Below are 576,716 nucleotides of genomic sequence, written 5' to 3'. Positions count from 1 at the left end.
GTATACCAAAGCGAGGTCATAACAAACCTGTTATGCTGTCTTAGATGTCTCCCTGATAATGTCTACAATCTGACTATTCTTCATTATTCTGTGCCTTTTCTTCTTTATCCATCCAACTTAATCTTTTCATTGGAGGCAGCAAATGACCACCCATCTTAGTTGCTGTGGCATTTTTCTGCTGGAAAGACAGGGTCTTAACGCAACATAAAACTTTTGATTTACCCTGTAAATCAATTCAAAAACCCTGTACATTCAATTCTTAGGTTTTACCTTAAATGGGTACACACAGCTCATACATTTGTGTTAGGCCAATATGACTATTTTGGTCCAAAATTAACAAATAATAACAGTTTACCACATCGGGTTCAGTCTCGCAGAATTCTCGTACCCAAAGAAAACAATGCATTGTAAAGCATATGTTTCTACTGCTGTTGTCAGCCTCTGAGTCACTGACACATACATATTTTTCAGTGCGGTGTATATTTTTAAACAGTAACTTTAATGGCTGAAATCATGAAACACAGGCCAAATATCATTAATGATTCCTTTTAGCAGAAAAGCTTTTGATGACTTCTCTGTTTGTGCTCCTTTTCTTTACTCCAAATGTTATTCACTTTTCTGAACATTCATTCCACTGAATAAACATGTAGCACAATCACCATGGTGCAGTGATATGTCTTGAACAAACATTTTTTAGTCAAAGAAATATCTCAGTGCTTTCATTCCCATTTGCATTATGATGAAGTTAAGGTCAATGGTGCCGCTCACTACAGATGAAAAATACTGCTCAAAGGCTTTAATCCTTCCTCCTATCCAATCTCAGAAATTTAAAGATGGCTTAATCAGAAAACAAAATGCATTAAGGTCTTGGAGTGAACAGTTAAGACCACCAGCAGTCTATTTTACAACTATTTTCAATAGTACTTAGTTCGTAATGTGGTCCTCCCGCAATTTGGTAGCACAACCACAAAATGACAAGGATGAAAGGACATCAAGAGGACGTCTAATCCTTTTCCTTGCCCAACACCTGTCTAATTCCTGATAGATATCCATCTAATGCTAAAGATTCCACTGCCTCTGTAGGCAATCTATTCCAGTGGGCTTCATTATCCCAACATTAGAAAATTTATTATCGTGTCTCACTTGGATCGCTTTTAATGCGGCTTAAGCTCATTACTATTTGTCTTATTGCCATGGACACAGAGAATTTTGCTGCAGCTTTTTACTACTTGAAAGCTGTTGTGTCTCAGCACTGTCCTTTCTTTGCTGGACAAAACATCTCTGACAAATCGCATTTTCTGCTTGTTACTACTCTTCCTGCATGTCCAGTTGGTCCTCGTCTCCCATACAGTGCTGTCTTACCAATGCTGAGTGGGAAGGATTGTACTGCGTATTTTGCAGGCTGTGTTTATACCTCCTGGTATACTTTTTCATAATGGCTAATGCCATTGACTCATGTTCAGTTTATGATCCTTTAAAACCTGCAGATCTTCCCTGCAAAGCTGCTACCTAGTCAGTGATTACTCATTTTGAATACATACAGATTATTTTTTCTACTTATGTGTAGAACCTAATCTCTGTTTATTTCAATATTTGACAGAGCATTTTTCCAGTTTTTCAAGAGCATTTTCTCATTTATGAACACAGCGTATTTGTGGTCTGTACTGGCTAGTTCCTGTGTGACTTTAATAAGTGTACTCTCAGTTGGGCCATTAAGAAAAATACTGACTAATACTAGGTGAAGATGAGCACATAACACATTCTTTCATTTTGTCACTGAAGGACAATTTCTAACCACGTTTTCACTCTTACTGTAATTTTTGTCTGGCATGCATTTAGATTGTGAGAATGTTGTGTGAGGAAAACCTTACTAAAGAGAAGATACATGAGAGAGATCTAGTAGTTCTATATGAACTCTTTCAGGAAAGGAAGTTAAAGTGATTTGACACTGTTTATTGTTGACAAATCCATGTTAGCTGTTACTAACCTTATTTTCTTCAAGGTGCTCATGAATCACTCGCTTGACATATTCTAATATTTTTGCAGGAACTAAAGACTACTTTGCCAGAAATCAAACCAAGGAGAGAGGAAAAAGAAGAAAGAATGAAAGAAAGCTCTGCATCTCTTTTACCGTATTGGTGAGTTAAATCAAACCTCAAAAAGGTCCAACAAATATGAGGGACAGCTGTTTGTAACTGTCCGTAATCTTTCCCTGCTCCTCTGAGGCTTCAGCTGAACCTCTATTGAGGTTGATGAAAGATTGCTGAAGGATTCAGGGATTCAGGAAGAAAAACACCAACCTGGTGTTGACAGGGTGTCAGTGTGGTTGGAGGTGAAGATGTGGTGGGAGATGACAATTCAGCAGTATTACAGGTTTTTCCCAGTGAGCATGACACATCAGTCTTTCTCCTCCTGACTAATACCTGCCTCACTAGCCATGTCTATTCCAGTGTTTTGTCAGGAGGGGTAATTAGTGCTTGTTACATCTTAGATATTTCCTGGGGATTTGCCAATAAATGGTTAGTTTATGCTTCCAAGTTGTGGGCGTTCTGCTTCCAGCAGCTCTTTGCGCCCCTCCCAAGGTGCCTGAAGAAAGTACCTCGGGAAGAACTGGGGGAGAGCGGCTGCAGAACTTTGTGGCTGGGAGCAGTGGAGGGAGAGGGTGTGTGAAAAGATCCCCTCTTTCGCTGGCAGCAAGCTGTGAGGCTGCAGACCTCACCTATATTCTCTGCAATCCATTCTTTTGTGTTGCTTTTGTCACCACCTTAATGTCTTTGCACAGCCACCAACAGCCCAATTGCTTCAAATGGACCCTGTCAAGTCAGGCAAGAGGCTGTTTGCCCTTCTGGCATCATAAATTAATTACTTACTTTCACCTTACAGCAACTGAATAATAATAATTGCTTACTCTCACTATTGGTATAAATGTAGTCAGTTCTCATGTTCTGGTGTCCTTTAATTTCAAACTTAGCCTTAATCAGTAAGCTTAAAGTAAATCATGTTGTTATACATTTCTAATGATATAAGAATATATGGTAGTTTTCTTCCCCCATCTCCGTTTCAATTTTTTAGATATGAGTGCACTGAAATGCTCTGTTTCTAATGCAGTTCTGGAGCAGAACAAGGGGATGAAGCAGTACTGATCAATTAATCAGTGCTTATATCTGCTTTACATCCCAGGCCTTTTCCTCTCTACCCACTGTTTTCACACCTTGAGATTTTTCTTCCATCCTGCCTTCCAATTTAAGCACAACTGGTAGCACCACATACATTTTTTTAAATATTGTGGAAGTATATGACTCATAAAAAATTTTTTTAAAGTATCCTCTTTCACAGTTGCCACGTGGTTTCCTCTGCATGAAACTAAAGCCCAATTGTCCTTGCAATGCAATGCAAATTCTCTTGGTTAGCACAAGGTGGAAAAGTGTACTCAGAAATGTGTGCAGGGGCAAGAGATCCTGACACCCAGATTGTTGACCATCTTTAGAGTCCATTTTCCACTACTACAGGAGAAGCCGAGTTTTAATTCAAACTCAAACTAATATGTGATGCCTCATAAAGTTAGTTCAATACTCATAGGAGTAGAATATGTTGTATTTTATATAGCAAAATTTAAAACTTGTATACCATTGTGGTATCAAGGTGGACAGCTGCTGACACTGCATGTCTGCTAAATTGTTTTTTTCTTTCTCCCAAAGCCCCTCCCCAGGTCTTTCAAAGTTAATGCTTTATTTGTCTTATTCTCAGAAGAATCACTGAAATCAGTGTTGTACTGCATTTCAACAGGGTTGGACGGAGCACACGTTACACTGTAATTACCTTAAATCAGCACTGAAATCAAGACTAAAATTTTATGTACTTATATACGCATACTTGTGTAACGTAAAAATTGAAGTCCATACTAGTATAAACTAGTAATATTAAGGAATATTATGTTCTATCTGCATCATAACTTTATTTGTATTTGTGGACAAGATTTAAAAGGTTGTTAAGTTTTCTAAATTGCATATATAATTTTCCCCATTAAAGTCTGAGATACAAGAATTTGAGCTACAAAGGAAACAAGGAGAAGAGATAACTAATTTTCAATACACTAGGATACAATTCCATTCTGATAATTTTAATGTGACATTGTTAGCGTATCTGCTAAGTTAACAATTGCAGTCTGTACGTTTTGTTATCTCATTACATAGATAGATAATGTTGGTATTTCTCAATTTAAATTCTATGGAAGCCAACAATTAAAGTCACTCAAGAAAATGATGTCCAGGATGTGATGAAAGAATGTTCTGTTAACCAACATAGCTATAACGAAGTGTGAAAAGCAGCTTACAGAATATTAATAAATGTGACAATCATCCTCAAGATGTGACAACTGTTAGTAGCTTTCAGAGCTGTTTATAGTGATTTGTCAGTAAATATAGCTTACAAATGGATCTTTCAGAAAGAAAGCTTTTTAAAATATATTTTGATATTTTGCTTATTTAATGTCTGCTAAAGCAGTTAATGGTAGAAGACAATGTTAGCTTTGAAAGGTTTATCTGTGAATATTTTTACTATGTAATATATACACCTTAAATTCACTGCAAAATCATGGCACTTATTTTTTTTTACATTCATGTAAAAGTGGTTCAGAAAACTGTTTCTAATTGAAGTTTATAAATAAACCAAAATACTAAATGTATACAATAACTTTTTTTTTTTCTTGACATTTACCAGTCCATCAAAATCTAAACATTTCATAGGATGATGTAGAATTTGATGACAGTCAGCAGTATCTAGTCGAGTGCCTCAGGGGTCAGTACTGGGGCCAATATTATTCAATATATTCATTAACGATTTAGATGAGGGAATAGAGTGTACTATCAGCAAGTTTGCTGATGACACTAAGCTGGGAGGGGTGGCTGACACGCCAGAAGGCTGTGCTGCCATCCAGCGGGACCTGGACAGGCTGGAGAGTTGGGCGGGGAATAACCTAATGAAATTTAACAAGGGAGAGTGTAGAGTCCTGCATCTGGGCAGGAACAACCCCGGGTTCCAGTATAGGCTGGGGAATGACCTATTAGAAAGCAGTGTAGGGAAAAGGGACTTGGGGGTCCTGGTAGACAGCAGGATGACCATGAGCCAGCACTGTGCCCTTGCGGTCAGGAAGGCCAAAGGCATCCTGGGATGTATTAGAAGGGGGGTGGTTAGTAGATCGAGAGAGGTTCTCCTTCCCCTCTACTCCTCCCTGGTGAGATCCCATCTGGAGTATTGTGTCCAGTTCTGGGCCCCTCAGTTCACGAAGGACAGGGAACTGCTGGAGAGGGTCCAGCGTAGGGCAACAAAGATGATTAAGGGAGTGGAGCATCTCCCTTATGAAGAAAGGCTGAGGGAGCTGGGTCTCTTTAGTTTGGAGAAGAGGAAGCTATGGGGGGACATTATTAATGTCTATAAGTATATAAAAGATGAGTGCCATGAGGATGGAGCCAGGCTGTTCTCAGTGGCAAACAATGATAGGACAAGGGGTAATGGCATCCAGCCGGAACACAAGAGGTTCCACTTAAATTTGAGAAGAAACTTCTTCTCAGTGAGGGTGACGGAGCACTGGAACAGGCTGCCCAGGGAGGTTGTGGAGTCTCCTTCCCTGGAGACATTCAAAACCCACCTGGACATGTTCCTGTGTGACCTCATCTAGGCGTTCCTGCTCTAGCAGGGTGATTGGACTAGATGATCTTCTGAGGTCCCTTCCAATCCCAAACATACTGTGATACTGTGATACTGTGATTGTTCAAATGGAGCTGGGGAATTTGCCTTTGGAGAAGGTTTTCAAGCACCTCACTCACACAGCTCCTGGCTGGTGTACCCGGTGGCTTGCTGCCAAGTGTAGATTTCCAGGCTCATGACTTTTTACCTTTCTCATTTCCCAGAGACTTCCAGCTCCTTTTTCACATCTCTTCCAAGATTGTCCATGAAGGCTGGATAGAGATGGAAGCTGTTTTTCAAAAGTTGTGTGATATGTTTTTTTCTGAATGATAGCAAATTGAAAATATGTGCAATTCTTAACAAAATTGATTTGCTGTTCTCTTCTGTCCCTATCTTCACTAGTTGTGAGGTCACCTACTGGAATTCAACTCTAAACATTTAGCATAACCAATATAACAATCTAAAATCCAAGTTAGGAATGGCTGTGGCAGGTGGTAGCATAAGGAGTTTTAATCGATAGATTACACATAAAAGACAATGCTCCACACCAGCAAACTACGTGGACAGCATCAGACTTTTCTCTGCAGGAAAGTGTTCACTGTCTAACTCCACTGAAGAAAATTAAACAGAAAATCAGCGACTCAAAGGAGAATAAGTGGTGATGGATATAATTCCTTCGAAAGCTTTAATTGATTTGCTTTCATTGTACTATCTCTTTTTTAATTGTTTTAAAACTGATTGCTAATATCATGTAATAGTCTGATAAATACACTTCTTCGTCAAAATTATACAAAAATACAGCTCTCCCCTGAGGATGTGATTTTGTTCAAATGAAAAAAGATTATGCTAATTCTCTGTGCGGTCTGCTTCACCAAACTTTTGTGTCAAAGACCCTGTAAAATCTGTTTTGTAAAATCTCTATGAGAATCCTCACACAAATTATTATTCTTTGAATATCTGCAAGAAAGCTTCTAATATGCCAGGGGATACACAGTGGGTCCTGAGTTTAATTAATCCCCACCATTATGCACTTCTAACTGTCAATTTTTAGAGTATCCATATTCTGATTTCACATGTGAATAGCATATGCAGTAGGGCTCACTTTTACATTGATCCATTTTAATGTGCGTTTGTGTGTAGGCACTGTTGAATGCACTGACATAATTCTTTCATTGGTCTCCCAATATGCTTCACTGAACAACCGGGACTGCAGCTCACTTTACATCCATGCAGTCGCACCCATACGTTGGTAAGTATTCTGACCATACAGCTAGTTGTTCTCCAGTTATACACTCTAATTTGCCCTCAGCTCGGTCAAGTGAGGGAGAGGAAACTGTAGTGCTTCTCTACCTGCAGCATCCATTTGATTACCGGTGAATGACAACATTCCCTGTTAGCATATTTTTACCCAATGATAGTTCACATGGCTTTGTGAAAGTGATTCTTGCAAGATAAACATAATTTGGGTTTTTTTATTAGATTTTGAGTTTGAATGAAAAAAAAATAATGTCCTACAGTTACTTTACTTAGATTTGACATTAGCAATAAAAATAATTCCTAAAGAACTGGCTAACTGGCTGATCTTAAAATCCTTGACAATAAAGAAGTTTTATTGAAATGAGATAGATGTGGCGGAAGTCTTACAGAGCTGTTTAGATCACTTGATAAGATGGTTCCAGTCATATAAAATACTCTCCTAAAATACAGCCAGTTGCAAAGATGCACACATCTAGGAAAAAGAAGTAGGGGCTGCAATGCAAAAGGAGTGTGCAGCGTTCAAGAAAGCAACAGCTCATTAAGAATGATTTAAATACAATGGTGAATTAAAACATTGATATAACAGAAAAGGACTAACATGTTGGAGGAGGGTGGATGACTTTTCTCTCTTCATGTTTGTCACCAGTAAGAGGAATGTCAGAACACCCTGTCCAGTTTCAGTCTGCAAGGACTCTTGAAGGGGAGGATGGTGGCCTCCCCCAAGAGATTGGCACCTAGATGCCTCTGACTGGAGGAGGTGTGGTGGCCACCTGCTGCTGTCATGGAGACCTGGCTCCCCACTATGCTAAAGGAGCTGAAGATACCTCCTGCTGCATGCGGCATCCAGAAGGCTCTGGACATCAAGCAGCTCTTTGGTTTCCGTCAATTATAGCCAGCCTCAAAGCAGAGAACAATGTGGACACATGGGAAAATTAGGGTTTTGTTCCTGATTTTATTAACAGCACCTGGCTCTGGCTAGAAAGGAGCCTCACTAGATATCAGCATGGTGACAGTGACAGTTCTGGCATCAGCTATGGTTTGAGCAAACACAGTGTTATGTAGGAACCTTGGTGAGCACTGCAATGGAGGTGTGGTAGGAGCTCCCTCCACCCAAGGATGGGCCTGTACAAGAGACACCTGTACTGTCCTGAGGGAATAACAGCATTCAAAACACTTGGGCAATTAATGGTAAAATCAAATTTTACACATTTTTAGAAGTCTGTTGGACAGTGAAGATGGTACAGAAAAAAGTTGTAAAGAAGTCTTGTGGAAGGAGCAAATATCTTCATACTTAAAAGCAACATCACTGAATTTCTTCAAGGGTGGGTGCCTTTCTGGAAGATGCGTTAGTCAGAGACATATTATACTTTAATCACATGATCTTTGTAAATGGGGCATCAAATTGGATGGTAAAGTGTACTTTCCTGCCCCTAAGATGTCTTAAAATTAAAAATTAAAATTTTGATGGGTAAATAATATAAACAGTAGGCTTTTTTTTTTTTTTTTTTTTCTTTTTTTTCCCTCAATAAAGAGCATAAAAACTTTTAGGAAAAACACAGTAAGCCACTCACATTTTATGTCTAGATAAGACACTAGTATTTGCAGTATGGTTAACACTTAAGACATTGCACCTGATGCAGAGAAGCAACACAGCATATTCCCTTTTCTAATACATCACTATTTTCACTATACTTGTTTCCTCAGCTGTGCCAAGTATCACTTCATCTTCAGGATGAGTCTTCCGGCTTAGATGTTTTCCATCTTGTTCTTAAATACAGTGTCAGTTCTTCTAACAACTTAATGTTATTGATTTTTTTATGTCTGAGGTATCATTAACAAGATTACTGATAAAGGTAGCCTTGGCTGAAAAAGCATCTGTTCTATTAGTAATCTCAAAAAGAGAAAACATAACTGCTTGAAGGGAACCTCTCTCATGATTCATAAGAGCATATCAATGTCTAAGCATGTGAAATGTCAGAATTTATAAATATGTAGGTGATAAGTACAAAGAATAAATATTACAGAGGGACAGCAGAAAGAAACAAACACTATTTCAGTGCCTTACTTGCATCTTTTGGCTGCTTTTCCTTGACTGGATTTAAAATTTCCAAAGGCAGGTCTACAATGTTTTGGGTTTTTTAAATAATTTTAAGTATGATGCCGGACCAATACAGTTCTATCAGTAAAACCCCTTTTAAAAGTTTGTGAAAGTATGTATGTGTTTGGTTTTACTTTCAAAAATGATACTGTGCTAAGACAATTGTCACAGAGGGTTTGTACTTGTCCCATAGTGCTATCACACATACTAAAATCTTTCCCTGCTGACAAAAGTTAACGTGCAACTGGACCTTTTGGTATTCTTGTCGTTTTATGTGCTCCTTTATATTTTCATATTACAATAATCCCTACTGGCAGATGATCAGTATCTCTGAAGGCTTATAATGTAATTAGAAAAGGCACAAGATGGCAGAAAAGCAGTTTTGTTTGGTAGAAAGACAAAAAAATAATACTGAATGCCTTGCTCAGAGACATTCATGAGTTCTGCCAGAATCTGCAATCTGAGTATTTACCCATGAATGTCGGTACCTGCAGCTGGGAAGAATCCTTCTTCCTCAGTCTTCTTAGATATTAATGACAATTTTAATGTTAGTAAAATTTCTCTGTTTTGGAAGATGTTACTATAACATTTTTCTGTCGCTGTTGGAGATGGTACAGGCTGCTTGCCTCCAGCTGACAAAGTAATGGTATTAACCAAGTCAAGCCACAGAAGTTTTCAATATTCCCAGTAAATAAATTGTGTTGGTAGTGCCAAAATATGTTTACAGTGTTTTGGAAATAAATGAGGACTAGTATAAATTATAAAAAATAGATTCCTAGAAGATTTCTGCCTGAGCGGTCACTGGAAATATTAGTAATAAGGTAGGGGAAAGACAGCTATCATAATATTATTGATGCTTATTAATTGCATGTATGAATGTGCTCCAAGTCCACATACATTGTTGCAAACTGTATGTAAGAAAGTGTTACTGGCAAAGAGGAAGATGACAAGAGATTTGAGGAAAGGGGAAGTCTGTGCTCTAAGAATACCTGGATCTGGCTTGTTTAGTATGACATAATGATGGGACGAAAGCTTTATTTCTACAGGTACATGAAAAAAAGTAAATAGAAGGAACAAAAGCTATTTAATTTGAAAGAAAAATGTTGGAACAAGTTAAAAAAGACATGAATAAATTCAGATAGGAAATGAGAAGAAAGTAAAGAAAACCAGAAAGTCTTGCTTCAGACTGCTTGCCCATTTAGTCAAGGAAGGAAAATCAGTGTGTTACAGATTTTGGGGGGTGAGTTCAGTACCTCATTCCATGCTTTAAAAAAATTTCACTTTCTAATAGCACAAAATATAAATGTTGATTTTCTGTATTCATATTGACTTTGAGTCTCTAATATTATTTATTTTCCTAATATCAAGCTTTAAAAGCATGTCTGCTATTGAACAAAAAAAATCCCTCCTGCTGTTCATCCAATTAATGATTCTGGGGGCTTTGCTTTTTGTAAACATGTGGAATTGTTAGTACGCAAAGCAGCATTGAAAGCTGTTTTGCATGACCTCCTGTCTTCACCTCTCTGAATGTTGCACATAGTTTAGGTTGTATTTTTAAGGTAAAGTTAAGAAAGAGCTGAAATGTAACCAGATGATGGATGTACTAAATTATAAGACTGGTTTGCACATATTGTTTCCTTAGAGATCTTAATAAGTGAAATATACTCACTACTCTGGGACTAAAATGCTAGCAGCATGGTAACAGGAGGAAGATGGGAGAAGGAGGAGACAAGTCAGGGTTAAAATTTGTTAGGGCCCCAAGGGCATCTATCTATAGGCACTGGTTGCCCAGACCAGCCCCACCTGGGACCTCAGCCATGCACCTTACACCCATGGGCCTGGAGGCTCCATCTGGGCTTGGGTCCTGACCCAGGCTGGTTGAGGGGAACAGCAAAGAGGTCCCCCTTTTCAGGGGACTCTGCAAAGGAAGAGGAGCCACAGGTAGAAGACAGGCTACACCTGTGCGTACAAGGGACCCAGGGCAGAAGAGTAGAGCAGGTCTGCTGACAGCAGCTAGGGTTGAGCAGCTGCTGCCATGTGATGGATGGGCAAGTCCCTCCTGCTAAAGCATTTCTGAGGTCAAGACAGGGAGTTGACAGTGGCAGCAGAAGGTGAAGGCTCAGCACAGGCTGACCTGCAGCCCAGGTTGGGCAGAGGGTGGGGCGAGGACCTGTGCTGGAGCATAGCTCCTGTGCCAAGTGCTGAGGATGTGTGAGTGGAATCCCTAGATGAGACTGGCCTGGGCAGGTTAGGATTACTGCTGCACTCAGGGCTCTAAGAAAAATTAGCCCAGAGCTCCCCAATTTGCAGCATAGAGACCTTTCTCAATGGGAACATTAAAAACTAATTGATATTTCAGTAGAAGGTACTCCCTAGATCAGAGCATAGTGTGCTAATTAAAACAAAATCATGACTCTGAGGCGCTTGCACTCTTCATAAATGAGATAGGTGAACAGTGGGTAAAAGGATGTTCACTGTTCCAGTTTGATTGAAAAGAGATGCAGAGAAGACCCTTTCTTACCCTGACACAGGTTAATGCCAGATATGGAACTGCATACTAGGTTTTTAACTTCTTATTTATGAGGCTGTCATATTGGTGGAGTTGCCAGTGACTCTGATGCTCAGACTTGTCCTTTGTGAGACACAGGAGCACAGAGCAGTAGAAGTGTAGTTCTTGGGCTGCATTTTCAGACTCTGCAGTCCATGTAGCAAGTGTAAATCATTCCCATGCCCCTACAAAAGTTCAAGGATTTTATTCTGTAACTAGAAAGCCCTGTTTGATTTTTTTTTTTTTTTTACCACTCCACACTAGAGACACTATTTTTGTAAAAACAAGAGTATTTTTGTTGTTTGTTTTGAAAGACAGTACTGTTGTACTTTCTCAGCCCAATCTAACCCAGCTGTGACTTGACACTGTTAAGTTTCTCTATTATCTTCTAGGGAAGTGGTGCAGACATCCTGAACCCTAGCTGAGTAGTGACAAGAGTAAGCCAGGTTGATACTGGAACCAGTACAAGTCATCAGAAATTGCCTGCACTGCTTGCATGCTTTGTTTTTTTTGGTTTACTGCCTGGGATTATGGGCAGTCTCCCCGTCATAGGTTTTCAGGTAGTGGATGTATGTAGCCACATCAGCATTAGTTTATTATCATGGTTAACTACTAGTATGAATCTACTGATGACACATCTGAACAGTGACTTCCTACACACAAATTTAATTATGAAATAGGAGAGGTTTTTAGTATAAAGTAGCATTTCTGTTCATCTGGAGTTCTGTATCTTTCAAATTTGTTGTGGTTTAACCCCAACTGGCAACTAAGCCACACACAGCCACTCACTCACACCCTGCCAGTGGGACTGGGGAAAGAATCAGAAGAGTAAAAGTGAGAAAAACTCATGGGTTGAGATAAAGGCAATTTATTAGGTAAAACAAAAGCCACACAGGCAAACAAAGCAAAACAAGGGATTCATTCAGCACTCCCCATGGGCAGGCAGGTGTTCAGCCGTCTCCAGGGAAGCCGGGCTCCAGCATGTATAACAGTGACTTGGGAAGACAAGTGGCATCACTCTGAATGTCTCCACTTTCCTTCTTCTCCCCGCAGCTTTATATACTGAGCATGACACCACGTGGTGTGGAATATCCCTTTGGCCAGTTGGGGTCAGCTGTCCTGGCTGTGTTGCCTCCCAGCTTTTTGTGCACTCCTCAACTTCTTGTTGGCAGGCCAGTATAAGAAGCTGAAGAGTCCTTGACTGCTTAACATCAACTGAAACATCAGTGTGTTATCAACGTTATTCTCATACTAAATTCAAAAACAGCACAATACCAGCTGCCAGGAAGAAAATTAACTCTATCCCAGATGAATTCAGGACAGAATTCAACATGAATGGCTTTTTCCACTCAACAAGTTGAGTCTTAAAATTGCATGTATATCATAATATGGATGGGTTTCTATTAGATGGAGATTTGTTATTGAACTAGCCAGGCCCAAAGGAATTTCAAGGCCACCTCAGAAAGCTGAAAACAGGACCTGCTGTGGGGGTGAGGGAGTTCTACAATAACAGGGCCTCACCATGATGTAAATCAATGAACCTATCAGCAGTGAGACTCCAGCGCATGGACGGCTCGTGAACATAGATGATATCCAATTAGTGAAAGCATGCTTGGAGCGTGAACATGTGATCAGAGAATAGTTGCATATATAAGGAGGCTTGTTTCTGTAATAAATGACTTTGCGTGATTCTCATTGAATCAGAATACTGAGTCCTTTATCACTCCAACATCATAGTTTTCAAATATTCCTTTTGCCTCAGTGTTTGAAAGAAATACTTTATAGTTCAAGTAACAGGAAAGTCTGTTGTTGTGTGTGTTTTTGTTTTCGTTTTGTTTTTTTTTGGAGAGCAATAAGATGTCTGAAGAAAGCTGGTGCAAACTGAGGCAGATGAAGGAACACTGTATGCTTCACTACTGTTCAGGCCTTTGGTGTATTGGAGAGCAGGCTCAAGATCAGATCATGCAAAATGGCAATTTCTTTGAAGGCAACTTACTCTAAGGCTGTGAACATGAAGGGGTCACATCTTCTGGTGCAGATCTAGTGAAGCCAACAGGCATCTATTTTGTATCAGCTGCACACCAGAGCTGTAGAAGCTTAGTTAATTTTCATTGATTCTTCACTTTTTCTTTCTCAGTGGTAAGAGATATTTGTTATGATTTAAGTCATATACTGCAGTGATGGCTACCTTAAAGCATGATTTATGTGTAATCTATCATTGAGAAAAGAGTAGAGGGGCTACACAGATGACTTGGGTTTAGAAGTAACTTACCCATTGTTTTTATAATGGCAAGAATAAATTTGTTGCCACCTAATTGCTTAATCCTATGTATATGAGGATTTTTCTGTCTTTGTATGTTATGTCACATCCCTGTTTCCATAAATAGAAATAATTTGCTTAAGCACTTTCCTTCTGAATACTTTATTATTCAACTCACTGTCTGTGTTCGTTTTCATGAGGTCTTAATCAGATATATAAGTCTCTCTCTGGATTATCTTTTTACTATTCATATTTGTGCTTGTGTTATGTGGTGTAAATTTTTTTTTCTACCACAAGACCCCAGGGATCTTTTTCAGTTAAGGATTTTATTCTTTAACTTTCAGGTTTTGTCAAAAATTATTTCTCTGAAAAAGAAATACAAATTGCTAAGTCTCCCACAGCAATGATTAGCACAGCCATTGGCAAACTGTATCCCTGCTCCCAAAAAAAAAAAAACAAAAACCAAAACCAAAAGTGGGATTGAAGGATGAGAGTTGAGTTCACCTTTGGAGGACAAAGGTTATAATTGTATTCTAATTTTTCAGAGGCAATGTTAACAAAAGGTCAGAATGATGCTCTGAGTGGAGTGTAAAAGGTGCATCCCAAAAGCACATCTCATTGCTAATCTTGTTCCTGTTGTAACTATTGAAATTAATTTAAAGATAGGAGAAAAAATTTCTGAGCTATTGTGTTCTGAAAGACGATTCTTTCAGTATTACGGACTAGGACTGGAAAATTAGGAGTCTCTTGAACTGGTTCATTCAGAGGAAAGAGTAGGTCATATGCAGGGCTGGCCCTATAGACTGTGCTCAACAGGAAAATGGCTTAAAAATGCTTGTGTGCTATAGAGGCAAATGTTAATAACAAAAAAGAAAAGGAGAGTGGGGAGAGAATGAAAAAAAAAGAAAGGGGGCACTGGGAATAACTTGGAAGAGACAGACAGAGAAAGGGAAGAAAGAAGATTGAATGGTTGTTTCCAGTCAAGCTGTTGACTTGCTGACCATCATTGCTTTCAACCAGAATTTTGTAGGAGATCTTAACTTCAGCTGTATCTTGTGAAATTCAGCTTATTCACATGTCAAAGTAACATATCTGTGCTAAGTGTCTACAACAAAGATCCTTTGTTTAGACAGTCACAGGTCTCCAGGTATTGATAATGTAAGTTTAAGGTATTCAGTCAGCCAGTAAAGAGAATTTCCCTTTAATGTGGTTTTGTGCTATAATTGATTAACATCAGTTTATTAGTTGTCTGTCCATGGCAAACTGAGCTCACGCCCAGGCTGTGGATACATCAGCCACCAGCTGCTTGGTCAGACTGATCAATACGCCCTCCTGTAGCTCTCTTTTTACTTTTTTCTTTTCCCCTCCTTATCTCATTCATAGATTGTGAATGTTTTGGGATCAGTTCCATGTGATGAAGGTCTAGTTCATGGCTGAGAATGCTACCTACCACAGTAATAGAATGAAAATGGCAATGGCAACAATAATAATATGCATAGATCTGGAAAGGAACCATATGTATTAAATCTGTGTGGGGTTGCCTCTCGGTTTCATGCTGTGACTAGGTCCATCTGTTCAAAATACAGATATTGTATGGTGCTGTATTTTTTAAACCAAGGACCAAACTGACAACTTCCAAACTGCTTCTTCATAATAAAGTGCCATATTAGCCTCCTGCAGCTATTTCACACCTCTAGCGATTCCCTTCAGGCAGATTCTAAAATGAAGTTTGTGTGGGGGTCAGTAAAGATTATGCACAGCAAAGAAGCAGTGAAAAATGTTTGAAAGAATGTTAGCCAGCACTTTACACCTTTATTCGCAGAGGCAGTGTGGTGACCACATACAGTGTTCGTTAATAGCAAATCAATACAAACCATTCATAATGACCTGGGCATCATGTTGAGTAGAAGAATGGAAAATACATAACATACATAAAATTATAATAAACTATCACAATATGGACAAAACTGCATCTATTAACCAAGACAGTTGTTTTCCCACAGTGCAGTGAGCTGTTCCTCTACTCGTCATTCAGTGTCAAGACCTGTCACGTGCAATTTGCCGTAGGTAGCCCATTGTATCAGCCATTATCTCTCCCAATACAAGCATGTATTTCTGATGATATATGACCCCAGATCTAAAGAATATGCCAGCTGGTTGTCTGTTATTGAAGTGACTGACATGATAGAATAAGCAAATCCATCCCTTAGAGCTACCCTCATTAAAGAGTCCCAATTTCCATAGTAAACTCATTTAGGGCAGGTTATAAGATGTTGCAAGTTTTTCTGTTATCCTATAAATAAGATCCAGACTATCTCCTAGTGGACTTTTGCTATTCCTTTGCAAGGATGCTACTCTTCAATTTTTGATGTGCCACTGAGAGGCATAATTTTGAGAGTCTATGGTAGTTAATATTTTACTTAACTGTTTCTGCACCAGTGTAAAACCTTTTGTCTGTTGAGGATCTTGAATGCCATAACACAGTGGGAGAGAACTGAGTTACTGGGCAATTAGATTTTCTAGAATATGTAACATGCAGCTCTCCTGTCTTCCTCCTTTCCGAATGCAGGGAATACTCTTCTAGTCACTAAAAAGATTTATTTGCATAACCAGGAAAGAGAGGTACTCAACTTCCAGTGGTATGTTATCCAGAAGGCTCGATAGAGTCACTGAATTTTGGCCAAGGACAAAGTTAAGTTGATACACATGTTAAGCAGGGATTTGTTGCTTTCAGAGTTATTTGCTAAATCTTTTACTCTCATTTGGAATATCATCAATGAGATATGGGCGAAAATGGTTTATTCTCCCACTGTGTAAATATGAGAATTAACAACACTTTTCAACCAAAACAACTCCAGAAGACCATGATTGCCACCACATCATTTTTTCCTTGACATTTCTTATTCTATTAGGCTGCTTCCTATTTATTTATTTGTTTGTTTGTTTGTTTGTTTGTTTATTTAATGTTGGAGATCAGAAATTTTGTCCCTCATGTAATCATCAAGCCACTTTCTGCTATGTATTCTGCAGGGAATGGAGTTTTTCTAATTTCATCCTATTACTGTAGAAATTACATTCTGAATATTTAATTTTTTTTTTTTTTTTGGTCAGAATTAAAACACTCTTAGAAAGGGAAGATGAAATTTTTAAGTGTGGCTATTTCTTATTAAAAATAAAAAAAAAAAAGACAGAGCCTTCCTGACAAACTCTGACTTTCACATATTTAAACAAGCTGCCATGAGCTTGTAGGTCAGAGGAATTCCTTTATTATTCTTTGATTGATATTATTCAGTCCTACAGTCATAAAATTAAGGTTAGGGTTTATTTAACTGATCTTTCCCCAGTCTTAGAAATCTCATCAGGTGTTGTTGGAAGCCTAATTTATTAGTCAAAATAGCAAAGTGGATTTTATTTAACTATTTATTAGGCTCAGATTCATTTATTTAGAAGATTTAAACACATGAGGAGAAAACTGTGTGTCGTGGTTTAGCTGCAGCCGGCAATTAGAACCACACAGTCAGTTGCTCACTTCTCCCTGCCCCCTGCTGGAATGGGGAAGAGAAATTGGGAAACTAAAGGTAAAACTCATGAGTTGGGATAAAAACATTTTAGCAGAACAGCAGAAGGGGAAAGGTACACAATAACAATAATAATAATAATGGAAGATTATACAAAGCAAGGGATACAGAATGCAGTTGCTCACTGACCTGGGAAAATTATGTCCAGCCTTCTTTCAATTGGCAGTTCCCCAACCAGTGATCATGAACACCCGAGTGCAGCTCATGCAACAAACGCAATCGCAACAAACCACATGGTCCTGCAGAACAAAGAGGTCCCAGGACCACAGCAACCCCCAAGCAGCGTGTTCCCCTCCCCAGCCAGCACCCCAGTTTCAAACTGAGCATGACCTTATACTGCATGGAATTTCTCTTCAGCTACCTTGGGGTCAGGTGCCCTGGCTATGTCCCCTCCCAGCTTCCTGTGAAAATCAACCCCATCCTGGCCAACCCAGCACACTCTCAAAAGAATATGTGAGGATTTGGTCTACTGACTTTCACAAAGTTCAATAGGAGTCATGCAAACAAAGCTACAAATCCCACTTTAAATATATAATGGAGAGAGATTAGGCTTGATCTGGGAAATGAAGCTGAAACTGTAAAAATGTCAAGTCTTTTAAAAGTTTCAAAGTAATATGGGAAATTAGACAAAGGTATGATGTTGGTACAGACTATTTCTTTGTGACAAAAATATCTTTTTAGTGTTATCTTTCCTGTATCATTTAAAGCTTCCATTCCATAAGGCTGGTGGCTAAGTGAAGTTTTATAATCTCCTTTTCACAGCTGTCATGTGCAAATAGATACACAACTCTGTCTTGTGTTCATCCTGTTGACAAGCTGCAGCTAGACTGCAGATCACAGCAGGTATTACAAGTAAGCAGCATGTTCGTAGCTATATCTTACATCTTTAGAAAAAGGATTATGCAAGCCCTTAACTTCAATTATACTGGGTTTTTTTATACATCAGAGTTTTAGTCGAGTCAGTAAGCAAACCACAAGACTGGGAGTATTTCTATATGAGAAAACAATAAAAAGTGAGTTTGTGTCTTTCTCTTTACTCACTAGAACACTTAAAAAATCAGGTAGTTAAGATATTTAGATGGGAAGGTTTCAGGCAAGACACAACAAGACATTTAGGATATTTTAAAGGTCATTTGAATTTTCTACTTTTTTTATGCTGGTATTGAAATTCCCCAAAGTCTCCTCCTTTCACTGACCAAAGATATGCAGTAACTAGTTTTGGTGTTACCTCCATCGTAGAGCCCTCAAAACAAATATTGTTTATTTTTATGTAGGTCTAACTCTTTTAACAGAGATGGTACAGTCATCCTAAGAAAATAGTTACAGCTCTTTGGTAGATTGTGCTTTGATCAGATTCTGCAACATTCCCTTCCGGGAATAGAAGTCAATGTCAGTTTATGCTGGTTGCTGGATGACTGATGGTTGCTGGATGCATCCAAAATAGATAATGGACTGAGTTAACTTCAAAGGTGTGTTTTCAGATGCTGTGAGAAGTTGAGTAACTGTGGCCAGTTGCCATCCTCTAGCAGCAGAGCTGTTCTATCTTCACCTTGAATGGAACATCATCAAAGGTCTTGGAACACTTTGCCATAAGGAAAATCTGGAATACAATTTAAAAAATGCTAGCTATAAAAAGCTGAAAGCACCAAACAGCACAAAACTCTACTTTTTGCTCACAAGATAGTCCCTGTATTTCTCGTTCAGGAGAACTCTTAGAGTTATAAATGACACACAGCTGTCAGTGAGGGTGCCTTCAATGCCCTGTGTACTAGGAAGATGTACAGAGCAACGTGTCACCCAGCACCAGCAGGATTTGCAGAATATGGCCCTTTACTAAACAAATAAATATAAAATCCTAGACTTATCCAGTAGAGCATATCACCCTACACATATGTTTGCTGTGGCAAACAAGCCCATCATGATAACTATACAAATACTGTCTGGCATCACGTGTGTTCTCAGTATACATCCAGACTTTTAGAACACTGAGTTCTGTCATATTGCATTTTCTAACACGTCAAATGCTTATGATTGCTTCCTTACATAATTACTTTGGATGCTACTGTATGAATAATAGTGGTAATAGCCGTTGTGTAGAAATCTGGCAGGAGAATCTTACTGACAGTTAAATCTGGAAGTTTGTAGTAGAATGCCTTATACTTGGTAAAGAGCTAAATAAAAAAAAAAAAGATAGGGAAGCAATAGAATATTTGATTGCTAATGAATAATGTGCTTATGCTATGCTTGACTTTCAAATCTATACCCAAGACACCATTTAAAGATTACATTCAAAAGTGCATTTGCATGCAAAGTGAAACCCATTTAGGTTATACCAACTAAGTTCTGAATTGTAATATACATCTATGTGTACTTAGCAGACTAGAGTCCCTAAAATTTGGCTCTTCTCTGTTGCAGTGACTGGATTGTGTCTTTCATCCATGTCAGGTGAAGCACTTCAGCAGTTCTCTCAGAAATACAGCTATTGTGAAGACTATCCTTTTTCTAAATGCTGGAAGGTGGGCATATAGTCTTTCCAGGATCTGGAAGAATGGGCTTTATTTGAGAAACTATAGAAGTCACTCATTCCTGGCAATCTTTGGGAAACAATTTCACCATAGAAGATTTTCAGAATTTTATTGGAAGCAATAACACTTTCAGACTTTTGGCCCCCTCAGGAATGTTTGTTTCTCAGGCTTAACACCAACTACTACTGGACTCTAAGAAACAGTTTGACTTATGCTATTAATAATGAAAAAAGCAGATTAATAGACAGTGCAATATGACAGAGCCATGAAAAGTTTATTAAAATTATTTGTTGGCTGCTGTCTAATGAAGAAAATAGAATCTCTGGATTTTTTAAGGTGTCTTAATTTATCAGGAAAGATTAGGTTGCAGGAGCAAGTACCTAATACTTATAGTGGTGCTATCTTTCCAGCAGAGCTGCTGAGAACAGTGTGAAAGCAAAGGGCTGAGCCCTACCTTCACAGTCATCCCATGGGGCTGCCTTAATGTTGACAAATGGGTTTTAAGCCATCAGACTATCAGGATCATAATTTTGTCTGTTTGGTTTTATTTGTTTGTTTGGATTTTTTTGAATACTGTTAGGAGACTTCCTTAGAAAAAAGGAAATGTATCCTTTTCTGAGAAATAGCATAGATTTAGGGTAAAATATGTTAATGAGGTTTTAAAAATGAAAGTTGTGTACCCTCGGTATTTCTATTACTGATATATTGTGCATAGAAGGACAGTTAAGAATGTACAGAGTCTAAAACTATATACTTTGGACTTTCTTTTCTGTGTACTTTAGTTACTAGTTTGTACTTCCAGCCTTAGTTTTTTTGTACAACTGATTCTAGGTTTGACACTGAATGGTCTGTTAGGTGCAATTGACTTTTGAATCAAGACTGTCAGCGGATTTCTTAAAAACAGTGTCCCAGTTTGCTTTTGTTTTCTACTTCAAAGTCTGTCCTCCACATCCCCCAAACCTCTCTTTGCATTAACCCTAAGTTGGAAGGGATAACAATACTGTTTCACCCCTCTAAACTTTTGCTTGCATAAAACTGGAACACAGCATTTGCCTACATAGCTGACAGCTGGATTTAGTGACTTTAAAGGAGCATATAGTTGATAACACTTAGGAGGTTTTTGATGGTTTCCTGAATGCCAGCCTTGGAAGATCACTGTTTAGATTGCATTTCTGATGCACAGTTTTTGTTACAAAACTTGAATTACAATTTAGTTGCTTCCTAAACCTTCGCCATGTGAAAGCCATGAATTCCTTGATAGCTTCCAAGCATGATTTTTCCAGATCATGCAATACTCCTCCCCAATATGTGTGCCCGTGCCTATGATCAAAACCTGAATTTATGGCTTCAGTGTGTCCAGGTTTCTCTTATCTTTCCCCGTATGGCTTCTCTCTCCCTGTGTGTTCTCTCTCCCTGTACGGTCTCAATTACCTGTACGGGACACCAATTAAATCTAGCAAGGTTTAAAGCAAGGCGACAATAAATCGTTGCAGACACTTTTTGTTACCCACTCACCCTCCCTCCACCCTCTCCTTTAGATTTGAAAGATGATAAGGAAGATGAGAAGAAGGGGAGACTTAGACTTCAAGTTGGAAGGCTTTAGAGGGTTTTACTAATGTTACTAATAAATAGAGAATATATACAAAATATACAAAACCAATCTTGAGTGCTCAATATGGAGTTGGTGTCACTCCAGCAGCGGCAGAGCTGGGTGTGCAGGGCTGGCTGGACTCCAGCAGTTGCAGGGAGGCACACGGAAGTCATGGGTGGGACTTCACAGCAAACTGGAAACTGGATGCAGGGATGTAGGGCCTTGCGCCTAGTGTCACAGGCACGGGTGACAAGGTCCTCTTCAGATGCCGGCCATGATCAAAGATGGCTTGGCTCCCGTGATCACCCTCTTATATAGGGGGTGTGATGATTATGGGTTGGAACACTCGATCAGTTTTAGTCACCTGTTTCGTCCACCCCTCCTTCCAAATATGTCCTGTTATCAGTTAACTTTGGTTACCATAGTAATAAATCTAAACATGAGCTTCTTCAGCATTGCATTGGTCCTCTTATCAGCACCAAGTACAGTGTCTGAGAAAAATATGCAGGCACTTAGCTGAGAGGAAAAATTCACTAAAAGAGAACTGGTGTTGTTTTTAACAAAACCAGGACACAGTGCCAGGCCTCTTTGCAAGCTGTGGGAGTCTTATTTAGCAAAGGAGGTAAAAGGTTTAGTTCAGTTTTAGCACTCCTTCATCAATCCTCATCTGGTAAATATTCAGGAGATGTTCTTTTTTTGATGGTTGAACAGCTCTAGAATGAACATCTGGCTCAAACAAAGATCCCAGTTTTCACTTTGTCATCAGTTTACAATCAAAGACAGGCTTTTACCCTTTAAAATCCTTAGTGTTCTTATTATTATTTTTTTTTTAATTCATTACCAAAGAGCAGTTTTTCTGTAAACTTTTTAAGAGTTACTATATGAAGAGATCAAAACGATCATTGATGTGATTAAGGATGCCAATAAATTTTAATTTAATTTCTTCACGTGCAAGAGATGCATAGCTGCTGTATATAATAAACTCCAAGGAAGCATTATATCTTGTATATACTCAGTCCTACATAGAGCATTTGTACATTAATCTTAAGGGATTTTTTCTTTTCTGGAAAGACAAGAATAAGATCAAGGTGGAAAAAGCAATCTGCCTTCAGATATGATTTTCCTTTTCACTTGCTCCTTTTTCTATAATGTCCTACTGTTCAGTTTTCTTGCCTGCATATGAGATACTTAGTTTAGGATTGTGTTATGACTGGGTGCAGCCTTTCTGAGCTTGAAACCTACTCTTTTCATTATCAAAGATCTTTGCTCAGCATTTTTGCTAGCACTAAGCTTTCCCTGCACTTCACTGATACGTGCAGACAACTTGCGGAGTATCCAAAGTTCTGCAGCTCTGACTTGCTTCAGGATCATTCCTTATGAAATTTGGTTGAGTGCCCCAGGAAGTAATAAAGCCAATCCTAGGAGTTTCTGTATTCATCATTAGCATATGGCCATATAAAACACAGGCAGCTATGTGAGCAACAGTAAACCCCAGCTGCCCTCAGCAAAAGGAAAGTCAATTTATCATGCAAAGGAAAGAAATAGGAATACAGTCTGGGACTAATTAGTGGACATTGAGTGGACTAGAATCTGCCAAAAGCAGAAGTCTGTACCTTGGCTTCAGCAAATGACCTCTCACATGGAAAACGGGGGCATTTGACTTTTCTGTCTAGATGTCTATTTGTTTTTCAGCTAAGTTTTCCATCTAAAAAATAGCAATTAAAAATCATGGCAAAGACTAGGAAAAGCCTGAATTGTGTAATTTCTTATCAGTATTTTAACTTACTCTGCTACAATGAATTCTCCTTTAACCATAAGACTCAGATAGGATCAACAAACAGCCAGAGCGGTTAAGAATATTGAGCATAGCTTACTGAAAAAAGGTAGGGTGACCTGCATATGTCAGTAAGTTGCTTTAGTATATTTTAATTTAAGAACTAATTCTACCTAGAAGAGGCCTTAATGTGTTTTAGAGCATGCATGCATAGCCAATAGGATACAGTCAAGTCAAGGTTAAATAAAACAAAGACAATTTTACTCTTCTATTTTATATTAAGCAGTTTTAGCAGTCTTGTGAGATTTTATTTTGAACTTTAGGCAGGATATAATGAATTAATATAAAACCTACTTTTATCTAGGCAGGTTGACAACATCAAAAGCATAAATAAGGTCATATATCAGTATGAATTAGCTTATTCACCTTCAGATAAATTGGCAGTGCTCAGATTCAACACACACGTGCATACACATACAAAGAAAAATAATACTGATGTATGTTGATTTTGCTGCTGTCCCTGTAAGGCAGACAGCAATTAATGAACACAATAAATCAAGAGGAAGACTGCATTTTAAAGCAAATATTTATCTGATCATTTCAATAAATAGCTGTGGTCCATTCAAATGTGGATGCATGAATATACTGAGAAACTTATGAATAATTCAAATGAGCCTTAAAACTTTAAAAATTTTACATTTCCATAGCAGCTGGACATGAGTCAGCCCTCATTATTTGCATTTGCACCAACAAAGTGGGTGGGCAATTCTTCTTAGGCAGTTACTTCTGTATTGAAAATGTGATTAAAAACTTGGCTTCTTTAGGATCCTGTATGTGGTGGAAGTTCAGGACTAGCATGTTCTGCTTCAGTTTAAATGTTGAGAAGAAAAAGCTTTTCCTCCCTGGAGTCTGACCCAAAACATTTTGGGGGAATTTTTTTCTATTTGTGTCAGTCAGCTTTGTATTGTCTCCTTTATGAGATATTAGAACACCTTAATACCCTGAAGTGCATGGCACAAATTCTTAGCACTGCCAGGCTTGCACTGGCATTCCTGTGAGTTCTTACTGATGACTGTGAGAAGGTGAGCTGGATACCTGGGGGGACATTACTTGAAGGTCTGGCACGTTGCAGAAATCAATATTGCTTTCCTGCTATCTATCTGCTTACCAGTCTTCAAATTACTGTTAACCTGAATAGGAATAAAAATGAGCTGTGGTTTATGGTGTCCGTTGAATTGTTGATCACATAGCTTTCAATGCTGTTGTGGTGAAGACAAGCAAGATGCACTGATTTGGCATGAAAACACTATGTGCTACAGAACTCAGAAATGTTTAGTGTATAATGTTTTCTTTAGTTGTTTGCTTGTTCTTCTCTTCAGTTTTGCTGCTAAGTCATAGTATTTCTCATAACTGTCCATGGCATTGCACTTCCTCAAGGTGTACTGCTGAAAAGCCTAATATTTGAAACTGCCCTGTCCCACGAAAGGTCACAGACCATAGAATGATTCCTTTTATGCATCTTACCATGTTTTCATGTTGCTGCAGTGAAGTGACCAGCTCTGCTCTAAACAGATTAAAGGTGGTGCTCTTGTTTGCAGCTTCATCTTTTACCTTTTCTAACAACCTAGTTTCACAGGTGTAGGTAGGGAAGGAGGGTAGTAGTAAACCTGCCTAAGCCTAAAGAGTGCATTCTTGAGCCAGCAAAGGAGCTGCTGTTTTAGGGGCTACATAATGACTAGTCTGACTAGTCATCATAGTCTGACTTTGGTATAGTAATCATTTGCTAAAGGTTCATATTTCAAGCAATTCCAAACCTGTTTCTTTAAAAACAAGGCAAGACCTTTGTTCATCTTAAACTCCATAGCTACAATGAAATGTACTTCAGGGCACGATAATGTTAAAGCTTCATCAATGTTTTCTGACAAGCACTATCATTATGGGAACAAAGTGCCCTATGTTTCAGAGTAATGTTTTATATGGACAGTGGTTGAGTTCTATCATTTTTCCAGTCCTCTGACCATGGCTATGATAAATGGATTGTAGCCATCTTAAATTCATCATTATTATAGTATCCTAATGCAAATAAAACCTTGTAAGGACCTTGAGTCTCTGTATAGGTGCCCTTCTACTGTTTGGGTTTGTTTTGTTTTTGTTTTTTTCTGGCAGTTCCAATGTACTGAAAACACTGAGAAAACCATCTTCAGAATTTGGTTTCTGGACGCTGTCCTTTCTTGATACAAAATGAAACTGACTGAATCTGAACGAACTACACATCACTGGTATTATAATTTTACGTATGGACTTGAACTAAATCTAAAGCAAAGTTGAATCATGCTAGAATCACAACATAGAAAGTGGTATTTATAGACATGGTGTATTGCATTTTTCAGTTCCTAAAAAAAGTGTTCTAACTTGTTGTGAGGAGTTTAAAATAATCTTGGCCTCAGATTTTGCAGGGAGTAACAAAAATTATGTCCTCTACTTGGTTGACTTTTTGTCATAAAATGTCACTTGTTTGAAGCTTCTCACAAGCTGTAGGCTGAAAATAAGTCCTAAGGGTACAAATTAATAAGCAGATGGCATAAGTAGCTCTCAGAAAAGTAAGGGATGCATTCCAGTGTCTCCATTTAATCCTCTTAATTTTGTCATTAACTTCATCAAGAGCAGAATGTAGTTCTGGCTGTTGTTATTCCAGGAAAAGTTTACCTAAACCATTAAGATTGTATTTTGGCTAATGTTTTTTCCTACTTTTAGAAACAATTTATTTTTCTTTTTTTAACAGCAGACTCCATCAACATTTAACAAGACAAGACTTAGCTTCATTTAACGTACAGTTAATTTTGGCTATTGCCTCTTTGTTACAGCTATGTCAAGACTGTATGAACCTCACAAAGACTAATGTGTAGGTTTAGCAGATAGCAGTAATCCTACTGCAAGTTCACAGGCAAAGCACATCAGTACATAACACTCCATCATCTGCACACATATTCCTTTATTGATTCCTCACTGTTTATGAAACCTTCCCTGTTGTATCTGCAGCAAGTCACGCAGTTTCTGAAGACCATGTGCAGAACTGAGGACGTAAAAAATGCAAACAATTCCTTTTTAGATGCAACTCCTCTCTGCTACCCACACAACCTTATGCAATGGTATTAGTTAGCAACTAATTTTGGCTTCTTCACTGTTTCAACCAGCTAGATTTAATCATAGTACTGTACCTAGATGCACACATCTCATTTTTCTAGTTTTTATGTTATTGCACTGAGAAAGATTCTTCACACCTGGATTCTTTTGCAGAGTTCCAGGTGTTAGGAACTGCTGCATTTCAGTCTTTGATAGAAAAATCATCAAAAATAAATAATTAAAAATAATTTTTAATTTATTTGCTGCTTGTAGCCAGTAGATTATAGATGTTTCTGTGTTTTTAAATATCTAGTATTTGCAGATGATCATTTGAATATTTCACAGACCATTGCGGATTGGTGAGAACAGAATTATGAAATTGTTAAATTAAAAGTTTGATGTATTGCTGAATTATTCAAGGAAAAAAGTACATAAAAGTGTCAGAAAAACACCTGAAGTGATTAATTTATTTAATTAAAAGGAATACACAGAAGGAGCTGAGAAACTGTTGTAGCCATGATTAATATATGACTCTATCTATTCTGTATTATTTGTAGTACCCTGCTCCTCTCCACACTGTATGCTGTTATTTTGAAATTATCTCTGAAACAGAATGTGTCTGTCTTGTCTCCAAAAATACAGAAATACTATTTCTGTATGTCAGAGCCCAGAACCTGTAACTCCGCGCCGCGTGTAATGTCGCAGTTGTATCCACAAGGGCCTTTTCCCGCCTTCAGCAAACATTTATTAAGAATGATTTCTGTTTGTGGCATTTCATCCTTACAATAGTCGTAGTCAGAATCTGATCCCCTTTCTTTGCAGGGTGTTTTTAGCTAAATAGCAAGTGTTCTAGATCATTTCAGATCAGTTTGCTTAACCGATAACAGCATTTTTGCTATCAGAGTGCTATTCTGTATTTTCATCATATATATACACATACACTTACATTAGCTGTACATTCTGCATAGTTACAATATTCTCTGTCTCTGGGAAACCTGTTCTATTGTGCTGTGTTGTGTATGGAAAACAATTGTGTCCAACAACATAGTCCAAAGTGTAATACAGTCTTCCTTCCATTGTGCAGGTGCATATTGCTTCCAGTAAAGCAGTAGTATCCAGCTTCTTTGGTTCATAATGTTTTTCTGCACCTCTGTCAAAGGAAGGGGGAGGGTAATCACATCAAAGTTTAGGCTGTGGGTATCTTGGCCTCATTTGGAATGCAGAGAAACGTAGAAATACATTGGAATATTTATCAGTATATTTTTCCACCTTCTTGATTTTAGAACTGGCTAGCTTCTAATGTATGCAAATCAATTCTTTGTTAAAAAGAAAACTTCAAATCCAATAACAATAACTTCAGTAGAAATGGAAAAGGAGTTTGCCCCCTTGGACCTCTGAGGGAATTTGACTGAATTAATTTTCTTAAGCAACATCACAAATCCAGGGAAAGAAAACACATTTAGATAAATGAAAGTCTGTCAGAGGCCACAGTGCTAGTGGTGGTGAATTGGACAATTAATTATGCCTTTTGTGCACATCATAAATAGTGAGCAGCTTAAAGGATGATGACTCAATAATATAGCAACAAAGAAATCAGACAGCGTGAATCTTTTATCAATGCTTTTCTCCTGTGACCCATTTCTCGCAATGCTATTGTAATAATGTGATGAAAGGATCAGAGTGCCAAGATATCCAAACCTACTGCCCATTCTGACAGCCATATCTTCCTACCATCAGGAAAATTAAATAAGCAGAAATGGTCAAATACAGAAATGCAGGGGTAGCTCTTTAAGCTTATTAAGTCTCATTATGCACAAAACTTAATGCACAAGCTAGCTGTCCCATAATATCAATATGACAAAGCAATGTGTCTGTGGGAATGCTTTGATCTCCTGATATCAAAGAAAGAAAATTCGTACTGCCCTTGTCCACAGTACTTGTGTATGCAAGGCTGAGAACTCACTGGGTAAACAGAGCCTTACTCATGTATGTGTCTGCAAGAAAGGGTCTGACACAGCTACAGGGCTGACTGCACCTTCTGCTTTTTTCTTACTGTCTCTCTGTCTGGGTGATGTTTTCCTTTTTCCTTTATTCAGTCTAAGCCTTCATTTAGGTGTTAGTCTCCTAGAGGATGTCTGCTCTGTCCTTTGAATAGAGCCTGTATAGATCTAGCTGAGCTAGTCTTAAACAAGTCAGCTCAAGTACTGATTATGCTGTAATTACAACCGTGCAACACTCAGTGCAGGATGTTCCATCTGCCTCTGAGAAGCTGTGTGAACATGAAGTGTCCCAGCTGCACTGGGCTTTGCAACAAAGTGGCTGATTTAAAATAAGCTGGCATATGTGATCTTCAGTTGCATTTTCGGTTGTGGAATAGACATATCTTGAGAGCTGCAGTGCTCTTAGGTACTAACTGCACGCAAGTGACTGAGCCAATGCATTTTCAGGTTCTCCCTTTGAGAGCCGAAGCCATGGGTTTACACATTTTGGAGGACAGCCTCCATCCTTAAACTAAAGTTTTGTTCATTTTAACAGTAGGAAAAAAGTATATTGTTGAAAAGTCTTAAGACTGGTATAAACAAAGTTTGCTGTTCCTGGATGGTAAGTCAAGCAAGCCCGAGTTCATTAGCATCCTCTATAGATGCCTATTTTGTAGGCTGCTTCTGCCTAAAAAAATCACTCCTGAAAACATGATCATATTTTAATTACCCTTTTTCTGTTGCATTCCTGGACATTTATTTTTTCTGGACAAAATTTGATCCGTTGTTTCTTCAGGAAATAAAACATCCAGAGCAAAAGCTTGAGCGTTGTTCCATAATGGGAACGAGACTTGTTAAGTTTCAGCTGTCTTTTGCTTTGTGCTTGGTTTTACCTCACAACACTGCAAACCAAAAATGCACAGGGCAGACATCCCAATAACCACGTCCTTCACTTCCTTCATAAACTATTATAAGGAAGTTTACACTCTCCAGTGTTCCTTCGGCTGAAAAAGAGAACAGCAGAACTGAAAATGAATTTTGGCAATGAGTTCGAACAAAGCAAGACGTTAATAACACTGCTAAATTGCCCTTGCCCTGCAGAGCGCTGCAATATCCTAAAGACTATCTATCAAAAGACAGCAAGGGGAAGTAAATTGCAGCTCATATGCTAAAACTTGTATTTAGTAGCAATTTTTTTCTGACCCCTTAAAAGATTCCATGGTTAAAAATGTTTCTGTTTTTGTTGTGTTTTTGCTCTTTCCTTGCTTTGTTGCCTAAAAGCTGTGTGGCCATACTATGTTTTGCACTTGCCAAAATAATATAACTTGACAATGAAATGGAGTAAAGCTACTGTTATTACATGTTTGGCAGAATACCTGAGGTGATCTTACGATCTGGTGACAAATGTGGAATCATATCGGGGGGAAGATCTCTTGACATCAGTAAAGGCCTTCTGAGATGATTCACTTTGGCCCCAGGGAAAGCCACCCACCTGCAGTCAGAACTCTTTGTCTCCTTCTTTGTGCCCACCTCCCTCTCTTTAGGTTGCACCCACTATAATAAATATATCAACACACTTCTTTTGGTTTTCTCTCACTGAATAGTTACAGGGCAGCAGGTAATTATGGGACTCTCCACTTAAAATAGTAGCTGGGCTGAGGCCACCTCAGCCGCTGATCAGTGATAGAGTGCAGCTCACTTGGTAGAAACCAGGCACAGGTTTGTTTTCACAAGCTGGGCTAGTATTCCACCTCTGAATTGGTGTGTTTGTTGCAGCAGCTGGTTGACTGAGGAGCAGGAAGACACTATGGCTGTCCTTGAGATGCTCACCAGGGGCCTGACTGTATCACATCACCATGTCTCTCATGGCACCACATGTCCAGGTTTCCTTACTGAGTCATCATCACTCATGGTCCAGGATGGAGCCAGGAAACAGCCAGAGTCAGACCTGCAAGGGGAAAGTGCTCTCATTCCACTAGCTTGAATGAAGCTAATAAATATTATCCACAAAACTCGCAGTCTGGCAGAGGGGTGAGTCACAGATGGCTTTCCTCCTGGCAGAAACCATGTTGTTAGGTTAGCCAGGCATTTGTGTAATATTTGTACTGGGTTTCTTCAAGGGTTGTGATGGTTACTTCAGGGAGTTGTCACATGGCAGCTCAAGACAGGGTTGAGGAAAGGCTGGTAACCAGAATGAGTTTGTCTTGATGGTGTTGTAGCGGGTATGAGGGCAAGGGGCAAAATGAGGGCTGGAAGAGACCAATGCCACTTGCATTAGACTTTCGCTATGTGAAAGATTAAACTCAGTGAATTTTTTGAGATTGCAGGATATTTTGGGGAGCTACAGATCATGACAACTTATCTTCTTGGAACTCCTTCCTACCACCCAGCAGCCCTGCTCTCACATCAGAGAACAGCTTATGTCCAGTCTTGCCCACAATAAGCACCTCCTCTTTCAGTCCTCCTTTCTTTTCAGATGTTATTCACCTGTTCTATCAAGCCAGCACAAAAGGAGGGTTGTTGCTATGGGTGGCAGTCCAAGGCTTTTTAGAAAATGTAGGTTAATCAGCCAGAAACATCCAATTGACCATTAAGATATGGCCAGAGCAATCCATTTGCCAGCAGGTTGTAAAGGAAGATGTTGCCAAACTATGCTGTGAACTCCCCTGCTTGTCATTTGAATCTGTTGTTTGCAGAAGATTGCTGCAGTTAATGCATAACACAACTTGGAAATGAATTAGGCTAGGTTTTTCTGGGAGATAGGGGTAAGGTAAATATTTGAGTACCTTGTGGGTTATTACAAGACCTGTAAAATTTCATGTGGGACCTGTTCTTGAAGATTTTGAAAGCTTATGCCTACTGCAGCTTTGGGCATATTAACTACACCTCTACTAGCAAATGGAGAGGTCAGTGTGTTTGCCTGAGAAGTGCTCTATGGTTGCCTGTTTTTTTTTTATATTGACCCTTACCTGACATAATTCTGCAGCTTCTCCATCCCCAAAACTAAGGTCTAAGGATAGTAGAGATTAATGATTTTCCAAGTGGAAAATACAGACAGCATATTTTGGGGCAGAAGAGAGGTTAGCCACATGGACACCATCTGTTTGATGCCAATTATACAGAAATGGAGGGTAGACAAATGACTGTGGCAGTCATTGTGATGAGCAGTAAATAAAGGACTAAATCAGTTTCCTTCCAGGCGTAAAAGAGATGATATTGTTATTATTATATTTAACATAATTTATGGATCATCTTTGCTCTTACCTCTCTTCAAGTCAAAGCTAATAACATGGTAAAGTTTGAAAAATGCCTCACTCATTGCACAGTTCTAAATTCTGCTGCTGGCCAAACCCTTAATGCAAATTCAGTTTTCTTGTTTCCCATGCACTGTTAAGACCCTTTATTTTTAAAGATCCTAAGTTGGCTGGCTTTGAAACAATAATCATAAACAGTTATTAGTCTTTGTGATTTTTTTGGTTGGTTGGCTGTTTTTTGTGGTTTTTGTTTGTTTAGTTAGTTGATTGGCTGGTTGTGGAGTTTTTGTTTGTTTCATTGTGGGTTTTTTTGGTTGGCTGGTTGTTTTTCTCCCCCCCACAATTATTCTCTGCTTGCAGGGCACAGAAATAGAAACAGGAATTCAAAGAAAAATATGTGCTTCAAACCTAGACTTAAGACATTGGTGCTGTGGGAAGGCTTACTGAAGTGAGCTTTTCAAGGAGTTTTGTCTTGATGCCAAGGTGTAATTTTTCTTGATGTAAACATGAGATGGGGATAACCACTTGTTTGTGCCCACTTGTGCTAAAGAAATTGCCTTCCTTTGTCTGATTATATGCCTTCACATTCCTAATTATGTGAAAATGACTGCTTGGATCTTGGGCATGTATTGTCTCATCAGCATTCACTGCCACTGCTGAGAAAGACTGTGGTAATCTGGTAATCAAAAAAGAGGTAAAGTGTTTCCTATTTCCAGTGCAAACCCTTTCCTAAGTAGGCATGGACAAAAAATTCTACTGCCAAAAAGTCGTTTATGCTTACCAGAAAGTCATTCCTATGCTAGTATTACCCAGCTGAAAATCGGCAAAATAGTATACATCATACTCTACCAGGCCCCTGGTCTGCTTTGGTCATTGTCTTCACTTGTGTGCTTAAATCTCAAATGTAGCACTAGAACAGGTATCATATTGGCATTTCCTGGCCACCGCTTTCAAAGAGATTTCTTTCCTGAAGCCTAAGGGGTTTAATAATTCATTACAGATTCACAGTCCAGAAAAACCTTGAGCAGGCTGAATAAAAATATTGAACCACCTTTTTTTTTTCAGTGTAAGTGATATGTCAGCTAACATATTTGCCAGGCATAGTATTTATGATCATATTTTTCCACTTCTGATTTTAAATTGATTGAAAAGAAAAAACGAAAGATTTCTAAGGTTTTGTTTGGTTCTGGTTTTGTGGTTTGTTTCGTTGGTTGTTTTTTTCCATATTGCATATTCTGAAAAGAGTAACAATTATTTTTTCACAGAGGTTCAATTTGCTTTAAGAAGTCATCTTTTTTTAAATCTTCTCATCAATACCATCTCCATGTACAAAAAGCCAGTTGTATCCAAATCAATAACATTGTCAACTTATATCAATTCATGGCCAATGCAATTTCACTCAGTTTCAGAAAATGCCATTTTCACTTTTCTTACTTAAAGTCTCAGAACTTCTTTATCTGAAGAAAGAAAAGAAGGAAAAAGAAAGGGAAAGACAAGCAAAAAAAAAAAAAAAGAGAAAAAAAACATAAGGAAGTGGAAAGAAAAGTAAAAAAAAGGGAAGGGAAGGGAAAAGGGAAGGGAAGGGGGAAAGGGAAGGGAAGGGAAGGGAAGGGAAGGGAAGGGAAGGGAAGGGAAGGGAAGGGAAGGGAAGGGAAGGGAAGGGAAGGGAAGGGAAGGGAAGGGAAGGGAAGGGAAGGGAAGGGAAGGGAAGGGAAGGGAAGGGAAGGGAAGGGAAGGGAAGGGAAGGGAAGGGAAGGGAAGGGAAGGGAAGGGAAGGGAAGGGAAGGGAAGGGAAGGGAAGGGAAGGGAAGGGAAGGGAAGGGAAGGGAAGGGAAGGGAAGGGAAGAAAATCTTTCTCTGTTTTCCGTTTTATCTAATGATGAACACAAAAAGTCAGGAGGGCAGGAAAAATAAAATACTTTGATGCTTAATACCCTTCCCATTTTCAGAAATCAAAATGAAAAAAATTTCTTCAGTTTCAGAATTCTATAATAATGGAATAATCAGTGCCATTCATAAAAATAATCTGCTTTTTCTGTAATTTATTTCTAACTGGAAAAATAAAAAGCACATTTTGGTGCTTAACACCCCCTTCACTGTCCCTCTCCCCTCCTAGTTTTTGGTAAGTCATGTTTTCAACACAAAAGTCGTAGTTATATTTCTGTCTGCTATTCTGTAACTGTTACTATAAAGCAACAGTATTACTCTGGAAAGCTAAGTACATAAACAGAAGGAAATAATTTGTAGAAGGTCAGAATTAGCATCTATCTTAATAGTGCAATAAAATGCTCAGATCTGATACTGAAGTACTATTCTGAAGAGCATGTTTATATTCAAAGGCCTTAAATGAGTCTATTAATGACCTTACACTGGATAAGAGTCTACCATGAATTATACTCTAGGGAAACTTTTTCTGCGTAGGTCCTTCTGAAACAGAAAAGAATGCTATTCTGCAAAAGTTATTCTCCTTTTTAACAAATCTACTAATATCCCTTTTGTCTTGCCTCTTCTCTCACAGGAGGTCATAAAATATTTTGTCAGTGATTCATGAGAAATACATATTATAAGTCATCTCATTTCCGATTGTTCATTTTTTTGCCTGTGTGTGGAAGTGGGAACACATTATTCCCTGCACCGAAATCGGAAGCGGCTTCCTGCCATTTAGTGTGTCCATTACAAAGTGTCGTAGTGAAAGCAATAATGGATGAATATTGAAAAATACAGAAGTTAGATGTGGTTAATTACAGAAGATGAGGTGATAATTCAAAATTCATCCATGCCACCCAGAGAAAGTTGACAGCCTGGAGAAAGCCTCTTGAAAATGTTGTATGAAGACAGTTCTATCTAACAGAGCAGCCTGTGTTTGGTACCTGGATCCAGGTTTTGTAACCTTCCCACAAGTTCATCTTCCTTCTCCGCGCTCCAAATAGACATCCCTGTCTACACAAATATCTTGTGACAGGACCAATAGCTGGAAAAATTATCCTCAGTATGTCCCTGCTGTTATGTTAAACAGGAGGAGCAGGTCAAGCTGGGTCTTGGGTTTGTCTGGGGAAAGGATGGTGCCACCTGAAGGCTGTTTTTTGTTGGTGTATGGAGTTGATGGATGGAGTTTCTTCCTGGAAAAGTGTATCCCATCCTCATTGCCTGTAATGGCCTCCACATCTTCCTTCTCTCAGTGGTAACAAGCAGCCTGAGCTTCCAGGTTGAGCTGCACATGCAGATGATTTTTTGAGCTGAATTTGTGCCTGGAAAACCTGTTCTAAATTGTTCCTGAGCAAGATGGTGTTGGTTTAGTCAATAGACCATCTGTTTAACTGTGCTGGATGCTCTAAGCTGACAACAGAACAGATCACAGAAATGGAGAAGTACTACTTTATAAAACCTGGCAGAAAGATTTGCTAGATTTCACATAGGAAGCATAGTAGAGAGGAGAACTGAAATGGACTTCTTCTGAAACCATTGCCCCTCCACCCCACTTTAGTGTCCTGTTTCACTAGTCTTTGGGGATGTCCTGTCAGTTCCTACTTTGTGTGTGGGCCTGCCATTTGCTAAAAATAGGAAAAAAACAACAAACTTATCAAAGTTTCTGATAACTTACTGACAGGTTTCTTGTACTGTTTTCCTTATTATTGCTATTCAAGTCTGTCCAGCTCTTGGAAACACAACTATGAATAAAATATTGGTTTCTTCTTCCTTTTGAATCTAATATTAGTTGCCATGTCTATGTTCAGCTTTTTCCTTAATCCAGTAGTTTCTCTCTCTAAAAGTATGCACTTTCTCTTGATGCATTCATGACCATGTCACTCAAGGTTTCATTTTCCAGAAGTCACTTGATCCTCCTTGGTCCTGTTCAGCTAAAACACTTTTCTGTCTAATTATTCCCTCTGCTTTTGCAATTAGACCCTTCATTAAACCAGGGCTCCTCTTTGAACTCATGTTAACTTGTTGAAAAAGGATGAGGTGGGAGAAATCCGTAGACTTGAAACTTGCCAACCACTGAGATGACCTGTCTTCTTCAGAAATGACTTTACTGGCTCTCTGACACAAAGGGCTCTGTTGACCCCAGCAGGTCTCTCAATGTCCCTGGTGATCCTGAGGCCAGCATGAATAGCTCTGTGATCAAGGTGCACAGGATCCCTCATTGACCAGTATGTCCAGGTATGGGGTAGAAAATTAATGCAAGCAAATATTATAACAACTTATTGGATGAGATGTGCCAGATAACCTATCTGATATATGTGTTGTAACAGACTTTTTAGAGGGGGCTCTGTAGCTTTACTCCTCTCTTCATAACTCCTTTGGCAGGAGCGTTAAGCCTTACTCTCACTTAATCAAATTTCAAGCTGATATGTAGGGGTTTGGCTCATGTACTAGTAAATGATTTGCTCTAGATAAAGTCTAGAGGGAGACTATTTTGGTCCCTAATTCAATTTGAAGTGTGCATTTTATAAATTACCTCATCTTTAGTTCCCAGAAGAATTTCTTGCTTATCTATATTATCTTCTAAGTTCATCCACATCTTATGAGAGGTGATGACCTGCTCAGTCCTCATAATATGTATGTTCTTTCACCTTTTGCTGTTTTTTACCTGTTTTTCATTTTCTGTCTGCTTCCAGAACTTCAGCCACCAAGCTCAAACCATTTTTTTGAAATTAATATGACCTTGTATTTCTTATGAAGCTAAGCTCCCTTTTCCATACCAGAACATGCTTCCTTAGTACTCCATTAACCCCTTCTGGAAACTGCAGTCCATTAAACTTTCCTGTAAGCTTTATTCAAATATTGTACCCTTCAATAAAAAAGTGTGTGAGGGATTAGTCTTCCACTTGGGAACATCCTTTATTTAGGCTTTCTGGTTCTTTTAGTGCATTGTTTTATTCCAGAAAGTTGTCCTGGATTTAGAAGTGAATATTGTGGAGCTACCTCCTGTTCTCCTGGGACACATGAAAAGCAGCTATCAACCAAAAAGTGAGCTTACCTTCCCCCACAAGTTTGCTCACTGGAACAAATGAGTAAGTTTATATAAATAATAAATATAGACAATTATAAATTATAAACAAAATAAAAATATATGATCAATATGGATAATAACATGAAAATAAATTATTTATGTTGAAAACACTTATATCTGATGTCTATCCACTCTTCTCCTGTCTCAAGGTCAGTCAGCACAGTGGCTTCTGTTCATGTTGCTCACAGCTAGTCCTTCCCAGGGAACTGCAGCTGTATTCTTCCTGCAGGTTTCCTGGCACAAGTTCTTCTGGAACTTCTGCAGGGCCATTTTATCTTAAGATATCCGAAGACTTTTCAATGTAAAATGACTGGAATAATTTGAAGGCTGTATCAAACTCTTGCAGAGCAATTTTATTTTTTTTTCTGAATAACCTGGTAGGGAGAGACATTGCATGCCTAGAGACACAGCATGAAACCCTGTGTGAAGTTGTTGCTGGGATCAGAAGACTATCTAGAATTTTGTTTTATTTTGCTTTCCCGTTAAAAACTGTACTGTTCGTTCAGCCTCTTAACTATTCCCAGAAACATGCCCAAATTTCATTTTAGAAAAATCTGTTTATCACCAGAAGAAAAACTAGGAGTGCACCTATATACTATGTGGAAGTTCAGGGGCCAGGACACAGCAGTGAACCAAGGAGCTAAGTTGCTTGACTGTACAGATGCTCAGTGAAGCTGAGCTGGGCTTTATTCTAGCTCAGGAGATGGTTGAAGTGAACCTGCTCAGTTCTAGTCTGACCCAAACCCAAATGCATTTGCTAATTGTTAATATTATTTGATGCTGGATTAATCATATTTTAAAATAAATTTATGACAGAATTGCAAATTAATCGTCATAAATATTGTATACAAAAATAGGATTAAGGAAATAAGACTCCTTTTCTTAATTTTATTGAGACAACTGAATAAAAAGAGACAAATCCATGATCTAGGTCCTGCCATTTTATGATGCACTGAAGGGATACAGTGAAAGAAAGGTTAACGCTTTCACTGACCAATTAATAAAACAACCCAGATTTCTTATTTATTTTACTTTCCTCCTAAGGTACTATCAAGAAAGATGAAATTCATTTTTTAACTCAGTGATATATAAAAGACTGTGGAAATATTAATGAGTTCTGAGTCACAAAGAGCTGAAATTTTCTTTTATGCAATGTTCTGTCACAATCCATGGTGATGAAGAATACAGCCTTCATTGAGGCATGTTAATTACAGAGGGTGAGTTTCCTTATACCCATTAATGAATAACAGCTTCCTGGAGTTGATGCAGTGAACTACAGTTCCTCAGCAGTGAAGCATTTAAATCTTGGCTGCCTTGGACTAAAATGTATTGTGAGCTTTGCATCCCAATTAAAAGGGCCTGTGAGATTTTGAGCTGTTAGAACTTAACTGGAGTTGGGCAAGTGCGTCCAAAGATGAGTTCTGAGTAATGTTTAGTTTATTTAGCATAGAGCTTCACAGTCATATAGAAGTCCATTATTACAGACCTATGCAAACTCTGGACAAATGGTTTCTTTGTGTTCTTGTCCCATGTAAAAGAAAGGAAAACTCATGGATTTTCATTTCAACTCCCCAAGCCCTGGGATGTCTGCAGAGTGCCTGCATGCTGCCTTGGTGTACTGGCCTGTGGAGGGTCCCAGGACGTGAAGTGTGTGCTGCGTGTGACATTTCCACAGGCTGCAGAGCACCAAAGTGAGGTCACCTGTGACAGAAAGTCCACCTGTGACAGACAGGCCACCTGGGGTTATACGGCTGGGATGATGAGGATGAAGTCTTGTTTATCACTCACTTATGTGCGGTGGTTTTGTCCCTTAACATTGGTCCTGTGTGCTTTTATCACAGACCTACTTGAGCAATAGGACTAATTCTGAAAAGCAGCTCCACTGCTGTCACAAACTGATTAAGGACTCATGACACCAACTAACACGTTTACTGGAGAAACCATTACCTGCTTATCCAGATAGCAATGGAGAAGAGATTCAGACAGGGGGAATTGTTCAATTCTGGTCTCTGGATGGTCCTCCTTTGCCCAAAAATAACTGCAAATTTAATGTCTGTAGGAACACTGGATGTCAATCTTTTCTGAAAGACATCTTCCTTAACCGTACTGTGTCTTGTAACATCCTGCTTATACTGTGGGTGATGTTCAGAGGGGAAGTAACATCACTTAGCAATCATAAATTCCAATTTCTAGTGCCATGGAGGATTTTTCAGTGCAATATTTGGGGGAGGGAAAAGGGGAAGTAATACTTTTTGTTTCTTAGAGTTTGGATACTAGTACAAAGTGCTCTACTGTTGCATGCAGAGGGCTGATCCAACAGGAGAATATGTTTTATACAGAAAGGATGATCAGAAGGTGGGAAATAAAGTGAAAAGACCAGTACTGAAAAGACCTTTCCAAGAGCAGGCAGCACCTCAGCATTGGATCTTAAGAGAAGGAAAATCTCCCAAATCTCACCATGCCCACTGAGTGTATCATTCCTTATGTTATTCAATCTGTATTACCTCTCACAAACAGCTATTACTTGGCCAGTTACTATGTTCTTTTATTTAGCACAAAAGTTTTTATGATATTCGAATGTATTTTCTGTAAAATAGCCACCCCCATGTATTTTAGCTGTTATTATATGTATTAAAGATGTATTTGTCATGCTGCAGTTTGAAATTGCCAAGACGCTGGGCAAAATTAGCATTATACACATGCTGCAAAAATCAAGGGAAAGAAAGAGAAAAATAGAGTGCATATGCACAATTATATACTTCATGTTTTTTTCTCTTGCAGGAACTGCCTTCTGAATAATCCTTTGTTGTAAACACAAGACTGGAGCAATATGAAGTAAACCTTTTGTCTCATTTATGGGTTTTTTTATAACCCTTATGAATTCTGTTATAAAAAAGATGGAAGGGTAAAGATTAAGATCTATATTAAAAACAAGATGTCACCATTTGATGCTCTCTTCCAAGGTGTAACTTTCACCTCATTCCTTGGCCTTGAGTCTTCTTTTAATAATGAAAATCAGGAACATCACAAAGGTCAGTGGAATTACATCAGGGTAATGGCAAGGCAAGCCCTCAACTCCCTAGTGCAGAGTCACCAATCCCTAGCTTACATTTTATAATTTGAGGATTAAATAGAATGCACTTGTGCTTAAAATCAGTATGGAGAGAGCTGTGGATATGTCTATTAATTATTTACTATTTCTCTAAACTTACATAGCTAAAAGTAATTTTAATGAGAGAGGGTTTAGTTAGCTTAGATTTCAAGAGCCTAAATTTTATCTGCAATGTTCCCTTGGTGTTCTCAGATTTATACATGTATTTATATTCACTTTAACTAAATCCAGATTGGGCAAGCGTCTGAATGATATGAGCATGTTCATTTGAAATACAATTATCTGAAAGGACAAAACTTCAGGCCTCTAGGAAATATTTCTGGTACAGCCTGTATTTAATGGCAGTTAGAATGTCTATTCTAAGAGCAACTGGAGTAGGGGAAGGAGAGGTAGTTTAAAATACAAGTGGAATTCTGCATATGAAGAAGAGCCCACTGTATTTTCCTCTTGGGATAAGAGGAGACCAAAGGTAAGCCTTTAGCCCAACTTTTGCATACAGATTGCCTAGCACAGTTGATTTGGACCCATGACTAGTTGCAGTATAAATAAATACTGAAAATGATCTTATGAAGTGGTGAAACTGGAGTGTTGTCTACCCACTTACTCAGGCTTTTATATTTATTATTTCTGATATCAATAATGAAATGGAATTAATTTTTCAATTAATATTATCATGAATATTGACTTATGCTATTATGTATATCAAGAAACAAAGAAGAAAAGCTTTCCTGCTGATTTACATAATTGAATAATGCTACATTAACATTTGCAGAACCTGTAGGGAAGTATAATGAATTCTGCAAACACTCAGATTTACATACTGGAACCAGAAAAAACTGTTGGAAACAACTGGAAAGTTTTAAAATGTGTCTGCTGTATTTCATACAAAGTAATGGTGGCTTTCTGAAAAAAATTAAAATGTCACAAATTGTGAAGTAATTTTCACCGCAGAGCTGATAGTGCCATGCTTGTGTTTGAGCATGAGGAAAGATTGAGATTTATACATAGAATGAATGTCTGTCATTTCTGACTGACAAAATATGCAATCAAGACAAAGCACGATTTTGGGAGCACCCAAGAACGGCTTAGCAAAAAGAATTCATTAAAAATCAGAAGTCACCAAAAACTCCAGGGCATTGAAAACAAGTGAAAACTAGGACAAATAACTTTGATTCGAGTTTCTGCATGGTCGTGGCCTAAACAAAGCCTACCTTCCACTGACTAGCCAGTCACAGCCATAGTCTTTGCTGCAATTACTGAATCTGAATCTGCGTTGCTTTCCATAAGAAAAAGAGAGAAGTCCAGATTATGTCACGCCAAGACTATTTTACAAACCACAGCTTTTCTTTGAAATTTAGTATTCTTGTTTTCTAGGTGTGAATTGTGTTATAGGTAAGAAGTAAAAGGAATTAATATCTACCAATGTTTAGCTAACAACTGGCAAAATGAACTGTAGTAATGTCTTCTTATTGTAGTATCTCTGCAACTGCATTAATAAATGCAGGTAAATGAGCATCTTTTCTATTGCCAGATGTTGATGGCAGTATGCTGGATTGCATTCAGAAACAGAGCTAGCAGGACATAGACTGAGACAAAGATACAACTGTAGCTCAATTTTCAAGTCAGAAAGTTAATACATATTTTGAAATCTAGGTTTTGATTCCTCTGCTTGCCCTTACAAGCCTCTCCTTCACCACTTGCAGCCTCTCAGTTTTTCTTGGTAATGGGTAGCTCCAACTGATTTTATGTTAGTGGAAATAAGTCTTCTTTTTATTTGAAGGTAACTATAATTCAAAGAATTTGGCAGAGATATAGCTGTTGCTATACTGCTCCAATTACAAATTGTTTGGCTTTCTGAAATGCAGCCCCTGATTCATGAGATCCTCACCATTACTTTCTTAAACCCCCTTTCACAAATTCAGGTGGCCAAGATCATCTCAGGGCTCAGTTTGCTCTTTCTCCCTGTTCAGATTCAAACAAATCTCTGCTACCAGATTCTGTTAAAACCTGTCGTGGCTTATGTTGTCCTGCAACATCTGCTTTGTGGAGTGTTAGGCATCTCTGAGCAGAAGAGGATCCCAGCAAGGAGCTCATCAACTTATCTGCTTATTTGCTTTGATTTCTGTTCCTAAGAGTTTGCTCAGGGCAACCCCATTCCCTAGGCTGTGTCTTCCACAATCATTTCCCCCTTCTGCACGCTCACAAGCATCACACAGTGTTCCTAGGCTAGAATACAGATTTTTGCTACAACAATACGCTGAGTGAAAAAATGCACTGGTGCTGAATAACAATTTATGTAAATGAAGCCTTTCCATGCAACCTTTTTCCTTCTCCTAGACAGGGAATGCAGGGCTTTTCTTCTTAAGCCTTCTGGCTTATTGCATTAATAATTCATAACCAGTGTGCTTTATATAGGCAGTGGCTCACTCAAAGCAAACTTACAGAAAGCCGTTTTTCCACCAGCATTCATCACAGTGGATTTTCTTAAGAGTATACAGCTTTCCAAAACACAAATTCTTCATTTCTGTGATGAGAAACTTGTAGTTCCCTGAACTGTTTTAAATTGATTATTGATTATTCCTTCTCTACAGAGCTGAAGATACACACAAGGCAATGAAGGAGGTGTTTGTTGCAACAGATATTGCAGAGTTTATAAGGGTAACAGATCTGCCTCAGTAGGAAGCCATAGCACTGTGAGGTGGGACTTGAGTAAACATTTCACTAGAACTTCATCATAAGGAGTTAGCAATCCACCTTTAGGATATTACTAATAGTAATTAATTGTTTTGGGAGACTGGGAGAAATTCAACAAGTCATTCAGTTGTTTCAAGTCTAGAAGGAAAAAAGTAACTTTTTATGTTTTCAAATAGTAAATGGTTAACAAGCTCTTTAGTTGCCTTTACTGAGTAGTAGCTTTCTAATACAAACAAACAAACAAAAGCAAAAACAAACAAACAAACAAACAGATGGATAGGCTGGAAGTGAATTTGAAATTAATATTTCCAAGGTAACCTTTTGAAATGTGTTAAGTCAATGAATGATCTGATATAAGCATATGGAGTAGGGCAAGACTAATCAAAGAACTTTATAAGATATACAGTAATATGAACAAATATGTCAGAAAAATTGAAACATTTGGTACAAAAAGATGGTGTAGCCTCATTGGATAATGTAGTAAAGAGGAGGTTCCAAAAGAAACTGTGAAGAAATGTTGTGAAAATAAGATGGAACTGAGTAGGAGAAAGCAGGTTTTCCTAGCTTAAGACAGTAGATGTGGCAAGTAGATCTGAATTATAGAGTTAACTTTGCTTAATTTTTTGGTAATTTACACATTACATTATGGATGTTAAGGAAAACTAGGAAAACCTTGGGAAGCACCTTTAAGGGCCAAACTGTAAAACAGAGATAAAGAGTCCTAGGAAAGTCTTCTGCTTAGTTTCCAGGTGTTTTTGTTGCAGAATGACAAAATCACAAAAGAAAGTGGCTGAACCTTCACTTACCTACATCCTGCACACAGGCCCAGCAATGGCCAGCTCACAATGTGAGCACACTGTGAAGAAGTGTTGAAGCAAAAAAGCAGCGTCCAAAGTCCAGGAACAGCTAAAAATGAGGGGGTGAGAGGAGAAGTAGTGTGGGGGAGGGTGGGGAGGAGAAAAAATATTTTTTAGTCTTTGACAGAATATAACTGTTATCAAATTAATATTTCTGTCAGTTAGACTCAGTGCTCAGAGAACTAGTCCTCAAGCAGTCTTCATGCAACTGAAAACTGTCAATCATCTGGAAAATTTCTTTTGTAATAGTAACCATGTTGTGGCCAATGTCTGTTTGCTAACGAAGACACAGTCCTACTTTTAGCTGCAAACCAGAAATCAACCAAGTAATCTACTCAGCCTCTACATTAACCCCAGCCATCACAGAGTTCTCCACTCTGAAAGCAAAATTAGGAGTACAGCTAAAGCACTGATACTAATGGTCTCACAAACAATTTAAACAGTTATAGTAAGACTCCTACTTAAGCTCTGCATCCCCTGGGTTTTCTGTGTTGTTGGAAAACAATGAAGCAGCAGAGATTGCCTCTTATCCACTTATAGCAAGAGTGCAGTTGTTTCTCTTATTAGGAAGTACTAACCTACACAACAAGCTACACTCTATCAGGTTTGTTTCAAAATGCTTTCTTTGAGTTATAACTTTCCTAGAAAAGTTTTATGATGCTTTGGCATCACCCAAATCCCACTTGAAATCTGTAATAAAAGGAAAAAAGTACTAACACAATAATGGAAGAGTTAAGTTTTAAATCCCAGCCAGCTCTGTCATGATACTGCAGAGAAGACAGATTAGAAAATAATTTTCAGCTGCATTCTGACAACAAGAAATTGATTTTCATAAAAATTAAAATACTACACCTTCTAATAAAGTTGCAGGAGATTATCTACAATCCACAGTAAGATAAAAACTAGGTATTGTTCCTGGGTGCTACTGTTATATTAAATTGAAGGCTGCAAGTGAAAAAGTGAGAAGTAATTCACACTCACATGAAACATGTCAAGAATGAAGACAAGTGTAGGTTACATATTGGGTCAGGATCAGAAGCAATTTATTTTACCATGCTGTGTAGTCTATGATTTTTGTAATTGCAGGTAAATGGTCTCATCCTAGGTGTGTTAAAATGGTTTGGGAGCTGGAGGGAGAAAATCACATTTGTTAATTTAGTTATATAAAATAGTGCTATTTCAAACATAAAATGAAGCCTGAATATTTTATGCAGAAGCATATGAGAAATAATAAGAAAGGAAACTAACACTATTGGAAGGCTTGTCTAAAGCACTTTTGATAACCCAGTTCTTTCCCTTTCTTGTAACTTTTCAGGCTAAAAATCTGCAGGTTGCATCTAATGATGGGTGAGTGACACTCCAGTGCAGTAAGAGACTGAGAGAGAAAATGGGAGACCTGCTCTATTATGCAAAGAACTATTGAAGACATAAAGAAGTGTGGATAGAAATGGGGTGTGGAGACATTGTCACTGTATCATCTGCCATCTTTGCAATAATAATAGGCAGTTGCAAAAGCAGACCAGAAAAGAAGATTTAACATAGAACAGTTGTCTCCACCAGTTCATGGTCTCGCAGAAGAAACGATGAAGATGGGATGGATGGAGGTGCTCAGACAACCTGTTATTGCTCTCCATCCACATGTATTTGGCTACTTAGCTCCAGTAACTGAGAAGGATTCATCAAATGGAAGTTCTCCTCTTACCTAGTTCAAGTCCTTTCCTGCCTTTTTTGCCTGCTTTCTTGCTTGCAGCATCGAATAATCTGGCAAGCAACTGTGATCTGTTACTATAGCAAGAGTAAACATCTACTCAGAATTTATTGCATGGGATGAAAGAAGGGGTGACCACAGGTGCTACCACATATACGCTTCCTGCATCTGGCATGGTGTGGGTTGCAGTGGGTGTTATAGGATGGTGCCCGCAGTAGAGTGGCAACAAGGGCTTGCTTAACTCTGCTAGGAAATTCTGCCTCGGTGGTGGGCAACAATATCAGATAGTTAGCAATACTGATCAACAAATCAATACGTATCAGACAATTATTTTCTATTATTGCATTTACAGCTGTGATTACAGATGCTTTGAAGTAGTGACAGGAAGGTGGAAGCATAGACATAAGCAAAATGTATACATTATGATCACTGAACAAGAAAAACAGAATCATGAACAAAAACTCAGCAGAGGTGCTTGTCAGTCTTAAACTTAGCAATGTTTACATCTATATTTGATGTTAATGTTAATACATCTGTATTTTAAAAAAAACCCATAATACCTAAAAAATCCAATCACTTGAATTCAGATATTCAAAGTGACCAATGATTTGTAGCTGTGTATTTTGGGACACATTGGAATGCCATTATCGTAGTCTTCCTAAATACCAAATATCATTCAAATATCACAGTATCACAGTATCACAGTATTTTTGGGATTGGAAGGGACCTCAAAAGATCATCTAGTCCAATCCCCCTGCTAGAGCAGGAACGCCTAGATGAGGTCGCACAGGAACATGTCCAGGCGGGTTTTGAATGTCTCCAGAGAAGGAGACTCCACAACCTCCCTGGGCAGCCTGTTCCAGTGCTCTGTCACCCTCACTGAGAAGAAGTTTTTTCTCAAATTTAAGCGGAACCTCTTGTGTTCCAGCTTGATCCCATTACCCCCTGTCCTATTGTTGTTTGCCACCGAGAAGAGCCTGGCTCCATCCTCATGGCACTCACCCTTTATATATTTATAAACATTAATGAGGTCCCCCCTTAGTCTCCTCTTCTCCAAACTAAAGAGACCCAGCTCCCTCAGCCTTTCTTCATAAGGGAGATGCTCCACTCCCTTAATCATCTTCGTTGCCCTACGCTGGACCCTCTCCAGCAGTTCCCTGTCCTTCTTGAACTGAGGGGCCCAGAACTGGACACAATATTCCAGATGTGGTCTCACCAGGGTGGAGTAGAGGGGAAGGAGAACCTCTCTCGACCTACTAACCACCCCTCTTCTAATACACCCCAGGATGCCATTGGCCTTCCTGGCCACAAGGGCACAGTGCTGGCTCATGGTCATCCTGTTGTCCACCAGGACCCTCAGGTCCCTTTCCCCTACACTGCTCTCTAATATGTAATTTCCCAACCTATACTGGAACCTGGGGAAATATCATTCAGGTTCCACAAAACTGTTGGTGTCCTGAGATACAATACCATAGTTGTGATGTAAATCAGTTTCTAAATTACTTGGAAAAAATGTTATAAAAGTGGTCATTTAACACTTACCTAACTTTTGTAGTGCCTTTTGAGGACTTCAGGGAAGCGCTTAGGCAACAATTGTGTCACAGACTTCAAGTCTGTTAGATGACCAGGCTGTAAAACTTAATTAGCACAATGCCATGAAATGTAGGAAGCTTTGTGCTGCCACTAATGCAAGTCTTCTTGTTTAGAACAGAGAAAATTTTCTGGTGAATAGTTAGCTTTGAAGTATTGCACAAAACCTCATGAAGCAATACCCCAAAAGTTTTGAAATAGTGGATCAACACAGAAGGAAATAAGAGTAGTTGTCCACATGCATGTTAGCAGCTCTTTTGCTATATGCAGGGTGAAGCCTTTTAGTGTAACAATATTTTCAGGGCTAATAGTCTTGAATACTAACTGCAGATATCTTACTCTGGCGAGGGAAATGGAAGGGAGGAAACAAGCCAACTCTTTACCCAAAACCTTAGCCTTAAATTTGGCTTCTGTTCTGCGCTGAGGGATGGGGGATGACAGGGAGAGAGACAGCACAGGGTTCTTTCCATATGTCAGTAAGAAAGGCCTGACAACGAATGGCATAATAAAATCGCTGTTTTAATAAGACAGGGAAAAAAAAAAAAGAAAAAGAAAGAAGAATACAGATAGAAAATAAATCTTGCATCCCTTCAGATGCTGGGAACGCCGCATTCATGTGGCATGAGACAGACCTAATAAATACAATTGTAAAAGAGGCTGAATTAACAGAAGGATTCTCATGGCACCATCATAGCGGCACAGAGCTACAGAAAGGACCATCACACCTCTATTTGTGCATGTGCATAGGTGGATGTATGGTCAAAAGCAGGTGTGCTGTGCATCTGAAATGCACTTTCACTGCAAGAGGGCATGGAGTAAAGTTCTGACACAGCCTACACATTTCAGTCCTCATATTTCTCCTTTGACATCACCCTAGTCCACAACAAATTACAAGTCGACAAATTACATGTCAACAAATTGCAGAACTCAAAGATGTATGGTCGAAACAAGTCAGATTCTCTTAAATATAAACAGATCTCATTAAGGCTATCTGCGAGTTTTATGTGAGGCCAAGAAAGAGTAAGTATGATGTAGCTTCAAGATAAGGATGAAAATATGAATGGAAAGGTCACCTTTTTTTATCTGACAATAGCAAGAAATGAGCAGCAAAATCTAAATGCTGCAGAGTCATTTTTAAATGAGCAATAAAGCTTCCACAGTTCCACAAAACCAGAGGAAATCTATACTACTTTGTTTTTCTTATCAGAAAAAAAAAAAACAAACAAAAAAACCCCTAAACAAACAAAACAATAAAAACACAACTAAACCAAACCAAAACAAAAAACCAAACAAAACAAAAAACAAATAATAACAAAAAAAACCAAACCAAACCAAAACAAAAACACACAAAACCCTAAAATAACAGAAAACCTTATCAGAATTACCTGGGTTTTCCCCAGATTACAAAACTCTGTAATGAATACTACAGCCATTCCAAACCAGAAAATCACTTGACCTTCATAATGAAGCTAGAAGCAAATTTTGCCAGTATTTTTGAGAAAAATGAAGTCTAGCTCATGCAGCTACAAAAAAAAAAAAAAATATTTTAGAGGGTTCATGAAAGTCTTTAAAATATAAATATATTCAAATATAAAAATATTTGAATATAGCATATTCAAGTGATGTTTAACTAACCCTCAGGCTTTTCAAAAACTGGGAACTATGACAAGCTATTTTAAGAGTTTTTTGGTTAGCAGGGAGTTTTTGTAAATTAATAAGAAGTGAGTATGTCTTTAAGCCAGTGAGGTTTCAGATGAGAGGAGGTTTATACTGTGACTTGCAAAAAAAGATGAAGAGCCAATGCATCTTGTTTTGTGTATAAAATGTGTTTGTGTTTGGGGGGCTTCTGATCAAATGCACTAATCAGATTTACTGTACTGAACTATTAACTGGAGCCTTGCCTGTAAAGGCATAACACAATGAGAAACTGCAGCCTCTTTACTTATCTTGCTGTTTGAAACTAATGTTAACTACAGTTTCAGTGGAAGATGTGTCATCTGGCAAATACTAGCATAAGTTGAAAAGCTACAGTTCTTGTACAGTGCTTACTTTTTTGTTTCCAGACAAGTCCATAAGGTATCCCAACTGTTGTTTGTCTAAACCAAATGAATTCCCACTTTGACTTCCCATTTTTTACCTGATAACTTATCGTCATTAAGTCACAAATGAACTGTGGGGATAAATTAAAGAGGCAGAATTCTACTTCCAAAAACACAATATAGGAAAAAAAAAGGCAAGAAAGTATTCCACAGAGAAGTTAACACATTCAGCTGGTTATAAAGTGGATGTATTCCTTTTTCTAAGATGAGTAATTTTCAGATCTTTGTCAAATCACACTGAGGTATTTTTGAAAAGCCTATCTTTGGTCAAAAGAGCCAAAGTGGGCAACTTGGTTAACTTCTCCTTTCAAAGTCTCTGTAGAAACTCTCATTTAAGGTTAAGCATCTGTGTTTTCAGTGGCTTTATAACATGCAAAGATATTTGTCTGTTATGCATTCATATCTGCTGAGTAAAATGAGAAATATAAGATGAAGTGCAGCTGGAGGAAGTAGTTTGCAATGTGGTAGATACTACAACAGCCAAGCAATGTCATCTCTACTGGTGCAAAACAGGAATTCCAGTAACATACTTCCTGGCCCAAATCTTCCATTAAAATATTGCATTAATGTATCAGGCCTGACCATATTTAATTTACTAGTGAATTACGATACATTGAAGCAGAATAGTCTAAAGTACCTAAACTTTTCTAGAAAATAATCAGCATGTGAAAAGAAAGCGATAATAGCAACAAATTTTGTTTAGTGTCATCTTGAGAAGTGAACGACTTACAAATAGTAGCTTATAGGTGCATACACACATTGGTATATCACATATCGAAAGCCATCTCAGGAAAACATCTAGCCAGCATGCCTGTAACAAAGATCTGTTGTACTGAGAGTACAAAAAGCTTTGACTTGTTCTATGTCTGAATTGTCATCAGATTTTACAAAGATCTAACATCTGAAAATGCACACAGAGCCGGGGATGAAACGTACCACAGAAGAGTAAAAAGCTATCTATTCATTTTATATGGGATTTGAGAAAGAAAAGCTCTAACAGATTAAATCTCACAGCAAAGAACATTTTCATTACCCAGTTGTTACTTGAAGGCAAAGAGCTACAGACTTATTCCAGCAACTCAAAGTCTTTTATTCAACCCATGTATGTAGTTTTATGTTAGATGATTCCATTGGCTTCTGAAGAGCTACCTTGGATTACACAGATACCACTAAAATGAAGTAATCAACCTCAAATAAAACCCAACAGTGCCACCAACAAGGTTAATAGAAAGCTCACGACTTCAAGAAACTGATGTTGTGTTCACAGGTGTATTTTAGAAGCCTGGTGGCAGACCTGTGTATGAGTAAAGCATAGACTACTAGAAATCTCTCCTCCTTGGACTTTTTCAATAAGAAAAAATCTGAATACAGAGCTCAAAAAAATGTGCCACTGACTGAGGAATAGATTCCAGCCAGGAAGCAGAGAAAACATCTCCCACTAAATGGGGCTGGTGGTAGGGCGTGGCAGGGTATAGCATAGATTCAGTTGCTTGTCAGTAATAGCTAAAATAGCAAGACAGGAGCCACCCTGTAAGGACTCTGGGAATGCATCAATGGATTTAAAATAATGAATTTAAAAAAAAAAAAAAGCTGCCAAAATGCTTTTTGTTGTTGTTGTTGGACCCTCTGGCTCAAAAAAAGAGTAAGCTGGTTTTGTTTTCACATGTAGTTAAGGTGTGCTGTAAAGGAGTTTCTGTTGAAACCTACTTGTGATAATAAGTAGGAACTGCAATCTGGTAGATCTTAACTTCAGTGATTCTAGGATAAAACAGAATTTCCTGCATGATGCAGTATTGGCAGAAGTGTCACCAGCCAGAAGTATGCCTGTGCTTACAATAGAAGCAACAGTGAGTTTTTAGTATCTCAGAAGAATAGACAGCAGCTTACATCTCCAGGAAGTTGTCATTAGTGAACATGTTACAGCAAAAGAGCTACTACCATGAAGCCAAACACACTTGTGAAGGAAAAATAGCTAAGGTTCTCATTGTTATGATCTATAAACAGTTCCTAACTTGTTCATAGTCAGCCTTCTTTCTTTACAAAGTACCTATCCTTTCTGTGTAACTTTTACAAATACGAAGTTGTAAGCTTTCTTTTTGATGGCTGTTGACCACATCTGAGGTCTTGACTTTCATGGGTGAGATGCAGACATTTGTGCTGTCCTAGAGTCACAGAACCACAGAATGTTAGGGATTGGAAGGGACCTTGAAAGGTCATCTAGTCCAATCCCCTCACCAGAGCAGGAACACCTAGATGAGGTTACACAGGAAGGTGTCCAGGCGGGTTTTGAATGTCTCCAGAAAAGGAGACTCCACAACCTCCCTGAGCAGCCTGTTCCAGTGTTCTTGGTGTGAGGGGTGTGAACCTCTTAATATTCATATATTCATTGATGGAAACAGTGCATATTTCTCGCTGTCAGTCTCTTCTCTCTGTTTCCTCGGCATCCTCTGCTACTCTACTTGCTAGTTTGTTAGTACGTACCGTAGGTCTTGGGCTTTTGACTTGTCAGAGGCAATAGCTTGAGTTGCTAAGGATGCCATGTGGGAGACCAGTGGCATTCAGCCAGACCAGAATGAACGAAATAATTATGCACAGTGATGGCTTTTTGTAGCCCTGTTTGCTAAGAAGGTAGGAGCCCAGTCCCTCACTCTATTATCCTGTGGGCTAGAGTTCAGCTCATGGGTTACTTTAAACTAAATTGGAAAGCTGTGTGATATTTAGAAAGGAAAGTTCAAAGCTATATGAGTCAGAGCGAGTTCCTCTATTATTCTTTCACCATGTCAGATGCCATAGATTAGTAATTTCCCTAAGTGATATTTAATGCTAATTACCTTAGGGTCAATGAGCTGTAAAAAAAAATCTTTAATAAGGCTTTTCTCATGTAAGGTTTATAATGAGTATTTCTTCAAAGCCATTTCAACTTTTCATGTGTATCTGTCCATATCTAGCCCACACTAACCTGTATGCTGATGTTCAGCTTCAGACTTTTGTTTTTCCGGTTATTCTCATCAAATCTGCCTCCTACTCATGCAAAGAGGCTTCACTGGAGACAGGTATAAGTTGGCTCTCTTCAGCACATGACAGCCCTCTCTATGTGCCGTGTGCTCCTCTTGGTGCGCTCCCTCTGTGCTGGCATCTTAGACATTCTGAAAGGATGTCACACACCTGTAATTAGAACTCAGTAGTCCTAATCTGTGGAAAGCAAAACCGTATTTTCTAATCGCATTAACTTGCATTTTAAATTAAATGTATTGCAGATGACTTTGTGTCTCCCCCCTGCCTGTCTAGCTCACAGGGGTGTGGGGCTTGTTTGTTTTTTTCTTATAAACATCAAAAAAATCATGGGTTTTTTTCTTTTTACGTAGAAGGCAGGAATTTGAGGCTTTTGGAACTGGAATGAAACACAGGAATTACTGAGTGGAATTGTGGAGCTCTTTTCTTGTGAAACTAGACCACATATTATCTTTTTTTCTTTTGTCCTTCAAGTCATTTCAGTAGTACCAGTCTTCCAATGTGAGTCAGAGCCATGAGAGAAGATAAAAGTAACAATTTTGAGTGGCTTTTTATTTATCTTTTAAGATCTCGAGGTTTAGGTTCTTAATCTTGTCTCTGATGCTAGAAATTTGCTTTTTAAATAAAAGCTGAAATTCTGATATAGTCATATGGCAAAAAGGCTCTCTGAGCTTTGAAAAAGTTTAACCCTGTGGAAAAAAATCACCATTTTGCAAACAAGAGTTTGTGATGGCAGTATTATTTAAATACCAGGAGAAGGAGCAGTCCTTTATTCTTTCTCTAGAATATTAATAAAATGATTTACAAGATCAAGCGTTGTTATCAAGTGTGATTTGAAATACACTGCTAGTGGTAAAAACCGTTAGTCAACATTTACACAATGCTTACTCAGAGCTACTGTAATACTTATCAAGAACAAAAAAAAGGATTGTTTAAAATAATTGTGTAATAATCTATTTACTAAAATATGCAATGATTCTTTTGCAGTTGGCCAAAAATCTACCAAATTATTTTGGCCAGAAAAAGAAGAGAATTGGACTAGATTTCTAAAACTCTGCTTCTATTTTTACCTCAATCAATAGCTTTGGCAAATGTATGATGTCAGTTTGTGAAAAACCACACTTAGTTTCCTGCACAGCTTCTAAACTGTTTTAGGGCTACCATGTGCCAGGGAAAACATTCTGTGTCATGGAGTTCCTCCTGTTTTCCCATTCTGTACAGAATGTTTTAGAATGTCATTAAACAACAGAGATTGAAAGTGAGAATGGTTTTGTAATCCAATACTTAGGGCACTTCTCATCCTGATGAAACACCTGAGCTTCAGCCACTGCTCCAGTGCATATTTAAATGTTATGTGCAAAATGAAAAAGGATTGACAGAAAGGATTTGGGAAGTGCCATCCCTTGGCACAGCCCCCTGGTGCTCAGAAAACACCCAGGCAGAGACAAATCCCATAAGCAGAGAGGGAAGTTGAGCAGGGACTGCTAAGAAAAAGTTGAAGCTATAAATTCTGTTTGATTCTCCCTGCTTCATTCTATATACTTTTTAGTATTTGCTTTTACAACACAAAAATACCTGTTTCATTTTCACCATTGCAAGGGTAAAAAAGTAGCATCAACAAAAAAATTCAAATCTATTTAAAAGATCACTTAAATGTTCAAACTGATGAATTAGCTGCTGGCAATCATAGTAATAGCAAATAAATAATATTATCACAGACTTTACAGTTTATGCCAACTTTGACTGTGAACTTTCAAAATTAATTTATGCTATTCTATGTCTTAAATCAACAGGAAATCTTACATAAACCCGATTTTGGACAGATGGTATGCACTATGATTTTGTGGTCTTGAAAGAGCACAAATAAAGTTTTCATAATTTTATGATACTATTTTTCTGCTCATGCATCTAAACTATGGATATATGAGCATGGCATTCACAGTGAAAACTTTCCAGTAGACAGCAAAAACAACCAACCAAAAAAAACCCACAAAACAAAAACAAACTTAAAAGGCAGAAGCTGTAATTCTAAGTAAGAAAAGAACAAAACACAGTTGCTACATTTGTTGACTTCTTAATTCCATGAGTAGTCCAGTTCATTGGCAAGTGTGTTATATTGAAAAGATTTGAACGCTTCTGAAGAAACCTTCATATATCTCTCAACTTCTGCAAAACGTTGCCTACGAATATACTGAATCCTACAATGCCACCATCAGAAATAAAGTGTTGAACAAACTGCTCAATCTTGTTCCATTTGAATTAAAATCCAAACATCATTGGTCCAATTTTATTTCTCAACATGGTAAAATAGAAGATAAAAAAAATGGGACTTTCAGTCCAGAGGAAGATCTCTTCTGCTTTCTTCTAAGTAGATGGAGTAGAATGTTGGAATTTATGTGCAGGTACTTTCTTCAGAATTCTTTCTTAAAGCAAAAGCAAAGCTTCATTAATGGGAAGCCCAATTTGTCATCAGGCAGTGACTCCCAAAGAGGAGACCACAGGCTTGTGTAGACAACCTTTGCTTTGACAGAGAGAAATGTAAAAACTGCTGAAAACTGCAGGGTACAGTTCTATATCTTATTTTATTAGCTGCAGAAAAGTGGCAAGGAAAGAGATGAGGAAGTAATCTTCAGCTGAGAACATCTGTGAATATTTCTTAGCCTACTCACTTTGAAAACTTTTACAGTTCACAGAAGCATAATGAAATGAGGAAAGTCTATTAACCCTAAATATCTACAGGCTTCATCAGAAATTAGGTCTCTTAAGCAAACTAAATGAACCAGATACCCTCACAACAGCTGAAAAGTGTGGTCTGTCATAACAGTTGTCTTTTCCAAACTGTACTGGCTTTATCTCATTACTTTCAAAATGAGCAGCTGATAGACAATGCATTTATTATTATTATTATTATTACTATTATTATAATAATAATTATTTTTATTACTTATTTTACCCATGAGTAATATTTTTATACTTAGTGAGCAGATGAAAAATACATCTGTCCTGTAATTCTCTTCTAATTTACACTGTTTTTTTCTCTGAGTTTGAACTATTTCCATTAAAATAATGAACACTGACATTGCCTGTGGATTTAGCTTCCCCTTTCTACGTAAAATCAGTTTAAATTTGAAAAGAGTGCATATACCTTCCCTGACTTAACTAAAGTCCCTTCCAGAATGGTAATATTAACTCTGAAATAGTTATTAAATCTGTTTATATATATATATATATGTCTGTACATATATATATATTATATATATGTACATATATGCACACACAAGTACACGTAGCTCAAGCTCTCATCTTCTGAATTATTGGATCTGAAAATATTCAGATAACTTCCACACAATTATGAAGTATTAGTTCATTAAATGAGTTAGTTCTGGCTTTATAAGTCAGACCAACATCAGATATAGATCCCTGCTTCTTAATATGTTTGCAAATTCACCATATAGTACATAAAGGTGAAAGGAAATTTGCTTTTCTTTTTCTTACTGTATCTGAAGGGAGCACCTGGGTGTCTGATATCTCTCTTGTGTTCCCATGAAAAGCTACAAAAAACATATTTGACTCTGACCTCTCTGTTTACTTTGTTACTCTATAAATGCCTGAATAAGGATCCAAAGTATTTTCACCTTTATCTGACTCAGGCTCAGCCATTATATTTTAGGGTTTATTTGGTAATTTATTTTTTTCTTTATTTTAAAGACAAAAACTGTCTCTTTGTAAATCCTTTGTTACAGGCAGTAGGCTTCCTGATCATTGCTACCTCAGAAAGCTCTACACTTCGACAGATTCTGTTCTACCTGGTCTGAAGTTCACATGCCCTTGGTAAAACAGCAAAAACAAATAGTTTTCTGTCTGGAGACAAGCCATATCAGATTCTAAATGAGAAAATCCTCTTATCTTCCTTTGTAGAGATAGCTGCTTTCTCAATAGGAAAATATATTTGTTTGTAAGTATTTGAACTTGTAAGTGGTGCTATATAAGAAAGCACTCAAAAAATGAAGCAAGCATGAACTAGAACAAGAAATGTTTGGTAAAATTGACTGAAAGGCAGGTGAGACTGCTTTGAAGGAGGACCTGTCAGGCTGGGGAAGGTTACAACTTGTGTTCCTTAAAATAAAACCTGAAATTAATATTTATTTATTTCCCTTAAAAATCTCAGTGAAAAATTTTGTTGCTGATTAAATTACTTGATAAGACAGAGTTCAAAGGTGCTTTTAATACAGAGGACTGAAGTATGACACAGAAAGAATCTGATTGAAAAAATGCGATGAAATGCAGTAGTACAAAGAACAAGTTTATGTACTTACAAGAGAGGGGGAAAAAAAGCTGAATGTATCAGTGAGTCACAAGATAACAATAAAACTGCGGTGTATAACAGCCATGGCAAAGCCAAATGCATCCTTTGACTGTAACAGGTGACTGTTTCTAGTAGATGTAAAGCAATTCTGTTTCAGTTAGCACTATAAAAACAGAGGATTGCAGCCATTTATCTGCATCCAGAGTCTATGGCTAACCATCATTTTTATTGCTCTGTTTTGGCCAAAACAGATTTACTTATCAAATGTCTGATGAATTTTCTCTCCCATGCCCAGTTCCTGCCAGCCAGCCCTGATCTCCCACCCCATGGTCAGCAAATCGCAGTCCTTCTCACTGGGGACTCTTGGCTGCTGCCTGCTTCTCTTTTACAGCTAAGGGCTCCTTACAAGAGCATACAAGTGCTCAACATAGTCCAAATCCAGGGAGAAAAATAGTTACTAGACATCCTTCTTCTCAGAGTGCAGTGTTTTCTATCTGTAGGCAGATATTGATGGTTTGGAACTGTCTGGAACACAGAGCACTTCTGCTGCTGCTAGAGTTGACACAAGATTGCTCTGCATCTTTGGCTTCATCTTCTTGAAAGTCAAGGGTCACTTCACCATAACACACGTAATATCCTCAAATTCTTTCAGGAATTTCCCAAAGACTGTCAAGCAGCAATGTGAAACAATCAGAAGGAAAAACTTCTTTTTGCTGTGAGAGTGGTCAAACAATGAAACAGTTTGCACAAAGAGATAGTGGGGTCTCTATTCCTGGAGATATTCAAAAGCCAATAGACATGGCTAAAGCCACTACAGCAATCTGGTCCAGCTGACCCTGTAATCATTGTTAGATGATATATGGAACCAGTATTCATATAGGAGGATAAAGGGTCTCTGCTTTTCTGAAATCAGGACACAATCAAAAATGTATACCCTGACTTTCCTTAGTCTTCTAATGGTAAAGTCAAAACAGATTCTTTGTCGGTTTTAGATTACTGTTGAGAAGATAGCCCTTCGCTGGATATGTTTGAAAGGCAAAGACTCTGCTTTATACATTCATTAAATTGGAGCTACCATTTTAATATAATTCTGTGTATTTTAAAGGATAATTTTTGTAACAGCATAGGAACCAACTACATAATGTAGTACACTCTCCTTAATGACACAACTTTATTGGCATTTAAGCACCATAATTGTATGGTGTGCACTTTATTAATATTAGTATGTGCTGCATTAAATTGCTATAATTCTATTAAGCAATTCAGTTCATGTTCTCTCTATCAAAAACACAGATATAGGTCATAAGACTAAAAAGATGTTGGGAAAGTGAAGACTTATTTTGAACTGTCTGCCTGTACTTTTATAAAAAAACAGGAATCTCTCCCTTACACATATAAAGAATCACTTTATACTATTTACACTATTTCACTATATACACTATTTCAGAGATTTTTACCATTAGAATATTAGAAATTAAGTCTACTCCATGCATGATGTTCAGCTATTATTCACAAAATATGAACTGCACCAAATGCACATTCACAAGGAATCTATTCCCCTTTCTTCCATGGAAAACTGTAACCCAAGGGCACGAACAGTTTTGAACAGGACTCAGTCTTTCACCTGTCTCTCTCTGCAGATGTATATTCTCTCCATCTGTAGTGCTCCAGAAGATCCACACAATATTTTAGGTGCCTCTGTTTTACAAAAGGACACAAAAGTTGTTGAGAACCTCTCCCTTGAAAGAATGGCATCATGAAGCATCATCATGACCTTTAAAGACTCCATATAATCCTCACGAGAATCTTCTGACTCATTCTTGGAAAGCTACCTGTGTTGTCAGAGTATTTCCATCCCATTTATTATGTAATTACTTGCCTACACATGAAGTATACCTTTATACAGGGGTTTAGCAGTGATTTAGCAGTGATGTGGGCTCTGTAGAGTGAGTATCTGTAAAGTCATGGAAATACTTATTTTAATTAAGAAGTACATGCCACTGTTACCTGTTGTCTGAACAAGATCAAGAGTATTGAATGTAAAACCCTTTCTGTTTGTTTTGGTATGGGTTTTCTTTATTCCTACGTATTTACTCAACGTTTTAAAATCGCATTGTACCTAATGACTGCTCAGAAATGTTACAAAGTATACTGTTAATCCCCAATCTTTTGCACAGAATACCTTTAACAATAGACAAAACAGAAAAATATGAGGTCCTTAACTTCACATTATTACATTGTTAAATACATCTGTAAATCAAAAGTAGCATATCAATATCCAGTGTCTAAGATGACAAGTACACCTGAATATATGTTTTCCCCAAAGTTCATGCAACAAAATTCAGTGCCAGGGGAAGACAGCTTACATTGTATAAAAATAGACCTATAGTGGAAGAAAGACTTCAGAATGTAAAAATTGCATATATAATCAGCTGCTTGAAAATAAATGTCTGAATCAAATCTTACACTTTTTTAAAAGTAGAAGAAATGAAAAACCTATGGTAATTTTGCTGTAAAAAATTGAGATGTACCTTGGGATTCTTCCTGAGTTTAAAAAGCAATGATAGCAAAAGAATAACTTCATATGCATGCTTTCAGCTGCCAGAGACCAAGATGGGAGCACTAAAACTGACAGAGCTCACAGATACTATTTCATGAAAGAAAAAAGGTTATTTTTATTTTCAAATTCTGAGTCATTCAGCGCAAGATAGAAGAATGAAATTTGGCATTCTTAAAACATGTTCTTACAGGAAACACTCAACAACGGTCTTGTACAACTTTTATCCTAGTACATGGTGAGCTGAAGGTACTGTTCTAAGAGGACTCTGAAATCACAGCATAGGGAATGACAGGCTCCCATAGGAAAAGCCTTTAGTACGTTAAAGCTTTTGTTTCTTGTCAAATTTTGAGAAGTAAAATAATATTCAATTTTAAATAATCAGCATGACGTTTAATGTGTTCAGAACATGTTAGTCATTTTCTCAAAGCCATCAAAAAAGCCACCTTAAAAGTTCAACATAAAACCTTCCACAAGAAGACTGCATGTTAGAAAATGGGTCTCAGCTTTATTTTGTAGTCTATGATACTCTCAAAAAATCACAACTTTTACTGAAAAAGAAAATTATATCAGTTTTTAATATGAGCTTGCTGATTTATTGAGGCATCTTGCTGTTTGTTTTTTATACTAAAATATGGAATAAATTGTATTCAATATTAGCTAATTTATTTTCCAATGTATTCTGAACCTTATGAAACCAATCCCAATGGTTTGGCTTCCTATGGACATCCTATGATGTTTTTACAGTAGGAATCTGCATGTCAGACTGACTTGCCTGATTCTAATTCATATTCATTTTCTATGGTGTGGCAATCACCTGGCAAAATTAGTTTGATTGGCATTTTAGCAAAATTGCTAGATTTAGCTCATAGTCATTTGTGTGTGTTTTGGCACAGTAGACAGCTGAGTCATTTGGAAAGGTATTTCCAATCTCCACTCTGTCTTGAACTAAAACTAGCTAACAGCATCATCAGCACTTAATATCCCTTCTCACAATTAGAGCCGTATTAGAAGAAGAATTAAGAATTATCAGTGAAAAGCTCCCATTTAATGGCTGCCTGTCGTTTTTTTTTTTTGTTTGTGGGTTTTTTCCCCCATAAATGTGGAATAAGTAATGGCAAAAAAAAAAAAAAAGGGATATACTCAATACATTTACACTTTCTTCTTTCCATTTACAAGTTGATTTGACATCTTTCCCCCTAGCATAATGGGAGAGCTATGAACAGTAGAAATGGGATGATGGTTGTCATGGTTGTAGTCTAAGGGCAGACAGTGTTGAAATGAGTACAGGGAAGTTATTCTGCAAGATTAAGACCGTGTCTTAAAAATAAATAGTGATATTAATTGTAACAGTAACAACAACAATGATAAAAATCATTGAAAATGTAAAACACCCCTCCACAGCCCTGCACTCCAGTTTTGTAGAAGTGGATGTAGGAATCCTGATCTGGTAGTTCTGGTTATGTTATTTCAAACTTTAATCTTAAGGAGCATGCGTTCTCAGTGTTGCTTTAGCATTGACAGTAGAAAAGAAATGGCTTTACAAAGAAGCATAAATATTTTATATGCATTATTATATTCAATAAAGAGTGTGCTTCTATTTGTTCTTTGATTAAATGTAATTAACATGGTGTTGGTGCTTGGATTAAAAGTATCTTCTGAACTCTATCCTGGTATGTAAGATAATGAAGCTTGGGGACCTCAGCCTTCATTCCCTAAGATAATTAGAGTAGAAGGAATATAATGTTTCCTGAGGGCCTTTAGTTTATGAGAGAGTACATACACAGAAGAAATTGGGTGTGGAAATTTCAAGTCATTATGTTCAAAATTCCTGCTTTGCTATCACATACCCCTAGACCCTGCACTACAGTTCTCAGGGTTTAACGCTACAGTTTCTAAGATGCTAGAAAATCCACTTCTGGCCATGTAAGGTAAGAGCAGAGACAGAAAAGGCAGTCCATGATCCTTCAAACACTTAGGCTGGGAAACTCAGTACCAAGCTAATCTCTGGATCCACCAAGATCTGGAAATTTGATGTCACTTTTTCTATCCCATCAGAGGAGCTGTTAAGATAGGGATCCTCAGAGCTGCCCACTGGACTAGTCTTTGTACAAAACCCTGATGTCCTCTGCTGGTATCTGCAATATGTTGAGATCCTGTTAGAATGACCAGCTGAGCTCAACTCATCTGCACCCAAGATGAGAGCTCTAGTGACTGACTGACAGTTGCATTCAGTTTGCTGTGATATCTTTTGGGGTGTGGGCTGGTGGGATTTCAAGAGCCGTTCCTCAGATGAGTGTCAATCTGAGTATTTCTTAAGTTTTTAAATATTCTATCTTTAAATTGTAATACATGTCCCTACTTAAATTTCTCTTTTATACTTGAATGACAAGTGCCAAATGATCTGGTTACATCACATAGGCAGCTGAATTACACTAAAAATAGCTATTAAACGAGAAAATGGTATAAGGATGGGAAGATGAGAATTAGTCTCTCAGATGGAAATTGTGTGTTTTAAATTAGATGAATGATAGAGGATGACAGAATAGTGATAGAAGCAGCAATCCTTGCTCACATTCCCATGGACTTCAAAGGGAGTTTTCCTCATGTGAGAAATGCAGGATCAGACATCTTATCTGTACTTGTTTCTTTCAGCATCTGGCTCTTACATGTGTTGTCAGGAGAGCTTTTCTCACCATGTGGGACTTGTGAAATATATTTAAAGCCCTTGGTAATGTTCAGTCCTTTGCCTACTTGATTGGGAATTCCTTACACCTTTCTAAAAAGTGCCACCACAGAGCAAAGTTTAATTTGCACTTTAATGTGGAAAAAGAAGTCTTCCTTTTATAGAACAGTTTTTTACAGTGTCTGCTTCTTACTGCAGCTTTTAAGAAAGCAAAAACCAAAAAGCGGGCATGCCCTATGCTGCCTCAAGAGAACTAGAGCATGTACTTTTCACTTATTACTGTCAGACTGAAGCTCTTCCTTTCCCAAACCTCTCAAGAGCCTGAAGCTAAAAAAGTATTATTTCAAAAGCTTACAAAACTTTGTCCCTTTCAGGTCATGGGATGCAGAATGGCTTTTGGGCTGCTCTTCCAAGCTAGGGAAAACAGAATATTAACCATTCTCCCTTTAGGCCTAGGTGTCTGGGGAAAGATGAATCAGACAGCTGACATTATTAAGTATTTATAAAGACATAAACATTGCTCTATAAAAATGTATCTTACATGACCCCATAATGAGGACCTGACGTCATGTATGTCCTCTAGTTACCCTAAATGCTTGTTTAGATTTTGTGCTGATACACAGCCTGACTCAAAGGCCTTTGCTGTATGTTTTCCACTGCTGCATCAGCAGTGGAGAAGAGGACTAGTGAGTCCTGGAGAAGGTTAATGTGAATGTTATCCATAAAGAATTTGGATCACTGATTTCTCTCCACAGTACTTAATTTCTGTGTGATACAAAGAATACGCCACAGCAGGCTTGGGCAGGTGGTAAGACTAGCATTCACAAACTCATCGTTGTATCCTACATACAATGTGGTACATGTTCTCACTACTGTCGACAAGGTCCAGTGCATAATTCATGTCTGGAATGGTAATCAGTCAAAAGAGATTCAATATGTCATTTTGGACTCAAAGTCTTGGCTAACATTCTTGTTCCACTGAAGCTTTTTTCACAGCTTATGATTTCTTTATAAACCGTGCAGAATAACACTGACTATCACAAACTCCAGAGTGGGAAGAGTAGTGACACCCTGAACCTGTTTGAAAACAATATATTCTAACTACTGACATAGAGTTATATTTATGTAACTACTTTCTTTTAATCACCAAACTCTTTTTGCAGACTAGAGCACCTACGTTTCTTCAATAACCTTTTATTTACATTTATCTTCTGGCATTCTACTGATATGGTTTACATATTTTTTTCTGCCCCAAGTAATTTGAGATACTGAGGGTGAAAATAATGACAGAAGACTCAAAAGATATCACTTGGCTAAATCTCTAGGTGGCCATCAAAAAATCTTGTTTCAAATGGTTTTCCACTGTGCAAAAATGAACAGATCGTCATTGTGACATTCAGCTTTGATCAAATGTCATATCTGAGATTCCTTCTGCACAGCAGTGTTTTTATAATAAAAGCTATCATAATACTGCAGCTAACACTTTAACATTAAATGAAAGTCTGTGAGCTGGTTATGTTCCACAGTGGATAGTGTATCTTGCTATTGTCTGGAAGAGGGAAGTTTTAAGCTAACAGTACCCTCTTAAATGGTGTTTTTGCACCATCTAGATATTTGTTCATTCTGACATAGGCTTCCTATGTAGCCTTGCATGAATCACTTAAGGTCCCTTGATTTTTCTCTAAACTTGTCTTTGAAATAGAGATAATGATATTTTCCATCAAAGAGAACAGAGTTCAGATAAATCAGGATTATTTTTATAAAACTTCAGAATCCATGACTTTGACAACATGATACAAACTTCTCTGTGATTTTGGACTTCTGTTACATGAAAGCATAATATACATTGCTTATGTCTTCTTTGTTTAATTATATAGTCTTGTTCATATTAATCATTCTTGCCGTGCTTCATAGGGGAAGGGAATGAAAAGGAAGAGAAGAGGGAGATGATTCTAACCTTCAAAGGAAAATAAAAAAAGCTTTGCTGTTCAATATCAGCTCCACTTTTCTCTTGATCCATAGTCACCTTCACCCTGTATGCAACAAATTCAAAACCAGATATGCAGGTTTGTATTTCTCTCAGCAAAAGGTTTTTTTCTGATATTTTATGTGGTGTATACGTTTATCCTGATGGGACTAATTATAGGCATAATATTTGGAGTCTATATCAGAATTTGCAGGAGTAGGGATTTGTGTCTTTAAGGTCCATAATCAATTAGTGAAGTAGCCTGCAAAGAGGTCTCTAAATTATGTAGGCTGCTTTTTTAAAAACTCAAGATACACATACTTCTTTTTGAAGAAGTAAAATGGAAAAGTATTGTCCTATTTCTAGTAACCAGCAACCCCTCAAACAGAAAGCAAATACCTTCTAAGGACAGCATACTTGCAGTATGCTTATCATTCTTCTATTTACCAAAAGCAGCACATCTGTCTGAATTTCAGAGTTCACATATTTCCTTCTGAATAGACCAACAGTGGAGGGGGAAGGAGGGTACTGTTCTGAGTATGCTTGTGTCTGCTAGTGGACTTTGGGAATTAAACACAGATGAGTCTTATTTACAATCTTTACTTTTAGGTGACAGGAAAAGCCATTTGCTGAGAACAAATGTGACAGCAAAATATTGGGTTTAATGTGAAGTAGGTGTCAGGGCCCACAAGCCAGCTGAATTCGTGATGCTGTGGCACTATGTCAGAATCCATAAAAACATAGATTTGAGGGATACTTTCCAGGCCAAAAGGGACACCCGTATTTCAATTATATTTATTGTATCTTTTACTTATTTTCCTTAGATTACAATTAGCTATGAAGTTCTGCAACCAGAACTCATTTAAATGAGGGAAAAAAGGAAAACTATTGAGGTAACTGCATGAGGCATGCAATTCTGGTAGCTGAGCACAGGTTATGAAGCAAGGGAAATATGTTAAATGTGAAGCAACCAATGAGCAATATGTCATCAGGAATGGTTCCTGAAGAGCACAATTGCATGTGAGTGTTTGTTTTGCCAGGGAGGTTTAAAGCTTCTTTGAGGGAAGATGTGCCTGTGGTTTTCCTGGGTTAAATAAGCCCATGCACCCTTATCCTCTTTCCAAAGCTGTTTGTATTTCTTTCATGTTAGCATTTAGTCAGCTAAGAACTTTATTTCTCTTTTTTCTCTTATCTTTTTCCTCTTTCTCCACCTATTTCCCACTCACTCTGTTAAATCATCTGGTTAAAATGAATCTTTGTAGAACCCATTGAGATGCCATTATGTTCATATCTGATTTATTTTTCATGAAATAGGCTTTTCTCTTCCCCAGTGCTACTCAATCTGTATAAACTGGCTATTTCAGTCAATGAAAGCTTTTATGACTCCAGCAAATCAGACTAAAGGAGAAAGCAGCATATTGGTGAGGTGAGCCATGCAACATTATGTGATGCTTCCCTTAGGTTCCCAAATGTGAAGCAATCCGGGAGCACTATCATACTTAATTGATATAGTCATTTTGGAAGTGAAATCCAAAGATGAGCAAAATGATGTGACATAAGATTAAAGGCTTTTCTTATGTAGGCTGAACAAGATTTCTGTCAAAAACCTGAATTTATCTTTCACTGGCAGGCTTTTTAAATATGTGGTCAGCAGAGACGACTTCACAATTAATAAATATTACACCTCTGTGCATATGCAGCTGCCTGTATTAGTGTTGATTCCCACAACATCATTAAAATTCCTGTTTGGTGCCAGTGAAGGCAGTGGGAAGTTCCGTGGCACGTTTCTGATGGCAATAGCATAAAAGCAAAACACCTTCACAATGCATGTCTTGAACACTTGTTATGGTGTTTTAACCAAAGGAATTTCAGTAGGCAAACTGACATGGGAAAAACTGTGTGAAGTTACTGAGTAGTCCAGCATGTCATAAAGCTGGGTAATAACTTTATTTCAGGTATTCAAAAACAGAAGAGCTGAACACGTGTATGGACGTCCCGTAACCAAACATTTAAAATCTGATTTCACTTTATCAATATTCACACAGGACAGTTTATAATCTAATTTTGAACAAATAGGTGTTCCCTTTTCTTTCTTTAATTTACTTTCCAATGCTTTGAGCATGCTGCCCCCTTTTCTGCACAGCCTGCTCTCTCTGCTTTGGGGTTTCTGTGGGTTTCAGGAGAAGCAGTCAGCAGCTCATCGCCCTGATAATCTGAGTTCTGCTTTACTCCACTGCTCAGCTAGCAAGATACTAAGACAGACCACATGGCATTTACCTTCTAAGGAATCAAGAGCCATCATGAGATCTGTGAATTTAGAGGATTTGTGAGTCATCAAATTTAAGCATTAATTGTGATTCTGTGAAACACTGTTTAAAACTGCTCCAGAGTTATGATTGCATTGCAGTTATTTTTAAATAAAAGCTAAGCAACTTCACTAGTGTTAAATCAGAATAGCTTCTCAAATAAAAGATTTGTGACAGTCAGATATGCACCTGTAGTGTTATAAAAGCATGTGATGTCCACATGAAAGTTTTCTGTGAGATTAAATTGTAAAGATGAGGAGCATATTGTCAGGTAATATCTGTCGGCAATGGAAGTGAGAGCTTTATGGGATGTAGCAGCATATTGTTGTCAGAACAGGCCGTACAAACCTGAAGATACAAACAATTTATTCTTTTTTTCTCCTGTTGTTGGTTTGTCATTTGCAGTGGTGAGTTGTTTCTTCCTTCAGCTTTGACTATATCTAAATCGGGTTACTGTTTGCTGACACTGGAGTGTTGACTCTTGTGACATTAGACTAATTCCATGTTCCTACAAATATTTCAACACCTAACTTCAAGACTGCCGGTAGAGCATTCTAGCCATGTAATATTACATGCACACTTTTTTAAAACAAGAGTGCCCAAACCATCTTATGCAAGGGGAGATACATGAGAAAATTTGGAGTGGTGCATCTATTCTTCATGGACCTTTTGTGCCATGCATATGGAGACATTCATGGCCACAACATCATCATCAGGGATACCTTCAGTCCTTGCACCAAAACATCTGGTTTAGCACCTATAAAAAGTGGGAAATAATACTGAAGGCCAAAACTGCCACTGAATCTGTGGAAGAGAGGATGTAAGGCTGAAGGTGTGACTGGTGAGTGGAGCATCTCCCTTATGAGGAAAGGCTGAGGGAGCTGGGTCTCTTTAGCTTGGAGGAGACTGAGGGGTGACCTCATTCATGTTTATAAATATGTAAAGGATGAGTGTCATGAGGATGGAGCCAGGCTCTTGTCAGTTACAACCAATGGTATGACAAGGAGCAATGGGTGCAAACTGAAACACAGGAGGTGTTCTCAGTGAGGGCAACAGAACACTGGAACAGGCTGCCCAGGGAGGTTGTGGAGTCTTCTTCTCTGGAGACATTCAAAACCCTCCTGGACACATTCCTGTGTAGCTTCATCTAGGTGTTCCTGCTCCAGTGAGGGGATTGGACTAGATGATCTTTTGAGGTCCCTTCCAACCCCTAACATTCCATGGTTCTGTGATTCTATGGTGCACATAAGCAGATGCTGCTACTGCTGCTATCTATTCATTACTATTATCAGAAGTTTGGGCATGACCTGCAGAGCATGGAAATGTGGGACTGGTGGAAAAACCTGTGTCTCGTGCTGTAGGAGTGCCCACAAGAGGAGAAATGTTTACCGCCATGGATGTTGATTAATTTTTCTACCTACCACCTGAGATAATAGGATAGTTTCCTGCAGCAGACTTTAAAGACCTGAGCTACTGCTCACTTTTTGATCCAGCCCCTGTACATAACAGAAATGAAAGCCAAGGCTGGAGACAGGCCACAAGAGTAGCTCTGTGATGCAGATTCTGTACCAAATCAGGCAGTTCCTGCCCCACCTCATGCACTTCTTAAATTCTCCTTTGCTTAAGCAAACCCTTAGTTTTAAAGCAGTTTGTTAGAGGAGTTTTTTTAAATCAGGGCCCAGAATATCCAGATTGCCCAGATTTACAAATTAGACGGTATTATTTCTGGCACATTTTCAAAATAAATATTCATAAAGAATCAAATATTAGAGAGTTATAATGGATTATTTACTTTAGAAAATATTTTTTCCTTTTTCAGAAAAACTGTGATGTATATTTAATTATGTTAAAAAGAAAGAAATTATTAAATAAATGTATAATGCTTCCATTTTTGTTTCCCATGGGCTTAATCATGCATTTGGTATTCAAATATTAATTTAAATGTTTTATTGCTCCTTATTAAACAAACCTACATTATTTCAGGAAAGAGTGATTGCAGCTTCTGCTATTAGTGGCTCTTCCAAAGAGATGCTGATTTGGAAATAGCAAAGATTTTCATGTATATTAACCTACTGGTAGTGTCCCTCCAGAGCAGCCTGCAATGAATTAATACTAGCTTCTGATTTGTCATCTGGCTATTGACAGTTCATATTCTCTTAGATTTCTGGGATTGATCTGTTTGTTTGCTTCTTTCAGTTCTTCACAACACACTTGGTGGGGGGGACAGGGTGTGAGATGCTTTTATATTTGAGAAACTGAGACCTGAAAGTGCTTAGCATTGCCCTGTCCTGGGAAGAGCGGGGTCGGTACCTGGTGATACTGAAGTTAATTGGGCTGCTGCAAAGTTGGGTGTCCCATACATCCAAGGAACTTCTCTCTGAGATGGATATGGTTCCTACTGGTTTAGCTGCTGTCCCACATAACTGACTGGTGTCTATGAAACCAGGCTTTGCCTTCACAGCTTTGAATCTAGTACAAATCACCTCAGGTTTAGTAAACCTAAGTCTAGGAGCCTATGATGCATAATCTTGCTCTTGAAACAGTACATGTGAAATGGAACATCAAGGGACAGACATCCTGTAAAAACAGCTGTATAGGGTCAGCTTAAAAGTCAGCCTCTAAATGTGGTTATTGAAGAAGCCTGTGGAAGTACAGGATGAGAGCTAGTGTACTCTTTCTTGGAAACCAAGAAATATTTTCTGAAGTTTTAATAAGTAGTAACTTGAGCACTTCTGAAAACACTTGAGTATCCTTTTATATTCAACAGCCTTCAATAGGTTCTTTTTTCCTCCATCAGCTCCCTCAGTTGCCTTTCAACCTCTAGAAATTTTAAACATCCTGAACACATTCTGACAAGGAATTCAATAGCTTAATTGCACACAGTATGAAAAAGAGACTGTTTTTGTTTGTTTCAAACCTGTCAGCTCCCAGTGTCTCTTGATGTTCCTTGGCTCTCTATTGTAAAGGTAGTCAATAATTGCTTCCTACTCATCGGAATCTCAAGTGCATAGTTTTCAAGTAATAATTTGAAAATGAAAACCACCTGTGTGATAATTTCGATCATGAACTCTTTCAATACAGGTATTCATTCTTCAGTTTGAGTGACTTACTATAAACCTGTAAATGTCAACTGCAGATACCCTTGAAATAACAGATTGCATGTATTATTAAATATTTTTCAAATACAAATTAGATTAATTGATAATGTTCACAATATTTTCTTTGTTGATCATGATTTATCCAGATCACCACACACTGTTTTGCCTTTATCTTTTGTATGTGCATGCTTTATTAATGATAAATAAAATATGCTAAGATCTAAATTCTGACTTTACTGATCATTCATTTTTTCTAGTCTTCATGTTAGATTATCAAAACACTCCCATAAAGGTACAGAGCAAATCACGTGAGTAAATCTCTGAAAAAAATTGAGGGGAAAAAATTAGTGAGATGTGAAGATGTCATTTTGAAATTTACGGTATTAAGACTGGCTCATCAGAAAATATTCTAAAATGCCACTGAGGAATAATTGCGTAAGTGATGAGGACAGAGAAATTGCATCTTAGGAGTCTCACAGTTCCATCAGTACTTGTGGTCAGATTATCAGATCGTGTTGTTTTTTCTTACCTTCATTATTTGGATAGCATCTTGTTTCCTATTCAGTCCAACTAGAGTCAAAATGCTCATGAGAAATCCATCAAATTCGACATGTAATTGTCAGGATTGGAACCATAGGCTGAAAACCTGTCAAACATGCAAATGCATATTTTAAAATACAGCTTAAATCAGGTGTGATGAAGTTACATTTAGAAGAACTTCTCAATTACTTTATTAAACCTGAAGTCTCTCATAACTCCAGATGTCATTTGTACGAAGCAGATGCTCTTAAAAACTGTGGTTATTATATCCTTTTAATAAATATTCCTTTTAAAACACTCAGACATTTTATAACTATAGAACACAGTTAAACAAATACATAAAACAAATCAGTTCATGTTCTCCCCTGTCTCTAGCATTAACCCCAAATTATATTGCATTCTGTCTTGCCTATGTAATAGCCTGCTGGAATATGGTTTTAACAGCATTCCCCAGAAGTCTGTAAGCCAGAGTATGCTGATCTGATCTGCTCTGGACTATCAGTACATGTGTCCACGTTGTTGGACTTGGGAGAGGTTGAACTTTTAATTTTTTATTTGTTCCACAGCAACATTTTAAATCCCTACATCAGCTAGAAAAGCTTAGTAATAACTAATGAAGTCAATAAGAATCACAGCCTATAAATGGCTGAACTATTAAGAGACACATTCCTACCTTCTACTTTGGGCATATAACAGTAATGCTATGCCCAAACAGCTGAATGCCCAATGAACCATCAAAAAGTCTTTCGTATCTTTTTTTGCTCTAAATGTGATGCATAGCTCTAGTTAGCAATCCTAAGTGAAAAACATGCTCTACCACATCCATCACACATGATCAGTCCAGATGATTAAAGCATATGGCGACAGTGAAGTTGTCACTGCAGTGCCTTTGAGTACCCAAGTCACGTGCCCAAACGAAGATATTGCCATCTTTACTGAACTGACCTTTGAGGAAACAAACAGAATTTCTCTCTGGGTGTCATCTGCTAATCTGGTTCACCAACAAACTGGCTTCAAAGCCAAGCAGACACCAAGATAGGGCTTCCCCAAAGGGCTTTATTAGATAAATTATTTTAAATGTTTCTGGCCAGGAGAAGTCTGATGAAGACAGATGGCAAAATGGAGGCATCACTTTCGAAAGGAAGTGAGGCTTCTTCTAGCTTTGCTGCAATGCCACTTCATTTCTGGGAAAGATTTAAGGACTGTCTGCACAGAAAAAAAAAGGGTTCATAAGTGTTGGAAGACTGTCTCAAATCTTTATAACAGTACGGTTTTTTTTTGCATCAGCATTATCTTTTTACGAATGTGTTAATTGTGGTGTGTTTCCAGCAGGAGATACTAACCATAGGGGGCTGCATTGCTGTGGAAGTTGGGGATACTGCCTCCATCTTATGCCTAAGAAGGAAAGCAAAGTCTAAGGTCCTTGTATAACAACACTTAAGCACATTAATCACCTTAAATGGGTGAAATGCCAAGAGGAAAACTAATAAGCGCCAAGTAATTTAATCCTCACTGTTACTGAAAATAAGTAGTCAAAAGGAGCACAGCAAGTCAGGCAAATTGTAAAGCCTCTCTGTAAAGGCAGTTCAGTGGCAGAACCACCACTGATTTAGCCATGTGTCTGAGGAGCATTGTGCAGGCTAATCACAGTTACTAAGCCTATTTGTGTTACTGTGACTACACCACTATGGTGTGATATTCTGTCTTCTAACTTGTTTGCATTATTGATAGCAAAAATCTTTTATTTTCTTTGTTGGGTGGCTGATTCTCGGTCCAGTGTGTGAGTCTGATGTTGTGTGTCTCCCATAAATGAAGCAATGATGAGCTGAAGCAGTCCCAATGTCTGTCAAAGGAAGGAGCAGACAAACAAGAGGCGAGTTGTTTTGTGGTTTTGAGCATCAATCGGGGCTCACACTACTGAAAAAAAAACAGGAGGGAGCTACAACTCCTATCTCTTTTTCAGATCTCAGTATATTTCTGAGAGTATGAGAAGGTTCAGACTGGATATTGCAGAACCAAGTTGTTCAGAAAACAGAAAGAAGTTTGGTCGTTTCTTGAAAAGGGAAGACACAGCAAGGTTTGACCTGTGTTTCTAGTACCATCTAGATGAGATGGGCTGGCAGAGGAAAACCCTAAGTTTGAACTTGTTCCAGAAAATATATGTTCCACAAGTATATTTTCTTAGAATAAAATTATTATTTGGCATTAAAACAAATTCTTCTGCATGTTGTATCATATTTGGAGGAGACTCTGTTGTTGGCTGCTGATTAAATGCCTTCTGTCTTTACAGGTTCTGTAGTGGGTTCACAGTTAAGAACTATGCCAAACCATAATGCCTCCTACAAAATATTCCGGATATCTTGTACCTTACTATCTCATGCTAATTCTTTTTTTTTCTTTTTTCTTTTTTTTTTTTTTAATATTGAAAACCTATCATAAAGAACGTTGCATAGAAAAGTTTCCTTGGAAAAATACATTCAAATTTTATCACAGGAGTCATACTGAGATTTCATAAATCTTTATGTTACCATCACCATTTAATTTACAGTATAAGTTTGGGTTTTTTTTCTAGTTGGTGATAATTGATGTAGCTAGTAGCACCAGAGTATGATAACCTGTAATTTAGAAATAAAAAATTAATTAATTTAATTTTTTAAAATTCTAGCTATTTATGAAAGATTTTTAACTGAAATTGAAAGTATTATTAAAGTTTGGGAATTTTTTTCTGCTTTTCAATTGAAACAGCCTTTTAGAACCATATGTCTCAGGATTGTCTCTTGTAAGCTTTGGGACACAAGAAGGAATCATATCTGCACTCTTTTCTGCTGCAAACACATAATTTCCCTGTCCTGAATTTTGTAGTCTTTTCTAAATGCATGAAAATTATTAGGCTTCCTTTTTAATTTCTCATCTGGGTATTGTAAATAATAATGCTACCAGTTTGCCTGGTTGTGCTGTAACAGAGAGAATTTTGTAGCTGTATGAGGCAAATCCAAATTAAAATAAAAGGTTGTCAGCTACATAATTATGCACTAATATTTTCTGAGATTTCTTAAGGAGCCTGTTTCTCAGGCAGTAAAACTAGGTCTGAATGTACAGTATTTCAAATCAGTCTGCTTAATCACATGGACCTCAACAGAGAACACAGATTTTCCTGGAGCCCCTTTTCTATGGTGTGCCAAGCTCCTGATCACATTGCAAATGTCACTGGCCTCAGACTCGTGTTGGGCAGTCTGTGAGGGCCAGAATCTGAGCACGGGCTCTCCAGCCCTGAAGGGGACATCAGCCTGTGCTTGACACATGTTGAGAACGGCTGCTTTGAATCAGGACCACAAATATTTGATGTTCAAAGAAACGTTTCCCTCTGCAGCCATAGAACTCCCTGTCACATCAGTCTATCAGCCTTCGCTGAAGTATCTTTACTGTCAATGGGTAGAAACTGACTTCCTAATGTTATTTTTGAAAGGATTGAAATAGGGACACAAAATTTTATTATTTGCTTTGTTTGGGGTTCTTTTATTCCATAACTCAAAAGCTTGGAAAGTAACTGTTGTTCAATACAGAGCTCAATAGCTCAAACACTTGCATTCCTCCATCTTGGCTTTATGAGTAGAATCATTACTTAACAATTACGGTTCCTACTATTGCAGTGCATTGGATGGCAAATAAATAAAAATGAGCTATTCATAAATAAATAAATATTATTTCTAATGAAAAGTAGACAATTGTTGTATTTTAAGCTTGATAAATTCTGGGGAAAAACAGGCTGAAAGAAATTTGTTAATCAGCAGGATTTAGATTCCTTATTTATGTATGTGGTAATACCAGGCTGTATAAATGAAACGTACCATGTCTCTGCCTCTAGTCAAACTGGCTGCAACTAACTGCAGCTACTTTAGCTCTGCAGCCAGTTATGGTTCTTATATGGTCTTATATAAACGTAATATTGATTATTTAACTTTCTAGCTAATGCTTATCACAAACTACAGTTTTAGTTGGTTTTAATTTTCCCACACCTTAGCATTTGGGGGTGAAATTTGCTGTGTAGAGACTCCGGTTAGGGTGGACTTAGCACACATTCACTGAAGCTCCATAATAGGAGGGTATATGTATAAGTTATATGGGCAAAAATATTCTCTAAATAAGATCTAACATTATTGTGCTAACATACATTAGCATCTTTCAAAATTATTAAAGCACACAAATGAAAAAAACACCCCCTAGTTTACTGATGAGATCTGGTGCTTTAGCTTTTATTTAGAGCCCTTTCATGACTGGGAGGCCACCTATTGCCTTGCCATGCAAATTTGACTGTGATGAATGTCCCTGAGAAACACTCTCAGCAGCAGTTTGCAGGTTTGGAAACCGAATTATCTGGAGGTTTGGCTTTATTTAGCACATCCCATCCCCTGATTTGTGTGCTTCTGGGCTCTGCCCAGGCACCACCACCTCAGTAGGGCTAAACGTCCAGCTGCCCATTGTGAAAATGTCTATAGGGAAATGATACTACATAATTCAGTATTTACACCATAATGCAAACAGTCAGGAATCATAGGCAAACTTAACTCTAACATGTCCTGATTTCCAAAGGCTTTCATTTTTAACAATAATTTTCTGTTGAATGTTTGTTTGCTTGGTTTTGTTTGGGGTTTTTTAATTTGTTTTTTTTTTTTTTTTTTTTGGGGGGGGTGTTTGTTTGTTTGTTTGTTTGTTTTATATATATATATAATACAATGTTCATTTTGGCTATGTGACTTGGGGCTTAAACCTGGAAAGGTGCTGACCCCAAAATCTAGTTGCAATCCATAAGGTCTGAGACTATTTCAGCAGTTCAAATAGGTTTTTGCTTGACATGGGACGGGTCATGTCACAGGTTTTGTACAATTCAAAGGTTGTGAGAAAGGTCTGCTGCATTTATATGTGATAAAACTAATAACAACAAATTATTTACCTTCCTGGATAAACTGACTAGACAAATTACTCTAAAGCATTGACTGCTTTAGCCTTTTGGTACTTAGCAGTTGCTAAGTGGCAAAAAGTTCATGTATGTTTCTCTCCTGAACATTTTTTCTCCAAGTAATGAAGTAAATGATAAAAAACTGGTTTTATTTTTTTTTAAATTGAATAATGTGATCTGGACAAGAGTCACATTTCAGAGGGTTGTATAGGCATTTCTTCCCCTTTTGACCAGTTGATAGTGAAGTATAAGAAAAAAAAGTTAATCCTGTGGATGACAAGCTCAAATATGTTGTCAATGAAAAAACAGGAAGCTTAATTCTGTGCTGGTTAGAGTGTTGTTACTGTTTGCATTGCAAAAGCTCCAAAGAGACCCTGTCTTGCATAGAGACCTTGTCACATTACATTCTGTACCAAGGTCTTGCCCACAGTCCTGGAAACCTACATAGCAAGGACTAGTAAAATAGTTTGAAGAAAATAGCTGTATTCCCACTTTCAGGAGAGACAATAAACCACAGGAATTTGGATTTCTCAAAAAGCCTTCAAGAATTGAACAAATCCTATAATGAGCTTTGCAGCTGCAACAGCAACAAGGATGTGCTCATTTTATTACCTAGTGCTTTTGCTGAGGAGATTCAGTTGTGAAATACAACATTGATCAGCTATGTAATGTTTTTCTCAGTGGAGGCTTAACCTATGAAGAGAGGTCTACACAACTGTTGAAGCATGGTCAGTCAGGGCCTGAATGATCTGCAAAAGGAAATCCTGCAAAATGCAAAGCAGGATCTGATCCGAGATTTAGGACAAAATGAATGTTCCCCACATTCCTCGCACTTGTTCCCAGTTTCCTTATTTTTTGATGTTTTGTTTGCAAAGAACTTGATAATCCCTGTATTCTCCATTATCTGTAAATGATGAACATCAGTGAGGAACCATTTCAAGGTAGATAAAATTATGGTTCATGCTGTGATATCACTGCCTCTCCACTACCTTCATCAGTCTTGATTTTCTAGAGAGATGTCTTAAAACGTTAGTGTTACTACACATCCCAGTGCGCAGACAACCAGCTTGTGTTAGGTATCAGTGCTGAACTGCTTAACAGTGCCTGCTTCAATGTTCCTTGCCTCCAGCTATGTCTAGCATATGAAAGTGTACAATCAGATCTATCTATTTCAGTAAAGAGCCATTAGGAAACACTGAATAAATGCCTATTAGAAGGATTATGTATGCAGATGTGTCTAACAGCCTTTCTAGTAATGAACCATGGATAAATGCCTACTGGTGAACAGACTGCAGAATCGTAATGATTGGAGATAGACTGAATGCTTCCAGTTCTGCTTGCAGTATTGGTGTAAGTCAGGGTAAAAATCTGATTTTGCAAAGAGATTTGGCAGTACCCAAGTAAAAAGGACCCTGCTGCCTGGGACTGGTTTTTAGCATATTCTGCCTGCTTCAAAACATTGATATTAAAACAGAGAAACAGAAAGAACAGGATTAATCTGCATCTTCCAGATAAGGAAATGAGGAGCCGAAAGACTAAGTGCTCTTGGTCAAGGTCACCCTGGAGACCAGTAGCAGAGCTGAAAATTGAATTGAGATGCCCAGAGTTTGTCCTAGATGCCTCAGCTCTGGCCCATCTCCAGAAGAGACTGGGCCCTTCATCCAAAAGTAGATGTCACCGGAGATACTCTGTGGTGCTGTTTTGTGATCACCAGAAGAAAAGTCAGGCACTGAGAGGGCTTTTGATACAGCCAGGGAAATGCTGCGATGGATTCTAGATATGGAGAGGAAAATACGCTAAACAAGGGTAAGACAATGAAGTTGCCTTTATAGAGTGGAAGTAATTCTGCTGATACACAGCAGCTCTCAGGAACTCAAGTTTCACATCTGAAGCCTTGTGATGCTAAAAATGTAAGGCAGTATGAGAGTGTAATGCTGTGTAAGGGACCTAGGGGGTAAACTTCTGTCTAATTTTTTATATGCCCCATAGTATAAGTGCTTTAGAGACATATTTGGGTCTTTCGTGTCTGCAGCAAGCTATGTCACCTGATGATAATTCAAATGGACAGTTGCATCTTATGAAAAAATCATCCCCAGCAATCTACTCCAAATTAAAAATCCAGTACCTCACATCACAGAAGACACCACTCTCAATAAATATTTCATAGAATGGAAGGTGCTGCCAGAGAAGAAGTATTTTTTTACAGTGGTAATTTCCAAGGTGAATTTGGATGTTACATTCCAAGGGAGGGGAGAAGCCAAACAAAACAAAACACAAGGACAGAAAGGCAAAAATGGCAAGTCTTAGCAGTCAGCTGAGTGTGTTTCTTTAAGGAGAAAAGAGATTTCTTGTGACAACATTCCCAGGAGCACCACCATGGCTTAAAAGCATTCTCCTGTTCAGTGAGAGTTTGTGTGCCTGTTTGATTGAGTGGAAGGAGTGCAAGGGAAAAATGAGAACACAAATGTATGTTTTGGCTGCAATACAGTCAATACAGTAATAGGCCAGCAGAAACATCAAAACACAATCAAGAGCTGTCTTCAGGGCTGTGAGTGAGCAAAATTTGTTGGGCAATCAGCCAAGGGAAAAGAGAAGAGGCCTTCTGTTGTTCTTATAGCTCATCAAGAGGTGCTAAAGAAGCAAATGGAAATCTCTATATTGAAACTGGAATGTCTGTTGTAATCTGCATGTGCAGTTTCATTATGTGTAGCACAACACAGCTGCCACCTTCTTTCCCCTGAGGTGACTAAACTTTGGGGATGAGAAAGTTAATAGTGTGTATGTAAGTAGTGCAAATTCAGTTTGCAGCATGGTGCAAAAAAAATTCATATAGTGAGTTTGGGGTGAATTCAATACTCAGGAGCCTTAAAGCCAACAGTCATTGCAAGAAAGTGGTCATAACTGGTTATGTATCTGCCACATTACAACTTTTGAAAATACTACTTTGGTCTAAAAACAAAGCAAAAGAACCAAGAGCACCTTAGAGTTTTAATCCATTTTTTAGAACTTTCCTTTTTGAAAGACAAGAAAATAGTCACCAGTATTCAGCTCTCAGAAGTAACTGTAAAAGCTTATGTTATATTAGCAGCTTAAAACATTATATCCACATGTGAAAGGGACACTTGTATAAAATTCTGTATGTCTGCACCTTCCAAGACTGGAAACAAAGACTCATTTTGCAAAAGGAGTCTGTGGTGGCCCTTTAGTGTTGGATTCAAGACAATATATCTTGTTCCAATACCTGGCTTTACACTCATTATCAGTACTGAGCAAATGTTTAAAGTACAACATTCTTACAAAATTTAACACAAATGCACACACACACACAAAGCAAGTAACTTTCTCAAGCAATAGAAATATGGAAATTTTAGGGAACAACTAATTTCTTGTTCTTCCTATCACGCTTCTGACTGTCCTTGGGGCGGGACTACATTGGACAAAGATGTAAAAAACATACAGCTTTAAAGATAATTGCTACCACCTCTGTGGCATATTGATTTACATGAAAATGATAGATTGCTTGAAGCCTCATAACAATTTGATCTCATGCTGAAGGGAAACCATTAAAAAGACATAATCAAATCATCATGTGCCTCTACAACTTTGTCATATGTTCCTTAATATGTTTGCATGTGTAACAGAACAGAGGGCTCAAAATCACCTCCTAGGCTTGTGAAACCTGGCCCTTTGGTACAATACCAAATGATTTTTCTGATTCCCTTCATTAGTTCACTGGGCACCGTTTCCAAGACCCCTAGGGAGTTTTGCTTCACTTAACCAGCTGGAAAAGTGACCATCCTTCTTTTTGTGATAATGATCACTTATTTCCAAAGTAACTTTATTCACAGACAGTTCATACACAAGTGTTTTTATGACAATGAGTGATTTTTAGCTTTACTGAATTTCTTTCCTGGCCTCTTAACATGCAACCAGTTTTGGTATGAGAGCTCCTCTGCTGGTTTGAAGAGCTTTCCTCTTGCTTTTTCCCTGCATGCATGATTTGCGTTCATATAGTAAGAAAAAGCATGATAATCTGAAAAGCATTTAAAGACTGTGGATTCTTGGGGAAAAAAACATTTGATCTAAAATAAGACTTCCAGTGACATGCAATATTATAGAATCACAGAATGGTTAAGGATGGAAGGGACCTCTGCAGACCACCTTGTCCAACTCCCTTGCTCAAGCTGAGGCACCTGCAGCTGGGTTTCTAGGACCAAGGACAGGGTTTCCACAAACTCCTGGGCAGTCTGTGTCAGTATTTGACTATTTTCCCAGTAAAAAAATGCTTTGTCTTATGTTTAAATTTAATTTTCTGTATTTTGTTTTGTGCCAGTTGCCTCTTGTCTATTCACTGCGCACCACCGAGCTTGCCTCCTTCTTCTTCATTCCCTCCCATCAAGTGTTTATGCATATTGGTAAGTTACCCTGGAGCCTTCTCTTCTCTAGGCTGTATAGTCCCAGCTCTTTCAACCTCTCCTCATACAACAGATGCTCTTGTCCCTTTATCGTCTTGATGGGCCTGGACTCACTCCAGTGTGCCCATGTCTCACCTGCACTGGGTAGTCCAGCAGTGGACCCAGCACACACGGATGAGTGGAAGGGAATTATCACCTTCTCAAACCTGCCAGCAATGTTCTCCCTACTGCAGCCCAGGAGACTGTTGTACTTTGCTGCCAAGGGTGAGTTGCTGGATCATGGTCAGCTTGGTGTGCACCAGGACCCCAAGTCTTCTTTCGCAGAGCTGCTTTCCAGCCTCTACTTGTGCCTGGGGTTATTCCCAGACAGGGGATGCATGAGGTGTAGGTGGCAAAGTGCTGGCAGTGGGGCTGCAGAGCTGGCCTCTGTGAGAAACCCCTCCTTGTCTGTGGGTCAGGTGGACAGACAGGGGCCTCTGGGCCTGCAGCAGGGAGTCTCACTGATGTCCCTCGCTACTCTCCCAGCATGGCTATATGACCCCTCAGGAGGTCACCAGGGTGTGGACCTCTCATAGCGGGTGGTGTTGGCGATGGTGCCCCATGCCTCATGGTGGCAGAACACCTCTGCTAACTGGGAAGTGTCATCCCAGTGCCTTTTGCCTCAGATATCAGTACAAGGAATATGACTGAAAAATGAAACAACACCCCTCCTCTGTGAAAACCCTCCACAAACAATTTTTTCTACATCCACCTGCTGGTCTTGTTTTCATTCAAACCATGGTTCTGCTAATCCCTGAGGGAAGAGCATTCAATTAATTTTGGTGCAGCTGTAGGATGCTATAGCTCAACCCAACAAGGGTGCTTGTACACATGTGAAAAGAGATGATATTCCAAGCCCTAAGTAGGATACCAGCTGCAAAACACAGCTATGAAACACATAGAAAAATGCTTTGAAAATATGTCCCCAAAACATATGCCTTCACAGTGAAATATATCACATCAGTGAAATGATATTATAAATTAATTATTAAGTGGTCCAAATGTTTCTAGACCTCATCGTAATAACCATTTGGGATGTGTTTATCCTAGAAACAGAAACAATCTAGCTACAAGTACTTGTCAGACATGATGGGACAGGATAAACCTCTCTGCAAAGCTCATGATGTGCTCTAATGAAAAGGCTTTCACCTTTGTGTCTGTTAAGTTTGAAACATTGAGCATGTGTCAGAAAAACTGATATTGAGGCAACACAGCCTTTTTGGCTAGAGCACTGGGGTTATTCTTTTTTCATTCTTATCACAGTCTTTATCACAATCTTACCACCAGGGGGCAACATGGAAGAATGCAAAATTCCTCAGCTTGTAATGCAACCAGTAAAGGGTTTTCGTTTCTTCTGTTTTTGCATATGCAATATAAGCTGTATTGCAAACAGCATCAGTAACTTAATAAATTTTTCCTTTATTCCTTTCAGATGAATAAAGGCAGATGATAACCGTTAGTATCATCATTATTTATACCCTCACATGTGCACACACTGGAACAGCGAGGGCCAGATCTTTGTATGTGCAGCCCTTACTACTAAGTTTGCCAAGTGCAATGGCTGCATGGACTGGAATCTATGACTTAACCTGCATATCAAAGTTAAGCAATTTCATCTTCCTGAGCACACAAGTCTATTCTTCAGGTCAAACTACCCACAAAACGTTGTAAAGTACATGAGCAGGGGTTGTATTAATCAATTGGCACAACTGATCCATACCAGTTGATTTCCTCACGGCAATTTTAACAACCTGCACTCAAAAAAGGACTGTTTTCTGCAGCATAAATAAGTTAAAAGCCTTCAGGACTTCAGGATTCATTTTTAAGGTTTGCCACAAACCAGGTGTTTTTTTTATGTTGTGGTGGTAGTGCTGTTTTTTCATTTGGTTTGGTTTGGTTTTGTGTTGTTAGTTTTTTGGTTTTGTTTTGTTTTGTTTTGTTTTGCTTTAAACTAGAATATTAATACGATATCTGAGGAGATCTAATTTAGTGCCACTAGGAAAAGTGATTGGAAGTGTAACTATACTAATGGGGTGACCCACCTACATTTATCAACCCTGGCATGATGCAGTGTGTAACAGCCTGAGAAGACCCATAGTAGTTTCCTTCTAATATGTTCCATATCTATTTGCAGAGTACAGTTCACCAGAAATAACTGAGGAACTCTGAAGAGAGACCTGCTTTGACATTAATCTCCTAATGTGTTGCTGCCCAAAGTCAACGAATAAGTTTGAAAGTACATAATTTCTTCAATATTTCCTTATAAGCATCTTCTGTAGTTGCTGTATTGAAAGTGTACTAAGAAAATACGATCTGACACATAATCTTTTTACTATTCATTTGCTTTACTTTTTTTTGTTTACTTTCTGTGTAATGAATTGTGACATGCACTTTACTTTCCTCATTATTAGCCTGACATGTGGCCTTTGTTTTCTCTAGCAACCTGTGGGTGGTCATGCACTCACCTGTGAGTTTTTTGTGAGCTAAGCTACCAGACATGCAAGACTGATTTTCTTGAAAACCAAATGATTATCCCAGAATTGCTTTCATATAACTGGAGAAACCTCTGTTTCCCTAAAGCCAGCCATGCAGTGCACTGAAAGCCAAGAAAATGTCTCTCATTGACATCCCTGGGCTTTTACTTGGGCCCCTTGTCACTGTTTTATTTAAATGGGCATTTTAACAGTTTCATATATTCAACGCTTACCAGTTCTTAAGTTCAAAAAGACTAAACGTGTTCTAGAGTAGAATTGTAATGTATCCTCTTCAAACCTATGCTGCTAGTAAAAATATTCATTTGATTACAGTGGCCAGCTGCTACTGTAGTTCACTTTGAAAATACAAGCTGGTGCTCCATTCCTCTGAAATCTGAAACTTGAAATTAGGCACCGGCATCATATGTACAAAAGAAAAAAAGAACTATCAAAGATCTGAGACTTCTGAAGTGGTGCAGAGGGGGAAAAGGAAAAGAAAGAAGAAACCTCTGTAGCAAGCCCTAGGTAAAGGAGAAACAAGCAGATGCAGTGCCTTATATGTGATGGGAGAAGGAGAAGAGGAGAAAACTTTGAGAGACAATTCTGCCAGGCTGAGGGTCTGCAAATTTCCTACTCTCCCACTTCCAAGACTTTCACACCGTCTCTGGGCTGCCACCAAGGGCTCCCCTCAATAGCTCTCTGGTACCTCATGGGGATCACAGGGACTGAGTCTGGTCCCAATACCAAGCAGGGGCTGCTGAGTTTCAGCCTTGAGGGCACTGGGGACCCCAAGGAGGCCTGGAGGATGCCAAAAAGAGTTGCTTCTCTCTGGCAATCGCGTTTCCTCACTGTTCAATTTTGTGCAACACAACAGCTCTGTAGTAAGGCACAGTTTGTCTCCTAGCACGGTACACTTGAAGCAAAGGTAAATCTGATTATCTTGTCTTAGACAGGTATTTTCAAGAAAGAAAACAAAGTGCCTTTTATTACTGTTAGATGTTTGTTGTACTCAGTGTTAGCAGATTGTTTCTTTTCTGAAAATTGTATTCTATTATGAAACCTGATGAAAATGGAATGGAGAATTGCATTATATACAAAGAAATTAAAAAGGTTTAAATTCATAATATATTTATTTTAAAAACCCACAGTTTGAGGATGTTTAGATATTTAGGGCATTTTGTATTCATTATTATTTTATATGTAGCTTGCTGTTACATAAAAATACTGAGGTAGTCTGTGGGGAATTAATTTAGGGCTTAAAGGCATTAGAGGAAGACACACACTTAGCACATGAGATAGGATGCTTTGTTTGTTATTCTGAGATATTATTCTTATACTGGGAAAGCAGGCTCACAGCCATGCATTCTGCACAGCCACCAAAGGACAGTGCTGGACCTGCTGTTCCCAGGCATGGCAGGAGTTAACAGTGAGTTTTCCTCTTCTTCTCCAGAGCTGGCCAATGCAGGTCAACATACTTCTTCCACCTTTCTCTGTTATGACAGATGGGTTATTTGCCTTGAAAATACAGTTTTTAACATTGGTCGGTGTTATGCACTGTGTCTAGTTTGCAGCTAAAAAAAAAACCCTCGAGACTTTCTTCACCTCTAGCTTGACCCATTTTGAAGTAAAACTGCAAGAGTGAATCAAGTCTTGCTGGCTTTCAAATGAAATGTTGTAACCCCAGCAGCATGGTGACACCTACATGGACTTTACAAGCCAGACAGAAATTGAGCTGCACAGTTCTGAAAAGCTTATGTGTAGGAACGTTGCTGGAGAAAAAGATATAGGAGTAGCTGCCTGACATGATGGTCATTTTCATCAACTATAATAAATTTCATTAACATTATTGAACAAAAATAATAGACCTTATTTTCAAACTTCTATTTTCTTATAGGCAATTCATTTTAATTCTTATTTCCAATACATTATTAATTTTACCTTACATCCTTTCTCATTCTATTTTATCTTTTTTGGATGCCCAGTTACTTTTAATTAAATATTAATAACCATCTTTTAATTTATCCTCTAGTTTAGAAACAGAAGAGCACTGCAATGGTTCTTGGCTTTCTGAGTGACAGTATTTATGAGCAATGATAGAGGAACCTGAATGGCAACACATCTGGCCCAATGAATATCTGGCCTGGGCTGGCAGCACACCGATTGTCCTGCCACTCTTATCCTGTGAGGATAGAAGGTAATTTGTGGAGCTGTGTGGAAATGTCAAAACAGATAAAAGACTATCCTCTGCATTTCATACATCCAGGAGACCTGTTCTTCTGGGAACCATCATGTGCGAGATGGAAAGATCTGCTGCTTAGAAACAAGTGTATTTGGGCTTTGGAGATGGGTCTCCACTTCTGGGGTTTTTCCAAAGCCTCTGTGCCAGGGTATGAGCATCAGGTGTTTAGGTTGCAGACAATCTCTACCTGGCATCATCTGAAAATCAGGCATCCCTGAGGCATCTTGAGCTGAGCATTCAAAATCCCTTTTATTGTAGGACCTGTAGGCGCTCCAGCAGTGTTCCTAGAAGCACTAAGTGAAGATGAGCCACTGTTTACTAAGGATACCTTCACAACCTAAACAGCAGGAGGGTCACTGCTGAGTCTTGAGATTTTTGAGGTGGGGTTTGGGGCATTTCCTGGCCTCCTCCTGTTTATTATGCAAGATGTGTCACGGAGGCACCCCGAGGTTAATTTAAGGGACAACAAGGTCCAAAACCAACTTTTATTAGACCAGTGAGGAACAGGGTTTTAGCACTCCAAAAGTGACTTAAATAAAGGTTCGAATATCAGCTGAGGAAAATTATTTAAGGGGCAGCAACTAATACAACAGGCAGTCCACAGTGTGCATGCATGTGGCTTCCACCCAAACAATGCCGGAGCCGTCCCTGAGTCCCGGAGAAATACACACTTGCCTAAACATGGTGCAGGATTATTTTTAAAGAGATACACGCACTCGTAGTGAGTACGGAAAGTGTACACTCGCGATTCCGCGAGGGTAAATTTATAATACACCCACAATCCTGCGAGAGTTAATTTACTTACACGTGCAAATGTGCACGGAATCCTACACGTGCTTATGTGGAAGCACGGGAGGAAAATGCACTCGCGACTGTGCAGGGGGCTCTCGGCGGCCACTCGCGATTGTGCAAGGAAATAATTTATACACGTGCTCGTATTGGGCACGGAAAGTTACGTGTGCAAGTGTGCACGGGAGGAAAATACACCCGCGATTGTGTGAGGATTAATTTTACAGGCGCTTATATGGAGCGCGGAAAGTTATACGTGCATATGTGCACGAAAAGTACAAATATACTCGCAATCCTGCAAGAAGTTTTACTTACACACGTGGCGGCAAGGCAAGAGGAGTCCCCATCCTGGGGAGGGGGACTCTCGGCAGCAGCATCTTGCTCGTGCTCTGAGAGACCCACACAATGGGCGGAGTCTCGATGAGAATCCCGTTTTTATCTGATCAGATCTGACTGTAGGCACTCTAGAAGCTTCTCTGCACCCCCCACACTGGCTGTGGGTGCCCCTGAAGCCTCCAAACATCCCCCACGCTGGGCGTGGCTCAGTGTGCCTTGGCACTCCCTTCTCCTAATGGCCGTGGCCAGGGTGCTCTGGGGCCAAACAAAAGAAGCTGTTAGCCTCAACTAGCAGAGAAAGAGGGAGATGTGCCCACTCCTTCCATACTGAAGGAAGGAGGGGGAGAGAGGGGGGGGTTGCATTCTGCCACAAGATGAAACGAAAAGTCCTGCCCAGTTCAATGATAAAAGAAACGTTTCATACTGACTTTCCTTCTTGGTGCTGTTTTTGAGTTTAGATCACGGATACTCAGAATACTCACTCAAGTAGTGATGTATGTGTGCAGTCAAGGATATTGTCACCTTATCAATAGAATGAGGAGAGACATTAAACATGATAACATGTCATTCTCAGTTAACTTTAAAATCTTTTGTTTCAGGACAAGTTGTAAAGCGATTATTCATTTTAGAAAGAAGCTGGTGCAGATTTATTCTTGTCTTCTTTTTCCTAAAAATGATTGATAATAAGCTTTTTTTAAGCTGCCTGAGGGATTGAGAATCTTCATCCTTTGCATTAGGTTGATACCTCTGACCAAGTTTGTGAAGTTTGTTAACGTATGCAGTGTACTAAATCAGGTTTGCCTTAGACCTCTCTCTGCTTCACAAATTAAAAAATATAAACAACGCCTTCCATATTTGTGGGCTAATACACTTCAACATTTTTCCCTGTAATTAAAAAAATGCTGGATTCAAAAGGAAGCTGTGTACTCATAACTTGAGAATGTGATGTTGTATGATGACCATGTGGGGAAGATGCTTTTTGTTCAAAACTGAACATGACTTTGGCATCTGACACTCAGAGTTGTCTGTAAAAAAATGGCAGAAGATAAGGGTTTTTTCTATTGCATACAGACCCAAACAGACATGTTTTTTAGTTTCGGACATAGGTTCTCGGTACTGTGTATTAATAAATTCACCACTTGTTTCAGAAAGATTTAAAATACTTCAATGAGTTTCATTTAAATTAATTTTGTCTATGTAAAATTTTTCTATTTTTATTTTATCTACAATATTTCTGAAGGTGCTAAAGGACAACAAGAGGTCAGAATTTATGAGCATTCATGAAAGAAATTGGGTGAAATGAAAGATTGTAATTGCTGATGAAATAGAGGATTGGTAATTTTCTTTCAGGTTAATTCATTCAAATCCAACTCAAGATGCACAATTGCAGATACATACATGTATATATATATATGTATATGAATTTCTATTCAGCTAACCCTGGTGTCTGTAACTATTAATGTACACAGAACAATTGAAGTAAATATATGCTGGGAAATTAAGGGCCTAAGTCTGTATTTTGTGGAAATTGTTGCTATTTGATTTATAATGCAGGTATACAGGTACTTTTAGAAAATGGCAAAGCTAAAATATTGGTGCCAGTAGGGCAGCTGTTAGCACAGCTGGAATTAAACCAGGATTTCTGTCATTTTCCCAAAAAAAAAACCCTAGGAAGAAAAGAAAACTCTTTATCAGTCTGTGTTCATTGGCAAACTGGCAGACTGTTGACTACTGTCCCGTGCGCTGTCGAATCCTGCCCTGTCACCTTTTCTTCTCTCATCTGTAGCTACGGCTTGTCCCTCTACCTATCTGTACACTGTGGTTTCCTTAGGGCAGACATTGTCTTTCTCTTACATGGTTGTGCATAATCCCAGTCAACCAACAGTTCTGAAACACACGTTTAAGTCACATTCAATATCAGGAGAGATCTAGGACCACAGGGTAATACTATCTATGCTATTGATGTTCCTGTAGCTAAATGTGTCACAGATTTAATGTAGTTTGTGTTATTTTTATACTTATTACAATTTTACTAATATTATTGCTAATATAATGGTGGATATAAGGAATTTTCATTCTTGTATAGCCATCAAAACATAACGCTCCCCACAGCTAAGGAGGAAAAAAAAAACTATTATAGAATGGCTGAAAGATTACTGCAGATAAGGAAACAAATCCAGCTGCTGAGAAAACCAGAGAGACAAAAATATTTGCAAATTCTTTCTTATAGCATTGCGACACTGAGTTAGACATTGACTGGTGTGCAAAGCCTGCTTTTACTGCAGGTGCCATCCATTTCATGAGTCTCTGCCTGCAGAGGGCAATGAGGGAGCTCCGTCACGACAGGGACGCGTTGGTCGGACACAGCAGGTAGCAGAGCAGAGTCTCTCTCACACAAACAGCAACTTACTGCAGCTCTTCTTGCTTCAAAGCAGCTTTTCATCTTTAGAAATCATATCCCATAGGGTAAAGGGAATATCATGCTGAGATTGTCAGCAACATTCCTCTCTGCTCAAGTGGCTTTCTTTGAACAGATGTTAAGATACCATTTTAGCTTTTCATTTGCTTGGAAGGGACAGCAAATAATGAGTGTAAGGTGGAAAAAAAAAAACAAAACATTCAAATGCCTAGGCAGACACCTTATTTGTACTGCATTTATGGTTGGCCAGCAGTGCCCATTTGTTTTTAGCTGACACTGGGATCCCATGTCCTACTGTGTGAGATGAAACACAGCAAGAAAGAAATCCTTCCTCTCTCTTGCCTTAGGGCAAAACAGCTGATGTTGCTGCAGACTGAGCCTCCAGGGAGAAACTAACCAAGCAACTCATTTTGCTGTGCATGTATGGGTAAAACACAATGGAAACCAAATCTCCTAGAAATATTTCTGGAAAAGTCTTGTGCATGGAATTGCCAATGGAGAAGTGCCAATGGTGGAGCAACTGCAGTTGTGCTTCTTCCTTTGTGTAATATGAAAACAGGGAGCAGAAAGTCCTTAAGGGAGGGATGCAGGAATGGCTTTTAGTTTTTCAGCTCTGTGAGGATTGTGGGGGTGGGGGGAATGGTGCAAAGGCTTAGCACGCTATTATGGTTGCTCTGGCTGGAGGTGGTGACACAGCAGACATTTCCCATCTCTCTAAAACCATCAACGGGGGCAGTGCCAACTGGAAAGTCACACTGACTACTGCTTTTACAGCAAAAATTCAAAAGGACAGAAGTGGTTTGGAAATTATTTGGTGTGTATAAGGTGTCTTGAAATGGTAAAAGTTAACAAAGTTGTTACATATAAGTAAGCTCAGCAATTATGTTGCAAATAACTCTATGGCAATTTAGCGTTGCTTTTTGTTACCACTTTTTCTGGAATTGAACAAAACGCAAAAACTAATGCCCTTCATGTACACTAGGAACATAATATGACAATGCTTTGCATAACCAATCACAGTTTAAAAAATCTGCAATATTTGTATCAACTGCCTACATGGAACGATTTTGGCTTCTACTTTGTTTGCAGGAATTTTGGCTGAATTTCAAGACAAGCTTTTCAAGCTTATTTGAACCAACATTATATCAACTGAAGCTGAGGAAAAGCTTTGCATGAATGAAAAATAAAAGTAGTGCTTTGGATTCTTATATGATCCATACAGCTATTTTGCTTTTTCCTTAAAAAATTGTGTAAAAAGATAATTGAAAAAAATTCAATCACATATATTCTTTGTCTGGAATCAGAGAATTTCTCACAATTTCAACTCTATGTGAAATATAATAAAAGAAATGCAATCAAGCCCATATTGTTGTTCAGTGTTAAGGACTTTGATAGATTTAAATCACTCATTCACACTTATGAAGGTTACACTCTATTACTTTTGCAGGATAATACTTTTCTTTTAGTTCATGTATCATATTAAAATTGAAATTATATCATGTTTATTTTTAATAATAAATAATTTCACAAATAAATTATTCACCATTGGGTAATGTACAGAGGTAATACTGACACCATGCTCTAGGCTGAATCAAGCCCTGTTTCTGCCACTGTCATCCAAATAGAGCTGTATGAAATAAAGTGGGATTATCTCTATGCTAATCCCGTAAAAATCAAGATGGAAAAAATGTGTGCCTTAGACATCAGTATAGATGTATAGGTCATAAATGGTAAGTGATGTCTAGAGTTTAGTAGGTTACTTCCACAGTTGTATATATTATTGTTTGAAGGAGAGCTGTAGCAGTGCAATTGGTGCTGAGACTTGGAAAATACAGTAAATATTTTGCAGAACTCATCACCTGCTCTCAGCTTTGTGTGTAACACCAAAATTTTATGAAGTGTGTTATTATTAACTATAACATTACCTTTTAATAGGATCATAAATCTTTAATTTCAGTTCCATATGATGCCAACTAAGATTGCTTTTGGAATGAAACGTTTTTATTAAATGATATGAATAAGAAATTTCTTTCAGAGGTAAAGAAATCATGACTTCTCAGGGAGAGTTAAGGCGTGCAAAAATCCCACTGACTTCAAAGGATGCTGGTGTCTGCCCACTGATTAACATGGAATTTACCCAGTCTGCCACTACCATTTTTAATACTTTTAATGTCCATTAAAAATTCAGGTCCCTCTGTGATTGTCATATTTATATTTGTTCTTTAAATTCACAGTGGTGTCAGCTCTAATTACGTAAGAGGTCTCATCCCAGGGAAGCGGTTCAGCATGACATCTTTTTCTGCTGTCAAATACAAAGTCAGTGGAGAAACAGCAAGCTGGTGGAAAGATTATTTTCTTCAAGAAACAAGAGTGTTCATTTAAATTATATTAAAAGTACAACTGGAATTCCTTGCCAGTTGAAACATGCATGTCCACCACTGTCATAGCAGCTGTGGTTTTAGCTCCAGCTTGGCTTCCATGCAGAGACCTTTGTAAACACCTTTCTCCTCAGACTCTGACGCTGCCTGTGGTAGCCAGGCTGTGTAAAGGCCACTTTGTGTCTCACTGATGGGGGTCAAATGCTGTAGCAACAGGAAAGTTTTTTCAAACCGTAAAACTGCATATTATTGCTTGGAGGGATATTGTAGGCATTTCCCATTCCTACAACCAAAGCTTTAATTCCTATTCTGTTCAGTTCAGAGGGCAGCTAGGTGAAGGCCCACAGAATGGGAGACGTGGGACAGATAGCATGTCTGCTCTTGAGTGTATAATGCAGTTAAACACTTTCTTGTTAGTTTAGTTTTCAAGATTTTATTTTGCTTTGTTTTTCAAACAGCAGCTGACTTTTGTTTGGGAAGGTTTTTTGGACTATTACACACAGGAGTGGAAAGGCAATATATCCTACCCTCTCCCAAGCTTTCATCAAGGCAGAGAGGAAATCTGTGCCAAAGAGAGCAAGCTGCACTAGGAAAATGTTCTTTGCAGCTGTGTCCTGAATGGATGTGTGAAGAGGAAAAAGGGCACTCTTTTCACATCAAATATTTTACAGCCCACTGATGTAAAGCCCAATGTTTTCTTATTGGAGTATACAAAGCAGGGAATTCTTTCACACTTGCCTATACGCTGGGCAAAGCAAATGTTCACGTGCATTTGGTGAATCTGTATCACAACAGCTGCTGGTTTAAGCAGTCCTTTCCTCTGTAAGTATAAAAAAATCATTGGCAAGCAAGGTTAGTATTAGTCCCAAGGCTGTTCCACAGGCTGCCAATTAAAAGATAAAATTAAGATGATTTTGCAAGTGAAACTGAATTTGCACTCTTTGTATTCCTACCTGACATGTTCTTATTACAAAGTTTAAAACACAGAGAAAGCCACCTCTGTATCATTCTACTTATCCCTCTCGTGACTAACTTGATAAGCCATAGGAAGTGATGGATCAGTAGCGTAGGTGTCAGTCTGGCAAGGCTACGTACCCAAGAGCTCTGACAAGTGGAAACAGTTTGCATTGAAATTCATGGCAGTATATCTATGCTGGCATGGTTATCATAGCTAGTTTAACTAATACAACTAGTCAGTACCAGTTAGTAACTGATGCTGACTCCCTACACTGCAATCCTCCACATAAATGCATATACAACTTATATCCCTGACCACCGTACTTACTTCTGTCCTTCAGAAATAGCTTTTGTCCCACAGTATAGAAGCAGTTGTAACATTGGCAATGGTTAGCTGGAAGACTTGCAATTTTGAATTTTTTTGTCATAATAATTCAACAGGCGTTTTGCTTCCCACAGCATGAGTCTCACAGCATATGGTGAATATTGCCGAAATGGGTACAATGGCTATGCTATCTAGTAACATGGATTGAGAGGAAGGCACTTGTAGAGCGAAATGGTACTGAAGATGCCACATATCAGGCTTTTTCTGTTATTATTAATTTAGACTACCTTGCATGTGCTTGGCTCTGCTTAACTGCAGAATTCTCTTTAGTTACCAGTACACTGTGATTTGGAACACCAGCATATGCTGGGCATATATGCAAAAAGTTATAACCTACCTGACTTTTTGCAATCTATTTTTACAGCCCTCAGGCATTCCAACTTGTGATTTTGTTTTTTAATATACTTTATGGAAAAGTATAGGCAGCTTAAAGTGACAGGAAAAAACATTAAGAAATGTTTGTATTTTTCTTTTCTAGATATGTTGCTAGTTTATTAGATTATGCTCACAAAAGAATGGCACAAATAATTTGCCTGTTTGTGAAATGCTCATATAACAAATTTCAGATTAGCTATTTTTTTTTTATACCAAGTCTTCACACCAGAATAACCAGTTATTCAAATATTTCCCTAGCATACACTATCTTGTTGATAGATTTTTCAAACAAGCAATTATTTTTTAAAAAAACAATGTAGGTGTTTTTCAGTTGGGATGTGTGTATGTGTTTAGTGTGCTAGATGCTCTTCTGAATGTGCTTTATGAAGTCAAAGAGACTGAGAGGGCATTTCTCAGCTATTCCTCCAGCTATAACTTACCACTGGATTGTAGATGTACGTGAACTATAACATATGGAGGGAAAAAAAAAAAAAAAAGTATTTATCACTATATTGATATTAGTGGGTACACTGAATAAAAAACTACTAACTTAAACTACAAGTCTGCTGGAACACATCATTTATGCTTTAATTAAATAATTTGCAAGGGCAATACTTCTGGGTTTATTTATTCATTATGTTTTTTATTCACAGGGATAAAGAAGATAAACTTGTACAGAAGTGAAAAAAAAGTGGTTTGTGCACAATATATATTGCAACATGGGCAGCCCAGTTACAGTTACAGTGACAATTTTATGCTGGCAGGAAGCATCTGGCATGCTGACCTCACAGGCTGACGGAAAATTTGCAGGTACAACATACGTTCAACTTATTCTGTGGAAAAAGTCAGAAAAATTTGTGCTTACAGCACAAAACTGTCCTGTGTGCATAAGTCAGAGAGATGACATTTCCCTGGGAACACCTGGGAGAGCACATCTCATTGAGGAGGAAGGTTGGCTTTGGAGACTGAAGTTTTCCCTGGCCTCCCTGCTTCCCATGAGCAGCCCCAACACTGCTGCCTCTCACTGAAGGTTGGTGTGAGCTCTCACCCCGTCAGGGTAGGAGATACTCACTTCTATGTTTGCAAAGGTTTTTTTTTATTAATTTTTTTCTTCCACTTGCCAGCCCATGCAGCTACCTCCCTCTGCTTCAATATGTTTTTTCTGCATGCATCTCTTCCCTCTTCTGCATTTTCTCTTCCCTCCTTGCATTTTCAGGTGACAACATGGGATGGAATAGAAGAATTCAGTCCATAAATGATTAGCTACAAGACTGGTGCTACAGGCAGGGCTTTGGATTCTTTGAGAATGGCTGGTTTTATAAGACACCAGTCCAGACAGCGATATGTGGGAAAGGTTTATCTCACAGGGGCAAAAGGATGTTGGGACAGGAATTAGCAGGGCTCATTTGGAGAGCTTTAAACTAGATTTGAAGGGGGATGGGGTTGTAGCTGGGCTTGCATCAGTGGGGCAGCACTCTGGAATTGACAAAGACTGGGAGGCCTTCCATCCCCCTAGGGTGAAATCAGTGTGCTCCACTGTGCATCCTCCAGTGTGCTCCAGTGCATCCTCCACTAGGGTGAAATCCAGCTCGCTCCCAATGCACGCAGCATGGGGAATAAGCAGGAGGAGTTAGAAACCTGTGTTCACTCATGAGATTATGATCTGGTGGCAATTACAGAGACATGGTGGGACAGATCACACGACTGGAATGTGGTCATGGATGGCTATGTGCTTCTCAGGAAAGACAAGCCAGCCAGGCATGGTGGTGGAGGTGCTCTTTACGTGAGAGAGCAACTACCATGTATTGAGTACTGTGCAGGGGTGGATGAGGAGCAGTTGAGAGTCTATGGGTGAGAATTAAGGGGCAGTCTGGCAGGGGTGATACAGTTGTGGGTGTCTATTACAGGCCATCAGATCAGGGTGAGGAAGCTGATGAGGCCTTCTACAGACAGTTGAGAGCGGCCTCAGGGTCACAGGCCCTGGTTGTCATGGGGGACTTTAACTACCCTGATGTTTGTTGGAAGGACCACAGTCCAGGAGGTTCCTCCAGTGCATTGATGATAACTTTCTGATGCAAATGGTGGATGAGCTAACTAGAAGAGGAGCACTGCTGTATCTCATCCTCACTAACAAGGAGGGTCTGGTTGAAGCAATAAAGGTTGAGGGATGCCTTGGTTGCAGTGACCATGAGATGGTGGAGTTCAGGATCTCATGTGGCAGAAACAGAATAGCAAGCAGAATTGCAATCCTGGACTTTAGCAGGGCAAACTTTGGCCTTTTCAAACAATTGCTAGGGGAAATCCCATGGGCAAGGCTGCTTGAAGATAAAGGAACCCAAGATAGTTCATTAGCATTCAAAGATAATTAAGGGAGTGCAGCATTTCCTGTATGAGGAAAGGCTGAGGGAGCTGGGTGTCTTTAGTTTAGAGGAGACTGAGGGGTGACTTCGTTAATGTTTATAAATATATAAAGGGTGAGTGTCACGAAGATGGAGCCAGGCTCTTCTCGGTGACAACCAATGGTAGGACAAGGGGTAAAGGGTTCAAACTGGAACACAAGAGGTTCCATTTAAATTTGAGAAGAAACTTCTTCTTAGTGAGGGTGCCAGAGCACTGGAACAGGCTGCCCAGGGAGGTTATGGAGTCTCCTTCTCTGGAGACATTCAAAACCCACCTAGACACATTCCTGTGTAGCCTCATCTAGGTGTTACTGCTCCTGCAGGGGGATTGGACTAGATTATCTTTTGAGGTCCCTTCCAATCAATTTGATGTCTTGATATCACTAGGGAAGTTCCCATGTCCTTCAGGAAAAATGAACTCAGGTTTTATGTGAGTGTTTGGGGCTTTATGGTTTTTCTGTTTGTTTGTTTTTGGTTTGGTTCGATTTGTGGTTTTATGGGTTTCTTTGGTTGATTTTTGGTTTGATTTGTTTTGTTTTGTTTTCTTGGGGTTTTTTTAGCTGTTTTTGCTGCACAATATTGTGCTTCAGTACCAGAAAGATATAGTATTGCTATTTCAGGTCCAGCCATGGGGAGAATCCTTTTACTTTCAAAGCATCCTCTTTTTGAGATCATCTATAGGAACTGTAGCAGCTATACTGAGCCTTGTTGCTTGTGCTCATGCCCTAAAGTAAAAACAGGCTTTATCCCTGCTCTTCCTGCAAGTGGATACTCAGAGCCTGGGAAGAGAGACAGCATCTCAGCAGAGCCGTCCTAATTAGAAAGAGCCAACTGGTTTCCACTTAATTTGAAGTGCCATTTTTCACCTGCTTATTTGGAGGGAACAAATCCAGCTGTTCCCCCTCACTTCAAAACTGAGAAAATCACTGCATGGCATTACTGCTACTAGGGTAGGATGTAGGTTTCTGCTCTCTCATCAGACATCAGGAAAAGGGAGGGAATATGAGGGAAAGTTGCATTTTGGGGAAGTATTCCATGATTGTTTGTCTGAGTTGTGTTTTAAAGATTTTCATGCTTCCAATTAAGAAGCAACAAATATCCAAAGCTCAGGAGCTGACACAACAAAATAATGAAAATGTAGCCAACTTTAAAAAGAGATACTACTTCATTCTTTCAGCAATGAATGTAGTTCACAGAATCATAGAACAGTTGGGTAGGAAGGGACCTTCAAACGTCATCCGGTCCAACCCTCTGCAATGAGCAGGGACATCTTCAACTAGATCAGGTTGCTCAGAGCCCTGTCCAGCCTGGCCTGGAATGTCTCCAGGGATGGGGCATTTACCACCTCCCTGGGCAACCTGGGCCAGTGTTTCACCACCCCCACTGTAAAAAAATTATTCTCAAGTCTACCCTGAATCTCCCCTCTTTTAGTTTAAAAACATTACCCTTTACACTATCACAACAGGCCCTTTTAAAAACTCTGTCCCCATCTTTCTTACAGACTTCTTTCAGGTATCAAGAGGCCACAATAAGGTCTCCCTGGAGCCTTCTCTTCTCCAGGCTGAACAACCCCAACTTTCTCAGCCTGTCCTCATAGGAGAGCTGTTCCAGCTCTCTGATCACTTTTGTGATCAGCTATGTTGGCAATGATGTGCACAGACTGAATCAGGAGCCAAACCCTTACAAAAATATCAGAAAATTACACCTGTTGCCACATCTCCTTCAGTTACAATCTCAACATGATTTCCCAGTTATGTTCAGCTTTACCTTGTTAGCAGCTTGATCCGAGAGCTGATAAAAGAAACCCATCACATTTGTAGGACATTGTACTCATTGATAAGTAACCAGTGTTGCCATTCCTTCCTCCCTCCACAGCCCAAAATTGTGCTGCACCTTACCCTTACTATTTGGCTTGAGGGTTTTGGGCTGCCAAAGGGTAACACAGAAACCATATCCTGGCCCCTAATGCTGATAAATTTTCTCACAGCAGATTTCACCAAAGAGGGCTATTAAGCAGAGGTACTCTGCTCAGGTTCTAAACTGGATAGTTAGATTTACCTTGCCTACATTACCTTTGTAATTTCAATTACTTTAGAGCTTATTTTTCTTTCTTTTGCTGTTAATACATACGATTTCCTGAAATAGTGTGCAATATTTCTTTGCTCTCATACATGTGTCCACTCCACATACATCTGTACGTGAGCCATGGTAATTCTGCCTTGCATGACATTTGTATAGCCCTTGCAGACACTCTAGGAACCAATGAATATATCTGTTTCTGTGGTGATATAACAGCAATTCATGATACATCATCCTTCATCATACTTTAAAATAAATATGCCTACATTTTTAATGCACTTGGAAATGCATGAGAGTCACAATTTTTATGAGGGCATTGACCTCAGCATAGGAGTGCTAGAGACCTGGAGAACATCCTTCAGTTCAGAGCTTTTCCATGTCACCACCTAAATCAAGTTTATAGAGGGTGGGAAATCACCTCTCTGATGAGAAAGGGTGTAGGTTGTGAATACTTTGTTCTGGGACACAACACATCTTTTAGCTGCCACAGCTCTTAGCTGTTTTTTTGTTATCACTCCAAAAATAAACTGAACCTGCAGCTTAGATCTCCAGAACTATCCAAAAACATAAACAGAAATTCCAAACAGTCAAATAATTGCACATGAAACGAGAATACCGAGCAGAAGGATTTGACTCAAGGCATACTGATTCAGGTTGTTTCACTGATGTAATTTCCAGCCCTCAGTATGGTTTAAAGAAAGAAATAATTAAAAAAATGTTGTAACTAAGGCTGTTGCTGAGATCTGTACCCGAGGAATATTGATTTGGCACTGCTAAACCGGAGGAAAGGCAGGGGCTCTTGCATTTACTGCAGCAGTAATAAGGTGAAGTTGTACTTCTCAATGATGTTCCACTCCAAACACAAACACTGGATAATTATTCAAGTCTTCTGTTTCCTACTGGAAAAGTCCACAGCAGGAGAAGTTGAGGAATGACTTGCTCTGCCCACATAGATTCTAACACATATGCTATGGGAATTTGTTATTTCTGAGCTTTTTAACCAAGCATTGCAAAAGGGACTCTGATGTGTTTAGGTTTTGCTTGTAAGGATAGTTCAGATGCTGCTGTGAGATCACTACAGCTGGGAATGGAAAGGGAATATGGATACTGAATTTTAATGTAGCAGTACAGAGAGACCTTTTTAGTGCAACACCTTCCCACACAAAGCAGCAGAGCTGCCAGCATGGGAGAGCAGCTGGGGCAGGTCTGCAGTGGTAAGGAGTTGGAGACCTTCCCTTATCTTTTTAGCTTCCATCACTTGGGAAGTGTAAGGAGGAGGAAGGCCAGAGAAAGGAAAAGGGAGAAATGACATATGGAAGGGGAAGGGAAGAGAAAAGACATCAGAATAGGAACAAATATTTCATTTTTCTTGGGACCTCAAACAGCTTTTCAGCCTTGTAGAGAAATATACAAAATTAACCATTTTCATGATGAGAATTAGTAAGATATTATATCTTGTCCAATAAAATATGTTTTCATATCTGAAACAGCATTCAAATCCAAACTTCTTTTTGATACACATGCAACAAAAATTTGGTGTCCAATGTGAGTCCTTGTGTATCTAAGTATTTAGGCCAGATGAAGTGAGTCAAGTGTCATAATGCTGTGTTTGGTGTATGTAATGCTGACATATTTCTCTGCCCCATCCTTCACTCTCCTGGTGGACTTAAGTAAGAAAAGACTTTGTCTGAATAAGAGTGTCAACATCACCATTTATCTAGCCCTGCTTGTGACATTCAGTGGCTGTTGGTATAATGTCTAGAAACCATGAGATAGGCTAGAAAGCAAGACAATACTTTTGGCCTTCCTGCTGTTCAGAGACAAACAAAGCTCTATCCCTGGTTGGAGGAACTATTCAGAAATAGAAGTGAGTCTGATTTTCCTGCTGCCTTGTAGCTGCTTACTGTTAGTGGTCACTTACTCTTAGAAACATTATATGCAAAACATTAATTTTCTTAACGCGATTTGTATCCTCGATAGCACTGTTAATGAGTGCTGTCAGTGACTGACTGTGGAGCTGCGGTCATATTCTGTCTCTTGCTACCTCTCACATTTCTCAGTGTCATTTCATCACAACCAACAACTATGTGTTTAGGACAGCTCTTCCAGGCACTCTGATGGGTTGGCGGTGCCAGTGTTGGTACACAGCAGCCTTGGGATTTGTGGTTTAGGGCATAAGTGCAGAGTGTACAAGCCACGCTATGATCTTTACTTAGGTGGATGCTAATCATGAAGTGTGGACACAGAAATGCTGAATGTTGCTGTGCACAGTATTTTGATCCACTCTGAAAGAGCAGAATACAACCATCACCCCAGCTGTGAGTGCAAAATGGTTGGTAACTATAAGTGCTCTCATAGCCACTTGTCATACTTGCCTTTGCCACTATACAAAACCTAATTTTCCTTAATGTCATTCTGCTAGTACATTATCATCCACTTCTATGCCCTGTTGAAACCATGAAAAAAATATACAGGAGCAGTGAATTAAGTATCTCAGAGTGTTTTGTGAGTTGAGGGCTAGTGTCTTAATTATTACAATAGCCCACTTTTCTGCCTTTCAGCAAAAATTAAGTCCAAGTAAATAGAAAGGGACCTTGTTGTTTTTTCCTTGATTCTGGAACATTTTCTTTTATTGAAACTGTAGGCTTTATTCTAAACATTTATTAACGTCACTGCTAGGCTCAACTGAATCTTGCTTCCTTTTTATGGCAGATTAGACACCATGGAAAACTACAGAAGCTGCACTCAGGACTTTTCAAAGTGGTGTGCCCACAGCTGGGAGGTTGGCAATGCTTCACCTGCTGAAATATTTGTTTTGCCCAGCAGGCCCAGGCACCTCATAGTTTAGCTGCATTTCTCACACTCTTAGTGTGGATCTCCACATCCACGTGGATCAGCAGAGTACCTGAGGGTCGATATCCTTGGGTAGCACAAATCTTGTCAGCGCTTTACTAGTGTACACAGAATCCCCTAGCATTTAATGTCTCAGTGCTCTGGTACTGCCACATTAACTGCACTCTAATGTTTGGATGCGTTTAACATCTTAAATGTTTTTAAAAAACATTTTAGAGACTGAACTTCTAAGTAACATCCCTGCTACTATATACATGTTTGGATTTTTGTTTGGTTGGTTTTGGTTTTTGTTTGTTTGTTTGTTTTTATTTTTTCCCTGTAAGGGACCTCACAGACTTCAGAACAGGTTTTATGCAAAAATTTTCCAGGTAGTCTGACAGTAAATTAACCACAAATATTTGTAAACGTCAAAATGAAATATAGACATTTATCTTGAATTTTTAGGGTATTTTTCTTTAGGACTATGTTGACACAGACTATGCTAAAAAGACAATCCCATGTATTCCTTCCTTAATAATTGTCCTTCCAACTGCTAATTAATTTTGCACATTCTCTGAAATGTACTTTCACCTTCCAGAAAAACCATTTCCTCTGATTTGTATCAATTGTTCATTTGCTGCTCCTTCTTGAGATTTCTCACTCCTGATTCATGAATCCATTAAAAGGCTTTCCTTTGAAAAGTTGCCCCACTGCTGTGTCAATTATTTTCCAGTGTTGGTGCTGGCAAGTAGAACTTGTGACTCTCCTGAGCAATTAACCTGGCAGCTATCAATAGCGAACACTGAGAACAGTAACAAAACACCACTGAGTTGGGAGCCATAAGGCGATGGATTGCACAATACAGCTAATGGAAAATGTAATTGTAAAATGGTTAGTCCATTTGACTTCTTTGAACCCTTGGCAGATGACACGCTTCAGCAATGGGTTTAGAAAGCTTAATCTCCTGCCTTCCTGTGTTTTTGGTGCTGTGGAAAATCAATAATGCCTATATATCTATAGGTGTCCGTATATATTTAAACAGAGAATGGCAAGCAGGCTGTAACACCATTCTATGTGACTGAGTTTCTTTAAAATGTGTGGCTTGGTAGGTGGAAATAAGGGTCTTTTAAACCAAAATCAAACTCAGACAACAAAACACAGTCATTTTACAGAAACCCTTACATGGATAGGGTGACATTTATGCTCAAACCCACACTGCTTGGAGCCCAGTGCTGCATTTCACATCAGCACGCTCACTGGTTTTATAGAGTCCTCACTACTGTGCCCAGTCTGTGCTTTTCTCTGTGAGCTTGCCTCCTGAGTTGCATTACTGTGCGTGTATAGTCATCTCTTCTTGTGTGTTTTGAAATGATTGACTCTTCCTTCCTTGCCCCTTTCTCCCACTCCAATGTGATTTCTCTGAAGTCATCTGGTTTACTGTGGCTCACCAAGCTCTGTGTTTGGGCTTGGCAGGGTATGTGCTGCACTGAAGAAGGGAACCAGACTCTAAACCAGTGAGCTCAGTAATAAAGCATACAGAGAATTTACATCTAAACCCTTGTTTGTCTGTTCCACACCACTTTCTACAGTAGATCACACTGTTTCATGTCTTTTAGTTGATAGGAAGCTCTTTTGGTGTGTAATAAAAAGTTATCGGATGCAAATACTCTGTACCCTTGGCAACCGTTTTACACTATCTATCTTACTGAAGAATACTTAATTAGCTGATTTAACACCAATTCATTATGACGGCAGTTGACAGGGACATGTACTGGATATCTGAGGATGGTCCGGGATTCTGAAAATGTCCATCATCTCAAAACATGATCTGACTTGGCTGGTGGTAAAGAATATCTGAAATTTATTATAACTTGTATAACGTATAGACAACCCTACACTTAGTACTGTACTATATGCTTTGTGAAGTGTAACAGCACTAAAGTTATACATTAGCTCTATGAAATAGGAGTGTGCTTGCATATTACATTAATATCAGTTAATAGGGAATTAGTGCCACCTAATGTAAAAATGTAACCTGAATGTCTCTGATAGTAGAAGGGAAAGTTTTCTTTTTCTTTCTCTTCTATTTGCAATAGAAATTAGTGAAATAAAAATAACCATGGATTATGGAGCTGCTAAATATTATATATTCCTATGCTATTAAATATAATATATTCTTATTACATAAATTTTACCTTTGATTAGCAACAAATGTTCTGCTTTATTTAGATAAATTGGCCATTTTGTAATGCTCTAAAGGATTAGTTGTGGTAATGAAGTGCTTCCCTGTCACAGTCTTGTGTAAACTACAATTATTTTGGCCCCAGTTCTGAAAATGTGTATGCAAGTTTTTAATTGCACTCAGGTGAGGAGAATTAAGTGCATGTATAAATGTCAATATGAGCAGAAGCAAGGTCCTATGTCTAGGCCTTTTTCCTTTTACTAAAGGTACAATTCCATATTCCAAAGATGACTCAGTCTCTCTGGCTATAAAAAAAACACAATGATTTAATAAAGATCAGTGAGAACAAAGATAAATATAGTGAAAGAGTGCTCCGGTTCTCCAGTAATTACCTATTAGATATCTTCTGTCTGAATCAAATTTGCCAAAAGAAACAACAAAGAGAAAGAAATCATTAATTAAAAATAAATTAAAAAAAATAAAGAAAAAGAATGCAGCTTCACTCAGAACACTCTTCCACTTCTCAAACACCAGCTTTTCTGCATGTTGGCTGCAAGCGTCCCCCATCTTTCAGTCACTAAGGGGACTAAGGTGTATGGCAGTGCCTGAAGGCTGAACACTTAAGCAGGCCTGTGGGTTTGCTCCTGCCAGTCCCACTTAGGACAGTGCTCCCAGTGACTACGGAGAAGGCAAAACTGTGTTCAGCACCTGGACTAAAATGTCTATACTAGGAAGATTCAGTACATAAAGCTCTTTAGCTTCCGTGCATAACAAAAATGTAATTGCCGTGAGGATGTTTGCTTGCTGAGATGTAGTCACAAGTCACCCCTGCCCAAAGATGATTTGATTTTAACATAGCAACTTCTATAAAGAAACAGGTACATATTGTAGTAACTATAGTGATCTAACTATAAAGAGTGGTCTAGGGCCCAAGTCATGGATGTCCTGTTATAAGCCTAGTTAAAGGTTTTCCTGAGAAAGCTTTGTTTTATCTTTTCAACTAATTTTCATGTCAATATATGCTGAAGCACTATTATTACATTAGATATTTTAGAAATAATGCATTTGTGCAAAGATTGCTTTAGACATCGCCACTGTTAATCACAACAGGCCTTCAAATGTTTGAACTGGAATGCATCTGAGTATCAATGAAGAAGAGGCAGCTACTGGCAAATCCTTTATTTTCTTGGGTTTATAAAAAGAAGTTTATCAGTGTGTGACACCTTGAAAAGAGTCAGAATAAAGTACCAGTAAGTGATATTACTGGAACTTCTGAAATGTTTATGTCATAATGGTATAACTACTTGTAGGTTGGTAGAAAAGCAACTACATTGGTTTTGTTGGATCATTAATAGTGTGCCATAAATGAGGTGAGAAAAAGTGACCAATCTCAGCTTTTCCACTTTATTCAGTAATTATCGTAAACATCCAATTAAAACTGACCATGGAACTTTGAGAGAAGTAGAGCCGAAACCAACAACATCTATTTATAATGTCAATTTGGTGAGAGCCACCGTTTAGTTACACTAATATTTACAGTAAGATACTTAATTTTTCTTAGAATGAAACCTGAAATTTATAAAAATGATAAAATCAACTGAATCTTAAAAAAACAACCTACATCTTGGCTCAGAGAACTTGACTTTGTGAACCATTAGAAAGACAACTATGTTTTGAGACATAAACAATTAATATTGTGAGGGTTGTCACAATAAATTTCAATGCAGTCCAAATGTTTTAACCAAAATACAATACTCAGAGAAACATGCAGCTAGATGAGGTCTTTTGACTCTGACAATATGGAATGACTAGTGTTAAAAAACTAGTAATAAATAAAATGCATACATTTCCTTCCCCACCAAAGTAATTTTAAAAATGCACTATAAGTGATTGCACATAATAAAAAATCCAAAATCTAATTGCAAAAGTAATTACTTGGGTCATGCACTTTTATTTTTATTTTATTTAGATCCAATTTAGCATTTATTTCTGCTACCACAACGTATATGCTAAACAAGTTTGTAGCTGCCTTTGTATCAGGTTGTATCTTTAAAGCATAAATTGTCACTATGCAGATTACTAGTCATTCTGATGCATAGAAAATGCATTCTGGAACAAAATACACAAAGCTGGACGCTCTGGCTTTTGAGATAGTTATGTGAGTCTAACTGTAACAGGTTTGGCTATTTCAGAGAACCTTTGATAGACAGAAATGAAAAGCTGAGGTGCTTCTGCTGAGCTAAGCTAGACTGTAATGCTGAAAATATCTTCCAGGTGCTAAATGTGACATGGTTCTCCCTAATATTTCTCATTTCTTCTTTCTGAAACCCACAATCTCATGTGGGTTTGGAAAGAGCTGCAGTGCCCACCTTGCAGCTACATGGGAGGTTCTCAGGTTCAGCATGGCCTCTCCAGACAGTCCAGTTGCCTGCTTTTATCTTCCTAGGTCATATAGCTTTAATTGCAGATGACACTATTTCTCGTCCCCAGCATGCAAAGACAAAACAATCCTGCTGGGCTGAGGAAATGGAAGGGTAATTCTCATTAGGCTTAGTTTAGAGCTCTGACATGGTGCCTCCACATGAGAGGCCCTCAACGTGCATCCCCTTGCAATGGGTTCTGTGCAAACTATATGCAGATACAGGCACCTCGTTCTTAAAACAGTCAAGCAGTATCAAGGAGTCCCCATGGGCATTACAAGATCAGCTTGATGTCAAACACTGCATGAAGTAAATGGATGCTGTGGTTTCTACTTTTATATGTGCAGAGGGCTGAATATGTCATGTATATGAGTTGGACTGGTACTGAACTCTTTTTAAAGGCCACCTGATCATGACTGTAGCTGCCCCCCTTTCCTAACACCATGCACAAACTGTTCTCCTCTCAATGCTCTCTTCACTGTGACAAAGTTTTATGGACATTTGAAAGCATTTCAGGTGAAAGCAGTTTGCTTTCCAAAAATGTAACAGGTTTCAAGGCAAAACCACATCATATCATCATTTGTCATATCAAACTATTTGCACAGGAGTGCTCACATGGTCCCTCCTCTTGGTCAGATGTCCTGGATAGCAGCATATGATAGGATGTTCAGTCATACAGAGAGGTCTCAAGGATGGTGTTACCATCCAGATAATTGATGCTTTCGTTGAAATGGACGATCAGGAACAGAACCCTGTTTGAACGGGATGGAAGATCACTCAGCTGCATTCTGGCTGGGGAATGGAATGGGGTTTGGATTTAAGAGGGATATTGCAACTATCATTATAACCAGGTATGGATTGTGGTAGCCATTGCATTGTGATGGACTTAGACAGAGGGACTTAAAGCAAGAAAATGAATACACAATGTTCAGAAAGGAGTGACAATTAATTATGAAGGTGCTGAAACTGGTGCAGAGCAGCTAAGGGCCAAGGAATGAATTTCACAGACTTGCACAACACTTCCTCTTGATTGGATGGCCTGGATACCAGCAGCTGAAAAGCTGGAAAATTGAGTGTAAACTCCCTCACTTAAACACCCAAAAGCTGCCTGGGAGGGTGTTCAGCCAAAACTGGTGGAGTAACTGAAGAAGAGGACCATCAGCTGGATTAAACAGTAACCTGATCATTATAAAGAGACTTCGGGAAAAGGAGGAGCCAGTTAGAAAAAGAGTGATAAAGAAACATGAAGTATGTTTGGGGCCGGCACCCGGCAAGGGAGGGGGCTGCCTGCAACCCTCACATCTGGGGTGCAGAGGGTTGTGCATCTGTGGGTGCCGTGTATTGGAGGTGGCAAAGGAAGGTGTGAGGTGTTTGCAAGTGCAGGTTAACATTTTGCAAGTGTCTAGTGTTGTGATTAATCTCCTCTGTTGCTGATATTTACCCTGAATGTATAGGTCAGCGATTGCCAGTGATTCATGTGCTGTCAATAAATCAATAAACCATTTGATCTTCATTTGATTCAAACCACCTGAAATAAGAAGATTTTCCCTGTAACAATCATATATTTCAGTGGGATGTTCTGGGCTTTGGTAACTTCTGCTCTCATGTACAAGAGATTTCTTTTTCTTTCCTGTAGCTTTCCCCCTTTCCCCTACCCCAAATTTCTGTATTTGTTAAAGAAGTCAGAAAACTACCTTCTAGATTTTAATGGAGTCAGAAAGGGTATTTTTCCATTTTCCACATACCATCATTTTATGAGTGAATTAAATATAGAGAGAAGCAATGGCCGAATAGCTGTCTTCCTAAGATAATTTACATGATTCTATATATAATTTCTATCCACCAGATATGAAAAGGGAAGAAGACTTGACAACATGCTGAATACTGGAATGTGGAAAATGAACAAATAAACAAAAAATGTGATGAAAGCCCAGAAGTGAAGATTTCTACATGATCTTGTAGCCTTCTCTGAGTACATTTAAATTCAAGTAGTACACTGAGAGATATTCCAGAGACTTTAGTTCAGATGTGACTTCTATGATGAAAAAACAGAGAAAACCCCTTTCAAGGGGAATTTATATATAAGTCTCAGGGTCTCTACTGCATTTTAGAGATCAGTGAGAGGGTGCAGGAAGTTACTTCATTTTTGCCTGTCTGTGATCTCTTGCTGCAGCAAGGACAATGAATGCCTTTTTTCAAGCAGGCTGGTTTGTCTATTTTCTGAGCTATTTATTTGAACTGCATTCCACTGAAAAGAAAAGAGCATTTTGCCATACCAGATTTACTGGAAGATTCATATTAAGCCACAAAATAGTTCTTCTCCATGCTCCTGTGATCAAACTGTGTACAACAAGTGAAACTGGTCCCTGCATAGAGCAGCAGTGCAAGGCTTCTTACATCTCTCAAGTCCCAGTTATGCTTTCAGAATGGTACATTGGCATTATGAAGGCCAATTTGCTAGGAGATGCATTGCATTCAGTATGATCCACTTGTCCTACAGGGTGAGATTTCTTTAGGGTTTCAAAGCTTGCTTTTTCCTGCAACAAATGAACAAATTTCTTCTGGAAATCTTTGTAGGATTTTATTTTGCTTAAGAAATAGCTGCATAATGTGCTACAGGATGCTGAATAATCTACATTATACCTGTTTTGCTATCAAATTTCTGCATTTTTGACACTTACAAAATCTGTGTTTCTGGACAACCACAAGTGTCATATGTTCAAGGGAGGGAGGATTTTCGTGCTGCTTATGCATGCTCTGATATTAAGGGGCGTTGCCCTCGCTGGAGAAAAAACCCTCTTCATCTATACCGAGCAGTGATAAAAGTAGCTAGTATCTTTAGAGGTGACAGATGCCGATACTTCAAAGCTCAAGAAAAAATAAAAATAATTTTCTATCACACTTTGTGTAAGTCATCTACCACATATTCTGTAAGTCATCCCGCTTTGCAGCACTGTGATGGGGAGGCACCGATCCACACTATCTGCTTCAGGTTGATGGATACTGGTAAAAATTGACCAACCCGGAAGTCTTCAAGAGGTATAGCAGGAAGTACATTTGCTCTCCTCTCATTGCTAAAGACAAGGTTATAGTGATAAATGGAAAATAATGAAAGCAAACCAAAAGGTAAGAAGAACTGATGCTATTTTTTTTTTTTCCCCTGACCTTTCTGCACAGCTATATACTGTGAGATAAATCAGTTGCAATAAATGAGCACAGCCTCCTGTAGCTGCAGCCTCAGGGTACAGAGGGCACTCCTGGCCAAACCAACCTACTGTTCTCCCCAGATACAGCGTGTGATGCCCTCAGCTGGACCAGCACAGTAATTTTGGGGACTGTTTTGTGAACCAAAATGAGAGGTCTTATCTGTCTTAAGAAAATGGGATTTTATAAATTTGGGTCTTTATCTGCATACATCTAGTCAAGGTGTACCATGTAACTGAAAGGATCCCGCTTATTTTGGAAGTGTCATAGTGATACATACATTCCTTCTCAAATGTTCTCTTGTATTAATCCTGAGGCAGATGATCACAGTGTGATCATTTTCTATTGAATTAGCTACTTGTCCTCCATGGTGTAACCTTTTTAGGGAGGTATCTAATATCATTTTAATGCAAATTCAACCCTATAGAAACAAAACACATAGGAGAACCAATGTAGTCGTATTTCATTTCCGTTAGTTCTTTCGTCTGTTAACCTCAAATTTGTTCTAGTCCATATCAGATACAAAGGCTGTCATTCTTACATGTTGTTATGTCATTCAATATGTTTTTTTCCTGGAACTAAACTACATTTGTTGCTGGAAAATGGCGTAAATTCAGAGAGGGTTTGGAAAAAATCTTTTGCAGTAACTACCTGTATTTATATTTTGTGACCACATCACACCAAAACCAGCTCACCTTCACCAGTTCTTGAGACCAAAGCAGGTATTGAGAACATCATCACTGATCTATAAGTTAAGCCAAAATGGCTTCCAGGCAATCTCCTAAAGTTATAAGAGCTGCTATTCATACTACAAGACAAAACAAAGGGAGTTCAAGGAGTCACCCGAAGAAAGATGGTGCTGCTTTAGGCATTATTGTGTTGCTTGTTTAAGTCTCAAATCAAGAAAACACTGAAGACTATGCTTTTTATCAATTCTGTCATGTAAGTACAAATGAAAAAGCTTGGGTGAATCCAGGCCTCGAAGCATTCTTCCTGGAGCTGATATACTACTCTATGGATACAGTAGTACTTAGGAGTAAAAAAGGGTGACTAGAGAAATGGCGCTTCATTGTAAGAACCACACCTGATTTAGCCATCCTGGTGTGAAGCAACACTGCCCCAAGGAGACAGATTCGGTCCATGCACATTAGATGCAGTCAGACAGAAAGGGACCTGGGGGTACTAACTGACAGGAAGCTCAACATGAGCCAACAGTGTGCCCAGGTGGCCAAGAAGGCCAACAGTATCCTGTCCTGTATCAAAAATAGCGTGGTCAGCAGGACAAGGGAAGTGATCTTTCCCCTGTACTCGACATTGGTGAGGCCACACCTGAAGTATTGTGTTCAGTTCTGGGCCCCTCAGTTCAGGAAAGACTTTGAAGTGCTGGAGCGGGTCCAGAGAAGAGCAACACGACTGGTGAAGGGACTTGAACATAAGACCTATGGGGAGAGGCTGAGGGAGCTGGGGTTGTTTAGTCTAGAGAAGAGGAGGCTTAGAGGTGACCTCATCACTCTCTATAACTACCTGAAGGGAAGTTATAGCCAGGTGGGGATTGGTCTCTTTTCCCAGGCAGTTAGCAATAGGACAAGGGGGCATGGGCTTAAACTCTGCCAGGGGAAATTTAGGCTGGATATTAGAAAGAAATTCTTTACAGAGAGAGTGGTCAGGCATTGGAATGGCCTGCCCAGGGAGGTAGTGGACTCGCCGTCCCTGGAGGTTTTTAAATTGAGATTGGACATGGCACTTAGTGCCATGATCTAGTAAACGGACTAGAGTTGGACCAAGGGTTGGACTTGATGATCTCTGAGGTCTTTTCCAACCCAGTTGATTCTGTGATTCTGTGATTCTCACTGATTTTTCAGGCATGCTTGACTAGAAAGCTTCATTTTTCTAAAAAGCAATTCTTATACAAATATGTACATACGTGTGTATGTATCTTAGGGAAAACTCACCCTGAGGGGCTAAATTAAAATTTAAGACCATATAGCACATGAAGGGGCTTACCAGAGGAGCTTTGCTCTTTGAGGAAGTTTGTTCTTTTATTGCTGTAGGTGTTGCAGACTAAACTATCTGCATTGAACAATAGCAAGACTGCCAAAAAGTTGCTAGATATAAAAGAGAACATTATGTTGTCATTTTCTGGTAAATCTGTCTTCTAGCCCAAAGAATGCAATGAGGACCTAGGAGTGCACAATGCTGCAAAAGTGAGTTAAAATTGAATCCTGTTCTTATTACAATCAAAGGGTTTCTACTTCATAACTTAATAGTGATTTAGAGAAGATATGTGACTAAAACTTGGAGCCCTCCAGTTCAAATTAACCTTGGCATCATGATAATTGCAAATCAGATATTCTTTAACCAGCCTTTTTTTTTTTTTTTTTTTTTTTGGTAGTGTTGACCTTTGCAAAGCTTGCATCCACATCCTTGTGTCCACATCCTTTAAGAAAAGGAGAAAAATGCATACAAAGTGTGGTCTGCCTGTTGGAGCTGCTCTTAACAGACCCTCCAGCATCACCTGAAAAATGAGTTTGATATAACAGAGAAATGAACAAATGAAAAACTGAAATGTCAAAAACCCTTAAGAGACAGCAATTGCACCTTCTTTGTTCTCTTCAAAGCCCTTGTAGGCATCACAATACAAAAGCAGGTGAGAGGGATGGAAGAAGGAAAACTGGTGTAAAAGAGACTCCTTTTGCAAGTTTTGTTCCAAAAAGCTCTGAACAAGCAGGTGCTGTTGTTGAACAATGCTGGCCTGTGAAAGAGCCATAGCTGAGTACCCATACCAATGTGACCTACAACCATTAATGCAAGACATAGCTGGAAGAATTACCCCGTTACTGGTAAGTTGTTCTCAGATTACTCTACTAGATGTCCAGCTATCATTTTATAATGTGCAATTATATTGTGTTAAGTGGTCTGATTATTTCTAGGAAATAGTAGCATTGATGGACTGTCTCTACTGTGGAAGCATGACCTTCACTTTGGCTGTAAACATGGCAACCCTGGAATCAGATCTCTGACAACAAAACTTACTAGGTGGACAAGGGAGCCCAATGCAAAAAGGCAATGCATTGCAGGTATATGATAAGCGATAGTGTAAGGGTGCAAAGGACCTGCTTATTGCCAGGGTGGAGCAATGCCTCAGCCTCAGCCTAAGCAAGAGATGCCGCTCTGCATCCAGAATCTGTCTCACCCTGGACTTCCAGGAAATGCAACAGCTCCTTTCAAAAAGACATTGCCAGAGACGACCCTTACTCTCGATCCTTTCCACTCTCCTGCTTAAACACGTGCAATAAGATGAGTTTTGCTGTGGTCCTCTACTCAAATGCAGACACACAAACTTTGACTCATCACTGAATAATGGACGTGTTTATTTTATCTTGAATCCAACAAATTGTTGTGACATGCAGCTGAGGAGCTCCACTGTCATTCTTCCAGGGTCCTTACATTCATTACAGACTTACACTTGCCAGTTTGATCACATCAGCAGAACAGTTTGCACTGAGTATATTCCCAGGAACAACAACAACTTTTATCAGAATTGAGGGCTGGACCAGCTTTTTCACAGATTTGTCAGTTTTCTAGTGATAGAGTTTCCATGAACTTTTTCCTGATATGAACTCATCCTGAGTCTTTCGGAGTAGCTTCCTTGCAGTCTTGGCCTGGGAAATGTGATGTGATCAGTTGTCTTTCATCCATGTGTTCAAACTTAGCAGATAAGTTTCAACCCACAAATTAGAAGTTAATTTGCTATTCCTCTATCTCATTTAAACACATTAATCTGCAATCTGAGGAGAAAACAAGCAATCATCAGTTCACCATGACAAGCCATTAAAGCACTAAGAAGAGGATGCATTATTTTACTTAGTCTGCCACTAATTTCAATGCTATTTTTTTCGTACTTATGCACCTGCTAACAAATAATAGCTAATTCTGCTGTATTTCGTTACATCATCCTATTTTGTACCGTGAAGAACAGGCAGCTGAACGAAATCCTATCAGTAAAAGGCTGTATCATGCAGACTATTTCCGTGTCAAAAGCTTCTTTTCCATGACCACTTATTAATGTTGCACTGTAATAGCAGTAATAACTTCTTGCTGCAGTATTTTTTCCATGAATTTATACAAAGTCATTGACATGAAAATTGAGCAGTATTAATCCACTTTTATTCCACATGCAATTGTTGCAGGCAGGCATCCTTCCCTTCTGTCTCCTAAATTTTAATATGTGTTATAACATGTGTAATTAAATACATGCAGAAGGCAACTCTCTTTGAGAGTGTTGAGCCTTGTTTACTTAATTTTAAAATGTTTTATGGTGGAATAAAAATTTACAATACTCCAGCCTACAAAAATGTAATCTGTTGTAAAATATCTCTCTAATTGAATTTGCAGCTCACAGCTACTCTCAAGGTATTACATGGCATGATCAGAATGTCACTGGTGATAATATGCATCCAGGGTGAACGCGAACAGAGATATCAACATTTATGCCACTTCTCATAGTGGCCACTCATCTAACATATTCATGACAGGTTTTACTACTGGCATATCCCACTCAGGAGAGTTTTTTTATGGATATTGTCAGTAAAGTACTGTAGATATTTTGTTTTCTTCGTCTAACTTCTGAGATACCCCATGGGACTGTGAATTTGCATTCAGGCCTAATATGATGCAAAAATAAGATAAAAATAAAACCTCTCACCTACTCATTGTGTTAGTCATCTTTGATTTAAAGAGAGCTCAAGGCAGGCAGGATCTTACTTGATGCTTGGCAAATATGTGAGCATTCAGAGCATGCAGAAGGGAGACCCTACTTAACTAAAATAATAATTTGTTGCAACAAACAAACCCATGAGGAATTTTGTCCATATTGAAAGAGAAAAGGCTTTGGGGCAACAGTAACTGTGATAGTATTTAATGTTTGCTGATTGTTTTCCTCTTGATCTGAAGTGGACTGTTTATCTTTCCCAGTTCTTGCTGTTTGGTATTGAGTATGAAAGAATAAGAAAATAATAACTTCAGAATTTTTTTTTTTTTATTTGAAACTTCAAAAATTCATCATAGGACTGACTTGTGCTACTTTGACACTGTCCTGCTTTCAGGACTTGTATGCAATTGCACCATCTCAAAGGCACTCAAAGGGAACACCTGGCTTTACAGGGAAACCACACAATGTCCTTCAATGGTGCAGCAGCAAACTAACCATTGCTCTGCCAGCCAGCCTTGTAGGGCCCTGCATCACATCTCTTTGAAATCACCTGCAGTTTGCTAATTAGTTTAGCAGCTTAGGTCAGGATCTTCTCACTCCCATGGCTGAAACAGAAGAGCTGGGATTCTGCCTTATCTTGGTCCCTGTACTCCTATTCATGCCTAATCCCTGTCCTTGAGAACCTGACTGAAGTTTGAGGACCTGAGGGAGGACTTGGGGAATCAGAAAGGGCTGCAATGCTTGTTCCAATTCTAGCCAGTAGATGATGACAGGTCTTTAGTTTTTCTTCTGTGAACCTTGTTACTGCTATTTAAGCTCAGAAGAAAACCCCTGAGCATGTGTTCAATTCTATACTGAAGCCCATTGACATAAATCACAAATGATGCATCCTCAGGTAATTGTCCATCAAGAGACTAAGTTCAAAACATTATTTTAATTTTTTTTTTTCTTGATTTAATCTCTGTTATGCTATATTTGGCTTTAGACACATAAATCAACTTATCTACATTTCCATTCTACCCATTAAGTGTCTCTTCATCCCATGGGTGAACTCAAGTATTTTCCACACACAGCCACCTCTGCAAATTGTTGCACGGTGAGAGAACGAGTGGCCAAGGGAGGTATCACTGCATGGATGCCACAGCCTTGAACAGCTTTGCTGCACTGGCTGGTGGTCACTGTCACAAACAAGATGCTCATTTAGGTGTACCCTTGGGCAGACCTGTAATATGGTCATTCTAAGGTGTTTTTACTACTAGCAAAGGTTTAGTGAAGGTTTTGGCACCTTTTCCTATTCTATGTTGTTGTGGGTTTTTATTATTTATTTTATTATTTTATTTTATTTTATTTTATTTTATTTTATTTTATTTTATTTTATTTTATTTTATTTTATTTATTTTTTTAAGAGAAACAGGGTAACAAGCTTCTTTAAACCCATTCCAAAGTAGATCACTGGAATGCTATTTCTATGTGTACATAATGTACATTAAAAAAAAATGTTTCAGATATAATGAGTACAACAAAGCTGTCAAGTAAAAAGTTGTAACTTTTTGCATCATTTAATTATTTGGGGTAAATGCAAAAAATAATGAAATCCTGTAATAAAGAGATTTTATTTCCACATGCCAAATGGCAAATTCCCGGGTCAAACAACTGCCAGTTTAATAGGAGAATTAAACCAGCGGCCTGATAGCTCTGTAAATTATTTGCAATTCAGGGAAGCATGAAATTTAGTCACGCACTGTGCTTGGTCACCAACATATTGCTGTGCTGACATTTGAACACGACTGTATTCCTTTCATCTCTCGATTACATATTAGAATTTTGCAAATAAAAATACAGAATTACGCTGAGGCAGGTCTGGCAGCAGAGCAGTTTCAATGCTCTTACTGACACTGTCTCTGCAGTGGCCTGTTGCATTGCTGCTTATCAGTGCCCCTGGGACCAAAACCCCATCCTTCTGAATTATCCAGCTGTTGGAAAACCTTTGAATTCCTCAAAAGATGCCCCAGTTGTTATCGTAGGATTGGGACTTTGGGAGCACGCTGTCTTTAGGGTGTTCTTTAGAGTGTCTCCAGAATACATCCGGATGACCCACATTGCATGGTGTTCCTAGAGGTTATCAGCTCATGTTGCTTTACATGACCTATAAATTTGTCAAGGCAGATGAATTCATTTACTAGGTCTGCCCCATGGAAATTTCACATGGCTCAGCTGAATGTTAATGGGGCTTTGCCAGAAGGCTTTGCCAGACTTCGTGAAGTAACACACATCACCTTACATGCAGAATGGATGAAATTCGTCATTTTTGACATCCTAACATGCAACATGGATGCAGGCAAGGATGTTCTTACTGGGATTCAGGGTAACCTAACTGAACAGCAATAGTGTGACAACTGAAGAGCTGTCCTACAGCTTCTCTTTATCTCCCAAACAAGAATAAATATTTTGGATTGTGTACAGCAAACAGTAAACCCATTTTCATGTTACTATAAATGTGGATCTGTGCTTCAAGCACCTTCCCCAGAGCCACTTCCAGTGTACATGTATTGAGCAATTGCAACAGTACATACATGGTTTATAACAGCACAAGAACTGAACAATACTGACAGCTGCATTGCCCCCCATTATGGATCCATAGAGTCATTGTACCCTGGTAGGGGCTGTAAGAGTGTGTGGCATGAGCACAGTACCTGATGGAAGACAACATGGTAAGGACTGAAATACCTTTACCCTGTTCTGATACGTCTACTGGTACCTCTACAACTTCACCTCTGAGTTTTATAGCACTCATCACCCATTGCTCTGAACATTATAATCTCTGTAAGAACTTGAAGTTTTCCTCCTTGCTTGAATTTTTGATAGTAACACCAGGAGGTGAAGCACTCATAGCACACAGATACAGCAGAGATCATCTTGGAAGGGTTAAACCTGGTACCTGGGAAATTAATGCAGAGTCAAAATATCTGTTTTGTATGTACATTTAGGTGCTTGATTCACATGATTGATTTTCCTTTTAGGAAACAGACTTATTTGAGAGCAAGAGCACACGGTGTTGGCAATGGGACCAATGTCTTTCAGAGATGCATCTCGAAAGAGCTCCTTGAGAGAGGGACAGGACTATCATTTATAATGTCTCTTGAGCATGACATACCCAGTGCTAGCAGTCCTGACCTATTAACTTTGCTTTTTCCTTTCTTAATCTTTCTTGCTTCTAGCCGTTGAAGTTGTTATACAGTAGGCACTCAAAGTTGAATTATTTTGCTTTTAAACCAAAAATATCCCCAGCTACCCTGAAAGTTCAGATGTTCTAACTGAATGCATACAATGTAGTAATCTAAAAAAACCTCAGAGACATGGAATATTTCTGGCATGTGGTAATTAACATAGCAGATTACCACGAAGATATAAAATAGTAAACAAAAATATTAACTTTTTATCCTTCTATATTTAAAAGGCATTTGAAATGTAAACTAATTTACCATTAAAATGTTTTATTTTACACACAATACCAATACCATCCATGGTAAAACCATGGAAATTCACAGTGAATGTTATCTCTAGCTGCTAATGTGCAATTTTGCCATTACTATAATTTCTACTAATCTGTAGTATGTGGCAAAAGATTTGTCAAGATAAAAATTGGACTCTTTTTTTTTCCCCCCAGGCTCCTTGCCTAATGTAAAGCAAATTTTAGAGTAAAATAAAACAGTAGTTTTGAAACCTAAAGTAAAAGTTTCTACTTATAGAGCTGTCTCTTCTTTCTGTGATCATGTTTTCACCTTTGATTTACTAGGAAATAAGTGAACCTCTTTACTAGAAAATCCCAAAAGAATATAAAAAAAAATAAAGTACCTTCTCTTATTTCTTTTCCCATATGAACTTTTCATGGCTCATAGGATACAATGATCTTCTCTGTGATGGATTTTGGAGAACTTAGATATAGAGCTATGATTGTTATGGGCAATACAAAAAAAAAAAAAAGCTGAATTGTTTGCCAGAGTGGGTGGAAAAAATGAGTTTTACAACCTGATCATAGAATTACACATGTCCTTGGGGAACATCCTGAAGTGTCATATTTTGAATTTTAGAAATAAAATTTTCATACATCAAGTTCCTAATGCATGAACAAGTTTTCTCTTAGTAAGACTCACTGAAGTATCTTTACATGTCTTCGTAAGTCTTCACCACTTACTTTTGCTTTAATCACATTCTTATTGTTGATTCTGTTTAAGATTTATTTGGATTTCATGCTAAATGGAATGCTTTTAGAGATAAGTAGTCTAATGCGTTCTGTAAAGTGCTAGAAGAGTTTCTTTCAAAAGATTTTCTGTTGCAAAGGAAATATTCTCCAGCTTGTTTTGAAGGGTGACCTAAAACCAGAGATGGCATTAGGTACTACAGTCAATTCAAAGCTTCATCACAGGCCTCAGCGGTAACCAGGTGAGTGTATTTGGGAGTAGTGGAACATAAAACTCATGTTCCTTGCAGTTCAAGCATCACTTCATGTGTAGGACCTGTTACAATGAGCATGTCTTACGTGCTACAAAAGATCCTGAGCACGACTTAAAGTGATATTTCATATGTTTGATATTTGACCCTTTCCCTGGATGCATGTATCACCCTGAAACACCATAAATTCAAATCACAGCTCAAATGTTAAAAACCTGCCACAGCTTGCCTGTAATTATGCAGTGCCAAGTTTACTAATACTAAAAATGCACATATTTAAGGTGGGCTTTCAGTTTCTGAGTGAGATATTACTGATATGGACACTGGAGAAGAGTGGAACGTTCCTATATATCCTTGTTAAGATTTCTAATGGGAAAATAAGGTCATTCAGACTTTGAAAACCAGAGGTTTATGACAATTGCAGCAAAAATGCTAGGGGAAAAAAAAATCTCACACATACCATCAACCATAATTAAAGTGGCTACAATAACTTCGGCAACCTGGTTTGACAAATAACTGTGAAGATCTGTGTGAGCCTGTACTTGTCAGCTACTCGGATGTTCTGCATTTTTGTCTTGTTTGCTAATGATATGGAGTCTAAGAGACTGCATTTGGAAGACATTTTAGAAATGACTAAGGTGGTTGTCTTCTGACAGTTTCCACCAAAGCTTGAATAATTTAACTTTTATACATATGCCAAACCAGTGCTGTTACTTTTTGTTCTGAAAGTGGAAATGAATCATTTTGCATTGCTTAGGCAATGTAGAAAGGATATCTTGAAAAAGAAAAAGCAGAGGCAACATCCTCAAACTCTGAAGTATCACAAGTGTATGAAGAAAGTTAAATAAAATTACCTAAATTAAATTATTGTTTGGCATTCTGAGTATGAATGTGTTCCCTGGCACTTGCAATTAACTCTATCGTATACTTCTGTTAAGTGGCTCAATAACAGCCATGAAGAAATAGCTTCAAAAATATTATGTTGGACCCCAAAATCGTTCTCCAACTATGTTAGTAATGTGATTTTTAGAAAATAAATCCTCTTTCTACTAACACTGTTTCTCTTGCATTTCCCTAGCTACCATGGCCCTGAAAACTTAGTAATTATTTTAAAGCTCTGTTGCCATAAGGTTTTTTGTGGATTGTTTGTTTGTTTGCTAGTTTTTTGCATAAAACACTTGGAAGAAAAATTTATGGAAGAAATAAAATTTGGGCCATTTAAATCACCCTTCTCCAGCTAAGGAACATATAGATCATACATACATTAATTATTGAAGACTATCTAAATAGTAATATCATTATTATTTTTAAAATAAATTATGAAAATTCTTGTGTTTACATGTGATTAATATATGAATTATGTTTATATATATTTACATGTATGTACATACAAAATATTTACATAAAGCTTGCATATGCTTTCAGTGCTAATCCTACTAATATTTTATGTACCTATTTAAATACACATCTAAGCCAATGTTGAGCTTATGTATGCCTCATTAAGCACATCTAAAGGCCTAACCTTCTCAAAAAACCTTCTGGAGTTAAAATATTTATCATGAGGCAATAAGAACATGATGAGATGACAATGACATTGGAAGTTATTTATGTTTACATAAGTATTAATGGAATGGCTCAAGGACCCTGTAAAGGGAACTCCATAAATTGGATGCTGCCAATGTCATCCTTGCAACCTTGCCAATAATTTGCTACTAGTGAGAAAAACATGAGGTAAAGTGCCAAAGTAGCTCTATAACAAATGAGAACTAGATCTTTGAAGTATCACCTATGACACTTTCTGAATGGGAGAAAACAGTAATTTGGGAGGGAGCACTCTAATAAAATCCCAAGTTGATGCAAAAAAATTGAAAAACCTCAGTGCAGAGGCAGTGTGTGGCCTCAAGTTGTACAAATTACTCTATTTTGCAGGGCGAGGGGGGAGTGTTGGGATGGGGTGGGTCTCAAGCAAAGTACAATCATTACAGGAAAATAGCAATGCTTAGTCAACCTAGCAATGCCAGATCTAATTTTGTATTCATTTCCCCTGATAAAAAGAAAAAAACCCTTAAACAGCTAAAAATAACTCTTTGCCACTCTATTTTCAGTGCTTCAGCTATTGATTCCTACCTCTGCTAGTATCTCCCTTTTGCCCTCGTGGATCCAATGCTGATTATGTGCAAGTCTACTAAAAAGAAGTGAAGCAGAGAAATTCTTCTTATTCCTCTGCCATGAGAGGCCCTCACACACTGTTCCATGAGATCATTAAATGTTCAGTGTCATCCCTTAAATGTGGTCCACAAAGAAAACTAGAACCCGTTCTGTGGTTCCATTTTGAATAAGCAATAGAAAATAAAGAGGAATAGAAGAACTGCCGATGGTGACCCGAGCTGATGAGAAGACTGTGTTCACAGAGGTCCAAATTGTCAGCTGTCTGAAATATATATATAAATTTATAACTGTATGTTTTTATTTTGTTGCTTTTCCCTTAGTGTGGAGTCTCTGTTGATCATGTGAGCTGACTGCCACAAATCTGGAGTGCAGCTGGGAGGAGGACTGGCCATACAATTCCCTTGTCTTTTTACTCTTTCCAATAGCAAAACATCTCAGATGAAACAGGAAAGAAACTGGAAACCTCAAATGTCATAGTGTGGTTCAAATTATGCTGTCTATTCAGGGTGAAAATCCTGCTTCTGCATGGGGTCATAATCAGAAAGGAGCTAATGATCATACATATATTATTAATATGACCATGGCTTTAAGCACTGTTGTTAGTGTGGGGAGCCATATTAATAGGGGTGAGTTCATGTTAACAATGTGAAAAGCACGGCTTCTTAGACATATAAACAAATCAGAAAATACAACTGCCTATCTTTCATAATTACAAACATCAGTATTAGTCTCTGTCATCATGCAACAGACTAGTAGTATTAGACTCAATAGCCTAAATAAGGTGCAACTAAAGCCTGTTGTATACAAAATGCAGCTGCAAATGCAGCTAGCCTAGGATGGACTACTCACATTGCTTTGAAAGTAACAGTCTGTAATGAAAGTTATTGAAAAAAAAAGCAAAACAACAACAACAACCAACAAACCTGAAATCAATGCTTTTCAGCTCACTGAGAGATGCTTAAAATGCATGTTTTAGTTCTGGTCTAAAAGATTTAGGGAGTTGCTTCTGATGGGGAAAAATAACCTACAGAGAAAAAGAAATGCCTTAAATCTTCAATTTAGACAATTGCCAAGGTTCAGTCATGAGAGTAAGTTCTGATATTTTAATCTTCACTTCAGTTAGGACAGAAACGCCATTCAGCTTGCATCTGAATTGCTAAATTTTGGGTTGATTTCCAAGTCATCCCTAAATCCAGTCCAAATTGCCTTCTGGATTTTATAACTCTCACTGGACAAGTAATTTAGAAGACTACTATTGATGGGCTTTCAACACTTTTGTATTCAAGGCATCTGACTTGAACATGTCCCAAGACAGAAATGGCATAGGACCTGACATAGAGGGGTTTAAAGGCATACATTCCTTTTTTGTGAATGAGAGATTATTGTGCTCAGTATTTCTGAAGGTGTATTCAGAGGAAATCTATGTTTATAGTCTAGATATAAACCCAAAATATGCAATTCCCCTGTTTTCAAAACAGTCACTGTTGCTCTATAAACCCATTAGCTGTATTACTTATTTTAAACATTATAGGTAGAACATATTTTTTATGCCACCAACTTCTCCATTCTGTAAGGCAAAAGCTTTTGTGCATGCAAAGATTCTGTTTTTAAAAGGGTCAGTAGCCTGACTGATGTTTTGAACTTTCAGTAAATGAGACATTTGATAAAGTAAGGTTTCTATTCTTTGTTTCTGTACTTGTTGGCAGACTTATAGCACCAGCTTTACGAGACATCTGCCCCTACCATCAGATAATAAACTGATTTCTCAAGCATTTAGTATTTCACTAAGGAATGCTTGGAACTGGTCTTTTCTTCCTTTTAGATTTTTTTATCATGAGCTTTTCTTGTTCTGTGTTCAGTTTATCACTTCTGACTGCTTTCATTTGTGATATATATCAATAAACATAACAGGAAAATTATTTTTAATGAACAAATTGTCTTCAATTTTATGATGCCAGTTATATAAAGTGTATGATTTCATGTGCAGAATTATATCTGTAGTCTGACCTGAATGTTTGAGAACTTCATAATTGCAGGTAAAACACTTTTGAAGATCATAGTTATTTTGCATTTTTTTGCTATAGCATGTTCAAGAGAGAGGGTGAATATGTGAATTCTTTGATTAACCAAGGAAAAAAAATCCACATTCCCACAAGACTGACAAGAGCTGAAATTAAGAGGGATGCATTAAAAAAAAAAATACACAAAACTCTGTGTGTGCATATATGCCTTTATGTATGTTTGCATAAATTCCTAATTTTACTCATACTAGTCCTCATCCTATTGTTAATTTTAATTCTGAAATATTACCACAGTGGGGTCCCAACATTAATGAATGCTGTCAAATGTCCACTCCTATGTGCAAGAAAAGAAGTCACTCTCTTGGTTTCTTATGACATCCACTAGTAGTATCTCTGCAGTAATATTTTATTAGGTAGCAATATTTCCTATCACTGGTGATACAAAAAATTCTGCATCCTTTATTCCACCTGAACTGGTAATTATATTCTGATTGTGGAACAAGTTAACGTAGTTCTCTCATTCCTGTTATTTTGCCTTTTACCTGCTGTTCAGTCCTTTGCTGTTTTGAAGACTATTGTCTTCCTCCTTTTTCAGATGATCATGGTGCCAATGATTCATGAATTGCTCTGCACGTGGCTCACTGATTTGACTGAAGGTTTTTGTTAGCTTGAGTATTACATATATATCCAGTCAACCCTAGGACTGAGTATATTTGAAGGACAGATTTCATTATACATTCCTTTCTTTCCATCCCATCAGCTTATCATTTTTTCTGGTTTTTGGAGAACATAATTTTAAGAAAGAATTTAATGATAGGATGAACTATGTGAGACAGATGGCTTCAAATTACAGTTATTAGAAATCCAGCCTAACAATCTGCACTTTAATAATCAGTAATCGAAAAGCTCTTATTTTCAACTTCTCTTAGAAATACCATTTCTCTGATGTGTATGTAACTTGGGAAAGGACTGACAAATTCCACGATTTTTAGCCAATGATTTTCCCTTTTTCTGAGGCGCAGAGTTATCTATTTAACCAATGTCTTGCAGCTGCAGAAATCTTTATACAGTGCTACAAAGATGCCTGAAATAGCTGAATTAGAGTAATTCAGACAGTTCCTTAAGAACTGCAGATATTACCCAAAATATGCACGTGTGCACACACATATCTTTTCTATGAGGTATTTTGTAAAACTACTTAATTTGTATAGCAGAGAAGTGGAATTTTCTGTCTTCGACTGGTGATTAAAATTCACTGAGACAAGTGTAAAGTCAATAGATACAATTTACACCTGCCAATGAACTGGTGTGATCTTGGGTATTTTGGCTGAGTTTGAAAACTGCATGTTTCCTAGAAAGTCTAAGGCAAATGGAGAGTTGCTGAAGACCATGGACACTCAGCTTGTCTCTCTGCTTCCACATGGCCATGTCATGTGGGTGACAGAGCCCAACCTGTGGTTGCACCCTGCAAACGCTGCTCTGGGATTGCTATGGCTGCAGCTGCTGCTCTCCCTCAGACTCAGTGTCACATTTGTTCTGGTGTCCACTGGTGGTCTTCCACTTGTTTGTAAGTCTCTGTAGATATACCCACACTAACACATAATAAGCATATGCAGACACATTGTCAGAGACTGACAAGAATCATACCTCAAACATTGTGGCATAGTAGCAGGAGATGGGACACTCAGGATAAGGGAATGGCAATTTACATAGCAACTACCAAATAAGGAGCCACAGACAAAGCCCAGCCAGCTGGGACATGCGGAAGGGCACATAGCTCCATCTTCTGATAGGCCCAGCATAGCACAAAGGGAAAAGCTGAGACTGCCGCTAACTCCTTTATGTAAAACCTTTTGCTGTTATACTCTTCACCAATTTGATTTAGGTAACATAAATCTTTCTGCTGACGAATCATATGCTAATTGTGATGCAAAATAAAAGTTTTTTTCTTGTTTATGGACCTTAATATTCTGTAAAGTGTTTTCCAACCCATGAACCTCAGTCACCTCTCCCCTCATACCTCTGGGCCAGACGTGACACGTATATGCACATACTAATAGTTCAGACTTAACTGTAGTATCTCAGGTTTATTGAGATGTACAAATTTCAGGCTGAATAGGCATTTATTTGAATTCTGGTCATGTTTTAAATCATTCTGTGTCCATTCTAACTGTGAAATGTGACCTGAGAAAACCCACATGGCTTCAGCAGCTGTTAGAACACTCTTGTGTGAAAACCATACCTTTCACTTCTCCTTTGGCTCCACATCTCCAACACCTTGGATGTATACTTTCCGTGAGCATTCTCCTGTGTGTGGATAGTTGTCTTCTAGCTTGTCATCAGTGGCCAGAAGCAATGGAAGTGAATGGAGTTCAGGTTAACACTGAGTCACTAGCATTCACAGGGACTTTAGAAAGTGCTTGATCTCCTGGTTCATGAGTACCACTCACTGCATTTTTAGCCATTTGTCTTTCCTCTACTTAATAAATTTGTGCCCTTCCTCTTTTCCCCACCACCCCCCCGAAACATTCTTACAAAGTAAAATACGACTGTTTTTGAAAAGAACAGATGTAATCCATCTTGGGAATATGATAAAGATACCAAGAAAGGTTAAAATTACTGGGGGTGCCTGGGAATGTGTGCTTGGCTGTACCTTCTCTGCAGTTTTCAATACCTGGACAGTGATGGAATAGCACAGGAACTCTCCCCGGGCTACAGTAGGTTGAAAGGAGGAGTGTCATCATGTGCTTTGAAGGTTGGGAACCCCAAAGAGGTGCTTGCAACCCAAAATCTAGTGCAGTTGAAGGCAAAAATGCAAAATGGTTTGGTTAGCCTTTATTTTTCATAGCTTTTACAAATCTGCAAAACAAACATCAGTATTCTTAGGTACACACTTTCCATGGAGCTCTCTTTGCTCTTTTATGCATGTTTACTTTTAAGATACATTTTCCTAGTTTTCCAAAAGGCATAATTAGTTTCTAAAAAAGGAAACAGAACCCCATTTGTTTATTGAAGGGGCTAGAACAAGCTCCTAGAGTCATTCTTGAATAAGTAAATAAGGAAGTGAAGTGCAATTAGGAAGGAAAAATGGCTGAAATACTTATCTTCTTGGTTGAGAGACCGATCATTTTAAGACATTTTATGTTTTCTTGCACAGCTTTGCATACATATGTTTGTACAGAAGAAAAATAGTATAACTCCCTTACAGCGACATTAATCTGTAATAACAGCAATATATGTCATGATGTTTCCATGACTTGGAAAGCCTGCAAGCAGTGTAAATTTAACTATGAGACTCCAGTATTTTTATTTTCTTGAATGAGCAGAATGTATTCAGTCAGATGAATGCGGGTAATGACACCAAGTGAAAGTGAGCTGAAGATCTCCAGGAGCCATTGAGGCAGGTGTTCCCAGAATCTCTAGTGTTCACATGCTGGACTCCTCTAGAATAACCTGTGATGTCTCCCCTTTCTCCTTAGAATGCTTTATGTACTAGGCAAATATTTGCATATATATTCAATGCCATTCACAGTATTTTTTCATTGGAATTCACCTGACCGAATGTGTCAAGATACTTGTCCGCAGAGCAGTCCACTTGTGAACTCTTTATGCTAGTTTCCATTTACAAAGAAATAGTCAGTGGTAAGAAGGTGATAGTCAACTGGTCTGTCCTAGACATCTACCTCAAGATGATGTGAATCATACTCCATAAACAGCTATTTCTTTCCACTGACCTTAAAAATGAAGAAAACTAGCTCAGATTAAGATATTTAAACTGCAGGCATTTTTGCAGATACAGAGCTACAACTGGGAGTCATCAAAGTAAATGTAGTATGTTTGCACTTATTCAGATTAATTTGACCCTTCCAGCCTACCGATAATCCTGTAGAATGGGAATACAGGAACAATGAGTAGTAGATGGTGGCATGCAGAGGATCTCATGTGTCTCAGACCTTGTTTGTCTGCACTTTATCCCTTTATCGGTCTAATCACAATCTGAATAAGAGATAAACATATATGACTGTGGGTTAAAATCTAATGTGCTTTATACTGAACCAGAGCACAGAAACTTTCAGCCAATCCACCCATATTGTGTTTACATGATGAAGCGCCCAAGAAATTCCCAGAGGGGTACTGATCATGTCATGGAATGAATGCAGTTTTTTTGTCATGTGGCAAACACACTGCTGTCCAAGTGGTTAGGGAATGTCTACACCAGTGTGTGAAAGAAAAAATAATCCAGGACATTCTGTTTCTTGCTGATCACTATGGGGGCTTGGTGTCTTGACCACTTCCCTGGGGAGCCTGTTCCAGTGACTGACCACCCTCTCAGTGAAGAACCTTTTCTTAATGTCCAGTCTGAACTTCCTCCGATGCAGCTTAATTCCATTTCCTCATGTCCTATCTCTGGTCAACAGAGAGAGATCAGCTCTTCCCCCTCTGTTACCCCTCTTGAGGAAGGTTTAGACTGTGATGAGGTCCTCTCTCAGACTTCACTTCTCCAAGCTGAACAGACCAAGCGACTTCAGCCGCTCCTTGCAAGTCTTGCCCTTGAGACTTTTTGCCATCGTGGCCACCCTCCTCTGGAGATACCCTAATAGTTTGATGTCCTTCTTATACTGAGGTACCAAAAACTGCACCCAGTGCCTGAGATGGGGCTGCAGCAGTGCAGAGTGGGACAATCACCTTCCTCGACTGGTGGGCTATGCTGTGCTTGATGCACCCCAGGACATGGTTGGCCCTTTTGAGGGTCAAACTTTTCATGCTTCCTTTTTTTTTTTTTTTACTTTTATATTTTGTCCTTGTTGATGGTAAATGGTAGACAGAAGAGGGGAGACAAAAATCAAATCTTTTGTGCTATCCTTAAAAAGATTTGTTTTTTAGGTTTCTAAATTACCGTGTATTTATTTATTTTATTTCACAGTCTCACAGAATCACAGAAGAGCTGAGATAGTAAGGGACCTCTGAAGATTGTCTACTCCAACCTCTCTGCTCTAGCAGGGTCACCAAGAGCACCCAGGACCATTTCTAGTCAGATTTTGGTAAACTAAGGATGGAAACTCTGCAAACTCTCTGGACAACCTGGTCTGCTGCTTGATCACCCTCAGTGTAAAAATTTTTTTCTTATGCTTAATTTAAATTTCTTGTGTTTCAATTTATACTCATTGTCTGTTGTCTGCTCATTGCATACCACAGGGAAGACCCTGGCTCTGTCTTCTTTACTGAGCCTTCTCTTCCCCTGGCTGGACAGTCCCAGCTCTCTCAGCCTTTCCTTGTATGACAGACGTTTCAGTCCCTTGATTGTGACCCACCTTTTGCTGGAAGGTAAAGGACCAGGTTGGGCCATCAGGAGCTCTCCCCACATGCCTGAAATATAAACTCATCAGTGTTAGAAATGTGGTGCCAGACAGCTTTGTACATGTCAGCAGCCATTTGGGGACATCGAGGGAACAACCAAAGCCATACTGGCAGATTTTAGTGTTGTTCAAGTACTAGCTGATTTCAGAAAGGTTACTTGCATAATAACATCTTTAAGTAGAGTGACGTGCTTTAACGATGCCACTTTAGTCACTTTACTTTGTCTCAGAAGCTGCTGTGAAGCTGCAAGGAGGGCAAATACCCCTCCATTATATGCTACTTTTCCTCCTTGATTGAAAGCTTTAAGGCACCATGATAAAAAATAACCTTTTTTCCTCACAAAGTAGAGCTAGTCTCTGCACTGGTTCACAGTCATCTATCCAGGAGCAGGAGATAAGAAAAGCTGAGCAGGAGTTCAGCACTGTGGTTCCTTCCTTTGATACCAGCCCAAGCTTCCCTCTAAATTAGTGTCATAAGGTTACTGAGCTTCTGCCTCACACCAGGGTTGATTTCAGAGCTGGTTCAGATTAGCACAGTGAGCATAGAGAGCATGGTCAAATCAGTACATTGTCTAGACCTTAGCTGAAGAGCTGGGACCACAATCTCACTAACCCACAAATCTGATGTCTGGGCTGGCAGGATTTCAGGGTGAGCTACTGTGATCATATTGGACACACAACACTATCAAGACTGAAGTAGGACTCGATTCTCTGTCGGTTTAGGAAATATTTCCTGTTTTCAGTTGGTTTCTAGTGGCTTTCCTTTCCTCTGAATTCCAGCCCACAGTCCTCAAAAAGCTTAACTTGAAATACTTTCTAACACTACATTGATTTATTCAAGGAATTGACTGTGTGGTCAATCAAGTAACCCTGAAGTGATTAATTAGAATGTGTTTAGTTCATTGATTTGTTGTTATATGATATGCCAGCTTCTGAAGATAATGAAGGAGACTGGCCTATTAACTCTTTTTGTCAGAAAAAAAATATGGAAAGGAGAGTTTGACTTCAAGGGTTTTTTTGTCTATTCAAGCCGAGCAGAAATGTCCAAATTTTTTGCAGTACTATCAAACTTAATCATTTACACATGAAGTTCTTAATCTTGAAACTTCTTGACATTTTAAACTAGTAATTATATTGGATTATTTTTTAATATATAATCCTTTAGGATAACCTTGGTTTTAAACTTAGATTTTGAAAATTAATATTAAAAGAAAAATCAATTTTCAAATAAAAGCTGAGATTGTCATATTAACATGTCATCCTAGGTATTAGGAAGATTCCAAAGACATCTTCCCTTGGCAAGAGGACTATGGTTTCTAGGCAGCCTATGCCTGTTTGATATTGTGGTTTGACAAGAAGGCTCAAACATGTAATTCATCTAGCAATGAAACAGCACCAGGCCAAAGTAACAGAACACTGAGACAAAGGCAGGCAGTGGGAAAATTCAGGTCTCCACACAGACAGAAGACAGAAGCTGGAGACATAACACAGAGCTGTAGAATTGCAAGGACAGGAAAGATACTGAAACAAAACCTGGTGAATCCCAAAAATACATTAATGGCTGTATCCTGTGTCACACACGACTTGCCATTGGCAAATGATTCTGTCAGAGAGGAAAAAAACACTTTGCTTCTGGGCTTCAGACTTTAAGTCCAATAAAAGTCCTTTAGTGTAGAACACATATTATTTCACAGCAACATAACCAGACATATAGCTGTCCAACACTGCTTGCCAACTGCCTTCCTGTGGTATGAAGTACTAGAATAGAAATTGGCAAAAAGATTCATAATTTATGGTACACACAGATGTGAACTGAAGAAACCACCCAGATGGAAATGCAGTTCCCATGGTAGATTCTGGTATCCTGTCAATCTACTGCAGGTACACTTTCTCAATCAAAACATTAGAGTGAAATACAGTTCACAGGATTTTCTATCACACATCAGTCCTCCTCCAGCAGTATCAGACATGCCAGAGGACTGCATGAAAATTTTGGCTACATGTGATTTAAGGAATAGCATCAACAGGAAGTCTGCCCTTAATAGAGTTTACATGCTGAACATTTTCCTTGTCATTTTCTCTCCTTTTCACTATGCCAATGTAAACATGGGTGCCTTTTAGCTGTATAAACATCTATTTCATTTGCAATTTCAGTTATCTGCAGTGTTGGTCGTAACTAAAGCTGGGGAATGCTCTGAGGGTTTAACTTTTAAAAACTTTTTGTCAGTTGTAATTATACTTTTTAAATAAGGCTGGTTGTTTTCCAGTCTTTTAGAATGTGCCTGTGCTCTCCTCCTCTGAAAATGATTTGCAACAAAATAAAGGAAGTTGTCTAAAATGTGCTCACTAATCCTTACAGTCTGTTATTTATCTTTATGTGCAAACTTTAAAGGGAAAAATCTTTGTATAATTGCCTAAGTCATAGTTCTATAACTTTTTTTTTACCCAATCACTGCAACAGACTTATGTATCCACAAACTTCTTCACTGTCCTAATTCTATAGGTGGTTTTAAGTGGAGACATTACTATTCTCTCAAATGCAAATTTTAGATGCAAACTTACAGGTAAAGTCAGGCCACATCCTGAGGTGTGTGATATCTCTCCAACAAAAAATCCTTAGCATGATGTCTGTGTGTTGACACAGAGAATTAGAGACAGTTTTGACAATACATCACTGAAGAGATTAGTGATCCTCAAATATTTTCAGCAATCTTTTCTGGCCTCATTGAGACTAATATTTTGCTTGTTTTTCTCATCACTGTGCATGTCAATGGATGTTTTCATTGTGCTGTCCATAGCGACCCAGAGGTCTCTTCCAGCATGGCAGCAGGTAGAATACTGAAACATAGGGGAAAAGACAGTATAATCTGCTGTTGTAAGATGGTAACATCAAAAGAAAGGAATGAGTGGTTTGAGTTTTATTAAACACAGAGTCAGTTTCCATGCAAAGAACAACATTAATTTATACAACATCTCAAAGTATGCAATATAGTATGGGTGGCTTTAATTTGTAGATACTGTTAGTTATTCCCATTCCATTACTAGCAATAGGAACTTTTTTTTTTTTTTTTTTTTTAAATTAGAGGTCAATTTGAAAAGTAATTACTTCATTAGATTTAGAAAATGTGTGCTATAGCCATCTTGATCTTCTTTAAAATTAATGACAAGATGTTTTTCTCATTCATTGTTCCATGTGAATTTAAGAAGACAGATTCTCCTATTTAAAACAAGGAGAAATAACTATAGTAGGCATTCCTGAGCCAAAGGAGTACATGGTTATGGAAGCTGGAAAGCTGTGTCAGTGCTGTAGCTACAGAAACCATGAGTGACTTCTATAATTGCTGATTTCAATGAAGCATGGACAGGAAGTCCTTTACCTTAAGGATATCCTCCAAGTAAGAAGTTACAGCTTCTTCTTAGGGCTTCCACTTCCCACCTGTACACATGAGAAAAGAAAAAAGGAACAATTGCTTGCAGATATTCTTCTGCTTTGAATTTTAAGGAGGCAAAAGATGTTTAATTCAGTGTCTGGCTTGTTAACCTGATTGCAAAGATAGGATTTTTCAGGACAAAAGAACAGGAAAATGGCAAGGAAAGAACCAATGTCTGCTGAAACCCATTGCAAAACTGTTAGCCAACTTTTATTTGTGTAAATACAGTTGTGTTTGCAGACAATTGCACATGTATTTGTTAGTGCAGTTTTTAGTAGGATTTAGATGTACAGTCCCACATGATGTGTCAGGCTTCTTAAGTGTCTTCTTTCATGATCTTCATAATCATCTTGCAATGGCTGTGTGGCAAAGAGTACATCTGCCATCAGATAAATTGATTAGGAGGCTTTGCCTGAGAAGGGTTGGAGGGACCTGTTTGAGCAGGATAACTTTTCTGTCACCTGTGGTCCCACACATCAGGCAAGGCCAGCTGAAGTACTGTAGGTCAGGCTGACTCCTGTAGCACCAGCAGAATTTTCTGAGCTGTTGTTGTCTGGGTCACTAAGAAGGCATCATAGGAAGGCATCACAGGTGTAAAGATGCCATGAGACCGGAAGCTGGTCCTGGGCCTTGTGCAGAAGGAAAAGGGCCAGGGAAGGGTGTGAGAGATTGTATGTCATTTTTTAGGAGTGGAGGTGACGTGAAAAGGGAGATTCCACCTCACTTCTTGGATTGGTAGAAAACCCCTGGGGTGGGGTTCAAAAGGGTGCCAGTGTCAGGCTCACGGAGAGATGTTCTAACAACCCTTTCCTAAGTCTGTACAAAACCCCAGAAATTATACACTCAGAATGCTGGACTGAAAATATGCTTTAAAAATATGCAGGTGTTTTCACAAATTGAGCTTAGCTAGCTATAGGCCTCACCAGTAGCAGTACTCCCACGTATTCTCTCATTCAGTTCAGATTGCTTCTGGCTGTTTTCACGCTGTCTTGCATGCTAGCAACAAGGAGTCAAACATGCTTATTTGCATATTTTTCCTCCTCTTTCATTCTGCTTTCCGTGGGCTCTTAATGACTGGTGACTGACTTTTTTCTCACACTTTCTCTTGTCTGCCTTATACCTTGAGTGATGAAAGGGTGAGAGATGAAGGAGAGTTGTCAGAACATCAGTAAACTGGGATCTGTAATAGTGAGGTGGTTAAATATTCAACATAAGCAGTTGCTACGGCACCTGAAAAGCCTGAGAAACAGTAGCAAAAGTCAGCTGTTTCATCATTCCTTGAGATTGCTACCAGAAGTGTGCAAAATATTAAAAAACCTCCAATTTAGTCAGAGTGCAGGGCATTTCTAGTTGCCTGTTAACACACAGGGTCGTATGTCCCTCTGCTTCCCTGGCAGGATATAGCTTTAACTAGGCTCTCAGCAGAATCCTAAGCACATTTCTGTTTGTGTTTGTGGCCCAAACTTTCACCTGTTGCTGCAGCAGAAGGGAACAAAGATATGGCTCAACAACATAGAGAGAGAAGAGGGTGAGAAATGGGACTTGGAGAGGTAAGAGAACAGGGTGAGGATGGGCACACTGTTAGCTCCTCCTCCTCATCCACCAGCAGTTACTGAACCAAGGAGAGACTTGGCACTATTGAGCAATTCACCTCCAACACCAGGGAGGAGTCCTGGGAAAGACTGATCATCTGGGGTTGCTTCCTATTGCTGCACTCTCTTGACAAAGCTGTGATCAAGTCTTCATCTTGAAGCAAAATACATCCATGTTTCTTGTTATATCCACCAGAGATATAAAATACCATCTCTTTAAGATTTTTTTATACACTTGAGGAGTTATTAATGTCTATTTTCTACTACTTCATCTTCCCTAGCATTTTTTCCTTTAATCTGTATCTAGCCTTCGTTTATCTTTTTTGTGTAGTTCTTGGTTTTCAAGCCTTTAATCTTTCTTACTCAACTGTAGACACTCTGCAATCAGTCCACACTTTTCCTGAAGTGTAATGTCAAAAAATGGATGAAGTCTTCCAGTTGGTATCTTGCCAGTGGACAGCAGAGGAGTTACTTGGCATGTCTGATTTATATTCCAACAATCACTGGCTGAAATAATTTCATCTAACTTTATGCTGTAACTGTCTACACCTGACCTGAGTGTCCTCAAATTCCTTTAAAGTGAATGTCTTGATTTTAGGGTATGACTCATCTGAGTATTTTAGCCATGGCCTTCGAATGACTTAAACTGTACCTCAGAAGTGCCTAATGCTAAAGCTAAAATGTAGTCACTCATCTACAATGTGCATGACTGCTTTTGGCCAGATAAATGCTGTCCTTCATCTACCACCTATTTTGAACTTCTGGATGCTGGAGAACATAGGACTGGAAACAATTACTTGGATCACTGAACCCTGTCCCCTGCAGTCATGGACAACTACACTATATATACCTAAAGCAGAAGCAACTTCACACACTGGTATGCTGCAAGTCGCAGAACTCTTCAAAATATTTACTTGACCTGTAGTAAAATACCCAAGTCACAACTGTCATGTGCCTCATGAGAAGAGGAAGAGTAAAGCACTCTGTGTTACTGGAAAAGCAAATTAATAAAGCCATCTTGAATATCCCTAAGAAGCAGACCAGGCCATCCACTATATAGCAAGGTCAATGTTTGCTACCAGACTGACAACGAGTTGAAATTCTCTGTCAACATCAAATTCAGCAATTGTTTTAAATTTGCATGCATGAACACAGTACAAATGCATCAGGGTAAGGTTATCCCTGCTCCCTGAGACTACAAACTGTACATCGGCAGGTTAAAAAATATCCTTCCTCAAACGGAATGAATTACAGGTTAATACTAAATACAAAATTCTAACAGAGAAGCAAAGTATTAGCATTTTTGGGTGAAAATATAACATTTAATATACTCTCAAGGAAAAATATTGTCTGCTCCCTGGAACTACCGTGACCAGTTTAATTTCCCACATCAGTACACGTCATGAAGTCAAACCTTCCCACTCTTTCTTTTGATCTACACATAACAGAATATCAGATTTGTTTTTCTGTTTGTATATTTTCAGTATATTGCTTGCTTTAGACCTTTGTTTTAATGGATATTCGCATAGTTGCAATTACTGGTCTCACTTACTTTGGTTTCTGCATTTGATCAAAACCATGCACCCCAGTTCTGCAGTGATAGGAGAAGGTGAAAGCCAAAATGATAGACCCTGCGCAAAAATGGTGAGGAGGTGCAACATTTAGGTAAAACAGCACCCATAGGAAAAGTTGAATGGATTCTCATTCTTTTGGACCCTAGAGATAACAAAGCCCTATTGTGGGTGAAGTTTCAGGTTGAGTGAAAAATTTAAAATTTCAAACCATCACTTTGCTTACAGGCAAAGAGGGAACCAAACTTAGAGGTGTGAAAAACAAATATTGACAGCAGAAATGTGGTTTTCCCACCTTTAAGTGGTAATGAGATCACTTAGGTTAGGATGATATGTGCCAAGGTTCAAAAGTTTGTGCATGTTACTCATAAGAACGATGAAAGGCTCAGCTGAACCTGCAAAGAGTTAGCAAGTCTGCCTCAGCATTGTTTCTTAAACAGCATGGAGTGTGGTTTCCATCCACAATGAGGGACTCACAGACAGCATCTCTCCTTCCTCTAACATATTCATAATTGTGATGGCCAAAAAATATAAATTTACATCAGATTTACCTCATCTTTCTTTTTATCATCATTATTAGAAAAGAGAAATTATAAATTGGCCAAAAAAATGTCTAAGTCAGAAATTCTGAATGGATCATCATCATCATGAAGCATTTCTCAAATTGCTACACAATTGAAGTTAATTTCACATTGTTGCTACAATGAATACCTGAGAAAAGCTGGAAATTACATGCTCTAAGTCCTTACAGCATGTGCCAGGCTTCCAACCTAATTTGGCCCAAGCACATTTTTCACTAATACTTACGTTTGCTTTTTTGAAGAGAAAATCTGTCTTGGCTTTCTATGTGAGCAAATTCTTTTATGCCTTGCTAATTGATTTCTGTCATTACAAGGCATTAAAATTTCCATGCTACAAAGTATATCGGAGACATTTAAAACAGTGACATGTTTCCACTTCAAATATAGAAATGAAAGCATGAAAAAAAATGGTGTGTGGTGGTGGGGGAGAGCACCAGAGCAAAAAAACCCAATCTTTGAGAGATGAGGCATATGAAACTGGCTAGCTGCCCAGCTTCTTGATGTTCTTTGTCAGGTTCTTGCTGAGACTTACTTGAATTTCAAATTGTTTTCTAAGCTGGTGAATAACAGGTGCTTCGTAACCAGCTCATAATGAGTACAGAGGTCCAACTCGGTGGAGTAATTTCTCCCTGCTTTTGGATGTCTTTTGTACTTGTGAAGAAAAAGCAGTGGACCTGGAAACTGGAAATTTTAAATGAAAGCATACATATACAAGGCAATTTTGTAGCCCTCTGAACAAAGACAGCTATAAAAGAAAGCAAGATGTTTTTAATTTTGTATGCTGTGGGACATATTGTGATATATTTTGGGGTATGTATATTAGATCTGAAACTAGGCTATATGTAAAACATGTTAAAATCAAACCTTCCCCACTATTTCTACTTACCTGCACAGGTTCTTGTTACATGCACTTCATTAGCACAGTAAATGCTAATGCTAAAGGCAGAAGGCTGAGAGACAACACTCCAGGCTCTTTCTTCTTGTCTGATCTCTCTTCATAAGAACAAATTAAAGGGTCTTCACTCTATGATACTTTTTTTTTCTTGCCCTTCCCAAACCATATCTTAGATTCATGGCTTTAGCACGTGTTTAAAAGCTTTGTGAAATATGTCTTTACCTGTACTTGCAGCTCTGAAAGGTGAGCAATGCAGAAAACGTGCAGTCTACTGCAAAGTTGCCACAAATTTCCCAAAAGTGAGAATATTAACACTGAAACAAGGTCAAGTGACACTGAGTACTGTAGCTGGCAGAGGGGTAGAAAGGTTCAATACAACAAAAAGGCTACACTTAAGCTGTAAAACCTGCAACTGTTCTTAACTCCAGAGCTGAAATCAGTGTCCTGACTAGAATACCTGCTGCTTCTCCTCCACCATGGTTTCCATGCAAGGGAAGTCCAGTACCTATGTTGGAAGCAACCCAAAGCTGTCTGGGTCCCCAAATCTGGGAGGTCAGAGGACCAGTTTAGCAGAGCCATGATTTTCTTATCCATTGCTAACCAAATAGGAGAGAAAAAATGAGTAACAGTAGCCACTTAAGTAAAACCTTTGATAATTTATGTTCTGCAAGTAGAAAACGATGCAATATGTTGCCATCTTAAAAAAGGTATCTTATAAAAATAAACTGTCTTTTAGAAAAAACATATTTAAGTAAACTCATAATGAATGTAACAATAGCAACAAAGCTCATCAAATGAACTGTCAGTTACAAAAAGCTGCAGACTGACTCTTATCTGCTGCAATTCAGTGTCATTCCATTGATTCAGGGAGGCTGTGTTGATTTACTGCAGTCAAGGATGTCACCCCACATGAACAAATTTCATTTTAAATGAATTGTCATAGAGATTGCAGTATCTTTTTTTTTTTTTTTTTTTTTTCATGGGTTGAACTGATTGCACAGCCTATTGAGCAGGGGATTTATGTATTTTCATTACTGAGGAGATATCTGCCATACTTTATCGATGTTTTTGTGTTGGATGATCCATAATTATCAGCAGCTACATACAACTGAAAAACTACTATGAAAAAGTCAATGAAAATGTTGATGGAAAAGTAGTTCTGTATTTTGCTCAACTTAAAATGTGACATAAAAGCCACTCCCTTCTGGCAGGTGAGGAGATAAGCTATTTTGGTGGCTCTTATGATGAGTTTAAAGCCATGGAAAAATTTGAAATTATATTGTTCTACCAGGTTCAGAAGTATCATTAACACAGGAAGGAATCGCTTCTCACTGGTTATGTGGCAAAATGTTTTGTTACCTGTGGAAGAGCTTTAATTTGGAAATTCTGGCACTTTGCATGCTGTTTGTGCTTCCTTCTCCAAAGAGAGCACTGGTACTGAAGTGGGATAAGCAGGCACTCCTTCTTGGGGAATAGGGTATTGAAAACATAAGTGTTTTGACAGTGACTTTCAGTTTTACAGTCTAGTCTGTCTTTGTCTTCTTCAGAGTAAAAAGCAAACCAGCTTCCCAAATCTCAAGAACTTTCTTCACCATCACAGAGCAAGATCTCTTTACTTGGGCTTTTGAGTAAAGGGACCATGATGAACCTCATGTATTAGAAAAAAGTGCACTACCTACACTGACCACTCAGTTTCCTTGTTTCTTGTTGGCCAGTTATTTGCACATGCCATGGGATAACATGTTTTGAAAGGGGAACTGGATGAACAGGGGAAGAGTGGCTTTGTGAATGATTTCTAGAAGATCATTCCCTGCCTACAGGCCATTGAGAAAAAAATAAGAAAGGACAGTTGCCTGTCAGCCAGAGTGACTGTATCTTTTCTTAAGCTTCTGGGATACATCAATTTTGTAAGTATGTCAGCTGTCTGTAACTGTGTCATCCAGGTGTCCATCACCAGCAACTGACTTGCCCCTAGTTTCATTGTCCCTTAGATCACTCTTCATCAGTGAACCATTCTTTCATATTAAAACTCAGCAAGGGAAACATTGCCTACATTCCGCTATCTGAGAAAACATAGGTAATTTAAACTGTTTCCTGTAAGGGAAATGATTTGAGAAGATGTGTTTTGCATCTTGGTAGGTTTATTTTGTTTGTTTGTTTGTTTTTTCTGGGCACAAGACAATGCAGATTCAGTAAGTAGATCTAACCATGTGTAATGAGAATTATTCCAGTGCTTTAGGTTCATTAGTCTCACAGTGTGGACTTTAATAAAAATGAATTTTAATAGATTAGACGCAATTACAGCAACTGAAGTTAAAATTGTGTACACATATATGTTTATAAAAAAGAGGGTTCTTTTAAAAGTATGTTTGGATAAATGACAGAAAATAACGTGCATGACTGGCGTACATGTCAGTGGCCGTAATTCTTCATTTACATAAAAGGAAGTTTTAATCACTGAGCCCAGTGGTCACTTCACTCTCTAATTAGACCAAATTATTGATAATCCACCTTTACGAGCCGCGATCCAAACAAGGTTTATACATTATGTGTGGGCATGAAGGTAACACAAACATCTTAGAAGTGAATAATTGACCATTTTCAATGTATGCAACATGGTGCACAACTTGCTGAATTGGTGTCAAAAGTGTTGTATAATTGAGGTCATCTGCCTTCTTTACATCTTATGGCCAATGGTGATGTAATGGTCTCAAAGGCACTAGGTACCATGGCTTGGGCTGTGCAGCTGTGCCACACTACATGTTTAACGGAAAGGCAAAAAGGATCTACACACACCACTCCACAGGGAAACCAGATTAAATTACCCTGTCAGCTTTGCACAATGAAAATTCCATTTACCCACAGGTCTTTTCAGTCACACCTACTCCTTGCCTAAAATACTTCTTTCACTTTTTTTTTTCCCCCTGCTTTTCCCCATGTGATTTCCTTACCGTAATGGAAAAAACACGTCAGACTTGAAACACCCTGCAGAGTGTAAGGTCCCTCAGCCAGGCCCAGAGTCTCCCATCCTTTGCTAGGTTTTATTTGCAGTGAAGTGCAACACTTTGTAATGCCTGCAAAACACAACATGTGACATTGTGGGATCAAATGTGATCATGAATCCTTATTACCAATAGGACATTTCAGATCTACTGGCTAGTATTGCTTAGGGAGCTTCTCTAAACCCGCATGCAGTTTGTTCTCAGCTTCATTGCCATCTTGTTTGCTCCATTTTCCTCTCTACCACCTAATTGCATTAGTGTGAAATTATAAAAGATATTTCACTGTCAAGCTAAGATTTTTTTAAGTAGAGTTTGGTTATCTACTTCTTGTATCTCCTTTTAGTTACTGATGTGGCAAGTACAATAAAAAAGTGTTGCAACACTGCACAGCCAAATTTCCCATATATTCTACATATGACCGTCATTTTGGATGGCAAGATGCTCTTTTGCTGTTTTGCAGACCCTTTGTCCCTCTCTGCTGCTTAAAGCCACTATCTTAAAAAGATTTTAAACACAGAAAAGAATGCCCAATTGGTGCCTTCTGTGAGAAATTGATAGTGCTGCTGATTGAAGAACTGACTGCAAGCAAAAGTGGAACAGTTTTCTTCTGTTTGTTCCTAAAAGGTAAGTAAACAACAGCCATAAATAGTGAAAAGATGATCAACTCAGAGGAACTGATCACTTCAAATATAAAATATTGGAGAAAGCTTTTGCTTGAAAAAATGTAAACATTTCACTTCAAAATGTCACCAAACACAGTTTATTGAGTAACCTTCACTAGAACAGAAAGGTAAGTGGGGAACCATATCTCTACCAAGGAGAAGATTTGTGCATATTTGGTACAAGTACTACTCAAACTGTTTTCAGTTCACATTTACCTTGATGAAAATCAGGTCTCAGAACATGAAACTTTGAGAATTATAGGGTTTAGAGAATTTAAAAACATCTAATTGCAAATATATACCATCATGACATTTCGGTTTGAAGAGGGTATAAATGTCTAAGAACCAAAACATTGGTTTGCTTTTTAAAAAGGTCTCTTCCCAGGATAAAGTCACTTCTTTCACTAGGCAGAACAAACTAGACCAATAAAATTAAAGTACCACATGCTCTAAGTTACACATGTTTGAGTCATGAAAGACAAAGCAGTATTAGATTTAGACTTTGTGAATGACCTGGAATACAAGATAAAAGCAATAAACAGCACAGTTACTCAACACTTGATATCACCAGTAATCATTTTAAAAATCACTCCACTTCTCTGCACAGTTTTTCAAGTAGCAGTATTTGCTTCTTCCCGTAATTCAAATTCTTCTGGGAGATATTGTCTTTATAGAAGGCAGTGATTAGCAACACTGTTAAAGCAGGCCTGAGGAGTAGCTAAGGGAGGAGGGAGTAGCTAAGAAAAATGAGATTGTGTGAAATGGGGATTATGCACACAACCAACCAGGGGCTAAAACAAGTGTTTGTTAAATGTGGACAAACATACAATATGTCTTTGCTTTTTGTTCTGAATCTTGTCTGTATGTAAGCTGAAAAAACAGAATGTTATCATGTAAACATCCATCAATCTGCAGAAAATATTCTGCATCCTCTGAATTTTTCAAGCCTGTGTTTATAGATGGAAATAGATGGTAGTCATCAAAATGTGGCTGTTTTAAAGAGAAGGAAATTTTCCCCAGTTTACAGACTGAAGGTAAACTGCGATGATTTGCCTCAACTTGTTATTCCAAAGTGGGTGTCTCAGCTGTGGCAGATCATATCATCCGGTAGTGCCCTGCACCTGATACAGCCCTGTCCTGCTATACTGCAGATTAATTTGTCTGCTGAAAGCTCCCAATTAGCAGGTTTGGGAGCCTTGACACTTTTCTTTGCTTAAAAAAGCTCAGTTCAGAGCATTCAGCCAGCAGAGGAGTGAGGCCAGTGCTTTGCACACAGTATGTGAGAGCAAAGGTAGGAGCAAAATAGACCCTTACCCCAGAACAACAACTTTCCAGATTTGTGCTCTTCTTTAGTGAAACTGCTCTCTGTTCTTTTTCCATCTTCATCCTTTTGCCTAAAGCCTCTCTCGTCTCAAGACAGAGTTTTTCATTAGCTTCCAAAAGCTGCTTGCCTTCTAATTCACTAGTGTTGGCCAACAACCAAGTAGACCTAACTGAGAGAGGGAAGAACCTCCTTAGTTGTAGTCACAGCAGGCAGCTTGTACAGCCATCCATGCAGGGCTATAAATGGCAAAGCTATGGGATAACTGTGCATTATTTCAGATCATATCCGTAAATCATCTAACTCCTTCTGCTGGCTTTTCATCAGGTGAAGGAAAAACACTTTCAGAAGCTTTGTTTGCATCATGTTTGTACAAGGCTTTACTATGAGGCTATAATCTGTACTAGTACGAAGGTGATGGAGCTCTGAACTGCCAGCAGGTGGTTGGATGGGTTTGGCTTGGTAAACAAAAGATTGCACATAAACCTGTTGAGCCCATATGCTGAGCAAGACAAGATCCACGTGACAATCTAGAGCCTTTGGTTCCTAATATACTATTTGAAAGTGTACACTTTATTTCTTCTTTTTAGCATTCAGGTCATTGTTATCTCAACCAAACTTTGCTTTGGATTTTTTGGTTTGTTTCCCTCCCACCTTCTTTCACCTCCTGGCTTTTTTGCTAGCTCAGTGATTTTGCAATTTATTTTCTAGTGAGAAAGCACAGATTCATAAATACAGGCCAGAAATGGATCAGACAGAAATAATATGACAGCTATTCATATGTTTTTACTGAGAGAAACCTTTAGGAGAAGAGATACAGAAAGAAAGACAATAAGCGGAAGGCACCCATACCTCTCTTGGAAGACCGTACGGGAAAGACGTTTTATAAAATAAGCCCACGAGACTCTCCAGCAAGACTAAAGGGAAAAACAGCTGCAGTCAAACATGAGTGAAGTAATAACTTCCCAGTGTCCTCTGGCAACTGCAAGCCCATTCAGAGATCACTTTAAAGTATTACCTTCTCAGTGTACAGAAAATGATGACAGTAATATGTTCTGCTGTGCTTGTTGCTGGTTACTACAATAGTGACTCCACTTCAAGGCAGATTTTTAAAAGCTTACCAAGCTAGCCGTATCCATTCGCCTCAGTTTCCTCACCTTCAGGTAATTCTTTTTCTCCAAATCTTTGCTCAACTTATTTCAATTTTCCTCAGTTCAGACATATGGCAAGCCAGAGCTCTTCCATACAGCTAATGTGAAGTCACTCAGATCCTCAGATGGATTTGGGACTGCTGTTGGCACCTCAGGAATACTACCTTTTTTTTTTTTCTTTTTTTTTTTTTTTCTACTATGAGAAAACAGTTACAAATATGCTTAAATTGTATTTTGGTAAAGCATTATTTAATAGTAGATTTACTTTAATGAATGACCAGTGTTTGAGGAAGAAATGTGTGCTCTGCATGTGTGTGCATACAACACTAAGAGGTACTAATTTGTCAAGCGCTAAAACATATAGAGAAGAGTACTGAGATCTTCTGGATCGGCTGGAGCAGCTAGCTATGGAGCATCTTGGCCTTGTATCTAGTTTGGCTGCGGTAGTCATCTACTGTGTGGGAACAGACACAATAAAATCCCTGTGCCTACTATAGACAATGTATAATGAGCAGAAGACAAGCAGAAGTTACTTTATGTTAACTTTTGGTAAAACCACTCTTCTTTCCATTTGGTGATTTGCACTTTAATATTTACCATCTACTCATGTTTCCTTAGTTGCAGAAACAATATGATCTCATTATGGGACGCTTCTACTTTTTTTCAGGACTAGTGAGTCACATTATTTCCAGATATGTCTCCATTCATTGGTGGGCTTGCATCAAGGACAAATTTCACCAGCGGCATTTTAGGAAAACTGGAAGCATCTATCTTATTAGATACAGAAATCCAGCTCTGCACAGAAAGAAGAAAAACAATTGAAAGATATAGGTTTTCCATCCTTTTCAGGCTTAAGCGACAAAATAGAGTGCCATTTCCTACATTCATTTAGCTAGGATGTCTTGTTTGGTTTCTCCTAGGGACTGAATGAAGAGTAAATGTAGATCTTTTCTTCTGAATGATTGACAGAATACGAGGTTAGCCAAGTCTCTTTAGAGACAGTCACAACCCCAGCATAAGGGAACTTTGAAAATATACTGACTTTGTAGTGGTATGTACAACCCTTTCCCTTGAGGACCATTCTATTACAGTCATTAGTGACAGAATAAAGAACTATCAAAATAGCAAGGTTCAAAATAAAACTCTGGAAATTCTTCTGAAGCATGAAAATATTGTAATTCAAAATTCTAGTTTGAGGAGAGTACAATATGCACACAGTGAGATGTCTGGAGGGGAAAAAAAAAAAAAAAAAGCAAACCCTAGTACTAAAACCACCTACTATGCATCAGGTTAGTTGCAATCTAATAAACACAGTGAACTCATTTGCAATGGCATATATAAACCCAAATGTTAACCAGGAAAGATATGGGAGGAGGGAAGTGGCAATGCATGAAGATAAATATGAATTACATGATCCCTCACAGTGGTGAAGGTGACAGACAGGGAATGGTTAAAACCTTGAAGGAGCAAGGAGAACAGCGAGGCACGCTTGATATTTGCTATCTCTGTTAGGGATGGCTGTGGCAGTCTCAGAGACAAGAAAGTGAAGAGAAGAAAAAAGTGGTGGGTAGAAGGATCTTACCCAAATGGATGAATTCATTCCAGGCCAACTTTTTGCTTGGAAGCAAAGGGAAGAGGAGAAGCACTTAGAGTGGATCCAGCAAGCCAGAAGCACATAAAATGGAATGAAGCATTTCCAAACTGAATATTTAATTAGTTTTAAGGGGATACAAACCCTGTGCTTATAATTTTCACTGACCTATGCACCCCTTGCTATGAATAGAAAGAAGCATCTCAGTGTGGAAGTTCTTTCTCATCTATTTTGCTCTGAGACAAAAACTTTTGTACCAATGACTCTAAGTTTACCCCAGCTGCTGAACCACCATTTCAGACGATTGCTAGTCTGTCAGTTGAACCTAGCTGATACTCAATAGCAGAGATTTGTTTCCCAAATTCCTTGTCAGCCTCTAGAGTATTATGGATCAATGTACCATATTTGCAGTTTCTGTGTGTAGAAATATATACATTCAGGAACTCCAAATAATTTTTCTTTGGCTTGGTCCTTTAGATTGGTATTGTGTTGGTCTACTGTGTTATTTTATTCCTCAAAGACTAGTGAATTCCTGAAGAGATCTGCATTATATATCCTTACATTTAGTAATATATACTAAACCAAATTTGTGTTTTGTTAAATATTGAACATTAAGGGATATCCATGAGAACTTATACAGGGATTTTCTTTTACTTTTTTTGAGTAATTGATTTAGCTGTAGTAGAAAACCAGAACACATATGATAATTTTGAGTATCTAGTAATACTAGAGGACATATTGGTAAATACACCACTGTAATGACTGTCTGATGGAAATCTGTCACAATCTCTGGATGAAACTCACATGATTTAATTCAAACAGAAGGGCAAAAAATAATGTTATAAATGGATTTAAAAGCCCAGCAAACAGATATTTGTCTTATTAGCTGCAGGGAATTTTTACTGAATATTGAGAATTTATGTTCTTGGAGCAGGGCTTAAATCACAATGCAGCCCTGTCAGTGAATAAATACAGCACAGCTTGCTTCTGCAGCTTGCCTTCTCTCTCCAGGAAGATGGAGGAATATGTTAGAAAAGGATAAGTGAAGCTTCTGAAAATTATTTGAAATCATTTGAGATACTAAAAAAGACGTAGCTTTTAAATACCTGAAAAAATGAGAAGGTGGATAAGTACTTATTATTTATTCATGTGTCATCTTTTCCCTTATTCTATTCTTCATTACTATGGAAAACAAAGGAGATGTATCTCTATATAAAGTCCAGTTCATACTACCAGGAGGTAGAGAAGAACAACAGGGAAGGGACTGATAATCCTCAAATTCCATTTTTGTATTAGGATTATTAATGAATGAACTTTTTCTCCAGTGAAGCACATCTTACAAGGATCTTGAAAGCTTTTGTAGTTTTTGATCTGTCTTGTGTTCTCTCAAGTAAAAATAAATAACACAAAGTAATTCATATAGCACAAAGTGTAGTGAACTTCAGAAGTACTGTTGTTAAAGAAAAGATAGGAGCATGGTGTTACAGGTTTGTAGAAAAATGTCTTTAGAATTAAGCACTGTCTCAGGCAGTACTTGTTTTCTATTATATATAGGATTAATCTGGCAATCAGCAGATACAATCACTGAGCCTGCTCAAAATAGAGAAGATATACATTTAAATATATGAATAAAAGCACTTGGCATCGAATTCAGCTCTTCTGCTTGATCTGTTTACTGTGGAAGTAAATTAATCTGAATATCTGAAATACTCCATTGTCTGGTGTCTTGTAAAGTCATTTATGATTTTATAAAATGGCAACTAAGACTGAAGTATTGACTTCGATTTTTGCAGCATTTCATTTTACACAGGTTCTCAGACTTTCTCAAAGCAAAGAATACAAAAGGATGTAGTCCATAGGTTTTCAGTCTATGCACTTATTAAATAGAATGCACTCAATAATAAATAATCAGGTATAAGTTGGCAAACAAATTTATGTCTCCATTTTCAACTGTGCTGTCAAAATCTATCCTGCTGTACTACACCTACATGAAAATCTGAACTGAGTTACATCAGTGATTGCAGTACAAGTTTAACAGATGCATATGCACGTACACATGAAGGCTGTCCTATATCCTCAGAATATCATAATCCCGTGCTATTCAACAAGTCTGCCTGCTGACATAGGTTATTTTTCTGAAATAGTAAGCAGCAAGTCTGGTTGTGGTGCTGGGAATCTAGGCATATGTCAGTTTTACAGAATTGTGTTAGCAAAGGAAATCTCTGAGCACACTATTCATATGCTTCTATGCAATCATTATCTTAATTGTATCAAAATAGCAAGTAGCTCTTCTATAAACTTGTGACAGAGGAGGAGATCTTATTTAGCAATCAGGACCTGTCACATCTGTCAAGATATCAGAACCCTATGCGAGATAATGTATCTAAAAGTATTCTGGTGGATCAATTTTTCAGTTAATTCCACATAGCAGTTGCCCTTCCTATACTGCTTTCAAATGACTGGATTGTTTAAGTTCATTTTTAGTAACTACTGCCTTGCTAAATAGCACTTTTTAATTGACATGCATGAACCAAACTCCATGTTACTCTTATCTGGAATGGCTTCACATGGATTCAGTCATGGCATGGTCTTCAAAGGTTTCCAGGAAAAGAAACTGCTTGACTTCTGTATGGAAATCTGATATCTAGAGTATGAGGTGAATGAACTGTAAAGAGAATGGCACAAATAACATTAATGTTATTTAAGTATGGTTATACACACAGTGATGCTAATGCATAATTTCTACTTCTCCACTAGCCCATCAACTTGGACATGACTTTGTTTTTGAAGTGGTAGTCTTCAAAATCTTAGAAATATGCAGAGAAGCTGGCCAGTTAATACCTTACTTTCCTGTTACACAGTTATTAAAAACATTGAAACCAATCCCTATTAACTTCATGTCATCTCTTCTGTAGAACAATGTACATTAGAAGAGTATGCAATGAAGAGACCAGTTTTAGGCACCCTAAAGTGGTTTGGTCTTGTTCACAGTTTTTATTCCAGTAGGTAACTTGTATAATTTGATTACAATTTGAGCTTCTTGACAGGCTCTGAACATAACAGTGGTAATATAACTCCAATGGGTATTGGTCATCACTGACACCATCCGTTTACTTCAGTGCTAACATTTCCAGTCTGTCCTGGTTAAACATAAATGGTGAAAAGGCATTCAATCATCTCTGTTGAATGAAATATATTTTGACCAGATACCATTTTTTTTTCTTTTTGCTTCCTTTCTCATACTTCGTGCAAATGTGCAAGAGTCCCATGCTCTTGAAGGTAAAACAATTTTGTGATAAAATGAAATGAAATAATTTCACAAAATAATATCACAAAAAAAAATTTTGTGATAAAAATGAATTTTTTGGCACAGAAACTGTATGTTTGACTTCCAGTAATCAAAGGTGTCATGTTTGCTGGAATAAAAATATCTCTTGCAATGTCTCACTTTGTGGAGAGTTTTATTTTCTTCATGAGAAATAAGACATGAAATTTCCTGGGAAACAAAATTTGAATAAAAAAATATGATCTGTATTTCTACAGTATGTTAATTATTAGCTGATCAAAGTACACGAGTAGCTTATTTAAAAAAGAAAAAGAAAGAGTACAAGGAATTAGCCAATTATGTTATGTGATAATACTCAAACTAACGTTGTGTGTTACTGACTATTCTATGATACATGGGCGATAATTACCTGAACTGCTTTGAATCATTTAGCAGCTCTTTATAATTTATGGCTCAAGCTTTACGAAACTTCCAAAATCAGAAAAAAACAAACTGAAACTGCAAGCACAGTAGAGTTTTCCAATGGTTCCTTTCTTACATTTCTTTCATTAATAATGGAAAAATGCATGTAAGCATGTAGTAATGTGTTTGCCAAAATGAGATGGGGTTCTTAATTTCCTGTGCATTCCTGAATTTTATTGTTTTTCACATAACTCTAAATGTCATGAATTTCATTTGTAAGCTCATGATTGGTTAATGAGTGCACATATTTTACTTCCTTTTTTCTTTCTAGCAGTGCCACTGAAATGTCTCAGCAAAAGCACTAGAACTTGCAGAGTCCTGGATAATTAACATACCTTGTCTGGATGAGTCAGAAGAATTATCTGTCTTTTAAATTGCAGCATAGAACAAAGATGTGCAAGACTGGGTAAGCCTTGAAAGGATTTTGGACATGGTAGCACACAGCTTTATATAAGATAATTTTGTTCATAACAAAGTGTGTACAATTTAAGATGCCAGAGTTCAGTTCCAAGCTTGATTAATCTGCTTTGCACACTAAAATCACTCTCTCATACTAAGGCCAGCACATTTCAAAGAGTCACTAAGTATTCAGTGCTCACTAAGCGTTCTGAAAAAGTTTCCAGAGATCATATTTCACAAAAGTAATGTTTTTATTCCTACTTCCTGTACAATTGGTGTAGCATGCTATTTTTTTTTTATGTAGCTTTAGATGTTAATTCTAAATTTTACTTTGACACAGTTTCACTCATTTGCATTATTTGCTATGCTATTCATGTTTTCTGGTTCTGTAGTCCTCTTACTGCAAACAAAACTCTTACTCCATTTACTCAAAGCCAAAAGGCTTCTGTTCCTCAGCATATTTACTAGTCCAATGTGTAGCAAAATCAACAAGTCTTAATTTTTTTTTTCACTGTTGAAGTTATTTAGGAGTATTAGACTGAAACACATACACTTACACTCTTGTTTAGAAGATGCTGAATGTACCAGAACACAAATAACTTTGGAATATGATCTGTGATGTGTCAAGATAATAGTATTTGTAAAGGTAATATCATTATTTTCATTCTGTCTTTTTGATGAGTCAAATATTTAATGTCTTGTTGTTGTTTAAAATCATGTTCTGAAAAAAAATTAATTAACCTACTTAGCATGGAATAGAAAAAGTCCACAAAAAGATTGACACTAAAATAGGGGTCTCAGGTATGCAGTCCCTTTCATCTTCATTTCAGTTTGCTTTCTTTAAAAGTTGCAAGGATGATATGAAGGGCACCTCTTAGAAAAAGTTTCCTGTCACCAAAATCAGTGCCCAGTATTAAATATTAAAATGTATAATACTCAGTGAAAGAACAATAGAAATTATGCATCTGTAGTAATTTCCTCATACTTTCAAAAATGAAGTAATGTTAAGGAACTATCTGAGCCTGAAGTTGTAATACTAAATCAAAACAAAACCAAATTATTTTCCATATTCATTTCAGAAATTCTACTGGCGTTTAGTAATTATGGAAAATATGGTCAGAAGTCTATAAAACAGAAGGTAGTATAAATGGAGCAAAGGTGGAAATATTGCAAGTGGATGTAAGCCAACTGTTTCATCTACAAGAATAAAATAAAGTTAGTAGTTCAGAATAGAAATCGTTCTTTGTTTCTATGAAGTGTTCAGGAGAAATCATAATTTACAAGAGTCTAAGGAAATTTGGAGTCACCAAAAATAAATCTGCAAAGAGGTGAAACACCTGCTTTCCTACTGTAACTCTGTCCCTGACACAGGGTATGATTTTAGACAATTCATTTGTGTTTCTTTGAGCTAGTCACTGGTTTTAATTGGCACAAATGGAAATGATATTTGTTTACTCCAGAGAATTTCACTAGTGAAGGAATATGTACTTTCAGGAAAATCCAAAAATGCTGTGTCAAAGAATTTTTAAGATATTGAGCTGTGATTCTGGGCATTTAATTTTTAGATTTGTATCTCTTATGCCACATAGGTTATTTCACCTCCTTTGGCTTTATTTTGTCTTACCATTTGGCTCCAAAATTGTTTTTGCCATCCTCAAAAGCTTTGCAGTCATTACTATAAGAACCAGTACAGAAAGGAAGAGTACAGGAAAACCTAGTGATAACTGCTGCATGTAAGTAGTACTTTAATCTTGTCATGCAGAAAGCAAGAGAATATTGCCTTGTTGAGGATCAATACAACCTACTATGGAGATACAATTCTGGAAAAAGAGGGGATTTCCTTCCTTTCTTTCTTCCTCTTAACCTTCTAGGCTGTTGAATGAAAATTAGCCAATATTAGCAACACTTTCTCATTCAACCATTTAAACTAATGCAGGTCATATTCATTGAAATGTGCTAGAAAGTGCTCAAACAATCTGCCAAATCTGCTGTGGTGGTAACCACAGGGAGAAAAATAGGGCTGAGCTCCTCACTGAGAGAGGCATGACAACTACTATGTCAGTAATCACATCTGTGGCTGGAGGATGATGCGTGTCCATGACCTCAGCTGAATAGAATTGGGCAAAAAGCCTGCACTGATTCTTAAAACTCTCCAGCAACTCAATCTAGGCCACCTTCATTTTGTAGGACAACCTGTCAGAGGCAAATTTAAGAGTCTAAAGCTGTAGTACATTTTATATTTCTCTATCGACTCTTATTAAAGGAACCTGGCCTCTGCTTGACATACTGATGAAATTAAGTATGTGTATCCAGAACAGTATATGTTACTTACCTAACTAAGGCTAGGAAAAGATTGCCTCAAAAAGAGCATCTTCCAGAGGCTTCCAGAGTTGTCAAACACAGCACCTGCAGTAAATAAGGTTGGTTTTTTTTCTGTTGCTATAGGTCACAGTTTATGTCTTTCTCTTACAGTTTTATCACAGTCTCACAGTATGTTTGGGATTGGAAGGAACCTCAAAAGATCATCTAGTCCAATCCCCCTGCTGGAGCAGGAACGCCTAGGTGAGGTCACACAGGAACATGTCCAGGCGGGTTTTGAATGTCTCCAGGGAAGGAGACTCCACAACCTCCCTGGGCAGCCTGTTCCAGTGCTCTGGCACCCTCACTTTATATATTTATAAACATTAATAAGGTCACCCCTCAGTCTCCTCTTCTCCAAACTAAAGACACCCAGCTCCCTCAGCCTTTCTTCATAAGGGAGGTGCTCCACTCCCTTAATCATCTTTGTTCTTTCTTCACGCTAAAGTCTTTTACGTCACTGATACAAAATTTGGCATCTTTCTCCAAACAACTGCTCAAATTGGATGCCATTCTAACCTTCCAACCATCGTAAAATATATTAAATGGTTTGTAATATCCAAATCTCATTGTCCTGAAGCCCAAAGATATACAATCAGGTAATCTCTTTTACATACCTATCCATCTTGGAAAGCTGTTTGAGTTATTTGTGGATCAGCACATTTTTGTAGAACAGATACACACCTTATTTAATTGAGCAGAGCTGTAAGCACATTCAGCCTCACTGGCTTTCCCTGAAGATGCCTGTACTGTGTATATATTGCACTCTGTGGACATGAAAATTTTTTTCACAGCTGCTCAAACATTGCTGTGAAGCATCAAAATTATCTGGGCAATTAAGCTATAAGAAAAAATTACTTAAGCTCATTAAAGATCTATACTCCTTAATATTCTGAATTCTCATGACAGGTTAAATGCGAGGGGGGTGCAAGGATGAAAATCCAGATTTTTAAATAAAGACTTTTTAAAAATTGAAAGCGCATTACGGTCACTATCCTGAGTTACAAATGGGCAAATAAAATAACTGTTTTATAAGAGAAAGAGCAGCAAAACTGCTAATCTGTGGAAAGCTTACTTTCTTATTTTTCTTGTTACCTACTGCATTGTCTAAGTCACTTTTTAAAACACAAGCATCAATAAACACATTCCACAGCACAATAAGAATCTATGACCTGCAATTCAGAAGAGCTTCAGTCAGACACTATTAAGTCTAAGTGATGTGACTACGCCCGATGGTGGTCTGTACAATACAATTCTCTGAAGTTTCTCAATGCAAGCGTTCTAGGTGGTATTCAACCAACGAGTCCTGGAAACTTACCAGCCCACAAGCAGCCGTTATTCTCACTTTACCAGCAGACCAAGCACAGGTGGACCAAGAGTTCCATAAAAAACATGCAGCAAACAAGACTAGAAGCCAGCCCTCAGACCAAACTGGAGATACACTCTGATTTGTCTATCTTTTTCTTTTTGTGCAAGTAGCAAAATACAACTGTTATGTCAGTGCTCATAAAGAACAGAACTATGGTATATGCAATGAAACAGGTAGTCTAGAACATGCAAGAAACCTTCAAATCTATAGGAGTAAACCCTTTATTTCTCAAGGACAGTAAACCTGAAAATATTTACTACCCTATGTTGCTTTAACCTTCTATTGAAATTACCTATTATCAGTTTGTTGCAGTATTCATAATATTAAAATTGTCCCATCCTCAACTAGTTATCCCAAGTGAGGAGCCAAGTACTGAGCAGACACAGGGACTGTTGTCACCAGTTGTCATCTTTTCTGATGCAAAACCTTAGTGATTTAGTAATCTCAGAGTAAAAAAGGCTCATGCTCCCATTGCTCTGAGAGAGACAGCTTGCACCTCTCTTCATTTTCCAGGTAGAAAACAATACTGGCCTGAGCTGCAGCTCATGGAAGAGTACAGCTAGAACTGAATAGAAACTTAGGGTTTCAGAAAGATTTCAGTACAGTGATATATGATCATTAAGTTCCCCTTAAGTTCTCCACTGGAAATTTAAACAGAGACTGAACAGAGCCATTGCATATTGGATAACTGTACTACAATTACTATACTAATAAACTTGCTCAGCCACTATACATTAATTTATATATATTATAAACACTGTATAGTAGTTCAGTCTGTATTAAAATCACAGTTATGTATATAGTTGCCTATTTTCCTCCCTGGAAACTAGTGATAAGCAATTGGTGTTCCATTTATGATATTCACTATTGTGACTGTAATTTCTCTCCAAGGAGTGGTACCAGAACTTAGTGATACTGGATAGCATAACTGCAGGGTTTTATGCTCTCTTGTATAAACCTGCTGTGCAGGAGATATTTTGCTACTTTTAAAATTTTAGCAGTTTTCTTTTCTTTTCTTTTCTTTTCTTTTCTTTTCTTTTCTTTTCTTTTCTTTTCTTTTCTTTTCTTTTCTTTTCTTTTCTTTTCTTTTCTTTTCTTTTCTTTTCTTTTCTTTTCTTTTTCTTTTCTTTTCTTTTCTTTTCTTTTCTTTTCTTTTCTTTTCTTTTCTTTTCTTTTCTTTTCTTTCTTTTCCTTTTCTTTTCTTTTCCTTTTCTTTTCCTTTTCTTTTCCTTTTCTTTTCTCTTTTCTTCCTTTCCCTTTCCTTCCTTTCCTTTCCTTTCCTTTCCTTTCCTTTCCTTTCCTTTCCTTTCCTTTCCTTTCCTTTCCTTTCCTTTCCTTTCCTTTCCTTTCCTTTCCTTTCCTTTCCTTTCCTTTCCTTTCCTTTCCTTTCCTTTCCTTTCCTTTCCTTTCCTTTCCTTTCCTTTCCTTTCAATTTATGTGCCATTTTTACAAGTAAATTACTCCTCCGTCCCGTCTCTCCATCTCATACTGCAGGCAGAGTAGCCTACGGTGCCGTATAGACGCACATCTTTGATTTTACTCTGTACAATAACTACCACATCATAACAATTAATCTGAAACTAATGGAACTAATTAAGCAACAGGGAGCTTCAAGTCAAAGAATCATAGATAAGCTGTTGTGAAGATCTATCAGTCTATCTTGTGTCCAGTTCTGGGCCCCTCCGTTCAAGAAGGACAGGGAACTGCTGGAGAGGGTCCAGCGTAGGGCAACAAAGATGATTAAGAGAGTGGAGCACCTCCCTTATGAAGAAAGGCTGAGGGAACTGGGTGTCTTTAGTTTGGAGACGAGGAGACTGAGGGGTGACCTTATTAATGTTTATAAATATATAAAGGGTGAGTGCCACAAGGATGGAGCCAGGCTCTTCTCGGTGGCAAACAATGATAGGACAAGGGGTAATGGGATCAAGCTGGAACACAAGAGGTTCCACTTAAATTTGAGAAAAAACTTCTTCTCAGTGAGGGTGCCAGAGCACTGGAACAGGCTGCCCAGGGAGGTTGTGGAGTCTCTTTCTTTGGAGACATTCAAAACCCACCTGGACATGTTCCTGTGCAACCTCACCTAGGCGTTCCTGCTCCAGCAGGGGGATTGGACTAGGTGATCTTTTGAGGTTCTTTCCAATCCCAAACATACTGTGATACTGTGAGACTGTGATCTGTTTTATCTTTCTGTCATGGCAAGACTTTTCCGTGCAATATGTCTTGTTTCGTTCACTATGCTTCAAATTGTGCTAAAAGATTGGGGCTTTCACATCTTTCCGTAGGAGACCACTCCATAGCATAGTAAATCTCATTGTCATGGATCTTTTTCTGCATTCAGCAATATTATACTTCTTTAAATGCATGCCATTTTTCTATTTACAACTTCCTGTTCTGTCTGAAGAAAGCCCTTCTCTTCACCACTAAGCTTTCAAAATTAGCAGACAGTCTTGTCTTGCCACACATCTCTCACGGAGTCAACCTGCAGTTTTGTTTTGGCAGGCAGCCTCCACAAAGGCTTTTTCAAACTGAAATTAGACAGCTTTGCTCATAAGAGGTAATTAGTCCAGCTGCCACAGTCATGTTTTAGTGGAAACTGAATGCACCTCCACAGAGTTTCACCAGGAGGTTGCACGGCTGCCTCTTTTCCTCGTAATTCCAATTCCTTAGGAAGCATTGCATGAAGCATTGCATTTCATGCTTCTTAGGATACATCAACCAGTATCTCATTGTTACAAAATCTAAAAACTAAAGAACCACAACCCTAGGGCTTTCCTAACATTTCATCAAAAATTAAGGATAGGAAGAAAGATGAGCTTGTGGGAAACAGAAACATTTGTACAGGAATTATTAGCTGTAGAGAAGTCCCTGAAATGAGAAGGGGCTATCTTGTTTCTTCAGGAGAGACCTGCAGTGGGAAAGGAACAAGAGTCTTCAAGTCATAACATTTCTTTTGACATGAAGGGAGGTGATGCAGTGCTCAACTGCAGCTCTGCCAAATTCTGCCCAGCAGATTGTAAATTTTCTTTAATTTTGAATTTGAAACAGGGCCTGAACACAGATGATTGACCCTGATTTCCAATTTAGGAATAAAGGTTGTGTGTGTTTCGGATTATACTGTAGAATGAGTGCAGCTATGATGAGTGATATGAAATAAGACAAGTGACACCACCTAACTAGAAAAGAAGTTACTGCATTTGAGGCTTTAGTAATAGCAAAAGAAGGGACATTGTAGATTTAAGTCAGTCCTTTAGCCTGAATTTTTTACCTTCATAAATTGCAGTATACTTCTGAGAAGGAAAGTCTGATTTCTGAAGAAAAACAGTTTGAGACATTTACACCATTTCTGTTTCTATGGTTTATTTCTGATTTCATGATGTTTATAATTGGGTTATTGCAAATTTGACATTAATTTCTGAGAAAAACATCTTGAATGATTGAGTGCATCAGTAAATGTTGACTGTTCCCTTGTGAGATACAGCCAAAATCTTTTATAGAGTTTCCAACACCTGCTTATGAAAACTGAATTACCCTGGATATCCGAGTTGAAAGAGGCCATTCTCTGTGTGGGATTTTATTATGCTGTTGGTGCATTCTATTATAACTCATAACTCCAGTGCTAATGAAGTTGAAGTATCTGTCCTGATGATTTATAAGAAACTCCAAACCACATCTTTGATTCTCAACAACATGCTGCCTTTTTCTGTGTGTTTTACTAGCTGGTTTACTATGCTCTAGCTCTAGGAAATGTGGGTTCTATCTAAGTATATTGCCAACTTGCTTTAGCTTTGAAAATTAATTGTTCCATTTGGATTGTTTTAAATCAAAATTTGGGAGGTTTTAAACCTCACAGTATCTTAAAATAAAATGTGTTCCACTTCTGATATTCTTGAAATCAGTACTAACAAAATATAACAAGTAAGAGCCAAATAAAAATATGTGCAATATTCATTATAGCAGGAGTAACATTTTTGATAGATAATGAGGTTGTACTTTTCTTTGGTTAATCCTAGATGTTTTTCTTGGTTTGGGGGATTTTTTTTGCAAGGACATAATTCTCTGCTTACTGACTGTTTGCTACTGGGGATAGGGAAACCTAACAGATGAGAGAGAAAGAGAAATTTGTGCTGAACACTTTTAGTACTGCTACTTAACCTTGTTATAAATCCTTTAATAACCACCAGCTGCTCTGTTATTATTATGCCCTTCTGAGCTTAGCTGGCTAAATCTTCCTTCTGCTTTAAAACTTACTGGTAAAAGTAGTTTCTTTCTTGCAAAGTCCTTCCTAAGGCTGAACAGCAACTAGCCAAGGAACTGTGCCTCAACATCCCTCTATCTCTCAAGGCATGGCTGTTCTTGCTTTGATTTCACCTCACAAACACACCTTTGCACCATAAATGGGATAAAGCAAACATAATCCAGCATAATAATAATTTGACCTGATGTTTATGACTTAAAAGGAAAAACAAAAGCAAGGCAAATCCTTTGGTGTTTCAGGATATTTGTAGGGGATATGTGGAGTCACTCCAGGAATGATGTGGCAAGGTCTCATAGCTAGACTGTTCTGTGTCTCCTGAAATTTACCGCATCTCACATGCTTATGAGGATCTCTGCTGGCATTATCTAATAAAAACTTATTCTGGTCAATGAACCGAGAACATTTTGGAACTATATTGCTTGAAAGCGAATACAGGAATCCAGACATTTAACTAAAAAACAAAAAAAGCACTACATTAAAAAAACATAATGTTCAGTATGCAGAGGGAGAGGTAGAGAAATCATGACTTTGAATATTTAAGGATGAGGGTATTGAATTATTCCATTTATTTTGAGCTTACTCATGGTCCTGTGTCCTGCAGGTCTTAGAGACAATGAAGGTAAAATGACAAAAGAGATGTCACCAGATAAAAGTTGCAGAATTTATACGAGTGATTTTTCTTAGCACATCTGCGACCTCTTTTGACTTCACCTTAGTTATAAAAGGAGCTGCAGCATTAAAATTGCAGAAGAGCTCAGCAAGGTTCTACACTGTCTTCCAACCAGCAAAAGATGTGTGGTCACTGCTGGAAAAAAAAAAGTTCTTTTTATTTTTTTTTCATAACTTTGCTTCTCTGTCATTTTCACTTTAAATATTTTTCTCCTTCAAGGAGACCCTCCAGGATTTTTTCTTCTTCTCTGTCTCACCACAGTGACTCAAGTAAGGAAAGAATGTAGCCTGCAGTTTAGCTAGTATGTTTTTATCAAGAGGCTTCTCTAGAAAGAAAAGAAAACACAAAGTGAAATTGCTTAGTTTAGCATAGATTAGGGCCTTCTGGTTCTTCATAAGTATGTAGATGAATTATTAACCTTGGGGGAGAGGTAGCAGTGTGTTCATACTAACTACTTCTCTGAGTGTTTGAGTTTTTTCGTAGTGCACATTGTCCTTTGGGGAGCCATTACAATGATAATAATGAAGAGCTCACTAATTCCTGTGACTTCTTGCTTTATTATCATAACCTTTCCAGTGTACATGCAGCACACACCATTCTAAATAACCCTAGCCATCATTCACTATAGAGGTTATGATACTTTTCCACTGCAAAATGCTACCACTTCATTATACAACGTTAATCCCTTGTTGTTATTATTATTATTGTTATTATTATTATTGCTGTGCTAATGTTAATCTGAATTTAGAAAGAAAGATTCAGCACCTCTCATACGCTGTTTGTGTACCTTGATTTCCGTGTATACTAAATTAAAACACTGTAGTAGGCTTCTGGTTGTTTTTGTTTGCTTGTTTTTGGCATTGATTTCTGTTTAGGTTTGTTTGTTTGTTTGTTTTTAAAATAAACTAATTCATTATCCTGGGGAAGGTGGATCAAAAGTGAATGCCTCCTGGCTGAAAATAATGGAGTTTCTGGGACACAGTGCACACAAGAAGGAACAATACTGATGATATACAATCTGCAATGTGGGATCTATTTCTGAAGACAGTTTTGTTAAGAAAATATTTAGTTTTAATATAAAAATGTTTATTTAATACTTCAATTGACTTTCCTTTAAATAAAGTGATTTATTTTATGTGAGGTAAATGTATCATCATGGTTTAAAAAATAATAAATACTTTGCTATCTTATCTATTACTCATATTTTCTAAAATTTAAATAAAATAATTCAGGTAGTATCTTTAAAGATTTTGAATCAGTACTAGAAACAGTGGTGTCTAATATCAGTAAGTAGTTTAAACTCCTATAAGAATTAAAGCAGCTTTTTACAACCGTAGCCTCTTTGCAGACAGACTTGTTTTAAAAGTAGATTTTATTTTCCACATCTCAGTTCATTAAAGTATTTCAATTCAGAAAGTAATTTTCACTACAGCACTGTCTGAGGAACTGAAAAGTTTGGAAAACTGTTTTCCTCATATGGTATGGCTGTAAATGAGGAGTGAGAACTAGTATTTCCATAATCCAGGACACTTTGCAGCCGAGAAAGATAATGCACTAATTTAAAATAGCAATTCCCTTTTTTAAAATAAACTTGTCTTTTTGTTTTGTTTTGTTTTGTTTTGTTTTGTTTTGTTTTCTCAACAACATAATTCCTATAAAAAGGTCAGACTCTTGTTAAATTGTAAGCTTGAATTGTAAACTTAGAATTCCATTTTTAGGCTTTCCTGATTAAAGTCAAAGTTTCAGATAAAGTTCAATAGAAATCACAAGTAGAAAGGAATAATTGCTTAATAAATGTAAGATAGCACTTACTAATATATAAATACTTTATCACATATAGCTATACGACAGTCTTCTCTGAATAAAAAAAAAAAGCAACTATGTTTTTCTGTTTGCTTGGTGATCCTCTTTTGTACTGTTTCATCTTGTTTCAAGTCAGTGTAAGGTTAAGATTTGCGTCCAAATATTTCCTTTTTTGACAGCGATGTAAACAAAACCAAATTGTAGCTTGCCAGTCACTCAGAAAAAAAAGAAAACCTATAATAGGCTTATGTACACTAGACACTGTTTTCAAGGGAGAAAAATAAAGGTAGCACAGATCCTCCAAGGTGACTCTTCCTCTGCATAGGTGGCAAGCTGTTATTTCCTCGGTGTCATGGCTGGACTGCCTGCTGAGGGACAGCACGCCTTGTGATGAAGAGGCGCTTTTTGACAGGAACCTGACACACCATTCAGTTGAAAAAGGTGCTGGGAAAAACCTTATCAAAGCAGAATGCCTTTATGAAGAGCAGCATTTAAAGCACAGCTCTGAAAACCCTTCCCTCATGTCCTTTTAAGAGGAAAACATATTTCAAGGGAAAAAAGAGGGAATGTCACGGTATCTTGCCTGGCAGGTAATGGTGCACAGATGAAGAATCTTTCATAAGGTATGTTCAAGAGAATAAAGAGACACATTTCATTGGATTCTAAACACAGAGCTGACCATCCCTCCATTAGCCAGAATTTCAGAATGAGTTTATACTCGCACCAAGAAAAACTTCAGCCAGTGATTGAGTCTGAAAATCCTTGAACAAATTAAGCTTGTAGCTTGATTATAATCCACCTTAACCCAGGCGTTGCCCAGGTGCAGAAAATCATCTTTGTGCAGACAGTCATCCATTCACCGAAATATCATGTGCCTTGGCAGTACCAAATTATTTACAGGGTCTTTTTGCACCCTGAACCATGATGTGTGTCATTGCAAATGTTTAGTTCACACCACACAGAGCACACAGACTCTCTTGTTCCACATCAGTAGCCTTATTTGCCCCTTCAGCTAGCAAGTGGCAGTGAGTGTCTGTTTTTTGAAACAGAACTGGCCTATAATGATTTACAGAGAGCTAAACTTAGCAGTAAATTAGTAAGAAAAAAAGCCCAGTTAGTGGATTTCCTCTAAAAGACTGAGAGAAAATGCATTTTTTCTTTTCCGCTTTTGGTATTGTGTCTAAAATAAACTTTCATTAAAGCCTACTCTGTCTGCAGTCTAGCCACAGTGGTTTGAAAAAATGCCTCAAGAATAGTGCAGCAACACTTTTCAAGGAAGTGGCATCAGATCACAGCAGCAGAATAAAACAAAATTTTAAATTATTAAGCCTTTCAAAGCCCTCAGGCTATCAGCTGTAAAAAAAAAAAATAATCTGATGACAGATGTAATGCTGACATTTTTCAGTCAAAACCAAGGTACTTGACATTAGTATGATCCAATTCCTGGCACTGCCATGCATCATCACAGTTATAATTCAAGTGCCTCAGGTACAAGGTCTACCTAAGGAGCTGGGATCTCCAGCCAGATTTCATGTCCCATGAGCTACCAGAGTGTATCAATGTATTATGTCTCTTTGGGCAGATTCATGAGGATACAACTTGAAACTCACTTTCCATTGTGAAAAAGATTTTGGAAAATAACAATTAATTCTTCAAAACTACATTCAGGGTTAGAACCATTTTTTTAATCATCTATGAAAATACTGATTTGAGTTTCCTGACCCACACTAAAAAAGGTCCTGTCAATCACTTAGAACATATGTAAATTAAAACTCCAATGTAACATAAAAATACGCAACAGGTAAGAGAATGTAAAGCAATTAATATACAGCAATAGGGAACTTCGTTGATTTTCCCTTGCAGGGTTTAACTTGACTATAAGTTTCTTCTATACTATTATATGAGCTGGCAATGAATGCTTTCAGCCCAGAGGGCCAATCATATCTTAGGCTGCATCAAAAGCAGCATGGCCAGCAGGTCGAGGGAGGTGATCCTGTCCCTCTGCTCTGCTCTGCTCTGGTGAGACCCCACCTGAGTCATGTGTCCAGTTCTGGAGCCCTCCCTCCGTACAGGAGAGCTATGGACCTGTTGGAGAGGGGCAAAAGGAGGCCCCAAAAAATTATCAGAGGGCTGGAACAGCTCTCCTATGAGGACAGGTTGAGAGAGTTGGGGTTGTTCAGCCTGGAGAAGACAAGGCCCTGGGGAGACCTTGTTGTGGTCTTTCAGTACTTAAAAGGGGCCTGTAAGAAAGATGGGGGCAGACTTTTTTTGCAGGGCCTGTTGCAACAGGACAAGGGGGTTTAAGCTAAATAGGGGTAGATTCAGGCTAGACATGAGGAAGAAATTTTTTACATTGAGGCTGGGAAAATATTGGAAAAGGTTGCCCAGAGAGGTGGCAAATGTCCCATCCCTGGAGACATTCCAGGCTAGGCTGGACAGGGCTCTGAGCAACCTGATCTAGTTGAAAATGTTCCTGCTCATGGCAGGGGCTTGGACTAGATGAGTTTTGAAGGTTCCTTCCAACTCAAACTATTATATGATTCAATAGTTCTATGATTCTATGATATATGAAAAACACATTTTATAGAACAATGAGCCTGAGGTGATCTGAGGCTTTCCCTTACTGAGGTAGTGAAAAGCAAAGGACCCTCAAAAGCTTCATAATCATTAGTGAAGCATTAATGATTTAGTCATTACCTGTGGCATAGTTCTAGGCCATGGAAACCTTTAATCTTTCCAGTCTTCCATTCTTCCAACTTTGAATCCTAATTTTAATCCTTGAAAGTTTGGGACATGATTTAAAAAATCAGTGTTTAGTGAGACCAATCCATCATCTGCTTGTCAACTTCAGCTATAATGCTGTTGAGATCTACCTCGTAATAATGGATTTTTGAAACAATTGATAGCTGGAATGCATAATTTCAGGTTGCAAGAGTAAGGTATCTGAGAAAGAGGAAAGGATAGCTGAACAAAATGGCCTGGCACATGAATGATTTAGCTGACACGAGTAAGAATTTGAAAATGTTAAGAAGTAATAATCCAATTACAGTTTTAACAGAACACAAGTTAACATTTCCCAACATTTCCCAAAGTAAATGTCACTCAGTCTCAATGAAAATAAATTATCTTTTTAACAGATTAAATGACAGATGTTGTAGTATGGAATTGCAGTTCAATACTGCATCCTGGAGAATAAAGACTTCCATTTACAAGAGAAATATCTTGCTTCTCCAAAACAGGTTTTCAATATCTGCAATATACTGACCTTCAGGTGTTTTCCATCAGATTTCCTTCTCTAGTGCAAGGAAATCACCGACTGATTTAAACCACAACAAAGACATGCGTGACGGATCTCAGGAAGCCAGAAGACTGGATCCAGAAGTCTCTAGCCTCTAGTTGGCTCATTCAAAACAAACCCTGCCGTGACAGCTTTCCCTGTACTTTTAAGGAAAGTGGTGCCAAGGACAATCTCCAACACTACAGCAGCCAATGATCCATACTGCTGAACTGCTATTGTGCTCCTCAGCACAGATTTGGCTATGCCAGTCAGCACTCCCTCAGGCAACACGCTGGTCTGGTTTGAGGAGCAGCAAACACTAGGGACAGTTCCCACTTTTGGTTAGGACTGCACCAGGTTTAGCTCCTTTTACCATATGCTATTTTTCAATAGGATCCAAACTCACTTTGTATCCTCACTTCTGTAAGCGTCATTCAGTAGTTTGGGTTCTGTGATCCAAGGACTACAGGCATGCAAAGGACTTGCATGATCTTGGCTCTCTTTTACTGAGAAAACTGTTATTAAGTTGGAAGAAAGTATATATGGTAAGACTATCCAAGATAAAACATGAAAAACACAAAGAAGTAATCTAATTTTTGAGACAAGAGCCATGAACAACTCAAGAACTCAAGAGAAAAAATACTTACATGAGAACATACAGAACTATAAGAAAAAACAGCAGAGACCACAAAAAATGTTAATTCAGCAACACAAGAAGATGAGCAAGACAGCAAGACAGAAGCAAGACAGACTGACCTATCACCATTTGATTGATAATTTATTAGCTGGTAAAACACCATCAAGCATTTCATCAGGTGGCTATGAGCACCTACATGTTGAGCCTAGTACCTCATTATTCATAGTTAGCTACTATGTGCATTAGTAAATTTAAAAAAGCTTTGCACTCGTCATTTATGCATGCACTTCCTGCAGAAACTGTTTTATGGTATAAGTTGCCCAAATTCTTGTGGCACAGTGAGGGAAGTTACTTTCCTACACACACATGCACACATACGCAGTGTCTCAGGGGCATGAGATGCCCACCCTCAGTTTCACACCAGGAAAACATCACTCTGAACTGAAAACAAATGAGCATATACACATATATATACAAATACTGTGTTAGGGACACAGTGCACTGCATGGGAGCTAGAGGGGTCAGTCGATCTGCAATTATTTTGACAGGATCAATCTGGTGACAAGAAAATAGTCCTTGTACCTGTTTTGTTTAGCAGTGTACTGCAGTTATACTGACCATCTGCTGCTTTCCTGGCAATATATGTATGAAACTAGCTAATAATTTCACTTTCATGCTTAACGCAAGGTTGAATGAGCACGGAGAATGAATTTTTGCAGGTCTACTGAAGGTTCAGTTTGGTTGAGTTTGTGACCTCAGGAAAGGGTAAAAGAAAGTCTGCTGAGTTGTGCAGATAGCATATTTTCAAATATAAAATTTACTGTTTAATAAGTAAGGAGAGGTTACAGGATGGTTCTTGGGGTAGAGAACTTTATGGGCAATAAAAGAGAAGCTTAACTTTGGACCAAACTACAATCCCTCTCTTTGTCAATTATACATTTTCCTTTACTCCAGTAACACTTCACTTTTACCTTGGTTACTTAAAGATACAGACTATGTAATAATTTTTTTTTTTTTTTTTTTTCAGGAGACATTAGCTTTGAAAGTGTGAAGAGATAATCCAAAATCAGTTAGAAATTTACAATAAATTACTATACTGATGACATATACAACTAAACCCTTACGCATATGAAATTAAAAGTGAGATCTCTACACCAGTTAGACCAGTGGTCCAAAGTAATTTAACTCTATAATCCCAAATAAATGTACACGTCTTGGGTGGTTCTATTTGTGGTGTGTGTATGCATGCACAAATATATGTATGCAAAGAACTTCAGACACTATAGCTCTGAGTCTCACCACAAAACAGTATAGAGAACTTTTACAAATGGGGTTAATGTCAAATAATTCTTGACTAGAAGTCTGTGCTGGAAGCAAATATTATGATAATACTTCAAGACCTATGAATATTATAACATTTGTAGTAAAGGTTTAGGAATAAGATCATATGAAGATAAGGGGAATTCTCATAAGGGCAACTAATTAATGTTTGATTATCACTAAACTGTCAATGCTGCTGTATTACTGAATGCTAGTATCCTATCAACTCTTACAATTTGCTAACAAGTTAGCTGCAAACATCTGTCTTCTAAAAGTGTGGTTGTGGGTAGGTTCAAACCTCAGCATTGGTAACAGGCACTCTGCAATCTGCTGAAAGTAGAAAGAAGAGGTTATTACATGTAACACCAAAAGCAATACAAAGAATTGAATATCAAACACTCAAAAATTTGGCAAGCCAAAATGAAGATAAGTTCTGTAGTCTTTGTTCAGCAGACATGCCAGGAAGACAGACTGCAGCAACTTGACTAAGTTTTCTGACACATTGCTTTTATTACTCACACGGATGTTTCCTAGGTTTTTCATATTTGCCAATCTGTAAAAATCTAGGCAAAGCTAAAGTGAATATTAAGATCAAGGTCCTAAGGAGAAGCTCCTTGATGAGGAGAAACACCATCTACATGATAAAATAATATTATATTTAAGGTATGTGATTTCTCCAGTTCTAATCATATAGGATGTGACCATGTCCAAATATACCCAAGAGTACCAAGGCTACAGGCCATGGCGTGTTCCCCACCCCTGGAAACATTCCGGGCCAGGCTCAATGGGGCTCTGAGCAACCTCATCTAGTTGAATACGTCCCTACTTATTGCAGGGAGTTGGACTAGATGACCTTTGAAGGTCCCTTCCAGCTCGAACTATTCTGTGATTCTATGAGTGGAAAGACTGTTGTCTGACATTCGCAGCATCGTGTGGTGATAATTAGAGATGAACTGTAGACTTAAATCCTGGCTGTCTTGGAATCTGGTCAGTCCATTTTCTATCAGGCATAAATTTCAGGCCGATGCTCATATATCAGGTAACTCATTTGAATGGTCCTTCGCTATATCATTTAGCAACTGTTGACTGTATGCATCAATCATTAAGGTAAGTGGTTTTTGCTGAAGTTGTAGTAAAAGATATTTTACAGTTTCGAAAGAAAGTCAGTGGAAAGGTTACTTAATATAGCAACAATCTTCCTATTTAACCTTTTATGCCAAAAACCCTGATCTAAGAGATGGTGACCCATTAGGATACAGAAACAACACTTAAGACTGCTTGTCATTACAAGTAGTCTGAATAACAAGTGTTGAGTAGTTGTGAACTACTGATCTCAGGCCAAATTATATAAACTAAGATACATTTGTACTCAAGCTACTTAGAAAAACCCAGGATCTAACCTCCTTGTTTTGCAAGCATTTATTTAAATGAAGAACAATTAATGTGTTTACTCAAACAGATTGCAATGTGCTGCAGTCCATTTGTAAACAGAGTTAAAACACAACTTCAGTGTTGTGTTTGTAGTCCCGGAAAGGTGAATGTGTTAGGGAAGATAACCTTAGCCTTTAACTTCCAAAAGAAAAGTTGAAGTTCCATCATATACCTGAATACCCTTCTGGTTTCTATGCATCAGCTTTTACTTCTACCATTTTTTGAAAGGTTCCTTTAGGTAAATATTCAACCCAAAAGTGCAGCTTCCTCAATCTGCATGTGGATTACCAGGTAGAAAACAAATGCATTTTTCACAAAGCATCTGCAAATCATTGCACCTGATGGAATCGGATTAACTAAAAGAGAATTAAAGGTATACAATTTTTGACATTCTTGCTTAACTGATAATCTTAGGGAAGCAAGTAGGCAAGGCACAGAGAGAGAGAAAGCTGAATCAAAATCAAAGAATATGCTGAGTTCCAGAAGGCAGCTGGGCTGTAGAGGCAAGATTAGTACACGTAAATATTGTGAACCTGATGCTGCTTTCAGTTTATTGCAATTCCTCTGACATTAGGCCCAGGCTGTTTCTAGACATGAACAAAATAGAACTTAGTTTACTTTTTCATAGGTATTCTTTCTCTCAAATACCAAGGCAGCACCTTCCTTCTATTACAGAAAAAAAATAATGCCCACATTGCATGGTTCAAGGAAGAAGTGTCAAAAACACATATCCAACAAAAAAACCCTCGGATTGCTATTGACTGTTTCCTTAGTAAATCAAAGTGGTTCTACCTGCACCTTTCTTCAGATTGCTTTAACACATGATTCCAAATGGGGATGGAGATGAAGTAAATCCAGAACGTTAGATTCAGATTCAAAAACCAATATAATGCCATAATAGATGCATAATTTTTTTTTTTTTTTTTTTTTTTAAAAGCCAGTAAGTATTTTGATGAGGGCGGCCTACCAGCCTTTGAGATGGCAGTCTCTGAGCCTCCTTCATGAAAGACATTTAGACCAATCAGCTTAGCTAGAGCTGTAACAGTGAGGCCCAATGGCATTTAAGTATGTGTGGTTTAATTCTGGAATAAGATTGTTTTTATTTTCCAGTTCAAGGGAGGAAAAATATAAAACAACTTTGGTAAAATCTTAAATTTGCAGTTTGTTTAAAAAGAAATATTAAAAATCTTTATTCTCAGATCAGCTGTTTGCAAAAAAAAATGAAACTGGTTGAGGAACTTAACACAATACTTTTGTCTTCAAACACATAATAAGATTTTTGGTGTTCTGAAAAAGACTATGCTTATTTTCTGCTATGTCTTGGTGAGATCAAGAGCATCATTTGCAACTCTGTGTATGTGAGAAGAGTCTCCACTACTAGCTCAAATGTTGCTTTCCTGGTTTCATAATGATGTGAATTTGTAAAGTTACAGAAACAAAAGCTTCAATTGTGTTTAAATGAGCCCTTGTTTAACTGATTGTGCCCTTGAAGCTGTCTCATTCTCCAAGCAAATTCATCAGCTCTGGATAGTATTATCATTTAACATCTCTTCTGAAACATGCATGCATCCAAAAATAACAGTTTTGCCATACACTTCCATTATATGCCCACTGCCTGAAAATTTGCTTACAATCTGCTCTTGCCACCTGAATCTTGTTAAGTTCAAACTTTTTTGGTCAGTGAAAGATGGTTTTACTTTCCCAAGTCCAACACAGAACAACTAATCTGTCAAGCAGCTATTCTTGAAAACTGCAAGGGTTGTTATGAAGGTTAAACAGAACACTTCACACAGTGTGTGGCTTTTCTTTCTGCATCATGTTCAGTTCCCTAAATATAATGCAAGCTGGATCAAATTATTTGTTTCAATTAGTATGCTGTACTTCCTATTAGATGCTATTCTATCAAACCGAAATTGTCCTTGTCATTTTTCCTGTTTTATTAAACAGATCCTAGCATAAAATCTGTCTCCTAGGTCCGTATCTCACATATAGAAATTGCAGACCACACCACTGTGTGCAAGTGCCTGACAGGTGAATCAGGTATCAAAGAGTAAAATAAAGACTGTCTGCTTCTCAGTTGAAAGTCACAGAGCAAACACATTGGGCTTTATTCTCGACATTTACAAAACGGATTCTGACAGTTACTAATCATTTATACATTTCAAAGGAAAGAAGTAGGTCCTACACTGCTCACCTGTATGAGAAACAGTGTGTAACAAAAGAGCGGTTTTGCACCCCATAGGATGAAGTGTATTATTACATATGCCTTACAAAAACTGCTCACACTATGGGCAAAAGTCTTTTTTTTTTATTTTCTCCTGAAGAACTCTATCAGAAACATACTACTTTTGAGAACTAATGAAGCAAGTTTCTTAACATACTTCTAGTCAGTCTCTTTAATGAACCCACTTCCTTCAAGTTTTTAGAAAAGTTGAGAGTGGAGAAAACTAATTCAATAACAACATTGTCGTGAATTAGATCTCTGAATTGAGCTGGGGTCAAATGGCAAACTGATTTTCAGCCAACTGCTTCTCGTGTTTTTAATACTACTGAGTGTGTGACTGCTAATCTGCTTGTTCATAATGCTGTTTCCTAGGCTGGAGTGACTTATTAAATTTTGTAATTAGTGGAATGTAATTATTTCCTGTAATGGGCTGTAAATTCACATTGTGCCATAAATCATTCTTATGTACACTTAAGGATTCATTACTCTTCTTAGCAATTGACTAGCATATATTTGAAGCACAGAAATGTTCAACTGGAGTACCCTGTAGGTTACTGGAAAAGCATCGGTTGTGCCCAAACGAAATTTATTTGGTGGGGGGGAAGTGGTTAGCAGTAGGAAAAGTGTGGTTCTACCACTGTGGTTAGATATAAGGCTTGAGAATGTGATTCATCAAAGTACTAAAAAAAAATAAATTTGCGTATCATTTCCATTGGGATCATTTATTGTCCTCATTAAGGCTCTCAAATGCTTTCTTAAATCATCTCCTAAAATAGGAGTCGAAAAGAGACAACAGCTGTTATGACTAAAGAAGATTTGCCAGTGAGGATAGCAGCTTTCTCCACAGTGATAGAACAGGAAAACCCACAGATCTGCTAAATCCAAGCCAGAACAACTACAAACACAGGCAGATCTTCCCAGGCCTGCACACCGAGCATGAATATCCTTCTACATCCCCTTTCCCGCTGCTTTTGCAGGGCAGCCCGACAGCCTCCCTCCTGCTGCTCAGCCACAGCTGCTAGAGGCAGGCTTGTCTGACTGCCCTATGGCCATGCAGCAGCAGAGATGCCCAGGCTGGTGTTCAGGCAAACCTCCTTACGGCTCTTGCGCTATACAGACAACTGACCTCCTGGGAGCTCCAGAGACAAGCCTTGCATGTGCCTTCTCATCTACAGCTGTGTACTTTGGGAGGGTAAAAAAAACCTGAAAAGGCTAGTGGTATTCAGAGCAGAGATAAGAAGTAGAGTTTATTATAGTATTACACTAAGCTGAAGACTCTAATGTGGTCTTTAAATTAGGTCTTCCTTGGAGATGCCCTACTTGTCACCCCTTTGTGAGTTAAAGGAAGCAGAATCTCAATGTATCTTACAACACAGCGATCAAGAAAAGAGAGTGCAGGAAAAGGGAATTGGTCCAATAGAAAAAAAAATATCTTAAGGATCCAGCACAAAGTTTGTATTCTGTGTTGTCAGACAATCCAGATTCTTTTATTTACTGACCTAATATTCTTATAGCATGCATGTATAGGTACACGTGCCTGCATCATCCTACTATGTGTTTGTAAAAGTTAAATCAGACCTGAAATACTTGACTCCTCAGGCAGAACAGATTCAAGTATTATATATACACACTAAGCAGGCAAACGTCACCCTTCACAAGAGGAATTCAGTAAAAAAGACTTTATTTCATTTTTCCTGTACTGATTTTGCTGCAGCCTTTCCTTTCTCCTAAGTTAGATCTCATCCTACCTATTTCCTCTTTCTATTCATAATCAATTATAGAAAGTAAAAGTTAGGCAATGGTAGAACAGGATTGGTTCCTGATGTCTTTTCTCAGGCAACTTTGCAATCTGCTCTGGGCAGATTGTCTGCCAGACCCAGGGATAGACGAGCCAACACTCAAAAGAAGGGTCAGAATCTCTTTTCCTTGATGGTTGGCAGGTTAGATACTCCTGGCCATTAAACCTTCCTTTACTGTGGTCCTGATCTGGCAGTCCTGGCACAGTCAGGAAGCCTTCCTATAATATTTACAAGACATGCATGAGATATGTGACCCTAATTAAAAAAGGCTAAACCTTAAAGAGGAAAAAGAAATCCCAATCTGCACCCAGACCATTTGCAGATAGTATTGTCCAGATGTCTAAAATGTGTAGGTTGCAAAAATATCCTAATGTCGTTTGAACTAAACATAGAGTATTAATGATTGCTTTAATTGGAAAAAAAAATAATGGATAATCCAACAGATAGTAGCAATGAACTAAATGCCAATAAAGGGAACCTGAGAATAAGCTTAACAGATTTGCTGGAGAAGTAACTGCAGCACAGACCCAGAAGGCATTAGTTTGTGACCAACAAAAATCAGTGACCAACAAAGATCTGCTTGTCTAACAACCTTTGCATGTGATTAACGAAGGTGAAGGGAAGCATCTCTGAGGATCTGTCGCAGTGAAAGATAGACAATTTGAAGTAGAGGTTTTGTTTATGCTGTGACTAAACTTAAAATTCTACTTCTGTCAACGAATTTATCCCATCCCCACTGGGCACTGTCAGATCTCATCAGCTTTGTTCCCTTACTTTGTGGAAAATTCTGTCCAAACATGCACAAGCCTTTTTGCTCCCCTGAGGCTTCGCTGGTGCAACTGAAAAACCTATGGTGATTATTTCTCCTAAACACATAGTAAGCATGTCTGTGTAAGACCTAGACAAAACCTAACCCTTTTCATAATGTCTTTCTAATGTGCAGTACTTGAGACAAGTGGTTCAGAGAAGGTTATCATGATGTGCTGAATTCTTTAGCAGAAGTCAGTCAATGAAAGACCATTTATTGGTTTTTTTTAAATGTTTGTTCTTCAGCAGTTGTTGAACAACAGTGCATGCTTGTTGAACACAGAATCAAAGAGTTTTAGGCTTTTCAAGTACCGAGTTTTGCACTGACAGCATTATGAGGGGTGCACATTAAAAGACATACACAGCATTGTTCTGGAAAGACTATTCAAGAATGGCCTCAGCATGATTCTAAAGACAAGCTGCTGTGAGAAGTTTTCCAACTCGCCTTTAGGTCTGGATCTGCACTCTGCTACCTCTTCCAGCCATGGATGTACCTGGATTAACGGACTCTGCTTCAGCCCCATTGGAGGGCAACAAAAATTCACCAAGAACCCTGTGACCTTCACAATACATTTTTTGACCAGTAGCAGGAAAGTCTGATAATTGTCTGCATGCAGCGAAGGAGAAATCTGGGACAGAGATGGAAAGCTGTAGAAAATACCTTTCTATCTTTTTTCTTTTTTTTTTTCATATTTGCTGGCTTTCAGAAGGTGCAAAGAAGTTCTTAAATATAATAGAAATGAAAACTGCTTTTCAGAAACTGAATGTGTAGTATTTCCCACTAAATATGAAAAAACAGTTTTATGTTTCACTTCCTCTGTCCACTTTATAACTGTAAAATACCATTACAATACAGAGTACTTCTGAGATTCTCATGTTCAATAAAAGGGTCAATAAAAAGCTGTTATGGTAACGAACTCTTTTCCCTTAATAGCATATCTACTTACCAAGCAAATTTTCTCAAGGACTTCTGTTTCTATAAAATGTTTCATAGTAGAATATAAAGTTACAAAATATCAATAATTATATCTCATTCTAAGATGAATGAAAGAATATTTCATTTCTGTGTGTTTTTTCTTAGTTTTGTTGATTTTTTTTTTCTTTTTCGGGGGGGTGTTTTAGGTTTTTTTACCTTGTTCTTTCAGATTACTGTGCAGCTTTAGTAACTTGGAAAAACTTTTAGTCAATTCCACCAACTCTTTATCAGGTGTAGAAGCACTGAAAGCTGGGAGAGGGAGGGAGCATGAACACCCAGCTGCTTGCCTGTATCCTGCTTTCACACCCTGGTGTGATCTGCCAATACTAAAGAGGATTGTTACCTTATGTAGGCAAGGTACTGTGGCAAGGTGTTCATAGGGAAAGATTTGTTTCCAGTTTTATGGAATTGCTCATGAACATCCTAATAAGAAAGCCCTTTCAATTTAAATACTTTTCAGTTACATCAAATTTTTTCTTCTACAAAATCTTTTATAGACAGAAAAGCTAATTTCTTCCTTTTCTTTTCCTCTTGCATTCTGTCCTGGAGGGTTTTTCACTTTTTACTTCCCTTCACATCCTTCTCTTACTTTTCATTGTTCACCTATTTCTTAGTGATACTTTATTACCTCCATACCTCAAGCATAAAACTGATGATTACTTAAAGTCCACAAGCCAAACTGTAATACAACTTCTTAATTCAATACCTGAGACAAAGTATGGGCATCTTAGGCATTTAAATGCACTTTTTTATTTTTTTTGGTAAACCCTACATTACTCCAAAACTATTTTTCCAGAACCTTGCTGAATTAAATGAATTGAAGCTAATAAGAAACTAGCTAGGTCTGGGCTAGTATATGTTACATACCATCACTCATATATAGCTATTATTTAACTGAATATCTTATTGTTCTCTAAGTAATGAGCCGCATAATAGATCTAAATAAGTAATAAAATAAATCATGTAATAAATTTCCTTAGGACTGCTGAAGACAGAATTTGACTCAACGGAACATGCTCTTGGAAGAATTTGAGTTTAGCAAGGTAACTCTGCTGCTACAGCCAACCATAAGGATAGAAACAGTGTTTTAAATAACAGCCTAGAAATTCAGGTTTCCTTAAAATAGAACTAATCACCTGCTTCCTTTTAGCTACACTTACATTCTGATATAATAAGTAGGACTATGCAAAACAGGTAATTTTTGTACACATTATTTTTCAGTAATTGATTTTTCCAGTAATGCAGGGAAAGGCTTTAGGGTGAACAAATTTTTAACTATTTTCAAGCTCTGAGTATATTTTTATATTAAATACATTAAAAAAATATTATTCACAGATGTTAAGGTGAATTTCTTTTCATGATCTTTCTGAGAAATGTTGGTTATTTTTCCAGTGAAGCAAAATTGGCAAATGGTGCCCTTAGGAAGCACCTGACGTAATAAAAGTGTCTTTGTATTTCTTTCCATTTAGGACTTCCCTGTAATTTTTTATTTGTTATGTCCATTATGAGGAAGTGTTTTATTTGCATACACAGACATTAGATCTATTCACTAGTGTTGTCAGCTGTCATTATTTGGCAGAGCGGACAGTCAGTTTTAGTCTGTAGGCTATGCATTTCACAATAAATGGAAGGGAAGCATAGAGAAGAAAACTTTATGTAGCAGAAGATGACAGATTAGTATAGCTCTATCTCAAATTCACAGTTAGTACAAGATAAAATGAATGCATTCAAAGGCAAGTCATAAATCATACTTATGAAATAGAAGTAAAGAATACATACACAAATGGAATTTTCTGACAGCAAAGCCACAGTCAATAGCTTCATGACATTAAAATAAACAAACAAAAATAACCCCCAAACCCAAGAAAAACTGAACCAAACAAACAAATTACCAGTAGGACCAAATAAAAAAAAAAAAGAAAGAAAGAAAGAGTGGGTATACAGTCTCTAATTTGATTCCAAAGCAACCTTTTCTGTGCTGAATACAGGGGAAAGAATTAACAAAAGCGTGACATAGCACAGTTGAATATTTTTAGAAACCTCACAAAGCTCTTAGTGCAGGCCAATGATTTCAAACATTTATATATGGCTAGATTGTGACTAATGTTCTAACAAACATTGAGGTGTTCTTAATTAGTCATGTACAGATTAAGGCAGCAACTCCTCTCTATAACAGATCTTTTCTGTACTTTAAAGCATTTTTATGAAAACAGATCAGAGAAGAAGGAATGAAGTCCTGACTTTCTGTTGCAAATGGTTTAAGTCATTAGAAGTTCAAATAATTTTGATAAAGTATACACTATATTTTATCTTACTTAAAAGCATAGTGAGTAACACAGTGCTCTAGTCAACCCTCTCCAGGCTTCTGCATAAAGAATTGCTAGGAACGTGGACATTGACCTCACTAGGGTATTCTGCAAGTCCATCTTGAAATCAGACATGTGCCCTGGCTGATTTACTCTCAGTAAAGTCTAAGGAGAGTCTTTCACTGATTTAATTCAAATAACAGGTAGCATCTTTATATAAACTAAAAGGAAGATCACAGCTTTTTAACCTAAATTTTAATTCTGCAGCTGTTCATTCAATTGTTAAAAGAAAGGTAAGGTTCCCTGCCTTTTATAGAGAGCTGCAAAAGGTTTTATTAAGTAAGTATAAATATCTATTCGGAAAAATATTTCTGGTCACCGTAGTAAATGCATGTGGTTCTTCCCCTGTGTATGATATTACTGAATTTAACAGCCAAAATGTCTCAAAAAACATTGACAGACTGATATAGGTAGCATGGCTAAGAGGCCTCTATTCAGATTCACATAAACAGACTATTTTAAAGCAACTATTCTGACTGTGAGAAGTTCTGGGTGAAATTAGAGAAAAAGAGACTTGTCAGATGAACAAATCTTACAGCTGAGCTGTTGTCCCAGAGAAACAATACTATAGCTGGTAATATGGATGTATCTGGACAAAAGACTATTATCTTTAGAATTACAGATCTGGCACCACACTTCCTTTAACAAATAAATAAAAAAAAAACAGAATACAATATTAATGAATGTTCGAATGACTTCCAGTATTAGTTTACTAGTGCTACGTAAATGAATTATGTGGAAAGCACTTCTGATGGGACATTTTGATATTCGCATATCCTTTATCTTCAATATAAATTGGAGAAGTCTGTAAGAGGAGAAAGAAAAGTGTAAATACTATGTGCTGTTTTGTAATAACCAAATCCATTTTCATAATAATTTAGCTTGTGCCTAGAGATCAAACCAGAATGTAATGGGTGCTGGGATACACTTTGTTTCACTTTTTGAAGTGCGGCATCCTGAGGAAAGAGAAAGATATGGACTACATTTATAACACAGAAAAAAAGTAAAATTCCTATTTGATGTGTTATGTTGTGGAAGTTTCTATAAAGAAAAACAGGAAGAAAATAGACAGAGATGTTAAATGTTAAGAATAAGCAATCTCAAGCTTGACTTTCAGATCCAGATCATATTCTTGATATTACCATTTCTCCGTGTTAGTGTGGGTATGAGACCTTTATGGTTTTATTCATTGCTTCCCCCCCTGCTATTTGATTTTTATTCTAGTGTGTGATATATATTCCAGTTAAAAAGGCCCAGATATAAAACATATTGTAAGACCGGAAGAAATTTATAGATGGATGTCAAGGATCATTTTGAAAAGAGAGAATTTTTTACAGTATGGCTTTTCCAAAGGAAAGAGGAAAAATGCTTAATAATAAAACCAGATAAATTATATAACCTCTCTGAAGTGATTTGGAACAAGAAAAAATCAAATCTTTTTACTGAGGTGGAGAAAAAGTAATGTATCACTGGAGAACAACCTGTGATATGCCATTGATTTCAATAGCATAACAATGACCAATTGAGAACGTGACTGAAACTCCCTTGAACTTTTCAAAATGAGCTGAGAAAGTGAACCTTGCCATATCTTGTCCATCAAAGCCAATGCAAGGATCTTTTGTTATTGAACTCAGACAAGACATTCACACTCATATCATGGGTCTCTTTATAATCAAGAGTAAGCACAGCACTTCACAAATATGGCTGTTTCTGTTTAAGTTGTTCTTTGTATTGTGAAAGACATTTCTTCCGGACATGTCTATATAATATTCTTTTTATCGTCTTCAAAGTTCTCCTGGAGTTATCCTTGTTTAATTTATCTGTTAGTATTGATCAGTTTTTTGTTAAGAAGAAGATAATTGTTCAGTTATATCTTCAAAAATCAATAGTAATTGATCAAAAGAGCTTTTATTTAGTACTTCTGACCAGTTTGTATTTGGTGCTTTTCTCAAGATATGCAGGGTCAAATGTGTCAGTTTCTGATGGGCTCAGCGTCTCAAAAAAGGGACAGATTTTTAGGAAGGTGTCATTCCTATTCAGGCTACAAAATAAGTGACTTGACACTCAAATTGAGCTCATACTTGTGCTGAAAGATTTGCAAACCTGACAACTCTTGCGAGTACTATAAATCTGCATTCATGGCTACAGGAATATATGTTTTTTCATGTGGGAATAGGAGTCTATCTAACTCCTCATGCTCCAAATGAAGACATCTGCATTTGAATGTCATCCTTATTTTTGTTGTATGGAGAATATATATAGCCCTTCTTCAGCGGGGAGAAATCAGCATTTATAATGCATGATTTATTGCATATTGAAGTATAAAACAGAGCAGAAGAATCTAAATTTCTATAAGTGCTTACTTCTGTCCATTCATTATAGAGAAAGACTAGGGAGAAAATGTCATATATTTTTACATATGGAAACACACAGGCACTGTAGCTGGACCTGCCTTCAGTGATTTAATAAAAACATGATTTCTTCCTTACATTTGACACACCTAATTTTAAAGTGATCATGTTACACATGCTATTTAAGGGCAATATTACTCCCTAAATACTGTTTTCTCTAAATTTCAGCAACAGCACTTAAAACATGGGCTTGGGAATGGTTTGGTTTTATCTTAGGAAGAAAACAACCTAGAATGGTAGTGACCATGTACCTCCAATGACAAAAAATAGGACGCTTTATTTCCAAGACTTCATGGCATGATATTTTCTGAAAAATATCTTCTTTTATTTTTGTTCCTAGAATGTGGAACATTAATAAAATGATCCTAATTGCAGTCACACAAGTTCACACACAGAAGTTATTTCATGTCAAAGAGTTAAAATTAAGAATAAACACTATCAAACATAATAAGAATGAGTAATGAGTTGTAGGTAGTAGCATTGGTGATTCAGTACGTGGCATTTTCTGGTTTGAATGTAAATTCAAAAAAACTCCCATCTTCATAAGAGTTTCTTTCAGTAAGTGTCTTCCTTCCTAGGCAATCAAGGTCAACACATAGTTTTGATTGTTGGAGCACCCAGTTTACTTAGAAGCCATTCATGGAACATCCTAATGACAAGTTTATTTGTCTCATTCTGCTTGTCTAAAGACTACTTAAAGCTTCAGCTGAATACATTCTCCTGAATAGAGGAAAGTGGTGCTGCTTTGTGCTGGGAAAATGAACGACATGTATTTTCATATTTGGTGGTACTACAGGCTTCCCACAATTTCAGGGTGACTAAAAGATACAGTCTAAGTTTGGGGAAGCCTGTGCATACTAAGACATAGATATAAAAGTTATCCAGCAGGAGGAAATAAATAGGGATCAGGATCTGGAGAAAAGATCAATGACTAGGAGGTTGGGAAAATATTGATTTATCTAGTGGTCCTGCAGCATAAGCTGTAGTAGAGAGACAGCTTCAAGGCATCAAGGAGGAGACAGCTGCAGTCTGTCATCAACTGCAAAGGAAAGGGATGTATATGGATGTTCCAAGCTGAGAGACAAGCAGGGAGAGTAGGAGACTATCTGATTTTTATTGAAAACATGTTCAGGATGGGCAGAAGTTTGAGGGGCTAGTACTGGACTCACAGCCCCTTACTGCTTGGCCATATTCCAATGCCTGGGATCAATAAAAAGACCTTTGAGTAGAGGAATGTTTATATCAGAGGTATATTGATTTTTTTTTTTTCTCAGTTTCCGTCTGCTAGTTGCTGAAATATTGGTTTTGCATAAACAATGAAGTCCCACTTCATTTAATTTATTTTCAGGTGTATATGGTACAACAAAATGCTGGTGATTGAAGCACAATGATGATTTTCAGAAGTGTCCTTGGGCTCCATGCTAGCATCCCTCTTAAATATGCTTTCCTCTGTTTTGATCACAGTTTGCTCTAAGTGTACTCTTGAGAACAAACTGCATGCCATAAGGTTTTTTTAGGCAAGTAAGTGATTATCAGCTCTTACAATGCCTGATTTGTAAAACATAAAAATAGAACTGCCTTTTTAATGACAGCTAGCTCAGATGAATGAGCTAAATCCCATCTTTGGTGTTTTTAAATGCCTATAACGCGCTGCTTACTGGCAAAGCATGTGCCTCATCTGCTTTTCCCCACAGAAGCTAGCTCTGAAAAGTGATAGGTACCTAGAGACAATGCTCTGTATAGCAATATACTCATGGGGAAAAACTGAAATTGATTTTTTTCATCTTTACCAGGGTTTTAGCATTTACACTGTTTTGCTAGTATTGCAACCCTATATTTGCACAGGATGTTTACAGTTATTATATTGGACATTTCTCATCTATATTTACAGAACATGCTGATGGCTTTTTTTTCTTGAGAGTCAGCTGTTATTTTTTCCCTCCTAGAGAATGACAATGATGTTATTTTAAGTAAAAGCTGATGCTCATAGTGAAAAGACTCATTCCACTGAGACCCACAATACTTTTCTGCTTACAGCACACTGACTTGGTAACAGAAGACTTTTAGAAAGATATAACATATCTTCAAAAGAATTCAGGGCAAGGTTAATGTGAAAACTCTGCCAACAAGATTAAATCTTACCCTAACATCCTCTCTTTACTTGAGCGATACCTCTCCCCAAAACAGAAAGCCTGTTAAACCCAGCATTTTAGGGTAGCATTGCTCCCAACTCTTACTGGTTTAACTCCTCAGCAAACTCCAAATATTTTCCAAATATTTGTGTGCATTCTTCCAGATGGCACCTTTACAGACATGACTGTGTTTTGTAGCTGCGTTAAAAAAAATGCTGCTACTAAAGTCTAGGGCAGATGTATATACTTTGTATGCTTTCTAGAATAGGAAGTAATTTTTATTTTTTTTTTTTCAGCTGAACATACCAGAGAGTACCACAAGGGTGAAGACATCAATTTCAGTCCTCCTTATTGAACTTTTAAGAAAAACTTGTACTCTATACATCAACCAGGAGGTCAGTCTGCTAGTAAGCACTGAAGGTGCTGATCTCAGGTAGATATGCTTTTCAATCCATTGCTTGCTGTAAATAGCATTCTGCTGAAAGTAGGGAAAAACTATGAAGCACAGAAGAACTACACTGCTGTGTTTTTATATGACTTCATTTTCAAATTGATCATACGACACAATAGAGTGTAACTCTCAATCTCTCCCACTAAACCGGCTCTCAGATTGACAGGTACTATAAGAAAGCTTCCCTTTTTCTTCATGTAGATGGAGGCATCCAACCATGTTGTGGGCACACATGCACTTAACCACAAACACAAATCTCAATGCACCAGATCCTATTTGGGTAGAAGAGGGTCTACACCTTTAATGGAAGGTGTCTGAAACCAGAAAACACGGCGTCTCATTGCAACTGACAGTTACATATTCACCTAAGAGAGTAAATCTGTAATATGTTTAGCAAGTTGTATGTTTTCCCACAGCTTTTCAGCACAGCCTATGATTCTAACAGAACAATCACACTACTGAATGTACCCCTATCTCCCAAGTCTTTAAATCAACTGTTTATAGCAGAAAAATAGCAGGAAGATGTATGATTAAAGATAATAAAACCTGGGGAAGATATAAAAATAACATACTTCATCTTCTGTCATGGGATGAGTGGCCTTAATTGAAAGGTTTTGTTTGAAGTTTTGTGTCTTTTTTTTTTTTTTTAATTTCAGTCTAACATAATAATTTGAATAAAATAATTTGAACAACATAACTTCGGCTATGTCCTTTTGTGGTGCGGTGGTTTGACCTTGGCTGGATTGCAGGTGTCCACCAAAACTGCTCTATCACTCCCCTTCTCAGCTGCACAGGAGAGAGAAAATATAAAGGAAGGAGCATGGATCAAGATAAGGACAGGGAGAGATCACTCGTTAATTACTGTTGTGGGAAAAAGAGACTCAACTTGGGGAAATTAATTCAATTTATCAGTAATCAAATCAGAATAGGTTAATGAGAAATAAAACCAAGTCTTAAAACATCTTTCTCCCATCTCTCTTTTTTCCCAAGCTCAACTTCACTTCCAGTTTCTCTGTCTCCTGTCCCTGAGCAGCACAGGGGGACAGAGAACAGAGGTTGTGGTCAGTTCATCACACGTGGTCTCTGCCATTCCTTCCTCCTCAGGGGGAGGATTTCTGACGTTCTTCCCCTGCTACAGCATGGGGGCCCTCCCATGGGAGACAGTCCTCCACAAACTTCTCCAACGTGGGTCCTTCCCATGGGATGCAGTTCTTCACAAACTGCTCCAGTGTTGGTCCCTTCCACAGGACACAGTCTTTCAGGAACAGACTGCTCCAGTGTGAGTCCCCCATGGGGTCACAAGTCCTGTCAGAAAACCTGATCTAGCCTGGGTTCTTCTTTCCACAAGTCTGCAGGTCCTCCCTGCTCCAGTGTGGGCTCACCATGGGGGTCACAGTCTCCTTTGAGCATCCACCTGCTCCATTGTGGGGTCCTCCCTGGGCTGCAGGTAGTTCTCTGCTCCACCTTTTCCACACTAGAATAAAATCCAGATTTCTTTGGTAATATTCTGTAAGCAATTTCGGACTGATTCATCTACATTTTCTCTGTAATACGGTGTCTATGGAGCTACAGGCTGTATTGTACCATTCGCAATATCTTACCTCCAGTGAAAAATTAAATACTCATTAGTACAAATGAGACAGCCTAGAAAGCTAGAGAATTCAAGATGCATTTGGAAAATGCCTGGTTTGAACCAAAATACAGCAGGAATTTGAACATGAAACTTCTATATCCTGTCACCTGTGAGGGTGTTAGACATGCACTGAGAAGTTTTAAGCTTCTAAGATCTGCTGAAGTTGTTGACTTTTTTGATAAAAATGACTTAATACCAACAACTACTGCACCAAAACCACATGGACCTTCTTAAAAATTTTGTGATAGGGTTACAACATAAATATACATACTTTAAAAAAAACCACCTTTTTGTTTTGTTTTGTTGTTGTTGTTGTTGGTTGTTTGTTTGTTTGTTTTGTGGGGTTTCTTTGCTTGTTTTATTTTCACCTTTCTTTGCAGTAGGTGTAGTAAAAAAAAGGGTAACAGTCATATGAGAACATCGATAGATCCCCTCATGTTTAACAATGGCATGAAATTCACAGCTCACCATCATCTCCCTTGATCCTTGCCATCCTTGGTCGATAATATTTTTTTTTAAGAGCCTGATAGAGGCTTTGAGATCTCTAATCCTTTGTCAAATTCAGCTTAAAATTGCTTGAAAGGTCAAAAGTTTATTGGAGCAGGAGATGAACAGAAAATGTGATCACATAAATACTATCTTCAAAGGATAGCAGGAAAAAAAATATGCCATTTAAAATTAAAAAGCCAATTCTAATCTATTCTCAAGTGGACTTTAATCCACTTTGCAGGAAAAAGCCCCCCGTTGATCCATTCATTATGTATTGTTTTTCCATACTGATGATGGTTCTATTAATCTTTAATTTTTAGAAATATTTTAAAATATTTGAGTTATTATAAGAAGAGTAGAAATTGGAAATTTCACTTAGTGTTTAGACCATTCTGTTTCAAATTTCTGTTTTGAAACATTTTTTTTCTTGTCTTTGAGTAATAGGAAACTGCAGTTTTCCATCGTTTTCTAGGTAATTATCAAATCACCATTTACTACCAATTCACTACTACTTCTTTTCAATACCTGAAAATCTGTTTTATCCAGAGTGAGCCTTTGCTTAATGCCCTCAGTAGTGAAAGGTATATGAGTACATGAAGAATATTGGATACGAAGGGAAGGGAAGGGAAGGGAAGGGAAGGGAAGGGAAGGGAAGGGAAGGGAAGGGAAGGGAAGGGAAGGGAAGGGAAGGGAAGGGAAGGGAAGGGAAGGGAAGGGAAGGGAAGGGAAGGGAAGGGAAGGGAAGGGAAGGGAAGGGAAGGGAAGGGAAGGGAAGGGAAGGGAAGGGAAGGTCCCTGGTGGAGAACTTTCCCAAACAAAAGAACCAGGCATGCATGATGTGATGGGACTGCAGTCAAAGATTTATTTTGTTTTGCTTTGCTTTTAGTTGGAAGTACATGGTGTTTCAAAAAGATGAACTCAGTTTGAAAGCAGTATATTTCATTATGGCAATATGTTATAATTACAGAAAATTTTACAAACAATTTAATGAGTTGTCAAGATGTGATAACCTTTTTATAAATGCTCTATGCTCCCCCCACATGTTGTACAGACAAAGACACTTGAGTATCGAGACTGAGACAATACTTGAATTCGTCCCAAATGCCTTTCAAAGTCCATCATTTTGAAGCACCCTGTATTTTCAGCTGTCCTTCACTTTCTAACTGCCTGGGATGAATCCAGTAACATATATTCAGTGTCAGTATTCTAAATCAGCTCTTGTTATCTGACACTATTTTTGGATTTCTTTAGATAGATTAGTTCACTCTTATTTATTTATTTCTGGATGACATATACCAGTGTTTATCTGAACATGCTGATCAACTTAACCTGCTCTCTGTAATTGAACTTTTTTAATTAAAACAGATTAAGATGAGTTATTTACATGAAATTAGCTGTGCTACTAGGAAACCTTTATTCGTATTTACGTGATTGCCTTCTGCACATTTGCTTTTATAATTATACACATGTTAGCTCTTAACAGAATGCAAAGGGCACTATGACCCAATATTTTTAATCTACTATCATTTACATGACAAAATTGACAAACGGGTTCTCAGCAAAAGTTTTTCAGTAGAATAGCGATCACAGGTTTTGTTCATCTAACCTTGAAGTTACACTTGTACTCCTATTTTCAATTGTACTAAATGAAAAAAAGTACTAAAGCAACTAAACGGTAGCTAAATCTCCTTTGCAAAGACAATACTTCTAAATGACGGCAAACAAACAAACAAAACCCACACCCCTCAAAAAAAACAAAAAACAAAAAACAAAAAAACCCTCAAACAAACAAAAAACACAACAAAACCACAAACAAACAAACAAACAATCCAAAATCCACCTGCAGTTCAGCACAGAACCCTTTGAAGTTAGTGAAGGTGTCTGACAAAACAATAGACTTTACCATAGAATAGAAGTGGTTTGAGAGGAGGCAATTATTCTCATAGGTCAGCTTGAATCTTTTCTCCCCTGCAACCACCTAGCAAAAACAGTCTAAAAGGGGTCTGTGCTGCAGAACTGGAATCTCTGAAAAAGAATGATTGCTGGGTTTCCATATTGAAGAAATACAAGAAAGCAATTAGAGGAAAAAAACGTCATCTTTGTTAGACTTCAGCAGAGAGGAGAATGTGATGTTGACATTCAATTGCTATATTAGTTGTACCCACTCTCCCATCCTAAATACACTTCCTTATTTACCCTGAGGTGACTGAATTCAGCATTGCTTCCCTTTGTATTGAAATATATTAATACATGTATGAAGAGTCACTTCAACAGTAGAAAAACACTTTATTTACATGAGAGGCACATAATCACAATATCTGTAGGGATTCTCACTAAAGTGTAAAAAAATACACTGACCTCAGGAAGCAATCTGTATTCAAAATTAAACAGTTCTAACATAGAACTGGTTACAAAAAAAATAAAAAACAACAAGCACCTCTCCCTCCTTTCCCACCCCCACTAGCCTTCCTTCTTGCTCTTAACATCAGAAAGGGCTGAGAGTTTTGCAACGTGATTCCATCATACTTCTTGTGTTTCGGTGTTTCTGGTGACACAGACTCAGAAAGCCCACTTGGGAATTTAAGGTATTTTCAGGGTAACAATGGGTACTGATGGACTTTATATGCACTTGGTTCTAAGTTTCCAGCAAGAACGGATATGTCTCTCTTTGGAAATTGAAAGAGAAGAAGAAGAGAAGAGGAGGAGAAGAGGAGGGAAGGGAAAGAAGGGGAGGGGAGGCCAGGTGAGGTGAGGTGAGGCGAGGCGAGGAGATATGGAACTGGGAACAGTTCATGTCTTCTGTTCAACAGTAGATCAAAATACCCTATTTGCTCCCTACTCCATTATACTTGTCAAATCTGATCTTAATGTAGAAACAGTTTGTATTTTTTTTAAGCCTTGCTTTTTGAAAGAAAAAGTACATGGAATTTTCAAGTATTTCTGACAAGCTCCCATTTAAGCAGACATAAAGTTGTTTATACAACCAGCCCTGATGATCAGATTTTCAGATACAGAGCCTATGAATTATCTATAAAAATAAATAATCTTCCATCCTGTGGTTTAAAAATAGTGCAGGTCACTGCAAAAGTTATCCTGTATCTGACCCTTTGGGGAATTTCAATATGCTTAGTGCTTTTTGGGACTGAACCTTTACCTTTCTCCAGGGTATGGACAAAGACTTCAGAGTTCTTCTGGACTTCCCTTAGACAGGTCTTGTTTATAGCAGTTGGTCAAAATTTGGTAGCTATGCAGCCATCTAAATAAAACCATGGAGAACAATAGTAAAATTATGAAATGTGGTAATATGGCCTGAAATCTTGTGCTGTTTGATACCTCTTTTACAAGGCCCACCTTTGAAAGCTGAGTTTGCTAATGTGTTCACCAGCAACTTACAGGTTGTTGAGGAGCAGCCACAGACCTGTTTTATTTTTAAAAGTCACTTTTGAGACATAAAACTTACTGCAAACATAGCATGTATCACAAAGAAGCCATGCATTCTTGCCAAGTCTCAAATCTTCTAACCTCCCCTGCTCAACTTTTCAAGGCCAGCAATCAATAACAGCATAAAACTCATAATTACCTTTCACATATGCATAAAATATGGGTTGTTTACAACACTCGGCTTGTCAAGCAATTAAAAATCTGCAGACATTCATAAAACTTAAGGTGGAAGAAACAGTGTGCTCTGAAACCTTCCATAAACATCCATCTGTCTATCATATAATAGAGATGAGCAGAATGCCTGCAAACAAATCTTGGCAAGGAAGGACACAGGGGAATTGATGGCCCAGGTTACCTGGGACTCAGAATTGTCCCTGCAACAGCACTGTGGGTCAGAGCAGATGTCACACTTACATGGACAGAATCTCCCTGGCACCTATGTCTGTAAGATCTGTCTGCTTAATTTCATGATAACAACTGCTCCTGTGCCTCTTTTAGAAGAAGGAAATGCTCAGAGGAAATAGCAGTAAATGGTAGCTGTGGTAGTAAAGCAGAAGTAATATTAAATCTGTAAGGCCCAATAGAGAACAAATGAACAGTTTTACCATGGATCTACTGAGTCTCTGCAAGAGACAGGTGTTATTTTACACACTGCATAAAGATCTCTCATTTTTATACTAACATGGGAATTAACTCACCATGTTCATGAAAAGGTTTGTTTGCTAATTAACAAACAGAAAAAATAGAACTGATTTCCAGGGTTTTCTTAAAAACAAATATAAACCCCACACAAATCTTGAATCAATAAACTCCTTTCAGGGATTTCAATTGCTAATTATAATCTAAAGTACATTTTTATTATTTTACACAGCATAAGATTTAATGAAAATTCTGATTTGTGCAAATGTGAGATGGCAGAAAATAAATACAAGCAATGACAGAAGAAAATTCAGGATGGCATCTTTTTGAATAAAGCTCAGTTTCCACTACTCTCTACTCTGCCTTTCTTTTTTAATAACCTGCAAAACCAGCAGGTAGCCTGGAGACTGTATGCTAACTATAAAAGAGGTTAAAGCGTTGCACATAATTAAACTTTGAAAACATGGGTGCTAATACACAGGAAATCAAGTAATCTACTACCGTGCTGCCCCATCATCTTTTGCATATTATAGTTGTTTAAAAGAAAAAGTAATGCAGGAAAGAACAAAAGAAAGGCCCAAGTAAATGAACACCTTGATATGGTCAGTGATATAAAACCCACTCCCTGTTTATGGGTTGCAGACAGACATTCAGTGCACAGTTTATAAGGCTTAAATCACAACATCTTGTGATCTGCCATGTCTCAGAACAAGGCACATTTTATTATGCAATACTGAGGCCAAACATAGCTTGTTACTAATACTCCAGAGGACTTTGAGGGTGAGCGTACTCTCTTTACATTAAGGAAAAAATGTCTTAAAAGATTGCCAGCTCATTCAATAGGAGGACTGTTCCATGGCTGGGGAGAAGACATCTCTGAGAGACTTTTTTTTTAATACTTCAAAATTAATTATGATGTGAACAAGCCAACTGAAGTGCTATGTTCCCATGTCAGTACTTGCTCCTTAATAACATACTGGCTTTACAGTTACGGTGTCAAGGAAGCTTGAAAATTCACAAAGTTGGATGCTATGAAATTTCAAAGACCTTCTCCTCCAGCTAAAAGTGTCATCTCATTAACTTTGGCCTTAAATATACCAATAAACTGCAGTGCTACACTGCCAGGCCATTTGAAAGAACTGCAGCTTCTAGGCAGGGACACCTGAGACTTTTGATGAGATGTGAGGATAAACAATGTAATGAATAAATCATTAATACGTAATTAAATCATTATTAAAACAGATTTGCATTAGTTACATGCATACTATGGCTCCCTTACCAGTTTTCTGAAACCTTATAGTCCTGACTTGCTAATTTTTTGCATTTTGTGTGCAGATCTTTGGCATCAAAAAGTTAAAAGTGAGCAGCTAAATGTTGAAGAGAATAGTGTCTTTTAAACTATTCTAAATTAACACATATATAAACTGTAATCAAGACCTATACTTTTTCAAATTATCATCCAATATTACAATAGTTAACTTTCTTCCTATCTGCAAAGTCCTCTTTCCTACAGATAATTTGTTTGCTTCAGAGCTCACCCATCTATAAAATAGAAATATCAATATTGCAAAGAACTAACTAAACCTGGTGCAACAAACCTGAATGGTCATTTCTAAGCATGTGGAAGTGATTAAAAGTGGTTTATAGAGATCATGAAAGTATGAGAACCTCCCATAGATACTCTGGACATCAGAAATGGGGAGAGGCAGGTTTGAGGAAGTGCAAGAGATTTGATGCTCTTCTTTCACTGTGACATTATGCATATAAGGTCCTGACAAGTCATAGTTTCTCTGCCTCCACAGAAAAGGGGTGGTACACTTGCTTTTCACTGTGAATAGAGTGTGTTCAGCCTGGAGAAGAGAAGGCTCTGGTCAGACCTTATTGTGGCCTTTCAGTACTTAAAAGGGGCCTATAAGAAAGAGGAGGACAGATTTTTTTATCAGGGCTTGTTGCAATAGGGCAAGGAGTAGTTCTTTTAAACTAAGAGAGGGTAGATTGAGACTAGATATCAGGAAGAAATTTTTTACAATGAGAGTGGTGAAACACTGTCCCAGGTTGCCCAGAGAGGTGGTAGATGCCCCATCCCTGGAGACACCCCAGGCCAGGCTGGATGGGGCTCTGAGCAACCTGATCTAGTTGAAGATGTCCCTGCTCATTGCAGGGAATTGGACTAGATGACCTTTCAAGGTCCCTTCCAACCCAAACTGTTCTATGATTCTATTCTATGATAATGTATTATATTTATCACATCCTGTGGCGATGTGGAAACACAGAAGGTAATGAAAAGGTGTCTAAAACCTTCTCTACTCAGAAAAAGTGTGCACAAGTTTGCTCCTAAACCTGTCACCCAGGAAATGTAAAGACTGAGGCTGTACGTAGCTATACACAGAAACTGAAGGGGAGAAAAACCTTTCATGGTCCCCTGCAGTGTCAAATAAGCCACTGTATTCCTGAAGATTTTGTACCAATACTTTTTTCCTTGTTCGCTGTCATCATCCCGATTTTCTAACAAAGCCAGTTGGTTGCTACCTTTATTCCTGAGGTTTCATTACTTGATAAGTAGATCCTAAAGTTTGACAGGTGTTGATAGTGGGTGAAGTCAAACACTTAAAGTGCAGAGAAAAGTTTTCCAAATTAGTCATAACTGTTTGGTCTACAAAATACAGCTTTGTGAATTAATGTCACTGTACAAATATTACAGCTTGAAGAGCTGAAACCTGTATAGCAAACCGGATAAATTAACTTGCCTGCCGCCTACAAGAGTTATAAAAAGGAATTGTCTGAGCATGCTTCCATGGCATATGCTGTTCAGCTCAAGCGTATAACACATTAGTACTGAAGAAAAACTTGTGTGATACTCTCTGGTTGTCGAAAGAGAAATACTGCGTGCTAAATATTGTCACACTGCTCATGGTATTGCATTTTTCTTGTAATCAGATGAAATACTAACTTCAACGGGCTAAGAATTATCTGTGGACCCCCAGAAAGCCCCAGAATAGGCTGTAATTTATCCTCAACCTACAGCCTTGTCATTTGTTTGTTTGTTTGAGTTCCTTTGTTCTTTCAGTAGCAGAATCAATACATTTGCCAACATGGAGAGAACGGTCCCTAATAGAGTACCTGGAGAAAGGAAAATAGTAGGCATTTTGTGATGGATGTTGCATACAGTCTTGGCAGTGGAAAAGTTGAGGCACAATAAAATCTGCTTAGGTTAGTAAAAAAGGTTGGAACAGCTTGTGTAAGGTGTGAGACCCAATTGCCTTTATTTTCTTCAGAAGTGAAAGAGCACAAGTTGACATATCTTTCCAACAAAAGGGAATGAAGCATCCATGTGGATTACTGTTTTAAGATATGGTCCCACAATTTTCCATGTAGAATGAGAGCTTGTGCAGTACTGACTTAGAAGCCATCTACAACCTCTTGCTTTCTTGACTGTGCATATTTTGTGAACTGAAGATAAAATCTATTCCTTCTTTGCAGCTTCAGTACAGTTTAATGAAAGCTATTTCTCTGAACACAACTTTTTAAACTTTTCTGAATGTAACTTTTGAACCTAAAGGGTGGTGAATTCAGTCATTCTGAAAAGTGGAATCTGTAAAAACAAATACGGTAGCTGTGGAAAATAATTAGAATGGCTTATGAGATGCTGCCCCTCTACTGTCCTTTTATTTCAGAGTATAGAACCACAAATATCTTTGAAAAAACATTATAGCTACTTCACAATATCAATGGCAATGTATTTGCTAGAGTTGGCTGCAAATCCCTCACAAAACAAAGATCTGACAGAAAAAGCTAGATCACTGAGTCTGAAACCTTCATTCAAATCAATGGCAGGAAGGTTTCCTGAGGGATTTGCTCCAGAGTACCAAATCCTAAAAAGTGCCAAGTCAGTGACTCAGCAACAGATGTACCCTTGCATACAGTCCTGCAGGTACAAAACTCTGCATTTGGTCATTGCAGCTGACAGCCTTAGTTTCACAGCTGCTAACAGCAATGTTTTTGACAAGTGCAATAGTTTAATTGAGCATCTGCAGTATCCAGGGCTCTTTTGGGTCACTATAATAATAATAATAATAATAATAATAATAATAATAATAAAGAAACCCAACAAACTTTAGTTTTCATCCTGATTTGAACATACATCATATTAAGAGAAAAGAAGTGGTGAGTGGTGGTAGTGGCAGTTTTCCAGGCACTCAGACGAACTTGATTTCCAACCAGATCCAAAAACCATCTCTCGGCAGTAAAGCCCTGCATAACAAGAACTGATCCTAAAATACAGTATTGGGCAATGTTACTGAGTCCTCAAAACACAAAATTCTGGATCTGTTGTATCTGCATGCATTTGTAGCTTGGAATCTACAGCTAGATATACCTGCTTTATTTAACATGCCTTTTTTCTTTTCAGAAATATACCAGTGTAATATCAAATGAACCACTGTGAGCAAAAATCAGCACTCTGCTTCTTTCTTCTGGACTTTCCAAACCACTTCCATTCCCTTAGTCAAAACTGACTTGTATCCATCTCCCTTCTCTTTCTTTCTCAAGATCCCAGTTAAACCCACTCCCTGAAGAGGGAAGCAGAAATATGCTATGTAATACTCATTGTCTATCAGACAGTGAAAAGAGCATATGGTATATAGTAAGCACTGTTGAAAATTTCTGAAATTAAAAGTACAGTATAAGGAAATAAGGAAGCGCAACTGAACCTTTTAACATCTGGATTCTTTGTAACATTATTGGGGCTGTAGGAAACCATAATTAAAATTAGGAAAAAAAAAAACCAAAACAGAATAACAGATGTGACTCCCTGTTAAAGAAAAGGAGAAATTGAGGAAGCCAGACAGCATAGTAGCAAACATGCAAACAAACAATGGTTGCTTCAGCTACTCAGAGACACAGCTTTCCAAAACTAGTTTTTGAAAGTGCAGAGGAACTCTCTTAAGACAAGTTTAGTGCTGTGGTTTAATCTTTGTTAGTACAAAGAATTCACAAATCATCAAATATGAGTAATCTTAACAAGAGAAACTATTTTAGCTGCTAAAAAGATGCTATCAGAGGAATTGCCTTGTGAGAAAAATCAATGCTTATTAAAAATCTGGCATTCAGTTTTAATTTGCCGTATTTCTCCATTTGCAAGATTATAGTTTGGTTTTGCCTTTAGGAATCTATTCCTGAAAGAGTCTTGGATTTTTACAGGAGAGACACATTGAATTTAACTAGCAGCATCACTGAAATAAAGTAGGGTAAATTTTTTATCGTGATTTGACAAATACCGTTTCACCACTAGGCAACAGTGTCCTAGTGATGACAGTAGCTGCAGAAGGAGGATCATGCTGGTTTTGGCGCTGTATGAGGACTTTTAGGTTTTTTATCTTCTTGCCACTTTGTCTGTCTGAAGGAAGCTAGACGAGATGAGATCAAAGCCCTGAGAGAGGAATGCCTCTAAAATTGAGGGACAGGAGCAGAAAAAACTGGTTCCTTCACTTACAAAGAACTATATCCCTCTCCTATCAGAGCTTCAGTGCAATATGGTTCTCTCCTTTCCCATAAATTTGTGCTTACCTACAGGTTTAATTAGCAGATTGAGGAACAGAGTGGTAGAAATGTTTATTATAATATCCTACACCATTTATCTGATGTCACATTAGAAATATTTGATTAATGATTTCTTTGCCTTATGCTATTTTTGACTTCTAATTGTGTGCAAAACTTCAAGACTTTGCAGTTTTAAGAATTATTGTTTGAAAACAGATACCCCCAGCAGCACTTTTTCAGAGAGCAACTCAGTCTCCTATAAACAAATATGTCTTTAACATTTAATTCTAAAATTTTGAGAGATAGAAGAGTTGTCACCCTTCCTCATGCTTCCATCCCTGCTTCTCTCCCTCAAAAGAAAACCCGAATTTAAAATTCATATCTAGAATTACAAGATTCTTTTTATCACAACTGCTTCCTTTTTATAAATCCACTGAAAGCAAAACATAATAGCATAAAAGTGTATTTGGACTTCAGCAAGCTTTTTGACAAACTCCCTCATCAGAGGCTCTTACAGAAATCAATCTGCCTCGGGATAATAAGGAAAACCTGCTTATACATGAATAACTACTCAAGAAATAGGAAACGAAGGCTGTGTGTGACACAATTACTCAAGTGTAGCTTTGTCATTATTTTATTACTACAGCCTATGCTGGAAGAGATGTAGGTAAATTAAATCAGCTCCTTATCGGAGAGAGCTAGAGAAGATCTGAGATCCCTTGGATCATAATTGATTACATGGTTTTCTTTTCAGTGTGTGAAAAAGAGCATGGGGAAGGGTTTCCTTGAGGTAAAAGTATGTGTGTGAGGTTTTGTTTTTGGGCAGTGTTTTTCTACATCATTTTGTGTACTGTTCAATTTGTTATTTTTTCTACGGAATTTCTCAGGTTGATATTAAAAAATCCACATTACCAAAAATTTTTCTTGTACAGCTTTGAAATAAGATCCATTTTACCTTGGAACCTATAAAAGTGTTATTGTTGAAAACTGAAACTCAATTCCTGTATTTATTTGTCCAGGGTGATAAAGCTTACTGTTTTGACTGAGTTTCCAGACGCCATGCTCATCACTTTGATTATATTTGGTTCCCTTGCCTAATACACCTAGAAGTACCAGGATTATTTTGTTCAATTTGTAATGTAAATAACATGTAACTAGTAACATCTAAATGACCTCTGTTCCTTCATGCCTCCAACTTGATGACATTTTAGAATAATGACTCTCTAAATCAAATCTTTCCTAATAAGAAATTTTCAGTAGCATGAGCACAGATCAAGAAATGCAAGAAGATGTGATATATAGATGTGTTACTGTGATTCAATGGCCACAGCAGGTCATATTGAGCCATTGCCTTACTTTAACATAGCACATCTGTCAAATGTTGATTTGCAAGAGTACTCCAGTCCTCAATTAACACCATGTATAATTCAATGATTTCTTCTCTGACTGGTCACTGGACAATAGCTGTGACCAGTTGCCATCCTGGGGAATATCAGAACCAAAATATGTACTCCAGATATTGGTTAAAAAAATAATAAACACAGCATTCTTTGATGTATATTTTCTTAAGATGTAAGAATCTCAGGACTTTTCCACTCAAACAATATCTAATATAAGTTACTTCTGGCCTGTTACAGATACACCTACTTTCATCCTCTCAATTATATTTTTGCCTCTGTCCCACACATTACATTGAATAAACCTACATTTTGCTAGGAAATGTGGTGCAGAGTGACTTATCATATTTCAAATAAAGCTTTGGGAAGACATATATAATTTTGTCTTAATCTGTTGTAGTTGGTCAGCATGAAAATTCTAATGTGTTTTTTTTTAAGATCTGAAGGTGAGTTACCTAGTTATTAAAAGCATTTTTATATCCTAAAATCCTTCAGAGCCCGTAAACGCCCACAGCCCTAAGGCAAACTCCATCAAGTTCACAGACTCCTGATGTCCAGCAACAACTCCATAAATCTGCAAGTCTCCAGTGCCTCACGGTATCTCTTTAAAGTTCATATAGCCCTAAGGCTGTCCTTTCCATCACAGCATGACCAGAAGGCAAAAAGGCAAGTAGGAGCAGGCAGTATGATGGATCAAGTGAGATTTCACTGCACCAGAAGGGGAAGGCTCGGCATTGGAGATGAGAGCAGGTGGTGAAGAATGGGTGCACCTGCCTTGGTGGAGTTTGCAGATGCTCTAGGTATTCTTGTCTTGGTAAGCAGGGATACAGTCCCTGATACAGAAAACAGCCTATCTGATTCTTATTTGAACATAAGTTCACGTGCTTCTCACTACCTATCTGCAAGACAGGAAGAGTTTACTCATTTTTCTCACTGTAGCCAGGATAATGACTGCAAAATGAAAGGATGCAATTCAACTCAAAATGTCACAATAATTAGGAAAATGGATATGAACTTAAAATTTGAAGCTATTGCAGTTAGTCTGACACACAGAACACATGAGGCAAAACACACAGAGTGAGGAGAAAAACTCAAAATGCCATGTGTGATTATTAACACCATCACAGTACAGAGTGTGAAGGATTTCTACTACCTCACCCCAGTGGCAGTAAGCTCTACCATATAACACCAGAGTTTTCAAGAGTTTATGTTTTAAGAATGTTGCAAGAGATGATTGCTGAGTACAAGGAAGCAAAAGATGTTAAAATAAAGTGGTCCTTGTTAGCTGACATCTACTCGAACATTGCCAGGACATCTGGGCACAGAAACAGAAGGGACCTCAACAAATCATGCAAGCATCAAAGTCATAAAAAAATCAGTATTTCTGGCTACAGCTGTATTAGTACAAACAGTTCTCCAAGCTTTTTGGTATTTCCGGTAAAATTAAAACTGAAGCTGGAAAACTGATCGCATGAGAACAGAAAATTAGTTTTTCTGCCTGTGGCTTCAACTTCACGGTTGGATTAACGTTCATGTTGAAAACAATAGTAGATAAAAATAGAATATTTAGAGATGAGAAAGAAGAAAGACATGGAGTTTAAAGAAAGAAATGCTGGCTGGATTTTCTTCATAAGGGAGAACAACTTTCATGACGAAAATCATGGCATCACTGCATTGATGCAAAAGCAACATGGAGATCTACAGTATATTGACATTAAGAAATGGAGAAAACCACTGGATTTTACAACATCTACAACATCTACAACATTTACAACAGTTTTTACTGTTGTAGGAAATTTTTGAGTAATATATACAAATATAGCATAAACTTTAGAGTGCTTTCAATAACGATGGAAATCAGGAAAGGAAATTCCATTATCATGTTAGAGAAGTCATCTGCTTTCATTCTTGCATAGGTAGTTTATTTGCATTCAGCCTTAGTGCTAGACATAGACTAGCCATCATTAAGTTTCATAAATAACTTTCTGTCTGTCTTTATTGACATTTGTGTCAGAAGCTGTACTTACATACAGTGTAAAATTGTCTGTCACAAGAGATTTTTTTTCTCATCACTAGTAGGAGTGATGACATATTGAAAAGGAAGTACCATGAATTCCACCAGACTTCCAGATAGCAGCAATAAACAGGTAAATGTAGTGAACACTAAATTACTCTGCCAAAAATTCTAACAGGAGAATATAAATGCCCTGGAACAGATGACAAGCATGTTTCTACAGGTATACAAATTTCATTGTGCTCTCTACTTGACCAACAAGCAACCTTGTGAAAACAAACAAAGCTGTTAGTTTTTCTATAAGAGTAGACGTAAAAGGGGGTAGAGGTGGAAAAAGTTTTTTCGGTAGGGAAAACCAGGACTCTAAAAGGAGAAAAAGGTAGTTCAGATCTAACTTTTGTTATGTTTTCAGGATGCCAAATAAAATTTGAGTCACTTCAGAGGAAGCAAATATCCTAATATAACATCACAGACACATTGATGGGTTGTCATAAAAAAATAAAATAAATCCATCAGGTTTGTCTGACATTGAGACTGGGCCACCATGTCTGACGACTTTGGCCTAACCAGTTGATAGAAATTTTATTAACTCGTACAGCAGAGGTTTTGACTTCATGGGTGAAACTGCACAACAGAAAGTTTCATTTGATTCAATTCATTGGAGTATTGATTTCCACAGCTGATGATTTATTAGCGTAACATTCAGTACAGTTGGATCTCCCAGTAATGATGATGCTCTTACTGACACTGAAAATAAATCACCTTATATCTTTAAGAGAACAGGAGTGCTTAGCTAACAAATTGAATGTCCTGGATTTGCAGAAGCTTGGGAAAAGCCCCTAAGTGATACAAGTGATACAGTGACTTTTTTTTTTTCCTGTGGAAGTGTTCTCCCTTTTGACTATGTTGGAGTGAGGACAAGTTTATTTAAACGTACCAGGGAGTTTATAGTCTCATTTTTTCACCTAAACAGTCAATTGAACGTGCAAAGTGTCCATTACACATCTAATTTAACTTCTTCACTACAATAGCAATCCTACATGAAAATCAGGCAGTGATCTAGAAAAATGAACAAGTAACCAGTTGTGCAAATGCTTACCTGTCTTTTGTGGAATACTCACAATTTTAACCGTAAACAACATAAACAAGTCGGCAGAGATGGACAAGTGATCTAAACTGACTGCATTTTAAAAATAATATATTATGATCTGTGTGTTTCTCAGTGACATTGTTTGGCTAAAAATAGACATAACTTCCACCAAATATCTCAGTATGCTAGATGGACTTAAAAGATTCTGGCATTTCTTCTGTGGAGGTAAAAATAATTATTTGGAGTACACAAAACCAGAATAAAATATCATCAAAACAGTTACTGCCTTTGTACAGTTTGCCCCAGCCCCAACAAGAATGATAGAAAGAAACTTGCAAGAATCAAACCAGACCTGTATTAACTATGACTGTAAGTTAAGTGGTCAATAAACAACCATCTTTTCTCATACAAATGGAGCCCTTCAGATTTAATGCATTTCTCACTGAACAAAACACTCACATTTAGCACAGTGCTTTATGTACTGGCAAAAGCATAGAAGGGACTAAATTTAAGGACTCAACTAGACATGGAAATTAATTTGTCTCTTGGTCCAGTCACTGTCTGTACTACACCTTCAAATCAGTTCAAATCAAAACAGAGCACTGCTGTGTAAGATACACCATCTCAAGAGTGGTGTCAAGACTTGGATTCTGCTGCAACTCTTACAGAACCTTATACTCACTGCCGAACTTTTTATTTTTTATTTCTATAGGCCAGTTTAGAAAAGCTTTGAGGATCCAGAAGACAGGTAAGGGTCCCTCTGCTTTCTAGTCATCTCTTCTGTCTCTACCTGGAAGATGCCTCATAGAGCATCTAGCACTGAATTGCAAGCAACTTCATAAACTTAGAGGATTTTCCTTCACCAGCACTTTTTCACTGTTTTATCTGCCAAGACTAATTTTCAACACATTCATTTTTAATTAAGGCTGTACTTGGAGGTAGGCAGGTCTTTGTTTTCTTTGTATGGGGAAATAACTTCGACCAAGATAATCAAGACGTCATATACCATGGAAGTATTAATGCTGCTTATCAGCCTGCTGCTGTATTACTACTCCATAATCACTTTAAAACTGCCTGAGACACAATATCAAATAAAATGTAGATAATCTTTCATGGTAAACAAAGATACACTAACTGCTCAGTAGCACTAAACATTAAGAAAGTGCATTTCTACAAGCTAAACTACAGGAAGGTAATAACTTCACAAAGGAATCATGGCTTCTTTTTTGCTATGGCCAACCAGTTTATTTTGCTTCCTAACAAACTTTATTTTCAAAATTTTTTTCTCTGTGTGTGTGAGAAAATAACCTTGGTAAGCACAATACACTACAAGCAATTCTGCCTATTTAAATTGTAGCCTAGGTACTAGTAAATAAAAATTCCTCAAAAATTCAGTCTGCAATTAGGTAAAACTGTAAACAAGCTGCAAAACTGAAAACTAATTTGTCACATTTAATCACAGTCTTGACAAGAGGTGTAAGAAAGTATCTTCCCTGAAGAACCCAAAATTCCCTGCTACATTCCTCTGTAGTTGTACTCAAGAGGTGATCAATTAGCTAAAGCTCATTAAAGGAGCCTCTCTCTACACTGGGGTCAGACCAGCTATTGCAACACAGGGAAGGAGATCAGCCTCTTCCATACTCTGTCTCTAATGAGTCAGGGACTGATTTTGCAAGAATATGGGTAAAGCCTGACCTTGAAAAATATAGGCAACTCAGAATCAAACAGATGTAAACAACAGGAACTGGCAACAAATCTTCACATTTCTTTCTGCATTTATTTGGGATGGGTCCTCTCTCTCAGACTGGCACTGATGCAATCCCTCTTGCTTTCTCAGTAAATAGGAAACAAAATGAAGAAGGCATTATACATCTGCAAAAAACCCATTGTGTCACAAGTTATTTGCTTTTTGGGAATCTGAAGTTTTGGCTGATTATGCAGGGCTAGATCAGCAAACATGCTTTTTTTTAAGCTTTTGTATAATGTGGAGGTCTTGGGGCTAAAATTCTGTTTCAAATTTTCAATAAATTCACACAGAAAATACCAAATTGATTAAAGAAAACCCAGTAACAACAACAACAACAAAAAGAAGAAGAACAAGCACAGATACAAGAGATGTAAATGAAGCTTGTGTAAATGTGAAAAACTAACTGTGAATCATATTTGTCTTAAACCCTGGCAGCTCTGTCATGGGTTTGGTAGCAGAGTAGCATGGACCTTCACTTTTCAAGGTTGGGACAAGCAGTAGCCACGTCTTCCTCCTGCTACTGAGGGAAACACAGAGCAAGAGCTAGAGAGATGGATTGTGCAAGTGCTATCTCAGCAGCCAGAGGGTGAGAGAGGGGGGCATGGCTGCTCTAAGACTGTAGTCCAGATCTGAGAATCTTATTTCCTTACCTCTACAAATGAGTGCACAGAACATGTATTATGCTGAAACGTGTACTGGTGGTGCCTAAAGATTGATAACTAACTGATGCTTGTGGGAGCAGCAGAGTTCTTGAACAGAGAAGCAGGCAGAGAGGAAGTAATCTCATTTATTCTCACCATTTTTTGTTATCTACTAAAGGATTTGTCTGCTCTGACTTCTAGTAATACCCAGATTAGGTATCTTCAGCTGCTTGTAATTACTTTTTTTGACCCCAAAAATCAGTATGTGAGCATTCATGCAGATGAGAAAAACGTCATAATTTGAAACCTGACTCGATTTACTTCGACTGTTCAAGTTGAGTAGCACTTACTCAGATGTGTAGACAGTAAATTCAGGGGAGCGCAATTTACTTCTGTTTTAGTCCAGATATGGCATATATAATTAATCTCCTTCACATCCATCTACTCTGATGGACTTGACTCTCTGAGCTCCTTTGTCACTGGTACATTAATGTCAGAGAGCCACTTTCTGCTGACAGCGACAAAGTTGTAAATCTGAGGTGAGTAGGTTCATCAGAGATGAGTTCAAAGGCACGTAGGATTTGTCCTAGTCAATCTGCTTCAAGCCCCACTCACATGGGAGGCTGTAGGACAACTCTCTGTAGAGGGTTTGGAACAGGCCCCATGTGAGTGTGTGCTCTCAGAAGCAGTAATGCAAGGGCCAAAAAACAGAGTTGGATTATGTTTACTAAGCTAGTGGAGCTACAGATGCTTTCCCTAGGCTCACTTCATGAGCAGAGTGCCTAACTTAGGTGTTCTCAGTCATTCTCTGGATATCTCTCCTTCCATCTGTGAAACAGGGAATTTAAGGAGATATGTTAAACTAGCCAGATGATTTAGGTCCTTTATCCTGAATGGTGCAAATAACCTGTCCACTTATCCTTACAAATTTATCATCTCCATACTCAATGTACCTCTCTATAGCAAGGTGTAGTCTCCACTGATGTTTCAAGTGGGGTCATTCACTTGAAGTTAGGAAAGTTCTCTTGTATCTGACCTTAAGCTTTTATGACACCAAATCGGTTGCCTTTCTTACATGAGATGAATTTGTCTTGGCAGGTGCTTGATTGAAATTCCCGTTAGACTAAGGGATGACCTGTAATTATGAAAAAGTCCTCCTGTGAACTGGGGGAGATTGGTTCTTCCCTAACACAGGCATCATTGCAATCAGCAGGAATTACAGTGGAAGAACAAGAGCCAGGCAGAAAAGCATAAATAGATTAAAAGCAGAAGTGATTATTTCAGTAATTAAACATTTCTTAACTGAAATTACATGAAATGCAACAGCAGCATGAAAGGTCAGGAGAGATATTTGAAATAGTGCTCCAGAGGAAGGAAAGGGGGAAAAAAAGCAATTAAACACAAAGATAGAAGGTTATGATGCATAGAAGATTATTCCAAACAAGTGGCTGCCAGCAACAAACTGCATTGTTTTGAATGTTTAATTAATAAAATAATCTTTTTCATTAACCGTTGCCACTGGGGAAGATGGATTGGAAAAAACTTTCAGAAAACAAACCAGACACATTTCTTACTTGCTTGTATTTACATAAATGTAGAAATCAGAAGAGCAAAACTACTTGTTTATCTTTAATATTAAGGGATCTGAATGAATATGTGATTATTACTAATGCTCCACGTTCAGGTCACGTTTCCTAAATAACACTAGAATATGGGAGTGGAGGAACCTTCTGATAGAGACCAGGAGGTTGCCTCATTTAATCTCTGCTTAAACTTTGAGAGTACACTATATAAGGGCAGCCATGAGCTTTGACTCCACTGCTTTGATCGCAAAACCCTTCTACTTGTTTTTTGGTTTAGAGTGTGACTTTCAACCATTTTAGAGGTACTTTCAAGAGACTCGAGTTCTTTAGCTCAAATTTGAATGCTCACCCACATGACACCATAACTAAACAAGATGTATGCACTAATTGCCTGCTGAGTGAAGTCTGACGTACAGGTATGATTCCTTTTTCTTTTCTCTCCTCAAAAAAGCCAGTTCACCTTGACACAAGGCACTAGGTCTTGCCCTGCACTTCTCATCCCTCAAAATGCCTCAACATGTATCCAATACTCACAGCAAAGTCTTGACCCTTGAAATCAAATTGACTACCTCCCTGGCATTGTCTAAGTCAAAGCATGGGAAGGAGGAACTGTGGTAGCAATAGGAAAACACTGTTGATCTTCAGTCAAGTGCTAGTTGACAGACCTAATATGGCCAGAAGCAGGCTCCATCAGCAACTAAAATTCTTTATTTTCTCAGTAGCTTGATCTGAAATGTGGACAGGCCACATTCAGTGAAGATAAAACTCGATAAAGATCAGCCGTTACACACAAAAGCTCTCCTAGCTACAGGCAAGAAGCAGTTTTTCCAAAACTTGTGCAACTTATCCAGTCGGTTGGACTTTTACAGAGATGTAACCGATCCAAAGACATCTTTATTGAGAGATCTCATGTCCCTTTTGCAAATCACAAATTCACAGAAATTTCAAAAAATCAGCAACATTTGCTAACAGTATAGTTTGGGTGGGCTAGAGGATACACTTTTCTCTTTACTTTGTTGTGAGTAATACTCAGATGTAGAAAATATACCTGAGGCATTAAAAGGGGAAAAATTGAAAATAAAGTAAAATAAAATAAAATAAAATAAAATAAAATAAAATAAAATAAAATAAAATATTACCCCAGCACTTAAAACTGCTAAAAATCCTAAGCAACAACAAATAGGCCATGATGACTTCATGTGAACAATACCCTTTTCTGTACGTATCTCTAACAGATTGAGATATTTACCTCCCATGAATCAAAAAGGATAAACAAACCCTTGACAGGAGTAGAGACTGAATGTGTTTGTTATTCTCTTTCAAGAGGAAGAAGGTGAGCAGGTGGCCTCTGAAGGCAAAAGTAATTGAATAAAGGGCTAGTGTGTAGACATTCACCTCTTTCTTTGTGTTCTCTGCTTATTGTGTATTTTGTTATGCCAACACACTCCCCTTCTGCCTTCAGCGTTGGTCCACAAGGAAAGCTGAGCTGCTGTTCAGAACCCTGGCATGATCCCTGATTAAAGCAAGACCTTGATCAAATGCAGTTTTCAGACACTCAGCTTGCTATTCTATGCAAGAGAGCGACTTTGTCACACCACATGAATCAAAAGCTCAACTGGATGGTGTTGTAAATAAAAACACTTTAAACAACAACAACAATAAGGAAGAATGAAACTTTGATCAGGCTACAGTTAATTGATTAAAATGTCCATTTTATTGTACTTTCATGTCTAAGCTTCAGTAAACAACATGAGAGAGCAGAAGCCAGCATGCAGCAGTAGGAAGGAGGCCACAAAGGAAAGCCTGGCAAGCAAAGAAAGATTGAAAAGAGAGGAAAAAAATAGATTATACAGAATAAATACAGAAACCTACTGGGATCATGCCCAGAAGCTTAACCCAATTCTCCAGCTATGCCACTAAATAGCAAAGGAATTTATAACCATAAGCAAAACACAGACTCTTATTTGCATTTGTTTTTCTCACAGTAACCATATGAATTCTTTTCTACCAAAACCACAATGTGATTTGTACAGAACTAACCTAGTATAATGCTTCCAATATGAAACTGGTTAAGCACTGAGCAAGGATATTGATTTTCATTCTTAGAAAATCTGAAAAGGAACGGTGTCTTTGGTTAACAAATAAACCAGATTTTCCACTCTGTTTAAAGCAGAATTGTTGCAGTTGCAATTTGTCTCTCACGTGACAGGTGTCAGGATGGTCCCCAGGATTCAACCATTCTCAGAGACATTCAGAGGTATTAACAGCAGCAAGAGACACTGAAGTACTTCAGGATGCTTACAAGTAGTCAGAAATCTTACAGGCTCCTTTTCTTATGCAGTCAAAAGAGACCCCCAGTCCCTCCTTCTCTCCTCAGGCAACCCAGCACCCTCATACTTCAACTTCTCCTATGATTATTCTCTCAAGAGAATCAAGGTTCTCTCCATGGTTCAGATAAAAAGGCTAGGGACACATGCCTCACTTGCCAAAGTCCATCCTTACCTCTCTCAGCCTCAAAAGTCTCCTCAGTACTAAATCCACTGGCGCTTTGGCTTAATTTAATAACTTGAGACAGAAGAGCAATCTGAGACTGAGAGCTGCTCTTGGAGAAATTCCAGGTTGTGTTTTTACATACAGAATAGTGTTCTTATCTAATTTTTTGTTTTTAATAAAATGTCCTGCCTGATTGCAGCTCAGTGTCTTTTGAGCTCTGTAACAGATAAAATATGTGAGTACAGAAAAGAGAGAAACCCAGGTGTAACCCACTCAGTTTCAAATTCTCTCAGAAAGGCTCTGAGGGAGCAATCAGCTGAAGTAAATCAGCAATAGCCAAAGAAAACCTGGCTTATTCTTCCCTGGACTACAGGTACTGAAATTGTCATGATAGATAATAGATAGGTAACAGATCTGATGTGATTTGAGGTCAGTAGCTACTACAGAACAACAAAATTACATAATTCAGACATGTAAATTATAGACATAGTTGTTATAGCAAAAAAAAAATGTTTATAAAACCTCACCTATCATGCTGAGAAGGCATCGGATCTCCCTTCTCATGGTAAAACATTGCACTTACTTCTTTACTAAATCTGTTTTTTTACTAAAACTTAACTAGTTCACCTCCATACCAGGTTATTGTTAGACTAATTTTTCCACCTGAATAAAGCAATTATTTTTCCAACCGTGAATCATTAACAACTTTGTAGTGGAATATGACTACCATTCCATTTCCACTAAACTAATGTAGTGGAAGAACAAAGAAGTTGAATTATTTATTTAGAAAACTGGCCTAGGATTAACATACTACTTTCCTTTCTAATTCTTTTGTGCAGAGTTGGCGAAATCCCACACTTGTATTTTAAAAGAAAAAAAGAGCATCTAACAGAGGGGTGCAAACAGGTACACCCACATGCAGTGCAACATCCTTAAACAATATTTGTGTCTCACGCCCAGTCAATTAGTCTACGTTCAGTCAAGAAAAAGTTCTGATCTAAACAAGAACTGCATCAAGGTAATTCCAGTCACTCAATTTAAACTGTACTGCAAGCCAGAATGTAGTGATATGATATACCAGTCTGTTCTTCAAATTGGAAATTTAGACTAGTGAGCTTCAAAATTTTAACACTTCCATTGCAAAACATGGCTTTACTTTGTACCACCTGGATACCCCCAGCTTTGAGAAGCACTGCTTTCTTCTGCTGTAGGGTAAATATGTTGCTTTTACTTCCTCCAGCAACTATTTTTCCTCAGAAAGCCTAAAAGACTGTGAATGTCACTCTCCTTTCCTTGCTTTTGCTCCCACTTTCCCTTTGCTTTTCTTTATCTGCTATCTGTTCTGCAACTCCTTTTCACTCACCCTCAATTTGCAGCTCAGCAGCCAGGTGACCGAGAGTGGAGCTGCCTGTCATATCTCTGCTCCCTTTGGAGAGCTCTGCTGGGCCCCACGAAAGTGGGAAATAGATTTTCAGAGCCAACATGGAGTCTGCAGCTTCCTGCAGCATAAATCTGACTTGCCTGATTTTCCAGAACCTTCTTTACTAGGATTTCTTCTTGGCTCAGCCTTCTGGTTTTGCTTGCACTATAACTGTAGCATTTTGTGGCCTAAACCCTTGGCCTATTATGTTTCTTCCTTTTTGACACACATTCCCACCCCCTACCAATCTTCCAAATTGATCAAATTTCATCCTACTCTAAGAGGGTAAAAAAAAAAAAAAAAAAAAAAAGTATATTTTAAACAGTATATTTTAAAGTGTATATATATATATATATTACAGTATATTTAAAAGTATATTTTTTTATTGACACCTATGCAAGCTACAGTGATTGTTGTCATCTCTAGACCTCCACCTGCTCCCCAAAATGGAGAAAATCTGCAAAAAGTATGAATAACAGACAAAGACTTACAGTCATTGAATAAGAGATAAATGCTTTTGTGTGCCGCAGCATCAGCAAGGCTTCGCACTGTCACAAATTAGTAACTCTCTGTATCTCCAGTCCTCACTTGCATGAGAAGACAGCAGAGGCAAACACTTCAGCTAATTAGCAGTGCGACTTACCTGCTGGCTGCTTTTTGCCCAGGTAAATATTTAGGTCATAACAAAAATCCCAAGTAGAAATGTACAGGGGCAACAGCCAACTGAGCTGCATTAAAAGGTGTTTTCCAAACCCAAGTATCACTACTTCTACTAAAGCACACCCTCTCCCTAAGGATGTTGTTCAAATCAGTGCTTCCCTTAGCGAAACTACCAGCTAACCAGCAACAGTCCTGACTGGGATTCCAGTTAAGAGCACTGCTTTATTGCCACTAATCATATGGGAAAGAAGTGGGATGCGGTTGTCTTAGGAATAGCATACAGGGGGAGATATAAGATGCTGCTCCTGTCCTTCTCAGCCTCCAGCAATCTACAGTTCAGAAATCCCTAAAGCCTGCAGAGGTAAGGCTGAATTTAATTGTGCTCATAACTCCCTTTATCTTCCATGAAGGTGTCTTATCATTTGAGCCTGTGTTGGGCTTCCACACCCTGGGAAAAACAGCTTCTGTTGCAGTATCACACGCCATGTGCTCTGAGCCTTTCAACTGGCTGATTCATGGGATGTCTCCACTGGTGCTATGAGAAACACTGAATAATTATTTCTTATTCTAGTTTTTGGTGCAAATTATTATTTGATATGCTTCTATCACCGCTGCAGATACTACTGTCTCTCCTTCCCAGTCAGTTTAATCTCTGCCCACATTTCATGCTTTTTAGCCATCCTGCCACTCACGTCACACAGTCCTACCACATCCCATCTGAGGCTTAGAACAAACCCTGCACACACCCTGCCAGAATTATTTTTCAGCAACAGTTGCATTTTAGCTTTTGAGCATCAAGCTGAACTTTTCAGAAATCTATCCACTACAACACCACAATCCCTTTCCCAAGCTAGCAAAGAGTTTGTTCAGAGCACAGTGCATAATTGCCTTCCATAGTGGAGCACTTCGAAAAATACACATGCTCCTTACAAGTGAACAGTGTGCCCCAATGATAGAACAAAAACAGAAATTATGAAGCAGGTCCCAAATCAGAGACAATCCACAAGATTTATTATTCCAGCTACTTTATTCCTTTTAGCTATTCTCTTACTGTCTTCTTGATAGTGCCTGGTTCCAGCCAGGAACAGAAGTGGATATCTAAAACACTGTTAGGCATAACCACTGTGACTCATTTTTATTTCACAACAAATTTCTACTGGCAGAGGGTTTGGACTAGATGATCTTTTGAGGTCCCTTCCAGTCCCTAACATTCTGTGATTCTGTGGCAGATCTTAAGTGTTTATCTGATATTTACTTTTCCTTGGAGGCACACATTAGCTTACTTAATTTGGGCTTTCCTACACTCCTCTGACTTTTACTGCTTACTTTATAGGTATTGCTTAAATGTTCTACATTTCCAGTTATCTCATAAAAAAAATATACTACTGAAACAATACCTTGACTTCTAAAACACTATCATTATTCCTATTACCATTTTTACTTTTGCTTAAAGAACATCAGTGAGATACCCTAAAAGCATACCCAAATGGGGCTGAGGGAAGTGAATTATGCTTTTCATGTAAAACCTTAGCTGAGTTTTATTAAAGAGGAGAAAAAACGACTCGCAAACTCTTAGATTTTTTTATCTTGCCGAGTTAAAAACTTGTAAATATAGCGGTTTTAAATGGAAGTAGTGAAATTTTTACTGAAGCAGCAGGAATGTCACAGCTGTAATAATAACCCACTTGTGTCATTGTCCAGGCTTAAGTATATATGCACACATGGAGAGACAGAGAACTGCTGCCAGTTGTACCTTTATTACTTCTACAGTGATTGATGCTTTGCAGCCCAAACATACAACCCCTGCACCAAGCTTGATTTTTTTTTTCTCATTTAACAGCCCAAATGTACATCCCTAGCCACTAGTTGGATTTTCTGTTATTGCCTCATGCTTGCAGTGCTTGATATATGAGCTCTAGGCAACTGAGCTCTCCTCTCCAAGAAACATCAAATGGACAGCACTTTGGAAACACTAAGAGTTGCCCCCTATATCCCATCTGACTCAGATTCATCTGAAAATATAAAGAGCTAATCTTGCCAGTACTTATTGCTGTGTGTGAAAGCTACTACTATGAATAATAGTCCCACAGAAATCTACCCAGAATAGATGCTCTGCCATCATTTGCAGCACTAAATCACTAAATCATTAAGTGGTATTGGGGTAAAGATTACAGAAGCAGATATTTAACAGGTGCAATATCTAGGAATATTTGTTTTAGACATAACAAGACAATTTGCCTGCAAGTACCATGCAGCAATTTTCTTCTTGCAGCAGTGTAAACAATTTCTACACTTTGGAAAGGCAAACATGCAGCTGTTTACAATATATTTAATAATAAACGACTACAAATATTTCTGTTCCAATAGTCAGAATTACAGGAACAAGCCTCAAGCTAATAGCTTTTTATGGATCCATTAGCTTGAATAGATGTGAATTTTTGAACTGGAATAACAGATTTGCATATACTGCCTCAAATTTTTACCTCATGAGCTGTGTTTGCTAATTTTGAAAGATGAAGTTAGTAATGTAATACCCAAGTGTGCCTGAATAGTGTTTTATATGAACTGCAATGCTTTTTAATCTCTCAATTATTAATATGCCGTATCTCAAGAAGCAGGGGCTTTTCCAATCATCTCATTTAAATGTCACGGATGTTCAGTACAAACTTTTCTAAGATATTAATTATTAGACTGTTGATGCATTTGTTTTTTGGCAAGTAGTCAAATCACACATTTCAATTTAATTTTAAAGTTAATGTCCAGTTCTTTCAGAATGTTTTCACATGGTTTTCAAAGCAACTAACACTAGTCAGACATAGTCTTCTGGTTGGTAATGGCAAGTTTTATAAAACTACATTTCCACAAGTAATTAACATAATTTCACCTAGCTGAACTCCCTGCTGTAGCCTTTTAATTTTTTGCTTGTTTGTTTTAGATGCAAAAAATGCACAGTACCTCCCATTACTGAGTTTATCTCTGAAAAAGGACAGTTTACTGCTGGGAATTTCTTGCAATTCAAATGTATTTTAGCTTGTGATCAATGCTGCTGAAATCTATGGATACAATCAGCATAGGTGGCTTCTCCTTGGGAATGAAGGCATAAGATGCAAAGGCAGATAGTTACACCACAGACTTTAACATGAAAATAGAATGGCAGACTAGCCTATATCCCCTCTAGGTAGAAATGCAAGGCTTTTCTGGAAAGCAGTTCAGGTCATCAAATGAGGCTTTACATCTGAACTACCCCCTAAAGGATCTTCTACCTCTCCACGGGAAAATCTGCAAACACTAGCGAGACCAAGCTTTAGTGTCAAATGTTTAAAGTAAGACACAATTAAAATTCACCGACTAGAAATACACATGTATATACGTATATATATATCTAACAAAACAAACAACAATCGTTCTGGAGCCCATCAGAGCTAAGGCATGTATGAAGGGTTCCATTGCCTGTTATATTCCATCTGGGTGACTGGAATTTCAGCTGCAGCCTTTTCTACACATGTGGGTGCAGCCTCAAATAGCCCATCAACACCACTTTCTTCCATACTTGTTAACAATAGCAGACACATAATCACTTGTTGGTCTGAAAACTCTCCTCTTACCAAAAAAGAAAAAAAAAGTAATGTAAGGCAGGATCTCACCTAAGTACAGTCAAGACAAGAATTGTAGGTTTTTGAGTGAAATGGAAGTCAAACAAGGTGGTTTTTCAGGGCTGTTGTGTAGGACCACCTTTTAACTACTTCCTTCGGGGGGCTTTCTTGAATCCAAATAATCTACTATAGTTTTATCAAGACAAAGGGATATTTCTTTTGCTACAGAAATGAAGCTTTTTAAACTACTGAGCTATGTCTATAAATAACTAGTGAGGAAAAAAAATAAGACAAAAAACTGAGATAAGCACAAAGAAATTGCTAGATAATATTTCCTGTAGATTGCACTTTAGCTAAATTACCTGTACTGATTTTCATTATCCAAATGACTCCATTAAACAAATGAGATTTCTGAGAACCACACAGGAATATGCCTTCTGATTTTGCTCCCCAAATTGTGTGATTAATATGCTGCAAAGGTAATTAATCTTAACGGCAGACATAAGAGTTGTGCTTTGTATTTCACAGGTTACCGTTTGTTAACTAGTAATACACCCAAAAGAACTTTTAATCTAAAGGGTGTGTTCACTTCATTATAAACCATGAGTACTTAAATATTGCAAAGGTTTTTAACAGGAAAGAAGCTCTTCAGGTGAACTAAAGGGCAGATATGATTCAGTTGAAAAATACGCAGTCACAGAATCACAGAATCACAGAATGTTTGAGATTGGAAGTGGCCTCTAAAGATCATCTAGTCCAATCCCCCTGCCGGAGCAGGAACACCTACATGAGGCTACACAGGAAGGTGTCCAGGCAGGTTTTGAACGTCTCCAGAGAAGGAGACTTCACAAGCTCCCTAGGCAGTCTGTTCCAGTCTGTGATACACTGTTAGAATAAGTAGTATAAGTTGGCTTTATTACTCTCTACTAAAATGAACATTTGACTTTGTGAGTTTAACAGAAAAATAGCCTTTTAAATTTGAATGAGGAGTAAAAATTAAGTACACACAAGAAGTCTAATAACTGCTATCTGCTACAATACACAGGGATGTATATGAAAGAAAGTGTATATACTTTCAAATAAGAAAGATGCTCTGATAGAAACATGGTATTTGTGGTCTACAGACATGATGCAAACAACACTGAAGCAAAGGTTTTATGTGTCAGGTTCTAGGATAAATGAGATGAGAATAAAGTTGCTGAATTATGCAGGTTGTGCCACTGGAGAATCCGGGCTTGCCTTTGCATTTCAGGACATGGATGTCCTGCTCTATCTCAGGATGTTTTGAGAGAAAGAGAAAAGGGAGACAGGTACATTCACTCTAACACTGCTCTTCCAAGAAAAGACCTTCCTGTGCCCTTTACATGATTATGCCTTGTCTGCTTCCCCAGATGGAGCAGGTCGTGGTACATGGTTTAAAATCTTTTCAAGCTGTATGTCTTGGGACATTAGGCTCTTGTAATTCTATCATGTAAAAGGCACTTGCCATTATGCAGGTTAATGTAAGATTTCCCAACGCTGTGGTGCTACAATTTTTGTAAAACGTCTCTCCCTGGCAATTGTCCACCAAAGGATCCCACTAGAGTGATGAACCAGTGGCTTACGATAGGATTTCTGTTGTCAGCTAACCATGAACTTTAAGTTTACTATGAAATCAACTAACATGGCAACAACAAAACAACAAATGATCAAAAAAGTATATTTACTTATTACAGTCATAATCAAGTTTATTATGTATGTTACATCTAATAATATTTGTATAAAAGAGTATCACTATTATACTATTTATGAAAAATTTTACTTGATAGCTCTTCAGTGTGAGGAAATGTAAGAATTAATTAGCCCTGTGAAAATGCACATTCTGCTAACTTCAGTTTTAAAAGTCTGGGAAGTTCCTCATAGACATTTACCTGTATGAAAGTGAGAACTATGTGCTAAGCTTAGGGGCTAAAGATTCAGAAACTCTGCATTCCTAAAAGGAGAACATTTCCAAAAAAAAAAAGTCATTATTTTTCTTCCAAAATGCATTGAGATGAATCGTATTTGAAATACTTAGAGAAATAAAGTAAAACAAGAAACAGTATTATCAAGATGTTTCAACTAGTAATGAGATTTGTAAGCATATCTTTGGTCAGCATCCAAATACAGAGTGCCACATTCAAAAACTTACATATAATTTGGAATATTTATCTCAGAAGGATGTTTTAACTGTCAGTAGAACATAGACAATAGAGATAAAAACAGCAGAAGTGATCAGAACATTGGTTTACTACTCCAAATAAAAGCACTTGTACAAGAGGAAAGTCAGAAACAACCCTAGTAAAATATTATATTTTGCAATCACAAAATAAGTCCTTACAATACACAATGTGCTCTTGTCTTTTAGTATCTAGAGAGGATTTCTTACTCCATTAGCTGTTTCTCTCTCTAATACACATTAGCCTGCTGCAGGAAATAAAAAAGCTATTTAATATCTTAGAGTAATTTTTTTTAGAATGTTAGAATACCATTTTCTCTCTTTCAGAGCTTTGTATGGCTGCAGGAACATACTATCAAGCTTATAGGTAAAGATTTTTCTTTCGTAAAACACATGCTTGTCATTACAGAAATTTTTTCCAAAGTTCATCAACTAGGTTTGTGAATGCTTAAAAATGCCTTTTTTTTTTCTGTTTTTCATAATATTTAACAGTTTTCTGTTGGTAGGAAAAAAATGTTGCAATTACAAAGAGCACAAGCAGAAAATATTAAACCAGGAGATCTACATGTTTCATAAGCCTTCGATAATTTTCTTTTTAGAACAATATCTACACTTCTACATTTTGAATGCTTTATCTTTTCAATTATGATGACACAATGCTCCACCGGGCATAAGATTAAAGAGGAAAGAAGAAACTGTAAAAGAGAAAGAAGAATAAAAACGGTAGGGGAAAAAAAAAAAATATCATAAAGTTAAGTGAACCTGCACTGCATGAGGTTGGAAAGCAGCCTTCTCTGATATTACTGGAATCCTCAAGATCATTGAAGTTACTTTGTCAAAGATGAAAACAGAAGCAAAGCTGCTTCTCGTGAAGAAGGCTGCTATCTGCTAACGTGCCTAAAAATAGAGCCTCAACCAACACAAATCCTTTGAGGCACAATATTAAATGTGTCATGAATGAGGGCATGCTGAGCAGCAACTTAGGAGGAGGAGGAAGAAATGTTCACATCAAGAACTGTTTGGGCTAAGACTGGGCAGAGAAAGAGTCTATATGTAGGAAAGGAAGACCATAGCACAGACTGGACATAGAAGACAGAAAGATGTGGACAAATGAATATGGTGATAAGGAGAGAGAGGAGAAGGTCAGAAAGGTGAAGGTCATTCACCATCTAAGAGGTGGGTTTCTTAATGCCCCCAGCACTTCTGTGGAACAGGTGGGGATAACGCGAGAAAAAGAAGGGGAAAGAAAAAGGAGAGCAGGAGATGAGGAGATCAGTCAGGCCTGAAGCTCTGTGACCGGAAACATACACCAAAGTTTCACGGAAGAAATTAACCCTTTAATGAACATTGCCATGTCAATAAAATCTCTGAGTCAGGCTTTGCCACTAAGAATCTCTCTGAGTTAGCTTGTATTGTTCTGTAAGAAGACATATGAACACTATTACAACCTTTCCCCTTTCACCTCGACTCTACAGACTGTTGCTAAATGATAGTGACAGGGGTGCTGCAATATAGACAAGGTCAGTGCAAGCAGGGTGATGTCTAAGGGGAACTGAGAGCAACTGAGATGAATGGGCAAGACCTGGGTCTGACAGAAATTTCCAATTGGAAAAAAGAGATGGTAAATTAGGAGAAGGTAAATGAAGCCTTGTTTTGAGCAGTTAAAATTGCATTCTTCTGTCCACTGAAGGCCCAGTTTTTCACCAGCTGAACATATGATCATGCTGAGATAAGGGCTTTAAGAGAAAAATCACAGGACAGGTCAAAACGTAGCTTTTGTTTTTAAGGTCTTACAACTCTAACAAGTCATCTTGTTTCGAAGATGGGCACTTGCTCTTAATCTTTTAAGACAAGCAACAAGTAAGGAAAGAAGAGACAACTGAAGATCCTCTTTCATTCTGTGCCACCTGATAGAAAAGGAGAAATGAGCAAGGAGTGAAAAAATATCTCAAGCTAAAGTCATAGATCAGCAGACTAGAGATACGAGCAAAATAAAATTCAAAGTAGAAGCTGAACTGAAGTTAGCACCTATCAAACAGCAAATCTTTGGCTTTGTCAGACTCTGAAGTTCCATTCCACAGAGGCTGGCAGGAGAAAAATGGCACCTGAGATTAAATTCTCAGCTTTGAGAAGGTCTTTTGAAAATAATACAGACTTCAGTCAGCTTCACACTGCAGGACAAAGATTTTTGTGCTTTTTCGTGGAAGGCATCACTTTGACAGCCCAGGCTGCTGGGGGCCAGAATGGTGTGCAAGAATTTTCACTGCCCAGGGAAAAGATGAGGGAAGAAGTCTGACTCTGTTGCAGACATGTGACAATATTGACCTTGTTTTGAAACTTTCTCAGAAAATAAGGCAGTGTTTACAAGTAAAGGAGGAGTTATATGCCCAGAAATATTTTGTTTGTTAAAATTTAAGAAAAGGTGTCTGGTAAAAAAATGAACCCAGATAATTTTGTGCTGAGTGGGCAATACAATAACACTAACCTCTTTGCCATTTAGCTGAGCTGTTTATCAACAGATTCATCTATGTGACACACTGACACAGTGAGTACACATTATTCCATCAGATTGAATACAGTATGACCTCTTTATATGATTAGTACATAGGTATTTGACAGAAAAACAGCGCAGGAGTTGTTCTGCCTTCAAAAAATTATTTCAAAATTTTGTACCAGGCTCATAAAGGTTACCCTACACAGCTCACACACTGGTTAAACTAATTTGATTTTGATTTATGAGTTCAGCAGCAAAGAGAAATGTCTTAAAGAAGGTGGCACCTGCTGTGGGGTCTATTTTAAAAACTGTCCTACCAGAACAAATTCACTTTAATGAAACACTGAAGAGGCACACCAAGAGTAAAATTGGCCCTTATCAGATCATTTTATACATTGATATTGCTGTGTAGTGAGTAGGAAGGTCAATCTACAATAAATGATGAGCACAGCCATGTGCATTTATAGATCTCTAAAGCACAAACATGGAGTGGCTTGAACAGCCATCTGCTATCCTGCAGCTATTAATTCACTAGATGTCAGTAATTCAACTAGTCTCTCTCTGATCTTGGCATATGAGAAACACTTTGAAGAGGAAGGTGTAAATCACCATGTTACAGCACACCCAGCTAGTGCAATACTTCATCTTCTCTTCATCTTCAGACACCATAAAGAAAGCTACTCAACCTAGAAAGAAAGTGTCAGCACCAGAAAAATATGCCTCAGAAGAAGGAAAAGATTGAAAAAAGTGTTGGGATGGAGTACAAAAGCTGGATTCCAATTTTGATCTCTGCTGGATTGCTACAAAAAAATTCTTGTAACAGACTGCTTCCACAAAAGCAGTTTCCCCAGTGCTCTCACCTAGTGTTAGTAGTTTCTCAATTTATTAAAAAAACAACCAAACAAATGTTTTTTGATAGACAATGCCAGCTAATTACCAAACTATTTGTTAACAAAACATTACACTTGAACCTGAATAAACTGAAGACAATAACTTAAATTTGTGAGGTTTTCAGACAGACATGTGATACACCATGAGTGCATTGAGACGTGTGGAATCCTCCTCCCAACCAGCTCCACAACTAAATACAACAGCTATCATAGAAGGTGGCTAGAATCAAGAAAACCATTGTAACCTAAACCCTATGGGGCTATGAGATACCCTTTGGGGACAAAATTCTCTTTGGTATAAATCTGCAAGCTGGAAACTGTTTGATGGACTGCAAGGCAGCTGAAATAGAATTACTGCTCTGTATTTCTCAAATCATCAAGATGACTGTAGATGAAAACTTGTTTCACTGACTTCAGGGCAGTGTCTGTGAATTAACACTGGGCTTTGTTTCAGGGGCCTAAAGGCAAGCTGAATAATTTACTTAAGATCCCAGCATCTCTCTTTTTATTTGTATCTTTCTCTTTCAGTTTCTCCTGGTAATAATGTTCTTGCTTCTGGCTAACTGTTCTGTGTATCTCGAAACTCTAATCAATATGATAGTTAGAAAACATAGCTCTTCTCTTTTCCCAAACTGGCCGTAAGTTTTATACATTTTTCATGTACCTGTCATTAAAAGAAACTGTAGAAAACCAAACCAAACCAAAACGAACAACTCTTCTCACTTTGCAATTGCATGTAAGATGTACTAAATCAGATAGCTAGAAATGAGAGGAAATTTTGTAAAGTGAAATTCTTTACCCTTAGAGAACCAAATTCTGTTCAACATAAATCTGAAAAAAAAAAAAATCTGCAGAAAAATTGAACTTAATTTCCTACTTTTTGAGAATCCGTGGAATGCATTATTGGAGTGTTTAACAGGAAAATATGTGCTTTGCTTCACTAGAGCTACAAATGCTGCATTAGTTTTAAAACTGAGCTAGAAACAAAAACTGATCAAGATATATCCAAAAGGGTTTATGAGAAAGTACTGTAAGAAAAATTACAGCAGAGACAAAATGGGGACACATGCATGAACTGGAGCTATTGTTTTAGAAGAAAAATGAAGGTGAAGCTTGTGAGTTCCCAGAGGACTGAAAATGAGAAAGACAGTTATTGTGTAAGGGAAAGAAAAGAAGACATATGAAGATGGAAAGGTAAATCATAGCTGCAGGTAGTACAGAGAATTCAGTTCAATTAATATACTTCAGATACCAGTGAAAGTTCCTCTGTTCCTTTCCTCGCTTAGACCTGCGATTTTTTTAGTTTGTTTTTTTTTTTTTTTTGTAGATGAAGTATGCAATTTCTAGCTGTATTGTGAGATAATTGTACAATACACTAGAAAAGAAGTGTCGTAGAACACAGTGGTTCATGCAAGCCTGAGACACATGCAGCTCATAGGATCTATGGAGAGTACTGACAAGTGGCAGATAGCACTAATAGTGCTTGCTGACAGACCTTAATGAAAGAAAGAAATTCAGATGGGTTTTGACTGCCTTCAAACCAAAACACACACAAACAAATCCAAACAAACATACAAACAAAAACTGCACCAAAAGTTATCTTTTCAAACGAGTTCTCCACTCCTTATGTTTGTCTTAACAGTCTTCTCTTCCCTCTGACATTCTTAAGAGCCTAATTTCCTCAGAAATACCTCCTTTCAACTCTTCTCCCCTTCATTTAGCCCACTGGAAAGTGATTTGCTGTTTGCTATGCAGAGCTTATTTTATCTCACAAAGAAAAAGGATTAAAAGGTTCCTTCATGACAGACCTTCATATTATCAAAGTGTCTCTTAACTAAATCTGGAGTTCTGCTCCACCTTCTTATAGATTCTCACATAAGCCAAACAATTCACCTACAGACAATCCTTTTTCAAATTTAATGGGAATAAAGGAGAATCTAGTCTGCCTGCCTTGTGTGTTCATTGAACACTGATCTTTAACCTACAACAAGCTAAACCTATCAGACCTCCTGCAATTTGTTTGCAGCAATCGCTGGAAGAATGAAGGGTCAATGCATTACAACGTCAGGTCTTGGCTGTTCCAAGCCCTGCTATAAGATGGATGGTATTGAACTGACATCTCAGAAAGGGAACCAAGTAGTTTTCCAGTAGCTTCCTGATAAAGAATTATTACTTCAGACAATTACATGTTTGTTGCAAGGAAATCAATACGTATTTTACCAAACATCCTTTCATTGTAGAGACATCAAACCTAGATGATACTTTGGACAGAACTGTATTTCAGTCTTTTATTAATAAGGTATTAAATACTGATCTCCAGGGGAGTTGCTGTTAGACCCACTAAAATACATGTATTTGAATGGCACACAAAATAAGAAAAGTTATATATCTATAAGGTAACAACAGTTCTCTTATATGTGTCACCCGTGTATTCCCTGATCTCACATTCTTTCTCTATGCTATGGTATCCTGATATATCTGGCAAGGTTATATTCTCACCTTTGATTGAGAAGATGGATTGTTACATGTTTTGTGTCATTTATGAAGATGAAACAAGCATACTGTGTACAAATGTAATCCCAATACAAATAAAAACATACCTAAAAGACTCTGACATGAATTGTGTAAGGTAGACACACTAAAAGTGGAATGAAAAATATTGGGTTTTATCAATGCATTTCAAAGAATTTCTAGTTGTGGATCAATACCTGGCTAAGAGTTTCCAAATTTTACATAGCACCATCACATCTATTTGGCAAAACCCTACTTTGTAAATAAGAAAAGAGATTATCAGTGCTTATATCTGTTTACATAATTTAAACCATAAATATTTGAATCAATGACTCTTCCTCATGTAACCGTATCAAGCCAGAAGATGACCCAACTGTAATAGGAAACACTTAGTAATAAACCAAACTTTACCTAACTTGTTTCTAACTTTTGTCAAAGCTTAACTATGTTGTTTGTTTTTTATTTGGTGAAAGGATCCTGTATGCATGATGAAGAAATTTCCATTTCTATCCCCTTGTCCGAGTAGGTGAAATCCTTACCAAACAGATACAAAATCTGTGTTGCGCTTTGAGAAGTTTTTGCTGCAGAGCAGGGTAATGAGTTTATGAGTACAAAGGTTTAACAACTAATGATGTAAAGTGCATTACAGTATCATCTAATTCCTCCATCCTGAATGGCTTTCTTCCTGTTCTTTGCAGTTCCCATGCAGTATTTTGATTAATTTCTGTCATGGAAATTACAGTTGTTATGGTACTGCATACAGAATACTGAATGCTGTACCTCTTTGGTATAATTTTCTTCATAAGGATCCTATCAAGTGAAAAAGGAATGACCCACAAATTCTGGAGCTCCTAGTGTTTCACTTGTTCCTCTGTTCTCTGGTATCCCAGATGCTAAGCTCCTAAATGCTTCTCTACTCTTGGTATTTACTTTTTTTTCTAGGATACTTGCTGTGTCTCAGATTTTGTATATCTGCAATTTTTTTTTTTCAAAGAAGCAACTGATCTGAAAAGGCACATATACACTGAGCTTATCGTTGTGTAATTCTCTTACAAAATACAAAAGTATTGATCAGCCTCACTGTTTGTGGTTCCTTGAAATGACAAGAAACTGGTGAGAACTCTTAAGCACTGAAAATCTCCAATTTTATCTTCTTAAAAGGTCAGTTCTGAACAAACTGGGAGTCAGAAATTTCCAGCACTCATTTACTCAGAATCTCCTAGCTTCCTTTGTAAGGTGCTATCTTTCACTTGTGAAGAGGATGCAGGTTGTTATCTGTACTATCCTTGTGTGAGTCCCTTTTGGGTTGTGAACTCTTATTCTGAATTGTGTTTTCGAATGATTCTGCAAGCTTCACTTTTGGCAGAGGTACATTAGAGATGGTGGATAGGTGCTCAATGCTCCAGTTTCTGCTAGAGAGACAAAATCTTCCAGTTCTGAACACTCAAAAAAGCAAATCCTTCTGACTGAGGTTAGGAGCAAATCTGCCAGTTCAAGGGACCTGAGATGTTTACAACATTATGCTGATAGAAAGCCCCTCTTAAGCATGATGCGCAGAAAGAATCAGTGAAGGGACACTGCACCATAAATGTTTGATCAGCTTTCTCCCACTTTTCTGTATCCAGTCGTTTCCCAGTTCCTCGCCATCAATATTTTTCTGCAAATACTTATCTAATTAGATGAGGAGGGGTTTATCCTGAGAAAACTGTTCATTTAGTATCCTTCTATCGCTGAAAAAGGATGAGAAGTACTTTCAGTGTTTTCTTGTGTTGCCATAGAAAAAGCTCATATGATTAGCTTAGGTCAGATGCAGAACTTTTTCAGGATGTTAAAGTCAGTGAAATGAATCTGAATAATAATGCAATATTCCCATCTTTCTCACATTTCCTGCTACTATATCTGAACTAAGTTAAGATAGTTAAACAATTTCAGAAGTCAGAAGTCATTTTCTACAAAACGTTGTACAAAGAGGCAACTGCCTCCCTCTTTAGTTTGGAGAAGAGGAGACTGAGGAGTGACCTTATGAATGTTTATAAATATATAAAGGGTGAGTGCCACGAGGACGGAGCCAGGCTCTTCTCGGTGACAAACAATGATAGGACAAGGGGTAATGGGATCAAGCTGGAACACAAGAGGTTCCATTTAAATTTGAGAAAAAACTTCTTCTCAGTGAGGGTGCCAGAGCACTGGAACAGGCTGCCCAGGGAGGTTGTGGAGACTCCTTCGCTGGAGACATTCAAAACCCGCCTGGACATGTTCCTGTGTGACCTCACCTAGGTGTTCCTGCTCCAGCAGGGGGATTGGACTAGATGATCTTTTGAGGTCACTTCCAATCCCAAACATACTGTGATACTGTGAGACTGTGAGACTTAAAGACTTTCAGCAAATTATGGACGTACAGGTGAGGCTACACTGCCGTAAAGGAAGAATTTAGGATTCTGAGCTTGCTTGCATTGTGTAACGAGATCACGCAGACACGTATTAAACCAGGTGTGTAAAAGAAGGATGTAAGCCATAATTACAGGCAAGAGTCAATCAACTCCAAAGAAATGCTGGAGCATGAATTACAGTTGACTAGAAATTGTGAGGTAAACCTCTTTCGACCACAGCCATTAACAACGTGTAAAAGGCCTGCTGAAGAAATCAATCCATAATTGCAGCGTTTATCAAGTTCATATAGATTTGTGTTGTTCCTATCTAATTTGAATGGTATTACCAAGGAGATGCCCACAAGTGGGATATCAAAACAACACCTGGGAGGCTATTTCCTCATTTTGTTTTATCCTTTTTGTATTCTATTGAGGAACAAGATCTGATGTTAACTTCAAAGGACAGGCAGATTCTTTGAAAATAGACTGTTATTGACCATAGGTCCACAACTGTGCATGTTAGAATGCTGTGTAAGCCTTTCCGTATATGAATCCTCTGTGTTGCTTTTCCTCACATATTTCTTTCCACCTATGCTTTATGAATTTTTTCTAATTACACCAAAAAAGCTCATCTAAAGGATAAGCCAGAGATAACTTTTGGAGCTTGTTTATATTTAGCTTTTATCTTGAAGGGGCTATTTATGCTGAAGAAAAAGGAAAAAGCCAACAAAACAGATAAGATATGAAATAAAAACTGAACTTAAGTTTCCAAGGGCCAGTCTCAGATCAAATTTGTTCAAATAGCAATATACCTTAAGAAGAAAAAAAAAAAAAAATCCCCAAGGATATTTTTAATGCCTACAGTGCTTGCAAAGTCAAATTTTACAGCAGTCACCCTGCATGAGGCATACCAGCAGTAAGAATTCTCTTACTGCAGAAAGCCACAAAATAAAAAGCAATCTGTGACCCAAATGTTGCTTTACTGCACAACACTGAGATTCTTCACACAGGATAAACGACTAAATGGAAAAGGAAATTAATTTTCTGAAGGTTCCTTGTTCACCTCACCAGTTCCCAGCTCCTTGCCCCTCCTTTGTCTTCTGAATATTTTGAGAGACAGAAAACAGATCCCCAGAGGAAAGGAGAAAAAATATTGCAATAGTGCAAGGAAGTAAAATTAAGACGTGTAGTTACAAAAAAAGAATAATGTGATTAAAAGATTCAACCTTTTGTTTTTTTAAGATAGACACCACTGAACTCCACTCCATACATAACAATACCCCAATGACAGAAGACGCATAGTTTTAGTAGAGAACATATGATTTTGTCATTATATTCTAGTATATGTTCAAGGGAGTTTGAAAGATCCTTTTGTAGACCCTGGGAATTTACAGCTCATTAAACCACAGGTTGGTTTTGAGTGTGAACTAGCTGGGCACCCAATCAAGGAAGCAGGTAGTGACTTTAAAACAAACCGAAAGAGGTAGTACTCTTGTTGGGTATTGATAAGGATCATGGCTGAAAACATTGTGGCAAAACTAGTTCAGCCAGGAGATGACACATTCAGAGCAGGGGGAACTGCGATCTACATATCAACAACGAGCTAAGGAGCCACAGATCAGGCCTGCTGACCGACCAGAGATGGAGGATGTGCTGGATAGCCCCATCTCCTGATATGCCAGCTCAGCAAACAGGGGAAAAGTTGAGACCCTTTGACATGGCCTGGGACTTGTTGAGACTTGTTGATCTCTTGCAATCATCCCTTCCCCCTTGATTTTCTGCATGACACAATAAGCAAAGCGGAGACCCCTCAACATGGCCCAGGACTTGTCCAGACTTGTCCCTCTTTTGCAATCACCACTTTCCCCCCCAAGACTTTCCTCTACTCTAGGAGCTGTAAAAAGCTCACCTAAACAGCACCAGTTAGGGGCCTACCAGTCTCACCAAAGGGAATACCACCCAGGGAATCCAGCACCTGAGGACCCTCACTCTGAACCAGACATCAGAGGACGCTGTGCTCCTGACCCCAGCATCCTTGCCGTGGAACACCAAGGCCATACATCATTGTACAAGTCCTGTCATCCACACTCTGGGGCCGTGAGAGACTGGATCCCTCACTCTTCTCTTTCTTCCTTTATCTCTGCTCTTTCCTTCTCTCCTTATTTTTTTTTACTATACCCCCATTTCTTTGTCTCTCCTTCAGTATGTGTATTACTCTCTTTCTCTCTCCCTTATACCTTAGTTTTCCTTCCCTCTCTACCACTCTCTGTCTCTCTTTCCCTTTTGAACATCTAAGGATAACACGATCTTTAAGCTCTGCTGTTGATTTCTGGTTAAATTTCATATTATATCTACTTATGGTTGCCAATATACTGCTCGTAGTAGGATTTTTGCTGTTAATGTATTGATAAGTTCTGTTATACTTTTGCCAAGTCACCATTCACTGTAAACAATATTCCAACAAGTAATTTTAGTAAAACTCACAATTGAATTGGACCCCGGAGATGATTGTCTGTCATTCACTTCACGTAACCGCGCAGAATTAACCCAGAGTTAATTCACAGCTGGTCTCATCTGTTGAGTTAGGGCGCATGTCGCATCGAGAGTTAACTCATCCCTCATCCCATCTGTTGGGATGGGACAACTCTACACAACACCACTCAGTTCTGGAACACAAGATGGTTTAGGTGCTGAAAACTCCTGTTGATTCAATTTGCAGTGAGACAAATATATTGGAAAAAAAATCAAGAGTTCTCAGATGCACACTGCCAAAAGCTGTGTGAGTGTACAAAGGCAACATCACTAACTGGTCACCACATCCCTACATTCTTCCCTTGGCATCTATTTTTCACATGTCAGAAACAGGATGCTGGATCACAAATACTGTTTTTCTAAGCCAATATGGCCCCTTTTAGTATCCAGAAACATTAACCGAATGCTGAATTTATAATTGCTAATTTTTTAGCGCAAGTTTTGCTTTGGTTTTGTTTTGAAAATATTTAGTTTTTTAGTTTGCGTGTTTTGTTTTTCTAAAATACAGCAAAGCTGGAAGTATGTGTTTCTCTTCCATTTTCAACCTGAAAGAGAAAATGTATCGGAGAGCTCATGGCTGTAAATTTTTCTAAGCTATATTTTAAGTCAATGCATATATTTTAACTGTTAATGTCTGAAGTTATACACATGCAATCAGATGTTCTAACTGCTTATATTTAAGGTAAACAACCTTTCTCCAGAAATCCTCCTATTCTCTCCTTTTGCAGTATTACAAACTGAAATGTCTAGTTGCTACAGGATGTCATGTCTCTACATCTCTTCAACCTCTACAGTAATTTGGAAATAGATAGATAGTTACATTTTCTCAGATTTCATTTTTTGAGCTGATAACTATAAATGGAGCTACAAAGAATAATTCAAATTACATTCAAAAAAATCATTCAAACCAATTATCCTTTCACCACTGCCCATACCAGCATGATTAAAATATTTGGAAAAGGAAAAATATTTACATAGCCCTTTATCCCTTCTTCAGAACCTACTGACCCATTCTGCCATGTTAAATGCACACCCTCTAGCAAGAGAGAGATACTTTCATGAAACAGAAAACAAAGAACAGACACACTAAGGTTTCTCAGGAGCACATGTAAGAAACCTGTGAATCAAGCAACAGGCACCATGTATCCCTCTAATTTACTGGTATGGAGTGGAAGTTGGTAGGAAGAACTAGCACAAGCCCACAAAGAAGCATGCTTAAATTTATGGTGTAGGACAAAGTGTCCTTTGTACATCTCCATAGCTACCATTTACTTTATCATTCTACAAACATAACACTTACTAGGCAAAAGCATACCCTTGCACAAATTCAGCAGCAGTACAAGAACTGTGTAATATTTATATATTAAATAAATAGCATATTTTTTCAAGTACTTTTTTAGCACAGGGCTTACACAGAACCTCAGTGATACTGAAGTCATGTGGCACATACATAAACATGAATTTCAGCTAATGGTCTGTCTGCCAGGGCTTGTTAAGACAATCTTTTTTGCTTTTGTTGCACTCATTTGAGTAGTCATTATTTATTTTTTTACCGCTGTTTGGAGTTAAGAGCCTCTGCTTAACCAAATATCTCTTTATGGAGCCTGCTCTGCCATGTAATCAAAACATTTCACAAAAGATTGCTCTTCTAGAAACATCAAATTAGCTCCATACACTCTCAACCAAAATCTAGAAGCGACTGGTTACAGGAGAACCAGTAAAACTCACGCTGGGTGTACACCACCATGATGATGGTAATTATTATTTCATTAGTTCTAAGGCTATCCAATTAATATAAAGGTCTGAACTAAATGTTATTAATAAATTCATAGTTTATTTGATTTGGCAAATATTGCGTGATATTACAGTAAAATTGTGGCAGTTTAAGAAACTTTTTTTAATATAACATTAAAATATTTTTAATAGGGACACAATCATATGTGTGTACACAGTTGTCCATATGCACATGCTTCTTGATATGTTAAAAAGTGTATAGGATGGGCATGTAAAGTTTGGTTTGGTTTTGAATACACACAAACAAATGAAACAGATTAGCAGTTTACAATATTCTCACTATATCAGACCACTTGCCCTCCGGCTATTTTTGGTATTTTGACAAGAACAAAAAAAATACAAAGGCGCTGTTTTTTTATGACATGTAGTAAGTTATTCAGAGCAGGTTCCAGTGAGACATGGACTCCAAAAAAATCAATACACCACCATGACTACAGAAGATGCATGTTACATTTTCTATGAGTTGTATTGCTGTTCATGGCACTCCCTGGGAAACCGAATTCACTGTACAGTGAGCCACCTTCGAAGTCCCCCTTGTAAGAAATTTCTTCAGTCTAAACAAAAAAACCTCTCAGATCTGTGAAAACAAGGAGGAATAGAGTAGCTGAGGATTGCTTAAATTCTGTAGGAAACTCTAGTGCAAATTTACTCATGGCTGGCAAGGAGCAGATTGGACCGCAACACGCTCATGGAAGATGTAGGTGCCCAGCAGCACGGCACTGGTGTTGGCATGTTGTGATAAATGCTGGGAGAGAGTCTTCTACCAGTCTGGCTTTGTGTGGAAGCACCTTTCTCCCTCACACTCCCCTGCCCCACATAAAAAAAAAAAAAAAAAAGTTGTTCTGGGACAACAGCAGTATGGTATCTCCTAAAAATCTGAGTGGTCTGTGAGGCTAGCTAACGTACAGTTCTGTGAGAAGAAGATTTCAGATGATACCATTTAAAGTCCCTTCCAATCCCTAACAGTCTGTAATTCTGTGTGATCTAGCAGTAAAGACCCAGGTTATGCTTTCCGTAGGGTGGATTCCTTCTATTCTGCTGTGACACGGCAAATTCAGTGGCTTTTGTTTCAGCTTTGTTTTAATGCACTGCAATGGAGTTTGATGCTAATGACTGGTTTATAAATGAGCATAACTAGACCCAGCACCTCCACCTATATTCGTTTTTGTCAACCATGTCTTGAAAGAGTAAATACATTCCTAGCTATAATAGCTTCATAGCCTTCCCTTCCCCAGTGAAATGTGCAACTACTCAAAGTCTCATCTCTCGTTTTGCAGGGAGTGTTTTGGACAGATGTTTCCTCTCCTACTCCTTTAAATTCTCCAGGGTTTTTTCTTAATCTCTTATATTCGTGGGAATAAACCATCACAGTGGGTAAGGCTAAAATGCTGTGTTTGTTTTAAAACAGGGGTTCTAGAGCTTTCCCACCATCTCAGAGTCATACTCTGAGGGGAACACCCTCTTCCTTTCCTCTCTGTTTTCTTATCTGTTGATGCAAAAGTGAGCTAAAATACTGCTATTTTATGGATACAAGAAAGACAAAGTGAAAGCTACAAGAACCAGAATTAAATGAAAAGCCTGTTAATGCTATTAGCACAGAATAAAATAAAAATAGTGAAGAATTTCAGCCTTTTAACACCTTAATTACTTTTTAATATTTGAAGTGATGTCGTTATCTTCTCTGGTTATTAATACTGTTCCTAAATGTAAATCCAAGGTCAAGATAAGCATAAAATTTACCCAGCTGTTATCTGTTCCTGGTCATTTCCTCTTCACTTTTCCTCTTTCTAGTGAAATAGACCAGACCTGGTGTTGCCGCTGCAACAAGAAGGTTCCGCAGAAATGTGGCTTTTGCATTTTGAGTTATTTGGCTCACCATCCCATTTTTTACATGTTTATAATGTCCATCAAACTGATATGATTTTTACTAAAGTCCAAGAACCAGAAGTCCACTTGGACTTCAGAAAAAAAATCAGACATTGGACTCGATGATCCTGAGGGTCTCTTCCAACTGAAATGTTTCTGTGATTCTGTGAAAGCCTATCAACACTAAATAGTTTGAATGTTATTGTGTAATAGTAAAAATATATATATTCTTCTGCTCCATCTGTCTTGTCTAGACCTCTGCATTTCTGTGAGACTCTTGACAGGTGAGGCACAAGTTGAATTTAGAAGAGGCAGCTGGGTACTTCGAGCACCAGAACATTATAAAAGACACATTATGTTCAGTTTCTGAGAATAGACTAAGATATGAACTTATTTAATTTTGATCCTCTGAGATCTTAGCAACAAGCTAACTGCACAGATGAAATCATCTCTGCAAACTTCTGATTACCAGCTCTGGCTATTTCCCAGGGGTGTGAAATGTCAGGATGGACAGGCCACCTCTGTGGACCAGGGAGGGTCTAGGATCGCACTCATCGCACAAGGCTCCCTTGGATGTTGCAGGGAGAGAGTTTGTCTGCATTTAATCTTTAAGCACTCCCCAGATGTCTTTTTTGTTTTGCTTATATACATGCATATATATATGGGTTTGTATATGCACATGTATATAAACACACAGGCATTTCTTATAATCTCAAATTTGGAGAGACAGTGATTACTGCTTCTCAAGTTGAATGCTATCAAGCCTACTTTGCTCTCAACAGGCCTGAGTTGAGCCAACTGATAGTTTGCCCAGGCTGCAAAGCCAGTGTGTGTGCTTCTCTATACCAGGGCATGAGAAGAAATGTGAAAACAGCCCCTACAGTCTGGAGGAGCAAAAGGTGACTCACACAAGCAGAACCAAACAAAAAAATAATCAGCAGACCACATTGCAAACACACAGGAATCCAAGTACCACAGGAAAACACAGTGAAAAGTTTGTAACAAAATAACTTTTTGAAAATGCAGTGAAGGCACTTGCTACTCTTTATTTGATATATCATTAAGGCCTTTACAGACAGAGGGTGAAAAAAATCATGCTAGCAAGGTTATTGAGGGTAGTGCAGACAGTGCAAACTTTATGTGAGATGGAGCCGAACTTTTTCTATTTAACTCATCCTATCTAGCTCACACCGAAGTCAGCACTTTTCAGCTTGTGTTTTTACAATTCAAAGAAGCTCTTGGTTTATTGCTCCTAGAAATAAGCACTCAGTACTTCACATATAAGGTGAGATGCTATTGCATCCTCCACTGTGTGAGTCCTTTACTTTGAAAAAATTAATTATTAATTGCCAGCTGTAAGTCACAGGATGAAATGCAGCTGGAATAATCACATCCCATTTCACTTCTGGAGAGAAGCATGTGAAAGCATGGTCACTTCTAGTTTCATTTATGCAGGACACTTCCCTGTAAAATAACACTGTTCCTGAAAGCACACCTGCTCTTCCTCTACAGGAAAACCAACTCCAATCAAGATGGTATTTGCAATGAATCGTAGCCATGAGATTACTGAATTAATCAACCCTTACACTGCAGTTTAATGTGAATTTCTCTGATTGTGTGCCAGCTTCCAGACCCGCCAGACTAGCACATCTCATCACACCTTCAGCAGACACAAAATGACATTTTCTTTTCAAATGTCATCATGCGTCCAGAGCACCATGAAGAAAGGGTATCGGGTTTTCACCTGGGAAGATGGAGCTCATGTTCAGGCAGCAAAGTACAGTATAAAAATCAATCACGCTCCAGAGAATGCTACAAGTTAAAAAATAAACTGGTTTCACTGTATACCAGTATGATCAGAGGCTGACAGTTTCAATAGTGCTTTATTTATGGAAGGTTCAGAAATCTCCTTTTTAACAAAAACTTGCATTTATTAAGTATACATTGCAAAACAGTCTCAATGATGAACTATGCCTCGATGTCTGTCATACCCACTTCTCCTCAGTGGCCTGTACCAAGAGACTCTGGATTAAGAGCAAATCCTTTATACAACAGAAGTACCAACACATAAGTCATCCCTCAGATTTCCCTAAACAATACAGTCAATTTCAGGACTTGTGTTTAAAGGGATGGGGGGAAAAAAAAAAATTTCAAAATGCTGCTGGCTCCAAACAGAACTTGTCACTCTCTAGAGAGCTGCTCTGTTTGCCAGTCTTGATGCAAGTAACAGGCCTGCAGGACACAGGCTTTCTCTGGTTGAAGCACTGAATGGTTGGGATAGCTTTAGGAGAGGAACAAAATCCTTACATTATATCCATTGTGCTTGCATGTTAAAGCAAACCTCCTAAGGCAATGTTAAGCTAATTATTCACAACGATAAACTGTAAACTACCAAAGAGATATATTCCCTTCATTAACGTTCCACTGAAGAAAAACAATCAAGTGAAATACAAATTTTACATTTTATCAGAAATATTTTATGCCTTCTGCTAAAGTAAAATATATGATAATAGCTTTTCTCAGATACAAGTTTGATAATGCCATTAGGGTTTCATCCTGTCATATACATGCAAGGAAAAAAAATGAATAAGAAACATTTTGTGAGAAATTTTGCCCTCATAGTTCTTATTTTCTCTCTGTTCTGACTCTTGTTATGAAAAAATAATATCTTCTCCAAAGGAGAGATCTATATTTAGGACTAAACTCCAAAGCATTCCCATTTCTTCAAAAATAGTCCCCCGTAATTTAACAGCAGCTACAAGAACTACCTTTAAAAGCCACTACACAGCTGCCAGTAGGCCTACTGAATTCCTAGGATCTTCCCAGAAAAATCTTCCCGGACAAACCACTCCCTGCAAGGGGAGTTCTCTGCCAGCCACAAGTGACTCCCCATGATTCCTGTGCTCAGCAGGCAGCTGCGGGTGCACACCTCTTCTCCAAAGGGTGGCATAAAGCCTCTTGGCTGCTCAGGAGCTAGAAAACCTGCTTTTTAGCAATGAGACTCCCTATGTGCAGCTGACACAAGCAGGTGTATCTGGGTGTTACGCTGAGGAAGGTAGAGATCTTCAGCCCTCAGGAACTGGTTGGGTGCAAAGCAGGACCTGGCCATTGCAAAGGATAAAAAAGACTGTGGGCACAGGAGGAAAGAGGGGACTGGAGAAGAAAGCAATGGGACTGGAAGAAGAATGAGCTTTGTAGCAGATAAAGGCAACAGGGAAAGGGCAGAAGTGAAAAAGAGAACGACGACATTTTGGGTCTTTAATAAAAGAACTACTGCTTAAAAGAAAAAGGTGTAGGTCATCAGTCAAACTTGAAAATGTCACAGTCACTTAAATGTTGTTGTACTTGTCACCGTGAAAGATAAAACAAACTGCTTTTAGAGGTTTAGATCTCTCACTCCTGTTATAACTTTTAGCTTAAATTCAGATAAGGGAATTTATTATATCATCCTTAAGATTTTAATAAATTTGAAAGAAATAAAGAGCCATGTAGGTGATGATGACCATAACATTTGTAAATGGTGCCATAGTTCTATGGGAAAAAATGTATTTTGTAGATAACTTCAATATTTCAAGATTTGGATCCTAATAAAATAAAATCCCTGTGAAAAACAAATTAAACCTCCATCATCAGACCAGCACATTCCGCTAGACCTTACTTAAAATGATAAATGTAATTTTAAGAACTTTGTTCCAAACTTCGATTTCCACTTAAAAAAAAAAAAAATCAGTAAAATTCAAAGATGGCAGGGAGATATCAGAAAACATCAGAGAACCTGGTATTGTTGTATGTGCTGCAATTAACATCATCCACAGGTTTAAACAGAGCACTACTTCTAAGACAAAATATGCCTGTTTTACGTGGGTTGCCCTGGGATAAAGTCTGATGAAACTACAGGAAAAATTCTGAAGTATTCTATTTTGCAACATCTAATTTTTTGTCTTCCTCAAAAAAGCAAGCTTTTACTGTCTCTAAAATACTTCATTAACAATCCGCCTCTGACACACATACTGCGTTTCTGCTTTTTGAGACTATACACTTCCTCACACTGAGTTTCTATCACTTTATGGGGTGAATTGACATAGTTATATCTCAGGCCAGCTTCAGGTTCTTCATGAACATTAAAAAAAAAAAAAAAGTCCTGGGAAGGAAAGAGGGATATTAGAAAAGACATTTCAGGAAATCCTTTTAAGAATTACTAAAAATATCTCATAATGATGAGAGACAAATTAGGTCATATCCTCCCCATTCCTAATTTCTCATTTCAAATAAAATATTTATTTATTTGAAATAGTTTAGTAAGGAAAACAGAGAAAAAGGATCAAGGAAAATCTTTAATTTCAGAGGAAACAGAAGTTCCTTAGCACTTGAGAGGATTTTGTCTCAAGGCAGAGGAAGGAGATAGGATGGCGGAGAAAAAGGATACCTGAAGAAAACAAATGGAGTTTGGAAGACAGGTGAATTTATTTACGTTCTGACACATAAGATTTTGTTAACTTCACTGGGTGCAGGTAGAGACACTAAGGCATTACTTAAAAAAAAAACAAAAAACACAACAAACAAACTCCCCACAAAACAAAACAAGCAAACCCACCCACAAACCACCACACACACACACACAAAAAACACAATACCAAACACCTGCGCCCAATGACATAAGTAGAGACATATTGTCTCGTACCAATTACAGGAGTTTTAGCACTAATGCGGCCAGAGATGCTTATTTGCTGAAATATTCTACCTCATTTGAAGTACCTGCAGGGATATAAACCCATTTAGTCCTAAATGTTATCCTCATTCTTTTCCATAGATCACTTGCTTCGTGTTCTCCTCCACAGTTTTACCAAACCCTTGAGGGAATCTGCGCTCCACAGAGTCGCTGTGAGCCGGAGGATAGATGACCCATGATTTTGGAGTTATCATTATTTTTTCTTTATTGTTCAAATTAGATCAATGGGTAGATACATAAACTGAGATCAGAATATCTCTTTTAGATGGTGCCATAGTCTTTTATATTGAATACAGTAGATGTAATTTTCTTGGATATTAATTAAACATGACAGAAATGAAAAAGTGGAGAAAGTGGTTGCACAAGATCTCCCAGTGGTAGGTCAGGGGAAGAATCCAGGAGTGAAACTCACATCTCCTGTATTGCAGCTCAGTGTCACCTCCACAAAAATAAAACAGGGAAAAAAAAAAAAAAGAGAACCTTGATATTGCATTACTGTAACTTCAATTTTTGACAACAAACAAGGTGAACAGAATCTCACAGAATCGGCTGGGTTGGAAAAGACCTCAGAGATCATCAAGTCCAACCCTTGGTCCAACTCCAGTCCATTTACTAGATCATGGCACTAAGCGCCATATCCAATCTCAGTTTAAAAACCTCCAGGGACGGTGAGTCCACCACCTCCCTGGGCAGGCCATTCCAATGCCTGACCACTCTCTCCATAAAGAATTTCTTTCTAATATCCAGCCTAAATTTCCCCTGGCAGAGTTTAAGCCTATGCCCCCTTGTCCTATTACTAATTGAAGCCTTTTGCAGCAAGCTGGCCAAATACCCCTCTTGTCACTCATCATGCGGTCTTCCACTGAAACAGATAGAAAAAGCTTTTTTCCTCATCTTTCAGGTTTTTGAAAATCACTTGATTTCTGCAAAGGGAAAAAAAAAATATTCCACATCCTGGCCCTTAGAATTCCTCCCATCCCTTTGCATTCTTTTCCTGGCTATCTCTAGTTCTTGCAAGAAATGGCACCAATAAGTACAGCTTTGGGTACAGAATGCAGATGTGGTGTTACTGTAACCGCAGTAGATTACAAACAGAGGTGAAATTCTCTTCAGGTACAGAATTTGTCTAGTCTCTGGGAGAATATATATTCCACATGCATCTAGCAACATCTCCAGAGATGCTATAGTTTAGAAGAGGCAGGTTATAAAACCTTTATTATGAAGAACATAAGTAAATCTAATATGGTACGTAAATTTTCTGTGACAATAGGAATTTTGTGCATCAAGTGGGTGACAAGTCATCTTTTATTTTTGATGCTATGAAATGGATTCCACTCCTTGAAGAAAAAAATTAAATACAGAGTATTTTTTGCTTCTTTTCTGGCAATTGGTATTCATTTTATCAGTCTTACTCAAAATAACACAGGTATAACAGTCCTGTAAATGACCACATAAACGTGTCTTTTTATTTATTTTTTCTTCTCTAGACCAACCAACGATGAAGAAAAAAAAATCTTTAGATTTAATAGAAAATACTTCCTACAAATATTTATTTGTTTGGGTAATGCAAAATTTATACATAGATGAAACCATCACACTTGTTTAATGTTGGCATTTAAGAGTCTGGATACAAAAAATGGATTATAATGAAGGATGCACACATCCCCAAACTTACACGTATTTTGCACATAAACACATTAAAAGAGTAGGAATTGTTTTAAAAAAAAAATTTTAGAGAATAGACATCATTGCATTGGCACCCAAAACCGGCTCAGACCTATTTTGTGACATTCTGTGAAGAAAGTTAGAAGAAAATTGTACTCACAAATCATGTGAATAAAGTCCACTCCCAAAGAATAATAATTTTCTGAAAGACTCTCTTCTTTCTATTTTCTTTTTTCTATTTTTTCTATTTCAGCTTTTTAGACTGTACACTCCTCTTACTTTAAGCTTACACCTGCAAACATGAAATCTAAGAACTTTTTTATCTTTTCTTTAAGGAAACCTCATTTTCCTCATATCTGAGAGTTTGAGATTCACAGTTCAAGCACAAGCCTGGCTTTTCTGTTGCTAGCATAGAACTGATTCCAACAATTTTCTCCTATATAAAATACCTAGCATTCCAAAAAGGAGAATACCCAGTGCTAAATTATTTAAACAAGGCACCCTGCAGCATTAGAAGCGAGCACTACTGAGCAAACATGAATTAGAGAAGAGTGGTTTTCGTGAATAGCACTGACGTTGCTCATGGAAGGGGCTGCTTGGAAGCCAGCAGCAGTCCCACCTGGCTGGGCAAGGACCCTACTGGGGACCATCAGAAAAGGCAATGGTACCTCACCGTTGTACACACTGGGCAGCCTCTGGCACCAGCCCTTTTCCCACGCAGTCACAGAAAAAAAGACTTAGACACATGTTTAAATTCCTATGCAGCAGGTGACATGCTGTACCGGTTTTCGCTGGGTGAGAGTTAATTCTCTTCGTAGTAGCTGATATGGGGCTATGTTTTGGATTTGTGGTTAAAACTGTTGATAACACTGAGGAGTGTTTCAGTTACTGTTTACACAGGGGGCCAAGGCCTTTCCTGCTTCTCATCCTGCCCTGCCAGTGAGGATGCTGTAGGTGCACAAGGAGTTGGAAGGGGACACAGCCAGGACAGCTGACCCCAACTGACCAAAGGGATACCCCAGACAACAGGACATTGTATTCAGCATATAAAGCTGGGTGAAGAAGAATGAATGTGAGGGAAGTTTAAAGTTATAGCATTTGTCATCCCAAGTCACTGTTATGTGTGATGAAGCCTGGCTTTCCTGGAGATGGCTGAAAACCTGCCTGCCCACGAGAAGCACTGAATCAACCCCTAGTTTTGCTTTGTTTGTGTGGTTAGCTTTTGCTTTCCCTATTAAAATGCTTTGATCTCAGTTCATGAATTTTGTCACTTTTACCCTTTCAATTCTCTCCCTCATCTTGCTGGCTGGGTGAGGTTGAGTCATAGCCCAGTACCCAAATACTTGCGTAAGCCAAATCATCCACAGAAAGCCTCAGTCCCCATGGCACTCAGCAGGCAAGATGACAGGCCACGTTAACACCTCCAGCTCAGGTCAGGTCAGCTCAAGCCAGTTTACGATGACTCCGGAAGCCAGAGCCAAAAAAAGCTTTGCTTGCCTCAAAAGGAGGTGTTAAGGTCACAACAAACAATATTCATGAAGCCAAGTTGGCCCATATCAAAATAGCGCTGGTCAACCACTGAAGCGTATGAGTGACAAATTGATCAGCTGCAAACTACGCTGATGGAAGATATTTGCCTTCAGGGAAAGGTCACACCTTCAGAAACATGTCCTTTGCTTCAACTGACCAGTCAGAGTTAGCAGGAGTAACCCCTCAGTGTTGCTCCTGTGAGAACAACATCCCCATCATCTCTGAGGTAAAACAAAAGACTCAGGATACAAAATTCATAGGTGCACCTTGTAACAGAAACAGAGAGCCCTTGGTAAGCAGCATACTGTCCTATTCTATAAGCATAATATTAACTAGTCCTCTTGCAGGAAGCGGGGAGCATAAATTTGTAGTCAGTATTGTCTGGGATGAAAAATTCAGCCAGGTCTAATTATGAGTATAGTGTTCTGAAACACTATTCATGAACAGCATCCCATAAGCCTCCAATAACAGCTGAAAAAGAAAATAATAACTGGTATATTTCATGCTAAATCCTAGATTAATAAAAATAATATAATATAGTTACTTTCCCATCTATCTATTTAGGAGTTCTACAATTCATTTTATACACATGGAACTGGAAGTCTGCCTAGTAACAAAACACACTGGGATACAGAAAATTCAGACACTTTCTGAAGAGGTCCCCTGTTTCCCCCGAGGCCTGAGTCCCCATCTGTGGTAGAATTGCTTGTCTCCCTTACTTAAGAAGCAAAACATTTCTAAAAGGAAAGGGAGGATCATGCAGAAAGAGGAGATCCAACAAGCAAAAATAAGGATCAAGAAATTTTGTCAAACCCACAGTAAGTACAGAGTACCTAAACAATTAAAAAAATTAGCATCACAAAGGTAGGTAATCATAAATCACAGGACTTCAAACTGTTTTTCCTTTTTTTTTTTTTCCCAAAGTGTGTTGTCCTTTTGTATTTCAAAACTTTGAAACATCTGTTAAGAAAATGCCATATCACTGTTGCTTTTCTCCCCCTTTCTACTACTGTGACTTCTGTGAATAGATTAGTGGAAAGTTCCAATTCTGGATGCTGCTAAAAATCATTGCATCACCATAAGTTATAGTTTAAGTTCTCAAATGGGTCACACATCAGAAAAAAAATATAGAAAAAAAACCTTCCCTGTTTTATTCTACTTTTTCCTAATATTAACAATATTTTTCTACTAATGATACAGATTTTTTAACAACTTCTTAAAATAATTTTTAGTAGCACTGAAACAGAAATAACTCTTGCATACTGCTGATGGACAAGAGATCCTTATTGATCTAATCCTGGCTCTGAAGTGCAGATAGCAGCAGGTGAAATGTTACAGGTGAAATCTTATTTTGGATTAAGCCTGACAATAAGATTTGTCATTGTAGCTATCATCATTAACTTAACGTTTTTATTCACCTCCTTAAATCCTACATATACTGGGGGAGGGACATGGTAAAGGGTGTAAAAACAAAACAAAACAAAATGACCAAACAAACAAACAAAAAAAACCCCACAGTGTAGCCCTCACTACACTGTGAGACCAGAGTAATAATAGCTATTAGACTGAGTTTAATAAAACAGATAAGCTAAAGTCATGGAAATACAGAACACTTTAGGAAAAATAAGGTCATTATAAAGAAGAAATTTTTTTCTTAAATCCAGAAAAGTTTCAGTGAATTAAATCTTTATCTCTGCAGGATCAATTATTATGACATTTCATTCAAAAGATACATCTTTCATATTTTTTCTTCAGTTTTGTTGAAAAAAAAAATCCCAGTAGGATATATACCTATGGCAGTATGTCATATGAAGAGACATATTAATGTGGGACATGCAAAGATCATCTATATATAACATCTGATCCCATCTTCCCCTCTGTTACACAGCAAAAGCTTCTATTGTCACTGCCAGTTTTAAAAGCTTGAAAAGTAGTTCAATAATGTATCACGATCAAAGCAAAATTACAACAGCGAAGTCGTCATGTAGGTTTTACACCTGCTGAAACGATAAATACTGTTTCCACTACTGTGTTACAGATGTGCCATGACTGTTCTACAACGGGAGGAGGGAGTCCAAGGAGGGGGTTTAAGTTTTAGAAATGCAGACCTCAGATATCTTGTTTTCTCATTAAACTATGACTAATTGCAGTGCATAACAGATGCAGCAATACAACTTTGGATAATAGCTTCACAAATACCACATATGCTCTTTTATACTTTTAATTAGCCCTTTCTTCCAAGTATATCTGATGAGATTACTTGAAACTGTGGAAGTCCCACAAGACCTTGCACTGTATAATTCCATGCAATTGCCCATTAACACGAGTTCTCGATCTCCAAAATGCATTAACAACCTCAGGAATCTTCCGTTAATGTGTAAGACACATTGCCAGTTGTATGAGCTCTTCCCAATTGCACAACAGCTTTTTAGGCAGAGATCATCTAGTCCAACCCACCTGCTCCACCATGCCAGCATACTTCTTCAGTTTGTAACCAGTCCTTATGATTATATTATAGACCGGTCTCAGCAAAACAAGGCTATGAAATACCTCCATTAAAACTACCAGCTTGACCTGTATGACTGATGGTAAAAGAGAACTGCTTCATGTGGGTTAAGCACTACAGAAGGATCCCTCACAGACAAAAAAAAAAAAAAGACAAAAAAAAGTTTATCTCTCATATATCCAATATAGAGGAAATAATTTACTCTATATTTAGGATCACCTGGATGACTTGACCCTAGGAAGCCTTTGTTTGATTATGCAGAATCCTCAGACCTTGCCTGAATTTGCCTAGAGCCAAACACAAAACGATAGGTGAAACTGGGGAACTCCTGTTGAAATCAATGCCCTAAACTTCACCTGTGAGATTATGTAGGGAAGGAGAAGGGGAAGAGTGTTTTCAGGTGTGTAAAACAGGTGTGGGATTTTTTTCTGACTCTTCAACAGTCAATGTTAGCACTTAAAATGTACTAGTACTTACTATTAAGTCCCTTAAATTTGATTATTACATTAATAATAACATAAATTTAATACATTAATAATTACATAATTAATAAACATTTAGTTGGAAAGAATGTGTGGTATTTTAGCTAGCAATCACAATTAAACCCTCATGGTCACTGACACAAAATGGTGACACAGAGTTTAAGGATCTTTTGTAGATAAGAATATGGAGGTTGTTATCACTGAAAATAATCAAGTCTAGAAGGTCTGCATGTCCTACCTTGATTCAGTTCTTGGGAGCCATACTTGAAAAACTGATGAAGTAAGCTGTCTTTAATTTAAAAAAATGCCTTTATTTGAAAAGCAAGCATTGTAATGTATGGCAGCATGTTTATTTCAATATAGGATGAAATATTAATTAATTAATTAATTAATATTAATTGCAAAGGCTTTTACAGGACCACGCGGTACAGGACATTGTACAAGTATATTGCTTTGCTATAACTGCAAAACTTTTTCATATCAAAATGGTTCAACTGTCTTCACTCTTGAATTTTCATTTGTGGGATATTTTGGGAGATGAAGTAGATAAAGAAAAATTCTAGATCAGAACAACATTTTGAAATGTGGCAATCTTCCTATGCTGAAGATTCAGTTTCCTGACTAGCTGTATCTCTAAGCTTGAAGGGTTTATAGTTATTATGGAAACAGCAAAGTAAAAATAATAATAATAATAATAATAATAATAATAATAATAATAATAATAATAATAATAAGACACTTTATGGAAAGTTCACTGTATAACTGTCCTCACTGATGTCTCCCATGATGTCCCTGGGACTTGCTGGGGTAAGCTGTAGGGAGAGATGAGAACCTGCTCCTTTTGGTGTGCACCATTGCAGTAGTACCCCATTTTCCTGCAGTTGCATCATCTTCACTCAACCATTATCCAGTAAAGTGTACAGTACTGTCTGCTCATATGACATCTATCAGAATTTTTCTGAATCTTCTTTATTCTCTTATGAATAATTAATATAGAATTGAATTCTAATAATAGCTTTTTTAGGAAAATACTTAGAAGGAACATAAGCTCTAAGCATGTTCTCCTCTACCAACGACAATAAGGAAAAATGCTAAATAAAAAAATGTTTTGCATTGTTGATGATGAAAGAAAAAAACCAACTTTTTTCCCCAACACCCTTGTATTATTAATGTTAGAAAATAACTAGAAATGTTTAAGAAAAGAAACAGTAAAGTAAGTAGAATTTGTCATCTTGAAGCTCTATTAATCACAATTATGCGTTAGATGCAAAAATTTAGCATGTAGCTGCTGACTGTAGTGAAGGTTTTTAAGCTCTGCAAATTACAGGCAGTAAAAATGGAGGCTTAGGAAGTTTTCTTGGCATAAATGAACTCTAACATATTCATATACAGGAGGTATCCTGTTATTTAAAATAATTAAATCATCACTCTTTTGGGCTAATAGTAAAAAATGAAAATATGGTGCTTTTCTTTAGTTTGACAAAAAATATTTGCATAGGCTGTAAAAGCTGTATTCTAATATAGGAAACAAATGTGCATTAAGAGATGCTTGCATACTGATTTTCAAAAGCAGGTAAATTACAGAAACAAGCTTAAGAGAAGTAGTTACTTTCTCTGGTGATGGGTTGCACACCATGTTGTGATATGGCAAGTGTCAGGAACAACCAATTTGAATCCATGATAAGATATTCCAGTATTACTTCTTCATGTCAGCTTAAATAAACTTGCAATAATTTCAGGATGGTCAGTCAGAGGCATAGCTATTGGTACCAGCATCTGATCAACACGGGGAACTTCTGAGATAACGGGAGACAGGCGAGATGAGTGGCAGATCCATTTGTCAGATATTTGCAAGTACAGCTGGGGAAATGGATATTCCATTTCAGATGTGACCACTTCCCTGCTCATAATGAAGCCTAGCACAAAAGGACTGAGTAAGCATTGTTATGCAGAACAGAACTGAAAAAAGGAAAATTCTCCTGGTTTATAATAGTGTTACTACTCATTTGTTCAGTGCCTTGGAAGCAATCTTTAACCCCTACATGCTGCAGAGGTAGTTCAAGAAGGGTAAATCATATTTGTCAACTAATTTGTGCAAAGCCTTACTTTATATTTTTACTAGTAATGTGCCCAATCCCATCTGTGCAGTGTCAAATGGGCTGAAAACTGGATTAGCAATAGCTTACTCTTGTATTTTTATTTTTTTTTCACAGAGGAAGACTTTTGGCATTTCTACTTCTTTCTGAAACTTTCTGTACCTCAGATGTACCATTTGAAGCCTTACACTCTTGCCTTCAGACTGGTACTTGGCACATACACTTGGCTTCTCACTCAGTTTCAATGAAATATTGGAAATAAAAACTCAATATATAAGCAATTTCAAAATATTTTCCCTAATTATTTAAACTTGACTGTCTTGGACGTTGTCACTTATCTTGCTCCCAGCTCAGTGGCAGCATTAACATTTACACTTTTGTCTGAGGGTGGATTCACATATGTTCTTCCCAAAACTATTTCTGAGCCTGACAAAGTCTGATGAGCAACCAAATGCCATTTGGGATGGTGAGTCAGTGAGCCAAATGACAATTCTGTTGTAGATATTATTTTTTTTTTCAGACAAAAAGCAGCTAGATTTCTTTTCTGTAGTAGCTCAATAAAAGAGGACAATAATCTAGACACCTAGACAAATCATTTCACTAAAACCCTCTTCACATATCAGTTATATAGCAGTCAATCCATAGTAACAAGTAGCAGTCATCCAAGACTTCTCTGCTTACTGAACACAGTCCTTAAACCCAACTGTTGATTTCATTTATATACATGTTATTGTACAAAACTACAACTCACAGATGCTACCACATAAAATTACAGACAAACAGAAACAGATGAACATATAGATAAAATGCATAATATACATTTTGATACGAGGAAGCAGGAGCAAAAATAAACCACAACACAAGCTGTGTTCATTGTTCTGGAACTCACCTGAAAATAGATGTTAAATAACTCCCACGAGGAACATATTTTCTGAGATCTGCCATAGAAACTGTAGAATGGCTGTGCCATCAGGAAGATTAGGTTCTGATCTTTTCCAAAAGCAGAAATGCGACAGGCATTGCCACCCTCTGCCATTCACGTGACAGGTTTGGGATGTATGCTGTTGGGGAAAATGTAAATATTGAGAAGTTTAATCATTTGTTTTCCATGAGAAGGAAAAAGATATGTAAAATAACTGCTTGCTATTTTTTTCTGTCACTTCTGTTAAGCAGTGGTACAAGTGCAAACCTAAATTTGATGGCTTTGTTCTGAGGGCCTGTTTTCTCTCTGACAAACACTTCGGTGAATTCATTTTTGAGCTGGTGAAGAAATGTGACCTTATAAACAGCAAACATGCACCAAAAGCAACTTATTAAACCAGCTTAATAAGGATGACACAAGCAAGGTTAGTTCGGTTTAATATAATATTTGTTGTTTGTGGTTTACAAGCCAGCTGATAACAAAGCACCGAAGCAAGCCAAAACAGAATTTCACCTAATGAAGCCTTACGGGGCTTGACCCTACAGGGTCCTGAATCTGATGGAATCTTTTGTGTTGGGTGAGGGAGAGTATAGAATGGCCACATAAGGGAAAGCATAAAGAATCACACAAGTTATAAGGCAATGTAAAGTTGGCAAAATTTCTGGACAAAGAACTCTCAACTTTTCCCCCTACAGCTAAATTCTACTCCCATGTCCACAAGCACAGATCAAGAGAAAGAGCAGAATGGATGGATTTACTTCAGTTCTAGGTACCCAGGAACAGAATTTGACTGTACATTGTGGTGAATGAGATCTAAAATATAACTTACAGTTGTACTAATTGCCTCTCTACTGTATCAAAGTTAAATGAATGAATTTCTTCAACCACACAGAGACTAGAACTATTTAACTATTTGTTTTGGTAAATACCTTGCTTTTCAGACATTTACATGTTGACATGAAACACATGCAAATTAAGAGACAGCATTTGAATATAATGTGCAAGAAAGTAAGAATTATCTTACTTTTACATAGGAGTAGCTGAGGCATTGGCTTCCTGAGTTTCAAGGAATGTCCTTCACCCCTAACTTAAGAAAAATTACTCTAAATGCTGATCAAATAACTAACTACTTTCTGCTTTTGTTTGTAAAAAACCCTAAACCAAGATAATTCAAAGTGGCATCGCTCTACTAATCCTTGAGTACCCAAATCTATACCACCATATGCACAGCAGTGAACAGAGCACCCGTTACTTGCTGTAACGCTCAGGCTCATAATGAATGAAGACTCCAGTGCTGTGTGACCTCTGAATGGTCTATAAATACCCAAATTTGGAATTTCCATAAATCAATAATCTATGTTTTAAAATGTATTTTTGCCCTTGCTTATTTTTTCTGTCAAAAGATAAGTGAGGCTTTCACCAAGTTATTAGGAAAACTATCAAAGTGGCAAACAAGGATCTTGGTGTCATATTACAGAGCTCTAGGTAATCATGGTGATAAAAAAAAAAAACAGCTTCAGAATAAACCAGCATACCCACCAGGATAAAATGCAAATAAAACATCAGCTATTTCAATTTACCAGCCCTACAACATTTGTCAGGGAAGTGTTCAAAACACTCCCTTCCTACTCCCACCATTTTCTCTTTACAACCTGTTAAAATAACACTGTCTACAATTACAGGGTAATTTGTTATGCATGATATAATAGACTGCAAATATAAAAAGGCATTATCATTACTTTTGTCCTTTGTTCTTCCAGGCCAGAATATTGCATAGTTCTTTACTTTGACATTTATTGCTTTTAGATTGGTAATAGAATGGTTTGTGTTGCTCATTATCTTGAATGATGACAATATTAGAGTTTGGGGAGCCTGCATTCCGTGTTAAGTAAAGTAAAGGCTTCGTGAAATTTACCAAAGGTTATTACTGGACAATTACCCACAATACAGTTCAAGTCTAATAAACGTTAGCCACATTCACTCTTAAATACCATATCTGTAGAATGGTTTCTAGGAAACTGCAGAGAACGATTTATGTCATCTACGTGCACGGGAGGAGGAGGGGTGTTCATATGTCCATATGTACGTACATATTTTTATATTTATTTTTAGCATAAACTAATGGGTGTCCTTAGGGAAAGAATTTCATTCAAAGAAGCACATAGCGATACAGCTGGGACTCTGAGCAAAGAATGGGAGCAGAAGAGGGATAAGATAAAATGCCAGTTTTTTTCCTTTATATTAGAAATATAACGGAGTCATTCCAGATTTCAAGTAATAAAAATTATATCACATTTTGGCCTAAGACTTTACATAAGAACTTATAAAACAATCTAATACATTAAACCAATCAATTTGCACAGCATTAAATTCAGAGTCTGACTTCATCCTTCCATCCCTTTTCTCTCTGGCCAGAGTTCCTGTCCCACCCTGGTCAGCAGCAGGACTCTGCTCTGGATGGGTTTCATTCACCGCCTGTACCCTGGGATTGTCTCCATCCTTGGTGAGGGTGGCTGATGGTTCCACACCTGGGAAACTCACTGCATTGGGAATCCTTGGCAATTCAATCCATTCCCAAGACTGGCAGATGTTTATATGTAAATAACACACTGTGTGCACTCTCACACATATAGGAACACCATTTTTTTTTTTTTTTCTGTTCCTTTTCTATTCGGTGCTTCAGTTTGCTTGCAGTTTGCTTGTTCAATTTAGGTTCATCAGTTCATTTCTCTAGCGGCAGCACTTTCAATGAAATGTTTGTTTGGTGCCAAGTAATGGTAGCTAGAGCTATTTGCCCTATGAATCTTGGTAGATTAGTTTTTGTAATTTACATACATATCCAATTTCTACCAATTTTCATTGACAGTTTTCTCTTTGGACTTTGTCTCATTTCTGAGCTGTAACATTGTTTCAGACTTACAGCTCTCCGTAAACTTTATTATATGTTCTGCATTATTACAGTTATCTAGTAATGCGAAAGTGAGAGAAAAACCTTTAACTCCAAATGTTAAAACAGTCTGCAGAAAATTGAGTTAATGTTTCATGAAATAAATGTCATAATTTGAAAAACATATTTTAATGGAAATTTGTTCAAAGCCTCAAATGTTTCTTTTCCGACAAACATCAGTTAATATTCTTCATATGAATCATGAGCCCCAGACTGATTAGGTCATCTGGTTCATTCGTATGGTAATAAATAATTTTAGAACCACACAGATTAGCAGTTGCAATGAGCTGAGGCAAGACAAGTACAAGCCTGTGAATATAACTGCAGCCGGCTGGCACACCTGCGATTGGTTTGCTCTCCAGACGGAGAGTATTGATGGCCAGTGTTTCTGATACTGTTAGAACAAGATAAGCTGTAAACCAAGATAATGCTCTTCCATGCTGTGCTAGAAACGCTCAGCAGATGCGCAGGTGAGGCAAAGAGAGCCACACAACTGTTGTTATTACATCACTTGATATTATAATGGATGGACAGGTGCAGATAGGAGGTGAACACCTGTGAAGCTGGGCAGTTTTACTCAGTATGTGCCCAATCCAGTCATTGCTCAGGGTAAGGGAAGGCTTTCCAGGATCTGCTGCAGGATTTCAACAGGACTTAACCAACATACACATGCAGAAGCTGCACAGACCCATCCAGAACCACTTCACCCCCCCATGCAGAGTGAGCCTGGACCCGTGACTCCCATATTGTGCACAACAAGTGAACGCACAACATCCAAACTCATTTGGTGCAGGGCACAACATAGCAAGTATAGCAGTGGTAACACTAATTCCTGATGGATGTGGACCTGCAAACTCTGTATTTTTGTTAAAAAATGGAAAGCCGCAAGTGCTGTTTCAGCAAGGGATGCTAGGTGCCCAGAGAAGGCAAAGAGCACTTCTTCCCAGACTTGCAATAATACAGAACACATCCGTGAGTATTTTCGAAATAGCCTGGGCAACTTAGATACACAAATCCCATGAAAATTAAATCAGCGTGCTTGTTACTCTCACCTGCTTCCAATAATCCAACTTATTTTTAAAAAGCACAATGGAAACAGACATAATGAACAGGTCTAGTCTTTCAACTTTCCTTATCCTCTGGGCTAGAAATTGTGGGTGAATTCCACTGCACAGCAGAGAAACAAGATAGCAGACAGTTTTCCTGTATGACAGAAATTAATTCCTCCAGGTCTGTATATCCTGACAAAAAAAGTGTGAACTTTTTCCTGTACAACCATCTTTCAATAAATGAAAGAAAAAGTCAGAAAATGTGTTTTCAAATCTAGGTAATAAAAAAGCAACTACATTTTGGTGAACACTGTAACATTCAGAGAAACAACAGAAATGTTCCACTCTGCAGTTTTGATAATAGAGCATGTCCCAAAGAGTCTCTTTTATTTCCAAACTGAGACAGGATCCTCATAAAGTTGGAAAGCCTGCACAGAGTCTCACAACTGAGCTGCACATAAGCTAAAATTCAGCAACGAGAGTAGTCACTGTGTAGTTCAGAGTCCAAACTCAAGTCACTGAAGACTGAAAGATCAAGCAAGGGTAAGTACTGTTGATGCAGTCGTCCCCCAAACGGATACTGGTGGTGAATGCGTTTCAAATACCAATAATCTCAACCTTTGTTCAGTACCATCCAAGCTTTGCATTACAATATTGGCAAACACCTTGCTGCTATTTGCCCCTACACTGCCATTTGGTGCCCGCCCATCTGGGCTTGCAAGTGCTTCTTTGTTTTTCCTTTCCGCTGGCTGTAATTATTTCCCCAATGACGTAGCAAGCTTAGCAAACTTCTTGAATGAAAGTCACCTTGGTGCTTAAGTACATTTTTAGTTTTGTCTTGTTCAGTCCATTTTAAATGTAAGTTCTACAAATAGGCTTGTATATTCATTTTAGTTGATTCACGTTTTTATTAGTAGCTTATTTTAGTGCAGCAGCTCCTAAAACAAATGATTCTTTTTGATTTGTTTGTGCAATTCACACTTATACATCAGCTTTGTAAGGAGATTTTCCTTCAGTGAAGTCTTTAAAATATTTGCTTCTTTCCAGGGCTCAGCCAGCACCTTACACCCTGGCTGCAGGGAGTGTCCTACTTTTGGTGCCAAAGTAAACTTTGAATTTACTCTTCATTCCCACCAAACACCATTTCTAGTGCCATTCGTCTCCTTAATCCAGTTATATGGTGGTTTAAGGTAACAGAGATATCTGTTCAAATCCCCTTTTTCTCTTAGGAGAACCTGAACCTACACCCTTTCCAGGCCACAGAATGTAACTAACCTGTTACAACTATCTTGAGATGCAGATTTTAGTGCTTCTTTTTCAAACCGTTCTACTTTGGTCAGAACAAATGAAAATGCAAATTTTCTCTTGTTGAATTAGCTTAATTATGTCCTATTTAAAAACCAGTACATCAAATTCTACTATTAAGAGTTCAGGTTTTTCTGATACACAGGCCATGATACTTGAAACAACACTGCTGGCGCCATAGCAAAAGTACAAACCTCTACCACTACAAACTAATTGCAACATCACTTTCAATTTGCTATGGAATAAACATAAATACACATCCATCTCTTTCCTGTAAACTTTTGCAGGAGGTCCTGCTCTGGTGACTACAGAAGAGTTCAGTTTTAGTCCCAGAGAGCTTCCAGTGACTGAAATCTGATGGCAAGGGCTTGCACAGCTTACAAGTGTCGCAATAGCAAGATTTGAGTCACGGAATTCAGTTTGCCTGAAGACACTGCAGTGGGTACCAGGCCAGCACTGCTGTCACACAGTTTTTCCTCAGTGGGAAAAGTCATGGTATCTTTTGTTTCTTATATTCTAATCTACACAGGTACCTAAATTCCCATCTAATAAATGCATTTAAGAGCAAAAGCCTCAACCAAAATATGCCTGCAGCTGCCGTACACGTACAACAGCACTGCTGCAACATTGAATTCTGTGGGCTGGTAAGGATATTGTCTTATGGGGTGGGAGACTAAGGCCTGAACTAGACAGATATGCTTGGGTATTAGGCAGTGTTTGTTTGCCATTTGCTGTTGGTTTAAACATTACATTAAAACAATGACCGATTATTAATCACTATCAAAATAAAATATCTAGTTGCACATATAAGAAATTGAGTAAGCAAGGGTGTGATCAGCACCTGACATAACAGGTCTCTGGAAGACTTTTGTGACCCTCAGAAAAGAAAAAACATTTTTAACCCCTGGGAATTTTGCTGTAATACACCTGAATTAAACATTTTAAAGTCTAATATTCTTCAGAGTTGTTTGGGTTTTTTGTTTGTTGCAAAAGAACGCCAAAAACAAAGACAAAACCACCATAATTAGCAAATCTTTCCTAGCATTATTCTTGTTACAGAAACAGTAGCATGTAAAACAAATAAACTTTGAGCCTTTGCTGGTAACTATTCCTCTTCAGCTGCTCAGACATTAATATCAAACAGACAAGCTAAAAAATCATTATCAGTAAAGCATATGATCTGTCAAACAGGCGTACATATCTGGGTTCCTCTCCTGTGCAGGCAGTGACTTTCAGGGCCCCCTGGATGCCAGCCAGGCTGTGCACGTCACCCCACATGTGAGAAGTCCCGTCTGGAAGAGTGTTCTTCTGAATGATGGACTCTGCCTGGGCATATCAGCTTGGGCTTCCACAACTGTCACAGGGAAGAAATAGGCTTTTTTGTGCCCATTCTGTCACCCCAAATTACAGACTAATTGGTTCCCCAAAGAATTTCAGATGAATCCTTCCCTAATGCTCACTTCGTGTCAGCAACAATGTGGCAAGAGGTGAGAAAACCAGGTGTAGAGCTACATCTACTGTAGATACCTGAAGTTATGTGAAATTAATTCTGCCAGATATTTATTTTTATTAATGGTATTGACTCAAAAGATCATTGATGCTAAGGAAGGCAAAAAGCTGTTATTTCTATTTGCTGTAAATTCTGGATTAAGCTTTGATTCTCACCCCCTTCTTGTTAATATTCAAGAAAGCATAATCTGTGTGAAAATTAATGGAAAATGAATTACTGCCTTATATAACCAAATGAACTAGGAGCACAGATACCGTTGTCTAGAAATTTGATTTGTGCTGCCTAGGGAATGCAGTCCTGGGAGCTGCAGTACATCATGGTGAGCGACAGAAGTGGATATTTTATAGACTTTGTATGCTTAAATAGGTAGTACAGCCACTTGAGTGTAAGGTGTATGAAAGCTGCTGGGTTTGATTGTGCAAGGCCTTCTTGTGCTAAATTACTTCCATTTTAATTGGTGATGAGGGGATGGACTCACAAATCTATTCTCACAGGTCGATATTACAATAAAAGCTCTGTCTGGAAGAAAGAGGCACCTAAAACTTGCCAAGTCAAAGTAAGCTGTCTCCTATTAACATATACTGTACCAAAATCCTCTAAACAGCATCTCAAATTTGAGAACATGTCTGAACCATAAGGTAGGGGGCTGTGGAGCACCCTGCCCCCACTCTTCTCCCACTGCATACAAGGAGATAGACAGAGACCTGTTGTAAAGGGGTGGGAGGAGGTTTGTGGAATACCCACACAGCTCAAGGGATTACAGCCACAAAACTGTCTCAGATCTGACATGCCAGCCTGACACAGGTGTGTTTGTCCCCTCCCTGGGCATGGTTTGGGGAATACAAGTGCTGTGGTAATGCTTGGGTCTTTCAGAGGTGAGCTGGGGATACAGGCCCTTCTCCAGTACACAGGTGTGTGCAGCAGAGATGGGGGAAATGAGATTCACAGGGTGAAGCCTGGAAACTTCATGTCCCTGAAAGCCAAGGAAAGGAAGACAAGAAAGAAAGCATTCCTTAGGAATCCACCAGGTGAGAGAACATTTAGCTGAATGCTCCTAAAATCATTGTGGCTTTATTCACACTCCTCAAACACCTTGCAGCTCTGCAGGGATCAATTCTCACTCCAAATAACAACAGACTAACACTTGGCTGTTCCTCATCAGTCTATACAGGAGACCTGAGCCACACTATGAAAGCTACCTGTCTAACTAGAGATTTGACTCTGCAAAGCAGAGGAAGACCTTAGAGATATGGGGTCCTCTAGTCCATGCAGTGTATTCCTGAAAAGCTCAGGCTTATGCCTTTCTGAGTCTTCAGTAATACGGCTGCCAAGAAGTGAGTTTATTTTAGGTTGATGCTATCATCATTTATAGAGCCACAACTATGGAAACTGGCCGTTAAAACAGAAAAACTCTACCTGAAGAGCTGACAATGTAAGACAAATGGGAGAAATATCGAAGGAATAAAGTCTCTTTCTGTTCTGAGGCTGATCCATAACTTATTTTAAGTAGCAGACATTAATAAGGAAAAGAAACTGACAGAAGCTACAAACATAGCTCTCATTATTTTTTTCAACCTAGTCTAAAACCAATCTGAAACCTGGCTTTCAATTCAATAGAAAACAAACAAAAGACCTAAACATTAATCTTGTTTCTTCAGAACTTTTCAATTTAGTTTTGCTCAAATTTCCATTCAAAATCCCATTCTTTCACAATCCTGACCTGCTATTCTAGACAGGTAAGTGTAGAAACATTGGCACTGCTTCAGAAAGACAAAGGTGTGCAAATCCCTCTAAAATTCTTAGTTGTGAGAAAAAGGAAATATACCTGGAGGAATACCTGCTTAATAGCAAGAAACTAGAAAGCAGATAATAGAAGACATTTTTTTTTTCCTTGTGTTTTAGTTACTTTTGCTACATATATCAGCATTAACTCAGCATCTCCCTCAAGGCAACTGATTGGGGTCTCTGGAGCCCAATCTCTCTTTGATTCTATCTCCAAGTCCCATTGGGGGCCAACACGTGCCCCAGCTGCTGGCTTGTCCTTGGTTTCTCTGGTGTCTGGGTCACCCTAATGTTGTGAGTGGCGTGGCCTCTTGTGGGCTAAAGAAGCACTGGAGACACTGGCCCTTCTCTTCAACACATGCTGGGGCTCCCCAGCTAAGAGTTTCTGGCCAGCAGGGGAGGGACCTGGCACCACCTGCCCCAGCTCCTCATGCAGCTCCTTCTGCACTCTGGGGTTGGGAGCAGGAGAACCCCCCGGGGAGACAGTGGGGCCAGAGGTGGCCATGGGGCTGTCCTCCTGCTCCTTGGCAGCATAGTACTCCAGGAGTTCCAGCTGCCGCAGGATCTGCTCACCGCACTGGTGTGCAGTGACATCAATTAGCTGGTGCACAAATATCACCATCTGGTGTTGCAGGAAGGGCTGCAGCTCCCAGACCAAAGCCTCTTCATCGAGGCTGTAGCAGCACAGATTTCTCATGATGGTGCCATGTGTCACAGCCACCTCCCACCAGCAACTCCCATGCAGCACCTTGTTCACCCAGGCCAGCAGGGCTTCGAGGATCTCCCAGGAGTCATGGAAAAGGCCTGCTGAGACCTGGGGCTGCAAGACATGTAGGTGACTCTGCAGCCCCCTGCTTGTCCTAGTGGCTATCAACCAATGGATCTGAGGGGTATGGAATATCCGTCTCCAAAAAGTCACCCTCTGGCCACATTATAGTGTTGACAGTCTGCCTGCAAAGGGGGTATGATGGTCCCCTCTTTGCGCACCACAAAATGCAGCCCAGGTAGAATTGGTGGAGGCAGCGGGTCACATAAGCAATGTCATCTTCAGCATTGCAGCAGATGGGGCAGCTCCACTCTGTTTCTACAGCCATGTTTGCTTCTTGCAGCAGGGTAGTGAGAGATTAAGACCAGGAGCTGCTCCCCCTTGCTGGCATCACACTCTGCTAAAGAGACAGAGGCTATGGTCACTCGCTGCCCCATGGATGGGAGGAAGAAATGCCCAGACTCCTCAAGAAGGACACCCTCCAAGGCTCCCCAAGCCCCGTCACACAACCATGGCCACCCCGGGGCGGAACATTTCCCCACACACCTCACCTCTGCTGCTGCAAGCATGTCCCACAGTGCCCAGCTACCTGAACAAGGCAGGGCTGGGGAAGTGCGATGGTTCTGGAACAGGCACTAAGATCTACCAATGGCAGCATCAAAGCACCCCCCAGCACCAGGACAAGCGTTGGTCTTACCTCCAGACCTCGTAGGCTGCTTGGCAGGAGTCCAACCATGAGTGAGGCTGGGCCAGGCTCTGCTGGCACCCAAAGATATGCAGTGAGGGACTTGAGGTCACAGTCCATTGCTTGCTGATGTTGCTGTACACTATTTGCTCCTACAGTGCTTTAACAGGTAACGCTCTGGCTGGCACTGGCACTCATGCTGATGAAAAATGTAATCATTCCCATATTCCTTGAACTTAGAAACTCACCACTCCTCTGTGACTTGAGGAAAGGGGGCAAAGAGAGCATGGTTCTTAGATAAGGTTCATAGGGATATGGTTTAGAGGTGGACGTGGCAGTGTTAGGTTAACAGTTGGACTCTATGATCTTAATGGTCTTTTTTAACCAAAATGATTCTATGATTCTACCACAGTCCTCTGCAAGGCGTGCTTCCCATGCTCCTTCCCTGTTTGTGAGACACTAAGGAAAATGGCATGGCAGTAGCAATATGAACTCCAATAAACCTTTTGATCTCTATAACTGAAATATAAAGGAGGCAAAAAGAGCATGTATGCTACCTCAATGAGATTACTCCTACAGGGCAAATATAACTGAGCTATATCCCAAAGCAACACTATATCAAACAAACATAATAGAGCTGATGAGCTTCTACATTCAGAAAGGTGTGATATGCTGTCCAGAGCTGGTGTATTTTAGATAACTGCTATCACAACAAACAAAAATCCTCTCAATCCATTTTACTGTAAAAGTAGCTTTTTATACCCAAACATCGTTGTGCAAGTAAATTCTTATTTCTTCCCTTCAAACACATTCTCAACATCCTCACTTTTGCATGTTTGTGTAATACATATGAGTTCACACAATAGGGAGTTAAAAAAAAAAAAGGAGCAAGAGAACACATGTCCTATCCTGCTGAAAAGCAAACTGCAATACTAGAAAAGGAATAAAGCTTCATTAGCTGCTCTCTGGCACAGACATTGTAGCAACTTCTTGGATGCATCCCTTACCAAAATATACTGCATGCAGGACTAGAGTTTCTGAAAACAAGGCTGTTCTTCATGTACCATGGAGATTTACAAAAACCTTTTTCTGTTTGGCATACTGTCTCTCCATCATTTTCTTTCAGTTGATGATTTGTAAAGTTACGAATAGGAATCTTTGTTAGTAATTTAGTCTGTTACCAATTTTTTTAATACCAAAACAGGTATTACTGTGCTTGAGCTGTAGAAATAAATTAGGCTCACTTCTTTGTGTCAAGAATAATTTTATTTCTTGAGTCACTACATACAAATCTAGCAGCCTACATTTTTAGGTTATCTGTAAACTAGAAATTATAATCATACATCTAAGTTCTCTTTTCCTTTGTCATCCCTATGATCCATCACTGAATACATTGTTTGTCATTCTTTGTACTAAAGTCATGAATAGTTTAGAAATGCCTCTACTGCAAAACATTAAAAAGTACACCGTAGCCAAAGATGTGGCTAAACCCTCCCCCTGGGAAGCACCTAGGCAAGTTTATACTGTTCACCTGTACACCTCCTCTCTTCAGGACCAAATTCATTTTTCTTATTTATCAGCTAAGGAGCGTAACAGGTGGCACAAAACAGGCAGGTCATGAATGAAACTTCCCCATTTGCAATGACCTTTACATAAAGAGAAAGCCAGAGTAGTTCTGCCAGAAGCTGTAGTGTGTTTGCACTTTCCATTTCAAAGGTGCTTTATTTTCTCTGAAGAGAAAGTCTATTAGGTCCAAGAGTATCACACACATTCATATTGCTGTGAGATCGGCTGTGCAGGATAGTGCTTATACTTCAGATTTGGACTCACTTGAACAAGGCAAATCTAATATGCAATCCCAGATTATAAGAAGTTCATATTTACTTTCCTTTTGTGCACACCTGAGATTTAAGTTACCTATATAACTGTTACCAGAAAGGTTGTAATTATTCACTATTTTTAATTATTCACTATTTTTAATTATTCATATTTAGCACAGCCTCTGCATAACACCCACTGATTTTTTGAGGAAGTAATTTTACAAATACTATGGGACTGTAAAGCCGAAAGAGCCCTCCTACGTTGCTGAATCCGGTCTTCCACTGTTAATAGCAAATGTGCATCTATGTTACAGTCCTCATTTTCACATACTGCCTTTATAAAATTTTCTTTCAAGGATTAAAATTATTTTTTATCCTGTGGAAGGCAAAGGCTGAAAGAGAGCCATGCCCATGAGCATCTCAGATGTAGTTAGCTAGCCAGAACCTCATTGCCTCAACAATCTGGTGTTTTAGGAGACCTTCTAATGTTGACAGAGCTGAGCCATCTGCTTGCTACCCATTGAGGCTTCTCCAGGGGCAGTTGTAAGGGACTGTCCTCCAGGCACTTTCCTGGGCTGACTTCTCTCAAGATGGTGTTTCACTGCTACGAAATTGCCTGGTCACTTCCATATATTTGTTCAGGCCATGTAAAATAAAGTTCAAAACATTACCTAGGCAAAAAGAAAATTTGTTACTCTTTCAATTCTATGCTGAAATGCAATTTACTACAAGCCATATGTCTACTCTTCTACCATTCCAGGGATTACTAAAACAGGGTGCCAGCAAAAGTCAATCAACAAGCATTCAGTGTCTGGAAGAAAAGTCAGAAGCAGACATTTCTGTGAAGGGTTAACTCTAGCACTGTTTTCTACCATAACAGAATCCACCGTTTGTTCTAAGGATGGAGATATATCCTTATAGTACTTCCACAAAGGCCATATCACCTTCATTCTCCGGGCAAGTGACTGAAGAACAGATTTTTATAAGGTATTTAGGTTGTGCTTATTTTTTGTTGTTGTTTGTTTACTCTCAACATTTTCTGTCTTTGGATCAAAATGGTTTGCATGCCTTCTGGTTAGCAGCCCAGCCTCAACAGGACACACAACAAGTTGCAAGCCCATTCACATCTTCTCCCCTCCTCATCTTTACTGTCTTATTGTAGCCTAGTGGCTGTGACACTCTTCTGAAATCAGAAGTACAGCTGTCCTCTTCCAAGTTCCCACTAAAATCCCAGGTGAACTAGATTGCCACTGCTTTTCCCGCTTAACTCTGGCCAGTGCTTTCATCCACATGGCACAGCCTGCATTGCCACCCCTGCTGCCACAAATCCAGATCTCTCCAGCAATATAAAACCCAGCTGCAGACTAAACGTACAAAGCCATTAAAGTAAGATAGATGAAACAGGAAGGTTTTAATGCCATTTGCCCCAGACAATCTGGAATAAATCATCCTGTTTTTTCAGGTGAATGATGCAGCTGACACACTGTTATTTAAAAGGCTGGGTGTATTTTTTTTACCTTGAGTGAAGTGGGAATCAGTTATTCCTCCTAAGTTAATACAGTTAACACTAAACAACACCAAAGTCCAGGGATAGGGCATGTGTATGTTTGCTTTCAGTAATGACTTTACATTGTGGATCTTTTTTGTTGCAGATTTTGTTAAAAGGATGATGACTTGTGTCATGGATGAGTGGAAAGCATCTCACTCAAAAGAAAGAAGCATCAATATATTTTATTGTGTTAAAATAATAATTTGACAGAGTTCAATGAATCTGATGGAATTTAACAAAGTTTAACAGTGGTTTGACAATGTTCAAGAAGTTTGATGGTAAGATTCACCTTATTAATTACTGCATGGAAGAAACATACAAAGGAAAATTGAGTTAGAATCGAGTAGGAATGATTCACACAGAGACCAGAGACACAAAAGGTAAGGAACTCCTGTTGAGTCATGAGGTTCGGAGTGGACCTTTTTGCTTTCTGAACTCTTTGTGGAACCTAGGTTCAGCTAGGTCAAGTCTTAGTCTCAGAATTGGTCAATGATTTCCATTTAAGGGTAAGAAAGACACTCCCCTGTTGAGACACCTCCTTTGTGAGAACTAGAGGAGTTCTTGGCCCAACTACAGATCAGGCCTTTACCTCCTTCGGAGCCTACACCAAACTACTGCTAGTTAAGGGCTCAAATGTGCCTGACACAACTTGACTGCAATTTTTCACAATTTACATAGCCACTGAAATTGGGAAAGCAAACAAGACTCTAGTCATTGAAATTAAATCTTTCTGGTGATATTTAAGCAGTCATGTATTGTGGCAGGAATAAGAAACTACAAAGAACATAGGACATGGTTTTATGCTAAGAGTCATATTAACAAAATATTTGCAAAATTTTGGTCCAGGTGGTCAGCTCTACTGTTGATTCTCAGACAAACAGGGTCTCGGTCCTGGCTGGGCTCTACTTTATAAAATACAAGACTGTAGGGACAGACAACCCCCAAGCAAATTCTGTGTTGTACTGTTAAAGCTAAGACTCTTCTGGCTGAACTGTCTTATGACACTGGGTCTGTTAACAGACAAATAAAGGCGCTACAGAGTATAGTTAATGCGCATAAAACAGTCATCAGGAACAGCATCCAACACCTAAAGCAAGTTATCAGGGCAACACAACGGCATAGATATTAAAACTTAATCCATATATAGATCAGCTTCTCAAACAGAGGTACAACTCTGTGGAATTACCTCACTTTCTTCCCTTGCTCATTCTCTCATCCAAGAAAGCAATGCATTTCCAGCCAAGCAGGACACCTACATGCTTTCCTTAGTTTGGCAACTGCATTTTTTTCAGGAAGTTTTCCAGGTTTTGAGGGGTTTTTTTGGAGGATAGAAGAGGCAATTATTTTAAATACTAAGCTATGATTACAAAGGTATCTATATTCCTTTCAATATTTACCATATGATAGTTGTCTCATAACACAGAGGAGCTATAATTGTGGACATATAAGAGATGCTCTTGGCACAGCATTTGACCCTTTGCAAACATCCCTTTACAGGAATCTTTTTTTGCTGCCACTGGCAGAGACTGAAGCCTGAAATCTGGACTCAGTCAGGACTTGGCAGCCTCCAGATGAAAACACAGCCCACTGTCTGCCAAACCAACACCCTAGCAGATTATGCTGTTACCCTTTCTCCCTGCTGGTGTCCACCAGCAGCCCAAATGAATGAATTGCCATTGTGCTCTTCATAAAAGAACGTATCACAAATTATTTGGGCTGTCAGAATGAGCTTCACATGCTCTGCACTCATGTCGGAGCTCAGTTTGCATTGAGCTTTTGTGTTCATATCCTACTGGAAAAGGTTGTAAGTATTTGTGCATGTGTGCTCAACCTTTTTGATAGGATAAATTCCTAGCACAGAAACTGTTATGCAAAGGCTTTATACTGGTTTTGCCATAAAGGCTTTTGTAGGATTCGTAAAGTTTTTTTGGCTGTACCACTATATTTAAATCCAAATGGACTATTAGCAGGTTAGACTGGTAGGCTCTTTAGCAAAGTGCTTGGGTGAAGTTGGTTTATATTTGCTAAACAAAGTCAATATGAGTTACAGGAGCTGTTCAACTTTCTGGGAGATGCCCCAAAGAATAATCAATTGCCTAGCTGTCTGAGATTTGTTTTTAATGTAGCTGATACATTAGTGAGTTTCTAATTCAGCACATGCAGTATTGCTTTTAGGAAAATCAGATTGTTTGAGGGACAAGGAAAAGCGGTTGACTTTAAGCCATCTGAGTTAAAGTAATATTTCTGCTTCCCTCTTTTCTTGTCCTCAAAGATCACAAACTCAAATTTCTGTAAATACTCCTACATCAACACAAGTTGGTATAGAAAGTGAAATGAGTTATTACATTATAATGCATGTTTTATATTGTTTTTAATTGCAGACACATATAGGGTTTTTACTGATGCAGTTAAGCCACTTACTAACATAATTTGAAATCTTCCAGCCGACATAGTTAGGCCACTAATACATACCAGTCATGATCCTGGAAAACCCAGAATTAAGGTCTGAGAAACCTGAGCACTACTGATGTTCCAACAAGTCAAATATCCTTTAGTTCCCTTTCTTTCTTTTTTTTTTTTTTTTTTTTTTTTTATGTTGTTAAATGCATGAAAAAAGGAACTCGGACAAACCTTGTCTCTTTTTCAGTGACCACAGGGACAGCTCACTCTTTTCCAATGATATCAGGCTGAGGAAGATGTCCTATGCAGGAATAAGACTACAAACTCAGGACCATTGGATAAATCAGATTAGAAGGCACCACAGAGATCCCTGGGAACTTCATGAACAGCAAAATAGTACTCCATTGCAGCCAGTAAATCACCTCCTGTTCCATACTCATATCACTAACCCAAAGAAATTGCATTAAAATATTTACCAAGAACTTCACTGTGAGGGACTTAATGAGTTAATACTTTTATAACTGAATTGCAATGTTTGAAAAAGCTCACAGTAGGTATTCAGATGCTCCAACAAACCACAAACAGGAAAGTGGAACTTATGACTGCTATCACTAGCAGCAAGAAGTTTCCAAGAAGGACTTCAATGAACACAAGAGGAACAGGCACATACAACAGCTACCAGCAGACGAATGCCACTTTTAAATAATGTTCAATTTGTTCAAGACCTGTGAAACCTGATTCAGTACCAGCTAAAGACAAAGTATTTCCCCTCTTAATGGCAAACTGGGCAGCCTTATGAAAAAGACATGGCATTGCTTCCTTTGCAACACAGCTGGAATGTGTGGATAGCATTCAACCCTCCAGGTTTTCCAGAAAATGTCATGTTAATGTCTTCACAGAGAGGACTTATGTTCCACATCAGCCAAGGTATGTTTTTCAGTGACAATCAAAAGAAAGTCTGTATCACAGCCAAATAGCTACCTTCTTTCATTGTCTGGCAGCTCTCCCTCTTATCTACAGGCCTCTGTTTTTGTTAGGTTCAATTTCTCTGTGTGCAATAGAAATCTCATCTGCTGTACCAAGAGAACAGCTAGTTCTGTTTCATCCTTGGCAGCCAAGATACTGAACCTCCCCAATGCCTGCTTTTTTTTCTCCCATTTGCAGGTAGCTATAGCATTCTGCTTACCATCCAAAATGAATGAGAGAATCTCTTGGTTTAGATTTTACTTTTTTTATTTTTTTTTTCTTTCCTTTGGGAGTATGAGCTTAAGAGTGATTGCTGAAGACAGAAATATTTGCAAGTCTAGGGTGGATCCCTTTATTTCTCACCATGTATTTCTTGGCTGGTTTATCAGCTCATTTTGTTCTCCTCAAGTCAAATGGTTATTCTCATTTATAATTCCTGTAACCAGGCTTTCTTTTTCCCAGCTGACTGCACATACACAGTCCCACTGTTGCAGACTTGTCATTTGCTATTATTTTCCAGTGTATCCAAAAACATATAGCTTTCAATATGCTCACAGACTCGTAAGTATCCATTCGTGTGCACAGTGCCTAGACAGCTGACTTCCAAACACCTGGATTAGTCTCAGCAGTAAAATCCAACATCTCCTTGAAGTAGTCACTCCTTTAGCAAGGACAACTGCATCAAGCACATGACAAGTAGCTGGGGAACAGGAACTACTTGCATGCAGTAGAGTTTAATCCGTCTTCATTCACAAGTTAACATGCTAGGTAGGAGGACAAATCAGAGTAACTTAAAATATTCAGTATTATAGAACTGGCACAAGAGCATTGGTTTTTGCTGCACCCATCTTTTATCAGTGTGTCAGCTAGCCAATTTTGCATCATTTTCTACTTGTTCTATTGCTTTTTACCTTAAGTAGCATTACTGGTTCGAAGGGGAACACTCACAGCTGATCAATTCTACGTACTGCACTTGGAGCACAAGCAAGTTTTCAGACTTTATGGCAAAGGATTCTTTTCCATAGCCACTTCCTACACCACCTCATGAACTTTACACTCTGCTAACAGTAAATACAACTGTCTTCATTTTCTACTGAACAGGTACAGACATCTCACAACCTGATCTTGAGAGAAATGAAATATCTTGCAAATCTACCAATAAGAGAAAGATATCATTTTCCTTCAGAAGATACATGCCGAAGGCACATCAACAAATATTTAACCTAAAGGTTTCAACTGCCATAAAAATGAAGGCATGGAATAAGCATCACAGTTAGTGTTTTAATCTTAACAAATTTAGTTTTCACATATTAAATTACCCATAAGTGTTGATTAAAGCAAAATGATAATTCTGGAGCACGGTAAATAAAATGCAATTAAAAACACGAGTACAGGGGCACACCTGGGAGTTATATTTGTGTAAGAAAGGAATTCAGCAACAGACTGAGGAAATACATGTCTCAAGGGTCAGTACTGGGACCTGTATTATTCAATATATTCATCAATTATTTGGATGAGGGAACAGAGTGTACTACTAGCAAGTTTGCTGATGACACCAAGCTGGGAGGAGTGGCTGACACGCCAGAAGGCTGTACTGCCATCCAGCGGGACCTGGACAGGCTGAAGAGTTGGGCAGGGAAAAAAATAATGAAACATAACAAGGGCAAGTGTAGAGTCTTGCCTCTGGGCAGGAACAACCCCAGGTTCCAGTATAGGTTGGGGAACGATCTATTAGAGAGCAGCGTAGGGGAAAGGGACCTGGGGGTCCTGGTGGACAGCAGGATGACCATGAGCCAGCACTGTGCCCTTGTGGCCAGGAAGGCCAATGGCATCCTGGGATGTATTAGAAGGGGGGTGGTTAGTAGGTCGAGAGAGGTTCTCCTGACCCTCTACTCTGCCCTGGTGAGACCACATCTGGAATATTGTGTCCAGTTCTGGGCGCCTCAGTTGGAGAAGGACAGGGAACTGCTGGAGAGAGTCCAGCACAGGGCAACAAAGATGATGAAGAGAGTGGAGCATTTCCCGTATGAGGAAAGGCTGAGGGAGCTGGGTCTGTTTAGCTTGGAGGAGACTGAGGAGTGACCTCATTAATGTTTACACATATATAAAGGGCGAGTGTCATGAGGATGGAGCCAGGCTCTTCTCAGTGACAACCAATGATAGGACAAGGGGTAATGGGTTCAAACTGGAACACAAGAGGTTCCACTTAAACATGAGAAGAAACTTCTTCTTAGTAAGGTTCCCAGAGCACTGGAACCGGCTGCCCAGGGGGGTTGTGGAGTCTCCTTCCCTGGAGACATTCAAGACCTGCCTGGACATGTTCCTGTGCGATCTCACCTAGGCATTCCTGCTCCAGCAGGGGGATTGGACTAGACGACCTTTCGAGGTCCCTTCCAATCCCTAACATTGTGTGATTCTGTGAAAGCTTCTCTGACGTATTTGTGGGAGGGAGGGTAATTATATGCTCTTTGTTTTCCAGCTTGTTTTGTCATCCCCTTCACCAGGTCACTTCCTATTGTGTACAGATGAACTCCCCTTCTGGTCTTCCAGACCACCCACAGCTTAGTCCCTAAATCTCTGATCTGTGCAGATCGTGACACATGCCTCTGTGATCCACCGTAAGGCAAAAGAAAAACAGGAAGAAAAGGAATAGTTGTCTGCGATGTGTCAGGGCCAACTTCTGCCATATCCGTGAGGGTGATGACCTTGTGAAGGGTGCCTGTGGTTTTATTTGGGACTGGGTGGTTGTTAGATACTAAATGAGCCAGTGAGGTACCTTCCTTTCTGTGAGACTTTGCAAGCCCCATTAATCCTGTTTTTACAGACGGTAATTTCTAAATTTTCCAGGCCATATGTTAAGCTTACAACCTCATTTGTTATTGCTCGAAACAGGTCTAGTTAATATGCTTTTATTGTGCAGTACATATGTGAAAACTGCTATTGCTGGAAAGATGAGATGGTGTTACATGCCAACAGTGCTTCACCTGGTTTTAGTAGGTGATCTCTACTTTTCAGTGACCAGTGCATGAGGAAGTTTGCACTTATAACCATGAAGAATAAGGAAAAGGTTTTCCTCCACACACAGCTTTACTGAGGAGGAATTCATTTTGTTTGGTCATCACAGTTGTATTTCGTTGCCATTAAGATGAGTCTGCTGAATCAGACATTTCTGAGATTTTTGTAATTTATTAAGCTTATGCCATAATTAAAGAAATCTGTCTTTTTTTTTTTTCCATATGTTATATTTCATTAAATTTTTCCCTGCCCAACTCTGCAGCCTGTCCAGCCTTCTGGCGTGTCAGCCACTCCTCCCAGCTTGGTGTCATCAGCAAATTTGCTGATAGCACACTCTATTTCCTCATCCAAATCATTGATGAATATATTGAATAATATAGGCCGCAGTACTGACCCTTGAGGTACTCCACCAGATACAGGCCTCCAACTGGACTCTGCCCCATTGACCACGACTTTGCTGAAAGGCTATTTCAAACCAATGCAAGTCCAAACCTGAAAACTACCCTAAGTACCCGAAGCGAAAAGTAACAGTAAACCACCAGGAAAACAAGTTGCAAGAATGTATTCACTGACTCTCCTTGCAAAAACAGCTCTATCATGTCACTTGAAGGACATGGAAAGAGTGTAAAATTCACACTAATTACATTTGCAGGTGATACTGAAATCTAGGACAGTATTTGTAGCTGAAAAAAATAATATACTGTACACACCTGGAGAAAATGTTGTTTGTAGAATTTCTCAGTATGCCTATTTAGAAGGTAAATTTGAAACGAAATGAAAGTATGGGGCATAAGTAAGGCAGATTTTCTTAAAAAATAATCTAGGACAGTAGTAGAGAACAAATATAAAATAAGTTGGCAACAAAGCAGTATTTAAAACAAAGAGAAAAATACGTAGGAGCTTCCTTCCCCACATAACTCGGATGCTTAGGAAGACACTTGCACTCTCTGGACAAGCCCTCAGCACCCCAGTTCTCTTTGCGAATGTACAGCACTCTTGGGCTCTTTAGGGCACATTGGTGAACCCAGGTATAAGACACTACATTGAACTCTGGGTCCTTCCGCACAGGGGACCTGAAGTGAGTTAAGAAAATCAGAAGCGCAATGTGCAATTAACAAGAGCTTGAAAAGATAGTTTAGGAGAAAACTGAAAACAAAGTGAAGTGTTTTGTTAACCTGTTGGGTTATATGACACCTGTTTACCAGTAAGCACTGAAAAAGGAAAGTGTTGCTATGAAAACCCCTGGGAACTTTCAAGTCCAGGTTGGACAGGGCCCTGAGCAACCTGATCTAGTTGAAGATGTTCCTGTTCATTGCAGGGGGGTTGGACTAGGTGACCTTTGAAATTGCCTTCCAACCTAAACTGTTCTATGATTCTAAGATCAATTTGATGAAATCAGAACCAGGAAAAACAAGCAAACAAACAGACACAGGATCAGCATCAAGCAATTTCTAACAGTGAGATGCAGAGAAGTCTGTCAATACAAATTGCACAGATCCCCTCAAGAAACTCTTTCTAAAGAGATCCCCCAAATCCCCATGCCCAAAGTGTATATAACAGAAAACAATCTAGTGCTATTGGGGTGTGAGATAGGTGACTGACCTCTAATGTTTTGTTATGACAAGCTTCTGGCACTTACACTGCCAAACTAACATCCACAGGGATCTCAGCCAGAAATAAAAAATCCAATATCTTAAGAGGGTGTGCAACATACCATAATTTCAGATACAACAAACTTCTGATCTAACTTTCACCATGGTTGTTGAAAGCAAATGGGGATGTAACGATCGTTTCTGTTGTCTGGGAGAAAGGGGAAGTGAGATGTCAGGGGAAAGATACAATTACTTTCTTGCATCCTCTTCCCAGGCACCTGGCACAGGCCATTGGTGGGAACAAGAAACTTGGCTAGATAGGTGTGTCACCCACCATCGTAGATGTCATTTTCCTAGAGAAAGCATATGCCAAACTTAGCAATCAAATCACGCCCAAAAGACTGAAGAGAAAAATTGTCATGGCTCTGCTTCAATGAAAAATGCAAACTAATGGTATCTGGCTACTAACACAGAGATCAGAAGGAATATTAAATACTTAAGAGTATTCTGAGATGTCTATCTCTCCGGGGGTCTCCCATCTCCTATGTAAGGAGACAGACTGACACAGGAAAGGTTGTGGTCTTCCCAAGTCTAGACAGAGAGGAACCCAAGGGAAACGCTGAATATCTGCTCTGTCATCTCCAAGAAAAAAGTAATTTTTTTGGTGCAGATTTTCTCTACATAAGTGTTATACTAAATGCATCAGTTTGTCAGTATCTTCTGGCATTGCTGAAACACCAATGCCTCACAGCTACAGCTTACATTCAAAGGAAAGTCTTGACCATGAAACAAAATGCAAGTAATTTTGCATTTGGTTGAACTGCAAAAAAATAAAAAGAAAAAAAAAATCTTGCCAAATGCCAAGCATCTGATATAAAAATAAAATGGTATTTTTCCCCATAAACATACAGCTAATCACAGAAGCATAGAAGACAGAGCTGGAAGGCAAATCACTAGGTCATTTAGTCCATCCTTCTTCCTCAAGGCAAAAATCAACTATTCCAAAAAACAGAGCCTGAAAATTAGCTTTCATTTAAATATGCAGGTGCCTTTCACTGTTTTTCATACTGTGGTGACAAAGAAGAGAGGTCCAGAACTTATTTAATCCCCATTTCAAAACAACAACAAATAAAATACGTAATAATTTATGTAATATATAAACATTATATGTAATATTACCTATCTCTTGCTTGCAACTGGTATGCAAAATCCTTATAATTGCAGCAGTAAAGTGTGAGGGATGTGGAAAAAATGAAGAATACCCATCGAGCGAAAGAAATGAACATTGTGAAATGAGTGATTTGTTGGATACTGTGAGCACAAGCAGCCATGAATCCTTTTCAGAAGCAGTCAGAAAAGCTTAGAGTGGCTCATAAATCTAAAGCTGGGGGGGAAAACAGAGACAGGAATAAAGGAAACTCTTTAATAATGGAGGATCTCCCTCATATGAGGGAAAGAGAAGAACATTACTGGACACTGCCAAACAACAGGATGCTTAAGTTTTGCTCAAGCATGAGAGATGACGCAGGAAGCTACCAGTTTTATCTGGTTGAGAAGATCCGTATTCACAACCAATCTGCAATCAAAAGCACCAGATCATTCCCTGCTGTCACTGCACTGTAGCTGGGGAGGAACGTAAGCTATGCTTGGATGTTCATGTATATCAAGTTCATTGTAAAATCTGGAGTGATGTCCCTGGCTTAGGCCTCATGCTCTCTGGCCTTAAATGCTGACCATCTGCAGTGGGACCACTTCCAAGGCATAACATGGCTTTGACACTCATCCTTACAGGGCTGCCTAGAAAGGAATATATGAAAGATATCAAAGTGCATATACTTGTATTTCAGCAAGGGGCTTACCACAATTCAAAGAAATAAAGGAGGCAGGATGATGACACCAGTGAAGTACACAGGTCTACTGCCATGTCTAATGATATGTGAAGCACTGAAGCAGTGCCACACTTACATGTTAGAAAAGTTGTAAGGCTATGTCAAAAGGCCCAAAATCCACACCTTAATTTAGCTGAAGAGAATGTGAGCCTCTGAGCCACATATGTTTTAGACTAGATGCTCTCTCTTTTCCTCTCTTTCTATAGAAGTAAGTATATCATGGCATGTAGGTATTATTTTGTAGACATATCTCACATTTTGGCATTGGCCAAGTGAAAATGTAGACTAGTAAGAAATAACTTTATGATAACAGAATTGCTTCTAATGTTCTGTCTTACTAGGTAGCAAAAACTCAGATTGTCTAGCAAATATTAGGTTAGAAATGTTATTTTAGAGTAATAATACATGCAGTCTCTTTTTCCAATTAGAACCATGAGGACACAATTTATTCTATTCTTCCAAACACATGTTTTCATAAGAATAATGTCTTTGATAGCTTTGGGCTCTTATTGTTAGTACTCCAGGTATTTATAATTTTGGGGCAAATGGCAGTCAAAAGGCCTGCATACAAACATTTACATTTATCTGCATGATGCTGATTGGGAAAGAGCTATACAATACATATGGAACCTCTCTTATTTCTTCACTGTGGTGAAATACAAACACGCAGGAATCCAGTTAATTATCGGTTGCGCATTTGTGCCCTAACTATAAAATGGCAAAAGTGACATCTGAATTTTTAGCTAAAATAATAAATAATTCTATTAAGATCATAGTAGTCTTTGCCTTCAACATTCAACAAATGCCAAATTCAGTGAAAGTTTATTGCAATGTGAGTGAGGCTACCTTGGTATAACAAGAAAAACCTCCAAGGATTACAGTACCTAATTAAAGATTGAACTGAATAAACCCAGAATGGAAACAATGAAAGGGATATGCATACAAAGAGAACATGCTGAGTGAGAGTAAACTATGCAAGCATGCAGAAAAATTTCCACTATCTTCACTTCCATTTTCTCATTAGAGACCTGGAGAGAATTTTGAACATGCTAAGAGGGTGCTGTTGGTCCAAGGTAAACTGAGCTGTATCAGAGATATTGCTGGCTTTCCTTACACTGAGTGAGCTGAGTGTTCATGGAGGATGCTGGACATGCAGACTGGATAGAGAGGTCTTCTTAAGTTGGTTCATTGTCAAAGTTGCAAAACTGCCAGTGATCTGTTTTCCATGCTCCACTGCCACTGCCATAGAACCTTGGTTTAATGGACTCTATGCTGGAGCGAAAAAAAAAGCTATTTGCTGCTATTAATTGTTGTCAGTCAAGAATATCTGTCAATTGGATCAGCTTGTGTTAAATTGTGGGTGACCCAAGCAAGCTGGAATATATTGGTAGTTTCACTTTACAATAATGATCATTTCTGAATTATCTCTTCAAACAAACAACAATTTTACATCTTTATGAAGTGATACAATTACCTATAGTAACTGCCACTGTTACACTAGATCTTTTTCAGGTGCTCAGAAACATGACCTTTGAGACTAAAGTTTCATACCATAGGAGCCATAGTAATAAGACTAGTTTTAAGACTTAATTGGCTTTAATTAAGACTAATTTGCCCTGCCTACTCATCCCTGGCCTTATTTAGCACTGTATCACTCCTTGAGTTGTGCTGGTACAACCTGTTTTAAATCAGGTTAATTAAATGACCCAGGCTGAAAAGCAACTCTTTAGGCAGGTTTTTTTTTATTTGGATCAAAGATCATATTCTTGACATATTTAACAGGATAGCCCACAAGAAGTTAACTCAACAGACATGGGGCATGTTGCATCCTAGAGACCAGAATATGCTGCTAGGGGAAAGAAACAGCTTACACAAAAAACACACACAAAAAAAGATGTGCAGTGCTGAGTTACAGCCTAAGATTCTACCTCTCATTAAATCAGTGTGTGTCTAAACTTGCTAAATATAAATTCTCTATGTTCTGGGAAACTAAGAAAAGAGATTAACTGATTTCAGGCACAAGCTGGAAGCTACAGAACATGTCTCCAGATTCTTGTCTCCGCAGTCAGTGATTTCAGATGGAAAATGCCATCTGTGCAGTGCAACTGCCCCAAAACCTGGAGGTCAATTCCCAGCAAGATACAGACTCAAACTGCCTTCAAAGTTTCCAGTTTCTTTTTTTCAAGACCTTTATGAATATTACCTGTACCCCAACTCATCTTGAATCAAAACTGAAAAAAGTAAAGACATTTTATGTGCCAGCTAGAGCAACTACTGGTATTGCTCCTAACAGCAATTTTTCCTTATTGAAGAAAGCATGAAATAGCATCAGCAACAGAGCAGACCAATGTGCTCACTCTCTGGCCTCCCCACTGCAGTAACAATACAAATGTTTTCCACTTTCCAAAGCAGCAATTCAAGCCTGTTTCTTCTGTAAACCACTCTCCTCCATTTTGAGCAACCTGCAATTGGAGAAACAACATACTTCTCTTCAAAATGAAATAGTCACCTTATTCCCATTTGTTCAGATGCTGATTTTGAACCAATTTTCTTTCGTCTCCTCTTTCTTTTATAAAATTGACATTCACATCCCTTTTCTGGGCGTGTTTGGCACAGGCAGCAGAGGGATTCAGGCTGACAAGAGCAGCTGATGGATTCAGCCCCCAGGCAGAGCATTAGCTCTATGGCACCGAAGACCCTCTGTCCCTTTTTCCCCAGCATTTAGATATGCAAGGACCAACCTGAATCCTCATCGATGGATTGTTCTGCTTTGGTCCAGTTTGATCTCAAAACTAATAAATATTTCACTAAATGGGAGAATTATGACATCAGCAATGACCCAGCCAGACATCACAAAGGCAGCAAATTAATTTGTGCTCAGCTTTTCTGTTGTTTAAGATTCCTCACAAGGCCTTTCATGTTTTGATAAAGTCGTGGTTCACAGCTATATCAGGAGCTCTAAATATGACCCTTTAATGACATTGCCATCAGGAGGTATATTTTTTTTCCAGCTGGCAGTGGAATTTTTGCTATATCCATTAGATAAAAAGATTAGATAGAGATTGGAGAGTATATATAGAAAATACTATCAGCAGTCAATCTGGAGATACAGGCAGCTTCAGGCATATGACACTCACAGGTTATTTTCAAGCTAATGGAATTTAGTATCCTCCTCAGTCTAACATCTGTATTAAAAGAGTCAGTCACCATATCTTTGTCACAATATCAGCATTGTTGAACATTAGCCAAATTTTGTTTGGTTTGGTTTTGTGTGTTTATTTTTGTTTGTGGTTTTGTGTTGTTTTGCTCTGTTTTGGTTGGTTAGGGTTTTTTGTTCTTGTGGGGTTTTTTTTCTGTTTTTTGTTTTGTTTTGTTGTAACTGTTGTTTGTTGTTTTGTTTTTCTTCTGCCCTGTTCTAGGCAAACATGCTTCAGATCAATAAAATCTCCATTTCACTACATCATGATCTCATTTCTTATTTTGAAAGGGTCTTAGTAAATAAGACATTTTAGAGGAAATAAGTGTACATTATTCCAACTGAGAAGTTAGTTTTGACACATATTTGAAATAAAATATTTGTGAAAAGTCACAGTCTTGTGCAAATTACAATATTCAGCCACTAACAAAAAGCCTCACAAGCTCTGAGAACCTTAACATTCAGAATAGCACAGTATTTTTCTATTAAAAAAAATAAATCTGCCCCCTCTTGACTTGCTTTCATTAAAAAAAATGTGTGTCTGAGCATATACGTATGAATGTATTATATATTTGTATGCATCTGTGGAATGGAGGCTACCCTTTCCTTCTTCCAGTGCTTTCTACCTTCACTCTTTCTATTTGCCTGAAAGCTGACACAAATCCATGGCTTTGCTCCTACACTGGATGGATCTCATGTGTACACCAGCATATCTGCAGAAATCGTTTTGTTAGTGACAGTACAGGATCACACAAGGAAAACCAGCTGGAAGATTACATGGAGCACAAAGCCATTAAGAGGAAAATCATCTTCCCTCATGATGGGAGATGAGCCCATGACATAGAGCAAAGCTCTGAACCAGAATTCAAACATTACCTGAAGGCCAGTCTGGGTGCAACCCCGGTAGAGAATAAATGCCAGCAGCAGAGAGTACACGCATATTACAACTTCCATGTAACTCAGGAGTGCTCTGGTGACATTCGTGATCTCAGTGCAGGCCCTGGCAAAAATATCTTCAAGGCAAATTTTTCACTTCTGACAAATGGAGAATTTCAGAGTTTTGCGTATCCATATTATACTAATATATTCCTACCACATTCTTTCATTTAGGGAAAACTCAAACTGTTCGAACAAATATTTAATTAAGCCTCACATGGCACAGCAGGGAAAATATTTTTAATGATATCCCATGGTCAAAACCAAAATTTGCTGACAGTTACTTCACAGTGGTGTCCAGGTTTTACACTTTTTTCATACCAATTAGAGAGTTATGTTTAGCAATAGTTGGCAAAGCCTGACCTTTCTTGGTCATATCTCATGACATTGGAACATGTTGGGAGTGAAATATGTCCAGTGTTGGAGAACATCCACAACCCTGTGTGATGGGGTTCAGGACAGGAAGCAGTGAGAAGGTAAACATGTGGGGAAAAATTACGCAGTTACCTTCACCAATACCTGCATAAGAGACCACCAGCATTTGTACTCTTTGATACTAGAATCCAAGATCTACAAGAAGCAATTAGGACCTTAACATAACTGGTTTTCAAAGGTTTAAAAATACTTTTAAAAATCATTTAATCATCTATGTCAAAATATAGATAAGGTTAAAATTAGAAGCTGGAGATAATGGCTTAGAAGCTTCATGTATGCATCTCTGTGTTTTGGTACATTTTCCCGTACTCACAGGTTTCTGGTCAGCCTTTGGTTAGAGAGGTCAAGTTTTTCCTGCTGGACAAACTGAGTGTGGGAAACTTTAAGCTCAAAATCCAATGAATAGGTAAATTCTCAGTATGGCCCTGCCCTTTAACAACTAGAGATGTTATCTCTCTCATCCTTAATGTGATTGCGTAATATGTGGATCGATATAAACCAGCGTATTTACAGCATCTCCATTAAAGAGATTTGACTATCCAGTGGAGGAATATGCTGGGAATTGGTCATCATCCCTCAGATCCTATAGGAAACGGACATGTGTCATGATAGAGGGGAAATAAAGATCTTGATGCAATCAAATCAATTTAGTAACAACTGTTCTGGAGATTTCATGCTAACAAGGGTTTTTTCCAGATTGCTTCTTCAGCAACTTTGCTGGAATTTGTAAAGAAATGTAATACTGATTAGATAGTAATTATTAAAGAAATACTGTCATGGCTGAGGCTGTTACAAATTATAAAAAATTATTTTAATCAAGTTCAAATAACTTCTTTATTTGCAGTTGTTAGTGGGCACACATTTTAGAAGTATCTCCAGTAAAAATAAATTAAGAATTCCTTCTTTTTAAATGGTTGAAAGTGTTTCAGGAACCCAGGTAAGAAAACATACATTCATACATGCACTTATATTTGATATTATTTTCAAAGAGCAAAAAGAAGCATCAAATATTTCTTAGCAGGTAGCTGCAGGTTAAAAAAAAAAAAGAAAAAAAAAAAAAATCAATTATCCAAGAAGTTGTTGAAGGCTAAGAAAGTAGATAAGCCCTAAATCAATAAATTACACAAAAATACTATTTGACATCATAATGTCACTGACTATTTCTCTGACACAGACACATTCACCAAATTCTGTCAGCCCTTAGCTTTTTATTTCATTAAGAAATAGGAGGAAAACTTCACCTTTGAACATTACAAATGTCAGTATAAGCAAAAATGGCCAATGATTCCTCAGCGATCAGAGAGTCTTCTCCTGCTTCATTTCCATCGTCTGTACTGCAACAACACAACTGACCAAGAAAAGACATGGATCATGCATGTGTGTGTGTCTACTGTACTAAGAAGGTCCTTTGGAGACAGATTTATTTACCTACTAGACTATTTACCTTACTAACTGCAAGATAGTCATACTTTTACTAAAAGGAAGCACAATACACACGTGTTTGGGATACTGCAAGGACATCTTTCCTGCACTCATGTGCATGGCACCTGTTGTGTAATTTTCAGATGTTAATGCTACGTCAAAAATACCATTCCCAGAGTGGAGCTACCTGATAACAAGAGAAGTGCCTGGAGACTCCCAGGCATGAACATCCATATGGAAAACCAACATGGCACACCAGACTGATTACATCAATTCTAGATCCATTGTTACTCATGATAGCTAGATATGCTGTGGCACATAACTCCATACCAGTTTTAGCCAGCATGTCTAAATAAGTGTCCCAAAGAGGCAGTTTTCATGGTTATCAAGAGACAGACCAAAACAGGTCAAAATTTTAGCAGTCAGCTTTGTCTCTGCCTGTTAATTTACTCTATATTAAAAGCCAGACAGTGTAACTGAACCAGAACAATGTTGTAAATTTACATAGCCAGAATTTTCAGACATTATTGCTACATTCACAATTAACCAAATTAATCCCAATTCTAAAGAGCTTTTAAGAGCAGCAAGGAGCACTTGATTTATGTGTTACTTGCTCTCCCATTTATTAACCTTACTGTTTCTCTCTTCTGCAGTTAATAGCAGTAGAGAATTCCCGTGTGAAACCAAATAAAATACTTCTTTTGTAATGTTAATGCTACTGTCTTTATAAAGCCCTGATTCCAGCCACAGCCTTAGCTCCTTACTGGCTTGATTTACGAGTAGGCTGACCTGGGCCTAACCCTGTCAGTTTTAGTTCTGAGACAGTTCTTAGGATTATGGGCCTCTGATCTGTCAAATTCCTGAGAGGAAAAAAATGTGACTGAGGAAGGCCCTCTCTGATAAGTGATAAAACCCTGTTCTTTTCAGGTTACACTAGAGATTGGGTTGTGGGCAGAATTAATTGAGAAAGACAAAGGAACACACACATGCAACAAAAAAAAGATAAAAATCAAGAAAGGAAAAATAAGAGAATACAAAGTTATAGGAGAATTACTGAAAATGAAAGAAGGAAGGGTCGAAGGGAAGCAATCAATTCCCATTTATAAGGTAGGGAGTCTAGCAAACTAATTAACGTTAGAGCCAGATCAATTTTCTTACACAAAGTATTTTATGAGATTGTTACATGACAGTATACTAATTAAAACGGATTGGCCTAATTAGAGCAACATTAATAACATAGCAGGCAGTAGTAGCAGCGCCGCTTAGTCCATAATAAGCTTTAAAGATATGTCAGAGCCATCACAGACATCCCTTGTTTTAATGTAATATTTTGTTTTGCCGCAAATCAATAAGTCTGCGATCACACGTTGGTGAATAGTTTGCTGCTTTTCTGCAGTGGAAGAACAGAAAGGAAAATGGCACATTGACCAGTATAAAAGAGAGAGAAAAACTGAGAACTGAAAACTGTTGGAAAAGCAATTAGTGAGAACCAAATATAAAGCATGGGCCTGACTCTTCCATACCCTGAATCTTATGAAGTGATTTACTGGGACACAGCCCCTGCAATGCCTCGCCCAGGCTTTACTATTGCGTAAAAGACTTCATACAAATGCAAAGCAGCAGAGAAATAAACTGTCTAGTTCAGCAAATTTCAACCCTGGAGTCTATAAACACTGATCAGTCTACAGGTCTCCAGGCTTCCCCCAGGACTTCCTGAATAACCAGTGTTTCCCAAGGTTGCTCATGAGAAGTTGCCCAGTATAGATTTGTGATAAGACCTTTCCTTTATGAGAAATTTTTTTCTGAACATGATAAAATCAGGAAAACGTGCTTTTTAAGGAGAACAAGTATATAGTATATACAGTCCTGGTTTTATTCTTTGATGAAATGAGTGAAATTTCATGGGAAAACATGTTTCTATGTACAAGGAAACAAACCCATTATTAAACAAGTTCAAACTGAAGAGCTTTTTAGAATTAAGTGGAATATTCCCCCAAAGTATTTCGGAGCATTCACCCACTTCTGTTTGCCATTTAGACTTTAACTGCTGTGATTCTGCCACGATAAGTGAGAAATGAACATGCACTGAAAAATAGGACACTTAGCATTTAACAATATAGTTACTGCAGATTGAGGTACTGGAAATTTCAGATAAGTGAGGGAGATAGTTATTGTAAGTAGGTAGGTAGTTAAACAACAAAAAAGCCTTAGAAAGTAGAAGGTTTCTTTCTGGAGGAAGACTTCCAGTCTATAACAATTATAGTGGTAACACAGTATTGCCGTCAATGTTCTGTTTCTCATTGCACAATGGTGCAAAACAAAACTAAGCAAAATGATAATTTCATGGTCTGCTTCCAAAAGACACTACCTTAAACCACCCACACTGGTTACTGCTGTCTTCCACAGTAACTACTAAAAAGTAGGTACTCCATACACTTTACCTGCAGAGGAAACGCACTTTCACTTTTGTAGTCTACCATGATGCATAGCATCTACAAAGTGTTACCTTAAGAATTTCTACATATTTTACACAAATATACCTCAGAACTGGGGGCAGACTTTACTGACATTCAGTTGATAACATCTGAAAAATTTAAGACTTGGAGTTACAAATAGCTTATTATTAAGGGCAAAAACATTTTTAAAAAACAAACCTCACACAGAAACTGACCATTCTTGCTCTGGCACTCATGTCTGAACACTTCTATATAAATTCCGTATGGGTTAAACTGCTGAATGTGTATTCTGCAGCTGAAGCTCCTCCCCTGGGCTTGTGTGTCCCTAAGTCTCCTACAGCACTACCTCCATTTCTCTGGCTCACTTAATCACAGAAACACAGAATGTAAAGGATTGGAAGGGATCTCAAAAGATCATCTAGTCCAATCCCCCTGCTGGAGCAGGAACACCTAGATGAGGTTACACAGGAACGTGTCCAGGCGGGTTTTGAATGTCTCCAGAGCACAAGACTCCACAACCTTCCTGGGCAGCCTGTTCCAGTGTTCTCTCACCCTCACTTAGAAGCTTCTTCTCATATTTAAGTGGAACCTCTTGTGTTCCAGTTTGAACCCATTACCCCTTGTCTTACCATTGGTTGTCACTGATAACAGTGTGGCTCCATCCTTGTGACACTCACCCTTTATGTATTTGTAAACATTAATAAGGTCACCCTTCAGTCTCCTCCAAGCTAAAGAGATCCAGCTCCCTCAGCCTTTCCTCATATGGGAGATGCTCCACTCCCTTCATCATCTTCTTAGCTCTACGCTGGACTCTCTCCAGTAGTTCCCTGTCCTTCTTGACCTGAGGCACCCAGAACTGGACACAATATTCCAGATGTGGTCTCACCAGGGCAGAGTAGAGGGGAAGGAGAACCTTTCTCTACCTACTAACCACCCCCCTTCTAATACACCCCAGGATGCCATTGGCCTCCCTGGCCACAAGGGCACAGTGCTGGCTCATGGTCATCCTGCTGTCCACCAGGACCCCCAGCTCCCTTTTCCCTACACTACTCTCTAGTAGATCGTTCCCCAACCTATACTGGAACCTGGGGTTGTTCCTGCCCAGAGGCAAGACTCTACACTTGCCCTTGTTGTGTTTCATTATTTTTTTCCCTGCCCATCTCTCCAGCCTGTCCAGGTCTCTCTGGATGGCAGCACAGCCTTCTGGCGTGTCAGCCACTCCTCCCAGCTTGGTGTCATCAGCAAACTTGCTGGTAGTACACTCTGTTCCCTCATCCAAATCATTGATGAATATATTGAATAATACAGGTCCCAGTACTGACCCTTGAGGCACTCCACTAGATACAGACCTCCAACTAGACTCTGCCCCATTGACCACGACTCTCTGGCTCCTTTCCTTCAGCCGGTTCCCAGTCCAGCTCACTACCCAATTATCCAAACCACACTTCCCCACTTTATCTGTGAGGATGCTGTGGGAGACTGTGTCAAATGCTTTACTGAAGTTAAGGTAGACCACATCCACCGCTCTGCCATCATCCATCCATCTTGTTATATCCTCATAAAAGGCTATGAAGTTGGTCAAGCACGACTTCCCCTTGGCGAAGCCATGTTGACTGCCCCTAATGACCCTCTTATCCTTGATATGTCTTGAGACAGTACTAAGGATAAGTTGTTCCATCACTTTCCCAGGGATGAAGGTGAGGCTGACCAGTCTATAGTTACCTGGGTCCTCCTTCTTGCCCTTTTGAAGACTGGAGTGGCCTTTGCTTTCCTCCAGTCCTCAGGCACCTCTCCTGTTTCCCAAGACTTGGCAAAGATGATGGAGAATGGTCTAGCAATGACCTCAGCCAGCTTCCTCAGCACCTGCGGGTGCATCCCATCCCAACCCATGGATTTATGGATGTCCAGATTGCTTAATTGTTCCCTAAACCAGTTCTAATCAACTAAGGCAAACTCCTCCATTGTCCTGCCTTCCTCTGGGGCCTCAGGGGTAAGGGGCTCCTCAGGACAGCCTCTAGCGGAGTAAACAGAGAAGGCATTCAATAACTCTTCCTTCTCTGTATCTTCTGTCACCAGGGCACCCACCTCGTTCATCAGTGGGCCTACATTACCTCTGGTGTTAGTTTTATCTGCCATGGATTTGAAGAAGCTCTTTCTGTTGTCCTTGACCCCCGTCACCAGGTTTAATTTTAAGGAGGCCTTAGCTTTCCTAGTTGCTTCCCTACATCCACTGACAGCTCCGCCTTATATTCTTCCCAAGTGGCCAGCCCCTCCTTCTGTGATCTGTAAACTCTCCTCTTCCACTTGAGCTTACCCAGCAGTTCCCTGTTTAACCATGCAGGTCTCCTGGCTCCCTCCCTTGACGGGTCAAGATGCTCTGAAGGGTTTGGAAACTGTACCTGAAATTCCATCTGTCACAAGCTTCAGGACCTCTGCTGAATCCCAGATCCACCCTGTTATTTAAGTATATTTTTTCCTTAAACAGGCAGATCTGCTGGCAGCCTGGGTTTACAGTTGTCTTATTTGGAAGCATGTAATATTTGACACAAACTGATGCAAAGAGTGAAAACATTCCAAAAATCTAGACACTTCTATACACAGTACAAGAAATATATGGATAAAGTGGGAATAAAATAAAATCTGCTTTCAGTGCTCTGCCTCAGTTATTCTGTCAGTCCTGACTGGATTTTGCACTTAGAGCAAACTTATCTTATTACTCCAGATGACTTTGCTTCTTCTCCAATCCATAGCTTTTTCTGCACACAGTTCCTTCATCCTCAGATGGCCCTGTGAGGCATGGAAATGACCTTACAGCCCTTGAGATTGTAAAGAAGGTTGCATCCAGACCATTTTTTCTTATATTCTCCTCTGACAAAAACCAAAGACTGACTTGGAAGAACCATAACTCACCCTTCTAGTTATGCCTAACAGTATATGACTAACTCCACATACACAAGGTTACTTCACAACACCAACCAAAATTCATAAATTGTACAATATATGTAAAAATAATCAAATTTTCAGTCAACAATTCCTATTATGAATGTCAGGTCAGCTTTATTTGTGTGCCTAAGTATGGATTTGATAACTGTGGATCAGTTTCAAAACTCCAGTTCTACTAGAACTGAAAATTATAGTGCTGATTGTGGCAGTGTGAGACATACATATTTTGGGTAATAGCACAAAAAATGTAGCTCAGCATTTAAGCTGATGTAAAGAGAAAGGGATATCTAACCTTTGCTGTCAGTCATTGCTGTGCAGATGTATGAACTTTAGTTAGTTAAACAAAGAACAGAAATCATTTGAGTGTTAACAAATATCATAATGCTTCCGAGAAATCTGAAACTTCGAGTTATACAAGAGGGATGCTGTGCAGAATTGTGAAGTCTTGCATCTGTTCAGATTTTTTTTTTAACACTTTGAAAAGGCAGTTGTCATCTTCTTCGACAGTACCCTAAAGTGTATTAAAATACCACAGGAAGGGCATTAATAAAACAGAAGTGCATCAAACGCATAAAAATAAGAAAGTGCTGAGGGGCCTGAAATTTTAGAAACTGTAATCATGTTTCTGAGCTTTTATTTACTTTTGTTGAAATATATCACTAAAATATACCACTTAATGGATGTTAAACATATTGGTCCATATCCTCAGCTAGGAAAAAAAAAATATCAATAAAGCTTAAATAGATATATAGCAGTTGTGGTTCTCCTCCTCTATCCTGATATTTACGTTTCTGGCAGTTCATTTGCCTTCAGTCTGCTTCTTGAAGAATTTCAATATTGTAAGCCATGAGAAAACTAAGATCTTTTAGACCAGGGGTGTCAGACTCATTTTCACCAGCGGCCATATCAGCCTTGCGGTTGCCTTCAAAGGGCCAAATGTAATTTTAGGACTGTATAAATGTAATTACAATCAGCCCTTTGAAGGCAACCGCAAAACTGATGTGGTCCCAGGTGAGAATGAGTTTGACATCCCTGGTCTAAATTTATCTCTAGTGCAAGTCTCACTGCTGAAAGCATAATCACCCTTTCATAAAATAACAATTTTAATGAATCTGTTCAAATGTTCTTACTGCTCAAAAGGAAAATTAACAGTCCAGTTTCACACGTTCTGTGATAGGCTATCTCCAGCTGTACAGCCAAATACAATTCACTTCTTAAGCTGTACCCTCCCAATTATTTTTACTTGGAGCTTCTACAGATTAAAAAACAGTGAGGCACAACATCCAAGAGATGAAATCACCATGAATAAACTTTCAGCTAAAACAGACAGGGTTTGTTTGCTTTAAGAGACCTTGCTATTTATTGTCACTTAAATTCCATCACCATATTTCTCCTCAGTCCCAAACCATCAATTACATCGCACTTCACTGTGAACTCTGGTGCTCAGTAGACCATTAAAGGGTACACCTTCCCAAAAATCTGAACTGGAAGTAGCTTAACTCCAGTGACAAGATAATCATCCTGTGAGGTAATGCTTCACCTGATCATTTACACTTGTAATGCATCCGCTTTCAAGTGACATCAGAGGCTTCAAAGTCCTGTTTCTCTGAAACATTTCTGAATAAACTGTATGACAAGTCCTGTCCCTTTTCTGGACTCCTGTGACAGTTACGGGAAAGCTGCAGAGGACCAGAGACAGCTGAGAGAGAGAGGGTCCACCACCATGCATGGATCTGGTCGTGTGGGCAACTTGAATAAAAAATACAATAGAATTCAGGTGTATCTATTAAGAGCTTAAGAAAATCATACCACAGAACATTTATTCTGCTGGAAAATAGTTTCTTCAAACCCAAACTTTCTATAAGAATAGACTGGTTTTGGTGGAACAGAAATTTTTCATTTTGACACTCTTTGTATAAATGTTTTGTGAATGGAGGTGGTTTTTGAATATGTTTTATTTTAAACACACAAGTTTAAACAAGGAAAAAAAGCATCTCAGTGTTATTGGAATAAATACTTCCACTGACTCAATTCTCACTCTACTGTCCCATCAAAATTGTGTTAGAAAACCTCAATGTGCCTTAATTCGGTTACAAAATATTTGCAACAGCAATCTGTCCTACAAATGGGAAAAAAAGTATATTTCGTGCCTGGCTACAGAACAAACGTTCCAGTTACTGGAACTAATCAATCTTTATATTCACAGTTAACTCTGTGGTGAACACACAGCATACCACACCTATTCTAGCACTGCTAAAAACAAGACTAGTACTGTGTGACCAAGTGCCTTGATCAAATTCTATGCTGAGTGCTGCAACGAATGGCCAACAAATGTATTTCTTTCAAAACATGAAAGGGGAATAAAGAAGCCCCCAGTATTCACATAGCAAAGCATTATTGACTGAGCTGGTGCACCACAACCCTGAAAAGCACTCTTGATTACAGCAGCAGCAAAGCCCCAGGCAACTTGCAGGTCAGTTTTGCAAGGGCAAATTGTGGAAAGGAGCACAAAGGAACCAAGGAGAAATTCCTCATCCAAGGTGACATTGTACTACAATAGCTGGGAACAGAGCCCTGGCTTCACTCAAACCATTTAATGTACCATCCAGTTAGCACGCTATACATAATTCTGCACAACACAAGGACAAGGAAGATTCAAAGAGAGACATTTAAAGAAATGCAAGAATGCACAAGCCATGAATCAGAATAACTTTCAAAAAGTGTGACTACGCTGCTCACTTGCCGGGAATCATCCCAACTGTGGACGGAATAATTTCACAAAGACTATTTTGACTGTGAATATATGAGGAACTGGGGGTCACAGAAGCACTTTTGCTGTTGGCAAGCCTACAAATCGAACAACCACAAACCAGGATCTGAATAATGAGTCTCCATTTTAGATAGCATAACTGCTAGGAGTCTGTTAAAAGTGGGTCTACATTCAGATCACTTGGATCATTTTTTGACTGCACTGAATTTACAAAACACACCAATTTCTCTTGCCAGGCGGTGTAAGACTTATAACTAACCCCTCCACAACAATGTCTCACAAAACTGAGTAGGCCCATAAACTGTGAAATCACCTTTAGTGGTACTAAAGGTGGGGGGGATTGGACTAGATGATCTTTTGAGGTCCCTTCCAATCCCAAACATACTGTGATACTGTGATACTTGGAGATAGCTACAAAGGGTTAAGGAAAGACATAATGATTTATGCTTCACTGTCACTTGAACAAAGAAAGACAGAGAAACATAAGGTGGGTGTTGCCTCAGGTTTTTTAAAATAAGTCCAGGGTAGTTTGGGATGGCAGTTCTAAGCATGTTCTCTGATCATTCCTCAAGGAGAAAAACAAAGTGTGTCCTGAGGAACTGACTCTGCAAGCAACTGCACAATTGGGTCTGAAATAATAGAGAGGAAATTAAGTAGCAATCAGCTAGAAAATCCCATCCTTTCACCATCTGTCTGAGCTGAGAGGCCTTGGAGGGCTCACCTCCATCGCATGAACCTGCATAGAATGCAATAATGCAAGGAATTCAGGGACTCTCTGAAATAAATTAAGGGACCCAGTCTGCCCTGAAGTACATTGTGGCCAAGCACCTTTACCTTACAACTTGACCCTCAACTGCGTTTTGGGGTCACCAGAAATCACCTACATCCTTGCTGGGACATTTGCTGTTCATCAAGGCACACTTTGTATCAAGAAACCATTTCTCTGAAGAGCCCTGCTCAGAATGCACATACAGAAAGCTTCTTTGAAAACATTTATATGCCAGCATGTAACACAATTGTCTCATTTTCCCTGTCGGAGTAGTGCCCTTCCCGAGTTTTGTACAGTGCACACAGCTTTTCTTCACTGAACAGTTTGTCAGTCAGCCCTGAGTTCAGCCTCGCAAGTGGTCCCTACCAGAGAGCTGCCATCTCACGTGGCCCCTCGCCCAAAATGTTCCCCTCTCAGTCTTGCTGAGTGACAGTCATGAACAGTTCAGATCAGGACACTGCTTCAGCTTTACAAAACAAATAGGCAATCCTTTGCCCTCCCACCCTCAAAATTACTCTGATACTTGTGCCAGATATTATTTTGCACTGTAAACCCAGACTATACAGTTACTCTTTCACACACTTACAAATAGACAGGCAGACACTTCTGAAATTTTTCTTTAAAAAAATGTATTTTTTAAAAAAATAATAATCTGTAGCACTGAAACCTCCCGATATGAATATTTATTTTTGAAAATTACATTTTCCCAAAACCTTTGTGAACTAAATTATTAAAACAGCCTAAGCTCTTTTTTCCCTTCCTTTCTATTATTTGACTTCCTTTTTGCTCTCAATCTAAGAGCAAGAATCTTTTAAATATTTATGTATCATTTTATTATTGGGCTTTTTTCTTTTTTACTATTAAAAACAAAAACAAGTAGAAAGGTTTAGAAAGTGGAAGACTAATAAGAAACAAAACAATTTAAAGCAAACAAACCCAGTCACTTCCACCAGATAACATTTTTGCAGCATAGTAAGAAAATAAAAAAGGAATAAGCACACGGAAGAAACGGTGAAGAGGTATTGTTGAAAATATGCTATACATAAACTGAAAAATCTTGCAATCCATATACAGCGTGAAAAAAAATTGTAACCAAGTATAGTCATCTTGATGTACCTAGCAACTCGTTCTGGAAAGGACAACTTCATGACCTTGCTAATACATCAACTTCACCACAAATAACAGGCAAGAGAGCATTCAGAGGATGCTGCCTCCCGTGATGAGCCTGTGAGGAATCTCAGTATGACAGTAATAATTTTACAAGTATTGTGTGCCCCATTTGTGTGATATTTATGCATTTTCTTTATGATTCCAATATGTTAACTCAGGTAGGAAAACAGGCAATTGCTTCATATAGCACCATTTACCAACTTTTAAAGGACAACACAGGTGGGTTTTATGCTATTCTGAACTGCAGCATCTGGCTTGTAAACAGAGACATAGGAATTTAAGTCAGAAAACATGTAACATTTGGTGAACAAAAGCATGATTTCAAAGGAGTAAGAGAAAATGTAGTAAGGAGTTCCATGGATTCCACTGAATTCCCCATGGCTATCAGACACTGGAGAACCCTGAAAGAAAAAAAGCTACTAAGCAAGTAATTAACCTAAAAGGTGCAAACAAGCCTTTTTCTGATGTTCAGAATTTTTTCTTTTTTTAAACTTCTCAGCTTTGTTGCTTTTGCTGAAAAACAATTACATAGTGTTCCTAGTCACTGCCTGAGAAAATAATAATAGTTATTGAAAACATAATAATCAAATAAAACCTTCTAAGACCAGTATCCAAATTGTAGTCACTATTGGGACCTGGGCTAAGGCCAGAACAACCACAGGATTCTGGCCTGCAATAAATGGGCAGGTCCATCCATTTAAATCGGCTTCCACTGACACAAGTTGAAGGAAGAAGCCCCAAAAGACTCAGTTGTGACACTGACCCCAGCTGGAGTTTGGGACTGCAAAGTACAAGCCACAATTTCGTGACATAAAAGCATTGGCTTAGGTAGCCAGTGCTGCCCAAGACTAGAAAATGACAGAGCATTTCAGAGTTAACACGCTTCTTTTACTTGCAAAGCTACACAGCACTGGCAGAACCCCCGCCTCAGTTCAAGTTATAGGATGTAACCCAAAGTTCTCTGTCCTTATGCCAGCAGCTGCACTCATAGAGTTGTTTCTCCCTGTGACTATAGTAGGAAAGCGATAGGACGAACATAATTTAACACACACAGACTTGGTCATCATCTTCCTCTGAATAGCACACAATATCTCATAACAAACACATGGAACTGTTGCTGTTGAACTGTAACGTGCCTGATACTTTTTGCACCTCTCTGCATCTTCCAGTTTCGTTCTTGGGAATGTACTTCCCATCTCTACCTGCTTCTGACTTCTACCTTGATGTTTTGAACGTTAGGTGCTAAGCTGTTCCCACCTGTAGGTTTCCTCTAAATGAAGAAGCCCCTATAGATTCCACATCACAAGTCTTTACCTGGATAAAGTTTTCATTTGGAAAGCAGAAGTTGAAAATTTTAAGCAAAAGATCTATTCCAATCTTCTTATAAATAATATTAGAATTAATTTCAAGCAAGAGATCAGAAGCAAAACAGGATATGGCTATATGTGTGTGCATGCAACAGAAGAAATGATGAAAGAACCACGTGAACTTAAATAAAGGCAGAACAGGCTCAAACATGGGATTAGAAATAACACCACCACCCCGGCTCCCAAAAGTATACCCAGCTTAAATACAGGACTGGTAGACAAAATAATTTAAAAATCATAATTTGAAGCCTGTATAAAGTATCTGCACATACGAACAGTTAAGTCATACATTTTATTCTGCACTGTTGCAGCTTCTGTTATCCCATCAGAAAACCTGTATGGATACACAAGACACTACCTGGACAAAGGCTTTCTGAATCAACAATCAAAAATGTCTTTGCAGTTCCTGACACAAAGGAGCTTATAAAGGGTGTGAAAACTTGAATAGTTTGTGTTTCCCTGATGGTGGGAAGTCTTTTAACTTTTCCTCTCCAAGAGACCCTCACAGAACATGACATAATTTCACTGTGATTATGGACATTGACAGGGGAAGGAGCAACTCTCCTCTTTGCACACTCTCCACAGAAAAGAAAGTTTCAGAACAAAATGAATCTCCACAGAGCACATAAAAGTGAATGCTTTGCAAAGTGGGGATACCCCTTTCGCTTATAAATAAGCGAAGCCCATGAGATTATATCCACCAGCACTACCATATCTTAAACCCTTAAACATGTACTAAAGTTATAAAGGCCCTAAAACTAACAGCTGCACATGACTCACACTGTTTGAAGAGATATTATGATCTGTCATCAAATTGTCCAAATACATACTAAACAATTCTGCTAACTCTTTGGTAAGGGTCAGGATTCTCACATGTTCTTGCATGCTGTGATCATGCAATAGAAAAGCATTCATAAAACTACCTTTCCCTATTGTATATGTATATGTATATGTATATGTATATGTATATGTATATATATATATATGTATATGTATATGTATATGTATATGTATATGTATATGTATATGTATGTGTATGTGTATGTGTATATGTATATGTATGTATAAATTTGACACCAAAATAAATTCCTGGATGCTTGGCTTTTCATTTTATAGGCACCTCTTTGCAACAGGAGACACACTAATTCACGTTGATGTCACTAGAAAATAGTCTTATTAACTTCAATAGTTTTGGCTCAGAAATGTGGCGGAGGTGGAACCTGCAATGATACAACAGTAGTCAAAATATAACTGCAAGCACATATCATGCACAGTTAAAGAGCAGCTCAGTTTTCAACAGCTTTCCTCACACAGCAAAAAGTTACTTAGCTCTGAAGTCCTTCTTTTCTTCCTTCCTCATTATCCCACACTACACAATCATTCCCTCCTATTGCATCAGAACAACCAGCTGCAACTATATGCTGATCCCACCATCTCTCATTACTAGAAGCACTTGTTAGGGAAAAAGAGCTTGAAAACATCAGAATAACTTGGAAGAATTTTCACTATGAACATTTGTGAAAGAATCTATAAAATAATGAAAAGTTCTCTGTCTCTTCCATTAATTTAACAAAGGAAATGTAGAGCAAGCATTTTCCAGGGTAGATTTTCTTTTCACATAACAAAAGTTGTAAATAGCACATTATCTACTTTCTCATCTTATTTGTAAAGTAGGAAAAAAAATCTATTTTATTGAATTGGATGCTCAGTGCTTTCTCACTTATGTAATATTAAGAGACCTTTTCTATTACTAGGCCAGAACTTTAAATTAAACATCAGATATATTTTGTCAGATGAAGCATGGCAAATGTCACCTTTCAAGCAGGGCTGACAGTTCAGCTGTGTGCACTGTGGGTCTATCGTCAGGCATTACTGACTAATGTATCAGTCCCTGATAGGACACAGTTCTTGTCCAGTAGCCAATTTAATCTTTCTCCCTCCTCCTTCCCACAAGGGTTTTTATTGATATTGGTTCCTCGAATAACGATTCTTTTCTGAATTCAATCAACAGCTGTTTTAGCAAGCCAGAAACAGAAAATAAAAGCTTTGAAGGCTTGTTTCTTGATTTAAAAATCGTTTTCAGAGTGTGAGGTAAATATTCTCTGTGAGAAAGAAAAAGAACAAAAACAAACCACAGTTCTGGATTGCCGATTTATATAGGTGCAAGGAAATTCAAAATATGGAAAACATTTGCATTATATCCCCTTTAAATACAGAAAAATGAAGAATGTTAGAAACAGCTGAGGGTTTTAGGGACTATTTTATGCTTTAATTCCATTAGTATCAGCTCCTTCACGAAACTTAATAAGTTGAAGTGCTTCATCTCAACCTTGATTACAATTGTAGAATGGTTTGGGTTGGCAGGGCCCTTGAAGATCATGTAGTTCCATCACCCCTTCCATGGGCAGGGGCACCTTCCACTAGACCAGGTTGTTCAAAGCCACATCCAGCCTGACCTTGAACACTTCCATGGATGGGACATCAACAGCTTCTCTGGGCTACCTGTTCCAGTGCCTTGCCACCCTCATGGTAAAAAATGTCTTCCTTATATCTAATGTAAATCTACCCTCTTTCAGTTTAAAACCATTACCCCTTGTCGTAACAACTACAAGCCTGTGTAAAAAGTCCCTCTTCAGCTGTCTTGTATGTCCCCTTTAGGTACTGGAAGGATGCCATAAGGTCTCACCAGAGCCTTCTCCAGGCTGAACAACCCCAACTCTCAGCTTGTCCTCATAGGAGAGATGCTTCCATAAGAAATAATTTGTTCCTTACTGTTTAAAATCAAAGACATGGTTTAGCAAAAAAAAAAAAAAAAAAAAAAAAAAAAAATTACAAGATCACTTTTTAAACTAGTTGTAATCTTAAAAAAAAAAAAGCAAAACAATTAACAGAAAGAAAAGTATAAGGCATCCAGAGATTGGTTTAAAACTAGCTTGTGCTTGCACATCTTATTCCACCTTTATATTGATGAACTACCTAAAAACAGTATATGTGCTTTTATACAGATAATTAGTCTGTTTGTACTACAACACATTTATTTAAAAGTAATAAATTGCATAGATTTCTTAGACTATATCTTTTCAGTAACGACTAGAGTCCAAAGCTGACTTCTAAGGAGAAAGGAAAAAAAAAAAGCTCAGAATTCTCCATTGATTGGAATTCAAAATTTTATTTGAAGACTTTAGTTTCTTGCTTTGAAGCATTTTAAAAGGACAGAATTTTCAGAAAATAACGGTGTCTATTTTCCAAGAAGCAGAAGAATATACAGCATCACAAATATTTTGTATGCAGCTAAAGTTCCTTTAGTTGAAATTTCTAGGCTAGGTTAGGTTAACATCACTAATTTACATTAGCTATATAAAAAATGTATGTATATTTTAAATGTACTTTTATGAGGGAGCAATTAAGAAGAGACACATTTTGGCATAAGGTTTTATAATTTGCATTATGCAAGTCATGTGGGAGCAGGGGGAGCACAAAACCTTTCAGAGGGTACTGTGTTAGGTAATGAGGTCAGTTAAGAGCTTCACAAGGGCAAAACCAAACCTACTGTCTCTCTCTGGTGGCCAGGAGAGGTCTAACTAATGATCTGGGGCAGTATCTTACTGGGGAAATAGTCTGAATTCTCCAGAAATAAGAGAGTTGTAAAAAACATTCAAAATTAGCAACTGCAGCAACAAAAAACATCACACAGACATCTGCTAGAAGGTGAGTACACAGACACACAACTGCCCTAAAGTTCTTTGAATTTGCCAGAGAGAAGCATTTGTTTCAGATGGTCACTGCAATAGGGCTCTTCAATGACCTGGAAATCAAAGGGAGATGGTACAAAGCACTGGAACAAGGACATGTTGCTGATGATGAGTAGAAAAGGACAGTACAAGGACATAGACACACAAGCAGAACTCAGGCTTTAGATGAGTAACAGCTATCAGGGGACAAAGGCAATAAGAAAAAGTTCTACAATTACCCTAGATGTAAGAGGAAAAACAGGTCCATTACTTATCACACAAGGTGAGCAAAAAATGTATGACACAGAAGGCTGAAGTGTGAAATGCCCTTTTTCCTTTATTTTTTACAAAAAAAGTTGAACTTTAAACAAATGCTAGGCACAATTATTATTAACAATAACAACGAGAAATGCAACTAAAGAAAAAATAACAAGTTAAAGAATATCCAAGCAAGTTAAATGCATCTAAGTTGGGAAGTGGTGAAATTGATTTGCACCCTGAGGAGTTATGGAAAAGGGTAAGTACCCAGAGGATTTAAATGCAAACATCTATCCTTAAGTGAGACAAAGGAGGAACTATGGAAAGACAAACACAGAAAAACAAACAAACAAACAACAACAAATATATATATATATATATATACAAAATGTACAAAATGTAACAAAAAGATAAATAAAAGTAAATAAAAGAAATAGAGCTTAACTTCTGAACCTATACAGAAGCTGAAGCAAGTTTTCTATCCTCCTGAGATGGAAAGAACTATAAACCATAGATAAATACAGAGAAAGAATCACAATATCTCATTCCTCTTTTGAACGGGTAGTTTGAATAGATTAGAGGGCAGAACCAACTTCTGACACAAAGCAAAGCTTCTGGCACAAATATTCTGTGGCACTCTCTTTAAGCATCTTTCATAATTATCTAGGTCTATGTTAGGTAACTGGTGTTCTGTGGCCCCTCCCAGAGCATGAGTTTGATCCAGAAAGTTTCTGAAAGGAAAGGAGGAGTGCTTGCCCTAAACTGAAAGGCTGAAGGGCACACATGGACACATCTCACCAGGATACTTTCTTCCCTGCTTGCTTGCTTATATTTTCAGGTTTCTTAAAATTACAATGTTTGAAAATTACTGGTGTAAGCTAATGTATTTGTAGGGAATAAACAGCACATAAATAGTCATCAGTGCCTCCATCAAAGCACAGCATTTTAAATTAGGCTCTGCAGGGCATTATCCTTGATGAATTTGAAAAGCACTAAGATAAAATTAAAATTATTTTAGATTAACAACATTATAGTTGACCAAGTAAAACAGGCAATAGCACTGGGACTTTGTCAGCATGCAGTACAAATTTTATTCCATCTTCTGGACAGGCAGAGCAGGATAAGACAGGCTGGTTGACATCACCTGGAGCATTTGCTGTAACCAGCACTGGGAAGAGAGCTTCAAGGCTCAAATGTTGAATGAGCACTCAGCATCCATAGTATGGCTATATGTGCATGTCGTAACCACACTGAAAGTATTCCCATTATGACTTGTTCAGCTAATGCAACAAATCACTGTAAATGGTTCAACTTATAGTTGATTTTAACATAGAAAATGGTTGCTATACTGCATTACCAGAATACTTTATAGAATGTTGTATTATTCTGTTTATAGAAGAGATGGGGAATCTATGCAAGTTGCATCCTTAGAAACAAAATTCAGGCCTAGTTAACTGAAAATTACTAAATCAAGCAAGCCATAATCGCTGTCCATGTGGGATGGAAAACATTAATCTAGAGTAGTAAACATAAAATAAGCTATCTTATCTAAATTGAACTGTAATTTTTCATTTTTCTGCAGTAAAACATTACTGATTAAATAGGAGAAATATAGATAAGTGCTACAGTCTTAGAAACACAAAAATAAAGGTGAAAACAAATAAAATACATCAGATTCTGTTTTGATTTACAATCTAGCTTAATTTTCATTTGGATTGCAGTGAGTGTCAGACAAAATTATGACTATAGAAACTCATAGTTCCTTATGTACATAATCTGTATGCATACAGATACATACTTTCAGAGATGGATGTTACTAAAATTAGTAAAATATTTGCAGTACAAAAGTAACTGAAGTAACCCCAGCTTAGACAAGAAAAGGTGTGCCTATACTATCGTTGTCTAAATAGCTGTTGAATAATTGCACCAAAGCAAGGCAATTAGTGTTTGTTTTGGTCTTGCCTGTGTGATAATAAAAGTCATTATCCTTATTATGAGATATTTGATTAATACAAGTGTCTGGTTATTTCAGATTATTATTTCCCTGAACCATAAAGAGACACCGATGCACTAGCAAAATTGATGTAAATTGAAGCTGATGTAAATTATCTAACACAAATTGAAATTTACAAAAAACATTAAGCTTCACAAACGTGAAAATAAATCACATTTGGCAAACCTTTAGTCTTGTTTGCCTTTTTTATAATTCAGATTACTCAGTGAATATTATTCAAAATTCTGTCCCAAGAACAATTAACTCAAATGAAGCAAATTAAGACAGTTCGAGCTGGACTTTGCTAATCAGTGGCCAACAGTGACATCCCTGATGCAGCACATGCTATATTTAACTGTTCGATACTCCACAGGTTTTACTGAGCAATATAACAAATAGTGGCCATCGCTTATTAACATCCTTGGAACATTTTTGTTTTCTCACGTTCAGGAAACAATGTATTGTTTTAAATACTGATGGTAATTTAGAAGAGTTCAATTTTTCTATAAATTCAGATTGCAAGAAACCCATATGCTAGACACAAGAATGATACATTGTTCAGGTCATGCAACAAGTGCTAGAGAGCAAGACCAATAAACAATGTTGCTACAGGCTCATTTTACTTTCACCACAGTAAATTAAGAGCATTTCTTTTTCTTTCTGTTAACAACCGTCAGTCATTTAGAGCATCCAGGTACAACACTACACTTACTCTGTGCTCACTACATATCTTAAGACGTACCCACATTCATCACAAAGCATTTATTATTAACTTGCTATTTGAGTGGAGACAACTCAGGATTCACAGAGGCTGTGGCAAAAAAAAATTATTTTCGAAAAGGGAAGCTTATAAGCAGGAAAAGCACTGAAAAGCAGTGGGATTTTGTCAATGAACAAGAGAGGGAAGCATGACCTCCTTTTAAAACCTTCCACGTGAGAGAGAGAATACCAACTCACAATGACATCAGTTTCTCTATCCTTAAATTACTTGGAAGAGATCTTGATAAGGATGAAGACTGTTGAAAGAAGCTTGGAAGAAAACATTTTGAAAGGCTGTAAATGTATGTGAACTAGTAAGTTCTATTATTGCATTAGAAACAAACAAACAAAAAAAACCAAACAAAACATACCCAGAAGATTTTAGATAATATAGAAAAAAACATAGTCACACTAAAATAAACAAGCAAACCCCCTCAAGTGTCAAATGCCCTTTGACCCCACATTTATAGTACCATGAAGCAGGAAAACTGGAAGCACTGATTCCTTGCTGGGACAGTGGCAACGTAGAGCAATGTTGTGGCAGTGGGCAACCTAAAAGTGGCTTGGACAAGCCAGCCCTGGTGTCATCCGCAACCAGTGGGTATCACTGCTCTGTGTCAGTCCTGCCAAAAAGCCCACCCTAACAGCTGCAACCATATGACTAAGCAGTGAGATCTCCTATTTTAAGATGTCTCAAAGAAAAAAAAGGAAAATAACCTGAAGATGTGAAGGCATTTGCAACAACAGGTAAAGAGCATTAAACCTTTGTATGTTGCTTCTACTTAGAGGTAAATTGCACTTGAATTGCTGTAACTTAATCCTCATTAGAAACTTATTTTAAACTCTCCTGAACGTCCCCCTGCTTAGACATGGTCAACATTTGGGAAGACTGTGATAATCCCATAAAAACATAGAATAAAATTATTTTTGTTTAGTTAACTACAGAATTAGTTATAATCTTAAGAGAGAGGTGTCTTTGACACAAAACGTGGAGAAAAAAAAAAAAAAAAGCCAGTAGCTATGGATTTCTCTTTTCCTCTTGCAGGCATCAAAGGATACAATCAGGATCAACACCCCTACACCCCCTAAAAAAAACAAGCACCACACCAAAAAAACCCAAACAAACCAACCCCACAAACCACAAAAAGACAAAACCACAAACCAGAAGAAACAAATAAACAAACAAAAAAAAACCCAAAACACGACACATACCAGCAAAACCAAAATCACTTAACTTTGGACACCATTAATCCTGACTTCTGGTTCACTGCAGAAGTTCTGATCAGAATTAGTGTGGTTGAAGTTCCAATTAACAATACACAACTTTAATGGGACCACAGTTCTCAATCAGTGATTTCTCCCTGTGCTTTATGAAGAGCAGGATCACCAATACAGCAGTGCCAGTCTCTGCTTCAGATGGATTGTAATATATTTGTCTGAACAAGATCCTTGATCTCAGGACTGCTGTAGAACTGTTGAAAATCAGTTACTTTGCTAACAAAGTAGAAAAAAGTTTGGGGATTCTTTTGGTTCAAATCTCATGATTTAGGGTAATTTGGCTCATCTTTAAGAATGTCTGACAACACTAACAGAAAATAAATATGAATATGTGAAAAGAACCTTAATCCAATAATGAAAGAAAGATTAATCTAATCCTAAAAAACTAAGGTACCTGCTGCTGTCTGGTTTTTGAAGTATTTTTATTTTCATTGCTGAAGAAAAACCATCAAGTATAACAGACTAGAAAATATATTTGTGCTTATGAATCTGTTTTTAATCTACATATAGGTTCATTATCTGCAGCTCCCTTACTTCCAAGGAATGTATATTTCAGTCACAAGGATTGTTTTGTTTGGTTTTGTCGTTGTTTTAAACCACAGTCCAGATGGGCACAGTTTTTAGTTCCTCATAACTTTTTCAGCTTTTCTGCCTGAGCCTGGAAGGTCTCCGAGCACATGATGCATTGCAAGACACACGACCATGCTCCTGGGAGCAAGCAATGGATTGCTCCACTGTGCTGTGCTTTGCTACCAGGGGCCGCTATTGACTGCCCTCCTGACAAGAGAAATTCTGCTGATGACCACATTTGACTAAGAGGTTACTACTACTACTGCTTCATTTGCCTGGTCAGGTTGGTGCCTCTTTGATCCCAAGATGCTGAAATATTGTTAGTTTGCAGCAGAAGCTGACTAAGAGTGCCTCTTTCACAGAAGCTCTTCTGAGATTAAAAGGCCCATTTAGTCCTGCTGTTTAGAATTCTGCTTGCAGCAACATTTCAGGCTGAGGTGTCCTGGTGCAAGGAAAATAAAGTGAAACCGCTTGCAAATTATTCTTACTTGCTGTCAGAAGCAAGTTCAAAAATCACATTTATAAGTACTGTAATAGAAGGGACTGGAAGAAAATATAGGATTTTATAGTTAAAAACTGACATTTATAGACAAAAATAGAGATATAATGTGCCTGGACTGCACCCAGAGATGCATCTCAACCTTCATCAAGTGTTGAATAGAGCTCATGGAGGGAAATACAGGTGTTATGTATGCTGACTGAATTTTAGCAGTTGCTGGTTACTGATCGGCTGGGAGAAAGTTATCAGGAATAGTGTGGCCAGCAGGACTAGAGAAGTGATTGTGCCACTATACTTGGCTCTAGTGAGGCCTCACCTTGAATACTGTGTTTAGTTTTGGGCTCCTCATCATCAGAAGGACACTGAGGTACTAGAGAGAGTGCAGAGGAGGGCGATGAAACTGGTGAGGGGCCTGGAGCACAAATCTGATCAGGAGCAGCTGAGGGGCTGTTCAACCCGGAGAAAAAGAGGCTGAGGGGAGACCTTATTGCTGTCTACAACTACCTGAAATGAGGTTGTAGCATGGAGGGTGTTGGTCTCTTTTCCCAAGTAGCAAGTGATAGGACAAGAGCAAATGGACTCAAGCTGCACCAGGGAAGGTTTAGATTGGATATTGGGAAATAAATTCTTCATGGAAAGGGTTGTCAGGCATTGGAACAGGCTGCCCAAGGAAGTGATGGAGTCACCATCTCTGGAGGTGTTTAAAAGGAGTTTAGACAAGGTTCTTAGGGAAAGGTTAATGCTAGAGTTAGGTTATGGTTGGACTTTATGTTCCTGAGGGTCTCTTCCAACCAAAATTATTCTGTGATTCTAACTGAAACAAACAAACAGGTCTTGGTCGCAGAGTGCAGCCCATCTGAGGATGATGCAGTAGATGGTATACGTGGCTTGCTTCCTTGCTCACACACATCCACCTTTCGGTTTAGTACCTAGGTATGCACCAAGGCAAATGATGAGAAAACTGGTGGGAGAAAGGAAAAGTAAAAAAACCCTTCTGCCAGCATGGTGGAATGCAGGTCTCGCTGATCAAGTTTTCAGAGAGCAACTGTTCATTTTCACACAGCACAAAATCATTACTTGCGGATACAAACTTGCTTCTGTTGCTTGTTTTAGAGCATGTGATACTTTTCTAGCAAGGCAGCATTTACTGAATAATATTGCCAAGTGAAAGTGTAATCAATCAAATGTAATCAAATGGAAATTTCAGACTGTATCTATTTTTTGGTAAAACACTTTCCATATGCAACAGATAAGATAGGCTTGTCAGAAAGGATTAGTTCCAGTGCCCTAGCTCCCTACACTTGTCCCATGAAATTCAAAGTACTAAACCAATAATGTCCAACTTCAGATGGGAAAAACTACATAACCTTTTACAAAGACCCCTGAATGCTTCATACCACAATTCCTCTCCTCTGCTAGGTACTTCGATCTGTACCTACCAGGTTATAAAAATGCAGAACTCCTTGTGACAAAATGGTCACATCCTGGCACAATTCAGTCTCTGGTTTCAGGTTCAGTGAACCCATGCCCACTCATGCCAAGTGTGTGAAAGAGCCAGCACACTTGTTCTGGACAGAGCCAAGAAGAAAAGCTACAGGTGTCACAAGTTGTTCTTACAGGTCAGACAACAGAACTACAGGTCCGTGGGCTGACCTCCCCTGGTTGAACAGGCAATTTTGAATCAGTAGTGCCGAAAGCCTGAATCAGTCAGGTCATTGAGTAACAGCAATATAAAAGTTGTGGAGCAAATCCAACCTCTTGCAAGTCCACTGACATCAGGTAAGTGCTATGAGGGGTGAATCTGGCCAGGATCCTCTTTCAAACCAGAGTAATCAGTAGAACTGGCAAAATGTTTCTCAACAAGAACATGAACCGGCATAATTTATCTCATCTATTTTGCTTATAATGATTTTCCACATATTCTAAGAAAATAACTATTGACGAAAATTAACTCAACAATAAATTTAACACAAATATTTAAAATATTGACAGAATGTACGTGTTTAACGACAAAGGCAAATGTTTTACATCAAAAACAGGTTTAAGATATTTTCTCACCTAATGAGATAATAGCTCACAATTCTCTTCTCTATTTAGTCAGAATTAACCACCACATACTGAATTTTAGTACTCCTAAACTGCTCAAAAAGACACAAGTGCATCAATGAGGGGCTCTTTAGCTGTTTAGCAGAATTAGTCCCTGAAAGTATTCTATAAAAACATCTTAAAATGCACTTCTCATCAGTTTATGAATTTATTACTTGCAAAATTAAAAAAACACATTTTATCTTCAGTTCCGGCACGCTGAAAATCATTCTCTAGAATGAATCAGCACAGTAACTGGTGTGTGAGTAATCTGGGGAGAAACAGGCTATGTATTTACAGTTATTTTCAGCATGTAACTTGCTCTATTCCACCAACTAAAGAACTGTTGCAAAGCTATTTTACTGGTTGCCATCCCAATAGTCTGTTTATTTAGACAGAGGCTAGTGTTTGTGAATCTATTAATATCATTATACTTGTGTTTGACAAGATTAACAGTGAAAACAAAACTCCAAAGATGCAAAGATGCCTGGAATGAAAAAATGGGATTTCCAACAGAATTTACCACTTCTTTGCTGAGTTTTAATATTTTTTTCCTACACAGAGAAGATGGCAGTCTGAAATGTATTAGTAAGCTGCTATACTAGTACTCTAAGAAAGTACAAATATGTATGTTGCTTTGAGCTATTCCAGAAAAGCCACAAAAAGTCACGTCAAATAAAGTTTATGCAAAAGGAAAGTAGCAACACGGTATAAAATACTGAATGTTTTTGCTGAAAGCATGATGAAACTTCACTTGAACTTCACTTGAATTAAAGCAACATAATTAAGAGTGGGCAATCAATCATTTGGAAGATTATTATTAGAAGGATGACAAGCTCTTAAAGTAACAGTTTCAGTCATAGTGGTATGTGTAGAAAACATTGCCTAGAAAAGAAAACATCAAAGGTAATTCAATATCTTGCCTCTTCCTTCTTTTTTTGACATATGCTTCAAACACTTGCAAAATGATTTTGTAGATCTCTTCCTTTGTAAGATACATAAGCTGAGATGTTCAGAAACTTTAAAGAAAATATCTTGATGAATGAGATTGCAATCTTCTTTTATGTCCCAGTGCAGGATATTTCCTTGTCAAGACCATTTATGAAAAGTTTATTTGCATACAAAATGCCATTAAAAAAATCCAAGTTACTCTATTTTTAGATGAACACCTCAAAAATACTCAGAAAATGTGTGAGTGCACCCACATATAGACAAACTAACTTTGAAAACTACTGCAAAACAACATTTTCTGTTTGGCCATAAAGTAAAGAACTATTGACATTTTATATTTTTCTCCCAATATTTTTAGCTGATCTTCCAAGTTGTGGATTTAGGGGTGAGGGAGATGTTTTTTGCTTCGCAGGTGTAGGTTTTTTTGTTTTTTTGGTTGGTTGGGTTGTTTTTGCTACACTGGCAGCATTCGTCTTGCATTAGAATTCCCTTTACTGTTCTGTGCAAAGGAAGCAGATTGTTAATGGGTAAATTGGCTTTATATCATAGTGTCACAATCAGACATCACATGGTTCAAATCTATAATAGACCAAATGAAATCACCCAGCTACTTTTACTGATTTTCCATAAATACTGTATGATACAATAGCTGTTCGCCCCATCCCACGTCATTCAGTGGAGTGTTTCATGTAAGCCTAGCTCCTGTGGCTGGGATGGTAATGGAGCAAATCCTCCTCAAAGCCCTTCCCAAGCACGTGAAGGACTCGAAGGCAACTGGGAACAGCCAGCACAGATTTACCAGACCAGGTGCAGTCTCACGAGTGCCAAACAAAGTGGAAAAACACAGAGCCCTGCATGCAGTCAGCTGTCACTGTTGCAAGGATGTGCTGCTGCTGACTTGCATTCAGCTTGCTGCCCCCACGGACCTTAAGTGCTTTTCTTCAAAGCAATTTTCTCTGCCATGGGCCCAGATGATGTTGCTGCACAGGGTGACCCCAGCCCAGAGACCAGATCTGGCACTTGCCTGTGCTGGAATTGCTGGCCAGCCCATTTCTCCAGCCTATCCGTGTCCCTCTGAACAGCAGCCCTGCCCTCCAGCACATCAAATGCATCCCTCAGTTTAGTAGCTATGACTAATTTGCAGTGAGTGCACCTCTGCCTCATCATCCAGGTTGTTAATGAAGCCATCATACAGCATTGGTATCAGTATCCACCCCTGGGAGATGCCACAAGCAATCAGCCATAAGTATGTCTCACTGCTCACAACCTTTTAAGTATAACAGTTCAGCCAGTTTCCATCCATTTTTTCATCCACTGATCAAATCCATGTCTCACCAATTGGGCTACATGGGAAACCATGCCAAAGGCACTGCTAAAGGTGTGGTAAACAACATACATTGTTCCCCCCTTGTCAACACCACCACTCATCTCATTACAGAAGAAAATGAGGTTGGTCAGGCATGATATGCCCTTGACAAATCTAATCTGGCTTGTCCCAAATAACCATTTCCAGGAATATGAAGGAGAAGGTACCTGCTGCTTCTCCACTGCTACAAAAATAACACAGATTACACTTCTTTGATACTTGGCCTTGTGGTTTTTAGCAAGACAGATGCTTTCCAATTGTGAGTTCTACATAATGCCTAGGCCTATATGTAAGCATGGCCACTGCATCCATAACTGACAGTAAGTAATAACTCAGTCCCATCTATTCACTGCCAAAGGATCATGTGGTTTTCTCTATGAAAACATACAATTTTGATGGGTCCACAAATACATTAGGTAGATCAGAGCAAACTACCTCTTTTAGCAAAGTTTGTTTCAGCCATATAAAAGCATGTGATTACACCTTCTGTTTTTAAATTGCTCTAATAGGTAGTGCTGCGAAGAAACGGCCTTTGAACAATTTCAGAAAAATCTCTGTGCAGGTTTATATCAAGCTCAAAATTCAGCAGGAGTCTGTTCAACATGGTTGAGAAAATAATTGAGTTATGGAGCTTACAGCTTGAGGCTATCAACTGAAACTGAGCTTTAATTAAAATGGATTTGATAAAGCACAGTAGAGTTTGGGATGGCTTCAAAAAACATTTCAGAAAGCTGATGTGGTTTGCCAGCTTTAATGTGAAGTAACTGAACTATAGGGATATTGGAGTTTTAAAATGACACTTAAGAAGACAGAGATGAATTCTGGATCAACCAACAGTGGAAGCATCTTCTAAACAAAAGTGTACTAACAGCATACCTGTGGTACCTAGAAATTTGCTTGTACCAGTCATGAGGCCATTGGCCAACACCAACGAACTGCAGGAGATCAGAGGGCAGCAGTTTTCTTAAATGAGCAGCTGGCGTTGCCATCCTTCCATTAGGTTGCCAGTATGGTGATCTCAATGCTCCAGATCATGTGTTGCAAGCAACAACGGTTAATATAAATGTAGCTAACTTGAAGGGGAAAGCCCTAATTCTAGTTTGGGGTATTGTTTATTTTTGCTATTCAGAAGCTTTAGATAATTTGGCCTTATTATATAGCTAGTCTTTTTGGCTAAAGAGAAAGGAAATGAATAGGAAATGAATAGGAAATGTTATAGAAAGAAACAGAAAAAGTATCCTGCTCAGTTCATAGCTGAGAAGGTATCTTTCTCAATTTCTCAACTCTAAACTTAGGTTGTCAGATATATTTGCTGTGGAATGCTGATTTTTTTTTTTTTCATTTCCCCTTAAGACATGAGAAAAATCTAAAGATTGCACACATACAAATACCTCCTAACTATTGCCTTTTCTTAAGCTTTCAGCAAGTATTAGTTTTCCAGTTTTAACCAGTATATGTTTGGAAAGAATAGCTCAATTAAGAGAAACTGGAGGATTGCCATCTGATGAAGCAGTCTGACTCACATTCAGCCCTGAGGAGAGACTCAGCTAAAAGTTTCAGAAAAGCAAACAGCAGGAAATAAGTTTGGAAGTTAACCACACCTTTTTAAAGTGACCTTTACTATGTAGGTTAGTAAACATGGTGCTACTACAAGATACTTACAACTGAAGTTCAAAGAGACACCAATCAGAAAATCTCACACTATTTTTGCACCCTTAGTCTGTAACTGCACTCTCAGCCAGGTTTTCAAGTAATTGTAGAAGAACAACTGTTCCTCTTGCTCATTCATCTAGTTACTCACAAATTACACACACAAATTGAGGATATATACTCACTGTCAAAGGTCAAAGACAATGGGTACCAGAAAGTACCATATAGTTACTCCCCAATCAAAATAACATTCAATGCACAAGGCCTGGACTCATTCATAAGTCTGTGACTATGTAAAGCACAGCCTTTTCCATACCCATTTTTGTCAGTATCCTTTGTTCCGAATAGGCACAGATTTTTAAATGTAAATACCCAATAACTGGACAAGACTCCTTACCTCACTGAACAGACTTAATTGGATGGACCTGGTCAAACCAAAAAAATGCTGATTTTTTCTGAAAAGCTGCGACCAGCACTATGTCTAGCAAAATTTATGAATTTTTTCAAATGTAGTATGCAATAATTCCTGGGGTGGGGGGAAGAGAGGGACAGGAATTTTTCAGGTCAACATTTATTTCTACCTGTAAGCTTTGTTTCATGCTGATCTTCCATTCTAATCTGCTGAGATGTGCTTTTTCTGCTTTGTTCAATATGGTCAGTAGTAGACTTCTTCATTCCTCTAACCAGTGTTAGCTGGTCTTTCTTCCTCACTAACTCTGCAGGCTTGCAAGTTGTTTCCCAGCTATGTAGATAACCAAAAAGCTCCAGGAACAGAAATGAAGATGCTCCATTCCACATCAACCACAAACAAACAGTCCTACAGCAGAGCGGTCCAGCATAAAAAGATAACCAGGCACCATCTGGCAAACACAAAGCTAATGCTCAGGGGCCGGTAGGACCCTGTCTCTGAGGGTGCATCACACTCTCTGCTCCAGTGCACTGAAAGCAAATGGGATCTGGGCTGTAGGAAGACCAAGGCCCTTTTCCTCCTGTTGTTTGACAGAGACCTGAGGAACAGAAGCCTTTAGGAGGGGGACATCTGAAATTTAGTCCTTGTTACTGCCTCAAGACACAGATGAGCACCTTGTGGAACTCCACAATATTATGTGAGATGAAAGGCTGATAGTGGGAAACAAAGCTTTTTTCTCTCATGCTTACAACTACCAAAATGACCACATATTAAAATAATCATGCTTTAAAATGCAGGATAAATCTGAGACTTTCTTATTCTTCCAACTACCGTTCAGTGAATGACCATTATCTGTTTTCAACCTTCACAGCGTTGTGGAGGAGTAATTTAGGGTTCTGCTTACTGCAGAACAATGTTTAGATTTCTCAAAGTACAACTTTAAAGAGTTCGGTGGCAGTTTCATTCTATTATTTACTGCATTGGGGAAATATGCCAAGCCAAATGCTGCTTACCTTCTCTCCACGAACCTGATACCCAGTCATAGAACAAACTTTCAGGCATATTGTCTCCGGTAGCCTGATACTCATCACAGTGCAAACTTTCAGGATTCTCCTCTCCCTGATAACCATTCACTCCAGAGTCTATTTTAGAGCTCCAAAGACAAAATTTCAGGGGAGGCCAGTACCTGTTCATGAAAGCAAACTTTCAGGACTCTTCTCTCCCTGATAACCTTTGCTTTGGAGTCTATATTTTAGAACTCCAGAGGCAAACTTTCAGGTGAGGCCTGATAACTGTATGCAGAGCAGACTTTCAGGAAACAAAATTGCCAGAAAAAAAAAAAAAAAATAATGGAGTAGAATAGCAGGAGGGCTGGCTCAAACTGGGTACCTGTGCAGATGTCCAACCTCAGCACAGAAAACCATAGACCTTTACAGCTTTACAAACCATACTGCGATTCAGTCCAATTTCACTTTGGGGCCTTCTTGCTTCTCATTGGATCATTTTCACTGACCTCCTATTTGCCTTTGTTTTGTTCAGCTGTAGATGATTTTTATGGTCCACAGCCTTGCAGGTACTGTTTTGTCTCAAATCCTTTCTTCTCAGCAAAGTGCAAAAGAGGCCCTGATGTACAGATGTCTATAATGTCTCCACATTAGCCTTGCATCGTTATTTTTTACCCAGTTAGTTCCCAGCAAAGTGCAAACTGGACCTTATGCTGCAAGTGTTCAGCGTAGTTTGTAGTTGTCTTTGGTAAATATGAGCAGAACTTTACAGCTTAAGATTTTAGCAAATCCAGCTTACTAAGTAACATGAAGCAAAGAGTATATTAAAAATCATACAACGTTATACTTCTTAATGATTCATTATATTTAGTGTGCATTTTCTTAAGCTAAATTACTAATATTAAACTTAAATTATGCTCATCCACTGAGCTGTGAGGAGTAAAACCATTGCCATATAGCCCACTTATTTGGCAGAGAGAGCTCAAAGTAGGCTTACTCAGGTTGACATAACATAGAGAGGTTGACCCATAGTCGGATTGCATACAGTAGAAAGGTCTGCATGAGACTCCCTGCGCCCACAACTTGTCAGTGTTCGGTGTGTCATTCTACTTCCTTGTGTGTTTCCTAAAAGGAGTTCTTACCCTGGCTATGGCTCAGGTCTTTACCTCATCTGGAGTCTGGGCCAAACTGCTGCTGGTTCTGCTGGGTGGGAGGTGGGTCTGCCACACACAATATGAATAGGAAGGAGGAAATCACTTGGAAATCACAGAACATTCTTCACTTGTACATAATAGTTGAACTGTAAGCATGCAAGAAATTACAGCTACACAGAGGAAAGATGACTAACTTCAACTAGAGTTCTTGGTTATTCTGCATAAGGATAACACTGACAGAGTCATAACCTGATTTTTGAATTAACTGATCCAGCTGTCCCAGATCATAGTGCAGCATTGCTTGGAGCAATGTTCCAGTGAATATATTATCACACACACATCGTTATCTTTAACCAAATCCATCGATAATTATCTACTCTAGCAAAAACCAAGCCGTTACAAAAGGTTGTTGGTTTCATAACTCATGTAATGATATTCTCTAACATTTTCAGTTGTCAATTCCAAATACATACGTCCTTGACCTTACTGCTGACAGATCATGCCTAATCACATCCAGACTTTACCATCCTACAGAACACTGCAGTAAAATGTACTGTCAAGTTAGTTACAAACCTTTTGATCACACCTCAGACAGTCTCCATCATCCAAGAGTTCTGTTGACCTCAAACAACAGCTTCTACTCAACTGAGCCTTTGCTCTACTTGATCTCTCACTCATGCAATGCAAATATGCCTCATACAATCCATTTAATTGAAAACTAAATTCAGCTGAAGGCTGGGGCTGGAGACTTGGCAGGTAACTGAATTTTGCTGAAGCCAAAATTCTGGAAGGAGGAAGTCACAACTTTCATTGTGTGTTAATGAAGGTTTTTTGTCATTTAAGAGAAAAGAGATCACTCTGCCTTAGAGAGGTTGTTTTATAACTTTCATTAAAGTTTGCTGATGAAATTTTGGCTCCTTTGCAGTCCATGTAAGACTTCCAATAATGCCTAATCAATGCTAAGATGTACAGTGCTCCCTCAAGGTATTGTACAGTTAAATACATGCTATGGAAGCACATGAGCAGACCATCAGCACAACCTCAGATTCCACAGAAGCTAGCATACTGCTTTAAAATATATAAAAATTGCTCTAGAGAAAACATCACAAAAGGAACTCCAGAGTACATTTTTATTTTTCTTGTCAAATCAAAAAAGTAACTTTGGCATCCATAAATAAATTACCAGCCATTGTGAATCATGGATATGCCAGTCATGAGAACTCTAAATACCCTGGGTTTTTAGATGTATTTGCTTTGATTGGTCTCAATTATGAAAGTTGCTGTTTTCTTCTATTAAACAATAGACCTGTAGTGTTTTTGGGACCTGTTTCTCTTAGCAGAAACAAATGTATTCATAGGGACTATGAAGACAATGTTTTGTAACTATTCAGTGGCAGTACATCCTTCATATTAGGTACCAACCCTAGCCAAACACTTCTCTAGACAATGAAATATACAGTTCAGCCCAATCTGATAAGTAATATTCACATACTAGTTGAAGGCTACCATTCTCAGAACTCATAATTTATTGTTCATAAGATTTGAAGAATTTGTTGAGTAAAATAAAATAAAATAAAATAAATCCCCCCACAAAGGAAACTATTAAATTAGGAAGGTATTTAGATGACAATGATTTTGATCATCCTGAAGATCAGAGTGATGCTTTCTAATGCCAGAAAAAATTATCCTCTCTGTAAAATTAGTGGAAATTAATAATTCCTGGATATTATCTTCAGACAAAGACATCACTGTTACCAGTTTACAAGCTGACATGAAAATAATGGATTTGTTACAAAAAAAAAAACAGCAGGAAGAAAAACAGTGTGTGTGTGTGTGTGTAAGAAGGGAGATTGCACAGCCAATTTTTGATGGTAAGTAGGCAGCTTAGTGGAATAAAACATTACAAGAAAGGATTCACACAGGGAGAGGAAAATTGTTTTAAGAGCAGTATAGGGCAAGCTATTCTCTTGCAGCATTGATATCGTAAAAGAAAATTGAGGATTTTATGGAACTCCCAATGCAGGGCATAAGGTGGGCTGGCAAGATCAAGATAGTGGTCCATATAGGAAGCCATAAAAATTGGCCCTGTTTATCTCTGCAGGTTTTTTTTTTCCACAGAAATACATGTTAACAGATAAGATTCAACTCCCACGATTTCCTCCCTCATGAAGAGCTGTGTTTTTTTCCTTATGGAACATTTTGCCACTTTCTGCTTCCAAATTAAAATAACCAAATGTTACCCTAAGTGTCACAGAGAGACTCCGAAGTTAGTTTTAGTCAGACAACAAGGTCCAAAACAGGCTTTTATTCTGTCCAGGAAAGCCTGGGAAAATAATCAATTATAAAAGGGGTTTATACAATCAGTTAGCACTCTGACAACATAAAATACAGATTTGGATATCAACTTGAGGAAATTATTGGGGTAGAGCAAACAAGAATAATGGAGATTCACAGTGTGCATACATGTGGCTCACCAAAACAACACCAGAGCCATCCCTGACTCCAGGAAGAAAATACACTCGTGTCTAGTGAGGAATTATATTAAGGATATACGCTTGCCTGAGTCCGGCAAGGAATTATCAAAGAAAATACCCGTGCACGGAATACACTCGCTGGTCCAGCAAGGAAAATACTAAGTTATCGCTCGCCCACATGCTGAGATGAGGCAGTCCCATTTTTCGGGAGGTTACCTTAAACGGCAACCCACTTCCGTGGAGGCCTCTTGGCTGCACTTGGCCCGCAACTCCGAGAGGACCACACAAAGAGCAGCTTCGGTGGGATGTCCCATTTCATAGTCTGGTCGGATCTGGCTGTGGGCAGTCTAGAAGCTTCATGGCTTCTCTGCACCCCTCTACTGCAGCAACTAACGCCCCCTCCTCTCCCCTAATGACTCTGGCCTGAGTCTCACAATAAGAGCCACTAACTTGCCCCATTGCAGGAGAGGGGGGAGATGTTGGGGAAGAGAGGGGGTGTGCACACATGCAGCTGCCACATCAGTTCTCAGTAGAGGGAGAGGTGGGGGGGAGAGTGTACTGCCAGACTAAGTCACACCGTGTGCCCACAAAGTACATTATTCAGTCACTTTCTGCCTAGATTTACATGGATAAATACATGTGCACAAGCTAGATTCAGGACAGGAACTCTTTGGAACAGGAATTGCCTCTTAACATTGTATTCCTACCAGAGTTTCTGGGACCAGCTTTTGCTCAGGTGCCAGGTATAATCAAAAGAAGTAAAAACTATAGTGGGATACATTTAAATCCCAGACTCATGACTCATCCCTTCCAGCCTCATTTGTCTTGTGTGTTTAATTTCAGAGTACATGCTTCTGCATTACATTGGCTCCTCACATAAAAACCAAGTTTGTCTTTCAATCATCAACCTTGCCAAGGGTAAGAGTGAAATCAGTTATCTTTGTACTGAGACTCGTGTCACATTTTCTATTGCAGTAGTGGGAAATGACAGCTCAATTTCTGGATCACACTTTGCCTTCTTGCACTAAAAATCTCAGCCCTCAGAAACTCCCACCACTGGAAGAAAAAGACAATTTCCTTTTCCAGGTCATCCTTCCTGACAGTGTTAATTTAAAAACCTATATCTTCTGGTAAATCCTCACATTGAAATGTAATTCCTTTATTGTTAATAACGTGGCTGCAAGTCAGTGTTAAGCCATCAGCATAGCCCTGATTAAATAGTAGATGTCCCCGAAAGAAAATTTATTACTGTTCTGTGGATCTGAACCTGGATATTTATCTTTACCCAAAGTACAAATTTGTATGACTAAGTAAACAAAAATCTGCTACAACACCATCAGTGTACAAAACTAGGGCTCCCTCATCAGGTGAATGCATGCAAATTAGTTTGGATCTGCCATATCAGGCGTTACTTCTCCCATTTCAGCAGGTTGGGAACTGCAAGAACCACGTGCGGCCTAAGCTTTTGCCTGCGTTGCCCAACACCCCTGCTTATTGTCTCAGTTCTACAAAAGCAGCTGCACATGTCTTTGCTCCTCAGCCTGGCTGTTCCAGCACAGCCTGGGAGATAACAGTCCTCACCCAAATCTTCTTAAAGCCTTTTTTCTTCTGAAGCTCATGCCTGAGCATCAACAACAATAATATTATATTAAAAATCACAACATGTAGAATGTCCTCTTCCCTTAAACATATTCCTCTATCTCTTGCACTTTCTGCATACCCCAACTACTCAGTGCAGAACAGGGATTGTCTATTGTGTTTTGTCTCAAAAATGTGCTCAGCATAAATTTTGTAGCACTTAACCAAAGCTAATCTTTTTGGTGAGAATTAAGTGTACAGTCATGGATCAGTAAGGTATCCTTGTACTCTAACTGGAAGACTTTTATTTCAGCATGTTTCTGTATAATAATAAACTCTGTATGTCTAGAGCTTGCTTATGAGACTGAGGTTTGACCAGATATTTAATAATCGAATCAGAAAGGTCAATTACCTTTCTTGAGATCACTCTTCATGAAGACAAAACAAGACTCATTTGGTCCATCTTCCTTCTACCCAAGGAAGCAGGAAGTAGAGCATTTTATTTTATTGCACTGCAAAGCTGAATGCTGTGAGTTGCTTGTAGGGAAATTATTATAAATGCCACATGTTTTGCTTTCTCAGGGAAAATAGCAAACTGCTGGCATAAGCTATACTGAGCTGTGCAAAGGCACTTCTGTGATGAACAGGCTTACAACTTTATCAACAGATTTAGAGTTTCTAAGAAATTCAAGATCCAAGGCTTCTGCCTAAAAACCGTATGAGGTCATTGACTGATCTGGGTTTCAGTCATTCCAGAAAAGTTTCCAATCTTGCTCCTTCCTCTAAGGAGAGATGCAAAAAGGAGGAGCAGACATCAAAAGGAGTCAGATACAGATCAGCAACCAGAAGTTAGGATGCTTATAAGAAATAGTGGAGATCTTAAATCAGCAGTGTTGATGATATTTTTATCTCCATGTTGAAAATCTAGAAATGTACACAGGAACTAGAATTAAAATACAGTTTTAATTTTGTTGTGTGTTTTTTTTTTTTTTATGTGTCACACATAATCAATAACAGTTTATTTATCTAATTATTTCACAGATGAAATCAGAAGTTCTGGAAGACCAGAATGTTCATTTCTACGTGTATTTGTTATGACAAAAATCTAACATTTTTTTTAGAAAACAAACAAAACAAAACGAACAACAACAAAATTTACTTCTGTTTGATCAACTGCAACTGCCAGTGCAGATTTGCTCAGTTTTCGCTAAGGCCCAATCAGACTGCAGATACGTTAGCCTAAGCAATTTTAAAGGAAGACAGTAATAGGAAGCACTAGACAAAACGCCATTTACATACTTGTACAGAAGGGTGTATATAGCTGCCTGGTCTGTTCTGGGAATGAATGTGGTCCATGGTAGCTGTATTTGACTCTGAGCAAAGCCAGTGAATCAAATAATGCACAAGATTCAGTGCTTATATTTGCGTATAGATGCGTATATCTTCATTGGGGTGTGTCATCAAGGTTTTTTTGGCTAGGAAATGTGCAAAACCTTTGAACACAGGCAGTGCAGGATTTCAGTTACAAACCCCAAAGTAAGAGATTTTTATATGATTCTAGAGTTCATTGTGAAGGTGAGCAGTATGTGCATCATCCCTATGAAAGACATTAAAATGTCAGAACGCAAACATCTGTATGAAAGGAAACCAGTGGACAAATTTTGTAGTAGGTAGTTCACAAATGAATTGCACAGTATATTTGTAAAATATAATGAATCAGTTATAGGAGTGAGGACAGACCAAAAAAATCTTGGATTCCTTATCCTTTTCTGTAATTATTCAATTACTCTCCTCTGTATTCAGGAAGATCATTCTTTCAGTTCAGTCTCCCTTGATTGAAAAACATTTCACAGACAAATATTGTCTTTTACAGCATATTACGTTTTCCTTAAGAGATCAATAAACCCTAAGAATACCTGTAATGTCTTTGCCCATATTGTTTATCACCTGAAAATGCACTGTACTCTTTTGAGGTTTGGGGTTGGGTGAGAGAAGAACAGGGAGGCCAAATTCTTGCTTGGTTGTTTTTGGGGGTTTGTTTGTTTATTTGTTTTGTGGTTTGTTTTGTTTTGTTTTTAATTTAGCTTGTCACAGAAAGTTCTGTGATTGATTGGGGATTAATAATCATGACATCAAGTTGGCTATAATGCACTCCTTTTCCAGGAATGTCATGTTTATTGCCTCAAGTGAGCTGCATCAAATTGAAAGTCCAAAAATATTATGTGCCAAACATTCCTATGGGCACAATTTGTCATCCACCCTTTTCCAAGCCACTGGCATGCAATTAAAATAGCATCATATAAATAGATGGGGAAATTTTGAGAATATTTTAATTCCTTGGAGAAGAGTAACTTGGACAACAGAGTAAATTGCTTTTTATTATCCTTCTGGTATGTACTATCATCTTTGGGTAGGAGACTGTACTGAAGAAAAACACAAAGTTGTGAAGTTTGGTGTTATTACAGAAAGTCACTATGTCACTTTTTTCTGACATCTAAAGAAAAAAAAAAAAACAAACACTAGCTTTTTCAGAAATTCCAAATTATGTGGTTCTATTGAATACCAAAACTCTAGATTTAGAACATAATGTTGGTCTTGATTTTTAGTTATCTCTGCTTTGCTTGAGGAACTGTAACAGAGAAGTCTAAAAAAAAAAAAAAAGCCTTGTGCAAAGCTGCACAATTCTCAAAAAAGACAAACAGAATAAAAATTCAACATGTATAACAGTTTTGAAATTGTAAATACAAGAAGATAAAGATAGAAACTTATTTATTTTTAAATTAGAATATACCTACTTTCTATGTTTTTGTATTGCAAAGTAAAGCAAGAGGATAAGAAATACCATTATCTGTCTCAGATGGGCAAAATCTTAGACTAGAATCTGAAACTGTAACAAAATATTTTGGTGCAAATGTTCAGGTTATTCTAAATTCACCCCAAGATTCTTTTAACACAACAAAAAAAGTTGCCTGTGAATAATCTTGCTAGAAAAATGCCCATTTTCTTCTCCACTGCAAGTGTGGCTCATGATAAATACCAAGTCAAAGCCCCAGAAGCCATACAGTTCAAAAGTTGCTTTGGTCACCACTTTGATTTAGGTTCCTCCACATTTAGTTTGTTAGTTGATAAAGTTTTTTTAACATATGTGGATGATGCTGGACTCAGTAACCTTTTAACATCTGTGCCTCAAGCTCTGTGCAGTAACTTGTCACATATAACGGGAATTCAGCGATCACCACACGGGTTAAATTTTCTCATATCTAATCAGCCAGGAGCATCAACTCTATACACTCATTCTGGGTCATGCAGTTGCCTTCTATTCAAAGCTGTTTCTTGCAAGATCATCTTGAAAAACAACAACAAAAAAGTCATACACAGTGTTCACTGTAACATGTTTCCCTTCTGATGGTGGTTGTTTTGCTAGTCACTACATCAGAAAATTTTTAATACCATTTCTGGATAAAATATGCTTCATGAATATTGTGCATGCCTTTTGTTACGTTAAAGCAGATTCTGCTGTTCTCTTCAGATGACTTATACTATGCATTTCCCAGGAAATAGAAATACCATAGAAAGTTATTAAGTCAGTTTTTTATAGGAAGTGAATTGCAGCTTCTGACATAAACCCTCCAACTGTTCATACTGAAGGTAAATACTAAAAATTAATGGTTGTTTTCAAGGACCTTCTTTAAAAAAAAAAAAAAAAAAGTAAAAAAGTTACCCTTCCTTAAATATACAGGCTCCAATACAGCAAATAATTGAGCTAAGCCAATGCATTATTTATGTGATAAAGTTTTACATTACTGCAGCAAACTCAAACAAAAAAAAAACAACAAACAATATTTAGCTGCCTAGCCAGAGGGCACAGGTCATACCAAAGTGATTTCTAGGGAATGTAAGGAGGGCAAAGCAAGCAAAGGAGCGTGAATCAGTACACAAGCACATAGCAAAAACAAACTCCCAATCAGCAACCAGTCTCAAGACACGGAGGCTGATGTAAATACCTGCCTGAGCAGACTCCCCTGCACAGGATTGCAAAGGACTGTACCGAGAGGTTGGCTTGTACTGACAGGTGAAGAGCTGAGGATGAGAGGATCCCACACCAGTGCACTAAAGCACAATCTCTTCACTGCACGCAGCCATGGCCAAACAACCCAGGAGGCAAGTGTCATGCCCCGTCTTCTCTCAGGCCATTCTCTTATGGGGTAACTTTCTGCTTCGCAGACACTTGGAGAGGGAGTAGCACAAAACAAAAAAAAAAAACACAACGACCACGACCACCACCCACCAATCAAAATACCCACTAAAAAAACCCCAACCAAAACAAACAAAAGAAAACGACCTAACCACAGCAAACTCACAAACACCACCACACACACTCCTTTTTGCCCAAGGGCACCACACATACAAGCAGGCACAAGGGAGCAAAATCACTCTGCGTTTTTTCTCCCTTCGGTCTGGCTGTAAACTTCCAGAGGAGAGAGATTCCTGTAACTTAGGCAAAACTTCTGCAGTGTTCAGCAGAGAGGCTTATTTTTAAGTTTAATGGAGTTAAAAGAAGACACCTCACCCACCAGAGACTAATGTTTGCGACCAGACTTGGGTTAGAGAGATGAAAAAAGCTCCTGCACTGCAGAGCTTTCCAGTTGCAAAGACAGAAAGAGGGCAGGGGAAGAGCGGCACTGAAAGGGACTAAAAGTTTTCAATAGAACTACATAGAAATACTGTGGTTTAGGTGAAAACATGCTGCTTTAAAAGTCCAATTTTACTGTCATTGAGCTCCTACTTAAACATTACCTGCCAACTGCCTTAATAGTAGGAATGTTTCTGTTTAGCAACCTGTGCTCCTAGGAGAAAGGACAATCTTTTTCATTTGCCTCTTTATTTAGATTTCCAGATAATGCCTATCAGAAAGCCTTTACAAGCAAAAGACATGGCTAAACATATCGTTCATAGGTCATGACAAGCTCACAGACAACTATGGAAATTTTCTATGCATAATTCATTCTGTTTTTCCTGCAAGGGACAGCATTGAATAGGTGTTCAGGAGGTGTGAACTGAATGGAAAATTACACACCTATTTTTATAATTGTTGTGGACAAAACCCCACAAGACAGTGTGGTTCCTCCCATTTAAAAAAAAAAAAAAAAAAATCCCAAATCCTTTTTAGACTTTTTCCATTTTACCACTGAAAGAGAACAAGATTACAAGGGTGATCCGGTATTTACTATTATGCTGGGGAAAATTAATAGATGCTAGCAAAGTATGTCTTTTATTTATAGGCATTTGGGGACTACTGAAAATGGTCATTTTGTGAACTGTCCATCACACCAGCTACAAGGAATAGATTAAAACATGGTTATTATGGAGTAAGATAGGTGAAACAATAAAAATACGCGAACAAAGGAAACTAATATAGGCATGCTTAAAGAGTGGAACCCTACATTTTTTTCCCCAAAGTTTCTGGTTACAAGACCACATTATTTTTAATATAGCCTACAAAACAAGCAGGTTGAAGCCTTGACAGATTCTAAGAGTAGCACTAGTGTGTCAAACAAAGACCAATTTATCCCAATAGCCTGCCTCTAACAGCAGCCAAAAGTGAATGTTTAATAGACATAAGGAAATGGCAAAGTACACATCAATATTGCCTTAAAACACTCCTCCACCAATTTGTGGTCAGGCATTTTTTGTAGACGTCAGAGGTTTTCTCTGTTCATGAATTTGTCCAATTTCTCCTTAAATTAATGTTAATTTTTAGCATCACTAACAAACCGGGGCAAGGAGTTCCACAGGTTAAATAAAAAACATTACTGATTAATTTTTATTCTGGACATGACACTTGGTAGCTGCTTTGGATTAATCAGTTTCTCTGCATGAGAGGAAGACATGCAAGACTAAATGGTTGCTAACTGCTTGAATTAACAGGGATCAGACCTTCCATAAAACAAACAAACAACCAACCCACCCGTACCATGCCAAACCAACAACAACAAACCCACATCACAAAAAACAAACAAATAACAAAAACACCACCCCACAAACAAAAAACACCAACAACACATTACACTAAGCCTTATTTTACCCATGCTTTCAAAGGGGGCAAGGGAAAGAGAACACTGACATCTTCTGAAAAATATATTAAAATAACAAAAAGCAAGAAATAAAGCTGTAAGTAACAAAACTGATTCCTAGAAGAATCTCCACATTAATCACATCTGTACAGACAGTGCATTAATCAATCAGCCCATATCAAACAGTCAGAACTTAAAGTCTATAAAGCATTGCATATAAAAGTCCACCTATTTAATTATATCTAAAAATTAAATGAAAGCCCATATGTTGTAAATATGAGAAATATGCTTCATATTAATGCTTATCAGCAAAGCTAGAATAACCATTGCTGTTAATAATCATTTTACTATTTTCACTAAGTCATTATAACAAATCTCAACATGGATTTCTGCTTACTTCACGACAGCATTTGAGAAACTATGTTTTTCTGACCAGAAGCAGAAGAAACTTCAACATAAATTGCAAAGCCATGGAAGTCCCTGCCTCTCTGAGGCATTAATGAGAAAAATCATCTCTTTTGGACCCCATGATAAATCTGCGTCTGCTGCCACAAATCTGTAAAAGCTAATTTCAAAGTCTCATGAGTCAGTATTCATGCCAGAAGTACTTGAGCAGTCACCTGATCAAGGAACAGGCAAAACTTCTCATGTGGCTTGTTCATTCCATCACAACTAACCAACAAACCTCAAAGTAGCAACTATCAATCATAAAACGCTGTCAATAATCACTCAAGAGACATGCAAATGCATAATCAAACTATACATCTGAAATAATTCTACCTGATAAAAATTAGTCTGTATTCAGATATTGACTTGTCACGATTTGATACAACTTATTGATGTAGTTCTGTCACCATGTAAGTGGGTGGTGGAGAGAGAAAGTGAATATTTCATTGCACAAGGCACTAAAGCTGAAAGGATTAAAATTTGCTTGGCAAAATTCAACAAGAGTTTGAAATTGTTCTTTGAAATTAGAAGGTGGTTTTTTTTTAATAAGCAGACCTTCTTTTTTTTAAAAAAATAATCTTTTGAATCTTCAATGTAGAGTTTTAAATCAAGATATTATCAGAAGGAGCCACGAACCGTGGGGAAGCCCAAGATGAAAAATTAGTTCAGGGTAAGCTCCTGAACTAGTCCATCCTTCTGTCTCTCCCCCACCCCAAATTACTACAGAGACTTCAAAGTCTCATTTTCATCCTGATTAATAAAATGTGAAAGTCTCTAAAGTAAAAAAAAAAAAAAAAAAATCCCAAGTTTTTATTGTGACCTAATTAAAGTTTGTTACACTTCGGTTTATGAGATCAGGGTCCTGATCTCAAACTCTGTGATGCACATCACTTGCTTCCAACACCTTGTTACTCAAAAAATCATTGAGGTTTCCTGACAATGAAGAATGTTTGAAGGCATGATTGTTGGCATCCACAGCAAGTTAAGACAACTAACATCAAAAATAAAAGTGAAAACCTTGTACCTGAATAATCAACCACTTCTAAGGTAACTGGAATTTCCAACTGGTATATCCATGGTAACATATGCTAGAGATCAAATATGTGAGCTACTAATGATTAATTCATATTGCAAATGAAAGTCACAGATACAAGTGCTATGGCACTCAAAGAGCTTCAAGTCCTAATAAATGATAACAACTACAAGCACCAAACCTACAGAAAAGTATTGTACTTCTAAACATTCCACAGTTGCTCCCACAGAGCCACACAGTAAAATCTATCTGCTTATCAGGATTGAATTTCAAACTCAGTTTATCCAAAAGCATAAGATTGGATTTTATCTCACCTAACAATAAAAAACATCAGTGATAATAATATTATCAGCCCTCTTTAAAAATGGAGCCACTTGTCTCACTGTGACCTCTTGCAGGAGTGAATGCTGCAGGGTAAAACATGCTTTGAAGAGATAACTTTCTTGTTTGGATCCTAATTTTAGCTAATGTTAATGTCTATGATAAACATGGCACATACTTATAAGTAACCACTTTACCTTAAATATAATTCTTTCTTTAGTTGAGAAACAGCACACACTCTAATGAAATAAACAGAGTTCTGTAAACTGTTTTTACCCTGCATCCAAGTTCAGTCAAAATCTGAATTTGATAGTGAAGTTGCTCCTTTCAGGCTGAAATGGGCACAGAACTCACGGTTGCTTGAATCTGTAGGCTCAGTGTCTTCTCAGGACATAAGCAATTTCTGCTGTCATATGTGAACACATAGAGCATTTTTATAATCATAAACGGAAATATTTTTCTTTTTTATAAGTATGAACAGATTTTTTTTTTTCCCCCAAAACAATTGTACTTTTCCTTTGTACCTCACCTAACAGTTAAAAGCTACATTTATATGTTGTCTCTGAACTTGGGCTTGTCAAACGGGCTAACAGGTGCTTGACAAACTGACAGACGTGGTTTTGTACATTCTCTCCGAACAAGACATTTTGTTTATTTTGTTTAGTTTTTTGTTTTTTTTTTGAGAAGGCTAGAGAGTTGTTCAGCCAGGGGGGCTTCCTGGAGCACTAAGAGTTTCTGAGTTTCTTATCCTAAAGATGGACTGACATGTAAAACTGTCCAAAGGCTGGATACATATTTGTAAGCAGTTCTCTTCAGGCTTCCACTACTTTCATCTGAATACCTTTGGGGAAAATAAGTTAACTTTCTCGTACTCCAGCCTTTAGTTCTGTAAAATTAAACGCATCATAATTTGACCATCTTAATTGTCCTTACAAAGGACAGAATAAACTTGTAGAAGCACAAAGTCATGTATCTCGATAGAAGTCCTGGTAATTAGAGAGCTACTGATATCCATGCCCTCAACTTTATGGGTGTACTTGTTTAACTCCTAAGAGTTTTACTCATGAAAGCATATGATCACAAGTATTCAAATTAGCTACATGCTACAAAACTAAAATATTTACATAGTGAGTCTGAAAGGACAAGGTAATATCCAATGATAATATACACTGGTCTAGCTGGTCAGATGAAAAACGAAATCCTGTGCTTTTCAGTTCGTACCATGCATAATAGAGACAACACTGATTTCCTGTCGAATCACTTCTGAACTTTCACTTTTTCAAATTATTTAATTTGCTCCTCTTATTGTTAATTTAGCATACATCTGCCACTAATATGAACACCTTCCAAACATTCATTACTCTAAGGCAGCAAAGTGCCAGAAAATAAGCTCTCCCCACCCTAAGGAGATGCCTCCAATATTATTCCAAAAATCCAGCATTTCTTGGGATTGTTTTTTGATTTACTACCTTTCTAATAAGACGGTCATCATATTATCTTCATTGCAAACTTTGCAAAGTATCTGAAAACAAACTGTTACTTCAGTTATTCTGAATAAAGATTAGTCCAACAGAATTTCATTTCTATGCTCTGTCTGTGCTAGTCTTCAAACAGGAGATGAGAGCAATCTCACCTTGCTTAAGGATGCTTACAATGTACCTAATTCATCTGAACTAGTTTTTTAACCGTGCGAGTATGAAATAAGTGCTTATGGAATGAACATTAGAATGAATGATGGAGCAACTAGCCCTGAAAACCCTGTTCAAACACAGAAAGAATAAGAAGGTGACTGGGAGGATTCAGCACGGATATGAACAGGAAATCATGCTTGACCAACCTGATAGCCTTCTACAGTGAGCTAACTAACTTCATGGATGAGGTGTCAGCAGTGGACATGGTTTGCCTCAGACTTTAGTAAAGCTTTTGACACTGTCTCAAATAACACACTTGTAAACTAATGTGTACTTTGTCAACTTGTCTAAGTGCACAGTGGCATGGATTGAAAACTGGCTGAATGGCTCCAGCACAGTTCACAGAATCATAGAATAGTTTGGGTTGGAAGGGTCATCTAGTCCACCATCCCACGCAATGAGCAGGGACATCTGCAACTAGGTCAGGTTGCTTAGAACCCCATCCAGCCTGGCTTTAAATATCTTCAGGGATGGAACATCCACCACCTCTCTGGGCAAAGTGTTCCAGTATTTTACCATCCTCATTGTAAAAAATTTCTTCCTCATGTCTAACCTGAATCTCCCCTCTTCTACTTTAAAACCATTATTACCCCTTGTCCTATCATAAAAGACCTTGCTAAAATGTTTGTCCCTATCTTTGTTGTTGTGATCACAGGTGTTGTAATCAGTGGCTCCAGCTGCAGGCCAGTCACTAGCAGCCTCGCCCGGGGTCCATACTGGGCCCAGTATCATATAGCATCTTCATTTACAACTTGGAGACTGGGATAGACTGCACCCTCAGCCAGTTCAGAAATGACAAAGCCGGGTGGCATTGCTGATACACCAAAGGGTTGTGCTTCCACTCAGAGGGACCTCACCATGCTGGAGAATCCAGTTGAGAGGAGTCTTATGAAGTTCAAAGAGAAATGCAAAGTCTGGCACCTGGGAAGGAATAACACCCCAGGCAGAGGTACATGTTGTTAGCTGACCAGCTGGAAAAGCAGCTCTGCAGAGGAGGACTTGGGGTCCTGGTGGACACCAAGTTGACCATGAACCGGTGATGTGCCCACACAGCACAGGCAGCCAACAACCTCTTGGACTCTATGAGGCAGACCACTGTCAGCAAGTTGAGGTAGCTTAATCCTTTCCCTCTGCTCAGCACTGTGGTACCACAACTGGAGCACTGTGCTCCCCAACACAATAAATTATAGGCTTACTGAAGCAAGTCCAGCACAGGGCCTCAAAATGACTAAGTGTCTGGAGCATCTCTCCTATGATGAAAATCTGAGAGAACTGGGATTTTCAGCCTAGAGAAGGCTCAGGGAAATCTTATAAATAAATACTTGATTTAATGGAATGAAGAAGAGAGTGCCAGACTCTCTCTCAGTGGTGTTCAGTTACAGAATAAGAGCTAATGGCAAACTGAAACACAGGAAATCTCATCAGAACATAAGAGAACACTTATTTATTATGAGGGTGGTTAAGCACTAGAACAGGTTACCCAAAGAGGTTGCAAAGTCTCCATCTGTGGAGATAGTTAAAGCCTGACTGGACATAGTCCTGGACAACCTGCTCTATCTGCCCCTGCTTGAGCAAAGGGGTTAGATTAGATCATCTCCAGATGTCCTTTCCAACACAAGCCACACTGTGAATTGAGGCTGACATATGGGGGGGGGGGAGGTGTGTGTGTGTGGGGGGAATGAAATTAAATGCGAGAATTATGAACAAGCAGTCAAATTAGTACTGGCAAAACCTTGAAGTGTTACCAAAAAACCTTGTACATGAGAACAGAACTTGGAAGTAGCTGAAATGACAGTGTAATTATCACCAACTACCATGTTTTAGTTAAGAATAGACATAATTAACAAAAGTACTTTTTAGAAGTCTGTTGTGTACCCACATTTGTTTTCTCATTTATTGTAATTTCTCAGACAAAATCAAAAGTATTTTGTCAGGCATTTATCTGTCATGCTGACCAAAGTCTACCCTGGGATCAAAAAGTCAACTATTTTGGAATTATTTTTTCAAATTAGTTTCTTCGCTGTTGGGCAGTCTGAGGATACGAAGTGCATAATAACACAAATATGATTTAGGAAAGTTCAGACAGAAGCTTTATTATCTTTTATCATAGTGAGGGAACATTTGGTCAGCATTTTCCCCTCAGCTCCCTATTCTCTGCCAAATGATTACAGCAACCCAGCATATATACTGTCTCAGGGTTGTGGGGGGAGGAGGAAGATAAAAAAAGGTGAGGAAAACCGACAATTTCAATGTTAAAGCCAGGTATCCATTTCTGGGAAGGATGGACTCCTTAAGAAGCTTGCTGTCACGCTTCTTAGAAGTAATCCAACAGTAAGGAGACAATATAGAGAGATAGCTCTCAGTGCAGCGTGTAGGAGTGGCACGTGCAGCATTATCTTAGTGCACAAGTGGGCAGTTTTCAACAATCACAGACTGTTAGCTTTCAGTCAAAATTAATGTTCCTTTAGTTAGGATAAAATTCTTAGCCAGACCTTTCAAGTATCAAATATTAATAATTTTACCACCACACCACCAATCAACCTATAGAGTAATACAGGAAAGAGAAAACCAGTAGAGTGTATGCAGTATATTAGACACACACGAGCCATGACTGTTTCTTCTCTATGTGTCCCTAGCAAATAAATCCTCAGTTGCTTCATTTCCTTTAAATGACAGTTGTGCAGATGAATGCTTGTAAATAGTAATAAGGCTAGAGAGAAAATAGGGCTGAAGGAAACATATAGTGTTTATGGTACAAGCAACAAAAAAACCCTCAGTTTATTATTTACAAGACAGGTGTAATTCAACTATCTTCCAAAGGGCCACTTGCTGCTCAAGGAATACATTAATTGAAAGGAAACAAGACAAGATGCTCAGAGATAAAGGAAACAATACCTTTGCTAGGTCATAATGTTATTTTCTAGTTTACCATTCAGACAGAAATGTATCTCCACACTCTTCTTTCCAAGGAAACACATGTTTGATTTTCTTGTGTTGTTTCTACAGTTCACCACACTAATTCCTTTCCTTCCTTGTATCTGACAAAGGATCAAGCCAAGAAATCTAAAGTAAATAATTTGGAAGGAAAAAAGTTGTATCATCTAGAATACTAAATTTTTTTGTTTTGTTCCAGAAAAGCTTGTTTGTTCACAATTTAAATATCTTTTTATTTTGTACCATGTATCTTGCTAAAGTCTATACAAAGTATCAAGTTACTTCAACATATATTTTATTAGTTAAAATATCCATTTAAGATTAGTCCACCTTTGAAGAAGCGATAAAATGAGTTTTATTCAAAACCTCATTTGCAGTTTGGTGAAGAATAGGCAAGACATAATGAAGGAAAGAGGCTTTTGTTACTTCTGTTTGGATAGAACCCAGAGTTTGCATATTTTGCTTTTTCTTTATGTATGAACATACTGTATTACAGGACAGTGTGTCTGCAGGTTTTCCTGCAGTAAAAAGGTAAATGAAGACAGTGTTTGAACAGTTCACCATCCTTTAAGTTGTGGCCTGCCCAAACATCTGAAACACTTGAATAATGGTAGATTTACCTCTAAAGATGACAAACCAATGATAACATGGTTGCACTTTCTCCAAAGGCAGTTATAAACAATTCCAAACTTTGTTTTCAACCATGAAATGGTGTCCCACTTCTAAAGAGCAGAGTAAAGAAATCTTCAACTGGCAGGTAACTGCAGCTGAGTAACCAACATAAAATATAACAAGAGTACTTTTCCCAGGCTTGTTTCACAGCATAAGAGAGGTTTATATAATCACTATATTTTTTTGGGTATTCATCCTTTTCTCTTAGAAGACTTCACAAATCTTTGTCTGTTTTCAACTACACTTGGCAGTGACACTACAAAGATATTTAAAAATATTTGTAAAAACAGGCTGCAAGTAAATACTAAAATAAGTGTTCGCAGAAAAGAAAGCTATAGGAGTAAGCTCAATCTCTTTACTAGGCACTACAGTATTCATGTAGGGGAGAGCCAGAGCAAACCAAGCTCCATAAGTTCTGCTGTTCAAAAACTTTAGTCTTTGTGTGACCATGAAAATTAGGAAAGAGTGATGAAAGTAGGTGGTCACCTGTTGGGAGCTAAAAGGCAATACTGTGCCTTTGTGAATTGCTTTGAATCCATAAAGCGGATTTTATGTGGTTTCTAACACTTCCCCCAAGCCTGGACAGGTGAACCACACACTGGGGTTTCATCTGTAGTAGAAACTGCACCCTGTCAGAGCAGAGGAAAAACAAAAGTCTCTGCTCATGTCCATGTAAAACCTTTCTACAAGCAACCACAATAGTAATCAGTGGGCAGATGCTACAGATACCATTAGTTGCTGGACGCTCCTTTCTGGACTTAAAAACAAAAAAAGTCTTAATCAACCCTATGAGGCTTCACCTACAGGCAATTTACACTATGTTACATTTGACCCAATACACAGACAAAACCTTATTCTTCATGACAAATACAAATTCTTTTGTGACTCCTTAGTAAGAAAAACATACCAAATATTATAATAAAAGATTAGTAAAATGCACTCTTTATAGGAGTACTTTAGTGAATTCTGTTTTGTAGTATGCATCACAGAAAAATATCATCTGTATACAGCTAAGTAAGGTTATCTAACAACATTTCCAGAAGAAATGGGTTACAATACAGGAGCAGAAATCTACATTGGCAAAAGATCACCAAAAAAAAGCCTACAAAGTGATAAAATGCCTGTTGCTGATGCTATTTATATTCCTAAGGAAAATAAATGAGCAGCACTTAGTAGCGAGATCAAACTATCCAATGCACTTCAAGCTATTAGAGGAGGAAAGAAGTTCAAAATATTTATTTTCTCATTGAAATACCAAGAAAAAACCTACTGCAATGTATGTATTCAACTGTCCAAAAGCATTTGTGAGTCCTGACATTCATCATCAAGGCAGGGAGAGAAAGTATATACAGAGAAAGAAAGGCACACCTTGCAATTTCCATGTAGGTTTTGAATCCAGATATGAAGCCTGTTCTTCATTGTGGTATATGGTTTTCCATTCATTTTGAACATAGGTTTTTGGTGATGTTTTGTTGTTGTTTTTGTTGTTCCCCCCAATACATCTTCAGATTAATTAACATATACTTAGCTATCTAAATAATTAACTTTTTCAGAATTCGAAGATGCTTAAAAATGACAAGAATAAAACTTTGAATTTCTCTACCACTCTTCTTGTTACTTTGCTTCCTCACATCTAGAAAAAATATTTTTATGTAAAGTTAATGCTTCACCTAATTTTGTAAACTTCATACAGATCTTAACCCACAGAGCTAAAATATTTCATTGAACAATTGATAATAATAAACTTGCAAATTGAACATGAAAGTAGGAACATGTATTTTGAAAATTAACCTTAACATAACCACACTAATATAAACTAAATTTCTATTGCCTCAAACACTATGCATTTCTTAAACTTTTTACAAAACCTTTTTGACCACTACAGAAGTCTATATTCTGCGACAGGAAGGAGTACTTCTGTCCAGAAGGTAGCTATGTTTTAAAGCATAATCTTAAATGTATCTGTGATTATACCACAGAAGGGGAAAAAATAATTTCCAACATAGTATAAAAAAAGCAAAATAAATATGTAGAGTATCAATGACAACAGAATACAATCTAAAACGAATATAGCAAGAAATACCAAACCCAACCTCCAGGTGAAGCCAGTCTTCTGAATGCTTCAGTAGCAGTTGAATTGAAGCAGGCAACTGGAACACCACAAAGTGGAACACAAAATGAAATTGCACATGAAGCCAAGGGGCCTAAAGTGTTAGATAAATATTTCCTGACTATTAACTTAGAGCTGGTTCATCCAAATCAATTTGCAAAGTGCTCACTTTTTCAGATTTAAGAACCCTTCAAATTAAAAATTGATGGTAAATGCATCCTTGAAGACCGATTCTGATTTAACATTCCATAGCAATTCAGACAGTGATAAAATTACATTTAGCTGGAGGTGGATGCACAGGAAGATGAAGTTTACAACTGCAGGTTAGTATTAATCTGGTTATTTATTATGTCTCCAAAAGCAACAGGCTAAAGTAATGCAAATTGTGTACACAGTGTATTAGTACAACAATTTAAACATTTAATTTATTTTAGAAGAATTCAAAATTAGGAAGCATGTTTTATGATGGCCTAGATCCTTCATCTAGGAAGTCTTCTATCGAAAGCAGGTCTAACAGTTAACTAGAATGACTGCTTAGCAGATCAGAGGTATAAGTAAAATAATATTATTACCTGAAAGACTTCTATTAATATTTTAATGAGAAATAGGTCAGTCTGCTCACCACCAGAAAACACATTTGACAGGATCACCAGAACTCACCACCATCCCAGTGGTGGGGCCATGGTATGCTGGCAAGTCAGGTAGCAACAGCCCATAGGGTTTGCAGGCTGGAAACAGAGTTCCCAGCTATTTGTCTGTGGTCCATTTGGAGCAGCAGCATCAGATAATGAGCCACAGTATCTCTCTCATGTAGAGAAGGCCACTCATGAATGTCATCCTCACTTCCCGTGTATTTATACATTCTCACACTGCTGCTTTATTTCCAAGGAAGAGATACAGAGGAGAAAAAAAAACAACCAACCAGCCAAACAAAAAACTCACGCACCACAACAACAAAAATCCAATGCAAGCTTTAAGTCTAGTTTAATGAATTCTGAGATCTAAAAACAGCCTGCAAGATTTGCAAAACCTCAGACTCCATGAGATTTAAACATTTGCTGAAATCAATTAGCTTAATTTGTGATGCACTGTTCAGCCAGCACCCTTGTTAAACAGAAGCTTCCTATAATCCCAGTAAAGAACAAAGCACAGCAGGTGCTATTAGGTCACCAGCCCACAATTACATATGTGCCTTCCCAGCTTTTTCAGTTATGTCTATTGAGACTGTCACGGAGGCACCCCGTAGGTTAATTTAAGGGACAACAAGGTCCAAAAACAACCTTTATTAAACCGGTGAGAAACAGGGTTTTAGCACTCCAAAAGTGACTTAAATAAAGGTTCGGATATCAGTTGAGGAAAATTATTGAGGCGGCAACTAATACAACAGGTGGTCCACAGTGTGCATGCACGTGGCTTCACCGAAAACAATGCCGGAGCTGTCCCTGAGTCCCGGAGAAATACACACTTGCCTAAACACGGTGCAGGATTATTTTTAAAGAGATACACGCACTCGTAGTGAGTACGGGAAGCGTACACTCGCGATTGTGCGAGGGTAAATTTATAATACACCCGCAATCCTGTGAGAGTTAATTTACTTACACGTGCAAGTGTGCATGGAATCCTACACATGCTTTTGTGGAAGCACGGGAGGAAAATACGCCCGCAATTGTGCGAGGGGCTCTCGGCGGCCACTCGCGATTGTGCGAGGAAATAAAGTACTCGTGCAAATGTGCACGGAAAGTTACACGTGCATATGTGCACGGGAGGAAAATACACCTGCGATTCTGCGAGGATTAATTTTACACGTGCTCATATGGAGCACGGAAAGTTATACGTGCATATGTGCACGAAAAGTATAAATACACTCGCAATCCTGCGAGAAGTTTTACTTACATACATGGCGGCAAGGCAAGCGGAGTCCCCATCCCGGGGAGGGGGGCTCTCGGCGGCAGCATCTTGCTCGTGCTCAGAGAGACCCACACAATGGGCGGAGGCTCGACGTGAATCCCATTTTTATCTGATCAGACCTGACTGTAGGCACTCTAGAAGCTTCTCTGCGCCCCCCACACTGAGTGTGGGTGCCCCTGAAGCCTCCAAACATCCCCCACACTGGGCGCGGCTCAGTGTGCCTCAGCACTCCCTTCTCCTAATGACCCTGGAGCCAGGGTGCTCTGGGGCCAAACAAAAGAAGCTGTTAGCCTCAACTAGCAGAGAAAGAGGAAGATGTGCCCACTCCTTCCATACTGAAGGAGGGAGGGGGAGAGAGGGGGGGGTTGCATTCTGCCACAGAGACTGAGGTAAAATGGATATAGATTGAAAAAAAATATATTTTTTTTTGCATGTTCACTGCTCAGAAAGCTTTAGACAGATACTAAAATTGAAAGAATTAAAATAATTTTATAGGAAGAAGAAAAATACACTCTTCTCAAGCTTTTGTTTTCACCTCTATGGCTTTGAAGGGCCTAAAACAAGACAAATATTTTATGAAGCTGCAGTTGTTTAAGCTAAAAATCCTCTCTACAAATTCCTACAGATACCCCTTATCAAAAGGATGATTTTACAACTAAAGAGGCAATTATGTAATTGCAATTGTAATTTAGTTTGATGGAAGAGCTAATGAAACATTCTTCAAGATTCTGAAGTTTTACACAAAGTTAACCCCAGTCACGTTCTCAGTTGGGCTCTGGATTGATCTTAACTTTGGAAAACTGGCTTCAAGTTGTAGAGAATTAGAATTTAGACTACCAAAATAAAAATTTGTGTATTCAGTTCAATTTTAAAATTATGTCCAGATAATTCTGCTCTTAATACTAAAAAAAACCAACAACAACAACAACAAAAATACCACAACCAATAAACAACAAAAACCTGAAGCAGGCATTATTTTGCCCTATCTACTTTGTTCATCAATTTTGTTTTTTTTGTGTTTGACAACCAAGCCAATCCAGAGTTACTAAATACTAATCACATGACATCACTAATGTCATGTACTGGTTACCTCACCTAGAAAATTCTGCCAGGGCATATAACACTGCCATCTTTTTTCCCCACCTCCTCCATATTTTTAACAGATATTCAGACAATAGTTCAGGCCTACAAAAGCTTGATAATCTCTAGCCAGACTAGTTCCTTTTCATCTGAACTTCCAATAGCCCAACATTGTCTTGAAGACAGAGTATCATTCCTCAAAACCCTCTCCCATTTCACTTTTTAAAAAACTATTTATTCCCCCAGTTATCTGAATAACTGGTATAACAAAGAAACCATAAAGTTTTAGTAGCATCACTTTCATCAAGTATCTTTTTTCCAGTAAGCATTTCTAGTTTTTCTTGGTATTTGCTCTAAGAGCAGTGCATTGCAACTCAAGACCTGAAGTGTACTGCCAGCTTTATCAACAGCCTCCTGGATGACCTTGGCCAAATCTCTTTATTTCTAGGCTTACTTTTCTTCATAAATTCTCCCTCAGTAAAATGGCAATACTGATTCTCTTTCTAAGATTGTATTCAATACTAGCATGCCAGGGATAGGGTGTTTCACATAATTTTCTGTTGAGCTTCTAGTAAGCAACTGAATGACTTTTGTTCACATCTTCACTTCTTCCCAGGTGCAAAGTAGAAAGGATGGATGTTCAGTGTTTCCCTACCCAGACTACTGTTCCCCAAGGACGATACCTTTTAGTAGCACATCTAAAAGCCTCTCTCTTGTGCTAATTCTCTTTCTACCAAAACTTTTCTACTGGATGTTACCAGCCTCAAATAGTCAAACCAATCTTCTGATACATATTAGAACCAAGGGGAGGGCAGGAGCTGGGAGAGGAAGTTCATCAGCTGATTGTAACAACCAAAAACCCAGGAGGAAACCCATTTATTATTTCACAGAGGCAGAGAATCATCCACATGGAGTAATGCAGGGTATTGAGGACAACTGCTCTCTGCTCAGACCCTGATCTGCAGGGCTGATCTGTCAGCCCTTGCTCAATGGTACCACCTCAAACAAGCTGAAGAGGACAGTTTACATACAAGTGACTGCAGATACTGGTTTTTCATTATTTACAACCTGTAGGAGAACATTTGACATTGGCCTTTATATTTATCTGAAAACATTTTCACATCTATCTGAACGTAGTTAAGAGATTTTGGTGCTTTGTAACGTGTCAAGTAGAAACATTACTGATAAGATAAATCAGGAGCATTACAATTCCTGTTTGCTTTACCAATACAGCCCCATTTTAAATGGAAAATTCTTCTCTTGTCTCTTTTCATCATTTTTATGGAGTTGGAGCCCTGAAAAAGTTCCAAAGCACTGCTATTTATGACTGCAAAAGAAAACATGGTTTGCTGTAGGAGAACCCACTGTTTCAACTGTGACATTACACTTGAAAAGGAATGGCTTGAGTTGAAGTATGCCTATTTTATATTCTGCTTCTTGAATGAAGCTCTCATAATTTTCTTTGCTAGAGCTGTGAAAAGTAAATTCTTACTTAGACCAGACTGAGAATAAAATACTATGCTCATCTGTATTTCAAATAAAACATTTCACATATAGCACTTGAAACAAAGGAACAATCACCTATAGCATTTTCGGTGGATAAAAACCCCTGGTTTTCTTAATCATAAAGAAAAAAAAAAAAGCAAGCAACCAGCATGGGTAGCCTGTTAGACAATCGTTAGTGGTAAAAATAGCAGGGACTAAAATATTAAAATACAGAAAGTTTATTTGAAACTCCTAGAAAACTCCTGAGCAGCAGCAACTGTGCAGGTCTCACAAGATAAGCTATAAGACACAGCATGATCATTACACAAAACTAACAGCTACTGCTGTCTCCCACAGTTTTAACAGGACTGCTTGGACTTCAGAAATAGAATTTCTACTGAAACTGAGTTTTGTTTCCCTTACATCTCAGGTATATAAGGGGAAAATAGATGCTTTTCTCAAAACCTCTTTGCCTTTTGGATGGTGTGCAGTGGACAGAGGTCAGTTTTCTTGCATTCATTATAGCTCTGACAAATTCTTTACCTCATCCAGAATAGTTTAAGTAGCACTTCAACAAAATGTATCCGCCCACAGAATGTAACTTTTTTTGATATAAAATGCTGTAGAAAGCAGAGTTAGAACAAAGTGTCAGAAGAAAGTCAAGAAATAACCAGTATTAAAAACAAACAAACAAACAACCACCAACCACCCACCAACCAAAAATCCCCAAACAACCAACATTCTACTCTCTATTCAGGTCAGCTAGAAGGCTGTTTCAGAAAGCAAAACAACTGACAACATACAAGATACCATTCAATTTATACCACTGACTATCTTCCATAGTTGAAATAATCCTTTTAACTCTTGCCCCACTTTACCATTTTGCCTCTCTTCCATTCTTCTTTCTTATTTTATTTATTTGCATAAGGGTGGAGGAAACAGCAGAGGCTAAGGTGTATGCCTGATTCTCACTCAAAGGCAGGAATATACTTTGCGCAAGAAATTTTCTCCTTCTGAAATGATGTGCAATACTTCATTTTCTTCTGTTTTCCTTATTCTTTTGCCCAGCTGTGCTGTAATTTGAACACATGTACATGGAATGCTAATACGTGTTTATAGGTTTGTATAGAGAGCAATATACACACAGTGCATATACATTGTGTTTGTGGTTTTTGTGGTGGCTGTTTGTTTTGTTTTGTTTTTAAGGAAGAAATAGAGCTAAAAAATGAGGGAAAGATACTTCATCTTACCCTGTCAGGTAAGTAAATACAATATGTCTTCCAGGTTTAATGTTTTACTATACTTGGTCTCAATAGATACTTGGCACTTGCAACATCCATTGACTTCCAGGGACTTGGAGAGAATCAAAGATTCTCAGGAAAGACTGTTCGCATTTTTAAATATGAAGTAGTTAGTATATCAGATTCTATCAATTTAAAATATCTTTCTTCATACTTAACCCCAGAATCTTTAATACCACATAATGAAGTTGCAACCTACTGTCAGATCAAAGAAAGCATCACAGAAAGAGGAAAGTTCTCAAAAGTACACTAAGAAGCCTGGACTTATTTATGCTACCATTGCAATGTGATGTTTTCAGATGCTTCAAGTTTGTGGCAATAGTGTTTATGATCTGGAAATAGTTCAGCATCTTAATAAGAAGCATTCTGAACTGTAGCCTAGAAATTAAAATCCAAAAGCATGACCTGTACAGACTACATGTTACTGTTCCACCACATCATCTGCAGCTGAAGTGATGTACAGACACCATACACCTCTCCTTACGAGCCTAACACTAAAGTGAGGGCTCCTGCACACACATCTGTAAGTGCCCCGTTTACATAACAAACTCTGAAACACAGAAGCAGCAAGATAATTCCTTGCAAGGACAATGCAATTGAAGGCAGCAGCCAAAGTTTAACATTTTAAATAGTGCATCAAGAGCACTAAGACCTTGAAATAGGTGGTGGTTTATAGCAGAATATAAATCAAAGTAACAGGGGCTGGGGGGAAGTGAAAAAGACCTAGTGTTAAATTGCCTATACCACCTGGATACAAAACACTGAAATTCAACATGGACAAAATGCAGGTTTTTTTTTTACTATCAGTGATATGCAAATTTATAACAGCAGTTTTAAGAAAAACATACCCTTGCAATCCACAAAGTTTACCTTGATCTGTTAATTTATTGTGAACTCAAAATTAGTTCGTGTCATCAATGGACACCAAAGGAATAGGCAGCTCAAAGCTTTTCCTGGTTTCTCTATGACACAGGGAAACAAAATTAGTTTACACCTGAACCACAATATTAGATCCAACTAGGGTGTGTGCTGCAGGGAGTGCAGAGAAGGAAATGAGAAACCGAAACTGACACAACAATTTGCAGACTTTGGTGGCTCAACATCCTACCTTCTCAGCAGTTAGAGGCTGAAGGAAATCAGTGCAATGCATAGGTTTAAAAATCCTCCAGGTCATCTAATGAGTGGACTGAGGTGACCAAACGGTTAAAACTAAAAGCCAGTATAAAATAAGCTTACATATGGTCCCTCTCCTCCACAATTTCTCATGAACTTCACACATAAAATTATTTCAGTTGCTTATTAGCAATTATCTCAGGGTGGAGGGAGAAAGCTCACAGGTCTGAGACCAGCTTCTCTACTTGCAGAGCCTCTCTTTAGGTCACAGACACAGTGTAGGGAACTTAGTGTAGAACAAGCCTTGACATCTTTTTGGATCCTTTATGTAGATAAAAGGCAGGTTTTATTAAAAAAAAAAAAAAAAAAAAAAAAGTCTGTCTAGAATCTTGCAATTCAGAGTTCAGTAAGTTGAAATAAAAAGCCAAACACTAGGGTATATTTTGCACTTAAGATATAGATGCACAATTTTTGCTACTTCAAAGGGGACCCTGCCTGTGTGCAGGCAGAGGATACAGTACTGAGAAATCCCACTCTTTAACAGAAAGATTCTGAGCTCTCTCCCATACAGCTTTCATCTTGCACCACCAATGTATTTTAAGGGGAATTTATGCAGTTCTCATAAGGTTAGTGAGGAACACATTTATAGCCTGCACTGAATCTGAATTAATACCCGTACACTCACACACAATATACTTTAAACTATAATCTCATCTATTTCAGTAGTACTTCAAAGTATTCTTTGCAAGCAGCATACCTTAGCAGTAACTAAAGCGTATTTGGAGTAAAATTACTCTTACTGGCTCTACAGAAAAAAAACAGTGCCCTTGCATACGAACTGCATTTGTAGCTACTCCAAGGAGAATTAAAAATCACTTCATAATGCAAGAGCAACATTAATCTTAACATTCTATTTAAGTATTAATTTGCTTTGAAATTGTATACGCCATATCTCTCGCATGACACACTTCACTGGAAGAAAAAAATAATAACCCGTGATGAGCTACAGAAAGTTGAATATGACTGGTGCTTTGGAGCATAATTACCTGGAAGAAACAATCACTGTAACTCATGCTTAGTGGATCAGTCTCAGAAGGAGGAGTGATAGATGAGGATAGCTGCACTATTTCCCTTTATTTTATTAGCACACTCGCCAGCTAAGCTTCCCTTCATACTTAATGGATACAGTAAATACAGCAGCATCAGCAATCAAAGAGGGTAAACTAAGTACTTTTAGTGAAAAAAGACCAGTTTTTAGATTCCTGAAACAGCCAATACTCTTCTATGTGGAAGTGTTATTGCATGCTCATACTTTGCTGTCCCAGTAGCCCATTTCAAACTCACGAACTATCTTGAAGAATATAAATAGAAAATCCACTTATCCCTTATGCTTCGGTATCATACCCTGGGGCACAGGTAGGAGCTGGCTGCATCACCCCACCTCACTCCTGGCCTGGTTGACTATGTCAGCAAAACACAGTTGCTGAAGTAGTGGAGGATGCATTAGTTGAAAGGCACGTGTAAAATAATCACACACAGATTCCACTCCAGATCAAAGTGACTGTAGCTTGATATTGTTATTTAATAATATGGTTATGCCATGTACTGATTCAACAGAAAAAATCCTGAAGCCTCTAATACCTCAATGGCAACTATCACACTAGGTTTTCCAACTTGTTTTACATTTCCTAGGTAGATTTCAATTTTTTACTTTTTATTTGTTTGTTTTTTTAAACGGGAAGATGCTTCTGCTTTGATACACAGCATTTCACTTCACATTACTTGTTACAACTCTTCCTTATTTCTCCAAAGCATGGTTTCCCCAGTCTGCTACTGCAAATGAACATAGACAAAGCAGGGATAGGAGTGGAAGGAAATGTGGAGAGATAGGCCTTCCCAGCCATCATTCCCTTATTATGCACAAATATGATATATGTCCAAAGTAAGTATTGATAAAATATGACTGAAGAGTGAAAAGTTTACAAATTATGTATCAGAGATAGCTGGTGAATTGGTCTTAGCAAGTTACACACACAAACTTGGATTAGACTATATACTGTTCACTATAGAGACAGAAAACCAGCTCACAAGCTAGCTCAAGAAAACTTGCCCATCTAACAAGAAATACCTGGAGATGCAGCAGAAGCAGCATGCAAGCTTTATATAGAGAAACATTTTTGACTGAGACTGGGCAGAAAGCAAATAACTGTTCTGAGTTTAATTACCTCCTCTCTATAAAGGGGTTTCATTTTCCTATAGTGGTGGGGGGAGGAAAGCATAAAACCTCCACCAGACACTTGGCTGTTTTTAAATAATAATTTATCCTCACTCCTATGAGACTGGATTATGCTTTAGAGGTTGCAACACGCTACTGAAGATCAGGTCAGATGGAGCCACTGGCATTAAAAATTTAATTAAATGCTAAAGCTATCATATGAACAGTGATGAAACCTAAGCTAGTTTCAGGAAACAGAGATGAAATCCTTTCCATAACAGAGACTAAAATAGAACAAGCAATTAGCAGCTGAAAGGAACATTCTGCATAGGCTTCAGAAATCTAGGGTGTTAGCCTGACGCATGTTAAACAGAAGATCCTGAGCCATCTACTGGAGCCAAGGTTCAACTGTAGAACTTCAGAGAAACAGCTCAAATCCTTTCCACAGGTAATTACTGACAGCCCTACTACATCCCAAAGGGCTAATGAAGTGTCATAGTTTAGAGACTATTTCTTATTCTATATGCACCCTTGATCTGCAGAATCTATTTCAAAACAGACACACCTGAGCTGTTCATCAGCAACACAAACATTTGGTTCTCTTCATCGTGATAGATGAACATTGCATACTAAATCTGAACCATTCAAATGAAAAGAATTTGGGTGTGTGAGGAACACAGTGCTCAGCTTGCAGTGTTTCCACTGCTAAAAGCTCCAATCAAAATATATGCTTCTGAAGCTTTGCACAGAAAAAACAATACCAAAAATTTACAACTAACTTCCACAATAACATATAATATTTGATACAGTGCTCAACAGCTTACAAAGCGCATTACTGGCTTTTATTATATAGGGAATATGATTGACAAACAAACTAAAACCCAACCAACCAACCACAACCACCACGACCAAACAATAAACCTACGGGAACACTTCAGAAGCGTGTCAGGAGCACTAAGCTTTTAGCTTGCTATTGACCATTGACAGGGGCTTCAACAATAGCTACCTACTAGGAAGTGCCAGTGCTGTGCCATGCTCTGATCGAAACAGGTTGCTGTCAGAGTGCAGCTAGAGCAGAACTCCTGAGAAATATGTTGATTTTCCTTGTTTAGAGTAGAACTTGTCTCAAGAGCTCTGCTCTGCTTTGACATTGTACAACAAAATGCAGAAAAAAGTAGTATTAGGTGCACGAAAGCAGGTATGCTGCATCATTTGGGTCTACAAGAAACAAAGTATTTTTCAGAGATGCAAAGAAGATCGTTCCTAGTGGGTTTCTGGAAACTGATGGTTTATCTATGAATAGAATAATGATGGCTCCAATAAAGCAATCAGTTTCCATAGTTTAGGACATTTTTAAAATGGAGAATAAGCTTCGTTTCATCTCTCCATTAGTGCCTCCAGCAATGACTCAAGGGGAAACTGTCCCCGATGTAATTCATTGATGAGGCTTTCCTTTCTGCACAGTAATACATATGTGAGCTTTTTTCCCTTGTTCTTTAGGCTCTCACAAACACCACTCTAACAGAGACATAGTCTTTCTAGCAGGCAAGAAAGGAAAGGCTATTCCTGGCATTGGACTCACCACTGCATTGCTGAAGCTTACTCACCCCCTTGAGGCTCTTATTTAAATACTAAGGAAGTTTAAGGGAACTTGGTTTTGACATTTGAAGGTGCACGACCACCTTGTCACGTGGCCTGACAGCATTGTGTGTGAGCTATTACTTCAAAGTCATTTTCAATTTTCTCCCACTCTAGTTCAACCCCATTAATTCATATTCATGAACTTATTTTGATGGCAAACGTGTATTACTTTCCACTTGTAGACATACAATTTCATTTGCTCTCTTTGAGACCACTTAAATAGCAGATCTAAATCCACTTTGAATTTTACCTGCTGTTCAGCAGTGACCTCAATTTTTGATTTTGCGGCATCGGCAAATTCAATTAGTTTATTTTCCACATCTAGGTCATTGATGTTGGCTAGAAACAGAAGAGGTCAGAGCACTGACCTCCATAGAAATCTCCCTGCTAGCCAAATATGCCTTCTCCGTTTTCTGTTGTGTAATTGGGTTTTACTTATTTTTATCAACTAACTCTAATGCCTGAACTTCATATGCACTGAACAGCAACCTACCAGCTGAAGTTCCCTCTTTTTTTGAGCTGCCAATAACATAATTTCATGAAAGTCAAAATTATCACTATTCTTATTTGCTAGACTAAAAGAAGACAAAAAGGAGAAACCGAACAAAGCAAACTAGATGGAGGGTTTGTTTATAATTAGTATATTGCAAAGTGTTAGTACCAGAAAGACCTATTTAAGTAAGAGTTGATGGCTAGTACAAGTTACATTCAAGAACAACACTTTAAAGGACTTTTTCTACAATCTCTGCTATAGCTTACGAAGTCTTATCCTGATCCTCAGCTGTTAGGAAGTCACAAATTAATTCAGGTCAGAAGGGCTCTGGAAGTCACCTAACCCAATGCCTGAGCTCAAAGCATGTCTGTTTGTAATAGGTGGTTCAGGGCTTTGTTGAGTCAAGTTTTTAATATCTCCAAAGATTGACACTTCAAACTACTTTTGGTACCTGCTCTGGTATCTAACCTCATCCATGGTGAAAAATACTTATTCTTATATTGAGCTAGAATTTCTCACATTCCGATTTCTTTTTTCTGCCATGTATCCTTCCACTACACACCTCCAAAAAAAGTCTGGTGCCATCTTTGCTAAAAGCATTTACACTCTTGCCAGTTCATTGACCACCTTAAGTCAGGTCTACACGTTAAATTTACAGGCCAGTGCAGAAGTACACAATTGAAAGTGAGACAGAATGAAAAGACAGAGTTGTCTGTAAGACAGCTTACCACAGCTATGCTTATAAGCTGTATCAATGGCTCTACCTCCTACTCTCATTCCCCTCTAGACTAGAGAACGGCATCTGCAAGACTGTATTTCTTATGTCACCCGGCCCCTAAGAGCTGGTGGTCTCTTACACCAACAGTAAAAAAATAAATGTTCCCATCATGACTGGCACATTAGAGATTTTCTTTTGTTACTTTTTGGCATCACACGATTTTTTCCATTTTTTTACTCCAATCACTGGGTTTCTGCAGATGCAAAGCTGAAGAGCAGTCTCATGATTTCTACTTCTACTGAGTATGTCACCTCTCATTTAAAAAATTAGCTTAAGGAACACTAAGTTGTTGATTTATTTGGGCTAGGCTCGTAATAGAACGGTTGCTAAAACATTGAATCCTAAACAATTTCTGAGTTGGTCAGTTCAGAGACAAACTCTTTTCATTGTGAAAACAGAAAGCAAAGTAAAACAGAAGCATTACATAAACTATAGGAAAAATGGTTAGAGGTCCAAACCCACCATCAATGAAGGTCGAGCTGAAGACGGATTGTCCAACTGAGATTTTTCGCTTATGAAAAAATTTATGAAAAATTAGAAAGCATCATGTCCTATGAGCAAACCCAGAAAACTTGGCGACAAGATGATGATTGATCAGCCACCAGTTGATGACTTTTATACACCAACACTGCAAGTTCACTCTACATCCATGGTAACAAAGTATTGCCAGTTGGAGCTTTTTCCACCATCTGTTTATCAACATAAAAATAAGAGGAAAAAAGAGAGGAAGAGATCCTTAGCAAAGCAATGACCATTCAGCCTTGGACAGTTTCCAGTAAGCTGACCTTGCAGACAGAGTACCTGTAGTAGGTAAATGTAGCTCTGAGAAACACTAATTTTTAAACAAGCCTAATAGTTGGAGATAAACCAGAAACAGAATTTCTGATGTTATCAAATTATGATTTAAAAAATGAGGTATAGATACCAATAAGCAATACTTCATATTGATGTAGTCATGGAAAATACATTTTTGAAACTATTATGCAAAAGTCACTTCCCAGTCATCCTTGTTCCTATCAAAAAGTGAAACAAAACAAAACAGACTGACAAACAAACAACAACAACAAAAGAAAAAAAAATATCAATAAAATCTACCAACCCATCTAACACAACTGGAATGAATCACATTGTCATCACTTTCTGGGTGCCTCTACAAGACCATAGTAGTTGAAGAGGAGGGGAAAAAAAAAAAAAGATCTGGAACTCACTAGGTTTGACTACAAATAAATTAATTTTGATTTAAACAGCCTACTACACTCTACAGAATGCATGACTCTCAAACTGCACTCAAACTGAGTCAGGTATTTACTATTTCACCAAACCACAGCTTCCTCAACTGAAAACAAAACAAAACCCCACACAAACAGGACTTTGCATTTACAGTAATTACCTGGGTTCTGTTTCAAGGTGGATCACAGAAGGACATTTTCTGAAGCACATTGCTAAGCAGATAGGGTTACAATTTTAAAGGAACTTAGAAATTCTTCTCATTTGTCGCATGTGTAATGCAAGAGACTTTGGGAATTATGAGCTGTAGGCAGGTATTTTGTCAAATTCAGCTCAGCAAAAGAGCAAAACAAGGCATCGACATGCTAAGACCCTGGTCACTGCTCAAAGAATTTCATTTATTTCCAGCACTAGAGCCAAGGCTCATCACTCCCCAGTGAAAACAGCTACTTCACAAAATCTTTGTAGCAGTACATACTGTTGGTACTGCTGTTAAAACTGTGGTCTTCAGATTATTCCCTCTGTTTTCACAAGATTTTCCATATGCTTTTCTTTGCAGCTAGCTCATTTGGCAGCATGCTACATGTTGGCAGTCTAATAATATGTGAGAAAAGTGAAGGACTGAGACAAATAAGAATACTTCTGAGCAGAATGTACGGAGGAGTGAAGAGTAGTTGTGCAAAGATATCAGAAGGTAAGGATATGGGGAACTGTCAAACTGCCAGTGGAAAACTCTCACCCTGTTAACCATGACTATAGCACCCGCACACTAAAAGCTCCACAGCCAAAAGCAAGTAGCAGCTTAGCTCAGAAGTTAAAACAGGCCCTGTAGGCTTATGCAGTGCTCATCCTTGCACAGTGCAGGAAGATCAGTATAGATGGCAGCATGATATAGTCAGGTACACCGGAGTGAATGTTCATCCCTAGAAAACAGTCCAGACAACAAAATGCATGTTGTGCAATCAAAGGAGATGTCTTGTGGATTTTACCTTTCTTTTTTCCTAGTCACCTTTGTTTCTTTTGAAATGTTTTCAGCTCCTTTATTCATTTACAGATGAAAGAATTGTAGCATAGATTCATCTGACAGCAACCCACAAGCTAATATAGGAAGTAAAGCGGACCTAGTCTTTCTCTTTCCATCAATGAGATGTTTCTGAATAGTAAAACAAAGAACATTATTTCTTGCAGTAATAGACATCCTAAATAAGACAACGAATGAATTTGGTCCAGCTTAAGATACCTTAAAGCAGATGCCTTTTGCTGTTTCAGTGTCCAAACACTTTTTAAATAGGACGTCTTATAAATAGTTTTCTATGCAAATCTAAAACCTTTTCAATTTACAATTGCAAAGTTCACCAAATCCCAGAAGGCTTTTTATGTATCAAGAAATGTTTGGCTATACAGGCCACAGCAGCAGGCATTGGCATTTGAAAGCTATGAAGTAAGGACTTTTCCTTTATTGTCATGCAGAATCATCAGACAATGCTTTATTTAACACAAACGTTAACAAAATTTATTATATTCCTTCTCAAAAAAATAATAGATGAATGTTACAGAAGGGTTTTAAAGAAACACTCCAAGAAATATAATCATAGAATCAGAGGATGTCCTGAGTTGGAAGTAACCCACAAGGATCATCGAGTCAAACTCCTGTTCTTGCATATGACAACCCCACAGTTCACACCATGTGTCTGAGGGTGTTGTCCAGTCTCTTTCTGAACACTGTCAGGCTTGGTGCTGTGACACCTCCCTGGGGAGCCTGTTGCAGTGCTCCACCACCCTCTGGGGGACAAACTTTTTCCTAATATCCAACCTAAACCTCCCCCGGCACATCTTCCTGCCATTCCCTCAGGTCCTGTCACTGGTTGCCAGAGAGAAGAGGTCAGTCCCTGCCCCCTCCTTCTCCACTTGGGAGGAAGCTGTAGACCACGACAAAGCCTCCCGTCAGTCTCTTCTTCTCCAGGGAATGGATGAACATGGAGGAAATCAAAGGCATAAGATCTTGCAGAATGCAAATTTCATCAAAATGTAAGATTAAAATCACTATAGTCATCATCTAGACAGGTAAAGGATGCCAATATTTATCACAAAAGCAGTTATAGAATTGGATCTCATCATCTATCAAAAGCTGAGCTTCATTCCTTATGTGGTCCATAGGAGTTTCAGATGGAAACAAAGGAAAGTTCAGCTGAATCTAAGCAGCGGCAGCAGAACCTGACACATATGTGCCAGTTTTATTGAGACTGTAGTAAACTTCCAAGGCAATCTACATTTCTGGCTGTTAGGAAGTGCTGTTTTTTGAGCTGCAGAGTGTTGCACCATCTCCCACACGTGTATAAAAATCCAGGTTGCATCTCTTCACATGATTAGACAACAGAGGTATTGAGCAAACTGACTCATAGAAGTAAAACATTTTCCTCTTACTGTTACTTAGACTGAGTTATGACTGACAAACGCAGAACAGAAAATAATTCCTGTAATGTATTATTCCTGCCATCACTGATGGTGTGCTATAACTGACATACAGATTTGTGTACCATCATGCCAGGGTGGACTGTGTGCTATGGTTTCCCCAAGGACTTTTTATGAGAGCTGTTATGAAATATTCTAACTCCAAAGCTGTGGTCTATGCTGAAATTAATCTTTTTTTACTTATTTGAATCTAAGAATTCCTGCTTACCCACGCTTGCCGGAAATGTGAAAAAAATGCTTGCTTGAAAAAAGAAAAAAAAAAAAAAAAAGAAAGCACACCACTCCAGAACAACAACAAAAAAACCATTTCAGACTTCAAAAAGGCTTGATACACCCATCTGTTCCAGCTGAATTCTGCACGAGAATGAGAAAGAACTGCACATAAGGGGTTTGATCTTGCACATTTTCAAGTCATTAGGAATTTTCTTAGTGACTTGAATGGTACAAAGATCAAGCCCAGGGAGCATAACAGGGCAGCCACTTGGTCATGAGGTATTGATTGTAAGCCTTGTGTCCTTTTTGAAATAGTATGTTTGACCCTCAGGCTAAATAGGCTGGCATAGATGATCTCCACTGAATAGAACACTACCAACTCAGGTATTAATTGAAACACTCACAAAATTTGGCATTTCTCTTCTTCCTCATGTGCAGACTCATGTAGCCATGTAGGAATCTCAGTATAAAAATGTTTTTAGCCTCAAGTCATAGAAAGCTTGAGAAGTCAAAGCCCTAAAGACTCAAAAATCAGAAGGCATGTCAATAACAAGTCTGAGGCTCAGCATTTTTTGTAGACCAGAGTTGTGATTTTTAAACTTTTCAGACAACTGTTAAAAAGCAAAACACACACCAGTAAGTTTTCTATTATTTTATGTCATCTATTAAAAATAGGAAGGTATAAAATTAGAACTATTTATTACTCTAACTGGGTGAAAGTTATACAAGTTATACAAGTCCCTTAACTCAGATATGAAAAAGTTATTTTGATTAATAGGAAGTTACAGTACTTGTTACTTTGGAATCTGAGTATTTTCAGATGCTATAGCTACTGCAAATACCTAGATGCACCACTCCAAATATTGGGTTAATTCTGACACAATGAAGAACTGTTTTGAATACAAGTATAGACAAGCATATCCATATATACATATGGATTAAAAAAAAAAAAAAAAACACACACCAGCTCGTGGAAGATAAACATGCTTCTGCAACATTGCAAAGAATTTGTCATGTAAAGTCTAAAACAAAATCACAGCCATTAATTGAATGGGTCATAATTTTAGTTTTCATCAACAATTTCAGACTGTAGAAAGTCTGGTTGCTTTGGAAGCAATAAACCCCATACTGTACTAATAAATAGAAACAATGCCATACAAACAGTAGAGTGGAAGAGTTAGAAATAAAGTGTGCTGGCAGGGTCATTTTCATGAACAAGTTTGTTCATTCTAAAATGCATTTGAAAATAACAGGTCACTTTTTTGTTTCCCTCTCACTCCAAGGGAAAAAAACAACCACAGCTTCCTGAGAAAAATACGTTTCAGACAGAAAAATTCAAACACTGCTGTGATAGACAGCATATGATTCATATGTTTTAATTTACTCTGTATCATATTCCTTCAGGAAAGATGCAGCTGGTCAGTACAGAAAAAGGTGTCCTCTTTACTTTCAAATTGAGTTAGGTAAAGGGATGGCTTAAACTCTCCCAGAGCAGAGATTTTACAGGCAGAAAAGAGAGGAAGTCAGAAAGTTCCATTCAGCTGGACCCTACAGCAGCAATCTAGACCGGGAGAGCCCTGTGAAGAGCAGGAAGAAAATTCAGCTCCCTTGCATCTTCATGTTGTAATATTCACAGCGCTTGAGAGCCACCACCAGGTGGTCAGATTGAGAGAAAAGCTGTCAGAAAGATTTCCTCCCATAAGTATAAAATGGATACCAAAGTGGATTTATTTGCAGACACTTACTGTTCATATTCTGTGCAAGTGTTCCTGTCATTAAAAGATCAATAGTCTAGTTTATCTTCCAAAAATTAACATCCTCTTACTGCTTTGGGGATGCTCACTGAAGAGAACCATGTAAACAGAACCATCAAAATGCACTAAGCAATTTGGAGTCCCATCACTCTGTAAAAATGCAATGATGAAGATCAAAGTGACCATTGCTCATTTCTCATGACTTACATCACGTCAAAAGGGCTTATCGATTTATTACCAGCACATAATTAACTGGGCAACAGAGAACTATATATTCAGAATCATTATCAATGATGCAACAGATAAGTTGTTACACAAGACACAAAATGTTAATGAAAACCTATAAATTTCTCAACATCCTTCTGCAACCCAAAAAGCTGTGGTTACCTGTAGCTGTTGTTACCTGCACACACACACGGTGGCCACATATGCTACACAGGCACACCTCCCCTCCTGGGGCACACAGGGTCCCTAACAGCATATCCTTCTGTGGGCAACGTGGGCAACCCTGCTGCTGCCCGGCCCTTTGCTCAGTGCTGGTTGGGCACAGAATCCTGTGGGAGGCCATGCTTGCTGGCCTAGGCAGAGTCCCATTTACCAGGAATCCACATTTGCCATGTGGACTTCCTCACAAGCCACCAAAATTAAAATCCTTGTGCTGGTTCTGTCTGGGGTAGAGTCAATAAATTTCTTCGCAGTAGCTCATATGGGGCTATGTTTTGGATTTGCATTGGTAACAGCATTGATAGCGTAGGGATATTTTCCTTATTGCTGAGCAGTGCTGACACAGAGTCAAGGCCCTTTCTGTTCCTCACACCACCCCACCAGCAAGAGAGCTGGGGGTGCACAAAAAGTTGTGAGGGGACTCAGCCAGAACAACTGACATCAACTGACCAAAGGGATATTCCACACAATATGATGTCATGCTTGGCAACCAGGGAAAGGTTGGCCAGGGAGGCCACCACTCAGGGACCATCTGGGCATAGTGTAGAGGTGAGAAATTGTTTTCAGTCGCATCACTTGTTTTTATTGGGTTTTATTTATCTCTCTTTATTATTTTCTTTTTCACTACAGTGTATTGTGATTATTATTTACATATAAAATTATATATATATAAAATATATATATATATATAGAGAGAGAGAGAGAATGAGGCTTTCCAATTACTTAGGTGGAGTAAATGACAGTAACAAAATTACAAAATAGGACTTCCACTGTCAGCAAAGAATGCCTACTAATAGTACAGTCAAGTCCCACTGAAAAATGAAAAATAAAGCTGGTTGACTCTGAAGACAACATTAGGCCATAAGTTACCTCCAGCTCTCATCTCTATTTACCCTCTCAACAGATGACACTTCCAATATAATGCTACCCTTAAAAAACCAAAAACTATTCAGGTATTCTTGAAGACTGACACTCTCCCAAAGCCCAGAGAACGTATGGGAAGCTTGCGTGGCCTCCTGGAGTGAGCTACAGAGAGACCAAGTAGCAGGACTGGTCTGCAGGGTGTTACAGAAAGGCAGTCTCACTGTAGTCATTTTTTTGAATTCTGATCAGATGTTGGGGATAACATGATTGAGCACATACTCTGTGGCTGACAAGCACTAGTGTAGCAAAGAAACAGCAAAGTAAAAACACAAGATGATACTTTCTCTTTCAACAAGGGTCTGGTGTTGTTCAGAAGTGAAAGACTTCTAGGTCTCATCAAGCTGAAGTATTGTTGGCAATCAAAACAGTCATGCACATGAGTTCCCTTTCATGCTACCCTCAGCACACCATGCTGTTACAGAGGTAGCTGTCTTCCCCACCTCCTGCCTTGACAAGACTGTAAATTCTGCCTACTTAAAAAGCAGGGATTATGTCATTAATTCTCAGCAACAGAAGACTCAGAAATCCCTCTGGCTGTGACCTGCCATAACACAGGCCACATACCAAACACCTGTGGTTCAAAGGCAAGCTCTATAAAACATGCTTCGCATCCCAGCAAAACCCCAGGGTGGGTGGCAGTACATTCTAAACAGTCTCCTCTCCTCTGAATGACCTGGACAGAAAATGCAATGCCAAGTGAATTTTTAAGGCTTTTACAGGGATGCAGTTAACTCATCTCGCCTGGGAAGTCTTTATAGACCAAAGATCTTAACCTCTGTCTGTAAACATAAGACAAAGCAAGGGTCCAAAAGTCAGAAATCAGTCCAAGCTATTTTAAAATTCATACATGCAAGGCAAAAGTACACCTTACAACTAATAGTTAATAAAATATGATGCCTTGTAGATTTCAAATAATTTCAATGATTACATAAAACAAATCCCATCTTGAGCAAAAAAGCAAGGGTTTGAAACAGGCCTGTTATCTGACTGACTATTCCCTTTGTTAATAGATATACAGAAAGGACATTCTGCTTTTGGCACTCTTCCAGCCTTAGCAGCATGCCTGTCCTTCCATCACACAGTACTACAGCGATCAAACCAGAATGCAGTTAGCATACCATCTCTTTCCCCAGCATGGTTTCCAGCACAGATATTCAGCACTACAAGACAAAAATGACTGCTACAAGATGATGAACATACAAGGCTAAGTGTTAAAATTGGCAGCTACTTGGGAGGGTGGGGGATATTAAGTTAAAACAAACAAAAAAAAAAAAACCACAAACAAACAAACAAACAAACAAAAAAAAAAAACACACAAACAACAAAGAGAGAGACTGAACAAAATGTGTCTATCACACTCTACACAGAAGATTAAAAATCTCACCCAAAACTCAACATTCCGCTAAAAATGAGATACCAGTGCAGGTCAGCAGAACCTGTAAAACTCTGAAAGATTCACAATCTGAGGTGGAAAGAACAAGATACACCAAATAAAAATCCTACTTTTTAACATCAGTGTTCATTCTTAGCACACTTGGAAATGTTAGTAATGTTTTCATACAACTAAGAAGACAGATACATGCACATTTCTCACCTGCAAATATCACACCCACCACTAATTTTATATTGTTTGTATTTATTTTATTCAGATAAACTTGTTATCTTTGTATTATTGTGATATCCTTGGACCCTCAAAAAAAGAAGCTATCATTTACAGTGACACATATTCATCCTATTAAGGATACAGAACAGTTTCCATGTGCACATCTTAGAAAGCATCCACAAGAAAAAAAAAAGTTTCTCAAAGTCATCAGACAAGCTTCAAAAGCAGAGACAGCTGTTGATTTAGTACTGAGAAAATGAGCATCATATTAAAATCTCTCTGCCCTCTCTTGTTTCAACAGCTGATTCCCATTCCTACAGATGGCCTGAAAGCTTTTCTGCAGCACCCTCTGCCAGAACTGTGCCTGGAATGTCAGCGAGTGGGGAAAAAAACCAAAAAGTTGTGTTCAGATTTTTGCAGATATAAATGTCACAGTGTGAAGTCTACCCAAAAGCACCACCCAAATAAAGGAGATCTTGGCTGCGTCTGCCTGGCTCTGATAATACAGTATAAGATAGAAAACAAGGAAGCAATAGATTAACATATCTACCTGTTGCAACACACACACATTTTGTAACACATTTGGAATATGAGACCAGGGGAACAATAGCAGAGACAACCCTTGCTGGGGGAACACTTAACCCAGGCATCTGTCACCACGTGAAAGGCTGCAGCTTATGAAGGTGTAGTGTCAGGTTGGCAGCTGGGACCCTGTGCATCAGCCAGGCAAACAGAGCAAGTGTCTCATTTCCCAGGCCCCCAGCCTCAGTCTAAACTGAATCAGAGGGCAGAAGCCTACATTGGTATGAGTCTGTGATATGTGTCATAAAACAGAAACTGCTATCAACCATCTATACCTGCCATTATTAGTAAATAAATTTTAGGTTGTATGTCACTGAGTGCTGAGACATTCTTGTGGTCATCTTAAGCTCCTCCATGACAAGTGAGGTAGTCACTTCCTATTTTATTTAATAGTGTTAAGCACTCCAGTACTCCAGAAAAGCAAAGGGTTTGGCTTTTCTTTGTCTTATCTCTAATGTCAGAGCTTACACAACTTCTAGGGGATGTACAAGGTTAGGCACACTACAGAAATGCACACTAAGATCCACCTGAACAGCTGAAGTCACCTGCAAGGCACTTAAATAAGTTTTCTCCTCACACGAAACAGAAGTAGTCACAATACTGAAATGGATTTTGAGAGCAGAAATTAGTTTGCAAGTTATAACCAAATTGTTGCAAATCCAGCTACTTCAAGGTAACCACAGATTTAAAGCATCATATAGACCTCTTGATTTTGTAATTTTTAACAGGATAATTACTTCTGAAATATTAAAATGATCTCTCTCCCCCTTTCCTTACAAAAGTGATTCCATGAAATCATTTAATCATATTCAACTATTATGTCAAGCATAATTGACTAACCTAAGGTTTAAAGAAACAGTTATTACTGGTTAAGCATTTTAAAACACATTTTGCTGATGGGGCCACAACTGGAATTTGTAACAGAGCTTTACATGCTCACAGAGCAGCACAAGCTCTTGCTAGATTTCTACAGAAGTGGTACATATAATCTATTCCTTGTAAGGGGGCTGGGGCGAGTAGGGGGAAGATGGGGCTAGAGGACAGAAAAAGTATTTCTAAAATATAATATCAAAGGCAGCAAATGCTTAGAAGATTTGGTTCTTGCAGATATACAAGCAGAAGAAACAAACATTATGCTGCCTTTTTGTCTGACTGAACAGGGATTTCTATGTAAGCTAAATCTGTTAAACCAGCTCTAGAAGGTACACATCCATACAGAAAAGGGAGAAGTTTAGGGGTTTTGTTCTTGAACCTCTGTAGCATGAATATATTTCTTCAATCCATGAGAAAATTCTGGTCCAATTTACATTATGAGTCTTGCCACTGACTTTTGCATGGAGGGAGGCAGCCAGCAGGAAGAGGAAAAAGAAATCATCAATATCAAACTTCACGTCTTTCAAATGCAAGTCTTCTACTAGGTGCTTAGTTGTATAAACTTATCAGTGTGTATATATATTTATATATATACACACATACCTACCTACTATAAATATATATATATGTATATATATACACACCTACCTATGTATTTATATACTTATGTATGCGTATATGTAAATATATATATACCTATTTCTGGTAGGAGACTTACAGCTTTTCTAGAAGCCTGCAGAAATAGCGAACACTAAATGACAGGGGACTAGAGGTAGCATAAGTCCAATGCAGTGTCTTCCATTTCCAAGTTCTGTCTGCAGGTTGCCTAGGTTGAATTTACCCCAGAAAGAGAACAACAGGTTGAATTTTATTCATACATATATACACACACATATTCTGACGCACATACACAGGACCCAAATCTTTAGATGGTTACTCAAGTTTTAAAAACATGACAATTCATCAGAACCCCTTGCTGTTTGCAGTGGTAGAAAGCAGAGACCAAATCAAATCCGAAAGTTTTAGCTTTTTGTCATTATAAATACTAAAATCAGCATTCAAGAACAGCTAAGTAGATAAGACAGTGTGTGCCTCTCTCATGACAAAATGGCAATTTTAATATCCAGACTTCAAAACAGCAACAAAAAATTACTGACAGGCAATCAGCAAAACCTAAAGTAATGATGAAGCCATTTTCCACTCATGTGCTATATCCTTTAGTAATTAACATCTGTTTCAAAGTTTTGTAGATGCTGGGAAAGGTAAAGACATTACTGATATCCTTCCAGTGGTGACCCTTACTTTTATCTGGTCTGGAAGATGAAGACAGCTATCTCCTGATACCAAAACCCCAAGGAACCTTCAAAACGCAAGTGCAAGCCTGGAGGGAAAAAAAAAAAGCTCTCCAATTTTAGTACAGGAGAGCACGGCAAACTTAAGCAATCCATCAATTTGCAGAATGGGGACTGCAGATACGCTGCAGTTATGCTTAGGTGGGCTGATTCATAGGAAAACTAAAATCTAAACATATCTGCCCGAGTAATACCACATCCTATGAAGAGCAGAACCACTCTCCAAACCTCAGGTCTGAATGAGGTTCCCATTAAATAAAGATAATAAAAGTAGGCTGCTTCCTCCTGTTGAGCACAACTGTTGTCAAATTCCTTAAAAAACATTGCTATGGAGACATTTCTTCCAACAGTCTTTCTAGATACATTCAGGTTGAGAGGTAACAAAAATTCTATTAAAAATGCTCATGAAAGATAAATATCTGGATATACTGCATTAAACACATCTACCAGATGACCTGGTTTGATATTTCCTCTCTCTCTCCTGTACAAGTGATTTTTTAAAATTGAATCCATCACATCCTGTAATTAAAGAGTAAAACAAAAAACATTCTACATCAGTAATCCAAATCTGAATTTGTGTATAAATACTAAAAAAAAAAAAAAGTCTGTCATTTCCAGGATTAAGACAGTGATCAGCCTTTAAGCCACATGCCTAGGTACATTTGAGTCAAGTGATTATTTCACGGAAAATAATACACAGTTTTCTATAAAACAACAGTTTCTTCCTTATTTTATTTTGAACATTAAATATACTTTTGCACATAGTATTTTTTCCATTTGAAGAATGAAGAGTCATTAGCAATCTCTACTGGCACAACATACATTAGATTTTTTAAGTAGTAAACACTCTATTGATTTATCATTAAAATTAAACTAAGTGATACCAATTTAATATTGTGTTCTGTAGCACTGTTCTACTATACTTGGTTAGTTAAGCAGAGGAAGACTTGGTTTCAAAGAGAAGTACATGCTTAACTTTTTAAAGCATTTCTGATTTTGAAAAGGTTTTATCTACAAGCTCCATGCATAACCAAATCTTAATCTAAAGCATCTATTATTTAGTTAGCATTCCTCTGCTCATCTCCACTATAGGAGGTAGACTGAGGATTACATGAGATTGACATATTTCTCCCCTGCTTTTGATTAATATAATTTTAACTGAGTCTTGTTAGCAATCTAAAAGAAAAAAAAAATAAAAATCTTTGAGGAGCAAAGGCCTCAAAGGTGAAAATCTCTCAAACGGTTGTGCCACCTACTATTATACTGTATCCTTGCTACCTTTATGCGACCCTTCATAACTTCCACATGGCAGAGAAGTGACTGTTGTCAGACTGCTTTAAGTTTAAATAAGTGAGTACCATTCTTCAAGTGTCAAAGACTCAGAGCAAGGTACATGAGGTAAAAACAGAAGCACTGGTGGAAAGTCCATAAGAGGTGAGGAACATTTGCAGGGACTATAGACCCAAGAAAGACATTCCTTAATCTGTCAGGCAGACACTCTCCACTGAAGTTTATTCTGCTTCACTGCCATCATAATTGCTTGTTGCAATCATGAACTGTCCAAACATTATCAGAAAAAGCAATGCTAATAATAGAGCTTTATCTGCTATTTAACATCCATCGACTAATTCTTTATTTAATTATTCTAATCACGGTTGACAGTAAAAATCTGCTCCTATTTTCTCTTAGTAGAACATGATTCATAGGATAATTCAGACTGGAGATACCTAAACCTACCTCCCGCTGAGACCAGGGTTAGCCACAGAATCAGACCAAGTAGCTAATTTTGGTTTTGAAACCCTCCAATGCTGTAGATTGTACGACTGCTCCAGGTATCTACTCCAACACCTCGCTGTCCTCATGAGGAAAAAGTTTCTCCTCATATCCAGTCTGAATCTCCTGTTTCAAGCTGTGTCCACTGCCTCTCATCTTCCCGCCATGCACTGCTGTGATGTCTGTCTCCACCTTCTCTTTCGCCTCCACATAAGGGAAGTCTACCACTGTATAAATCCCAAAGTCATTTCTCTCCCATGCTTAACAAGCCCAGCTCTCTCAGCCTCTCCCTACAGAATTACTTCAACCATTTTGGTGGCTGTCTGCTCAACTAATTCCAGTAACTAAATTACACAAAGTCACACTGCTGCACAAAGCTGTGGATACAGTATTTCAAGACAAGACATACATTTCAGTTTACACAGACCGAGAGCAATTCAGAGATTTAAAAAAAAAAAAATTACACGGAAAATTTCAACCCCCTATACTTGTTCTGTGTAAGTGGTTTAAGACATTTAATGATCAGATCTCAACGTAGAGCAATGTTAGTCTTATAGGTACTTGATGTGATAGCAGGGATAGGATAGTATGAGGGAGGGAAGATGCAAAGCAAAGGGAGAGAGCAACCTCTCTCAGTAACATACACTGTGGCTAAGGGACAAATCCAATGTGATTCATGACTGGACTATGGCACAGTATTATTGTATTCAGTGACCTACCACAATGCACTTGGGGGCTCTGAATGTTATGGGCCGTATTTCTCCTATTATCTGAAAGAAGTCTCTCATCTGTTAATGTTTCTTAACAAGACCTGTAACTTCTCAGCAAACTGAGGAAAACTTTGCACAGTTGTGCTGCCTCCTGTTGCACAGACAGCTGGATTTCTTAAGTTACTGGTCTCCGAATCACACACAACAGGAAGCAGGTGATAACCCTTTTTCTCAACAAGTTGTTAGTAAGGTCCTGAAGATGAGTGTCTTTGACAGAGGATTGATCTACTTGCCATAAACATGGGGAGGTAGAAATAGGTGGAAGGGAGGCCTCTGTTTCAAGTTCCAGAAGTCAAAACAAACATGCTATTTCTGCTTTGGCTAGGGAAACATCAGCCTAATAGTAAAACATTGAATAACCCTTCATTTCTGCAAATAAATAAAAGCATTTAATAAGTCTGTTTAGGTGCAACCACACATAACTGGCATTGAATTTCATCCTAAATCCTAAAAAAGTAGGTAGTTGTTTCAATACAAGAGTTTTGCCCTAATTACAAGCTCAGATTTTGATCTGAAGAGTATTTGAAATGGCAAAACAAAGGGGAGATAAGTAGGAGGATTCTTAGCCCCCAATCACGTATCAGATACCCTCTTGGAGCAGAAGTAAACTTTTGCTCACATATCCGTTCCATAACCAATTTGTCAATGCTGGATGAGTCAGTCACAACAGCTATCTATAGATAACGTATGCTGTAAATACTAGAATGAACACAGTAGCCTCATGTGAGCATACTGGGAATTAAATATAAACTTTAACAAGCAATAAGCAGAAGTTAAACACTGATCCCAGTAGCAGTTGAAACACCACATCATGATTTCATTTCCTCTCTAACACAACAATGGCTACTGGGGAGAACAAGGGGAGGAATAAGTAGAAAAAAATAATGAAGGAACAACATTTTTAAACTCTGCTTTTTTAAACAAAAATAGTAGGGGGAAGAAAAATAACTATAGGCAGTAATTACAGATCACAATGGGATGTTCTTAGTATTCTAAAACAGCAAGCATGAATGCAGAGAGTTTATATTCCTTAGTACAGTTTCTGTTCAGGAAGAATTAATGCAAAAGGGAAGGTTATCATCACTTGTTCTAAAAGCCAAACTTATTAAATGTAAATATGTAAGGCAAAACATATTATATATATACTTGCACACAAAACAGAAAGACAGATTTGTGGAAAAGCAACTGAAAATTTCAGAGACCATCTATTTATTCAAGCTTGACTAGAGATAGCAAACAGGGCTGTTTTATAATAATATTGGGATGTTCACTTCGTAATCCAACTATAAAGTATTTAGTTATTAAAAACAGGTTCTTCATGGAATAACTGTGTGTATATATATGCAGCAAAGCTATTATAATAACTACAATGAGTTGTACTGCACATGATACAACTCCTGCCCCTACACTTGTCACAAACAAACCCACACATCTGCAGCTACCAGAGCTATGTCTGCAAAGCAAAGCAAGAGATGAGAAAACAATCAGATTTCAAAGATTTGTATCATAAATTAGGAAGAGACAGAAAATTAAGGATACCTTTAAACTCTAGATCCTGCCCTCTGTCTCCTAAATCCCTTTCTAGCTCTCTGTTCAGTGTTTCCTTGAATTTCCCATTTATTTCCCCTTTCTTGCCTTCACCTTTCCACAATAGATTCTCACTCTTGCTTCCAAGCGAGGTGCCGTTTGGAAGTGGTGTATACTCATGCAGAAGTTGCAAGGTAACATGCTTGCTATGGGACATCCCCATCTGCGCAGCTGGGAGGACCGCCTCTAGAATTCAGGCAACTAGATCATGAGACTATGCAAACAAATTATTTTACCAGATTGCGTAGCTTTATGTTGCTAAAGAAGTTAAAGGCGTTTATTCTTCCACAAAATTCCAGTATCCTGTTTCAGCACATATCAGTCTTCACAGACACACCACTGAAACAGTTGTATGAATTCCCTATGAGGTGGGAGGAGGGAAATCCTTTTATCTCTCATTCCAAAATATTTTAACCGTTTTAAGCCAAAATTTCCAAATAGAACTCACTGTGGCAGACAGCAAAAAACAATAAGAAAAATCCACTTTGAGGAAAGGAGGAATTTCACTTTCCACAGTTGAAGTCCTTATTTCTATGCTTCTGTGGCACGCTCATAATATGCATCTTGTGAAACTTGAAAAACCAAACTATTTTGGAAATGTTTTCCAGTATACATAAGCTATTTATTGCTATGCTTGGCATGGAACAAAGAATGAAGGAAAGGTATGTTGCTTAGTACAGTTTTTGTGGTGTCTCCTAGAAGAGATGCCAGCATGCAGCTGCAGTAACCTTAAATGCTTTCAGTAAGCCCAGTTACCAATTTCAAGAAGTAAACTGCTTGCTAGAGAATGAGTTCCTCTTCCAAGCACCTTGACAAATTCCACTTGTCCTCAGGATGTATAAGATTTCCTGTGGTTCCAAACAGCGATCCACCAATTTAGTGAGTACAGTTCCAATGAGCCATAACCTTCGCCTTTAGCAATGATTCATTATGTGATTTTCCCACTAAAGCTCAGTCATTTTTTTCAGACCATGACTGTGCAGCCAAGATTGCCTAAATGGTAGTCTATTTCCTGCCACCTTTGTGATGTTTAACTTGTCAAAGAGGAAGTCAATTACCAAGTAGATGTAAGAATAACGTGGAGAAAGGAATGGAGTTAATGTTCACATAGCCCAGCTATACTGAAAATTGTCTGTGAAAAGAAATCAGAGATGCTGAAATTCACCCTCAGACACTGCTTGTGAGTCATGGACAACTGGGCAGTTGAGGTGGGGCAGGTGTGCGAGCTGTGTAGAAGCACTAACAAAAATGTTAATAAAAGCATCATCATTGCCCAGCCTGCAGAGATTTAAGAAACATCCACAGCTAATTTTCAGACTACAGGCTAGAAGAGCAGCTATTTGTGATCCTTCTGACAAACAGCAGGAAGATACTAGAACTATTTGAATTGTGGCTCTTCCCTCTTCACCCAAGTACTTGCTACCAGACAATGGCTCTAGACATGTTCTTATAACATAAAAGGACTTCGGAAAGGATTCAGAGACTATGATTCCTTCATTTGGTCTCTACACCATAGGTAAAACAACAAGAGAAAAATTACTGCCATGTTACATCTTTCCTCTCCTTTCTTTAACACATTGGTTAGCATATTTGCCTATCTTCTACACTCACAAGTGAAACCATTTTTTGAATCAGATATTATAATCACTGGATCTATAACAAGGAAACATTCTAGCTGCCTAGTATCCAATATGTCTGCAACATTTGCAGGAGTTAATAAAGTAAGTAAAAAATTCTTCAACAGTTTGTAGGAGTTGTTCTTTCGAAGCCAGGTTTGGACATACTTCAATAATGTGAACCTACCATTTTCTCTTCTTTACTGAAGAAGATTTAGAAAAGGGTACCAACACATGTTAGCCTCCATGAAATAGAATGAAATTGTTTGGGAACTTTCTACTTATTAAATTTCTCATTTCTGTCTGATTTTACACAGCTAGTACATGAGGAGTACCTCACTTCATATGTCATCTTCCACTTGTAACCACAAACAGAAGGGGGAAAAAAAGTTGCGGGGGGGAGAGACGGGCAGAGGGAGGATGCACGTGATCCTTTATCTTATATTTATTATCCTTACATGGAGATAACCAGCTCACCAATATGTGCATCCTAAAACAGTGCTCTGAATACCATAGAGAATCAGGAGTATAAATGCAGAGATGAATTCTCATCTGTGTCTCAGGAAGCTATTAATGCTCTTACCCAACATCACCTACTCTAAGAAAATTACTGAGGTCTATGAATTACCTCTTTATGGCAATTACTAATAGACTGCACCTTTTCCCTTTGAAGCCCATAAGAAAAAGAATTTTTACTGTTTCCCCTTTATGGTTCATTTCCTGTTTGGGGTGGGAACTGTCAGAGGCTTTCATTAGTCACAAACTTCTGTTCAATTCATTTCAGCTTTAGAAACTCATGGCTTTTGGTTCAAATCTATATTTTATACCTGTCAAGTTTATAATTTAGATTCTACTCTCTGTAATACTAAAAAAAATATAGCTGTTGTATCGTCCTTTTATCACATACAGGGTAGCTTTGTTGATATTAATGCTAATACTAAAATTAATTTAGAACATGAATAAACTAAATATAGGATAACATTGGCATGAAATATCAATATTTTCACTTTTATCTCTCAAAAACAATTTTTGTAGTTCAGTAACGTTTTTACTTGGATACATAAAACACACAGTGTCCTCCATATACAAACTATTAGGCCACTCAGAAAAGGAAACCACTATAAGAGAGTTGTCTTAAATTTACTTCAAGTAAGCAACCTTTAAATGCTCAGAATTACCTATAAAATTCATTAATAATCTGATTCTAACAAAAACAGATACATTAAACATAATTCTGTTACTGAGACAGATATGTTTCTTCAATATCTAAATTTTCCCACTGGAATTCCTGTAAGTATATACAGAGAATAATAAAACAATCATTACCTTAACACTTAAGCACAGAGCAAAAGGTGGCAAGTAATTACGTATGCTATCTAGCATAACAACAGCAGGATTCTAGTTAACAATTCTGTTAGGAAAGTGAATATATGAACAATACAAAGTATTTGATCATATACTGAACATTCAGAAAGTAAATATATGCATACAGAAGACTGTAATTATGGATTGAAGAATGCATCCAATACTTAGATGTTTATCAGTTTTAAAAACAGCTTCCTGGAGCTTCAACAGATTTTTCTTAAGTTGCACAGGGCTCCATTCCAGATTGATGATGTTAGAGGGAGCTTTTTCAGTAACCCTAATGTGCTGGTAATATCCTGGTAACTAAGCCATGCAGATTAAGTTTTGCAGTTACACACAGTTCCTAGCAGAGCCAAACCCTTAAAACTCTCAAAAGCAGAATACAGAACATCCTGCTGAGCCTGCAGCTGGCTTTGCTTTCTACCACCTTCTGAGGCTGCAAAAGATGTTAAAAACATCATCTAGCACTTTGTGTTTTCCATGTCCCTTCCTGAAAGGAGAGGAGTGATTACTGAGTGGCCACGTAGACATTTATTGCTGTCATCAGAGATCTTTAAACAAAGCAAGGGTTGAAATAAAATGTAAGCGCATCCAACTACTCTAAAATCTAGTATGCAATTTGAGTATTTGGGATTTTTCAAGCTTGAGTTTAAATGAAGGGGTTTTTTTGTTTGTTTGTTTGGGGTTTTTTTTTGGTTTTTTTTAGTTTGTTTTTTTTTAGGGATACCAGAAAGCAAAAAGAAAACATAGTCAAAAAAATGATGAAAATGCAGACACTTGAGAGCAATGCAAGATAAGGAACTGCATAAACAACAAAGACATTCTCCAGAGACCACCACAGGTGAGCAAACAGAAACCATCATTCAGGTCACCTGGTAAGAACATGGCTTCATCCAGTACAATTCAGCATTAAACTGAAACACAAAACCCACCCTAGGACTACTTTAGCCAATAAGACATCGCACCTGGAGCACTTCTACAACCTTCTGCTTTTCTTGTGTTCCTCTAAATTCTTCACTTAGCCTGCCCATAACCCTGCTTCATTTCAACAGTTGCCCTAAAGATTCAGCCACCATATCCTTTCTGCACCAGTAGATAGCCAAATATAGATTCCCTCAAGACTGGTACCACACAGGCATGGAAGAGCTCCTCTGCGTTAGATGTGAGCGGTAAAAGCCCAGGTAGCACACAGATTCCCCCAGTAGTCCCAGGCAGAACACACGCTGAACCTCCATCAGCTACAGCTTTGCTCTCACCTCACACGTGGCACTGTTCTGTCCCTCCCCAGTGCTGGAAGGCATGTCACTGCCTGCATCTCCCTGTTTCTCTCACAGCTCTCTTCCCAAGCATCTCCCTTCCTAATTACAGCTCAGCAACTTCTGTGAGCCTTTCTTTTCTATTTATACAGGGTGGAGCAGCACCTGCCTCTAATCAGCTGTAGCTGAGGCACACCAGTCCATCACCCTATGGTAGGATACTTCACTTTGTTTTGGTTAAGTCTGAAACCATGCAGAGAAGAGGATTAGTATGTATTTGTTACTTTTCACCTGGATTTTAAAACAAGCAAACACCCACCACAAACAATGCAGCTAATGTCACCTAAAGCAAGACAAATGCTCAGTATTTTGATAAGTCTTGAATGCTATTTCTGTATTGGCATAAAAAAAAAAAGAAAAACTGAAAACACCAGAGATTCCTAGATAACACAGATGAAATTAAAACATTTTCTCTGTGAGTCCTATACATCTCAGATTAACAAAACAGTTAATTCAAGTCTGCATGAACCAGGGATAGCTTTATCTCTGTCCTTTAAAATACAATTCTACAATTAGTCTGAAGAAAAGGAAAAAAGGAGTCTTTCTTGGCTTTCAACTCATTTGCTGCTAGGAACAAAAGGCAGTCAGAGTCAGACTCCAAATCTACAACTCTAAACATTGCTAAAGCCTGAAAGGTTCAGGAAGATGCATAACGGAACATAAACAAAACAAAAAGCAGAAGTTAAACAGTGAAAGACAGAACATCTTAAAGCTGTATAATTGCTGAAGACCCTAATACATTGTAAATACCCTACCACTTTCTCTATGTCTTTTTGACAACAGAAAAGCAAAGTGGCAACCTAATGATGGGGTTATGTTAGTCTCAGGATTAATAAATCTCTTTGTAACAAAGAAAACACCTGTCTTTAGATTTTCAGCTGTTTAAGCCCTGAGGGGTCACAGACTTCATAACATTTGGCTGAATTTTCTTAGCTAACTTTCCCTTTAGTAGAGGGAAATAAGAGGAAGAGGGGAGAGGTTCCTGCTTTGCTAGGTATAAACAAAATAAGGGGTGGGAATTCTTCCTTCTGCCTTTTTCTCCTGCACCAATTTTTGTTCTCACCTAGGGATCTTCATGCCTGCCCTGTGAGAGGCTGCATGGAAAGGCAGGTCAGCTCAGGAATTTTATTCAAGTTGAAAATAATACATCTTAGGAAAACTGTCAGAAAATGAGAGTCAACCACATCATTTAACATCCATTTTCTACTAATTTAAAATAGAGAAAGAGGGAAAAAAAATCTTTTGCCTTCATAGGGCGGTATCTCTGAACAACACAGACATAAAACAGCCAGTTGTGTGCCTGACTGCTGTCATCCTGAGGACTGATTTGCTACAGATGACACCCCATCTGGCTGATCACTGCAGAGAACTGAGGCTTCAGCCACGGCCAGACACCTACAAAACACAGACTGTTCTTGAAGGTGTTTTAGCGTTCTGCTGTCCTACTTCCCATACTTGTTAACAAAGTAATGAGAGGCAGAGCAACTACCTTGAGAGTACTGTGCATCTGTGAGACAGCATATTGTGCTTAAATAGAGCCAGTCTCTCTCATGACGTAAGAAACCATGAGATTGTGAACCTTTACAACTCTTAGCTTGAAGACTCCAAGCTTCAAGCCAGAAGCCAAGTATCTTAGACCCTCTAAGAGCTGCAGATGCTGGTTTTTATGACTGCATAAAATCACCACAACAGCCACTAACAGTTGTAAGGCACCAGTGAATCTGGTCTTGAAGTGTTATTTAATGTCCTTACTTCCTAAACCATAGTAAAATGTGAGGTAATGGAAATCTTGAAAGTCCCCCATGCCCTTACCATACCATCCCCAATTATTTGGTATATCTGGAAAGAAGTGAATGACAAACAAACAAACAACACTTAAAAAAAAATCACAGAGCAAGTTTCCTCCTCCTTTACTGCCATTTACCCTTCTTCATAGTAACTATAACCTGGGCAGCCATGTGATTTTGCAGTGTTTGTATGCCATTATAAATCAGGTTGCATTTACCACTGGGAATGAGAAAGGCAGAGAAGTGAGCATTCAGATACAGAAGAAGCCATCCATTTTAATAATGAAGGCAATTACACCAAATTTTCTAAGAACAACCTTATACAGAACCTTCTGCTCAAGTATTCTATTGACTTACATCCTGCTTAATAGGTACCACAAATATTTTGCTTAGTGGACTATGCTCCAGCACCATCTGATATTTCTGCATTCATCTTATTCACATTTCATTAAGATGATTGCCTAATCTGCCTCTCATAATAATGGCACCACATCACACATGACATGGAAGAACAGTCTTTGAAATGAAAACAAGGCTGCGGGATATTTGCTTGCTTCAACTTCCTGCACGTAAAGACAATATAAGGTTAGTTTGATGTAGGTAGGAACTTCTGAAACATCTGATAATTTGTTGAAACTTCCTAGTTTTCTAGCAATAAATGATAAATTATTTTTTAAATTTACACAACCCTACAGCAAATGACACCTCTTAAATATTCTTAAGTAATATTTTGTTTCAAGGGTATCTTGTTATTAATGAAGACAAAAAAAATACCATAGCACTGGACAAAAGCTTTATATTTATTCTCAGCAAAGCAGAGCTTTGAGGATGGTATAATCTTCCCTTCAAACTGCCACAGTGTCTTTGATGGAAAAACATCAATGATTCCATCAATATCAGCACTTTCCAATATCAGGGCATAGCCAACCCCCTAGATACATCCCTCAGGATTACTCAAATTACGTGCATTTCTTGCACCTTCTTTAAAGTCCACTGAAAGAAATGATCTTTCACATGATTTCATTGGCTTTAGGATCAAACTTAAAACCTTTCATCTCAATTAAAACAACACACGTGGGAAGCGAATAGAACTGATGAACTTCAATGGCATGCACCACACTCCAACAGAAAGTGGGCTGAACTTGCCAACTCAGTCCACACATTGTCCTGTACAGCCAACAAAGAGTAAAGACTCTTGATCTTTGCCAGCTTGGGTGTGATTTGGATTGATGGCCTTAGAGCTGACAGGCTCTAGAACCATTAACATTTTCATGTTATGGCGAAATGGTTACATATGCATGTAAGAGTAAATTACTTTAATTTGATGAAGACACCTTCTTACCCCCTGTTGAGGTTGATACCTTCAACCATGCAGAAGGAATTCTGTTGCCTGCTGATGGAAGATAGTATCTAAAGCAACTGAAGAAAAGAAAATCCCATTGCCATAGCTGCTTAACTCACCGCATGGTGCTTTACAGTCAAGAATTCTAATAACATTGATCAAAGTAAGATGATGGGCTTTCTAACACCTTTTGTCTGGAAGACAGAACCTGCACAAATCTGAGAACTGGAACTTCACCAAGCAGAGAGAGGGAAAGAGGATGGGTAAAGACCTCCCCTTTCTACCAAAATATGTAATGAGGGAAAGACTGGAGAGCTCATTTCCCATACTGACTTCCCTAGAGCACTGTACACTAATAAGCAGCTGTCACCAAGGTGGGTAGAGCAATAAAATATCAACAGTCAGGCTGAACAGATACAGTCCATTACCTATTGAATCAGGCCCATACCGGTCTCTCAATTGAAGGATTACAGCAGTACCAATGGGCTGTGCACGGCAGTGTTGTATTACAGCTCTGGTTCATAAAATTTTACAGTGTATAAGTAAAAAAATTAAATGCTACTGAAGACATAAGCATTTGTCTTTCGTACATGCACCAGACATAATCAACGATGACTGAGTTTTAAAATCTATACACGATTAATTTCTAGGACACTGTCTAATATCAAATACAATACTGCCACATGGATCTCCTAAACAGACATCCCACAGAAGTCTTGCTTTTGAGTATTTACAGCTGATATTACAATCATGTTGCTATCGCTGAACTACTGTTTATCCTTATTCTTTATTTTGGAAACAGTCCAATGAGTTTATTGGCAGATGAGCCAGAACCAAAATACATGTTTGCTGGCATGAATTTGCAAGCAATCATCTCAAAAAAGAATATTCCAGCCAGAGCTGCATAACTGGAAATCTACACAGTATATCTAATTCTGAATGTGCATGAAATCCAAATGCCTGCCTTATTGTCACAGTATATCTCTTCTGAAAACTACACTTTTGTTCAAATAATATCATTGATTCTTAGAGGTGGTCAAATAGTATTCTCCAAATACTGGTTGGGATAAATTTGGGTATGCTTTCATGTTGTGAAACATTCACAGACCATCTCCATTATTTGCACATCATCTTGGAAATACGTGAAGAAAATTACAAGCAAACAGTCTTATCTGTTGACTGTGCACAAGGTATTGAGCAGTGGTATTTGCTACTTGACACACAAGCCTCAAAATTAGTTACGTGATTAATCTGCCTGCTAAAATAAGCACACTGTATCAACATACCTAAATTTGTTCAATTTGTGCTCTTTACTCTCGAGGCTTTTTTTGAAAGATCAAGCACGGTCAAATAACATTTAATCTCCACTCCTGTTGTGGTATTTATGCTTTTTTACCCTTGGACAGCAATGCTAGGCCAGCTTTGTAAAATGAACTCCAGCATATACCCATATTTGCTCATCACGGTAAATTCCTAACCAGATTTCCTGCCGATATAAGTGGGCTTAACCTAACAATTTTCACTCATTTACATCAGCAGATAATTTGGGCCATGGTGTGCAGAAAAAAATACGCATATACACTTAAAACTGATTTCTGGAAGTGTTCCCATTGAGAACTTTTACCAAATGCTGAGATCCCACTGAAATTTCTGATACAAGCACCTGCTTTAATCAACTGATCCTTTGAACAACAAGGAATTAATTGATAACTTTTGCTGAACAGGATAGTAAAAATAAAAATAATAAAATTGTGGCCTTATGTCAGTAAGAAATAGTGGTATCAAACAAAGAATTTTCTGTTGTTGTATCTACATAAATATAAAATAAGAGCTAGGCAATGAGAAATCATAGTCCTGAAAATTAAACAAGCACCTACTTTTGTATCAATTCTGTTGTTAGCTTGAAATAAGGAGATATGCATGTAACAGTTGAATTATTATGATCAAACATTTTCTAACTGTCACAAAACTTACCGGGAATGGATGGATCGGTTCTTGCTTCCCCTAGATATACTTGCCCCAGTTCACTAAAGCCACTGTGCTTGAAAGCAGCAGTCTGCACAGACTTCAGAATATGCTGCAAGTCAGCAAGCTGTGTCTCAGAGACCCAGGTACAGCTTTTTGGCAGGATGCTGACACTTTCACCCTCTTCATGTCTTCACATACACTGCTGGAAATAGCATTCCTGTTTATCCCCAAGTTTTAAACCATAGCAATCACTGACCACTTTGGGTAAAGTTGCTCTTCACACAAAAGCAAATATTCACTCTGGAATTAGTTGTGTTCATCACTCATAGACTGTACACATTTATTACTAGTATCTTCTGAGTACATTAACCATATGGCCTTATGTCATTTCACTGTCTTCATGGCTTATACCAATTCAGGGCAGAAGTGCTATTGACACAATTCTGTTCGAACTGGTATCAGCTGACGAAATTCATCATCAGCCTATTGTTAATTCCATATGAAAATCAGGTTAGAATTGTTTAAAAACTGTTTCAGAAACTACTTTACCTTAAAAAAAAAAAAATAAAAGGTGTAGCCACTTACAACTGAGCTGTTTGTTTCTGCTTTTGTAATGCTCTATTTAAACCTAGTAAATGGTACACACAGCAAACAAGGAAGAAAATATGAATGTTGACTAATAAATATATGACAAAAGATCATCAAGTAAGGAAAATATCTCTTTTGATACAGAATTCACCAATTAAACACCTTAAATAAAAAGACCCTGACTTCGTATGTCCGAAGTCAAAGAATTCAGGAAATCTTAACAGCCCTTATTTGGCCTTAAGAGGTTTGGAGGCCCCTGTTGAATAAACATCCATGTCACTGGACAGGTATGTTGCCCCTTGTTTTCAAAATTGTCTGCTGAAATTCCAGCCTTACAAAATACAAAAATCAACAGAAAGCACTGGGAGAAAATTAGGGACAGAGTGATTAGTGACTTGAGGGTGCTTTTGGTGTGATATTGAAGCAGTGCAAGTTCTGAGGCTGCAGAAACCGACTCCCAGTGTGATTTCTCAAAGAAAATCACACAATTTTTAAACAAAAGTGAGATTTCTTTACAATATCAACCAGACTATTTAGGTTTTAAATATAGAAAACAGTGAGCAACAGAAAACGGTAGTTTAAACCCAGCTCTCTCTTCCTATGTTTGCATCTGTGCAGACAGGTCCTTGCTTTTACAACTGCTTTCAGTCACTCCATGATTTTCTGAGTTGTAGCAAAATCTAACCAGTTCCCTCTCATTCCAGGGCTAAAATTATGTGAAAAGGTTCCAGGACATTGTTCTGGTACAAGTAGTCCTGACTAATCTGGAAGTGTGGAAACAACTTCCAGATTAGTCCCTTAAAAGGACTGTTCTAATGCTAATTAACTTTATCAGTAGTGAATTTATTTTCTCCTGGATCACTGATAGCAAAACTAGTAAAGGAGAAAGTCTAGGAATAGACAGTGAGAAGGTGAGGACAGCATTCACAATAACTGAGATTGATTTATAAACTGGGACTCACCAAAGGGTATGTACAGCAAAACATCAGGTTAGATACCTAGGTACTAAGAGAAAGCCTTTCACAAGGCCACTTTTAGCTGAGGATACTGGTGTGCACTTTACTTCTACAGCCAGCTGTAGTGGGTTGATGCTGGTTGGATGCCAGGTGTCCACCAAAGCTGCTCTATCACTCCCCTTCCTCAGCTGGAGAGGGGAGAGAAAATACAATGAAAGACTTGTGGGTCAAGATAAGGACAGGGAGATCACTCAGCAGTTATTGTAATGGGCAGCAATTATTGTCATGGGCAAAACAGATTCAGCTTGGGGAAATTAATTTATTATCAATCGAATAGAACCATGACAAATAAAAACTAGATCTTAAAATACCTTACCCCCATCTCTCCCTTTTTCTCAGGCTTACCTTTACTCCCAATTTGCTTCTTTGGAAAGAAAGTCCCTGCCTCAAAAAACTGACTATCTCCACAGATACTACAGGTTTCATGTTGTGGGGAGGAAGATGCACAAAAACAAGAGATTACTTTGACCAAGGTGAGTCCCTCCTTTCCCAAAGACACGGTCTGCCCCAAAATATGAATCAATTCACTATTAACACTGGTGTCCTATTAACTCTTATTTTATCAGAACTAATTAGAAAACCTTAGGTTGTGGTTGACTGAATCAATGCTGTGCAAGGACAACAGAACCTTTGATGTCCCTTTTGTATCAAAGTGTTACCCATACTGCAAAGACGAAACCAACACAAGCTACATATAGCACTCACTTAGAAGGAATTCCCTTCCACTCAGATTTTTGGTGTACATGTTAGCAGATGAATTTTTTTCCCAAATGCACAAGTTGCAACAGACATCATGCATTTTCAGACATCACCTTCCAGAAACTTTCCCAGAAATTATCTGACAACATTGAAATATGCTAAATGCATCTACTTTATTATCTGGACAATTAAAAATACAAAACAACAAAAAAAAACCCCATGTACCTTTTAACAGAGGTCCACATTTTTTTGAGCCTTGGTTGGGAAAACCCATATCAGATATTTTAAAAAGTAGAACTGATTGAACATAAAGTATTGGTTTAGAAGTATTTTTTACCTATAAACCTAAATTGTCAGAAGTCTTATCTCCATCCTTCTGCAGGGACTAGAACAGTCTGCAAATATAATTTGAGATATCCTATTGAATTAGGATGTCAAAGGACAGTGGATCTACTGTCTTTTAGGCCAACAGCCTACATATTTCCTATTCTTGAGTCAAGAGTAGAAATTAATGATTTATTTCTCTTCCAAAACATTTATTTTCACAGTCAGGGAAATAAGATTTGTGGTGCCAAAATTCCGATAGCATAGTATAAATACATTTATATGTTCTTGTAATTATATTTATACTATACCTGAGGGATTCCAACTCTGCAAATAAATCTTGTTATTTTCTACCCTATGCAAATAAACATTCTTTAGTAGAAATAAATCATTTGTCTCATGACAGAACCCTTCGCCTCTAAAGCAGTAAAATATTCTATCAATACCAACAGTCTGTCAGCCAGCAATGGTTAAATCCCACCAAACTGTGGCAAGCTGTAGCTTCCTGTTAGCTGGATCCCATAGCTTGCTGCAGGGGGAAAGAATGGGAAAAAGGAAAAGCACCACTCGGTGAGCAGTGGGATGGGTGAGCTGTGTGTGTGCTCATAACAGAAGTCTGCTGGGACATGCACAGGGAATTGCCGACATTGTGCACTGCAGTTCAAGAACCCTGCAGCTGGCTCTGCCCAAGCTCATTTTCTTTCATTGCACAGTGCAAATTCATCCCTTCTCCTGAAAGAAGAAGACAAACAGCATCATATCTGTAGTTAAATAGAGGAAGGGTAAACAAGGCAGTTTACATCTGCTTGAGTTTGGTGGCAAACAAGTTTGGGAAGTGTTGATTTTCTGCCATGCAGTATTAATCTTAATAAATTCAGCAAGGCAACTCTCAACTTAAATATATATAACTGTGAGAAGAATTAATCCTGAGTTTAATTTTGTTTACTTTCTTTAATGGCATCAGTTTGATAGCATCCGGGCATCCTGCATTATTTAATTGCATTTATCCTCACAACAGCCTTGCAAAGAGGAAAACACTATTATTGCTGTTTGACAAGTGGGGATCTGAAGCACAGAGAAACTAAATGACCTATTCAAGGTCACAGAGAATTCTGTTTCAGTATAAGCACTAAATCCCAGATTTGCTGAGCCCTTTGACAGCACAATCCAATAGGACTACTTGCTTGTGTCATCTGCTCACTGGTACTGGTGATTCTTCCTGAAAGGACAAAAAGTATTTGCCTTAAAATTGTTATAAACTATTTTTTGTAGTCAAAAGAAATTAGAAAAATGGGACAAATAAAAAATAAACTATGAAAAAGAATTTGACCTGAGATATTCTGCGTAGCACTATAAACACAAACAAACAAACAAAAAAGAAATCACTTTTCTACTTCATAAAGGCAGCATTTTCTTCTTTTAAAATATAAACTTCCTGATGACAGCAGTGCAGCATAAACAAAAAGGTAAAACACAGCATGCCTGCCATACTGAAGAAAAAGGATTTCCTTCCTTTCCTTTTTTTCTTTGTGCATATTTCATCTTCCCTATCCTTGCTTCTCTTCTTGCTTTCATTAAGAAAGACAAGTCATAGCAATCAAGTTACAGACACCTGTTTCCCAGTTAATTGCTAGTAAAGGCATTTTTACCACTTCCCTAAGGGTGATGCAGCTCAGACTAAAAATATTTCATGTTCAAATAAGTAAGTCTAGCTCTAGAGCTTCCGGGACATGCTTTGCTCAAAGCTAACCTATCTTCAGAAGGATTGTTGTTCACAAAGTAGCATGGACTCCAGGGAGAATTCTGGGACACACTTGAATTACACATATTAGGAAAAATAATGTGAATAGCAAAGAAGGTAATTGAAAAGGTAACTAGATACATGTCTCAGGGAAGGTAAACACATACAGAGGTAAGTTAGTTTAATGAAAGGTCAGAGAAGAATCAGACTTGTTCTCCTTGTGCAAGCACACAGAGAGCAAATACTGAGAGAAACATACAATGCCAAGCAAATAATTTGCCAAGCAAATAATTTGCATGATAACTGCTGTGAAGAATTGGCAACTGGTACAAAAATGGCTGCAATTGGAGCACGGAGGGCAAAGGGAAGTTGTGAGTTAGTGAATGAAGCATCAGTTTGAACTCAGGAGCTAGACACTATACATGCTACTTTGCCAATGTCTGTTAAGCTGTTCTAAACACATTGTTTGCCTCCCATCCTTCAGTTTCCCTACTTGTATGATTCTGCACAGTCATTATCAATGCAATCACAAAGTAATAACAATGACATGACTGGAGCTCCATGCTGTAAAGCACTTGGATTTCTACCAGCAAAAAGCTAAATATTATTACTGATGATGGAATACCTCTAGACATCTTAAATTTCTCTCCAGTGGCAGAGAAAAAAAAAAAAAAAAATCTATTGAAAAATAAAAACATCAGTGATTCATCCTTTAATGCTGCCTAATTAGTGTTCCTGTTCTCTAAGACCTTTGCACTTCCCAACACCACAAAGTCAGAGTGCTTTTGCTGAAGCACCAAGATGCTGGAGTTATACAGGCCCTCCCTAGGAAGTGCTGATTGCTGTCCCCATGGCAGAACAGGTGCAGCTTGAGAACTGGCTTGAGATCCCTGCTTCAGCCCAGCTTTGTCATAAACTGGCAAGGCTACAGCCACAACCCAGCTTAACTCGGCCAACTGCCTTTTGACAAACGGCCTCTTCAGGACAACTGGCAGCTGCTACTGCTTAGCATTTTGGGCCTGCTCTAATCAATAAGGCAACTGGTCAAAGAATTTGCCATAGGGTCGAAGGATGCAGCCCATTTTCCAGCTTCCTCAGCAGTGGTCAGGATACGATGGAAAATTGTATCTTACTACGTAGCATGTATTTTTCTGAAGCCATTTCAAAGTGTTGTAACACAGAGATTGTTCATGAAATTACCTGATTCATTCAAAAAAAAAGAATGCTCAGTTTAGCAAGGTTAGGGAAAAGGTCTGACAACGTGTATGTTTTTGCTATACTTTAAATATCAAATGATAATCTACAGTTTAGGAGTATCTTACACAATGACAATCCATCTGCAACATCTCTAGTCAGATCTCCTTAATAATTTTTCAATGTCTAATCACTTTTTAGTGTAGTTGTACAAACCTCTCTTACCAGCTCTTCTGATCACAGTAGCACCCCTGACACAAATAGGGCCCACAGATGCTGCATCTTCACAAGGATTAGAATGGGTCACTTTCTTGACATTATTGTGCACTATGGGCCATATAGAACAATCCGAAACAGAAGTATTGCCTACCCCACCTTATGATCTTGGTCAGTAATGACCAAGGCTTTTTGCTTTTTATACTTCCAAAAGTTTTCCAGTGGAAGTATGAAACCAGAACAGCAGATTTAAACTTTCTGTTTAAAAAACAAATCTGCCTGGTTTGCTATATTGCTTTTCTGAACAGCTTTGAAACAACTCACAGATTGAGGAATCCATAAATAACAGATTTAAAAATTAAGAAATCCTAAAACACACTCCCACAGTATCTAGATTAGCTTTATTAGAAGAGTGGAGTAAATAATCTTTCCCAAGGTCATTGCTACGAATTAAACTTGCAATTTGTTACAATGATTAAACTCCCCAAGGGAAGAATATAAATCTCTCTAGTATAGGGGATATCCATGTTAGCTCATTTCACACTGCATATTTTCATTAGCTGGCACCGTGGAATGTGCTTCCTGTCTCCATATGCTCCAATTTTCAAACCGTCTGCAGATTTATGTAAGTTTGGCAGGTGAGTGATTCAGACCCAAATTTGGCAAACGTTTCCCTGATGTAACATCTTGGTGTCAATTCTTCATTGCTTTTTCCAGAAGACTTTTTTCTGGGGGCAGCAGGAGACCACCCTGCTGTTGCATAACACCATGGGATGCAATTTTTACCTTAAATTGTGCAGAAACCAGTGTATGCATAGGTGAGAATACTATGGTTATTATTGCATTCATCTTTGTGCTGACCTTTAAGATTCTCTTCTTGCAGTACGTGCACTCTTTATGCTCGCTGAGCTTTCCTTTTGAATCAAGAGGTGAAACCTTACGATAGAGGTTGCCTATGTATGTCAGCTTTTGTGGAATGAAAATCTAACATTTGCTTTTTCTATTGGAGCAATGTACTTGGGAAACGTCCCTCATGCTCTTTAAATATTAAATTCCTTTTGTCCAAAATTGCTGTTGTTGCTTTCAAATATACACAAATTTTCTTACAAAGTTTCTTTCCAGATCCTGCTGGAAGGGTAATGGAATTGATCAGGGAAAAAAAAACACAAACAAACAAAAAAACTCAACAAACCAAACACAAAAACTCAACAAACCAAACACAAACAAACACAAACAAAACAAAACAAAGCAAAACACAAAACACCACACACAATATGGAGTAGGAGTAGGAAATGCTCCTTAATAAAACAGCTAATCATCTAAAATGGTATAGCAGATCTTTTCGTTCTAAACCTGAAAAGAAAACCAAAGAATTAACAGAGCAAGCAATAATAAATCTTTTGTGATCTAATTTTTATGAATCGAAGTTAGGATGGCCAAAGTATATTTTAAAGAAAACAAGAGGGAGAACAAAACAGATGCCAGATAATAGCATCTTTCACTGTAAAATTGGTAATCCATACCAAAATCAGGTAGTTAAATTTAATTTTAAGATCATTCTTAGCATAACACTCTGTTGAATAGATAAGAATGACCAAGGGTAATTAGCCTGTGGGTCAGTCAAGGAAGAGGAAGCTCAGTAATTGGTCAACAGAAGACACAAGAGGCCCCATCAGCAGGAATCACATGGAAAGGCCAGCACTGACGCCTAAGTTGGTCACCATTGGGAGTTAAAGACAGTTGCAGGGCTGAAAGCCACACAACAGGGCCTTGTCAAGAACTTGCCACTGAAACTTGGAAATTTGTCTAGACCTCATTTGTACTTTCCTTTGAAATCACATATTTTTGCAAAGGAAAAGTAAGAAATATTGCCAGCACTACCTTTCATGTCAGGTGTAGTTTACTAGCTTGCAACATGAAGTGGATTTGTAAAAATCCATCCATTTATGAGTTATGAGCAAAATAGTTAGAACTAATTTATGGTTTGTTGTATTTTTTTGGCTGGGGACATATGGGGAGAGGTGTCATGTTTTCTCCCTTCAAAGACCTAAGCATCTTTGATCCATCCCTGTGTAATAGTTTTCCAGCAACGTAGGACTGTATGGCACAGGATGCAGGATTAGTTTCACAAAGAAAAACCAGGAACATATTGGCAGTCTTAGAAAGCAACACTGCATTTGAAGAGTCTGATACTAAAGAAACAAAAAATCTTTTCCAAAACCCCACAATACAACATGGGGTTTAGAAATTTCTCTGAGGGCAGAGAGCAGCACATGTCTCCTTCAGTAGCACTGATGTTTCCTCACCAGGGAAGCAGCCTCCAGGACACTGAGCATACTGCTTGCAAGACTGTCTCATCATGTATGGTGTTTCCTCTGTGAAAGCTGGATTAATCTAACCACCAATTCCTTATGCAACGGATACCACAGCTTTTATTCACATATAGTGTGGATGCCCTCAGTCATCCTGAAATGAAGAAGAGGAAACTTGTCCTCTTTTCAGCGTCTTCCGGTATCCATCCTCAGCAATTTTCAGCACACGACACTGGTTGGCATCATGTGCTTTCAGTTACTTCACCTGTGAAAACTTCAGTTTTCACACTGAACCAGAGATTCTTGTTCCTTCAAGCTCTTCACTGCTAATGTTAGCTTGATGTCAATATTCATCATGTTCTCCATATATAACCTCCCCAATACAATTCTCCAATTGTTATTTGGACAGGCAAAAGGAGGGGAAAAGAAACATAAAAGAAGGCAGAGAAGCAACTAAGAAAACATGAGACTCCGTCTGGCACCTCATTAATGCCTCCTTCAAGTAGCCAAACATGTCTCAATAAATCTCATCTATTCTGGAGTAGAATATTTTTCAACCTTATTATTTCCAATATTTTGCCTGTCATTTCTGAATGGTTCCTCAGAAATAAAAACTGTCCTTGAGAAGCAAGAAAAAGTTACTATATTTTCAATCTGAATCACCTCATAATATAAGCACTGCAATGCTAGGAGTAATGTAAACTCTACAGTAAAATACAATGATATAGTATACCTCGAAATACCTCTGCTTAATAGGTGTTGTGCCATTAACAGTGAATTTTATGGAAGCTAGTAGATGTAAATCTGTCAGGTAGACAAAGATTTACAGTAATATCCTCTGCAACGGACGATTTTCATCACATTTAGGACTGTCAGGCAGCTAGTGTGTTTTCTTCAGTCTCTTTAGGCAAGAAGGACCCTTCGTTTTATTTAAAGGCTGGTCCTTTCAGGCATTCTGCACTGCTGAACGAAGCTCTCCAATGCCCTGTCCCTTTTTATAGATAGAACGTAGAGCTCAGGTGACTTTGCACATCCAAGCCACTGTGTCCCAGAGAAGAGCCTTCTCGTCTGTGTCGGACATTAGACAGCCAAGACCCAAATTCATGGCATATGCATTCACAAGGTTAAAGAAACATTTGCAATACAGCACCTGCACATTCCCAGCAAGCAGAGTAAACGAGCCCTGCTTTTCTCCAAGCGGGACAGGAGAGGGGTGGAATAAGGGCCTGAAAACCTTTTCAGCAGCTAAGAAATTAGTCTGGAAAGTACATATCCACATGGGATACATCAGTGGCTATGAGGATGGTACGGGGAACAAGCACTTAAAAGACAGTATACACTTTTGCAATGCAAATAATAAAACATCTGTGCCCCATATCCATTACTATTTTCCTTTTTAAAATATATATATAAAATTCATAGAATTTTAAAACACAAGTTTGAAAAAATATTTCAAACAAATTCAAGAGTTGCATGAAACCAACGTTATGAATTTGAATTAGACAAACAGTGAAGGTAAACAAATAAAACACTAAACTCAATCCCATATCACACCTAGACACACACAGTGCTACAGCGAAGGCAGACTGTGCAACACCGCAGACAGTCAAATGGGTTGACTGGTTCTTTTTATTCAGCTACATATTTTCTTTTACCGTTCCTACTACTTATGGACAGAAAAGGGTTTACAGAGACATGGGGCTCCCTGTGAGGAGTGTCCAGGGCTGCCTCGGGCCAGACATGGCTGGTTCCAGCCATCTCCAACCCAGCCACTGCAGGGCACGGCTGAGCCCCACAGCCACTGTGGGGCTGCACTGGTGTGACTGAGCGAAGAGACCCTACACAGGATAGGTGCATAAATACCTGTCTCAGGCCAATACAAAGCATGAAAATTTAGATAACTGGCCAAAACACTTTGAAGAGAGCGGGCCTCAACTGACACGTGCCTCCCTAGTGCCTGGGGTGCCCCACCTCCTGGTAGTGAGCAGATTATAGGGATGGGTAATGGAAATCACAGTGGTTCTGTGACTGAACACTATACTGCAGTCGCTATATTTAAGTGAGGGTAACTTAACATTTGTGTGGTGTTATGCAATACATTTTGTATAACCCTGCTAAATCAGAAATCCTGTGTAATACCAACTGCCTTCAAATAAGTAAATTCTATATTAAACGTTACACTCTCCATGCATGGAATAGCTGAAGGCAGCTGGTTGGAGCGTATTACACTCTGCCATGCTGGGATATCATACTTTTAAAAAGGCAAAAAAGGCTAAATACTACCTGGTGGGGGGAGTGGGGGGTGAATCTAAGGAAGAGCCCTGCAAGCACCAGAGAGAAGAAGAGAAGACAGAGGGATGGAGATGCTTCAGTGCTTGGGCACAGATCCCCTTGAAGTCCCTGGAGAGACCACGCTAGAGCAGAGATCCACACCACACGGCAGCCGTGTGCCCCACATGGGAGCTGACTGTGCCTGGAGCCCAGGACAGAACAGAGGGCAGAGAGGATCTTTTCTGACTGTGGTCAGCTGGACTGACCACAACTCCTATTCTCCATCGCCTGTTCCTCTTGAGGGGAGTGGGTAGAGGAGTGAGGAATTACAGTGAAGTTGAGCCTGGAAAGAGGGGGCAGCAGAGGATGTGTTTTATTTTTGTTTCTCACCATACAAGTTTATTTTTAATTGGCAACAAAATAAATTAAACTTCCTTAAGCTGAATCTATTTTGCCCATGACATATAACTTTGTAAGCGATCTCCCTATCTTTATCTCAACACACAAGCTTCTTGATCTTATTGTCTTCCCTTGTCCTGTTGAGGACAAGGGGAATGAGAAAGCAGCTGGGTGGGCATCTGGCAGCTAGTCACAGTCAACCCATCTCAAAGGGTTTGGGCAACATCTGCAAGAAAAAAAAAACTAACAACATACTATGCAGATCTCCAAGGTGGATATGGGGAAAAAAAATCAAAATAAAACAAAGAAAAAAACCCCACCACTAAACAAAGAAAGCCACAAGCAAAAACAGCAAGAAGAACACAAAAAAACCCCCTCAAAACTACTGAAAAAAAAGAAAAAGAAGACACTAAGTGGTTGCATTCCATTAGATGAGCTTTGAAGGTCCCTTCAACCCAAACTATTCTGATTTCTGAGAACAATGACTGGCTTCCTACCTTAACATTCATTCTGTTCCTTTCTTCAGGAACTGACCCATGCCTGTCATGCATCTGGTCTTCATTCCAGCAAACAACAGAGGTAGCTGTGACCTTACCATTTTAAACTTGGTTTTATGAGAGGATAAATTAACTAAAAAGACAAAAAACACTATTGAAAGGTTTAATTTCTTCTTTTGCAGTGCACCTTTTACCCAAGTATCCATATAAACACAATAGAATTTAGGAAGATTTCTCAAGCACAATGGGAGATGTTTTTCTGGGGATGAAAGAGAAGTTTCACAAGAATCAAAGTACAATAACAAAGCATATGACAATTTTAATTATAGGTTACTATTTCTGCTTTCTTAACTGTCATCAGTACTACAAGAGCACAATTATTTGATGCACTATAGGCAATCTAACTATTTGGTACTTGCACTGCATATTCTACAAGATAAAGACCTCTGGCAATCACTGCTAAACACAGAGTCTAACTGTGCTAATAACTGAGGTAAAATATCTTCGTACCACAACACTCCAAAAGCAGGAAATCTTGAGCCAACAAGCTCCTCAAAAGCTGAGCAATTACAGGCTTAAATTTGCTTCCGATCAAGAACTCGAAAAGCACCTGATACCCAAAAGGAAGCCTGCCATGTTCTTCCTGCAGAGAACCCCTTATCATCTTCAATTCTAATTAATCTTTCAAGCTGCCTCATTTCCAGCTGGAAAAAACAACAGCAGCAAAATACCTGCATCTTACAGGCTTATTCACAAAACAGCATTTTTCCAAACCAGACAGCATCACTGTCGTTACTACAAAGTCAGAGTTTTGGCACAAAAGACCCTAAATTATCCCGTAGCAACATATCCTAAATAATGCTTACCAATTACCAGTGAAACATATAGTGTGTTCAATTGCATCCTCTGGTACTGAAACTAATAACTATGCAATTTCCGTGTTAAAACTACCTGCAAGATAAGTTTGAATACATGGAAATAGTAACATTTAAAGTAAATTAAAATATTTTGCAGTTTTACTTTTCACCACACACAATCTAATGTGCATTTCATTTAAAAGCTTTTTCTCTACTTCATTTTCACCACTTAAAATTCTGCTTTGAACACAATCTGCCAGGTGTCTTCTGTCACCTTCACAGTGTGTTTCAATGGCTAGGACTTACAGATCGCAAGACTAGAGGAGTTCATTACAATCTTCAATCTTACCTTCTGTACAAGATGGCTGAATTTAAAAACAACAAATGACCACAGCTCTGCCACATCCCTAGATGGGTAGCTCCAGTAGTTAATTACATTTACAATTAAAAGTCTGTTCTTCATTTTGATTTCTCTATCTGTCCTAATTACATTGCTAGAGTCCTATAATGCCTTTGTCATCCAGCAAGCCATTAGAGAAGGGTAACCTCTTTTTATAGCATCACCAGTTTACTCCCTCTTCCTTCTCTGAAAATAGTTTTATGAAAATGTTTACAGTGGGAAATGGAGCCCTCTAACTCCTTCACTTTCAAAAGTACAGTGGCTCAAAAAGATTTAGCTCCCTTTCCAATATTTTGCATGTTTATTTTGTTCCATGTGTAGTGAATAACAATTACTCCATTAATGCTTTGTCAAATACATTCACAATTACACGCACAAATTAGAGTGATTCCCTAACCCTGACTGCCTCCTATCTGTATTTAAAAACCTGTTTGGACAAATAGTTTGCAATTCCTATTGCAACTTGGGAGGAATTAGCAAATGAAAATGTACCAAATTTTCATGCTTCAGGAACACAATTTCAAACACAGCATCAGATGTCCTAGAAAAAAAAAAAAAAAAACAACTGTGTAGCGTTTATTTGAGATTTCCTAGAGTATTGGGATTAATTACAAATGGAAGGATTTTTTGATGCATTCTTATGTGACAGAGACAATTTGGGTCATTTACCTAAATCAGTCAAAGGAAAGGAGGCTATTTCCAAGGGCTTTAGATAAAACTTCTGAAGATAGAATTACAGTAATGTTCTCTGTATAGTGCCAGCTATCCACACTGAGCTTTGCTTTCCGTAGCAGCACCACCAAAATGAACAGATTCATCCATAATTAATGTGCAGATCCAAGATTAAGCTGCAGTGGGATGGACTGGAAGTCAGAATTTTCTGAACCGTATGTGTCTTTGTTTTTGGATTTGTTTTGTTTTGTTTGGTTGGTTTGATTTGTGTTGTTTGTTTGGGTTTTTTTCCCCACAGTTTTGAAAATTAATATACAAATTAATTTGAAATATGTGCATTACAGTTCTGCTCACAATTCATCTCCATACATCTGCAATATTGTACATGAACCAGCCTGGATTCCCTCACAATACATACATGTGGAATCCCCTCAACTTCGTATATTACCTTGCAGAATCTCTTCCTGTGGGTATTGATGTCAGGTAACAATTTCCTGAACTGCAATGTACTTAAATTGCTTTCTTTATTGATCTGGAAAGCTCCTACGGATGCAGGGGGAAGAAAGCAGGGACAAGGAAACTATAAGAAGAAAAAGACAAAAAACAAACAAACAAACACAAATAAACAAACAAAAACCACAACAACTCTTTCTATAACTCCATATTAACTGCTCATAGAAGTAAAGGTTGTTATTCTGTTAAGGCTGAACTTTGCAGGGAAACTTCTCTTAAAGAATTTTCTTCTGTGATTGTATCCCCCGGAGCATAAATTACAGAATAAATACAGGATAGCTGCTGGAATTTAGCATCATTTGTTGTGATGACTGGGGGACTCAGTCCATTGGAAAACTACAGTAACATGTCGCCCTGTACACTGCCCTCCAGGAATTGCAATTTCACAGTTTGATTCCCAGCACTGCCTTGCAGGGCTGCTACTATAATGAGTTTCCGGATCTTCACACACCGTGTGAAAGACTCTTCACTGTCATTTCCCAACAGGGAATGCAGAAAACACTGTTGGAAAAGGTAGTTACGGTAAAGTGTATCAACACTGGGAGGACAGGACTTGTCTTATTCTCCTGCTGCACTGCCATTGTCTTTTTCTCTTCTGCATTGTTATTTCAGAGCATCAAGACAGTTGCTCTTACACAGCTGAAGTGCAGGGATCACTTGGGGAAATAGGGAATGTTGTATTTTTTCACGGGTCGTGAGTACTAATTGCAAACCATAACTTTATGCACTGAGAAGAGCAACTAAATTGAAAGATTCAGGAATAAGTGAACCAGGAAACTTCAGATGAGGGGAAAAAAACAAAAACACACAACAATTATACACACAAGCTTTACAATAACATTGTTGTAAAACTGTTCATATTTGTTTTCAGAGCACTCCAAACATTATTCCTATAAGTGTATTTTGGTCAGAGGAAGAAACTTCATACTTGGTGCAACCTCTCACATTAACTGCTTGCTTTTGGTTTTTTTTTGCATAACTGAGTTTGCAGATGTCAGAGTGACATATTAAGAAAACAGGACTATAAACCTAAGTTGCCTTTTCCCATGGCCACTGAAATCTTATGAGCATTTGTCCAGGACAACTACACTTTTATGTAACCAGCAGTAATAATACAGCTGTATGTTTGGCTTAAAATCTTTTACTTTCCAGGAAAAAAAAGAAGAAAAATAAACCTATGGATGAACATAGGGAAGATGGCAGGCAGCCATTTCATTCTTATACTTTGAGTTTTGCTGTAAGCCATTGTTACAAAAGCACTTTAATTATTTTGAGGAAAAACCAAACCAAACCAAACCAAACCAAAACCAAACCAAACCAAACCAAACAAACAAACCCCACCAAACTCATTTTAGGTCTTGTCTACAAAGAAAGCTGAATAGCATGAAAAAATCAGTATAGTTAAAATATAAAGGTGGACCCAGAAAAGGGTGAGTGTAGTAATAGCATGCAAAACTGCCTGAAAAAGATACCTCACACACAGGAAAGGCAGAATATTAGTACAAGGCATGTTATAATCATTTCTCCAGTAGGGATTATTATAGCAGAACACTAGAATTGTTTTTATGAGTTGAACATGCAGGAGAGAAGAGGATCACATTCTTCACAGAAATAACGATACCAGTAGAAAATACTTATATAGATCCAGCTTAAGATCCTAAACAGAAACACTCTTCCCAGGGAACATTTTTTGAAATCGAAAAAAAAAACCAGCTTCAAATACACTGGGTTTAAGGAATACCCTGCACAATTACCACTGTCTTTCAGAGAGTAAAATGATACAAAACAAGTATCATATATTTGAAAGGAGGAGGGGGGCAGAGTGGAAAAACAGAAGTCTAAGTCAACCTTAATAACTGGGAAATTACAAATGTATAGATAAATCAGTGTATGTAGACTATGTAGAACAGGAGTGTCAAACTCATTTTCACCTTCAAAGGGCCCTTTGAAGGCAACTGTGAGGCTGATGTGGCCCCTGGTGTAAATGAGTTTGACATTCCTGATGCAGAAGAATCTAAATGAAGAGAGATGGATTTCTAACCCAGTTGCTGTCTCTGTCAAGCAGAACAAAAGCAAAAGAAGAAATAACAGCCAGGATAGGGAATAAGCATATAACCCAGTTACAGCCAGGACTTTTCCTAATATCAATTGAAATTTCCCATGTTATAACTTGTGCCATTTCTTCTTGCATGATCAGTTTACACCAGGCCTTTGTAGAAAGTCACACTTGCCCTTGATGAGCTCTGAGAGGCTCCAGCCAGCCCATTCCAGCTTGTTCAGGCCCAAACAAAAGGCCACCCCACCATCCTGCATAACACTCCCCTAGTTTTGTAATATATGTATTTGCTGAGTGAACTGTATCTTATCATCCAGGTTGCAAATGATGATATTAACAGTATTGGCATCAGTATTGATCCTTTAGGGAGACCACTCATACCTAGCAACTACTTCAACTTAATGTCACTGATCACTAACTACTCTTTGAGCCTGATGATACAGACACATTTCACCTGATCCACTTGTCCAGCCCATATCTCACCAATCTGGCTACTATGAGAGACCGTATCATTTCATTGCAAGAGGTACTCTGGGCAAACTTGATTTGCCTTCAATAAATCTGCACTTACTGTTCCTAGTTACTTTCTCATTCTTCTTGTGTCTGGAAATGGCTTCCAATATGTGCTTACCAGTGCCTGAAGAGAGGGTGACCAGCCTGTAGCTCCCCAGATTCCCCTTCTTCTTGCCCTTCCTGACAACAGGCATGAGGTTTGCTTTCCTCCAGCAAACTCCCAGTCACCATGACCTTCCCATCACCCTTGCAGTGACATTGGCCAGCTTCCTCAGCAACCCTGAATACATCCCCTTTGTTTCCAGGCACTTGTATATGTTCAGTATTCACCCAGTAGGTATCACTGTGAGGACAGTAGGTAGAACCTCCAGAGGAAGAGGGCTCTGTAGTGTGAGCTAATCTTCTACCACTAGCCATTCTGAAAAGCAACTGAGCTGTCCTGCAAGTGAAGTATGGCCGTTTTTCTTTAAATTGCTCTTCAGTTTGTTCGAATTGATAGAGCAGGGCAGGTAAATGGAGACAGTGCAGAATGAATTAAATTCTTCACTTAGCCAGAAAAGCAATCACATTTATTTCTCCCTGAATTTGTCATGAAGAAGATCCAAAGGACTTGAAGCTAACACTGCCACTTTAGGAACATTGGTGTGCCAAAATAAAGGCATAAAGAGCTCCCTAAGGACTATATTAGGTTATTGTTCAAAACCTGGACTTCCCTTGCTTTGCTTCTTCAAATGATCATCTCCTTCCCCCTCCAAAAAGAACAACAGATTTGGGATTGAAAACAGTGGAAACAGCACTGGAGCAGGGGTGAAAGATGAGGAAGAAAGTTATAAAAATAGATCTGAGTTGTCCTCCCACTATGCACAGGTAACAGCTTCTCTAACTGTAATGTCATACAAACAGCATTCTGAATTAACTTCAGACCTTTTTAATTTCCGATATCAGATTAAGCCTCCTCTATATGCCCACCCACTTTAAGAAAGATAAGTTAATTACTTCCCTGAAGTTATAGTTGAAGAGACATGACAGCCAACCCCTAAAGGACAGGAAAGAGGTGTGCTATTCAAAAGAAGAGACTAGGGGAAAACAAACACTAGGAATGTTAAAGCCTGTTTTGTGGCTACTTTATGTCATCTCAGGTGAAGAAAAGCAGTAAGAATGAAACTGTCCCATCAGCTTTAATGGCTGTTGAGGGATCACCATATTTTCTTTTCTTTTAATACCACTCCTGGCTGTCTCAGTATCTCTGAAATTCCCTATTCTATCTACTGGAACACTATTTTTAGCAATTTTGCCATCTTCTCAGGGTAGACTCTTGATTTCCTTTAGCCCAAACCCAGAACTAGACAGAAGTTTCAGTAAAGATAGTATTACAAGAGGTCAAATGAGGAAACTCTCCAGGCATCTGTACACCTTCAGCACATCTTTTTCATTTGAAGGACATGACATTTGCCAAACCAGTCTGGACATCAATCTCAAGCATAAGAAATCCTACCTGCCTAATTCTGGGCACCATTTAACTCACACTCTGAAGTTCACTATTATTTATTTTCTCATATCTGATCTGGATTTTGCTACTCCAGAACCATTAAAGCACCTCATTAAATATTCAAAGGATCACTGAGCCATCAGTCTACAGTAGGAGCCAAAACTGCATTTGCTTTCTTTTCTTTAATCTCCCAGACCTTAATTGCCATATTGACAAAAAAAGAAACAAGTTGTTTACCTTCTAAAGTCTCAGGAGTGCCTGCCAAATTAATCCTTTTAAGCAGTGTTTCTTCAGCTCCAGAAACAACTAAGTAGCATACAAAGCAGTAAGATGCTCCCTTAAGAGGCAGTAAACATACACACTCCTTCAAAATTAACCTTGACTATTATAACTTGTCAGAGATTTGTTCTTTCCTATTTCATAGAGTCCAAAGGTTCTAAAAGGTGGGTGGTTTCTTAAAGCAGTAGGGAGACTTTGAAACTCTTAGTCAAAAGAGTTTTATTACCTAGATACACGCAAGGGCCAAAACACATGCAGGGGTGGTGGTGGAGCAGTGTTACATGAACAATGAGCTTGTAGAAACTTAAAGAACATAGGGAGAAAAAATATTTTAAATTAGACTCCTGGCAAACATGAAAGTGACCCGCACACTGCAAAGTCAAGCAATGCTCTAAAAGCTATGAAATAGTGCATAATAAAGTCTGTGACATTATGTCCTAAAGTCAGTACTGTACATTTAAGAGCATAATTATTTTTTCTCCCCAAGACTGACTTGTCATCCATTCTGTTGATAAATTTGAAAGAGTTGGAATTTCGTATATAAACTGACTCTTGTCTTAAAACAGAAACATTAAAAAAAACCCAACCAACCAACCAAACAAACAAAAACCTCTTAAATTATGCCTACACTTCAGTTGCAAAGGAAATGAAATCTGCTCCATAAACCAGGACAGGGGATTAATGTTTTAGTACCAAACTGGGAGCATGTTGATGGGCTTTACTTACAATCAGCACTACGATGGAAGCAGTCTGAATGATTTGCAACTGCTCTCCTCACATGGCCCTCTACCTGCTCTGAGGTAAGCCCTGGTGCCCTTGAGACAGTCCTTCCCATTGTGTCTGCAGTAGGAAATACACCCAAAATTGTTCTACCAAAACTGAAGCAGCTGGTTAATGGAAGCTAAATCAAGAAGCAGCTGCATGTTTAGATGCAATTCAGCATACAGGATGCAATACAGCCACTTTCTTTGTATCTCAATGCCTCACTTTTTTTAAGGATCTCAATGGAGCCTTTATACAGTCCCTGACTGCCACCTCTAAATTCCATCGACTCTCAGTTGTTGTCCCCAGCATTACTTCAGTTTCGGAAACTTAAGAGCTTGATTGCTATTAAAAGGCTATAACCAAGGATAAAGGAAAAACAAATTACAGAGGGAATTCCTGAGAAAGGAGGCTCTTGGTGCTACCTAAGTTCTGAGCAAGTTCTATGGGAATAAAAGGATGCCAGACTGTTATCCTGAGTGCCACAAGAACTTCCATGATTGCAGCCAACACCACACAACTTCTGCTCAGTTCTAGTAATCTTGCTGCACTTACTGTTGCCAGTATTAGAGTTATTACGTAGCCGTAGGATCATTTTTAGGGCTAGCAGGAGCACTTGTAGCAGAAGTGAAATCAAGAGGGCAAAAGGACACATTTTGTCAGTTTCCTACTTTGTTTAAACCTAAATACTTGGGCACTGATTATGCTACTGAACATCTGAAAGGCAGCCTTCCCATAATTCTCAACCCAATATTTGAAAGCTTCTTAAAATATACAAGAAGATGTAAGACCGAACTTTCGAGAGGAGTCTCTCATACTCTTCTCATAATGAAAATCTAACCAGCATCTTACCTACATATCTCTTCAGGCAAGTAATAGTACAGAAAGTTGCTACAAAGTTACCATTTAGGTTAGGGTGCCAAAGAATGGGGTTGTTTTTGTTTTGCTGATTCATTCTGTCACTCTTCAAGATTATTAAAGGAAAAATGACCTGGTTTGAAAAAACAGTTCAGGATAGCATTTCACTTCAGATCTGCTCTCCAGCCATTAATGGGCCATTCCATTATGAAAAGGTGTAACATTTTAACCCCGCTATTCAAAACTGACCTTTACTAGATGGACAATCTGTCTGTTGGCAAACAGTAACACTGGTCCCATTAGTTGTACTTTGAATGAACTGATGTTTACAACGAGATTGTCTGACTCTATTAATATAAAAATAGCAGCAGTAGCCAAAAGCCCATGTGCATCAAATTTTGTTAACAGCAAATAGGTTGAACATGGGGTAGTAATGAAGGGGAAAATAAATAAAACTCTTCAGTAGGACAGGCAACAGAGGGACGGCACAAGTTTCCCCCGGAATGCGACTGTTTTCTGTCTTTACGGACTTCTGTAACTTCATAGTGCACATAGGCATTTGCATTCAAACCCAGCAAGTAATAGGCTAAAAAGAGGAAAAGAGCATTGAAAATCCACCCTATGGATACTGAACAATGCTCTAGAAACTTTACATTAAAGCCTATTTTTTTCTAGGAATTACAGGCAGTGTGAACACAAAAACAAGCAAACAAAAAACAACAAACAAAACAAAACAACACACCACCAACCAAACTAAGTCTTATCTCAAGGTCTTTCCGTTTGCAAGAGACACCATATGTCTCTCACACATATTAATGCACCAGTCTGTACATGTTCACTTCAGATTCATGGTACTCTTCCTGCCTCTATGTCTATCCCTTCAGCAGTGTTGGAAACAAAAGAATACACAGAAAGTGGAACTGCATTTGCCTTCCAGACACTGTCAGTGAAGACTGTTCTTCAGCTTTTCTAAAGTTCCATGCACCGTAACTTTTAAATTTGTCTCCTTATACAACCACCCCTGCTCTGCATAGCTCACTGTGCTAACTTTGCATTGAGAAGTTTGTTTTAGATACACACTGAGAAGGCTACAGACCTGAATACAAGGTATAAACCAACAAAAGGTCAGATTAGCAAAAGACTGCCAATACTGGGAAGTTATCAGAAAACAAGATGGACATGGAAGGTAGTGACACCAGTCAGAATTAAGGACTTTTCAGGTGACTGGTGCTTATTAGAAACATTTGTATTTTAATGTACAGGGCAAATGGTGACTAGTGCACACTGTGGCATGGCAGTTATGGCTAAGCTTGCTGATAGAAACCAGAAATCAATCCTTCCTTCCTTCCTTCCTTCCTCCCTTCCTTCCTTCCCTCCTTCCATTTTCAATGTATCCCTCTGACTCCTGAAAATAAGGCTGGTCTCATCACCATTTTTTTAAACAGGAACACTTTCTGAGGAGATGAAGATCCATGTCATAACAGGCTATTTGCGTCTCCCAGCACACAACACTGATGATACCATCAAAAAAGCTCAGTGGTAAAGGAGATGCTGATGAAAGTGTGGATGCTGCAGAGAGTCAGTTACTTTCACCAAAAGTTTTTGTTTCTAATTATTGAGAGGGAGAAAAGCTTTTAAGGAAAGATTTCCACTCAGCTTTTCAAAAAGAAGCCTTCTGGTTGGAGGCTTTGAGCAACGCAGAGGATCTCTGACAACTGACTCCCCAGGCTGTGGGAGGGTGGCCCACTACTCAGAGCTTTTGTGGGATTTGTCTGCCAAACCTAGGCTACTCAAGTGTTAGCTTGATAAAAATATATGACTCCCACCAAAAGCCATGTTTAGACTCTAGCTCCAACACACCCCCAGCTACCACTGTCTTTCTTATAGAAAATAAGACCAAAAGTAGGAAACCCTCAGTGCAGGAGTCAGTGGCAGCAAAGTGCAGCTTTTGTTTGTTTTCCTGGATGCTGCTTCCAGGGGACCTGAGGAAAACAACCTCCCATCACTACCATGGCAGAGGCTGACAAGGCAAGGGGCTTTCACGTTCTGCGATTCTCAGAGTAGATCATAGGAAGTACCTTATCTCACAGGAAGAAGAGAGGATTTTGTATGCCTTACTGAACCCTTTCAAAAATTCAATTAGAAGCAGAATCAATCAAACAAACAAACAAAATCCACCCATCATTGTGGTACCAGCTAGATAATGGCTAGAGCTAGACTTTGCATTGCATTGAATGGAAGGAGCAACAGCCACATCACACCAGCTAGAAGATCCTACAATAGTAACTGTGAAAAGCAATGAAGATTGTAAACACCCTGAGGGCAGAACCAGTTTGAGTAGTACAACTGTTCAAAACTGTGGTTGGTGCAATTTTCTGTACAGGAGAATTTTTCTTTGAGTGCCTTGATGCTATACTAAGGCATTTAACTGGCTGCTCTGTAAATGCTTTAGAGTACACACCTCAGGCACCAAAAGCACTTGAGCAATCCAATTATTATTCCATCCATAGTCAGTTATTCCACTCCACCACACTGCCATATCACTACATTCCTACCTTTGGTTGTCCTTCCAAAAAACAAATCCCTTGCAAGACCCTGTCTGCACCCAACTACATCAAAGAAGCCATCCACTTTACCCATTTCCAGCTCAACAGTCAAGTTCACTTTCAACAACTTGGCATCCTTTTACTCTGCCTTTCTCATCATGAAGTGTTAGGAAAAGCAACAAAAAAACTCAAACAACCAAAAAAACAAACAAAAAACCCAACCCCAAACAATCCCCACACCCACAAGTACTCAAAATGCCTCTTCCTACTTACTGATGCATTGAGTGTGCTGCTCTTACCCTCTGCTTTTCAGAAAGGAAAGCAACCATTTATGAGCACATTGTTAGATCTATTGTCTCCTAAACAATCAAGTCTCTCATAAATGACAGGTCTCTCTTAGGAAAATTTGTTGCTAAATGTCATTCTAACAGCAGTGTAACATTTGGTTCAAAAATACTGCCCTTTTATGAGATTTGACACCTATTTTGATTTCAGTGACCCTCTCAACCAAGTCATCACAGCAGCACAGAAATGTTTTTCTTTTCTGTCTTGTGGTTATACATATTTTTGTAGTTACTTTTATTTAAATACATTATTAAACCTTATTGCAAACTGACTGAAAGAATGAAAAAAAAAATCTTAAGAAAAAAATTATATTAGCTAATCAGCAAACTTTACACTGGCAGTCTTCTCTCCTGGGAAGGTTGGCTCAGGAATGTCAAATGGAGAGTCACATACCACTGTTCTGATTTCCAACCTGATCAAGCTACCATGTTAGCATTCCTTCTGAGTGGTACCAGCTTTCTGCTAAGCAGTCGATACTAGTAAAGTCTTCAGGACTAGTGAGACTGCTAGTTCCAATGATCATCAGTCTTTCTTGCTGTGCTGCTTCCCTCTGTAGCAGCTGAATCCACATAGCTGAACATATGAAGTTATGGGCAGCAAACCCACCATGTAAAGTTGCCAGTGCTAGCACAATGTATTATCATAGTTCCAGAAGAGTCATTCTTAGAGTGAAAAAGAGAACTGTAGTAGAAAAAGGCTTGTTTGGGCTGCTTCTCCCATTGTGGTTATTTTATAACCTGCCTGTTACTGACACTAAATAGAAATGTCTTAGCTCTTTCTGAGAAGAATGACATCTGTACCAGTGTTCTGAGTTGTGCCATAAAGAACACAACAACAGGAGATGTGTACAACACATGAGAGATGCCAGCAATACATGAAATACCATACCTTTGTTTTCTGCATGAGCTGAGTTTATACCTCTAGGATCTGTGTCACCAGCATGACAGGCAGTCACTTCCTCTCCTTTCATCTCCACTTGGATTTGTACTATACCATTTTCTCCAAAGTTCTGCACTACTTTTGGTAATAGCAGGGCAAAAGCACACAAAGAGAATAAACCAGTTATCTCTCCTTGAATCTTGAAAAAGATTTACGCCCCAACTGGGATGAAGGTATACAAGACGCAAAGAATAAGGTAAGGATGGAGTCAAGCCTCACAGACAGAAACTCATGAAGACTGACTTCAGGTTTTGCCTATGTGCTGTAAGCCATTTCCAGAATCAGGAAGGAGGGCACACGGCCATGAAGGACTAGAAATCTCCCTGCTAATGAAACATTAATGTGAGAGTGGGAAAGTGGAAGTGTTACACAAATTAACAGCTGCATAACTGATTTCCTGGCATGAGTCCCATCAAAATGTGCGAATTTGCAGTTTTGTAGTTGTTTGTATCGAAATCAGCAGCCTAAGAGACCACATGCAAGATCACTTTTTAGAGTAGCTATCTTAGTTCACTGATATTGACTGAAACAATTAAAATCTTCATTAAGCTATAGGCATCCAGCTAACCCTGCAAATTTGAAACAACTAACTAAGACTTGCAGATACTTGGCAAATCATAATGTTTGATTGACTAATTTGTCATAACCTCATGACCTTTAGAAAGGCAGATGTGCACCGTGTAATGATTTTGCTTTGAATTTGTCTCACTAGAAACTGTTGCCATACAAACTATTTAATGTAAAATAAAATGTAATTTATTGTGGCCTTTTATTCCTCTGTCCACACAGTTCACAAATATTTTTTAAAGTAGACCCTTATCAGAAACAGACTCTGTCTATGTTTTGATCAGAAGAGATTTAAAAAAAAAAAAAAGGTGAGATGGGAGGTTAAGACATTCCTTTTTTTTTCTCCTAAAAGCAGGATGGCGGTTATGTAAGCATTCCCAACAACAACAGTTTTTCTGCAAAACAGAATAAAAAAGACAAAATCTATAAACACTCCAACAGCACGGATAGCATTAAAGTTTTCCTCTGCATTTTTAAAGATTTATTGTCTTTGAAGATACTGCCTCTCATCAGTTCACCACAGTAATGCTGCATAATCCTGACAACCCAGTCAAGGCTCACAGGAGAAATAAATAACAAGAGCGAGTTCTTGAAACAAAGTTGACGTGAACCAAATTTCCCTTGACTTTACAGTTCCTCCACATGAGTCCTTATTTCTCCACCTGGAAGTAGTTAGATATTGTAACATATTGTGGGACCTATTAACTTACTGACCTGTGGCCAATGCTATGGATATGTCTACTTGTTCCATTTGTTAGGCAATTCATGAGCTTGCTGGCCCAAACACTCCCACACATTAAACAGTTCACTAGATAATTAAGAGGAAAGTACTGTTGCATTATATCTCTTTTAAAAAGGATAATCCTAATTTTGATAGATCTTTGTATTTCAAGATATTGAAATTGTTGCAATTTGAACACCCTGTAATATCAATATGAAATTGCTTTCTGCTGAAAACACTGGCAACATTGGAACAGGTAAGAGGACCAACTGTCAATTGGGCATTGCTCCTTCCTCTTAAAATAGTATTAAGGAAGTGATAATTGTATCCTCTGTTCCAAAACATTCCAAAATCCAAAACAGTTCTTCTGAGGGATTGAAGTGTATTATTGGTGCTTCAATATATAGATAATTTTGTCCTAAAATATTTAAGGCATCTGAATAAGAACTGGAAAATGGAGCAAAGCAGCACACATGCCTGAAAGACAGAAATACTAACCCAGCCTACATCCCCCATGGGACTTCCAGGCAGGGTTTTTGCTCCCCTAGGTTTTTTCCTAAATGTACTCCTAAAAATTTAGGCAGAAAAAACAGAATACAAGAACACCCTCCTAATAGAATAAAAATATTAGTTACTTCCTGATACCTTTCCCCTGTTTCATTGTTGCACACAGAATACCAGAATAGGATTGATTTTGTGGCTAAAGGTATCTCTTCAGTCTTTTCTCTGGTCTGCCGCTGACTTTCTCTTCGACTTAGAAGAAGATATACTTAGTAGGACATATCACCTGCTGTGTGCTCCAGTTCCTTGAAAAAAGGAGGAAAAAAAAGGGAGGGGCATGGGGAGAGAAACTCATTATACACCTATGATATGAAGGAAATTTGAAGCTGATTCAAGTAATGTTTCTTTATAAGGCACTTTGGAAAACTCTGGAATAAAAATTATTTAATGTAAGAAAAATTCCAGATGAACAATTTTTTAGACAGGTGTTAATGTCAACAGCATCTCCATAGTACTCATTTGGAAAAAAGTATACTACAAAGACACATGAAGAAGTAGTAGTACAATGGCTTGTGAGGGAGCTATGGGGAGTGAGAAATAAATATTCAAGTAGCTAGCACAATTAGCTCGAGACTTTCCTTTCCTCTTTTGTGCCCAGAAGTCTTGGGGGGTTCACCAATGCTTTTCCTAGATGTGTCTTCGTCCAGGATGTAAACAGTATAGTAATGGGCCCACTTATATCCTCTTCAGTCTATATAACATAAGTGCAATGATACATTACAAACAACATAAATTAAGGTTTTGGTCAGCACGTGCTAGTTCATAAGCAAGAGCAGGTGAGATACCTGGGCTGCAGGGGATGAGCCTTCTTGAGCAGTGAGAAGGGCAGAACAACACTCTGAAAATGAGTTGAATGTCTTAGTAATTCAAGAAAGAGAAACTTCAGCTGAACATACCCTGGCTTTGTAATGTTTATCAAAGTCTTAATTTGCCTGCTGCAACTTCATTTATGAAAGAATAAGTGATGCATATTCTGCATACAAACCTAGCCAGGAACACCAGCAAAGCAGAATTTAAGGGGAATTAAGGGGGGTGGCAGTGAAGAGGAAAAAACCAATTCCTTGTATACAACCTTGCTTATAACTGCCTACATATCTGTGAATAAGATGTTTCACATTTATTGTAGGCAAAAAGCCCACACGCATAATGTTAACATACAATAGCTACAGCCTTTCTAGTTTACCTCAGTAGCAATCTGTTCATGTAGCCATGTCCTTAAATACATTTCACTATTATTATCACAATCCAAGGCAACAAAGCATTGCAAAATTTCTTTGACTGTAATTAAATAGATCATTTCCTTTTATTTAATACTGAAAAGCAATAAGATGTTATTAGCAGGTGGAAGTTTTAATGCCAGTTTATTAGTATCACTGACTTAGTGCCTGCTGATAGTTACTGTGAAGGCCAATAGGTTAACAAGAGTTGGCTGAAATCAAGCAGCTTGCCAGGTGTTTTTCTTGTGGTTGATGGAGTAAAGCCAATTGAAATTATCAGTTTAAAAACTAACCACTAGCAACTCTTCATTTCAACATCGAAACATCATTTTCATTAAAAAAAAAAAATCCTGTCTGTTGCTGCAAAAACTGTCACATAATTTGTAATAATTAGAGCCAGTATCAGCCAGCTTTCTCGCTGACTTCAACAGCTTCCTCACAAAATAGAAGTGCAAAGAAAGTGTAGTACTTTAAAATAATAATGAGCTGTTCAACAAAATAGTTTCACAGCTTTCTGAATTTTGCAAGTAATATCTAAGGCACAGAACAGGTGTTAATTTTTTTCCAGAGGACTTTTAATTACCTAATTCTTATCTGTAAGGAGTTGTAATAAAATAACGAAAATATGATTAAATATGAGACAACCAGCATGGATAATAAAGGAAATGCACACTGTTGTTTTGGACTGAATACACAGGTATTTGGTCCAAAATTAAGCAGATGGCAAACCAAACACATAAGCATCCCTTTTATCTTGCATATCCTGCAGTTTTCTGATTACTTTTATTTATTTTGGGTATTTCAGCACATCTGCAAAATTAGACAGATGAAAGACAGAGGAGACAGATTCATGTTCCACAAATTCATTGTCAGAGGCAAAAAAAACCCCAAAATTATCATATGCACAGCAGTGCCCTTAAAAACACATCAATCAAAACCAAGTAAATTATATTACCTGAGTATCCAAGTTATTCCCTTGTATTTCCTCCTATTTAGGACTATACCTTAACCAGAGAGTTCACCAAAGCATGACTCTAGACTTTTAGAGCTGTCCTTTTGAACATGTACGTGTATATAAATATACATGTGTATGTGGGCATGCATGTGTCTGTGTACGCATAGCATAAATGCACAGATACACATTTTCATCAGTCCTTCTCAAAGGCCTTTTGCCATGAAATTATTAACTGAAAGAAAGACATAGTTATAACATGTTTTGATTGGCTATAACTTCAGCTCATTTTGTAAAGTATTTCAAAGGGTCCCAAAAGCCAAACTGAAGTTCTCACTATACTGCTACCAAAAGCAGCTTTGACGAAGTCAGGAGTTTACACCCAGGTAGCTAACTCTGAATAGAAAGAACAGCAGTTGTGGGCAGGGAGAACAGGGCGATTTCTGTGCAACAGAAACATTTAAAAACTATTTTCCAGATGAATTCTGCTCCTCAAAGAGGGGTTTGTATCTTCAGGGGCTTGCCTTGCCAGAGTTGCAAATCATTTCGGGCAATTTATTTGAAAATCCTCATATTAAACCGTTCAGTCTCATTCCTTGCCTGTCCATTGTGCTGCCTTTTCTGTTCAGAGCCCTATCATTCTCACAGCACTGCTAACAACAACAGAACACTCTGTTCCCTGTAGGGATTTCGGAAAGATAAAGCTGAAGTATCCTGGATAGACAAAGGGTACCTTAGAACAAACTTTGTAGTGTATGATAATCGTGACATTTGCCTTTTGTCTCTCATCCTGCCACTGTGCCCCTCTGAAGAGAGCCTCTGCCTCCCCACAGCCTCCCAGCAGGCAGCTGCAGGCAGCAACAAGGGCTCCCATCCTCCAGCCTTCCCCTCTCCAGGCTGAACCAGCCCAGCTCTTGCAGCATCTCCTCACGCACCTTGTGCTCCAGCCCTCACCAGCACGGTGGCCACCGCTGGGCTCTGTCCAGGACCTCCGCCTTTCTCTTGTGCTGGGGAGGCCCAAACTGGGCATGGTGCTCCAGGTGCAGTCTCACCAGTGCCAAACAGAGGGGAAGATCACTGCCATCGGGCTGTTGGCTGCACTTCTGCTAACAGCCCAGGATGCTGTGGTCGGTTTTTGCTGCAAGAGCATGCTGCTAACATGTCAACTGTATCTCATCATCCAGATTGCAAATAGAGAGGTTAAAGAGCATAAACATCCATGTCAGTCTCTGAGATACCACTAGCAATCAGCCATCTATTTGTGTCATTGATCAGAGTATTCCGAGCCCAGCAGTCCTGACAGTTTTCATCTACCTTATCATTCACTTGTGCAGTCCATATCTTACCAGTTTAGTCACACCAACAATATAACAAGAGATTGAGTCAAGTGCCTTGCTAATGTCGAGGTAAACAACACAATTACCCGTTTCATTGCAGGAAACACACAGGGCATGCATGACTTGCCCTTAGTAAATCTGCACTGACTGTTTCCAGGCACCTTCTTCAGTCACCTGGAAATACCTTCCAGGAGGATTTGCTTCATAATCTGCCCAAGGTCTGAAGTGAAGCTAAGCAGCCTGTAGCTCCCCAAAAGCTCCTTCTTGCCCTTCCTGACAACAGATGTGAAGTTTGTGTTCCTGCAGCAAACCTTTGATCCATGACCTCTCCGAGACAATCTCCTCATGATGACATTAGCCAGCTCCCCCAGCAAACTTGGAAGCAGCCTGTCTGGTCCTGTGGACTTCTGTGTTACCAGTTGGCTTGTGTTACCTAGCTCTATCTTCTCCTGGACACATGCTCCATTCAAACACAATAGCAGATTCCATAACCTGAGAAAGCACAGGGCAAAATTTACCAGTAAAAATGGAGGGGAAAAAAAAAAAAAAAAGGTAAAAACCAGGAATCAAGTACCTCCCATTTTTTCCCCTGTCCTTCATCACTGTGTCTTCTGCCACACTGAGCAGTGGGTTTGTATTTTCTTTGCTTCACCTTCCTTTTGCTGCCACTGCATTTATGCCACCCTGCTCTGTTACCCTTCACATACGCCGTCACTAGTTTCAGTGCAGCTAAGCCTGGGCTTTCCTAGCTCTGTCCCAGCTCTGTCCCTGCACTCTCAGGCAGCATCTCTCTGTTACTCCTGGGCAGCCCATCTCCACTTCTACCTTGTGCATGCTGCCTTTGGGCACTTGAGTTTGGTGAGGTGGTCCCTATTAATTCATTATGACCTCCTGCCATGCTGGCTTGACTTCCTGCCCATTGCAAAGGACTGTTCTGCTTCAAGGACATTGTCCTTGATGATTCTTTGTTGCAAACCAAGGCACCGTGTCTTCTAGTCTGCTTTTGAGACTATATTTGCATTGTCAGGTGCAATTTAGGCACCACAAAGCCTAATTTCCATTGACTACAGAACTTCATTGAGGACACTGAAATCCCCCCAATACCAAAAATCTTTTTCAGACTTTCCTCTTGCTATTTAGGCCTGGTAATACATTTAAATAGCCTCCATACCTAAATGTCACTTTAAGTCAAGAGGTAATTGCCTCCTAAATTCTTAACTCATCCTGAAATCAGTAAAGCTTTTGTAATGTTTCCCTCTGTCCAGCAAATACAAGCAAGGCCCAATCCATTGCGCTCATAATTACTATCATATATCCTTCTTCTGGAGAAACCCCTCTTGTTCCTCAGTAAGCAATTTTGTGTTATTAAATTGTTTGAAATTCAGCAATAGCACAATACAATGCATTTTTATTAGCACACTAGCCAAGAATGATTCAAGAGCATAACAGCTTTTCTGAACTGGATTTAAATTACTATCAATCATTCAATAAACTATAACAAAATTTTCCCTTCCTGCACATTTTGTTGAACACTGCTGCATGTTTTCCTGACTAAGGCTTATGGTGGCCAAAAGGCATCTCTGATAAGACTACACTGTCAAACATGGGCATGCAGGACACAGTATGTACTTTAAAATACAAGATTATGTCTGGACTTTATCCCCCTCTCCCATTATTTCATTTCTCTTCAACACTGCAGTCTTCACAAGAATGGCATATAATCATTTTTCAAAATGTGTTTTGACATACTGCTCAAGTAATCACAGCAACCAGTTTCAGCAATTTACTGGCATATATATTTATTTTTCTCACTATTCCTTTGTGTTCCTCTGCTCAGTTTTATCTATGGCTTTTTGCTTTCCCCTTTAATGTAATCCAGTCCCATAATAGCTTTCTTGCCATGCATATGTAATTTTTGTTTGAATTGCCCAGGAATCTAATTGGCTGAGCAGCAGTCCTACAGTTACTTGTCACACCACTCTTCCCCGTCTAATCCAGAAAGCATTCTGACTCCATAAAATTATCAATATCCAAAGTACAGTTAAATGTGGTTGGCAGTGGCCTTGCTGCTGCAGGTAGATGCCAAAATAGCCAAGCCTGTACCTATTCTGCAGCTAAGTTAAGGGCAGTGTAGTCCAAGTCTGAGGCTTTTGACAAGCATTACCCTGATTTAAAGTAATTCTAGCTAATCTTAATACAATGTCAAGTCAGGACAAATGCAATAATCCTGCACTAACTCCAATTACTGTGTCATTTCAGGGCAAGGTACAGTGTTGTTTTATCCTTTTCGCATGAAAAAAAATGAGAAGAATTATTTCTCAGTTGCAATTATTCACGATTCTATTATCAAAACTTGACATTTTGAGTATGTATGCCTTTGTTTCCCTGGGCATTTAAATCTTGCATGTCGACTGGTTTCTATTTGATAATAATCAAGTAACACTTCCAGCTTAGTACAGGCTCACAAAGTAAGAGTAATTATGTTAACTACTATGGTACCAGCCATCCAAGATAAAAGAATGCTTTCCAAAAAGTAACATTTGAGTATTGGGAGGGAACGTAGCAGATTCTATACAGCTGGATCAAAGTAAAGACTCTGACAGACTGCTTCACAAATATCTTGCATAGAAGAACTCATTCAAGTAAACTTGAATATGGATGTTGAAGTACAGAAAGCCAACTAGAAGGTTATGGTCCAAAAATAATAAGAAAGTGTCATGGGGAATTTCCTGGACAGCTTCATTTTTCCAATATTTGCTAAACTTTGCCAGTAAAAACTGAGGTTTGAGAGTTTGTTTGACAGCACAGGTAAAGAAGATGGAAGTGGAAAGGGTTGAGCATGATCCAGAATCAACGTGGCAGATCAACCATGCAAAAAAATTAAGAGCACACAGAGTCTGTGAAGCTCTACAAAGATGGAACTGTCATTTATATCATTCTGCTCGTTGTCTTTTTTGTTTGTCTCCTTCAATTGGTAGAGTTTGTCTTTCAGACAGTCTTGTCTTTGGAACAAGACTTGTTATTTTGCTATGTGCTTTATTCAGTTCCTAACATTGGTCCCTGCATGGCTGAGATTCCTCATGGTATTACTTCAATATAAATGTTAAACAACAATATTATTGTTATGCTATATTGCTGATCCACATCAAGGGATTTGGAGTTGATTCATTCATCATTGTCAGACAGGTAGTTTAAATTCCATTCAAGCCCACATGCAACAACCCAAGAACAACATGATCACTTTTTAAGGATATGAAGGGAAAAGAAGTCTTGGGAACAATTTGAAATGAAGAACATTCACTTAATAACTGAAGTCAAACTGGAGTTCAACAATTTGATCCATATTACCGTACCTTATTGGCTGCATCTGTGGTTAGTGTGCAGGTCCATGAGACTTGTCTCCAGGACCCTCCTCAAACTGGTGCAGAGCATGTATCTGACATTCCCAGGAGTGAAACACGGGAGACAGAGCACTCTGTTCTCCTGGACCTACTGCTATGCGCCTATGTCTTGATACCATGGACTGGTTCTAGACAGGCGAGATAAGAGTAATTCCCAAAGCGACATAGTACCTCTTGCCACAGCCATCAGTGGGATTTTGTAGGCAGCTGGTACTTGGAGACATTAGGTGTTGTATTTGGGATTTTTCACAGAATGCAGGATGGTCCTGAGACCTTCCTGCCTTGCAACTCAGCAACAGCCAGCAGGCCCAACACAGCAACACTTGCCAGAGAACACATCAGGAGACAACATCTAATTCAAGCATATTATTCTGGGAAACAAAATATTGAGCTCTGTAGTGGATTCCACGATTCCTCATCCATCCAGCAGACTAGGACTGAAAGATTTCATAGAGCACTGTCTAGAGATTGTACACTTTCTTTGGTGTATGGATGTCCTTTCTACACTCACAGTGAAGCTTCTGTGTTTTTCTGAACTCAGCACTCCATTTCCTCCCCTACAGGAAGGTGTATAACTAAAAAAATTATTATTTTCCCTCCCCCCCATCATTTCCAAATCAAGTTATCTTTCAGGAAGTCTGTCTGCTTTAACTAGTGATCGTACTTCTAGCTGAAGTGGCATGGCTACCACCAAAATCATATGCATCTAACAGCATTAGTCTCCAACACAAACACCAAACCTAAAAGTGAATTACAGATTTCAGGTAGTCTGAAACAAGAACACAGAGCTGGATCTGGCTCCAGTTTCACTCAAGGCCTTTTACCTTTATATTCATCATAGCATGCAAGCAACACAATGCAAACCTAAGTATAAACCAAGGCCTTGACCATCTGTCTTCATTGAAAAACCCAAGGGATTTTTGCAAGTTTGAGCATTTAGCCTGTGTTTTCTCTAAATGCCAAAATAGGTGGAATTCTGAGTATCTGATTTGCACTGTACTTCTCATTTGGAAAACTGTGTTGACTGTATTCCAGGCCAAAAAATAACTACGTAAAGGCTGGTGGATTTTTTAATTAAATTCTTCACAACGAAAGGCAAGACAAATACAGCTTGAGATACCACTAGGGATTAGGATGTCATTTTCAAAACTCATTTTTTTATGATAGTTTGCTCTAAAAGATAAAGTTAGAAAAGGTACATTTAAAAGCATGAGTTAAAGATGGGGTGTTTTCTCTGTATGGTAAATTAAATTTGATATAAGAAAGCATTTTTGCCTCTTTTTTTTTTCTCCTTTCTCCCCTCTCTACAGAGTTTTATCATTTTTTTTTCCATTTTAACTAACAGCTGTGGGGTCAACAAACATTCCCCACAGAAAAATATTTTCTTTTATTTCTAATTGCTTCACTTGCTCACCAGTTGCCTTCACTTAGGAAAGTGAAGCATCTAAGCACTCAGTAGTGCGTGAACTCCTGCATCTTTCCCATTGCGTGCTGGGGTACCCAAGGGCAGGAAAGCAACCCTCTCAAATGCCTAACAAATGCACTCAACTTGAAAGGGACAGGTGTGTTGTCATTGGTCTCCGGAATCAGCTTGCCAGCTATGGGGGCAGGAGGAGGAGAAAATAAAAAAAGCACAAGGAAAGGGAGAGAGAGGGAGGCAGAACACACTGTACTGTAACTAAGTGTCACAAGAAAGGCAAACGCACTGTGTTTGTTTACTAACAAAGATGTCTAGTGCTTGTATGATGCTTGGGAATTTTCATATTCACTTACTTCAGGTATCTGACTGCATTTTGTCTTATGAGTGAGGAGCTTGCTGAGGGCTTAGAGGTGCAGTGTTGTTTTGGTTTGGTTTCTTTTTTTTTTTTTTTCATTTTTGGGGTTTTGTTTGTTTTTGTTGTTTTCTTCTGTCCTTCATTTTGCTGGCTTTTACTTAAAGGCAGAAGTACACCCTCAAAAGTGCTGTTAATAAAGACATGGTATCTTTCAAAGTGGCCTGAGAGACTTCTCCAGACAGCTATGCACAACCCCTGCATATCTCAGGTGGCAATGCAGTAACTGAGCCCCCACAATGCAGTCAGTGGGGCTGCAATATTGCTCTCCTTCCCCGTTGCAAGAAGTGGGCTGCAAGTGAAGTGGTTCAATCTTTCTGCTGAGGCATACATTTAGGACAAGGTTTTAAAGGTATTGGTTGATGACAGGAGGTGAAGAACAACCATATGAAGATAATAAATTCCCAGCAGTCAGCCTAATCTTTGAGAAAAAACAAAACAAACCAAACCTGTTCAAATCTTTCTTAAGATCATCTGTCCTTCTTTATCTTTTTTTCAGCCAGGTACCACTTAACACACAGAAACTCTGAATGGAAAAAGGAGTGCTAGCTTGAAGTCACTGCAGCAAATATCCTGACAACTGTTTTCTATACTCCTCTCACTGTCCTTAGTATTTGGATCACAGTAAAATGCAAGAGCCCACAGAGTTTTCTACAGCCCCTGCATTTATTTCCTACATCCTCATGGAACTTTGGTCTTTAATTCAAAAGCTGCGTATGTTTATGCATCATTGCTCCATGAGCTAGTGGTCTTTAGCTGTTACCATTAAAGTTAATGTGAAATATATTAAGTCCCTCACCGCACCTTTTCTATATCCCGGAAAAATAAAAAGGCTTTCCTGATTCCTGGGTGTTTGCTGATCCTTTGAAGAGAAACCTAAAACAAGGCAAAAACAACACAGCCAGAAAAATAATAGTTTTCTTGCTACCAACACGTTTTAAGGGCTAACTTTTCTTGCTAGACCTGCTTTTTGCTCCTGCTTCAGACCCTTTTTGTTCTTCTATTTTAGCAGTATTTTTTCAGCTGGTGGCTGAAACAGCACCACTGTCCCTCACTGTGACCATGGTAAATTGCGTACCAAAACAGCAGCTAGGGAGGATAAACCCTGAACCACCACGGCCCTGAGCCGGAGCCTTAATTCCTCTCCATTCAGAGCAGATCCTCGGATAATATTGCAACGTTCATTTGGCTGATGTGTGCCATCATGTGGCCAAACGCAGTAAGACCCCAAAATCACAAACCTTAGTTCCGTTCTGCTGCTCTAAATACGAGATGACAGTGAGGTAGGCAGAGAGCTGACTACAGAAATGCACTCATTCGGGCCTGCCACTGCAGCAGGAGCTCAGGATTCCTCAAGTGACACTGCCCTTCCTATTCCTGCATGGCTGCTAGTGAGCTGAATAAAGGTTATAATCTTTGTACTCCTGGTGAGCATACTGCTGCCACAAAAATAAAACCCTAATGCATCTTCAGAAAGTTCTGCATTCCTAGTAGATGCCATTATATTCTTGCAAATCAGAGAAGAGCTCAATCCTGCTTTACCACTGCAGAGGAGGTGCTGACTGACCACCCCACCGAATGAATCAAGCTGATGAGCTGTCTGCAGCAAAGTGCCAAGGGCCCAACGCAGAGCGGTCACCTTTACACATAACAGCACAAGAAAATTACACCTTCAGAAACATTTAGACACTTGTGTTGCTTAACACAATTTCATGGCCTCACAGCCTTGCTGAGTGGCATTTTATTCTCCTTTCTCTGGGCAAGGCAAAAGTGAATGATTAAAGCTGGCAGAGCTGACTACCCCAAACACAGGGGGTTGGGCTGCCTGATACTTAGAGGCACAACATTGGGCATTACCAAAAACAAATGGACAAAAGGCAGACCATGAGCTCTCAGAGGTCAGGCTGGCCCCATCACAAACATAAAGCCCACTGTGGTTCAGGGACGAGCAACTGCAGTCACCTCTCTTCTAATTCATGTATATAAATATCCGAAGCTGGAAAGTAAGGCTTGTACAAGAGAACAAAATTAAATACAAACAGCCTATGATACTCTACAGAATGAAGGAACTTTAACATTTACTCACAGAGCTTTAAAGCAGACAAGACTATTAGAATAATTTTGAATGAACTCCTGTGTACCACATGCCACTAAATTTTACCCAGTTAGCAATTAAACAAGCCCATTAACTTTTGTACAACTAAGGGGTGTCTTCCAGAGAGGCATTCAGTCTTGAGTTCAAAGAACAACAACTCAGAGCCCAAACATTTTCTTTGGGAGTTTGTAGAAGTGATGACACATTCCTTATCTACGGCTCCAGATCTCAGCAGACCTTTTTGACACACGCTTGCACTGAAGACTTAAGATTCTTGTCTAATACATCTAAGCCCTTTCCTACTTGTGAGGATATAGTTCCCCATTTCAAAGCTACCACCTCCATCTATAGTTTCTAAATCTCTAGTACTTTAGGCTTAGCTGAATCAAAATCTGTATGGGACTTCTGTGTGAGTGGAGCCCAGCTTGCCAGTGATCTAGATTTGCAAGACTGCCATTTGTCCTTAACATTATTTAACATTTTGATGCCCTTTGTGTCAGCTACATGTTTTACCAGGCTTAAGAGCGCATTTACTTCCAGATGATGGGTGGGGATGTTGAATACCATGGAACTGATATGGGCCATTAAGATGCACCAATAGTGCCACTCTGGTTTATGGGTAATGGCTTCTGATTGACAACTACTTCCACATCTAGCAAGTTCCCAATAAATTAAAGGCATGTTGACAAACCCAAAGGGTGCTACATCTTTAAGCAACCATGACACTACATCAAACTCTATATCAATGTCTCAGTCTATTATATCTTCACAGATATCAATGAAGTCCTTAATCAAAAAGTCATAAATCTGACTGACATTCTTCAAAAACTCATCTCTGCTAGCATTTACTTTTATCTAAATCTATCAGTTCTTTATTAAATCAAGTCTTCATCATTTGCCCAATACTGAGGTGGAGATAGACATCACACTAACATGAATTTTACTGTCCCTATCACCAAATTCATCTTGAAATAGAAATTCTGCCATTTCCCCAGTAATCCAAAACATAGAGTAGAAAATATGATTTCATGTAACTTTTTGCATCCTTGATAAAAGGCACCCTAAATCAGCAAGCCTGGGTGTTCATCTCTCAGAGACACTGCAGAAAAACTGCCTCAAAATTACCACAGTGCCTGTGGGGCTCAGCAGTTCCCTGTGGCGGGGCTACTGAAGCTGGCTGGAACTGGCCATGTCCAGCCCAGGGTACATATCCCACACATACATGATATTGGAAAATTTAAAATTATAGTATTTCAAAAATTTTAACAAAATTTCACTACTGTGTAAATGACACATTCTGTACATTTCTCTCAAATTGAAGTTGCCCATAAACTATCTGTATGGCAGAAGGACATTCAGACAGTCACACGTAGTATTCTGTAAACTGATTTAGTAACCTGAAAGATATAATGTCCTCTTCCCCACTTCAAATTTTGCTAGTGAGAACATCAGTGCATATGCATATAAGATGACTACACTTCCAGCTTATCAGAGACACTGCTCAAATTGTATCAATTCCATACTCTTTCTGAACAGGACACAGTCATTTTAACAAGCATTATCCCGGTTTTCATCTATATTGGATAGATCAGATTTCAAACCGCAGTCATTAGAAATCATTGTGGCTTCATAAACTGGGCACAACAAATACAAAGTACACCTAACTACAGCAGTCCAGGACTCTGGGTTTAGCTCAGCTGCCGTCTGTCCCAGGAAGGAGACAAGGTGTGGTTCATGCATTCTCTCCAACATTCAGACCTTTTAAGTTGCTCAAAGTTACAGTTGTAGTTTGTCTCCCCTGAGTGTCCATGCTCCAGTCATTCCTGAGACTCAGTGACACAAAACAGCTGGATGGACTCTAATGCTTGAAGTTTCCTTCTTGAGCCAGGCAGTGAGACAGCTTTTACAGCCTTGTTGCACCTGTGAAGCATAGATTATTACTGGAGAATAGAGACCATGGCAACATAACAGACAATTTATGTCCCCTAGCACATAAATCCTTATTCTCACATCAAAAAAAACAAAACAAAACAAAATCACAGAAACCACTGACAAACAAGAGCTATGAGCCATACAGCACTGGCCAGCAGATATTGGCTTGGTCAGAAGAAAGTGAGATTTGGAGAAAATGAATTCTAGAGAGACCTTTATCTTCCCAAATGAGCTCAGCAAACCTCAGCTGAGCTCAGTTGTCGAAGTGGTGCGTGGCAAAGCACACCACTTCTGCTCAGGAAACCCTGATTTTTTTCATAAAATATTGACTTGCTATCTTGAATTTTTTGTAAAAGCTATTTGTAATTTGATGCTGCTGTCAGAGACAAGATACAATATGATCCCTGGGATTAGCATTAACAAGCTGCTGAAAAACGGCAAAAAGTGCATGTCTTATTTTCAAGAAAATCACTTTAAGAAGGGATAATAACAACTAATTCTGCAGGGCATATAAAAAAAGAAAATCCACAATAGCCACTGAGTTATCAGATACAGAAATAAAAACAAACAAACAAATAAATATATAAATAATTGTTTATTGATCTAGACCATGTTTCAAGGAGCAGTTGGAAACTCCAACATCTTTCAGTAGCGAGCTTCTTGGACAGGATGAGTAGAATTGCCTCAACTTTATCTTTAAACTACCCTATCCTTTCATTCTGTTGTCATAAACTTCAAACAAATCATTCACCTGCCCCCAAATAAAAAAAAAAAAAAATAAAACAAAACAAACAAACAACCAACATGGAAACAAAACAACCCACAAAACAAACAAACAAACAAAACAACATTTAAGTGGAATCATAAGAAGGGGGCAGAACTGAACTGATGCCATCATCATTGGAACTATGATCTTTGACAGAAACGAGCTATACCACAGAAGGACCTATCCCATATCATGTGGGACATCAGCAATAAAACACTTACTGGATTTACATGGAGAGGAGAGAATTGCATCTCTTTAAGGAAAGAATCTGCCTAGCTCACATGGAGTTTGAAAGTAGCACATAAAAATAAGAACTCACTAACCAAGAAATATGCCCTGCCCATAAGTAACCATGAGTAATGATTCAGCTACAGAGAAATGGCTACAAAAATGAGGAACTACAATTAATGTGTACTACTTCAGTTTTATTCAAGTGCTCCTAAAAAAAAAGGTGGATTGCCACCAGATTAATGTACTGCAAAAGGATGAAAGGTGGCCTCACAAGGAAGGACTTTTTATCTATTCAGCGAAGGAAAGAAATTATACCTTACATGAAGAAAAATGCAACTAGCAGCAAATTTAAGATGTATCCAGCTCAGGTGTTGTCACAGGTTTATAGAACAATATCGTTAGAAGGGACCTTAAAAAGTCATTGACTTCATCCCCCACAGTCCAACACAGGACCACTATATTTAGGCCATTCATGACAGGCATTTCAAACTATTATCTAGAAATCTCCTATGATGGAAGAGCAAAAACCTCCCTATAGAATTTACTCCATAAAACTCATCATTAAAAAAATAACAATGCCTGTCCCTACTCCCAAGTCTTGCCCCGTCCCACCCCCCCCCCCCCCCCCCAAAAAAACAATGCATACAAACAAGCTTTGGCCTAGTGTGTAAATCAATTTTTTCTCAATGTAACACAAATCCCATTGCTTCCTGTGCTATCCATAATGAGTACAAAGAACAGACTACTTCTTCCCTCTTCGTAGATGCTTTTTATATATGTGAAGACTTAATGTGGCCCCACCCTTTCTTCTTCACTTTCATTAAGGTAAAGAAACTTAGCACTGAGTAACATTCAAGCATTTGTTGAAGTTCTGTCCTAAACAAAGAAGTTGTTGCAACTTAGGCTTAAGAGAGGCAAGCCTACAACTTCTACACTGAGGATCAAAACTTGAAATCTCTTCAAAACCTCAGGAATGAAACATGAAAGCCAGGAAGAAATATATTACTTTTATTGCAGTATTGAGCCTGATCTGCAATCGCATATTTAACCAGTCTGTTTCCACTGCTGTTACCTTCCATACAAAGTCACAGAAACCAACCTTTCAATCAGAAAAGTCTAACACGATGAAGACTCATCCTGCACTTAATTGAATCAGCTACCTGGAAACCTGTCCTAGACTGAAGAAAAAATTATTTTGCATTTCTGCTAAGCTTCAGCATAGCAGGTTGCAATACCCTCACAATACATCCAATTTTAAGTGTGTTTTTTGTCCATGAACTATCCTGTATTTGTCATCTGTCACAGGTCATTTAGCTTAGACAGGATGATAATAATAGGAGGAAGGTGCAGAGAAAAAGAACACTTACAAGTCATCACATTGACAGTGAAGGACAGAATACATGTTGTTTTGTTTCATCTTTTACTATAATATACTTCTCCAGTATCCTTGTGAGTTTTAGGATATTTCAGCGCTCTTCCCTTCCAGATAAAGGAGGTGCTATAGCCATTCCCACACTACATTCCCCTCAAGTTTTTAACATTAATATCTATGCCTGACCACTGAATACGTACCCAGCTTATTCATAAAAATAATGGACGGCCTTCTCTAGTATACATTTAATATTATAAAGGCATACATTTCAAATTGTTATCTACAAATACTGAGCGTGATTTACTGTGAAGCATTAACACTTAAAAGCAGCAGTGAACCGTGAATGAGGAGTCTCCAAGAACAGAACTCTGTAGCATTTGTATTTTCTGTTTTCCTTTTCTGTATCTATTTTTTATCTCTAGGTCCCCTTTCTATGCAGTCAATAAAGAGGCTTTCACATATGTTTTAATGTTTTCCTCCAAACTTTATAGTGTGTATTACGTTACTGTGTGCTGTCGTCTGCATTATTGTCATCACTTACTCTGCTTTAGTAGATGGCAAATTATCCCTCAATGCCTTGTGTGAAGAATTGAAAAAAACCTGATCAACTACCAAGGAGTAGCTCTCCTGTAACTGGGAAGGATTTTCCTGCTGCAAGTGGGGAGGAACAACTCCATAGCACCAGCATATGCTGGGCGGCAACCAACTGGAAAGCACCTTGGCAGAAAATAATCTGAGGCTCCTGGTGGACACCAAATTGATCTTGAGCCAGCAACATGCTCTTGCAGTAAAGAAGGCTAATGATATCTTGGGCTGCATTAGGAACAGTGTCCTCAGCAGGTCAAGGGAGGTGATCCTTCCCCTCTATGCAGCACTGGTAAGGTGGCACCTGGAGTCCTGCATCCAGTTCTAGGATCTCCAGTACAAGAGAGAGATGAAACTACTGGAGAGAGAATAGTGAAGGGCCACTAAGATGATTAAGGGACTGGAGCATCTGGAGCATTATGAGGAAAAGCAGAGAGATCTGGGACTGCCCAGCCTGAAGAAGACAAGGCTCAGGGCAGATTTTCTCACTGTATATAAGTAACAGAATCATAGAATCATTTAGGTTGGAAAAGACCTTCAAGATCATAGAGTCCAACCATAAACCTAACACTGTCAAGTCCATCACTAAACCATGTCTCTAAGTGCCACATCTGCATGTCCTTTAAACACCTCCAGCAATGGTTACTCAATCACTTACCTGGGCAGCCCATTCCAAAAGTTTGACAACCCTTTCCATGAAGAATTTTATTTTTTTTAATGTCCAATCTAAACCTCCCCTGGTGCAACTTCAGTCTGTTTCTTCTCATCCTATCACTTGTTGTTTACACCACCCTGAAGGGAGGTTGTAAAGAAGACTGAGCCAGGTTCTTTTCAGTGGTGCTCAGTGACACGACAAGAGGCAATGGGCACAAACTGAAACACAGAAGGTGCTGTCTGAACATCAGGAAATGCTTTTTTTACTGTGAGGGTGACCAAACACTGCTACAGGCTGCCCAAAGAATTTGTGGAGTGTCCCACTTTGGAGACATTCAAAAACCATCTGGACATGGTCCTGGACAGCCTGCTGTAGGGTGTTCTGCTTGTGCACGGGCTTCAAAGTAGTTGACCTTCAGAGGTCCCTTCCAACCTCAACCATTCTGAGCTACTGTTCTGTTATTGCTGAATTATTTGGAATGCCATGGCAATTCTGTATTAAAGGGTAAAAAGCTGCTAACTCTGGTAACTGTGCTGCAACCATCAGCAGGGCATGGATTTTGAAATTCTAGTTGAAATAATAATAACATAAGCCTAGAGGTCCAAGAAGATAACAACAAGCCCATTTTCAGCTAAATCAGGAAGCACAATATTCGATTCACCTCACTGGGCATATCACTGTAGTATCCCATCTTGTTTAGGAGCTGTGTGCAGGACAATTGTCAGGACAGAAGTATTGTCCTGGTGGCAGAACTACCACATCGGACCCATACCTCATCTCTGAAGACAGTCACTCCCAGAAGGCACAAGAAGTTACATAACAAACATAATTTCAAAATAATATAAACCTGAGCGAAAATTTCTTCCTAAACACCAGCTACTGCAAATTGGCTTATGATCGAAAGCTTGAGGGTTTCTATCCTTTATATTACTGCCTCACTGCAAACTGTTTCCACCAACAATGTGGTTAGAATAGAGTAAGTCAATTAGCAGAGTCCCTCCACCTGGTTGCTGGATTCAGCATGTGTTAGTTTTGGAAAATACAAAATATATGTACAAATGGAGATGCTTGTGCATCTTTGTCAGCTCTGCTTGTCTGGGGACACATTCCTTTCCTGAGACAAGACTAAGCAAAGTGAAGCAAAGCACTGGCTTGTAGTGTTTCAAAATTGCCAAGAATCTCTCTTATTTTAATCCTTAATTGTACACTACAATTTCTATGACTGGGATAAACTCCCATGCATATTTATATATACATATATTTTATTAGTTTCTTTTTCTCATTGAATGATCAATCATATTTTAAGAACTACTTCAGCTAAGAGTACAGCTATTTTGCCTGTTGTAGAGCCGTTGAGATATTGTTTTGGTTGTCAAAACTGGCCAGCTTTACAGGTTACCTTATGCAGAACTTTTTGAGGTAAGGGTAAAAGCTACCCTATATGAATCCCTCAAGGTCTTTCAGTAAGTCGTATCTGACATCCCATTTGTCATCCTGAAATTCTGAGAACAGAAGACAAATGGCCCTCAAAGTTGAAGGGAATCCTTCAGACAGAAATCACTTAAAACGTAATAAGTTAATAAAGTCTAGAGACGCTTATGCAGAGTAGTCATCAGGCTCATGGACTGGGATTTTGCTCAGACCTCTTTAAATAACTTCCTAGATAAAGAAGAGAATTTAATTTTCCTGATAAAATTAGACCAATTAATCAGACAGCACAGCAAAGGATATATTTCCCTTCTATAAGGGGAAAACCAGATAAGTTATCATAAAGAATTTATTAGCAAGAAGAGTTCTCCTTAGACTTCTTTGGGAAATGAAGGACAAGCCAATAGTAAAATATTTTAAAGATCATTGTGGGCTTTTGGAGCACTGGTGAAATCTGCACCATCTATCAAGATTATTAAGATGAAACTATTAACCTTCTGACAGTTTAATAACCATTCTTTATGTTATAATAACACAGGGCCCCTTTGGGATCAGAGTTCCAATTTGGGAGGCAGTGTCCATCATTTGTCAAGGAAATAGAACCTTTGTGTTGGGCAAAACAGCAACAGGACCATCCTCACCTACTTTTTCCTCCCTAAACTATACAACCTGCAGCTTCACGGCCAGGCTTCTTTCTTTTTATAGGTGTTTTCATGTAAATAGAGCCATTTGGTCTGCATGCTTCTTGGGGAATCACAAATCACTGGACTATAGGAACAAATCAGAAAACAGGATTAGCGAAGTTTGGTCTCAATAATCTGAACACTCCTGCAGATCTTAAGGTTTTAGACCTTTTATAGCATTGACGTGTTAATGTACCAGACAAATGCCAAATCCCAGGTAACTTGTATCAGTTACCACTTTCAGTTACACCATAACCAGGCACAGCATGAAAAGCAACACCTTAGTGCAGCACCTGGAGAAGAACTTGCACCTCCCTTCACACACACTTTGTGTAAGAAGTAGAAACTAGGAGTATTAATATTCATATCATGCATAGCTACTGGCACACACACCTGTGTTCCAAATCCATCAGGTTTAACATTCACACACTTGCTGGCACACACTGATGTTCCGGAGTCTATAGAAAACTACTTTTTAAACCTTTAGTAGGCAGCACTGCAGCCCAGTTGCTCAGCACGAAGGACGAGAAGCCCCAAGCACTCCAGATGCTAGCATAAGTGGTTACCTAGTGAGAAACCTGTCTGACTTATTTTTCTTTCCTCGCGATTTTCCAGCTGTTCACTTCCAATAACCTTACCTCCCTGGACTTACTCGTACATCACATATAAGGAATCCTCACATTTTGAATGCTGACTATCGACTCCCTAAAGGAAAAGGAGTGAGAGCTCTGTAGATAAGGACAAAAATCGCAATACAACTCTGTCAATTAATATTGGAGCAAATAATTCAAACATATAGCAAACGTGGAAGCACACCCTTTCTGTACATACATGTACATCCTGACCAAATAATTTACACAAATTAGAAACAGAAGAGAAAAGGGAGACAGGACAAGCTTGGAGAACAGTGCAAGAGGACCAGTGGAACAGTATGATGGGATGCCTAACAGGACAACAATGCTTGCAAATGTCCTCATATGCTACTGCCATTGAACTGTAGCCCAGGAAAGGGGCAGAGGTAAAGATCCAGGGAATGAGAGGCTGGTGGGTAACTGTCTCTATACACTAAACTGTCATCAAGTACTTTATTTGCTACAGATTTGCTCAATTCTAAACAATAAGCATTCAAGAGGGGTTCCTGGTTCATCCAGCACAGCCATCTTCAGAGAAATATGCCAGTACTCCCCAAAACTTTGTTGTTATATAACCAAGACGAAAACTATTTCTCCAGAAAGTAACTAGTCCTGCCATAATGAGAACATTCCACAGAATTCACTCTTACAATCTCATTCATGTCTTTCATAGGTATTCCATACCCACATTACAATTTATATTTTTTGCATTATTCTTGTGAGTATCAACATTCATATGTAGCCAAGAAATTCTGCTTGCCTGAGAAGTGGCAATGCACAATTGCTCAGTGAGGAGTCTTTTGTAGAAATATCATTGTAGCCATGTCAAACGTTTTAACTAGATTGAATTCTGCCATGTGTGTATGAAAGAAAAGTGCTTTCTAGTCAGTATGGCTTCCTTATACAATTCATCCTCTGCTGCCACAGCCCAGCATTTCACATATAACACTTTGAAGGGACAACGGCTCAGAGTCTGCTTGGATTTGAATCTATGCTTTACCTGAGCTCACAATACAGGCAGTGTTCAGTTCTGAAGGCTGTGCCCTATAGCTCACTTCCCCAAATGTGCAGATGCTCAGATTTAGGTTATGGGTCACGCCCATGTCTAGCTGCATACACTTCTGCAGGGATGAATTGCAATACTGGAAACAACCGACCACATCACCAGGCTAAGGTTAATTACTCAGGAGGAGCAGTTTAGATCATGCTGGTTTAGTTTTAAAGAGTATTTCAAACAGAGTGTGAGGACTGAGACAAGGAGGGAAAAAAAAAAAAAGGAAAAAAAGACCAACACAGAACAAAAACACCTGTAGTTTTGCTCAAAGACTACACTGCAGTGTTTAGATAATATATTTGTTTTTCTCTTACCTCTTCGGATTTCATTTTCTCTGTCACGTTGTACCAGGGAGCAGACTGGTTTATTTGGTTGTCCATTCAATATTCCATAAAGGTTTGTTCTCAAAACACTTTCTGCCCCATTTTGCAAACCAGCTGTTCCTAGACAGTCAGGTCTTCAGCTGGTATAGAAAATACTACTGTGCACTGTAGTCAGTTTAGCAATGGGCAAAGTAAGAATAACTCCTGTATGTTTTTAATACTTTAGCAACCTCTTGGTGTTTTCCCAATTTCAGTCATCAAAACTGACCAGCAAGCTATCAGCAAAGCCTGTAGTAGCATTCAGGAAAAGAGATGACAAAAGCAAAAGAAACCATACCCACAGACTGAGTGCTCCTGAACACAGAAAATGGAGGTAGGGGGAGGACACATGCAGGGAAGGAGGGACAAAATCAGACAGTATCCTAGAAACAGAGGCCCAAATAAACACAGGTGATTATATTTACTGTCTGCTGGAGAACCCTAATCAACACAGCCCTCAGTATACACCTTTTTTTTTTTTCTCTCCTGTAAATTTTGCTGACTTGGTATTTGCTTAAATTCAGAAATTATACAAACTTTTATAAGCATTTGTGCATACCAGCATTTCTACATGCACTTTTGGTCCTATGCCTAATTTGATGTAGTTGACATCTGCAACCTTGTTACTTTTTGAGAATTCAACTTTGACCTCCATCTATTCCTTCTCCAATGTTGCTCAATTTTGTGTCCTACATTATGCTTGGCAAAATTGCCTTTGTGTTACTGACTGACAGTCCTAACAGATGTCTTTGGGTGACCTCAGTACCCTTCTGCAACTGTCAACTCTTTCCAAGTTTCTAATTTAAAACATCTCCCCCAAATTTCATCACTGTTTTGTGTCAGCAGTCTAGGGAAAAAAAAATAAAAGAACTCATTTGCATAACCTTTCCCATCTACGAGTATCTGAGTGACTAATAAGACACCGAATATCTTCTTTATGTCATCTTGTGTCCCTACATTTAGGCAAGGTCAAGCTGGGCCTTCCCACTGAACTGGAACCATTTCAAAGAAAGGTACTGATGTTTCCTCTTCGCCCTTCCACCCCTGGGAATTAAGTACAGCTACCCAAAACCCTCACCGTCTCCTCAGCTCACCTCATTAATTCTAATCAGAGTTCCTCAGGATCCCTGCAAATGTAGGGATTTTTCTTTTCACTGTAATTGTTGAAATCACTTGCAGAAAAACACTGTATTTCAAATGATCTTATGTAGGAAGTCATTTATACCTCTGAACTGCTTTCCTGGATGTTTTCGTATTTGACTTAAATATAAATTCTGTGAACTTTTGAAGACTACTGTATTTTCATCTGAATTGTTAGGCTTCAATCAAAGAACACCAACATAAAATATGTGCCATTGCATCCCACATTGGATAATGATGCTAAAAAAACTCTGTGTAATCCTATGCTTCCCTACATCACCAGTGAAGCAATCTGATACAGTCACTGCCTCTTTCTCATACAAGCCTTTTCTTCTCTTCCAGTCCCTGAGAGTTTTTGGTATTTTGACCCCAGGATTAGACTAAGGAAGAAAAGTGTTCTAGGATTTAATTATTGACAGTGTTAGGGTTTTTTAATTGTTTTCTTCAGCATGGTCTCTGTTTGTGTTTTACACTATTGCCATTAACCAACTTGTTTTCAATTAAGCTGCATGAGAGCTTTGACTGTGAGGAACTCAGGCACTTATACCAAATTCCTTTCTATTCAAAGCTTTTAAGAACATGTTTAACTCCAGGCATGCATTTAAGTCGCACAAAACTCAATGGCTCTTAAGAACACACATATTTTTTGAATCTAAAAGGATTTGAAGTCATGTTCAATTATTCTGACGAAACTGAAGCTGGAAATAACATATACTGTTACTCTAATCTGCAGTCTTCTAAGTGTATTTGTAACTAGCAGTGTGTACATGTTCCATGAGAGGCATGGAAAAAGCTGCAGAACCCCCTAATATTTGCTATCATAGTGTCCTTTAAACTGTCATGGTGTATGAAGTATCCTTGGAATAGAAATCTAGAAATGGCTTTTAGAATGGGAGAAATGTATTATGCAGAGTACAGAACACTAGGGCAAGAAGTAGCATACACTCTAGTAAAGACACCATGAGTCAGAGTGCAAACAATTAATTTCCATTATTACTTAAGTGCTGGCAATGGCTATAGTTAAGAGTAAGAAAGTGATACCTTGTTTAACGTGCTTCCTTGGTCACTTACAACTTACTGCAAATTTATTTGTTCTTTCTAGGACCACACTATGCTGAAAATCTGGCATTACCATAAAGCTTGGGAAAATAATTTCCAGGTTTTTTGAGAATAAGAACAGAGAAAGATGAGGGCTGGCCCCAGAAGAAAATTGCACATACCAAACAGGTCCAGGACCTAAGTTTTCTCTACTTAATGTCTACAGAATGGTAACCCTTGGAATGCTGTAGTTCCAAATTAACAGTTTATTCTTACAGTAGCACTCTGAGAAAAAGACAAACATCTTCCCTGTGTCTTCAGGTAATGAGTGACTAAAGCACTGATGTTCAGACAGAAAATCTGCAGATACAGTTGCAGCTAGATTGGCTGAGTCCCAAATCTATGCTCTGTGGACTAGGACAACCTTCGTTTCCTTTCACAGACAGCTAGTATTAGACAGTACAATAGTCTTATAGTGATAAATAACCTTTTCAGTGTCCCAACAAAAAAATACTGCTTATGAGCTGGGTATAGAGGAAAATATGGACAACTAACATCAAGGAAGCAGTACAATGGTCAAGAAAGAAGCAGGAGGGAGGCAGCCAGGAATGGTGTGCAAGCAGAAGGACATCATGGCCACAAATGAGAACACCTGAAATAGCGAAGAGCATTAAGCTTTGGTCAGTAGAACTAAAGGCTAACATATGATTTCCTCCAGGGAGGAGCAGGCCAAAAGAACATCCCAGGGGTCACAGAGACAGCTATCATCAAGCTGACTTTCCTCTTCTTGCATCTATACTAGATTAAACCAAATATGCTGCCAACAGCACCAGGCCTGCAGCAAGGCATGTGTACCTTTCCCTCTGTCACGATCAAGTATCCAGTTGTGGTAACACACATGTCTTTGTACAAGTACACTGAAGCCCCAATCTGAGAGGGCTGTCTGTAGTATCCACAGTACTTTTATGGTGTATCATGGTGTATGTGCATCTGAGTGAATAAAACATGCATCTACGTTTGAGCTAAGTAAATTAAGTATCAAGAATTTGTAGAGGTTCATCTGGACTGTACAAATGATACTTTAACATGTACACACACACTTCACAAGAAAATTACCTGCTTTTTTCATAAATCCTCACAAGAAACTGGAATTTTACTAACTGGTAAACATTTGAAGCCCAAGGAGAAAAGAGTTCAAAATGAAAGTTCCCTTAAAACAAAGCACACACAAAGAAAGAAGCCTCACAAAAACACGGGAGATAAGAGGGAGGGAGAAGATCTTGACCACTAGTTTTCTGATGAAACTTTGGATTGTTGGGAAGTCTGCTCGAGGTGAGAGAAGACAAATCATGACCTGCCTGGACACAGACAAATTTCTGAAGGTAGGCTGTGGTAAAAAATGAGGGACATTGCTGTAGTTTACTTGTTTTAGACTTTTTTCCTTAGGACTATATTCTCTTGTGACCTGAACTAAGGTATAATGTTGTATTATGAATTCAGAGCATCCATATCATTTCTAAAACTTTAACCTACAGATCAAAAGACTGGAAACAGAAGTGTGTTACAGAGGTGAGAAAATCCTTGTACTAGTAAGAGAACTATCAAGGCTAACCTCTGAATTACTTACAGACAGATAAGATGCTGCTTTTAAAAAAGGAGAGGGGTGCATTAAACCTGTTTGAAAGCCCTCAAAGATGCCAAAAAGCTATAAAAGTTACCATAACATGCTTCTTCTCTGAGGAATGCAACCTGAGACATAAAGTACATGAGAAAATCTCTGTCCAACTTTATTATGACATTACTTAAAACAAGTGAAAGGGATACATGGAAGTAAAGAAAACATCTTTTGATTTAATGTTAGCATAAGGAAATTAAGCACGTTTTCTTTTTCACTTCTTTACCCAAGTCTTTCATGACTATTGTTAACACATAATCTCTTTTGGCTGTTTTAAATACAGACTTCTACCAATACACATTACAAATAATGTGAAGGTAACTGTACAAAGTGAATATAACTGTATAACATCCAAAAACCCTTGCCTAGGGTGTGGAGAATCTCACACTCCTCTAGTACCTCAGTTTTCAGAACAGCATAGCTTCCCAGCACATTCCCCAGTGAATTCTAGGCTATGAAAATCTGTCCACAAGAAATTGTGTTCACTAGACTGAAAGATAATCACAAAGACTAAGGAGAAAAAGAACCATCCTTCAGTAAGCAACAGCAATAAGCCAGAAAGCTTCTTGGAATGCAGTAAAGTAGTCAAAAAGTCCACATGATTCAGAGGATTAAGCAAATCGGGCAACACTTTTTTTGCCTTCATGCTCTCTGTTCTACTGCAGAGAGGCAGCATAGCCTTTTCCTAGTATCTCTCTGGCTTCCTGCTACAGACTAAAATATATAGTATATATGTATCCTGTGATATTGAAAAAAAATTGACCTCTTAAAAATAAAAATAAATCAGAAGTTTACTGTGTGTAGTTCATAAAAAATAATGAGGCAAATTGAAAAGGCAGAGATCTGACATTAGCAATCTAAAAAGAAGACTGTCAAAATTAGCCTGATTTTATAAAATAGTGTGTTGCAGCAAACTCCATCAAAGCATTTCATTTTCTGCGAAAACTTTCAAATAGCCTAAAGGCATTATTTGACCAGCTGTACAATATATCAGCTAAACGTCCTCTGAGTGAATAGATTCCCTCAGCAGAGGCACCTGCAGGATGCATAACAACACATTTCGATTTCACATATTTGTTCAAGGCAACCATGCAGTTCCACCGGCTCATCATTTACATTCAAAATGGACAGCTGGCATCATCTAAATGAAACATGAAACTTGCTTGTGCTATCATTAAATAAATAAATAAATTTAAAAGCCACCAAAAAAAACCCCACAGGAACAACAAAACGGAAAGGAATGTCTTCAAAAGTTCTTCCAGATTCTGAAATGTTTAATTGCACTTTCAACTGCACACCAATCAAAATATGCTGCTTTTCCTGTATGATGAGCACACTAAGGAAATAAAAAGTAAACCTTTGCAATCCCCCAGAATACTGATAGATCAGCTTGCTAAATCAGGGAGTTTGGAAAAGGAACTATAATTATCACAAGTGTCTGCTTCATTAACAGACCACGATGCAGCAGAAAAGTTAACCATATGTTGCACCTTACTAAGTAAATGGAGAGAACAAAACAGAAAGCCTTGTAGTTAAGCCTTCTAACACTATATCTATCTACTGAGTTCTGCGGGGTAAAATCCTACCCTCACTCATGCTAGCAGAAGCATTTCCAGTGATTTGATATGTGGTCCTGGACTTATCATGACCCAAGCCATGGTCTCCTGCCTAAGCTTACCCAGTTACGACAGTTCAGACTCCACAGATCCCTGTTCTTTTAAAGTTCTATTAGCCTGCAAGGCTTCCCATTTCTATGGTAATTTTCATCACCCTCACTAGCAAATTTATTGAGTACAGAAATTCTGTTTCTTCACAAAACGGTTTTGTGATTCAGCTGCCTCTAGCTCCTCAAAAGTTGACTGTGTTCTTTCCTGAACTCATGGTCACTGCATTCTGCCTCATTAGGCTGCAGTAAAGCCGCTGCTCTACCAGGGAAGTGGGATCAGATGATAAGACCAAACCAGCAAAGGCCCAGGCCCACAGTCACCAAACCAGGATCAGTTGAGTCAAGTTACTAATAGGCAACTCTGTAGTGATAAGGTAAGCCCAAGGTAAAGCTGCAAAGTCAAGGCAAGGTTGAGATAAGCAAAGTAGGTGGCTGGAAACAGACATACCTATGGTGTTTCAAGGGCAAGAGCCCAAGTCAAATGCAGATCCCAGGCAAGACCAGGAGGCCCCTTACAATGCCTCTCCCAATTCTTTGCATCTGAGAGTAGCTTGGTTACTCTTCCTACATAAAGCTCAAGAAATAGCCACAGTCAGGTGGGACTACCACAACACCTGAATGCTATTACCTGTCTTAAGTTTCCCACAGTTCTTGCAAATCTAGGATTTGGCGTGCTTTGTGGTACATCTCTTCCACATTGTACTTCCTCAGTTTCTCTCTCCAGTCCCCTCAGAGCTTATAGCCAGCTGGCCCTACTCCCTGCCTGCTGAGAGTTTTCGACCCATAAGCTCCTGATTGCCCCCTTTCAGTGGTCAATGTCCTCCACAATGCTCAGCTGCCAATCTTGCAGAGCAGACAAACTCTTCTGGACAGTTCTTTGGAGAGAGGGTCCCTTGGCTTAATACATTTTTTTGTTAAGCCTGAACTTACAACCCTGAATGTTCAGTGTGAACTGGAGATAAAAAGACAGCTGGCAAGTCTGCCTTGGCCATCAAATGTTGTAAGTCTGAGGCAGATATGTTACAAAATTCTTTGGTAGCACATATCTTAATATATGACAAACTAATAATTTAGAGAATTATGTACAAATGGAATGTGAGAAGTCTCACTAGTTCCTGTAGCATCACTTCCAGGGCTCACTTTACAGAAAGAAAGTTTGCAGAAAAAGGGATCCATCAGCAATTCTGATTTGTCTTGAGTCATGCCTTTTCTGCCAGATAACTGTTGCCTGACGAATTTAAACTCTAAACCTTCTGGAGTGATTTTGAGATTGTAGAATAATTCTCAACTGGGAAGCATCAAAATTCTTCAGGTGGTCTCCAAGGACAAGTCCTCATTTCTGTAGTAAATTAGGTCTTCAGTACGTAAGATACGTGTTTGTGTCAATAAAAAGAATAAATTTTTTCCCCAAGATACTATGGTGGAAGAAAGTCATAAGAATGCAAGGCATAGTACAGGCTTAACCGACTACACAAGCAATGCAGATTTCATACAGTGGAGATACTATCATTCTCTTTGATGCAGAAGGACAATGAAACAGCATGAGATTTAAAAGGCTTGCCTGAAGTTACACATTTATTTTGAAAAATGAGGAGAAAAACGACCTTCAAACCCGTGAATCCCACAATGGCTTTTACAAGTTTATCTTTCACACAACTGTGATGTTATTTCATGTGATTTGGATATTGATCCTCAAAGAAATGGACACAAGCTTCTTAATCTTGCAATGGATGATGAGCAATGGGGAACTTATCCAGTGGATTTACTGCTTTGATGTTGCTATTGTCTAGACTAACTCTTCAAGAACATTGTCTCTGCTCAGCACTGTAGATCACACCTGTTTCTAAAACCCATCAGAATACATGACTTGCCTCAGAATTGTTTGTCAGTTATTCATTCAGACATTTAATATTCTTACTGTATAACTAGTAGCCCAAATGATGGAATGTCTTAACTGTGTGCAAGAGAAAGAATCCTAAAATAGGTGGCCTGACAAAAGACACAATCACATCTATAGTGAACACAAGACACAGTCACACTGGTTCTTGTCCAGGTGTTTCCAGTGCTTTTATTTTTCTTGCCTTTTTGCTATAGCACTTTGAATGCAAAAGTGAATCAAACAGGAAAGTGAATCTACAATTCTATTCAAAGGAATATTTGTGAACATTTCTTGCTGTATTCCCCTTGTTTTGTTCATTACTATGTGATAGCTCTCAACTAAGTCACTTCTAGTGGTCTGAGCTTGACTTGAATCTAGAACTTGGAGCTGAACATAGTTTCATTCTCCAGGGCTGATCCCTTGAAACTCTTATTCACTCATCTGACCTAAAACACATCAAAAACAATGGGTGAGGGGGATGCGGGAAACAGGACTGAGTCTTACCTTTAAGAACAGTTGCTGAAGGCAAGCTTAGTGATGTGATGCTCTCAGAAACAGGACAGAAACTTCACAAAATTTTTTTCAAACTACTGACAAGTGGCTTTTTCAAGCATCTTTGGAATTAATGAGAAACACACACTGGAAATATGTAACAGCCTAGTGACAGTTGTACTTCCTTCCTCTGAATTTTCAATTGCGCAGGGAGTTGAAATCCATTTCACATCTTGAATAAAAAACTCTTCAGTATTGTTGAACATTCTAAGATCAGTGGAAATCTTTGTGCCTTTGTTTCACCTCTTATGAATACATTTGTCAGTGGGTAAACAGACTTGTGGTTGCATGGAACCAGCTGTTCTCAGTCAGGTAACACAGATATTACTTCTTGATATCATGAAGAACTGCTAATAGTTATTATCTTTCCCTTTGGTGCTATTACCAAACGTTTAAATTATTTTAAACTTCTGGATTAGTGAATCTCTTTTAAAAGTCACTTATTTAATCCTGGAAACATCAGGGAATCCTACCAGTGATACAGTCCTGCTGTCAAAATACATATTGTATTCCAGTTTGCATCTGTATTTATTTTCAATGCAAACCATTAAGGACTTGTTCAACAGTGGGAGTCTATTTATCTGCACAATGCATACTCTTGTTTACACATTATCACTTGTTAAGCATTATGTCTGCATATAAATAGACAAAAGCATAAACTCGACTGAAACTGCATGGATCTAACAGAGGAACACTCTTGACAGAACAGACTACGGGTTATGGTTTTTTAACACATCATTTTATGAATTGCCAAGCGATGAAAATGGTCAGAATTTTAATAATGCTTATAACAGAGTCTGTTTCACTCTGCTTTAAATAAATATGGTGCAATTGTTTGCATAAATAATACAGAATCCTAGACAGGTTAATTCTAAGAATAATTCAGTTAGGCCAGAAGCGAGAGGGAAGAACCAGATCTCCCATTCAGTAAGATGGGAACCACCGCAAGTAAAAAACACATTTTAAGAGGAATTGCTAAACCCATGTCAACCCTTTCGTGGTCATCACATTTTTAGGATGGGGTTTCCTAGCATGTTTACTATTGACATGCTGCTTTTGAAATCCAAGTCTGACTTATTTGACTCAGCCAACATTTTACCCATATTCAACAACATACTTCTCAATTTCCCTGGAGGCCATTTATACTTGGATGCAGGCATGTCTCCATCATTACCTTGCATCCCTCTGATACAGATTCCTTCCACTGGCACCTTTAACTGGATGACTGCAATGGCTTCCAGTAAGGTATAATTGCTCGTTTCGTACAAATTGCACAGCTAACATTCTTTCTTAAGATTAAAGATGTGATCTTAAGGTCAAAGGAAGAAATTTAATTGATGTCAGCACTTCTGCAGCTAGAAAACATTTTAATGCATATATAGGCTTCAGTTTTCATAATGCATTTTACTAAATTTATTGCTGTGTTATTTATGCCATCTGAAATGACTAGTATTCAAATTTTCTTTTGAGCTAACTTTATTTCAAATTTTGCATCAAATACATATTCTTCTTGTTACTTTTTCTATGTAACTTTTTTTGTTTATATTGCAGTGAGCCCAAAAGCAAGCCTTCTATTTGCCAAGAGGATTTTTTTACTGTCCTAGGGAAAAATGTATATATTCTTCCAACCTTGCCCTGAGAAACAACAATGTGACCTAGTTTCATATGATACAGTAAATATATTTTGAAAAAAGCATCTGAATGAATTTTTTTAAATGGCCAACCTCACCACGAACTGTAACATGACAGGATCATGATCTTCAAATCCTGTATTTCCCATTCTTCAAGAACTGCTAGCCAAGGCTCCTTGTCATGTCCAAAGTGATAGGTAGAGTTGGAAAACAAGATCAGAGTAATTTCTGTATCGGCCATGCCATGTAACATAGATAGAGACTCTCTTAAATGACATGAAATGTGTATCAAATTTATGTCTCTTAGATACTACTTCAGTCAATGACTTCTAGTAGACTCTTTCTGTCTATGATGTGGGGAGGGCATTTACAGTTCTAAGGTATTCTTGGAGGAGGTTTGAGTCTGATAAACAGCAGATCTTTCACTTTGTGCCTTAAAATAAAAAATACAACCACCACCCTTTGTTGAAACTCATCACTATTCCTTTTTTGGTCAGTTTTCCCGAAGGATTTATTAGTAAGTGGATTTATTTCTGTGTAGAAATCCTGCATTAACAATTATGTTGTGTTAAGCATCTAAGTGCTTATTAAAAAACAACTACCACCATCCTGCAGTCAATGGCCAATCCATTACAGTTTTCAGCTGTGTTAATACAGCACCGCAGAACATTACCACAGAGCAGAACATTTCTGTGTAAGGGAGCAGATGGGAGCTCAGTGCTGCATATTTTCTGTTCTCAAGTGGATTTTTAAGATCAATCTGCTGTCTCTGGGGAAAATCCACAAATGACCTGTAAAAATGCAAAGCCCAACAAGACTCCATGCCAAGAACATAGGCTGGAGGGACTGATCTTCCCTCCTCAACTTTCAAGCTACATGAGATACATCTTTTCCATTCTCTGACGTGGAGGCTGGAGCCTTGGCGGGTGCTCTCCAGACCTCCTGTGTGACCATTCCTCACCACCTAATGAGCTGAACCTTACATGCTGTTACTCCTTCCTGTATTGAGTGGACTAACTTGGGTTATCAGGGGAGAGAAATGATGAAGATTTTCTAGGTACTACACTCCCAGACTACCTTAGGTATTTTCACCATTTTCATTTTCTTCCCTCATAAGTAGGTCTGATCCTAATCTCTTCTAATGATGATCTCTCCATAGAACAAAGAGCAGGGAAAGATCTAGCAAAGTCTCCATCTCATCTACTATAATAACTGCCTTCTCCCTAACTATATAAACATACGAACCAGTGACGCTGAGGTGAAAAACTTTTCATTCTTCTCAATTCATCCCACATTCCTAGATTCTTTGCCAATTTTATTAAACGAACAGATTTTTTATTTAGATTGATTTGAAGAGATATTTGCTTTAATGTTTCTGCTGCCTTGATTAGCATTTTAGAGACATTTGATGATAAAGTGTTATTGTACTCCTCACAGAAAATTCAAACTCCGGCTTTTTCTAGATCATCAACCAGATGAAAATTAGTTTTGCAGTATGGTGTAATAGACAATGTGCATCTAATGTTTACATGATACGGGGATCTGCATACCTCTGTTGATGCCAGTGAAGTGACCTGAATTTAACCAGATCATATCTTGGTCTTAACCAGACACCAGGTTAAGGAGGCAAGAGCCAAGGCTCTTTTCAGACTGACATCTCAAAAGTGGTGCTCAGGCCAGCCCCTCACACCTTCCTCTTGCTGTGCTTCACATGTGCCACAGGGCACCACCTTCTCTCTGCCTTCCATGGTTCTCGAGTGCAGAAACAGCGGTCTGCTCACCTGTGACCGAGTAAGCACTGTGCCCCAGGGACAAAAAGGACTGAGACAGGCAACAGCACTGAACCCTGCACTTAGAAGCCCCAGTTCCCAAAGAGGAGTCCAGCTGTACACAAGGGCTCTGCCAGGGGATGGGTTGAAGGACCTTGAATGGCCTGCAAATCCACACCAAACAAAGTGTGGGTAGCTCCTACTCTCTTGCAGAATGTGGCTGTGAACATTTCCAGAATTGCTGCTGTCTGCAACACCCTTGAACAGCATCCCAAGATGACAGTGAAATTAATCAACTTTGTGTTTCATCCTCTGCTTTAAGAATTGCCAATGGACCGCACACCTGCTTTTTCTCTATAAATATTTTACTTCCAGGAAACCCAAGTTAGTTTGTTTTTCTTAACTATAACATTGTTGTTCTAGTATCATGTTGAGCAAAAATATGTGGTTACAGAAACTTACTTTAGGTGATCACAGCAATATAAATGTGATTGATTCAGAAAAGCTAAGCAAGGAATACTAGTGCAATGCTTTGCTGGATAATGCATGTTCTATCCTATCAGTTGTTTGTATCTTTTATGCTTTAAAAAAACTCACTACAGATAAAAATAAGTCAGTGCAAACACTTAAAGCAGTTACCATAGCAGAGAACAATGGAAAAGCAAAAAAGCAATTATCAGGTTACATGTTTTGGCATGTGTTGAGAAATGTCTAATGCCATCACATCTTAGAATTACAAGTAGCGAAACCCTACACCAAATGAAAACACTAGAAATATCTAGCATCAGCTCTAATCACTGCTGCTGCTGTGCATATATGTATATACAGAAGCATACAAATTATTTAAGCAACATTACCTTTGAATTTAAAATGTTTGCATCTCTCACTGCAGGCACACCACAAGGCCACCACCATAAAATATCCTGCATCTACCAATTCCTTCCTACCAGTTGGGCAGTTTCTTCAACCTATGTTCTGTAGGCAGCCTTTGTTTTGAGAACACTACTCATTTCTGCCTTATGATTCTATGTTTCTGCTTATGACATAGGCAGCAAAAAATCTTCCACCATAAATGGCAGCTACTCCAGACTGGGTGAACATAGTACTTCCCTCTTCTACAGGTCAAAATTTTATTACTTAATGTGTATGCTGGTGGTAGTTTAAGATATAATTTTATTGATAGTCCTAAAGATGCTTCTACAGTTGAAAACTATTACATTGGTACTAAAAATTCATGAAACATCAGCTACAGAATTGACTACAATAAATGCAGAAGCCAATGGCACATTAAAATTACCTTCATGAATTATCTGTATATGTCTTGTGAATACTTTTTTGTATATAAATGCAGATTCTCTAAATATGTTATCGTACACATTTGGGACTGAAAAATTGATGCACATATTTGAACTCAGCCAAAGCACTTTGGCAAACCAAAAGAAAATTCATAGTAATTGGAGTCCAAGCATGTGAAGCCACTGGGCTCAGTTGGCAGGGAAGCTCTATTCCCCTGCTTCTGCCTCTTTTCCACGCTCACTAGGTAGTCCCCAGAGGAGAACAAAGACGGTCAAGAAAGGGCAAGCACTAAAACATTACAGTTACAAATTACTCCTCCAATCTTACTTCTTATGCTTTCTCTAGACTACAGAGGAATGGGGCACAGACTGGAGAGCAGAAAGAGACAAAAATCAGGACTGCGGGGGAAAATACAGAGAAAGACAGGAAGTCCAAATATGTAATAATAGAATCAAGAAGTAATTGAAGAAGAAGCAAGACATTATTAAGAGCATGAAAGTTTTCCATATGTGTATCTCATTTATTACAGATCAATCATTCTGAAGAAAAAGTGGCAGGAACAAAAACAACCCAAACATCAGTGATCACATTTAAAATTGACAACATGTGAAAGAACACAGAATCACCAAGTTTGCACATACTCTTGTCAAAAATACATCCATGAACAAGCCAAAATGGACCACTGTTTGGTAACCACTGTATCTATAGATACAGGTAATTCTTCAAGTTTCTCATTTACCAGTGTGGAAAAAATGAAATCTACCAAATGAAATGCCAGCATAAATGAATGTCATGGTCCTTTCATTACTCCTTTTCCTGAGCTATATACAGAAAACAGACACACAATCTCTTCTATGTATATACTAGGAGCCAGGGCGGGAAATGGAAAAAAGAGCCTGTGACAGAAAATGGTACCAAAAGATAGAAAGTACTCCTAGCAGATCTGTTTGGGAAGTGCCTGAGAATGGCACTGTAGGCTTAGATGAATATTTAAATACACAGGTATTAAAAAATAATGCAACTGCTGAGGCTTTGGTGAGTAGTATTTTTAAAGGACTTAAATTTCACCAGGTTGTACACCTACAGCCCTCACTAGTTTGCCTAGAGTTGCCCAGGACCCACAATTTTTTCCACTAATAGTTTTCAGAAGGTATGCATTATTGTCACCTTAAAAGTTTTGGGTTTCTTCTGCCTTGACTCCAAGCAAGCAACTTCAGTAGGACAGTCTAAATTTCTAATGATTAATTCCTGACCTTTCTTTTACAGGGATAAAGGCATGTGCTGGTTTGGCTAGGATAGAATTAATTTTTGCAGGAAGCTGGGTGGTGACACAGCCAGCACAGCTGACCCAAACTAGCCAAATTATATTCAGTATTATATGACATCATGCTCAGTATATATCTGGGTGAATGACTGGGAGAGAGAATCACTGTTCAGGGGATACTCTGTCTGAGACCAGGGAGCTTTTTTTGCTTTTCCTAGGACCAGTTGTTTGGCATGATTGTATTTGACCACAAACTGCTGTCTGGGTCTCTGCTCTTCTGGGATCAGCTGCATGGGACTGGTGTTTGTGATCACTGCTTGGGGGATCACTGCCTGGGACTGGGCTGGGCATCATTTTTTTAGGTTGGTGAGCACCCGCATTGTGTAGCCCTCGCTTTGTATATTCTGTTATTATTGTTGTTGTTTATCTCTTCCTTTGCTGTTCTGTTGAACTATTTTAATCCCAACCTACAAGTTTCACCTTTGTTTCCTGTTTCTCCTCCCTGTCCTGGGAGGCGGGGATGAGTGAGTGGGCAGCTGTGTGGTCCTAGTTGCCAGGTGAGGCTAAACCATGACAAGGCACCATTATGAAAAAGCAACCCCCCCACACATACCCCACACTCTGAGAAACAGCCAAAGGCATTAGTTGCACCATTAGCTAATGGAAGATACAAACCTCAAACACTCCTGAAGACTGATAGGGCTACAACTGTTGTCTCCTTAGAAGTATCTACAGAACAATTCTCTTGTCCTCTTGTTGTCCAAGAACACATTGCTCGCAGTTCCCAGGAGACTCTGAGCCAATGAAGATGGTAAAAAGGAGAAAAAAAATTAGGCAGTATTGTAGAAAACAATGAATGGAAGTTTAGACTTTCGTGTCTAACAACCCTACATGTCTTTCCATAGTCTTAAGAAATGCTTCCAGATAGCACTTGAATTTGTATGTTTTATTGAAATAGCTTGCTTTGTTCCTAAATAGAAAGGATTCTCCAAATGTAAAATTAGCCTTTGCTTGATCTCAAATAGTCAAAGCACTGTATTGAAACTTGGCAATGAAGCCTTTGTTCATGAGCATAACATTTAGCATCAGATGAAAGCTGCTATGCCTGGAAGTTTAAGTTTGCAAGACTGGGAACCAGTTGTTTGAAAAAGCTGCTTCTTCTTTCCTAACAAAAAAAAAAAAAAAAAAAAAAAAAAAAGTCAGTGATAATCTCTTTTAAGTTAAATGGAAACAAAAAACACACTAAAAAACACCCTAAAAATTTGGAAAGAGTTACTGCTATATGCAATTACAGACAGAGATTAGACACGGCTCTAGGCCTTGCAGCTCACACATTAACCTTGGCCAAATCACTTCATTTTTTTCTTCCTCAATTTGTTTAAGTAGGAAATAAGAATAAAGACTCTCCCTTCACAATAGCTTAGTCAAAAGGTTTACAAAAGTGTTTGGAGATCTTGGGGGATAAGTCTGCACATAAAAGCAGCACATTTTTATTGCAATGGACAAGTATCACCTGCTGGATGAGTTGGAGTGCAGAGGATTAAAGAAAGTGCATCAAAAGAAAAGCCTTCAGGTCCATAAGCTGCAATCTATGTAAATATATCAAGCTACAGTCTCCTCACGCCTCAGCTACTTAATGAAAGGCACGCAACCAAGCCACCAGTCTGAGCTGAATGCCTTTAACTTATTAATTCCTCATGGACAAGATAAGGAGATAGGAAACCTCTGAAGCATGTAAATTCCATTGTTTTAAAGTGTAAGCTGTTTTAAAGTGTAAGGTCTTTTAACCCTGCATAGTCACACCAGATATTTGAAACACTCTGTCAACACCTGAATGTCAGACAGTCATCTCCTAATTTTGTTGATCTACTCCAATTCAATTTGTCTTGAGCCAAGGAACAGCTCCCCTCCAAGCATCAGTTAAACAACTCAGTAGTGAAGAAAGGGGAGAAAAATCCCTGGTAAGATTCTACACTTCAGTAATGGGAGAAACTGAAAAGAGCTATGGGCAGCCTTGAGAATCAGCTGTGAACAGCCAGACAGGTATTTAGAATAATGAAACTGTTTTAACTTTTACTGAAAATAAGCATGCAAAGGAACCCAGCTTTCAGAATTAACTGGGAGTGGAGGGCACTGTGACCCCATTACTAACAACCTATTTCCCCAGGTACACTGGAGTCCTCTCCAAGGCAGGAGGAACTGTTCCTCTCCTCCCACGATGTCTTCTGAGAAACTATTAAAAGTTTGGGGCAATCCTTACTCTTTCTCAACAAAATGTGTTAATTACAAAATCTATTGAAATACATTCTTACACAAATTGCAGCTTGATTCTGGGGACTTGTATGGCAGAACTCCAAAAATGATAGAAAATTTTACCTAGATACTTCTCTGGGCATCTAACCCTCTCATAGATTATAAGTACAGGAGTAAGAATTAATCCAGAAATAAGAACTGGTTGCTGACAGCCAAAAATACTATGTAATCAGCAGAATTCTTTCCTTGTCTGCACTGGTATTACACAACTCAAGTAACAAGTTTAGTGAAACAGCTTCTGATTTACAGCAACTGGGAACAGAACTGGGACAACATATTTACAGGATACCCCACAGACCACTAAGTGCAGCTAACAGAGCAGCTTGGCTGTACAGAAGCAAAGCACAAATAAATCATTCTCAGGCTCTGGATCTCAGTAGAAAAACATCCTGCTTTGCTCCATGACTTTCCCCCATCAGGTTCATATGTAGGTGAATTCCATTGATACCCACCAGCTCCAATGTGCTGCTCCACATAAAGGTAATGTCAATTCTCTGAAAGTTGTTGCAATTTTTTTTTTCAGATTAGCTCCTCATATCTCCCTATTTTTCAGCAACAGCTACCTTAGCAGTTCAGCTGCTACTGCTAAGACAAGGTGGTTGTTGAGTAGAGAGAAGAAAGAAGAAATAGGTGTACTGCTTACCAAAATGTAATCAATTCCAGTGAATCAATGCTACCAAAATAAAATATTGAGTTATTATTAGATAGTCTTGCTTCAGAATGGTAGATCAAGTGTTGATTACAGTTTTACGTTCATTCTTTGAATAATCAGACCATTTTAACATGTGCCAGAAGTGAGTATATAAAGGCACTTACCTGCCAGAACAAACTCAGAGTGAAGGGGAAGTGAAACTTGACTGAAATCCCCTCACTATGAACAGCCAAATTTGTAAGCATATTACAGTCCCCAAAAAGAAAGGGAAAGGGCCAGAAAGGGAAAGCAATGTGTGTTTCCAGGCATATCATAAGCTGTTGAAAGCATAATAATGCTTTTCTGATACCACTGCATCCCGGGAGGGTTTGGTATTTCTATCTTTCAGTCAAATAGGAGTCAAACACCATGTTCTGATTGAAAGCACAATTCAGTGCTCCACTAGGTAAAATTTTAATATATAAAAAATGCAGTAAAAAACCAGAGGAATGCAGTGAAGGAAGCAGATGCTTGACAAGATAACTAAAGGGTGCCAAAACTTAGATAGAGTCTTGTGGATAGAGTAACTGGGGCACACACTAAGTTCTTCAGTGGATTTATGCCAGCAAAGCTTCACTAGTCTTACTTTCCAGCTGCACAGTCCCATCCACCAGCTGAACATCAGTTTCTTGTTATTGTGAGAGGCAGAGGTTACTGATTCAGCTGTCACATTCACAGAAGAGACATCTTTCTTTCCAATAAGTGGAGGGTATGTGAATACTTATAATAGGTGGCAGAATGACATACTATTGCATATGGCCTTTCTTCAAGGAACATTTCCCTCTGCAGTTGAAGCATAAGAGAAACAGCAGTGTCTTTTATCTTACAGTATACTAAATTTCACTTTAAAAAAAGCTGGGGTTCTTAAGTAGCAAAGCTACTTTTGGAAAGCTAGCCTTCTACATCTTATAAGCATTATTGAAAATAAAAAAGGCATCTTGCATCTTATTGTCGGAAAATTATATATATACAAGTTATATACCAATGCGACAATGCAGGCAGGGTCAGCAGAGAACAATGTCAGAAACCTTTCTGAAATCAGACAGAGCAGATTTTTCAACAGAGGAGAAGTTCACAAAGCAGAACCCAAAAATACCATCAGGAATTTCCACACTATTCTCCCTACCAAATATTTGCTGCCATGGTTGATGAAAGCTACACAGCCTGCTTCCTCCACGGAGTAAAAGGATCCAAGAGGTCAAGGAGCACACCAAAAGAAACTGAAGCAATACTCTCCAGCTCCCAAAATATGATCAGTGACCTCACTAGTTGTTCCTGTTGATAAAGCCCAAGTACTCAGGGCAAACATGGCATCTTTAAATCTTTTTTTTTTGCTGGTACAGTATAAATGTCTCCACCCTTTTCTTTACTTGTGTCCTAAAGATGAACCAGACCAGGATAAATGACTCTCTATCTTCCTGATATAGCTACTGAAAATAACTTCATCTAATATAATCTGTTTATTACTACCGTAAAACACTTCCTTCTTTCTTTGGGTCACAGGCAGAAGGGTAAGCTGTTTGAATGCCTAAGACAGTCCTAGAACACAAAACTCCAGCAAACGTTAATAGAGCTTCATATATAATCAGCACTGTTCTCAGCTGCAAGGAAATCTGATTTATAACAGGCTACCACTGCAGCAAAGCCATGAAAGGTCCTGAAGAGATGCATGGCTCCAATAAATTCAGAAGCCATTTCAGAATTTAAGCTGAGGGTCACATTCTGCTCTTGGTTATGCTGGAGTAATGGCCTTGCAATCAACAGAGTTATTCTTGATTTGTATCATATCTGGTAGCACAATCTGGCCACCAGCCTCCAGAACCAGGCTCCATTCTCTAGAGAACTTTGAAATATTTCTAAGCTTGTTATTTTTAAACTTGCAGTAATAAACAACAGCATACAAGCTTTTGGAAGCAAAATATTTCCTCCTCCCTAATGAGGGTATTAAAAGCAGATCTCCCTTGTGTTATTCTCAAGAACATCCAAAAACATGCTAAAAATAAGGAAATAAAAGCAAAATCTCCAGACCTTTGGAGGGCCATAAACCATCATTTTTCAGATAATTAGTAAACCTGGATCACCGAAATTAAGAGAAAAAAAAAAAAAAAAAAAGACAAAACATCAGTCACCAATATAGACACTTTGGAGTATCAATGAAGTATCCAGGGTCAAAAGAGTGTAAGGAGACAGAATATTGGAGTACCTGAAACACTGATCTAATCTTGTATGTGGATTCCTACACACATTTTATAGTCTGAAGTAACAAAGGAGAGTTGCTTACAGAAATACCAAGACTCACCTCTTTGCTAACAGCAACATTATGTTGGTTGCCTTCTGCCTATTTATTACAATAGCTAAGCACCTTAGAAATGCATCATTTAGATTCAGGTAAATCACCAGGCACAGCTATTTAAAAAACAAACAAACACAAAGAAAAAACAGAAAACAAACCACACAAAAAAAAAAAAAAACAAAAAAAAAAAAAAAAAAACAAAAAAAAAACCACAAACAAACAAAAAAACACCTGTCTAACCTATACTTCCTTGTGAGATATGCAAAACAAAAGAAGAAAACCAGATTGCTGTCTGGAAAGCAGTGGCATAGAGGAGTTTTTATGTCAGCATCCCAGCCTGACATCTTGTTTTCCAGGAAAAGCGAGACAGGTATGTGTTCTCCCCCAGTGCTGGGGAACTGAAACAATCTCACAGGGTCTGACTGCATCAAAACAAGATGGAAGTTGCATTAAGATTGATTCCAGCCATTTTGAGTATTTAAGTGATCCAACTATTTCTCAACTCTTAGCCACAGCCAAAATAAAAGAGCTCTTACAGGTTGTTCTCCTTACCTCTACCCCTTCACTGGAAAGACAAACCTCCTTGTCTTCAGCCACTGTAAATTCCATCCTGAGGGGTTGCCCATCTTTAGGCATTTAGGGCTTATGAAGGTAAATTCTATCTTCTAATTGCAGATAAAACAATTGCCAAGTCAAACAAACAAGCAAAGAAACCTTACCACCTCCTCTGCCGTCAGAGATCATCCAGTACATGCAGGGAAAGGCCCACAGGAGTGACTCATTTCATGTTGACTTTCATTCTATAAGTGATGTTGGACTGTATCTAACACAATGTAATCAAAGACTCTGCAGAGCAAGAGATGTCCATTTGCATGTGGGATTTAAAGCAACGCTGTGTTACAAATCATGGTGCAATTAAAATGATTCAACATATGTGACCATCAGGATTTCATTGCAGAAGACTGCATATAAAAAAATATAAGTACTTACATGCAGGCACTAGAAAATTGCTGTGCCAGGACATGCACACTTTAGACGGTAGTGTGTTTTAATCACTATTTAATAGTAACATTCTTATGGTAAATATGTTTTACGAAAATGCAGGGCTAGTGCTGAGAAGTGAAATTTGAAATCCACTAGATACTACAGCAGGAATTCAACTAGAAGGAGACAAAACTCAAACTAAACATCTTTATTCCTATAATAAGACATTAGTAGATACAATATGAAGAAAAAAAGTATTAAAAATACAGACTGCATACAGACTGAAAAAGCAAAGATGTAGGCATACTCCAAAATAAATTAAAATAATTTATCCTAAATATATCCACACAAAACAAAGCAATTATGAAAAAAAGCATGGGAGAATAAATCACACAGTAAGATCAATTCTAACAGTTGTAGCCTGAAATAATTGACTACAAAAGATCATCCAGGAGATCACGTCCTCCCAATGAAACTCTCATAGGCTATATATCCCAGAAGACTACATGGCAAACCTGGGCTTTAGCGACTGGCTTTATGCATCAGTACAGATTGAGAGTGACAAGACTGATTCCTTTGCAGTTGTTCTGCATTTGCAGTCATGTAAATGGAGGCAAAGCCTAAGCCCTACAGAAAAGGATTTATTGTCAGGTGCTGTGAAAAGGAGAAAGTACTATTTCTTGGATGCCCCTCATCGTAACAGAATAGTGCCAAGGCAGGGATGGGAGCCTAATGGACCCCTTGTCGTAAGGGTGAAAAGAGTAGGAAAATTAATAAACTACAGATTAATTTTAATGCAGAAACAGACTATCAGATATTTTTTTTCACTTCCACAAAACAGAAATGTGAATGGGGAGAGATGGATACTTTAGCTAGCATTCAGTAAAAACTGTCTTCCCACTTTTATGGAGATTACTGCAAAAATATCAATAACTTTGAGCATGCCCAGATGTGCTGGTTGGTAAAAACAAAAATATTTTAGTACAAAGCTAGAGAAGCTTTATTTTTACTGTGCCAGTAATTGGTCATTAACAAGACATGAAGAGAGAAAGCAGCTACAGATTGAAAATGAAAACAATACAAAAGAAGAAAGATATATAAAAGTCAAGAGTAGAGAATATCCAAAGAAATCCTAATAGGAAAATTACTTGTTAGGGTAGAAATCTTCCTTCATTTCAGCAACAAAGTTTCAAGAACCATCTGACATCTATATATGGGAACCTCTCCAACCACAAAGTTTCAAGGACAAAGTACCATCATGATGCCAAACCCATATTTTATTAACTTAATAATTTCCAATATCTTAATCCATCTAAGGTAATCAGATATGAATGCACAAGCTTATATTGATCCACACAAGGCAAAATTTATGTTTATTGGCTACCTGGCTGACAGGCTCTTTCTTCTGACCTTTTTGATCACAGAAAGGTACAACTGTCTCTCACATCTGGTATTTCCTCATCCTGCGACTTCCATTTAGCCTATAGATACAATGATTTAAGATGCCTAAAACAGTTGCTTATAGCTATTACTTGTAAGGTTATACCTTCTCTTCCTGCTGAAAGAGTTAGGATTAAATGGGGGGGAGTCATTGATGCGAAATAAGTTTCTTTATACCAGTTTGGAAATTATAAACCTCATGGAAGCCTTTCAAATCAATCTGTCAGAGTGCAATAGGCACAGGTTTTATTTCCCTTCAGCAAGTAAGCACTTGCTGTACTTAAAAGCCATCTGTCTTACATTCCTTGCAGAAGCAATTTCCCCATTCTGCCTTTGAAAACAGTATAGGGAGCTCATTTCAGTATCGGGGTGACATTGTCCTCTGGCCTTGAGACAAGCCACTTTCCTGCAGATACTGCTTTGAGTGGCACTGTGCAGTCTCACACTACGGGTTTGTACAGGAAAAGTGAAGCAGCATGGAAAACCAGCAGATGCCAATGAGAAGAAAGGGTTAAATATGAAGGGTCGGGGAGCACGGGGTTTAGGAAAGGAGCAATGAGTCATTTGGGAAAGAGAACTGTAAGTGTTTGTGAGAGATGTAGCCACATGAGCTAGAAGGACAACATAAATTTTCCACAGCTGACCATAAGAGAAGACAAAGTTGCAGGGAGGGGGACTACAGACAAGGAAGAGCACTGGGAATACTGCCAGGCTGTGTGGGGCAAAAAGTCTCTACTCTGCCTCCTGCCCTTGGGCATCTCTTCCAAAACAGACCTGTATCCAGCAGGGGAAGAGAGGAGAACATCATGTTGCTCCCTTCCCACAGCCTCTGGGAAGCAATTACAGGTACTTGGTATTCCAATTAGTATTAAAGTCAGTCTAGTTCAGTGCAAGTGAGGATACTATATTCCTATCTGGATTTCATCCAATGTTCCTAAGACAGAAAGCAGATGGTTTTTAGCTTAATTCTCTGATAAAAGCAGAACCTTTAAAATGATGCTGCATAATAATCCTTTAAGACATTTGTTTATAAGTACTTCCTAAATAACACTGCTTATCATTTGAAGAAGACAGGACTTGGGGACTGTTCTCACCTTTCAGAGAGAGGGCATTTGCTAGTCAAGATTCCTCTTATTATTGTTCCATTATTTCTGCAAGCACAGGACAGAACGTTGACTAGTAGACTATAAAGCATCATAAATAATTAAAGATAACACTGACAAAAAAGAGAAACAGAATATGTTTACTGAAGCAGTAGTCATCCTTGTAATACAGTTTACTTGCTAGTGCACGAAATTCATTTATGGATAAGTTTTTTTCACTCACCACTGCAAACTAGCAAGGTTAGGGCTAGGGTTAGGATTAGGATTAGGGTTAGGGTTAGAGTACAAAAAGACAAAAGGCAAGGCTTCATTTTCAAAAGTGAAAAATCCCCATATTTATACATCTAAGTAGATACTTAAATTCAATGTAGTTGTTTCCTTGATTCAGACATTTCTGGATCACACGTTATGTGTTTGATTTTCCAAAAGGCAATGCACATATGTTTAATCATAGATTGTATATGGAGAATATATGAATGTATACAAAAAATGAAGGCAGAAGCCATATCTCAAGTTGTATTCTGTATATATGATGCAACATATTAAAAATGCAGTTAATTATACAGAATAACTAGTTGTAAAGATTCATGAAGTAAGATTCTACAACTTGTATCACAAATTCCTATATTAAAGGCTGGTTCCTTCAGTGATGGACTTTTCTACCATTTAGAGTTTTTCCATTTACATATTTATGCACATGAGTTTTAAAAGCTGGACATACACATATATCTTTTATTAGACATACATGACTACATGTATATGTCAATTACCAGAAATGCCACTCATCCTTTATTGACAATGTGCCCAAGCATTGGTTTTCAAAAGCTTGCAAAATAAGCTGCAGAACTGAAGTGTATTCATCATAGTGCTGTTAAACTTTTAATTTGTTACCTATATAAAAACAATTGTCCAAATCTCTAGGAGGTGTGTGGAGAAAGAAAAAGGTTGATTCTTTCTAGGCCCTTACTTGAAAAGCTTCCTTATATTTAAAGAACAACCCTTTAGCTAATTACTTCCATCATCTTAAACTTGAAGGATCACAGATCCACAAAAAATGCTAGTGGAATTTGTATTAAAACACAAGCAATGTAAAGCTTGAAAACATGAACTCTGAAGATTTGAAAATCCACCAAGAAACCAGTATTCAAGTGCTTTTTTAAAAACAAAACAAAACAAAACAAAAACCAAAACAAAAACAACAACAACAACAACAACAAAACACAAAAAAAAAACCCTCAAACATGTGAGAAAGCTTAACTCAGTCTTTTCTTTTTGAAGTCCAACTAACTCAAAATAGTGACAGCTTGAGGCTAAAGATGGGAGCAAAGGGCACGCAGAAGTGAACTGAGATTGCGCTGCTGGGAGTCTCCCTGCCACTTAGCACAGCTCAGCACCACTAAACTCATCCAGCATGGGATGGCTTTCCAATAAATGGCAGGAAGATCACACAATAGCTGTTTTCCTTGGTTGCTTGGTTCCCCGTGTATTCATGGGGTAGGTATGAAACGCATGTACATTTCAGAAATGACTGAATCAAAATACGCAAGTATTTTACTTTGGATCAGGATTGTGCTTTTGGAGCAACTCTGCCTCACTAAGCACACTTTTAGTTCACATTATGGGGTAGTTTTGGAGTGGGAAGACTGGGTTCTTTTTGGATGAAACTCAATTAGACGGTGTGTTCCAAGAGTCTGTCTAATGTTCTGCAGCCACTCTAGACGATCGAGTCCACAGCACCAAGCTACAACTGACCCAGAGTAAACTGTTGAAGTACACAGTGCTGGGTCCTCAGTCCCAGCTGTTCTGCTACACACACCTGTTTCTGTTTGATAATACAGACATAGCCATGAACCTCGCTTCACTGAGACCTACCTGCTTTATGCGGTCTGTGTCTTTTGAGCAAGTCTTTTCCAGCTACAATTGTGTGCTACTATTCCAGCCCTCCAATGTGACAGCATGTTGCTAATGCAATCAGTTAATGCTGCTGCATTCTGCTGCAGCTCCACAGTGGATTGGAATCCATCCACTCATACATATTTGTGACACCAAAGATTCATCAGCAGTGAGCTCTAGTTCTCAAGACTCTTTCATGCTTTCTTTGCCCTGACACACGAAACTGCTGCACTGCATCATATAATAGCTTGGCACCACCTGGCTTGCTAAGTCACAAGATCTGTAGGACAAGAGAACAGAGAGTGCAGCCATTTGCATGAATCTCTCCTAAACCAGTGTCCCTTTCTCAAAAGACTTTACCTTGTGGTGTTGGCTTACGATAGGACAGGCTGCTTAAAAAATAAAAAGGGTGGGGAAGATAAGGTAAGGTGGAGAGAAATATACTGTTCCTAGGAATAAGCTGGAGATACCAGTTTGAAGCCTATCTATTTCTGTTAAGCCTTGATCAACAGCAAACTCAATGACAATGTATAAATCCACCTGGCTTGTGCCTAACAGCTGTAAAAAGGACAAGGATATTTAATCAAAGCCATACATGCGCAGAATCGGACACGGTAGAAACTTTAGCCTTTAAAAGGCAGAATGGACAGTCTTGCAGATAAATACTTCTTTAGCATAAAGAATTACACATCTTAGTCTGCATTTCTCCATTTTTTTGAGTCATGGGCTGTATTAGATAATTCTGTCAAGATTAAAATTCTACTTGCTCTCTGCTCTCTTAAATGGAAATTCTCATCTCTCTTTCCTTGTTTATCCTCTTGCAGCTCAAAACTCTTCCTGAACTCTCACAGTAGCTTTGAACTGCAAGGTCATCTCTTCCTTGTCTTAATCCTAACAGCTGGACTCCAAATTCTCCTGGTTTTTGTTCCTTGCTGAAGCTCCTTTCTCACACCTTTTGCACTTGCTTGACACAGAATATTTAAAATCGGAACAACACATCCAATATTCATGAAAAAGTGTGTCATTGCCAAATGGCCTTTGTAGTGTAGGAAGTCTCTCTCTGGCCTTTGAATATAACAGAAAACTTCTAGTTCTTTGCTGCTCACCCACATAATTAAGAAGCAGGGCATTGATCAGTAGCTTATACATATATAGAGGCCGAGTTCCTGGCTGTGCTGAATTCAGAGATATGCTTAGGAGAAAACATGACTATAAGCCACATCAAAAATAACTTCATAAAAAAATAACTTTACAAAATCACACTTTGCTTTGAGATTCAAAACCTATTTCATATATTCAGAATTTATAACAGCATCACCTTTGAAAGGAAAGGGAACTCTATTAGGCTGATAGCAGTCATGGTATGAAAAATTGCCTTGTCTAACTGAAATCTGATTCAAATGGCTTGGATATCAAGATTTTAAACATTGCATTCTTAACTACATGCATAAAGATTTTTTTCTACACAAATTCATCTGAGCAATGTGATTATTTAGGTACAGATACAAGAAAAAAATGAAACTGATTACAGCGATGCTTACCAGCTTCACATTATCATGAATCTGTTATGTGTATTTCACTACACGTATATTTCACAATATATATTCAGGGGTGCGCCTGTGGAACAGAACCAATGATGTTAGACCCTGCAGAAGCACAAGAAAGAGAGGACAGAATAGTTACTGCCCTAGAAAGCTCTCTCTGTAAATATAGTAAATAGTTTGACCTTCAAAATCTGATCGTTTATGCTCAGAGTATGCGATTTTACTGCACGTGAAGGTTTTCAGGTACCACAGCCTCCCATGGACATGTACAGTGAGCCATCCTTTAGTGTGGAGAGAGCAGAACGGTTTTCCCCAACATTGCCACACATCCAGACTGTCCCAGGGGCTGCACTGGCTCCACTTTGTGCCCTGTAGCTGTATCTCATGCAGCCTTCCATGCCATAATCCAGGCTACAGAATGCCTTTCCCTGCCCTGCTAGGGTGGCTTACTCGGTAAGCCTGAGATGGGATGGAAGACGGAAATCCGTAACCATTTTGTGGTCAGTCGGCACAGCAAGAGAATGCAAGCAAGGAAATACTGCTCAGGAAATAAGGCAGATAAACCATATCTGAGTGCTTGGGTTTTCCCTCTCTCCACCACCTTCAACTCTCCTCCACATCTCTGTTACATGTTAATACGTCAAACAACTTGCATTAAACCTGAAATGAGCTTACCTGGGACTGAGGCTGAACATGTTTCTGTATTTTGATTGCTGTTTCCCTTTTGGCTTGGATTTACTAACACCCCCTTTGTTGGAAAAATCGTGGGTGTATGTAAATAAAGCTATAACTCAAAATATTCTGCACAGCAATCTTCTGTGAAAATACAATGTGGATTTCTGGTAGTAAAGAGTGACTGTACTAATAAATTTTTTTATATTTTTTTTATTCATCTCCAGAATGTAGAAATTTTAATAACTTTACTGAAGTCACACATGAAAGGATAGAAAAGAGACTACAGAAATTCAGCAGCAATAGCAATTTTGTCTTAAAATGATGACTGTTACACCTTAACCACCAAGTCTGAAAAAATCCAGTTCACACATCTCAACATAGTCAAAAGAAACAAAACACCAACAAGAAGCAGCACATCTCTGACCCTTTAGACCTTTCAGATTTCTCTAATCAGTGTAATTTTGTACCAATCAATATATTGGTATTATCTGACAAGAAGGCCTACTAATTATAGAAAACAGCTTGGCCACCAAAAATATTACATTACTGAATATTCATATGTGAGTGTAAATACCAATTTAAGAACTGCTTATATTATGTTGGCCTAATCATTACTGGAGTAATGTACTAAAAGTACTCTGTCAGTCCCAGAGATTTTGTTTGGTCAAGTGAATCAGAATCACTGATCTAATCCCTTCACTGATCAGAAGGGATTAGAATCACTGATCTAATCCCTTCACCTGCTTTGAAATAAACAAGGAATTAATAAAAATAAATCGACCTGGCCAACAAATAAAAGAGCTAGTAGCAAGTCATCTGATCTGCTGAGCCCATTACTCCCTTTTCCTTCCACAGCAGATGGAAGAAAAAAAAAGGCAAGAAATGGTGTTGACATTTCATGGTCAAGCAAGACATCAGCTCTTCAGAAAAACTGCACTCTTGCCCACAACTGCTGAAGACAGTATTCAGAGATGTAATGTGATGAGTAATGTCACCATCACTGGAAAACCCCCCAAGACCTCATGGCCATGTGAATGATGAAGTGCGCCAGAAGGGGCCCAGACTAGTGAGAACAGAAATGTAGTGAAACAAAGCGGAGATAACGCAATGCCCCAGGATCAGCCAACTCTCCCGCTGGCCTCTGCTCCTCTATAAACAGAGAGGAAAGCGAGAGAAGAGGAAGAAGATTTATGAATTATAATAGCTGCAGTACTCTCACTAAAAAGAACTCGCAGCACTCGTCAACTTTCCCTGCCTCTCTGTTTCAGCACTCTCTCTCTTTTGAAGCTCAAACCCACCATTAGGCTGCACATCAGTTTTTTAGTGACAGACCAGGAAAGGCATTCAACAGACACAAACCATAACCAATAAAAGAGTATTCTTGAATTACTATGCACAAGTGATCTTTTCAGGTGATTGACAATGCTCAAGAAACGCAGACCTGTTCTTGTCAAGAGTGTATTACTTTCGCATTTTCTACCACAGGTTGGTCTAGGACTTTACCAAACCGCAAGTAGAAGATACTGTACTTCTTATTGAAAATGTCATAGAAATGACATGGATTTTTACACAAATTATTGTGAAAACCTGTGGAATTTATTAGATAGAATCTTAGTTTTAAATTGTGTTAAAGTACCCTATAGAAATTAATGTCACAGATAATATTTTTATTAGATGCTACAGCACAGTCCAACTTAAGACTGGAGCTTTTCCATTAATAAGACTCCTCAAGAAGACTTACCCTGCAGTTGTCCTAGACCATATGCAACACTATACATGTTTTTACTTACATATTTTACATATACAATAATTTTATACTATATATATACACTAAATAATGTATCTATTTCTATTCCCATATTTTGGGCTGTTTTTACAATACAGCATCCAACAGCAACTACCAGTATGCCAACAGCTTTACATTAGAAGACAACAGGTAATTAAACTATGATGTACAGGAGTTGAAACAGTATTGAACAGTCATAAATTGTACCTGATCCAAAGCACACCAAAAAAAACCACCACAACCCTGTTCTGTGAAAAGCTACAGCAATTTGAGGTTCCAGTCTGTGATACAGATTGACATCCAGACACTAGCAGGAAGGTGGAAAGGAGGTAAGAGAAATGAACATTATCTTCAATGCTAGCAAACAAATGGCAACAGTAAAGCATTGAATTTTAGCCGCAGAAATGAATCAAACCCTCTTAAATAGCAATGAAAAAACACAAAAATAGAACATGAGAACTAAAACAAAGTCATTTATAACAAAATAGTTGTAGCATATTTCCAACATACTGCAGTAGGAAAATTCATGAATAATATTAGTGGCATTTATGTGATCCACTTTCTTCCTGTACAGTGTTTGTCTAATGAAATGAGATCTGGATTGGCTGAATAGAATATGAATTTTAGAGTGTTACATCTGAAACTGGTCATGCATGTTAGAAAAAAAAAAATGTAAATGGAGCATTTTTAATGCATATAATATCATGTGTTAATATTGACACTCAGCTGCACTAATATAGGATGTTATTACTACTGAATTAACAGTGTTCACAAATTAACAGCCCTAGAAGCCTCAGAGATTACACAGGCATCTTGATATAATTTTATTATTATTATTATTCTTGTTTCTATTCAGGTCAAGACCGCAACATTCTAATTTCATTTGAACAATTCAAATCCCATTCTCTGAGGCAGCCAATGTGGGAGAAGTATGACCAATAGAAGATGGATTTGCTTTATTCTCTGAAATGGAAGTGAAAATTACTTTTGTGTCACTACATTTTAATATACTCTTTCCATGAATATACATACCAGTATACATATATATATATAGAGAGAGAGAGATATGCAGATTATTACCATTCCAGACTCTAAAAGTTGAGTAAATCTCATTTACAGCTCCAGGAATTCAAACAGGACTAGATAGAAAACTTCTGTTTGCAAGCACAATGACAGGACCCGAGGGAATGGCAGGCAGATGTGCCAGGGGAGGCTTAGGTTGGACATTAGGAAAAGGTTCTTTCCCCAGAGGGTGGTGGAGCACTGGAACAGGCTCCCCAGGGAGGTGTCACAGCCCCAAGCCTGACAGTGTTCAAGAAGAGACTGGACAGCACCCTCAGACACATGGTGTGAACTGTGGGGTTGTCCTGTGCAGGGACAGGAGTTGGATTCAGTGATCCTTGTGGGTCCCTTCCAACTCAGGATATTCTATGATTCTACTGCATAAACTATGTAGTTTTCAACTTCTACTCTGAGAATAAAGTCAGAAAATTTTAGGTAGGATAGGACTGGGCTTGCCTACGCTGTAAGTTAGAGAAAACTCTATGTTTAAAAAGGGAAACAAGTCAGTAGCTTGTTATTTGTGGTCTATACCTCCCTTTCTTTGAGCCCTGTTTTCCAGGTTGTTCTTGTGTACTATCTCTTCAGCCACTTTTTGTCAGCCAAACAAATCCCTAGTAGCTACAAAGTACGTTCAAGTCTTCAGAGAGTTCATGTTTGTATGGGAAACAAAGGGACACCATTCCCTTTCCTCTGAGAAGGAAGCAACCTTCAGAGTTTTGCTGGGGTTTTGTGTGGTGTGGGGGTTTGTTTGGTTTGGGTTTTTTTGTGGGTTTGTTTGTTTGTTTGGGTTTTGTTTTGTGGTTATTTGTTTGTTTGGTTGGGTTTTGTTTTGTGGTTATTTGTTTGGTTGGTTGTTTTTTTGTTTGTTGGTTTGGTTTTTGTTTTGGTTGGTTGGTTTGTGGGGGTTTTTGTTGTTTGTTTGCTTTTTGTTTGCTTTGTTGTTTTGTTTTGTTTGTGGTTTTGGTTTGTTTTTGTTTTATTCCTGAAAGCACACTACTTACACTTCATTAGGCTTGCATATCCAGACCATCTAGAGATTATAGTCCTAAACTAATTGCTCAGCCAAGGTGACATGAAAGCTTGGATCTTGCAAGTGAAAACTTCCAGAAAGCCTTTCCCTCTCAAAGGATGGAGCAGATACCCTGCTGCCGTTGCCTACTACTGCTCCGCTGAAACTGTGAGAATTTACAACAGTGGATGAGCACCTGTTCTTAGAGAGAATTTATACCTAATTAAAGATTTGCTCCACAGTTTTGCTGCCCTGTCAGCGCTATGTATTTTCCTCCATTTTTCAAGCACTGCCTTTATGCCATCTCCTTTGCAAGAGAAAAACTGCAGCTGACTTGTTTATATTTGCATCAGACACAGGGGTCTCAAGATAATTTCTTAACTAATCCTTTGTAAGCCTGTGAGCATACCTGCCAACCCTGATAGGGGAAATATGGCATGCACAGTACAATGGGTCTGTAGGGAGAGAATACAGAGCAAAGGATGTTCTAGCATAGACAAGAGATAAAGTTTTCTGCATGTAGACTCAAGACAACAGGGGCTGCTACAAGGTAAGAGCAGTTAGGAAATCTTTATGTCTAACATATGTATTGATATCCTTTAATGGAACAGGTTTGTGAGATAAATGTGTTATAATATTTGTCCTGGGAAATAGCTACAAGTTGAAATGAGTTGACAGGCCTGAATGCAAGGCTCAACAGACTCATCCTTCCTAGAAATACAGAAGTAAAACTAAGCGAGATTTGAACTGACTCTATATGCAAATATGGTAACAGCTGAGACAGTTCCTCTACAGTAGAGGTTGCCGTAGCTCAGATCCAATATAAATTAAGTCAATGACCTGATGCCAAACTTCACTTTTACTCCAGTTTGCATGGATTCTTGAAAGAAAACAACCACTTAACTTTTACTGTTTTCCCATCCTCCAGTAAATTTACTAGGTTGGCATTCAAAATAGACTTTGCACTTCAGTGTAAGCATAATCATACCTTTTGGGAGAGGTGAGAAAATCACTTATTCTGTTCAACTGAATAATATTTACATATTATAGAACAGAAACGTGCTCCCAGCTGAAGCCTCTGAGAGACAAAATGTTAACATCGGTTATGCACGTCTCGATCTGAGTACGAGAGCAAAAGTTCAAAGAAGTCATCGTAAAGTTGCCATTAAAGAGTGTGAGTTAAAGGCAGAAAGGGGAGAGAATCTGATCTCGCTCTCATGTCATTAGGCTCACTGAACAAACATACTGCATAAAACATCCAGAGGCATTAACATAGCAATAGTCTAATATTACTTGTTGTATTTGTTAACTTCTTCCTCCAGGATAGGCCATTGTCAAACTGGCTGTGTTTAGGGATGGCTTTTTCAGGTTTATCAATGCTCTGAAACAATGGTATCAAAAAGAGAGTACAGCAAAGAAAGAAGAACAAAGATTGGGTATAAGTTTTGCTGAATTTTAAGTACCATTGCCATTTTGAAGGAAAATCTTCACATTTACCTTTTACCCACAGGAATTTGAAAACCAAAAGCAGCCTGGGGTCATAATATTTCTATAAATTGAATAATAAGACTAGTTTTTAATGATCATTTAGTTCCCTTTAAATGCTGCCCTTTTTGAGGGGAGGAGCTTGTCAAGTGAGCCATCTTACCGAGAGAACTCCTAAATATAGCCATATGTCGTTGACCAGACACATAGCTAGTCCAATAACTTGCCCCCCAATACAGCAAAAAATGACTGCTGGGAGACAAAATGCAAGAAAGTGCCACTTAATATGCCTTCCAGCTTTCCTAAAATCATAGAAGTAAACCTTGTCAATTCTTCTGCTCAAATGTATTTACTTTGGATGCTATTGTAACTGCTTTAAGCCCTCATTTTCTTCCCTCTCCAACCAAGCCAACCTGCTCATCTCCATCTAGTGTTGCTTCTGCCTCTCCTACAATTCTTGACTCTCCTAAAACTTTCAGTAGAAAGAAACAAAACAGTTCCCTTCACAAAGGCAGAGGGTGCTACACCAGCGCACTGTGCTGCAGAGCAAGAAGTAGCAGCAACAAAGGGAGCAAGGTGACCCAGGAGGGCTGAGCTTCCCCCTGGGCTTGCTCCAGCGAGAGCAGAGAAGATGCCTCAAAAGGAGTGAGTGACCACTCTGCTGGCCGCGTAGCACAAGCTGTCACAGAATCACAGAAAGTTAGGGACTCAGAGGGACCTCAAAAGACCTTCTAGTCTAATCCCCCTGCTGGAGCAGGAACACCTAGATGAGGTTACATAGGAAGGTGTCCAGGCGGGTTTTGAATGTCTCCAGAGAAAGACTGTACAACCTCCTTGGGCAGCCTGTTCCAGTGCTCTGGCACCTTCACTGAGAAGTTTCTTCTCAAATTTAAGTGAAACCTCCGATGTTTCAGTTTGTACCCATCACCCTTTGTCCTGCCATTGGTTGTCACTGAGAAGAGCCTGGCTCCATCCTCGTGACACTCACCCTTTACATATTTATAAACATTAATGAGGTCACTCCTCAGTCTCCTCCAAGCTAAAGAGACCCAGTTCCAAAGGAATGGGGCTTTTCTTATGGATCTTACATTCTTTTGAAGGTGAAATGTATAATACTTGTGTTCTTATATGGGCTTCTCTGTACCTAGGCCTAAACTTTCATCTTCCTGGAAAGCGGGCTGTCAGGGTCCAAATACATTTTGGAGACTGAAGGCACACAACAGCTGGACTCTTTGGAAAATACTTAGCCCAAGCAACAATTTGCAGCCTGAAATTATCTTTTTTACACAAGAATCAGGCATTTGCATGCTGTCCTCTCTTCCTAAAGGTATCATCTTTGCAACACCCTGTCACCTAATTTGAGTTAGACATATGGGCTGTTAGAGATCAACTGGGATTATGGCATTTCTAAGTTCTGCCTGCACCACTGTTGCTACTGCAAAATTTCACACACCACTTCATGCCTGGTCCTGCTTTATTAATCATAACAATGACTAATTAAATAGTGTAAATCAGTTCCAGGTATTCCAACAAAAAATTACCTTTTCTTTTCGAAAACAAGTCTAAACAACGTTTTCATTAAAATCCACTATGGCAGATCAAATGTACTTTCTCATCCATCATCAGCAATAGCAGTTGTATACCTGAAGCAAGGAAGATGCTGGGAGGGAGAGCTGCCTTGTAGAACTGACCGGAACTCAGTCCATTTTGAGCTTTAAGTTAACATTTTCAAAGTGCTGAAAGGATTTTGAAAGCCTCAGTCCTCAGTCTCCAAGAAAGTGAATACAACTTTGACACATAGGTCACTTAGCCACTGTTAGCCTTACTCCATTTCAGACAGACTAAAGGTATCATGTAAAGAGCGAAAGGGAGACTTCTTGTTTTCCTTTTAATGCAGGGATCAATGGAGGATGTGCTTTCTTAGAAACCTTTGTATACTCTCCTTGTGTTATAGTCCATTTCAGAAATAGCAATTTTGCCACCTTCTTTTCTTTAACAATAACACCACCACCACAAAAAAAGCAACAACAAAACCAACAAAAACAAACACACAAACACAAAAACCAAACTTTGGAAGGTCTAAGATTTTTAAGACATTTCTTCCTAGCACAGTTTGGTTGTTGTGTTTTTTTTTTTTCCTTCCAAATGTTCTGCTTATTCAAAATACATAGAAGAAAACAATCCAACAGGTTCAATAAAACAAAAAAAAAAACCTCAAACAAATCGTACCCCAGTGTGTTTAATCAGCCTTCACTTCCTTATCTCTGATCCCATGAACCTAAATACACTCTATCTGTAAGTATCTTTCAGGCAGAAGAGTCTAAACTAAAAGGATCTGTTTGTGTGTACATCTGTGTGTAGTGGGAAGCTTTTTTTTTTTTCTATTACTTCTTTGAAAAAAAACCACTGTTCAGACCATTTTTCATAGAAACACAGGTATTTCCCTCTGGTATCCAAGAAAGCCTATCTAGTCCAATCTTGAATCTCTGCAAGGAGTCCCTGTCAAACACTCCAGAGGAAAGTGTGGATCCATTCAGTAGAGCTGGCAAAGAACAACTCTGCCCCACGACATGTCTTCTTCCACACAGGTGTCCAAGAGACTGTCCAGTGTATGAAGTTAAAACAACTCATCCAAAATTGGTCACCTGTAATAATAATTCTGTCTGTTCTCAGACACAGCTTATTACACCCTCATTTGCAGAAATACAGTGTGAAAACGAGCTTCCAGTTTAAGCAGACATAGGATTCCAACTTCATGAACTTGGAGTTTCCCAGCTTTTAATGATAGAGACCTTGTTGCTTGCATAGCATGAGAAGCTTCATATCTACAAATTTAGGCAAATCAGACCATAGAAAGGGGACAAACACAGCTGTTCAGAGTTCTGTTTGGTCCTGAGACTCTTCATTTTAAGACACTTATTCAGGTTTTCTGTCACCTGAAAACATTTAGAAATATCTGACAATCTTGTATTCCAGTCATTACGATAGTTATCTCAATTTTCTTTCCACTTGTTGTTCCAAATACTTGGTGTACCCTACAGTATTCTGGATCCACCACCAGGGAAATTTGGGGATCAAAATCCATCTTATGCATACTTTTCTATGTACCACTATGTGTAATACTAATTTCAATTGTAGCCCCTGTGTGCTGCTTTAACTATAGTAATTACATCTAGCATAAAGTCTGATAATTTTATTTTTCTCTTTAGCTGAACCTATCTCTTCTCCTGCTCTTTCTCAGACATCCCTTCTTATCAGAACTAGTATCCATTTCTCCCTTCCAAAAAACCACTGTTTCTGTCTAACAACTCCAAAAGCCACAAAATATTGCATTCCTTTAATCAGCTCACCAGCCTTCAAAGAGTGAACTTCGATAATGTCCCCTATTGACATTCCCTGCCTCTGCAACCCCACAACTGTAAATGCTTTTCCAAAACACCTCTTCTGCATTGGGAGCCAATTTGTATATTGCAATTTCAAGAAAAAGAAAACATGCCTTAGTGATTCTTGGGTCAAACATCAATAATTTTAAAAAAAGCAGCTGCGTATCTCAGACTAAAGAAAAACTAAGTTTAGAAGTTTGCATTCTGCATTTTCATTCTCACCCTCTGCTATTAAAGCATTGTACATTCACAGCAAAAATAACAAATCCTCTCATTAGAAAGTAGCCTCATAATTTAAAAAATAAATTCCAAGGTTAGTCAGCTTCTGGAAATTGGTGGAGTCAACCAGATCTTTACAAAGTAAACAAATGCTACCGGGCCCAGCTTGACTCTTGTCACTCTAAAATCTGTGTGGCTCAAATGTATCTGTGAATTTGTCCTCGCATCATTTCTATATGTAAAACACATAATTCTTGGTAGACAGATGTAAAAATGAGACCTGGAGACTTTGAGAACAAAACAGAAAATGTGCTTCAATAAGTCTTAACTCTGTTTTCAGATAAGTCAGTAGGAATTTTTTATTTTGGCAGCAGAGTTACGCCTACACTAAGGGCTTCTGAAAATCAGATCAGAAGCAAATTGCCCAAAAGAGATTAACAGGAAAACTAGGAACTGACCTCTGACCTCCTAAACTTCAGGCTAGTGCTACTGCCACAACATCATCCTCGCCACAAAGCCATACTAGTGGCTCATAGATGCTTTACAATGAATTATGTTACAGTGCACACTTCAGCACTTGCTACATTGCTCTACATGAAACTGTATTCAGCACTTTTTCTTTTCAGCACTTGAGTTCAAGGTCTGCATTCTCCTGAGAACCACATAGGAATATAAATCCCAGCCAGCAGTTCAAGTCAACTTTGTATCTATAATTAAAACCAAAAAGGCTACTTAGCAAAAACAAACAAACAAACCTCTGAAAATACCAAGATGGTGAAAAACAGACAACCAAAACCAGTTAATTCGTAAGTTTCTCAGGTAACTACTGTTTTCCAAGAGTGGATGTAAGGGACTGGATGCAAGTGGACTGCCTGTACATTTAGACAATGCTAATGTCCTTCAGAAGGTTGGTGTTTGTTCAATTACTGTATCACCCCAACACAGCACAGCTACTAAAATCAACACATTCATAAAGAGATACTCTTCAACGTCATGCCGCCAACTAAAGGAAAGGGTACTTCAACAAGCTGGATAAACCCTTGCATACATCCAGCCAAGGAAAGAGTCCCTAAGTCTTTGCATAATCCAATCCCAGGACCTTTGACTGCAGCAAGTACTAAGTGGAAGAATGTATTGTGCAGTAAGGAGAGGTGATCCATCAGCTGTTGTGCTGAATTATTTAGTCTCTACTGGCACATAACTCACAACTACATTCTAAGAGCTTTAGTTAAACTGCAGACTTCCCATCTGAGTCCTCTACAAACCCTGTTCTCTCATTAAGCTGGGAGCGTGACTGCTCTCCAGCATATATAATATTATTGTGAAGAAAAGAAGCTTCTTGAGTGAAGACATCAGACTGTCAAGCAATTCCATTTTCAGTATGCACATGCTGAATGCTGCTATGAATCCAGATCTTTCAATGCATAATCAACAGGGTTTACAGCTACAAAAATACGGCTCATACATTGTACTTTTTTTTCAAATAAGGTCAAGGATGGTGGGTTCTGGAGGGAACAGACACCATACCACTGTTTAAAATGTTTCTCAATAACAACTCTAGCTAAAATATCCAAAGAATCAATAATTAATTTTTTTCCTTGTTGTTTGTACCTTGCTAATTGAGTGGGTTGCTGTTGAAACAGATGCTTCCCAAAAGAGACCTTTCTTAGCCTCTGGTGCTGCAGACTGCTGTGTAATATACTAACCCACTGATCCATGCTGCCTTCAATTTTCTTTGATGCTTCCTATTTTTCAAATGCTGAAGCACAATATTAACCTTGCAAGTGTAACACCTATTTCTAACATAGTTAGCTCCTGCAATTTATTTGGGCAAATCTTCCAAAGACATAACTTTACACAAGGAGACCTTCTGTGTGCATGCTGTGCCTAAAATAAATAAATAAATAGATAAATAAATGTCAGCTTTTAAGTCTCATTTTGAAGACAGATCACGTTATCCCATCAGCTGGAGACTACATCAATGGTTGTGACTTAGTTGCTTTATAAAACATTCTTGGATGAGAGGCACGTTATACACGAAGAATAGTGTGTGCAGGAAATATACATTGTATATCTACAAAATGGGCCATATCCCACTGCCATTAAAATTGATGGGAGTTTTGCCATTCACTTCAATGGGACCAGCAGCAGTATATAAAGATGAATTGGCTATAAGTGCACACACTGGCGCTTTATGGGCGTGACAATATAAAAGACCTGTGTGAAGTAATGAAATGAATTATAACAGTGCTGGGGATGTCAATCTTCCTTCTTCTACCTTCAGTGGCTGTATCAGGAACATTAAACAGTTCCCTGGTTAGCCAGAGAATCATAAAAATTACAGATTAAAAAAAGTGCTATTAAGTCTACTTCCTGCCAACACAAAATTATGCCTGCTTGTACCTTTTCTAATCCTCTCTGCAGTCTAGTTTTACACTACTCAAATGTTCTGGCATTTTCTCCTCCCTGTAAGGAATTATTCTATCAGCTACTTAATCACACACTCAGAAAAGCTAGATTTTTACTATAAAATACATCAACAAAGAAAAAAAAAAAAACCTATCAAAACCATAATATATCTCTCTGAATTTCCTCTTATCATCTTAGTTCACTTTGGGACAATTAGAAAAACACTTTTTGAGAACTCCGTCAGTTACAGATTTCCCTGCTTTTCATAGCCCACCACAACCAAATGCAGGAAGTAGCAGCTGTTCCTGGTGTGGTAGTGAACACCAGCAGGCAGGGACGTGAACTGATCATTTACTTCTCTGAATTTCAAGTAACATAATTCCAGAATGGCATTCCAGTGGATACAAGAAAACCGAAATCTTTGAGGTGAGGTTTTAGCAGTTTATGGCAGGCATACTGGAGACTTACCAAAGCAAGGAACTGGAACTAGCGATACAGGAGACCCTTTTCAATATGTTCACAATGCACACACAACACCAAACCCCTTGATACAGGCAGTCCTTATTTGTCAGCCAGATTGAATGAGGAGTTTGGGGGCACAGTTATTTCTGGGCAAAATCTAATCAAAAGTTCGGTCTAGAAACCATCATTTAATTCTCAGTAATACACACATGCTTGTCTTACTGTTCTCAACAAGGCAGAAATAATTTAAAAAATGAAGCTACCATTCTGTTGTTACTTTAATGTTGCTCCATCTACTCCCTACTGTGCATTACACTTCTGGGCTTTACCCTGTTTAAGTCACGGCAGAGCACCAGCCTCCTTCCTCTTTTAGGGTAGGACATTTAATAAGCACCGAGAATGTTAAGGAAAAAGGCAGGAAAGTGCATCTAAAATATATGCTACATTTTTATGTGCCTTCAGATCAAGGGATCCTGAACAGGTTAAGATGCTGCAAGGAGAGCTACTCAGAGACAGAAGCATTGCCTTGTTAGTCTGTGCTGTACTAAAGTACATCAGAAGATGGTCTGAAAGGCATTCATTCATTCCAGAGTCCCACTGAAGCAAGACATTGGCCTCTAGAGATCTCCCCAGTAGCAAAGAAAGTTCCTGGAGACAAAGGGAGCATCAGGAGGGGTTATCTCAGGGCCCACACCTGACACGTCTTACACCATGATGGCACAAGTGACTGAGGCACAGCAACAGGTAACACAAACCTCGCTTGGATCATTGTGGGAGCTGCTCTGACACTGCATGTAAACGGACGTCTTGCCTATTTTGACTGCTCTGTTTGATTAGCCTTGTCAGAAGTCAGGTCAGGCCAAACAGATATGGTCAGCACAGATGAAAGCCATACATCAGTGAAACTGCATTTTGGAAAGAACAAGCTAAGAATATCATTAATCAGCTGAAGCGCCAGACTCAGTCAAATTTGGGTAGCTGTGCTGCCTTCTAGTGCTTCTATCCGCTTCAACAGTTCTGCAACTTTTGCAGCACATCTTACTATAGAATTATTACCTGTGGTTTCAGGGTAACAGATCCATTTCCCTTGAGACTGTGAAGGATTACATCACCATGGCACAACAATAAGTGACCACTATACTGCCACATCCATATGACCATCGCAAAGTGAAACAGCGAGAAAATATTTATGTAAATGACTACCTTAAACATAGCTGTAGGGAGTGGAAATTCTTCAATGAAATACAAAGACTGGCAGAAGAGCCAGCTTTATGTTCCATCCCTTTCTCTCAAGAATAGATGCGACTTTTTGATCAGGACATTTTATTTTGGTACCACCTGAAACACATTTTTTAAATGGAGCCATGGGAGCTCTACAATGTTTGCCCGTGTTGAAAACCATGTACAACTGCTAAGAAAATAAAACCTTCAAAGGCCATTAGAACTTGGCCTCAGATCTTGGGAGGCAACCAGGAAGATCAGCCAATGAAAGCTTTTGCTGACAAATGTTTCATGATTGCTATGATCTGCCTTAGAAAAAAACCCATTTTTAGTCAAAAATCAGGCAGTGGGCACAGAGCAGCACCATCTAAAAGCTAAGACTAGCAACTGCAGGTGCCCTGTGCTCTCTAATCCAACTTTGACAAACTGATAACTGAGAACTTGAAGTTTGACTTTTACCTGGAAGTTAAGCGACTACCAGTATATGCTGTTCAAGCTTCCCCTGGAAGAAAGATTCTCATTTGTAGCCAATGTTGCATAAAGTTAAATCACCCTATCAGTAAGCCATATTCTACTACAAAACAGACTATTTAAGCCAGATCAGAATCTCAAAATTTCCTCCCACCAAATCAATTTTTTGTGATAGGAACACTGCACCAATACAGACATTCATTTTGCAAGAAACAGGTATCAATACTCTATTTAAATACCCACAGCTAAACACCCTGCAAACATAAAGCAAGCCTCCCGCAGTTTTCACGATAGATGTCCTCAAAAGACATTTTTCTTCTAAGATAGCCAAAGGAACTAAGGGGATCCTCCCATCCCAGCACAGGGAACTTGGCTCTCCCCCAAAGGATCCCTCCTCTCCCAATGCCCAGACACTCACAAACCTTTGCCTGTGCAGGGTGCAGCACCGCTGCTCTTCCATGCTGAAAGCCGTGGAATCTCCAGCATTTCACATTTTCTTCCACTGCTGTAGTCTTGATCTTTCCAATTTTACCCCTCTCTCAGTGTGCTTCCCCTTCTCTTTGCACATCTTGCTAAGAAAGCCAAGAGTTCGTTAGTCCCCTAGTTGACTGTAACAGTCCACGGCCATTGGTGTGTAATCTGTTTTTCCACTCTATTCCACAGTGGAGAATGCTTTTGACAAGCTGTAATTGAATTGTGTCAGATGTCACTGAATAAAGGGTAAAATGTGGCAAATGCTGAAGCTGCCTTTATATAAGGCTTTCACTTCTTATTGTGCCCCCTTCCCTGAAACTAACAGGGAAATTACTTTTTGTATGTTTCGAGAAGGGAATGGCAGAAAAACAGGATACTATTTGAGCTCCTGTTATACCTGCTGCCTCTGAGGGATACTGGCATTGATGTGTGCTATACATATGATTGTGAGTAGTTGCACAAACACTCTTGATTGCCCTCATTAGAGATAACGAAGATTGCTCTGGTGACTCCACAATCCAACAAAAATGGTCATTTTCTTGCCTTCATCTTGCTCATTGCCTAATTCCATGGGCTGCAATTCCCTCTAAGATAGCGAGGCTGCCTTGTTCGCTGCCCCATTTCTATCAGAGGAGGCAGGACATAGTAAAGAATTCAATAAAAAAATCCCTGGAAAAAAAGGTATAAAAAGGGAAAATGTTGCAGCTTTGTCCTGAAGGTGAGCAGAAGTCATCTTGGGACATCAGAAATACCCAAGAGGTACCTGAATGGACACAAAACCTTTCCAATAAGTACCCTTGGGTGGAAGCTGCTTCCCCACACCTGCAAACCTTGTCCCTTACCTCTACAGGCATGCCTCCCACCCCTTCTGCTTTTCCCTTCCCCACCCCCTCTCCCTCCGCATGTGCTTCTCAAATCCCTGTCATCAGCCAGAACCCATCAGCACAAAAGAACTCCACAGTGATCTGGATTAGCATTCATCTGCACCAAAGCAAAATAAATACCATTTATTAACCTGCCTAATTTTTTCCCTCCCTTTTTGATGTATTTTCAGGCTAGCTGAAAAGAAAGTCCAGGCGATCAGCAAAGGGTGATGCAGAACTCAGTGCAGCTTTTACTTATCAGGAGGCCCTGCTGCATAATTTAGGTCTAATGTAATTCAGTTCACAGGGACTTGCCCATACACTGAGACAGAGCACAGTTCAGTTTTCAAAGTTGCCTTTGTTCTTTCTCTGATCACCTAGCCCGCATTCTCCTCAACCATTCAGTTTAACCACGTATTTCAATTCCATTCCTGAGAAAGTTACACTGTTGGCTTTCCATTTCAATTTCCACAGGGCAAATAAAACTGATGGAAAGCGTTTTGACAAAGGTATTGTTATTTCATCCAGTAGCCTGAGATGACTTCAAATCTGGATATAACATTTAATGCTTCTGGGACAGATGCTGTTAGGTCTTTTCATAGTAACACAATATCATCTGCATACATTAGTAACTTCTGTGCCTCAAGTTGCGTACGCTTTATATCCTCTTAAGTTTTCAGAGGCACTGCTGACAATTTAATACCACAGGGGCACCTCAAACATTTTTCATCACAAAGCAGGAGAAAGGATAACCATGGAAGATCATGCACCAAAGGGACAGAGTACCTTATACATTTATTTCCTTCAGCGAAAGGTGCAGCAGCAAGAAGGCAAACTGCCCAACCCATCTTCCTCGTAGTCACAGAAACCTGAAGAAACAAAGCTGCCGCTCAAAACCAGCACCTGCTTTTAGGCAACTGAGATGTTCTTCAGTTCAGGTAATGTGCTTCTGCGTGCCCCCCTCTCACTGCTCTAGATTCTACAGACAGGACCTTCCCAGCAGCCACATGCTCAGAGTGGGGACAAACGTTGAGTGCTCCGTGACCACGGGTGTGCGGACAGAGAACTGCTGTGAACGCAGAGTTGAGGCTCATCAGTGTCACAAGGTGAGCAGAGGGTAAAGGCATTGGAAAGTCAACTGAATTTTTCAGAGACAAAAGGCAGCTCAGTCACAGTTGTAACAAGTATTTCTGAGCTCACAGCAACAGAATCACTGGAGAATTTCATGTAGAACTACTGCATTTCCAGCATTGTAACACAGAGCTCCTTACAGAAGACCTCAGGCAATGAACTTTATTCCTGCCTTTGTTAACAGGGTGCAAAATCACCCATTTGGTGGTTTTTTTTCCAGTATTCACAAATTTATATTCTTTTGTATTCATAACAAAAGTCCCAAACAAATCTGCACTAACAAATTGTGTTTGTTACTGTAAAAACCTTGTAGTTACATGTATACACAGAAATGTAGTACACACAAAATATAGGAAATATATATATGCAGACAGTCTCTCACACACACACATTCCCACATAAGCAACTCATCTACCAGAAAAAAACCAACGTTCTTTAAAACACCATTCCTTAAAAACAACTATTGTAAGTTTCAATCAGAGAAAGGACTCCTCTTTCCTTGGAGAGGGATGAAAAGGCTTCATTCTACTTCAACATAAACATTCAACCTAATAAATACACCGTTACGTGATCCACTCATAGGCATAATTCAAGCACTGACAGAGCAGAAGTTTATATACGCATATGCCGGAACAGATGCATATATGTCTATATATTTACCTATAGCATTGTGCAGCAGAAATGAGGACACTTATAAACAACATCAGTAGATGTTCTCACTGGGACTCTTTCCGTATACACCACAGATCAGATATCATGAATTCACATAACATTTTTTAACTCTGTATAAGCCACTTCTCCAGATTGTGTGTAATTATGTAACAAAGCTCTCTGAATACTGTGCTATTATTGTGGTTATTAATCATTCTGCTTCTGTTTCAAATATGTGCTCTAGAGACTGCTGGATGTACTGCATTATGCCAAAAAGTGAGTACCAAAGAGAAACACATCTAAATCTACTGTTTTAAGGATGTTTCATCGTAATTTACTCATTCAATTTGTATTTTTGTAAGCTCAAAAATATATTTAAAAAAAAAAAGCTGGTGTCGATCCAGCTGCTGACCTTTGCAACTGTAAACAAAAGACAGTTTTTAACCAGTAAACAACTTGGCAAATAGGAGACCTGCTTTGCCAGTGCCTGAAACAGTCAGCACTTAAGATGACAGACTCTGCATACAAATCAGTTTTTACAGGAAAACAGACTTCTAGATGTGTCTGAGAAAGAATGCAAGATTTCCATGACTTCAGACAACTGAAACCATTTATTTTAAAATATACTGCATTAAAACCAAATTAGTAATTAAAAAGTAAAAACAAAGAACCGTGCAAAAAGCCCTGCTGCATTATGCCTCTATCTAGGAGGCAAATCCATTTAAGAGCATCACCTTGAAAATGATACGAAGCTCCCTTGACTTCATAAGAACTTCACATAGGCCCACAAGTCTGCATCAAAAGGCACATCCAGTATTTTAAGCTACACTAAGTGTCAGCTTCCTTTTTATTAGGCAGCAGCTGACACAAAACTGCAATGCTCTAAATTCGTTGCCTTGGACTTGTTCATATACACATACTACATTAGAAATAAATATTAATTTATCACATATCTCTTATAAAAAAAAACTAACAGGCATCAGATGGACTATATTTTCTTTAATTTAGCTACATACATTGGACCCCATGTTCTCCCTTTCTCTGGGAGAACCAGAAGTTCATGCTGTTGTGTGCCAGTGAGAAAAGTGAATTCCTGAGAAAGGGCTTCGGCCATTTCACTTATGTCTACAGGCATAACATTACTGCAGGAGTGCAGAATGAGATTTATCACATCGCTGTTTTCTGCCTTTGAGAGTGTGCATGTAGAATAGACCAGAGATCCACCAGGACGCAATGCTTTAATAGCAGACCTGCAAATAACAACAAAAAAAATCAACATAAGCCGTGACATACCGAGGAGAAGGGGGAACACACAAGAATTTTAAATCTAGAGTTATAAATAGGTATACATATATATGTGAAAAATAACATAATGAAACCATCTTAACAGCCTATAATCGACAGCTCAGGAAACTAGCTGGTACGCATTTTGCTTTCTCATTTCTTAATGTATTCGCAGTTAACTAAAGTTATTTTTTTGTACAACACTGACAAGAAGAAAGCAGCGTCCATTCAGAGTTGCAGAATATACTTCAAACATTTATATACGCAGCATAACTGTGAAAATGCTGCAACTGCGCATACAAAATGAGTTACAGCACATCAAAAGTGCTAGTTAGATATCACACCTAGCTAGCTGCTTGCGTGAAAAAATATCAGAACGTACAGTTGCAGTAACAGCCTGAACTAATAACTGGGCTGTACCTTTAAAACATTTCTGCAAAATCTGCAACTTCTTTAGCAGGTAAGGGGACTCAGGGGTTTCACTGAGCTACTGATTTCCTAAGGAGATATGACTTCTTGATGGATCATGCTGTCTGTAAACATGCCCTTCACCTATTAACCTGTTGACAATTTTTCACTATACACAGGCAAAATAGTGGCTTAAGATTTCATGTTTCCTGAAAGCTTCATGACTGCTAGTGGATGAACAGAAGAGATTCTTTTTTACTTCCTCACTGAAACAGAGTTGAACAGACTGTTTACTTTCCATTAAAGCAAATCTGCAAGGTCTTTTTTCAGACAGATAAAATATAACCTGTGAAAGTATAGAAATGAGATACACAATCCACATTCACTAACTGCAAATTAAAGTACGAAGGAGAAAAGCCCCAAACCTTGCACCGCAGAACAGCATTCTTCAAATCTGGTGCCATCATGTAACTAAAAGGTAAAGCTACACTAAAAGTTCATTTGCTATTAAAATGCTCTATTAAGGTAATCCCTTTTAATCACAAGCTTTGGAGCCTTCAAGGACATAATGGCTCAAAGACTGAGTTGTAACCTAGTATTCAAACAGTTCACCTCACTGCTTCTGGAGAACAGATAGTATCGGGCTGAAGCAAATACCACATCAAAATAGAACTGCTTCCTACAAAGCACTTATTTTGTTTAAAAACAAGAGAATCTGAGCAGGTGAATGCTGTTACTCAGCTTGTGACTATCAGAGAGACAACAAGGCAGGCACTCAGGGGACTGTAAGTGGGTCACTGGGAACGTGGCAGGTGCACGAGGGCAGAGCAGATCCCGGAAGCATGGACTCATGGAGCGCAATGACACACACAGTCATGCTGCGTGGAAAGACACCGAGTAATCTTAGATTGGTAGAAATTATTGACCACATTCTATTGAGCCTCCCCCAAAAAATCTACAGGGAAAAATTAAAAGGAAGAAAAGAAAAAGAAAAAGAAAAAGAAAAAGAAAAAGAAAAAGAAAAAGAAAAAGAAAAAGAAAAAGAAAAAGAAAAAGAAAAAGAAAAAGAAAAAGAAAAAGAAAAAGAAAAAGAAAAAGAAAAAGAAAACAACAATAAAACCACAAACCCATATCCTCAAACTAAATAAGGTGAGCAGGCCCCCCCAATGCAGCAAGCCTTATTCCAAGCCCAGGTAAACAAATGTGATGCCATTGAAATGGCAATTCCACCAGAGACAAGCTGAGAACTTGCCAAGGGTGATTTCTGAACAAAAACAGCTGAGAAAGGAAAGAAGAAAATACAAGGGGAAAAAGACAAGTCCTTTCCACAGGATTGGGCCTTTTCAGGGAAAAAAAAAAAAAAAAAAAAAAAACAATAAAGAAAAAAGCCTCATCACAAGCAGGATCAAAGCAGATCACAGATCAAAGCTACTCTGAAAGTCCTGTCTGAAATAATAAGGAAACACCAGGACAAATGACTGTTTCAGATAGAGATGATACAACTCTGTTCACCTCCCCAGGTGAAAACTCCTTTGTATCATACCCAGTCTCTTTCTCTGGGGAATGTACATAATATTTTGCTCATTTCTTCTATGAGTCATGGTTACATTAATCGGCAAGTCAAATATGTATTTTACTGGAGTCTATACTACTCCAATTTTAGTTAGCATAAGAGAAGGAGCTCTGTCAACAGATGATGCTCAAAGAAAAAATCAGTGTTTAATACCTTTGTTGTATCAGTCTTCAGTAAAAAGACAGAAAGTAAGCAGATGGCTAGCACATTTAGTCTAAGCAAGTGAGCATTTCAAGGTCAGCCTGTTATTGGTAAAAATAATGTTAGAGAACTTACACTGTCTGAATACTTTCAGTTTAACTGGGTCTAGTGGGCTCATTTGGGGATATTTCCAAAATTAGCTAAAGCTATCACAAAACTGTAAGCTTATCTCAGACCTGAGTAGCTTTTTAGAGTCTGCAAAAAACGTTTAAGAACGTCTTAAGCACAAATTGATATGGGACGACACTTACAATGCCACCTTGGGACAGTAAAACAGGAGCAGGCGCCATCCTCATGTCCCTTCCAAATCCTGTTTTCTCAAATTCTGCAGTTACCAGCATGCGTTTGAATTGCCCAGCTCCAGATATTCATCCTCCCTCCCCTCCGCATTCCAAGACACGTCTACTCCTCAGCAGGCTACAAAGGCACCAGTTCTGGATCTGAGGCCCTAAGCGGTCTCCACTGTCTCTCCAGCCACCTTCCTCGCTTGCAGTCACCCTGCTGCGGCTGCAGCTGTCCTTGTGAAAGGCCAGGGCTTATGCTGCTGCCCTCTGGCCTGTCTGAGCAACCACAGCGTGCCCAGATGTGTGGAAGGTAAATATCATAAAGCAGAACAGGAATGCACAACCTTCTGTTCTCATGAACAAGCCAGCAAGAGAACAGCACACAGATCCTGTCTCCTTGGTCTCCTAACACCTCCAGAAAACATAAAATCACTTTTTACCCTGTGTATTAGTTGTTTGCTTTCTAGCTTTCAGAACACAGAACATGGCTGAGGTCTAAATGGGCTCTCAAAGTTGAGCTGGTCTTCAAAGTACTGTAAGAAACCATCTACTTTACTAATTTTCATAGAATTTCTCTCTCCAGCTACATCTTTTCTGTGCATACATAAGTGCTGAGCCATGAGAGGGTAGCTAGTTGTCTTGGAAATGTGAAAGTGTTTTTTGCATGACAATCAAGATGTACTTTTAGCACAGCTGATGACTTTACTCATAGAAGCAGCCAATGGCAACTGCTTTCCTACCTATAAGATGGGTACTGTGTGAACATTTAAACAAGTGAGAAAATATTTTTACCACGTAAAATTGGAAAAGGTAAATACCAGGAATGCAGACATAGCTATAGCTGACATGGTTAAAAGCCTGGACACTTGCTAAATCTCCTTTTTTTACCATATATAAAGTAACAACCATTCAAGTCAACACTTTAAAAAGCACCTGCTCCTACAACTGAGTCATTGAGACAATGATTCATCAGATGAAAAAGTAACACAGGCTTCAGAACAAAATCCTGAAAAATCTCGCACCAAAAATCCCTTAACTCTAAACCGCCTTAGCTTGGGAATCTTCACTGGCCCGTGACCCAGAAAGGTTAGGCTGCTCAGTGCAGTTATCTTTATTCTGAAGCTAAGTCGTGAATTAAAATATCTGAGAAGGATTACTTTATGCTGCAAGGTTAATCAATGTATCTATCCATCTTGTCAAGTTCAGCAACAGTTGTTTCAGTGGCTGTGTTCAAAGTCAAGCAACGGCCATACCCCTGATTAAGCCGTGCTTGGCTTTTGATGAACTTGCACTGAGCTGCAAAATTCAAAGTGAAGAAGTGCTGGGCTCAAAGTCACAGGGTGATACTCTGCTGGGCTAAGCAGATTCAGGAAGTCTGGTCCCCTGGTCATCAGCACAACAAAGAATCCATCCATAAGAGAATTTGTTCAAATAAATTTAAGACTAGTCTTCCTCTACAATCAGTGCAGGGAAACGAGCTTATGCAAGGGATGGGCCAGAGCTGGAGCATAACTGATAGACATCTAGCAGAACCCACCACTGCTACTATGACTCCACCATCTAAGAAAGTAAGATTCCTCTTACATTACCTATGTTGATTATGCCCCAAATCCTTACTTAAAGGTTGACTCTTAGCTGAAGGAATTTGGTGCCTGTTATAAGGTACTTTGTAACTTCCAAAAAGGGGCTCCAAATCTAGAATGAACAAAAAGGATGCCAGGGCAGAAGACCCTAAAATATTTTTTCACCTTCCTCTTATTATAATACATTGCTTAAAAATAAAATACATTACTTAAAGGTAACCAATCTGCAGGGTGTTTTTTCTCTTAGTGGTACAGATGATCTTCATATTTCTTAAAGAAATAAAACTTTCAGTTTAAATATAGATCTGACTATAACTTTAAATTCAGGTAAATACATTTACCATAATTAATTTTACATGCAACAGGCACTAATACTGCAAAGTTTCAAGCTCCATATGGAGAAACATAAGAATACACATTAAAAGCACATCCTGGAGCCTCATGACTTGTTCACGTTTCCCTATAACCGCTCTTGTTTTAGTAACATGATAACCCCTTAGTACTTGCAATCAAGACCCTAAAGAAACAACACCACTATTGGCAGCTGACATGTCTAACTCAACTTTTACGTTGCATGCTATCATACTACACCACTGCAGAAGGGTGAGGTTATTGGTTTAGTGCCATGATAGTCAAGAAATTACTAAAATTGGTAAAATGCACAACAATCCATTGACATGCCCTGTTTAGCATCTAAGACCTGTACACAAGGTTACACAAGGCCTGTACATAACATTTTTAAAAGAAATCTATGATTTTGAAACAGTTTTATTGAGTTTGTTTCTCAAGATTTACTTTAAATCTAGGAATGGAGAAGATGCTAACAATACACTGGAGTATAATTATTTAATATTTTAATATTTAATATCTCAGGGAAAAAAAGACCACTCAAGAGCCACATGACAACTTACATGCAACTACAAACTAGTTAGCAAGAACCCAAAAAGGGGATTTTTCACACTTACAGAAAATTAAACACGATACTCTGATATTTTGTTTATTCTAAAAGTCTTGGTGTTTCAAACACCCTTTTAACAACAGGCAGACAATAATTTCATAGCATAGCTAGCACCTGCATGTCCAGCCTACTCCTCGTCTGCTTGGGTTTATGTTGCATGCCATCGGAAGGGTAGAATTAATTATGTCATTCGACCATTTTCAATATTGAAGTAAAAAGACTACATATATTTTAGGGCCATTTTAAAATAATCTAACACTTCAATAGTGCCATCTTTTGGCAAATGGGATGTATTTCTGCTCAATATGCAAGATAATATCTGATCAGAATACTGCCAACCCTTTTATAAACTATTCAAGAAACAAAGCATCTCAAGATGCATTTGCTTTTATCCTCAATCCTATTCTTTTCATTGATGAAAGATATCACACATTTCCTTCTTCCTCTTACAAGAGCCCAAACATATTATGGTAATATGGCCTGCATGTTAAGGGTTTTGCTCTGTTTTTTTCTCCAAACCAAGTCAAAATGATAAGGAAATCCCTCCTCCAATTTCTTTCATACTTTGTGATGGGCTGTGACAGAGGTGCACAGGAGACAGGGACAGTAGTTCAAGTATCCTTTCTGTACTCCAGGCATGTACCGCCTCTGCTTTTCTCTGAGTAAGCTTTGCTATGCTAGAGAGACATTGCAGTTCAGAATAATCATGGTAGCAAAACTATAAAACTATAAAACGAGCTGCTTTTTTTCAGCATTAAATTGAAGTATTAATTAATGTAGACACAGCCACAAAAACCAACCAACCAACCAACAAAAATAACAACAAACCCCACCAAGAAACCCACAAACCACCATAAACTCCAAAACCCCAACCTGTGCTGCTCTAGCCACAATCTGTTCCCAAAATTCTGATAAATAGCATTTCTATAGCAAACAATTTTAAATTATGCTAAAGCAAAGACTTAACCTTCAGTTTAACGTTATTGAGCTTTCTCGTCTAACGCATGGTGACTTCTGAAATACTCATCCTGTTAACACAGGGCTGTGTGATATCCTTCACAACACCAGAACTGCAGTGCCCTTGTGATGGTAACAGGTTGTTTTTTTTCCCATTTTCAGACTTAAGTACCACATGTGTCAACAGAAGGCTCAAGGATTTTTCTTCCCCTCTCAGTGTTGCAGCTGCCTTGCACACTCACCTGCCAGGACTCAGCACACGCAGTACCACCAGCAGCAACGCTGTTTCTAGCCGGCCAGCCTCCAACAGCCAGAGGTAGCCAACTTCTCCTGCTGTGACAAACCTTCAACCCTTCTGTCATTCTAGTCATCCCAGAACTACATTCTTGCCTTATACACGCTCGGAGGTCCAACTCTTTTCCCAACTTAAACTCCGTATTTGCAAGAAGAAAAACATACATAGCCCAAGCAGAACCTTCTCAGCTACGGAAGGGAGAACAAAAGACCTTTGAAGCCCTTTGTGTGACTGACACTGTCACACAGCTTTGGAGTTAACATTTTTCATTACAGCTTATGAAGGACACATATACACAGAAAAGACTGAAGTTGAAATTAAAGCAAAATTTGAGTCTGAATTTAAATATGTGATCCCAAACCAGCTACCTGGCTGCTGGATAGCTCCTTTGTTTATTTGTGCGTTTATTTATTAATTCAATAAACTTTGTTTTGCAACATACCATGAAGGACCTGATCTGTAAGTTAATCACAGGGTGCTGACAAAGGCTTAAGCAACCAGGCAGTACTTAAAATCAGACACTATTTATTTTAACATCTCTGATGGAAGACAAAATGGAGTAACAACAATGGCCAGAGCACTGACTCTTTGTGAAGAAATCCAAACCAACCACGAGTCTAAAAAACTCAGTAAAACAACTCATACCTCCAGCAATATAACCAACTGTGTTTCGGGGAATAACGCAACACAAACATGTCACATTTAAACATAAAAAATTAGAACAAAAAATAAGGTCTACCTGTTCAGCCAGCAGCTATCTAACCACTTTCATCCAGAGGGGAAAGGATGCAGAGAGAGGAAACTTGGTTTGCCCAGTAAAACACCCTGAACAGCACAGCCAGTTTGGAGCCTGGGGACAGCAGTCTATATAACCTATTCAGCTTTTCCAAGATGCAACAAGATGCAAAGTGGTCAAAGAAGGTGTCACCCACAGAAGATTTGTTGGTCCAGCAGCTGCAATCCTACAGAATTCCTAGTGTAGCTAATTGACTAGACAGTTACGGATAATGAGTGGATTAAATGGTCTGCTACAGAGGAGCAAAGGGAAAAATTCCAGGGTAAGAGCTGAAGAACAATGTGCCTTCCTATGTGCCTTCCTTCCCTTCTAAAGAGAAAATGGCATCTACTTCACTTCCTTCCTCACCTCACCCCTCCTCCTCTGGTGCCAAGGTTCAGAATTCCCTCAGGTCACTCCAGAACATCCCCAAACTTCACCCAGGGAGGCCCTGCACAGGAACCCAGCCCACACTGCAACAGAAATCTGTAGCACAAGACAGCTGCCGCATTTCTGGAGGGACACTCTCGTGCTTCTCCTTGCCCTGTGACATTCAGTCTTGCCATCCTTTCAATGCCTGACACTAAAACCCACCAACTTTTATGATGGTAATTTTTTTAAGGGTTCAAGACACTGTCTCTGCAATGAACACTAAAGGCTGAGATTTTTTTTCACCAGTAGCAAATCACAAACAAAACTGAATCACTTTGTCTGGGTAGGACACAAAGAGCTAATTATGAGTATCTTCTTTTTTACTGTATCATTAGACACAATAAAGGCTTTTGTCTTAATCAAAGCAGAAATGGTACAATGGTACTATATGCTAAACATATGATAGTGTATTAACAAAAAAACTTTTTTGACTTTAAAACAACAAAATAAACCCACAATTAACAGCACAGAATTCCTCTTGTAGCTACATGTCGAAAACTGTGCATTTCAGTAACAACACAGAGGTGACACTGAATGCAGTAGAAGGAATACCAGGATTTTTCTAGTAAATCACTATGTGAAAAACACTAGTAAAACACTATGTGAAAAATACTTTTTCAACAAATAAATTTATGACTGTATGTATTCTATGAAACCACATCACTGATTTTCTCATGCCAGAGAAAACAGAGCTGCTTGTAACTTAAGGTTTGTTATATTTGCGTCCTATATTTTCACCAGAAGTTTTATCATTTATTCTAAGATATATTTTCAAAGGTCTGGACTGGAGAAAATAAAGCTGGACCTGTGGCATCCAGATTAGCCTTTAGAGACCTAAGTTGCCAATTCTACCTGATGACCTAAGGGAAAATGTCAATCTCATTTTAATTCCCACATGTGCAGCCTGGTAAACCACCACACGAAGTGGCTGCACAATCAGCAGTCTCTGCTTCAGTGAAGCCTGGGACTGAAGCAGCAAGACAAACACCAATTAAAAGCTTTATGAAGACGCTTACACAACAGCTGGTTACTTACATATGACATTAACTAATGGTTTAAGTACCCTTTAATTCAGAAAAATAAGTTCAGAATATTTGAGTGTTTTTTATTTCTCCTCCTAAGTAGGAGCATGTGCATAGCTCTCCTACCTCATCAACTATTCAGTGAGAAAGAAAAAAAAAAAAAAAACAAACCAAACTTCTGGTAACCTTTCATTGAAAAAGACTGACAATTTCAAATACCATGTTATGATTGATATCCAAAGGAAAAACATTCTTTATACAGAGGAAACATCAATTTTCTCTCAGTATTGCACTCCACTTGCATAGCATTTGAAAGAGCAGATACGTATGTTATACAGAACCAGACATAGTTCCTTAAAAATCATATTTATAAGCAAACAGGGATTTAAATATTTCATTAACTATGAAGAGTAGAGTTTCCTGTATTTCTCCCTCCAAATTTAATGCTTCATCCTGAGTTTTGAAAAATGAGAGTACATACAACTTGAAAGAGATCAACTACGAAAATGAGCATTTTGTATGGATTGTTTTGCCACCACTAATCCAATGCACAATTCAAACTCCCCATGCACCTCAAACTCCCCCAAATCTATTTGCGTGTGCATGTGTTAGGTATTCAAAATGATCTCCCTTGTAGCTAACTACTAGGGAGAAAAAGAGGTAATAAAGGAAAGTCAGCCAATATGTATCTTTTAAAGTTAGCCTGAGCTCCTGTGGACCAGAACTCTATTAAACACCAATTAAGAGTTTTTTAATTACTGAGAGAGGCTGTGTATAGAAGAGTTACAGTAGTCTGAATGCCTTTGTTGCATTTTCTAAACATATCCTGCTGGATTTATTTCCAGCTGAACCCTAACACAGTTTCTTTCAGCTGCAGTAACTGGTGTAGGAACAATTACAACAACCGTGTTTCACCACTAAGTTCTTACGTACTCAGGCTTAACCCAGAATTTAATTTCTATCTGAGAACTGATAACACTGGTAAGTTCACTTACAGGAACTACTGCATTTTGTACTAGCATACAGTACCAGGAAATGAACATTCTTTCCTTACACTGCAATTTGTTTTCTGCATGAACACTCCAAATAATAACAAGATTTGCAGTCTGTTCTTGGATTATAGCACTCAGCAGGGATGCTTTGGTTTTGGTATTAACAATCATTACAATCTAAATTTCCTTCAAATCAGTGGTGCCCTCACTGCTTATAAAATTTGCTGTTCAGCATTTATGCCATTATTTACATTTCAGATTCTATTCAGGCTGGAGTGGGATGATCATTGTATCAAGTTTCATCACTTCTTGCACATCTTAATTCTCTGAAGCTTCTAAATTACACTGTATTGCAAAAAAATACTTTTCCTTCCTTCCTTCATTTCCTCTCTGATGTTCCCAGCTTCCCCTCCAAGTTATCTGCTAAAACAGCAACAAACACCAAAACACTAAAAAACCCAACAAACAACAACAACAAAGTGCAAGGTGACCCAACCCAGAAAAACAGATTACAAGGTTAAAAGGTTAAAATTTCCTTAATTAAGAAAAGGGAATCCCTAATTTTGGGCTGAGTGTCACTTGATAGAAATGAAAACTGAACTCCCCTTTGCATTTCGTTCTCTTCATTTGGGTGTTATCCTTAAACTTAATACTACTCCTAAACTGAAATACTGCTTGGTCCTTATACTTTGAGCTTCATCTTCAAATCACATGATACTTAGAATTGCTCGGGTTGGAAAAGACCTTTAAGATCACCGAGTCCAATCATTAACCTAACACTGCCAAGTCCACCACTAAACCATGTCCCTAAGTGCCACATCTACATGTCTTTTTAACACCTCCAGGGATGGTGACTCAACCACTTCCCTGGGCAGCTTGTTTCAGTGCTTGAGAAACCCTTCTGTGAATAAAATTTTCCTAACATCCAATCTGAACCTTCCCTGGCACAACTTGAGGCCATTTCCTCTTGTCCTATCACTTGCTACTTGGGAGAAGAGACCAACACCCTCCATGCTACAACCTCCTTTCAGGTAGCCATAGACAGCAATAAGGTCTCCCCTCAGCCTCTGTGGCTCCAAACTGAGCAACCCCAGTTCCCTCACCAACCTTGTCACACTTCTCTGAACTCTCTCCAGCACCTCAATGTCTTTCTTGTAGCAGGGGGCTCAAAATGGAACACAGTATTCAAGGTGGGGCCTCACAAGCACTGAGTACAGTGGCATAATCACTTCCCTGGTCCTGCTGGCCACACTATTCCTGATACAAACCAGGATGCTGTTGGCCTTTTTGGCCACCTGGGCACACTGCTGGCTCATGTTCAGCTGGCTGTTGAGCAACACCCCCAGATCCTTTTCTGCCAGGCAGCTTTCCAGCCACTCTTCCCCAAGCCTGTAGCACCTCAAGCCAGTTCTTTATCCATCGCAGAGTACACCCATCCAGCTCATGAGCTGCCACCTTCTCCAGCAGAATGCTGTGGGATACTGTGTCAAAGGCTTTACTGAAGTCTAAGTACACAACATCTGCAGCCTTTCCCTCATCTACTAAGCAGGTCACCTTGTCATAGAAGGAGATCAGGTTGGTCAAGCAGGACCTGCCTTTCATAAACCCATGTTGACTCGGCCTGATTGCTCCATTGTCTTGTGTGTGCTGTGTGATGTTACTCAAGATCATCTGCTCCATGACCTTCCCTGGCACCGAGGTCAGACTGACAGGCCTGTAATTTCCCAGATCCTCCTTCCAGCACCTCTTGTACATGAGTGTTGTAGTTGCTGACTTCCAGTCAACTGCGACCTCCCTGGTTAGCCGGGACTGATGACAACAGGATAGAAAGTGGCTTGGTGATCACCTCTGCCAGCTCCCTCAGAACCCTTGGATGTATCCTGTCTGGCCCCATAGACTTGTGTGTGTTTACATAGTGCAGCAGGTCGCTACACCACTTAGACACTATTCTCAACAAAATTGCTCAGATACAGCTTTATACTTGTTTTTGTTCTACAGATACAGGAACAGAGGTGAGAAACACCCACGAGCACAAGGCACCAGGTAACCTGAACAGATAAGCCAAAGGCACCTTTGCATGAGCTGAATCACAAAAAATGAAGTACAGGTGGATTAATGGACGTTCAGCCTCCCTGAATACTACTGGAAGTATCAGAGATGGGATTCCAGGTCAATTTTTTCTTTAGAATTATGCACCCTAGCCATAAAACCAAGGCTTGAATAGGGTAACATTCCACAATTTTAGTTTCACCAAAATCCTAATGTACTTGTGTGAATCATTTCACCTTTCGTGGTGTCAGTTTATCCTTTCCTTTTCCCCTTTCACACATGACCTGAGATGCCATTAGTATTGGAAGTTCATTTTAAAGTGATCAGATAAAAGGAAAAATAAAAATACAGTGGACAGCTATATAATCTACTAAGTATATGTGAAATGTTTTACCTGATAAAGCTTGTAATCTCTAAATCTGCAACCTAACCATTTATTTCAGATGCTCCAAAATCTTTTAAAAGACAAAAAAAAATTTACAATGCACATAAAAATAGATTGGTTAATCTACAGAACTACTCAGACCTATGTTGAGCAACGAAACTGAAATTACCATCCTTTTACTGCAACTTACGTATCAAAAGTATTTTGTCCTTACAAATCTAATCCTATTGCTGCTACTATAGTTAAGTATAGTTTTGACAGAAACAATGTTGTCTTCTTGATTTAGGAATAATTCAATTAAATCTGATTTGGGCTGACAGGAACATCTTCTTAAAAAAAAAAAACAAACAAACAACAACAAGGTTTCTGCTGTCATGAGTTCTCCACTTCAAGATTGCAATCTGGAATGATTTATGCGAATTCTCAAAATTTCTCTGCATGATATATACTTTCTTTTGGTAGAGGTTCACAAATTGGATTTTATATGTCAAATATTGAAAAGGGAAAACTGAAACAGGTCAGCATTTTAAATGTGATTGATTTCTTCAAAGGAAATGGGTGACATGATGCATTACTGCAATAAGATACTCATATTTCCGTTATAAATCATAGGCTTCTGCTGGGCCTTTTTCAACTGGAAGTCATGCAAAAAATATCTTGAACTGTTCCAATGGGAACTTGCCATAAAACTTTCTTCTGTTTTTTTATAATAGGTTATTTTTCCCTCAATTTGTTTTGACAGATGGACTTCAAGCATAACTGTCACTTCGCAAAAAAAACTCAAGTCTAGAAGGTATTATTGGGAAGTCACTTTTTTTCCCCCCCCTTGTGAAAAACTTGCAGAGTTTGAAATGTTTCACAAATGATAGCCTGTGGCTGGTATCACTGAAAAGTGTAATACGTTCCAACCTTGATTTGGATTATTGGGTGGACATTCTTGAAAAACAAACAAACCATCCTCACTGTCCCACAAAACCTCACATTCTTAATATTTTTCTCCTGTCAATTATGATCAGTAGTCTTTCTGTGCTACAAATAGTCAAATGGGTATTAAATTCAAGCAACATGTAGGAATGTGCAATAGTAGACTCAATCTCTTCATATAAACAACCCAGAAAACAAACTCTGAAGCAGCATGAACTAATAACCTAAGTGATGGTTGGTAACCATCCCTCAATTATCAAAAAGACTGTAATAAAGAACTTTAAGGGATAATTCTGTCAAAGAATGACAACAGCAGCAGCAAAAGGAGTTTGGGAAAGAATGCCCAGCTTGGCGGGCTTATAGAATATTTTCACAGTTGAAAAAAACAAGCAAAGAAACAAACAAACAAACAAACGACAACCTACTACAAATTATATGTGTGGTTTTGCTTCAGCTGAAGAATATATCTGAAACTACTTTAGCTGTGTCCACTGAAAATATTCTGATATGTTACCAGACTGTTCTGAGTCATCTGAAAATGGACACACATGAATAAATGAGTTAACAGGACTGTACAGCAGTACGGTAGTAGAAGACCCAGGCCTCACTGCTTCGACTACCGAACCAAAATTTCTATATTCACATTAACCTAGACTAACTCTTTAAACAGCAATTGCAACAACATATTCGTCACATTTTCGTATGGTGAAACCTGATTTTGGTTACTAAACATGGAAAATTGTGCCCTCGTGTAATTTGTCTCATTTATTAAAAGCTCCTTTAATAGCTTTGCAATTCTCACCTTAGCAGCTGGAACTGTAGACAAGATAACTCTTTCCTTTGTATTAGTCTATGTGTAGCTTGTTGAATATCAGAAGAGAATAGCCAACTTCTGTCATTTGAACAAGGAGCATCAACCAGTACCTACATAAGAAATAAAAGCCAATAAGAAACTTCACAAGAAAGATATTCACTTTCTGAACACCATGTGCCAAAAATCTACTCAACTTACTTTCGCAAACACTTAGAACAACCTTCCTATTTTCCCTTTTAGGGGCAGAAATGATCTAATTGCTATTTTTCTTGTTTTTATGGAGTTATGAGGGGAAGGGAGAAGACAAGAAATTACTGCTCCAAAAGTACCCTCTACCTGAGCAGCTCTCACTAACACAAGAACAAAAGCACAACAGGCTTAATAAAGAGTTTCCTGAGGTTCTGCAAATCCCGTGCACAACCCTAGTTCCCCTTGATAGGTCAGATATTTTGGTTGGGGGCAGAAAAAAAAAAAAAAGTTAAAAAGACAGCAACATCAGAAGAAGCACAATGCAGAAATATCATTTGCTAATAAGTAAAAATGTTACCTTGTCGTATGATTCAGACTTAAGATCTCCAATCTGTCTACCATCCAGTTTAGAGACTGTTATTAAATTTATCAAAGGATCCGGGATGAAGGATTCTATTGTCTGTTTCAACCATCTTGACCTCAATTCATCATATTCATTACAGTGAAACTGACCTTAGAAAATTAAAAAAATGAAGTAAACACTCTAAAATAAGTCTTTATGCTTTTTCTATTTTGTTGTTTTACAAATATAAGGATGTACACTGATTTCAGAAGATCTACTGCTTTGCCAAGATTGCCATAGTTTACACCTTATGTACTTGTATTATTCCACATTTTATAAAACACTGCTGATTTTTTATAAACCTGAGTAAATTTCAACATGCTCCTACAGAGCAATCCATAAATATTTACTACCAAATACTTACTGTAACAACAGACTTTCACAGTAAAACAAACCTTAAACATGACCCACATCCAAAGACCAGTGCTAAGTGAGTGTCTTTCTGGGCTCCTTGAGACATTGTCTAAATGAAGTATGTGCCCCTTGTTAACTAAACAATTGTCTTTTAAATAAATAAAACATCAGTTTTGTGCATCCTAAGTTGAGCAGTCCAATCATTTATTTCAGAGTTCAGAGAAGGGCAACAAAGCTGGTGAGGGCTCTGGAGCACAAGTCTGATGAGGAGCAGCTGAGGGAACTGGGGCTGCTCAGCTTGGAGAAAAGGAGGCTGAGGGCAGACCTTATCGCTCTCTACAACTACCTGAAAGGAGACTGTAGCATGGAAGGTGTTGGTCTCTTCCGCCAAGTAACAAGTGATAGGACAAGAGGCAATGGCCTCAAGTTGTGCCAGGGGAGGTTTAGATGGATATTACGAAAAATTTCCTCAAAGAAAGGGTTGTCAGGCACTGGAACAGGCTGCCCAGGGAAGTGGTTCAATCACCATCCCTGGAGGTGTTTAAAAGACATACAGATGTGGTGCTTAGGGACATGGTTTAGTGGTGGACTTGGCAGCATCAGGTTAATGTTTGGACTTGGTGATCTTAAGTGTGTCTTCCAATCAAAATGATTTTATGATGCTATGATTTATTTGAAATTTGAGCCAGAACTGTTTTCAGAAAAGCCTTTTGGTTACACTTACTATTAACAATGTAGCCAGAATAGTTATCCCTTCAGAAGAAACACTGTTCTTGCTTGTAACCCAGACCAGAAACACCAGCATGATATTTTCTTCACCTTAGTCCTATTTACTAATTTAATAAAATTACTATTTTCATGTCTCCACAGGTTGTCCTACACCCTGTTTGCCACACTAAATATGGTACATCTTAGCATCCACTGAGATATATTAAGAATCAACCACCTTACATCTTATGTTCTCAGCAACAATCTGGTATCTTCAGAGGCAGCCATGGGATAAAAGTTTGGGTTTTTTTTCAAGTATTTTGAAAGGGCAATCCACATTTAATTTACCTCAGTGGCATCACCTAATTTCTCTACAAGAGGGAGGGAGAACCAGCTGTAATCACCAGGTGCAGGTGATTATAGCAATGGCCTCATCAGTAACAAGGTAAGGTGCTTGAAGAGTTTGAGACAATTATTACCCAAACTAACATATAAACTTGGAAACAGCAATCACAGCTTGCTTCCTGGCCTGGAAGAACCGAGCTGCTACTTTCTGTTGCCTTCTAAACACTGTGATTATCTTAGTGCCCTTCTGCAATATCTGGGTGGATTAAGACACAGAGCTTATTATAACCCTTATATAGACAAATTCCTCATCATAAACTTTCTTCCTTGGTCTTGCACATTTTATTTGTTATGCTCTGCTTTACATCAGTTCACATAAGCTCACTTATATTCTCTGCACAGCACTGACCAGAGAGGTAGCAGAGGAAAAAAAAAGTGCAAGTATTCTAAGATTGCAGATTACTTACCTCCCTGTGCCAACAAATCTCCATGATTCTACGTAACTTCTTGAGAAGTAGCAGTAAGGGAACCAGTGGAGGAAAAAAAACATAGAGCTACTCCACTTTCGTCTGTCTGTCTGCAATATTGAAATAACTACTGCATTTCGCAACCTCTTTTAGTTAAAGAGATTTCATAAAAATCTTACTAAACAGCATGAACCTACTTGGAATATGAATTGTTGCCCCCAATCCAAATCTTGTACAGAACACAGGCACAACTGAAACAGCCTAGGCACAGAGCCAGGGATCAGCTTCTACCCGCACCTCAATACATTACCTGGACAGGCGCACTGCAGCAGAGCCACCGATTTACCCCCTGGTGCAGCACAGAGATCCAAAACATCTTCCCCGTCTTTTACTTCTAATGCCAGCACTGGCAACAGCGAAGCAGCATTCAGCAGGTAATACTCTTTCAGTTTACCGGCCTGGTGTTTTTGTGCGGGGAATCTCCCAGGAGTCCTCCTAATGTAACACTTGAGTGACGCTGGAAGGTAGGGCAAGGGGCCCTGAAAGGCAGGATGGCACCCCTTCTCACGCAAGGTGCTCTCCAGTTCAGCGGATGGGCTGAACTTGTTCATGAGGATGGCATACTGCCAGCACAATGGGTATGTGAGTACATCTCTAGATTTAAAAGAAAAAAGGAAGGAAAAGCTATTTAATAACTTGGCAAATAAAATGAGCTTTCCATAGCATAGGAAGCCTTTTCTTACATGAGGGTAATAATCCCACAATTGGATCAATCTGGTACAATCAAAAAGAAATAATTTTGATTAGATATGACGAAGAAAAGCATGCAGGAAAATAATTTTAGTATGAAATCGACCCACCATTTTCTGTAATGATTGTATTTAAAACACTAACTTGTTCTGAAACAAGATATTCTCTATTTTCCCTAACTCTTTAACAAATAACTGTAAAAGTTATAAATTATGAAGTATATCATTCTTTCTGACTATAAAGTAGTTTCTTAGGGACAAAGAAAACCTGCAATATTAGTTGTAAATGTCACAACAAAAAGAATCACATTGGCTTTGCAATGGTTATTCCAGCCAGCACTGTAAAATGCAGCTTTTACACGCGTTCTTTTCTAAATTTCCTTTTATGTTCTGCAAACATTTGGCCAGAAAAACTTAAACCGATAGATATTCCTTGAAGGTAGGCAAAAAGCAGTGCTTATATGGTAGGAACATGTTTGTTCATAGTTCACTTTTTCAGACCTTTCTTACACAGATCTCCCCCATTTGCTATTTGAATTTCTCTCAGTATTTTTAAATTTAGCTATAAAAAATACTCCTCAGGAATATTTTTAACCATGGAAATACTTATTTTAAACTACTTTTTACAGGCTAAACCAAAGAGGGCACTCAAAGGAATCACATAATTTCAGACACTGAACACCTAACATGCCTTTTACTTCAAAGTAATGTGGCACTGATCTTGAGAGCACTCTTCATGCACTTCAGGTCAAAGTCAACTACTTTTTTCAAATTCCTGTTGAAAAGTATATAGGCTGAACAGGGAACTTCTCCTGAAGGGCTCTTCTGCTGGCTTTCTTGGGAGTGACAACCACCAGTTAGCAGGGAAGATGTTCTCTCAATACCACACCCAGTTTTTTAGCGGCTGACCCAAAGTGATCAAGACCCAAATCAAATCATATCCTTAAGTACACGTCATTAACATTCAGTTTCTTCTAATGAAAGAAATCAGGGGATGTACATCTCTCCTAATGTGTTTGTCCCAGTCTTTCAAGATAAAATAAAGCTGTAGGAAAAAGAAAAATATTAAAAAAAAGCCCAAGAGCAGCTGCTGTTAAGTATAAAGGGATGCTTTTTGGACCACCTTTTTACAAAACAGGCAACAAACACCTAAGATGGCAGGCTCCTCGCAGTGCATGTGCATACAGAATAACAGAAACTTCATCATGTCAGAAGAATCATGTCAAAGAAAAAACAAAAATAATTTCAAGTTTGAGTCCTCTCTTATTTCACACTTTATAACAGTTCTAAACTGAAAATAAACTAAAGCTGTTGTTAAAGTCCATGTGTCTTTTGAATTATTCTATGAACTACTTAAAACATCCTCTCCCCTCCCTCCCCCATCTCCTCAAAAAAACAGACCTGACACTTGTCCATGTGTCTCCAAGTTCCACCATGTACTGCTTCTCAAAATGATCCAGCACAACCTGACAAATCTTCTTTTGAAGTTTCCCTTTTGTTTTATTTTCCAGCTCCAGAGAAAGGAGGAAAAAAGAAAAGCAGTAAAAACAAACAAATGAAACCCTTCCTAGTTCTCACTAGAATTATTAAAAGAACACTTCTTCAATTTAAATAAACCTAGTATCAGTTATATTAGAATGCTCAAATACCAAGGTCATGTCACACATGTGATCAAGATGTAACAGGAATTTCAGAGAACAAACGAGTTAAGCTAGTGTACTCTCTTCTTCCCTACCTGTGAAGAGGTCATTCAAAGCTTGTTGATAATATCCTCCTCTGTATCATCTACACTAGTACTACAGTGGTTCCAGGGACAAAATAAGCAAGGCATGATTATGATCATGCAACACGATCACCTCTGCCAAGATGTACGCATGTGCTTAACTGAAACAAATTAATTTAAACCATTACAGAAGTCAGCTGAAGCCGAGCTGCAAGGCACCACAATAACTAATTTATTCCAAGAGTAAGGGAAAGAAAAAAAAAAAAAGCTACACCTTTCGTTTGTTTGTTTTTTTAAAGCTATGCAAATTTGATATTTTACTTGGGCAGGGAGGGGAAGAACTTTTGGTTTCTAAGCAAACTGGTGCTATTCAGAAGGAAAACCCCGACAGGAAAGACTGATATTTGCTGGATTTCCCTCCCCACACCACAGTGTCCTTCCTCCTGCTTCTCCTCCCTGTTGCACACCTGTACTCCCCGAACAGAAACTGGAGCAGGCTGCCCAGGGAAGCGGTGGAGTCACCACCCCTGGAAGTGTTTAAAAGGCGTATAGATGAGGTTCTTAGGGACCTGGTTTAGCGCCAGAGTTGGGTTATAGTTGGACTCGATGATCTTATCGGTCGCTTCCAACCAAAATGATTCCATGAAAGTAGAACCTGAAGGACCCGCTAAGCTCCGAGTTACTCTGTTGTCTCTTAATTCATTAACCACCACAGTGCATACAAAGGTCCGATTTTTCCCTCTCAAATCGGTTCCTGCACCCGCGGAACGCGCTGCCCGGCAGAGGAGCCGCGGCACGGATCGCAAAGCCAGGTACGAAGAGCTTTAGTACAAAACGAAACGCGCGTTTCTTTCTCGAAGGGACGAGGGGATAACACAGGCGGGACTACAGAGGCAGCCAAAGCCTTGCGGGGCAGAGCCCAGCACCGGCCACAGGATCGCACCGGGGCTCTTCCCGCCGCTACAAACGCCCCCGGCAGCGACCAAACACCCCGAACCGCCCAAGTCGCCACTTCCAACTCAGAAGCTGCGCTCTCAACAAATGGAGGAGCTTCTCCGCGCTGCCCTGCCCGCAGGCTGAGGCGCGGCCCGGCGGCAGCGGCCCACGGCTCCCAGCGGGGGAGGCTCTTCCCGTACGGCCCGCGGAACGCGCAGGAAGGGACCGCCCGCCCGTCTCGCCCCGCTTCCGGCTGGCAAGGGCGAGCCGCGCCGCTTGCCCACTCCCTCCTTCCCCTCCTAGCGCCTCACCGGCTGCGAGGCCCGGGCGGCCGCTCGGTGCGACAGGAGGGCGGCCTCGGAGCGGCGAGGAAGCGCCGGCAGCAGCAGCAGCGGCAGCCGCCGCATGGCGGGAACGGGGCAGGGCGGCGGGGCCGGGGCGCCCCCTGGTGGCCAAGGGGCTGCAGCGGCGGCATCGGGCGAGTGGCGCTGCAGCCCTCCTTGTGTCCCGTCGCTCCCAGGAGGTGCGGGGGTGGGCCTGAGATTTTTTGGGGGTTTGTTTCACAGAATCTGGACACAATATTCCAGGTGTGGTCTCACCAGGGCAGAGTAGAGGGGCAGGAGAACCTCTCTGGACCTACTAACCACCCCCCTTCTAATACACCCCAGGATGCCATTGGCCTTCCTGGCCACAAGGGCACAGTGCTGGCTCATGGTCATCCTGCTGTCCACCAGGACCCGCAGGTCCCTTTCCCTTACGCTGCTCTCTAATAGGTCATTCCCCAACTTATACTGGAACCTGGGGTTGTTCCTGCCCAGATGCCAGACTGTACACTCTTTCGTTGTGGTTTTTTTTTTTTTTTGTTTGGTTGGTTTTGGGTTTTGTTTGTTTGTTTATTGTGGTTTTTTTTTTTTTTGTTTTGGTTTTTTGTTTGTTTGTTTTGTGTTTTTTTGTTTATTTTTAAAACCATGGGAGGCTCTCCTGTCCTTCAGTCTCCTCTACCTCTCCCAGGGATAAAGCAGGATTAGGCAGCAACTGGATTCTGGATTAATCAATTTATAAAACTGATCCTCATCCCATAGACTGCTGGAGGTGCTGCTGCCATCTGCACCACTGCTGTCAGACCTCTGCTAACGGCTTTGCACCTGTCCTTAACTCTCGCCTTGTCCGGGCTTTCCCAGAGTTTGCAATTGCTATTCAGCTGCTTAACAGCCTCCTCTAAACCAGACTGGAGATCAGCTTTAGCTTAACCTGCTGCTACTGCAAATTAAAATTGAAACGTGAGAGTTATCACACACAAATGTCTTACACCCATTTTCAGATAGCCCATTTTCTGGGACCAGTGTGACCAGGACAACCGCTAGACCTCAATTCACCAACCGTAACTGGCTTAGTAGCACTAAAGCCCGAGGCTGCCAAAATGAGAGCAGTTCCTCTTTTGACCACTTCACCTGAGCAGAACGGTGGGGACCGGTGAACTCCTGTTAGAAAGGGCATCTTGCTTTGTTAGTCACCTCTTGCTGCAGCCGTCGTGGCCCAGCAGAACAAAGCCACCACACACCCTCTCTCTCACTCAAAAGCTCACTTGTCCGTCAGCATTTGCCGAGTCCTTCAGTAAGAGCAATGCCCATGGAAACAGCAAGCTGGTTAAACAGGAGTTTCTATAACATCAATGGCTATCCACACAGCTGAAACCAGTCTCTGAAATCCAGCCAGGAAAGGGGTGCAACGGTAAAGCAGCAGTGCTATCATATAGATAAACATTTGAGTTCCAGGAACTGAGTAATGAAAACTAAGGACATTTATGCAAATCTCATGCAAATTGTCATCAAACTTGAAAACTTATTTAAAACGTTTCAATCAGGATCCTGGCAAAGAGCCAGCAGGCAAAATGGAGACCTCCTACCTATCAAATGTAAATGGAAACCAGGAAGGCTTTTTGATAAATGAGTTGTACCACAAGACACAGAACAAAACTAGTGTAAAAACTGCAGTTCTCTGTGGATGTAATTCTGCCAAGACCAGTAACATAAAAGGAAATACATACAATGACTGAATTTTACTGTACCAATAAAACAAAAACGTACGCTGAATCAGTTGCCTTCCCCTAAATACAGAGTAGATCCTACTTGTAGAAGGTGCCATCAGTGTTTCTTAATGTGTTTGAAACCAGTTAGATTTGCAACACATCAGAAGAATAGACTTCAGTTAAATAGTTTGTGCACTGGGAACACCAGGACCACAAAGAAACTACAAAAAACAGTAAAAACGCGACCACAACCTGTATCTCTATTGTGCTATTGGAGAGATGGATTGACTCTGGGGGAATTAACTTCAGTACATTTTGAAATTCAGGCTACTGTTCCTCTTAATAAAAAGCAATCCAAAATGATCTGATCTCTGTCACCTAAGCAACTACGCTTGCCACAGTAAGTGACCACCTGCATGCCTGGATGCCCAGTTAAACCACAAGCTGTATCTCATTTCTGAAAAATCTGTTGTATTTCCACAACTCCACTACAACCTCAGTCCACAATTCTCTCAGGCTAATGCATTTTCTTTAAACGTTAGTCATCTTATTTCAAACTTGGGTTTTCTAGGCATGTCCCCGCATTCAGGAAAGCAAAGGCAGAGGACACAGTGTATGCCGTGTTGGCCCCTGATACATTCAGAGAGTGGAAGGTGGCTGAAATGTCTTAAAGTTAGCAAGTCAATATTCAGAAATACCACCACCGGCACGTGAATTCTCTCCAAACCAAGAGAAGTGAAAAGACAGGCCATTACTGTGACTTTCAATGTTCAGTTTCAGGTGTCTGCAGCTTCCTTGAGCAAGGACAAATTCTGAGTCTTCATCATTACTATATATTAATTTAGAAATACACAAGAAAACATATTCTCCTTGTTCGTTATATTAGGACAGACCCCACAAAATCTTGCTAGGTCTTATGAAGATCAAATTAATGGATGACTTGAATTTTAGGATAAAAAATATGTAATTAGAAGATCATACAAATTAATGATATTGGGATGTATTACCTGCTGGGCCTCTGTGGGTATTTTGCTGCTTCCATTTCGATCCTCATAAGCAGGCCTCTCAAGAGAGCCTCTAGAAAGCTGGCACCAGCTGTCTGTTGCAAGTAATTATTTTAAAGCCTTCTAATTCTTCATCAGTCTCATAGAAGTCTCACAAGATTATCAAATAGCTTCCTCTAAAATGTGCTTTTGTCTCACCTCAATATGAGTGTCCCTCACTTACTGTGCATTATTTACATGGAGAGAGCATGTCACAGATGTGAAACTAAACCTAGTGGATATCAAATATACCTACTTTTAATAATGTGATTATAGTTACTATATTCTATTTATAACCTTTACATCTCTAAGTAAGGTGCTTCTGTGGATTCTAGGTTTTGGCTAAAAACAAAGACAACAATGAGAATGACTTATTTTGAAGCACCGACTATCTTTCACATCAGCTAAGCTCATGAAAATTAATATTTAATGGATCTTAGAAGATCCATTTAACCTACCTATAACATGTTTTGACTAAAATGTATTTAAAATGTTGCACATAGATAATGCAAAATCACACAGAATCACAGAATGTTAGGGATTGGAAGGGACCTCGAAAGATCATCTAGTCCAATCCCCCTGCTGGAGCAGGAACACCTAGATGAGGTTACACAGGAATGTGTCCAGGTGGGTTTTGAATGTCTCCAGAGAAGGAGACTCCACAACTTCCCTGGGCAGTCTGTTCCAGTGTTTTGTTACTCTCACTGAGAAGTTTCTTCTCAAATTTAGGGGGAACCTCTTGTGTTCCAATTTGAACCCATTACCCCTTGTCTTATCATTGGTTGTCACCAAGAAGAGCCTTGTTCCATCCTCGTGACACTCACCCTTCATACATCTGTAAACATTAATGAAGTCACCCCTCAGTCTCCTCCAAGCTAAAGAGACCCAGCTCCCTCAGCCTTTCCTCATGAGGGAGATGCTCCACTCTCTTAATCATCTTTGTTGCCCTACACTGGACTCTCTCCAGCAGTTCCCTGTCCTTCTTGTACTGAGGGGCCCAGAACTGGACACAATATTCCAGATGTGGTCTCACCAGGGCAGAGTAGAGGGGAAGGAGAATCTCTCTGGACCTACTAACCACCCCCCTTCTAATACACCCCAGGTACCATTGGCCTTCCTGGCCACAAGGGCACAGTGCTGGCTCATGGTCATCCTGCTGTCCACCAGGACCCCCAGGTCCCTTTCCCCTACACAGCTCTCTAATAGATCGTTCCCCAATTTATACTGGAACCTGGGGTTGTTCCTGCCCAGATGCAAGACTCTACACTTGCCTTTGTTATATTTCATTACATTTTTCCCTGCCCAACTCTCCAGCCTGTCCAGGTGGATGGCAGCACAGCCTTCTGCTGTGTCAGCCACTCCTCCCAGCTTGGTGTCATCAGCAAACTTGCTAACAGTGCACTCTATTCCCTCATCCAAGCCATTGATTAATATATTGAATAGTACTGGGCCCTGTACTGACCCTTGAGGCCTCCAACTGGACTCCACCCCATTGACCACAACTCTCTGGCTTCTTCCCTTCAGCCAGTTCGCAGTCCACATCACTACCCGATCGTCCAGACCGCACTCCCTCAGTTTAGCTGTGAGGATGCTGTGGGTGACTGTGTCAAAGGCTTTACTGAAGTCAAGGCAGACCACATCCACTGCTTTGCCATCATCTATCCACCTCATTATGTTCTCATAAAAAAAAATGTAGCATATTTCCTATGTAGCATATTTCCATGTTCTTACCACTCATGTACTTAACTACAAAACCTCCTAGCTGAATGCACTGATATGTTTTGAAAGTGATGGTTTTGACAACAAAGAGCATGAGAACCTGATGAAATCTTCTAATTCATGCAGTAATAATAATTGTGATATAAATATTACCTCTCAACTTACAAATGTACAATTTATTACCTCTCAAACATAAAGTGCAATATCAAAGCACTTTATATGTATACGCATACTCATAACCTAGTGCCAATCTATCAATATATTCTAAATTTGACCACATTGTAGTTGTAAAAGTATGGTCTCTATTTTGTACATTTTAGCTATGTAAATTATACTTGCAGCCATTAAACATTTATGTCTATAATTGTTTCTAAAAATTTGAAAATTTATGATAATATGGTAATCATGTTGATGCTGTTGCATTAGTTTTATTCTATACATAAATGTCATCTTGAGCAAATAAAAAGTCAAGGTAGTATATATGACTGAAAAAACTATTGTAGTAAATAATTATAGAGCATATTAATAAACAAAACTGTATTTTTTGGTCAGAAATTGGTAGAATTTATTTTAAAAGCAGAAACAAAACTGATACATGTATTCACACAAACAATAAACATTTCATATACAAATATAAACATCTTCCATTTTGGTTTCTTAAATTTTGTTTCCACAGCAATATTTATTTTTAATAAAGACTTCCATTAATTTATTTTAGATAAGTGTTAGAATAAAAAGGAAATACATTTCTAGAAACTGAGGCTGTAAAAAAAACAAGCCTGCAAAAGTAGAGCCTTTAAGCCAAAAAATTTAAGTGGTAACATAGCTAAAGATAGTAAGATTTGAGATTGCACACATAAACTTCCCCCTTCCACTTAATATTGTGTTTGTTTGAAGTGAAAAAGACTAAATCCTGAGAATAATCACACTGACCATGTTACACTGTTTGAATACAAAAAAGTATTCTCATGCTGACAGTCACATACAATTTGTTTCATCCTGACACTAAACTAGCAAACTTGGAATATTCCTCTCCACTCATTCCAAACGCAATATTCTTAAGACTGACTCCCTGCCCCCTTCCAACATAGTATTTAAATATCTTGGGTAATAATTTAATTTTGTGTATATAACTTGTGTAACTCATTGCTGTAAGGGGTATATGGCAAAGGTTTCTAATGTCAAAGTGCTGAATATATACATTGCATTATTTTAATATAATCTAAAATCTGTTGGTAATACCATGTTATGGAAGACTGAGTGCATAATAGAAAATCATCAAGTGATGCTTGTACAAAAAACCTTTGAATGTGGTTTTCTTGGTGTAACTAGGTACCGTGACTATATATGTTTACACATATACCAATGGCCATCTCCAATTTAAGAGGATAAATATTTAAAGAGGAATATATCCAACTGCAACCCTTGTTGTTTATGTATCACTTGTATGTGATTTTTTAATGTAAAAGTAACACATTGTGTGGAAGTATTATATAAGTCCTTAAAAAACTGGGGTTTCCTTTGTTTTTGAGATGGTATTTTAGTGTTATCAAGATTAAAAAGTGCTGGAGCTTATCTGCATACTGGTTGATTCAGTTTTCCATCAGAATTGGTGACTGAATTAGTGCAAAACTTTCACTATGGGCAATTTTCTTGTATGTTGCAGTAGACAATACAATATTCAGCTCTATGTTTTCAACTGAACTTATTACCTATGCCCAACTCAGTTAACAAAACAAAGAAAACAACACATAAGAAAACTTCTCAGACAATTCAAATAGCATATTTTTGTATAAAATGTATTGATCTTTAACTTCCCTATCTAGCTTCCTCACCTCTTCAGATTGGTAGAAATACAAAATATGCATCTGCTCACGTAATCTCTAATAAGAGGTATTGCTACTGTAAGAGAAATGTAAGAATCAAACATCCTCTACTTGTATGCATTTGACTGTCAGCATTGTAACGCTTTCTAGGTATAATTTTATTGATAGTAAGTATGTGTGTTGACACAAACTTGCAAATAATTTTATAAAAAGTTAGAAAAATATACTCAAATATTTGTTACATAACACCCCTATATTCACCCTATCATATATGAATCTTACAAAACGCATTAGAACCATTTATTAGCTTCAAAAATACTGACCACTGCACAGCACCTGGAGAAAGGTCTTGATGTGAACATACAATCCAGTATAATGTGATCTTGAAAGTTTTTTTCTTCAGGTTTACAGCTATTTGTTTTCACAAGTAAACCAAATAAATATTTGATACTGTGTTCCTATGAGCATACGTAGACCTTTCTTGATTTCATGCTAAATCCCAAAGAGCTGGTGACGTGAAAAGTAAATGACAAAGTCTGATCAACTAAATATGACAGAATGACCTCCATGTTTGTCACCAAGTTATTTTACAAAAAAATAATAGATTCTCATTTTAAAATTTTTCCTTCAAGGGAAAAAAATATATCTGATATAATTTTTTTGTATAATGTTTCTTAAATACTATTTGTGATCCCGTTAAGCAATGACATCATGGGTATCACTGTTGGGTCTTTGGCGTACAGTCAGCGGGGGCAGAGGCTTTCCGTAGAAATCTGTATAAGAAATGTCAGAGAAGAAAAAGACATTAATATGTCATTTACCATCTCCTTTGCTTACACACTCTTTAAATCAGGTAAATTCTCGCTTCCTTAATAAAAGCTAGGTAGCCTACAAGTTTGCAGCTTATTCCTACAAGCAAATTTCAGACACGGCTCTATTTAATACCTGGAGATGTATTGGCTAAAACAGGGTTTAATTATATTTTGTTACACATGTATTAGCATTTGCAAGATGAAGCCCCAAGGTAATCTGTAAACATCACTAAAAATAGGAAGCGAGACATCCACAGGGTACAACGAACAACTGAAAAAATGAAGTATCAAAATTTGAATGTTGCTGTAGTCAAATCTACATTGCAATAAAGTTTTAAGTGACACTTGACGCTATTGGGCATCCAAATTTTGGAGAACACTTATGCATAGATCTTGAAAGCCACACTAACTTTCTAAAATAACTACATTAAGAATTTTTAGATAAAAGTGCAACATTTTTTCAATACGGGAATCTAAGGTAGTAAAAGTGTTCAAGACAAAGTTATTAAGTACATCAAAAGAGAGTAACAAGTACTCTCGAACATTTGTAATTGATGAAAAATCCCCATGCTGAATGGAACATGCAAAGCACTTCACAAACAAAATATTAGTAATATGAAAGATGGTAAGAAACAGGTAGAAATTAAAAATAAAAGCAGCTTTTTGAAGCATTCAAATCTCAATTTTGTTTATACAGACAGCCTTCTCCCCAGAAAAGCCTTGATGGCCTTCCAACTTAAAATTCAGCTTTAAGAAATCAAAATTTTCCAAGAAAAATATATTCTACTTGTTGCAGATATGCAATAATGTGTGTTAAAATTGCATTCCTCAGCTAAAATTAACAAAACCAAGTTGTATTTCACTAAGACTTAATCTGTGCACGTCTGTAGGATCAAGGTTTTAGTTATCCTTACATTTAAATCAGTAAAGTAACAACACTGTTATATTACTGTTCTAAATAATTTGTTCTTAGTGGAGCTAATTCAGTGTTACAGGAGCATGTGAAAAGCAACAAAACTGCAACAAATCATTATAAGGTAAATGAAAATCTGTACAATGGATGTTTTTATTAGCCAGTTTCTTGAGGCCTGGCAGACAACTTTAGGACTGGCAGACAATTTTACCTCCTATAATGAGAAACGTTTATCATTCTTGCAAATGTATCCTCCAGTGACAATAAACAGACACTCATTATCTCATGTAGTGCTAGAATCATTAGCATGACTGGAAAAATGAAGTCTTTAGTGGAAATAAGTGTATCATTAAAGATTTATATAATTGACTCTACTACCTGTTAACTCTGCCTAAATATCCAACATAATGTTCTCTACTTACAATGACACAAAAAAGACTCTCTCTATATATATATAATAAACAGTTTTCTCACTAACACTAAATTTTGCAGTTTGCACATTAAATCATTAAGATAGATTTATATCTCTAAGAACACCTTGAATTAAAAACCAGACCTTTGGAAGTTGTTTCAACCTCACACTACACTAATTTTATATATTTCAGCAGCAAGGTCTACCACATATCTGTGACACTTCCAAAAAATATTTTTTAAGACAAAACCAAAAGAATAACTGCTATCCTAACTGACAAAGACCTCTACTAGAATGCATGGGAATACAGAGAAACACCTGTTCCTGTGTTTTTCCATGAGCTACCAGAAATCAACACTACAAACAACTGTATCTGTTTTGAAGCTTAAGGGGGTTTCTTGACTTATGTTGAAGAACTATTAAATGATTCATTGATACACTCTTGGACATAGACTTTCAGAGTACTCCTGAAAATAACCTCTACCCACAACCAAGGCTTCTTAAACTTTTAAAAGCAGACTGTTAAATACTTTTTTCTCTCCTTGCCCTTATGGACACTAACAATTTTACCTGGAGTCCTGTCAAAAGCATCTATTGGGCATCCTACTGAAATTGAGGTTTCTCACCCTGGTCTACATGAACATAGGTCCTCATTTGCAACATACACAGAGACTTTTCGGCCACTTGGCCAATAACAGTTTGTCAAAGCAAACTGTTCAACAGAATAGAGTACTGCTGTAGAGAACAGTGTACTTCAGAGAATCCAAAAGTCCCACAAAAAACAAAGCCTCATTGAAGTTCCAGGTAAAGGATACTAAAAAAATACTTTTAAGTTTTCACTGCAAATTGTCCTTCGAGACATTCATATAATGAAAGCAATACGGAAACCAGGTCTTTTTATTTTCACAAAGGTTGAATGCCTGAAAACTTTTAAAACCACCTTTACAGTGAATTTTGGGCAAAGCTGTAAAAAAAAAAAAAAGCACCACAATAATCCAAATTATTTATTTCTCTGCTGAAGGGACAGCCAAAAATAATTTGGTTTTCAGAAAGATGCAATTCAGGGAATATTCTAAAAAAAATGGATCAAAAGTAGACTCCACTGGTCTTAGGAAAACTTGAATGAGTTTCTAAGCAGAAGCAGGTTATCCACCTACAAAATACGTAAAAACTCATTGAAAAATACAGTTGTGTGACAGAAAATGGGCAAGGACAAGACAGCAAGCTAAATTCAGTGCAAGATGCACTTGGCAGTATTAGGTTAATGGTTGAGTTAACTCAGTGACCTTAAGGGTCCTTTCCAACCTAAATGATTCTATGGCTCCCAAATGGTCTGAATTAAAAACAAAACAAAACAAACAAACAAAAATCAAAAAGCACAAACAAACAAAAAAACAAAACCACCACCACCAAACCACACACACACACACACAAAAACAAACAAAAAAGTACAAACAAACAAAAAACCAAAACCACCAACAACAAACTACACACACACACACAAAAACAAACAAAAAACCACAACTGCTTTACGCAAAACAAATAATTGATGCTCTTTGATATCAGGACCTAACTAAAGATTTGACAATGCTGGATCATGAGTTTAAACAGCTTTTTTCATTTAGAAATAGTGCTTTCCTCATAGATGCTTTCTTGCTGTCTCAGGATTTTTTGTATCTGTGTGAATCTTGTGAGTGTTTCAAAACTATTGAAAAAAAACAATCTCAGTGAAGACCAGGCAATGTCTTGAATTCAGCTGCAAAGTTCTGAGCACTCCAGGTTCCCTCTGATCTCAGTCGTTACACCTCTGCTCAAGAGATTGTTCCCCTACCAACATCTTTCACACCGTTAGATTCCAAAATACCTTAATGTAATCCTGATGTCAAAATGGAGTAAATTAACACAGATCTCAGGTTACTAGCGTACACACCTGTGAGTAAAGAACCTATCTTAAGCAGGTTTTTTCCCTCTTTGTCCCACCCATGCTCCTGCTACAAAATGCAAAATCTCCCTTATGCATAGATAAAAATTGAGTATCATCCCTTCCCTTTCTTCCCCTCCCTACCTCTTCATCTGGCTTTTCATTCTTGCTGCCTTCTCTCTACGTGCTTTAAAAAAAAGAGCAAGATGGTTTTATGATTAAGACTACAAATTACATTTTATGCACATGAATTACTAATTTTTACTAATTACTAATTTTTAGAGATCTTAATTCATCTTTATGTATATTTTGATGCTTTGGCAAAGACACTCCATGTTCTGTTGTTCCAGAACTTCAACAGGTATGTCCAGAGGGTGCTGTTCTGCATGATAGTAGCACAATCAGTTCAAGTCAGGGTTAAGCTCAAGGATCACTAGAGCCACACTGAGCTCTTTTCTCTATAGGTTCCACAATTAATGTTCTATTTGTTCAATTTGTATAAGTGTTTCCATTGCTTTGGTTATCCTCAACTCACAGTACTCCGTATGCTTCCTTATTCACTTGCCTTTTCAAAATTTGAAAAATAAAAATAGAAGAAAAATGAAGAAATTATCATCTAAAACTGAAAAAGATACAGTATGAGCATATGAAAAACAATCCTCTGTAGAAAATAGTCATTATAGAAGAGAGAAATCAAGAATCTATCTACTACACCCTGACATTTCCAGTTATTAAACTTATTTTTCCTATCAGTTTATGAACTATCAGGGACACTGGCTCATCAGTTAAAGCAGCAGATCCCAAGCTTTATCATGGACACCTCTCCTTGCAGGCCAATAACCTAGTTTTCAGTTGGAAGTCTCACTACTTCTGCAATCAAATTTATATTGGGCTTTTCATCACAGCTGGGATTGCAGTCCCTAAGCCGGAGTTGCCAACATAATGCACTTAATCCAGAGGTCCCCACATGTCTTTAGCTTTCCTTCTCATCAGACCCTCAAATCAACGCCAAAATCTGACAGGCTATGTTTTTAAAACCATATGAAAACAGTAGCAGTGGAAAGAAGAATTTTTTGGCTATCTCAAGAGGCAGCACAAAGAGTCAGCTTAGACGCAGCAAATTGATCTGGATATGGGCCATGGTTTCCAGAACTCCAGAAATACATGGAGTCCATTTGGATTCAGTATTGTAAAGTGATCAGCACTTCTACATCCCGCCATAACACCAGTGTGGAAACAAACTGACAGCTTAGTACAGAACCAGCCTAGATGTGGAAGAGCCATGATGGATCCCAAACTAATAAGCCCTGCTGGATCTCTGCAGTCCTGCTTAGGTCTTTCAGCAGTATCATCTCTGTTGAATACCTCCGACTTCTGCCAGTACCCAGGTAACCCAACTCCACTGCATCAGATAATGATGAGCTGTCTACATAAGAACAATGGAACTACACTTTGAAACTTTCATTTTGAATGCAATATCTGTTTGGACTCTTAAAGTAAGTAATCCTGTTACTCTTTGTTAATGGCACATTATAGTATGCAGGTGCATGCTGCCATGCAGATAATTTCAGATCATTAATAGCTTCTGATATCCCATGCCACTTTATAAGGGAATCTGAGAGAACTTAGTCTTTTTGGTTAAAAAAAAAAAGACTTGAGAAATCAAAAAGATGCTTTCTATTAAGCAAATGGGTTAGCTTTTAGTCAATGAATATTGGCATTAAGAAACTAAAAAAGATGAAGAATGAAAAGAAATGAATGTAGAAGTGAATGAGCAATGAAGAATGCTTTAAAAAATACAAAACTTCAGTTACCAGCATGATGTGTTTCACCAAGAGGCTCAAGTTTTCGAAGTCTATTAAGTGTGGGAGTTCCCCAGCCAACTAAAGGAAAACAGACAGCCAAAACACGCCGTGACTGCATTTGATGATGATGAAAAATACAGAAGCCAGTTCTCTTTAGGAAAAATCAAAGCATTTAGAAATGCCAAAAGTATGCAACATATTACATACATGGTGAATAGTGATGAAGTAGTTTAAAAATAAGCTGATTTACTGTTAAAAAATGGATATTTTTAATTACTTTTTCATCAGTGCGTAGTCAAGGCTCTCATCCTTTGTGTGAAAATAATATTTCCCCCACCACCCTGCAGAATGGATCAAATCAATACTGCTGAAAGTTCATACCATAAAGTAACAAACTGCATCAAAGATTTCCTAGAGAGTAAGATTTAGTAGCACATCTTTCTATGAAGATCACACGAATTTCATCATTCACAAATTAATATTTTAAAGCTTTAATAACCACAAATTGAGGCATTGATTATTGTTTGTTAGTACACTTACCTGGTGGAAGAGCTGGTGGTGGTGTAGGATTTTTGGGAACAGCATCCTCTGAATTAAGAGGTTCTACTCTGTGGACCCTTTTAAATCTTGTTTTTTTATTTTTTTTCTTACTGTTATCTATATCAAACAGAAATAAAGAGGTACATATCATACAATTATATTCAGAAACTATGTTAGATTATCTTTTAATACAATTGTTGGGGTAAGATGCATCAGCATTTTCAGTCCAAACTTATACAGAAGAGCATGTGAAATGTAAAATTTACACAACGTTTTGCTACAGAAAATAAACTGTAAGCATAAAATATAGGCAAACTATGTTTTATTACAGAAATACAACTTATCTTGCTACTGACAGAAAGTGGACCACATATTTGATTATGACAAAAAGGAACCTAATTTCACCTACAGTGTCAGTCACGCCAACAAACATGCACTTTTACGAAGCATGTTTACCAATACGAAAACCTAATGGTGCATTTTTAGGTTTTCTACAGATTAAATTGACATGTGGTATAACAAAAAATAATACAGAGATGGAAGAGCTATGTGAAAAATAACATTAATTGATACATTAAAAGGAAGCAGTTTTACCTGAGTCAAGGCATTGTGAGGCTTGCTGCCCATTCTCTTCTTCATGCTGCAAAATCTGTGCACTTGTAGAATTGCATGTTTCTAGTCTACTATCATTTGTGTTTTGGCTACTGCTACTTGATAAGTGCTGGGCATCCATTTGTTCCTGCTCTGTTTGCGATTGCAAGACAATAGTAGGCTTTTCAGTCTCCAACATTTGACGATTCTTTTCCTTTTCAATTTGCCTTTCGTTCTAACAAAAAGTATAAGAATTTTTTATAACAATCAAAATATTTCTACAATATTTTTCTGTCCCATTTCTAGCATAGAAAAATATTTTCAAATACGTGAGGAAAGTAAACTTTCAATACGCTGTCCAGAAGGTGTGTGTGTGGGGGAGGATTAAATGCAAAATAAATTATCTTTAGGTTTATAGCCTGATTTCTTGCTTTCTTTTTGGTCATATGATAACAAAAAATGCCAGCGATATAAACATCAACAGTCCTCAGCAAAACGTTAGAAAATCCTAAGTTCTTCCTCTTCACTTATCTTTTCTTTGTTTAATGTTTTAATTAAAATGAAAGACATATGCACAGAGTTTAAGTATCCAGAAAGTGCTACCATGGTTTGGTCAAATACAGATTGTATCATACAGACTCAATGACAGGCTGTTTCACAGGTTCTATATCACTAAATCACTGTCTCTGCAATACTCACAGCTATACCCTTCTCTTTTTACTATGTTATTATAAAGTGTACTATTGTGCATGTAGCTGACTTTACAAGATATGTGGATATGGGTGTATTTGTCCTGGAGAGAAACAAATCTTTGAATTACTTAGTGGAAAAGTCTCTGAGAGTTTTTGTGTGTCTCGAGATTGTGTTATCCCAAGTCAACTGAATAAAAAAATATGGTACAATAAATAAGAACTACCTGAACTCAGAAACCCAGGTTAAGGAAACTTTATATAATAATATGCTTTTCATATTTCAGAACTCAGTTCCTCGGATCAGCTGACTGAAGCCAGCTCTGCCGGAGCCGGGAGCGAAATCTCGAAGCTACAGAGGTAAGAGAGGGTAAAGAGAGGGGTTTCTGGTCGCGTTTTCGATTCCGCTACCCGGGAGTCCCCGGCAGCCCTTGCGGAACCGGCTGACGTGGCGCGACCGTTACCACGGTGACGGAAGTCACACCCCTCCCCCTTGCTTTGAAAAAGCCTCTCCACCAGGCGCTGGAAGGTGAAGTGCTTGTGAGGCAGGTGAGCACCACCCACACGGTGCTGCAGCAGCGACTGGGGCTGCTCGTGCAGTAGGGCTCAGAGGTTCTGTCACTCCTTGCTGTTAGACCTCTCACTTGCTGCTGGTGACACAGACTGGGGTGTGGCAGGGCAAGTAGACTGGACACAACTAGCTCTTGTAGGTGAGTTTGTCCGGGGTTACATTTGTTTTCTTGTCCCCAATTTAGCTAAGGGTAGCAATGGTTTCTAGAAAAAGGAAAGCTGTTGCTGCCGTTAATACAAAGAGTGTGTCTACACAGACACTACCTGCCAAGAAGGATGCAGCCACCCAGGCTTCTGGCTGCGCAGAGTGTCTGTGCCTGGCATTAGTATCCGAGGATGGTATGGGAGACACCTGTGTACGATGTGACCAGGTGAATGACTTACTGTGCCTAGTGGCAGAGCTTAAGGAAGAGGTGGAGAGACTAAGGAGCATTAGGGAGAGTGAAAAAGAAATAGACTGGTGGGGTCAGGCTCTTTTGACTCCTAAGGGTGTGCAACAGGAGATGGCAAAGCCTTGTCCCTCCTGCCATAAGGCGGATACAGCAGATCTAATTAATGGGGGGGAATGGAAACAGGTCCCTGATCGGAGAGGTAAAAGAACCCTCTCTCGAACCCCATCACCACCCTTGGTGCCCCTAACAAATAGATATGAGGCCCTGGACCCTGAAAATCAGGCAGAGGATAGCCAAGAAGATCCACCTGGAGAGCCCTCTGGATGGACCTCATCAACAAAAAGAATCATAACTGCAGCTGTAAGAGGAAAAAAAAAAGAAGAGTGGTAGTAGTCGGCGACTCTCTTCTGAGGGGAACAGAGGGCCCTATATGTCGCCCAGACCCATCCCACAGGGAGGTCTGCTGCCTTCCTGGGGCCAGGGTGAGGGACATTAATAGAAGACTTCCAGAGCTAATTCAGCCCTCAGACTACTATCCCCTGTTAGTAGTCCAAGCTGGCAGCGAGGACATCAACAGAAGAAGTATCAAGATAATTAAAAAGGACTTTAAAGCACTGGGTCAGTCAGTTCATGGGACGGGAGCACAAGTGATATTTGCCTCAGTTCCTGTGCTAGCTGGGATGGATGAGGAACTAAATAAAGAGAGGAGCAGAAAAGCCCATCTCATCAACAGGTGGCTTAAGGATTGGTGTCACCGTCAAAATTTTGGGTTTTTTGACCATGGGCCAAGCTTCGTGGTACCCAGTCTCCTCAAATCAGATGGGCTTCATCCTTCTAGGGGGAGCAAGAGGACTATAGCCCATAAGTTGGCAGGGCTGATCAGGAGGGCTTTAAACTAGGTTTGAAGGGGGAAGGGATTGAAACTGGGCTCTCCAAAAATCAGCCTACGGATGGAAAGCCCGAATTAAGAGGGAAATCAGCAGCCCACTTGAAGTGCATGTACACTAATGCATGCAGTATGGGCAACAAACAAGAGGAGCTGGAAGCCATCGTGCAGCAGGAAAGCTATGACATAGTTGCCATCACAGAAACATGGTGGGATGACTCATATGACTGGAGTGCTGCTATGTGTGGCTACAAGCTCTTCAGAAAAGATAGGCAGGGTAGGAGAGGTGGAGGTGTGGCTTTATATGTTAGAGAGTCACTCGACTCTGTTAAACTTGAGGTCAGCAGTGACAAGGTTGAGTGCCTGTGGACCAGAGTCAGGGGGAAGTCCAACAAGGCTGACATCCTCGTGGGTGTCTGTTACAGACCACCCAACCAGGACGATGAAGGAGATGAATTATTCTACAAGCAGCTGGCAGATGTCTCAAAATCGACGGCCCTTGTTCTTGTGGGTGACTTTAACCTGCCAGATATCTGCTGGGAGCTCAATACTGCACAGAAGAGGCAGTCTAGGAAGTTCCTATAGTGTATAGAGGACAATTTCCTTCATCAGCTGGTAAATGAGCCCACCAGGGGCAAGACCCCGCTAGACCTACTGTTTACAAACAGAGAAGGGCTGGTGGGAGATGTGGTGGTTGGAGGCCGCCTGGGGCATAGCAACCATGAAATAATAGAATTTTCAATACTCAGAGATGCAGGGAGAACCATTAACAAAACCTCTGCGCTGGACTTCCAGAGGGCAGATTTTTGCCTATTCAGAAGTCTAGTTCAGAGCATACCCTGGGAAACAATGCTTAAAAACAAGGGGGCCCAGGAGGGTTGGACATTCTTCAAGCAGGTGGTTTTGAGTGCACAGGAACAGGCTATACCAGTGTGCCGAAAGGCTAGCCGGCGGGGAAGACAACCGGCTTGGCTAAACAGGGAGATTTTGAATGAAATCAGAAATAAAAAGAGACTTTACCGACTGTGGAAAAAAGGGCTGGCTACTTATGAAGAATTTATGGAAATAGCTAGATCATGCAGAAAAAAGATCAGGGAAACAAAAGTGCAATTTGAAGTTAACTTGGCCAATTCTGTCAGGGATAATAAAAAGTCCTTCTTCAAATATGTTAATAACAAAAGGAGGGGCAAGGAAAACCTCCATTCTCTGTTGGACTCTGAAGGAAATATAGTTAACAAAGATGAGGAGAAAGCTGAGGTACTTAATACCTACTTTACCTCAGTTTTTACCAGTAATACAGGTGGCCCTCAGGACAACTCATCTCTGGAGGTGGTTGGCAGAGATAGGAAGCCAAATAGGCCCCTTGTATTCCAGGAGGACATAGTTGGTGATTTACTGAGCCATCTGGATCCTCACAAGTCTATGGGACCAGATGGGATCCATCCTAGGGTGATGAGGGAGCTAGCAGAAGAACTTGCAAGCCGCTCTCCATCCTCTTCCAACAGTCCTGGCTCACTGGGGAGGTCCCATATGATTGGAAATTGGCCAACGTTACCCCAGTCCACAAAAAGGGCTGCAGAGCTGACCCTGGCAACTACAGGCCTGTCAGCCTGACCTCGGTGCCTGGCAGGGTTATGGAGCAGATCATCCTGAATGGAATCACACAGCACCTTCAGGATGGACAAGCGATCAGACCCAGCCAGCATGGGTTTAGGAGGGGCAGGTCCTGTCTGACCAACCTGATCTCCTTCTATGATCAGGTGACTCACCTGGTGGATGAGGGGAAAGCTGTGGATGTGGTCTATCTGGACTTCAGCAAGGCCTTTGACACTGTCTCCCATAATATACTCTTGCAAAAGCTGGTAGCCCATGGCTTGGACAAGTGTACTCTACGCTGGGTTAAGAACTGGCTGGAGGGCCGGGCCCAGAGAGTGCTGGTGAATGGGGCTGCATCCAGCTGGCGGCCAGTCACTAGTGGTGTTCCCCAGGGGTCAGTGTTGGGTCCAGTCCTGTTTAACATCTTTATTGATGATTTAGACGAGGGGATTGAGACCATCATCAGCAAATTTGCTGATGACACCAAGTTGGGAGGGAGTGTCGACCTGCTGGAAGGCAGGAGGGCTCTGCAGAGGGATCTGGATAGACTGGAAAAATGGGCTGATTCCAATGGGATGAAGTTCAATAAGGCCAAATGCCGGGTGCTGCACTTTGGTCACAACAACCCCCTGCAGCGCTACAGGCTGGGTGCAGAGTGGCTGGAGAGCAGTCAGACAGAAAGGGACCTGGGGGTGCTAATTGACAGGAAGCTCAACATGAGCCAACAGTGTGCCCAGGTGGCCAAGAAGGCCAACGGTATCCTGTCCTGTATCAAAAACAGCGTGGTCAGCAGGACAAGGGAAGTGATCCTTCCCCTGTACTCTGCATTGGTGAGGCCACACCTGGAGTATTGTGTTCAGTTCTGGGCCCCTCAGTTCAGGAAAGACATTGAAGTGCTGGAGCGGGTCCAGAGAAGAGCAACACGACTGGTGAAGGGACTTGAACATAAGACCTATGGGGAGAGGCTGAGGGAGCTGGGGTTGTTTAGTCTGGAGAAGAGGAGGCTTAGAGGTGACCTCATCACTCTCTATAACTACCTGAAGGGAAGTTATAGCCAGGTGGGGATTGGTCTCTTCTCCCAGGCAGTTAGCAATAGGACAAGGGGGCATGGGCTTAAACTCTACCAGGGGAAATTTAGGCTGGATATTAGAAAGAAATTCTTTACAGAGAGAGTGATCAGGCATTGGAATGGCCTGCCCAGGGAGGTAGTGGACTCGCCGTCCCTGGAGGTTTTTAAACTGAGATTGGACATGGCACTTAGTGCCATGATCTAGTAAACGGACTAGAGTTGGACCAAGGGTTGGACTCGATGATCTCTGAGGTCTCTTCCAACCCAGTCGATTCTGTGATTCTGTGATTCTGTGTAACTAGGAAAGCTTCTCAATTGTCTCAGTTTTCAACAGAAGACAAGTTATGCTCAGAAATCTAAATAGCTGAAGTAGTCAGGGAGATTTTATATGACTTACGACATCACTTTACAAGAAACTAACAGAACTTCAGTATTTTCCACTCCTGAATATCCAATAATTTAATTAGGAAATGTGTTCAGTAATCTGTTTACTATACCTTTATTTTACTGTCTACAAAACTTCTTGTCCATGAATTAATAATAGGGTCTTTTCTTAACATGAAAGCATTGATTCAATGCACACAAAACAAGACTGCCAAGCTTAAAACAGAAAATTTAAAAAATGCTGTACAGACAGACAGGCTTTAAACAATTCTTTTAAATGAACCATTTTTCTCATTACCTCTCAGACATTTGTTAGTGGTAGGTCTAAAACGATGCAGAATTCCGCATATTCTCATACCTCAGAGATTACAGCAGATATGGGCTGGAACGGGTTTTCACAGTTCCCAGGCTCAGGGTCTTCCTCATCAGGTGTACTTCTTCCTTCTTCTCTTTTCCTTTGTTGATGGGTTTATGTTGTTGGTTTAGTGGTTGGTTAATTTGTTTTGGGAGGGGGTGGGAAGAGGTGGGCAGAGAAGAGGAAGGATAAACAAAGAGTTATGAAGAAGCCAAGCCATAAATTTTACATAATAGAGAACACTTATTAGGTCATCTAACTCGTCTTCCAATTTATGCCAGCTGATCTTTACAATATACTTCTGTCTTTTGAAAAACATTCTATAGAAACCACAATGACAGGCTAATAACAATAAAGCACCAGCATGTATTATGTCAGAGATACTCATTTGTTTAAAAAAGAAATCTATGTGGTGGGGAAACAGACTATCTAAAACATCTTTTATTTTTAATATACCTACATTTCTCATAATTCTAGATTCTTCTCAAGACATGTAAGAGAGACTTGGTGCCAGACTGTTCCTTTTATGTAGCAACAGGGAATCATATTTGCTTCAACCAGACTCAGAAAAGTTCAGAAAGCCACAGAGGACAGACACATAATCCCCAGTATACTTTTGTTGCACTAGGACTAGTTATTTTTTATGTATTGGATCTCTATGTAAGAAATATTCAATTACTATGTATTAAATAACATATCATCAATAAAGTATATGCGCTCATCTGACACTTTTTATCAATTGATCTGATGGTACTAGTGCATAGGAAGTCACTGTTACACCTACTTTACAGCTGCAAGTACTGAGAGAGGAAGTAACCCCATTGTCCAGAGGCACAGATTGGTATGAAAAGAAGTCACTGATCAACTCATGAAATCACACTGCTTGGAAGGAATGGACAGTACCCTGTTAACACTTACTGGCACTACTTCTCTCTGGTTTTCTGTTTGGAACAAGATCACTACTACCAACGTATCGTGGAGGAAATAAACTTAGAGAAAACATTCAGGGAAGCAAATCTGAGCAAGAAGCAGTCTGGGGTATTATTACAACACAAAATGAAACAGAATTACACTTGAATCAAGAATAACTTGCTTCTTACAGTAAATTGATCTGATGCAAAACAGCAAAACAAGAGTGAACCCCATCTCTTATATACGGGGACAAGATCTCAGGTACAGGTAAAACAGCAGAAGTTACTAGTTAGCTTCCTCTAAGGCACAAGGAGTTCAGCAAAACTTTTAAAACTTTAATCCAATTCAGACCAAATCAGTTTTTCCAGGAACAAATACAATCAAGATCACTGCGCAAGAACAGAATATATGGAAAAATGCCCATATCATCAGAAAATCTCTTTGAGATACGTTTCAAAGCTATACCTCTCAACATGGCATCACCCAAGCACAATCCAATATGGTCAGAGGGTTTTTGTCTATGCAGAGGAATCTGGCAGACTACAGCATATGAATTTTTTTGCAAGTTTGTGAAATATGTATGAAGACCACATCAAATTCCAGGTGTTTAAAATGTTCTTAGGCAATTTACTTGCTGAAGTAAACCAAATCAGCGAGAGTACAAGCCAAGACACTACGCAGTAGCTTCACAGTTACTTCTCACAGTAACTAAGACTTTCCAATTGCTGCATATATAAGGTAGATGGGGGATGGGGGTGCTGAGTGAAATTTGTAAGAATGGCCCTGTAAAACGATTCATATCAGTCTCTAACAGGAACCATGGTGGGCTGCTGATGACCACAAAGGGCTTTGAAGAAAAGTAATAAATCACTTGTCCTGCTTCCCTTCTGTGCATCATCTTAACTCCCTCCATGCCTCACCTGCTGGATACTCTGAAGTTTATTAAGCAATAGTGCTGAATAAAGTTTCTCATCTAGTCTTTGATATTCACATATGGGTTACAAAGTCTAACAAGTTAATAAAAGTTTATTTTAGAATTTAACTTTAGATTAAATGACAGGATTTTTTTGTGTGTTAGCCTCCTGTGCAATTATATTAACTACTATTAACTACTTGCAATTCTCATTCATGGTACATTTCAAGCACAGAATGAATTAAAAATGAGGGTGAACCAGACAAAAAAAACTTGTATGTCTTATAGAAAGCCTTCAGCATTCAGTTCTCTGTTTTTAATAAGGAGGCTCTTGTCTCGTGGCTTGTAAGCTTTAAATACTGGATAGTTTGGTTCCCATAAGCTCTATGTAGAGGAATGGATCAAGTGACTTAGAGTAATGGAGGAAGAGTAGGTAGGAGAAGTTACAGAGAGAATACCTTTCTTCTCGTATCCTTCTCACTCGCTCGGCTCGTTCTAGTTTATTTTGTTCTTCATATGCTTTTTGTTCTGTAGTGTCTCTTTGGATGCGTTCATGTAAGTCCTCAAAATCTTTTGCTATGATATGTAGAAGCCAATATAAACCCTTTTTTATCGATTTATCAATTTTTTTCCCACAGCCCATGATAGCTGAACAAGGTTCCTGTAAATACAGGGAGAGGGAGGAGAAAATTCACAGTTCAGATCATATTCCTTGACTGAAAACAAGAAAGCAACCAGTGTTTACTGTGAAGCTTGCAAAACACTGAGAAGTATGGGAAATAAATTTGCAAAGAGGTATTCTATACATTTAGGTGCTTTTTTTTTTTTTTCCCAAGATAAAAATCGCATTAGTTCTATCAAATTCCACTATTTCAAGTCCTTTTCCAAAAATACTAGAATACTGCACAGAAAAACATATTTGCATGTCTGTCTCTAAATACAGATATATACACCGGCTACAGATACATACACCTGTTACATATACACCTACTATGTGTATATACATTTATTTCCACACCTGTTTCTATACACATCTGTATCTATGTATCTATAGAGAAATATAATTTATCAGCCTCCAATATGTATGTTCTGTTTTGCTGCTGCTTTTTAATAGCCTATGTTACATTTATCTAGTAACATGGAAAAAATGAGATGCAAGAGAATCATTTTAGCTTCAGTTCCTAGAAGAAATGTTAGATTCATTCATAAGCACCTAGGAGACAAAAAAAATCCAGTGTGAATTTCTTAGAAAAACTGTCAAACCAATTCAGTTTTTTAGCTCAGAAAATGTACTGTGGATAGGGGTGCCTGAGTGAAGTAAAACTTCTGTCATGATATTCTCACCACTAAGCAAGAGAGACACGATCTACGCAAATCTGTTGGAAGATGGGTGTAAAAACCCACTGTTAAAATAGTTTGGAATACTTTATCTACCTTGGATGTAACACATCAAGGAAGTGGACTGACTGGAAGGAATCATGAGGAGCACAGTGAGAAGAAGCAGACCAAATTGTTTATGAACACATATCTGGTAAGAAAATGTCAAAGGAACAGGAATGTTTATTCTATTGAGAAGAAAAAACTTTAAGAAGATAGGATAATAGCCTTCAAAAACTTAATGCTCAACTGCAAATAGGAAAATAATACTTTGCTTTCCATGTTCATAGTCAGGAAAACAAGTATAATCAGCTTTAATTGAAACAAAAAAAAGATATGGCTTGATTCTAGCTTACAACATGGAAAAGGACTAAATGACTTTTTTCCAGAATGTCTTGGAGCACCATATGGGTCTTTTAAACTGTTCTCTGAATGACAACTGAATAGGTCCAGCTATTTAAAAGACACATAGATTAGGTTCTTATAGAGGTGAACTTGGCAATGTTAGGTTAACAGGTGGACTCAATGAGCTTAAAGGCCTTTTCAACCAAACTGATTCTATGATTCTACAATTCTATGTATTTTACATGAAGAAATGATATTTCACACTGATTGTTTCAGGATTTGTGTCCATGAGCAATGAAAGATTAAAAAAACCCTGACTCTCCAATACCAAAACCTAAAAGTTATCTGTGTTATCTCTTCATTTGACAAGCATTTAAATGGCACCATAGTCAGATACGGTATACACTATTTACAACAGAAAAAAAAAAATCCAACCTATTATGTCTTCCCAGAGTCCCAAACCTAGCTTGCATTTTAATACATTCCTACTTTGACTAAATTAAGTTTCAAATATGAGTATTGTTCACTACAGAACACTAAATATCCTCTAGCAGAACTTGATCAAGGAGAAGATGTATAGGCAATAATACCTTGTTTCTCTGAGAAAACTAGGTTAAAATGACAAACAGCACTGGGGCAATTTTCCTCTAGGTTTGCACAAAGATTATTGTTAATGTAGTTCAGCTACAAAATTGAGCTGGTTTTGGCTGGGAAAGAGTTAATTTTCTTCCCAGTGGCTCGTACAGGCTATGTTTCAGATTTGTGCTGGAAACAGCATTGATAGCTCATGGACGTTTTTGTTATTGCTGAGCAATGCTGACAGAGTCAAGGCCTTTTCTGCTCCTCACACCACCCAGCAGCCAGAGGGCTGGGGGTGCACAAATGTTGGGAAGGGACACAGCCTGGACAACTGACATCAACTGACCAAAGGGATATTCCACACAATCATGATCGGCATATAAAGCAAGCTGAGGGAAGAAGAAGGAAGGGGAAGACATTCGGAGTTACAGTGTTTGTCTTCCCAAGTAACTGTTACACATGTTGGAGCCCAGCTTTCCTGGAGATGGCTGAAAACCTGCCTGCCTGTGGGAAGTATTGAATGAATCCCTTGTTTTGCTTTGTTTGGGTACATGGCTTTTACTTTACTTATTAAACTGCCTTTATCTCAACCCATAAGTTTTCTCACTTCAGCTCTTCTGATTCTCTCCCCATCCCACCAACAGGAAGCAAGCAAGCAGCTGCATGGTGTTTAGTTGTCAGCTGGGGTCAAACCATCTTGTTTCATAATGCCCCTGTTTAAATTCACCCCATGAGTCATCACATTGAAATACATTGGGACCATGTTTACCTTTAATAAGCCTAGTAAAGCAGCTGCCCATTTGAGTATAAAAGACTCTCAGCTGCTTTCAGCCAAAATGATTATGTGTATGTGATCTAGTTACTTTGTTGATTACACCCAAGATATAAATGGAGAATGAGAACAGCATTTTACTGGAATGTATCATAAATTAAGTAATTCTAAAGTATTGGAAAAATACACTGGAATATTTCAGGTCTTTTATATTGACAATGATTTGCAAGAAAAATATTTTTGCCACAGAAGTGCCTCAGAAAAAAAGGGTAAACTTGCAATTTTTATTTTTATGATTCCTATATGCATAGTGCAAAATCCACTGACTAAAAAGCCCTCAAAGACTCATGATATAATCAACACAGCTATGCTCAGCTATAATCTAACTTTCTAGAGAAAACAATAGTAATATCTACCACCCTACGAATTTTGCAACTTCACCTACGGACTTAGAAGCAGTTTTAAAAATTTAAAACCTAAATACCAGATGGAATGGTTTTGCAAAATTGCCTTCTAATTTTGGTTAATAACAGCAAAACTCTCAATATATTTTAAAACGTTTCTTATTGCAATTAGGAAAATATAAAAGTAAACCTCACAAATAGTTAACTAACAAACTGGTGGATTAAAACAAGGGCTTAAAGAAAACTTCAGGTACTAGTGATCTGGATAAATTATATGAAATAGTGACCAATATTAAGCAGCCTTCATACAGATTTTGTGTTTTGGCATGGTTTTTTAGCGTGACTGAATACTACATCTGAAATGCAGTAAAATAACTGTTTTAGGACAGATATTAACTAGCTCTAACAGCATTCTTCAATGACTACTGTGCTGAGAACGAGATGCAGTAGGAATTGGATTAAGTTCTTACTGTTTGCCAGATGGTAACTCACACTAAATGATGGTTTTAACTTTAAACAGAAATGAGACAATCACATGCGGACAGTGGTCCTTCTTGAATGTCAACATCTGCAAATTCCATTTCCTGCTTCTTCTTTTAAAAAAAATGAATACTAAACTTGCTGTCTAACTAAACAAGTTTTAAATCACATCAGTAATTAATTTTTCTTGCATGGTTTCAGAGTGGACCAGCAGGCACACTTTGAGAACCTTTTTATAAAGTTTTTTTCAACAGATCTATAAGCAGAATGTCAAGGTGAATTGCTTGCAAAACAGATATATGTACTGTATATTCATGGTGCTTGCAGGGTTCTAGTTTCAGTCTTACACTATGTGGCACAATCCCCCACCTTATTACAAGAAAATGAAGCATCTTAGAAGATACTTACAATTTGACATAGACACTTGTGTTCATTGACGAGTTTTTCCAGAGATAAGGATTCGATTACATCTGCTTCTGACAGAGCTCCTTCTCTGTCCTGCTTATTTGCCAGCCTAAAGAAAAGATCAACAGCAACACTGAACACCCTGATGTGACAGACTCTTGCATCTCCAAAAGCTGTTTCTGAACAAAAGTAGGAAGAAGGGGAAGAAAGATAAATTAAAGAGAAACGTTTGGTTCTAGCTTTAATTCTGATTTGTTCTTTTACCTTAATGTGTTAGTCCATGCACAGCATTCAGCAGATACTAATAACTAATTACTAAGCAGCCATAGACAAAGCAATCATATTTTACAGCTAAGAAGATGGATGTAAAGGACTGTGCTGTTCTACATCTAAAGCTACTCAGCACTATCTGTTGGACATTATGAATCAAAGTTCAGAACTTCGCAACTTCCCAGACCACGTGCATTTCCCCACATAATAGTGATACTGCTTTGTGATCATCTCAAGTCTGTCAACTATCCAGAACTTCTCTCCAATATCAAACAACTCGATCTGTAACGCTTTCAACCTGCTCTTTGTAAGTAAAACTCAAACCTCAGAGGGAGGAACTTGCATGAACAGCTCAAAAACTGATACTTTAGTATTTAATAGGGGGAAGGAAAAAAAAGGTATATGAAACACGTAGCTTACCAAGTAAGTATTTTGTAAAATCAAGTGTCATCATTGTCTTATTTCTTAGAGACAAGGTAGCAAAGGAGATTCCAGAAAATAAACACCTTAATTTTTGGGGGGACTGTTCTTGATTGGATTTGTCTTCCACATAATCCATAACTGCATCCAATCCATAACTTAACTATCCTAAAGACCTCAATTCCTTGATTAAAATGGATTTAAATTGGGCAATATCCGGGAAGGTAGGATGGATTATAGGCATCATGATCATGTATGCCTCACTTCTTTGGGAAAACAGGCTAAAATCTGTCATTCCCTGATAAATGCAACATGCATTTATCCTAGTAAATATTCTATACAGAAAGGGATAAATTGTCAGAAACAAAGGAAAAATGTACACAAAGCAATGTGTAGAAAATGTCAGAAAAAGACTAACAAGATTAGTTTACCTAAGTATTTAGGAATGTGTTAACCCAGCAGTTGTATTCCCTAAGAAGACACTTAACAAAGTAAACTTGCTGTCATGTGCGTCAGCGATTTTCTAAGTTCACTTACAAGGAAATTTTAGTAACAAATGGAGACATTTAGATTGAAATACAATATATGTATTTTAAACAGACAAAAATGACAAAAAGAGACAAATACATAGGAAATAATTCATGTTTCTCGAGGGTCTAAGAGTTGTATAAGGAATAAACAAAACTTCACAAAGGGGTCAAGTTAAAAAAGAGCTGTTCCCACCTTCCATAAAAACTCTTGGTGACAATATGATATATTTCTCCTTACCTATTTTTAATTAAAAGCTAGCACGGTAAATCTGTAGGAACTGTGAAAAGATATTAAATAATATTTCACTACCAACTAACTATTCCTGTTAAAAGTTACTATTTTTCAGCATGACAATTGGTGCTGTTTGTTTTGAACCAGTGTAGACCATTTTGGAATATAAGCATACAATGAAATCTGATTTTAATGTTCTGGAATTTAGCAAGCCTTTCATTGCAAGAAAACTCCGAATCAATTTTCTGGATAAAATCTCAAATATTTGGCTTCCATTAATACAATGTGTCCTGGTTTTGTTAAAAACAAGTTTTTCTTTCAGTGAATTTGCCTGTCAGCTAAAGCCTTCATATTAACTGCATTTTCCTGGAGCACCAGACACATGTTTTGGTAAACCTATCAATGGAATGCAAACTTAATGATAAGCACAGATGGACATCTCGCGAGAGGGGCGACGAGAAGAAAGAGACCAAGAAACTGACCAACTGGGTATAACATTCCATTCACGTGAATACTTCATATATAAGTGGGAGATCACGAGGATCTCGTGTTGCTTTTCCCTTTTCCCTGCTGCTTATGGCCGACCTTAGGAGAGGACCTTGCTAGTCGTCCCTGCGAACTGAGGCCTAGTGAAAGACTGAATCCAGCTCCGGTTGGCTGCAGAGTCTAATCCAGGACTTCGGGTGCCGGCTCTGCAGTTGCTGAGACTTTCAAGATTGGTTTTGTATATTTTGTATTATTTTCTCTGTTCTTATTAGTAGCATTAGTAAAACATCTTTAATTTTTTCCAACTCTCTTCACTCTGTGCTTCTTTCCCTCCCAATTGCCTCTCCTTAGTGAAAAGGGGGGAGAGGGAGGGGGAAGTGTGGGGGGAAGAGGGGGTTAACAATACATCTGCCAGGGTTTTATTGTCACCCCGCAATCTTAACCCTCGACACAATGGCAGATGGTTTTGGAACCAGACATCATAGCCTTTTTTTCTGAAATCTCAAGTCACCATGAAATGGCTTTTAGGGAATATTAGGCCATTTGTACTTCGAATTTATCATACTCCTTAACAATGGTAGGAATTCACTCCATAGTTACCAGAAATTGTCAGCACCTCTAGTTTGATCTAAGATCCTATTCCTTCTCATTTTCCAAAATCGCAGTATTACAGCCTCAGTTCTTAATTCTTTTACTCGCAAGAGAGTTTTTAACTTCAAAGAGACATTAGAAAAAAAAAAGCTGTGTTGCATCTACAGCTCAAAAACCCATTCCTTGTCACCATTAACCTCACACATTATGATTCATTATCTAACCTTTCCTTTTAAGTAGAGTTTACAAAGGAGACCATGGAAAGACAGGTGCTTCTCAAACATTCATTCTCTCTCATTCTCCATCAGTCTTAAGAATGATTTGCTGTCCAAAAGGTTCACAAACTTATCATCAGCTTTGGGAAAAAGCCCCCAACATCCTACTGAGGATCAACTCTGTTGACTTACCTGTAGAGACAGAAAAAGCACAAGACTTTTCCCACCTCCACTCTGCTTTGATAATCTGTTCCATTTTCTCAACAAAAAGAGTAACTCTACAGTACTCTGTACTACGATTTAGTGCAGAGACTCCCTAACTGTTGTTCAATGCATACATAGAATCTATGACATTTTCTGTATACTTGTGATACTCTGGCAGCATTCCTTCTCACCAGCCAGCTAGGACAAGTAATGTCTTCTCAAGTGTTTGGCTATGAAACAGAGCCTAAAGCTAAAGCAGTGAAAAACTACAATGAAACTCAAGAAAGCTATGAAAAGTAATTAAAAGACTGGACACAATTATATCAACTTTTTTTTTTTTTTTTTTTTTTAATTTAACCTAACTTTGTCACAATCCGAAAATCTTATTGCACTGCGCCCTGGTCTCAAAAAGCATTCCTCAGCAGTGCTGTCAAATCCTGTCTAGATCTAACTGAAGAAAATATTTCCAAACACAGACTTTGTTGCCACAGCCTTTACCTTTCTCACCTCAAGATTAAATAACTGCAATATTTACTACGTTATTGGACTGAACATTCCACAAAGCACAACTGAAGCAGAATAAAATGTTGGTAAGCTGCATAGCTCAGCGTGAGTGTGACACTAATGTTCTATAACTTGCAGTAGTTACTGATTTTTAACCTCTAATATCTTGAAAAGAGTAAGATTTGTCTGTTTGGTCAATTAGCTTCCATTTTCTCCACAGGACTTGTGTTGTAATACTGACCGTATTCAAAAAAATACAGCTGACGTGCTGTTATCTGGAAAGTAACTTATCCAAATAGCTGTCTGCAAATTATGCTCCCCAAGAGCATAAAAATAAACTGAAAACTAAATACTGTAGAGGGTACATGCTCTCTGTGTGTGTGGGGGGGTAATCTGTGAAAGTGTCTCAGGGAAGCTACCTTTGGGGTTAAGTTCAATCAGAGTATGTTAACATAAACCCAAAATCTTGTGTCAAATCTGCATGGTGGCTATAAAAATTAATGAAGAGCAAAGCATCCCTGAGGTCAAAATATTACAGTATCAGAACTATCAACATAATTATAAGCAACTTAGGGAAAACGTATAGCACAGGTCACACATTTCCTGCACACGCCTGCTCCACTCCAGCCTTCAGGTCAAACTTATAAATGGAGTAAAAATATTTTTAAGGTACTGACTGTGATATGGGGTAGTATTATGTTGGATTTTCTTTCCCCCACTTTCAAGTAAAGACACCAACGACCTAGCCCTGCTTTCTTTTTCCTCCACACTTCAGTGTAGAAGGCAGCGATCCCTGCACTTGGGCTTGTGTTTCGTGGGGAGGCAGTGCCCCACTTGCAGCTCACAAGGCCTCTCTCTACCAGGGGAGCTGCTCCCAGACACTTCCTGCTCCCAGGCAGCTGCAGCAGCGATCTGATCCGCCTCTCAGTGAGGCCGGGCTTCAAACAGGCAGAACCAGATTCCCCGAGCAGAAAGTAATCACTTCGCCTGCCTACTGCGGTGGCAGAAGTTGGCTTTTCTCTCGCACCACTGCTCCCAAAGATGAGCCCTTGGACAACTATTTAAGAACCAGAAGCAGAAGGCATGCAGAAAAAACTGAATGGAATGCTACTCAAGGCACGTTACTTAGTCAAATATTTGAAACAATTTTTTTCAGATTGCACTGAAGCTTCCCCTCAGGAGTTTCTCAGTAAAGGATAAACCAGAAAGCCACCAGGACAAGAATAAAAGGTAAAGACTTTTCTTTTCCTTAATGTTTGTAAAGTTGCAAATACCAGAAAAAGTCTGTGTAGTGTGGTTTAGAATGGAAATCCTTTTAAGTGTCAAGATGTACAAATAATGGATGTCTACCCTGCAAAGAATCAGATATATCTCTGGGTGTATACAGTCTCAGAGCTCTGTTGCCCACGCACAGGAATGCTAGGTTTTGAGGCATGTTTTATGCACAAAACTTCCTTCTTTAGGGAATATGTCAGAGTTATCTCAAAGGACAGACCTTGATTTTAATTATCCAGTCATCAAAACTTCATACATAGCAGTTTCTCACGTTTAAAAAACTGTAGCAGGTATATAACAAAACATACCTGAAAGCACAAGAGAGTGGTGCTTTAATACATTAAGTTGGCTGAGTAAGAAACTTTCATAAAATCATGCCTGGCTTATTTCAATTTCACATAAGGTATATTTGGAACCTTCTTAGTGTAACAAATCATCAGCTGTGTTTACATCAAGTAGGATTTTTTTAAGCAGCTGCAGAGCTTTTCAACTTTCTTTTAAGAGTCATGGGAAACAATATGTAAAGGGCGTGTATGTGTGCATTGGCGCAACTGACATCTACAGTTCAGTAACAATATTTCTCTTGGAAGACAGAAGACATGCCAGAGAAAAACAAAGTCTGAATGTGAACGATGTGTGTTCCTCAGCCTGTTTCTAAAATATAAATTACTGAGCAACTAGGAAAAAGAAAAAAAAAAAACCAACCAAAACAGTATTAAAGTTTACTTTACAATCTGAAAGATTTGGTGAAAAAAAATCCAGTATAAAATTGGCACATTTGCATCTCAGCTTTAATTAAAATTCCAGTAAGTGTTACAGAAAGGGTTTATTTGGGAAGAGTGTATTTTGTGTGAAGGTATGTGCATGGCATGTATGTGTGTTTTCTTGTTTTGCGGACTTGGAGTTTTTTTTAAACACTGTTACTTTCTGACTTGTACATTTGTACATTTCTCCACTTGTGGGGAGTGTCATACAGTAACAAAACACTGAAAACTAAATACTGTAGAGGGTACATGCTCTGTGTGTGTGAGGGGGATAATCTGTTAAAGTGTCTCAGGGAAGCTACCTTTGGGGTTAAGTTTAATCAGAGTATGTTAACATAAACCCAAAATCTTGTGTCAAACCTGCATGGTGGCTATAAAAATTAGTGAAGAGCAAAGCATCCCTGAGGTCAAAATACTACAGTATCAGAACTATCAACATAATTATAAGCAACTTAGGGAAAACATATCTTTATGAGAACAATTTATTGAAGATCAAGAATATTAGCCTTTAAGGCTACTTCAAGAAGCCATAGCTTTGAGTGACTGAATTAGCATTCCTGGGAAAACAGAGAATCTTTGAATTTAACAGCAGTCTACAGAAAGGAAAGAACAATGCCATATTCTTCACCCTATGGTCAATCTTCTATTTTAAAATGCTATTCTACCTTTTCTTCCGTCATAAATTTCCTCTCTCATCTACTAACTTCTTTCTTGGTCAATCCTGTGGACAGTACTCAGTAGGTTGTTTTATCCTAGAGAAGAGAGGCCTCAGCAGAAATAGCAAGAAAAGGTTTTTTAGTGTCTTTATTATTTGCTTATGTTAACATTCATGAAAGTTAAAATCCTGATCCACAAACAGGCAGAAATAAGTCAGATTGTTCTCTGTTCTTCTTCAATTACGGGCCGTTCATTAGCTTTTGGAAGAAGTCACAGAAGACAAAATTCTTACTATTTTTAAGAAAGAAGCAGATAGGAGAACTAGGCAACAGTTTCAGTCCTCCCATGGAGACCATAAGGCACTAAGATTAAGATCCAGATACTTCTTTCCACAGACTTTTTGGAGATTGCCTTAAAAAGCTTTAATTCCACTGAAATAATCCAAATGGTGGGTATTAGCAGATCTTAATCTACATTCTTCCTTAGCACTCTAAACCCCTGCACTTTCTGCATTGTTAACAAACCCATCAGTAACTTTTCACTGATAGACACTAAGCTCTTTCTCAAATAAACTGGCTTATTTCATTTCTCTAGTTTGCTTTTCATGCCTTCAATCCTTACGCAAAGCAATCCTTTGAATATTAGGGTAAACTATAACGAAAAACTGCTGAATAAAGTGCTACAAGATTATCCACCTGCAAATATCAATTAAGAGTTTGCTTTCATGCAGTTGCAGGGAGATATAAGAGACATTTCTCTTATTCAACCTCTTCCCTCAACAGTTCCTCCAGGTCACACTAAATTAAGAGAATAGTTAGAAATAAGATTCTAAACTCAACTTGTTTGTAGTATCTCCAGGCAACTCTAGAACAACTTCATTCTTGTATTACCTTTTGAAGTGGTCACAAGAATTTCAACAATTACAATTTTTTCATTTTGGTTAAGTGGCCTCATTCTCACCTCAGGTCTGAATCATTTCCCTATGAAAACATATTTCTCTGACACATTCTGCTATCAGGTTAATCACGCTTATTGATCAAATATGCTGCACCCAAAGAGATGTCTGAGCTCACATCAAGAACTTTATGTTCAGCTTCCAGATCTGTAATTCTAAGAGCAATGACAATTAATACTATTGCCATATATTTTTGTACAAGATTCATTAAAAATCGTATATATGAATTATTTTCTTATACTCTATTTCACCTTGGTATATCAATACCTAGGCAAACATTAAAGTTATTTAGTCAAAGTTGCCTATAAGATATGTTTTTTAAAAAACTGCCTGCAATTGTTACATTTATTACAGGTGAGGTCCAAGGCTGTGATACATAGCTACATGGTCTGACAGATATGAAATGGGAAAGTAAAGTAGGTAGGATGCTGCACAGTACAAATTTGAGCCTGCAGTTCTACTGTCAGGAAGACGAACATCTTGAAAACGATTTATAGCAATACAAAGTCGTTAACTAGGAGCTCAAACTATATATCCTATTAAATAGAAATAATTTCACCTGTCCTCTCTCCTGTTGCAGTCCTTTCTCTTGCTCCTAATTTATTTTCAAATACTGAATTAAAATATATATCAATATATGGACCTTAATTATGTATTCTTTTGGCAGAGGAGACTATGATTTTCTCTCTGGATTTCTGTAACCTATAAGTGACCATCATATTTGCACCAGCTAATTAAGTAAAGGTGGTGATTTCTAGTACTATTCTTGCTGGAAATAAACAAATAAGCCCAGGTATCTACAACGTATACATTTACTTCTTTGTACTGCTAATTTCTGAGGTCTCTTGAAGAGCACTACTGACAGTAAGTCTCTGGTTTAATAGGTGAAAAAAACACCATCAAAATATTAAATGAGTTCTTCAGTATTGCTTTTAATCAAGGGATACTCCATTCCCTTACCAATTACAGAGGATAATATATAGACTAACTGATTTGCAGAGTGAGATCATTGTTTTGTCAGTCAGGATTTGTAGGTGCAGCATGTGTTGCCATAACTGTGACTTATATCTGTGCAAAAGCATGAACTCACCACCCTTCATTATCCAAAATATCAGTAGGGAACATGAGGATTGCTGTCTGTAGACATGTAAATGGTAGTAAAAGGTATTCCACATCTGCAGCCACACATTCATAACAAAGCTTCCAAAACTCCAAGGAACAATCTCAGATTTGCCACTGATTCACCGTGCATCTTTGAACCAAATATTTCGTAGAATAGCAAAAAAAACTCCACATTTTTTGTAACTGGAAAGCAAGAGGAGTGCTGACAGTTGTAGAGATTTCAAAAGTATAAAAGCTTGTAATACAGATGACTATCAAACTGTTGTATTCTCCCACTCCACTAATGCTAAATTCTATACCTTGCATTATTCCCATCTCTCCTGGGATTCTTTCCCATATCATGTAATACCACACAATCAACATAAGAAAGCTATTAATATGCCTCCTACAACATGATTGTGTTACAGATTTCTGGCCAAATGCCCAAGAACATCTGAATTACTTTAAGTAACCAAGGTCTACTTTCCCCCTCTACATATCCCTTGGGAGGCTTACTCTAGCATTTCTAGCAGCTTTGGACTCAGTCTTATCTATCTTATGAACTCCTTGAATATTCAGATGTGGTTTATTCCATTTTTATCTCATGTTTTTTCTCAGTATCAACATTTCTCCACTTTCCATTATCTATTTCACACTATTTAGAGAACTCCCAAGCAACCTTGCTTCAAATTCACTGTTTCTATTTTCCCAACTACCAGTCATTTTGGTTTCACTGGGTAGCCTTATGGCAGTTATGGTGGGTAACTGTCCCAAGGGGACAAGCAACCACACTGTATTCCCTCACCACTATATAGCAGACAAATGCCAGAAGCCCTGTGCTATGGGTTATCTTCCAGAGACAAAGGCTGACAAATACAAATGACCTTTGCACATTAGTATCTTTTAATATTACGAATGAGATATCCACTAGCACTTAAGTCCCCTGTGTGGAAAAGGTTACTGATTTTGCACTATCAGATCCTATATACTGATACACTTTAGCTACCTTCCACATATAATGGCATCCTTTTTTAGGTTCATAATTAGGGCAAGCTCTTTGCCTTTGGCATTTTCCTGTTGAACCACTCCCACACTTCCCACAAACAGAAACTTGAACTTAGAACTATTTTAAAATATGTTTTTCCAAGAACTTATCTTAAGACAGAGGTGCTTTAAGAGGATATTTTCATCCAGCCACTGTGCTGTGTGATAATCCTTGATTTCAGCACGTTTGTTTACAAAGTATTGAAGCTAAAGGAAACTTTCTAAACAAAGGAGAAAGTAAATGTAACCTGTAGCAAGATCACTTACTTTAGTTACTTGAGATGTATCTTTGGGTAATAGGGCAAGATTCCAAAACACTGTCAAAAAAGTTCCTTCTAGTGAGAATATTTGAGAGATCACAGCCTTTAGAGTAAACTGAAATTTCAACACAAGGCCCTAGTTTTCCCCACAAACTGCTATAAGTATCTTAAACTGTAGGCATTTAAATGTTGTATGTGTCTCACTAATTTATTTTTGTTAAACTTTACTCACTTAAAACAATAATCAAGTTCCAGAGCAGAGTATGACTCCGAACATTACTCACAGCCACTGTGCTCAAAAAGAACAGTTATATGGGTTTGTTGGCACCATATAACAGAGCTATAATGTAACTTCACATAGCATAACATAACTGCAGCCTGGAAATGGATTTAAAAAAAAAAAAAAAATTAGAAGAAGAAAAAAAATCAGATTACTTACTTGTAATCTGAAATTCCTTGGGGACATGTTGTCTGAAGTTGTCCTCTACCTAATGTCCTTAATTGAGTCATAACTAAAGAACAGGAAAACAAACTGACCCTTATTTTTGTTGCAATTATTAAAAAGAAAAGGTAGCTATTTCAGCAGAGATAAAGAAAGGAGTATGACGCAGAACACAGACCACACATCTCAAACAGCTCTTAAAGAAAGAATTATGTCCCTTGGTTGTCTGTAAGTCGTCTTCTCCCAGTGGAGTGCAGTATGTTGAAGTGAACATAAGAAGGCATGCAAATTGCAAAGATCAAAAACAAATAGAGCCTTTTGTGTCAGGCATTTTAAAAAAAGGTGCTGAATAACCAAGAAAAACACAAAACTACGGAAATTGAAATAAACAGGAGTTTTTGGTAAGTTGGGGTTGGGGAAGAAATAAAACAATTCATCCAAGGAAAAAAAAAAATACTTTAAAGCTAATTGCAATCAGTAACAAGGGTTCCATATGATCAACTTACCTACTTCACATATACATTTATGGCTTTTAACTTCATGCAGCCCAAATATCATTTTTTGATAGGGGCTTCCTGTTTACTGGGTCTACTGATAAATTAGATAGGTAGAAGAATATTCTATATGGCTGGTTTGCAATTAAGCAAAAAGACCTTCCAACTTGTTTTGCCCTGCCCCTTCCCCACCCCCCCCCAAAAAAAAAAAAAAAGAAGATAATACAAAAACTCACATTTCCATCAAATTAATTATCTTAGAATTTAGGACACACTTTATCATCATGGCAGATTAATAATGGTGACCCAGTCATCAGGATCTGTCATTCCCCTAGTCAGTGTGCTGAGGCGATTGCCATTACAGAGACTCTCCCAGCCACATATATCATCAGTTTGACTGGGAAGATTCATAACCCTGATAAGCAACACAGTAAATTTACCAGAAGGCAAAGATTCTTGCAATACCCTCAACGTGTATTTGACACAGATGTGAAAATTATGTTTCTGAATCTGTCAACTATATATAACGATATATAAGGATGCCTATCAGAAGAACAAATACAACCTTAATCATGAGTGGATCTGCATGGTAAAAAAACTGTGAGGGGTGGGGAAGAAAGCTGTCTTAGGAGATAAGGTATCTTAGAGTGACCAAACCGAAATGCCACATGCACATTCCTACTTTTTCTCCCCAAACACATGTATGAAAGAACATCAATAACACTTGAACTTCAAGTACAACTTAGGTAGTGGGCAAGACAGGGCCTGATTCTTCCTCCTTTCACTTCCTTACACCTGCCACCTCTTCCCCAAACCCATCCTGTAGCCCTGGCTGTTCTTTGGCTACATTTTCAATCTTACAGTGTTTCTAAGTGTGAACAGAGAAGACACCGTGCCACATCAGTTTGACTAAGTTATTGCAGACATATTATTAGAGCAACTCAATTTCTACATATTTTCTTTAACAAAAGACCAGCTAGCAGCTTGTGACTCTGGCTCCAAACACACGGTTTCAGCATCAGTAATAGTTCAGATAAAAGTTGATACAGCAGGCTTTATGACTAAGGAATGGCCAGAAACACGGGCAAATGTCACCGATGCTCTTCAGATTTATATATTTAAGAGCATTTAGGGCCATTTCTAAACATAGTCAATAATTTGAAGCTACAGTCTAATAAGCTAATGCTTTCCCATCTGCTGATTTGCTTTGCCTGTACTGCAGTCAGTCTCTTCTCTGTTTTAACCCAATTTTTCCAATCTTCGATGAAGAAAAGGTCTGATGAGGATGTGCTAGGCTGTGCTACTTTATTACTTCAGAAGGACCACCTTTTAAAATACTTTTTCGAATGTAAGGGACACACTAAGTCACTGGAGTGCTTTCAATCCACATACTCAAATCTAAAAGAACAGGCACATTCTCCCTCTATTGACAAAAACTTCAAGGAAATCGATCTTCCATCTCAATCAAAAGAACAACAGGACATGCCCCTATACATATACATAAACACGTAGGACGACAACAAGGATGGAGATATGAACAAAGCTTGTTGTGGAACGCTCAAGAAGTCACGAGAGCAATTTCCAAGGTTATCTTTGTCATGAAGACATCCTTATTTATATGAAACCAGCATTTGTTTCAGTTGCCAGTATAATCAACCACATTTATTGGCAAGCACATTCCGTGGCAGGTTTAGAAGGCAAGCCCGATAAGATATAAGATATGAAGCCAGGGTTCAATTGCTTACATTCCACTCTTTAGCAAGACTGATGTTTAAACAAGAAAAAAAAATATTCCATTAGCAGCAATCTTAAGTATTTTCAGCTTACTTCTTTGCAAGTTTGATATTTGAGAATATTTGCAGATTTGCAATTCTGTTGCCTTCTCTCCCTCCCCTGCTAAAGAAGGAATACAGCTATTTCAAGACTAATGCACCCAAAACATTGAAACGTAAATGTCAATCGTTAATAGATACAGAAATCAAAGATGAAGCCCTGTATAGTTCTTATGCTCCTAAGTTTAACTTACTTTCAAACCACAGAACATTGGCAACGGCCCTTTTGAGAAACTGCACTGTGTTCAGAACGAGTAACTGGATGACTGCATGCACGTTTTACAGCTTTTCAGTAATTACTTGCATTCTCTTAAATACGAGAAAGCCTTGCCACCTCACATCATATAAGCACTAATGGTGCCCTTAGAACTTGCTTTTAATCACAGGCTTGTCAAGCCATGCTAAATTAACATGGGTCAACAGACGTGTTAGGCTACACTAAAACAGATTTTCAGGTCACATCTCTGAAGCCTTGCTTAGCACTCCTGGTTCCTTTCACATGCCCCAGACTGAACTTCCCCTGCGGCAGTCTCACTGGTGCCAAGCAGCTCTGAAACATTCCTGAAGAATGTTATCTTGAAGAAATTGCCTGACTTCTGCTGTGGGAGATACACAGCAAGTTAGGCAACGAAGAGGAATTACTGCAACAAAATTATTGCATGTCACATTTTCCCCACCCCAAAGTCATATTTTCCAATAAATTACTTGCAAGCTTGCCTGATCACAAGTTTCAGTACATTACCGTAACTTCTAATGACTGCCAGGCTTTTTGAGTTTTCCTGATATGAATCAACAAACACTAAATTCAGATATTAAGGCATTAAAGGAAAAAAAAAAAAAAAAAGAAGAAGCCATAGGGGAAACTCACACCAGGGTAAAATATCAACATTCTTTCTTACAATTTATCTCTGTAGAATTTCAAGTTTTGTTTTTTGGCTAATCCTCCTGCAGACAGACAGATTTAAGTCAGTGGAAGACATTTTCACACAGTTCAACTCCATGACTTATATTATGCAAAAATCTATTTAGGGACTTTAATTATGCATAAGGGAGCAGAGATACCACAGAAGTATCATTTGAAGCTGGTGAAACATAACAAAACCATTTGCATATTGACAGGTTACTGCATTGATCCTTCTCAGTTATTGCAAATGCATCCTTTTGGATACTCTGGAGAAATACTGCATTTGCCTACTGAAAATAATCTTTAGAATTGGAGTTTAAGAAGACATGCACCTAGAAAACACTACTATTTCAGAAGAATGCCCTGAAACCTCTGAAACCCACCAAGGAGATACTACTGTTTAACATCTACGCTTGAACAACCCTTTGAAAGACACACATTAGAGTTAACCAGATGACCCCAAGTAAAAATCCTGTGATCTTCTTGTCCTGAACATTTTACTTTTTACTGAAGTCTTGCATTCTCGATCACAGTCCAAGGAAAACATTCATGTAGAGTTTCAGGAAAATACTTTCTTCCCTATAATTAAAAATAGTTTAACTTAGATATTTTCGAAAACATGCACAATAGAACCTTTCTCTTAGCTGTATCTCCAGTAAAGCTTGCAAAACAGCTAGTGTAGAAAGCCAAACTAAATCCACTTGCTATTAAATAGGGAAGAGCGCTGAACTGTATCCCACGATGGTGCACAAAGTACATTCGCGTAAATTTTATGAAGACTGCAAATGGCAATGTAAGAATAGAAGCCAGTAGTCCAGCTTAAAAATCTTCAAGCTGCAAACTATAAGGTATTTCAAAAAGATGGACCCAATTTCAAAGCAAATCCTACTCAAGTTCAGTCCAGCTTTTTGAAACATCCTGTACTTTTCATGTATACATATAACTGCTAACATTGACTGTTGTTACCCTTTGATTACAGTGAAAGAAGAAAAAAGATATTGGAGTTAAGTCTGTGCTGCAAGAGGGGAAAACTCACCCCTCTCTCCCTCCACTCGAACACAAAAACCATGAGGGACCGCCTCCAAGAGCTTAAACTGAGAGTTAAGGAACTACAGATAGCTGGGGAAAACAATAGCACAACTGTACAAGAAGAAGAACAGGAGGAGTTTGAACAGCAGGCCATCATTTATGAAAAAGAGCCCATAACTGAAAGGCACTTGCATGAAATCCAGAAGCTTCAGAATGAAGTTAATAATTTGGTGGATGAAGTTAATAAATTCAGTCAACAACAAAAAAGCCTGGTATCTTCAATGAGAAGATTCAGTGTTCTTAAAAAGGAATCTAACATAGCAAGAGAAATAAAAATTCAAGCAGAGCACATACGAAAATATTTGGATGAACTGTCAAAAACTGTGAAAAAAGCTGAAAATGAACATGGGCCATCAAGTGCCACAGTAAGAATTCTAGCTTATCAGCACGCTTTCTTATCCCGACGTTACCTAAATGCTATGCTTTCATACAATGATGCTATAACTGCTAAGCAAGAGAAATGCAGAAGATTTATTGTCCGTCAGCTTGAAGTAGCTGGTAAAGAGGTATCTGAGGAAGAAGTCAACAACATGCTCCAACAAGGAAAATGGGAGATTTTCAACGAAAATCTGCTCACTGAAGTCAAAATCACCAAAGCTCAGCTTTCGGAGATTGAACAGAGACAGAAAGAACTAGTCAATCTGGAGAACCAGATCAAAGACTTAAAGGAACTTTTTAGACAGATATCAGTTCTGGTGGAGGAGCAAGGGGAGATGATCAACAACATTGAAATTAGTATGAACAACACTCAGGAATACACTCAAGTATCTAAAGAAAAATTTGGGCTTGCAGTCAAGTATCGAAAAAGAAACCCTTGCAAAGCGCTGTGCTGCTGGTGTTGTCCGTGTTGCAAATGACAAAAGACAGAAACTCTTTGAAATACCAACGATTCCTATTTAGTAAATGGATCTTGTAAAACACTCTCAGGATCCTTTCATTTTTCTTCCTTTTTCCCTTTCCACAGGCCTCTCAGGAAAAAGTGCATCTGTTTTCCAAACAGAATTAGAAGAATTTAATGGTTTTGACAGAAACACATGAACTGGGGGAAAAGATCAAAGGACAAGTGATACAGTTTTCTTCTTCCACTCAAACAATGTGGCAACAAACTACCCATGCTTTTGGAAAGCATTGAAAATACTGTTAATCTCAAAGACAGGATTAATAAGAATGGTTTCTTAATAGTTACCTTTTAAGAAATAGTAATTAGTATGTCTAATTGCCTTGTGGTTTTCTAGCACTCATATTTACTTGGTTCAAATTCTAAGGTGTTTTGTTTTTTTTTTTTCCAGAAATTCTGTGAAAATACATCTACAGATAAAGCAGACATCATTAGTAATAATGATCCTGAACATGACACCTAAACCAATCAATAAGTCAAAAAACAGTTATCAGGAGTGTTTCAGTACTACCTCTATAGGAAAAGTTAGTTACAGCCTTACTTGCCTACTTTGCACCATGAAATAATGCTTATATTACAGCAAGACTGTGTAAACTGTCTGGTGAAACACAAACCAGCCATTGGGGTCTTTATTTTAATAACACCATTCTGTATTTCTTACAGATAGTTGTTGAGCTGGTATTTTCTGAACACATTTAAGAGCACCAGCAGCAGAAGATCACATAACCAAACCTATAAGGATATTTGTTAGCAGTCTGCCAAGAAGACAAGTGTTAATAAATTGACATAAGGATATTTACAGTATTCAACTATATAGGCAGACCCCTACCAAGTAAGGATAGGGGAATATGACACTTCATTATACTCTGATAAGACATGTTCTTACTGCTGCCCTGCTTATCAAAATACACAGTTGCCTCTACAGTCTCACTTTTGCTAGTACAAAAATGAAGGAAAAATATAATAAATAAACAGAACTCCATCCTTACAAAAATAAACGTAATCTAGAACCAGAGAAGGTTTTAGGTTGTGAGGAGCTTCTGGGGGACATCCATACCAACCTCTTCCCCAAATCAAGACCGGAATTTCCATGGTTGCAGGTCTTGTCCACCAGGCCTCTGAGAAGAGCCTTGTTCTGTTATCTTCACACCTTACTAGTAGGCAGCAGTAGAAAGAATCATAGAATCATTTTGATTGGAAGAGACCATTAAGATCATCAAGTCCAACCATAACCTAAATCTAGCACTAAACAATGTCCCTAAGAGCCTCATCTATGTGTCTTTTAAACACCTTCAGGGACAGTGACTACACTAATTCCCTGGACAGCCTATTTTGGATCTCCACCTTAGGTTCTTCATCTTAAGTCCAAACAAACGCAGCTCTCTGACTCTCTTCATATGTCATGTGCTCCAATACCCATGCAGCATGGACTCACTGTATTATAATCAACATTTGCCTTCATGGTCTTCTTGTAGTGGGATGTCCAAAACTGGACATGGTATAGGATATGCATCTCCTTGTACTGCCACAGGAATGGCCAGAAGAACTACTTGAAGGTTTCCAGAACTCTAAACGGTTCAATGAAATTCTGCTAATTGTAGAAGCCTAGAATCCTCATGTAGGTACGCAAAAGAGATGCCTAAAGTAGTAATTATGAATACCTCCCCTGAGTACCTGAAACAGATCAGCTAGCCATTGATTCAACCTGTCCCTGAACATAGGTTAGATGCTCTTTATGAAAAAGCTGAATTACCAACATGGGAAGTATACCACTCCTTTATTTTGCAGCAGTAGTTATTTTTGAATTGAAGAGAAACAAGCAGATGCAGAGTGCTTTTGCTTTCCATAATCCAAATGGCTGGTTTCTTCCCTGTATCCAACTCTTTTTGGAATCAAATGAGAAATAGCACTCTAATGCAATTAAACAGAAAATAACAATGCTACTGAGAGAGAGAAAAAAATAAAGTTATTTCCAAAAAGAAAAAAAAAAACAACAGCAAACCAAACAAAAACACAAACAAACAATAACACAAACAAACACTAAACCTGAACAAGTAACCAGGAATGCATTTCTGAACTCCTTTATGCTGTGGAAAGATAGAATCAACATTTGGATACAGTCAGAGAAGTCAGAGAAAATTGTGCTGCAATTCTGCAAGACACTAAGCAAGCTAGATGTCTTTAATTGCATCTACTGGAAAAACAAAAAATCAATCTACTATCAAAAGACACTACAGAATTATTTTCACATTGCGATATTTATAAATAGTTAGATTCCTTCCTTCCCAGCTTAAAATTGCAACTGAAATTAACTGTTATCATAGTACAGCCAGAGGTCTGAACCTTAAAGTGAAAAAGTATATTTACACAGTAGCAACAAACAATAAAATTAGATAATGACGCCACTGATACTGTTACACAAAATAATCTCCCTTAACTGCTAAAAATATACGGAAGCTATCTTTACATTCCAAGGGCAGAGTAAAAACTAGCCAATAAGGAATACAGAGAAAAAGTTGCTACAGCCAACATGCTATTCGATACATATATGGATGGATGTACATGAACATATATCATACACACAGAAATATGGACTACAAAGAAACATCACCCCATCATCTTTTCCTGTTTTTACTTTTATAAAAAACAACGGTACATAGCAGATAGACCTTTCCTTCTCTCCTGGGCCCTTAAAAAGAAAGGCATTAGCGTACTTCTGTGAAGAATTATTGCAGCCAGCCTCGACAGAAGAGGAAGCCAAAATACAACAAACACCACCTGTTTACACAGCACCTCCCATGCATGAGGTGTTCACACAAACATTCTTATCTAAGAAATGTGTTCCTGGGCTAGCCCTTCCTCTTCACACAACATGTATTTCTTTGAAGCAAATATGCTCTTGTTAAACAAGAGCTGTGCTCCAAATCCTGGAAGAAAACTCTAGTTTCATGAATACTCAGGAAGACAGCTGCCTATCATAGAATAATTTTGGTTGGAAAAGACCCTCAAGATCATCAAGTCCAACCATAACCTAACTCTGGCACTAAACCATGTCCCTAAGAACTTCATCTGTATGTCTCTTAAACACCTCCAGGGATGGTGACTCCACCACTTCCCTGGGCAGCCTGTTCCAGAGCTTCACAACCCTTTCTGTAAAGAAATGTTTCCGATCTAAACCTCCCCAGCACAACCTGAGGCCATTTCCCCTCATCCTATCACTTGTTACCTGGGAGAAGGGACCAACACCCTCCATGCTACAACCTCCTGTCATGTAGTTGTAGGGGGAGACCTTGTCTCCCTCCTCAGCCTCCTTTTCTCCAGGCTGAACAGCCCCAGTTCCCTCAGCTGCTCCTCATCAGACTTGTGCTCCAGACCCCTCACCAGCTTCATTGCCCTTCTCTGAACCCTCTCCAGCACCTCTATGTCTTTCTTGTAGTGAGGGACCCAAAACTGAACACAGTATTCAAGGTGGGGCCTCACCAGTGCCGAGTACAGTGGCACAATCACTTCTCTAGTCCTGCTGGCCACGCTATTCCTGATACAAGCCAGGATGCTCTTGGCCTTTTTGGCCACCTGGGCACGCTGCTGGCTCATATTCAGCCGGCTGTCAATCAACACCCCCAGATTCTTTTCTGCCAGGCAGCTTTCCAGCCACTCTTCCCCAAGCCTGCAGTGTTGGCTGGAGTTGTCGTGACCCAAGTGCAGGATCTGGCACTTGGACTTGTTAAATCTCATACAATTGGCCTCAGCCCAATGATCCAGCTGATCCAGATCCCTCTGTATGGCCTTCCTACCCTCCAACAGATTAACACTCCCAACTTGGTGTCATCTGCAAACTTACTGGGGTGCACTCAATGCCCTCATCCAGATCACTGATAAAGAGATTAAAGAGAACTGGACCATAATTCCAGTAGTTTTGAGCCATATATTGGTTAGAAAATGGCAAAACAGAAACACATATAACACGCTGCAGAAAAACTGAGAGAAAACCAGAGAGACTTGTGAGAAGCTTTTTCTTAATGTGAGGTGCTATTAACTGAAAGTAAATGCTATTAACTAAACTTACATTGACATAATGAGAATTTGATGTGGAGCATTCAAAACGATTAACAGCAGAAATGTTGCAGTAATCATTAGGATGATTTTCCAGTGTTTTTTTAGTTGCATAGTTATGCAGAAGACAAACAAATTAAAGCAGGGTTACTAGTGCTCTAATGAGAAATGTGAGATATTAATGGCTCTAAGCCCTAAAAACCAGAATAATAGGTAGAAATTAGCTTTCTACTAAAAAAAAACACAACTGTCCAGTGATCCAGTGATCTCTCTGATATAAAAATATCAGCCATAGCACATGGACTTGTCTTTCATGTCAAAGCAAAAATCAAACAAACAAAACCAAACAAGACCACACAAAAAAACTCAGCACACACACACACAAATAACCCCAAACAAAACCAGCACTTGCCTACATTATATGAAGTCTAAGTGTTCCTGTCTGATAAAAGAACAAAAAAAAATTCTGAGAAAAGAAAATTTATACTTGTATACCTATAGAAGTCTTTAGGATTATGGCAGAAGAATTGACCAATGATTGTAAGAACTGCAAGATCTCTAGCTTTCTACAACTCAATTTCCCCATACATAACAGACTGATGAACTACTTAAGCAGTTAAGCATTAAATGAGGCCTACCTGAGCAAAGCAAATATAAAAAGTAGTAACACTGAACAGTAAAAAAAAACCTTAATATAAAGTTTAACATCTTCAAGTAGTTTGTACTGAGTCAATAACAGCCAATAACATCAGCACTTTAGGAAAACTGTCTTACAATCATACTGAGATACCTTCATAGGTAGTGCTAGATAGTAAGATGTCACAGCACCAAATCAATTTGAAGCAAGTATCTCACCGAACAACATCAGAACTCTTATATTCCCATATTACTGTAATATAGAGTATCTTGTACCAACCCTATGCCTACATTGCATATGCCTATTCTCTTCCCATGCTATTGGGCCTCTACTTATCCCTGAACAGAGGTCTCTAACCATTCCTTTACCAGGGAGGATGAGGAGCAATATTTGTCTTGCCCTTTACTTGTGTCAGCAGTGTGTCATCTTACTCCTGGCAAAAAAGAAGAGCTGCCATGTCCATAGGTGTACTATGGGATTTGGGCATACCATAACACAATTGATGGGATGGAAGAAAACATGGCAAAAGGAAGAGTGGGACAGTGACTACAACTCTATTTTGCTCCATAATGAAGACTGCATCTCAAACTCTTTAGTAATGGACCCCGTTCTTCCTTGTGAAATGAGACCCCTGTAACCATGATCCTTCACAGCAGTATCTTGCTAGCATTAATCACAGTATAAAGTTGATCACAAACAAAAGATGTCTAAGAAGTTATGCTTCTTGGTGACAACCAATGATAGGACAAGGGGAAATGGGTACAAACAGGAACACAGGAGGTTCCACTTAAATATGAGAAGACACAGAACACTGATCAGGCTGCCCAAGGAGGTTATGCCGTCTCCTTCTCTAGAGACATTCAAAACTTGCCTGGACACATTCCTACGTAACCTCATCTAGGTGTTCCTGCAGAGGGATTGGACTAGATGATCTTGCGAGGTCCCTTCCAATCCCTAACATTCTGTGATTCTGTGTGACATTAATTCCCAGTGCTTCTCAGAAAGGACTGCCGCTTTTTTTGGCAGTTGTAAAATAAAAGGAAAAATATTCTGGGGAAACGTTCTCATTAAAAGAAATAACAGAAATAGTTTATTTACTAGGTAGAGCTAGAATTAAAAAAAACAAGCAAAAAAACCCCCAGATTTTAACTTGAAGAAAAAAAAGTCGTGTTTTCCAGAATAAAACACATACATTTTTCAAGGACCTATTCTTCTACTGGAAAGATTTTAAAGTACTTGTTGTGGATATAATTTTCCACATACTTCATGAAATAACTGAGGGCCTCATTCGCACACCTCTCTATACATTATGATCAAAACACTTTTACTGCACACATCACAGTCCTAGCTGGACAACATATCCAAAATTGTTCTCCCACCTCTCCTCCGCGCTTTCTTCCAAATGCACACAGCTGCTCATCTGTGTGACAAATCGTAACTACACTGTCTTTGTGGACAGTACCAGAGAGCAAGCCCTGGCCCCTGGATAAAGTGGTGTGGACTGGCACCGATCCAAGATATTTGGAGCAAAGAGCTTTTGGAGCCCTTCCTCTGGAGAGGACTGGTCACATCCACGCTACAGCACATGATCCCAGTCTCCCGTGTGCTGCATGTGGCCTCAGGACTTAAATACATAATATTATTTTATTTTTAATTCAATATGTCTAAAATAACAATCAGTGCAATGCATCTCATGAGAGAATTGTTCATGCCGATATTACATGCTTAAAGTTTTGCACACATAGCATGAGGTCATGTAGTGTGCGAGACCTGCTGACGCAGCATTGGAGACCTGTCCTGATTAGTAGAAGTTGAAGTTGGTATGGCCTACACCTTTACTATGTGACCAACCTACAGTGTCATACAGACATGCCCTCTCAGAAAGAGGGAGGACACGCAACCGTTTCTCTCCAAGAAGGAAGAAGTGAGTCAGCTACCACATACACAGTACGGCTCATTGTGGTGACAGTACCCAAGGAACGACAAAAAAAGGGGGAAGAGGGGAGAGAGTGAATGACTACATCTCTTAGTGTAGACAAACCAAATGATCACTGTGCTGTTCAAAATGGGAAAAAAAAAAAGTTTACTTCGTCTGCTTTAATTAAGGACCGTGTGTCAAAGACTCTGGAGCCTTTCCTGGCAACCCCTAAGTGTATTGCTGTTAAAGTCTGGTGCTGTTCTTAGGTGTTGTTTTTGTCTGTTGTTTTTGGTTTTTTGTTTGGTTTTGTTTTGTTCAGTACAACCTCAGCTCCACACTAGTAAATGAGAAAATCTTGAAACTGAATGAATCTTCAGACCACTGAGTGAATATATAGAAGAGTGGACAAACCTGTCATCACGTTAACAGCAAACAGGAGAAAATAGTAACATTTAAATGTTACTATCAGAGATGTTTTTACTGCAATGCACTAGACCCCATACTTACAAGCAACATTATCATTTTACAGGAAGAAACATACAGTTACCTAAATTATGTTTTTTCTTTTAAAAACTTCAAATATAAAAGTTAGATATATTTAGGTAAAGGAACTTCATGATTCAGCATATATTTTACACATCAAACTTTGCTTACCCAAGTAGAAAAAGCTTTTCCTTCACTACATTTATAGACCACTTTTGCAAGGACAGTTAGTTCCTACAATAACCATACCACTGACTTAAATCAAATTCATATGGGTAAAAGAGAGAGAACAAAACTGATTTTAATTAATCACTTCACCTATTCTTAAAGGCAACAGCCAGCCAAGTACTTCGCTTGTTGCACTGCAACCAGACCCAACATGTGCTTCCTCAGCCAGAGAGGAAATGCTGAATGGAGAAAGGGAAGAGAAGGAAAAAGAGGTTAAGTCTTCAGGAACTACTGAAAGAGGTTAGAGAATGTAAGAAAAGGTGAGTATATTAGAGAACGTGTTTATTCATTAGTACAGTTATACAAATTGTATTATGTGCTCTTGGAATTATTATTGAAAAAATTATTTTCTAGAAGCATTCAACAATGACACTCTTAATCCAAATCATAATGTTTTGAACGCCAGGAATTGTACAAGTAAAACAGGATGAAAGTTCTAGTAAGCATTAATTTACCTAACAGGGAATGCAATTTCTACTTCAAGTTTTTCTTTTATATATGCTGAGATAGTCCATGACAGATTAGGAAGAGAACTCTGACATCAGAATTATTGTCTAGAGGGAAATTCCAGACTCCTTACCATTGCTATCACTCCAGTATCATTCCTTGCCAAGTTTTGTTAACTAATAAGGAAAATATTACAATGCATAGCCACAAATATGTTATTGATAACCTGATAATTGAAATGTTCCTTTACTAATATACAAATTTAATTATCTGATGAGCAGTGGTTTATTTCAAAGGTCCATCTTGGTTACCGGTCATGAAGATTTTATTTTTTCCTGATCCCACTTGCAAAGTTAGTTTTATCCAGATAGATGAAAGCCCATAAATACGAAAGAAAAAGGTACACACAATGATACACCTGATACTGCATATATAGTAATTTCTGCTGCTGCCTTCAATATCTAGAATGGACTTACATCCAGTCTTACAGCATGCTTACATATAATTCATTGCACAAGATACTGCACATAGCACAAGTTGAGGTAAATAACTTTAGACTCAAATTCAGTACTGACTGTTGAAATTTTGGTATATTAATTCAATCCATGCTTAAAAAGAAACATTAAAATCCCGTAGAAACATTTTAATTGTTTCATCCTGATCAAGTCACAAATACTCTTTCATTCTTCAGCACAAACACACTCTGAAGCTATAGGTCTCCTTTTAATTCCTTTAGAGTTTAGGTTCTTTCATTAGTTTTTAAGATGATAACTGGTAATAAATGAAACACTAATGAATACAAGCTTTGTATTTAAGCATACAAATAACATTGTAGAGAAATAGATGAACCTACAGACTGCAGAGAATAAACAAATTACACCTTTTTTTCTGCTTCTCCTTGTTTATTTCAAGTGCTGGAGGAAAGCAGTAGTCCAGACTAGAGACACACTTGTGGAGTGTGGCAATCACAGAGAAGGAGTCTCTCTCCTCTGTCATGAAATTATAACAGTATTCTATGAAAAGAGAAATAGATTGTGCTCTGCAGTGTAAGAGCATGGGAGAGAAGGGAACTACTTAAACTTCAGCTTTCTTGGATTTAACACTCAGGCATCACTGTATTGTTTTCAGTAAATACCAGCCTTCACACACACATGGACAGACTAAAATGTACTAATTAGAAACTTAGCAAGATATTAGGGAACTTATTGCTACATGGACACCAAGTATGTTGTTATTAAAAAACAAAATGAGAGCTGAACATCCTTAGAAGGAAATATTTTAAAAGGCTAACTTTCACCACAAATTAGGAAATCTGCTGTTGCTTTATTCTGCTCTTCATACATTCTCATTTTTCAGTTTTAGGGACTAAAGGGAAAAACATTTATGCCACAGAACTCTTATTGGGCAAGTATGAGTGACAGAAATTTGCATCTCCAATCAAAGGCATCTTCAGGATGGGAAGGTACACAGGACCAGTTTAATCTCATTTGCTGAGCACTTGATACCCACAACACAAACACTAGTGCACACTGACTGCTTCACAGCTTGCAGGCTTCATAGCATAAGAAGTGCTTCAAATATCAGAAAAAATTCTAGACTTTACATGATTTGAACACGCCCAGAAGCATTACTGTGCCATTAACACAGACACTAAACCAAAACCAAAGGCAATCAGGAAAGAATTCTTAACTCAAGATGCAGGCTCATATAGGGAGCATAAAACAAAAAACTACTGGGTCCCTCCACAGAACTGGGGCACTGCCAAAGCAAATGCTGTTCAAAGGCTGATTAGCTACTGACATGGATCGAAAGTGTAAGACAGAGTCCCACAAGTCCCAGGAATGTGAGTGGGCTCTGTAGCTACAGTCAGCCACCCAAATAAACTCTATTATAGGATTAGGGCACAAAGATTTCTATGAAAACAAAACAAACCACCAAAACAACAACAAACACAAAACAAACCAACAAACAAAACAAACAAAACAAAACCCCAAAAAACAAAAAGGTAAAGTTGTATTTATTTAAAAACACTGCACAGTTGTCAACTGTCACAGTTGCATTTTCAGAACAGATTTGAGTTGAACTAGCTGCATTAAGTTGGTTTTACTGCCCTCACTGTACTGATAACATTCAGATAGCAAAGGAAGTTAAAATCTAACCTATTTTTCAACGTAAATACCATTAGGATTGCTGAACTACACTCCACTTCATTGAAACAATTAGCCAGCTTCACCTTCAAATCACCAGAGCATTGCTACTTCTTAAAAGTAGACAGCCTTCCTCTTGTCTTCACAGATTCTTTACAATATCACAGAAATGTTGCGTAATTACTGCATTATGGAGGTCTTATGCCCACCAGACATAAAGATATTGTCCTGATAAATAATTTTAAACTTTCATAGTATACTTTGTAACTTTTAGATAGTATTTGTCCTCAAAGACCTTTTGTGTGGCTGAAATTAATAGCATGTTATTTCCAATATTTTACAAATCCTAGTTTTTTAGAAGAAAAGCTCATGAGTCTACCAGTTATGTGAAAGAAGGTCTCCAAACCTTATGAAACATTAAGTATTTTTTTAATTAAAACACATGCACTGAAACAAAAGCACATGCCACACATTATTAAAGTAAGCCTTCTTTAATGAGATTTTGCTGATCATGTATCAGCAGCACCACCATGTGTTATGTGAACAAAACATTTATTGCTGAGAGATTACTGGTATTGCAGGATATAGTCAGCCATTTACAATTTAAGTAATTGAAATAGGCCTAAATAGTAACAATATTTTTGCACCATTTTTCCCATGCCAAACTTGCAAAGCCTTTAGCCTATCATACCATTTCAAGTAATATTACAATTTTCAAGAGTTAAAAAAACCCACCTTATTATATTTCCACTGATAATAAAAGACAAGAGAAATTAATATCCCTGAGAAGTATTAAATAAGATCTAATGCCAGATGCCATGAATGGACTCACTATATCACTATTTACAAATCAGGAAGGATGGGCTTTGTTCACTAGTATGATACTAAGATTGGCATAAAATAAATACTTCAGAAATACTGTAAAACTAATTGTAATATTGTTTAATGCTGAAGTTACAGTAGTATTACTGTACTTTATACTTATGTTTATACTTTACATAAATGCTTCTTTAGAAGGTGCATTGAAGGTAACAATTTAATAAATAGTCTCCTAATAATCTGAAATTTTGTAACGTTACTTACACTAACACGGGTTTTCCTGATATCTTAGGGCTGTTTAAAACGTCTATCATGGCTTGCTTTGTTTCTTCCATTCTTGCAATGTCACTGGAATCCACAACAAATATTACACCATAGGACTCAGCATAGTAATTCTTCCAGATATTTCGAATTCGTTTTCCACCTCCTAAATCAAAGATGGTGACTTCAAAGCGTCCCTGTTTAAGGTCAATCTTGGAAAAACCAACTGTTGGAGCCACATCTTCAGGAGACTCTGTCCGAGTTCAAAGAAGAAAGACTTCAGTAAAATGTGTCCTTAGTTCTTTAAAGAGAATTTTACATTATGATTTGTGTAGCAAAATGTATATTTTAAAAACATGGAGCAAACTCTCCCTGTTAAGTGACACCATATTGCTAACCACATTTTTTTTACATTAAGATCTTCCCTCTCCTGACATAATTTCAAACTAATACACTAGTCTCTCAAACAGTTACTTCACATAAATTTAGACAGGAGCACTGGGGCCAGGGGTGGGGGAGGAAAAAAAAGAGCCAAAAATGTGATTTTTAATATTTAATACTATAGTTAAATTGCAGTGGTGTTCAGTGTATGATAGTTTTTACTTTTCCCCTCACCACCAATGCTCCCATCTAAACAGTTACAGTATTTGCATGGTATTAGTCCAAGTTTGAGAAGAAGAACAAACAAAACAGTTAACAAATTATGACCTGGGAAGCCTTACACTCTGCCAAATTTATCTTTAACCCTCAACGGTTGCCAAAATAGCTTCAAAACTTCAAACCAAAAGTTGAGATGAAGTGACTAAAACCATGTTCTGAGATCTAAACTACTTGATTCACTTTATTCAAGATCAGGTTTTGGCCTTTGTTTTAGTTTTGTTTGTTTTCAATTTGCTATACAATATGCTAAAAAAACAAACAAACAAACTAAAACAAACAAAAAACCCCAAACCAAAACAAACAACAAAAAAAAAAACCACAAGCAATCAAACAAGAAAAACCAAAACCAAAAAACCACAAACACACCTGTAGCTTTACATTTAATACTTCTGCTTCCTGTCTTCCTCTCCAGAGGGCAAAGAAAGCCTGTACTCGCCTCACATCACTAAGCTGCAGGGGGTATTACCTGGATCTCTGCAACCATTTTATGTAGGCTTGGTAGCACAAGGCAGAAGAAATAGATGTAAAATTCAGCTTGTTTAGAGGAAGAAAGTCAAAAGCACTGAGCTCTGAAGAGAAGTGCAGAAGCTAAATCATTATCAGACTTCTGCTACCACATTCCTTTTTTGAGAGAATCCTTCATACACACACAGCTGAGATGGGGATTCATAACAGGCTGCCTGGCCAGAACAGCATAAGCCAAGGCTCCAGCAATAGAGGGGTCCCAGGACACCATTTATGAAAAACTACAGCTTCAAAACTCAGCAGACTTTATTTTTAAGAATGTTTTGCACATGAGCTGGAAGTATGTGCTTTTACAAGAGAGAACAATGTGAACATAAAGGTTGGGTAAGGGTGAAAGCTATCAATGATGAGGGGATATTGCTGAAACATATGCTACTATTGTACAGTGAGGTCTCCAATAATGCACAGTCTTCAGCATAAAAACAGGGTCTGCCATATAGTCTGCAGAGCCATTTTGGCAAATATTACTTCAGTGACTATGCTGATTTGCTTAGGTTTAAGAGTCCTAAGAACTGAAATACACTTGGTTTCTGCTAAAACCCAGCAGTCATAACTGCAGTCTTCTCCTATAAGTTTTATGACTGGTACACAGCCAAAAATACCGGTTCTATCAACTCTAAAGACTAACTGAAGGTTATAAACTCTGCAAGCCCTGTTAAGGAAAAAAATGCTTTCTACAGCAGGTGCTATTTAAGTCCTGGGAAACAGTCACAGAAGTTAGAACTATCTTTTGCTGGAGTTTCCCTTTAGAAATACCCTCTTTAACCCCGCCTTTTTTTTTTCCTTAAAAAAACAAAAGGACTTTTAGAAAGAACTGTCATGTTTAGCTGATAAAGGTATTAAAGTTTATTGAGACAAAATAGAAAGCTAAATAGTGAAGCTCTCATGTTTTCAGGACAAAGATTCAGGAATAAAAGTGAGAGAATATTAATAACTTTATTCCCACTTAGCAAGTTCGTGAACTTACATAACACATGTAAACAAAAAGTCAAGTTGGAGTCTCCAAGTCTGCCAAAACACTAGTAAGTACACTCTTGTTATTACACAAGATGAAAGCTATTTAGAAAGACAATCCCACAAGTGGAAAAATAAAACCAAAACCATAAAGAAGCTTTGTTTTGATAAGTACATGTTTTATCTCAAATTAATCTTGCTTGCACGTGTCACTGAATGGTGCAGAGCATGCTCCAAAAATCAAGTGGTCTCTTACTGAAGCAACTACCTAGAAAATTGTTACCTTCAAAAGGTAAGACCCCTAAATATTTCTCCATCTGCATGTCTTCACACCATGAGGCCTGTGACATACCCACTTTGTCAACCACATTTGTATCACTTTTAGTGGTATAATCACCAAAACTTACTTTCAACAATATGGGAGGATGAGAAATTAAGAAACAAAGCAATATGTTTAGATTAAAATTATTTTAGATTGCAATTATTAATTATACTCTCTCTTTCAATGTTCTATTTAGATGAAAAACAAATTAATTGCTTACCTCCTTGAATTCCTCGGACTGTAGCAGTTTTACCAGCATTATCAAGACCCACCATTATTAGGGTCACCTTCCTACATAAGGAGGGAAAAAAAAAAAAAAAATAAAGGATATTTCAAGTATTTTTTCTTCTAGCTATACAACATTTATTCAATTCAGCTTTTTAATACATGCATAGCAAATTTACCACAAACTAGTAGAAATAATAGGTATCAAAATACCAAGTAGCAGGCATTGTTACAATTGTATATCTGATGTTCAATATGTCAAATTATCTGATTAGACAGAATAGACAGAGCAGCAGAACAAGGTATGAAATGAGAAGTCTAATATTGCACTACAAGTTTCACGAGACAATGATTTTGCTTTCAATTTATATTTGCTTGATGAAAATTAATTTCATGGTACTGTAAATTTTATCCTTTTTTTCGGGAATGGTCATGGTCTCTAACTATTTCTATAATTTCATTTCCATTCCTCTGTATTTTTACTGTCTCTCTGCCTCAAAGTTGTGTCTATACTAGAAATACATTTGTCTCAACCAATGCATCTGAACAATACTACAGTACACAACACTTGTGCAGACAACATCAGATGCTGTAAGAAAAGTGGCACTGGTACTCATTGTGCCTTTGCTTCAAGAAGGAGCAATCTAGACTGCCAATGTGCAAACCAGCATTATTGAGTATGTACAATATACAAGCAAAGTGGCAGACAGGTTAGAATTTATACCAGGATAGGATTTTAAGCAAAGCAATAGGGAAAGTATATACATGTATATCTCAATTGTTCCTCCTAGTCACAGAAACTCAGAGGAGTCAAAGAAATTCGCTCAATTTTATGCCCCTTTAAGTGAGGGAATACTAAAAACATCATTATTTCCAATCTTAAAATTATGATATCATCACACATCATTCATGTGAGTTTCTTCAGAAGAGCCAAAAACCTCTGAAAAAAGAGCCTAAAATGAAGAGTAGTATGTTCATAGTAAATTATACTTTAACAGTAAGATAAAAATCAGAACAGCCACGAATATTTATAAACTCACAATTGTCCATACCTTGGTGGTATCAGAAAGCAATTAAATCCAATATAGTTCTTTGAACAACAGCACTTTCTATAAAACCTAAACTATGTAGCACTGAAGAAAAGAGCAAATCCTGCTACATGAGTGTAAAGTATAACTGTGTGGTGTAACACTTTTCCATTTCCCTGTAGCTTGTAAATAGTTTGAAAAAAACAATGCACTATGTGTGCCTCTCTGCTAACTTGAGGGAAAAGGATGCAGGATTTCAAAGTAAAAGTAACGGAAACAGATGAAAACAGTAGAATTCCATAAGTGAGAATGGATCACCAGGCTACTCTCAAAATGCAGTATTAAGATACTTAGATAATAGTAAGAAAACTAGTATTACACTGGGGCTATAGTCTACTCTTGACAAAGTGTTTTAACACATTACATTTCAGAATCTCAAAATGCAAAAACTAAATCAATACGACAAAAAGCAAATAAACTTCACATCAACATTCTAGCATCACCCCATAATGCTCAACTTGATGAAACAGTATGCAAAGGACAATATTTTGAACGTTATACTTTCCTGAAGTCAGAAACCAAGGGCCCAAATTAGAGATGATTAACTTTTAACTTTTAAGTTCAGAAGATGTATTGATTCTCTCTTGGAGAAAAAATAAATGATGCATTTTATCTCAGAATTAAAAAACATGAGACAATGTTATATAGCAAATAAAGTAAAACATAGGTGAGAGGACATGAAATACAGTCTGAGAAGGTCAGTACAGAAATGTCAAATATTTTTACATCTTTACCTGACAGGTTCCTGCCACCGTTTTAACCAGCTGCAGCAATTGGCCATTAGACTGAACATCTCCCTTCACTAGCCATCTAGAGCCATGAAAACTACAGAAACGATGTGGACAGGCCAGCACAACCCAAGACGACTGGGAGAGAAATTGCAGATGCCAGATGGTGTCTTGTCACTGCTAGCAAGGGAAGAAGAAAAAAAAAAAAAAAGCAGCATAGTTAGCTCCTATGTATAACCAAGGCAAGGATTTTCCCTAGCAGCAGCCTGACCATTCAGAGTGTGCCATATTCAGTAAGCCCTGCGACAGTCTCTTTATATGTTTCAATGTTCCATCCTCTCACACGCCATGTGTCCCCACTTCACATACCTGGGCAGCAACAACACAGTACTCATACAAAATAATAATGCAAGACTACTGCATATAGGGAAACTTGCAAGTTACAGCAGTAAGACAAATCAAGCTATGAGATTCCAGTGCTTGCCTTGCTAACATAGCCCACAGCTCTGCTGACAGACAGAAAATAAGACCAATTTCAAGCATAAGTAAGGCTTGTAAGAACAGAACAGGATAAGGTATTAAAAGCAAATAATGTCCTACCTGTTAAGTATATTCATTTAACTGTCAATTTATTTTACACAGAAAGATCCCACGACAAGGAAACTGGGTTCTCCAGGGAGTACTCTGAGAAACTGGCAACTTAATATCTAGTAATTTTCACTAAACAGAAGTATCATGTATTTCCATTATTTTATAATCCCCCTTTCTACTCCTCATGCAGGAGGAAGCAACAGGGAACAGTCCACTTTTTTGTGTTCCTCTGTATAACAAAATGGAGAGTGTGATCATGTGCACATTTCTTTCTTTGTATGCACACTTAGCAAAGAAACAGTAAAGCTTACACAAACCATGCAGTCAAGTGCACAAAGATGCAAAAGCTTTAAAATTCCCTTAGTTACAACAATCCTACTGCAAACAACAGTAGCTGCCCATATAAAGGCCTTTTGTAAGCAAGCTTTGGGCAATTTTAATTCACAAGTTCAAATCTACAACCTCCCTGGTAGGATGATGTACCAAGTCTGGCTGCTACTTTCTTCACAACAGCCTGTGGTGCTATGCTTTGTATTTTCAGCTAAAACACTGCTAACACATGAATATTTTGGCTATTACTGGACATGCTTGCACAGCATAAGGCTTACTTTCTTTCCCACTCCGCCCTGCCTTCCTTTCCCCTCAGCCAGTAGAGGTTGGGAGGGGACACCATCAGCCCCAGCTGATCAAAGGGGTATTCCACAGCATATGATAAACTCAGCAAAAAACAGCTCAAGGAGGAAGAGAAAAATGTTCATAGTTGTCTTCCTAAGCAGCCATTAAACATGCTGAGTCCCTGCTTTCCAGAAAGGGGCTGAACATCTGCCCACTGATGGGAAGAAGTGATTTATTCCTCTTTTTGTTCTGATTGAGCATGCAGCTTTTGCTTTCCCCATTAAACTGTCATTACCTCTACCCACAATTCTTCTCATCTTCCTTCTATCTTCTCCCCATCCTGCGGAAGACAGGAGTGAGAAAGTCACTGGGGGCATGTTTAGCTGTTGGGCAAGGCCAACCCACCACTGACCTTCTCAATGGCAACATGTGGCTAAAGATAATAATGACTTTGATCTGGGCATGTTATAGTTGATAACTGGCAGGCCCTCGTCCTGGTCACTGAGCTCGCTTACTTTACTGCACATTAGAGTCTAGTGCTTGTTAGTGGCTGGAAAAGGCTGTTCAGGTTGCTTCTCCCTTGGGAAAGGGCAAAGCCATTTGTGGTATCATGCCTGCTCAAGTGCACTTAGTGGGTAGTGTGGAAGCATAGGGAAATCCAGTGTGTATCTCAAGATTTAAACTTGGAGGAAAATAACATGTATTTGAGTTGTGCATTACAGGCAGAATACAGCAGGAACCACTTGAACTAAAGGATGATGAGCCTTGTTAGGAATCAACTGAGTGTGGTGGCGACCCAACCCAAGTGGGGCTTGACACCCAACAGTCCAACGTGCCACTTCCCCTACCCTGAGTGACCACCTCCAGAGATGGAGCCCAAGTCATCAACTCTTCTTATTCAGGGAAGGGGCATGACAGGGGCTCTGGAATAGGGGAATAACATCCATGCAAATGTCATGGGACATGGGATGTTGGTTAAGGACATAACCCATCTCTCCTCCAAAGATTATCACAACCTTTGCAGAAGGAATGTGCATTACCACCTCAGCTCATAGGTTCATATCATCTTAGCTCTCATTTTGATCAGCAGCTTAAGCTAAAGAAACAACTGGATTCATATCAGAGCAGCTGAGATGTAGACAGATATTCCCTACACTAACTTGCCTCCATGATGAGATTAACTGAGAGTTGTGACACTTTGAACTACCACAGCAAGTTTCCTAAAGCTTGTTTCTCAAAACTCTTTTTTTTTTTTTAAACAAATAAATTCCTTTTATATTTTAAATTATAACTAACCTCAAACCAAGGTAATTTCAAATTATGGAGAAAACTGAATAATTAAAGATTCTAACAACTTTCCAAAGCTGTCATCTTCCCAATCTAGGCAAATAAAAGTAGAAAAAAGATGAGGAACTATCCCTAGCAAACATATTTTGCCCCTAAAAAAACAATGATGGTTTCAATAATTTATACAGGTAGGAACTGAGAACTCCTCCTGATCTTATGAAGTAACATATTCAAGGATGCCTTTGTGTGGATCTGTCATCAATCAATATCAGAAACTGGTCAGATGTCTTCTACAGCAGAGACAACAGGTACTCTTTAAATATTTATAATCCATTATATAAGAGCACCCTCTATTAGCTTCTCCACAGGAGAACTTAGCATATGAAGATCAGAGAAGTTCCTAAAAAAAGAGAGCAAGATGATTACAACCATGACAAGTATTACAATTGGGCTCTGAAGAAGCTAAAAAAAAATAAAAAAATAAACAAGCAACAACAAAAAAAAACAAACAAAACAAACGAAACAAAACAACAAATTAAAAACCCCAAGCAAACAACCAAACAAAAACCTCAAAAAAGTCACATGCAGTGGAATATGGTGTCTCAACCCACAAGCAAGAATGAACAAAGCTAACTTTGAGAATACAGCTACACAAACTTTCAGCATTTGGCTGGAAAGTAGAATGTAACAGCTCAATGAACAATGCACTAACAAAAACTTAACATTTTCAGTGCCTGAGCATCATCACAGAACAATTCTCATCCCATATTATACAGATTGTCTAGCTTTACAAATTGTCACAAAATTGCTCTAAAGAGCAGATATGGCTCATAGCATACAAAAGAGATTCCTGAAATGAAGAAAATTTGTTAAAGCATGAAGAGCACAGGTCGACCATATCATAGCAGAGGAATCTTGTTTAAATACAAAACCCTAAAGGGGGTGGGCGGGAGGTGACAAATAAGCTAACTTTCCAAAACATGCCACTATAGGAGGAAAGGACACTTCAACATTGCTGAGAAAATTATGGTAGAGAGGCAAGGTACAACATTGTGTGATGTTATTTTTAGAGACTTGATCTCTGAAATATGTATGGAACATATTCTATGTATTTTATACATTAAGAACATTCAGAACTTGCTCCAGATACTCTGTCAGCTTGCACTCTTTAAGCTCGTTAAGGTGAAGCAAAACCAACATGCTCAGAAGTACACAAAACCGTTTAGTTAAGCCAGCATACCATTTATATAGCAGGTCAGCACAAGTGTCAAGGACTAATAATGTCAAAGAACCCAATTTTAGGTAAGAGAATAGAAAAGCGTACTACAGGGACTAAATAAACATGAGAAATAACTGCACTTAACACTCTAGATTAAGATCAATAGCTACTTAGCAGCCCATATGTTCTGTCATCCAAAGTACTGGGTACCAGCAAGTCCAACATATAAAGTCACCTAATGAATAAGTTCACTTACTTCCATATCAAAATACAAACCAAGCATCTTTTACACATTTCACTGTCAGAGTTTATATGTTCTGCCTTTGGTAGATGCTTTTATGGTAGAGAATTTTTTCAGTCATATCAAGCTCTCACTTTCTTTAAAATAATTAAACAATTTAAAGTTGATCCTCCTCATAAAGTTTAATTATTCAACTTCCTACTGTGACGTTCCTTACCTGACTTGTTTTAATTTTAAGAATACAGGATTTGAGTTGTATTACCTTTATATTCTGAACAACAAACCAAGTGACTGAGCAGTGAAGGCATATTCAGCAAAAATCTGCTGCCAAAATTGCAGTGTAGTCAACAGGTGCATGAAATGCAAGCAAAAACTATGATGTCTTGAAAGACTGAAGCACACAATTGCTTGTGAGAAATAGCCCCAGGACCACAAATTCTTCTGTAAAGAAATGAATAGCAGTTCAAGCGAGCTTCCACACTTTCCAGCCACATTCCTACCACTCTTGTGTTTCCAAAAGAGAAGCAGCCCTAGCACCAGACTTTGGTTGAGGCACGTTTCGTTTGCTTGTCTCTTCCACTGTAGGAGTACTGGCTTTCGTTTTGCAAAAAACAACATTTCAGAGAAAAATCGACTCTTTGTTGCTTATACACTTACACGCAGGCTGCCAAACAGCCACAGCCCAAGGCTGCCGCTGCGGACACACAACGATGCGTTCAATACGGGGAGACTGGAGCGGAGCTGGAAGACACTCGACGCGAGCTCCGCCAGCCGGGAGCCGGGCAGGACGCTCGGCCCGAGCCTGCCGGGACGACCCCTCCACCGCGACGACCTCACCTAAAGCAGGCTCACCCCGGGCCCTCCCCGGAGGCGCAAGCACCTGAAGAGCTCCCGCCTCGTCCGCTTTCCGCAGCGCCGTCGGCAGTCCGCCGCGGCTGGAAGCACAGGCCCCGGGCGAGCCGCACAACCAGCTGCCTCACACCAGCAAACGCGGCGGCCGCCGCTGCCTGCGCGCCCTGTCCCCGACCTCCGGCACTTACCGGTCGCTCAACGGAGGCGCGAGGCGATAACGCCCGAGCGCTAACGGCTCCGCGCCGGCAGGAGTAGCGTTGCTCCGGGCAACGGGAAGCCGCGGCCGAACGCGGGGAGGGGCAGGCGGCGGCAGTGGAACGCCGCTCAGCTCCTCCGCGCCGGGCCCGACGCGCAGCGGCTCCGGGGACACGTGACCGGCGCCCCGCTCAAGCGAAGCCTCCCATTGGTGGAAGCCGAGATCTCCGAGGCAGTGGAGACGCTTAACCAGGCCGGTAACCCATGGTTACCGCTAACGGAAGACGGGAAGGGACAAACTTATCGGTATCAAAGCAGCGCGGAGACGGACAACATCAATGCTCGGACGGAGATGAGCGAGAAGTGCGGCCTGCGGTTAACCAATAGGAACTAGGGGCTCCCTCCGTGCCTGAGGTGGATCAGCCAATCAGCGAGGACAGGGCACTGCCTCGGGTCCCTCCGGCCGAAAGTGAACAACCGCGCGACCCTACAGTAATGCCCGGCGCCGCACTCGCTTTGCTCCTCTCCCGCTGGTGCGAAGCCCTCCTTGGTTTGCGCTCTCTCGCTCTCTGTCAGAGGCGCCCCGACAGCCGCTCCCCAGGAAGATGCCCGCGGAACCCCGTGTGCCCGGCTGCCGCGGCCGCCGCCCCGGAGCGAACCCTTCGCGTTCCCGCAGCGCCGTGCTGACGCTCCCGCAGGGCAAAGCTGCCCGGACACAGCCCAGCCTACCCCCCGCCCCGCTGCCCCTCCCTCCCGCCCCCAGAGGCTCGGCCGGCCTCGCTGCCCCGGCCGCGGCGCAGACGAGCAGCCGCGCAGTCACGGCGCCGTGCCCGGTCCCAGCCGCCCCCCGGCAGCGATGAGGCCGCGGGGCAGGCGGTGCCTCCCGCTGCTGGTGGGCCTGGCGGTGGCCATCGCCCTCGCGGAGGCCGCGACCTGTGAGTGAGGCAAGGCGGGAGGGCTGGGGGGCGAGCAGGGCCGGGGCGTGTGGGCCGTGTCCGTTAACGCCTCTCGCGCTACCAACCGCCCACCCTTGAGGGCCGGGGGCGCCGGGATCCCCCGCGGCGAGCTGCTGAGCGGGCGGCCGGCGCCGTTCCCAGTGAAAGTGGGGACGGGGGTGCGGCAGGCGGCCGCCTCAGCACCGGGGCGAGGGGCGGCCCTCCCCACCCGTCCCACGCATCGCGTCGTCCGTTCCCGGGTAGGTGCCACTGAACCACCGCCTTGGTGGAGCGCCTTGATCCCCGTCGGTTTTGGCCGCTCTCTCGAAGCCAGTGGTTAATGTTAGGGCAGCTGAGCGGTAGCTTGGGGGCTGGTGTCGGCTGGGAAGATGTTTGCGGCCGAAACGCAGCTCTGCAGCTCAGGGAAAGTGTTGCCTTCAAACGGCGCTTGACTCGCTTGGAAGCAAAACGCTCGAGAGATCATGAGCTCAGGAGAGTGGCATTATTGTGGAGTCCGGGCAAGCAGCCCTGACTCTCTGGGTGAGTTCAGATGTAGGTAAGAACTACACGTTCTCTCATTTAAATTTTAAAAAAATCAAAGCTTATGTCTTTGATGTACGAGTCTTTGAGCTTAGTACTAAAGGAAGACAATATGTACCTGGAAAGGCAGAATTGCAGCTCAAAGTAAGCCTGTTTCTGACGTGTTCTACTAATGATTAAACAGGCAGAAGAGAAACCTAATGTTTACTATTCAGACCTCTGTTTGAATGCTAGAGATTCTGACTATGAAGGGACCAGTACAGAAAGATGAAAGTTCATTTTTTAACTTATTTTTTAACAAATCATAAAAATAAAACTTCTGATACATCTTTCGTCATGTTCTTTTCTCCTGTTTTAGTCACATTTTATGTTCCATTTTTTTCCCCTCACTGTATACTTTGTCAGTTCTCTCTTTTATGAACAGTGGGAAATCAGAAATTGACCTACTCATGCAAAATTTCTGTGGTCCCTGTAGTCTGGTTACCTATCTTGTGCTCTGAACAATGCCAGAGATTTCTGGGATGGGCAAAAAAAAAAAAAAAAAAAAAAAAGGAGAAAGATCTTAATAATGCAGATTATACATTCAATAATCATAATGAAAAGGTGCCTCTTTGCAAGTCTGAGTGCAACTGTGTTTGGTCCAACATCCAGTAAGGGACAAGTTTTGGAAAATATGGAGGAGGAACAGGCAAACATTAACAGGTGGTTGGCCTTATTTTGTTGGCAGCATAAAGTTTGTGTCAGTGATGGGCATTTCAGAAGTCACTGGAACTATGGAGCTGATTGCAATATAGCAGCTGTACAGATAAGATGACTCCACTTTGTACGGTGGCATCACATTTCCTTTTTATTCACTTCATTGAGTCTTCTGAGTTTCTGGGAGAGAGCACTTGTAGACTACAACTGAGTATTAGGTTAGCAGCTCTAAGCTATGTTTAACCAGCCCACTTAAGGCAGGTTTATAGTTGTATCTGCACTATAAAACAGCTGTAAAGCAACACTGAATCTCATCCTCTCCCCTAATTTTTTTTTTTCTTTTTTAGTAGCATTACTTTTAAACAGGTACTTGACAAGTAATCACGACACTGTGTCTGTACAACATCTGTTGAAATCAGAAGGCTGTTTAATTCCATATGGCTACAGTGATAATCAAATAAACACAGAGTTCATTAAGGGTTAACTATTGCTTTGGCAGGCTTAGAGGTGGGCTGGAGTTTCCTGTAATCAAACCGGCAGCAGTAGCAGTGAGGATTTTTTTTTTTTTATATATATATATATATATATATATAAAGGTCTTACCATAATCTTTGCAAGGAGAAACCAGTTGAATAAATACACTACTAATTCTGTGCATGAAAAATGAAATATTTGAAATAAAAATATGGAATTTGCATTGAGTTACATGTTTTATTTAAAATCAAAAGTCATAGGAAGTCAGCTTAGGAGAAGGCTGAATGTAGGGGATGTGATGTAGAGGAATAAACCTATTTCTATTACCCCAATATACTGAAAACATGAGGTGGGCAATGTTATGTATGGTGTAACGTCCTCAAGAACATTGCACACACTTGGAATTTTCTTGCGCTTTGTTTACTGAAAAACTGTGTCAAAATGAGAGTGATGTTAAAACAAGGTAGTCAGCTGTGAATTAGGCCCCATCTACACCACAAAGCCTCTGCCTCAAAGCTATGTCAGCATGATTATGCTAGTAGTAACCTTCAATATAAACAAAATTAGCAGGTGGAATGCAGTTTTACTATTTTGTTGTCACTCCGGTTCCCTCAGAACAGATAAGAGTTTCTCTGTCCTTCTTTATTAGTCTGCTTTTATGTAATTACAAATACAGCCATTTACCTAAATGAATTAAGATGACACTGCTAGCAGCAGTTGGTGATAAATAATCAGAATGTTTTTCTGCTTTCCAGTGCAATTGAGGCTCAGAAGAGCTCTCATGAGGCCCTTCTTGTTCTGTCATCTCATTGTGTTTTTTTGCACATCTCCCAGCAGATAATATCTTAATGGCCAGCTCATAGATTGAGACAAAACGTCTATGAGATCTGCAGTTGGAGCAGTTCATTGCTCCTTCTAGCAGCAGTTTCCAATTCATTTCAAAGTGCTGTATGAGAGATAGGTAACAACAAGATGATCGAAATCCAGATCTTGAAATACATTGTTAACAGCCCTTGAGTTGTACTCATGACATACCTAAGATTTGTAAAAGTGACAAAAAGTAGTGGAGGGAAGAAGACTTGAGTAATTTAATTTGTGCCAAGAATTTCTGAAAGTGGGCACCCAGAAAGTAGGATAAGACTCTTCTTTCTCTGAGCAGTTTTCTTGAGGATCAGTCTTCACCTTACAGAGTTCTTTCCATTCTCCAGTAAAAGCACCACATAGATCAACATATAAAGAAGAAGAAACAAATCCTCAAATACCAGACTGTTGCCTGCTCAAATATTTAGTATATATACGTAGTGGTGAAGGGCTCAAGGTGACTGCTCCTTGCATTTCTAAGCAACTTGCTGGTTGCTCTCTGAGAGAAAGGTATGCTTCAAAACTTTGGAGATGTGCTGTAGTATGTTTATCTTATGCTCAAGGAATAATGCCTGTTGGCTTAGTCTTATCAGAATGAAAGCAAGTACATCAATTTGAAGTGACAAGCTTGTCGCACAACAAATTCATTTAGGATGCTGTGACAGAAAGATTTCTTTAGGTCATTACTTAATGTCGCAGCACTTCAGAGTGCTTTGGTTGTGTGTCCTGTCACTTGATAGAGACGTTTAGTAATGTGTTTAGGATAGTATGGTTTTAGTTACATCTGTTACCTGAAAGCTATTCTCACTTCAAGTTCTGGGCCTCATTAGCTGCTCTTTCTGATAAGCATTTTAAAGTTTTTTCTTTCCCATTAGTGCACAGGTGTTGGGAGGCTGTTCTCTGACACTTGGCTGCTGGCGTGTCTCAGAAAGGTGCTCTGGGGTTGAGGTATTGCATGCTCATAAACAGTACTGCATTGACTAGGTCTGCTTAAATTAATCTTCATAGACTAGTAATGAATACATATGTACACCATATCTGGTTGGCACTGTAGGAGTCATGACCCTCATGCAGTTGTGCTAGTCCTGAGAAGTTGTGCAAAGGCTGATAGAAGAAGGGCAGGTGTAGAACTCTGGTTCTCCCTAACTAACATATGTCAGCCATGCTCTTTAACCCTATGAGATGGACTTCTTCCAATCTCTTTTTTTCTCAGTCACAAGGTATGTCCAAAAATTGAACTAATGAGGCAGTCTAATTTAGTTGCTGTTCTGTGTTGTGTGCTTTTGTCCTGGTTTTGTTAGAAACAAGACTAGTTCCCTTTTAGTGATTTGTCTTTCAGCTAAGTTCTTCTAGGTGGCTGTACTTTTTCTGAGTTTTAGCCTGCATATTTTTCCTTGGATGCTGTAGTCAGTGCTGATAAGACAACCAATGAAATGCTGAAGAAGTTCATGTTTAGATTTATTACTATGGTAGCCAAGCTTTACATAGAAGCAAAGTGACATCTTTCATTTTTAATATAATTTCTCAACTCATTTGTTCACCATTTGTGTAAAGGTCAATAAAGTGACAATAACAAGACACATGAAAACTAAGTAATGACACAAAACATGATAGACCTGAAATACAAAAGCTAGGACTGTATTTTATTTTCGTAAAAAGTGAATGCATTTGTAGGTTGTATGCCTTGATATTTCTCAGGACCTAATTCTCACCTTTTGCTTTGTCTTTTTATTTACAGTTCTGAAAAATAAAATAACATTAATGCTAATTACATTTATGTTAATTACACCTCCATCCCTTGAGGTGTTTAAAAGGTGTATAGGTTCTTAGGGACATGGTTTAGTGCTAGAATTAGGTTATGGTTGGGCTTGATGATCTTGAGGGTCTTTTGCAGCTGAAATGATTCTATGATTTTATTATATAACAGCCTGATTATATAAGCATATTTTTGGTCTCATAAGTTAAATAGGATCAGAATATTTACTTTTAGATCACTGAAACCTTGACTTCAGTAAAGCCTTTGACACAGTCTCCCACAGCATCCTCACAGTGAAGTTGAGGAAGTGTGGTCTAGACAATAGAGTAGTGAGGTGGGTTGCAAACTGGCTTAAGGAGAGAAGACAGAGTGGTAGTCAATGGTGCGGAGTCTAGTTGGAGGCCAATATCTAGCGGAGTGCCTCAGGGGTCAGTACTGGGGCCAATATTATTCAATATATTCATTAACGATTTAGACGAGGGAATAGAGTGTACTATCAGCAAGTTTGCTGATGACACTAAGCTGGGAGGGGTGGCTGACACACCAGAAGGCTGTGCTGCTATCCAGCGGGACCTGGACAGGCTGGAGAGTTGGGCGGGGAATAACCTAATGAAATTTAACAAGGGAAAGTGTAGAGTCCTGCATCTGGGTAGGAACAACCCCAGGTTCCAGTATAGGTTGGGAAATTACATATTAGAGAGCAGTGTAGGGGAAATGGACCTGGGGCTCCTGGTGGACAACAGGATGACCATGAGCCAGCACTGTGCCCTTGTGGCCAGGAAGGCCAATGGCATCCTGGGGTGTATTACAAGGGAGGTGGTTAGTAGATCAAGAGAGGTTCTCTTTCCCCTCTACTCCGCCCTGGTGAGACCACATCTGGAATATTGTGTCCAGTTCTGGGCCCCTCAGTTCAAGAAGGACAGGGAACTGCTGGAGAGGGTCCAGCGTAGGGCAACGAAGATGATTAAGGGAGTGGAGCACCTCCCTTATGAAGAAACGCTGAGGGAGCTGGGTCTCTTTAGTTTGGAGAAGAGGAGACTAAGGGGGGACCTTATTAATGTTTATAAATATATAAGGGGTGAGTGCCATGAGGATGGAGCCAGGCTCTTCTCGGTGGCAAACAGTGATAGGACAAGGGGTAATGGGATCAAGCTGGAACACAAGAGGTTCCGCTTAAATTTGAGAAAAAACTTCTCAGTGAGGGTGCCAGAGCACTGGAACAGGCTGCCCAGGGAGGTTGTGGAGTCTCCTTCTCTGGAGACATTCAAAACCCGCCTGGACATGTTCCTGTGTGACCTCACCTAGGCGTTCCTGCTCCAGCAGGGGGATTGGACTAGATGATCTTTTGAGGTCCCTTCCAATCCCAAACATACTGCGATACTGTGAAACATATAAAAGGCTTCACAGCTTTTTTTGCACTTACTAGTCACATACCTCACTTTGTAATATCCATAGCTTAAAAAAAAAAAATCTTGTCCTGAATATGACATTTGAATTATGTTTCAGGCATAGCATTGCACAGACTTTTTTCGGGTGACTCAGGATTTTTTTGTCAGAAACAACTACTTCACAAACAGAAAACAGAATCCTAGGATTGTTTGCCCATTTGCCAAAATGATAGCAAACAGAAGCTCCTGAGTAAGCATTTAATTCAGATTTTTGTTTTAGATTCTCATATTTGTTCAGTGTTTACAGTGTTTTTCAGCTGTTAAAACTAAATAAATAACAACAGAGCTCCTTTGTTTCTACAAAGTTTTATCTCAGCAGTATGCCTCTCAGTTCCTGGTGAGGAAACGTCGAGCAAATTCTTTTATGGAAGAAAGTAAGAAGGGAAATTTAGAAAGAGAGTGCATTGAAGAATTATGCAATAAGGAAGAAGCCAGGGAAATCTTTGAAAATAATCCTGAAACTGTAAGTATCTGATTAATATCTACGAGGTAGGTAGTAGTTCTTTGCAGAGGGAATGCTAAAAGTACGTGAAATTCACACTGCAAAGCTGAAAAAATCCCAGCATGCAGACCAAGGACTGCTTTGAAATTCTTTTGTGTATAGAACCCACACAATTAATAATGAAGACTGTATAAGCAAAGAGAATAGTTGAGTAGATATTATTTTAATTTCAAGTACGGATCACCAGTTTTAGACCACAATTGTCTGCAAGCATTCCATGTGGAGAAACCCTGTTGGCTTCAATTAGAATTTTACTCAGAGGATGCATGGCAGTGCAGCCCTTTTAATAAGGGGACTGGACATATTACTCTGGCTTTTTTTCCCAGTTGGGAGAACTCTCTTCTTGCATTCAGTCCCAGTGCATATTGTCTAGTATTAGATAAATTTTATTCAGTTTTGTACTACAAAAGGGTCATTACAAAAAATATGTGGTTAAATCAAGTTCTTGTTTTGCAAACTAAGAATCAGTTCCATGTTCTGACTTTAATAAAACTCCATGTATTTTGATATTCTGATTGTCAAGATTAAATTGTTACAGTAATCAATAATAATTTGTTTTTAACAATGTCTGGTTTAGTAATGCTTTTCACTTTATTTTGAATCAATTGCATGCAAGATGTTCAACATTTGCAGGGGTTTTTGTTTATTTTAGGGTGACAAGGGGAAATAAGGGAGGCTGCTCTGCATCCAGTAACAACATTGGGCAAGATATTCCCATTCAAAGAGACAGTTTTCAAAGTCATTTTGACACCAAATTAATTTTCATTTTCTTCATTTTGGAAGTGTCCAATTCAATGCGGTATCTTAATCTCTCCAGTGAGCCTTGTGTTTATTAAGTAATCTGCTGCCTTAGCCTAAACAGTTATAATATAGAAAACTTGTTCTACATTCTATGAATCAAAATTACTTTTTTTTTTTGCTTCTTTTACAGTTATAAACAAAAGATACTTTAGAACATATTCAGTAGCATATTTTACTGCAGTTCTATCTACCTTACATTTTTCTTACTCTTTATTTTTCTTTTGCAGGAATATTTTTATCCCAAATATTTAAGTAAGTACAAAAAGCCTGAACAACCCTAGTATATCATTCACTGGTCTTCTTATTTAGGTAATACTAGTTTAGTTATTCTGCCCATAGCGCCTGAATGATTTCCTTGCTGATTATAATGCATAGTAGCTCCTAGGCAGTTCTGCCTGCTTAGATCCTAGCAGAGGCACTCAGATGATTGGTCTGTGATCAGCTGTCCTTAATATGCCCAGACAAGTTTTCTAATTCAGGCTGTGAGAACAGACTCTTTGAAGATGCTATGCATAAGCTGTTGTAATTTCAGTCTAAATGATTGTTTGTATCATAAGCAGATTGTGTGGGTTTGCATTTGCAGGCTGCCTTGCCTCCCATCGAGCAGGGGTTTTCAGGGTTACTGCAGTTACTCCAGATTCTCCAGATGACCTGAGGGTTTGTGTCAATGGTAAGTGCTGCTGTTACTTTACCTGATGCACTCTGTACCTAATGCACACACGTACATGGCTAAAAAGTAGTTCACATAGGTAAAAAAAGGGATCAATCTCCATTTAACTCAGGCAAACTCAGTTATCTGGAGCAGCAATTGACAAAAAATATTAGGTGAGATGGAGAGTTTTAGAGCAAGTGGTGTGACTCTTTTTAACTTTATAAAGCATGCTGTAAAAGAAATGTAATTAACTGCAAAATGGAAGGCAGAATTCTTCTGGAAACAGAAGACTGTCCTACACCAACCCTACTATGTCCTCTGCATTTTATCATGTCTTTAATAGTTATGCCTGACTCTTTGCATCTAGCAAGTGCTGTTCTGTCAGTTAAGGGAAGGGACCATCTGGTTAATTCTCCTTTCTACCACTCTTTGGCCCACTGTAGCCTTTCATGAAGTGTGTAACATTACCAGCTGAAAAATTCAAACATTAGCTGGAAAACATAGTCATTGACTCCAGATGCAGGAAGGTCACAAAGCATGAAGCTTGTGACTCTGCTCGAATATTTTATTTTTTATGCCTACACATTTGTAAGTCCAGTGTGAATTCTTCTTTTTTTTCCTAGTAAAAATCACAAGAAGAAATCTGTACCCTATTTCTTACTTGCCACAGTTGAAACATCTCTCTAAACCTCTTAAACTGTTATAGCATGTTTACATCAAAGAAGCTTGTAGTTAGTTTGGATGGGAATACTTAGCCATCTGACACTGTTTTTGTCATTAAGAGTAACAGAAGACAAAAATATCTTTAATAATTACACTGCACATGGTCATGGATGAACATATTTTCCAGATCACTTGACCTACGCAACTGCTGTCCCAAACTAAAGTGTACTCCTATTCATATCAGTCTATCTCAGTCTCATTAGAGGTCGTAGAAGGAAAGGATTTTTCAGAATTGTGTAAATGAGCAGTTTTCGTGCATTACCCAGTGAAAACAACTAGTTTACTTGATAGTCATTATTTGGGTTGACATTACAAAATCAAATTAAAAAGAAAAAAAATTGCTGTTGCTCAGTCACTGGGATAAAGGAGAGGTAAAGAGAGTATACATAAAATTTGCAGGTGTTTCTAAGTCTTAAATGTTCAAAGAAATTCATGCACATTTCTGGAAAGGAGATACTGCTGAGAAAATGGAATTTAAAATTCTCATTAAAATTATATAGCAATTTTTTAAAATTTTTCATTGAGGCAAAGATTTTATTATATTGATATTAACAGATTTTTAAATTATTATTTTTAAAATTATGTCTTTCTGAACATATTGATCCAAATTGTTTTGATATTGTCAAAATGGAAAATCCAAATTTCCTAATGATAAATAAATAAGTTATAATAGGTACTTTTTAATAATAATACAGTAACTAGTTTGAATCTCAAGCTAAAAAAAAAATAATCAAGGAATAAAACTAACAATGCAAATAGAACTGAAAAATAATGTTATTGTTTTCAGACTTGCCCAAAAGACTTATTTCAGAAGAGAAATGAACCTATTTCAGAACACACATTTCTGGATAAACAGTTACAAAAAATAATTATGACATGACACATCTCATGAGTACCAGACCCTCTGAGTGGCAGAGGTTACAAGTACCACAGCGCACTTCTTGCCACCTACCCTGTACATTGCAGGCTAAGTTCTGACATTTAGTTTTTGTCACAAATGTTTATCAAAAAGCATTGCTGGGTAGTAGATCAGAAGGCACCCTGAACAGGGAAGAGCAGAAATAGCTGCTACATTACTGCTCCTGCAGTGACATCTTCATCATTCATCTGTGGACACAGCCTCTTTGTCTATCCAGTCCTGTCCATCCCATCTTGTCTTCTTCCTCTGGTGTATTTCACCAGTTATTTTTTTCATTCATTGGTTTCCTCATTTTGCCCGTAGTATCCTTAATTTTCCTCATTCCATCTACTCATGTTTCACACTGCCGAACAGACTGCCAGCTGTCACTACCTTTTGCTCAGAAACATTTGTAGCCAAGTTTGTTCCCCATTTGCACACTTTAAGGGTAACCAGCTTCCACCTCTATCACTTACTAAATGCTTTGTTCATACCAAGCTTGGTTCACATACTTGTTCCTGCACCTGCTAAAGCAGTAAATAATCAAAAAGGAGAAAAAAAACAAAGGGAGTTCCAGAACATACTTTTGGATATTGCTGTGAAGGATCCATACATAAACTGCATTCTTGTTATTTCTTCTGTGCAATTTCTTCTGCCAGTCTTCATCTACAACATGTTCTATGGCATGCAGCACCTAAGCTAGATGTGCTCAAGTTTTGGAGCTCAGCTGACCCCTCGGCTTTTTACTTGCAGCAGAATTTAATTAGAAGTAGCTTTAATTGACAAATATACTAACACAGATTTTTTTAAGCTTTCTTAATTGACAGAAGGCCAAACTTAAAATTCTATGCTGCTCAGTTCTTTAGCTCTTTTGAGTGAAGAAACATTTAAGAAATCTAGTGAGGCCTTAGGTACAGAATTGTAGCAAGTTTCAGTCTGCAGGAACACATGCTTTTCGTTCTGTTACCTGTTCTTTTAGGACACTACTTTTTTTTTTTTTAAAGCATGCTTCAGAATTACATTCCAGAGCTTTATAAAATACATAACTTTAAAGTAGAAACAATGTATTTGTAGTGTTTGGAGGCTTGCAGAAAAATAGTCCGTAAAGCTACCAGCATATTTAGAAAGCACAAATAGAATGATGCCTTATGTGGTATGCTGATGTAAAATTATGAAAATGGTGGAAAAAGTTAAAAAACGTCACGTATTTTGGTTGGAGCAAAAAAGGCAGTGAATTCTGTGTTCTGTGCCCCAGTCTATGTATTTTGAGCCTTGCTTTCTGAGGTCTTGCCAGCATGTATAAAGAGTCTTCAATCATTCTTTACAATACAAATTTGTCATTGAAGTTAATATTTGTAAAAGGTAGCAATATTAGACACTGAGGTATCTAGTCTACGCCCAGCACCTGGACAGCCAAGGCAACCCAAGGTGTTAGTTCCTCTGTGAATATGACCCTCCTTGAACAGAGGAACTGATCTCTGTAATCTTGAGTGCTTGATATCCTTGAAACTTTGGTATTTCTAGTGAAATTTGTGGTAATATGATGTGGCAGAGCACTGTTCTTAGTCAAGTGCATCCTTAAAATATAATGAAAATAGTATCGAGTCTGTGTTTGTTCACATCTTTCAGGGATTAACATGGTTTAGTGAGTCATTTGTTTTCTGTTTGTTTTCTATCTGACAAAGTACTGGTGGCTTTGTTTTTTCTCAGTCACCTGCAAATTCTTGCTAACTGAATTAGTAGCACAGTGGTTGTAAGGTACTTGATGTTATGCATCAAGCCCTTTCCTGTTTCATGAAAGGTGAAAGGTACCTGTGGGAAGAGAAGAAGAAAGACTAAACTGATCCTTGAGGAAAAATAACCCAAAATAACAAGTGTTTCCAATGTTTTCTATCCCACAGAAATTTCAAACCAGTGTAGCCCTCTACCATGCCATAAAGATGGATATAAGGACTGCATAGATGGACAAGCCAAATATACATGTATCTGTAAACCAGGGTGGCAAGGAGAGAAATGTGAAGAAGGTATAGTCTCTAATCTCATTACCATGTTAGTTCTCAGGAAGACTATTCTAGTTCTACTATTATTGAATAATACCAGATCTTTAAGCGTAGGTACCCCACACTGTTGGTCAATCAATGGCTTCCCCTGAGCAGAGATTTTTATTTTGTTTTCTTTGCAGATATAAATGAATGTGAAGACTTAAATGGGGGTTGTAGTCAACGCTGTTCCAATTTACCTGGAAGCTACCGTTGTTTATGTGAAGATGGCTACTTCATGCACTCAAATAAACGGGATTGTGGAGGTAGGAAGTGAGACTTAAGGAGAACATCATTACATGACAGTACATTGCCTGTTGACTAGAGAGGCAAGTCGTTAGTCCAGTACTTCCATAAATGCTCTAAGTCAGCAAAAGCTTGCATTGCCTCCGAAAGATGCAGTCCACCTTCAACCTGGCTACTCACTACCCGCAGCCTTACACCACTGCAAGCATTTGGGCAACCATATAGTGAACCAGATCAAAGAACTGAGGTGGGTTGAAACAAATAGAGGAAAGAAAAAAAAAAAAAAGAAAAAAAAAAAAAAGGAGAAAGACTGTATATTAGATTCTGCTTCTTTACTAGAACTTTGTATACCTTGTTTTGGTCACTAACCAGTTTCCCATACCCCTTAAGCATGCTGAAACAAGAATCTAGAGTGGTGCGACCAGCTAACATTCTTGCCATGGAAATCCTGTCTGGTAAACACTGGTTTAGTCTGAATCACTCCTAATTAGTAATGATGCTCTTTTGGAAGTCTGAAGTTCATTGGAGAAGCTATTAATGAACCTGAAAATGCTCTTAATGGAGAGAAGGATTTGTCTTTAACTCACTCAGCATAATTTTTTTTCTGTACATGCTTCTATCTGTTATTATTTGCCATGACCTACGTGATTCATTCCATTCCAGATAAAGACTATGTCTTGACATAATTAGCAATTCTTACTGCCTAGTTAGAAAACAACACAACCTCATTCCAGTTTAATGTCATATGTTTTATTGTTGAACTATGCCAACAGTTTTGAATAATGTTGAATACTATAAGAGGCCAGACTAGAAGGCCATCTCCTGTTGTCATTTCCTTTAGTCTTTTTCTTTCTTTCCTTTAGTCTTTTTTTTTTTTTTTTTTTTTTTTGGTGAATGAATTATTTCCAAAGAAATTCCAGAAGTACAGAAGATTGCTGTTTTGTCAAAAAGGGCAAGAAGATAAGTTGTTTAGAATCTCTGTAATTCTTGGAAAGATACTGCAAAAGTTGGTTAAAAATAATCAAAGATAAAAATAAACTAATATACCTTAGTACCTAGAGCACTAGTTTTGTCATTTCATAAATGGGATTAAGTGTTTCATTACATCCAACTACAAAATTTTACACTTAGGAATTTGGAGTACACACAATAACTGTAGAAAAGTAGGTCAAATTCAGGACAGCTTACATTTAAAAAATGTTTTGGGAGTCCTTTCAAGTCAGTGGCAGAATCTGTTCTCCCTTTGCAGCACCATTTCCACAGCTACTACAAAACCACAGAGAAAACCAGAATGATCGCTGCTCATACAAGCAGGAATTGAAGTACTACCAGAGATATGATATTTTTTTGTCTACAAGACATTTAATAAGATTGATACTGTATGCTGCATCCAGTTGTCACATCTGCATTTTGAAAATGACATTGGAAAATTGGAAACAACACAGAAGATAGTGGAATGGTTTGAGGGATGGAGAGACAGTGAGGGACCTGAACACCTGTCAACATAGCCAATTAAAAGACAGTTGTGACATGAACTGATTGTAGCATGTAAGAATCTCTGATAGAATTATCCGTTGTCTTTCTGGATGTCTTTTTCTAAGATAGGATTTTATTATGCAGTCTGGTTTAGCTTACAGGAAATCTGCAGACTCTCTCTCTGCCTTCCTGGACATGCATCCTTTTTCCTGTTGTCCACAGAATACATGAGAGAATGAGAAATGTAGGCAGGCAGAAAATTTGTTTTTCACTGAGGGCATGCAGAAGTGCCTTTTAGAGACTGGAAATCTTTACGGCTATGGCTATAGTGTGCTGGAAACCATGGTAAACCTAGCAAGAAAGAACCAGTTTGGCAGCCTCATTCCATTTGCACAGTTTTGGATAGGGTCAGGAAAAAAATGGTATGCAAGGGAGTGACTTGTTTTTAATAACTTATTTGTATTTCTAGATATAAATGAATGTGTGTTAAATCCAAATATCTGTGGGACAGCCACCTGTAAAAACACCCTGGGGAAATATGAATGTGAATGTGCAGAAGGCTACATGTACAATCCAACTTCCAAGAACTGTGAAGGTAGGTCTTCCTCCCCCACCCCACCTTTTCTTTTTATCTTCCGCTTTTTTTGATTCCACTGCTATACCAATCTCCAGCATGTCCTCTAGTGGTGTATTTATTAATCTTGATATCATTTATTACAGTGTGACCCCACTGTTTGTTCTTTCAGAGGTTATATTGCATGTTGTGTATACAGTTGCAATTACTTACCCCTAGACGTTTGAGGATTTTACAGTATATTCCTGTGTGCTGCTGTATGCCAGATAACTTTCACAGTCCATGGGAGCTCTCCTGTCCCACTGCAGAGAGCACTTTCTGTCCAAGCTCTCAAATCAGCTAGAATGTTTCTTTCGGATAACTTGGAGCAATATGTTGAGATTTTGGACATTACTAGTGTGTCTTGTACCCTGCTTTTAAGCATCCTTACAGTTTTAAGGATGAAATATTTCATGTCAATCGGTTTAAAGTTTACCCCTTATTTGAGACAAGTTATAACAAAAGCAATTGAAAGTACTTATTTGGCAATTTTAAACTGGGCAAAACAGTTAGTAAGATTTATAGAGAATCGCCAGAAATGAAAACCATGCTTAATCTAGTTGTCTCAAAACCCTAAAAAGCTTCTCATTCTCCATCTGATAGGCTGTTTAGGTGCTTGTTTAGCCCTCATGGCCAGGGGCTCTGTCCTTTATATGTCCTTAGATCTCAGATATTGGAAAGAGCTTTTCACTGGCGTCATTGAATTCTGTTTAAAATAACATTTGTCTAGTCCTTCCTTGGGGTATCTAGTTATGCTAGAAAATGACAGCATTAGAATGAACTGATCACCATTCTAGGCTGGATATGCCAGCATGGCAGTTGTATAAAAGAGTTTTTTATAAAGACCACACATTTAAAATAAAAATGTTCTTAAATGTCCAGAAAGGGAGCAATGAAAGGAGGTGCTGCACCAAAAGAATCCTTCCTCAGGAGTATTCTGAAATTAAAATCTGGAAGAAAGAATTTCAAACCAATGTTCTATAACAGTTAGAGTAAAGTTGAAAAGTACTGATAGCTAGCATTCATAAACAGACCATCATAAAATAACCTTTTCAAGTATTGAAAGTATTTGCATAATTGTCCTAGAATATTTTTTTCTCTACTTGTTAAAGTTTCTGTTTAGTACACACGTCAGAAATTAAATTTCATTTGTAGAAGAGATATATACGCTCTTCAACTTTTGCTCTGAAGAGGAATTTTCTATATTGCTAGTGTAAGAAAAATGCGGCAGCGACTAATTTTTATTTTACATGCTGCCTTTATGTTATTGCTCAAAAGGACACAAAAGTAACTTATTGCTGGCTATGAATCTTTTATTCCATGGCTTTTCATGCAGCTTTCTTGTGACAAAGCTTTGCACAGCAGTCGTGATTACATATTCAGATGTCTGCTCTTTGTACTGTTACTATGGGATTAAAACATTACTGACAATTTTGTGTCCTGGCATCCACTGAAATGAGAAAAAAATCACAGTAATTAATCTAGTTCTCCCCCCTCTTCGTACTTTCTGCAGATACACAGGTTGCATCAAATTGAACTTAAGTATTGTTTTTCTCCTGAAACATGGATTCCAGAAGGTTGCAAGATGAGGATGTTAAAATGAGCAAAGTCTTATGCCCCTAGAAGGAGGATTATGCTGCTAAGCTTTCAGGCCTTGTTGTAACCACATTAAATGAGTCACCAAATCTTGTCTAAGGACAGGATTGTGCAGAGTGACAGGAATGTAGCCTTACAGAAATACTAAATGACATTAGCTTTTCATTATCATATGGCATGCAGCTGGCCAAATTCTGCTGTGCTTATTTAAAAAAACAAGTTTAATATATCTATGCACAACTATCTCTATGATGACAAATACAATTGGAGTGGAATAGAAGATGGTTTGGACTTCTTTCCTCTCTAATTCCTAGGAGAATGTTGCTGCAGTTCTTCATCCCCAGCCTTTGGGAGGCATCAGTGGAGGATATCTATACAGTCCAGTCTTGTTTCATAGAAGCCATAAAATTTTAGATACAGAATTTGAGTGTCTTCTTTGCACCTTTACAATTTCAAACATCTTGCCAAAAAAAGGAGTAGTGGGAATGAGTAAGTACGCTTACTGTGCTAGAGGGGTCTGTCTTGCAGTCAGTATTGAGGAGACAAGCCAAGCTGAACTTGTATTTTAAAGAATGCTGGTTTAGCCTTCCACTGAAAGCAGCTTTATAAACCCAGGATGCCACTCAGATTCATTAGTTTGTGCAAATAGCTTCTGCTGGCAGTTTTATTATGTGGGACTGACACCTGGACAGATCTGTGGGAAGCCTTCAAATAGGTCACCCCTCAGTCTCCTCTTCTCCAAGCTAAAGAGACCCAGCTCCCTCAGTCCGCTCCCTTAATCATCTTTGTTGCTCCGTGCTTGACTCTCTCCAGCAGTTCCCTGTCCTTCTTGAACCGAGGGGCCTGGAACTGGACACAATATTCCAGGTGTGGTCTCACCAGGGCAGAGTAGAGGGGAAGGAGAACGAGAACCTCTCTCGACCTACTAACCACCCCTCTTCTAATACACCCCAGGATGCCATTGGCCTTCTTGGCCACAAGGGCACAGTGCTGGCTCATGGTCATCCTACTGTCCACCAGGACCCCCAGGTCCATTTCTCCTACACTGGTCTCTAACAGCTCGTTCCCCAACTTATACTGGAACCTGGGGTTGTTCCTGCCCAGATGCAAGACTCCACACTTGCCCTTGTTATATTTCATTAATTTTTTTCCCCACCCAACTCTCCAGCCTGTCCAGGTCTCACTGGATGACAGCACAGCCTTCTGGCGTGTCAGCCACTCCTCCCAGTTTGGTGTCATCAGCAAACTTGCTGACAGTGCACTCTGTTCCGTCATCCAAGTCGTTGATGAATATATTGAATAGTACTGGTCCCAGTACAGACCCTTGAGGCCTCCACTAGATACAGACCTCCAACTAGACTCTGCCCCATTGACCACAACTCTCTGGCTTCTTCCCTTAAGCCAGTTCACAGTCCACCTCACCACCCGATCATCCAGTCCACACTTCCTCAGTTTAGCTGTGAGAATGCTGTGGGAGACTGTGTCAAATGCTTTACAGTTACATTTGTCTTCTACACAGCCTTTCATTTCTGAATTGTGTGCAGTCTACTGAATAGAAGATAAGTTTCTTCAGTTGGTTTATCTTATTTACATATGAAATCAGATTGTTCTTCACAAACAGATGTTGTCTGAAATTTAGTTATTTATTATCAAGTGTATTTTGCCCTGAGAATATTGTGGTTTTATGTGAATAAAACATGTCCTTTCTCCACATACTTGCCATATATACTCTTAATACTCTTAAGTTCTCATGACTTCTATAGGGAAAGGAAGGTAACTGACCCAGAATGGCATTTCTGCCATAAATGGTAGTGATTTACTGAGGTTTCTTTCACTAATTGAGTCACCTTACAGCTCAGCTTCTTACTGCTTTGCAAATCAGACCAAGTTTTTCCCAGCTCTGCACAGAAGGCCTCTCTCAGATTATGAGGTCTTACACACCCAGCAGGTAATTCTGGATTGTAAATTTTGCATAGAAGACATCCATTAGTTTAGCTTAGAAGCAGTCACCTACTGTATTCATGTCATGCCAGAGAACCCATCTTGTCCATTATTCCATTAATTTATCGCATTAGTTTTCAGCCTGTGCTATGAATAATCTGAATAAATCTTTCTGTATTCTTCCATTTCTCCTAGATATTGATGAATGTGCTGAAAATGTTTGTGCTCAACTCTGTGTAAACTCTCCAGGAAGTTATAGCTGCTATTGTGATGGCAAGAAAGGGTTCAAGCTCTCTAAGGACATGAAGAATTGTGAGGTAAAACTTTACTACGTAAAATCCCATGCAGAAAATCACAAAGTTGGATATTTCTTGATGACAGCATAAGTTAGATTGAGGAAAACAGGAATCTATTTGAGAGCTGATTCTAAAATTGCCAGGAAAGTTCTGGGGACTCCGAGCTGTGGTTTGGCTCACAAAGCAGACCTGGTAGGGATCTGGATGCTGTTCAGTTCGTGCATGCTCATTTACAGGAATCCTGTCAAGATAAACTTGCCTTAGCCAGTCATCTTTATTACCTGCTGCTTCCCAAATAAGTCCCAGTTTTCTCCTATCAAACAAATGATTCCTGCTCAACGTATTCAGAGCCAGAATACTCATTTGTCCATATGTTCCCAGGTTTTCCTTAGACTGCACAAAAGTTTTCACTCACTCTTTCAGAATTACTCTTTGCTTTACTTGTTTGTGTAGAAAAATCTGGATTCTCTTCCACAGTTCTTATCTGCCATATTTTAAGAAAAAGCACTCAGTTATACTTGCCAGTTGAAGTACACCTCGCAGCCAAATCATCTGTTCTTGCTCAGTTTGCAAATTTACACTTCTTACTAGCAGAAAGTTTGGAAATCTAGAGAATCCCAGTTCAAGGATTTTCCTGTGAGTGTACTTTGAAAGGCAGGCTGAGACTTGTTACATGAAATGAGCTCAGATAACTGCCAACAAAAAACCCCCGTCTCTAACACAATATAATAAAATTTGGCTTAGACTGTAGGAACAAGGTCTGATGCAAGTTCCAGCATGTATGTATTATATCTTGTTTATACTTGCTGAAATTTTTTATCTGAACAACACTTGCAGTCACTATATTTCATTTTGCTTAGAAGAGCATCTTGTAGCCTCCTTACATGTTATTTTCAATACTGTTGTTCAAAAGTTATTAACTCTATCTGGAAGTTAGTTTCAGGCCTTTTAATTGAAAAAAAAAATCCTTTAATCAGCTGAAAAGATATGTAGTCCTAAGACTAGTGACACTATCAAACATAAAATTAAGTAGCCATAAAATTCAGGATGAATACCTATACATTAAGTGAAACTCCTTCATTTTGAATACAGAAATCGAAATTTGAGAACTGTATTGTTAACTTTTACCAAAGTACCGCATGTCTTGAGAACAGAAAAGACCTTCACACCTATTTTTGATCATTCTCTTCTGTGCGACTACTATACTTCCATCATATAGAAGTTATTCAAGGTACATTTTGAGGGGTAACTTCGAATCAAAGAGACTTTAAGGCTACTGCTAGTCAATGAGGCGGGTGCTCTAAACCATATTCTGGAAGAGTCTTCCCAGCTCTCCTCATATGCAGAGCCTAGTTCCTTGTACCTAAAGGAAATCTGAGTGCTTTCCTTTTAAAACAAAACTGTAGGTATTACTTAAAATTATAACATTACAGTTTCAGAAAACAAAGTATTCAACAGTGCCTTAGAATGGATACCTGACATTTGCTTACTGAATGTTTTACTAGTTTAAACTTGTACTACACATAAAATAGGCATTATTCCTGTTTAAAGCTTCAGGTAGATTAATACCTGAAAGAATAAGTACCATTTTCCCCCCTCTCACTGCAGCTGCAGTTGGCTGACTGTGATTACTCACACTGGGTTTGACTAGAACATTAGGATTAATCCCAGTTTTACATACTGCTGTAGGCCTTTCAGTTGCCACAAGCGCTTAGAACTTCTTTTACGGTTTTCCTGAGAGAGTGTAGTCCTGAGAGCTTCATATCCTCACTAATGGTTCTCAGAAATATTAATTCAGTGCTATTCCAGCAGGAGTTGTGGTGTTGATTTCATCAACAATCCTTTCCAGAGGTCATATAGAACAACTACATTCAAGGAACAGACAAAAACTTTTTCTATTAATCTGTTATATAATCCACTTGTAAATTGTTATTTTTTTATTCCACATAATTGGTTCTAGTAGTGCTAGAGATTATTCAGCTATGAGTGGTTGTACATCTATATTATTAAAGACAATAAAAAGTGATTTTTAAATTATTATTTTTTATTAAATCTTCTCAAGACACAGCTCTGGCCCCATTCCCTTCAAATACCCAATCAGATTTAGATTCCATATAACTTTAATAATGGAGGCTGTCAGGACCCCAGCAGGTGGGTGTCACAGGTCCCCGGTGAACGGAAGGTACCTGATGGAAGATTTTAATTCTTGATTCAAATACTAAATATTTAAGTATTAGTTGCAATCCACCAGAACTGTGTTTCAACCTGAATTATCCTCCAACAGCTTAAATAAAAGGACATTTCAAGCAAAAAACCACAGACCCTCGTTTTTACATAGGTATTCAAGTTTAAAAAACAAAACAAAATACACAAAGGTAAGACATTGCTTTAAAAAAAGAAAAGACAGGCTAACAGCCAACAATAGGAGTTACTTCATGAACTATCATGATGCATTAACAACTTTTTTTATTCTCTACCATTTTCAGTCTGTTACTGCATGTATCCCACTGAACCTTGAAAAGAATTATGAACTGCTTTACCTGGCAGAGCAATTTATAGGAATTCCCGTTCTGTACTTAAAGTTTAAATTGCCAAATATCACGAGGTAAGAATTTGCTATTGATAAAAGTATGCATTGAAATTATGGACATTTGTTTTCATTAGTTTCCTGAGAGTTTAGAAAGAGTACATGGCATGCATAAATTATATCACCATCTCCCCACTAGTTAAGATACCTTTATATGGAGAATGAATTAACTTGGGTTCCTGCATATACCAGCACTTAGAGGAAGCTGGAGTTATTTGAAAGTGGACAGGCAAGAGCAATGTGTCCAGAGTCAGTTTGCAGCATCTCTTATTAGTTGTACTGTGTCCTTGAGCCACCTCATCAGCATAGACAGCAGCTCTCTCACACAGCAAAACTCAAAGGTCAGCAAGTTTCTTCCAGATACCTCAGAAGCGGGTAGGAGACAGTAGCAGCCATGCACCAGCCAGGAAACAGTGCACAGCTAGGGCAAGACATGCTCAGTTGGTATTCAGATGCGATCTTATCTATGAATAACACAGTTGGAGTCTTTCAGCCATTACAGTCCTGGTTACCAGTACTGTTGTAGGGGGAGGAGTACGGACTGGGAGAAAGAGTTCAAAGAGATCTGGACTTGAGTGGGCAAAAAAAGGAGAAGGGCTGAGGGCTGTAAGTTTAATAGGCAGTAGGTCCCCTTGGTTTGTGAACGAGAGAGCAAAAAGCTTGGTGTTTTCTCATTATAGAAATGTACTCTTCCCCTGAAGGAAAGAGCAGGGGCTGGGGGCGGTGGGCATCAGTGATACAGATGCAGGAGGGCATTTAGAATTCTCGACATAAAATTCAGATGTTATAGGAAAATAATTACTGTACAGCTTTCAGTTATATATGGGAGTGGCTTTCGTTTGGATATTGCTGCTGTTTCACTTCTGGGTAGAAACTGTGACATACTACACACATACTACTGAGAAATGAAACCAGACCAATGCTTCCCCCCACCTCTGTGCTTCATTTCACAGGGTGTTTCAAGGACACTACCTTGTCTAGAGTGCCGTCTGTATGATTTTCTTCACAGCTGTAAGAAAAAATTGCTAGTGGTAGCGACCCCTTTATTAATCTTTGATCTTTTCACTGCAGCAGCTGAAATTGCAGTGTTCCTTGACTTACTGACCAAGCAGTTTGAGGGTAAAAGCAGCAGCAGCTCTTGAGCTGGTGATCCCCAGAGCCTCTGAACCTTACAGAAAGACATAAATATTGAGAACTTTTTCCTCTACTGCTATTCTAAGTTGACCAGGCATTACATTAATGCTCTCCTGGAAGACCTTTCTAAGATGATAAATGTTTGAAGCTATCTTAATAGTCTTTGTGTAAATACAGAATGAGTTTTCTGTGGGTCTGCATGAGAGACAATGACATCTAGTGGACAAAGAACAAGGCTGAGAATGAAAGTGACCCAAGTTCTTAATTACAGCTTCCTTTTTCTTTTGTTGTCTTCAGCAAATTCTAATTTCCAAATGCTTTGTTTTGTCCTTTCATCCTTAATCTATTTTATCTAGTCCAAATATTCTAGGAGACAAGGACTGTTTTTTGCTATACTTACACTCCCTCTTCCACCATACAGGTACTATAATGCAAACCATAATCTTGCTACATATACACATTCAACCAACTGCCAGGATCCAAACAACAAATCCTCAGATTAGAGAATGACATATAACAGGCAGCAGTAACCAAAGCAAATTGCTAGGTTATAGTTGTTGTAGGACAACACTTGGCAACCCTTTTGTATTTAAGCACATCATAGATCATGTATTTTTTCTGCATTGCATCTCCATGAAATGCAATAGGAATATTACATCTATCTTCTTACTCAAGGGGGTATGATATCCCTCACATTTAAAAGTCATCATATATTTGGGAACTGAACCAAGGCTGTTTCAAATCCCAGCTCAAGGCATTGATCTCAAAACTTTTCACTGGATTCAGATGAACAAGGCTTATATTAGATTCTGCTTCTGACTAACTGTATGCAAATATCACAACGGCTCAGATCCAGAGTTACCAAAAGGTTAATATCTAGGAACCTTTTTTTTTTTATTTACCCTATTAATGACTTATTGTAGGCTATATGGTATTTCATGTTTCCTATCTTATAAAGATTCCTTCTTCCCAAATCAGATTTATGGCAGAATTTGATTTCCGGACATATGATGCAGAGGGAGTTATACTATATGCAGAATCCCTTGACAATACAGCGTGGATCTTGCTTGCTCTTCGTGATGGGAAGATTGAAATTCAATACAAGAATGAATTTGGAACAAAAGTCACCAGTGGAGGCAAAGCCATTAATGATGGACTGTGGCATATAGTAAGATGGGTTTTCCTCTTCCCTTTTGTTCCTTTAACCCACTATGGGAAAAATTTTCTTGATGAGTAAAACAGGGAGAAACTAAGCAACTATTAAAAAGGCTTAAAATGATGCCCTCAAATCCTAGATTTAAAAATCAATCCAGAAATACACAAGAATGCCTTACATCTGGGAAATTATGGCACCTGTTTACGATGAAGAAAGAGGTAATTACCACCAGCTGACAATATAGGAATTATTCTTTGTAATCATAAAAAAAGGCAGCAGCAGAATATTAAAATATGTGATCGCATGCTCAAGTGCATAGTTATTAGACAGTTTGTCTAGGAAGCAAGTTTTACATTTACTAGACCAGAAATCCATCTTGATCTTCAGATCTGCATACCTGAGGTGAAAGGCCTTGCTCACTTACACTATCTATAAATCACACCAAATTATTAACACCAGGTAGGTTTTGGTTGCTTTTAAAGGGGGGTGAGAGAAGCTAGGGTTCTGCCTAGACCTCCTGTTTCAGTTCAGTACAACTTCCTTGAGATTAAAAATCTTTTATGCCTAGTAATTGTTGGAGCAACCATTGAGCCTGTTTTGTCTACATCCCATCCAAAGGTTCAATGCCCTATAGCAGGTTGCAGTGACATGGAGAACTGTATGGATTGGATACAGAGTAGTTGCGGAAATCAACTTCTTGCAAACTCCATCACACATAAAGCAAACTAATCAGCTGCATGGGTTTTCCCAGGGGTAGGATAGGGGTGGAACAGAAGATCATCCTCCTGTGGATATCCATGGATGCTGACAGTTGTCATGATTCAGGTTTAAATATGCTTTGAATATTGACTGTATTAAAACTGTTTTACAATTTGGTTCTTTAGAGGAACATTAGTAATGCTTCATTGTGGTATGTGTCATTAGTATTTAAAATATTTTACATGTTTTTGTGTGTATGTAATTATTTGTATTTCATTCTAGATTTCAGTTGAAGAACTGGAACACAGCATCAGTGTAAAAATAGCTAAAGAAGCTGTGATGAGTATTAACAGCCCAGGAACTCTTTTTAAACAATCACAGGGTTTCTTGGAAACTAAGGTTTACATTGCTGGATTACCTCGCAAAGTGGGCAACACACTTGTTAAACAGGTAACTAAAATAATAAGAGTAATGTTGATTCATACTGTTCTATTACTTTTTTGGTTTTGTATTGTTTACTTAGTAGTCACAGAGGAAGAGTGGCCTGGAATCCATTTAGAAAACGAAAATCAGGTTTTTAAACAACTATTTTGAAAGTAAACATGTATGAAGCTTTGTAGTCTGTCTTCAGTTAGGTTTCAGTTGTAAAATCACTGCACTTAACAGTCTAATCTTTCAGGATTCCATAGCCTGTTTTAATATTGCTTTAAGATTCTCTAAATCACCACCATGGCTGCGGCGAGAGCTGTTTCAGAGGAATTCATGTTTCTCGTGCTGGCTTTTGCTAGGCTCTGAATAGGTATGGAATTCACTATGCAGACAGCGCAATGAGTTTTCATTTGCAATAGATTTTGTAATAGCCCAGACTAGACAAGGCCCATGATTCTTTCAGTCTTCTATCCTCAACAGCTCTGTCTTATACTGGGGATAGGTATGCTCAAGTTGTTGCAATCATCTGCTTTTTGTCTAGGAACCCTCAAACTAAATGGCAGTCTAAACAGAGAGGCAAAAAAGTAACTGTACAGTAGAGGCTGCACTTTTTTCTTTTTTTTTAAGTGCATTTTTGCTCAAAAGTGAAGCAGAAAGAAAAAAATAGGAAGCAACACAACATCACCTTACCCAACAGAAAGTAATTCCAGAAATTTCTTTATACTTTGGTACAAGGAGAAGATGAAACCTTGAACAAGGAACGGTGGCAGTGATCATTGTCTTTCAGCTACAGAAAAGCTGTCATGACAAAAAGACAGCATGAGCTTTAAAAATTGATGTAATCTGTTTTGTACAGATCACTGGCATCAAAATGGGAAATGTTATTAAATCAGAAATACCTTTGAAGGCTGAGCTACTAAATGCATGCCATTTGTTTCTGCCCAGCATCAGTGCTGTAACCTATAGCATTGATAAGGCTATTATGGGCTATCCAGAAATAAGTTAGTATGTAAAGTAATGCTTTATTATTACAATTTTTAAAACACCTTTGAATGCAGACTTCTAGTGCTGTAATTCTTCAACAGATTAACCCTCGGCTAGATGGTTGCATTCGTGCCTGGAACCTGATGAATCAGGGACACTCAGGTGTAAAAGAAGTCATTCAAGAAAAACAGAGCAAACATTGTTTGGTAGCAGTGGAGAGAGGATCGTTCTACCCTGGCACTGGAATGGCAAAGTTTCAGATAAACTATAGTAAGTATTTTGCTGTCTATTCCTATATTGTTTGCAGGACTCATGATGGAACTGATGAATTGTTAAAACGAAAGAAGTAAAACAAAACAAAGAAAAAGAGACACACAAATTAAGCTATACACCACATCCAGCAATGATTTCTGTAACTTCTATTAGAAATTTGCTTGAATGAGAATTCTAGTCTCATTGGTGTCATCAATTTAATTCTGAAGTGCTTTACGTTAGGAAGCATATTCTTTATTTGCAAAAGATGGGCACTGTAGAACACACTCGCTTGCAAAAGATCTGATTCTGTCCCCTGTTCATCAATGGGGAAAGCTGTCATATTATTGGCAGAGAAATAAGGTTAGGGGTGGAGAAAAGGATCACGGATTGTTTTGTGTATACAATTCTGCTTCTAAGTGGATATTATATCTAGAGGTTTTAGGTGCATCTCTTGCTTCTTCCTCAACCCAGAACTTTCTTGCCTGACCTCATGCTCCAATATAAAAATTTGCAAAGCAGGATCTCGTCGTGCACACCTGAGAGCCCAAATGAGATACCTCTTGAGCATCATTCCAAATCCTGTTGACATTATACTCTTCCCTATCCTAAATGTTATGCTATCTTTCAACCCTGCTGTGATCCCCAGTCCTTTTCATTTTCATCCCAGGGCTTGCTGTGCTTTTCCAGGCCTTTTCTTGAAATTCCCTAGTCCACTTCAAAAGATTTCTCCAGCTTTTTTTATTCTGTGCTTCCAACGTACTTATATCAGTTTCCTACGCCCATCAAGTCTCCTCAGCTTTCCTCCCATTCTTTCATTAACACCATGCTGCCATGACTCCTCCTGAATCTTGCATTTGGGGCTGCTGCCATGACTTTAGCCACTTTCATTTCTGTTCTCACTCTGCCACCCCCCAAATCCAAGAGGCTGCCTACACTTACTGCTGCCTTTCTACAAGCTATTATCACCCACTGATTCCCTGCCCATTTGGCTTTGCTTAGGAATATGACCTCACCTCATGTTCTAGGATTTCCGCTTTCTCAAGAACCTACTAGAAATCAGTAAACTACTAGATTTGACTGGGGGGTGGGCAAGAGACACTGGAAGAAAACATACAAAAGGTGACAAATATCTCTTTAAGTAGTAGTTTTTGTATTAGCTGCACTGTGAATGCATCATGTGAAATTATATTTGCACCATCTGCATATTTACACACCTGCATATTCCCATTTAATAGTGGAACTGCTTTGGAATGTAAATGTGTATGAAAACTGCCAGTCTTCTACTCAGTGGCAGCAATTTATGTGTAGATTAGGTTTTTGGGTTTAATTTTGAACTGACCTGTAGTGAATGTGGCACCTGTTCCACTTTAAAATGGATAATGTAGCAAAAACAAAATGTCCAATAAGCACAGATTAGGGAAGATGCAGGATTAAAGTTTTTATCTTTTTTTTTTTTTTTTTTTTTAGTAACTCATAGTTCTTTCTAAAAGTTCCAAAGTTCACTCTTTTGTTTTTTTCCTGGAGATTAATACTAATTTTTCCACAGTGGGAGCAAATTAAATACTGATTGTTGACACTGTATAAATGTTTAATTAGCAGATGGATTTATTAATCTAATTATTCTTTTTAAAACAGATAATCTTGACAGTGCTGAAGACTGGTTAATAAATGTGACTATGACTATTCGCCCATCCACAGACACCGGTGTTATGTTTGCCTTGGTTTCTAATGAAACAGTGCCTCTTGCTTTGTCCATAGTGGACTCTAACTCCTCTGACTCACAGGTGATTTTACAATTATCATAGCAGCTGATATGCATATAAGTGAAACCTTTTGTTTTTGTCTCACTTAACTTTCCATTTTTGAAAAATCAAAATTAAAAAAGGTACTTACGCTTACTTACAGTGGAGCTGTGGGGCCGAATTAATATTTTGAAAAGCACTTAGATCATACAGTGATGTTCCAAAAATATATTACTATTCATGATTGCTACAGCAGTGACTAAGTGCTCTTATGTCAGGTACTATCCATTACATCATGTCGTCTTTAACCTTTCCTTCCAAATGCACAAAGCAGAAAGGGGAATATGACAGAAGTAGAATGATGATATTATAGTAATGGCATCATGTTAGTTCCAATTTATAAACAGATCTTTTTGTCCTTGAGTTTCCATTTACATCTGTTGACATCAGGCATCCCAAGGTAGAGCATGATTATACACAACGGCCAATCCATGCTTTTGCCTGAAATAAGAACCTATAGCAAACACTTGGTTACCTTTAAAGTTGTAGCAGTACTGCTTTTGCCTTTAGGAGAAACACGACTTCACCTCAGAACCATAGCCAAAGATTTTTTACAGTGAACATTCTCACTTCTAAGAATACGAATGAATGGCATTCATCACCAAAGATTATGATTATACATCAAGTTTTGTAACTTTTGCAACTTAAGGTACCAGTTTTTAAAATGTGTATCTAACATTTCTTTCTCTTCTACTTTCAAATATAAAATGCATCAGAACTAAGTATAATTATATGTTAAAGTTATATGTGACATTTTTTGTGACCTACCGTTCTTCCGCTTAGAAAATCATTGTGACCATTGGAAACACCACTGTTGCACAGCTGGAATCAAAGAAGTTATGTACACCCAGAAAAGTGATGGTTGGACTTCTGGTAACCAAAGAGCAACTTGAACTGTCTGTTGATTCACACACAGACAGAAGCAATTCAGAGAAACTGTCTGTCCTGCATCAAGCAATAATGGCAAATGTTGTTACCTATTTGGGCGGCTTGCCAGGTAGATCATATTTCTTTTCATTAATTGGATTATTTGGATAAGATTGATTATATTGAGCCTTACCCAGTCTAGAAAAAAATGCACAACTGCACAGAAAAAAACAGATTGTTTTCTCTTCAAGTGCTTCAATTGTCAGAAGTGCAGAAGGAGAAGTCAGGACTATAGTTTCAGCGATTTAAACTCTAGGCAATAGATGATTGGCAATCTTTATGAGACAGAAAATGTGTTGAAACAGCAAATATTTTGTGTAAATCAGGCTGCAAGTTTATCCCCAGTCTTAAGACATGTACAAGCATTACTTTGTGCAGGAAGTGTACTCATGCTTATCTATAAAAGAGCTTCACTTCAGGGTGAATCATGAAGAAAAATAGCATTGCCACAGGTGAGGAATTTTCGAAGTCTAAAATCCTCAAACTTGAAAACTGCTAGAGGAAAGACACCATAGTTACATTACTGCTGGTGGAGATTTTATGTATCCTCAGAGTTATTTTAGGCAGAATAAGTCACAGTTTCTAAGGAAATTCTAGGAGTTAGACCAACACAGTCTTGACTTGCCAGCCATTTTACAAGTAGGCTGCAGTGTCATAGCACTGCCCCAGATAGAGCTGGTCTTTATCTGCAGTGAGTTTCTTTTGCAGGAGACATGGGTGCACAGGCGTAGAAAGAGGGGAGGAACCGTGTACCCATTGGACATGATCTCTACAGGCATTTCTTCCAAGGTAGTCTACACAGCTGGTTCCATCCTCTGGGCTTGCTTGTCAGCATAGAAGCAAGGTGTTTAGGGCAGCACTGCAGGTATCACAGCCTCTGTCTGAAGTGGTGGATGCTTCAGTATCCAGGGCCATATGTGGGAACTTACTTGTTCTCTACAGATCTTCATACACTGGTAATCAGGCATGTAACATGATTTTAGCACCAAATATGACGATACCTCCTCAAATTTTGTTTTTTAGTGGATATACAATATCTCTGAAACCAGATAACCACGAGTTCAATTCAAACTGTATGTGCAGAATGAGCAGAATGCACTAGTGGTGCAATAGATAAGCATCAGTGTTTTTGTAATACTTGCTCACTTTTAAAAGAGAGATGAAGCCAGTGTTTACGTAGTAGAAAAGAGTCAGTAGGTTAACCGAGCTACAGTAGCTTAACTAAGATTCCAGTCATTTTTAAACTTCTTCATCTTTCTAGTATTTAAATGATTCTTTCTAGTACATTGCCAGCCCCAGAGTAGTTGGCATCTTACGAGCTAAGACCTTGGCTTCTGTCACGCATCCAAAATAGATAAGAAGCACATATTAGTTACTCGCTGTTCCTTAAAAGTAAGTGTAATCTCTCTGTTTTAAAAGGCATCTTCAACATGTAAATTAACCAAAAAAACTCTGTATGCATAAACAGTTCTACTTAGAGGTCTCAAAAAAGCCACAAAAAGTCCCACATTATCCAAAGGAGCCTCTTTCACAACAGCCTCTGTTACCAAAGAGGGAAGTAGGAAAACTACTTTAGGTCCCCATGTACAACCAGTTTGGCTTACACCGATTCATTTACTCACTCTCACTCCTGAAAAGCCTCTGGGATTACTGAGCAGTAAAAACTGGTAGGTATGCTGAGCCAGAGTGTGCAGAACTGTATGTTTAAAAGATACCTAGCAAAAATATGCATTTCATTAAGACCAGAAGACCCCATTTTTGATACATATTTCTTCAAACTAGTAGCAATGTTAGGAGTATGCTGCTTTGATAATTAACTCAGCATCACCAGTGCAGACTAAATGAGACTTGCACAGTTCTATGACAGCAGTGTTATCATCACTAGGGTAAAAAGAGCAGAAGGGCATGATTCTACAGGACTGTGCAGTACCTCAGCTTACAGCAAAACAAAATCACAAGGAAGCGACATTGCTTGTTCCCCAGACAATCAAGTCTATCTTCTAGGAGGGATAGGATGATTACCTTCTGAACAACAACAACAAAAAAAGATTACGCTCTTGAGATCAGCTCCTAGGCATCCTCATGCTACTTACTGAAGGTACTTGGATCGCCTGTGTCTACCTTGTAAGAATCCAGTTGTACCCTAAGACCTCAGAGCAATGCCTGCTTGATTTTGTATTTAACATATTGTTTCCTGCAAGCCATGTGATGTTGCCGTAGTCCAAACAATACTTACATAAGCAACAGATAAAGTGAGTCTTTTACAGAGAATTCACTTTGAAGAAGCAGTAAGGAAGCAGTAAAATGTGTGGAGTTCCCAGGGGTCCCCTGTCTGAGAACTTGCAGATTTTAATCCTGAGTAGCTTTCTGGCAAAAGCAAGATGGTTCTTTCTGTGACCTCTAAACCCATAAACATCTGTTTGGAGATCAGGACAAGAACAGTGGACTCCAGGAAACAAACTATTGGGTCACTGTTGTTAATACAGGAAATGCTACTATGAAAAACATTCATGTGGTTAGGTTTCTGGATGGGAATAGACTTCTAATGCATATTTCAAATTTTACTGACCTTTCTCAGCTTTGCTGACTTTATCTCAATCTTAAAGAAAACTGAGAAGAAGTGTTTCCTGCCAAATTGCTCTTTTTTTTCTCATAGCTGCCTAATAGATGGGGAATGGAGTATTCCCTATGTTTTTGCTAATCTGAAAAATACATAAGAATTTGCATGCTTTGGCCTAATAAATTGAATGTGTTTCTGTGCAGATGTTCCTCTGGGTGCTACGTTAGTAACTGCTTTTTATAATGGCTGCATGGAGGTGAAGGTCAACAACAGACAGCTGGATCTGGATGAAGCCATTTCTAAACACAATGACATTAGATCTCACTCGTGCCCACTGATTATGCAGTAACCATTCAATTCTTAATTTAACTTTTTCAGATATAATTTGTGTAATTAGTCTCATGCCATAATGTGATATTTTATTCAAGATGTGCCAGGAAAATGATCAACAGCATGTTTTTCCTCCCTTTTATATAGAATGGGGAAGAAAATCCCCACTCTTTTGAGCTGTAAAGAGACAATCAAGATCAAAGTTCTGTAAAATGTTCTTTTATTCATATCAGTGATAAATCTTTAAGCTAGATTTATCTTCCATGTTCATACTATTTCCTTGATATACTTTGTTTGGAGAGAAAGTTCAGAAAGTTCTGTTCAGAATAATGTTTTTTCTTGTTATTTTTCACATATCAACACAAAGTTACAAGTTTCAAATTTTGTTAGTGTATTTGGATCTAAACAAAAGTGGTCTCGTTAAACTTTTCCAAGCATAACATACAAAGAAAAATCTCTACAGGTTTTGTAATATGTGCTTTTGGTAAAGGAAAAAATACCCCAGAATCTGGAGCCCACGTTCTCTGTGAATATGTTTACAAGTTGTATCAATATTGTTAAAGCAACTTCAAAACTGAAATGTTTTCATAAGTATCAATAGCTCATTTTTTGAAAATAGCTCTTGTTATACTGGACCAGCTTTAATTCTTCTACTTTAGGAACCCAGCTTTAGACTTTGCACAGAGTTCTGGATCAGATCAGGTAATTTACTTTTAAAGTGGGTTAAAGTAGACCCTAGGCAATTTGGGAAAACAGAGGAGACAGCTTGGAAGAGGGAGCTCTGGTCTTCATCATGGGACATCAAAATGGAGTTTGCTAAGTAAAGATGAGAAATTGTGGCAAACGTTTTTCCATTCATGACAAATCTAGCAGTCCTCAATATGAGCACCCTCTAGTGGTCCACCAAATACCCTTTATTTAGGTCACCCTTGCATTCACGGACCACCAGAAGAGATGTATTTGTGAGCCCTGTGTTTCCGATGTACTTGAAGGCCTAAATTTTGCTCATAACATCAGAATGTAAAACCATATGCTGCTCAGCCAACTTTAATGGAACAGGTAATTAGAAAAGTATTGTTTTCCCCAGGTGTGCTCATTTCAAGCATTTCTAATATTTCTTTAACATCCTTTGAGTGTTTTTTCTGCTGCCAACCTCATTTTCACACAACCAGAAACCTCCCTGCGCAGCTTACCTAGTGGTTTTGTGAAGCCCAAACCAAATAACTAGCAAGATAATTGCTGTAAGAGATGAATATATACTGTCATCCGTAAGCAGAGAGACATCATTCTGCCAGAATTATTGACCTGAGGTTTGCTTTCTTCAGTTGAGACACTGAAGTGGAAATGTATGTACAGAAGAATGGATTGTGACAATATTCATTTTGAGGATTGCCTTTCTCCAGGGATATTCCCGAGATTCCCAGTGGCATTAGTGAGGTTTCTTTCACTGTTGAATACTAACATTAGTGCATCAGTATTGCAGAATCTGAGCCCATTTGTCAACATTATTGCTTTGTCTGAGGTTATTGTTAACTTCGCTTCTCACTTGCGTAATGCAAACGAGGATTTGCTCTGACTTTCACACCAGTCAGCCTCAGTACGGTGTCCAATTCTGTCCAGAACGTACACATCCTGGTTATCAACAGGAGTACCATACAGCTGACACCCAGGGCCTTAGTTGCCAGTGAACTACTACTTCACTTTTCTAGGAGGGCATGTAAAAAAAGCTTTGATTTCTCCAGCCTCCTTGGAGGGGAAATAACTGCAGGAGAGCACCCCTACCCTGCTCTTCCATCCCAACGCACATATTCTTCATTTGGGCCTAAGCTGAAGAATAACTTGACTGCAATAAGAAGGTTTTTCATGCAAGGGAGAGCAAAATCAAAAATGTAATTTTGATATCATAATCATGTGATTATGCCATTTATAGTATGTTAGCAGCACTCACTGAATTCTGGAAAGCCCTTGGGTCAGCCTCTTTGCCTTCTACAACAAACATGGAAAAGATGAAATGAGGGACACAAAGTCAAGTGTTAGCAATACTCTAAATGCTTATGTTGACCTGTGCAAACAGGCAAAAGTTTGTTTTGTGTTTTTGTTTTCTAGCTTTTGTTTATTTAAGTATAATAAAGAGTATAGAGGTGAAATTAAAGAAGATGAAAATCACTGATTTTTCCCATGCAGGAATAATTTCTTTTTATTTTCATGGAAGAATATTTTAGAGTATTGTAGTTATAATGAAACCTCTGCACTTCTTTTTTTTAATGTAAAAGTGCCTCCCTATTGTAAGAATTAAATAAAGCAGCATTTGCAAGTTTCTTTTCATTTTAAGTTGTATTTGCTTATTTTTTTTTAATTGTTACTGTGAAGACTTGTTCTAGTGGTCAATGGCTTACTCAGGAGATGATCACAATCTTCAGCATCAAAGAATTGTCTCAAATAATATGCTATGCAAATAGGCATCCATATTCTCTAGATAAATTTTCAATTTTATTAATTGCTTAATATTGCGTGAGGAAATTAAGCTTTGGTTAAAGCTACATGTGGAAGAAAAAGATCAGTGAATGTTATCGATTCCTATCTTTTCTCATTCAGCAGGTGTATTCCATTGTACTTTTAGGCATAATCATTTCAGTGAGTGCCATTCAGTGTTTATACAGAACAGCTGGACCCCTCTGTGCTTTTGTTTCAGCTCCTGTGCACCAAGTGTTACAAATCAGTAGGGCCTAATTTCCTTAAAAATGTAATCTAGTTTTGGAATTGGTTATACTAAAGCAGCTTCCTGCGTATATGTCTGATCTAAGCTTACTTTACATGCTTTAATGCTGGCATGTCCTCCTAGTAGAGATAACTAGCTATATTGTATGCGAATACCTTCACTATTGAAGTTCAAGATTGGAGCTGTCAAAGAGAGGTCAAACCCATTTTCAGTCATTCTAGTCCTGCTTATCACTGAACAATGCATTGATATTGGTTCTTGGATGTCATTAGTCATATGTACATGCTTAATATTTTGCTGCCTCAGCAATCTTGTTATATCAAACTAATCACCCTGATTTGGGAGCAATTTCATGTTTCATCTGCCAAAAAGAACAGTTATGCACCAAAAAAATCAGATAGAAAGGAAGCCATATTAGCTAACACCAAAGGGGTTAGGCAGGCATTACTTGGTGAATAAAAAAGAACTTTTGATACTCAGACTCTGGTTGTGTCCCACATTCTTTTCCCTGACCACAGTCCTGCAGCAGCAGTTCAGAGCTAAATGACCTTGGTTCTTGTCATTTTACATAGCTAATTACCCGACCTGTTGGTGCAAAAGTGCCAAGGTGATGGAAATACTGTTGCACTGTCACTGGAAATCTAATGAAGCGTCAACAGAAGCCCCCATCCAAACTACTTACCAAAGATTCATAGTAACAAGGTTTCCCATTCCTGTTTTTTTTAAAAAATGCTCCCTATCCACAAAATAACTGTGTCCCTGTTTTTATGCTGGGCATATACTTTTGCTCTAAGGGTAGTAACATTTCAATAGGAATATGTGAATAAGCAACTAAATCATAAGCTGGTTCTGAGTAAGGGAGCTACTATGTTGCTTACAGACACCCATATTGAATCAATCAAGTGGTTGCAAATGAAACAACTGTATGTAATTCAGTATTTAATTATATTGCTTTTTAAAAAAAAATTCCACCCCCTTGTCATTCCGGCTGAGGACCATGGGAGATGCAACGACACATACAGCAAAAAACACACACCTCACCACACCCCATAAGCAGTTGGGTGCATTTTGGGAAAGTCAGACACGTGCAAAAATACGTTAAAAAGTACAATTGGCGTAATTAACATTTTCATATACAAAAATTAACATAAAATCATCCTGTGCAGCAACGTATGCCAGAAAATTTACGAAGTAGCGTGGTGCTTTGTGTCTGCCTCTTGATTTTGGAAGCCCCAAAAAGGCAGAAACGCAGTCCACCTTGGTGAAAACATTGAAGCAAACCAATCAACCAAACCGAACCAAACAAAAAACCCACAACACACTCACACCAAAATCTGCAAGCCATTTTGATCCAATAGATGTTTTCACCTCCTTTCCTCTTTTCCACTATACACCCCTCCAAACACATGAACTCTTCTTTCAGCAGTTTGCTCAAAAGTCAGGGCTGTGTTCCTCTTGCCCTCCCCCAAGCCCAGCTTTATAAATGCACATGTTTGAGTAGGCACACTTGCATGTAAGCTGGAGCTTAAAGACTTCAGGTTGCCCTTGAGTATCTGTCATTAGAGGAATAACTGAAGACACCAAAAGTATGACACTCTGGTTTGTGATGCCAGACCTGCTATAGATCGAGTCTCTTGCTCACCTTTCCTCATAAGCAAAATAGGTCCTTGGAGCACCTCTGAAAAATACTGCTTCAGTTTTCTAGGCCTCAACAATCCCATGCAAAGCAGTACTTTTTTTTCTTAATGCTTTCCTCCCATCTCCCAGTTAAGAGATAGACAAAAACCAAACACAAGACGCTACTCTGCAGTTACAGGAAGGCAGACAATTTGCTTTTCTACATATGGGGCCAGAATCAGCCTCCTCCTTCTCTGAGCCGGCCAAGCTCCCTTTGCTGAAGGGGGTGAAGGACAAGCACATGCTGACAGCAGTGTTGACACCCAGCATCCGTAAACAGAAGACAGCAATACTTCTACAACTTACTAGTGGTTTTATGTATGATATTGTAAATAGGATAGTAGTTTATAAGGGAAAGGTCTTAATATGATGTGAGAAGACCACTGTAAAACACATATAGGTTATATGTGAATTGTTGCAAGCTTGGGGTAGCACAGAAGGTACAGAATAAAAATGGCTTTTCTTAAACTCCAAGAAATAACTGTTTATGTATAAACCAGCCAATATTTCTGACTACCATTCAGCAGTAGCTTACCTTTCCAAGAAAGGTTTTTCCCTTTTTCAAGTCCTGGTGATATTCCCATCCACCAAAACTCTGTTGTTTGGGGGTTTTTGTTTGTTTGGTTTGGGGTTTTGTTTTTTTTGTTTTTAAAGAAGAAGAAAAAAAGCTGTCATTAGAGCAAGCCTTACTCTTTCATAGCCTATCACAGGGTGTATGTTCATTCCACCAGTTGGTCACAGGATCCTGCTAACGCAGCCCATTGAAAAGCAATCTTCTCTTTTAAATCTGGGTGGAAGCCAGCCTGTTGTTTAAAGGGTTTGTTCTGGAACAGAAGGTCATGTAGATTTAACAAACCTGTTTGCTTGGAACAGAAAAACCCTATCACCTTGTAATTCATGACTTTATATTACCACACTGGGCAGCAGAGGCATTAAGCAAGCAGCACAGATGAACTGAAGTTTGTGTCTTGCTGAAGATTTATACACGCTCTCACAGTATTTCAGAGGATTCGTAAGCAGTTCATTGGCAGCTTCACAAAATCCTCATAGTGAAGTCATTATGTTGTGCTTGCCATTTTCCAGATGTGAACCAGAATGACATCAGGATCTGCCCCAAACTGTCCTTCCGTCTGCTGGGGTGGGCCAAAAACCCCAGTCCTTGGGGTGCTCCACCCCGTATGGGAAATGAGATTGGCCTGGGTCAAACAGTCAAGAGAAGGACTGGCATCCTGTCTTTGCAAGTGAAGGCTGCTTTTGTAGTCACTTAGCTTAGACAAAGACAAACGAACATTATTTCCAAGCATCCTCCATATATCAAAAGACTGTCCCTTGAATACATGATGGATAAGAATGAATCTTACTTTCAAATAAGATTAGCACGGTTACTGTAGGTCTTTTGAAAGCAAGATGAGCCTTGCATTTTTATTTTCTGAACTTCAGTTGCACCCGGGAGACTTCAAAGAAAAAAAAACAACAAAACATTAGAAATGCAGGCTGAATGTTTTTCAAATGAGGCAGAATGTAATCACAATAATTTTGGGCAAGATGTGTTGGTAAGTTCTTTACGTGATCCTGAAAGCCAGACCACTGATTTAAATGATGTGAATATTATTTTCATATTTTACTTTTGCAGAAATAAACTGTTTTTTACTGTTGTTGTAAAGCAGGTAACTGAAATGGTTACAGAATCACAGAACGTTAGGGACTGGAAGGGACCTCGAAAGATCATCTAGTCCAATCCCCCTGCCAGAGCAGGAACACCTAGATGAGGTTACACAGGAAGGTGTCCAGGTGGGTTTTGAATGTCTCTAGAGTAGGAGACTCTACAACCTCCCTGGGCAGCCTGTTCCAGTGCTCTGGCATCCTCACTGAGAAGAAGTTTCTTCTCAAATTTACGGGAAACCTCTTGTGTTCCAGTTTGAACCCATTACCCCTTGTCCTATCATTGGTTGTCACCGAGAAGAGCCTCGCTCCATTCTTGTGACACTCACCCTTCATATATTTGTAAACAATAATGAGGTCGCGCCTCAATCTCCTCTTCTCCAAGCTAAAGAGACCCAGCTCCCTCAGCCTTTCCTCATATGGGAGATGCTCCACTCTCTTAATCATCTTTGTTGCCCTATGCTGGACTCTCTCCAGCAGTTCCCTGTTCTTCTGGAACTGAGGGGCCCAGAACTGGACACAATATTCCAGATGTGGTCTCACCAGGGCAGAGTAGACGGCAAGGAGAACCTCTCTTGACCTACTAACCACCCCTTTCTAATACACCCCAGGATGCCATTGGCCTTCCTGGCCACAAGGGCACAGTGCTGGTTCGTGGTCATCCTGCTGTCCACCAGGACCCCCAGGTCCCTTTCCCCTACGCTGCTCTCTAATAGGTCATTCCCCAACTTATACTGGAACCTGGGGTTGTTCCTGCCCAGAGACTCTCTCACCTGTTTTCACTTGGTAGCAACCTCTCTTCTGAAGCTGTTTTGGTCTTTTATCAAAAGGTGAAGATACCAGGAGTCCCAGGATCTCCACCACTAATGGTACTAGCAATTGGTAAATTCAGCAGTTCCTTGCTTTGTTTTGGGTGTCAGTGATGTCATTAGCTGAAACTGGTGAAGCAGAACTATAGCCTATGATCTAAAGGGTTGAAAATGTACTTTAGCTCATCTATAAAAAAGCAAGAAGAAGCTTTGCCAATATTTTAAAAGTTTGGCTACTATCAGGAGCCTGAAGAAACTGTGGCTAACCAAGGATGAAATGGATTTAATCAGTCTTACTTCACAGCCTGTTGTAGATCTTGATATAAAAAAACACTCTCTACCCCCCACCCCCCAAAAAAATATCCCCAACCCATGAAGCTTTAGAAGTGAACATTAGTTCCTCAGGAATCTGAACAATGAATATTAAACAGATCCTCAAAGCACTTCATGCCTTTGCCCAAAACCAATTGTTTTTTCTTCTTCATGTGCACTGATTTTTCTTCTGCTAATGCTGGGTTTAACTCTAAACTAGCGGAGAATGTGTGTGTAGGCAGATGGCAAAACAACACATGAACGAATGATCTCCAAGGGTGTAAAGGGACATTAAACACCCACCTGCTGTTGAAAAGTCAGCAACGCAACTCCACTTCATGCCTCTGAAAAACTGTCTTGTTACATAGGTGGAAGAACCTGATCTACAGACGATATTACAAAGCCCAAACTTAAGTTGTGTGCAATTCTTTATCAGAACAAAAATCTACATGGGTAAAAATACAGAAGTTTATGTTTGCAGGCAGAGCAGAAATGCAATAGGTCCAAAGATTCTCTGACTTTGAACAAAAATAAAACATGCTTGTGACAGTACTGTACTGGGAAACCAATTTTAACCTGTCCCTGCTAAGTATGATGTATACAGAGAGTGAGAATGTAATTTTCTTCACAATCCAGAAATCTGCTGACTTCCCGTGTCTGCTGTACATCGTACAATAAATGCATAGTATAATAGATTTTTAAGTGTTGAACATCAGCCATGTTGGCTTAGGGAAGCAGTGCCAAGTTTCAACTCCTGCTAGGAACTTTCTATCCAGGCTTTCCCTTCCTAGAGACAAAGATGGTTGCAGTGACACTAATGCCTTTTGCAAATTACAGATAGGTTTTTAAGCCACTGCCACAATCAGAGTGTTGGGGACTCCAGTGTTCTAGCAAAATTCACCTCCACGTCTGCTCCATCAGAGTTCAAAGATCCAGTTGCTTGGCATGGCTATGTCTGAGCCTTGGAGGAGGGCTGGCTGGCTGTGTGAAACAAGCAGAGGTGAAAGAACAGCTGTTAAGTGTCTGGTTGTTTGGGGCTTATTCTCAACTGCTGTTGTGAAGGCTTGCTGTCCCAAGGTGCGCAGCTCAACTGCTGCGTAGTGTGGAGAGCAGAGGACATGTAGCTTGTAGATGGTACTCCTACATTCCAAGAAGCAATGCCATGCTACAATAACTGAACTTGCTTTAAACAAGCTGTATCTGACACCAGCATGGTGCATGGAGCAAGCCCATTTGTGCGTCTTCATAAGGGAGAGAGAAGACCCAGGTAGCACCACAGATGTTCTGGCTACCTGTCTGTTGTCTCCACACACTGTGGTGTTTAAGGGCTGATTTGCATATACACTTAACAGCAATTCTGTGTCTTCATATTATCTACAAGGAGCGGTCTGCTCAAAGGCTTTGGCTTTGTGCTGCTGATCACAATGTTGACTTCTTACTAGAGTACAATGCCAGTTTTATTCCCTTGCCTTAGAGTGCAAAAGCCCTGACCCTTTTATTTTGCCTTTATAGCAAGAAAAGCTATGTCCAACCACTGTCCTGAAGGCAAATTGTCTATTGTTTGTTAGTCTCCTCCTTCTGTGTGTTAGGTTTCCCACCCATCATCCACATCAGTGAAAGCAGATCCATGGATGTGCTGAAAGTTCACACAGAAGTCCGTCTGTGTACAAACAAAGCATTTTGAGGAACCAGTGAACATACCTGTTGTACCTGCTTAGCTTAGCAATAAAATAATGACTTTGGTAGCTGCCAGTGCAACAGCTTCACTTGCAGTGTAACAAACATGCCAGGTTCTTCTAGGCTCAGGCACCACCCGCACTGTGGAGCCCACCACTGGTATCTGATTATCAATTCCCTTGCTGTTTCATAAAACAGAAAGGAATCTGGTGGACTCTTATGACTGGGTTGGTCATATAGGACTCTGCCTCTTTCTCTGCATTTGTAAATCCTCCTCATTTCTAGCCCTTTTATTCAATTTTTCTCAGCTCCAAGATCTTCAAGTGTCTTCATGCTTCTAGATGAGGAAAAGCCTACCTGAGCCTTCTTTTCTGATTTGCATCACACTTATTTCCCTGCCTCTGTTGTTGATCACAAAGTGGGATTCAAAGCATCTGGTAGCATCCAACAACATTTTAGTTTTGATACTTTGGTTACAAAGCTCTGCAACCTGTATTTGCACTTGTGGGAGAACATGATCCCTTGCTGTTCCTCTAAACCAGTCTGTGGTCTATTGGAAGTGGATACCCTGCTTCTAGGGTTGCTCTGAGATATCGTATCCCTCTGTGATGCAGTTTTGAAGGGAGAAGTGTTAGCTATCATGGAGAACTTGAATTTTGAGCACTCTCAGGGTAATGACAGTGCAGTCAGGCTCCTGTCTACCCTCTGAGGTGACATAATCAACCGTTATTGAATTCAGGTCTGACTTCAACAGCTGCACTTCCATCTAGCCACTGTGCAAGGAGTTGATGGTGCTATGATTTCATGGGCACCAGGGTCTCTGACACTGTTGGGAAACTTCTGTGTCTTCGCTGAGGGGCTGAGCCCTTGTTGAAGAAAACACAGGTCTTGACCATACCAATACTCTGCTACCCTGGCAAAAGGGTAGTAACATCAATGTTGGTGTTAGGTTCCTGCATAGAACTGCAGAGGAGAAGTTTACCCACTGCTGACCCTTCGGAGCCCAGTTCTTTAGGCACTGTTGGCTTAAGCGCTGGTCTTCAACAAATACATGGAGAAATTCATTGGTTTGGATCCATTACTGGAAACAGTGTGTAGATGGTTAGCTGGCTATGCAAATTGTATTGTTGCTGCACACATTAAATATCTAATTATTTGCTTTGGAACATTATTACTAGACCTGCCCTCTGCTTCTCCTACCTGCTGAGGGCAAAGGCAGAGAATTAAACAAAATACTCTGATTCTTCCAGGAAATACACGTCTGAAGTTGATGATCTTACAGGGATGCTGACCAGCTGTTTATTTATTATTTCTCTGGAAATCTTTGTCTTGTTTCCAATAAAACACTTTCTGACATAGGTTCATTACGTTTCCCTAAGACTGGGGAACTGTTTCTCATTTGTGTTCTCTGTTTCCTGGCCAAACATTGCATTACAACCGGAGAAAGCTTGCAAGAAAGTGGCAGCATATCGGGGTGGAAAATAAACATTCTAGGGATATTGCAAGTATTTCCAAAGCAAGCAATACACCCTCAGCAGGGTCACAATTAAAGTTCATCTGAAAAGGAACACAAATACGTGACATTTTGATATAGCACTAATAAGATTTCTCATACAAAGCACTCTGCGTTGTGGGGCAGGGGAGCTTCTACTTACAACGTGACATATCGACATATATCTGCCATGTAGCTCTTCTGTCTGCATGTATCAGCTGCAGGGAGCATCCACTCAGCCACTCTGCCCTTGTCTCATTGGTCAAATATGTTTAATTAAGGTACAAAAACTAATGAGAAATATATGTTTCTCACCATGTTTAACTACTGTTGTACTGTTAGTGGAACACGGATGTGTGGAGAATCAGATATTTTAAGGACAATACATCTCCCCCTCCTCCCCTGGAGAATTTTTACCTTAGCTGACAAAAATCCTTTCATGTCAAACTGCATTCTTTCGGATGACCTATTGCCAGTTTCTCACTCAATGCTTTGATATGATATGATACACCAGATCTTAAAGAATTGCTCATATCCATTATATTGATGTAAGCTGTTAAAACCAACAAAGTTACCAGGGAACACACAAGCTAAGCTTATATAAAATGTTTGCTAATACAGTTATCAGTCCGACAACATCAACTTGGAATTTGGTGGTCTTTTCACATGCTTGTCAGTGATGACTTACACTTTTTTCCGTGAGGATCAGCTATCCATCCATCTGCTGTTCCATAAATCAGGTTTCCAGAAATAAAGTCACTTTCTGACGGTTACACAAGATCCACTGTAGAGAAAATGCATGCACATGCACTGCTATCTATGAAAAACCTCTTTGATTTTCCTCCAAAATTGTTTTTTTTGTATTGCAAATGAAATCCATAAATGTGATGGAATTAAAGAAAAGTGGAAACTATATGAAATTTAGCTTTAGGGGAAATATTATGCTGTATTTAAAGATGACTCTCATAGGTGGAGAGCAGGGCATTGGGTTTCCTGGGTGGGCAGGGCAGGAGTCACCCCTCAACTCCTCTGCCCTGGGCATGATGGCTCCCCGGAGTGTCCGCCTGGCTGCGGAGCTCTGAGGGCTCAGAGGCCTTAGCAACAGCTTGTTTCCTATTAAATCACAAGACACGGTGTTCAGCTCCTCCGTCAGGAAATTCCCAATCAAATCCAGGTACCAGAGACAAGCGCACCAGTGGGGCAAACAGAAGCAAGACACGGCAGATCTTACGAATAATATGCTAAAGGCTTGTTAAACCCAGCTCAAACACCCCACAAGGACTCATTACGCATTTAAAAGATTTTTATTTCCCTTCTTCCCGTAGTTTGGAAACACTAAGGCACGCATACAGCAGTTCGACTTTGGATACACCCGGGGCGCGAACCCCTGGCCTGTCGGGGAACGCCGGCCGCCGGTGCCGTCGGGATCCGCGGGGTGGCGCTGCGGTACCGAGAGAACCGGCAGGCGCCAGGGCCGGGCTGGAGGGACGGCATCCTCCTCCTCCTCCTCCTCCTCCTGGGCAACTACGACCCCCGCAGTGTTTTAAGGAAGACGACAACTAAGACAAAATGGTGATTGTTTTGTGGTATTTTTTGTTTGTTTGTTTGTTTGTTTAAGTCCTGACTTTTTGAGACTTGTGAAGTCCCGCAAGCTTTTTGATGGGCGAAGAGGATTTCTCCCTGCCACTGTAAAAGTTAAACGTTTAGTCTGGATGAACGTTTGAAATGGTACCTGAAGATTTCAGGGAGTAACTGTAGTATATCTGAAGTGATCTGGGTAAATTCATCCCCCTTCCACTAGCAGTATTGAATTAAGGGAATTAAGAAGGTTCTGTCTCAGAGTTTTAACAATTACAAATGATATACAAAATTAGAAAAAACTATAAATTGCAAATAAGGTTAAAAGCAAAGAATTCATTAGTCTGGATAGCTATGATCTTCATAAATGAAAAAGAAAGATGTGAAATGTATTGGGCAGAAACGACTTACTTGTCCTTTTTAACTGTTAGTAAATGTTTCATAAAAAGTATCGTCAGTGTACTCTGATGGTAATCTCAGACAAGCAGGTGATCCTCTCCAGTAAAAAAACAAACAAAGGTTTGGTATATGTCTGTAAAAGAAGATGAAAGCGTTTGCTTAAGTTATAACAAGAGCAACAACCACTTATCTGAACCTGCCTAGAGAAGATGTGAAGTTGTATTTGCAGTTATGTGGCTCCACACCCTATTCATGACAAAAGAAAAAAAAAAAAAAAAAAAAAAAGAAAAGCGTGTTAAAGGATCAGAAGGCAATGTTTAAGATGTTATGTACAGCTGGATTCCCAAACACCATTTCTCATAGAGGTCTCCTACATGTTCAGATAGGTCTGTCAAAGCTTTCTAGCTATAATAGAAACAACTACCCTGTTTCTGAAAGTTGCAGCAAGACCCTGCCATGGAAAGTAAAACTAAACCCTAAATCAAAATGAGAGGAGCAAGCCCACATATTATCACCAACAACCTCCTCTGTAGCCAAAATGTGCTGGAATGAAATTAACACGTCCACTTTATGTCAATGAGTATTTTGGGCAGCATCTTCACAAGCAAAATGTCTCTGAAGTCACAGACAGACAGACAGAGTTTTATTGCACAGTAGTTGAAGCTCTGACCATGCTATTATTGACCAACGTAAGTCTCACCTATCTACAGGTCACAGAATTGTTTACATATAGTCAGTTTATGCCATTGACTGTAAAAAAACAAGGGCAAAATAATGGCCACATGAAATCATTTTCTATGCAGAAAGTTCTTAGGAGGCACTAGATGGGCAGAAAGGGTCTTTTCCTTCAGTCCTTCATGCAGGTGGCAGATTTTGCACCAAGGAACAGGAGAGGGAGTGCTGAAGAGGAGATGAAGTGCACAGCTCTAGGCTTTTTCATTGCTTTCCAGAGCTCCTAAGGGATCAGGGGAAATGGGATATAAACTGGCTGTTCTGACTTACACTGGCAATCAGGCAGGGACCAGGTGGCCCTGGTATGTCTTAACCAAAAATATCACTTACAATAACCTTAATCCTTATTTTTCCCCTGAGTAGTACGGATAGGGAACAGAGCTGAGGCCAGTCTTTCACATCAACCACACTAATGCTACAGGGAAGTGGGAACACCAGCTTTTCTCCCAAACATATGAACCACCAAGCGTCTCACAGTTGATTCAGTTTTTAGGTAGTATTACTTCTTCCTTTCCACTTTTTATACCAACTGTGCAGTGCTGGAATCTGATTTAGATTAAGGCTTCAAGGTAGAATAGAAGGTAGTCTCCTCTCCAAAGCCAAACAGTGATTAAAAAGACAGAATTACCTTTAAAGCGAATTTAGAACAATTACACAGGATTAGCCATATTGCCATAAAAGTGTAGCCACAACATGAGCTTATTCTGCAGAGGACCAAGTTAGTGTTCGGACATTTTTGTTTCACCTTTAACTGAGAACTGTGTTTCATTAGTTTATCTTCTGTGAGAGTTTCATCTCCCTCATGACCTTGCATTTCAAATTGAGAGTTTACTGCAGGTTATAAGCAGATTGTTTTGAAGTGTACAGGAAATGTAACTGCACCATAACACACAACTATGTATTACAAAGGACAAACATTTAAGTCAGTGACACCTAAGTAACCACTCAGATTAGAATATTCTAATAAAACTTCGGATTAAGTTCTTATACATTAAATGAATATATAATACATCTAGCATCATAGTAAAAGAAGACAATAAATGATCTCACAGGTCTCACTCAGTAATATTTGCCTTATTTATGTCATGAAAACAGACTAGAAATTTGATCTGCTTTGCTCTGTAATAAGTATGGGCTTTGTTTCTTTTTATTTGTTTTGGTTTTGTTTTGGCTATAATAAGGGAATATTATACCAGTTTGGAAGTATGGAAGTCATACACAAGTTTGTAGTTTCCTGGTTGTCCTTGAAGCCTTCTTGAAAAGCAGTATCACCTATAGAATGTCATGTGTCTCTAAGAAAAAAAAGGTTGACCTAAGTGCTATGATGCAGGAAGAGAACTCTTCTTCGAGTTTCTTTAGAGCTTTTGCACGAGTTGCACATGTACAGCGTGGCCCCTTGGCCCTGCTGTTGTGTTGATTTATTCTCATCCCCTTTACTATCAGACCATTCCAGTATCAGCAGTTCCTCAGGATGGCTCCCAACAAATAGCTCCAACAGGAAAACTTCCTCGAGCCCCTCCATAACGAGCATTTACAAATGTAATACTTTCAAGCTTTTCTGCTAGAGACCTGTTCTTCTATAGTGGTCTTTTTATGTTTCAGTAATATATTGGCGCCATCAACTTGCTGGCAAACTTCCTGCTTCTGATGTATTTGAAAAAAAAGAAAAAAAAAAAAAGCTTTTATTGTTAAATTTTACACCCTTGCTCCTCAGAACCTTTTTTTGGCCAGCTTTATTATAGTTTCACATTTAGCTTGCCAGAAAATTTATTATCTTTTCTATGTGCTTCATTTGGACTTCCACTTATTGAAGGATGTCTTTTTTACTTTAATTGACTCCTAGCTTGATTTAGACATACTGGCTTCCCTTCTTGTCCCCAGGTTTCTTAGACTTTGGGAGTATTGGACCAGAGTCCAAACACTGTCTCTGAAAATGCCAGAAGAAAAATTACTCAACTTCTCAAAAGCTGCTAGAGGTTGGGTTTTTTGCTGTTATTTTAATTTTTTTTTTAATAAATTAAATTTGAAAACAAAAAGCATGCCCACCTTCTAGCAGAAAACTAAGGTTCAAAGCAACTTGCTCCTTCTTAGATCCCCCCTAAAATCATCATAGTTTTCCAGGATGAAAAATAGAAGCATCTGAAAAAGCTGATGGAGAATACCTTTCATGTGAGGAACCCCAGGAGGCAGAAAGATTTAGGTATGAGAAAAAGTTCTTCAATATGCAAAACATCTACTTGCAGGTCTAAAAGGTTTAATCAGATCTCACAAAGTGACGCAAGTTCAAAGAATTTAACATAAGCGTGTACTAGAGTGCTGGGGAAAAAATACTGTGATGTTGATAAAGCAAAAACTCTGAAGTGAATAATTCTCAAATCACATGCTTGGAACTGCCAAAGATTGTGCCCTTAAAACAGTGGTCGAGAGGGAATGTGTGATTTAGTAAAATCAGTCAAGCAGTGAGCTTTCATCTTTGGAGCCCTGGTTTATAACTTACTTAAGGCGTTAATTATAAGTGTCTTGGGTATCCATTCCTCACTTAATTAATCTCCACACTTATGTGCAGTGTGAATCCAGATCATAACCAAAAGCTCTTCTAGCACAGACAGCCTCATCTGACTGGAAGAGAAGAAAAGCCACTTTGGAATCCAGACACAGTGGAAAGACAACTCACACCTAAAGGTTTACAAATACTTACACACTAGAGATAGTAAAAGATTTCACTTTTTCACCAGCAGTGATCTCCCAAGTCTAAACAGAGATTGTCAAAATTTTCACACAGTGTAACTTCCCATCAAAGAAGGTCTTGCAGGATTTAGTGCACACTTATTCTGCAGACTTTTCTTAGTAGGTTAAATTAGCTTAGGCTGATTCATATTGAGCATTGTTAACCAAGCCAGACAGTTTAAAGCTAGCATAGATATCTACATTACTGTCCTATGACTATAGAGTAGATGTGCCCATAGTCTTACGATGTCTGATCCTTCACTGTGAAGTGGCATTAAATTTCTGATGTAAAGACTGTTGTTCATTGAAACTTCATTGATGAAAAGGAAGGTGAAAACAACAAGGAAGGTAATATGACAATGAGAGAAAACAGAGATAGAGGAAGAACCAGTCTCCGAAAAGAGAAATAGATCCCGGAGAAAAAAATACAAAAAGCAGCAGAAACGTCAAAGACAATTAGATTGATTCAAATGCTTCAGAACCTGGACTTTTCTCATAAAGTACATTAAGTGGGGAAACACTGGCAAACATGGTTTGTTTCACTGCACTACACAAAGCACCCACTAATTAAAAAAAAAAAAATCAAAACTTAGATTTCTGTGCACACCCAGGTCTTGTTACCAGTATAACTTAGTTTTTAAAGATTTTTGATGTCTTCTAGTGATGAGTACATATAAAATAAAGCAGAAGCGGATTACAAAAAGAAGATAAAAAGCTTTTAAAATTACCATTGTTTTCAACCAGCTGCAGCATACACGTTCTTCCTATAATTAGTTTTGCATATGAGTTAAAGATATAATTCCATAATGGATTCATCAGGTTACGGGAGCTTCTAAGTATATTTTTTTATACAATCTGTTTATTATCAAAAAAGTAGAGTTGCACTCACATTGCAAAGCATTATTAATCACTATAACAACATTTAAACATTAGATGGTAGTAGTTATTTTATGTTTTTAAGAATTTTCTGGTTGAGTTTTTCTGCACACAGTCAAGCTTTAATTGCGATTGCAGTTAACCGAGACACTACAGACTATGCCTGGGTCACTGTTTCAGTTCGGAAGCTCATGTGTGTCTGACTTCTAGAGTACTACAGAACAACGGTTTTCAGAACTTAGCATTTTGTAAATCAGGGATTATTATGTTGAATATCTGACTTTTTCCACTGCCCCCACCCCCCTAAAGACAGACAGGCAGGCAATATTTCTCACATAATACAACCTTTGTTGGTAGAAACACTGAATTTGGCCATGCAATTCCAGGTGAAAGTCATGTTTGATGAATAATCACTGGCTTAACATCCTCAGCCCAGCTTCACTTCTGCTCAACTTTTGCACTGGATAAAGCATAGTTTAATAACTGAGTTAGGTAGAAAAATACTGGTTTTGAATCAAACTATGAATAGTTTTATCATGAAGATTTTTTTTTCTGGCAGTGACTGCATAGGTTTTACTATCTACAGTAAAACTATGGTTTTACTATTATTGTTCTAATAGGGGATAAAACCTTTTTTTCACTTTTTTGAGCAGAACCAAATGTGTTACAGAGGCATCTGTTTATAATTGTCAAAGGTCTGGCTTCACAGCAAGTGAGAAATCACCAATAACTAACATACCTGCAAATTCCTGTCACCCTTTTTATATAGAAACAAGCTGGCCCATGAGGCAAAAGTCCAATGTAGAAAAAAGGGAAGTGGTTTGCCACCAGGGACCTGGCTAGAGTTCATCAGATAACCTAGAAGAAATATCTTTTGCAGAAATCCAATTTTTATTAAAACACAGTAAAAAACATATTTACCATATCACTCTTAAGGTTGTTGAAAAAAACTTGGAAATATACATCTTAACAGCTTAACACTGGAATCCAAATAGGTAGCATCTCTCTTTATTTAGTTTAAAACTTCTGATTTGGGGTGGATTTCCTAACTTTTACAGACTAACTTTTGTGTAGGGAGCACTTGAGAATGCTGTAATTTTTTTCTCCTTTTTTGTTTTTTTTCCAGTCAAAGGTAACCAAAGCCTAGCGTTCTATATCTAATTTCTTCTCAACACTGTAAGCTCCATGTGTGCACACACATACAGAGCATGATAGCTTCACCTGGCTCTTATGGACCCAAAGTGCTTCAGAGGAACAATTTGAAATGTCATTACTTTTAGGACTCTTTTTGACACTAAAATATTAAGTTCCAGCTGCATTGTAAAATTACAAAGCTAAAGTGAATCTCAATTTTATTTTGCTTGGAACTCAATGCACAGTCTTCGGTAGAGAAATCAGCTGGATGAAGGATCATGATGTCATGGCTCTTGAACCTCTTGTGGTTCACAAGTCAAGTGTGGCTCCAGCATGCAGGCAAAGTAATGCGATGACAGCTGTGGTGACAGCCCTATGGTAAGCCACATACCCAGGGACATAATGGACTGCCCTAATGGGAAGTGTTTACTCAGTTCATCAGTTCATCCCCACGCTTGGAGAGGGATGTGGCTACTTCAGAGCTGGTACCTCCCACAAGGCAAAGCTTTCCTGGAGCTCTCCGCCCAGGTTTGGCTTTCAGGCTCTCGGTTCCTTCAAAATTTCCTTGTGGTATTCCTAACATCAAGAAAGTTGTTTGCTCCACCACTTGGTATATCTTCCGTTTTGTTTTTTGCTCCACCACTTGGTATATCTTCCGTTTTGTTTTTGACCCCCGAGTCAAGTAAAAATCACATATCTGCAGGGATTTCACTTGATATGAAAAGGTGTTATGTCTGCAAAAAGCATTAGTTCCTTAAGAAAAAAAAAAAAAAAAGACACAGACTATACTAAGACTGTTTTATTTGTGCTCTGACTTGAAGTGTGAAGACTCTACCAGTCAGATAGCTACAGGGGCTTAGAAGACACTGTAGAATGAGTGGAACACTCATATCAATGAGACAATACACTTTTCTCACTTAATCTGGAGAACTGATGTAACTTCCCATTCTACACAGGGAAAGCAATAAGGAACTGTTCTTAAAAGAGAACAGCTTCGCGCAAATGAGTTGATGCTCAAAAAAAGGAAAAAGAAATAATATTTTTTTTTTCTGCTTAAATGAATGATGCTGAAATGTCACACCAAAATGCTTTTCACATAGTTCATACAATCCTACATCCAAAATGGACAAAAATCCCACAGTCTTCAAATTTTTTTTTTTTTTATTTGCTTTGAGTCTACACTTCTGCCTGTTTTGTTGGGGCACCATGAGGCAAGCAGAGGGGGGTAATACTTCAAAGAATTTGGTAGGGATGGCAGGTAGAATTTGGTAGGGATGGCAGGTTAAATAAGAGCCATCACTGTGCAAATAGTTTGTCAGTCATTTCAATTGCACTGTTTTCTGGATGGGGACAGAGGTCTGACGGCTTTATTTCCATAGGAGAATGGCAGATATTTTGATAACCATGTAATTTCTCACCAGCAGGCTACAAATATTCAATTTTAAGATATTTTCTTAAGTATTTCTTATCCTGGCCTTTTTTCCTTCCAAATGAAAAATAAAAGAAAATCAGGGAAAATCATAACTGCTTGCTCTGCATTCCCATTTTCTAGCTTCATTGCTGTTGTCTTGCATGATACTACAACTATTCAATAATCACAAGAAATCCTGGGTTGTAACTACCAGATTTCACGACTTTTGTTCTGCTCTAAATGCTTACTCTTAAGGACCTAAAAAGGCCCAGGAAGTAGTAACCACTGCTACTGTGTCTGTCATGTTAACCTCTTCTTTGGGGCTCTTTGACAAAGTATACAAGATGGTGTAAATTGTACTAGCCCGACACCATAAGAAGAAGCTTCAGTTAAAAAAATAATCGGAAAAAATTAGTTTGGTTCCTTTATCAGACTTGTAATCAGAGGAAGTAGTTATTGTAGGAGCACAGGAACTGAGTTCCGTGTTGATGCCCAGGTTCTGTCCCTTCAGATTTGTATTTAAGCAATGATGGCAGTCTTGTTTTACCCCTACTATGCCACCTGCATATATAAATAGATTAGGGCCATCAATATAGCATCTACCAGGAACTACAAATATTTAGGGTCTGAAATTATTCCTACAGAAGTCAATGGGAGTGTTACTGACTATTTTAGTGAACATTGGACCAGGTTCAAGGACAGCGAAAGATAAGATTTCGTTTCTGCAAGTACCTTAGGTCTGTTCTGGCTACCACTATAATGTTTTATCTTTTTCCAAGCATTTAACAGGAACAAATATTTGTATAGGTGTTACACAATTGTGCTATGGGGAAATGCTGAATTACAAAATAAACTGCATTCCTGACAAATTGTAATTACTGCCCAGGAGAGTGAACACTACGAAACTGCTTCCTCTCGGTTGTGGGAATCAGGCGTGTGCTGTGCACCTGACCAGAAAAAAAGAAATAAATCCCTCAAATTAAAAAAAAAAAAGAAATCCCAGAACCAGAGTGCTTGCACAGATTCACACCAACATGTTTGGGATTTCAGAGTTCTGCACAGATGTCAAATAGGAGACTGGGATAAGAGGGAACAGGGCCTGATAATTATGGTTACATGAGCTGACATAAGGAAATTGGAGAGTAGAAACTCTCCCCCCGATCCAGAGGCCAGAAGTAGGTTTCCTGTTTGCCAGAAGTAATCCCTTTCATTTCTGTGATATGGCTCCAGATAGACATAACACATGCAAAGGGCAGGATCTGGCCTCTTCATGTATTGCTTTTTCCATAGTGCTGTATCCAGAGATTCAGAAATGTGTTACCATCATGTCAAAGTGTTTAAAAAATTCCCAATTAATTATCCAGCCTCAAAATTCTTGAGACATGCTAAAGGGTAGACTTAAAAATAATAAATGCTTAGCTCTTTTAACTTGCCCACACTCTTTCACAATATGTAAAGTTCACGTATTTCAGATTTTTCTCTAAAGCCACAAGCACCAAAAATGTATTTCTTTTCCAACAAAAACTGAGATTCTCGGGTGAAAACCAGATGGCAGTGAAATTCATGAAGACAGAGGATTCAGTATGGCAAGGTGACAGAACTCCAGACAGATGAGAACACGCAGTGGGTGGCCACCTGGAGTTATCAGGGGCTGGTCCTTCTTCAAAGCCAGACAAAACTACAGTGGAGCCAAGAGGTTCGTTGGATGGAAGCATGACCCAAGATCACATGCATACCAGGTGTCCCTGCATCCATCCATGCAGGCAAGATCACTGCTGCCATTGACATCTCAGTGTGTGCCACCACCTACTCCAACACACCTATTCGCTCTCATCTGGGTGCTCATCAGGCTATGGGGACTGATGCACTCTTCCTGTGATGTCCATGGTCCTCCCAGCACCTGCCTACCTCTCTGGAGGATGTAGGGTCTCTTTTCATGGAAATGGGAGCATAGAGTCATCACGTGGGGCCCTAAGACCTTGTGATGACTTATTCCTCTACCCCACCAAGCACAGAGCCTAAACATCTCCTTTTCCAGAGTTCAAGCCTCTGTGTAACCCAGGGCTTACAAAAAAACCTCTAGGGCAAAATGAAAGTTGACGGGCACAAACTGCCTCTGTGAATGGGTCTTTAACAAAAGACTCTTAGATACATATGAGATATAAGGCTGTGGATCAATAAAATTTGCACATCTTTTTGTGTTTCCTCATTCAAGTGGAGCATCCTTAGTCTTAGGGAAAAGTCCTCAGAGATGTCCTCAATCTTTCTCTTGCAGTTTATAATTTTTCCCTGAATCATGGAATCATTCCTGTCTGTTTCTCCTGTGTCTCAGGCAATTTCATTTAATCTTGCCTGCACACACAGTTAAACAAAATCAGGCTCCTCAGCCCCTCCTTCCTGAGGTACCTTTTCCCTTCAAAAATGGAAGGCTTTGCTTCTCCAGCCACTCTTGATTTTTCATTTCTATTATCTGTAGGGAAAGACTGATACACTCTCCACCTGTCCACCTCTTGGAGAAGCTGCAGGAATCAATTCCCGTAACTTCAGCCAATGTCTTGTCCTTCACCCATGTTTTCGGCTAACATGGGATTAATAAGGCTCACTGATAGACCATTATCTACAGCTTCTTGTGTGGGAGAAGATCAGAACGAAGGCAAGTATGCTTTAGCAATAGGAACCATGCTGAAAAACTGTCTGTATTGTAGGAATGTCAAAAGATTCCCAACAGGGCAAAGGTTGAGGCAAAGACTTTTCTTCTGTGCTACTACAGCTGCCTACCAACTGACCAGCTTTCACCTCTCTCTGTAATATCCCCATTCAGAAAGGCTGAGAAACTACAGAGATTTTTTGTATATCTGTCCTCATAGTTTTCCCAGAAGCAGGGAAGCGCAACTTTAAAATAAATGGGAAAGTGAGGTGCAGAGAGACTGAGTAGCACACCGAAAGTCACACAGGACATCTGTGGGGTAGCTGATCAGGGTCTCCAGTGCAACACTCTAGTGCTTCAGACACTCAGTCACTTCATCTTCAGTCAGGTTTGGAGCCAGGAGATGATGTTTGAACACCCTTTTAATAAAAAGGAAACCAGATAAAGCTTTCAGATATAGATCCAAGACTCAAGCCTTAGTTATCCACAGAAGCTCAGTTTGCTCAAATTTCAGGCAAGTACAGCTAAAGAAAGCCTTCTGGGTCACCATCTTCCACTCATTCAACCCTGCACAAAATCACTCAAACCAAGACAGCTTTACCAAAGTTGCCCACAGATCTTATTTACTTCTCAGTCCTTGGATGTAGCTCTCACAGAGGTGAAACTGAATCACGTAAAGCAGGAAAAAAAAACAACAAAAAAAAGGACAATACTTCTTTTGAAGAAGAGAGGAAGAGAGAGAGGGTAGAGCAGCAATACCATGCGCTCCCCACCCCCCCATTTTCCATAAAATCCTGCTTTTGGTAACATATTACTTTAGCAAATGAAGGAGGCATGGGATACATTTAGCATGAGGTTCAGCCTCCACTTAGCCTTCCCCTGTAGTTGATAACTGGACCAATTCTTCAGTGCAGCCAGGTTGTTAACAGTCATAACTCTTCCTTCTAAGCAAAAGTACATGAAAGACAATGAGGAACTCAAACTTTCGGCTGGATAACAACTATGTAAATAGCTTTCCAACTCAACGAGGCATTTTAAACTATTCATTAGCAGTAATTATGCAAGAAGTAGAGGTCACCACCAGAAATTTTACAGAGATTAAAGAGGCAGGATTCAAAATGAATTTAAACACAGAAAAATACATTATACATTAAAACAGAGACAGATAGATGGAAGGTATTACTGCTGCAAATCACTATCTTGAAAAATTGCCTTTTTTTTGTCATGTTGATTTTTGCAACTTTTGCCTATTAAAGCACGAAAGTTTTAGGTCTGTGGTGTTATTAACAGGGTTCAGTGAGGTAAATGAAGAGAAAGATCATACCAAATTAGTCCCCTAAATTATCATGGAACTATTAATTTATAATTTCAGACAGGAAACAACAAAAGTCCTGTCTTTTGGCAAACAAGACCTTTCCCTCATTCTTCTTATCTATTACAACACACCAAGCCAACCCAGAGAGTGCTAGAGATTTTGGCTACTGATATAGAAACCAAAGTTCTCTACCCTAAAAGTGCTTCCATGTAGGTGGATTCTGACCAGCGACATTTATAGGATCACAGCCTTTGTGTAAGTTGCTGCCTTCTTCTCTGGTAATATTCCAGGAACAGCAACAGAAGAGCTGTAACACAGCTGGAGGCCCTTGGAAACCATTCTGATTTACTGAAATAGCTTCGTGCAGGACTGTGAAGCTGACCCTCACGTTACATTCAAAAATTCATCTTTTATTTTCGCACCACACGAGTCAGAATCCCTGAGGGATTGTGGACTTTCAAAATGTGATGTTCCTACTCTGAGAAACGTCATGGTGCATAAAGCCATCCTCAGTGCTCGGTGTGAGTGCTGATGCCAGGCTTTCCACCCAGCATGCTTCCTTGCTCCAGGTCAGCTATAGCCTCATTAGGAAAAAATGCTGATTGTGCCCATGCACAAACCTTGAGTAGGAGGATGAAAGCAAGCAAAGACATCTTGAGCCTTTGCCCTGTGGCTTGCATCTTGGTAGAGACAAGTTACATATCAGCTGCCCAGTTCAAATTCTTAAGAGGTATTTGAACTTTTAACTGAGGAAACTTTCACAGAGAGATTTAATCGAGGACCTGTATTGAGGTGGAAGTAGCTCAGTGATGGCAAACAGACTTCCTGACACATGGGAGCACTATTCCACACAAGGAGAAGCACAATCTGTTGCGTTTTACAAGCATGCAGATTCTTTAGAGAGCAGCCAAGTCACCTGTGATGGGTTTGCTCTCTGGATGTCACTACTGTACATCCGGAAGAACTTCAGATATTGGCAATATGATTATTCCAGGTTAGCAGTGTTGACCAAGTAAGTACAACCTGAAGCATCAGGTTTTTTTAACCATTTTTGATTCAGGAAAATTCAGCAGGAATCAGAAGAGGCCAAGTCCTCAGCAAACTCTGCTAACAAGTGAAGCTCATTTGGCTTTGAGAGCTGTACACTGATTTCTAGCAGCTGCCGAACTGTCCATAAGGGCTTTAAAATACATTGTTATACAACAGAAAGAAAGTCACAGTATATTCTTATAGAGCTGCATATTCAAGCTTCAAGACTGTGGATTCCTTGAGAAATGGATGTGAGTTCACTTCCTGGTCATGCTAGTAAAAGACCTTTGTGATAATAGGGCTCAGGAGAACCAGGGCTCTATGAATATAAAGTAATAAACTTTCCTTACCTAAATAGTATAGGAGCTGTATGTTCCTGTTTGGACTACAAGCCCTGATGGTACAAGTTAAAGCAGAATATGAGTTAATTCATTCAAGAGCAGCTACTGAACAAATAATACAAAATACTGGCAAACTGTACTTCACAAAAGGCACACAGTGAGTTAAATAATGTAGACTTTCCTCAAATAGAGGGAACTGCCTGCTTTTAAGAAGTCTTTAGTTTTGAATAATCATTTGTAATCTGATCAAATGAAAGAAAGCAAGCCGCCTGGTGCAAATGACTATTTTCTCTTTTTTAACAGCTGACCCAACAATTGGGCACCCTTCTGGGTAGAGGAACAAATTAATATTCCTCAACTGACTTGAATACATGTAAAGACTGGAACAGCCTGCTTATGGGGACGTAGCTAAAAGTGGGTTAAGTAGCAAGCAATTAGCTGCATACAAACCATGAATCAGTCTGTTTTGGTGGTAAGACTATAATGTCAACTTTTGCCTTTTCAGTATGTTT

The 576,716-nt window shown here is 38.6% G+C and overlaps 4 protein-coding genes and 1 long non-coding RNA gene across 12 annotated transcripts; 2 read left to right on the top strand and 3 right to left on the bottom strand.

Annotated features, from left to right (window-relative positions):
• Nucleotides 1–124,589: 124,589 nt before the first annotated feature.
• Nucleotides 124,590–435,601, bottom strand: LOC110358882 (uncharacterized). Its single transcript, XR_002413695.2, has 7 exons — nt 435,404–435,601; nt 409,214–409,332; nt 233,965–234,136; nt 180,313–180,414; nt 135,828–135,950; nt 128,184–128,242; nt 124,590–127,644 (listed from the first exon to the last, which is right to left on the bottom strand). It is a non-coding gene; the product is annotated as an uncharacterized LOC110358882 (long non-coding RNA).
• Nucleotides 435,602–438,692: 3,091 nt separating this feature from the next.
• NSUN3 (NOP2/Sun RNA methyltransferase 3) lies at nt 438,693–459,371 on the bottom strand. Its single transcript, XM_065076509.1, has 6 exons — nt 459,222–459,371; nt 457,653–457,762; nt 455,813–456,156; nt 453,584–453,738; nt 453,025–453,146; nt 438,693–439,350 (listed from the first exon to the last, which is right to left on the bottom strand). The coding sequence occupies exons 1-6, from the start codon at nt 459,315–459,317 to the stop codon at nt 439,089–439,091; spliced, it is 1,089 nt and encodes a 362-aa protein (XP_064932581.1). The 5' UTR covers nt 459,318–459,371; the 3' UTR covers nt 438,693–439,088.
• A 4,870-nt stretch (nt 459,372–464,241) lies between these two features.
• ARL13B (ADP ribosylation factor like GTPase 13B) lies at nt 464,242–520,533 on the bottom strand. Of its 7 annotated transcripts, none has more exons than XM_065076468.1 (12): nt 520,305–520,533; nt 515,318–515,491; nt 513,491–513,561; nt 510,813–511,062; nt 484,653–484,758; nt 480,746–480,948; nt 478,466–478,562; nt 472,525–472,756; nt 471,931–472,047; nt 471,400–471,468; nt 469,730–469,772; nt 464,242–466,300 (listed from the first exon to the last, which is right to left on the bottom strand). In XM_065076468.1, the coding sequence occupies exons 2-12, from the start codon at nt 515,374–515,376 to the stop codon at nt 466,246–466,248; spliced, it is 1,302 nt and encodes a 433-aa protein (XP_064932540.1). In that variant the 5' UTR covers nt 515,377–515,491; nt 520,305–520,533; the 3' UTR covers nt 464,242–466,245. The 7 variants fall into 7 exon arrangements, 6 of the variants coding, with proteins under 6 accessions (XP_064932540.1, XP_064932552.1, XP_064932544.1 ...); XM_065076480.1 differs by lacking the exon at nt 520,305–520,533 and adding an exon at nt 519,922–520,141; XM_065076472.1 differs by lacking the exon at nt 520,305–520,533 and adding an exon at nt 516,813–517,005.
• Nucleotides 489,115–499,838, top strand: STX19 (syntaxin 19). Its single transcript, XM_065076523.1, has 2 exons — nt 489,115–489,331; nt 498,809–499,838. Exon 2 carries the CDS (start codon nt 498,897–498,899, stop codon nt 499,773–499,775), a length of 879 nt encoding a protein of 292 aa, XP_064932595.1. The 5' UTR covers nt 489,115–489,331; nt 498,809–498,896; the 3' UTR covers nt 499,776–499,838.
• Nucleotides 489,176–553,992, top strand: PROS1 (protein S). 2 transcript variants are annotated; one of them, XM_021287747.2, is made up of 17 exons: nt 489,176–489,331; nt 507,238–507,395; nt 517,993–518,112; nt 527,327–527,484; nt 528,552–528,576; nt 528,908–528,994; nt 532,499–532,621; nt 532,780–532,902; nt 534,828–534,953; nt 538,704–538,825; nt 541,291–541,409; nt 543,504–543,693; nt 544,663–544,830; nt 545,895–546,063; nt 547,684–547,832; nt 548,634–548,847; nt 551,541–553,992. In XM_021287747.2, the coding sequence occupies exons 3-17, from the start codon at nt 518,088–518,090 to the stop codon at nt 551,684–551,686; spliced, it is 1,944 nt and encodes a 647-aa protein (XP_021143422.2). In that variant the 5' UTR covers nt 489,176–489,331; nt 507,238–507,395; nt 517,993–518,087; the 3' UTR covers nt 551,687–553,992. The 2 variants fall into 2 exon arrangements, with proteins under 2 accessions (XP_021143422.2, XP_064932526.1); XM_065076454.1 differs by lacking the exons at nt 489,176–489,331; nt 507,238–507,395; nt 517,993–518,112 and adding an exon at nt 521,059–521,246.
• Nucleotides 553,993–576,716: the final 22,724 nt, after the last annotated feature.

Source organism: Columba livia, chromosome 1 (genome assembly GCF_036013475.1).
Source record: "Columba livia isolate bColLiv1 breed racing homer chromosome 1, bColLiv1.pat.W.v2, whole genome shotgun sequence".
Classification (NCBI taxonomy): domain Eukaryota; kingdom Metazoa; phylum Chordata; class Aves; order Columbiformes; family Columbidae; genus Columba; species Columba livia.
Note: the sequence above shows the minus strand (reverse complement) of the source record. Positions and strands in the feature narration are given on the sequence as shown.

What these genes read in the sequence shown, in the direction of transcription:
- NSUN3 (XM_065076509.1), bottom strand. Translation starts at nt 459,317, where the DNA reads ATGCGGCGGCTGCCGCTGCTGCTGCTGCCGGCGCTTCCTCGCCGCTCC. An exon ending in GCTGCAGTGCGCCTGTCCAG is followed by an intron (nt 453,739 to 455,812) that starts GTAATGTATTGA and finishes TAATTTTCTAAG; the next exon opens with GTCAGTTTCACTGTAATGAA. An exon ending in AGTCTGAATCATACGACAAG is followed by an intron (nt 453,147 to 453,583) that starts GTAACATTTTTA and finishes TTTCTTATGTAG; the next exon opens with GTACTGGTTGATGCTCCTTG.
- STX19 (XM_065076523.1), top strand. Translation starts at nt 498,897, where the DNA reads ATGAGGGACCGCCTCCAAGAGCTTAAACTGAGAGTTAAGGAACTACAG.
- ARL13B (XM_065076468.1), bottom strand. Translation starts at nt 515,376, where the DNA reads ATGTTCAGTCTAATGGCCAATTGCTGCAGCTGGTTAAAACGGTGGCAG. An exon ending in TATCTGCTGTAATCTCTGAG is followed by an intron (nt 472,757 to 478,465) that starts GTATGAGAATAT and finishes ACTTTTTGTTAG; the next exon opens with AACGAAAGGCAAATTGAAAA. An exon ending in ATGAAAAGCCAGATGAAGAG is followed by an intron (nt 466,301 to 469,729) that starts GTAGGGAGGGGA and finishes TTTCTTATACAG; the next exon opens with ATTTCTACGGAAAGCCTCTG.
- PROS1 (XM_065076454.1), top strand. Translation starts at nt 521,168, where the DNA reads ATGAGGCCGCGGGGCAGGCGGTGCCTCCCGCTGCTGGTGGGCCTGGCG. An exon ending in TTGAAAATAATCCTGAAACT is followed by an intron (nt 527,485 to 528,551) that starts GTAAGTATCTGA and finishes TTTCTTTTGCAG; the next exon opens with GAATATTTTTATCCCAAATA. An exon ending in AAATAAACGGGATTGTGGAG is followed by an intron (nt 532,903 to 534,827) that starts GTAGGAAGTGAG and finishes TTGTATTTCTAG; the next exon opens with ATATAAATGAATGTGTGTTA.